Source organism: Anolis sagrei, chromosome 1 (genome assembly GCF_037176765.1).
Source record: "Anolis sagrei isolate rAnoSag1 chromosome 1, rAnoSag1.mat, whole genome shotgun sequence".
Taxonomy (NCBI): Eukaryota; Metazoa; Chordata; class Lepidosauria; order Squamata; family Dactyloidae; genus Anolis; species Anolis sagrei.
The window spans coordinates 300818936-301323826 of NC_090021.1; the positions used below are offsets into that span (position 1 = coordinate 300818936).

At 39.6% G+C, this 504891-nt stretch overlaps 11 protein-coding genes across 16 annotated transcripts; 3 read left to right on the forward strand and 8 right to left on the reverse strand.

Moving 5' to 3' along the window:
• Positions 1–50839: 50839 nt before the first annotated feature.
• On the reverse strand, positions 50840–57177 carry SPTSSA (serine palmitoyltransferase small subunit A). Its single transcript, XM_060759329.2, has 2 exons — positions 57003–57177; positions 50840–52189 (listed from the first exon to the last, which is right to left on the reverse strand). The coding sequence occupies exons 1-2, from the start codon at positions 57160–57162 to the stop codon at positions 52086–52088; spliced, it is 264 nt and encodes an 87-aa protein (XP_060615312.2). The 5' UTR covers positions 57163–57177; the 3' UTR covers positions 50840–52085.
• Positions 57178–61448: 4271 nt separating this feature from the next.
• Positions 61449–69466, reverse strand: EAPP (E2F associated phosphoprotein). The gene is made up of 6 exons (XM_060759317.2): positions 69317–69466; positions 66899–67080; positions 65791–65889; positions 64187–64310; positions 63517–63639; positions 61449–62033 (listed from the first exon to the last, which is right to left on the reverse strand). The coding sequence occupies exons 1-6, from the start codon at positions 69388–69390 to the stop codon at positions 61757–61759; spliced, it is 879 nt and encodes a 292-aa protein (XP_060615300.1). The 5' UTR covers positions 69391–69466; the 3' UTR covers positions 61449–61756.
• A 2717-nt stretch (positions 69467–72183) lies between these two features.
• SNX6 (sorting nexin 6) lies at positions 72184–101678 on the reverse strand. Its single transcript, XM_060759305.2, has 14 exons — positions 101578–101678; positions 101385–101432; positions 89703–89807; positions 89069–89179; positions 87081–87202; positions 85861–85984; positions 84725–84820; positions 82108–82213; positions 81210–81285; positions 77969–78008; positions 76901–76987; positions 74954–75113; positions 74312–74397; positions 72184–72874 (listed from the first exon to the last, which is right to left on the reverse strand). Exons 1-14 carry the CDS (start codon positions 101581–101583, stop codon positions 72821–72823), a joined length of 1221 nt encoding a protein of 406 aa, XP_060615288.1. The 5' UTR covers positions 101584–101678; the 3' UTR covers positions 72184–72820.
• Positions 101679–118458: 16780 nt separating this feature from the next.
• On the reverse strand, positions 118459–123660 carry CFL2 (cofilin 2). The gene is made up of 4 exons (XM_060759296.2): positions 123466–123660; positions 119795–120102; positions 119629–119705; positions 118459–119394 (listed from the first exon to the last, which is right to left on the reverse strand). The coding sequence occupies exons 1-4, from the start codon at positions 123466–123468 to the stop codon at positions 119282–119284; spliced, it is 501 nt and encodes a 166-aa protein (XP_060615279.1). The 5' UTR covers positions 123469–123660; the 3' UTR covers positions 118459–119281.
• Positions 123661–132486: 8826 nt separating this feature from the next.
• Positions 132487–201752, reverse strand: BAZ1A (bromodomain adjacent to zinc finger domain 1A). The gene is made up of 27 exons (XM_060759283.2): positions 201436–201752; positions 178941–179219; positions 173428–173571; positions 169968–170069; positions 168493–168580; positions 167671–167802; positions 166740–166842; positions 163960–164108; positions 162760–162855; positions 162344–162482; positions 160256–160402; positions 153496–153591; positions 153147–153371; positions 152390–152555; positions 152009–152119; positions 149561–149682; positions 147873–148475; positions 146837–147000; positions 146519–146673; positions 144951–145099; positions 143617–143697; positions 141317–141564; positions 141004–141233; positions 139103–139587; positions 138498–138640; positions 134757–134844; positions 132487–133745 (listed from the first exon to the last, which is right to left on the reverse strand). The coding sequence occupies exons 1-27, from the start codon at positions 201546–201548 to the stop codon at positions 133555–133557; spliced, it is 4749 nt and encodes a 1582-aa protein (XP_060615266.2). The 5' UTR covers positions 201549–201752; the 3' UTR covers positions 132487–133554.
• Positions 201753–215797: 14045 nt separating this feature from the next.
• Positions 215798–243956, reverse strand: LOC132765094 (uncharacterized). Its single transcript, XM_060759270.2, has 8 exons — positions 243773–243956; positions 239535–239656; positions 237847–237985; positions 233144–233265; positions 226335–226445; positions 224555–224661; positions 222576–222666; positions 215798–216742 (listed from the first exon to the last, which is right to left on the reverse strand). The coding sequence occupies exons 1-8, from the start codon at positions 243939–243941 to the stop codon at positions 216626–216628; spliced, it is 978 nt and encodes a 325-aa protein (XP_060615253.2). The 5' UTR covers positions 243942–243956; the 3' UTR covers positions 215798–216625.
• A 3602-nt stretch (positions 243957–247558) lies between these two features.
• SRP54 (signal recognition particle 54) lies at positions 247559–297115 on the forward strand. 3 transcript variants are annotated; one of them, XM_060759259.2, is made up of 17 exons: positions 247559–247801; positions 255516–255625; positions 256598–256689; positions 257480–257564; positions 259072–259176; positions 259600–259666; positions 259752–259809; positions 260686–260836; positions 262068–262216; positions 263167–263267; positions 263379–263465; positions 264092–264165; positions 264306–264414; positions 266125–266295; positions 266715–266810; positions 293041–293138; positions 294901–297115. In XM_060759259.2, exons 2-17 carry the CDS (start codon positions 255548–255550, stop codon positions 295105–295107), a joined length of 1728 nt encoding a protein of 575 aa, XP_060615242.1. In that variant the 5' UTR covers positions 247559–247801; positions 255516–255547; the 3' UTR covers positions 295108–297115. The 3 variants fall into 3 exon arrangements, with proteins under 3 accessions (XP_060615242.1, XP_067318982.1, XP_060615235.1); XM_067462881.1 differs by lacking the exons at positions 293041–293138; positions 294901–297115 and adding exons at positions 251664–251878; positions 267221–267687 and having other exon boundaries at positions 247561–247801; XM_060759252.2 differs by lacking the exons at positions 293041–293138; positions 294901–297115 and adding an exon at positions 267221–267687 and having other exon boundaries at positions 247561–247801.
• A 1545-nt stretch (positions 297116–298660) lies between these two features.
• On the reverse strand, positions 298661–322520 carry PPP2R3C (protein phosphatase 2 regulatory subunit B''gamma). The gene is made up of 13 exons (XM_060759229.2): positions 322377–322520; positions 316584–316711; positions 314396–314500; positions 313691–313803; positions 313447–313544; positions 312086–312156; positions 311231–311363; positions 310594–310649; positions 310426–310501; positions 308118–308254; positions 305887–306024; positions 303853–303912; positions 298661–298994 (listed from the first exon to the last, which is right to left on the reverse strand). The coding sequence occupies exons 1-13, from the start codon at positions 322423–322425 to the stop codon at positions 298806–298808; spliced, it is 1353 nt and encodes a 450-aa protein (XP_060615212.1). The 5' UTR covers positions 322426–322520; the 3' UTR covers positions 298661–298805.
• Positions 322521–322585: 65 nt separating this feature from the next.
• PRORP (protein only RNase P catalytic subunit) lies at positions 322586–369924 on the forward strand. 4 transcript variants are annotated; one of them, XM_067462879.1, is made up of 8 exons: positions 322586–322734; positions 326638–327585; positions 328687–328734; positions 329550–329682; positions 338477–338584; positions 367278–367426; positions 369298–369493; positions 369777–369924. In XM_067462879.1, exons 1-8 carry the CDS (start codon positions 322721–322723, stop codon positions 369903–369905), a joined length of 1725 nt encoding a protein of 574 aa, XP_067318980.1. In that variant the 5' UTR covers positions 322586–322720; the 3' UTR covers positions 369906–369924. The 4 variants fall into 4 exon arrangements, with proteins under 4 accessions (XP_067318980.1, XP_067318981.1, XP_067318979.1 ...); XM_067462878.1 differs by having other exon boundaries at positions 322618–322766; positions 326346–327585; XM_060759218.2 differs by having other exon boundaries at positions 322618–322734; positions 326346–327585.
• A 3117-nt stretch (positions 369925–373041) lies between these two features.
• On the forward strand, positions 373042–384494 carry PSMA6 (proteasome 20S subunit alpha 6). Its single transcript, XM_060759206.2, has 7 exons — positions 373042–373246; positions 376127–376221; positions 377479–377560; positions 377974–378129; positions 378935–379113; positions 383399–383493; positions 384288–384494. The coding sequence occupies exons 1-7, from the start codon at positions 373171–373173 to the stop codon at positions 384343–384345; spliced, it is 741 nt and encodes a 246-aa protein (XP_060615189.1). The 5' UTR covers positions 373042–373170; the 3' UTR covers positions 384346–384494.
• Positions 384495–441250: 56756 nt separating this feature from the next.
• NFKBIA (NFKB inhibitor alpha) lies at positions 441251–446627 on the reverse strand. The gene is made up of 6 exons (XM_060759195.2): positions 446319–446627; positions 445409–445517; positions 443939–444146; positions 442886–442974; positions 442512–442772; positions 441251–441832 (listed from the first exon to the last, which is right to left on the reverse strand). Exons 1-6 carry the CDS (start codon positions 446534–446536, stop codon positions 441785–441787), a joined length of 933 nt encoding a protein of 310 aa, XP_060615178.2. The 5' UTR covers positions 446537–446627; the 3' UTR covers positions 441251–441784.
• Positions 446628–504891: the final 58264 nt, after the last annotated feature.

Below are 504891 nucleotides of genomic sequence, written 5' to 3' on the forward strand. Positions count from 1 at the left end.
TTTTTCCAGGCAACTGAAGAAAAGGAATCCTTCCAGCAGTGCTAAAGGATTCTAGGAGGTAAGAACTCCTGTTTGCTACCTGGTCAATTTTGCAGAAATTCAATATCAAAGACTTCTGTATCCATTTGGTCCCAGATTCTGCTAACAACATGGCCCTGCAGGCACCATCCCAGACAATCCTTAGATCTCAGTTTGCTTTACAAAATAAAACACTGCTATTGCAAAGAGAATTAGCCTGCTGGTTAGCTTGCCCTCTACAAGATCAATAATTTCCTTTGGCACCAACTCTGCAGTTATGTCTCATTTTCTCTAACACAGACAATCATTATCTGCATGTGGGTGCAAGAAGAGAGCATGGGGGGCATGCAACTCAAGGTCAAGGAAAAAAGGGAAAACGTAACTAATTTTTCCTGTTGAGCAGTTATTTTATTCTGCTCTAAGTTGAGGATAACAAATAATGTAATAAAGATTGGCATGCTGCCAGGATGGCTGAATTGAGTCCTACTCCGCACAGCACAAATCTCTTGATCTCAACATAAAGAATGGGAAATTATAGCCAGAGAGGATACCTCACAGGAAAAGCAAATAAAAATGAAATGAACATTTTTAGCAGCTTTGACCTTGCTTTGGGGAATACTATTTTAAAATTGATTGCCCTGCCCACTTATTATTTCAACAATAAACCCCATCAAGTAAGAAGATTGCTGTTTCGTGTTCTTTTTAATATTCTATTACATGAGCTAGAAAAAATATTGCACTTTTATTTTCCCTTTCTTTCAAAGTGCATGTCTGTATGTGTGGATGAGTGCATGAAAGTACAGTATGCAGTAGAAGGCATCTTATCCAAGCTTTGATTTGATCCACATGATTTCTGGGGAGAAAATCCTTACAGCAATTCCATTTGCTTCCCAAATGGAACCAAACAAAGATATTCCATCTAACTATTTTTGGCATTTTGCCCATCACATTGTGAATTTCTTCAAAGAACTGAAAGACAGGGTCCTTCTTCTAAGCAGTGAATTGTTGGGGTTTGAATCATGTTGTTCTGGAAACAAGGTATTTCTTGACAGTGGATATATTCATAAATATAACCTCAGGGTGGAATCCACCCCAAGAATTGCAGATTCACTTATCAAAAATTGTACTTTTGAGGGAGTTTGCTTCTGAGACTTCAGCTTATACTGAAATCAGGTTTGGGCATTTTGGTTGAAGGATGGCCAATGTTTGGGGTGAACAATCTAGATATTTTCTTTAGATACTGAGCTGATGGGGACACTCACATGGAATTATTAATTCCACGTTTGTGGTGTGTACTATCTACTGTAAACTCAAGTAAAGCTGAAGAGAGAGAAAAAATCAAAATTCCAAGCATTCTATACATATACACTATCAACATTTCCATTTATTAACTTTGAAGCACATGTCTTCTTCAATTTCCAATGTTATATTATTTGTTGCAGATAAATATCAGCAGAACATGCCAATACTTTGATGCAACACTACTAAACACTATAAATATTTCAAAAAAATCCTATAAGCAATATAGCTGAATTTCCACATCTGGCTTGCAAAGCATACATCACCATTTATTGAGTTACATACTTTCTTTTCATGTCAGGAGCAACTTGAGAAGCTGCATGTTGCTTCTGGTGTGAGAGAATTGGCTGTCTGTAAGGACATTGCCCAGGGGATGCCCAGATGTTTTGATGTTTTACCATCCTTGTGGGAGGAACCTCTGACCTGTTGGTCTTCGGTCCTGCCGACACAAGGGTTTACATTATTTTTGACCCACCAGAACCATTTGCTAAAAGGGCTTGTTCTTGAATAAAATGTTCAAGATTATAAAACACACTAAAAGCATATTTTTGCTTTGCTTTGCTTTACTATTCAGTGTATTTTACTCAAACACAAATAATTTCAGGGGAAATGGTGTCAAAAAATCCAAAACAATCTTTTTGCCCATCTGCTGCAGTCAGAAGAGAAAAACACCATTCATAAATCTCATTTATTCATGTCTACTCAGAAGGGGGGAAAAACTTGAATCCTCAGAAATAAGCATGAGAGGCAATTTCTGAAAGCACCCAAACTACTTCTCTCCTAATAGTGGCAATAATGAGTATGGTCAAGAAATCAACACAGAAACACTTTGTTGCTAACACATAGTAGCTGCTTGGATGCTGTACTGTGTGGGAGTTGGAATAATACATATGGAGCTGTTCTAGTTCTATATTCACAGAAAGAATATGGAACTAAAATAGTGAGTGAAATAGATAAGATCATGAGTACAAAAGTAGAAGGGAGATCTATCTCAAAAACATATTCTCCAAGAAGGAAAGGAAACCAAGGGCCTTTAGGCCCGTCGCAAACTAGGTTCCTGCTGGAGGAAAATTGCTAGCATGTCCCTGACGTCACGAGACTCCGCCTCTCGCCCCGCCCCTTTCTCCGCCCCTTTCTCTTTGCGAGCGTGGTTTTTCCTGTGCTAGGGCAGCATTGCCCGCATTTTCTCTCAGTTGGCAGAATTCAACTGAGAGAAAATGCGGGCAATGCTGCCCTAGCAAAGGAAAAACCACGCTCGCAAAGAGAAAGGGGCGGAGAAAGGGGCGGGGAGAGAGGCGCAGGCTCATGACGTCAGGGACTTGCTAGCAAGGTTTTCTCCAGCAGGAACCTAGTTTGCGACGGGCCTAAGTCTGTACAGTGGGGCACTTAGTATCTGCTCAGGTTTGTTTCTTGGGACTCCTATGAATACCAACGTCTGTAGATATTTAGGTCCCAGTGTATACAATGGCATAATAAAATGGTGTCAATTATACAAATGCAACAAAGTATTTTCAGCATGACCAAAACTACAGTCATATTGTAACTTCTTGATTATTAGAAAAAGGAATTAATGCAAATTGCTACTTATATTATATATTTATATCCCACCATTTCCCCAATAATGTCACTCAAGGCAACTAACAACATACAATATTAGGGGGGGAAATCCACTAGGAAAAAAATTGTGGTGGTGCAATGGGTTAAACCCTTGTGCCAGCAGGACTGAAAACCAACAGGTCAGAGGTTCGAATCGGGGGGGGGGGGAGCATGGATGAGCTCCCTCTGTCAGCTCCAGCTCCCCATGTGCATGCGAGAACATGAGAGAAGCTTCCCACAAGCATGGTAAAAACATCAAAACATCCAGGTGTCCCCTGGGCAAAGTCCTTGCAGACGGCCAATTCTCTCACACCAGGTGACTTGCAGTTTCTCAAGGCACTCCTGACACACACAAAAAGGGGGGGGGGGAGGAACTCCCTACAAAGGAGGTTCCAAAGTCTGGGGGCAGCCACTGAGAAAATCTTCTGCCTTGTTACCCAAACAAGCTTGGGAAGGTAGTAGGGCAGAGACAAGGCATCTAGAAGTCTAACTAGTTACTTCCAAACTCTGCATGCACACAACAATATTTGCTCCTTCGAAAATAAGGAAATGCTTTCCTGCAGCATGACAATGCCAGACCACACACTTCACATGCCACCACAGCAGAACTTCAGAGACTGGATCTCACCACTGTACAGCATCCTCCATACAATCCAGATTTAGCACCATCTGACTTCCAACTGTTCCTGATAATGAAATAAGATCTGTGGGACATCATTATGCTTCTGATGAAGACGTTGAGAGAACTGTGAGACACTAGTTGCAGAAACAGAGTGTCGACTTCTTCCATGACGGCTTCAGAAAACTTGTTCATAGTTGGCAGAAATGTACCCAATTGTCTAGTGGTTATGTAGAAAAGTGAATAGTAATAGTTAAAGAGTACATTCTAAGGATTATTTCTGCATTTGATTTATTAAAATATTCCCATCCAAACCCAAGTAATAAAGGTGGAGGCATTACTTTTCATTCAACCTTTGTATCTCGCTGGCTGTAGTCTGTGGCATTTATTCAGTAGGACTGCTATATAGCAGAATGCCTCACTGTAGACTCTTACTAAAGTATTGGTTGTCATGCATTCTTTATCTATGCATACTGTTTTCTGGGAACAGCTAGGGCTTAAATGATTCTACTTCAACGATTCTATGATTTTCAGAAATTGCATGGAAAAATACCATTTGCCACCCCGAAATGATGGCATGTGTACTTGAAATGAGATACTCTCAAAAGCTGGCTCCCAGCCTCCTTGAAGCTGAGCCTCGGAGATCTGTTCCTCTACAGTTCTGCACCAGATGGCCCTAGATCATCAAAATAGCACCCAACATAGATAATTTGGTTTGAACTGTGCCCATTAAGGAGATGATATCTGTTCGAGTTTATGTAGACTCCTAGCTGGCATGTAGGGCATTCATAGTCTTTGCCAAGGAGTCTCACCAATTTCACAGCAAGTACCAAGCTTTTACAAACAGATGGATATTTATGGGGAAATGCAAGCCAGAAACTAAGTACTGCATGAAGCATGACTTTCAAGAATGCTTTTCAAAAGAAGAATGTTGCTGCTGCTGTTGGTTGCTTGAATCCCTATATGAGTGGTTTTTGGTCATCTCTTAAGTTTCCTTATATTGTCTGATCATTGGTCCATCTTGCCCATGCTTGAAGTATTTCATTTATAGGACAATTCCCAGAATCCCCCAACCAATACGATTTGACAGGTGGGTGGATGAAGTTCAGGCTAGTACAAGCAAGAACATTGGAATTATAACATTTATGTTTGAGAATGCTGAAGTTGTGATGAAAGACATTTGGCATGAGACAAGCCATTGGAAAATATTGCCAACTTGGGGAGTGATAAGGAAAAGCATATTTAAAACACGTATGGTTAAATGTGAGGCATCCACCTCAATTTCTATTTTTGCCAAATTGGAGGAAGGTATGTGAAGATAATTGTATAACTTAGATTTATTTATTTATTATTATGTATTTATTTCATACATATTATATATGTATTTATTTCATACATCTGTATCCTGTCCTCCTCACCCCCGGGGAGGGGCCCAGTGCAGCCTCATAATCAGCAACCATCAGATGCCCAAACAAGACAATTATAACAATTTACATTTTAAAAAATTGTTAAAACATCCAATTAAAATTATGCAAGTTCAAGTCATACTCCAGGTCGGTCCATTGTCAGTCCAATAAATCATTCTCATTGTTAACGCTGCATCTGCTGCTTGAATGCTTGGTCCTACAACCAAGTTTTAAATGTTTTCCTAAAAGATAGGAGGGAGGGGGCCAATCTGATTTCATTAGGAAGGGTGTTCCACAGCCAGGGGCCCGGCCACCACTGAGAAGGCCCTGTCTCTCATCCCCACCAGCCACGCTTGCGAGTATGGTGGGATCGAGAGCAGGGCCTCCCCAGATGATCTTAATCTCCGAAGTGGGTCATAGAGGGAGATACGTTTGAACAAGTAAGATGGGGCCAGAACTGTATTGGGCTTTATAGGCCAAGACCAGCACTTTGAATTGTGCTCAGTAACAAATCAGCAGCCAGTGGAGCTAACGTAACAGGGGGGTGGTATGCTCCCCGTATGCAGCTCCAGTGAGCAATCTAGCTGCTGACAGTTGGGCAAGTTGAAACTTCTGAACAGTTCTCAAAGGCAGCTCCACTTAGAACACACTGCAGTAATCTAAACAGGATGTAACATGAGCGTGGACCACCATGGCCACCATGGGTTTAAGTTGGGTTTAAAGGATTTTATTAAATGGTTTTGAAGTAGGGTTGCTGGGGTTTTTTTTTTATCTGAATTCTGTGGATACTTATTAAATTATTTACAGTATTTGTATACCGCTTTTCTCACCCTGAAGGTGAGAAAAGTATTTATTGTTACTTTACTCTTACCATTAAAAAGAGAAAAGAACTTTTTTTTATTCAGTAAGGGATATGAATTTTTATCTTTGGATTGCATTATGGGGATAAGTGGTTATGGTTCTAGAAAAGGCATTAATGTAATTGCATCCGAATAATAGACAGTCGGAGTGTTAAATTTTTAATTCTAACATTTGAAAATCAAATTTTAGGATTATAAGAGTTTGAAAAAATGAAAGATTTTTTTTTGTTAATGGTCATTAATTATCTCTAATAAATAGGTATTGGAGCTAAGCTTTTAACAACTTTCTGCAGGATAACTCATTAGTAAGGCAAGTTACCTTTTATATGTGTACTAATAGAACTGATAGATTATAAAAAGAAGTGCATTTTTAAAGTATTTTTATACCAAGCCTAAGATAAAGTAAAAAGCAAACAATCTTTCCCAGAGTTTCAATAACTAAATCTTTATTAAGTCGACTACATCTTTTTAAGGATTTAGTTATAGAAACTTTGGGAATGATTGTTTGCTTTTTGCTTTATTCTCTGTTCTTTCTTTCTCTCTCTTTTTTCACTCACTTTCTTTTTATGTAATATATAGATTGTTTTCTTTGTATATTTTAATTCTTTATGATATTACTCTAATCAAAATATTAATGTTGGTTGTTGTAGGCAAGCAAGTACACCCACAATTGGTCAGTTAGAGCAGAATCCCATTCTTTCTCAGCAAAAGCTTTAATTGTATTGCTTACTGCAAATCATCTATTTTAACCTGACAAGAAAAAACCTGTGGTTCTTCAGTTCTTCACCAATACCAAGCATGCTTTAAAAACACCCACCTTAGGCAGAGAACAAGGAGGGAAAGCAGGGCTGTTTGTTAAGCCATGGTAGTTGACATGATGTCAAACTGCATTACTTCTGCAGACGCACAGGGTTCAATCGGATTGAGAGAACTGCACAGACTGTAATGAGCCATTGTCCTCCTTGCCTCTCTCCCTCCCTGGCTCTTACCAAGAGCCACCTGTGGGACAAGTCATAAAAAGGCTTTGTGCTGCCAATTTTTGTGAGACTCATTTAGCTGAACACAGCAAGCCTCCAGGACGACTGAGGAAATTAAAACCCTAAATTATTACTTTGAGGACAACTAATAGATCTGCTGTTAGTATCCTAGCAGCAGGATTTAAAGGTTTTGTGCTGTGAGACCATCACATGATGATCTCATGGAAGCCTTAGAGGTTAGAGACTAGTTTTTCTTAGGTTGTTGATCTCACTCTTTGCCACAGAGATTCAGCAAACTATATATCGTGTTAATTAGCAATGCAATGATGAATATTCCACCAAGTTCAATAAGGCTTGCTTCCCAGGTAAGTAGTTATACCTTCCAACCTCAGAGCATGGTCAACAAAGCAATAGTTATCAATGAGCTGGGTGGAAAACATAACCCAGGAGGAAAGGCAACAGGACTTTGCTTTTGGTTAGGCAGACTGGGGAGGATAAGATCCCTTCCGCCTCTCCCCTGTACTAAGTTAATTATGATATCAATTAATTGGGGCTGCCAAATCTGAACAGTTAGAAAGTATTTGGTTATAGGACTGCAGCCTATATTTACACCATATTTCCTTTGTGTGTTATACTATGTGAGTGGGTATGGGTTGGGCAATATAGCTACCACTGTCATTTCTGATTGTTGACCATGCTGTCTGTGACTAATGGGAGTTAACAGTCCAGCAATATATGGAAGACCAGTTCTCCATTCCTATTTTAAGTCTGATGCCCAGATTTGAATATATGTACAGGCCTGTAGCCAGAAAAAAATTTTTGGGAGGGGTTCATACTTTTCCCCCAAGATTACTTTGTGGATTGGGGGGGGGGGAGGAGGTCAGTGTCTCCTGATCTGGCACGAGATATCAACAAGACCCCGAAATTACCATCATTATGCAAAGGCTCCCTCTTAAAGCCCATTCTTGTCGGCCACAAAGGACAATAGTTTCCTCTACAGGCAGAAGTTTCTTTCTGTTTTCTTCTGCTTTCTTCTTATTTCCTTTATCGTGATGATGTGTTCTATCAAGCCATTTTCCACTATAAATTAGCAAGAAGTTTTCAGCCAAGCACAAGTTGTTCTGATGGTACTCTGTTTTGGTTTTTTGGTTTTGTTTTGTTTGTGTCTATTGTAGACTTCTATTGCATTTTCCCATCACACAAATGGTTTAGCAACCAAGTTTCTAATGACCACCTTTACCCCCAACTTCTCCTCTCCACACAGAGTGCACCTTGTACATGAAATGAGTAGGCTAACTAGGGGAATCCAATGAACCATGTGGATTGAAATCTTGGATGCCTCTTCTTATCTGTGGATTTTGCACTACTTGATTTTTCACTTGGTCACCAGAAACAGTCTTGTTCATATAAAATCTAAGGTCTAACAATGACACAGCTTTGTCTTTTTGCTCCTTTTCCATTGTTTCTTTGGCAGGGCTTGGATTAGATGAACTAGTGGCAGGCACCTCAGTTTCTACAGTTTCCTCCTGTAATCCAGGTCAAATTCCACCCCCACTCCCACCCCACCCCCACCCCCATTGGTTATGTATTCCATGTTATCTCTTTTTTTAAAACTGGACTATATTTGCACTACTATCTTTAGCCTAGAGCTGACTCTTTGAAACAAGTGGCAGGCAAGCTTGGGATATCACTTCTCCAGAGGTCCTTTAGGTAGCTCCAAGATACGTGTCCTTCTGCAGGACCCTCAAATGCTTCAAAAAGTTAAAAAAAGAGAAAATGATAATTTGCCAGTTCAATCCAGATTCTACCTCAAGGCACATAATGTTAAATGCTAAGCTGCTGTCCAATCATAAGTTATTCAGTGGGATTTTGTAAAAGAATGGAGATTGAAGCGCTAATCTCCTGGAGTCCTGATCCAACACTCCAACCACACATATCTCACTGGTTCTCAGGTAAGCCATAGGCATGATTAATTTTATGATTTACATGTTCCTTTTTTTTTTCCAAAATGACAGGTACGCTGTGAACACTAAATTGCAAGGTTTTGTGGCCAACTATAAGACCCATTTCTCTATGGGAATTTGTTCACACACTATTAGTCTGTGTGGAATATTGACAATAAACAAAAATCTAGCTTTTCACCAGCATGATACTCGTCTTCAAAGCTTGGCGACAACATTCCTATCGCTCACCCTGTTACTCAAATGATTACAAATCGGTTTAATGCAATTTGTTCTTATCCTACCCCCGCCCCTCTCCATTCTCACTTTCAGGGATTCAGAAAATTAATAGACACAAAGAGCCTTGCCAAAAAGTTTGAAAGCAAAGACAAATTAAGGGGTCTTGGAGCCAGAACACATGCTACCAGGCTACCAAGCTGATTATGGGCTTCTGAGGGAGGAAGTATATAGTGTGATAGATCTGTTCACTGCGACCAGCAGGAAACTCTGCCAACGCAGTCTGGGGAGGCTGGCGGCAGCTCAAGTTCTTCATCATACACAAAGTCAGATCTAGCCAGACACACAACCCAAGCCAGTTTCATGCTGTCATTGGCTTGACCACAGCTATAGACAAGGACACTGTTTTGACAAATCATAAATATCAATTAGGAAGAAACCTATGCAACTGAGCTTGTCAAGTAAGGGTTTGAGCAGTATTGGAAAAGCAATGTCTTGGGCTATTGTGGAAGTCAAACTATTTGGCATTTCAGCAAACAAACAAGAATCTTAATATATAGGCCAGTTCCTATATTGCCTAGCCAACAAGTGTGACTTGTAACCTGTAGAGCACCTGGCCAAAGTAAATCTCACTGTTACAAACATGAGAAGTCTTTACACAACCAAGGAGAAGAAGTGTTTTTCAGAAGTCTTCTATTTGAAGGGCTTGGTTGTCAAAGAAAAGAAAGGAAGGGGGAAAAGAAAGAGATCTATAACCCAATTAAGCCAAAGATCTTAAATCTAAGTTGTATTGCTGTTTTAGGGCTTCTAGATCAATAAGGTGCAGTTTGCTTAAATCCAAGACTTATTTCAAACAGCAGATGAAGAAATAAAGCTGTTTCGGGCTGTCCCATTTCAGTATCTGAGTGAGAGACTGAAGGAATTGGAGTCTCTTTCATGTGCACATATGTATGCTCTCTCGACATAGGAAAGGAAAGTCAGGAAAAATTGTCCCCATTATATGCAAGTTGTAGATCTGAAGGGAAATTGTGAGGAAATAATAAAACATTTCTCAATGTAGTGCATTCAGAAAGAGGATTGCCAACAAAAACAGAAAACCACTGATCAGTTTGAACAGATTAAGGGACACCCCTATTAAAGCAGCTCCACTGGTTGCTGATAAGTTTCCAGTCCCAATTCAAGGTGCAAGTTATGACTTACAAAGCCCTAAACAGTTTGGGTCCTGTGACTGCCTCTCCCCCTATGAACTAGCGCAGGCTCTAAGATCTGCCAGGGAGGCCCTCCTCTCGCTCCCACCACCATCACAAACATGGTTGGTGGAGACGAGGGAGAGGGCCTTCTTGGTGGTGGCCCCCTAACTTTGGAACTCCCTCTGCAGGGAGATAAGGCAAGCCCCCAGGGATTTGAAAACATGGCTGCTTCAGCTAGCATTTGAGAACGGCTAGTCCCTAGTTATAAATGCCCAGTCCCTAGGTCGCCTGATAATATTACATTCTCTGCATTTCATCCAATCCCCCAGCCCTATGGTACGCTGTTTTGCACTATCCCATGCCCAGCCCTTTTATTGCCTGGTCATGTCCATTGTATTACTGGTTATTGGTTTTGTTGAGCATTGTTTTGAGTTTCAATGTTGCTGTTTTATATTCTTATGTTTTATTTGATTGTGTTTTATCTGGATTGTTATATTTTGACTATGCTCATATTTTAATTGTGTTTTTGCTTTAATAGATTGTTTTGCTTTTATGTTTTGTTGGCATTTTGACCCATAGGTAAATCGCCCTGAGTGCCTTCAGGGAGAGGGTGGCAGGTTATAAGAATAAAGTTGTTGTTGTTGTTGTTGTTGTTGTTGTTGTTGTTATGGCATTTCTATGCACCATAGTGAAAAGACAAGAGCTAATTTTCATACCCTATTTCCCCTAAAATAAGACATACCCATAAAGTAAGCCACAGCAGTATTTCTAAGCATTTGCGCAATATAAGCCATATCCTGAAAATAAGACATAGTGATAAGCATGGCTATGCAGCGTACAAGGTCGGCTCCCATCAGGTCCCGGTCATTCTGTGTGTGCTACAAGCTGTGGTATAGAAAGAGACATAGAAAGCGAAAGTAAAAGTCTCCTCAATGAAGTGAGGAGCAGAACGCTCTGCTTTAGGTATTGTGTGCCCTCAGGGGGAAGAAGTAAAACTGTGGCTGCCATTTTACTCAGAACTATGGGTCTCTCTCCCCCAGCACCAACCAGCAACAGGCTGTGGGTCTTTCTCACCACCCACAAACACCAGTAAAGCTGCTGCTCCCCAAGCACTGAGCAGGAACAGTCTGTGGGTCTCTCTTGCTCCACACAAACATCAGGGGGAAAGCTTCAGCAAGCGGTCTGCTACTGAGCCAAGGGAGATCATCCCATAAATGCAGATTGTTGTACCATACGTCATAAAAATAAGACATCACCCAAAAAAAGCCATAGTGTGTCTTTTTGAGGAAAAATAAATATAAGATAGTGTCTTATTTTTGTAAAAGCATGTTACTCAAATAGAAATTTTGCATATACTGTTCTCTGATTTGATAGGGACAATACCGATTGCCTGAAATTCCACTTTTTCATATGCTTTTAAAATCTTCTCTCAGCTCCTTCTACTTTCCCATGTTGTCTTCAGATTATTTCCATTGCTGCAAACAGAGTTCAAAGTGTAAAAGTAGTTTGTATTCATTTGACTCAGCACGGAAGAGAGATCTGAATGTTGTTCTTTCCTGTAGGCTTGGGCAAAACAGAACTGCTGCAGCCTTTCCTAGCCGGTCTATACTTTCTCAATGACTTTTTGCTTTCTGATTGCACTTTGTTGCTGCATGGTCACATGCACCTGTCAAACATTGGAGCATATGGAAATGGCTTTTTAGAAATCTGCACATATTTAAATGAAAATAAAAACACGTGCCAAGTGAACAAAGCCTAGTTCAAGAACGGCGGCCTCCGTATTGGCAAGTAACTTTAATAAGTAGCTCATCATCCAAAATTATGTTGCCTTGATTAAGATGTAATTCAGAAGGAGGAATCATATGCCGAAGGCATTTCCCAGTTAATATTTCTGAAAACACAGGTGTTTTATCACTTACCATTTCATCTAAGACACAAACATACATGCACAATCTTTTTCTCTCAAGCTCAGAGTCTCCTTCCCATGAAATTGAAAGATTTCTTGTAGTAATGCCTTTGTTGTATTGGGATACTATTGGAAATATGGATTACAGTATTCTGTGAAAAGCATTTATTTCTCTGAACTGTGACTCAGACATTGTTGCATTTCTAAGGTTATAGATTTTCTTTCAGCTAAACTAAGGCTGTAAGTCACTGTGACAGCTGTAATGTGTGTAGAACCCTAGTACAGATTCTATTGCATACATATTTTTGCTAGAGGTTTATGATGTTCAAAATGTTTCTCCTCTCTTCCCTCTGCCCCCTCCAATGCCATTCCGTGTCTGTTGTGTAAATATATAGAGGAGACGACAACGCTGAAGTCAATTTCCAGATGAAATCTTCCCAGGAACACTAGTTTGTCCTTTAAAAAAAAGAAGGGGGAAGGGAACATTGCATGCAAAGTAATTATATTCAAGCACAATATTGAATTGTAATAAAAGATGAATGACAGAAAGTCTGTGTCATTGTGAAGAATGGGGAAGGTTACTGAAAGCTGAAGCTGGGAAGGGATTTATCATGTGCCGTGGCTCTGGGCATTGTGTCGAAAGATCTGCTGCCTTATTTGCAAGAAGAGTGTTTGACGAGAAAATAGAGAGGGCTCCACTAGAAAGAATGGTGATAGATTTTTATCCTTTATACCCAGCCAAGATGGAAAGATGAATCAGGTTTTCTTGTTCAGGGAAAATCTATAGGAAATTGCAAAGCAGGGAAATAACAGCGTGGTGGGGCCTAAAGCTCCAGCCATCCCCTAATATAAGGAAACAGTTGCTGAAGTGTGAATCATCCATAATATTTTTTAAAAAAATCTCATTGTGAGCATTACCAGTTCTGTTGCATTTCAAAAAGACAACAGCAGCAATGAAACCCTCAGTGACTGGGAACTAGCAGAAGGTCTCAATCTTGCTTGTGAAGCATCCATGTTCTGTGTCTATGAAAACAAATCTTTTTGTATTTTCTAAGAATGCAGATCTAATATCTTAGTCATAATGCAGCTGGGGAAAATAATAGCTTTCTGGCTTTATTAGACTGCAAAACAGCTTGCCAAGAGCCCTAGTTTGTTCCCAGAACTTCTCTGCAGCCAGCCCCACTAGTGTGTCAATCTAAGCCAAGCCTTGAGATCTATTAGGTGAAGAACAGTCAATGTGTTTCCTTCCATGATTGCTCCTTGGTATAATACAGGAAATTGGGTAAATGGATTTGTGGTCCTTTTCATGATAAAATCCCTATTCAAGCATGACACTTTCTGTATGACCTTGAGCCAGCTGTTCTCAAGTTAACCTTACCTCAGTGTGCTGTTGAGATGATCAAATTGGGCAACCCCCATGTCTCTGTGTTCACCGGAGGAAGGTTGCAATGCAACTGTGGTAGACATACAGAGAGATGAGTTGATCATTTCATACAGAAGGCTACCTTCCAAAGAACCATAAGAAAGTGATGGAGGAGAGAGACTGTTAATATCACCAATATTTCCAGTTAATTTGATGTCTTCTCCTCCTAATGCTAACCACGTTGGGATGGTAATTATTATTAGTAAGAATGGACTTCATCATATGAGGGTTGCAAGCATCATAGGACGCTTGCACACCAGTTGATCCACAAAGCTCCACAATGCCCATCACATGAAGCATATTGAGAACAACGGACCAGTGTGGGGGAAGATGCGCAGTGACGCTTTCCCACGTGTGATGGGGAAGTGTTGCTATGGGCAAGATGGGGCACTGGGATCGCCAATTCGCCACGGAGGCTGGCAAATCATCTTGCGCAACCTCATCAATGCGATGTGTTGACATATCCATCATGTGAATGTACACTGCACTCACATCTGCTTATTTCAGAAGGATCAGGAAAGGATAAAAGTGAAAAACACACAGTAAATAAAATTATACCCTTAACAAAAATGCAAAATTTATTTCATTGCCTTATTCTGCCATGTAGAATCTTTTATTTAAATCAATAAACAGTAAAAATTTACTAGTAAATAGGGAATCCCATATAACCATATGAGATTTAGAGTGGGGTTGACGTTGTTTTCCTATGAAGCTATTAGACTGACATACCCAAGGTTACGTAGTGGGTTACAAGTTCATAAATCAGTGTTTCTCAGCCTGGGGGTCGGGACCCCTGGGAGAGTCACGAGGAGGTGTCAGAGGGGTCACCAAAGACCATCAGAAAACACAGTTTTGTTTTTTGATGGTCATGGAGGTTCTGTGTGGGAAGTTTGGCCCAATTCTATCATTGGTGGGCTTCAGAAGGCTCTTTGATTATAGGTGGACTATAAATCCCAGCAACTCCAACTCCTACATGTCAAAGTCTATTTTCCACAAACTCCATCAGTGTTCACATTTGAACATATTGAGTATTCATGCCAAGTTTGGTCAAGATCTATCATTGTTTGGGTTCACAGTGCTCTCTGGATGTAGATGAACTACAACTCCAAAACTCAAGGTCAATGCCCACCAAACCCTTCCAGAATTTTCTGTTGGTCATGGGAGTTCTGTGTGCCAAGTTTGGTTCAATTTCATCGTTGATGGAGTTCAGAATGCTCTTTGATTGTAGATGAACTATAAATCCCAGCAACTACAACTCCCAGATGACAAAATCAATCCCCCCCTCCCAACCCAACCAGTATTCAAATTTGGCCGTATTGGGTATTTGTGCTAAATTTTGCCCAGTGAATGAAAATGCATCCTGCATATCAGATGTTTACATTATGACTCAAAACAGTAGCAAAATTACAGTTATGAAGTAGCAACAAAAAAGATGTTATCGTTGGGGGTCACCACAACATGAGGAACTGTATAAAGGGATTGTGGCATTAGGAAAGTTGAGAAACACTGTCATAAATCCAGCTTACAATATTGTAACTGCTTAACAGGATGCCAGCCATTGTCACCAACTATGCTGCCTGGTAGGTTCTGGAAAGTGTAGTCAAAACTAATTTTCACAAGTTCTGCCTTACAACCACAAATCTTGGCAAGCCACAATCTTGCAACAGATTGGGAAAATTAGCAGTCTGCACCATCACACCAACATACATGGAGACATCAGCCTCTTTTAATGCACTCCCAACTGTGGCAAAAAATGCTTCCGCACTATTTTTCTTGAGCAGTAGGAATGTTTCCTGTTAATTTTGTGCCAGTATTTACATTCAGAATCTTTTATTGGCTCTGATTTGAATCCTTCCACATGCCAAAAACTCATCAGTGTCATATCTGGCCTTATGAAAATTAAGTGTGTGGAAAACTTTTAGTATACAAAAACTTTATGTGTTTCTTTTTCTCCAGACAATTTATGATCAGATGTATTTGGTGCCCAATGACTAGATCACCAACGTGCCTGCTGACATCTTTGGCCAACTTAGGTTAAAAACAATACTGAAGAAACATGTGTCTACTTGTGTTCCCAATATTCTGCTGATATCAGCAAAATGTCCAAGAGCTAGAATCTGAACCAACACTTTTGTTAACATCTCCAAGAAAATAAAATGGTCCTCAGCAGGATGACTTGAGAGAAGATGGCTCAACTGGAGATAAAAACTGTCCCTATTATCCCCAGGGCGCAATGAAGGAGCAAACACACTGATGATAGTTTTGTCAAGGTTAGATGAACAGATATTGTCTCGTTGGAGGTAGCCATTATGTCATACATATTTACAAGAAGAATTTTAACAGTATATCTTCCTGCATGAGTGGTGTATCTCTGTGTAAGTCTACCATGTCAAAAACAGGTATAACTAAGAATCACATAATATTCCCTATGACTACATTCCTATGATTTCTGACAACAGGATTTCATAAAAGATATATGCCTCAGCAAGCATACCGGCAGATTAAGCCTGTGATAATGAATCACAAAAAGGTACACTAAAGGCGAGATATGAAAGCAAGGAAAATCACAGCCTGTGAGAGGCAGATGTTTCTCACCACATGCATCCAGTGTAACCAAAAGGTTTCAGTCTTAATCCCATTTGTTTGGGAATAAATCCTAAAGAACTCATCTAGACTTTTCAGTAGGAATGCATTAACAGAATTTATATTACATACAATTGTTTTGGACCATGTTAACCATCTATAGGCTGCATACAATCTTGTCTTTACACTAGTGGAAAATAACCTCTGATAGATCAAATTCCCTCTTCCCAGGGCCCATCTACACAGGCCTGAAAACCCAGAAAAAAGTGGGATAAAGGGAGACCTGGACATCTCTTATAGCAAAACAGCACACAAATGTGTGATCTGAGGTCTGAAGTAGTCTGTAGTGATCATGTGATCTGCAGCCCCTTTTATAAATTACCAGGAACCATAGATTAAAAGAAGCTGCATACAAGAACATACATACAGGAAACAGTAAGCAACAGGATCATAGATAAACATTACTAGAGAAGGCTTGAAGAAGGTTGTCACTTCCAACATTTCCTACAAAGATTCTAGCAGATTAAATTATGAAGCCTTCTATAAAAAAAATCCCCCTTTCTTTTTTCTTAAGTTTAGAATTGGCTCCCAATCTTTGATAAAGTTTTTGTTTTTTCTTTGTTCATTATTGCTCATTTGTCCTTTTCTACTATTTTAAAAACTTTTAACAATCCATTATTTTATTGTTGGGTGGTCTGCCTTCTTCCAATATTGTGCATATAGTGATCATGCTGCTATTATCATGTAGTGCAATATTTTGTAGTTTAGTGATTTTGTTTGTATATTTGACATTCCCAATAAAAATAATTCAGGCTCCAATTGTATCTTTGACTGAAAAATTTATTACAGTGTTTTTGTATCTTACCCCAGAATTCTCTTGCTTCTTTACAGGACCACCACATGTTCTTTACATTTTCAACACTTGTTGTTTCTTCCCTTATACCTTTTAACTAGTTTTGCTGGAGTCAGATACCACCTCTTCATCTATATAAATAAAAATGTAATGTTAGTTTGTGGGATTAACATAACTGAAAAACCACTGGACGAATTAACACAAAATTTAGACACAACACCCTTAACAGACCAATGAGTGACCATAACTCATAACCCCCCCCCAAAAAAAAAAAAACAGCAGAAAGGACTTAAAAACCAGAAAAGCTAAACGACGATTCAGTGCATATTTCCAATTTCCTATTCCTGGACTGCAACTCTGAGCAATCCTCCAGATAGATAAGATAGAGGGATTAGATAGAAATAGGTAGGTAGGTAGATCAATTGACCAGGAGGACTGCTGGGAGTTGCAGTCCAAGAATAGGTAGAGAAGGAAGGAAGGAGAGAACGAAAGAAAAAAGGGAAGGAAGAAAGGAGAGAAAGGGGGAGGAAAGGTTGGCCACAGCAATGTGTGGCGGGTACAGCTAGTTAATAAGAAAAACAAAATAAGAGGAAACTTCCAACGGATGTCCATTACTTTTTGCAGTTCCCTTCAAGCCACATTAACCAAACCCTTCTGGACACAGTGAGACCATTTCCCGGGACTAATGGCTCTGTATGATGACTCTCCTTAAGGTACCGGGGTTTTTAATCCCACTTCCTTACTCTGAATTAAGTGCCTGTCTGGAAGGGCATTCAGTCTCTCCTTCAGATCTATTCCTCTGAGGCTGATTTGGAGACATGCAGAGAGAGAACTACATTTGTGCAAGCAGAGGCCTCTTCCTGCATTGTTGGATTTCATCCTGTGTTTTCCTGAGAAAGCTAGATATGTGCAGATGGCAAGTACACGCAGTATATGCCAAACAAGACTTATTAGTCTATATAGTGCCACAAAATTCTTTTGTTGTTCCAACACATGAGGTTCTTTCTATTCCTAATGAGAGCTGCACATGTTGCTAGATTATCAGAGCTGGAACTAAATTTGATATCAGATTCCCTCCCAAGCAGATTCTGAGAAATGCAATTATCCTACAGATTGTCTTTGAATATTCACTGAGCATTTCAGACTGGTATTTCACACCTAAAGATATTCAGTATTGTGTATTACTTTTGTTTTTGGAATCTGGCATGCAATGCTACTTAGTATTCAAAATTATTTAATCATTGTTCTAAAATAATAATTAGTATTTTACTGTATTTGATATTCAACATACTGTAACAATTGGAATGAATCCTATCTCCCATCCAAACCCACTGATGCCGATGGAATAACTCATAAATACTATGCACAGCCAGTAAAACAAAGGAGAGTATACAAATTTGATGTAAATTGAATGGAAATTTGATTTGAAGCCTGGGTCCTTCACTCTCTCATAATAACAGTAGTATAATACTCAGTACAACGAATGGTGTTCGCATACAACTGAAGGGTGGCACTAAAAGGCTGTCAAGAGAGTTGGTGTTTGTATTTTGACTTGTTAAGCTAACACACAACAGTGAAGAATGAATACCAAACAGGTTGAACAAAAGTCAATCATGAATAGGAATAAGGACTTTTTCTCATGCTACATATGTTTAAGCAGTTTTTCAGTGCAAAAATATCTATACTGTTGCCCTCTATATTTGCAAGCTGGTTTTTGCCGATTTTATTATTCACGGTTTGATGAAAATATTTTCTCCAGGAATTTCGAGGTCTTAAGGTGGCCAATATTAAATAGGTTGGGTGACAATGCAGTCACACTATGGTGGGCTACAACACCTCTCTAGGAATCTCTAGATCCTCCAGTGTAATTCTAAGCTCAGCTTCCAGTGGAAGTTGAATAATAATAATAATAATAATAATAATAATACTTTATTTATATTCTGCCCTTCTCACCCTGAAGGGTACTCAAGGTGGATCACAGTACACATACACCGCAAACATTCAGTGCTGTTTTGTATAGACAATACCGAGACAGACAGATCAGAAGGAGGTGTGTTGTTTCGACTCAATGTCCAGCTTTTTTGGCACCATGGTAGGTTGGGCTCGAATCCAGCCACAGGGGGTGCTGTCACACCATCCTCTATGAGGATCAGGACTTCCTCTTTCCTTTTGGTCGCCCAGCATTTTTGATCTTCTTTCTTTATGGCATCGCAAAACACCTCCCCCACTTTTAGCAGTACCTAATTTCTCTAATTACAGCTAAAGCTGTTTTCAAACTGCTTAGATAAACAGTAAGCTGGGCTGACAGTCGGCAGCTTACGCTGACCCGGGACTTCGAACTTGCAACCTTTTGGTTGATAAATCTTATAATTTCTGGTGACTTACCAGCTGTGCTAAATCCCCGGCCCATAGTCATGCTGGAGGACCTAAAAAATCCTATAGAATTGTTTTCCTGGGTAAAAAATAGATATTTTTATATTTTTCACTTTTACAGGGGCCCTGTGTCCTTAACCCCCAGCAAATGTGGAGGACTGACTGCATTGCTACCTAACTTATTTATTATTGGTCACTGTTAAGATTAACTGATTTACTTTTTGCACTGAAATTCCCTTTGACTTCATACATCATGATCCACTTACTCAAGCACATGTATACTAATCTGATGATGGAGGCATCACTCTATACATCTAATGAAGAGGTCCATGAAAGCTTTTGCCAGGTACAATAGAAGAGTCTTTGGTTGCCTAGCTTTTTTTCATTATTTTAACCAAAGCATTGAAATTTCATCCCACCTACTTGGAGGGAAGTTCTAATAAATTCAACTGGACTTTTCAGCCGGCTTACATCAATATCATACTACATTGTTCTAGTGCTATTATTCCACTTTAACTGTTGTAGCTGCTTCCAACAGAATCCTGGGATTTGCAGTTTCAGGAGGGGCATAGAGCATTCTCAAGCAGAGTGCAATAAGGCCTCACTCAACTACAAACCCCAGAATGCCACAGGAAGTTGTGATATCAGTTGAAGTGGAATGATGGCACTATAACACCATAGCATGATATTTGCTATACACTAACAGTTTATGAATAGAGTAAATACTGGATGAATTTGCATTGGACAGCCTAGAGCATCTACAGCAGGCATGGGCCAACTTGGGCCCTCCAGGTGTCTTGGACTTCAATTCCCACAATTCCTAACAGACAGTAGCTGTTGGGAATTGTGGGAGTCGAAGTCCAAAACACCAGGAGGGCCAAAGTTTGCCCGTGCCCATGCCTGATCTACAGGCTGCCTACCATGTTTGCCTGCCCTCAGCAGTGGAGCAGAATAATCCACTGGAGCGTTTGGATCATTCATGCAGCAACATAATCTAATTTCTCAATGCGGCAGCTGGATTACATCACCTTCAGGTGCCTTTAAAGCCCAGCAAATCTAAGGAGATGCTTGAGGAAAATCCACAGCACCAAGGCAGGAGAGCGACTGTTCGGAGAACACAGTCCCAAGAGGTATTTGCTGTAGCCAACTGTTCAGTCCCAACCCATTTTTCATGAATAGCTGTGTTTAGTGGGGAGTGATCACCAAGCACCTCATTACAAACTTCTGAGGAGAGGAGCAAGCCTGCAATTAAGAGATTTTCTATGGTATTTTTTAAATGAAAACGGATGGTGGTACTTAAGCAAAAAGGAAGCAGCAAATATTAAACAACATGCCTAAGGTTATTTTCTTTTAAAACACAATTCACGTTAATGTGTTGTCGAAGGCTTTCGTGGCCAGAATTCCTGAATTGCTGTGAGTTTTCCAGGCTGTATAGCCATGTTCCAGAAACATTCTCCCCTTACGTTTCACCCGCATCTATGGAAAGCATCCTCAGAGGGTGAGGCATCTGTTAGAAACTAGGCAAGTGAAGTTTATATATCTGTTGAATGGCTACCAGTTTTTTAAAACTCTAAAATCAGGACAGTAAATACAGAGCAACACTCCAAAAGCAGGAGAATTCCAGACAAGAATCAATCAGGGCCAGCTAACACTTCCTAACAAATAACTCCCCCAGGCAGCAATCAGCCAGGCTTTGAATCTACAAGGCTATTAAATGCTAATCAAGGTGGCCTATTGCAACATTCACACTTGCCTCAAGCAGACAAGAGTTCTTTCTGCCACCCTGCACATTCTACAGACATATAAACCCCACTTGGCTAGTCTCCAACAGACCCCTCAACCTCTGAGGATGCCTGCCATAGATGTGGGCAAAATGTCAGGAGAGAATGCTTCTGGAACATGGCCATAAAGCCCAGAAAACTCACAGCAACCCAACAATTCACTTTAGTTTCTTATACACTTAAACCAGGAGTTAATTATAACCAATAGTGTATACCATCTCATTAGAAATAAATACATTTTATATAGGATTAGAAAATGTTCCTTCCTTTATAGGCACTAGAAGAAGAGAGGGAGCCAGGAATTCATTGGCTCCAATGTTTCCCATCATACATGTGCAGACTTTGACATTGCAACTGCCTCCCAAGGACTGAAACATTAAGTTACCTCATTGTGGTCAAAGAAGCCACATTTATTCAAATATAAATCAACGTTTCCCAATGGCTATTTGTGTTTTATATCTCAAATGGTGATTGGGTTTTCAAAGGCTCAGTGCATAGGGAGTGCCGCTAATAGAAAGATTTCTTGTCTCCTTCGTTCTGTGCCTTACATCCTGTCCTTGTCAACTTCCAGGCATTCTGCCCATTGTAAAAAGCTTTAAATCTTACAGGGAGTGACTGGTGCATGTTTTTTACCCTTCTTAAGGTCATTTCAAAATGATCAGCATCCGGGTGAGTAGTTATGCCATAAAATACTTGAACTAAAAGAATACCCATTCAGTGCTATGGCCGAATCCAATTGGGATTAAAATATTATAATTCAAGTTTATTGAAAGGATATTTGCCTAGATTTTCACATTCATTGTACATCAATTTAAGTCTTGTTTAGAATCTCTGAAGTTAGAAAAACTATCAAGATTTGCATGAGAAAGATAATTAAATACAGTTATGTGCATCATTTCAGTATTAGATGCCTATCTACTTATAGAGTTGATAGACTCACAGAGTTGGAAAAGACCACAAGGGCCATCCAATCCAGCCCTTGCCATGCAGAAACGCATCATCAAAGATGGCCATCCTGTCACTCCTTAAAAACCTCCAGAGAAGAAGATTCCACCACAAGTCTTACTGGCAGGAAGTTTTTCCTAATATTTAAGTGGAATCTCTATTTTTGTAGTTTGAATCCGTTGCTCTGTGTCTTAGGGCCCTTCTACACTGCCATATAATTTGGAATATCAAGGCAGATAATTTGCATTATTAGCTTTGAACTGGATTATTTGAGTCTACATTGCCAGATATTCCAGTTCATAGCAGATAATCTGGATTTTATACAGTTGTGCCTTAGTCTTTGGAGTTCCCTTTTTAATATGACTTAGGGCCCTTTTACACAGCTGTATAAAATCCACATTATCTGCTCTGAACTGGATTATAAGGCAATTCCATCACTTATATCTACATTAAAAGTTGCTTAGAAACCATCTCAGGACACCATTTTGCCTTTTTTCATTGCCTCAAAGGCTTGGTCCCACAGCCAGGTCTTCACCATCCTTCTGAAGGACAGGAGAGAGGGGGCTGATCTAATCTCGCCAGGAAGGGAGTTCCATAACTGGGGGGCAATCACTGAGAAGGCCCTGTCTCTTGTCTATGCCAAACATGCCTGTGATGATAGTGGGACCGAGAGCAGGGCCTCCCCAGAAGATCTTAGTTTCCGCAGTGGTTCATAAAGGGAGATGCGTTCGGACAGGTAAACTGAGACTTAATTGAATTGTTGCAACAGCTTGCAAGCACTCTTCTGGGTGCTGATGTATTTTGAGTTTTCTCCTTTTCTTGAAGATGTCGTAATATTAGGATTCACCTTCTTGTTAGAAGCAAGAAGACGGCATCAAATGTCCAATGGAGAAGAATCCCTTCAAGTTTTACCTTGATCTGGGAGCAGCCCCTTTAAGGTATCTGTCTTTAACTGAGACATCTCTGCATGTACATCTGCACGTGTGTATGGATGACAAATTGTGTTTACCTGTGGTTGGTGCTTACTGTATAATACTTAATAATATCACAAGGGGCTGTCCCTAGACCTCACGGCATGGGGTCATCCTGAACTATTAGCTCTTGGCTCCAGATAGGAACAATGGTATCCATAATACGGAATCTACACCTTTTACTATATCCAAATGATGAGGATTTAATTAGCAAACAAGTCATGCAAATATTCAAACAGCGTAAAATAGAGTACCAAGACCTCTTAATGAATATTAATCTTCAGATCAGATACAGATCAAGAGGGCCAAATTCATTTCAGCCCTAGTGATTTCTCTGCTGACCTTTTATGATAGAGGCATACATAAACATGGGGTAAAAAGCATGGACGGATGCTAAAAGCAATTAATTATGTAAAATATGCTATCATTTCTTATCTAATATTTCACCCAACTGTCATTTAAATCAAGTACCAGCCAGGTGGATTCCCTGTTAGCATCACACTCATACTTCCGCTCACATTGGTCTCATTCCCTGCCTTCCTAAGGTGACATTAGCTGCAGTGCCATCCTTGCCAAACAATAATAATCACAAACAGCAGGCAAATCCTACTAATCCTGTAAATAAAAACTTCTAAATTATAGAACAACTTGTAATGCTCAAGTAACATCAGTGGAGTATTTAACCATAATACACTTAAAGTAGGAGAAGGCCTCTGTCCATATGGTTGAAGACATAGTGTTTGATCAATATTTCAGGGTCTGGGAAGGTTTTGAAGATAATGTCAATTAATGTTTGGTTCCCCAATTTACTAAACAGATCAGTGTTATTAAATGATCATTCTGGATCATTACTGCTAGTCTAGTGATTTGTATTTTGGACAGGGACTTGGAAAACCCATGTTTCAGCTGTCACTGGTCCATGAAACTCACCAGTGACCATGGACTGATCACTGACCTTTTGGGCCAGTGTTTCTCAACCTGGGGGTCGGGACCCCTGAGGGGGTCGCGAGGGGGTGTCAGAGGGGTCGCCAAAGACCATAAGAAAACACTGTATTTTCTGATGGTCATGGGGATTCCATGTCGGAAGTTTGAGCCAATTCTATCGTAGGTGGAGTTCAGAATGTTCTTTGATTGCAATGAACTATAAATCCCAGCAATTACAACTCCCAAATGTCAAGATCTATTTTCCCCAGTGTTCACATTTGGGCATATTAAGTATTTGTGCCGAGTTTGGTCCAGATCCACCATTGCATGAGTCCACAGTGCTCTCTGGCTATAGGTGAACTACAACTCCAAAACACAAAGTCAATGCCCATCAAACCCTTCCAGTGTTTTCCATTGATCATGGGAGCCAAGTTGGGTTCAAATCCATCACTGGTGGAGTTCAGAATGCTCTTTAATTATAAGTGAACTATAAATCCCAGCAACTACAACTCCCAAATTACAAAATCAATCCTCCCCCAACCCCACTAGCATTCACATTTGGGTATATTGGGTATTTGTGCCCAGCTTGGTCCAGTGAATGAAAATGCATCCTGCATATCAGTTATTTATATTATGATTTATAACGGTAGTAAAATGGCTGTTATGAAGTAGCAATGAAAACAATATTATGGTTGGGGGTCACCACAACATGAGGGACTGTATTAAGAGGTCACGGCATTAGGAAGGTTGAGAAACACTGTTTTAGGCTGACCTACCTCACAGGATTATTATGAAGTAGGGAAGCTGAGAGCAATGCCTTGGAAGAAAAGGGATACAAAATGTAACAAAAATACAAGCTGCAATTGTGGCAATAGTGTCAAAATTGTGACTAAGCAGTGAAGTCACATATATGTGATGGTGAATATCATCAGATTTGGAGAGAAAGGGTCAAGCCAGGAGAAATTTTTTAGTTCAGTACTTAGTTAAGTAATCATTTGGTTAAGTATAAGCTCAAGATTCCAGCTTAATTTTTAGTGTTTTCTAAAAACATACTCAAAATTCATAATGACCTGCCAGCCAGCCAAACTACAAATTCTGTGACTCCATAGCACCGAGCTATGGCAAAAGTGGTGTCAAAATGCATTAATTCTACAGTGCAGATGCACCCATAGACACATCTTCACAATCACACAGCATTGTTTGGGTTGTTCTGATGTCACCTTTGTGGGAATCCTATTCCATGCTTTCTGAACATATCATAATCAACCTTGAAGACCACTGAGGGGGATTCAGGACTGTGCCCATTTCCTTTCTAGATATTGCTAAATTACCTATATCTCTTTAGTAAAAAGGTGAATTTGGATGACAGCTTCTGCCATCTACTTCTAGGGAGACTACCATTCTACAGCCAAGTGGGAATCAATCATAGCAAGATTTGAATGCCAGAACTAATACAGTGGCTGCTCCTAGACTTTGGAACTCCTTCCCTAGAGAGACCAGGATGGCACTGTCCCTGCTTGCAGTTGCAGGTTGTAGTAAATCTGAGTCTGCCTATAGCAGAAAAAGAGCTTTCCAGATTATATATTACATACATTATTTATTTATACCCCGCTTTTTTTCTCATAAAGGGGACTCAAAGCGGCTTAACATAAAAGCATTAGCATACAACCTAAAATATACAAATATGCAAACAAATATGCAACTCCAAGGATCCCTTGTAATTAGCTGTACTCGCTAAGTCTGATAAATGTTGAAATCCTATGACATTTGTAGCATTAGGATTCCCCCGTGATGTAGTGGGTTAAACCCTTGTGCTGGCAGTTTGGATCCAGGGAGAGCAGATTGAGCTCCCTCTGCCAGCTCCAGCTCCCCATGTGGGGACATGAGAGAAGCCTCCCACAAGGATGGTAAAAAAAAAGTCAAACATCCAGGCATCACCTAAGCAACGTCCTTGCCAATGACCAATTTTCTCACACCAGAAGCAACTTGCAGTTTCACAAGTCACTCCTGACACACACACAAAAATAATCTGTAGCATTGCACTTTATACATGCACATTTGATGGCACGTTTTAGAACTTTTAAATATTTTCTAAATGAGGTCTGTGTTTCATAGCATCGAATTTTTCCAGCTCTGTAAAGTGCTTTGTTCTGTGACGGGCATTTGGAATATAGACCATGTGTCGCTTTACAAATCTGATGGATGAGGCATGCATCTCCATGGAAATCCTCTTGTGGAAGCGAAAACCATCATGAAGAATATGCATTTCCTACGTCTAGCATAACTATCAGATTGCAATAACATTACATTTCTATAATCCAATATCTTCTATTTCAACTTCTAGAAACAACTCCTCCACTACTACCAGTAAGTAGGCTCTCACTCAGCATATCAACAAGGATTCACAGTACATACTGTCTGGGGGCTGAAAGGGGATTTCTACCAGAACCTCTAATTATGATACAAAGAACAGTCTCTTGTTTTACAATTCACTACTATAGTTTCCTTAAGTGCATGGTAGGGCCTTTGTTGTGAATGATGTCTGGTTAGTTATAGCCCAAAAACAAAGTAAGAAATCAGATTTCATTATGTCACACTGCCCTCTAGAGACAAAAGTTGGATTTTTTTCACAGTTGCCTGATTTCTTTATCATATGAAGAAACATGCAAAGCTCTGGTCCTAACAAAGGATTTTGTGATTTTCTAACAGCGTATGCATGGCCTTTTTCTCTTTCTTTCAGGCAATAACTAGGAAAACCAGTTGGTTGGCTTCCAAGTTGCAATCAAGCTGTCCAAGTGTAGAATTATCTGTCTTTTTTTAAGTGTTTGTACACACATGGATACATAACTGTGATAGGTTCAATTTTGTTATTCCTATGTGCTTTCAAGTTACTTCCAACTTATAGTGACCCTAAGACATGAGGCTTGTTTGCGGTTTGTTGGGGGGGGGGGGTGCCATTGTGTTTCTTTGGGCTGAGATAATGTGACCTGAAAAGGTCACCCAGTTGGTTTCCATGACCAAGTGCGGGTTCAAAACCTTTTCTACAGAGTTACAGTCCATTGTTTAAACAACTATAACATTACTGTAAGGGTGCATCTTGGCACCAATTTAACCTCCAATCCTGGGGATTGTAGTTTTACAAAATCTTTAGGCTTCTCTGCCAAAGAAGGCTGGTGTCTCACCAAACTATAACTTCTAGAATTCCATAGCATCGAGCCGTGGCTATTAAAGTCGTGCCAAACTGTAGTAACTGTACAGTGTAAATTTATATTATATTATATTATATTATATTATATTATTAGCATAGCACAATATTAGTAGCATACATTCCCATATTGCACTACAACACTATACTGTAATATTATTGGTAATATTACATGTAATATGAAGTATATAATTATTATATTGTATTATTGGTAGTATTATATTGTATTACATTATAATATTATTATCAGTACTATATGTATATACAATATATTATATTATTAGCACAGCACAATATTCATATTACATATTTACTATATTGTACTATACCACTAAACTGTAATATTATTAGTAATATTACATGTAATATAAAATATATAATTCTTATATTGTATTAATATTATACTGTATTGCATTATAATATTATTATCAATATTGTATGTGTATACAATATATTATATTATTAGCACAGCACAATGTGCTAATTAGGTTCATCTTAGAGCTACTGTAAGTTGGAAACAAATTGAAAACATGAAGAAAGAATATGTATATGTATCCTGGGTCAGGAAATCTGTAGTTTATGTTGAGCTTCAGGTTCTGAAGCTGGAACCTAGAATGCTAACCAGCGTAGGGTTTATGTTGCCTGGTTCGGCGCTACTCCATGTTCTGAAGAGGCTATAGATGCTCCTCCCCAATAAACTTGCAGCAGAACTTGGAATTTTGAACTAACCTCCCTGAATCCACTAGCTAACATTTGTATGCATTAATGCAGTCAGACATGATCAACGGTGCCCTTAATATTGCCTTGTTGCAGATTCCAACCTCTTCAAATCAAGCCACTGATTCAATTGATTTTTTTAACGGCAGGTGCTCATGATCTATTCTAGAATCTGAAACAGTATCCTGGCCTTTAATATTATCTGATAGAAAGAAGTTGTTGAGAGCATCCACATAAGCAGCCAGACCAATTAATGGGTACACAGCGAGAGTTTGATACCCCATGTGACAATTGGCACACATTATCTACTTCATCATACATTCCTGTTGCATGTATAAAAACGATATTACTTGCATTGACACAAATGTGGCACTGAAACACATTAATTCTAAATTGCAATTTAACGTATAATACATCATCAGACTACATCTTCAACAGACTGGATGAGGAAATCTCATCCATTATTTTACACCTCCCACTTGCTCACCAGTTGCCCCTATTTAAGTAGAGGCACAAATAGCTGAATGGATTTTGGAACAATTCTCATCTGAAAGACTGCTATAAGCTTGCCTAAGGATCCCCAAGGGAGAGCTTTCATTTGATGCCACCACCATCACAGATACAGATGGTGAGGACATGGGACCTGCCTTTGTGGTGGCTTCTGCTTGAGTTACCTAGCTCCAGAAACTGCAAATAATGGGTTCATAAAATAGTAAATATAAAACAAAAAGCTTGTGTAATCATAGAATCATAGAATCAAAGAGTTGGAAGAGACCTCATGGGCCATCCAGTCCAACCCCCTGCCAAGAAGCAGGAATATGTTGTGTGTGTGTGTGTGTTATGAAGAGCCTAAACCTAAGCCCATTCTAGTTAGAACACCCACATATTTTGACATAACCCATAATGAATCCACAGCTCTGCCATATACTCTCATGTAATGAATGTATGATATCTTGCATGCAGTGAATTAGATTGAAAACAATGTACTGAGACAAAGATATGTCTGTGTTTCTCTCTAAGTGCAGTCATCATCATAGACTGTCACTTGTGGCCAAGTATGATTGCTTTCCAAGTATAGACACTTGACGTTGGGTCGGTAGGTGACTTCAATGAAGTATGTGTATAGTAGCTATAGTTTTATATAATAAATAATCTAAAACATTAGCAGACGGCTTCCCCATATAAATAGCCTGAAATTCCAATACTTAAGAATGATTAAGTGGACTGTTGATGTTAAATATGCCTATCTGGATATTACTATGGTTACAAGTCAAATGCCCAAAAGGTGATAAAAGGAATCTTAGAAAGATACAGATCAGTAAACAAATGGAAAAGGGCCCTGTATCTAAATACACAGTGGTAGGAACTCACTCCAGCTTCACTAAGAACCCCCGCTATAGGAGGCAAGGTTGTTCCCTATTCTGCTCTCTTCCCATCAGCAGGTAAAGATTTTCTTCTTTACCCATGCATCTGATTGTTAACTACCAATTGCAAAGTCTATTAACCAGAGTGTGTTGCTTTTTCTATATATATATATATATATATATATATATATATATTCTTGTCAGGAGTGACTTGAGAAACTGCAAGTCGCTTCTGGTGTGAGAGAATTGCCCCGTCTGCAAAAACATTTCCCGGGGACGCCTGGATGTTTTGATGATTTACCATCCTTGTGTGAGGCTTCTCTCATGTCCCCGCATGGGAAGCTGGAGCTGACAGAAGGAGCTCATCCGTGCTCTCCCCAGATTCGAACCTGTGACCTGTCGGTCTTCAGTCCTGCCGGCACAAGGATTTAATCCATTGCGCCACTGGGGGCTTTTTTCTACTAACTATTATTTATTTTTAACTAACTATTTCAAGTTCAGATTTTGATATGATTATTTATTTAAATACTGTTTTAACTTTAGCATCATTCATTTTTAAAAACATTCTATTTTCAAAAGCTAAGAGAAGCTGCAGCAATTTTCTGGTGTCTGAACATAACAGGAAAAGCAAGACTTCCTCTTCTCTCCCCTATCCCCACTGAGTTAATTAGCCAAAAAACTTTTACATGTTGAGTTTACAGCAACTGAAATAAGTTGAAGATGAAGGCTGAAAATGGGAGGTGGAGAGAAACTGAAATATTTTAGTAGCCTCTGAAAAAGTGGGATGCTAACAGGAATTGTCCCTGCAAAACTGAAACAGCTGGAGAGCACAGTTGATGTAGGTGACTAGTACATATAGGGCCTTCGTAGTTGTGGCATCCTAGACTATAATATTATCCTCCGTTGCTTAACAAACATCTGTTAAGGCACACCTTTAATCTTGTGTTTGCAGCTCGATTTTTTTATTTTTATGGTTTTTTATGTATTTACTGTATACTTATTTATTTATTTTATTATTTATTTATGGTATTTATATACCGCCTTTTTCAGCCCAAAGGCAACTTAAGGTGGTTACAGTCGTCACAATTAGATGCCCCCAACAACATAAAATACAATTAAAAGCATTTAGCATATAAAATATAAAACCATACAAAACCAATAAAAACATATATCCTCAGCGTCTCCTTACTAAAACCATTTTCCAGTCGCATTGTCCAGTCGTTCCGTAGATCTATATTTGCCTGTTACACTGCATTTGCAAATGCTTGCTCAAAAAGCCAGGTTTTAACTTTTTTATGAATTGTTAGGAGGGAGGGGGCTGATCTAATATCCCTAGGAAGGGTGTTCCACAGCCAAGGGGCCACCACTGAGAAGGTCCTGTCCCTCGTTCCTGACAATCGCATCTGCAAAAGAGGCGGGACCGAGAGCAGGGCCTCCCCAGATGATCTTAGAGTCCTAGATGGTTCATAAGGGGAGATATGTTCAGACAGGTAAGCTGGGCCGGAACCGTTTAGGGCTTTATAGAATAAATCCAGCACTTTGAATTGTGCCCGGTAGCAGACTGGCAGCCAGTGGAGCTGGCACAACAGAGGAACTGTATGCTCTCTGAGCGTTGCTCCTCTTAGCAACCTGGCTGCCACCCATTGGATCATTTGGAGCTTCCGAACAGTCTTCAAAGGCAACCCCATGTAGAGTGTGCTGCAGTAGTCTATACGGGATGTAACCAGAGCATGGGCTACTGTGGCCAAGTCAGACATCCCAAGGTACGGGCACAGCTGGCACACAAGTTTTAACAGTGCAAATGTTCCCCTGGTCACCACCGAGACCTGGGGTTCCAGGCTCAGTGATAAATCCAGGATCACACCCAGACTGCAAACTGCATCTTCAGGGAGAGTGCAACCCTATCCAACACAGGCTGTAACTTTATGCCCTGTTCGGCCTTACAACTGACCAGGAGTACCTCTGTCTTATCTGGATTCAGTTTCAATTTGTTTACCCTCATCCAGACTGTCACAGTGGCCAAGCACCGGTTCAAGACCTGAACAGCCTCCTCAGTAGCAGGTGGGAAGGAGTGACAGAGTGACAGAGTTGGACATCATCTGTGTACAGGTGACACCGCATCCCGAAACTCCCCCAGCGGCTTCATGTAGATGTTAAATAATATGGGAGACGGTATTGAACCCTGAGGAATCCTGAAGGCAATGGTTGTGGGGTTGAACAGGTGTCTCCCAATAACACCTTCTGGAAGCGATCCTCTAGGAAGGACCAAGCCACCGCAGAACGGTATCTCCAAGTCCCATTCCCCCGAGGTGTCCAGAAGGATACCATGGTCAAAGGTATCAAAGGCCACTGAGAAGTCCAGCAGAAACAACCGGGACACACTCCCCCTGTCTAGCTCCCAGCATAGATCATCCACTAAGGAGACCAAGGCTGTCTCGATTCCATGTCCCGACCTAAAGCCAGACTGAGCTGGATCCAGATAATCCATGTCTTCCAAGAATACCTGGAGTTGTGAGGCCACCACACGTTCCAGGACTTTGCCCAGAAAGCAGTGATGGGAATATGATTGGAGAGGGGTGTAAAGATACCTCTTATAAACAAGTAAGATAAACATGGGCATTGACAGAACTTCAGCTGAAAAAGCAAAGAGAAATAACTTCCTTGTCAGTCAAGGTCTTTAGCTGGTAATACTCAATAAACATGCAGCAGTAGCTATGTCTGAAAACATGTCACAGGAATTCTGTCAAGTATAAACAGGATATGTTTGGTACATCTGTTTTGATGAAAAAGCTACGGGTATGATATGTATAGTGCTTAGAGTATAATACTTACAGTAGTACTCTCCTCTTTCCATCCCCGTTCAGAAACACTGTTATCATCTGAAGTGGGAACATTGATATTGCTTGTGAAAACATATTTGGCCATCAATAAAGACCACATTATACTTTTAATAACAGTCGTAGTTATATAGAAATTGCAACATGCCTCACCTTGTTCACTCACTGAAACAAATAGACAGATGACTATACAAATATGAGAGTATTACTCAGAGCTATATCTTTTCTTGAACGTGGGAGAATGATATATTAGGAGTCCTCAAGGCTTTTCTGCTACAATATTTATTTATTGTGTATTCTCAGCAGTGTGCATGCTGTCTTTAGGGTAGCTTTTATTGTCTGTTGCTTTCTATCTGTTTTATTTGCTTGGTTGTCTCTGAGGATGCCAATAAACTCTACTAAATCCAGATTTATTTATTTTTACCTGTATTTGAATAGTGTTCCAGCAATTGAGGCAAACAATCCAGGGGGCTGATTTCAGTCTTCAATGGATATGAATTGCCTTTCTGTCCCTGTGTAGTGTACAGAGGAAGACCTTCTCATTTTATTCAATCACTCTGTGTTACTTAGCAGAAACCTGACATACAGGTAGAAAGCAGTTTATGGCTCAAGTCATAAAGCTTAAAAAAAAACAAGAAACAGTACGTGGTTTATGAGAGCTCTCAAACAGGCACTATCTATAACCACCAATCAAAAGGCATTGTACATCTATTTTGTCCTTTCTTTACAAGTTATTTTGTGGGGGTGGAGACATAAATAGTGATGGTAAAACATGGAAGGTTTATAAATGGAAGAAAACTATGCCTGAAATCCCATGTTTTACATGGTGTAAAGCTACACCTGGAAGCATCCCATATTTGAGCTTAGTTTTCCATTTTGTAAGTGTATAAGCTGGTAAAGCTCAATGCATTTACGCACATCAAAAAGCACACAGTATTTCCATTCAGCTAAATACTAGGTTGATTTGGTACTAAATGGTTCTGAAGGGACAATGGAGATGACCATCCAAGGTGGGTGAGTTGCATTCCCTTAGTTCCCCCAAAGAGGCCAATGTGCTGGGAAGTTGTGATATTTGTTGCTGTAGTTCTGGGATGGGTCTTAAATGTCTAATTATGAAACATAAGTTGGAGCATGTAAAAATCAGATAATGTGTGTGTCAAATAAGATGCATGAAGCTGATTGGTCGGGCAATGCCCAAGGAGCAGGCTGAGCCTGGGACTTTTGGGTACTGTTACATTTTTGTTCATGCTTGAGCTATGCAGCTGCAGAGAAGCAGAGAGAGAATGAGTTTGGAGTGTGCTCTCGCTTCATGAGCTGCTGAAGGAGTTTATAAATAATAATAATAATAATAATTATTATTATTATTATTACTATTACTATTTTATTTTTATGCCCCGCCTCCATCTCCCCAAAGCGACTTGGGGCGGCTTACATGGGACCAAGTCCAATCAACAAAGTTTGAACATAACATATAGAAAATACATAACATCAGTATAAAACAACATAAAACAACATTATAACTATAATAGAACAAGCATCAGAATCAACAACCAATAATATAATTCAAGTTTATCCACATGGACAAAGAAAGACCATTATATATCTCTCATAAAAGGACATGATGTGAGTTGATGCAACTGATCACATTGTAAATATGTTGTTCTGAACTACGAAGAGTAAACTACTTGTTCTTTATTGTTCACCTGCGTGGCATATTTTCTTTCTCTGGCAAGGCAGTGTGTGGCTGTTCAAATGTGAACTACACATGGCTTATTTTACATTACACCACCATATCGGAACAATATGTTTCCTTCCTCTCTCTTCTTTTCCCCCTTTTTTCTTTTTTTCCTTTAGAGTTATAATGTATTGGTGACATGACAACTTTTGCATAACTAACTTTTTAAAAATTCAGAGGAGAACATTGGTCCTTTTCAGCCAACCATGCCACAGTTTATATTTTAAAAAACGTTAGAGATGCAGTAGTGCAAGTCTAACCGTCACCCACCTTGACAAATGAAAGTAGTAGATGCAAAGATGATAATAACTGGCAAAACTCAGCAAATCCCAAGGAATTGTGCCATAATAACTCATGCTACATTAGACCAGCCTGGAAGTCTCTATATACATGTTAGAGCACAAGTGCCAAACTCAAGGCTTACGGGCCGAATCTGGGCCACCATGTCATTTTATGCAACTCTCCAAATGCCGGACTATAACTCCTGCATTCCTCATCCTTAGACATCATGACTACACATGACAGGTGTTGTGATACAGTAACATCTGGAAGGCTGTAGTTTGTTCTGTTTAATCTGGATAGTGAGCTTTCAATTTAGATGCAAGGCTTGTGGATATGATGTCTAATTTTAAAATGTCTGTTGACCTTACCTCCACCTCAAAGCCACAAGTGCAGTTAGTTTGCAATTCCTATTATCCCCAATCCACATGACAGATTATCAAAAGTGATGGGATTTGTTGTTCAATAACACCTGGGAACCCAAACGGGATAAAAACTAAAGAACATCAATAACTATGTAAAAACATTATAGTTGGTCCTCCGTATCCGCATATTATCCATTCATAGATTCAATGGCCCTTTGAAGGCCGATACAGCCCTCAATGAAAATGAGTCTGACACCCCTGTCTTAGGGGATATCACATGGAAATTAATAGTGGACTGACTTTAGCAGAATTCTCAAAAGGTAATTTTCCCCTGCCAGTGACCTGCAGAGGTATTCAGCTACAATTCCAATCATCCCCTATAATCAAAACTGCTGCCATGCTGTCTGGAGAGGCATTACAATCTGACACGTCTGCAAAGCACCATATTTGGGAATTCTTGCAGAAGCATTCCGGTCTCAGTCTTATGCCACTCTCAGGACTGTACTGTAGGGCTCAGCTTCCTAATCCATACAGTAAATCCCTCCTTTCTCTTCAAGGTTCATGAACTCATATAGTATTACAAAGTTCACAAATGCGTCAAATATAGTAGACCTACACATTTGTAGCAGTTAGAGGCACTGGATGTCCTCAAGGTGGAAGAATGGTAAATATAAACAAACAAACACCATTTTCTATTTATTTTTCTATGCATTTATAGGTCCTTTTGGCAGGTGTTGAACATAAAATCCTGCAGTAGGAACTACAAATGCCTAAAGGCAATATATTTTGGGGCTGCATGTAGGATAGCAATTGAGGCAATGGCAAATACTGCAATTCGTCAATCAAATCCTCAAACACTTAACCTGCTAATAGGGATGGATGACTTACAGAACAATAAAGCCCACATCTTTGAAGTATCTTGAGAGCCTACAATCCCACTTCTGAGAACTCCAGAACAGACTACAGTACCAAGAATCCCTGCTGTGGAATTATGATCACTCTGATCCAAATAACTTCTTCAAGCTTTTAGATGAAAGTATATGAGCATTGCTGCAGACTTCATCTTTAGAAAAGAAGATTTAATCATATGAAATAGGAGATTGTTGACATTTATCGTCATTTTACTAAAAAGAAAAGCATTCCTCATGTTGGCTTGATGAGATGACCCGAAGATAAACAAACCACCACTTCCTAAATTCTGCCAATCATTTAAAAATGTACCTCTTATTTATTTATTTAAATATATACATTCCTCTCTATATTCTAAGATCTCAGACTGACAAGCCAAAAAAAACAGTTTAAAACAATTTAAAACAAGATAAAAATCTGAATACGCATTAAAAATATAATAAGTTTAAAATAATTTAAAACATGAAAAACCATTTAAAATCATCCATTTGTACCAATTAGGTAAAATATTTATTTATTATTTATTTACGGTATTTCTATCCCACCTTTCTCAACCCAAAGGTGACTCAAAGCGGCTTACAAATTGGCAAAAATTTGATGCCATAGCAGTCATAAAATACAATTAAAACATTTAAAAACTGTTATAAACATACACACAAAAACAATTAAAAACATATAATCATATGAAACCACAAAGAATCTAACAAAAAACTATGGCTGGAATCCTGTCTGGAAACCTAACTTGTGACACTGTAATCATACCAATTCACTAGTCATTGCACAACTGCATCAACCTGAAGTTTCCCCTTCAGTTCACTGCTTCAGATATGCAGCCTCCCAATAGAAGTCATTTTAAGGCTCTGGAAAATCAGGCAGCGAGTGGGGGCCATTCCCATCCCCATGACTTCCACTATACCACAGGCAACACCTCTGACACAACTGGAAGTAACATCACATCCCTTTCCCTTTTGGTTTTCACCAATTTTCAACTGATTTTTTTTTCAGGTTTAGAGAGCACAGTGGGTCCTTAGTATCCAGGGAGTTTGGTTCCAGGATTCTCTGTGGATACCCAAATCCATAGATGTTCAAGTCCCATTATATACAACTGTGGAGTAAAATGACATTCTTTATATACACTGGCAAAATATATACACTGGCCCCCGATGGACCAGAGCTCCCGGTGGCGCAATGGGTTAAACCCTTGTGCTGGCAGGACTGAAAACCGACAGGTTGGAGGTTCGAATCCGGGGAGAGTGCGGATGAGCTCCCTCTGTCAGCTCCAGTTCCCCATGCAGGAACATGAGAGAAGCATCCTACAGAATGGTAAAACATCCAGGCATCCCCTGGGCAACGTCTTTGCAGATGGCCAATTCTCTCACACCAGAAGCGACTTGCAGTTTCTCAAGTTGCTCCTGACATGAGAAAAAAAACTGGCAAAATCAAAGTATATTTTGGGGAATTTTTAAAATGTATTTTTGAACCATTGTTTGTTGAATTTGTGGATATGGAGGGATGATATATAGGAGGCTTGGAGATTGGGGGGGGGGGGCACTACATTTTGCAGTTGTTTGAGCTACTTTGGGCCATTTGGTAGGTAAAAACACACCCATGAAGAGAAAACTTAAAAAGACGAGACCTTAGGGATTTGGCTGTCTTCAGGAGAGTTTCAGGGGTGCAAATCATCCTTGATTTAAATTGATGGAAAAGTTGTGTTAGACAGCTGGTGTGTCTCAATTCTGTTTGTTTTTGAATGCCCGCCATCAATTTCAGAGCAGGTTTCCATTGGTATATTTGCACCAACTGTACCATCTCTGATCGTGAGAAATGTTTCTGAACCAGAATCTGTAAAATGTTCAAGATTTTGACAGAGAAAAAAAATGATATCCTAGAAGAACATCTGCATTTTCTGTGATAGTTGTATGTGCCAGTACTATAAAAAGAAAAGCTTCCTAATTCAATTAAGATCCATAAATGCCTTGAACGAGATGCAATAGAACTTTTACTGTCAAATGCACTCTGCTTCTAACAGAAAAGAAACAGACACTAAAAGCTTCAGGCATTCTTAAGGAATAGAAATAACCAAATACCTCTGAATATTTAATTATCTATACTTGAAATGAGAAACAGGTGTAATTAAACTAACACATTTTAAATTAAGTGACCCCTCTTGACCAGCCATCTGTGAATAATTCAGATTCCCTACACACCCATTATTACTGTAAAATTAAAACTAGGGCATATAAATGGCTAGATCCTCTTTAACTATCTTTAAGCACCAGCAATATATATTTTCCACCAGTTAAAATCCTTAATGATACCCAAAAAATCTGTCAAGCATAACTCCCCCAATTCATTTGCCTGAAACCATCAATATTTTATCATGCACTCGCAGTTGGCTTTAATTTAACAGTCCAGGTTACTAATCAAACAAAACACCCAAGTCATTAAAAGTTAGCGTGCCATTTAGAAAGTGCATTTCACGTTTATTAAAATATCTTTCATGGAGCCATTAGAAGGCTAAAGTTTTAATTACAATCAGATATTTAGTTCTACTTCAGTTATGCTTTTGCCACTCTCTTGCAACTGCCTTGATTAATCTTCTGGACAGGGCTCATCTATTACCTCTTGAAATTATTTTCCTCTTTGCTTCTTCATAATTCATCTCTTTTTGCCTCCCCCCAATCTACATTTTTCCAAACATGTAAATTGCATTATGGGGGTATGTACTATACTCACTTAGAAAACAAGTCACAAGAAAAAGATTCTATTTCAAATGCCTTTTAGCCTCAAAAATGTTGAATATAACTCAAGGGCAAGGGCAGAAACTGAACCCTATGTTCCAATTCTCTTTGTTGCCATTTTACTTTTGTAAACTATTTTTCTAGAACAGTGGTTCCAAACATGTGGTCCTCCAGATGTTTGAGGCTTCTATTCCCATAAGACCAGTAAGCTTGGGCAAGGGTTGGAAATTTGGGAGCTGAAGTTCAAAACATTGAGGACCAAAGGTTGGGAACTATGAGTGTTTAATCTGTTTTGACAGATTAAACACTCATAGACTGCAGGAGGCCTCCAGAAGATTCAATATTTTGGTGTACTTATGAAAGACACACCAAATTGTGGTAATTTCATCTGACCTGTGTCTATTGCTGGTCTTGAATACAAGACCAGCAATTCAATAACTGAGGTATATATGTGGGCTGGATGAAAGGTCATGAGCCTACCTATGATCTAGTTTTCTGATAGCGATGAAACTTCGCAGCTGTTCCACATACTCCACATAATGAGAAGACACGAAAGCTTGGAGAAGATAATGATGCTGGGGAAAATTGAAGGGAAAAGGAAGAAGGGCTGACCAAGGGCAAGATGGATGGATGGTATCCTTGAAGTGACTGGCTTGACCTTGAAAGAGATGGGGGTGCTGACATCCAACAGGGAGCTCTGGTGCGGGCTGGTCCATGAGGCCATGAAGAGTCAGAAGCGACTGAATGAATAAACAACAACATATTGTCAAAGGTTTTCATTGCCGGAATCACAGGGTTGTTGTAGGTTTTTTGGGCTATATGGCCATGTTCTAGAAGCATTCTCTCCTGACGTTTCACCTGCATCTATGGCAGGCATCCTCAGAGGTTGTGAGATCTGTTGGAAACAAAAACCACTTCAATTCAGTTTTCCCATCTATGCTCCAGGTCAGCTAACCTTTGGGGGGAAATTATTTCTCTTGGGAGTCATACCAGTCATTCACAGCATCCATGAAAGTGTTGTAAGATACGAACTGCTTTCCTTTCAAGATTTTCTTCATAGCGGGGAAAAAGTGGAAGTCTTGACAGAGCAAGGTCAGGCAAATATGGTGGGTATGGTAAAAAATCCCAAGCCAAAGACATTGATTTCTTACAGGGAAAGGCATGCCATGTGGTATGGCACACTTTCCTGATGGAAAATGACGGTGGGATCCATAACACAGTCCTGATATTTCCTCCCATCACCCTCGCATGCAGGTGAAATTTGAAGGGAAGTATGATGAAGAGTTGCTCTTCCCCAAAAAGTATCTTGGTCATCCCCCAGTGGCTCCTTCACAGGTAGACGCAAGTCTTTTCATTCACTCCTCGTTTATTTATTGTGTCAGAAGTGAATTGAGGGTATAGTTATAATGTATTTAAAAACACAAAGTTTAAAACTTGACATTATGCTAAATGTCCTTTGATCAGAAGCTGGCCACTTGGAGTGCCTCTGGTGTTGCTGTGAGAAGGTCCTCCATTGTTCATGTGGCAGGACTCAGGTTGCATTGTAGTAGGTAGTCCTCATGTGTGTATGTCTTACATTTATACCTCAGTTAATGAAGTATATGTGTTCTTGAGCGTTACTTCTTCAATGGAAAATATGGTGTCAGAGGCAGAAAAAGAAACATTGAAAGTTTACACATTCAATGACACTGGAAGAAGTGGATACCCTTCACTCTTCCCCCAAAACCCTCTACATTTGTATAATATGCTATAGAGAAAGTTGAAGGACTCGGCCTAATAGGAGGCACAGCAATGCTCCATAGTCAACCTCAGGCAGCTTTTCAATTTATTGAATGCAGATTCTGAAGCTAACACAGCACACAATACTATGCAGATAGCATTGTTATGTGAATCAGGGAATTAGTTTACTATTTTCAGCCTTCTATAGTCTGTTTTTGCCTCAACCTTTTTTTTAAGGGAAGAGGATGGTGTGCAGCCAGCAGCCGCAAGGGAATGAGATGCCACTGGGAAAGACTGCTGGGGATAATTGTTGTTACCAGCTGCTCTGGTGAGGTCTAAATGGGCCCTGAGCATCAGCAGGTGGTGCTATTTGTTCTCCCAGCATAGCTGCAGCAAACAGCCATGAGAGATTCAAGACCCAGACTGGAAACATTCCTCCTGATTAATGAGCACCTTTGCTTTGCACCAGTTGGTGATGTTTTTATAGAATGAAATCTTATAAAATATTTCTCAAACCACTCTGACTGAGAGATTCTGAATGTTATAGTCCAAAATACAGTTGACTCTCAGTTCACCGGCATTTATGGGGATTGGTAGGTGCCAGATAAAGGTAGTGTCTGGTTGCTTGAGGGTTACTATTACAAATAGGCTTAAGTAATGCTTAACTAATGCTATACCATAAACTCTGTATTCACTTGCTGTTACTATTGAAATTAATGAAAAGCATCTATAGACAAACTTAACTTAAACTTAACTTAATGTAACATATGCACCGTGGAGTACATTTATTTTAATTTTTATTAGAAGTATTATTTCTTTAGGTTTTTTTGCCAGTTGCTTGAGTTAACTAAGTTAACTAAGGCTGGCTCTACACTGCCATATAATCTAGTTTCTGGGTCCAGATTATCTGCTTTGGACTGGATTATATGAGTCTACATTGCCATATAATCCTGTTCAAAGATGATATTCTGGATACAGAAATTGAATTATATGGTAGTGTAGATGGGCCCTGAGAGTGTAATGCAGCATGTTCCAAACATTTCTAGCCATGCTTCATTTCATAATACAGTAATTCAGATTTCTTAGCAAACCGGAGATTAAACCAAGATACGGTGTGACAACTGGATTTTGAAAAAAAATGGCTTCTTGTTGAAACAAGGATTGGTGAGAAAGCTTCAGTGGAGACACCTCTTCCCCATGATAACTCTTTCGGGAGTGTATTTTCCTTTTCACTCCCATTTGTACCTATTTGTTTGTAAGTCAGATGTTTGTAACTTGAGAACTGCCTGTAAATCATTTATTGCCTATTTCACACAGACTCTGAGGTTTCTCATTATGTTCATGCGACATACCTGGAGTCCTCGTGGACAATAAGTTAAACATGAGCCAACAATGTGATGTGATGGCAAAAAAGGCCAATGGGATTTTGGCCTGCATCAATAGGAGCATAGTGTCTAGATCCAGGGAACTCATGCTTCCCCTCTATTCGGCCTTAGTTGGACCACATCTGGAATACTGTGTCCAATTCTGGGTACTGCAGTTGAAGAGAGATATTGACAACCTGGAATGTGTCCAGAGGAGGGCGACTAAAATGATCAAGGGTCTGGAGAACAAGTCCTATGAGGATCGGCTTAAAGAGCTGAGCATCTTTAGCCTGAAGAAGAGAAGGCAGAGTGGAGACATGATGGTCATGTATAAATATGTGAAAGGAAGTCATAGGGAGGAGGGAGCAAACTTGTTTTCTGCTGCCCTGGAGACTAGGATGCGGAACAATGACTTCAAACTACAAGAAAGGAGATTCCATCTGAACATTAGGAAGAACTTCTTGACTGTGAGAGCTGTTCAGCAGTGGAACTCTCTGTCTCGGAGTGTGGTGGAGGCTCCTTCTTTGGAGGCTTTGAAACAGAGTCTGGATGGCCATCTGTCGAGGGTGCTTTGAATGCGATTTTCCTGCTCCTTGGCAGGGGGTTGGGCTGGATGGCCCACTAGGTCTCTTCCAACTCTATGATTCATACCTACATCATGCAGCCGACACACTAATGTGTCATGACACACTATTAGTGTGCTGTATAATATATTCCAAGCTCTGCTGTATTATGCAATATGTAACCATCTGATTTTGTGTGAGTGTGCTGAACACAACAGTTACCTTCCATTGATTATTTTAAAAGCTTGTATTGGGGCACAACTAATTGTTCTGCCACTGTTGTGAAAGGCAGAGGTGTGTGGCGCTCCAAGAAAGGAAGGCCACCTGCCTGGAGAGAGTGGCAGAGGGATGCTGCTGGTCCTCTAAGCCTTTTTCTGAAGCTTGTCTCTGATATTTCTGCCTGGCAGCTATTATTGCATCCCGCTGTGGAGGCGAATGGTGTCTGAAAAAGCCCGGGGAAAGCTACAGCACAAGGGCAAAATTCAGCCTTTGATCTAGGAATGCATATTGTTGTTTAGGAGAGGAGGCCACAAAAGGAGATGAAGAAACATCTGCTTACAGAAACATCTATGAAGTGCTTAGGAGCAGGACAGACTGTGTCCAACACAAAAGGATTTCCTTATAAGACAGCAAAATTATCTGTGCTCTCCATGGGAGCGCAAACTGATTGCAATGCATGAGATTCCCTACATCTTTAAAAAAAAATCCTTGAGGGTGCAAGACTGAAGTGTCTCTCTGCTCTGTGATTTTATTGGAAATATCGTGCTTCCACAGCACTGTCAGGGGCCACAAAGCTAAAACAGAGACAGATGTCTTATGGAAATTAGGACCTAAATATATACAGTAGACTCTCGGTTAACCGAAATCCTCAAGAAACCAGCAAAACCATAAAAATAATAATACTTTAAGTTTCAAAAAGCAGTTTTATAATATAAAACTGTTATATTAAACTAAATTTGTCTTTATTTGTCACTATTTGATTTTAATTACTTTATTTCAATATTAATATCAAGTCAATACAGAGTTTATAATATAGTATAGTATGGGGTATAGCATGATTTTAATAGTAACTCCCAAGCAACCAGAAACTACATTTACCCAGCATCTACCAACATCTATGAGTGCCATTTAACTGAGAGTCTACTATATGTATTTTTTTTATTGCAATGTAACTCTTCTTTATAAAGGGAAAGGGAAAGGTTTCCCCTTGACATTAAGTCTAGTTTTGTCCAACTCGGGGGACACAACTAGACTATCTCCATTTCCAACTATCTCCATTTCCAAGACAAATAGCCAGATGTAGACATCTCCAATGTCATGTGGCCGGAATGACTCCATGGAGTGCTGTTATCTTTCCACCTTAGCGGTACCTATTGATCTACTCACATTTGCATGTTTTCAAACTGCTAGGTTGGCAGAAGCTGAGCCTACCAGCAGGAGCTCACCTCACTCCCCGGACTTGAACTGCCAACATTTTGGTCTGCAAGTTCAGCACCTCAGCAATTTAACTTGCTGCACCACTGGGGGCTCTTCTTGATACATTGTGTAAAATCAGTTAAATTTATTATACATATTTTTACTAATATAGCCCATTAAAACTAATCCCTTAAAATAACCACTTAAAATAACAATAGTAAAATAAAAATTAAAAAATTAAAATTGACTTATCTTGCTACATATGATGGCAATATTTTTATCATCCTGCTACTTTCTTATCTTGAAAACATCTCTGTTCTGCTTTACAATCCCATTATTGTGCGTATGTAATCTTCAAAACCCACAAGCATTTTCACATTTTCTTTTGTTTTATTATATTGATCAGATTGGTATACAGTGTAAGGGCGACAAGGACATTTGATGTATACACTTAAGATTTAAGTATATTTGATTACAAGTTGTCCACCTCCACTTTTTCTCTCTGTATTTGTATATTTATATTTTTACTCGGACTAGATATATACTGTACATTGTGTTTATATTGTGTGTTTTGGTAAGTCCAAATGACCGATCAACAAAAACTGTTTCATTTCATTTGCGAGGGGGACTTTTGTTTTAATAAATTATACCAATGGTTCCCATTCATTCATGTATATATATGTTTGCATTTTGAATCAGGAATGACCACAGGCTGGAGGATTCTGGAAGTAATCGGTTAAAAAAACACTTTTCCAAGCACTACTTTTACAATGCAGCCCAAACCAAAAGAGCTGCCTGCAAATAGAGTAGTTAGAAAAGGAGCGTTTTTTTGGAGCTGAGGATTTATAGCCAAATATGACACCTAGGAAGAGCCATGCGTAATTTTAACTTTAATCCACTGTATGAGTGGAAATGTAATAATTTCTGCTTTCACAGCCCACATCTCCAAATATAGAGACTAAACATAATGGCACCTGTTTAATGTCACTTATGTGCAGTAGTGAGCTATTGATGAAGAGCCGAATATGCTACAGGCACAAGATCCCATTTGATCTTGGAAGCTAAGCACTATTGGCCCTGGTTAGTACTTGGAAGGGAGACCATCACTGAATATCGGGTGCTGTAGGCTATATTTTAGAGAAAGGACTTGGCAAAACTGGTATTTCTATAGATTATAAATATATAGCTGCCTGGTGCTGCATTGCCCACACTAGAAATGTTGACCCAAGAACTGGTCATGCAGAAGAGATTTACATACATAATAATTTACCGTTTGGTTGGACTTGATACCAGAGAAACACATTTTAAGGATAACTTTGATTACCTGGCATAAGGACAAGGGACACAGAAGGACTAAATGGCTGGAGGTTGTTCCCATATGTAATGAAACACATTTGAGCAATGAGTGAAAGTGAGAATTGATTCCTACAGCACGATGAAGGTGAACATGGCAACAGTGCTTCCCGAATTCAGACAACATGTGGGTAAAACGTATACTTGATGGAATGGGGGTGATGGGCTGCCAGCAGGCAGCCGAACAAATTGGATCATTTAATCCCAGCAAATACCTCCTGTCTGAGAAGTGTGGTATTTGGGCTCCTGAGCTGCGGGGAATTTGGCTGAAGTATTTGATTAAACTAAAGGGAGTCAAAAGATTGTGGATGAGTCTCAAAGCTGATATTATTTTTAAAGGTCAGAAAGGTTTTTGAGGACTTGCAGGGGAGTCAAAACCAGGTGAGCCAAGTGGAGGAGATGAAGAAAGCAATATTCTCCAGCAGCAGAAGGGAGACTAAATACTTCAGAGCTCAGAAGTTTCTTTTTTTGGACTGTGTGTGTGTTTGTGTGTGTGTGTTTTCCTTCAAGTTGTCCGTCAATTTATAAACCAGATAATCAGAGATTCATGGGGCTTTCTTTAGAAAGGAATACTTAGCTGTGGTTTTACCACTCCCTTTCTCTGAAATATAGCCTGAAATATAGCACCTGGTATTCATTAGCAGTCTCCCATCCAAATACTAACCAGGGCTGATCATACCTCACTTCCAAGATCAAGTATATTTAAGGTGTTTAGGACTAAGACAGTATGGCCAGAAATAAAATCTGTAGCCAGGATATGCCAAAATATTTATTTATTTATTTATTATTTAAACTTATATGCCGCCACTCCCCTGGGGCTTGGAGCGGCTTCGTGCATTATCCAAAACAAGACTTACACAAATGTAACCCCATGTTAAACACACAGATGTCACCAACAACCGGATCCAGGTATAATATCCTTTTATTACATTCTCATCCCTGAAGAAACAATTGTTGCAAGTTTGTGAAACTTTATAAACGTTACCAAAGTTGTTCATGAAGAATAGCCAGAGTTGGAGCATGACTATTGCATGCAACAGTATCAGCCTATGTTCTATAAAAATAACTGTTCCCTCTACTCAGTCCAGATGAATGCTGTAATGGAAAAACTGCTTGCATTCTCTATTACAAAATAATTTGTTCGGCTCAGAAACATCCCATATAATCCTAGAGTTGGAAGGGACCACAAGTGCCATCCAGTGCAACCCCCTTCCATGCAGGCACACACAATTATTTTAAATACCATATTTGAAATACTGTACTTAATGCATGCATGCTGTTAATAAGCTTGTTTTCTGCTGCTCTGCCTCCTCATCACACTGGAGAATGAATCCACTTTAAATCCAGTTGCTGCCTCCTGCAGAATTCTGGGGTTTGTAGTTTAGGGAGAAGCCTTTAACGGCCTCACTAAACTACAAACCTCAGAATTCTGCAGAAGGCAGAAACCGGATTATAAGTAGATTCATTCTCTAATGTGATGAATGTTGGGGAGCAATGGGTTCAAATTGCAGCAAAAGAGATTTCACCTAAACTTTAGGAAGAGTTTCCTGATAGTAAGAGCTGTTCAACAGTGGAATATGCTGCCTCGGAAGGTATTGGAGCCTCCTTCTTTGTTTCTAAGCAGAGGCTGGATGGTCATTTGCCAGGAGTGCTTCAGTTGTGTGTTCCTGCATGGGAGAGAGCTGGGCTACCTGGCAATAACTCAGATCAGTGGAGACAAGTAGCTGTTCTCTCATGTTTTAAACAGGAGTCGTCCCCAGCCATACCTGGAGATACCAGGGACTGAACTGAACTTCAGAAAAGGCTTGTGTTCTTCTACTGAGCTACTGCCCTTGCCTTAAGACCCTTGACAATTTTCTTTTGAAATGCAAGACACTCTGCACTGCCTGAAATAACTTTGCCCAGGGCCTTTCACAGGTATCTCCCCAGAGCTCTCCAAATCTACCTCCTCCTCCTCCTCCCCACCAACACCACAAAGGATTCCTTCTGTTTTTAAGCAGACCCTGGCAATTTTATTCAAAGGCCTGCTGTTGATATGACCTTCCAAAAATGTTACAATTGATGTGAATTACCTAATAGTGCACTGTAGCTCCAATACTCAATGGGAGCCAAGCATAGTTAAGCAGGTGATTTGGATTGTCAAAAATTGCTATTATGTCTTTGCTTTGCTGGAGCGTTTCTTCATCTTCCTTTTAGCCACAGGACTTTCTCATCTTGTCTGTTCCTTGAAGATGCATACATAACTTTTACAGTGGGAGTTGCAGCCAAAAGAAATGCTTTTCCCAAGCTCTGTGCCACTTGCCTAAACCATATTGTCAGAACATCATGAAAGTATTGTGAAGGATGTATTGTCGAAGGCTTTCATGGCTGGAATCACTCAGTTCTTGTGGGCTATATGGCCATGTTCTAGAGGCATTTCTCCTGACGTTTCGCCTGCATCTATGGCAAGCATCCTCAGAGGTGAGGTGAGGTATTGTGAAGGATGTTTGTCCAACTGATTTGATGATGATTCTAGCAGCATTTTATCCAGTTCTGGGTCTCATTATCCATTATTATCACCGCAAAGGTTCAGGCCTCAGCAACTTGGTATATTGCTTGCCTATTATTTCCATATCTGCAGTCTCTACACAGCTAAGACATCCTTATCCTCTTCATTTCAGTTGCTCTACAGACTTGTTTAGGTAGATGGAACTCTTATCTACCTAATGCAGGTATGGGCAAACCCAGGCCTGGGAACCCGGATGCAGCCCCTTGGATCCTTTTCTCAGACCCTCCTCTCTCTCCCCATCCTATCTTTCCTTCCCTCTTTCCTTCCTCCTTCCCCTTTTTCTTCCTCCCTCTTTCTCCCTCCTTCCCTTCCACCCTTTTATCCTTCCTTTCCTCTTTCTCCTCCCTCCCTCTCTTCCTTCTCTTTTTCCTTCCTCGTTTCCTCCTAGGGTATGTTTAGCTGGGAGAAGATTAGGTAGGGAGGGAACATGAGAATCATGTTTCAAGATTTCAAAGGGTGTCCCACTGAAGAGGAGAAAGAGGAAAGCTGACTTTCTGCTGCTCTAGAGACCAGGGCACAAGGGAGCCTTAGTTCCAAATGGCAGGAAAAGAAATTTGACTGAAAAGATGAGGAAGAACCTCCTGAAAGAGCTGTTGGAGAGTGGCATAGGCTGCCTCGGAGTGTGGTGGAGTCTCTTTCTCTGGAGGCTTTTCTGCAGAGGCTGTCTATCGGGAGTGCTTTGATTGTGCTTTCTTGCATGGCAGGGGGTTGGACTGGATGGCCCTTGGGGGTCTCTTCCAGCTCTAAGATTCTAGGATTATATATCCAAACTAGGCAATATGGGGTCTAATGGATACACTTTTTCTCTCCCATCCACGATCTCATCCTACGGCCAACGCTTTTGCAATCCAAATGTTTCTCGTCTTTCCTTCACTTTCTGCCTCTGAAAGAGAAGAGGAAAGGGCAAGGAGGGGATCTGGGAAGAACCCCCTCCCTCCGGGCCCATCCACACCGCTCTGGCCCACCATGCAGCCCCCAAATTAGAAAGTTTGCCCATGCCTGACCTAACCCCTAACAGCTCTTTCAATAAGCAATGAGATAAAATGTGTCCTTTGGTCTTAATAAGCTAAGCCCATTGAATAGAAAACTGTTTGTATCTTCCTCCAGTTCTGGTGACCACACCATCTTCCCAACCGGCTTTAGTGGTCATTAGTTTGCACTGCTGCTCTGCAGAAAAAATAAGAAATAATTGGATGGCAGGGTGCATTTTAAGTGACATTCTACTATTATCCAGATCTTTCTATATAGTAATCACCATTATTTGTGGTGCTTATCATGGTGTGTAGATATCATGCTGTAGCATTCACATGATTAAGATTCCGTGACTGTTTTATAGACTTTTGATTGATTTCCTGGCCTTTAAGACATTTAATGCAATCCACTCACAAGATATCCTTAGGAGAGTTGGTGTTGTTCAGCTGGGTCTGAATCCCAATTCTCATCATTAATCCATGGATAATGATAATTGTAGTCCAAAACATCTAGAAGACACTGGGTTTCCTACTCCTGGCATAAGCCATCATTTAAGAAACAATTCTAGACTTCATTACAGCAGCTACTGAACTGGAGGACAAAATTACATTTTAAAATGTTGCACAAAGACTATTATTTTTTCATTTGGTGCCAGCAAGGGGGATTTGGAAATTATCCGTTTGATGTCTCAACTTAATCAAGATGTTTAAAACATGACTAGTACAGCAGGGAAAAGATGGGATGTAAAACCAGTTTTGATTAGAATAGCTAACATTCAGAGGAAACTTTGAAGCTTCATTATATGAGAAATTGGAGTTTGCGTTGAAGGGCAAAAGGGGCTTGTAGGACTGGGAGTCCTTTGAAGTTCACCTTCCTCTGAAACTCTTACATTCTCCACTCACTGCACTGAATTACTTGACAGCATTATGGGCTGCAGTGCAGATGCCAGAAAAATACCTTCTCTAAACTTTTTGAAAGCTTTTTTGCTTTATAGTTACTGAAGTTCTTTTCTCAGATTTTCCAAACTTTCATTTTCTGTCAGTAAGTTACCAATCATTTTCTATAGCAGCGGTATTACAGATGTAAGATAATAGCCTTCCTATACTGGAACCTGGTTGCTTTTTTGTTTGTTTTACTCAGACTTTCAATATCAATACTTCATTTTCTCCCTTCAAATTTAGTTTTATACAGAATGCTCTCCAGATGAATGTCTCCTTGGGTTTACAAATGAAAAATAAGGACATCTGGAATGTTGTGTTTTAGGTATCAAAAGAGCACGACTCTACTAAGAGCTTATGGTTGTGCCGATCCTTTGTTTGATAAAAATGGCACAGTGCGGTAAATTGGCCCAGATTACTATTTTTGTTATATGGGAAAAGAATTGTCTCAGCTCAAACATGAAAAATACAAACTACAAAAACAGTACAAAGTGTAGGAATTGAAAATTTCCATTTGTATTCCCTAAAGTAGACAGTTGTATATAAGTCTGAACAGGTACATTTTCAAGTATAACTCCAGCCTATCTATATGTTTTGGGTGGCATAGTGGTGCTTGTTTTTCTGTCTGTGCTTTAGCTGAGACACCTTTCCCCCATGACAACTCTTTCAGGAGTGAATTTCCCTTCTGAGCAATAGATTTCTCTCACTTCCTGTTGTCTCACCCCTATTCCTAATTATGAGTCATTCGTAAGTCAGATGTTTGTAACTCGAGGACTGCCTTTATATCCTATTTCAGAGATATAGATCAAACAGAAAGGAAGGATGGGGAGTATTACATGTCAAAGAGGTTTACACTGGTGAAGAGTTTGATGACGATAGTGGCAGTGCTTTATCCAGTTTTGGTCTCATTATCATTTGTTATCATCACAAAGGTTCTGCCCTCAGCAGGAGAGCTGGTGATTGAAGCTTTTGCAGGTCTCTCATTCATAGGGCTGCCACTAGCTGAAACCAACTTAATGACAATTAACAAATAGGCCATCATGTAGCCAGGTAGACTCCTGGCATTATCTTAATGTGTTAAAATAACACAATTTCAACTCAATGCTGTCATAACACACTTTGTCTCTGCAGTGGTCAGAATTATTTACCAATTATGTAATGACCAGCCTGCCCACCCACATACCTTTCAAGCAACATAGCCATTTCTGTAAGTGGACAGTTGGTTTTCTTTGTTTTTTTTGGGGGGGGGGGGGGATCAGAAAGACATGTCCAACTTTTTTCTGTATCTGGATGTGCTGTGAGGATATCATATGCAGGGACTTCCTAAGAACCTGTAACGGTTCATGAAGATGCTGAGTCCAACACATCCTCGAAAATATCAATATGCATCCTTCCTGATCCCTCCACTATCCAATGACACAGAATGGTTATGTTGGTGAGGCAATAGTCCTTCAAATGTGAGATTTGATGAAGCAGCATGGGCAGATGTAGCTATATACACACCTCTAAATGAAAGATCTCAGGCAGGAGTGAGCAGAGGAAAGAGGGAATCCAGTGTTGTTATTATTAACCCCATACGCAAGAGAAGAAGTCTTTATTTCATCTGAACAAGACTCCTATTCAGATATATGCATACTACTGGGCAAAGTGGAATAAACCCATTAGCTACATAACATCTGGAAGGAGAGTGTTAACTAAGCATCACACCACAAATGAAAGGCATATTTATAACAGCTTTTTAAAACAGGAAATATAAGAGGGAGTGGACATAAACACAACTTACTGCATTGTTGTAATTTAAATCTGAAATAGACCAAGTGATATTATGAATACTTTGTGGCCTATGCCATTGTTGGTGAGAGCACTACCCAACAGAATCTCCCTACATTAAGGAGACACACATCAGGCACCAATTCTGCTTTAGGGTTTTATTTTGCAAAAGAATAACCTCCACCTTAAAAATTGGCATCTTACACTTCAGAATACAAATCTCGAAAAGCTATAAAAAAAAAACCTAAAACAAGACTCCAGCCTAGTAGACAGCTCTTTATTGCTGTGTTCTTTAAACTCTAGTCTATATTAAATCATATTTTGGTCTTTTGGCCTAAGCGGGGTGGGGGTGGGAGACACATGTAGTCTTATAAATTCTGTTGGACTGCCATTTCCACATTTCCTCAGCATTAGGTACAGTACCTAGGACTGCTGAGAATTACAATCCACTGACAGGGAGGGTTGCATTATTCCCACCACTGGTTTAAAAAGTCAAAGAAATCTGAACAATAGTTACAACAATGTGTTTACAATACAGACATGATTATATTATAGACAACACCATACTCACAATCTTTTAATTCAAGTCTATATGAAAATTAGCTTTTGGGGAAACAAGTACAATTCAATTAGAAGCATAAAGGTACAGTTCAATTAGGAACATTATAATAGCAGCATTAATATGCTTTCACAAATCTCTAGATGGCATGCACACAATAAATGAAATCTTTCTCGTCAAATAGAGTATTTCTCTCTTCCACAGTATCGTTCCAAACGTATAGTACTTAGTTGTAACAATCTTTTCTCAGTGGAACAAAAAAGCTTCCCATTTATTGCTAAAGCAAAATACAATGTTATACCAAATATTCTCTTGAACAGTCTAGATTGTAAGCACCTGAGTTAGAACTTATAAACAAGGTTTTGTAAGAAAGATTCCATGAATATATCCACATCTCCATATGAATCTAAACACTTTTTTTCTTACAAAATATGTTACTAGAAATTTACCCAGATGGACATATAACTATACAATAGCAAAAGCTTTAAGCCCCGTTTAATAAGATTATTTTGATTAAAAATAGAAGGCAAAATGTACTCAGTTACATTAAGAAAAGCTTTCACAGTGTAATACTGAGACTGTCACAAAGTTAAGAAAATACTGATATCAAATGTACAATCACAATATTAAGAGACAAGTTACCAGGGAATCTTGTAAAGAAAAAAATGCCATCAAAACCCAGGGCATGTTGCATCTTTGTATGCACAACTGGCAGTCACCACCATCATGCCTCGTTTGTTATCCGTGGAAATCCTTAATTGTAGATGGTCATCTCTTCTCCACATTCTGGTCCTTGGCTTCTGATTAGTAACTTCCTGTAATGTTCTTCATCATTGTACTATTTCAAAATAATGCAATATGGCCATAATATGCTGAGGCATGAAAACATAGCCAGTGTAAAGTGCCATTCCGAGGATGGAGACTAACATGGAATCTGAGCAACAGTAAAGGAAATGCATTAACCCACAATAAAATAATGTACTATTATTATTACATTTATATATATATATAAAGACTAGACCAGTTAGAAACATGACTACATTTAACACCATAATTAATAATAGTACTATTCAACACAATTACAAGCTAAAGAACCTGAATCAACTGAAGCACACAAATGTGTGAAAGGTTTCAACTGGGGAAAAATTCAGATGCCTGTCTAATTCAGGTCTCAAACTGAGCCTAAAATAAATTTGGATTGTTTGAAGTCTAGTTTTGCCAGCAAGGACACACTGACAGTGGAGGAAAGTACAATCAGTTGTTTGGGCCAAGAAGAATGAAGCAAAGTCGATTAGGAGTTATAGAACAATGTCAACTAGGACACAGAGAACAAAGCATGGAAGGAGAGGAAGACACCTTTACACTAAGGCCATGATCCTGTATGGTACAATATCACATATGGAACCATGTTACATTTAATCATTCAATGACTAGATCTATTACAGAGTCTCTGCAGAGACCTGGCCATTCCATACCTGATGAGAGCAGTGGGAAAGCCAAGAAGCATCGGGCTACATCTCTACGATATTTGTCTGGCTTTCCATATGTGATATTGTACCATACAGGATCATCCGGAGTTTTGGGGTGCGATGTCATCTGTACGCAGATGATGTCCAACTCTATCACTCTTTTCCACCTACCACTAAGGAGGCTGTTCAGGTCATGAACCGGTGCTTGGCCGCTGTCTCGGACTGGATGAGGGACAATAGATTGAAACTAAATCCAGACAAGACAGAGGTACTCCTGGTCAGTCGTAAGACCGAACAGGGTACGGGGTTACAGCCTGTGCTGGACGGGGTCACACTCCCCCTAAAAGCTCAGGTACGCAGTCTGGGAGTTCTCCTGGATTCATCGCTGAGCCTGGAACCCCAGGTCTCAGCGGTGGTCAGGGGAGCTTTCGCACAATTAAAACTTGTGCGCCAGCTGCGTCCGTACCTTGGGAGGGCTGACTTGGCCACGGTAGTACACGCTTTGGTTACATCCCGCTTAGATTACTGCAACGCTCTCTACGTGGAGTTGCCTTTGAAGACTGCCCGGAAGCTGCAGCAAGTCCAATGCGTGGCAGCCAGATTACTAACGGGGGCTGGATACAGGGAGCACACCACTCCGCTGTTACGCCAGCTCCACTGGCTGCCAATTAGCTTCCGAGCACAATTCAAAGTGCTGGTGTTGACCTATAAAGCCCTAAACGGCTCCGGCCCTGTTTACCTCTCCGAACGTATTCTCCCCTACGAACCATCAAGATTACTAAAATAATCTGGAGAGGCCCTGCTTTCGGTCCCACCAGCCTCGCAAGCGCGGCTGGTGGGGACGAGGGACAGAGCCTTCTCGGTGGTGGCCCCACGACTCTGGAACTCTCTACCTCTGGAGGCCAGAACCGCCCCATCCATCCTAACATTTAGGAAACGGGTAAAGACGTGGCTGTGGAGTCAGGCCTTCGAGGAATGAGACAACACCATAGGACTCTGGATGGAAGTGGATATAGATCCATCTTATTAGGACGACTGACCACTGTAGTTTTATATTTAGTGTTTTTAAAGTTGTTTTGTAATTTGTGATATATGATATTTTAATGAATGTATATGTTTTTATGGCTGTAAACTGGGCTGAGTCCCTCATCGAGGTTGAGAAGCTCAATATACAAAACTGTGAAATAAATAAATAAATAAATAAATAAGGGAGATAGCTAGATTCTCCAGTCTCCACACTACAGCTCTTTACCAAGTATGGAATAGCTAGAGAGGAACTTGCAGCAACTCCTTTGGCGTGTCCAGGAAGAGTAAGTACAGAGTGAAAAATGGAATTCAAACCTCTGCATTAACCAGAGGGACATCCACAGGAATAAGATTGACTTATTAAGCCACTAATGTGATGCCGAATAATGGGAGGACACCTCCACCCCCAACCCACACCATAACACAAAGCAAAAGCTTTCTATTTTGGCCACGACTTCACCCTAAAGAGCCAAATGAAGCCCAAGGCCACCTGTCACTTGTCCATTCCTGTTCTCATCTCACATCTCCTGCCCTATCACCAATTGACGCAAACCCCACAAAAAGAGTAAAGGTAAAGTAGGCAAAACCCAATTCGTGCACGACTGAGAATCATAGAATCATAGAATCAAAGAGTTGGAAGAGACCTCATGGGCCATCCAGTCCAACCCCCTGCCAAGAAGCAGGAATATTGCATTCAAATCACCCCTGACAGATGGCCATCCAGCCTCTGTTTAAAAGCTTCCAAAGAAGGAGCCTCCACCACACTCCGGGGCAGAGAGTTCCACTGCTCTCACAGTCAGGAAGTTTTTCCTCATGTTCAGATGGAATCTCCTCTCTTGTAATCAAGGGAAAATCCTGCTCTGAATTTAAAGGGGAAGGGAAGAACCACAGAGACATTCAATAGACATATAGGCTGAGTACCCTTTATCCAAAGAGCTTAGGAGAAGATGCATTTTGGATCTCTTTGAATTTTTGAACACCTTTATTTGCATATAAATACATAAAGGGAAATCTTGGCGATGGGATCCAAGTATTTTCATACAGAATATTTTTAATCAACTTAAGCATTACACCAAGCTTGTGTACTGATTGACTCATGCCTACATATGCCACTAATGTGATGCGCAATAAAGGGAGGACATCCCTCACCCCATGTCATAACACACAGCAAACTAAGCGTATTGCATAAGTTGTACCATTAGAAATCAAAGGGAGTCATTATCTCAGCAAACCCATAGTGAATTTAGGAATATTTGTTTTTAATTTTAGAATTTCACACAAGGAGCACTCAACCTGTAACATAATACAACAGTTACTGTGGTATACTATGTGTTGAAAAATGAATCCAAGTTCAAGTCCCAGCTGAGGCATAAAATTTACCAGGGGACCGAGTCAAGTGTTGAGAGCCAGCTGAGACCCTTATCTCTCCTAGGGCCCTCTCCAACATGTGTTTAAGTAGGATGAGGGAAGGCTCCTTCTCAGGGCTGGTACTGACACCTTGAACTTCTTTCCAGAAGAGCTAAGACCACCACCATCTCTGTTGTGTTTCCAGAGGGGTGTAAAGACCTTACTATTTAAGAATGCTAGTAATTAAAGTTTGAGCCGTGTTTTTGGGGCTGGGTTGAGTTTTAACGTCTAATATTTTATTTCAAAGGGGTTTTATACTGAGGAGATGGGATTGGGTTATGTTTTAACTTTGGTAATTATGTTTTAATTTTGTACTGGAGCCCCTCATGGCACAATAGGTTAAATCCTTGTGCCAGCAGGACTGAAGACCGACAGGTCAGAGCTTCGAATATTGGGAGAGAGCGAATGAGCTCCCTCTTTCAGTTCTAGGTCCCCATGTGGTGACATGAGAGAAGCCTCCCACAAGATGGTTAAACGTCAAACATGCTGTCATCCTCTGGGCAAGGTCCCTGCAGACGGCCAATTCTCTCACACCAGAAGCTACTTGCAGTTTTTCAAGTCACTCCTGACACTGAAAAAAATTGTATTATATAGTTTACATGTTGTAGGCCACCTTGGGTCCACTTGCAGAAAAAGGTGTGGTAGAAATATCTAGAATAAATAAAATGCTGGATTTGCCACTTTTCTATTACTTATTTATTTGTCATGTTTATATCCCGTTCTTCTCAACCCCAAATGCACAGAGGCACAATTTGATGCCAAACAGTTTGGTTTTTTTTTCGTGTCAAGAGCGACCACTCCTGTTGTGAGAGAATTGGCCGTCTGCAAGGACATTGCCCAGGGGACGCCTGGATGATTTTTTGATGTTTTATCATCCTTGTGGGAGGCTTCTCTCATGTCCCCGCATGAGGAGCTGGAGCTGATAGAGGGAGCTCATCTGCCAAACAGTACATACAATACATATCCAGCAAATAAAAATATACATAAAAACATCCACTAAAACATGCCATCATTAAAATTATTAAAATCCCATAGTCCATTAACATAATTGAGGTTGTTCCTATGATCATCACACCATTCCATGTTCACATATTGCACTAATAAATTAAACAGCGAGTCCACAAAAAGTAAACCACGAAGTAGCGAGGGACCACTGTATTCAGTTTCAATTTGTTTGCCCTCATCTGACCTACCTCACAAGCTTTTTGTGAGAACAAGCAAGCGGAAGAGACGCTCACTGGAGGAAGAAAGAGAGGATATAAAAATCCATGAGTAACAAAGGGTTGGAATTTTAAAAATCATCACGGCAGCTGTTTTAATTTTAATTGGGACGCTGAATTAAAATAGATGTCACACCTCACACGATTTCTTGCATACTCAATATTTATAATCAATTCAATTGCTACTCTGTTTTGTCAAGTGTGACTGCTAATGCCTTGTTGTAATTTCTTTTAATACTCTTGAACACCTCTCAGCAAATTATTAGGAGGCTTTGACTCAGGCCTGGGCAAACTTGGGCCCTCCAGGTGTTTTGGACTTCAACTCCCACCATTCCTGACAGCCTCAGGCCCCTTCCTTTTCCCCCTCAGCCGCTTGGCTGAGGGGGAAAAGGAAGGGGCCTGAGGCTGTCAGGAATGGTGGGAGTTGAAGTCCAAAACACCTGGAGGGCCCAAGTTTGCCCAGGCCTGAAATACACCCAGTGTCCTCCCTTCAGACACTCAGGGAGGGCCTGAGGGGCCTCCTTCCTCCACCAAAGCCAGGCCTTTCCCACTTCCTGTCCCCTCCTCTTCCTCCTCTTCTTCCCTCCCAAGTCCCTGAGAAGAAGCAGCAGCACGGAAAGGATACTGAACACCGTCCGCTCCCAGGGCTCCAGCATGTACAGCGCGGTGACCAGGAGGTACTGGTAATAGAACCACGACATCCGCTTCCAGGCCGAAGAGAACGCCATCACGCCGCCGCTGAATCTCCGTGAGTAAGGTAACCGCGCCTGCGCAGAAGGAGTCATATCCAGGCCCAGGCGGCAAGAAGGGGCGGGGCGAGGTGACGTCACGCACAGTGTCTCCGCGGATTGGCCAGGCCCGCTGAAACACTCACACTCGAATCCTCCCAAGTTTTTTTTCTGGACTTCAACTCCCAGAAGCCTCCGCTGCTTTCACCCATGATTAGGTATTCTGGGAGTTGAAGTCCAAATCCCCTGGAAGGCCATGGTCTGGGAAAAACTGAACCCTGGGTTGCTGTAGGTTTTCCAGGCTGTATGGCTATGTTCAAGAAGTATTGTCTCCTGACGTTTCGTCCACATTTATGACAGGCATCCTCAGAGGTTGTGAGGACAATTTCAACAGAAAGGAGGAAACCATGAAAATGAACAAAACAGCATATTATTTGAGGACACAGAAATGCTGGACCACTCTCACAACCACCATGTCAGACTACACAGAGAAGCCATTGAAATCCACAAGCATGTGGACAGTTTCAACAGAAAGGAGGAAACCATGAAGATGAACAAAATCTGGCTACCAGTATTAAAAAAAAACCTCTAAAATTACAACAGCAAAACAACAGAGGGAGAACAATCAGGGACATCTAATCACCTCTCAACAAAAGACTGCCCCAGGCACTAACAGGCCATCAAATGCTAATCAAGGTGGTCAGTTGAAACATTCACACCTAGCTCCAGCAGACAAGAGTCTTTTGTCCCACCCTGGTCATTCCACAGACATATAAACCCACTTTCCTAGTTCCCCACTACCTCTGAGGATGCTTGCCATAGATGCAGGCGAAACGTCAGGAGAGAATGTCTCTAGAACAGTGATTCTCAACCTGGGTCCCCAGATGTTTTTAGCCTACAATTCCCAGAAATCCTAACAGCTGGTAAACTGGCTGGGATTTCTGGGAGTTGTAGGCCAAAAACATCTGGGGACCCAAGGTTGAGAAGCACTGCTCTAGAACATGGCCATATCGCCCGAAAAAACCTACAACAACCCAGAAGTCCAAATCCCCTGGAAGGACATGGTCTGGGAAAAACTGAACCCTGGGTTGCTGTGAGTTTTCCAGGCTGTATGGCCATGTTCCAAAAGCATTCTCTCCTGACGTTTCGTCCACATCTATGACAGGCATCCTCAGAGGTTGTGAGGTCTGTTTGAAACTAGGCAAATGAGGTTTATATATATGTGGAATGTACAGATGGGAGAAAAAACCCTTTGTCTGCTTGAGGCAAGTGTGAATGTTGCAGCTGTATAGTACAATATAGTAATATTTTGTATTGTATAGTACAATATAGTAATGCTTAATACTGATATTGTAATATACTAATAATATAATATAGTGTATGTAGATATACCTTGTGAGAAGGGGTTAAAAGGGAAGTATAGAAATAAATAAATAACTGGCCACCTTGATTAGCACTAATGGCCTTGTAGCTTCGAAGCCAGGCTGGTTGCTGCCTGGGGGAATCCTTTATTGGGAGGTGTTAACTGGCCCTGATTGTTTCATGTCAAAAACTCCCGTTTTTTGAGTGATGCTCTTTAATTTACTGACCTGATTTTAGGGTTTTTAAAATACCGGTAGCCGGATTTTGTTCATTTTCATAGTTTCTTCCTTTCTGTGAACCATGAAAATGAACAAAATCTGGCTACCAGTATTGGAAAAAACCTCTAAAATCAGGACAGTAAATAAAGAGCAACATTAAAAAAAACTGGGGAATTCCTGACCAGCTGTTAGGAATTGTGGGAGTTGAAATCCAAAACACCTGGAGGGAAGGCCAAAGTTTGCTCATGCCTGATCTAGATGCTGTAGAATTAATGTAGTTGGACACAATTTTAGCCGCCATGGCTCTATGCTATGGGGTTTATAGTTTGGTGAGGCATCAGCACCATTTGGCAGAGAAGGTTTGTAAAACTACAGCTCCCATGATTCCACAGCATTGAGCCATGGCAGTTAAAGAGGTGTTAAACTGCATTAATTATATTATAAATGTAGATTGTATGGTGTCACGCACATGAACCTCCTCTCATGCCACACATTGTGGGCAAAGTACCAGAAAATTGGCATAACCAGCTACTATTAAGAAGCAAGCAGCACAACAAAAACAGCATGTGTTATTTTAATATTTAAATATTACAATGAATGCCGTCATTTCATCTGCATGTGCTATGCAGATGAAACAACTTCATTCATTTTAATATTTAAATGTTTTTGTAACATTAATGGTGTGTTTTTAAATTTACATTTTAATGTATTCACATTGTTTTAAATTGGCATTGTTTTTAGTTTATTGATAGCATAAATAGATAAAAGTACAATAAATAGGAAGCATTGTTGCAGTTGGATAACAATGACATCTCGGCCGCAGCACATAGGCATTTGAAGGTTCAAAAAGAAAAATTAGCATAGAGTTTTAGCCTTGCCGGTATATTGGAACAGTACAGAAACTGAACTTACAGAAAATGTATTGTGTAACCACAGGGATGTTTTTATGAAACATACTTTCCACTGAAACGCTGCACAAGGGTTTTATAGACAGTCATTTTGCTGTCACTTCCTCCTTCAGTGTCAGCTACCAATGCCACTGAAGTGATCTGGAACAAAGGTTGAAAAGGACAACTGAAATGACATTGAACAACTCGCAGGAGAGTTTGGGGCTCATCTGCTTGGGAAAGAAGAGGGGAGGCAGATGGCTTACCTAATTTGAGAACCACTCACTTTTTAAAATTGTTGTTTTAACTCAGTGCCCTCATATATCCTCAGATCACTGCTTAAACTGTGGGTCCCAACCCCAAATGGGGTCCCATCAGCTCAAAGTTGGAGTCATGAAAAATCTAACAACAGTAAAAATTTCTGAATGTCACCATTTACCCAAAATCAGAGTTGGAAGAGACCACATGGGCCATCTAGTCCAACCCCCTGCCATGCAGGGAAAGCACAATCAAAGCACCCCTGACAGATGGCCACCCAGCCTGTTTAAAAGCCTCCAAGAAAGGAGCTTTCACCATACTCCGAGGCAAAGAGTTCTATTGCTGAACAGCTTGTACAGTCAGGAAGTTCTTCCTAATGTTCAGGTGGAATCTTGTTTCCAGTAATTTGAACTCCTTGGTCTAATCTCCAGGGCCTGCTCCCTCTTCCAATGTAGTGTTTACAGTGAACTCTGCAGAAAATGCTTCCGCTGTCCTTCTGTTTAGCAAGCCTTGCAAATGCTGATTTATTAACAGTAAATGTTTGGTTTGTATACCTATTTTATATACCTATATACTTGGGGTCACAGAAACATTTCTTTGGCGGAAAGGGATCGCAACTAGAAAATATTTAAGAAGCCCTGCTCTAGAGCACATGGAAGCAATTCTACCATGCCTCTGGTTTTTCCTAAATTCCTCTAGTTTTCCTTCAGCAAAAGGCAATGACTGAAAATATTTGTCAAGTGTTGAAATATTCCCCAACATAAGATATGGTAAAATTGTTCCTCATATTTCGATTTAACGAAAACAATTCAAAATACAGAGGAAAATTGAGCCACATTTTCCTAACTCCTAATTTTTCAGCATTCTGGGCATTTTTACATTCTAAATGTAGCTCTTTAATCCCATTGTATCTCCTCTTGGCAATATACGTAAAGGAGAAAAAAAATACTCTTATGCCTTAGCAATGTTCCACTTTTGTTTTTCTTCAATGGCATTTTTTAAAAATCTGATGTAAACACATGCAGAAAATTCTTATTTTTCAATAAAAAGCGATCTCTTCATTCTTTTTCTAGTATTTAGATTGGTAGTAATCAAGAATGAAGTATACTGATGCACGGTCTGCGCTAGACTAAAAGCCAACTTTCATAATCTAATATAACTTTCATAATAATCTAATATTTAATAATCTAATATCAAATCTAGAAAGACAGAAAAAAATCAGTTCTAGAATAACTGTGTGGAATTAAAGAAAAAAATAAGTTGTAAAATATTGTAGATTATAATGACAGCCATCAGAGCAATACATTTAAAATACCTGGTGCTTTATAAAGGTTTTAATTTCTATTACCAGAAGTGTGTTTAGATCACACAATTTTTATATAACCTTTAAATTCTACAGCATTTGGTGTGTATCTAATGTAAGTGAGGAATCAAAATACCTTTTTGTGGCTTGATTTTTGTAAAATACATAGATAGCACAAGCAAGAAAGTGCTCTGTCAAGACAATAATATTTTTATGTTAAAGGGCAAGGGCCAGCCTTAAGATAAGGGCATCGCAAGGAACAAGTACACTGGATTTTGAAAATAACAAAGTGAACAGAATCAAACTCAAACAGAGTTTAGTGATGCTACTGTCCATTTAATGGCAGTCATCCATTATGCAGACTATGAAATCTTGACATAAATTTACTTTACATTATAACATTTTAAAAGCTAATTTACAGTACATGTAAACAACATGTACTGTTGAAAATGACACATAATTATGTACAAAAAGTAAAGTTCACTTTGTTTACTGACAGAAAGAGAGGCGAGGACATTTCCACATCGCACTAGATAAGTGAATTTTTTAACGAATGACACTTAAAATAAACAGGACACCTCTGTTTTGGATCTTTAATACAAACTGAATGTAGGAATTATGTCTCAGCAATGGCTTGCCAGAACATTGAAAAAATGAAATACTTCATCCTTATCAAAAACCGCCACCTCTGTTGAACATTCAGTACATTTTACTGGATGATATATTTCCTCCTCTTCCTGTTTTTCTGGGCCAGCAGTGGATTCACTACTCTGTTTAATTTTCTTGTGCTTTCTCTTTGTCTTCAGGTTCAAGGGACCTTTGTATTTCAAAATCTCTTCTTTGACAACAGTGCAGTTCATCACAAACATGGCTCTGTACTGAGTTCTGTATGATTCATGCCTTTAAAATAGGGAAGAAGAAATGCAATGATCTGAGACTGACAGAGCAGTTCAAAGGGGCAGCAGTCCAAGTCATGCTTCCAGGAAATGACCAGATACAGAAAATGCAAACAAGAAAGAGGCATTTCTCCATTCAAGAAAGACAATACAACGAAAGATAAGGAGTAGCTCAACATATTACAGACTAGTTCGCTTATTTGACATAGATTTAAGTTGACTTAGTATTGTATCTCCTCAAGTATGCTGAGATCAATTCTACTAGTATCTATTTTTATTACTTTCTCTCTAAAGAACTTTAGTGGTTTCCAGAGTAATCTCTGCCCCTTGCAGAGCTTGAAAACATTACCTTTGGGAGCTATAACTCCCAAAAGTAACTTTTTCTGGTCTGGTAAGGTATAGTAGAACTGCATATTATGAGAGAAATCTATTCCAGGATGCTTCACATAATACAGTTTCCATATAACCTAGAATCCTATTTTTCCTACGTGAAATGAGCACTGCTTCAGGGTTCCAGCTGAAGTGTGCCACAGAATCAATCTGGAGAACTTAAAAAATACCTTTAGAAAGAGTCCTTTCTAGACCTCCAGTGCAATCCTATGGCCATTTCCAGTAAAACTGTGACCATAGAATCGCAGTGGAGGCTTAGAGAACATTTCTTTACACACTTCCAAAGTCCTCCAGAGTGATTCTATAGTATTCAAACCTCTTCATGTATAAATAAAACAGCGTTCAATGAGGTCACATAATAAGCAGACCTACTGTATAGTGTTTGCCCCCCCCCCCCTTATCAGTTCAATTTCTGTTTAGCAACAATAAGATAAGAACAAAGTTTCTAACTATAAAATAATGAGATCTAAATTTTCAAATATAAAAACCTATTAAAAGTAAGTGGAAGTCTTTATATCCCTTTTTTTATACGCACAAAAGTGAACTGATTTGACAATCACTAATTGTCTGAAAATGGGATCAAATATGGTATATAATGATACATTTCCAAAGGAAGAAATCCTCTCTCCTCTTCCACTTCACAATTAGCGGTAGGATTCTAAGGCCCCTTCTACAGTGCCAGATACTCCAGGTTATCAAAGCAGAAAATACACATTATCTGATTTTAAGAAGATTATCTTAGTCTACACTGACATATAGCCCAGTTCAAAGCAGATAATGTGGATTTTACACAGCTGTGTAGAAGGGACCTAAGAGTTTACAAAATTTGCTTTTTGACTCCATGTTGACTGTGTGATTCTAGTAGGACAAAAACTTAATGTCCTCAAATTCTGGACAGACAAACTTTTATCTTAGTCTTACAAACACAGAGAAAAAAATGTTTCTCTTATTCTGCGATTAATACCCTGATTGATGAAATAGAAATCTACCCCAAAAAGAGTGCATTTAAATTGAAATGTGACAATATGAATAAGAACTGTCCTTCACCATCAATAAATTCCAAAATAATACAGATTGCTTAACATGCAGGCAATTACCTCTGACAGTCAAGGCACAATGTTGTCATGCAAGCAGGACAGTTCAAGACCGCATCACTGTTGGGAATGGCAGGAAGTTGGGCTTGCTGTTGTTCTGACAGAGTACTTCTTAAGCTGTGATACCTACAACAAGAAAGAATGCAGATTAGGGAAAGATGGACAGACATTTTTACCGAAATGTTTGCAGATACTGAAAGTAAGAAACATGAGCAAGGCAAAACTTAATTCATCAGCACCTGATGAAAAGGCCATCTGAACACAATACCAAGACTGAAGACCTGCATTCATTTCCTCACAACATACTTAAAACCAAGCGTTTTAAACATTACAATTTCTTGTTTTAGCCACATTACCCTTATTTCAGCATATATCATAAAACTGATACAGACATGGTGGCACAATAACTTGTGAGTATCTGCTTCCCCAAAAGGCATCTCTCCCAGAACCTGGAAGCTTAGGTTTCAGCAGAGGTACAGGAGTGTGTTTGCACTAGTGTGTCTGCTGCATCCATTTCGAGAGACATCACATATGGCCATAGTAACACGTGCCTTGGTAACTTCCAGTTTACGAAAATTACTGTGAAGCTACTGTAGTTACAGTAAGAAATTAAGCAACTTGTATAATACCAGTTTATGCTATCCCCATAATTCAAACAAATACTTAGTCTTACCTCCTTCTCTTCCTGTCTACCCATTCCTGATCTCTCTTGTCTTCTTCAGGATCGTAGAACAACTCATCATTAGTTGGAATTCGGCGCTGTTGCTGTTTCTTTTTTTTCCTGGTTTCTGGTGCAGCTGTCAAATTTACACATATACAGTTTGAATATGTAGCCCAAAAACAGAAACTCTTGAAGAATAAATGCAAACCCTTGAAAAGTTAATGTTCCTTTTCGGTTATCAAAGTATACAAATGCATATTTTTGAAGCACAGCACCACTCATAAACTACAGCTGTAACTGAGCATATCAGGAATCATTTCTGATTCAGGATGACATATATTTATAGCAGGAACCAAGTGTTAGACAGAAACTTAGTACACAAAATTTAAACCATAACTTTAAGATTAAACTTACATTTAAGTCTATTAAAGTTACTGATGTTTTTGGATGTATTTGTTTTTATTAATATTTGTTTTTAATAATAAAAACAAATGTATTTTTAATTAATATTTTGTGCTGAATCCCAGTACTGGATATAAGCAGGATGTTAATGAATAAAATGAAGATGATAATGGAGGAAGAGGAGAATATTTACTGCAGAAATAATGTTCTAAACCAAGGGATACAGCAAGAAAGGTGCATATAAACATATGACATATACACACACAATCTTTGTTTAGACTCTGGGTACAAGATTGCAAACTACAGTGTTCCCTTACTTATTGCAGGGGTTCCGTTCCAGGACCCACCATGAGAAGTGAAAATCCATGAAATACAGACGCCTGGCTTCCCCTCCCCTCCTCCTCTTCCCCCCTCCTTCCTAAATCACCAGCGCTTCCACACGAGGCCTCTGAGGAAAGGTGAGGCCTTCAGGAAGGAAGGAAGGAAGGGAAAGAGCACGCCTGCCCAGCCAAGGCCTTCTCTGCCGAAGGTGACACTCACCCTCCCAACCCTGTCCCCACTGCCTCCAGCACCTTTGGGCCTCGGGCCCACCTGCTTACCTCTTTGGAGACCAGCTCATTCTCCTCACTGATCACCATGGCCCATGGCGCAGGCAGGCAGGAAGGCGGAGGGAGGGAGAGATCACCGGAGTAGGAAGGAGGCGCGGACGGGAGCTTCCCTTGCTCTTGGTGGCAGCCTCCTCTCCTTCTCCTCTTTCCCCAACAACAAAGCCTCAGCGGCCTCCCTCCGCCAGCGCCAATCAATACATATTTATTTTAAAATACATTTTTTTAAAAAAACGCAAAACAGCAAGTCCGCATAAACCAAACAACGAAGTGGCAAGGGAACACTGTATCCTGTTTTTGTTTTTTATGGGATTTTGCAATTATTCTCATATCCACCTCCAAATACTCCTTGAATACTTGCTGAATGTAGTGCTTTGGTAGGGGAAGCAGTGGAATCCACAAGTCCTAATCTCATCCTTCTAATCTCCTTTCTTGGATGACACCTATGTCCGAAAAATACATTTATTTATTTATTTATTTATTTTATTTACTTTGCTTATATACATTTTCTGGATATTCAGCAAAATTAACTATGGTACCTCATGTTATTCCTGCCCAATTTACCACTTTTTAGAGCTTGCAATATCAGAATAATTAAAAGTTATTTACCTCCTTTGTCTTCATCATCTGAATCAGAATCAAAATAAATGTCATCATAGTAATTGTTTGTGGATGAAGTTCCAGACTGGTCAGCATTAGACGTGCCTTCTGTTACAAAATATCAGGCAAAAGAATCAGGCATCGAAATATTTTCTCTGAAATGCTACTTAAAATTACTGTAATGCTTTGTAAATATTTTTCTAGATTATTATTTTCTTCTGAGGTGGACAAACCTGTTTGGCCAAGACTAGTCAACTTGTGACCATGTTGTTGGACTACAACCACCAGCAACCCTACCAATAGCTACCATATGGCCGGTGGGAGTTCCAGTTCAAGAAAACACTGGTGTCAAACAATTCCCCATCTCTTATTAGATTATAACACAATAGCAATACCTGATTTTTACTCAGAAGTAGAAAATAGAAAGGTGGGGTACCTTTGTGCCCACCCAGAGAAAGGGGTAATGAAAGCTGAAGGCACTAGTTACACCAAATATAGTAGTTAATACTACATATATAAAACTAAGATGCATACAATACATAAAAATTAAAATACACTTGTATTTAATAGCAATAAGCACCCCGCAATGTGCAAAAGGATCTGAGTATTGTCAAAGCAGTCTTCTAGCTTCATAAATCAGTAACTGCCTGTGTAAAACTTTAATGTAGTTCTAAAATATATTTTTAAACTTAGCAATATTGTCATAAAATTATTTTGCCTCATGGAGCTAGACATTAGTAAACATTTATATTACCTAGATAATATCTGATCTATGGTTGGGAAACATTTGTGTTGGGTACAAACTTATTTGAAATTCCTCAGGCAAGACATTTATAAATGAAAGAAAATTCAAACTTTCAAGGTTTATTAAATAGTGTCTTTAAACTCAACAATAGGAAGGAAAATAAACAGGACATTTAATTATTTCAAGGCACTTATCTGGGATTTCTTTGCTATTCTTCTGTACCATAATCTCACTCCTCCTCACGTGCCTTAAATCCCAAACTATTTTATATGGAGAAGCATTTCGCCCAGAAGTTTCCAGGTGTTGCTTTCTGTAAGATCCTTAAAGAAATAACTTACAGAATTAAGAAAACAGCATAAAACTGACAATTACCAGGAAGCTGTGATTTCCACTTGCCCTCCATGTTCTTCATGGTGCTGGTCAGTTCAGCTTCCATTTCCTTTTGGAACTCATCATCACTGGAAGATTCACTCTCCCCAGTCAGACATTCCCGGATAAGTTTACGTTTCTGTTCAGGAGTGCCATGTAAAAGTACATCCACTTCATCTTCAGAGCTAAAGATAGTGAAACATTAAAGACACTGAAATTCCCAGACTCCTCCATCCAGCATAGCCGCTACGCATATTACCTAGGGGATTATTTTGAGCTATAAGTTTTAAAAAATGACTCCTATTTCCTCTGTACATACAGTTCAATTACATAACCTGTTGTGGTGGCAGCTTCTATTTTTCTTTGCCTTGTCTAATTTCAAAAGGCATGTTCAAGTGATTAATCAACAGTTTCCGAGATAATCCTTAACTGGACATTTTTCCTAATACAGACTACATAACAGTTGGATGATTTGGGCATCTGAAATGATGAATGGGGATACAGATGAATGCTGACATCTGGGGGTGCATCTACACTGTAGAATCAATGCAGTTTGATACCACTTTAACTGTGATTGCCCAATGCTATGGAATCGCAGGAGTTTTAGTTTTATGAAATCTTTAGATTTCTCTGTCAAAGAGTGCTGGTGTTTCACCAAACCACAACTTGCACAATTCCATCACATTGGCAGTTCATGTAGTGTCAAACTGTATTAATTCTGCAGTGCATATGCACCTAGGGACTAGATGTGTAGAGCAAGTTCCCCAAAACAAAAAAGATTTGTAAATGTTTCAAAAACATGGTCTAAAGATAAAGTGGTTATGAGGATGGGATTGGACAGAATAGTTTTCCTGAAATCTTATACTGATACTTTCCCGATGTGGTGCAGAATTTGGTATACACCTCTGTCACCTCCCTCCCTATCCTCCCTTAATCACTGGCTTGGGGATAAAAGGGCAGGATGTATAGACTCATTCACTATACTTAAATTGACTAGCTGTTATGGCTGTAGCCAGAGGGTGGGGGGCTTAAAGGTTCAACACCCCCACTCCTGAAATGTGTCAGGTTAAACCAGTTTAGATTCATGAGAAAATCGGGGTTTAAAAAAAAACCTGATACGTTTCGCAGGGGGGGGGGTAATGGTTAAACAAGCTAGTTATTCTATTTAAATGGGAAGCCACTGGATAAGTGTGAATGTAACTTGAGTGTAGGACTATAACTCTGAAAAACACAATCAAATCCCTGCTTAGTTGTGTAAACCCATTGGGTGATCTCAGGCACATCACACTCTCTCAGCCTCAGAAGAAGGCAATGACGAACCTCTTCTGAACAAATCTTGCCAAGAAAAACCTCTATTAGGGTCACCTTTGGGTCACCATTGGTGACCCTAATACAGAAGCAACTCGAGGGCATATAGCAGCAACAACACAAATTCCACCCACACACACTGAATTCATGAATAAGCTGAACAATTTATTGTTGGTGACCCTAATTTATTGGTGACCCTAATACTTGAGGGCAATTTATTGGTGACCCTAATACAGAAGCAACTCGAGGGCATATAGCAGCAACAACACAAATTCCACCCACACACTGAATTCATGAATAAGCTGAACAATTTATTGAGACGCATTTAATTGCTGTTTACTTATTGAATCACAATGCTTAGGGCAATGTTGTCAGCTCCTCCCAGGACATCACTGTACAAAACAGAAATATGAATAGCTTGACAATTGGGTTGTTGTAGATTTTTTGGGCTATATGGCCATGTTCTACAAGCATTCTCTCCTGACGTTTCACCTGCATCTATGGCAAGCATCCTCGGAGGAGAGAATGCTTCTAGAACATGGCCATATAGCCCGAAAAACCTACAACAACCCAGTGATTCCAGCCATGAAAGCCTTCAAAAATAGCTTGACAATTCCCCATTATGCCTCACTCGGGGGGGGGGGGGCATGATCCATTTTACAAGATACAAACACTGAATACTATTTGGCCAACTCGAGTTATTATTGTGTTTCTCTGTGTCCCATTTCCCTCTCCTAAAGGAGACTCAAAGAGGGCTGCATCCCCTTCCAAAAACCACGACCTTCTCCCCTTTACTCCCCACCACCGACTTCAAAATCATTAGCTGGCTCCACACTGTAGAATTAACGCAGTTTGACACCACTTTAACTGCCACGGTTCAAGGCTATGGAATCCCGAGAGTTGTAGTTTTGCAAGGTCTTTGGCCTTCTCTGTCAGAGTTCTGGTGCCTGAACAAACTACAGCTCCCAGGATTTCATAGCCTTGAGCCAGGGCAGTTAAATCGGAGCCAAACTGTTAATTCTTCAACGTAGATGCGCCCATTGTCTAAAGAAAGCTCTGTTCTCTTTTCGCCTCGATTTGTTTGCCTTCCAGGACCAACAGGGCGGGTCTCACCTGCTCAGGGCCGGCTCCTCATCGCTGGGCTCCTCGACCACATAAGGGTCGTCCTCTTCCCGTAAACTGCTCATGGCGGCCCAAACATTCACAATCCGACTTCCGTAAGGCAGGAAACTCTTCCCCCACTTCCGGCTAAGCCCGGAAGTGGCCCGTCAGGCTAATGAGTCCGGCCAGGAACAGCGTGAGCAGTGCGATTCGTTCCTCTTTGCAGCTTCCTGTGCGCCAGCTCTTAGGGTTGTGCGTTTTAAGAAATAAATTAGCCAGAATACTGTAGTTTGCCATAATTCGGATTTTTAGTATAGTTTCACACGACTTTAACAGCCATGTCTCACTACTATGGCACCCTGGAATTTTATTCCATAGTAGTTAAGTGGTTGCTGTGCGTTTTTAAGGCTGTATGTCCATGTTCCAGAAGCATTCTCTTCCGACGTTTTTCCCACATCTATGGCAGGCATCCTCAGAGGTTGTAAGGCCTGTAACAAAGGATTCCCCCAGGCAGGAAAATGCCAGGCTTTGAAGCTGCAAGGCCATTCAGAGTTGGAAGAGACCTCATGGGCCATCCAGCCCAACCCCTGCCAAGAAGCAGGGAAAAAATTCAGTGATAATCAAGGTGGCAACATTCACACTTGCCTCAAGCAGACTTCTTTCTCCCACCCTGGACATTCCCAGGCAGGAAGCAGCCAGGCTGTGAAGCTGTGCAAGGACATTCAATGCTAATCAAGCTGGCCAACTGCAACATTCACACTTGCCTCCGACAGACAAGAGTTCTTTCTCCCACCCTGGACAATTCAGAGATATATAAACCTCACTTGCCTACTTTTCAACAGACCTCACAACCTAAGGATGCCTGCCACAGATGTGGGTGAAATGTCAGGAAACAATGCTTCTGGAACATGGTCATACAACCCAAAAACTTTAAATTAAAAAAATCAGTTTTATAGGAATTTGGAGATCTAAATTCAGAAATGATCCGATTTGCATTACCTTTTTTTTTTTTTAACAAAATTTGCTCTGATGTTTCTGTGGAGCAAGTAAATGTATACACTAGAATGCACAGACCTCAGCAAAGGGAATTCATTTTGCCAACATTTTTACTCAGGGTTTACCAGAGGGGCAGTTGTGACCTCCTTTACACAGACATGTCATTCTGGCACTTGTTGTCGACCAGCTTTTGATTTTGCTAGTAATAGTTAATGAATTCATGCATTCAAATAATGAAATGAAGCATTCAATAAATTAGGAAACAAATGTTTACTCTAGACCATTTTCCATAAGCATAAAGGCCTCTCCACAACTACATCATTTCTACAATTCTGAAATCTGATATACTCCAAATCCAAAATTGTCCGTATGAGTGGCTGAGGCCTTCGCTTTCTGATAGTATGATGTACACAAACTCTTGATTCATTCGCAAAATTATTAAACCCATTTTATAAATTTACCTTCAGGCTAAGTGTGTATGAAACAAACAAATTTTGTGCCTAAACTTGGGTTCCATCTCTAAGATTATGTATGTATATGCAAATACAGGTATCCCAAAATCTCAAAATAGGAATCTAAAACACTGTTGGCTCCAAACATTTCAGAGAAAGGATGCTCAATTTGTATTGACATTAGTAATGAAATTTGTGAAAGAACTATGTGGGAGCATTTAAAGACATAGCACCATCAGTACGGAATATCAATGTGCAAAGGGATCTTGTAGCACCTTAGAGCAGGTATGGGCAAGCTTTGGCCCTCCAAGTGTTTTGGAGTTCAACACTCACAATTCCTTTCAGCTGGTTTTAAAGCTGCATTATAGTCACAATAAATCCAGTATCATTTACTGGCAATAGAAAGCACATGACATGTAGGCTGAAAATGTTATGATTAGATTTTAGAATAAGTGATGACATTCAACTGCACTGTGGGTTATCTTGAGCTGGAGGAAAAAGGAAACATCTTAAAACTCGTGATTTTTTAATATGAGTGAAAGATGTACGAAACATCAATTAATACTAATATTGGGAGGATTTCAAAAACCCAGTCATGTTTTCTTCTTCAAAAACCCAGTCATGTTTTCTTCTTTAACAGTATCTTATTTATAAAACATTATTCAGACACTGTATTCTATTTGTCTCCTTCCCCACCAATATTCAAAAATTCATTTATTATAATCATTCTGACATCTCATAAACTCACATTTTCAATAACCAATAAATTATTTTTACTGATCAGAAATTTGTGGAGATTTTAAAAATCATTACTTGATAAGCAACACACATTAACTGAAGAATTGCATATTTCTATCTTTGTCTTGTTTTACATTCCTTCAAAAGTAGGCTGAAATCCATAAAAGTGTTTGAGATATTTCACAACATTTTTCAGCTTCTTGAGATGTGGGGTTTCTGTCGGATGCTTTCCGATTTTTCCCTAAGTCTGGAAATTCCACTCACAACCTACACTGAAGATTTCATAAACATGTCTCTTGTTTTAAAGTTGAAGTCCAAGTGTCTTGAAATGTATTTCTCTAAACTAGGAACCACAGAAGTGCAGGACAGGTTTCAGAGAAATTCTGTAAGACCTACTTATTCACTGTAGTGAAATGGACTGATTAAGAGACATCAAAGTATCCTTCCCCCTGCAGAAATCCATTCTTCATCGTAATATGAACAAGGACATTAACAACCTGGGAGAAAGACATTATCCCACTGTATGGGTTAAAGTCCACTGGCATAGTGATGGGGGTAGCATATGGGCTCTAGATATATACACTGGATTATGTAGTCAGTATTTATGAAAACACAAAAGACTGAATATAAAATAAAAACAATACAAATTCACTCACTTTAAAATTACAAGACAATGATAACAATGCTATAGCATTTTAGGAAAAAGTCACTGATTTCACAGTTTATTTTACAATAATCAGGATTAGTCTACAATTTAAGGCAAACATACTAATGCATTTGCTTTTCTTTTGAAGTCTTATTATAAAGATTACATAAAGATTGCTCCAAAATGTCTAGGAAATGTTTGTTATTCAGAAAAAAAGTTAATGCTCAATAACATTATGTGGAATAACAAATACAGTGCTTTATAGCAACAATATTCAAACACCTAGTGGCAATATTTAATCAGTTTGAAACAATTTGTTTCAAACCAACTTCAGAAATTACAAAGGTAGTAAAATAAGAATGGCAGCAATATTTAATACTAGCCCCAAATGAGAACATAATTCTATTGGCTACTTTCACGCAAAAAAAAGAGACAGACAGAGAGAAGAATGTTTGGTTTTCTGAATAAGAGCATACAGTGATTAAATTAATGTGCGACTATTCATGTGTAACAACAAATATGCTGTTGCTTCATATTATCTGGAATTACTCTGGTGGGCATGTTTTTTAAAGAAAAAAAGAGGAGCTTGTTTTATGTGTCCTTTTTCAACCAGATCCCAATTCAAAGTCGTAAAGTAAACTCCAGCAGAAGGCAGCCCTTGTTAATGGAAGGATAGATTCTGGTTTATGTATCTCCATTTAACACTGCCAGACAGCTTTGCAACAGCTGCAAGTTACCCTGATGTGGCAAAAAGAACAAAAACACGTTAGTACATGGCATGGTCTTCTCAGGTACAAAATCTAGAATACTGAATGAAGATGCAGTTATTGTATCATAAATAGCTGGATGGTGTTTTTATGGAAATACCCCTAATTCCTTTGGAAGGATTCTCAAAGGGCAGTGAGGTGCTGGATGTATGTTGATCTTCTAACAAATACTCCCTCAAAGTGGCACTAAAACGTTCAAGAGGCATGACAGAGGCAAGGTTGTCTCAGAAAAGCAGCTTTCAATAACTTCCTGTATTTTGGACTTTCAGGATCTGCTGCATCAAAACCCTCTAGAGATATATGTTCCATCAATATTGTGGGAACATGTAACTTGCTTGTTGAAACAGCTTCATTAGCTACTGCTCTGTTTCTCGGAACAATTATATTCAAATTATAACTACAAAGCATTATAGAGTATGGGTGCAGACTATTTGAAAGACCGTATCTTCCATTATGAGCCTGCTTGAATTTTATGACCTTTGATCTCTATGATTGGGCTCAGGGAATCTGAAGAACTATATCTCCCTTCATGAGCCCATGAAAGCTCTGAACTGCATTGTATGGCAATGTAGACAGGGTCTAAGATTGTCTATAGAGGTCCTTCTCTCTGTCCCACCATCTTCTCAGGTTTGTTTGGTGGAAACAATGGAGAAGCCTTCTTAGTGGCTGCTCCCAGACTCCCTAGAAGGCCATAATGATCCTGTCTCCTTCCGTCAGCAAGTCAATGAAGCAGACAATAAGCATCTACTTCATCATGCAAAAGGCAGTCTTAGTTCTTATTTATTTTTATTTATCGTATCAGGAACGAACCAAGAGTACAGTTGTGATGTATTTAAATTTCTCCATGAAAAGGGGTGTGATAAATGTAGATTTATTACACTACTAGTGCATGAATCTATCCATTAGTTTCATTAATAGTTGCTACATCTGTTATCTTACAATTTATTCAGAAAAATGTACCATTAAAGATATTCAGGATTGCACACTCAATTAAAATGCAGAGTAGTTTTGTCAATGTTTCAGACTGAAATCTCCTATATTCTGTAAATGAAAAAGAGACACTCTGTATTGGTGATGATCTACACCAGGGGTCCTCAAACTAAGGCCCGGGGGCCGGATGTGGCCCTCCATGGTCATTTATCTGGCCCTCACTCAGGGTCAACCTAAGTCTACTTGAAAGCACACAACAACAATCCTATCTCATCAGCCAAAAGCAGGCCCACACTTCCCATTGAGATACTAATAAGTTTATATTTGTTAAAATTGTTCTTCATTTTACTTATTGTATTGTTTTAAAGTGTTTTTTGCACTACAAATAAGATATGTTCAGTGTGCACAGGAATTAATTTTACCATCCAGGACTTTTATGTTGCAAAGTGCTTAAATGATAAGGAAAACAGCATCCCACCTTAGCATGCTTCAGTTCCAATTCTGCCAGTTCTACTAAATTCTTCCGGAATGCAGCAACTCTTCTAGTTTTAAAGTCTATAAGTTCTGTGGAGAGGGAAACATTAGTGCTCCGTTTATAAAATGTTGATATTAAGACAATTCAAGGTTGACATTCATATAAGGGCAAGAGACCACTATATACAAAAATATAATACAATAATATAAACCATAAGAATGTTTTTCATATATATGCTACAGTCATAGAACATTCACTGTACAAAGCTTGTCGACGTTCAAAGTATACTCTACAATGATTCAAAATACAACATTCATATAACTCATGATGCCCTCCATGCAATGCCAGGAGGTATCAAATCCAACAAGTTTAACCTTTAAAACCATGTTGTTTGTCTAATTAGTTAGCACAATCTTTCCCTCCAGTTGTTTTAAACTATGCTCCCATCAAGATCATTCTGGGTAGATTGACTAGTTTGTAATGCAAAACACATCAAGTGAAGAAAGGCACCTGGTTGCAGACGTTTGAGATGGGGACAGGTTTTGCTAGTCCTTACACATGAAAATAAAAAAATGTGTTATCATTCAGTTAAAAGCTGCATAATATATACTCTTTGAGTTTTCAAATGCCAAGGCTGCTCAATACCTTGTTTTGCTGATTCAGAGATTTTTTCAAATTTCTGACAGCAAATTTGCTGAGTAGTTTCAGCTTGAAGGACATCTTTGTTCTTCGCTCTTGCTTTGTCCAGAGCCTTGTTAGCATTTTCATAATCCACTAATGACCTTGATCTTCTATACAGAAGGTCCTAGAAAAAGTAAAAGATGTTATTTCTTATGTATTGTCGAAGGCTTTCAAGGCCGGAATCACTGGCTGTTGTAGGTTTTTTGGGCTATATGGCCATATTCTAGAAGCTTTTACTCCTGACCTCACAAACTCTGAGGATGCCTGCCATAGAGGCAGGCGAAATGTCAGGAGAGAATGCTTCTAGAACATGGCCATACAGCCCGAAAAAGCTACATCCCTGTTATTTCTTATATTACCCAAAATTTAGTTATTTCAATTCTTGTTTTAGTAAAATTGAAGGGTTTTTCAACTCAAACAAGCTTTCCTTGTGCAAGTTCTCCTAACATGAAACTCATTTGCCTAGGTGGAACTAAAATCTAATACTATATCCTTGTTTGTTTGTTTAATTTATGTACTGCTTTTCTCAACTCCTAAGGGGTCTCAAAGCAGTTCACAACAAAATAAGTGGCAAACTACAATGCCTCACAAAATATAAACACAACACATAACTAAAATAGCATGTAATAATAGATTAAAACCAGTAAACAAACATACACAACATAACATAGAACATGGGACATTACACCAATCCCAGTTATTTTGGCTGCATCATCTCACTCTCCAAATGCTTGCTTAAAAGCCACATTTTAAGTAATTTCCTGAATGTCAGGAGGGAGGGGGGCTGATCTGATCTCACTGGGGAGGGAGTTCCACATTTGTGGAACTTCTTATGTATTGTCGAAGGCTTTCAAGGCTCTTATGAATGGTAAGAGCTTTTGGCAATGGAATATGCTACTTCAGAGCATGGTAGAGTTGCCTTCTCTGGAGGCTTTTAAGCAGTAGCAAGATGACCAACTGTCAGGAGTGCTTTGATTGTGTGTTCCTTCATGGCAGAATGGGGTTGGACTGGATTACCCTTGGGGTGTATTCCAACTCTATGAAATACACCCCAATATGTTTTAATATGTGCATTTTATAGAAGTATGTTTTAATATATGTATTTAATTGAATGTTTTTATGATTATGTGTTTTCACTATGTTGTGCCCTGTCTTGAGCCACGAGGAGATAGGTAACAAATAAATAACAAAATTTTATCATCATTATGAAACAAAAAAAACCCCAAGCAATTTCTAAGGCAGAACCTATCTAACTGTTCCTTCTTCAAATGGAACAATCCTAGCATGAGATCAATTCTAATTATACAAGGGGGTCTTTTTGCTCCCCATTTTGGTAGCTGCATTGGATACATACTCAAAGACCAATAAGCCCTAGAGAGTGGGTTTTCTGCAGAGAGGAGGGCTAAAGCGAGAAGACAGCTCCAATGACTATTTATCTAAGCACACCGAGAAAACAAAATTTAAAAAAAATGTTTTTGTAGTACTACAAATGAGATAATATAATTGGCTCTCTCCCACACAATTTAGAAAACAAAAGCTATTCACAGTATAATCTTTGTTTAAGGGGCTAAATTCAATGGTAAGGTATCGAAGAAGATCCATTAAAATCAACAAGACCTTAGTTGAGATGAGAAATACCCAAGCATTTCAGTAGTTCTACTGCAGGCAGAACACTGAATTTTGTCCTAGATTACAATATTAAATAATATTACTAATTTTTACAAGGAGATAGATAATCTAGTCACTGTTTTGTCTTAGAAATGTCCCAAAAACATTATTACTTGTTTTGGATTCCTGCTTGATAACTATCTGATAATAAAAATGCTTTGCAAATTGATTCTTCTAATGTGATAATTTATTATGGATGTCCTTCATAGAGCCCTCTCTTAAAAGAAAAAGATACACACTCACTTTTGCAGCTTGTGATTCTCTAAGATAATATTTTAGAAGATCTGAAAGCTTAAGGTCTTCGTCAGCAGAGACACGTGCTTCTATTTTCTAAACCAGAAAAAGGAAGTATTTTTAAAGCAAAACTCTAGCTGAAATAACCAGAAGATTATGTTTAGAGTGCTTCAGTGACTATGCACATTCTTTTTTTATTTCTATATCAAGTGTTTAAAAAACTGAGTTGAATAGCTCTACCATGTCAATTTTAAAATCTATCCTGTAAAGATGTAAAGCACACAAATTTTGCTTCAGAAAGTATAGCAGGAATTAGAAATATTCCCATAAGAGAACAAAAGAAAAAGAATACAAGTGACCTTAAAATACAAAATTCATTTAAGAAATATAAACTTTCATTGTACGGCTGAGTCAATGCTGCAATGAACCAGAGCCAATGTGGCAAGAACCCAGAATATGCAGGAAATCAGGAAAGAGATGTCCAAGGATGTATATATATTTAACACTATACATACTGTAAGATCATCATATCAATTTGGGATCCAAGCACCAATCTTTGTTGTAAGTCAGCACAGATCAAATGAAGAAAGACATCATAGTCCAGCTGCACATGAATGTGCATTCAATATAAATATAAAGTAGAGATTCACATTAATGGCTGAATCCAGGCTGAGTTCAACGTGAGTCCCACTGAAATCAATAGGATATGCTACACATGATCAAAATCTTATTGTGTCTAGTCCAACCTTAAATCTTACAATGATATAATTGTAGAATATATGTCTAATCCAAAATACACTTCTACATGCTTGCAAGTATACATCTCTCACATGAATTGCCTATTTTGTATAGTACCTAAAAGCAGTCAAACGATACAAAAGTCAAACAAACAAAAATACAAAGGTATTTTAAGCAGCTTTTCTGTTTTTAAAAGTACTTAAATACACTGCATATACCTGACCTCACATTAAGTACCAAAAAACCCTACAAATCCATCAGTATATCTGATTTAAAAAATCCAAATGCAAGTAACAGTGCCTAATAAGTGAATCTGATCTTATTTTCCAAAATACATACCCTTGTTTTGTCAAACAACTCTGATACTTTCAGGAAAAACCTGTAAAATGAAAAAAAAATTATTTCATATCTGTGTTCTAAAAATCATTTCTTTTTATTTTAAGGGAGCTATATACAAACTGGTTTTGGACATCCGAGTGTGGGATTCTTGGGTAAAGGTCAGTCTGAGGCTTACCAATTTACAATTTACTCCTTTAGTGTATTTACATTCTCTCCTGTAAAGGACCAAGATGGTGTATTGTATTCTCTTCCTATTCTGCATATTATTCTTATAATATTACTATGAAATAGATTAGGTTGATAGTAACTGACGTATTACTACTTAGTGAATTTTTTGATTGAATAGAAAATCTCATCCTATGTTTCTTCAATTCCACACTAAACTCTATGCAACATTGATTTTCTGTACATAACTACTATGCTATGCCAACTCTCAACTACACATGAAAAGACATGTTTTTAATGATAGGCAACAGCAGCTTGTCAATACTATCATTTTGGAGTGTTAAGCTTTCAGTTTGAATGCAATCTGCAAGCCAAGATAACATAGTAGAAAACTATTATCAAAATATTGCTTTTTAATTGCTTTGGTCTATTTTTTGGGAAATAAATGACAGAAAAAACTGCTAAAACTTATTCCCATCAAGACAGGCTATAGGTGCTGTTTTCTCTGCTGCCTGTTCCATTTCAGATTTATAATAGCAAAATCTAGTAAGTCAGGTTTAAACATCACTTCGGAAAATAAAGTCTATGGGAGTAGATTTTTTTTTAAAGTTGTACTTTACAAAATTTGCAAGACTTGCATGAGTTATCCTTCATATCATAGCACTTTTATACCCTGGTAGTGTGCTGCTGTGACTTACGGCAAATGGAAAAACGAACAGAACTCAGTGGATTACAATTCTAAACTTTGGGGAGGAAAGCAGCAAGTCTTCTTTGGATGCAAGACCAAACAAAAGTCACTCAGCTGTTTGACTTGCAATATACAAGACTATGGAAGTAGACTATTTGCATTTTGAGTTACTGGAGAAACAGTGCTTTGTTTATACTCTGTTAAATAAACAGAAATTACCACAAGCCATTTTCTAAAGAAAGGGTGAAGATGATGAATTGACTTGCTCATATTGGTAGCAGTCAAATAAATAATGCATTCCCATCTTATTAATCTTGTTCTATTTGCAGGGAGGTGAGCTTTGATTTAAGTGGGCAGGATGGAAATCCCCACTGCCCTACTTGCTTCTTTTTGGAAATTCTATCTAAACTCTGATGCAGGTCTGAAGAAGGGACACAAGTAGACAAAGGCAATTTCCACATGCAAGGAAAAAGAAATAGGACCAAGTTAGAAAACACAGAGCGGAGAATGGTAGCAGCTCCAAGTAAAGTTGGTTGCCATGTAAATGCCAATGTGAAGAGACCCAGAGCAAAACAAACTTAATAAAATGCATTACAAATTATCTATTATTAACTTTTTTATTATTATGTGGAAAGCCAGGGGTTGACTTAGATCATAAGCAAGACTTAAGTAATGCAACAACCTTACAGAACTGAAAAAGGAGCACTAACTCCGGGGATTGAGAAGAATGGGAAATGCGGGAAAATAAATAAAATAATAAATTGGAAAACAGAAACCAAGATTTTGGCTCCTTCTACACTGTCATATAAAATCCAGATTATCTGCTTTGAACTGGATTATATGGCAGTGTAGACCCATATAATCCAGTTCAAAGCAGATAATGTGGATTATCTGTTTTGATAATCTGGATTATATGGAAGTGTAGAAGGGGCCTTAGGAAGCCTGGTATGCAATTACACTACCCAAATTCCAAACCTTTGTTCATTTTTATTATGCACATAGCCTTAAATAATTTAGCTCAGATTCACAATGTGGTTATATTACCCCTGTTTTCTACTTCGACACTGAGGTCATTGGCAATAGAGTAAATCCAAACAATAGTAATTACATACTGATCATATTTAATTATCTTCAACTATCTAATGTATCATGTTCACTTTTAAGAGCCAATAACGTATATTATTTGAAATAAAGTGTAAAGATATTCAGCATCCATCCACATTGCATAGCCTCTCTATTCAAGTAATGATACTTCATTTCATTTTCTGGAGAGAGAGAAACAGACAATACAACATCCTGTATCAATTCCTTCTTCTATTAAGATATGTATTTCCACTGCCAAGCTTTACTAAGGAGAAGGAAACTATTTTTCCTTCATTTTTTTCTTTTTAATTTTTTAAATAAAAAATTATTTGAGAAAAAATAGTTATGTAGACATAATGCTATATATTCCCCCCTTCTTTTCTTTCACCCCTGTGCTCCCCTTCTCCAGAGCCATCTCTTCTTCTAAACTCCCACCAAAAGTTCAATTCTTCATTTGGAGGTAAATTCCTGACTTCTTTTTCCAGTATCTTTTCTGAAAAAAAATTCTCCAATTTTTTTCCATAGTCCCTTTTTTTACTTTTAAGTTTGATGTTAGCTTATCATTCAGTGCTATTTTCCAGACTTCTTCATACCAGTCATTAATGTGTATTTCCATTTCACCTTTCCAATATTTTGCAATTAATAATTTAGCTGCTGTTAATAGCATGTCCATTAATCCCCCCCTTATCTTTCCCATCCTCTCTTTTAATTAAAAGTAATATTTGTACTGGATTCCTTATAATTTTTATATTCATAATATTTTCTATTTCCCTTATAACCAATTCCCAAAAATCTTTTACATATTTACAATCCCACCACATATGCATGTAGGTCCAATTTCCTGGTACCCTCTCCAACATTTTTCATTATTGTTCTTATTCATAATGTTTAAACTCCTCAGTGTTAAATACCCCTTCCAAATTAATTTATAATGATTTTATTTTATTCTAATTGACATGTTTTTAAACTGTCTTGCTTTCCATATCTCTTCCCATTCTTTTTTTAGTTATCTTGGTTCCTACTTCCTCCTCACATAATTCTCTTAATGTTAGTCTTTTCTTTTTTCCTGTGTATTAAATTAACAATGTAGATATTTTACTTGTTGTTCCTTTTAATTGTTCGTTATTTCTCTTTTTAATCCTTTTATAATTATTTCCTCAAATTGCATTATTTGTTTTCCAGTTTTATTTCAGACCTACCAATTTGTCCCTTCATTTTTAAGAAGATCAAACCTCATCAATATTATACAACACATGAAATACTGTATTGTGATTTCTTTATGGTACCTAATTAAAACAAACTTACTTGCATATATCAGTGGAGTCCTGTGTTCCCAATGTATACAACGAAGAACCAATTCTATTGCAGTCATCAGCAACATCTAGGAAAAGAATGTTCTATTGAGCCAGAAGAAAATTTCAAGATACATACCAAGCTGAAACACTGCTATTCTGCTTTACATTAGTTGGACGGGACATAGCTGAAAAATCATTGCTACTGGGAACTAAATTAAGTTCTAGTCCACAAATTAGGAAGTATATACATTTGTGTGACAACAAGCATATTACAACAGTTTAAGCAATGGACTAGGACTTACAGACCAGAGTTCAACTCCCCACTCAGCCACAAAAAATCTACTAAGTCAGGTATGGACAAAGTTCGGCCCTCCAGGTGTTTTGGACTTCAACTGCCACAATTCCTAACAGCCTCAGGCCCTTTCCTTTCCCCCCTCTGCTGCTTAAGTGGCTGAGGGGGAAAAGGAAGAGGCCTGAGGCTGTTAAGAATTGTGGGAATTGAAGTCCAAAATAACTGGAGAGCCCAAGTTTGCCCATGCCTGCACCAAGTCATCCTCCTTCAGACCTTAGGAAAGCAATGGCAAATCTGCTTTGAACAAACTTTTATCAAGATAACCCTGTGACAGATATTCTTTAGTGTCACCACAAGTTGAAAATGACTTGAAGGCACAAAAAAATTAAGGCCTAAACAGTTTATGTTTAGAACTCAAAAATTCAGCATTAGGGATAAAACAAAGATAAGAAGCAAAAAAGTTGTGTCATTCTTTAACCCTACATCTTAATCCTTTTCAATTCATCTCTTCACAAAGCTAGTACTACCTTTATTTGTTATGCTTGCACATAACTGGCTTCTTTTTAAAAAAAAATGTCATCCAATAACACCTTTCCTTTGACAGAAACTAACTTACTTTTGTGGGATCTTGTCATTTTATCAGACTTCATAGATGAATCCTTGACACGATTGTGGTATTCAACTAGGAATGTTCTTTCATGTTCAAAGAAGTCATCTACATCCTGCATGGCACCAGAGAGTGGTAGAAAACAGAATACAGGTTGATGTGTTTCTGGGCATTACTGTTTTAATGGGAAATTTGGTACCATACACATAAAAGGAGTAATATTTAATACTTAAGAGTCTGCTCAAACAAAGTGACACCTACATAAGTGACACCAGAAAGACTTACTGGGATAAGGGAGGTACAGAAAACTCCTTTTTTATTGAACAAATGGAACCAGTGCCCAATAACATCTTTAAAAATGAGTGAGGCTCTGTATCAAAAACCTGATATGAATATTTTTATCCACAGTAACTAACAAAATAGTTAAGAGTAGAGACATCACACTGGCAAGGAAGATCCACATAGTTAAAGCAATGCTATTCCCCATAGTAACCTATGGATGCAAGACCTGAACTTGGAAGGCTGAGTGAAGGAAGATTTACGCTTTTGAACTGTGGTGCTGGAGGAAAAGTCTGAGAGTCCCTTGGACCGCAAGAAGATCAAACTAGTCCATATTCCAGGAAATAAAGCCTGACTGCTCTCTGGAGGGAAGGATATTAGAGGCTAAGATGAAGTACTTTGGCCACATAATGAGAAGACAGGAAAGCTTGGAAAAGATAATGATACTGGGGAAATGAAAGGGAAAAGGAAGAGGGGCTGACTAAGGGCAAGATGGATAAATGCTATTTTCTGTACCAGATTTTCCAGAACGTCATGGTTCCAAGGATCCATCTGCACACCAGAAAATGAAGAAACAGGCTGCTTGGGGCTTACAGCCTTTACCCTCTGGGCAATGACATTGCCTGCCTTTCCCCATTGCTCTTGCCACTTTTTCCCTCCTGATAACACTGTGACTATGTGGTTATATTGGCATAATGCACCAAGGGGATTCCAACGACGGTATTTGTGGCTGTATGACTACTTTTTTTCCTGATATCTAAGCAACAAAGGATAGTCTATTAATATTTTAAATGAGTAAAAAAATAAATCATAAATTCAAAACTCCAGGTGTTGTCATTTGGTGCCACAAATTACAGATTTTAAATCCCATAATTACACAACAGATTTATATGTATGACTTGTTGGCCAAAATTATTTACAGAGAATTTGACAACAGGCATTCTCTTTGCTTTTTATGGAACACAATGGGAAGAGCACAAGAAATTAGAAAGCATTAATAATACTATTCATGGACGTCTCAATTTAAGAACATCTTATTTCAGAAGCCAAGAGATGTAACCCCCCCCCCCCCAAAGGGTAATTCATTTACTTGAATTAACATCCATTAGGTATGAATGATTCCCAAACTTCCCACCCCCATTTTAAAATTCTGTAATGTCAATAGTAATGTTTTCAATAAAGGTATTTCTAACAGAATTTGCTAACAGAACATATTTTCCTTTCCCTATAAATCTTCAGAGCAAACGGCAGAGACAGTTCTGTCATGTGCGTGGAAGTCCACGCACACAATATGACATCATGGTGCCCCTAGTTACGAGGGCAATATCATTTCTGGACTTCATTAAGTTTTATACTACCGGGCTTCATTAAGAATTAGATTTCAGAGAAGGAGTAAGAACAGTGGTATTTCTCATTAAGCTATGACAGCACATGAGCTTTTGGAGTGGGGTGAGCTGAAAGAAGAGAGACAAAGAAGTCCTTGCTTACATTCTGCATAGGGCCATTTAGATCCCACATTTTAGTTTGTAAAATCCTGATTTTTTAATTTTAGGTAATGAATCTTCAGTACTTCAATGACTACAGTATATTCTGGTTCTACCATATGATTGGTAGTCTGACCATTCTAAGACCTTTAGGTATATTATATTTTAATTTGTAAAAACACTTCAAGTCTTGGGAAAGGATGGTGTATAAATAAGCAGCAACTTTGATGGATCTGAGGTCAATTTCACACATCCACAATCCCCATCCCTATCACTGTGCATTACCAAAATTCAACCACACCTCAGAGGGATAGTTTAAAAAAAAAAAAACAAATCAATTTCTGTTGTAAAACAAGATGCACTTCCAGGAGCTTATAGTCCATTAAAATAAGCGCTTCTTGCACATCTTGTTTGAAAGTAAAATTTTGGTTGCTGTTGTTGTTTTCTCATTTCCACCAGGCCATTCAATTTGCCAGTGGTAACAACATATACAGACTGGGGGTGGGGCATGGCAATGTGCTGTATGTTACCAAACTCTGCTTTAAGGATTGGAGGTAGACCATGTGGAGAAATAATAAATACATATTTAAGCTCTCTAGAAGACAAAACCAACTGCATGACGCACCCAAAATACAATCCTGCATTCCCTCAGAAACCCTTGCTATGTGCAGCACTAACAAAGGATACCTCTACCTAGCAACACCCTCTCAACACCATGCCTAATATATATTGAAAATAGAGATATTCTGCAAATTACCCCTTGAGTGTCTGTAAATAATATCTCACCTCTTTCATTAGTATTATGTCACAGTAGAATACACCCAAATGAGATAGATTTAAGAAGACTTAAAATGGCTAATTACCTTTACTCCTGAAACAATGACACCGTCTGCAGACTTAACCATGTTTTTAAAGAAGTCTTCAAGTTTTTCTTTTTTGTTTTTCCCACGAACACTCAACTAAAATACAAAAATACAGAACATTAGGTTGCTTTTTTACAAGTCAGAAATATCTCCACCATATGACACCACTGGTTTGATTGACTGATTTAAACATTCCCTGAGCCCATGGCAGCCAAATGCATTAGGGCTTTATCCTTCTTGGAATCTAATTTTTACAAGGGCTTTGGTTAAGTCAAACTGCAGAACTCAGAGTCCTTCCCCCATTTCCAACATCAAATTTCTGACAGTAGTTGAGTGAGAGCTCCTTGAGAAAAACTCAGTAGGTACTGGCTGTGTAGCTTTCCTCCATGTCTCAATCACTATGTATATACAAATACTGATATATCACAAAGTGAAAAAAATCCAAATTCAAACAAATAAGTAATAATTTTATTTCTGACCTGCCTCTCCTCATGGCTCAAAGCAGGTCACAACACAGTCAAAACACACAAACAGTTCAAAAAGTAGGTTGTTGTGAGTTTTTCGGGCTGTATGGCCATGTTCCAGTAGCATTTTCGGGCCATACAGCTCAAAAAAAACTCACAACCACCCAGTGATTTCAACAATGAAAGACTTCGACAGCACAGTACAAAAATTCTGTAGACACACATATTAAAACGTATTTCTATAAAATAAAAAAGTCCTCTGGGTGATGGTCAAAACCAACACCTTGTACTTTGCCTGGAACCTAATCAGCAGTGAGTGGAGTGACTTTAGGATAGACGTGATGCTCACTCATTGATGTTTCCACAACGAATCTGGCTGCCCTGAGGTTATAATCTTTAGGTCCTCCAAATTTAGAAAAGGGCGCAGGTGGAGTATCAGCCGAAACTGATAGTATGCACTCCAGACCGTCACATCTATTTGAGCTGACATTTGGAGACGGATCCAGGAGCATTCCCAAAATGCAAACACAGTCTTTCAGGGACAGTGCAACCCTCCATCCCCAGATTAGGACCCTTGATGGAAGCACCTCTGTTTCATCTGGATTCAGTTTAGACTGTTTTTAATATTAAGAAGGTATATCGCTTTAGTAGGTGAACACAAACTGTACTCACATCCTGATTATACTCCAGGAAGACATGGAAATTTAAATCTTTTCTCAAAATGGGATGAGCTGCTACACGACACAAGAAGACTTCGTGCATGGCTACTGTCTTCTTGAAGATTGCCAAATACTCACTATAGAGAAAGAAAAGCAAGGCTATATTATTTTGCAAGTAACATTTCTGCATCAAGAAAATAATATATTTAGTCTAAAAACTTGAAACAGAAGATCAGCATGTTTATGCTGTACAAAGTTTATGCTGTACAAAGGCTTCGCCATAACTACAAAAAGCAATATAACATAGATTAAATGTATTATTGTAAATGACCAAGGTCAAATTGCCAACTCTAACTAGAGTAGATCCACTGATCCAATGGGACTTATTTAAGCACTGTCTTATTATCCAGCAATTAGACTGAGGTCAAAATGTTAACTTCCTCTATAAGCCACAGTACACAAAAAGCAAGTCAATGTCAAAGTATTTTTCCTGTTGAATGACAATTTAAGATGCTATTTATCTAAAACATTTGAGATGCCTTTACAATTAAAAAAAACCAGAATGAAATGAGCATTGTAAATTTAGGTTCATTGCTAATCCTTCTCTTTATTTCACAGTTCATAATTTTATGTGCATCTCCTAAGTAAGATATCTGATAGTGAAAGGCTGAATGTAACACAAATATGCAATAAAATTCACAGGTTACACCCTCACATACAGACCTGAGAAATTCTAGTCTAAAGTCTGTCAGCTAAGATAGACTAGTCTTAGGTAATTCAGTATCTTCTAGGGTCCTTCCACAAAGCCACATAACCCAGAATACCAAGGCAGAAAATCCCACAATATCTGCTTTGAACTGGCTTATCTGAGTCCACACTGCCATATGTTCCAGTCCAAAGCAGAAAATGTGGGGTTTTATTCAGCTGTGTGGAAGGGGCCTTAGTCCAAGGATCAGTTACTTCAACTGAGTTTCAAACACTGTAGCAAATTTCCCCAATACTGCATTGGATTCAATATGATCAGATGATGATTGTTATAATTCTTATTATTTAGATCATTACAATGATTAAAAGTGATTTTTCCCCATCTCAAATTTCCTAACATTTCCATCATTAATGTGTGTGGTTTTCCTTGTAATGATCCAGGAAATGTTTTCTACTGTAGAAATTATTGTGACATCAGGAAATACTGAAAAAGCTGACAGGACAGAAACAATGAAAATATGCACATACGCTTCGAGTTCTTGCTTCATCTTGGTGAACTCTTCCTTAGTCATCGATCCTTCTCCTTCCCCAAGTTTCTGCAATTTTTCTCTTGAAGCATCAAAATCAGGCCTTGGTGGTGCTGGTGGAATCTGACATGTGAATCAGCCAGAAAGTGGTTTTGAATCCTTGCGAAAGTAAAAACCCTCTCAACTAGGATACAGTTAGCTGCTTCAGCACACTGACATCATCACCTCTTTTCAAGCTACTCAATTCATTTGGGGTAAGTTTTACATCACAAGACTTTGCTGTGCACACTACTCTAACCATCCACTTTAAAATATAACCATGAATTATATTTAAAGATACCATGTTTTTAACATACCAATGAAAAGGCTTTTGAAAATTAAGAATTCCTAATAATAACACTGTATCACATCCCTAAAAAGTATAATTTAGTGAAAGCATTAAATACAAATAATGTTTCAGTGTTTTGATGAAAAGCAATCAATTGAACTTGAGGAGCCCCAACCATTTACACCAGTGTTTCTCAAACTGTGCTCCTCCAGATGTTTTGAACTTCAGGTCCCAGAAATCCCAGCCAGCTTACCAGCTGTTATGAATTGTGGGAGGTGAAGTTCAAAATATCTGGGGGAGCACAATTTGAGAAACTCTGATTTACACAGATTAATCACAATACAAAATTACTAGTCATAATATCCTTACACACAGCCTGAAGCTACTTAAGAATGTATAGTAATTAATATACAGTACAACAATAGAGTACAATGACCATGAAATGCAGAATTTTAAGAAAATCAGCCACCAAGGTACAGAAAACAAAGTGATATGAAGACACTTTTTCTGTTATGTTGGGCAGTTCGCATCCCTTATATCTATTTTAATCACTTAATTACTCAGAGGACAATATTCATAACAAGACCTTGAAACACCTTCCATCGGTAGCTCATCATTTCTTTCCATTTCCTCATAAAGAGTATGTTTCTATTTTTAAGGCAATGAGTAACACAGCATGTTAAGAGCCATGCTGCTTGAAACCATTCTCTGTTAACCCAAGTTTCTAGTTGTCACACCGAATGATGTCTCATAAACCAGGTCTTCTTAAGCCATCTACCTATGTGAAGGGGCCAGCAGGGCTTTTCCTCAAATGTGCCAGAGACAGAAGCTACATTTCTTCCTCTGGCTACAACTGTTTCTTTCCTTTATGGAAACTTTCTGTGGACCAGCTGCCAATGACTCACAGACCAACATCAGCCCATGGAACACGACTTTGAGTAGAACTGTCATAAGCCACTTTGAAAGAAAAACAGAAAAAGCTTCCAAGAGGAAGGACTGGTTGCTCATTGGGAAACCATCGTATTCACATGTATATTCTGTAAACATGCACAGCTTCATTCAGAACGTTCTAGAGCTGACAGAATTTTGGTACAAGGCTGCATATACCCAATCGGTAAGGCTCCTGCTGACCCATCCCTGTTCTAAGTTTACCAGTTTAGCAAAACAAGCATAAAGATCAAGACACTTGATGTACTGTGTGAATAAACAAATGTGTAGAATTATTATAGTTTTACATCACTTTAACTGCCATGGCTCAATGCTATGGAATTATGGGAGTTGTTGTTTTACAATGCCTTTAGCCTTCTCCTCTGGTGCCTCACCAAATTACATCCCCCTGGGATTCCATTGCAGTAGAGAATTGGCAAAGAAATTCCACTCAAGCATGTAGGTGAGCTGCAAACAGCAAACATCAACCATACTGTAGAACCCCCACTGTGTGCCATACCAATTTATAAAAAGTCTGGTAAGTGTGAAAAGAAGTAGTTGGTCCAGAAACAACGACAGTACAGTCTACATTTCAAGAAAGCATAATCAACAAGAGAAAGATTTTGCATAAGCACAGGCAAAGCAATATCCTGCCAAGATGAAACTGGGAAACAATTCCAGTTTGTTCAGTATTTCCACCCGACTAGGTTATTTTTAAAAAAATAAGAACTTACAATATAGCCTGCATAGTCTTCGTTCTCAACAAAGGAGTCATGAAGCCAGATAAACTCCTCATGCTGTCGGACAACTGAAAATTCATTTTGTTTAAAATTTGGTAAAGAACTCTGCAGAACAAAAGAGGATAGAATGAATAAATCAGATTGAGCTTGTCACATAAATTTACTGCAAAAAAACTCAGGAACTAAGCACAATATCAAACAAGCAATAATGATTTAATGAAATTTAAGCATTCTGTAGTCTGTAGTGATTAAATTCTATTTATGAGGCAGAGAAGATTAGCAATATCGTGTATTTACAGACATGAGAAGAAACAATGAGAGCGGTATCAAAAATGAAAATGGACATCTAACAATGTTTAACAAATCATGTGTTTGTGTGTGTATACTCACATGCACGCACGCGCGCACACACACAACAAATAAAGCTTTTCATTAATATACAAAGTGGATTATTTGCTTACATGACTTTTTAAAAAATGAACCATGTCACTCTGATCATCAAATATTTTTTTACACCTGATTAAATCTTACTGACATTCAAATGGTGTATATGCATCTGTGGATGCCAAATATAATCCATCTTTTTAAAAAGTTAAGTTATAAACAGAAAACAAATGGTACGGTTTACCTTTGTATGAACAGTAAATTTCACTTTGTCTCTCTCACTAAGAGCATCTGAAATGTCCACTTGCAAGGCAGCATCAGTCTGAAGATCTACAGTGACTGCTCTAAGCTAAAGAAGATCGATAAAATGAGTTTAAAAGTAAGTTAAAATACACCTTTCCATATGTACTTTAATTCAGAAATGCAACCAAAATAGACATATTGTAATTTTGATAAGATATGAGAAATTAGAGAAAGATACTTAAAAACAAAAATCAAAAATTCTTCAGGAGTTTCTCAAAAACTTTAGTAAGCATATACAAAATATAAAATTAAGTATACTACTTAAAGCCAAATTTAAATAAAACGGTAAGCATAATATTTATTTCAATGCTAAATATTAGCTCAGTATTAATTTAAATGACAATTGTTTGGATATTGATACGCTACTGCTTTGATCACTATGGGCAACTTCAAATATCTTTGAAACAAAAAGAAGGACAAGTATAATCACAGACATATTCCAGTGCTTATTTATATTCATGGAGGGCTTTGAAGTGTCATTCTGATAACATCCTCCCATTAAACAAAGACAGGGGGCAAAACCAGTATCACCATCTTAATATACCTCACCAATCTTTCAAAAAAAGCAAAATTTACACAGAATTGATACCTTTAAGGAACTGAGATGTTATGTTTAACAAAAATATACCCCTTTTCAAAAGCAGAAGTGACTACTAACTTTTTAAAAATCATTTTTGGCAGCCTATGCAGTCTCCAGAGAGCTTGAGGGAAAACAGGCCCCAAGTCTGCTAAGGCTGCCCATTCTAACACAAAATCATGTTAATTTACAATGAGAATTTCATTTATGCTGGTTCATTCTTAGAAGAAGTCTGTGTAAAAAACTTTTAAAATATGTTTTTAATATTTTCAACATTTTTTATACTTCCATACAGAATTGTATGATGAGTTTGGGGGGGGGTGTTTATGTATTGAACAATTATGTCCTTCTAGTCTCCCCATCTATTTCACCTTTCTATTTCATCCTGCTTTGACACACTCAACTCATGCAAATACAAAACAGCAAGCAAAACTGACTGATACACCCATGACTAATATATTGAGCTAAGAATGGAACCTCTGCATTCAGATTTATGGAACCTCTGCACTCAGATTTATTTACATTGTTAAATCCATACTGCTATAGGCAAAAGACGCTACCAAATAACATCCTGCTGACACCATTAGTATACATTTCCTACATTTCAGTTTTCCAGAATAGCGTCTCCACTCAGCAACTCTGCAGGATATAATCTGGACATGAACTACTGCCAGAATTAGGCCCCAACTTCCTTTTCCTTGCATAATTAAATTTACAGCCCAAATGAAAGCTACTCATCCCTGCATCGGTTTTAAACATAACTATATATAGGTTTGCATGAAGTACATACACAGATAACATGGCATTAGTCCGACTTCTTTTCTTCAAAAGATCATTAATGTATAATCTAGTCTTGATGTTTGACAATATAGACTGTTTTTAGGCAGGCAATTAATCTCCAATCTAAATGTTTTCTGCTTGTATGATCTCATTATCATTGGATCATATAACAAAATATTTTGAAGTCTTTTCACCTAAGTATACTGTAAAGGCAATGATTTTTGGAAGATGCAAGAGTTAAAGTCAGAATGTGTTGACACTGCAAAGTCAGCATGATGAAACTTCCTTTCTATTCACAGCAGGTTATCTGAATTATATTGAGTAAGAAACTAATTGAACTAAAGTCCAAGAACACACTGAGGATAAACTTGCTGGCAACAAGGAGCTCTTAAAAATGGTAATCTGGCTTCAAACATATCCAAGAAAATGTTTTTACAAAAACCGACTGTTAAGCAAGCTTTCATGTGAAAACACTTTATCAAGGTCAAAATTGGAATTCTCTTCCTGCATGGTCCCATTCCAAATGTCGTCAGTGGACAAAACTGCTATACACTACTAATACTGCACTACACACACACTACATGTAAAATATAGTTTATGATGTCATATATAATTATACAACATTAGCAGTATAATTAAAAATGCAAATTATTATGAAAGGAAAACATACTTGATGGGAAAGGAGGATTTTAAAGCCCCAGGAAATGAGTAATTATAGTATCTTGCAAAACTATTTACGACGACTACAATTAAAAGTAAAGATTATCAAGAAATTATTGAATTCAATCAAATTTTAATCAATAATCTAATAACTTAAGTCATATGACCTATTTCAATTATATATTCCTTGTTTTTCTTTTTTCAAGGCTTTTCAATGAAATTATCAGAAGGAAATTTCTTTGAAAATTTATTTTTGTTCAGACATTGAGGTGATTAAGCTCACCTTACTTTACCCCAGGTCTTAGCTGATCCTCTACCAATTACAGAAGCAGCGAGTGTTTGAGGATCGGGACATCCGTAGGAATACCAAGGTGCTTGTTTATAAAGCTATTGTCCTTCCAACCCTGTTATATGCCTGTGAAACATGGACTGTCTACAGCAGTGGTTCTCAACCTGTGGGTCCCCAGGTGTTTTGGCCTACAACTCCTAGAAATCCCAGCCAGTTTACCCCAGGTTGAGAACCACTGGTCTACAGAAACCACATTCAACTCCTGGAATGATTCCATCAGTGTTGCCTCTGAAAAATCCTATAAATCTCTAGGGAAGATAGGAGGATAAGATCAGCGTGCTGGTAGAAGCATCAGTATTGAAGTGATGCTCCTATGCCATCAATTTCACTAGACAGGCCAAGTTGTCCGAATGCTCGATCACCATCTCCCAAAGAAGTTACTGTACCCCCAACTCAAAAACAGAAATGTTGGTGGACAGGAAAAGAGTTTTAAAGATTAACTTACAGCTAACCTTTAAAACTGTGGCATAGACACCGAGAACTGGGAAGCCCTGGCCCTTGAGCGCCCTAACTGGAAGTTAGTTGTGACGAGCAGTGCTACGGAACTTGAAGAGGCACAAATGGAGGGCGAAAGGGAGAAACGTGCCAAGAGAAAGGCGCGTCAAGCATTCTTCCTGGAAACCAATGCCCTTACTGAATAGGGCTCCACAGTCACCTTGGTATCCACCACCAAGACACTAAGTAAGTAGTAAATTTTACTATAGATATGTTCACTTGAAACATGGCCTAGCAGCTGAATATAATTTTGCTTACTATACTGGTGTGCCGCTTTCCCATCTCAAGAAGTTCAGAGCAGTATTGAGGCCCAGCTCTTCTCCCTACCAGTCAGGGCTGTTGTTTGTCTGAATTATCAATCCTCCATGAAGGAATCACTATAGCACTCTAATCTCCCAAAAGGCAATTCTGGGAGGAGATTTCCTATATGTGATTCTCTAAAGCCACTTTCCAGAAGATCAAAGGAAATATTGCTTGCTGAGAAAACCAAACAAAGAAAAAATTGGAATGAAAAATAAACACATGCAATAAAGGTAAGAGTCCTTCAGACTCAATGGTGTTCAGGCCTCAAACTGTACAGGCTCAATCCACATTAAATGAGTCAAGTGTTTTTTTCACTTCATTGACATAGTCTGTTCATACTGACTTTTACAAAGAGAATGCAAAAACAACTTTGATCATTAGTTTTCATTGTATACAGTAACAATGTATTGTCGAAGGCTTTCATGGCTGGAATCACTAGGTTCTTGTGGGTTTTTTCGGGCGATAGGACCATGTTCTAGAGGCATTTCTCCTGACGTTTCGCCTGCATCTATGGCAAGCATCCTCAGAGGTAGTGAGGTCTGTTGGAATTAGGACAATGGGTTTATATATCTGTGGAATGGCTGGGGTGGGGCAAAGAGCTCTTCTCTGCTGGAGCTAGGTGTGAATGTTTCAACTGACAACCTTCATTAGCATTTGAAGGCCTGGCTGAGCCTGAGCTCATTCACACATAGCTCCAGCAGAGAAGAGCTCTTTGCCCCACCCCAGCCATTCCACAGATATATAAACCCATTGTCCTAATTCCAACAGACCTCACTACCTCTGAGGATGCTTGCCATAGATGCAGGCGAAACGTCAGGAGAAATGCCTCTAGAACATGGCCCTATAGCCCGAAAAAACCCACAAGAACCTATACAGTAACAGTTTCGGACTCTCAACTGACTGGCATCCTGGGGCAATTTTCTTCCTCTTCCCCACTGAACCTTGGATATAGCGTGTGTTTTAGGATATTTAGAAAATTTAACAGCCCATCCAGAAGCAAAAATAAAAACAAATAAAAATTGAAAAATCTAACTTGTTTTGAAAAGGAACTAAACTGTCTAATTTAATTTAAAAGATAATCAAAAGGACCTCTAGTGAAATTAACAAGAGAACACTGGATCTGCAGCATGTTCAAGGTTATCTTTTAAAATTCTTAATAGTCTTTAAAAGAAACACTTTTTAATCAGCAAGAAAAACAAACTGAACCCTGAAGGAACTGACTGAAACATTAAGGAGTAACTTATTGTTCTGAATATTGACTTAACAAAGTAGTCAGTTCACATATCAGAGATGGAAACTCTTTCCAAAAGTAACAGTTTAATAGATGATAAAATACATATAGAACAAAAATGAAAGACTTGTAGAAACAAGAGGAACCATATATCGGGAAAATTCAATTAGGGAAGGACAGGAAAAAAGTGAAAATATGCAAACCTATTAATATCGGCAGAAATTGCTAAAGAATTAATATACAGTTGCATACCCGTTGCAACTGTATTATTACATTTAACATTTTTGTATAAATTTGCTTTAAAACAAATCATTAGGAATGATAATCTGGGATCTTTAAAATCCAAACATTATTGAACTTCTGAAAGAAATTTCAGAATAGTAATGTCTGAAATCAAAACAATGTAAAACGGGTTGCAATAACAAAATTGGACACAATTGTCAGAGCTGGCAAACACAGTAAAACTAAGATATTAACATAGTAAAACTAAGATATTCTTAATTTGTAAAATCCATGAATATTCAAATCTGCAAATGTAGCAGGACAATTGTACAGCAGTCATTTAAAAACATAACAAAAGTTGTGCTGCAGCAAAGGCCTACTTAGCTCAATGTTCTTTTTTCACAGAAGCCAGTAAATTGCTTCTGGGAAAGCACAGCAAGACTATTCTTCCACTATAGTTCCCCAGCCATTTATAAAAGGATACTTTTGTGCTGGAGGCAATATAGAACCATCACAATTAGCACACCTCATGATTTTACCTTCTAGGAATCTGTCTAATCTGACTGTGCACTGTGTACAGAAATGCTTCCTTTCATCTATTCTGAATCTCTTCCACCATTTACTTTTTGCAGACAACCTAAAGCTATCTATCTATCTATCTATCTATCTATCTTTTTCTTTCTTTCTTTCTTTTAACCTTATTTTACTATCAATGACTCTATAATATGAAAGAAAGGAGATGTATTATTCTGAAGGATTGCAAACAGCTGTCTAAGTTAGCAGAGTACCTTGAAACTTGTACATAAAACGTTCATGCTCAAATAAATGCATGCGACAATACAAAATGGTTATGCTACTCAATCGGGTAACTGCTTTTATAAGATGGCTACATCCAAAAAGAATATATCAAAATTAACTGATTGATAGGATAATAACATTAATTATGATCAAACTTTAAGGAAGTCTGCAATATATGACTTATCTAAGTTTCTGAACAAAATACATTACTGTACTCAGTATTTTAGGTTATTATGGATTGGAACAATATTCTGCTAGCTTTCTAATGTGAGGAAATAGAAATATTTTTGTCCTAATACGCCAGGGACCAATTCAATATTTGTACCCACTGGCTACAATAGTTTCTTTCTTTCCTGGAAATTTACTGTGGAGAAGCAGCTGATTGCACATGGACAGCCACTGTGCTGCTGACTATCACTTTGAGTTGCACTGGCCTAGGTGAAATGTTAACAAATGTATAACTAGGAGAAATGCCTCTAGAACATGGCTCTATAGCCCGAAAAAACCCACAAGAACCTAGTGATTCCAGCCATGAAAGCCTTCGACAATACAATGTATAACTAAATTATATATAGAGAGATATATAGATATATATCCCAAAGATTTATGAAGAATAGTGCTTATGATATGGTTTGATGTTCATTTTTAATAAATGCATTAATATGTTGTATTCTACTTGTACTTTTATATATTTGTATATATACATATACATACAGAATTGTACCCCTAATTCTGAAATAAGCACAATTTTTTGAACTCAACAATTATCTATGTGTACATTGTTATTATCTATGTAAAATGGTCTGTAAGCATTTTGGTATGACTAACCTCATTTTTTGAACTGGTTAATAATTATACATCATCACCCACATGCTAGATGTTTCTGCAATTTCCATCAATAGATCTGAGCAAAAATTGGGGCAATTTGAACTTGCTATAAATGCATGTTTGATACACAATGTCAACAGCCAGCTTTATGAGCAAACAGGAAAAATACTGTCCACAGACTACTACTGATTCCCTCAAAATCTAATGGAATGTAAGTGGAATATAACCGCACTTGAAATACACTTTTCATAAACCTAATAACAAAGGTGAGACAGTCAAACAAAACAAACGAAAAACAAGGAATCTCATAACAGCTTAAGCACAAATTTATTATAAGGAAAAGTGATTAGTTAGAGATAAAATGTTTTAACTCAGGAGCAAATATATCTTTGTTCAAATAAGATAAAATTAGAAGCCAGTGTTGTTGAAATTTTAAATTGAAAATGCTTAAATTCTCCAAATAATTAGTCAGCATTTTTGATTGAATACAGGGTATTTGCAAAAGTGAATCCTAAAACTATTTATTAGCAAGACACAAATTTCAAGAGTGGGACCAACTGTGTGTTGGTCCCACTCTTGAAATTTGTGTCTTGCTAATAAATACAGTGTTCCCTCACTTATTGCAGGTGTTCCGTTCCAGGACCACCTGCAATAAGTGAAAATCCACGAAGTAGGGATGCTCCGCTCACTCGGCAGCGGCCTCCTCCTCTCTGCCGCCTCTGCTGCTCCCTGCCTCATTGGCCCCTTGGGCTCTGTTGAGGGCACTGCCAGGCTGGGCTGAGGCCTGGTCTGAGGCCTGAGCCCAGACTGGCAGTGCCATCAATGGACTCCGAGGGGCCTCTGAGGTAGGAAGCAGCAGAGGTGGTGAGGAGAAGGAGGTTGCTGCCGAGCGGATGGAGCGACCCACTTCGCGGCAGCCTCCTCCCACTCGCAGCCTCCACTGCTCCGGGCCTCTGAGGCCCCTTGGGTGCCGTTGATGGTACTGTCAGGCTGGGCTGAATCCTGAGCCCAGCCTGGCAGTGCCATCAACGGCACCCAAGGGGCCTCAGAGGCCAGGAGCAGAGGAGGCAGCAAGGAGGAGGCCACTGCCGAAATGCCCGGAAACAAGTCCCAGGGTAAGGTCCAGTGCCTGGATCCCCCTCCTCCTCTTCCTCCCCCCCCCCCCCGCGGCTCTGGTGGGGGGAGGAAAAACCCATGAAACAGCGAGTCTGCAATAAGCAAACCACGATGTAGTGAGGGGACACTGTATTCACTAGTATACTTCTCGTCACAGACCAGCAAGGTGTCACAGATTTTAGATATGCTTTTTAAAGCCACTCAAGACTATAAATAGTTAATTAACAGTAAATTTCTGAGGCAAAATTTCAATAATTTTTGAAAAACAACTCCCATTTCATTATTTATCCTAATAGTACAACTCTATTATCTTTGAATGTGAGGTCAGAAGTAGTATTTTGGGATGAGCCACAGCATCCTGGATACCAATAAAAACTGCTTTGGTGAAAAAAAAAGTAATCTCAGCCACTTTTATTAGTCTGCTGAGACCGCTTGGTTTTATTTAATTCTGTGTAGGGCCATATGTAGGTTTATCATTTAATATAGTGCTCCAATTTATAGAAAGTTCTACGTTGATTCATGCTTAATTTGGGAGAGTTGTCTTTCTGAGGAATTCTACTTGTAGGGCATTCCCTTCCCTTCAATAGAAAAAAAATCAGCCTGTTATTTTTTTTTTGTTTGTTTTCAAAGCAGGTACAGAACACTCTGCTTTAGTTACATCAAGAAAAAAAAGTGAAACACCTCCACAGAAATGTACAAATGTCCTAGAGTAATTGACAACTATGCATGTACCTTCAATTCACCTATCTATCAACTCATGGCAAGTTACAGGGAGGGAACACATTTTAGAATTGAATGTGCTTTTTGTAGAAGCACACAATTGAATCTACCTGGGGAGGTGAGAGAGAAGGATTGCACTTAGATTAAAGGATATTTGGTACTGTCATTATCTGAGAGGAAGTGGGAAGTTTAATAACCCCGATTTTGCTGGTTATTTCCCCTCTTCCCTTCCCATTTCATAAACAAGAATTGTTTCTATGATGGCAACATCGGTGGGAGGGGGGGAGGAATAACAGGAAAACAGGGGGATATATTTTAGTCCTTCAAACCCCTTCTCTGTCTAGCACCCCCTTTTGGCCTCCGCCCAGATAATGAAACAGTACCAGATATTTTTACACCGGAAGTTGTTCAGAGTACCAGACCTGAATTGTGCTCATAATGCAAACAACCAGCAACTTTTATTTACCCCATAAACACCCACTTTCAGTACATCAAGTTTTCTACATTTCACAAATAAAACTAGGGAAAGGAGATTTTCTTTGTTGCTATTATTCTAAAAAAAAATGAGGACTAGAAACCTTTACAAATCTACTGCAAATACTCAAAAGATCCACCCTCTTATGCCCCTTAGTATCTTAGTCATAGTAGCTGCACAACTTAATGTTTCTTCCCATCACTGCTTGATAAAAGTCACATGCAGTTTCACCAAAACATTTCGTTTTGTATTGTTCATATTGTTGCCTTTTAAGCATCTGTGAAAAAGTGTGGTGTTTTGATTAGTGCTGCACATGGTAGTCCTAGATTCAAAGTTCCTCTCAACTGCTAAACTCATGGGATAATCTTGGGTAAATAAGCCATTATCTCTCAGCTTAACCTAGTTTTACAGAGTTGTTGTGAGGATAAAACAGAAAAGGAAGGAAATACCACCTAGAATTTTATCCATAAAAATGAATAAAAATAAAATAACAAAAACAATAATTTCCTAACAAAATGATGCTAAGGGCTGCATTTAAAGTAATTCAAAAAACACCTGTAGGTAATTTGTGTGCCTTCAAAACTGTCTTTGGTCTATGTGTAAAAAAGTATATATGAAACCTGGTGTCTAGACTTCGACCCCATCTCCAATATATCTCATTATAAAGGTAAAGATAGTCCCCTGACATTAAGTCCAGTCATGTCTGACTCTGGGGTGTGGTGCTCATCTCCATTTCTAAGCCGAAGAGCCAGCGTTGTCCGTAGACACCTCCAAGGTCATGTGGCCAGCATGACTGCATACATATGCAAATATTCCAAACACCTGGTAAATAATCCAAACTCCACTTGTGGTCTTTGGTTGTGTATTTCCGCACAGCTGAAGGTTGGAGGAAAAAATCCAAACCATTTGTGATCTTTGATGATGTATTTCTGTATGGCAAAGGGTTGGACTGGATGGTGCTTGTGGTCTCTTCTTCCATGTCTATGATTTAAAACTGGCATGGACTGTTAGGAATTGTGGGAATTGAAGGCCAAAACACCCAGAGGGCTGAAGTTTGCCCATGCCTGGTTTAAACACTTCAGATAAGAAATACTCAACCTGGAAGATAAAAGTTTCCCCTGATATTTAAGTCTAGTCGTGTCCGACTCTGGGGGGGTGGTACTCATCTCCATTTCTAAGCCGGAAAGTCGTTGTTATCCATAGACACCTCCAAGGTCATGTGGCCAACATAACTGAATGGAGCAACGTTACCTTCCCGCAAGAGCGGCACCTATTGATCTACTTACACTTGAATGTTTTAAACTGCTAGGTTGGCAGAAGCTGGGTCTAACAGTGTTCACTCACCCTGCTCCCCGGATTCGAACCACCAACCTTTTGGTCAGCAAGTTCAGCAGCTCAGCAGTTTAACCCACTGCACCACCAGGGGGGCCTATTCAGCCTGTATCTAGAGACAAATATCAAGTAGACCAGTGTTTCTCAACCTTCCTAATGTCGCAACCCCTTAATATAGTTCCTCATGTTGTGGTGCCCCCAACCATAACATTATTTTTGTTGCTACTTCATAACTGTAATTTTGGAACCCCCGGTGGCGCAGTGGGTAAAACCCCTGTGCCGGCAGGACTGAAGGCCGAGAGGTCGCAGGTTCGAATCCGGGGAGAGGCAGATGAGCTCCCTCTACCAGCTCCAGCTCCTCATGCGGGGACATGAGAGAAGCCTCCCAGAAGGATGATAAAACATCAAATCATCCGGGCGTCCTCTGGGCAACGTCCTTGCAGACGGCCAATTCTCTCACACCAGAAGTGACTTGCAGATTTTCAAGTCTCTCCTGACATGACAAAAAAAAAAACCCTGTAATTTTACTACAATCAGGATGCATTTTCATTCACTGAACCAATTTCGGCACAAACACCTGAAATGCTCAAATTTGAATACTGGGAAGGTGGGGGTTGATTTTGTCATTTGGGAATTGTAGTTGCTGGGATTTATAGTTCACCTACAATCAAAAGGCATTCTGAACTCCACCAACAATGGCATTGAACCAAACTTGGTACACAGAATTCCATGGCCAAAATAAACTACTGGAGGGTTTGGCGGGCATTAGCCTTGAGTTTTGGAGTTGTAGTTCACCTACGTCCAGAGAGCACTGTGGATTCAAAAAATGATATGTCTGATGGACCAAACTTGGCACAAATAATCAATATGCCCAAATGTGAACCCTGGTGGAGTTTGGGGAAAACAGACCTTGACGTTTGGGAGTTGTCATTGCTGGGATTTATAGTTCACCTACAATCAAATAGTATTCTGAACCCCAACAACAATAGAATTGGGCCAAACTTCCCACACAGAACCCCCATGACCAACAGAAAATACTGTGTTTCCTGGTGGTCTTTGGCAACACTTCTGCCACCCCCTCACTACCCACCCAGGGGTCCCGACCCCCAGGTTGAGAAACACTGAAGTAGACCCTCGGGTAAATTAATGCTGTATGCCAATTCAGAATAGCAATGAATGCCTTACTAGTAGCAGTAAATCAATTCTATTGCTCTTATGGAGAAATTATAGAATCATCCAGCAGGAAGAGACCACAAGGTTCATCCCGTCCAACGCCATTCTGCCATGCAGGAAGACACAATCGAAGCACACCCGACAGATGGCCATCCAGCCTCTGTTTGAAAACCTCCAAAGAAGAAGACTTGAGGTAACACGTTCTCATTGTATAAACCAGCCATGGGCAAACTTGGGCCCTCCAGGTGTTTTGGACTTCAACTCCCACAATTCCTAACAGCCTACCGGCTGTTAGGAATTGTGGGAGTTGAAGTCCAAAACACCTGGAGGGCCCAAGTTTGCCCATGGCTGTTATAAACCCACAAACATTATTATTCAGATTGTAAATCCGAGAGAAGAGGAAAAATAAATAAAAACAAGGAGCTGAAACCCAGCTGACAGCAAAGGAGCCTTCAGGATGCGAAGGACACTGAGTGGAGGAGGCTGGAAGGGCAGGGCAGGCCTGGGAAGGGCCCCCGCCCCTCTCCTGAATGAAGCGAGGGAGGAAGGGGAGTGAGCACTTACACCTCGGTCCTCCTCAGAAAGGAAATCTGGGCCGTCGTCCGAGCCTTCCTGCTCCAAGCGGGAAACGGGAGGAGACATCCAACCGAAGGGAAAGGGAAAAAGAGAGAGAGCGTGGCGCCGGGTGAGCGAGTGGGCCTCAGGCGCCTCCCCGGCCTCCCTTTCCCCCTCAGCCCGCGCCTCCCTCCGCACCTACCATCATGGCTGCCCCTCCGCTCCCTCAGCAGCAGCAGCGCCAAGCGCAGGCCTCGCCCGCTCACCAGGCCGCCGCCGCTGCCGGAGGGGGCGGGGACTCGAGGGGCGGGGCCTGAGGAGGGGCCAATGGGGAGGCGACGCTGAGTTTGGCTGAAGGAAGGAGGGGGCGGAGGGAGGCAGCAACAGCAGCTCCCCTGAAGGAGGCCTCGGCAAACTTGGGCCCTCCAGGTGGGTCTGTAGGTGACTGTGGAGCCCTGTTCTTGACCTCCACGGAACAACAGACTGGTTCAAGATTGGGAAAGGCGTACGGCAAGGCTGCATACTCTCACCCAACCTTTTTAACTTGTATGCAGAACTCATCATGCGATGTGCGGGGCTTGATGAATGCAAAGCTGGGGTTAAAAATTGCTGGAAGAAACATTAACAGCCTCAGATATGCAGATGACACCACTCTGATAGCCAAAAGGGAGGAGGAGCTGAGGAGCCTTCTAATCAAGGTGAAAGAAGAAAGCGCAAAAGCCGGGTTGCAGCTAAACATCTACAGAGACACTCGCTGGAACACCTCAGCAAGCGAGAGTCCAAAAGTGGCAGGCTCAAACCCAGCACCTCAACCAATGGCTGATACCAAATGAGAGACTCCCTCCTGGGCACACAGAGGACTGGGCGACTTGGAAGGCACTGAACAGACTGCGCTCTAGCACCACGAGATGCAGAGCCAACCTTCAGAAATGGGGCCACAAAGTGGAATCCTCGACATGCGAGTGTGGAGAAGAGCAAACCACTGACCACCTGCTGCAATGCAGCCTGAGCCTTGCCACATGCACCATGGAGGACCTTCTTGCAGCAACACCAGAGGAACTCCAAGTGGCCAGATACTGGTCAAAGGACATTTAACCAACTACCAAACTCATAAGTTTTGTATTTTTCTATTTGTTTGCTTTGTTCTGTTAGAAATGTAATATAATGGACTGGTTGCTCTGACACGACAAAAAAAAAAGCTAAACATCAAAAAAACCAAGATTATGGCAACAAGAATGATTGACAACTGGGAAATAGAGGGAGAAAATGTGGAGGCCGTGACAGACTTTGTATTTCTAGGTGCAAAGATTACTGCAGATGCAGACTGTGGCCAGGAAATCAGAAGACGCTTACTTCTTGGGAGGAGAGCAATGTCCAGTCTCGATAAAATAGTAAAGAGTAGAGACATCAGACTGGCAACAAAGATCCGCCTAGTCAAAGCCATGGTATTCCCTGTAGTAACCTACGGATGTGAGAGCTGGACCTTAGGGAAGGCTGAGCGAAAGAAGATCGATGCTTTTGAGCTGTGGTGTTGGAGGAAAGTTCTGAGAGTGCCTTGGACTGCAAGAAGATCCAACCAGTCCATCCTCCAGGAAATAAAGCCTGACTGCTCATTGGAGGGAAGTATACTAGAGACAAAGTTGAAGTACTTTGGCCACATCATGAGGAGACAGCAAAGCCTAGAGAAGACAATTATGCTGGGGAAGGTGGAAGGTAAAAGGCAGAGGGGCCGACCAAGGGCAAGATGGATGGATGGCATCCTTGAAGTGACTGGACTGACGTTGAAGGAGGTGGGGGTGGTGACGGCCGATAGGGAGCTCTGGCATGGGCTGGTCTATGAGGTCACGAAGAGTCGGAGACGACTGAACGAATGAACAACAACAACAATTCTTGACCTGCATCTTCTCCCGCAGAGAGGGCATTGCTTTCCAGGTGAAGGCGGTCCTGGTCGGGGTTGGCTTGCCGCACCTTCCTCTTGGCATGTTTCTCTCTCCATTCATACCTCTTCAAATTCTACAGCACTGCTGGTCACAGCTGACTTCCAGCTTCATCATCATCTTTATTTGTACCCCGCTACCATCTCCCCAAGGGACTCAGTGCGGCTTACATGAGGCCAAGCCCACAATAAATCAATAAAACAATCAATACAGTACAAATCATATAAATCATATAAACAAAAAAATAGAATCATAGAATCAAAGAGTTGGAAGAGACCTCATGGGTCATCCAGTCCAACCCCCTGCCAAGAAGCAGGAATATTGCATTCAAATCACCCCTGACAGATGGCCATCCAGCCTCTGTTTAAAAGCTTCCAAAGAAGGAGCTTCCACCACACTCCGGGGCAGAGAGTTCCACTGCTGAACGGCTCTCACAGTCAGGAAGTTCTTCCTCGTGTTGAGATGGAATCTCCTCTCTTGTAGTTTGAAGCCATTGTTCCACATCCTAGTCTCCAAGGAAGCAGAAAACAAGCTTGCTCCCTCCTCCCTGTGGCTTCCTCTCACATATTTATACAAGGCTATCATATCTCCTCTCAGCCTTCTCTTCTTCAGGCTAAACATGCCCAGCTCCTTAAGCCGCTCCTCATAGGGCTTGTTCTCCAGACCCTTGATCATTTTAGTCGCCCTCCTCTGGACACATTCCAGCTTGTCAATATCTCTCTTGAATTGTGGTGCCCAGAATTGGACACAATAGGCAATAAACAACCAACAGTGACATATAAGCATTTAAAACCAATGGCCGGGCCAAATGTAATAGATTAAAAATTTTAAAAAATGTTGACGTGAACAAGGTAGGATATAACTGGGATAAAATTTTCAGAGAAAAATGAGGGAACACAGTCAATCCTAAATCAGTAGTAAAGTGCATTTTGAGCTTCATTCCTCCATTTTTGTGGTTTTGGCTTTTGTGGATTTAAATGTAGATGTGAGATGTGGATTTATGTTCTCTCTAGAAATCTCTAGGTCTTTCACAATGACAGGAGGAGACTGTCAATAAAAGCACACTGGAAATACTAAAGGAATGTTTATGTTTTCCAGTGTGCTTTATTGACAGCCTCCTCCTGTCATTGTGGAAGTCCTAGTGATTTTTAGAGAGAACATTTATTACATTTATTTATTACAATTTCTCCGCAGCCAGCTTTGGTTCTACATATATTAGGCAGTCTTCTACCCAATTCTCCATCACAGGTTGCACCAAATATTTCCAATCTTCGTCAATTTTGACTTATGGTGACACAGATATTTCTGACAAACCTTAGATTATATTATTATTTACCGTTTAAAAATCCTGCTCAGTATTTCACCAAGGTATGGATGAAGCAGTAAGTCACATGAACTTACTGCTGGAGCGCTCAAGGGCCAGGGCTTCCCAGTTCTCAGTGTCTATGCCAGAGTTTTTAAGGTTGGCTCTGAGCCCATCTTTAAATCTCTTTTCCTGCCCACCAACATGCCGTTTTCCATTCTTGAGCTCAGAGTAGAGCAACTGCTTTGGAAGACAGTGGTTGGGCATCCGGACAACGTGGCCGGTCCAGTGGAGTTGATGGCGAGGTTTCCAGCATAGTCCTCATTCGCCAGCACACATCTGTATTTCTCCACATAATAGTTGCCCCCTTCCCCCAAAGCCAGGAAAGGTGTGACTATTACGCAATTAAGTACAGTAGTTGTTCCCAATGGGCACAAATATGATACCACTCCCTAGTGTTTAATGAGGGGAAAATATTAGAGCAGACCTCTTTTTTGTTATCTGACGTGGGGATCAACATTTGTTACTTTTTCTAATGTACCAGAGATTGGTCCCATATTTGTGCCCATTGGCTACAAGCATTTATTTCCTGGGAACTTGCCGCATACCAGCAAACAATGGCTTGGGGACCAGCACTTTGAATAGCAGTGCACTACAGGAACTGTCCCCCAATCTAGAGTTGGATGTTTTGCTACCATATTTTCAGCAATGCAGTATGGCTGCCTTATCGATGGATTCACGTACAGGTGCTCCAAAAATATTCCTCCTGGATATGTTTGTGGGCCTCTCTAAGTCCTCCAGTACAATTCTATGGAATTTGTCCGACCCAGGTATAGTCAAAATACAAAGGTAAAGGTTTCCCCTTGACATTATGTCTAGTCGTGTCCAACTCTGGGGAGTGGTGCTCATTGCCATTTCTAAGCCAAAGAGCCGGTGTTTGTAGACACCTCTAAGGTCATGTGGCTGGCATGACTGCATAGACTGCCGTTACCTTCTCACAGAAGCAGTACCTATTGATCTACTCACATTTGCATGTTTTTGAACTGCTAGGTTGGCAGAAGCTTGGGCGAACAGCAAATCACCCCACTCCCCTAATTCAAACTACCAACCTTTCAGTCAGCAAGTTCAGCAACTCAGCGGTTTAACCCACTGTGCCAAGAGGGACTAGATAGGGTTTGCTAATATAGGGTTCAAAATATAGAGTTCACTAATATCCACTGTTTCAGATATCCACTACAGATACTGGGTCATAATGTACAGACTTAAAAAAAAATATTGTGAACTAGTTTCTATAATGCCTTTGTTTCACAACTTTTAAGTATCAAGTCTCAACATTTGATTTATGAGTTCAATTCCTGTACTTTTATACTACATTTTGTTTCAAAGCATAGAATTGTGTTCTACAAAATGAATAGATGCATTGAATGAGTGAACAATGAAATAAAGGAAACTTCCTCATACTGAGTTAGGCCATTGACTGCTGCCAATGGTTCTTCGAAGCTTCAGGCAGGATTGTCCTCTAGCTATACCTGGAGATCCATGCTATTTCTTGATGTCCCATCCAAACACTACTATATAGGTAGTTATGTTTATTTCAGCATCCATCTTACATATAAAGAGAACATTGCAGAGATGCTTGTAAAGGCTGCAAAAACAAAAGCCACAGTAAGACTTCTGTTTGTAAATTAGCAGAAAGCATGTGAATCGGACCAGCTGAAGGACAATTAGGCACCTTCCTCTTAGAAATAAATGCCTATTTAAGCTCAGCCAAAAACAAAACAAAACCGTATGATGCAAGCCTGGAGACCTCTTGGGCCATTGTTTTGAGTTCCATGAATAAAGAAACATTTGATGTTAGTGGCTCATTGTTTCTTGATAGTGTCTCTAATGTACTGGGGCAGAAGGAAAAAAATAAAGCGTAATAATAGGGCACACCCAGTACTAGCTGATTGCTGCAAAAGCAGCAGGGTTACTCTGTTTTTTCCCTTTCAGGGAATGTATTTGTGGTGAGCAATAGATACTGTATATACTCGAGTATAAGCCTAGTTTTTCAGCCCCTTTTTTAAGGCTGAAAAAGCTGCCCTCGGCTTATACTCAAGTCAAAGTTATTTATTATTTTACTCTGTTATTACTATTATTTTTATTACATTTATTATTTTCCTCTATTATTGGTATTATTACATTTGCATTATTTTACTCTATTTATTATTATTATTACATTTATTATTTTACTTTAGTATTATTGTTATTACATTTATTATGTCACTCTGTTATTGGCATTATTACATTTGCATTATTTTACTCTATTATTATTTTATTACATTTATTTTACTCTATTATTATTATTACATTTATTATTTTACTTTCATTATTATTATTGGAAGGATACGTAAGCACATTGGCAATGAAAAAGGTTAGAATAATAATTTAATCAAAGTTGGTCAGTCTTATTTTAAATTAGTCTTATGTAAACATTGAAAAACATTTAACCTTACTGTTTCCTCAATTAATGTAATTTTACTGGTATCTATATTTATTTTGTATTACCAGTAGCTGCTGCATTTCCCACCCTCGACTTATATTCAAGTCAATAAGCTTTCCCATTTTTGGTGGTAAAATTAGGTGCTTCGGTTTATATTCGAGTTGGCTTATACTCAAGTATATACGGTATATATATCCCTGATGATCAACATCATGATTCTTGTCCTGCCCTCCTTATAAAAATTCCCTTGCCTCCATTGCACCTTGCCATCATACATTTTGTTGCATATGCCTTGCAAAAACGTAGTATAACCATGCAGCCTCCCCCTCCCCCAATGTTGTTTGCATGCACCTCTTAAAATTGGTTATGCTAATAAAGTCTGCTAGAACATGTAGTCCAACAACATTTGATAAGCTGTATTATTTTTACTCAGGGCAACCCATAGCTTATAAAAATGCTTCTCTAGGATTGTCAACATAGTGTACAGCAGTAGTACATTATTCATCCTTTTAGATGGGACCTACAAACAACAATTTGTCACAATGCAAAATATTTTTTTGTCATTTGTTGATTTCCCCTTGATAACAAATAGGGGAACACAGAGCACCAGATTTTATGTAGGAATTCAAACTTGAAATAGGTAGTTTCCAAAGTAGCCTGGATAAAAATGGGGTCCTTTCTGGAGAAAGTATCTCAACTGAATCTCATCTTCAATTAACACCAACATTATTTGGAGATGACAGTATTTCTTTCCTCCAGATTTTCATTCTCGAGTCTGTATTAGAACTCTAGTTGTCTGACAGGCAGGGATAGTATACCGTGCATTGTGCTCAGCTGGCTTCCTGTTTTTCATACATGGACATCCTGAGGGAGAAAATGCTTTTCCAGGGTTGATGCCTGATGTAGTAAACGTGCAGTGTTCCAAACCACCGAGTGGCAAACCATATGGTTTAGTTCTTCAGGAGAGAGTTGATACTTTCCTTTTCTACATTAACAGCATTTTTAGCCTGAAGAGTGTGCATGTGTTGTTAAATCCTAGGGAGGAGCTGTTCCTCTTAAAGTCTTGCTTGCTGATTTCAGCTGGTCATTGTTAATGAGTTAATGAGAAGCTTTTATTTTTTTTTAAAAAAATGTGACATGCTAAGAAATCTATGAAGTCATGCTTCAGTGTGGATCTTTTAATCAACAGCTATTGCCATATTGTATTGATCTTATTGCATCTTGGAAGATATTAGACTCCGAGACCCACAATTTTGGCAAGTGTTTTTTTTTTTAAAAAGAAAGGTATGGGGGGGAGAGAGACATAGCTAATAGATATCTGGCAAACAGATATTGTGCAAGCTGAAGAAAAGAGAGAACCAGTGGGTTACCTGTGCTGTGCTCCTAATCGCTATTATTGAATTTCTCCAAAAAAGCAACATGATAAGAGTACAGCCGGAGTCATCATGGCCTGAATTTCTGGGTACATAAAATAGATTTTCTTATGCAATACATTTAAATTAAATTTAGCCATATGAGTGTTGTGAAATAAGATTTGAAGGGAATATTCAGAAAATGAATAGTTCTTTATTTCTCTCACTTCCCTAAGTGGTATAAACATTAAGCTGCCATGATCTTTATTGTCAATAGATGGCGCTATGGGTATAATTTTTAACAATGCTATCTAGTAGTCAGGCAACATTTAAGAGTCTCAATTAATACCTTAATTTCCCTTGCATATATATTATACATAGGGAGAAGGGAACTGGGTTAACCTGTTTGGTGAAATCTTTACAATCCGCTTTCATGAGCTTTTAAACAGAGGCTGGATGGCCATCTATCGGGGGTGCTTTGAATGCAATTTTCCTGCTTCTAGGCAAGAGGTTGGACTGGATGGCCCATGAGGTCTCTTTCCAACTCTATGATTCTTCGACAGCAGTGGATGGATCTGATGAGTACAACTATTTTCCACATCTTGTGTGATAATAAAATTTACTAATATTTAAATGATTGTTTTTAATGAGGCATAAAATCTAGCACTCCAGCTAGTGAAGCCAAATTGACCATATAATTAAAGAAATAAGTAAGCTTTTAGGACCGAAATACCATGTAGAGTACAAATCTTTAAGCATTTTCTTCTCTTAATCTTGAACCAAACCACTCTGTAGTCTCCCCCCACCCCCCTCCCTCCCTCCCTCCCTCCATCCAGCATAAAGCTGAGGTCACCTTCATAGAAATTTCTTTGCAGGTGATCCATGTCATATACAGGGACCATAGAGGCTAAGGCTTCCTGAACAGCTGCTTTTCAATGAATAAGAGGAAACCAGTGATGCAATATTGAATAGACTCTGCCCTCCAAAAGATCTGTTTCTAACATTAGGATAGAATGCTTCCCACCACACATGGTCTTAAGATCTCCTCTAGAGAACTGGACAACCCTTCAGAACAAGAGGATAACATTCTCACCACAAAGGACTGTTTAGTAAATATTTGGGTATACTGAAGAAACAGGAAAGGGAACATGAGAACCAACTGATAAAAGCAGTAACATTGGATTGCATCATGTGAAACTGAAAAATACGTTGCATGATTATTTATCATGTTCTGTGCCATAACTGTTCAAAAATCTAATTTCTAATAATAATAATAAACCTTTATTTATGCCCCGCTAACATCTCCCGAAGGACTCGGTGCAGCTTACAAGAGGCCGAGGCCCAATACAACAAAAAACAACAGCATAACACATACAACAATAAATAACTCATAAAACAAGCAATAAACATTAAAACAATAGCAATTAACATTAGACAATAACACCGTGACACATTTAAAACTAAGGCCAGGCCAATGTAATGATTTTTTTTTAAAAAAAATGCTGGGCATGACAGGTGAAATAGGTTTTTGGAGATAGGTGCAATGTGCAGACAATCTTAAATCTCTAGTAAAGTGCATTTGGGACATGATGCTTGGAGTTTCCTGTTCTGGGAAGGCACACTGGAACAACCACGTCTTCAAGCTCTTTCTAAAGCCTGCCAATGTTGGGGCTTGTCTGATGTCCTTGGGGAGAGAGTTCCAGAGTCGGGGGGCCACCACGGAGAAAGCCCTATCCCTCGTCCCTACCAATCGCGCTTGCGACGCCAGTGGGATCGTGAGCAGGGCCTCTCCAGATGATCGGAGAGATCATGTGGGTTCATATATAGAGATGTGGTCATGAAGGTAGGCAGGTCCCAAACTGTTTAGGGCTTTGTAGGTAAGCACCTGCACCTTGAATTGGGACCGGAAAATGAATGGCAGCCAATGGAGCTCCTTAAGCAGGAGGGTTGACCTCTCTCTGTAAGGAGCACCAGTTAACAACCTGGCCGCCACCCGTTAAACCAGTTGGAATTTCCGGGCCGTTTTCAAGGGCAGCCCCATGTAGAGCACATTACAGTAGTCCAATCTTTCTGAGCTGTGATATGTTGCTGATAAATGATATTAAGTCACTGCATAGAAACCATAATGAGAATGAAAAACAGAGTAGTTTTGAAATTTTAGTATATCTGGCCCTCTACTTTTGCACAGCCTGTCCCTGCAGAAGTGGGGAAATGGCAAATATCTACATGGGCAAGGGAGACAGGGTGTCACTGTAGTTCCTGGAGGGGTTACCCACTATGGTACCAGGGGGCACCCTTTTCCTCCACTCTCATTCTTTCTACCTCCTTTTCTTGCTTGTGTCTCTTTTGGCCCAACAAAGCAAGATAGGAAGGCCACCCCTTTCTTTTTCCACCTGCCCAGTTGCTCACTGCTTAGAAAGAGCAATCGGCCAGTCAGAGAAACCAATGTTCACCTGGCTTTTCTCTTTCTTTCCACAGGGGAAACAAACACACAGCAACAGGAAGGGGGGGGGGGACAGACCTCATACACCTCAGCCACCTCAGCTATCCTGCCTCTTTTTCCTCCATGACACATGAGTCTGTTTCACCTGGAAAAAGGAAAAAATGAACTGGACACCCATTTGTTTCTCTGCCTGTCCAATTGCTTGATGCCTTTCTCATGCCAACAGTGAGAGAAAGAAATGAGGACTGAGGTCCTCCCTATTTTTGCCCAGGTGAAACAGATACACGCAGGACCAATACCTTTGGTTTCACCTTCACTTTCTAGGAGATTCAATTGTATGCTTCTGCCAGAAATTCCTATGGAGGACATAAACAATTTCTAGTGATATCTCTAGGATTTTTCTAGATCCTCCAGAGTGACTCTATGGCATCTTTCAGTGGGGGTTGCTCAATTAAATTAAGGTTTGCTATTGCCCAGTTTCCTTATTTCATGGTAACTACAGAAATATATCTCCAGGGGTTTGAGGATTGTACAGTCTGAGCAGCTCTTATCTGGAATTCCAAAAAAATTCTCCAAAACCAGAATTGTCCACATGGGTGACTAAGATAGGGACACCTTTGCATTCTGATGGTTTGATGTACACAAGCTTTGTTTTATGCACAAAATTATTTAAGTATTGTATATAAAATTACTTTCAGGCTATCTTTATAAGGTGTATAAGAAACTTAAACTAAATTTCGTATTTAGACTTAGTTCCCATTTCCAAGATGTACATATATTCAAATACAGGTGTTTAAAATCTGGAAAAAAAATCCAAGACACTTCACCTGCAAAGCATTTTGTATAAGGGATACACGGCCTGTACTTTATTCTGCTGAAATGAAGAAAATATAGGGTCACCAGGAATGGAAAAATGTCAGTAAAATAAGTACAGTTAATTCTGGTGCTCAATGCATGTTCTTGGCAGAATTTTCCAATTTTGCTAATAGATTCCAGATGGTAATCTCTAGGGTCCAATCAAAAACAATGTTGATTTCACACATGTTGTGTTTGTCCACCATTCAAGTGTGAGCAGTACAAGTGATGTGCCAATTGTCAAAATAGTGAATTCCCAAGAAGACTAAAGAGCTATGAAAACAGTGTCCAATTGATGAATAAAAAAATAGGAAGATCAATGCAAAACGCAGCATACTGAGGCAAAAGAATTGATTTCTCACATGTATTAGAAGTCAAACTGAAAAACCCAAGAACAGTTCAGTGTGGTGTGGAAATAATTAAAAAGTAAGTTATATCCAGTGTTGCACTGTTTAAAAGTGAATCCACAGATGATTACCTTCTGGCCTTCTCTGTCTTCCAGCAGCCACAAAAAATCCTCCTAAAGGATCTGAAGATGCATCCATCCATTTTTCAAAAATCCTTCTTCATTCTCAGGAAGGTCCCCGCATCCTCAGAAGAGGCAGTAAGGCAGGGAAAAGAAAGCCACTCTTGCAAACTTCGCGTCTGTGATGTTTCATATAGCATGAAGCTGCAATTACCAATGTCATTTGATCTATGGCACATCCACATTTAGAATACTGAGCACAGTTCTAACTGCAGTTGCCAAGCCACCAGAGAACCTTTAATACCATGAAGAGCTTTTGGTATTTGGATGTCTTTTTAATTCCAAAACAAGATTTGTGGAGACAGGGAAGTATAAGTAAGATGTTATAAAACTATGTTGCAAACAAAAGAAATTACTATAGCACAGATTCATGCAGTTAAGTTGACCGGAAGTAGGTTTGAGACTGGTAAGAGGAAACACTTCACATCCAGCTTAATGAAATCTGCTGTGGCAGCACACACAAGGTTTGAGTTTTTTTAAAGACCTGTTGGTCAAAATGGTTGCATGGTCCCTCTAGAAACAAAAGCAGTACACCTAATACATCTGCTCCTTCTTTTAGGAACACATGGGATGGCCATTGGCTATCATCTTCCTGTGAGTACATTATAGCACTTAGCTGACCATTAGCTGACGATTGTTAAAAACAGGGTGCTGGTTAGATGGGTCTTAATCTTGTCTATTTAGGGAGGTGGTGCATATGACTGGACAAGAAATAACTTGGAATCATGTTTTATCCATTTCACCAGTTCCATCCACATGTGGGAGATAAACTTCTGCAGTTAAAATAAGGTCAAGACTCAGATATTAGTGTTTCACAAGCTGCAGAATGCCTACTATATCATAGTAACTATTAAAAAAAACCCTGAAAACTAAAAAAAATACAGCACCAATGGAATGGATTACTCTTCAGGACAGAAGAGTTGGGAGGCGAACACAAGGGCCATCCAGTCTGACTCCCTGCTATGCAGGATTATACAGTCAAAGCACTCCTGACAAATGTCAATCCAGCCTCTAGGAGCCTCCAGAGGAAACTCCACCACACTCCAAGGCAGTCAGAGCCAACTGCATCAATGCACACTATCCTTCATCGAAATATGGATGTAAGGAACTTCCCAATTTGTTCTAAGTTTTAGCCATACGTCTTCAACATGGTGCAGAAAAGAAAGGTAGTGCAGAAATAATAACACTAAGTAACAAAATTTGTTCCCTCTTTGAATATGTTGTTTCCTGTTTAATTGTGCAAAAAACAGTTGTTAAACTCAAAAACTTTGTTTTTGTGGTGGCCAGAAACGATGTTAAATTGGTTGAGACACTATGAGATATTCACTGAAAATCTATAGCAAAATGTGCTATAATAAACTTTTTAATGTTTTAGGATAGAACTAATTATGAAATGACATTTATAACCCTGCAACAAAAATTGTGTTACATTGTGTAACATGGAATTTTTCCTCCGTTCCTGATTGTGATTTCTTCACAAGATTCTTGTCCCAGACTATCCAGAACAAAAATAAATCAGTTTTATTCTCAAGGGCTATGGATTGTATACTAGAATGTCTTGCTGCAGTTCCCACTTGCCACTCTGAAGATGAAGTGTTACAAAGAAATATATTTAAATCATTCTTTATACTGCAATCCTATATTACATCAGCAGTATTTTACAACTAGCAATAAACTTCCAATAATAAGGCATCAAAAATATAGAAAACTATAGTGTTCCGATTTCCTGAATAAATACGCTGAATCCAGAAACGGATCTTACTGGTAATTCATATGACCTGGAAGTAAATATCTTCAAACTTCAAACTACAAGAGAGGAGATTCCATCTGAACATGAGGAAGAACTTCCTGACTGTGAGAGCCGTTCAGCAGTGGAACCCTCTGCCTCGGAGTGTGGTGGAGGCTTCTTCTTTGGAAGCTTTTAAACAGAGGCTGGATGGCCATCTGTCAGGGGTGATTTGAATGCAATATTCCTGCTTCTTGGCAGGGGGTTGGACTGGATGGCCCATGAGGTCTCTTCCAACTCTTTGATTCTATGATTCAGCACAGGTTGTCCTATAATTCAGATATTTCATTTTCAATCACTAGTCATATTTCAGTCACTTTCAGTTAAATAGGCTGGTAGGATGACTGAAAACCTGAATTGCCAGTCTTCTTAGGCAAATATGTGTACATAATATACTAATATCAATTTCTATTAACAACTGAGATTCTATCCAGCAGGGTCATTCCACTAAGATAAAGCTTATACCAGTTGAAGAAACATTTTTCATCCAAGTAATTTAATTCTACTTTCAGAAACACTTTTAACTCATTATAACTTCTAGTTGTTCTGTCAACACATGCACAACCACCACCAAAGGATGCAACTACTCAAAACATGCTGCTCTTCTAGCTGGCATCCAGTTGAAATGCCCTAACGGATTAACATAGGACAAGGAATCGCTGATCTCTGCTGCTTGACTAACTCATCTCCTTCAATGAAAAGGACACTTTATTTCTTTGTTAATCTCAAAAATATTCTCTCAATCAAAGTAGTGCTCTCGAACTCTGAGTCATTAAACAGCTTGACTGGAATTAGTAGATGACCAGGGTTTTTAAAAAAATAGCAAAGAGAACAGTATAAAGGTTACACAGAGTCCCAGTATTGGAGACAAAGCACAGTATAAAGAAAGATGAATCTGAAGAAAATAAAGTTTGCTACCATTTACGTTTGCCTTCAAATAATTGTCTGCTTGCAAATCTAAACAAAAAGCCAGGCTTTGCAGTCACACAGCAATAGATATTGATACTATGTTTCCACATGATCATAAAGCATAAAAAAATAGATCAGTTTTATTTTAGAGTCAATTCTAAAGAAACGGTGTATGTTTGAAAGAGTACTACAGTTGAGATAATATCTATACTACCAACACTATTTATTATACCATAAGACATATGAAACTGAACTACTGTTGTTCTGTCAACACATGCACAACCACCACCAAAGGATGTAACTACTCACAACATGCGCTCATGCAGTAGTGCTATCCATTTTCTGTTTTTTCTGGTATTTGTTAATGACATTAAGAAAGACAGGAAAATGTATTAATGTAGTAAAATTAATAGTAAAGGGGAGGGGACACACACCAAATAAATAGTAAAATAAATTAACAGTGCTAAAATAATAAATTGAAAGAAAATTGGAGGGCCTGGCAAATGACAGACCAACAGAAATATGTGGGACCTCCAAATAGGGCTCAGAAAGATTCCTGCCTGAAATTCTACTGAGCCATTATGAGATGACAATACTGGGATAGGTGGCCTACAGCCTGACTTAATGTAAGGCAGGTCTCGCCATCAAATTTCAGTTCTTAGCTACTTTGGAAAAGTAGTCTATATAGTTTTTGCCCCTTACAAAAGTATCATACAAACCTCTTTGTAAAGTATATTAACTTAATAGACAAAGAAATAAAATCTCACCTTCTGCAAGCCTTAGGAGGAGTAAACATGTCAGGTCTAGAATCCTGAGTATAATAACAGTAATTTATATTCCTTTTTTCTGTTTACCTCTGCTTGGGGTGGCCAAATGCAAAAAAGTATAAGGTTCCCATACCTTTAAAAGCAGTGTAGAAGAGATTCAGTGCACCACGCAAGTTGTTATTTTACATCTAGACATTCTACTGCCCCAAATTCATCAGTTAAAAAAGTATCTACTTTAATCTCCAATTCAGGTTGAGTGTCTCTTATTCCGAAATCTAAAATATTCCAAAGTTGTCCATGGCTGAGATAGTGTCTTCTTTGATTTCTGATAGTTAAGTGTACACTAACTTTGTTTCATGCGCAAAATTATTAAAATATAGTGTATAAAATTATCTTCAGACTACATGACACATAAATGAATATCATGTTTCGACTTGGGTCCCATCGCCAAAATATCTTATTATTTTTATACAAGGATTCCATAATCTTTTTAAAAATATCAAAAATCTGGAACACTTTTGGTCCCTAGAATTTTAAATAAGAGATATTAAACCTGTATTAATAACCCAGCAGGAATTATTTTGATCAGGTTACTAGATAACTTGTAAGTTGTTTGTTTTTGTGAGTAACCAATACCACAGTCCTAGGCTTATTATTTACAAATCAGTTTTTCAGAGTTCAATCTGTCTTGCTCAGCTGCTTATACATAATAGATTGCACAGAAACCCTTTTCCTGACGAAGACTGGCACACAAAAGTAAAGCAAATTAGGTCAAATTTACAAGTAGCATCCAGAATTGTTTTAGTATCATATTCAAGAAAATTACTCCAGCCACTCAGTTTCAGTGCCTATTATATAGTTTTGTGGTTTGCTTCTACAATTAGCAGATATATTTCATCTTAATATTTACAACTTTCATATAAAAACACAGTATCTGCAGACTTTCAGTACTGTCATGAAAACTTTTATTTTTTACCAATAAAGTATAGCAGACACCCAGTGTCCCATCTACGATGGGAGACATGCATGATGCTCAGAGTGTGAAGCTTTCTTTCAACCTTCAAGTCACAATGAGGCCTTCATCATTTTGCATGACAGAAAACAACAGCTGACAGCCAATTTGGAACACATGCCAGCTGTCTCTCATTTGTTTTATTGTCCAAGCAATACGAGTTTTGCAGCAGCTTTTCCAAAAGCAAGTTGTAGTTTACTGGACTGGATCTCAGTACTTGTTCAGCAATAAACAAGTTTTAATTTTTTTAAATCATAAGTATATTGCTGTGTTCTGTACTTAACACAAATAAGCTTTGATTTTACCGAAATGCATGTGGAATTTGGACAAGGCATAGCTAGACTACAAGTTAATGTAAATGTACCCTACAATATTCAGATCTAAAGCCTCGGACATCTGTTCCAACATAATTTGCAAACACCAATGACATTACTAACAGAGGATTACATGAACCGAAAAACAGTGCTTTATACTGCAGATGGGATAAATACTGGTCTGTACAGATTTTCAAAGTTTAGCATTCACTTCAAAGCATCTGAGAGTTCCCCAACAAAGCTTAAAATCAGCACATTCTAATTTTAGAAGGGAAGCAGAACAGTCCTAGATAATAAAATTGTTGAGCAAGAAGTGGTGTTTTTTTAAAAAACAGCTAGGCTTTAATGGTATTTGGTACATATGGCAGAATATCTGAGAAAGACATGGGATGGAGATACTTTCCAATCATTAAAAATACCTCCTGTGAATCATTTTAAGTTTTCCATTTACTACAAAACCATTAACATCTAGCAATCGTCTGCATGCCTCAAGTTCTACAGTAGAGTTTAGTTAGTACTCTAAAAGATATACATTTCCTTTCCAATAAGTCAGAGACTTCTCTAAGCTTGAAACTGTGAAAGGTTCTATGCAATAACTACCAGAAAACTAAGTGTATAAACCTGTTTAGTATTAGGTGCTTATATCTCTCCAAGCTGTAGTACAGTCACTTTTACAGTTTTCTTATTCTTTGCCACCCTCTTTTAAGAAATTATTGCTGTTTGTAATTTCTGACGTTTGAGGAAAGTATTCCTCTTAGTGGTATGTACACTTCAGCAGCGATTGGCTGCCTAGCAGAGTTCCTTTATGCATACCAGTGGAATCATGTCCAGTTTTGCCATTTGTGGAGAACTGATGACAAGATACAAAAGCATGTGTTTGCCATAAATAGCTCTGGCTAGCGGAGGACTGCTCGCACAGAGCAGATCAAATTCTCTATAAGGAGAGCAGTGCTTGGCTCTTAGCCAATCATGTTCCTGATGCAAGACTTAGTAGCTGCAAAGGCTTTCCAGCCCTATTAGCACAAAAGTTAATTGGAAAACAGTTGCCCTATGACCAGACAAAAGGTAGCATGTGCAATACTAAATAAGCATGGAAAACTATGAAGAGTATTCTGCAACAATTTACTATTGGGGTAATAATTTCCCTTATAAGTTTCTGATATATGCTACCTGTAGATTGCTGGTCTAATTGCTCCCTAACAATGGCAACATAATACTGTACAGTAAATAATTGGGGGGAGGTCCCTTTAGGTCATTTTTATAGTAAAATCAGGAATATTTTTTAAAAAACGAGAGGTTGAGAGCCACTGCTAAACATCTATGAAAGATACAGTTGGAGGGTAAAAAGCAGTGCAAAATATTTAAACATACATTTTTCCAATGAAAACAAGGCAACATTCTGTAATAAGCCACAAGTTTTATTGCAACGTGGCCAGTGTTTTTGATCTCAAAAACAGCGTTCCATTTAAGGCTCTTTTTATACAGAAACTGCCATTATGACTGATGTTTTACAAACATCTTTAGTGTTGCAGGACTCGCATGGTAAACAGATAAGTTTCAACTTCTGTTCAGTAGTGTACATTCAACAGAAAAACAAAAAGGCATCATTACAGCTACTTCTTTTATAAATATATGCATGTAATAGGAATGGAGACCAAGCTATTACAACTGTTTGATGACACAATTACAGAAATTAATTGGCATTCCTGGGGGTGAGGGGAGAAATCAAACATATTACAAAAAAGTGCTTTAAATGCATAGTGTTGTGTGCTGCCATGTCACAAAAAAATAGGCTTGTCAAGGCAGGTGAGGTGTATGAATGCACAAGAGCCTCATGGAACTGTAATCAAGTGCAACTGTTAAGTAATACTGAAAAGAGTCTTACCATTTGACCATTGGACAATATTTAAAAGGCAATCAATTAGCTTAAATGTCTTGTTGCTTGGCTAGACTATCCACATCAACTATCACATTCATTGTACACATTTTCAAGAAATGCCCACATCATCAGTTTTGGCTAAAAATATGATGGAAGGCATTCCTTGGAATCTACATAGTACTATCAAGTTCAAAAACAGTCAGGTGATCATTTGCAGGTTGTTAATTAAATTATATTTCCTTCAGGTGTTTCGGATCTGGGAAGGTGGGGCAAAAGAAACAAACGGTATCCCAATTGAATGAGCTGCAGAAATGGAAGCTCCAGATGGCACTTCTGTCCTTTTATAATGGTTTGCCTTCAAGTGAAACTACCACGTTGCCTCCTAGTTTCTCTCCCAGTGTGCAACGATCTTTAATATCATCCAAACCATTTACTTGCCACTCGTGTTTAATACCTGAAAAAGACAAATTAAGAAATGTATATATACATACATATCTGCTTGTCCAGAATTTTACTATTAAGGAAGAAAAATACTTTGCATAGTCTTGCTGAGAAGTATCAATATATGCCAACCCATCTGTCTACTTGAACAGCAGTTTACTTAATGTACATGTCCAAAAGGAAGCGTTACTCACTTTAAGCAAGTGACTAAGTAGAAATCATCTCATGGAATGCATTCTGCTCATACCTGTAAATTTCTTTTTAATGGCATCTTTAGAGCTTGCGTAGATCATCTTGCTTTTTAAAGGGGCGCTTTCAGGAGCCCTACAGATGGGGAAGAAAAACTTATTATTTAATCCACTGATATCTGGAAATAAAATTCTGTTTTAATAGCAATCCTCTGATTTACACACCAGAATATAAATACCAGGTCTTCTTTTTTTGATTCCTTTGTTTCATATGTTGCATCATACAAAGCATATCGACAATCATTCAGCGGTAGCAGCTTCACAAAGGATGTGTAAGGGTCCTCCACTGTGTCACCAACGTCACCAACTAGTATTTGCTTTGCTTCTTCTACAATTATTTGTTTTTTGTCGTCACTTAAACAGAAGAGAACTGCTTTCTTTCTTTTTTTAATCTCTTCTGGTGTTGAAGATTTTCGTACTTTCATGTCATTAAAAACCTTGATAACTTCATCATTCACTGTTACTCCAGAGGCCTACAAAACAAAGTGAAACAGCATTCACTAGAATAAACTGAATACACAAGCAAAATATGAAGTCTTTAATATAAGGCATATTAGAGTTTGAATATGACATGACTTATCAGGTTTAGGATGCAGTTTTATATACTCTTATGTAAATGGTGCTTGCTTCAAATGATATTTATATACAGAAAGAGAATTTGGTTCTGAATCAGCTTTAAGCCAACTGCCCAGTTTTGGGTTAGGAAAGAAAGTGGTTTTGCCTCATTCAAATGTGGATTCAATTGAATTAACTGAATGATTTACAGCTAAACAGCAGTGATTATATGGGATATTACCCTTAAATAACCAAATACAGGACAAGCTGTTCATCTCCAACACTGTCATTATTCTACTTTTGTTCACTGATGTAAGCTCCAACAGCAGAAGAAATGCCTTCTGTACTCTGTCAGGTTTAATATTATATATTCAAAATTCCTGGAGTTAATTTTAATTTATTTAATACTGCCCTATAAATATTCCACAAGTTACTATATAATAAATGCATTAAGAACACATTGTATAATTCATTTTAAGAGTATAAAGTCTAGTGAGACTTAGTCTTTAAAAAGTAACTCATACAACAGCACAGAGGTGTTTTTACAACAGAGTTGTGCACGCTTCTTTTTGGCTTTTCCATTTTCACCTAACAAATATACTGTAAAGTTTATTTATTTATTTACTGTATTTATATACCATCTTTCTCACCCCTGAAGGGGACTCAAGGTGGTTTACAACATACTAATGGCAAAAATTCAATGTCAACATACAGACACAACGAAATCATAATAACTAATTACTACATATAACCATGACCTTAAAATCATTAAAACCATTAAATATAAGACATACATAAAATTTAAACATTCAAACAAAGCATAGTTATAGGCCTGAAACAGAGGATATAAAATCAGTGCCAAAGCCCTACACAATTTGTGGGCCTTGAGAGTGGCTCCCGTGACACTGCGTTTTAATAGGAAAACCTATTAAGCAAAACAAAACTTGAAGGTACATTAACCTTTTAAGGGAAACTGCATGCTTGTAGTGGAAGGAAGTGGCAGGCTAAAGTTGGAAGACAATACTTATCCGTTTCTATTCTGTCCCTTTGAATAGGGGGGAAATCATTTTTTCACTGCAATTCCTAAACAAAACATTGCATCAAGGCATGTAATTTTCTAACCTAAAATTTACAAACTTTTGTCAACAGAACTGTCACACTTTACAATGTTCTCTCCTACAAGAACATGAGACAATATCATTCCTCTACTACTTTATTTTCTTCCCATACAAGAAAAGTATAGCAACTTTTTGTGCCATTCTGTGACACTTGGAGCCCTTCCACACAGCCCTGTATCCCAGAATATCAAGACAGAAAATCCCACAATATCTACTTTGAACTGGAATATATGGTAGTGTGGTCTCAGATAACCCAGACCCCTTCCACACAGCTGTAGAAAATCCTACATTACCTGCTTTGAACTGGAATATATGGCAGTGTGGTCTCAGATATCCCAGTTCAAAGGAGATATTGTGGGATTTTTTGCCTTGATATTCTGGGTTATATGGCTGTGTGGAAAGGGCCGCAGTTCAAAGCAGATACTGTAGGATTTTCTGCCTTGATATTCTGGGATATAAGCTGTGTGGAAGGGCCCTGAGTCAATCATATAGTAATGTCAGCCAAATACAGTTAAGGACATTCTGTTTGATTTTCACAAACGTATTCCTAGGGCGTAGCAGGCAAGCTCCGAGCTCCTAATAATCTACTGAAATTGGAAATACAAGATGTTCCAGAGACACCAGGAAGACAAGATGCTTCCACACATTAAATTACAGCCATGAGCCGCATGCCATGGTATACAATGTACACACCACTCAAGCATTACACTTTCCCAATGAATGGATATCCTGTCCACAAGGTATGATTAAAGCACTCCAAGGAAGGGGGGAAAACATCCTCTTTTCTGCTTGGCCTTGACGTTCTTCTTGACAAGGTGGGGATAAGCGAGAGACACAATGGAGAGAGGGGCAAACCCAACTATGCGTCACTCCTCACCATCGCCCTGCTGCCATCATAATCCCAATTAGAAGAAGCAAGAGGCCATTATATCCTTTCAGCGCGCAAGGGGAAATTTCAGTGCGGCTCCCAAATAGAAAGGGAGGTTCCACCCTGCTCTTTGTGGGGATATTAACACAGAAGTGGAGGGGGGGGGGATGGATGGATGAGGCAGAAGCAGCAGCTGTGCCATTTCGTGTCCATGAAAAGAGGCCCAAAGGAGGGCATATTACAACAGAGGTGGGTGTATATATTTCACGGGGTTGTTATAACAGAGGTGGGGCAAAATAAATCCAATACAAATAGCAGCTGTGCCATGTCTTGGCCACGGAAAGGGCCCTGAAAGGAGGGCCTATTATTATAGAGATGGGGTGCATTCACAGGCACCCCATCATAAGGGAAAAGGGGCAGCAAAAAGGAAGAGGCAGAGAGATGTGACATTTATTGGCCTGGGAAAGGAGCCCAAACCTCACACACAAACCTTTCCATCAATAGAAGGAAACGAGTATTACTAGGTTCTTGTGGGTTTTTTCGGGCTATATGGTCATGTTCTAGAGGCATTTTCTCCTGACGTTTCACCTGCATCTATGGCAAGCATCCTCAGAGGTAGTGAGGTCTGTTGGAATTAGGAAAATGGGTTTATATATCTGTGGAATGACTGGGGTGGGGCAAAGGGCTCTTCTCTGCTGGAGCTAGGTGTGAATGTTTTAACTGACCACCTTTATTAGCATTGAAAGGCCTGGCTGAGCCTGGGGGGATCTTTTGTTGAGAGGTGTTAAGATGTGCCGAGTATTGTTTATGTCAAAAGAATACAATCCCACTGCAGCTTTGTCTAAGCCCTTCAGAGTACAAAGGGAAGGCCCTTGCCATGCACCACACCCTCGCCTGGAGGGCCTCATCTTTCCACGAAGCGGCAAAAGGATGCAGAGTCTCCTTATTCGGTCCTCGCCTGAGAAGGAGAAGGGGAAAAATGGTACACACGGATGGGCCCAACCTGCCATCTTCCTTGGCTGTATTCCCAAGGAAAAGTCACACCTAAATGGCTCCTTTTTTGTGTGCCCCCTTCTCTCAATCGTTGTAAGCACTGCAGTGGCACAATATCCCAAGGAGGCAAAAATCCCCCTCCTGGCGGGCCTCAGGCATCTCTTCCATTGAGGGTCGCGCTCCCGCCCCGAGAACACCACACGCTCCGGCGGAGGCTAAAATTAGACTAAAATGGCGGCCAGAAGCCTCAGGGCCCCCCTGGAGCCGGGACCCTGCCGTCGCCCTTCCCTCAGAGACCTTACCATGGTGCCTGCGGGTGGAGGACGAGGAGGAGGAGGCGGCGCGGGGGAGCGCGGCGGCCACTGCTCTGATGCTGCTGCCGGTGATGCTGCTGCTGCTGCCGAGGGAGGCGAGTCTGAGTGGCGCTGCTGCCAGAGCTGAGCGGGGCTCGGAGGCGCGCGCAGGAGGAGGAGGCTGAGGCTGAGGAGGAGGAGAGGCCCCAGGCGCAGGGAGGGAGAGGTCACGTGAGCGCACAGGCCCCGCCCACCTTGCAGATGGGGAGAGGGGCGAGTAGGCCACGCCCCCTCTCCTCTCTCCCCTTCCCTTCCCTCCGCTTCCTACTTCATGCCTTGCTTGGCTCCTGATACCTCATAGTGTTGCACCTGTGAAGAGCATACGCTCCCTCCTCCTAGTGTAGGCAAGGAAATCCAATCTTATTGGGTTGTTGTAGGTTTTTTTCAAGCTATATGGCTATGTTCTAGAAGCATTCTCTCCTGACGTTTCGCCTGCATCTATGGCAAGCATCCTCAGAGGTAGTGAAGTTAAATCAAATCTTATTGGGTTGTTGTAGGTTTTTTCGGGCTATATAGCCATGTTCTAGAGGCATTCTCTCCTGACGTTTCGCCTGCATCTATGGCAAGCATCCTCAGAGGTTGTGAGGTCTGTTGGAACTAGGGAAATGGGTTTATATATCTGTGGAATGACCAGGGTGAGACAAAGGACTCTTGTCTACTGGAGCTAGGTGTGAATGTTTCAACTGACCACCTTGATTAGCATTTGATGGGTTGTTGTAGGTTTTTTCGGGCTGTATGGCCATGGTCTAGACCAGTGGTTCTCAACCTTCCTAATGCCACGACCCCTTAATACAGTTCATGTTGTGCTGACCCCCAAACATAACCCTAACATTATGAATTGCCTTGTAAACAATGATCTGCAGGATGTATTTTCATTCACTGGAGCAAATTTGGCACAAATACCCAGTATGCCCAAATTTGAATACTGGTGGGGTTGGCAGGGGGATTGATTTTGTCATTTGGGAGTTGTAGTTGCTGGGATTTATAGTTAACCTGTAAACAAAGAGCATTCTGAACCCCTACCAACAATGGAAATGAACCAAAGTTGGTACACAGTTCTCCCATGACCAACAGAAAATACTGCAAGGGTTTGGTGGGCATTGACCTTCAGTTCGGGAAGTTCACCTATATCCAGAGAGCACTCTAGACTCCAACGATGGATCTGAACCAAACTTGGCACGGATACTCCATATGCCCAAATGTGAACACTTGTGGGGTTTGGAGAAAATAGACCTTGAGATTTGGGAGTTGTACTTGCTGGGATTTATAGTTCACCCTCAATCAAGGAGCATTCTGAACCCCACCAATGATAGAAGTGGGCCAAAGTCCCCCCTACTGGGATCTGCACGCATCATTTGCAAATGCATCACACAGTCCTAGACACTTGGGAAGTGTCCAAAGTGTGATCCAATACAACAGCCAGCAGAGTGATCTTGTCTGTTGTGGACTCATCTTTTTGTGTTTCAAATAATAATAACAATAATAATAATTGGGTTGTTGTAGGTCTTTTGGGCTATATAGCCATGTTCTAGAAGCATTCTCTCCTGACGTTTCACCTGCATCTATGGCAAGCATCCTCAGAGGTTGAGAGGTCTGTTGGAACTAGGAACATTGCTTGCCACGCCCCCTCTGCCGCTCTCCACTTCCCTTCCCTCCGCTTCCTACTTCATGCCTTGCTTGACTCCTGCTACCTCTTGGGGCCTGGGTTGCACCTGCAAGAGCAAAAACTGCCTCCTCCTAGTGTAGGCAAGGAAATTAAATCTTAATAATAATAAATTATTAAAAATAATAATTATTAATAATTATTATTAGGAAGGCCTGATTCTGGCAGCCCAAAAACAAGCCATTAGAAAAATGCCATCAAAGCCAGAATTGAAAAGTCGACAACAGATCCCAAATGTAGACTGCAAGGAAGCAGATGAATCAATAGATCACATCCTCAGCTGCTGCAAGAAGATTGTGTAGAAAGACTTCAAGCAGAGGCATAACACCATTGCTCAGATGATTCATTGGAAATTGTGCCACAAATACCATCTGCCTGCAAAAAAGAACTGGTGGGATCACAAGCCAGAAAAAATTACAGAGAATTAACACGCAAACTCCTCTGGGACTTCCGGGTTCAGACAGAGTTCTGGAGCACAACACTCCTAACCTCACAATCATGTTAAAAAACAAAGTATGGATCGTTGATGTCGCAATCCCAGGTGACAGCAGGATTGCAGAGAAACAACTGGAGAAGCTGACACGATATGAGGATTTAAAGATCGAACTGCAAAGACTCTGGCATAAGCCAGTCAAAGTGGTCCCAGTGGTGATCGGCACACTGGGTACAGTACCTAAAGACCTTAGCCTGCACTTAAACACAGCGCTGACAAAATGACCATCTGCCAGCTGCAGAAGGCCACCTTACTGGATCTGCATGCATTATTTGCAAATACATCACACAATCCTAGACACTTGGGAAGTGTCCAACTTGTGATCCAATGCAACAGCCAGCAGAGTGATCTTGTCTGTTGTGGACTCATCTTGTTGTGTTTCAAATAATCATCATCATCGTCATCATCGTTGTTGTCGTCAGCACTGACATCAGTATGGAGTTCGGCGTAGACAAATGTGCCACAGTATTATTAAAGAAAGGGAAATTTACAGCGAGGGCATAGACATGCCAAATGGACAAACCATAAAATGCAAGCATCCTGAAGCCTATAAATATCTGGGCATATTACAGCTGGACAATATCATTTGTGTATTGTCGAAGGCTTTCATGGCTGGAATCACTAGGTTCTTGTGGGTTTTTTTCGAGCTATAGAGCCATGTTCTAGAGGCATTTCTCCTGATGTTTCGCCTGCATCTATGGCAAGCATCCTCAGAGGTTGTGAGGTCTGAGGTTGTCAGACCTCACAACCTCTGAGGATGCTTGCCATAGATGCAGGCGAAACGTCAGGAGAAATGCCTCTAGAACATGGCTCTATAGCCCAAAAAAACCCACAAGAACCTAATATCATTTGTGTAGAAAAGGGAATTGAATCCTGTTATTATTATTATTATTATTATTATTATTATTATTATTATTATTAGAAACACAACAGCTCTCACCACCCCCAGCTCCTTCAAGGTCAAGCCAGTCACTTCAAGGATACCATCCATCCATCTTGCCCTTGGTCAGCGCCTCTTCCTTTTTCCTTCCATTTTCCTCAGCATCATTATCTTCTCCAAGCTTTCTTCTCATTATATGGCCAAAGTACTTCATCTTTTGCCTTTAATATCCTTCCCTCCAGTGAGCAGTTGGGCATTATTTCCTGGAGCATGGACTGGTTTGATCTTCTTGTGGTCCAAGGCACTCTCAAAATTTTCCTTTGCTGTGTCCCTGTTCAAAGATTTCACCTCACTTTCTGTCTCTGTGAGAATTGGATTTCGAAAAATGTGGCTTGTTATGGAAACAAGGATTGGTGAAAAAGCTTCAGCAAACGCCTTTTCCTTTCAGGAATGAATTTCCCTTGTTTTTCTCATTTCACATTTAAATATTTGAAAGAATGCCACATTGAGCAGTGGGCAAGCTTGGTTTCTGCTGCTCTGGAGAGCAATGGGTTAAAATTGCAGGAAAAGAATGTCCATCTAAACTTCCTGGCCATGTGTTGGGGGTGCTTTGATTGTGGCGTTCCTGTGTGGTTGAAAGGGGTTGAGCTGGGTGAAGGTAGAATGCTCTACTCTGGAGACAGGAACCTTTTTGTAACTATTTTTATTGGAATTATGCAGACAGTATTGGCTCTAAGTGTAGCATTTGATGGTTTTCCTGAAGTTATTATCCGAAGGGTGCCTTGTCTGACAACCTCTGAGGATGCTTGCCATAGATGCAGGCGAAACGTCAGGACAGAATGCTTCTAGAACATGGCCATATAGCCCGAAAAACCTACAACAACCGTTTTCCCTTATTAATTCCCTTTCGGGAGCGGCTGGCTGTTTGCTCACCCAGCGTCAGCTTTTATTTTTTTGCATTTCCCTTTGGCAGCCTCTTCGAATGGTTCTCTTGTCTCCTCAGCCTTCCTTTCCCTTCTTTGGGTTTAGGCTACCTCGCCTTGTCACGAAAAAGGAAAGAGAGGAAGAGAGAGAGAGAAAGGGGGCTGGGCTTCCTTCCCTCCCCTGTGGCACTGACCAGGCCATTGCAGCCAAGCAGCAACTTTGGATGCATCCATACTGCAGAATGAATGCAGTTTAACACTGCATCAACTGCCACAGCTCAAGACTAATTAATCCTGGGAGCCTTAGACTTGCAAGGCCTTCTCTGCCAAAGAGTGCTGTGGCCTCAATAAACTATACCAGCATTCCATAACATTGAGTTATGACAATTAAAGTGGGGTCAAATCTGATTAATTCTACAGTATAGATCAGGCATGGGCAAACTTTGGCCCTTGGCCATTGGCTGTTAGGAATTGTGGGAGTTGAAGTCCAAAACACCCAGAGGGCCGAAGTTTGCCCATGCCTGGTATAGATGCATCCAGAGAAGAGAAGAAGGAGGAAAATTTGTGGGAGGAAGGCTCACAGGTGCTTTCAAGAGCAGCTGCCGTGGTGTTTATTTTGCATAGAGCTTCCACTGGAGAAGCACAATGAAATACGACATGTAATGTATGGGAGTAGTTTGAGCAACTCTAGGTAAGTCCTGGGCTTTCCTTTCTCTTCATCAGTTGTCCCTCGACTGTGGAATGACCTGCACGGGCTAGAGCGTATTTGAAAGCCTACTCTGTGGCAATAGAGGTATCAGAGAAATTGTTAATTGATGCCACCATTGTATCTGCAAGGATACAGCCGAGCTGTTTCGAATGGTCAGAGGACTATTACATACTGGTCCTCAAGGAGACATCTCTGACCATTCAGCAGCTCGCTATGAAGAATTTGCACAGCACTTTGCAGATAAAGTTGCTCAGATCCATCCCAACTTGGATGATGTTACTGATAGAGTTCCAATGAATGTAACTTTGGCTCCTGCTTGCCCAGTATTGAGGATACCTTTCAGTTTGTGCAGACTGAGGACATGGGCAGACTGAGGACATGGTAACCTTCCAACTCCAGGGATTTCTGGATGAAACAGATTAACTAGATCCATTTCAATCTGGTTTCAGGCCTGACTATGGAACAGAAACCACTTTGGTCACCTTGGTGGATGATCTATGCAGAGAGCTAGGCAGGGAGTGTGTCGCTGTTGGTTCTCCTGTATCTCTCAGAAGCTTTCGATACCATTAACCATGGTATCCCTTTTGGGTCGTTTCACTGGAATAGGACTGGGTGGCACTGTTTTACAGTGGATCTGGTCCTTCCTGGAGGGCCGTACCCAGAAGGTGGTGCTGGGGGGCTCCTGTTTGAATCCCTGGCTGTTGACCTGGGGGGTTCCTTGGGGTTCCATTTTGTCCCCTATGCTGTTTAACATATACATGAAATTGATGGGAGAGGTCATCCAAAGTTTTGGAGTAAGGTGCCACCTATATGCAGATGATGCCCAGCTCTACTACTACATTCCACCTAAAACCAAAGAAGCTGTCCTGTCCTTAAACCAGTGTCTGTCATCAGTAATTGACTGGGTGAGGGCAAACAAACTAAAACTTAATTCAGACAAGACAGAGGTACTCCTGGTCAGTCGGAAGGCAGATCAGGGAAGAGGGATCCAGCCTGTGCTGGATGGGGTTATACTCCTCTTGAAGACATAGGTCCACAGTTTAGGGGTTCTCCTGGACTCAGCGCTGAACGTGGAGGCCCAGGTGTCAGCGGTGGCCAGGAGGGCCATAGCACAATTAAAACTTGTCCACCAACTGTATCTATTCCTTGAGAAGCCAGATCTGACCACGATAGTACATGTATTAGTTACATCTCATCTGGATTACTGTAACACATCACCGTGGGGTTGCCTCTTAAGAGTGCTTGGAAACTTCAGCTAGTCAAGAGCTGTAGGTACTGGTTACAGGGAGTGGACAACCCCCGTTGCAGCAGCTCCACTGGCTGCCAGTGTGTTTCCAGGCACAATTCAAAGTGCTTGTTATGACCTTTAAAGCCCTAGATGATTCAGGTCCAGGCTATTTGGCTGACCGCATCCCACTGTACAAACCTGCCCAGGCCCCGAGATCTTCAGGAGAGGCCCTTCTCTTGGTCACAATTCCATCCAAAGCTTGGTTGGTGGGTATGAAAGAATGCCTTTTTGGTGGCTGCCACTCAATACTGGAACTCCCTTGCCTAGGGAAGCCAGAATGGCCTCCTACCTGGTTTTAGCCTGCCTTCCAGTGGCAGGCTAAAACCATTTTATCTAGACAGGCTTTTAAATATGGTTTTCAAGATCTAGTCAGGAGGTGCTGTGATTTTTAACTTTGAATATGTTTTAATGGATTTAACTGTGAATTTTAAAATACTGTTTATACTTAATTGTTTTAATATTTGCATATTTGTGTATTTTAAATTATATCCTAATGCTTTTATATCAAGCCACTTTGAGTCCTCTTTGGGAGAGATAAAAGCGGGGTATAAATAAATATAATAAATATAATAATAGCTAGGTCAGGTAAGTTTTGCTTAAGAAAACATGAACATTTTGAACTTTCAGAGACCACTTGAAAGTAGTCTCTTGAAATCTAAGGATGAATTCTTTTTTCTTTCATCAGCCTCCACATTCCCCATAATTTCCATTTTGGTAGCCAAAAGGGTTTGTTTTTTCTTTAAATTAGGTAACTGATAGGGGAGACCTACCTGCTTTCCCCTTTTCTCTTCGTTTAGTTGTTCATTAAAACACCGGGGCAGCTACTGTTTACCTTTCCTGTTGTAAGCAGGTACACACCACTGTAGTTGGACAGATCAACCTTCATTACATATTTTACTGCAAACATGCTGAAAATCTATGTTTCTCTTCACCTTCCACCAAATGCTAAATAACTCCCAGTTAAACAGAGGATAGGGAGCAAAGTAAGACTGAATGGGCATAAAAAGATATTGTAAAAATGAGCTTCATTTGTCAGAGATTTTGTTAACCAGATATGGCTGGAACAATCCTGTGGCACTTTAATGACTAATAATTTTATCATGGCCTCATAGATCACATTACAGTCATCTGTCCATATTTGCTCTCTTGACTTTTGTATATTCTATTATTCACAGATTTGTTTAAATTGTCTTTTCTAAGAATTTCAAGGTCCTCCAATGTGACTGTTATGATCATCTTACAGCTGATGTCAGTGATAGAGTAATGCCGGAAGATCTAGAAATTTCTAGAGATGCTCTTTCAGTTAAGAAAATATCAATTTATTTGCAGTTTTCCCTTTCCATGGGGGCTCTATGCTCCTAATCCCAGTGAATGTGGAAGGCTAACTATTTATGTTTTAATTGCTTTTAACTTTGTTTAGATTTTTAACTGAATGTTTATTTCACTGTTGAATTATCTAAGGCATTGATTTTTGCCTCTGCTGTAAGCTGCCTTGAGTCCCCTTCGGGGTCAAGAAAGGCGGGATATAAATATAGTAAATAAATAAACTGTAATTTAAGGTGCTAGAGGAATCAGGTCATGCCTCTCAGGCAAGTTCAAGATGGTGGTACTTGGGGATAGCTGCTCAAAAAAGGAGCTGTTATGAGGCATCCCACAAGGTGCCATTCCATCCCCAATGCTTTTTAACATTTACTTCCTGGGAGAGATCATCCCGATACATCGGGTGGGGTGTTATCAGTATGCTGCTGATACCCAAATATATTTCTCCATGTCTTCCAAAACAGCTCTCTAGCTAAGGATAGCATGTTTCCTCTGAAAGAATGCCTGAAGGAAGTAATTGGCTGGATGAGGAAAAACAAATTGAAACCGAATCCAGACAAATCAGAATTGCTTGCTATCTAGGATCCTAATCTGGGGAGAGATTAATTAAGAGAGGCAAGTTATAAATTTATTATGATTATTATTATCTATTTTTGCTGTAATAGCCTAAAAGGGGCACTTTGACTCTGTTCGTTTGAGATGAAGGTTATAAAAGTACAGCTACTTTTTTCAAAGCACAGTTCAGTAATTAAGCTTTCTAGAGTAAACCGAATCCTAGATATTACAAATTTCAGGCTGCTTTTGATTTCAGAATATAGTACTTGTAATTGTTATAATTCTCTGATAAGTACCTTTGGAGACAGGCAAGGCTGGTTGAAACTTTTTATTATATGCAAAGAAAAATATGATGTCCCTTCTCATTTCTGATGGAGAAGCTGAGCAGGCTAACAGCTGTACTTGCTTCTATATTAATGAGGGGATATGGTCATCCACAGTGCTTAGCAAGTCAGTTTATTGCAAGGTTGGGAATGATGTAGCTCTCCAAATGTTTTAATTTAAATATTTATATCCTGCTTCGTAATACAAGATATCCCACGATAAAGGATGCTTGGAACAATTTAGGAATATGTAGATTAAATATAGAGGGGAATAATTCAAACGGTTGAAATGAACACTCAAAACAATTTTTTGAAAAGATTAAAATCTATACAAATCTTGGCAAAATTGTTAGGTGCCAAAGCTTTTGATAATAAAGTCATTTTTATGCTGTTGCCAGAAAACCAGTATAAATGTCAGCCAGGCCTCATAGGAATGGGCATTCCAGGGCACCAGAGCAAAAAAAGCATTCTCCCACCAGTGTAAATTAGGGTGCATCTACATGGTAGAATGAATGCAATTTGATGACAATTTAACTACCATGGCTCAAGGCTAGGGAATCCCAGGAACTGTAGTTTGATGAGGCACTAGCACTTTGGCAGGAAAGGCTAAAGATCTTGCAAAACTTCATTAGTGACCTTCCTTTCATTTTACAAGAGCACTTTGCTCCTGTATCACTCTGCCCATCTCTCAGACTTCTTTCAGACATTATCCTCTAGTCCTTTATGGATACTTTAGAGTGCAGTCCTTGAAAAACACAGGGTTCAGCCATGCTCTTATAATTTCTGTATGCAGAGAAATGTCAGAATTACCAAGAGTTTAGGCAAAAGTAATTTTATTGTTGACTAATAATCTGACATTTAGGAATTATTAGGAATGTACAAAATGTCATCAAGGCGTTTCTGAAGAACACCCCACTCCCCGAAATACGATAATATTTTAGAAAATAAATAAATTAGGGCAACTATTCCCAAGACATTTGAAGGAGCAAATAGTATGGACACAAGCACTGGGACAATCCACAGTGAAACACTGGTAAACATTAATACAATACACATTTAAGAGATGTTATTGCTGTATCTTGGCAGTAGTAACAAATCCTTGCGTCCATTCTCAACTTCAGCCAAAAACAGTGCAACCAGTACTGACAGAAAAGAAAGTATTTTGAAAATGGTCTCATTTTATTTTTATTTTACTCACAAAACTGTATAAACATATAGTGCTGGAAGAACTGTCCTGTAGAAAGAGGACAATTAATTGATCATTTGAAGTAGAAAACACAAAGAAAACAGAATGTTAAGGATTTTTATATCCTCAAAGTAATTTTTTATAAATACAAAAATACAAGGTCACAAATTATTTGAATGCTAAATAAATATCAACGTAATAAAATAAGACTGAGTCTTTCCAATTAGCACTGGCACAGTAATTTAAAGAATATGAAATTACACTCTTTCATGTAGTGTCACAAACTTTAGTCAAGTGACTTCAGATTTTTAATTTGTCCATTGTGATGAAGATAAAGCTTCAGAAAACAATGCCGTACACCCTACAAAATCTAAAGAATATAGCAATATTGCCTGGTGCTGAAAAAATATTTTGGAAGGCTTTTGGACATAAAAAATTGGTTTTTAAAAATACAAAAGCTACTGTAACCCAGTACTGTTATTCAATACCTATCTATCAAAGGTATTAGACAATGAACAAAACTGTAGCAAAGATAATCTTTCCTACATTCTCCTGAGTGCATAACAAACTGAGAGCATAGTGCAGGCCACATTTCCAAGATGTGGCAGATGTTATTGCTTTGTATAGCTGCATGATTTCAGTGTTCATTTTCCATGAAAATGAAAAGGATTCCTCTAAAGTCCTTTTGAAGGAAGAGGTTAGATACGTGATCTCTTGGTTGCTGGAGCAGAATGGTCCATATAAACAGATGGAACTGGAAGTCCAAGCTTTTGAGCCTGAGTATGAAAAAACGCCTGCAGTCTTGTTCCAGCCTTTGCTTCACTTGTATTACGTGGATTATACTCAAAGCAGTTCGAAAACATCAGCTCAACGTCTTCAATGAACTCCGCTATAGAGAAAAATATGTATATACATTTGGTGCATAATGTTATACGACCCATGATACAGTATCCAATACTATGGTGTCCACAAGTAAAGACCATTCCAGGTGTTCTAAAAACAGGTTAAACACATAGAAGACAAAAAAATGCTAGCTTTACCATTGTCCTCCACATAAAGAAAAACTTCCTGAACAGGACTGTTTTGAAAGTTGCATTCTACATTTGGAAGGTAATAAAAACTGAGATGGAGAATACAGTTACCACTTTCACCTTTGTTACACATTGTTTCTGGAATGCCTGAAAAGGTCTCTCCAGCATCACACCCAGAACTCAATTGTGTTTAGTCACTTCAAGTACCTACTTCTGGTTAACGTTGCCCTAATGTCTTCCCATTTGAAAACTTCTTGCAAATGCAAGATGATAATAATAATAATAATAATAATAATAATAATAATAATAATAAAAAACTTTATTTATATACCACTCTATATCCCCGAGGAGGACTCAGGGCGGTTTCCAAGTAACATCACCAAAACATACAAAGTAAACAGCATAACATAAAATTTAACAAAACAACATAAGCATAAAATTATCACAGCAACACACACACACACACACACATATATATATATATATATTAAAAAATTAATCCTGCCTGTTCAGAGCAATTAAAAAGTCAGGCCGAGGCTAGTGCAAATTCAAAATATGAGGGGGCCGGGAATTAAATACAGTACTATAACAGGCTAACATCAATAGCAGGTACGGATTTGTGACTGCTCATTTCCAAGGCCTATCAGAGGGATGACCGGGGTGATAGATAGGAAGTGGAAGGCCATATTCAACAATGTTTGGGCCTGGACTAGAACTGGTAATTCTCAAAGGCTTGCTGAAACCACCAGGCCTTCAAGCTCTTGTGAAGAACATCCCTGTTTCAAAATATTCTAAAAACATTGGGGTGCTATGCAAATTGAACTGTGTTTAAAGTCATAAAAAAGATTAGTTTAGGCAACTTTACTTACAGGCTAGGTTGTATTCACATTTGTTCACTTTTTCACGGATTATGTTTAAGGCAATAGGTTTTTTGATGATATCATAATAGTCTGGCACCTGCATTTTTGTAAAAAGGCATAAAATAATTAGTGTGTAAGTGTTATAATCCAGCAATAATACAAAATGAGATTCTTATCAAGCCTAAATCTTATTCCACTAGTTGCTAGTTCCTACTAGAGTAGATTCACTGAATCAACTGCTGACTATTTGAACAGCTATGTGTCGCACCTCAGAGTAGATTCACCTTGCTGAAAAACACCAAACTTCACACAGCCAGAAATCTTTATAGTTTATTAAAAATAAAAGGTAAAAAGTTCTTAAAAGCAAAGATAAATGTTCTAAAAGACCAATATAAAATAGCACTTGGAAGCTTAATCTAAAAAGGCACCAGCAAAGCAAAAACCCCAGAGAACATGAAAAGTCCTGAAACCATGAACACAAGCACTGCAAGAATAATCCAGACAAACAAAAGCAAGCTTCTTGGTAAAACGAAAAGTTGCTTTGACAAAGATTTGTCAAACACACTGCTTAATACCCTTTGCAAAACATGAAGGTGTTTCTCTGGCCTCCTTCCTGTTAGCTATTCTCACACTCCTTTGAACTCTGAATTCCAAACGTTCAGCCCGATCTAAGGTTCCCATTTCATCAAGGTCAGTCTGTTTGTTAGTGTCAGCCTGTTTCCCTGCTTGCTCATTATCATTATCAGGCTGCGAACTGTCCTCCTTCTCTGAGTCAAACTGCACCTGCACCTGGCTATTTTCAGTATCAACACTTTCATTCCTTGCTGTGGGAAACTGCACTTCTTCACTGTCTATAACAGGGACATTTTGAACCAGGCTGTGAACCTAAGTCCCATCATCCTAATCAAAGTGCATGGCTACTGTTGTTAATTGTATATTATTGTATAATGTATTATGATGTTAACTGTTTTTATACCGTGTTATTGTGGCATTGAATTTTTGTTGTTCTGTTGTTAACTGCTGTGAGTCGCCTAAGGGCTGAGAACAGCGGTATAAAAATAAAGTAAATAATAAATAAATAAATAAATAAAGACACTCTGTGGTTCCAGCTGAGCCACAATGCTATGTAAATCACATTTATTTAATAGATATGCTCTAGCTGGGATGAGTAACTGGATTCGGACCAGATTTTCAAGGTTAAACAACCAGTTGGTTCAAGAGGTCTTATTCAGAACTGTTACATCTTTCCACCTGCCTTCCCAAGGAAATAGTTCTACCACCTCAGTCTTTGGAGCAATAACAATGGATATACTACCATATATATTTCCTGTATTATCATCTATTGGGAAAAGACTGATAGAGCAGGTTAGTTTGAAATTCAGAATATGTTCCAAAATGTGTGTGGCACTTAGATGTTCTATTTTAATATTCAGGAGAAGTAGTGACCTACCATTAAAATAGAAAAAGCTGAAATACTCAAGAGAGGGCGTTTGTTCTGAATGTCAACAACATTTTAGAAACTATTACTAACTTTGCTGAACTTTCCTTTATTATACTCCACTTTGGCAGGAAAAAACGAAATGCAAAGATGGGGGATGCCTGGCTCGAGAGCAGTACGTGTGAAAAAGATCTTGGAGTCCTCGTGGACAACAAGTTAAACATGAGCCAACAATGTGATGTGGCGGCAAAAAAAGCCAATAGGATTTTGGCCTGCATCAAGAGGAGCATAGTGTCTAGATCTAGGGAAGTAATGCTACCCCTCTATTCTGCTCTGGTCAGATCACACCTGGAATATTTTGTCCAATTCTGGGCACCACAATTCAAGAGAGATATTGACAAGCTGGAATGTGTCCAGAGGAGGGCGGCTAAAATGATCAAGGGTCTGGAGAACAAGCCCTATGAGGAGCGGCTTAAGGAGTTGGGCATGTTTAGCCTGAAGAAGAGAAGGCTGAGAGGGGATATGATAGCCATGTATAAATATGTGAGAGGAAGCCACAGGGAGGAGGGAGCAAGCTTATTTTCTGCTTCCCTGAAGACTAGGACGCGGAACAATGGCTTCAAACTACAAGAGAGGAGATTCCATCTGAACATGAGGAAGAACTTCCTGACTGTGAGAGCCGTTCAGCAGTGGAACTCTCTGCCCCGGAGTGTGGTGAAGGCTCCTTCTTTGGAAGCTTTTAAAGAGAGGCTGGATGGCCATCTGTCAGGGGTGATTTGAATGCAATATTCCTGCTTCTTGGCAGGGGGTTGGACTAGATAGCCCATGAGGTCTCTTCCAACTCTTTGATTCTATGATTCTATGATTAATTAATACTATACAACTGATTTTATAACACACATAGTTTTCTTAGAAATTGAGAAGAATATCCTTCTGGGAATATCCAGGGGAGGGACCTTTCTAAATGAAATTATTGGGATGGATTTGTTTTGTACTGCAAATCTTTTAGTATCCGTATATATATATATATATATATGTACTTTGAAACTAACCATATATCATTCACTTGTTAGAAGATTGTATACCTTCATAGCTACATAAAACATTATTTAATGGGACTCGGCATCAAGCAGATTTTTTTGAATTACCTGATCGGCTGACTTTATCATCTAATGGCATACTAGTAACTTTTTAATTCAAACAGGTAGTTCTTCCAGTGATTTACCACAATTTGGCTTTACAACATTTTTTCAAAAGCAACTGATGATTGAACAGCAGGAATTTGGGGGGGGGGGGGGGATACATTGTTTTTTTTTTTCACACACACATATTTTGTTTCTCAAAAAGAAATAAGATGCAAAAGCCTATTACGAGCAGTCACTGAGTTACAAACATTCGACTTACAAATGACTCATAGTTAAGAACGGGGCTGAGACAATAGGGAGTGAGATAAATTGATCCCTCGGAAGTGAAATTCATTCCTGAAACAGTTATCACGGGGAAAATATATCTCCACTGTAACCTTTTTGCCAATCCTTGTTTCCATAACAAGCCAAATTTTTCAAAATTCAATGATCACAGGGACAACAGAAAGTGAGGTGAAATCTTCTAAACAGGGGCACAGACAGCAAAACAAACACCACAGGGGCCTCAACCCTTCCCTATGCTCTCCAAACTTTAAAAAAGTATATATTTGGTTGGAGTTACACTCTGAAGATTTACCTGTTTTGACTTACACATAAATTCAACCTAAGAACAAACCTACAAAACCTATCTTGCTTATAACTTGAGGACTACATGTATGCACAACAGTCTTACTAACAGATAAACCAACAGTCTTACAGGTTTTCTATACCACTTTAGGAGCCTTCGGGGAACAGTACAATTTAAGATATTCTTTTCTACAATAACAAATATTCATTTTCAGCCCCTATAACAAGATTGTCCCTCTACTCACAGTATTTTATCTTAATCATTTAAGCTAATCTTAATATTGTAAGAAAGAAGGAACACAGATCACACAGATGAATTCTACAATAAATAGAATAATATTGTGTCATCTATATTACCATAATGCCTCTGGTATTAGTATTTTTAGTACCTTGTCTCAGATATTGTATAAGTTTTCCACTTTCTAATATTTCCATGAAGTTTGTGCACTGCATGTCTCAATTCTTAAAATTTTAATAACATTCATTGCAGTTACTATTTAAGTAACCCCCCCCCCCCAATAATAGAGGTACCATCTCCAGATTTCCTGCTAGTACATGTCAATCAAAAACATTTTTCACTACTGTGAACTTAACAGTTACCTGGATTTTGGAAACTAGCTTCATAAAAGGCCAGCTGTCATCATGACGTACTAGTTCCACAACAAGTTGCTCAAAAGCAGACAATTCATGTACTCCACTCTGACGCCCTGAACTTCTCCTATTCAATGACACTTGAGAAGATTCTAGGGGAAAAGAGCCAGGAAACCAATTATTTTAACCATTTGGGGTCCCATTTTGGCAGAAATGCAGGGGATTTCAAATGCACATACAACTTATGCACATACAACTTATTTAATGATGTAGAACTACTTCAGGCTAAATTTTGTTTGCTTTAAAGTGAGAAGCTTCTTCCTTGACAGTTGACTAAACATGAGGAAAACAGTAATCTAAGATGCAAAAGTTCAACCAACCACCCTTGTTCATCTATCCTGGATACTTAGATCAGATAAGAGGTGGCTTTCTGTTTCTCTGGTATTTTCTCTTTGTTTTTCATCTAACTGGTCTCCCAGTCTAATAGACTGTAACATGCACTGGGATGAGAAATGCACTATAACCTGTTTCATTAGCCAGTCAAGATTTTAAACTCCAGAATGAACTGATTCATTATTTAGCCATTATAATTTTAATGAAAGGATTCAACATACCTGTACATTGTCGTTTCCTACCCCTCTTTTTGGACTCTGAATCCTGAAGAGAATTTTGTACTATAGAAACTGGAGAGCTTTTCTTTTCATTTGAATCCACAGAGTCAACAGTTCTGAAGCCAAGAGAACTCGAAGGACTGCTAGCAGGAGTATTATCTGCGGTCTTCCTCCCTCTGCGTTGTCTTAGTGGATTGGTTAGCTCTATAAATGCATCTGCTTGTAGCAAACCACAATTGTGACGAGTAGAACGGCTGTTAAGTCTTGTTGATTTTGTTACTGATGGAGGAGCAGACTTTGTTTTCCTTTGGGCTCTCCCAGTACTTTTGTAGGAAGATCCAGCTGATTTAGGTGTATTCTGCTGACTCCTAGAACTGTATCTTCTATTAACTTGTTGCTGGCTGCATTGTCTTGAGATGACGGTAGAAAGTTTTGAAGCTCTTGTTTTTAGAGAAAGCTTTACCTGAGGTTTTCCTAATTTGGATAAGCTGTAAGTAGTAATACAAGTATTAATGTGCTACCTTTCTGGTCTGTAGCTTCCCAAGTTGACAATTTTATACTCACATTTTATATCAATGAACAAAATCATATAAATCAATCAACTCCCCTTCCCCACGTGGGAGAATTGCAACACTGTTTTAATAAACACACACACACATGTTGTCCTTCCATATAAATCTCTCACTATATGCCATCAAAATTAAAATAGATGCCACAACAGCTAAAACAATCACATTTAGCATTTTAAAAGCTGATGAATTAGAAATCTCTGATTGCTATCAAAAAGATAATGAAGCAGGCACCAAACCTCTCAAAGGAGATAATTTCAGAAACAGTTCACCACAACCAAGAAGGCTCTCTTCCTTTTTGCCAACCGCTACACCTCTAATAGAGAAGGGTTGGTTTGGTGCCTGCTTCATTATCTTTTTGGTAGCAATCATTTAAGTTTCAGTACATGGACAATTCAACAGGAAGCTGAGGTTTTCAAGTTCCTGGTCCCAAACTATACAGGGTTGAAAAGTAAGCACTTTTGTACTTAGAAACAGATTATCTCCTAATTAAAAATTGGTGAAGTATGTTTTAATATATTGGTCCTAACAAAACACTTTCCTTTTCAAATGTACATATGAAGAACTAAAGAGAAGGACAGCATCTATTTATTTGTAGAGTTAAAAGGGAAATAAATTGCACTGTTGATCTTAAAATGTTTATATCTATACAAATACAGATAGGGAATGCAATATAAATAATTAAAAAGAATGAGAACTCAGCCTGAAAAAAGGGGAAGGGAATGAGAAGAGCAAGGAAAGCAACTTGCCTCTATTAGGGACCCAGTGGAAAAGCAGAGAGATATATGTTTTTACAGTAAGCCACTATTAAACAATGGTCACCAGAGTCTTTGTAGAGGAGCTTATGTAGGAAAGCCTTATTAAAAATTGCTGCCTCTGATCCACTTCAAGCAACCTCACTGCCCGCCGCCCCCGGCTAATGAACTCCAGGCTGAAAAGATGAGGAAAGAGGGAAGGGAGGATGGTTGTATTTCTTTCTCTAGTTTGGGCAAGAGGGAGTAATGGGCTGAGAGCGCTTCTTACCTCTACCTCATGTCCCTGCCTTCACACTGGGTCTGTATTCCAGTACAGACTCTTGTATATATCAACCCAACCTTTGGGACCTATTTTGGGCATTTTTCCCCAACATATACATAAGTACATGGGGTAACTCTTAATTTACTAGATTAGAATGCCAATGAGTCTTTGCAAACTGAAAGAATAAGGTAGTATTTAAGAAGGTACAAAGATGTGGTGAGATGAGCAGACAGGGCGGCTCTCGATATTAATTAACATCAGTGTTGAAGAAACAGGATATAAGAACTTTCTTTATAATGCTGACTAAGTCTGTTTTACCTTTTCTCGTCCTCTTCTTGAGAATCAGAACCATCACCATCATCTTCTTCTTCAGAATCATCTTCCTCACTTTGTCCAGTTTCCTCATAACTAGCGTAATTGTTCTCATCTTCCATTTGTTCTTCTGCCTCTTCATCACTTTCTACAGAAGGCCTTTGACGAGATGAAAGATGCCTAGAACGTTGCCTTGGTCGACATTCTGGACAAAACCAGTCTCCGTCAGGAACAACCTAATAAAGAGCCATCATGCATTTAAAAAGCCACCATGACTTACAATCAGAGGTATTATTTCTAAAATGAAATGCATGATTACCTTGAGTTTTGGTCTTATACAGTATATATGATAGCCTCGATCACAGTCATCACACAGTACCATGCTTTCAGCGTCTCCTTTCTTTCTGCACATTTTGCAACGAGCATTTAAAATGGATTTAGACCAGATTATACTTCGTTCCAGTGTTGAGAGGTGAAGAAAGACTTGAGACAGGCTAGCAGAAGAAAGCAATGATTCCTTCCAGCGGTCCAATATTGTTTTGTGTGAGCGGCCACCATCAATGGCATCTTAGCAACAGGAACAACAAAAAAGTTAATGCTAACAATCACACAATTTATTCCATTCATTATACAGTCAAACATCTGTTCGAGCATTACCAGCATAGCACAAAAATATGCAGAGCAAGCAGCCTTGTGGGGGGGGGGGGGGGGGGGAGCAAATTGGCTTCTACGAAGAAAAATTCTGCTTCAGTGTGGCTTTACATTTTTCTAATAATATCAACATACATATCTCCCAAGCATATGGAGAGCCGAATGTTTGAAGATCTCACCATGCCAAATAAGGAATGGACTATGGATATGGCTTTTAACTGTCTTATTGATGTTGTGAAATCTGTTTTGTATGTCTTTTATTGTGATTTGTTTTTTTTACAATTGCATGTTTTATACTTTTTGACTGTTTTGTTTAATTCATTGTTTATTTTTCTATCATTTGATGTTTGCTTTTTATGTTGTAAGCTGCTCTGAGTCCCCATGGAGAGATGGGATGGGATATAAATCAAGTTTGATTGATTGATTCAGTAGCTATAGAACACTTGACTTCCAAAAAGCTTTTTATTAAAAAATGTAAAACTACTCATGGAATTAGAGGACTGACCCTCCTATAAATTAATAATTAATTAAACAAGATGCAGTAGAGAGTAGGAATAGAACAATTGCCAGTACTTCAGTACCCTTTATTGCTCTGTGTGATCACATGTGAAATATTTATATAAGTTCTGATCATATCATATTAAAAAAGATATCGCAGAAATAAAATTATGCAGAACAGGCACGTAAAGTCTGTGTTGGAGCCTATAAGGAAAGGCTGGAGGGTTTTTATTTCAAGCAACAAATAATGGCAATAGAATCACTTGATGAAATCAGTGGGCAAAATAGTTTAAGACAGACAAATAGATCTTCACATGATGCAAAATACAATTGGAATTAATGTGGCCACGTTATACATCTAAGGAAGTGGCCACTGCTACATTTGCATTTGTCCATTCCATATATACACACAAAACTATACTTGTAACAAAACATTCCACTATTTTATCACTTCCTAAACAGGACTGCTTCTTTTCAAGGTTGCAGACTGCCATGTCTTCTTCCAGCCTATTTCACTGCAATCTACTCTTCCTCAATTTTCCATTTTGCTGCCTTAGAATTGTGTTTTGTTTCTTGAAAAATCATTTCTTGTATTTCTGCAAATATTTGGGTTCCCCTTCTTTTTATTTCTCAGTAATTATAGGTCTATTGGTACTCACACACAGAAGTTCATTAACAGAAGAAATTGTTGATAAATAAATAATTATAAGGTAATAAATACTTAGAAGCCTTTACAAATGCAGGTTTGAATATAGCTTATTTGAAATGCTTGAGGATATAACTGATTTGTATTTTAAAATTTGAAATACCTGTGTTTGCGAGCGCGCATGAACACACATATATGCCAGTATCTAGGAAATGGGGCCCAAATCTCAACATGAAATTCATTTATGTTGGGCATACACCTTGTACACATAGTATGAATACAATTTTGGACACAATACTTTAATAAATATATGCATGAAGCAAGGTTGGTGTATCCTGAATAATCAGAAACATAGGTGTCACTATTTCAGCCATTTGGACAATTTAGAACTTGGAGTATTCGTGATTTGTAATTATGGATAAGGAATGCTCAATTGTATGTCATTGAGCATATTGATTACAAATAGATGACCATAACGAAGTGGTATATTAGCATGAAAAAGCATGGCACGCTAACTTGGCACCTAATGGCAAAAATTAGAATTTGCTCAAGGCCTTTTTCACCAGAGATCTGTAAGATAGCCAATTGTTTTTCCCCCATATATGTATCAAATAAGCCACTGTATTTCACAAGCTAAGACATTAAAACCAATGCAAAAGCATTATCATTTAAGATTGTTATGTATTCACCATTCCTTGTTTCATATTTTTAAAAATGTGATTTTAGACTTCTTAGTTACATTAGAAGACCGAGGTATCATGTAAATCAACAGTAAATGAAATGAATGTTCTAAGTTCATATGTACAGTAATGTAAATCATTTACCATCTTTCTGACTGGATTGATCTTCTTCTCTCTTTTTCCTTTTGTCTCCTTTCTGATCTCTTTTATTTTCTTCTGCATCACCTAGTGTTAAATGCGCATAGTTATTTCATTTAATGAAATTCATTTCATAGCTTGAAAATACAAAGAAACATTCCATGACTGCATTCATTCTATCTTCTCAAATACACAGCAAATTTTATTTACTTGTAAAAAGAGTAGGCAATTACATGAAAAACATCACAATATCAAATCACTTAGCACGACAGTTTTGGTTCAGAAACTAGGCACCATTTAAACCAATAGTGGTCCCTTGTCTGTGGAACATCCTCCCTGCCAAAATTAAATCAGCACCCCCCATTTTGGTCTTCAGAAAGAAAGTAAAGACATGGATGTGGGACCAAGCCTTTGGGCCATAAGCAATTTTTAGCAAATCCAGTTTCTTTCCCTCCTTCTCAGAGGAGGTGGTATGTTCTGCATGGAGCCTATGACGTTTCAACCACAAAACAATTTGGATTAGGATAGTGAAACAGCTATTCATAACCAGACTCTGAAATGCAATATAAGCTCTCAAATGCTTTTTGCGATGGGTTTATCGTCAATTGGGTGGGCCATCATATATGAGCTAATTTCAGAAATAACAGGATGTTGCTATCCAGATTTTGCTCGTGATTCATGTAAATGACAGAAATGACATGAGTACTAGGCCTTCATACAAAAGTCATGCCTCTCCTAATGATAACATTTGTGAAACAGATGATATGGATAGCATGGCTTTTGAAGTTAGAACGTAAACAGCCTGAGGTGAACCTGATTGATCAAGTCTATAGGTGAATCACAAGCAAAATCTGGATACCAACATCCATCACAGTGCTCCTGTTATTTCTGAAATTAGCTTGTTGTAGATCTTTTTTAGGGTGGGGGTGGGAGAGAGATCAGTCCTATTTTAGAGGGCTTTTTAAACGTGGAAAACATTACCTCCTCGAAAGGTTAATACTGACAAATTATAAAAATAAGGTAATTACTAATGCTAACACTAACTAATTTAGATGAAGTTTCTAAGTTCTGTATTGTTTCAACTCTTATCATTTGACTACCTCAGCCCTGAAATCCAACCACAACAAAGCGAAAATTGGATTTAGGCATGGTTATGAGATTCCATGATTTATTTTACTTCAGCTTTGTTCAGAGAGCAGCTCCAGAACAAGCACTATCATTTTCAGATTTCTTGCTGTAACCAGCTTTTTAGTACAGTAACTAAATAACCCACTGAAAACCCTTGGGCTATAAATTAGATTAGGTTGAGGGAGTAAAGAACTCTGTAAGAAAGTACTTACCAAGTGGCGCTTTGAGGAACTTGCGTTCAACGCCTTGCTGTATTTGCAGCAGTGCCAATGCTAAGTAATGGACAGCATTATTCACAGGCTGTGGAGTGCTTGTATTAGTTGAAGCAGTGCTTTGTGGTTCTGGTTTTAATCCAATCAATCTAAAATGAAGTTTAAATAAATCCGTTTTAAAACCAAAAATACTGCCTTGAATGCTGGAGAGCAGCAGTACAGAAATTCACAAATTTGCAAGCAGATTTAAGACATGTGCTGCAACACAAAAATCCATATAAGCAATTTTATTTAATAATTATATTATCTCTCACACACATAAACATATTAATAATGTCTTCCTTATAAGGCTTAACCTATGTATTTGCTTTGATTTAATGTATGAAGGCCTAGTACTCATGTCATTTCTGTCATTTACATGAAAGCTAATTCACACTTAGGAACTGTATACAGGGGAAGAATAATTACGGTTACAATCAAACTTTTTATTTTGAGATTGTCTTTTTTTCATATGCTATATAAAAAGGCAGAACTATCTGTAAAGATGTCAGAAATATTGAGTTCTCTGCTGAAGATACAGAGATTGTAATTACTGAAAGATCTCTTTAGAAAAAGGCATTACTTTAGACTCAGGCATTTGAAGATATCTGTATGTTGAGACTGCTAGAAAATGTCTGCCTATACATTTTTGCCCCTTGTGCCCAACATATTAACCACAGGTCTGCCTAACATCATCTGCCTTGCCTTTCAACATACCAGCCATAGTGGACATCAGCTGTACTACAACTTATTACAAGACCTGAAAATGATTGTAAAACTAGATCTGTTCTCATACTTATAAACAGCCCTAAAGCCAGATGTGGAATTCTACAATGAAAGCCAAAGCCATATTAAAAATGTCTGCATTATTAGGACAAATTCTTTGAGTTCCTTTCGGGAGAGATAAAGGGGGTATAAATAATAATAATAATAATAGTAATAATAATGAAAAGCTGGGATAGGATTTCTCTCAGGAATGTGGATGAGTTTGAACAAGTCCTCTTTAGTCACTTGAAGAGAATGATTTTTTCCAAAATACTGCCATTTGTCACAGACAGAATATATTAGATTCCAAGGATTCACTTCAAATGAAGCAATGGATATCAACATGTGAAAGACCACATGAAGTCAAGAAGCTTATGAACTGACAAGTGATGTTCAGCTATAGTGTATTGTCTATAGGCAGTTATGGTTATACAGACACATTTTGATTATTAGTTTGGAAAATTTCCCCCCACTGGTTTTCAGTTGGTGTTTTGTTTTAGAGACCCAACCTTGTTTGCACAAAGCCTCCTCCTACATACTTCTTGCTCTCTCCACTTGAGTTCCACTGGAAGACAAACAACTGTGGAGGACATTCGCTCTGCAGCATTAGAAGAAGTGCATTTGTCTTTGTGGGCAGTGAAAGGCATTCTACTATATAATAACATTCCAACTTTTGTTAACTAGTTACAGAAAAAAAAAGATTGGTTGCTGAATTTAAGGAGAATGATGAAATGCAATTCAACCACTCTGCTGCAAACTCTTACCTGTCTTTTATCAAAATCTTTACTTGATCATCTATTTCCATCTCTTCAGCATCTTCAGTCTCAGATTTTGTGATACCATTTTCTTTGATTCCCCCATTTAGTAACTCATACTGCCCGTTTTCTAATGCTATTCTCCAAGTATTCCTGTCTGTTACCTGCAAACAAAGTGCATTTACTAAGATATGGAAAACCCTGATATACACAAGAACCTGAAGACAATTCATAAGTTGCATTTGGATGGAGAGTAAAATATTGTGTTGGAAGATTTCACAGCTTTGCAAGAAGCATTCCCAGCTAGATTTTAGTAGTTAAAAATACCTTAACTGAGCCTAATGTTCCTTGGAAGATTCTGTCTTCAATGTCCAAAAGAAAATCTCTGAGCCTCAATTCAAGTTGCTTTTCTGCAGACATTAGAATGACATCATATGTATTTTGTGTTTTCCCCCGTCCTGGAAGCAGCTTAGCTTCATTATGGGGTTTCTCTGTAACAAGAACCAATAATCAGTTAACAATTCACAGTCAAAATTACAAAACAAGTTTCTTCAATCTCAGATTAAAAAGACGACACCTAAATGAATAATCTAAGGCAGCGGTTCTCAACCTGTGGGTCCCCAGATGTTTTGTCCTTAAATTCCCAGAAATCTTAACAGCTGGTGAACTGGCTGCGATTTCTGGGAGTTGTAGGCCAAAACACCTGGGACCCACAGGTTGAGAAGCACTGATCTAAGGTGTGCACTAATTTCAGTATTCCTGGTTTTTCTAATAAAGACAGCGGGCTATCACCACGGACAAATTCCCATTTTCCTCATAAACACTCCAAAAATGCAGAAACCAGAAGGGAATCACCTTGTTTGCCCCTCACTAATGAAGTTTATAACCACTTCTGTGAAATAAATCATCTTGTGAACCATGCTTCACTGGACCACTTTGCATCTTTGATTTTCTGTATTTTTTATCTTTTAAAACTTTTTAAACTGTTGTTTTGAAATTGGCTAAAAACTTACTTATCCATTTGGACAATTAATTTAATGACAGAGAAGAGAGAAATTTCCTAACCAGTTGGCAAGACAGGAGGAAAAATGTGAAGGATAGAGTAAGGAGCAATAGTAATAGCAAACTGGGATGCTGCTCTCCTGCGATTGATTAATTCATTAAGTTTCCTGAGAATGATTGTGTTTTATATTTCCTAGGCATTTTCCATGTTTAGTTGGTGGAACAGATTGAAAAATCATGTAGTACGCACACAAATCACACCTTCCTCCATAAGAAATTAACTCAGCTCGTAAGTACTGATAAATCTACATTGAAAAAAGCTTGATCTGTGACAGTAGTAAGGAAAAAATAGAATATTTACCTGAAATATGGAATTTTTCAACAGGAAAATTCTCCAGTTTTTCATATATTTTGTTTTTTTCATGCAAAAGAACTTCCTTTAAGGCACTTTCCCTGTATCCTCGGGAATTGAGAGAAACAAGAAGCTGATCCAATTGTTCCCGAGAACTGTAAAAGCACCATCGGTTTGGTTTATGTTTCAGCTGTGACACAGATATCCTGGCACTACCATTCAAATCTTTGTGAGCATTAGAGGTAGATTCTATCTTTAAAGATTCTGTACTTTTAGTGGTTAACTGAGATGTAATATGACCCTGTATATTATCTTGAAATGAAGGTGGCCGGGGCAGCAGCATATCTTCTGTTAAGCCAGAATAGTCTTCTTCCACAAATAATCCTGGAACAGATGGGAAAAGCCAGTACCGCCGGTAGAGGCGATCACGGCCCAAAGGAGAGATATTGGTACAGACTGTGGCTTTCTGGATCTTTTCCATAAGTTCACTTTCTTTGGTGAGCTGCTCCTGTCTTAAAACTTCTTCCTCCTCTGGAGTAAGAGGCTCACATTTTTCACTTGTAGTCTCTATTTGCCTTGCAAGATCTTTAAAACCATTTTGTCCTCTTCTTCCTAAATTAGAAAGCAAGAACACTACGTCACCCTATAACATATAGACAGTTAAAGTCATTTAACCTGAAAGTAGGGAAATAGAAAAAAAAAGAAATACAATTCTATGAAAACACTAAACAGTAATTTTCTCTTGATATCTAAACTTGCTCTCCATCAGCTTACTAACAGCTTTGAAGTTATATGTCCAGCTTGTGAATTCACATACACTTTTAAAACGGGAGATCCTTTCTTGGAAAGTTTTTCAAATTAAAACCTCTATTACTTTATTTCAGATACAATTTATTTTTATGAAAGATAGTCAGCTCTATGTAGACAGCATATCTATTTCCCCATTTACATTTACAACCTTGAAAGATAGCGTAGGTTGAACAATGGTGGCGGGATAAAGATTAGCTCAAGAACTTCAATGAAGTCTTAAATCTCACCAGTTCTAATATAAATCTACCACTATATCAGGATTGCCTGGTAAGGAGAGGAGCCATCGCCAAGTTACTGGAGTCTAGAATATTCCAAATGATGGCTCTACACAGGCACAGAAGCCACTCCTATGAACAACAAAGACCACAAGAAAAACTTACTCCTATTTTCCCCCCAATCTTATGTTTGTTTCTGATACCAATGGTTTTTTTTGTGAAAGCAGCAATGCTCAGAAACACATCTACTTCCCTAACTATTGTATAAGTGTACAGTGTATCTCCAAAGAATAAAACAAGCTAAATGGCATGAGAAGAAAGAAAAGTATATGCTCATCTCATATAAAAACAAAAGTATTGACTCTACCAGAAATGACTACTAACCATAAATAATTTAAATAATGCATCTATCTTACATAGTTAGGTGAAAGTTTTTATTCGTTGACTACAAACAACAGGAATCCAACAAAGATTGATTCTTATGGTAAAAATGGTAGTGATCAAAGGATCCTTACATATCAGACTAGATCAAAGGGATCATAAAGCCATCTAAACTGATTCAAACGTTTACTAACTGGATAAAAAAGTAGTGCTAAAACGTAAACTTTTTGCCTTTCATCAATAACCCTACAAATAACGTTTAGCAGTGGATATAGTTAAAAATGAATGTACCTCTTTTCTTTTTGTTTGGTACTAAATCTTCCTCATCATCTGTTACAGCATCAAGATCTTGTTCCTTTGTTTCAACATCTTTGCTCTCTGTACTTGTATCAAGCTCTTCCTGTTCCTCCTCCCTATATAAAGCACAAACAAAAATGGGCAGATAACAATCCCTCTAAGTTAAGAAAATAATTTATTTATTATTTATCATTATTTATTTATAGTATTTGAATTCCACTTTCTCTCAAGGAGACTCAAAGCAGCTAACAATTAAAATTGTACAATGTATATAAATTAAAACCTAAAGTGCATAAACATTACAATAGAATTAAATATGGGATATTAAAAATAAACAATTAAAACCAATAAAATCATTAAAACCATTAAAAACCTGTGGAACTACATAAAACACAGCACCCCCTGGTTTGGTCTTAAAACACTTTCCTCTCAAAAGCCTGCCTGAATAAAAGGGTTTCAACCTGCTGCCAGAAGGAAAGCAGGGAGGAGGCTATTCTGGCGTCTCCGGGCAGAAAGTTCCAGAGCCATCAAGAAAGTCCACTCTCTTATTCTCACCAACCAATCTTGCGATAGAGGTGGGACCGAGAGGAGGGCTTCTCCTGAGCATCCCAGGGCCTGGGCAGGATCCTAATGGGAGATATGGTCTGCCAAATAGCCTGGATCTAAGCCATATACAAAGAATTGCACAGACAGCATACTTTAGAATAGTATTTATTCTACAGTGGTAGTCCACAAACCACCACTTTGAATATCATTGCTTTAGAGCGGGGGTGTCCAATTTCTTTGACTTTCCTGAACCACAATGGAAGAAGAATTGTCCTGGACCACACACCACCATAAATATGAAGTCATCCATATATACAAATAGCAGGAACGTATGGCATACATCCTATGCCTAGTTGGATTCTTTTTCATAATTCATTTTTTGCAACTTTGAAACAGAATTGGCTTGCTCTTTATTTTATTAGTTAATTTTAACAGTTTTTTCTGGCTGAACTGTTTGCATTTATAATTAATTACTGATAATACTCCAATATTTTGGACATTACATATTCTGATCTATTCTGTTGTCTTCTACAAAGTTCACACTTGAGAACAAAAAGAATAGCCAAAAAAAAAAAAACCCTCATGTTTTTAGTAAGTTTACGATTTTGTGATGTGTTCATAGCCATCCTAGGTCAGATGCGGGCCGTGAGCCATGTTTTGAATAAGCCTGCTTTAGAACAAATACTGTAAATTTATATTATGCCTATCTGCGTCCAACATTCAAATAAGCCCCCTCCCTGAAAATTCAGTTACACAACAATATACAGTGGGCCCTCCGTATATTGTTGTGCAAAACTCCCCATGGATACCAAAAAATGTGTATCAGTGTCAAAACTTCGCAACTTTAATACATTAACATGAATTTTTTGTCTCTTTTTTGTTTTAGTTAATAATTATAGGAGAACAGAAATACATTTCTCTGATTTTGGTAGGCTAGTTCTAAATCCATGTGTTTCCTAACAGAGCTTTATACAAGTGCTCTTCTCAATCACATCTGAGTATTTTTAATATCAATTTTAATGCTATCCAACATACCATTTTAAATAGGATGCACAGGTCAGGACACAAAAGACTATTTCCACTGACAGACTATGTTACATCAGCAGATATATTGGGGAAGTTGATCCCCTCCCTTACAGCAGCTCCTCCTCCCATTCCCTGAAAATCAACTCTAGAACACTAAGAAACCTTTTGGAGCTGCCTTGAAAAGCAGGGGCATTCAATTAGTTTGTCACACATTCAGATTTTCCCACTAAGAATATCACTTAAGTAAAAGGACTGGTGATCTCAATACACACATGATATTTATGAGTACTTATGTATGGGCCAGGTACATTAATAAATAGTGCTAAAAAGTTTCTCATCACACTCATGGAAATAAGGTAGCTTAGCAGCAGACCACATGTTTGCATTATTTATTTATTTTTTATTTGGGGTATTTGCATACTGCCCTTCTCAACCCCGAAGGAGACTCAGGGTGGTTGACTGTGTTGGCAACAATTCAATACCATTGATAAAAAAACCAGTATAAAACATCAAAATTTATCCTCCTCTGATAAAACATTAAACATTATTAAACACAGCACATAAAATCACATATCACATAAAGACTAGGACCTTTGTATGCAAAAAGGCCCTAGTTTTCCAGACACATCCAGGTATGTGTGACAATGGATCTAAGCCATATCTAGCAACTTTTTGGTTTTTATCTTCCTTTAAGTAAACTCTGCAAACTCAGCAAAGTCTGTAGGCCAGATAGGAAGATAATTTGACACATTTTATTATTGATTGAAATATAACTTCATGATGGCCTTATGTACATTTAGAACAGCACATTAAGGCATCCGATTAACCGTTAGCACGAAAGTGTGAACCTTAAATAACAACTAATCGTACCCAATAGTCACTTCAACTGAAGGAATTCTCTGCTCTTCTTTCAGTTTCTCCTGTTTCTCTTTCATTTTTTGTTCTCTTCCTTTTAATCTCTCTTCTTTTTTCTTGCGGATTCTGAAACAATATAGTAAAGACAGTCAGTTAGCATATCAAACCTTCAGTTGTTGTCTCTGAGTGTATGACTTGGTTTCAAAAAACTGGAAATCATGATGTACAGGAGATGCTGGTATTGCACCTGTTATGGAATGACTATAGCTCAATGGCAGTGACTCTGAACTGCACACAGAACAGCCAAGTTTGCAAAGTTTGAAGCAATATTTCTAAAAGAGATATTAACAATGTTAACCTAAGTAAGGGATTTGTCTTAACCATATTTTTTCTTACCTTGCTGCTGCAGCTTCTTTTACTTTGCGATGCTGTTCTGCTTTTAACTCTCTGAATTCCTGTTTTGCTTGTCTCAGGACTTCAACAGAGTCCTCAATGAAGTCTCGAGTAGAAACAAGAGTCAGAAGCTTTCCACAGAGAGCATGAAGAATCTTCATCTTTTCCCCTAATTCAGTTAATATAAATGACAACACTTTATTACGAAAATCAGGAATCTATCCTTTGAAATATCAACTTGCCTTATCAATTCGACAAGATCTCTTCTTAATAGGAAATGACATCTGATTCATTTAATCTTATAGACACTGGCAAGATATAAACTTAGGGGGAGCTATGTTTGTATAGATTATGCCAATTCAGAATATAGCCGTGCCATGTTTAATTTAAATCATAGATACTTTACCAAGTCTTAATTGCTTGCCTAAGACCTTCCTGTTACCTATTTCTTTATCTATATACTGGCCATGTCCAAAGGTATATGGAACAGTACCAAGCATAAAATAGGTCATGGACTTGTCATTGGTGAGCATTAAGACTCCAGGTCTGATTCTCCCCTAGGTGAGTTAATGCATAACACTGTTCTGAGTTTTCAGATAAAGTCATGTATAAGCTTTCTAGACAATATATACAACATATAAAAATGCTAATATGTTAAACCATTAATGGACATGCTTCAATCTTGACCAAATTCTCTTGACTTTGCTCTATTTGAAGAACATTTGCCATGCAAGATGACAATTTTATTTGGTTCTATTACCCGATGATAAATCATATACTGAGGTAGATGAGAGTTTCTTCAACAACCCAGGATTACTCTGTCTTAGCTCCATGCAAGCATCATCTGTGGCATCAAATCCTCCTCGCTTCTGGTAACGGTATTTTGCATTGGCAGATGTTACATCTGCACCAGATGCTAGGATATGAAGTCTGAGGATCTCAGAAAGGGTGCAGCTATCAAGATCCAAGTTTTTTAAATTGCAACCTAAGGTTAACAACAAAATAAGTTTAGTTTATTTGGCTTCTAAGAGCACTTAAAAACAATACTAATTTTACTTTTTGTAAAATAGAGGAAAGCAACATAACAAAAAAATGAAACCCAAACATACCCTGATGTAACTGGGGCCAGGCAGCTGCCAAAGTTGCAACTGCAGATAGTGCAGATTTTGTGGGGTCTGCATCTTCATCCAAAGCCTCGGTTAAATCTTTAAGGAAATAAAGACTTTATTCTAATGTAAATTAATATCTGTATTTGGGAGGTGAAGTAAGCAAGCAAGCAAGGAAACAAGCCTTTTAAATCAAAGCAAAAACAGCATATAAATTCAGTTTTAAAGTGTACTGCAGCAATCCCACCTAGAAGCCAGAGAAGACATGCAATATTCACTAACTCTTCCATTTCATGTAAGTTGATTGCAGGAGCACATAAACACACATGCAAATGAGGATAGCCTCAATAAATAATCTTGTAAAACAGAAATATAACGCAAGCATCCAAAGAGGATCTACTACTATACAAATAACAAAGTTAGAAACAGTAAGTGTTGATCTGCAATACTGTATGATTCCACAGCCCACACAAATGGTACCCACAGATAAGCCTATTCTAAAACAACTTCACTTTTTAAAATGCACCATCAAAATTACCACAGGAACATAGCATAGAAAAGGCCATATCATACTCAGTCACACTGAAGAGCTATACATTCTTGTTTAGAAATACGAACAATTAGTTAGACTTGGAACAACATCAGCAGGGAGCCATGACCACTTTCACATATGCACCTTGTATATAATCTTCTTCTATTATTATGTGAAATGAAAGTTCAAAACAAAAGTGGAGAATCAGCAAGAATAAATATTTTTCTTTAAAGAGAAAATACCTTCATCCTGACATATTTGTTCATTACTGTTTTCCAGATTTAAAGTTGATTCTCTCCATGCTTACCCAGGATGTTTACAAACAACCATTTCATCTCCACTAAGCAGAACTGAACTTTTCATGCAAGAACAGCACAATGCCTTTTAGTTTCTCCAGATGAAAGGAGCTTAACCAAACGGAACGAGCTAAAATACAAAACTACATTCACAAATAAAATAGTTCATCATCTGTTCTGACTTTGACACCACACAGTTTGTGAAGATGCTGTCACACACTGAAGCACCTAAAATGCAATATAGAAATAGGATAGGAAATTAACTAACACAGTAGGGTTAAATAAGGTCTTTTTGAGGAAAATGTTGCGTTGAATCAATTTGTTGCGCAGTAGCAATGTCCAACTTGACCAAAACCCAATGCCAAAGAAACAGACCAGTCAGAAGAAATAAAACAGTAGAGCTTTACTCTTGGTTGCAGAGCTGAAAATAAAACAGTTTGGTACACTTACATTGTCTCTGTAAGTAATACAGAACAAATGTTCTGTGTTATAAATTATAGAGCATAACAAAAGTACATAGTTACTTCACCATTGCATAAGCTTTTTGCATCTGCTCTCCAGCAGGTCAAACAGCTAACTGCTAACAGTTTGGAAAAAGCCTCAAACTATTACATTCAAGAGGTGTGGCCCAGCCATGCTGAGCTGAGCTAGTTAACTGCAGCTGCAGTTAACCATCAACACTTTGCAAGGTTTTCTGCAAGGCTTTCTGCAAGGCTTTCTTTAACACACACACACTGGACTTAAAGCAATATACCGTAACAGAAAAGACTGATGAATTCCTCATTTAGGCCTAACAGAACTTCTATTTTCCTGATCCACTTAGTTTTCATAAGCTAGGCTTATGCAAATATATATGGTAGGTCTTACTTCTACAAGAATTCTGTCAAAATTCACTGAGTCTACAAACCGAAGAATATCCACTGTAGTTACACAAGCAGATAGTAAAGCTAGAAAAATGGTCTGAACTAATGTTTCCTTAGATGATAGTATTTATCTGGAACTACTTAAATAGGATCAACATTGCTTGGTCACCATGATGAATGACTTTAACATGATCAGAGAATGAACCTTTCTTTGTTTCAACGCTATCTACCGTGGCACTCTTTTGGGAGACCTGCTGGGAACACATACACTCTACAATATTTCATTTCTTATGAGGTAGTTCTAAAAGACTGTACTGAGGAATTATGACTGACACATCGATGATTGCCTTATCTTATCCTACCATGTTCTTGCTACCATAAAATTACTTAATGAAATTCCTAGAGAAGATGGTATAGAACTTCATCTCTTCCTTTAGTGGTTTGAATATGGATCTGGATTTTGCTAGTAGGATTAGCTTTAGTTACACTTCATTTAAATGACTATAATGTGATATGTGTGATTTCTTTTGCAGACTTCGAGAACTTTTAGCTGGTTAGCAAGCGCTATAAAGGAACGTTGTACTACTCTAAAGGTAAAACTTTCCGGAATAGGATAACCTCTAGCACTACATCCCAGAAGCACTTTATTAGAGCTTAAGACTCTCTGCACATTGCACTTGCCAACATATCACCTCTTACACCCAGCACTTTTAACTTGTACCCTTCATTGGCCCGGCCCTGGTTTTATTGCGTAATAGTGTAATGTTTTGTTGTTGTTATTGCTTATGTTTTTAATTTGCTTGTACTATATTGTTATTATCTGTTGTTGTTGTTTGAGGCCTTGGCCTTTGTAAGCCGCATCGAGTCCTTCGGGAGATGCTAGCAGGGTACAAATAAAGTTTAATAATAATAATAATAATAATAATAATAAAACTTCAAAACTAACTTCAGTTTTCTGTAATGATTTCTTTCCCATTCCGCCACCACAAATACAATTGCATATTACCCAAGTGTGAGTAGTATGGTAGCCATTTCAGTGTATATCCTCAAACTTTACAATATAAAATTTGTTATAATGGGAGACATGTCTGTCCCATCTCACTGAAGACCTTTCATCGGCAAGCAAAAAAGCATCTTATCTAAACAGACATTAGTTCATACAAGTGACTTGTCTTCTCTTAAATTGCTCTAATTTTGCATGGGTTGTGTTCAACTGGAATTGCCCTTGGGCAAAACCAAATTGCGAGCAGAATAGATTCCCTCTCACTTGGGGAGTTCTCTGCACCCCACCTAATGTGTTTATAGATGCTTACTCACTTTTTAAAAGGTTCAGATTGCTTATGTTGTTTTCATCATGGATGATACTATTGCAAGCTGTGCTAAGCATATGCTATAGAAAGGTAGAGTATAGGTGTAATAATATTAAAATTATCATCCTAGAACCTTAAATGACTCAGTCAAAGTTAGAGAAGTTCAAAACAATATTTGATTCAAAATGATACCTGAGAATCCATAGAATAAATGAGAGAAGGAGACAGAATGTATGATATACACACATGCATGTCGTTAATGATACCAATAGCGCTAGTAACACTCTACATTCAATAAATTGTGCAAACACAAATGAATGTTCTATTTACAGGTAAAAGAAATATCAACATGAAATGAAACAGCTGGTTGTGCAACAAAAGATCTATCAGAACATTTAAGCTGATACAAACCATCACAGCATTCTTCCATGGCATTCAGCCACAAGTTCTCTCAACTCTATGCCCACAACTGTCACTACACTGGTTTCAGATAAAACATAAATTTCAGTTTATCAAGTAGAATGCAAGAAATACTTCAGACAAAGCCGAGGAAAAAAATAAAAAAACTTAGTTGTGAAAGGGAAAATTCCCATGGAAGTAAGAAGGAAAATATGCATTTCACTTCTAAGACCTCTATATTCTAGAAAATGAGAGACAATGTATTTCAATATAATATATGTATATAGTTGGCACCTCACATTTGCAGATTTGACTTTTGCAGGTTTGATTACAATGTTTTTTCTTGGAATTTCTAAGATCTTCATTGCAATTCTATGGCTAACATCCAGCAGAAGTTTACCATAGTGTCATACTGGAGGAGGTAGAGACTCTATCATAAACTCTCAAGTACAAAAAAGCATTGCAATTGTCGTGGGGAGAGGCAGGTAAGAAATAAAATTATTATTATTATCATTAGCATTAGCATTTTCACAGCAATCCTGTGTCCTAATTTCAGCAAATGTAGAAAGCTGTAGCTTAGTTTACATCTTTTTAGTCAAAACACAGTGTTACACTATGTCCTACTATATTATTCCAGAGGTTGGAAGAGATTACAAAGGACAACTTGCTCTGCAGGAATACACAAAAAAAAAATGCTCCTTTAAAATGGCTATCCAATCTCTTTAAACATTTAAAGAAGAGTCCCTCTGAACAGCTCTCTAAAGAAAACTACTTTGCTATTGAACACCTCATGGAGAAAATAAGTTCCTCCTAATGTATTACTGAAATATCTTTTATTGTAGATTGAATATTGTAGATTGAATTATTGTAGATAGTTTCTAGAAGAACATCGAAAACAAGCTTGCTCAATCTTCTACCATATCTCCAAATTATGTCAAACTACTATTAAAATGCTCTTTCTGCTTATAATCTTTTATCTAAATTAACTACTTTCAACTTAAAATATAATATACAAACTATTAGTAGGGCAATGATGATTAATCTTGCCAAATGATTTAACTTACAGCTCCCATCAACCCCATCAAGCACAACCAATGATGAAATTATAGGAGCTGCAGTCCAAAGAACTTCTGTGCCAAATATTTCCTACCTCTACTTGTAGAATTCAAATTAGCATACATGTTGATGAATCTCAGGTACTGAGATAAAAATATGGCAATTTTTTGTTAACTATTTTGCCAAAGGTCAGATTGGAAATGTGCTGGAGGAGAGGTTCTACGGATACTATGGACTGCTAAAAAAGATAAATAAATGGGTCCTAGAATAAATCAAGCCTGAAATATGCTTGAAGCCATAATGACCAAACTGGGGCTATTACACTAGACATAACATCCTGGACATAATATGGGATGACCTGACTCATTAAAAAAGTATAATGCTTAGGAAAGTGGGAAGCAGCAGGAAAAGATAGTGTTACAGGTGGATAGATCTGAGCAGAATGTCTTGATGACAGCATATCTTAGAGAGCTCTCATTCATAAGGTCACAGTAAATTGAAGCAAACTTGATGGAAGTTAACAACAAACAGCAATAGGTTTCTGCATCAGTATAACCACTAGTATTTATCAAAACTTCAAGCTACACATTTCAAAAAATATATATAGAATTTTTAAATCTATTTGTCAAGTTTCACAGTTGACCAATTAGATTATACAATATGTGATATTAGCATTCATACTTGGCCAAGCATTGCTGTACACTGATACTTGCCATTTAAATAAAAGCAAAGTAATACTTCAGAGCTGTTACAACAACAGGCTAGAGTTCACATTAATTGTAAAACATTAAATATTTAACTCACAAAATAAGCAAAGTATAGCTCACACAGCTCTTCCCTTTCAGGGCAGGAGAGTAGATGGAGGAGGCAAAAGAATGGTCTACCTCAAGGCACCAACCTTGTTTAACATTTTAACTAACAATCAGCCACAGTCACCACTCACAAAGAGCTTTATATATGCTGATGATCTTGGCCTAACACCACAAGCAGAAGACTTACTAATGCCCTGAAAAATCTCTCCAGCCACTGCAAAGATAACCACCTGAAGCCTAAACCTGCCAACACACAAGTATGTGCTTCCCACCTACAGTAATAATGAAGCCAACAGAAAATTGATAAGTTACCTGAGAAGACCAAGAGCCTGAACACTGTTGCCATCCTAAGTATTTTGGCATCGATTCAGATTGAACACTAACATTTAGCAAACACTGTGCGAACATCAAGTACAAAGTAGCTGCACATAATAACATCCTGCAGAAACTTACTGATAGCACATGGGATGCAGACCCAGAATTAATACGAACATCAGCCCTGGCCTTGTCTTACTCAACTGCTGTGTATGCCTGCCCTGTCTGGCACTGAATGAAACATGTAGAATAATCACAGGATATCTTAAACCTAAACCTGCTGATAGACTTTATAAGCTAGCTGGAACTGCCTCCCTCCCTGATGTGAAGTTGCTGCCTCTGCCCAGTAGACTTAAATCAAGCCCTGCCTCATGCACAGAGGAAAAACTGTTTAAAGCTACAGACAATGTGGTCGCTGTTGCCCATTTTTGGTCTAAAATTATTTAGCTGCTTGTGCTCCCTTTATTTTATAAGTTTTATACTTATTTATGTAGGCAATGCTTTTGGGATGAAATAAATAAAACAGCTCTTCCCATTATAAAATTTCACCATTTTCCTTCAGAGACGCAGTTTATCTATGTACAATTTTCATCATGCATAACCCCATAGGTCAGCATGTGTAGGGTCTCTTCTAACATTAAAACAAATGGGCCCATAAAACATTCAACATCCATGCATAAACAATTCAACATATGACATAAGCTTTCAACAGATAAAGTGGACCCTAGTCCATGAAATCCTAAGGCATAGTAAATGTCTTTAAAGTGCTAGAAGACAGTTATGGTTTTTACTTCAAAAGACAAAAACATGTATTTCAGTGGACATTAACTGACACATCTGTTGATGGGACAGATGGGATCTGTGAGACAAAGCATACCTTCTGACTTTCAGTAAAAGTAGACTATACTGCTGATGTAACTTCAAAAACAAAAAGTGTTTTGACACTTCCTGGAAGCCTGCCAATTTGAAATTATTGACATGCATAAAAGGAAGCCTTTACTTCAGAAAATTGAACACAAAACAAAACCATATCACTGCTGCAGCTTGCAACTCAAACACCCTATCTTTTCCACATTAGCTATTCCATGCTGAAGGAGAGCAATGTTAATTGAGGAAAAATTGCCATGCACGCAGGTTAATATGCAAAGTTCCGCTTTAAGAAGCACTATCAAAATCTGACCTTTGGTTTCAGCATCAACAATTTGGTCTTTGGCCACTTCTTCTTCTTCTTCAGTCATTGCTTGAAAAATGGCAGTCAGAAAGAAGAACAACAATTCACATAGTGGGCCTTCGCTGTCATTTCCTACAAGAGCTTCTTCTAAAACTTCTGCAGGAAACACATAAAAAATACCTTTTAATCAAACTGTTATGGATACAAGGCTTGGAGGTGGAAAGGCAATGACAATAGGTCCTTTGCCAGATAACTACCACATTATTTGTCAAATCATTGTATTTTCAAAGATGTTCACATGAGAAATACTTGCTCTGATTCAGGAATTTATTTCTGGCAGAAGAACTCAAAACATGAAGATGAATCAGCTCTTCCTATTGTAAAGGTTTGCCATTTTCTTTCAGAGAATCAGTCAATCCATGTACAATTTTCATCATGCATAACCCCACAGGTCAGCGTGTGTAGTAGTCTAGTGCATTTGTACAGAATCAGTTTATGTTTGTTTCATTTGTAAGGCCCTGTCTTGGTTTTCGAGCGCCTTTCCGAATTAGCTTTTTCAGCCCAGGTCTGAAAAAAACGAATATTTTTGGCCCATTGGTGGCAATGGACAGGCTTCCCATGCTCCCCTTCCCCTGTTTTAGGCACTGGCAGTCGTGGGTGCTTTCTGGGCCTTCAAGCCACACACACACATTCCTTCCAAGGAGAGTGCATGTGTAGCTTGCAGGCCCAAAGTGCCCACGCCTTGCAGCTGAGCGCCTCTTACTCAGCCCTCAGCTGCAGGCCCTGGCAGATGTGGACACTTTGGGCATGCAAGCCATATACGCACTCTCCTTGGAAAAAGAGTGCGTGTGTGGACTGCAGGCCCAAAGTGCCTGCGGCTGCCAGGGCCTGCAGCTGAACACCGAAAATCAGGCGACCAAACAGTTACTGTTCCCACTTTCCTTTCATTTCACTGATATTTCCATACCAGAGGGAGGTGTACTGTTTTGTGTCATCTGAATGAAACAAACAGTATAAAAACACAAATTAAATGGCTGAAACGATTACCAGGCCCATGACTAAAGTGTCTCTTCTAATGTTAAAACAAATAGGCACATGAAATATTCAACATTCATGCATACATCTCAACACATTTAAGTCTCATGCTCAAACCGACAATTGAAAAACACCGTATATATTATAAAAAGCAGGTTAAATTAAAAACATATTAATAAAATTCAGCACCAAGATCATGAGTTATGATCAATAGTTTGTTCTCATTCTTTTTTTTTTTTACAACAAAACTAAGTACTAAGGCAGGTATGTCCAATGTCTCCTTTAATATTCAATATGTGATTGGAACACTTAGCAAGTGGCACTAAACAAAGTTCCAGATCAATGGATTTTTGCATGTCAGTTTAGAATTTTAAAAGGTTCCTTTTGCAGATGATCTATTGTTCATTTCAAAGTCCCAAAAGTCCATTTTTGTTCCATTTAACAATTTTGCTAAAATATCTGGGTATTCAATTAGCTAGTCGAATCAGAAATACTGCCAGTGAGAGACAAGAATTCTAACATATTTAAAGCATGACAGTTTTGATATTGCCCATATGCTATTTTTAATTATCCCCAAGAATAGTTATGGAATTACACTACTTCTGCCTTGCAAATATTTTTAAAAACACAATGCAGTTTTCAACAGATTTGGGGGAGAGAGGGTTCATCTCTTCCCAAAATAACAATGGGAAGATTGGAAATTCCTACATACTACAGAGCATAGCTGTTACCTTATTTTAATTTTTGCAACAGTCACTTATAGTACATAATTCAGCATGGTCAGCCTTGGAGTCTTCATTCCTGACATCTTTATCCAAATGGACATACTTGATTTCATTTTATAAATGGAGAAGTGCTTTGCCAGCTGCATTTAGAACTGTGTGGCAAATACTGTCTCATCAATTGCAATTTGATCCATATACACAAGCATACATTCAATTATATATAAGAATTAAAATTATGCACAGTTCTGATATTTTAAGCAATAATATGAATGTCCACACCAAGAAGCATGTAACAATGATACCTTAAGATAAAAATAAGGGGGGGGGGGGGACTTGCCTAAAGAAACTCCATCAGGAAACTCATCCTGAAGATCAAAGAGTTCCCCAAAGGCATGGAGGAACTCCAAGACCATGACTGCATCACCAAAGATCTCAGGAGGTAGTCTGGTTTTCACTGGAGTTGGAAGTGGAAGTTCCTGCAATGCAAAGTAAACAACTAATACTTTTATGTTACACCAGCAGCAAACCAACAGCAAACATATTGATGAATTGAAGGTCAACTACCTACAAGGTAAAGTTAGCCTTTGCTGTAATCTAGAGAGGGTTTGGAATTAAACTAATGATAGATGGCTTCCCTAAGGATAAAACTTTGATTAAAAACTTATTTAAAAAACATTCTGAAATCCAATCATGTGTAATCTAACAAAAAGTGGATTAAAACTGCAGATCTACCAATTTCTGACATCCCATTACCTTGAGGTCATCACATTCCATGTCTTCCCTACGCTTATTCCATTGCTTCAGATGTTCTAGGTATTTCCTTTTTTCTTCTCGCAATTTCTCCCTCTCCTGTAAATACACAAAATATTATTACCACAATAGTTAAATAGAACTGTAATTTCACCTAATTATATTACTTCAGTCTGTGTCCTTTTTGTGACTAACATTTAGTTTACTGAGTTACACAGGTTGCTTTAGAAGTCATTCATCTGTAACATCACCATACAGATCAATCCAAACTATAGAATGATTAATCATTATACAAAATGACATTCACTTGTGCAAGAGATTTCCTTCCTCTCACCATTTTAATTCTGGCTGCATGGGCGAAAGAGGTTCAGCCCTCCAGCACTATCCCTTCTATTCTTTGTTCTCTTTCCCCTTATCCATTTTCAGTAGACATGGACCATCATTAGGAAATAGTACAATAGGAGCTATATTTCCCTTACCCACTGTCTTTCCTGCATTTGCCAGGGATTAATAACTAATAATTTTAACCATTTAACTTAGTATATGCTAGCTTTCTTGTAATGCATTTAAACAAACAGCTGACTTAGTCATATTTTAGAATTCTTATTTGACAGTGCATTATTTTTTTTCAGGATATCATCTTTCAACCATAAAAAAAACTCAAAGTAAAAAAAGCCCTCTCCTATATAATCAGGGTATGTGTCACTGGCTACATTTATGTTACAAATGTGAACACATGTACAAGCTATTCTAGAAAGTATACATAAAGAATTATCAGGCTAGAATGGACCAATATAAATTGATATGGCAACACTGTACAACACAAAACTGCTCACAGTTAACAGAATTTTAGCAGTGCTTATAGTAAGGTTTGCCTGAAAACTGGAATTTGTTATTGAGATTAAAGAAATTCCAATTTAATCATCCACAGAGCTCAGGATTTAGGACAAGGATACAAAACTTTACAGTTATTTTACGCAGATGGTTTTCTACTGATTATAACTGAAGATTGATAAAAGCCTGCAGGAACACAATGCCCTATTGACATAACATATCTGAAGAAAAATGTCAGTGTTACTAACCATTCCTTGGGCCAAGATATAGGTTCTAATTTCTCAAAACCTTTAGCGCTACAGAATGCAACTGTTACTGCCATCGCAAACCCATAGCTACCATTAGGAAATTGCATGAAGAGAATCTAACCTTTTCTTTTTCTAATTTGAGTCGTTCCCTCTCTTCCTTCTTCTTTAACTTCCCTTCTTCCACAATCTTCTTTAGTTCTTCTTTTCTTTTATCCTTATCTTCTTTTTTCTTGGATTCTACCACATTTGCCTTCTCCTTTTTTAATTTTTCTTTTTGAAAAGTATAAAAGAAAAACACATGGATTATCACCCAGTTCAAATACAGCAAAATACACCCACCCAAGCACACACGTGACCCAAAGCTATACCATTTTCATTTCCTTTTTGTCTATTAAAGAGTTCACTTTTCAAATACTACTCCAGTTTTGACTAGTTTATAATTTTTAAAGCAGAAATTCATGTCTGAAAGCAGTCCATCTAAAGTGTTCACTGAACCCTGCATTAAGCAAGAATGTGCTCTGAGGGCAGTATAAACATAATAATCATAATTAACCACTGCAATAGAGAAATATAGCTTTTCTGGTAGGTGTATGTGCTAGCATCATAGAATCCTAAAGTTGGAAGAGACCACAAGGGTCATCCAGTCCAAACATTTGCCAGATAGGAACCATCAGGATGCATGAGAGAAGAGCTGGGGTGAGCAGCTATTATATATTATTTACGTTCATCTCCATATATTCTCTAGGTAATATACCACAGTAAAGCTTAAAATGAAATTAAAGATTTACAAACAGTAATGCAGTACAGCCCCTATATATGCAGAACTGGTATCTCCGATTTCATCTATCCACATCCAACAAAATATGTCCTCTCGACGCATTTTATTTATTTATATTCTCTTTTTCATTGTGATGTACATTCTTTTATGTGATAATCTTACTGTGATTATTATTCTTTATTGTGTTGTAAAACTATACTGTTTTTGCACTTGTCTGGGCATTGAAGGTTTGCCTTTTTTGTGTGTAAACTGCCCTGAGTTCTCTCGGAGAAAGAGGGTGGTCTATAAATAAATCATCATCATCATCATCATCATCATCATCATCATCATCATCATACAGCATGACTCTGTGGTATTCTTGGGCCAGGAATTTCAATAGGATCTGCTACTATCTGCAGTCAAGTAACATATCCACCACAGACATGGAGGCTGTTTCCTACAATCCATGTCTATGCTGAAAACTGCCACAAGAATAAAACTAACATCAATCAAATGACATAAAAAGAACCAAAACCAACTTGCAAGGGCTAAACCAAACAACCACCATTAAGAGGGATGTGGGAACATTGTACAAAGCAACAACATAAATGTTCAGAATACTGTATATTAGATAAAGGTTCAATCTTAAGGTATTTTCTCTAGCTATAATGCAATGTTGCTTTACTTTTATTTACCATTCTGATTGAAAACAAGCGAATAAACTGTAATGCTTTGGGTTTAACGAGCAATAACTCTGACACAGTGTGAGACACAAGTTAGTTTTTCTATTGATTCACTGTTGAAAGTAATTGCTTCTTGCTGGACTACTGTACTAGTTTTTTTTTTTTAAAAAAAAACCTGCACTAGTGTTTTTTTAAAATTTATTTTAATTTAATTTATTTATATGCTGCCTTTCTCCCAGAGTGGGACCAAAGGTGGGTTACAAAAACTTGTAAAATCAAATAGCAATCTTTTACTGATTAATGCTGTGATTTGATGTTACAACTTTCTTCTATTTATTGTTAGATATTGCAACAGTCTTGTTATGGCTTTTACTTGGAAAGACTGTTTTTTATTACTTTGGAAGGGATGTACATTAAAAAATGATATATCCATGTATTCCGGCATATAAGATGACTGGGCATATAAGATGACCCCAACTTTTCCAGTTAAAAGATAGAGTTTGGGATATACTCGCCATATAAGACTACCCCTCTTCCAACACCAAATGAAATTTTAAAAGTATCAGATTTGATTTCAATATGGTAATTTTCCTATTACTGTACCTCTTTATCTGCCTGTCAGATCTCGCACATGCGCAACTTCACCACTTCACTGCAGTCTTCAGGAGCAAGATCTGAGAGGCAGAGGAGGAGGTACAGCAATAGGATACAAGGGTGGTCCAGACAGCTAAAAGAGTTGTGTTTTTCTGGTCCCAGAGCCACTCTATCTCTTTTTTCCATACCCCGGACGCCTGCAGCTTGCTCCGCCTTCACTTACACCTTCTTCCCGGTGAGGTGCCCCTTCACCTCACCATCAGGATCGCATTAAGTCCACGAATCCTGATGAATGGATTTTCTTATACCATACTTGTACAACGTCACCCTTAATGCTTTCATACAGTCGCTGCATATGGCAGGGATGAGGCCACTGCCATTTTTGAGCTTCCCCCACAATATGCATCAACCAGATTCCCCAATCCGGATTGGAAGTTTCAGCACCCGCTCTATAAGACGACTCCTGGCGTATAAGACTACTCCCGTATATAAGACGACTCCCATGCATAAAGCTACTCCAGCATATAAGACGACTCCCGTGTATAAGACGACCTCCGCTTATAAGACGACTCCCGCATATAAGACAACCCCTGACTTTTGAGAAGATTTTCTTGGGTTAAAAAGTAGTCTTATATGCCAGAATATATGGTGTATATATACACATACATACAACATACACCTAAAATGATTACATACATGTGACTAGGAAGAAATTAAATTTGGAAATATTTTTATTTTAATAAAACAAAACAAAAATGTGTATGATTATGCTTAAGACTAATAGTATCTTCAACAATGAGCTAGTGAATGGGCCAACGCAGCTTACTATTTTGAAGGATTGTATATATTGCCCAAGGTTGAACTTACCCATGGCCCTCATTTCTTCTTTTTCTTTTTGGAATCTTGCCCTTTCCTTTGCTGCACTGCTTACGTTTCTAGGACTAAGCTGTTCTTCTGGAACTGTATCCTCCTGGGGACAAAACCACAACTGCATGTTAGAAAAACAGCTGAAAACCTGCATCTTTCGACAACAACTTGAGAAGTAAAGACATGTTGTAATTTTGATGCAAGTAAAACAAATTACTAAATAGGCACATGACTATGAAAGTGTTATTTACGTGATGATAGTGTATTTTGATTTTCTTCCTTTGCATTCCAAACATGTTAACCAGCTTGGTTCAACATCTGCACAGCCAACCTCATTGTCCATGGACCTCTAAGGTCATGGTAAGCCTGACACTCTGTAAATTATAGTCCAGATTGGGAGAGGTATGTCTCTCAATCAGATATGTGTCCCAGTGCTACTTTACCTCAAAGCAAAAAGCCCAGCCTCAACAGTTATTTCCATGTTGTCATAGAGTATCAGTGGGGATGCCTCCAGCTGTTTTGCCATTGGTGGACACACGTACAGGTGCCTACTGTAGTGTCCACCTATGGCAAAACAGATCTCTAGAGGTCTTCAGGAGGCTTCCACAGATAACATCATCCACTGATCCTCCTCCTCTCAAGAACACATAAGTGGCCATGGTATGAGGGCTGTGAATTCTAACCTCCCCAAAACCCAAAAAATGGAGGTGGGATGTTGAGTCTGATTTGTATCATCAAAATTCACCAAAAGGATACCAGCTATTATTTCTAACTGTATATTGGAAGTATAATAATCTATCTCTAAGAATGACAGTGAAGGTGAATAAAGAAAGCACGACACTGCACATTTGAAGTGATATATAAAATGATTTTATAAATTACCACCCACAAACACAACTACTGGAAAACAGAGAGGCACTCATTTACGTACAACATCTAATACCATATTTGGAGGCCTCCTTCGCCGCCTGTTTGAAGTACTGGAGATAAAAGTGGGAGGATCATCAGGGAAGATGTAGGAAAAAGTCTTTTCTCCTATCTTGTATTTTGCAAACGACACTGCCTTTGAAGAGAAAGGTGAAAAAATATTATGAAGATTGTCAAGTCTTCCAACACTGTTAATAAATAATTTTTGAAGTGTCAAAGAGAAGAAACTACTCATTTCTATTACTGTACTTCTAAATTAATAACACCACAGCACACCTATTTGGACCTGTATCTGTTTGAGGTACTAAATGGGGCCACTGTTATTAGTGCATCACTAAAGTAAATAATTCACAAGAGTATTTCTAGTTAGAACATTGTTTTCTAAAAGGGCACAAATGTAACATTTCACTGAAAAAGCACACCAGTGTGTCAAATCTGATTCCAATTTAAATCAAAACAAAAGCAATACAGTAAATTTGTAAAACAGGTTCAAGACACTCTCTTCCAACACCCCCCCCCCCCCAACCTCAGCAGCTTGGAGCAACAAAAGCATTAGAATATTGTAGTACTTTAAATACTAACAAATTTATGCCACACTAAATTTGATTGTCTTCAGAGTATCATAAGACAACTGTATTTTAACATAAATACTTATTATAAAAGATAACATAATCACATGCAAAAAGCACAAATCTTCCAGCATTACTGTTTAATACCTACAAAAGGCAAATTAAAAACACAAACAACTTTTATATATAACTTTAAAATTCAGATCAACCGTATCTTTGCTCCTTATCTTGAAGATTTCACGTTTTAATGACTTTACCTTAATTTTGACAATGCCATCACGCAATTCACAGTGTTGCTTCAAAAAAAGCTTAAGCCTTTCACGAGAAAAAAGATGTTTTCTCCGGCTATAATACAGGCCCAAAAGAAAAGGATTACACATCATTACCAAGGATCTTAGCATTTCAAATTAACTCTTGCAATGTAATTAATATCTAGACTCCCACAGAAATTTAAATGTAGTAATGTCTTAGGCCACTACTGTTCTGGGAAATTCTAATACGGGATACTTGAGTTTCCATGAGATTTATTCATGAGATTTATCAAACATTATCCTAATCTGCGGTTTTTACAATGGAGAAATGAAGCTGAAGTTAATTTACAGCACAAGTGAGAAAAATATTCTACTTTTTGTGGCCCTGTTCTGCCCCCACACTATCTTAACTACTTGGAAGATGAACTGGTTGTGCAGGGAAGAGATCGGAGACTATATAGTTGAATCAACTAAGAATTTATTAATTGACAAGAATTTTAGGCTTTCTCTCCTCTTGAGTCTCACTACAAAGTATTTATGAGGAGAGGTAAAGTCTTTGAGAGATCAACACAGTTCTGGCCAAATTGAGGCTCTTGAATCTTTATTTCTTCTTAATGTCTCCTGTATGGTGCTCAACTTCTCCAAGATGGTCCCAATATTCAACTCTCGTTGGACCTGAATATAGCTCTGACAGGACATGAATTCAGTTTCTATTGGATGTGCTATTTTGTAGGCTTTCTAGCCTTCCTCTTTTTTCACCTTCCAGTCACCAAAAAGACTGACTCCTCCAAGAACCAGAAGTGCCTTGCCTGAGGCTCAGCCCCTAAGGGGATTCTTAAAGGGGCAGGGCAATGGAGGCTTCAAAGGGAGACTATTTAGACCAGTGGTTCTCAACCTGGGGTCCCCAGATGTTTTTGGCCTACAACTCCCAGAAAACTCAGCCAGTTTATCAGCTGTTAGGATTTCTGGGAGTTGTAGGCCAAAAACATCTGGGGACCCCAGGTTGAGACCACTGATTTAGACTGACCTCCACAAAACAATACACAAAATGCTAATTACCTCTAACTAAAAAGGGCTGAAACAGGGGTAAAGAATAAGAGTTCTTGCAGAGGCAGAACAGGCCCCTAAAACTCAATCACCCTAGAATACTCCATGTTGTCACAAAATGCTCTTAAAATGCAGCTCATTTGCTAGTTTAGACCTCCAATCTCTCTAAAAATGGCTAATTTTCAGCCAAAAATAAAATCAGGTGACATGACATCTCTTCATTTGCTGCACCCCAGCAGGTGAAAACTTCCTTACAGTTGTCCCAACTTCACTCCGTTTTACAGGAAACCACAACTAAGTTTTGAAGGCACTAAGGAGCTACAGAGGAGATAATCCATGCAAGTTATCTCTCCAATCTCCAGTGACTGGAAGTTTAGATCTAACCATATACCTATGTGTGCAAAGGCAAAATAACTGCAACTAATGATGCTTACCATATCTGAAATGCTTTCACTGTAACAGATTCATACAGTTGTTTTTTAATAGGCTTCACTTTGTATTTGAACAAAGAGGGATCAATTATGGCTTTTTCTTTCCTGAAAAATAAAGGTAAATAATTGTTTTCTTCTAAAAGCAAACAAAAACTCATCTGATTTTGGATGTAGGAAGAAAACACTTGAAAAAACTACCGTATATGCTAAAATATAAGCCGACCCGAATATAAGCCGAGGCACTTAATTTTAGCACAAAAAAATGGGAGAACATATTGACTCAAGTATAAGCCGAAGGTGGGAAATGCAGCAGCTACTGGTAAATTTCAAAATAAAAATAGATAGAACCATAGAGTTGGAAGAGACCTCGTGGGCCATCCAGTCCAACCCCCTGCCAAGAAGCAGGACAATTGCATTCAAAGCACCCCCAACAGATGGTCATCCAGCCTCTGTTTAAAAGCCTGCACCACACTTTGGGGTAGTGAGTTCCACTGCTGAACAGCTCTCACAGTTAGAAAGTTCTTCCTAATGTTCAGGTGGAATCTCCTTTCCTGTAGTTTGAAGCCATTGCTCTGCATCCTAGTCTGCAGGGCAACAGAAAACAAGCTTGCTCCCTCCTCCCTATGACTTCCCCTCACATATTTATACACAGCTATCATGTCTCCTCTCAGTTTTCTCTTCTGCAGGCTAAACATGCCCAGCTCTTTAAGTCGCTCCTCATTGGACTTGTTCTCCAGACCCTTGATCATTTAGTTTAGTTCATGCAGCCCAAAATCCCATTTGTTTTTTTAGCTGCAGCATCACATTGTTGGCTCATATTTAATTTGTTGTCAACAAGGACTCCAAGACCTTTTTCACATGTATTGCTGTCGAGCCAGGAGTCCCCCATTCTGTATCTTTGCATTTCATTTTTTTCTGCGTAAGTGGAGTATCTTGCATTTGTTCCTATTGAACTTCATTATGTTAGTTTTGGCCCATCTCTCTAATCTGTTAAGATTGTTTTGAATTCTGCTCCTGTCTTATGGAGTATTGGCTATCCCTCCCAATTTGGTGCCATCTGCAAACTTGATGACCATGCCTTCTAACCTTCATCTAAGTCATTAATAAAGATGTTGAACAGGACCGGGCCCAGGACGGAACCCTGCGGCACTCCGCTCGTCACTTCTTTTCAGGATGAAAAAGAAGCATTGGTGAGCACCCTCTGGGTTCGTTCATTTAACCAATTACAGATCTACCTAATCATAGTTTTGCCTAGCCCACATTGGACTAGTTGCCAGAAGGTCATGAGGGACTTTGTCGAAGGCCTTACTGAAACCAAGGTATGCTACATCCACGGCATTCCCTGCACCTACCTAGCATGTAACTCTATCAAAAAAACAGATCAGATTAGTCTGGCATGGCCTGTTTTTGATAAATCCATGTTGACTATTAGTGATGACTCCATTCATTTCTAAGTGTTTGTAGACCACTTCCTTAACAATCTTTTCCAGAATCTTACTTGGTATCGACGTGAGGCTGACCGGACAGTAATTGTTTGGGTTGTCCTTTTATCCCTTTTTGAAGATAGGGACCACATTTGCCCTCCTCCAATCTGCTGGGACTTCTCCCATTCTCCAGGAACTCTCAAAGATGATTGCCAGAGGTTCTGAAAGTACTTCCGCTAGTTCCTTCAATACTCTTGGGTGTAGTTGATCCAGCCCTGGGGACTTGAATTCGTTTAGAGTGACCAGGTATTCCTGGATGACTTGTTTCCCTATTTGGGGTTGGATTTCCCCTATTCCTTCATCCATTCCATGTTGCTGAGGTTGAGGATGGCTTTCTTTTTATGAGAAGACTGCGCCAAAGAAGGCATTAAGCAGTTCTACCTTTTCGCTATCCCCTGTCAACAATTCCCCATCTTCTCCTTGCAGAGGCCCCATCGCCTCCTTGTTCTTCCTTTTTCTACAATTACATCAATGTTTTTGAATATTTTTAAAAAACTGTAATTTAAGACAAGACTGCCAAACTCCGATTAAACCATTATTCTAACCTTCTTCAATTTAAATGTGCTTACATATCCTTCCAATAATAATAAAGGGAGTAATATAATAAATGTAATAAAACAGTAATGAAAGTAAAATAATGGAAATGTAATAATAACAGTAATAGAGTAAAATAATAAATGTAATAACAATAAAGTAAATTAATAAATGTAATAATGATAATTGTGAAGTCTCGGCCTAGTTTTTACCCCTCTGTTTATTTCCCTGTTTGCTCCCTGGAGGTGGACTGTTCCATTCTGCTAAGTTTTAGAGTAGGAGCTTAGGATCCCCCTAGAGGCCAAGCTCTGTTGGTTCAGCCCATTCTGGCTCAGAGTTTGGTGGAAGGACTTTTTGCCTCCATTCTTCTTGGACATAGCTTGTAGTAGTTAGCCAGAAAGTGTCTGGTCTGGCTTAGCGGTCTGGAACAGGCAATCCTTAGCATGTATTTGCCTTATAGATTAGATAGTACATGTACATGCCATAGTCTATAGCTTTACATGCCTTAGAGTCTATAGATGATAGTATATGCTATAAAGAATAGTTGTACATGCCCCAGAGAATATAGATGTGCATGTCATAGTTAATAGCTGTATATGCCATAGAATTCATCTGTATTTGCCTCAGAGACCAAAGTTTATAGATGTACATGCCAGAGACCTAAGCAGTACATGTCCCAGAGTTTATAGAGTACTTACCTCATAGAATATAGTTTTGTTCTTTACCTCAGAGTTATACCTTAAACCTGTACTTTACTATTCTAATTCTATACCATCAAGAATCAAACTGCACCTTCGTATACCTTGTTTTGATTCAGTAAACTGAATTAGTTAAATTTAGTCTCGTCTCTAGAGTTTTATTTTGGAGGTATTAAAGTACATATTGGGCATACCGATGGTCACTGGGGAAATAGCCGGACACATATAGTTTTCTTATCAATCTTCCCGGCGTGCCATCACAATAATAATAGAGTAAATTAATAAATATATTAAAAATAATAATAACAGAGTAAAATAATAAATAACCTTGACTCGAGTATAAACCGAGGGTTTTTTTTTTTCAGCCTGAAAAAGTGGCTGAAAAACTAGGCTTATACTTGAGTATATGCAGTAATTCATCATAATCTCACTTGATTAAACCCAATGGCTGCATTAAATACTAGCAGAAAAAGCACATTTAATTACATATATTTCCACACAGATGTAGCTCAACAAAATATATGTGTTGATTTGTTCCTGTATATACAAATAAAAGCACACAATCTCAGTTATCTATCAAAGCATTTTGGGATGTTGCAATTCTTTTTTTATAGGTAAAATGAGTGTTCAGATTTTTATGAAGAGGCTTTGCAGCAAGCATTAAGTAGCTATTAAAAATGAGTTTTCCAGCCTTTCAAAACTGTATCTGCATTTGTACTTTCAAAATATTAAAAAAGCAAACCTTACCCATTTTGTGCAGAATTGGTCTCTGAGTCTGAATCATCACTGTCACTAATTACTATGGTGACTCCATCTGTACCGTTGGCATGACCATTCGTCATACCATTCTGACATAATGGTGCTTTAACTTCCAAAATTTTACACTGCAATCTGCAATAAACAAGTGTAGAACATTCAGTATTTTCATATTGCAGTACAGCTTAATTAATTAGAACTGTAACTTGAAATATCTGGCAATCTATTGTCCTTTTATCACAACCAAAGAAAATTAAAAATGAAAGTGTGGGAAGGGCATTTTAACAGCATAGGAAGCCCCAAAGTTGCAAGTAAGAAATGTTCTGTAGATTTGTTCTTAAGTTGTGTTTGTATTTAAGTCATAACAAGGACATTTTGAAGTGTAACTCCAGATAGGGAGAAAGATTGAATATATATAACTTTGGATAGCACAGAGAAGGGTTAGTACCCCTGTGAATCTTGTTTTGCTGTTTGCGCCCCTGTTCAGGGATTTCACCTCAACTTTCTGTCCCTGTGAGAATTGGATATTGAAAAAATTGGCTTGTTCTGGAAACAAAAATTGGTAATAAAGCCTCAATTGAGACACCTTTTCCCCATTGGTATTCTTTCAGTAACAAATTTCCCTTCCTAGGGGTAGATTTCTCTCAATTCCTGTTATCTCATTCCCTTGTCCTAATTATTAGTTGCCTGTAAATTCAATATACACAATATGCTCACTAACCTCTGAATATTCTGTGAATTTAAAATCAGTCTAACTACCCTACTTTTATATGGTAGTGCATAGTTTTGCATAATTCAAGCTCTAATAAAAAGAGTTTACAAAGCACTGCAACAGACAGGTGTGCTGTTCTTGTGCAAAAGCAGAAGAAAGAATGTTGATTAATGTTCATTATTTTCAAGCAACATTTAAGAAAAAGTCTCACAGTCCTTCTATGGTAAATACAGTAGTCACCTCTGGATCCAAAACACAGCCAGAATTGGAGCAATTTCCACATAAGATATCAGTGCACTGCCAGTGCATGTGCAAAAATACTGCACATGCCAACATCTCATTGTGGCAGTTACTCATGTGATTAACTGGAAAATAATTTGGAATTTGTTTATTGTTTTTTTAAGTCACAAATCCTCTTATTTATACAACTGGTAAGCAAATGTTTATTTTGTTACTTAGAAATTACCAATTTACAAGATTTTTCATTTGAATGAGAAGAAAATAAAACATTTAATGCTATCTAACCATTTACACTAGCAAAAGATCATCCCTTATTATAGTTGATGACCCAAATAAACAAGGATAACATAACTGTTGTCTCTCTAATCTTGTCTTAATAACGGTCCATTTATATTTGGCTAGATTTTTAAGCTAATGGGTAGAGAGGGTGAACACACGCATACACTCTTACACTCACAGCTTACCACGAGGGGAAAACACGCATACTAATGTCTTACACGCACACATTATATACTGCTGTGAACAATTTAAAAAGCTATTTCAATACAGAAGAAAATGTGTAGTGACTTTTAATCACTTGCAAACACATTGCAATGGCTAAAAATGTAAGACAAGGCCCTTTTCAAATGCATAACAGACAAATATTTCTTAGCCCCCGGTGGTACAATGAGTTAAACACTTGTGCCAGCAGGGCTGCTGACCAATAGGTCAGCAGTTCAAATCCAGGGAGAGCGAGTTGAGCTCCCTTTGTCAGCTTCAGCTCCCCATGAGGGGACATGAGAGAAGCCTCCCACAAGAATGGTAAAACATCAAACATCCGAGCATCCCCTCGGCAACGTCCTTGCAGACGGTCAATTCTCTCACATGATAAGCGACTTGCAGTTTCTCAAGTCGATCATAACACAAAAACAGTCTGCTACTGAATTCACTGAACACTACTAGAAGATAGAAGAGGATGTGGTCATAACTGGCTTTATTACTTTATTACTGCACAGCCCAAACAAAAAAAAATTTGGTGTCTTGGTTTTTAGGCCTGTTCCTTGGGTTATTATGGCTGATTTAGAAAACTGCACTAAGTAATCTGCATCAGCTCTAGTTTCTTAGATATGGTTAGCATGATTTTTTTATGGGCGAGCAGATGGTGACTGATAGATGGTATATGTTCTATATCTCTAAAACTAGAGCTGAAAGAGGGGAACTAGTGCCATTTTTGGAATCAGCAAGCCAAATATACCCAGAAACAGCACTAACATTTGAGGCACCAAAATGTGAGTTGGCCAGTGCTATCTTTCTATGACTCATAACCATTGGAATTAATTTAATTCCAATGGTTATGTTTCTTTAAACTAGAGCTGGGCAGTTTTGTTTCTTTAAACTAGAGCTGGGCAGCTCCCAGCACTCTTTACATTTAGAGCCGCCGCAAACTAGCGTCTTGGGAGAGCAAACTGTGCCAGGACGGCCGATGATGTCGAAGACTCCGCCTCTTTCTTTAATTCTGTCAACAGCGCGAGTACGCTCACATCGCTGCCCTAGCAAAGGGAAAACCACGCGGGTGCGGAGAAAGAGGCGGAGTCTTCGACGTCATCGGCCATGCTGGCACAGTTTGCTCTCCCAAGACGCTAGTTTGCGGCGGCTCTTAGAGTATTCTGGCTTCAGCTGATGGCAATTGCAAACTAACTGCATCTGGAGGGTCACAACTACACATCCTTAATTCAAATGAACTGTGTACTGATCGTGCCAAGTTAAGTTTGACTATGCAAACATTAATAAAGCATGGATGACTGCACAACATTGTTTGGCTAATATCTGAAATTTCTAACAAAAGGCTGATATTAATTTGTTTCTGGCTCTAACCATTAATAGTGGGGTTTTGATGAAATGTTTATGTTTAGAGTATATTCCTTTGTAAATAGGAACAACAATATTTCTACTCTGCCTTTTTACACCCTGACAGCCATGGCTGATACCGAATGAGTAACTCCCTCCTGGGAACACAGAAAACTGAGTGACTTGGAAGGTGCTGAACAGACTGTGCTCTGGCACCACGAGATGGAGAACTAACCTTAAGAAATGAAGCCACAAAGTGAAGTCCACAACATGTGAGTGTGGAGAAGAGCAAAGCACAGACCACTTACTTTAATGCAGTCTGAGCCCTGCTACATGCACAATGGAAGACCTTATCACAGCAACACCAGGGACACTCCAAGTGGCCAGCTACTGGTCAAAGGACATTTAGTATAATGCCAAGTTTTTAAATTTTTGTTTTTAAATACATTACAACTGTTCCCTCGGTTCGCTTCTGACACAATAAATAAATAGCCCATTCACACTACAGTTAAAGTGGAAAGCTACTACACTAGCTTTCCACTTTAACTGCCATGGCTCCATCTTTTATCATCTTGGTATTTGTAGTTTAGAGAAGGTCATTAATAATTCTCAGCCAAAGACCTCTAAAGCCTTAGATAAAGGTAAAAGTTATCCCTGACATTAAGTCTAGTCATATCTGACTCTGGGGGGTTGTGCTCATCTACATTTCTAAGCCGAAGAGTTGGCATTATCTATAGACACCTCCAGAGTCATGTGGCCAGCATAACTAAATGGAACACCATTACCTTCCCGCCAAGGCAGTACCTATTTATCTACTCAGATTTACATGTTTCGAACTGTTAGGTTGGCAGAAGCTGGGCCTAACAGCAGGAGCTCACCCCGCTCCCCAGATTCAAATGACCAACCTTTAAATTATCAAGTTCAGTAGCTGAGCGATTTAACCTGCTACGCCAACAGGGGGCCTTTCTAAAGCCTTACCAAACTAAAAATCCCATGGCAGTTAAGAGTGGAATAACAATGCTACCTGTGTAGTGTAAATAGACCTGGGACTCAAAGCAGCTTACAAAACTTAAAAACACTATAGAAGATGAATGAATTATTGAATAAAATTAAAAACAATTGAAAGCATAACAAGGACACCCCTTTCCATCCACGGAGAGGCCCTTTCCCACTGAGCAGTCTTCAAGTACAAAAAAAGTCTTCATCTCCCAACAAAAGAAAATCTCTAGAAAGGGGATGGTTTTTTGTTTTTTTAAAAGCTAAGACTTTGGCTCTTGGCAATATCTTGGGAACACTATATGACTTCATGATGCTCAAAAGCTTTCTTATTTATCATGGTCCAATAGTTAATGTTTACTATGAACAAAAAATCTATATTGTGTTAACTACCACAATGAGATTAGCAAGTTAAGCTTATCCAAATGAATGAGGCTTTCTACTACTTTTAGTTACTATCTGAACTTACAGAACTAGTTGTAAATGTTGGGCTTTAAGCAATGATTTTAAACCAAGTTAACAAACCCAAAATTATGAACTTAAATGCTATGTCATTTTAGCAAACTGTATTTTAAGAAGTCTTTTTTGCTGGATAGATTATACATACGTAAAATAAACATTCTTCATACTTTTAAGAGGAGCAAAGGGTTTCAATTATTTTAACATTATGCCAAAATAGGGGAAGAAAATGATAGATAACGGACAATTAGGAAGGGCCTAACAACTAGTTTCTTGTTGGTTCCCATCTCCTCTCTTCAGAAATGTTTAATTATAAATTTATATTCTTTTGTATAAAGAAAGGCTTAAGAAAATATTTTATTATTAAAGAATGGAAGTCTTCATAAACAGCCTTAAAATTTGAACCTTTGTGAAAAATATGAAGCTAATTATATTCTCCTTTTTAAAAATCACTAGTTTAGTACATCCAATAAAATGTACAGAGTTAAATTGAGATAAGTAAAATAAAATTTCTTCATGTGACGTACTAATCTATTGTGTGCATTGCTATTATTGTTAAACAATATAACACAATTTTTGTTCCTGGGTTATAAATGTCATTTCCTAATTGGTTCTATATAGAAACATGGAAAAAGTTTATTAAACTGCAAAAACTTTGTTTTTGTGAGACATCCTGCAGCACATTTTGCTATAGTTTTCAATTAACATCTCGAGTCTCAACAAATTCAACATTGTTTGTGGCTGCCACAAAAAGGAAGTTTCTGGAGTATAAAAACTACTTTCAAAGTATTGCACAAAAAAGAATAACACTTTCAAACCATAAAATATTTCACATTTTGTTGTTACTGTTACTATTATTATTATTTCCCTGCTTTTTCTCAGGATTGACACCAAATAGGCCCCTTCCACATAGCTGAATAAAATCCCATACTGTCTACTTTGAACTAGAATATATGGGAATGTGGACTCAGATAACCCAGGTCAAACAAGATATTGTGGGATTTTCTGCCTTGTACGTTATATGGCTGTGTGGAAGGGTCCTCAATTTTAGAGCCCAGAAACAGTCACCAAGAAAACCTTGTCTCGTGTCCCCACCAACCATGTTTGTGATGGTGGTAGGACTGAGTAAAGAGTCTGTCTTGATGATCTCAAAATCCTGGCCCATTCATACAGGAAGATATAATCTGCCAAATAGCCTGGACCTGAGAGATATAGGGCTTTATAATCATAAATATAAGTAACAAAAATAGCATATAACAAACAACCTTACCTTTCACCATTATTTCGAAGCACTTCAACAATTTCACCAACAAAATAACGATCCTCAACATAAGCAAAGATGTCATCACATACTTCATGAAGTCGTGCAGATTGAGTACGGGTAACTAAGTACAGGACTGGAACAATAAGTGGAGCTGGAAAGTTTTGGAGATTTTGTCTGGCTTTCTTTTCTGATTCTAGTGCTTCTTGATAGGTGAGTCCTGGTTTACCTGTAACAGCACAGCTCCAAACAAGGCTGTTACACAGAATGGTTCGTTCAAAGAAGTCACTGCAATGAAGAAAGTTAACATAACTACAAATGAACTCTACACGGTCGACCTTTTTTTGAGGAATGACATCTAACCAAAAGTATTTAAAACCCTACTGATTTTCGTACTGTACTATTTCACATTATAATCTGTACCAAAATGTTTGTCTATATTACATTTATAGATGCCCATTCATCTAAAAAGCTCAATTTACCATACATGGTTCTCTCCCATTCTAAATGTAAGCTCTCAACAATGATACATGCTTGATAAATAATACCAATAAAGATAATATTATAAATGCCTTTATAAACAATTTACATTGCTATTTATAAATCAGCCATTTGTTCTTGTAGACCAAAAGCATCTACTTGGATTGGCAGTGGCTTTTCAGGGTCTATCCTTCTAGTTGATACCTGAACCTAGAATTATAGATATAGAGCCTATGTTCAGTCACATAACTAGGGTTCTTACCTGGTTCTCTCATGTTAGTAACTATGAAGTTCTACATGATTTCTGAGAGATATGACATATCTTGCCTTTCTCCCAGGATATGTGTCAGAAAGTTTTTTTCAAAAATGAGAAATCTACTGAAAGTCAACCATCACTGCTTATTTTTCAGGGGTTGGTTACAGTCTCATTTAAGAATTAAGAACTACTTGGGTGGCAAATTCAGGTTCATAATATATTATACAGCAAGAAAATATACAAAAATCTGCCATAAATATAACCAGGGCTGATGAACAATTTTTAACAGAAGACCCGCACCACTTAAGAGATTTCCATAGCTATGCACTGAGTGGAGAAATTGGAGGGAATAATGCTTTTAAGTCTTTTCCTAGAGGGATAAGAAGGCTCCCTTCTTGCTATCCTTTTGTTGACAAGTGAAATGCTTTCCGACTTTAGCAGGCATTCAGGAATTCATAGTCTCAACAGATTTTATATTTAGTCATTTTAATCTACAATTTTAAAACAATGTTTTTTACAGATTTAATTTTATGGATAGCTTATTACTTTAAAATACTTTTGAAAGCTTTTCACTATTGTATGTGATTATATTTGTATCTCCTTCTATTCTGTAAGCCACCTTGAGCTTTATTCTTAGGGGAAAAGCAGAGTATAATGTAAGTAACTTAAAGTGTTTAGGTTTTTCTCCCTCACACATAACTAGAATTCATAATCAACCAATGCAACTGATTGGACACATATTTATCTATTAAAAGATTTTAGAAACATTCTTCATTTTATGAATACTACAGGATTGTAAAATGATACATAATATCATCCTAATATGATACATAGTACAGTACATGATATCATTTTAAACTACACATATGCAAAAACACAAACGGACGGAAACTGCAATCACAGAAACAGTATGAGAAAACCTTCAGAACTGTGTGATATGATTCCATCCAGCTACACAAGTTCCTACAGCTTCATTCTACATGAGCTAAACCATTTTCAAGGACAACATATTAAATGCAGTAGCCCAAGTTAAAGGAGACAAGGAAATGCACAGCCAGCCATAGCCACGGGTCTCCAAGATCTATATATCTGTTACTTCAAATGAGTGCAGCTGTATACAGAAAGTTGCACACCCAGTTCCCTGACATGTGAGGGTAAAATATTGGAAGTGTGATTTGTGACCAAGATGCAAATATCAAGTTCTGTTATATTTGCATTTCAGACAACATGTCTTCAAATCAAATCCTGGTTATCAACTAAAGCCAGTTATACCAGCCCCGGGAATATAAAATCAGCCTGGTTTAATGCAGATTGCAAAATAACGAGAAAGTGTCTGGGAAGACAAATGACGGTACAGGCAGACCCTTGGGTGACAAAGATCCAACTTAGAAATGACTCATAGTTACAAATTGGGGTGAGACAACAGGAAGTGAGAGAAATCTACCCATCGGAAGGGAAATTCACTCCTGCAAGAATTAACATGGGGAAAAATTGTCTCCACTGAAGCTTTATCACCAATCCTTGTGTCCACAACAAGCCACATTTTTCAAAATCCAATTATTACAGGGACAGAAACTAAGGTGAATTCTTCTGAACAGGGACACACACAGCAAAATAGGCACCACAGGAGTGTTAACCCTACCTTATGCTATATGAAGTTGACACAGTATTATCATCTACTACACAAGTTAGTTTGCAAAGGTTACTAAAGAAATTGAGCTCATATTGTAGAAAATGATTTCGAAATTAACAATAAGAAAACTATAGTTGGTTTCTTGATGATAGTGAAATTGAACTAGTGGATTCCATGAGGTATCTTGGGGCTAGTGTTCTAATCTACATGTTCCTGGTAATTGTGAATAAAAAAATGAGCTAAGACAAATTACCTATTCTGTTTCTAAACAGTCTTTTTGAATTATAGCTACTCAACAACTCTTTTACAGATACTTAATGTGTATAAGGCAAAAGTATAGCCAGTCTTGACACATGGCTCAGAGATTTTTTTTTCTGATTCCAAGAAATTTGAAAGGGTCCAAAACTATTTTTTTTGCATAAAATTTTGGAAGTGCCTCCAACTTGTCCAGCCTATGCTCTTAGATCTGAAGCTGCATCCAAGACTGCCTACTTAAGGAAAAAGAAGGGGCAAGACTTTAGCTTACTGAGTGGCATGCTTTTAATTTGGTCCACTATAACTTTACCATAATGTGACATAGCAATGTTTTTATTGAAACCATACTGTAGTGTTTATAATTGTATTGCAATTGTCTTAAACGATCCATAGACTGATTCAATAAATTGATCAAGCTATCTAACTCATAGTAGCATCCAAGTGTCATCAAATCCCCATGTCATCAAAATCCCAGGCTGCTGACAGCTAAAACCAGTAACAGGTAATTCTGCTATAGAGAGAAGATCTCTTAAGAAATTATTGAAGAACTGCATATTTATGATTACATTGAGCAATTCCTCTCTGGAAGGAAGAGCTCTCCTAGATTCACTTACCGAACTGCCAACCCATCCCAGGAAATAGACAACATGGGCAATGCTGAAGGATGCAGGTGGCTGGACATATTCCCCTAAGTATTTTGTCCAACAAGCGACACTAATCAAATCTGATCTACACTCTCAACTAAATACTGTTCTTTACACTTCCAAAGGAATTGTAAACAATGGAATTGAGCTCACTACTGATATGAGAGACAAGTGCCTGGAAATATGTCGCAGCAGACTTCTGTGAGCCCTATTAAATCCCTAGCAAAATTTGGTTTCAGTAATCCATTTGCAACGATAAAAAGTGTGCAACTGAGATAGAAGTATACCAGTTAATGTTTTACCCCAACACTATCTTAAAATAGGCCCAACAAAGTAATGAGCTTTCACTTGTGTTCATCGTAACTACTATTACATTTCTACTATCTGTGTTCTAATCAACATCTTGTTCATTTTATAGCCTATGTTATCTTGTAAACTTAGGAGCTGGCTAGACTCAACAGAACAAGAGAGAATACTTGGAAGCAAAAGACAAAAGTGTTTGTTTAATCTCAACAAGAATCGTGTAACATGTTAACTGAAAACTCGAAGAGCATTGATTATGTGATTCTGTAGATCTCTGAAGCAGACCATCTTAATTTTGTAGTCTGGCCATGTCAATGAAGTTACCCGCAAAAAATAATAATTTTACACACTTCCGCAGCTCCATCCCCCCACTCAATTATGAACACCAAGTAATGAGTATACCTTGCAACGTATATTACGCCAATGATCTATTGAAATGGACTTCATCTGTTGTCATTACAGCTACAAAGTGACAACTTGTTGTCATTACAGCCAAAAGTCTCAAAGTGATATCAAAAAAATTCCCCAGTATGTATGCCTTAACTCCCACAGAATCGTTGGGCTTTTTAATACTATCCCAATAACCACCTCAGGGAGGTAAACTGAAGAGAAAGCTCTGTTATGTGTATCTACTAAACATGTTTTGTGATAATACAAATTAGAGATAACTATTAATGTGACTTGGACAAGTTGACTGCAGGAAACATTCAGCTCAGGGGCAATATGTCTCTTATTACCAATTACTAAGGGAACGAATGAGATGCCTATGTCTTCATATCCTGTTTGTTGATTTTTGCAGAGAGATTTGACTATAAACTACAGAAAACAAAGTAATGGAATAAGGCGCTTGCATTATGAATTGCTATTTGAATGGTTACATCTCATGGAGCTTGAGTGTTTTCTGATGGCTTTGGCTGCCCTCTGTAATGGTAAAATGACTTGTGAAGTTGAAATAATAGTCCCTAAACACCCCCGCCAACCTGGCGCCTTTCTCCTATGGGAAAAAGTTTACAGTTTTAAAAAAGAGAAGTTTCAGCTTAAGCAGCAACAATTATTTCTTCTTTTAAAAATATTTTAAATAACACTATGGCAAACAAACTGAACAGAAATGCATCATCAGATGGCATATACCAGGGGTCCTCAAACTAAGTCCCAGGGGCCAGAAACGGCCCTCCAAGGTCATTTACCCGGCTCTCGCTCAAGGTCAACCTAAGTCTGAAATGACTTGAAAGCACACAGTAACAACAAAACAATCCTATCTCATCAGCCAAAAGCAGGCCCAGTCTTCCCATTGAAATACTAATAAGTTTATATTTGTTTAAATTGTTCTTCATTTTAATTATTGTATTGTTTTAAAGTATTTTTTGCACTACAAATAAGATATGTGCAGTGTCCATAGGAATTCATTCATGCATTTTTCAAATTATAATCTGGCCCTCCCACAGTTTGAGGGACTGTGACCTGGCCCTTTATTTAAAATGTTTGAGGACCCCTGGCATATACTGTAATAAAACCTTACCAGTTCATAGAAAAGCAATAAATTGGCTCCCCCTACTGGACAAGAGACCATTACAGATTTAAGAATATAAACTGAAGTTCAGGTTCAGCACCCCCTACTCTGGAATCAAAAAGACATTATAAAATCTGTAAGAGTAGGGGCTAGGTTCTTGGCTGGACTGCAGTTTCTTGAAAGCACAGATATGACTGAACATCACTATATCACCTAATTTTTAGGAGCCCCCGGTGGCGCATGGGTTAAACCCCTGTGCCGGCAGGACTGAAGACCGACAGGTTGCAGGTTCAAATCTGGGGAGAGGCGGATGAGCTCCCTCTATCAGCTCCAGCTCTTCATACAGGGACATGAGAGAAGCCTCCCACAAGGATGATAAAAACATCAAATCGTCCAGGCGTTCCCTGGGCAATGTCTTTGCAGACGGCCAATTCTCTCACACCAGAAGCAACTTGCTCCTGACACGACAAAAAAAACCCCTAACTTTTGATAACAGTATATCAGAGTTGAATTGGAAAACATATTCCTAGAAAGTCATCCTCTCTAGGAATTGGTTAGATCCTCCAATGCTTCTATGGTAACTTATGCGGGGAGAGGAGCATACCATGGAATCAACTGGGGGACCAAGCAAATTCCAAGAGACATCATTATTCCCTGGGCACACGTAAGTGAAACCAGGAATATGACTTTCGCAGTTATGAAAGGTGCTTGAATTTTTAAAAAAGTCTAATAAGAAAACCTTATACAGTATATAATGAAGCTTGAGCATTCACAGATTTTAATTTCCATTTGGGATACTAGAATCAAATTCTAGTGGATGTCAAGAACACACTGTATCATGAATTTGAAAAGCTATCTCTCTCTGATAATCTTCAACTACAAAATAATTTATTCAAAGAGAAGTAAGCCCTTGATTGTCTGTTGTATCAGATGACAAAAATATATCTTAAAGCAGGGTTTCTCAAACTCTGCTCCTCCAGATGTTTTAGACTTCAACTCCCACAATTCCTAAAAGTTGGTAAACTGGCTAGGATTTCTAGGAGCTGAAGTCCAAAACATCTGGTGGAGCAAAGTTTGAAAAACACTGTCTTACCAGGTATGAGAGGTGGTACTAAGTTACTGCTGGATATGTCCTCTTGTTTTAGGGTAAGTGCCAATAAATAGGTTTCTGGGGTAAAACAAAATTTAGGCTGTTCTCACATCATTAAAAAAACTGGTGACTAATGGTGCATCTAAATTGTAAAATTAATGAAGTTTGACACCACTTTAACTGCCATGGCTCAATGTTTGTGGAACCATGGGAGTTTAATTCTACAAGGTACGTAGCCAAAGACTGCTGGTGTTGTTACACAAAACCCCAATAAATGTGAACATTGTACATTCTTCATGTTTGTATGTTATTATTCCTTAGACTTGCAAAACCTAAACTTTTTAAAATAATTCTTGCTCAAAAACAGCTTTGAAATTGGGATATCAAAAAATTCAATAAATACTTACAATGACCCATGGTAACACATATCAATCTACCAAGGAGGTATAGAGGTTAGTAGTTTGGACCAACCATACTTCATACAACTTGTAGTACCTGCAATATATCTTGAGCACATTTCCTTCTTGTTAATTATCTCAGTATGAAGCTACCCTTATAAACATTTTGAAAACTTCAGCTGGCACGAAATTTAGTAGCAAGATGCTTAAATTGCTTATGCATTCTGGTCATACTACGCACTGGCTGGCTACCTGTTGTAGGCTCAGTCTAAGATACTGGTTTCAATTTTTAAACACCTACATTATTTGAAACTTCCTTAACTGAAGATGCATCTCCATTCATATTAACCTAAATGAATCTTGTGTTACTAGTCTGCAGTCCTTCACATTTTCTACATGGCCTCATGACTATAGAAATCCATTCACAAGGAAATATCTACAGCCCCCCACCCCTTTTAAGGAAAATATTAGATTTTTAAACATTCTAATCACTTGCAGGTGGTTTGAGGGTGGGTTTAAATTGGTTTTTGTATTGACTATCATCTGGGCTTATTTTATATCACTGTATATTTTATATTAGATTATTATACAGGTTGGGTATCCTTTATCCATAATTCCAAAATCTTCAAAATTGTCCACACAGGTGGCTGGGACAGTGCTTTTTGATAATTCAATGTACAAAAACCTTTTTTCATGCACCAAATTACGACACATAAATTGCCTTAAGTATATGTTTATATGAAGAATAAATGAATTTTGTGTTGAGATGTAGGTGCTACCTCCAAGATATTTCATTATGTACGCATATGCAAATGTAGGTATTCCAAATATAAAACAGAACAAAATTCAAAACATTGCTGGTCCCAAGCATTTTGGATAAACAAGGCTCAAGCTGTAGCTTAATATTGGTTATTATATTATTGGTTATTATAGGCTACCCTATGAAAATAGGCATCGAAAAGAAATTAGCATCTTTCAGCTTACTAGGGAATATATGCAATGACTGCATATACTAATTTTTAAATCTAGAAAGTTTAATAAAAAATGGACCCCAAAAGCTGAGTAGATTTATCCATGGCTTAATGTATGTATTATACCTTGACTCTTACAAAAAAAACAACAATTTTCTGAGTAGAGCAGTGAAAGTTGAGAGATTAGTCCTTTCCAAGAAAATTTAAAAGCAGCACGCACCTGATGTACTTTCTTCTGCTATGGAACTGCTTCTGGACTTTTTGAATGTCTAGGTTGAAAAAAATGGTTGCAGCAGTGGGCAGGAGCAGCTAGTTCTCTGAGGTCACTCCAGTATTTGCCCTGCTCTACAGAATAGCCCTTGACTTATCCACAAAATTATATCAATTATCCATAATTTTGGCTCCAAAACCTGCCCTCAAATTATACATGAGATCAATTTAAACACAGGTATACAGGTAAAGAATTAGTAATCCAGAAAAGTGCATGTCATTCCCATGACTTTCTTATGGTTCAGAACAGGGTGTATCTATAAATCTAACATTCAGCACGATGACCATGAAAGAGAACATTGATCTAATCCTGGGACATCTAGCTTACATTTACATTCAGTTGTAAAAGTTTGATGTGTAACTCTAAAACAGTAACATTCTCTCAGCATCGTGGAATTGTTGTAACAATATAAATGGGGAGGGAGATCTACAAATGAGGGAGCGGGACATACCCAAGCTATCTAAAGGGGGAGGGGTGATATAAGGCGATGAATTGATTAAAAGGTTGATTTCATAATTCTATCAAAATGTAAGACTTTGTTATTAATTAACTATTCTAGTCTGGACTTCAGTAATCTCTCACAAAAGAGTAAGATTGGTAGCTTTACTGATACTGGGCAAGAATCTCAAGAGTAACAGATCTGTGCAGAAAGCAAATGAGAAGTATGTTTTGGATCATACATGAATACTCTGGGAACACAAGGGTAGCATGATTACTCATTACATGTGCACACATAAGTCTTAAATAAGGAAGTATTCTGGATTTTTAAAAAATTTACAGAATAATTTCTTAAAGAATTTAAGTTTTTAAAGACTTTGCCTTGATTTTGAAATACTCTTATCACTTAATTTTTTCAATGGGGAAAGCAGAGATGTGAATTTCAAAATGCTGGAAATAGTCACAATTGGGAAATTTTGCCTCCACTTCACTACAAATTCTGTCTCCTATTCAAGTAGTCTCTATAAAAAGATGGTATGTTGCCCTTCCAGATGTGTTGGGCAGCAACTCCAAATATCCTTCACCACTGCCCATCCTGGCTTTGGCTGCTAAGACTTAGAATCCAACAACATCCTGAGAGTCATGTGATTTCCAGGTCATTGGTTCCTGGGATGACACTGTTGCAGACAGTGAACATGTCCTGAGGCTGAATTTCTTATCATTCTTATAGAACTAATTAAAAACAGATTTAGGAAAAAAATGTGCTTTCTCTGAAATGCAAAGAAATAAAACCCAGTTTTTAATCTTTTTTAAGGTTTACAAGGTGAAGTTGATCTGAGAACTCAAACAAGCCCAAACCTGAGAAAAACAAGGTGTGTTCTAATTTCATGTTGCTAAAAATGATATCTTGTTGAGGTACATACGGTATATTAAATTTAAAGACAGCACTACTTTCAAAAATATACTCATGGCAATGGGTGAGTTATACAACTTTTTGAAGTCATCTGAACTGTGAAAGATTATTGATAAATTATTCTTCACATATTTGTGTCAAAGAGGAAGAGATGAGAACCACATTGTTTTTGCTTGATTGTCACAAAGAACTCTAAACTCCCAACTGTTTTATTCCTAAGACTTGTAACATCCCCTGCTTACTTAATATGACATTTTTGCATTTCTTTTGTTTATTCTCACCCATTATTAAAAACAAAACTAAGTACAGTTTATGAATGTATTCAAAATTCTAACTGTGGATTTTCAGTTTGCCTTCAAACTGTTTTCTGGGAAATAGTTAGAAGGCAAACTGCCCAAATGATTTTCTAAAATAAAAGCAAATAGTTAAAACACCATTTGAAATATGTGTGTTTAATTTAGTTGGAATTAACCTCACCCAGGGCTCATACTGATAGTAGTGTTTTAGATACACAGAGGCTCAATTTCCATTTTGGTTTCTAAAATTTGGCATAGACTACTATTGTGTTTGAGAACCTAAGTCATAATTTGTCATTTGGCAAATGGAATAATTAAATCTCACCAAATATTACTTGTGATGCAATACTGATATCTAATGTTTTAACCAAATACCAGCATAATGCTATGCTCATATACTCAGAATTAAGTCCCACTGAATTACTTCTAGGTAAGTATGTAAAGAGCTGAAACGTAAGTGCATTAATGCTTCTTACTCATTACTAATTAACCAAATGTACAGGGGTGGTCACACGATATCTCATGAAATTGTTTCATTTGCATTTTTTTTAAAAAAAATGATTTATTGCTTATTTCACATAAGATTCAGAAGTCTCTTCTGCGGTTTGTTGCCAGCACAGAAACATGTTGCGACATGCAATTTGGAAAGCTCTCCAATACATCATAATCAATATTAATAATATTTATTTATTAACTGTATTTGTAAACTGCCTTTCTCAGCCTGCAGGCGACTCAAGGCGGTTTACAGGGTAAAATTCAATGCTTACAATATCATAAATACAATTAAAACATTACATATAATAAAAACTAAATAGAATCAATAAAATATAAATTCATAGTGTCTCCATGTTAAAAATGTTGTTCGGTCTCGTCTAATTGTTCCATTGTCCTATGTCAATTATTCTGCATTTGCAAACGCTTGCTCAAAAAACCATGTCTTGACTTTTTTCCGGAATGTCAAAAGGGAGGGGGGCGATCTAATATCTAAAGGGAGGGTGTTCCATAGCCGAGGAGCCACCATCGAGAAGGCCCCGTCACAATACATAATATAATGGTTTCTTCTGTTAAACATGACTCAATACATTCAGCAGAGCTATCTATTTCGGGCCTGTTCGGGTCCAGCCTATTTGCGTGACCACGTCTCCCCCATGAACTAACGCGGGTTTTAAAGGTCCTCTGGAGGGGCCCTTCTCACAGTCCCACTACCCTCACAAGCATGGTTGGTGGGAACAAGAGAAAGGGCCTTCTCGGTGGTGACCCCCTGGCTTTGGCATGCTCTCTGGAAAGAAATCAGACAGCCCCCTTCCTAACTAACTTTAGGAAAGAACTAAAAACCTGGATGTGGAAGCTGGCTTTCAAAAATGGCTGATTACTTTTCATTATGATAGTTCTTTTAGCTATTTACCTATTGGTTTTAAACTGGTTATGCCTCCATGGTGCAATATGTTTTTAAACCCAGTACAATTTTTAATCAATTGTATTTATTGTGATATTGTTTTTTGAAATTTTAAAATTATTGGTTATATATTTTGATTATTAAGTTATAGTTATGTTGTTTTATATTGTCTAATGTGTCTTGTCCTGAGGTAAACCGTTTGTATGGCATTTAATGTTTGCCATATTTGTTGGAAACACAATCGCATTCAAAGTGATGATGATGATGATTATTATTATTATTTCCTCTCTTAAACAAAACTCAATACATTCAACAGAGCTATATCTTGGCTTGAACACATTCATGCTGCAACCCAGTCTTTAAAACAGTGGTTCCCAACCCGTGGTCCACAAGAACTAAAATATGGTCAGCAGCCTCACTGTTACTACACCGTTGCAACGAGAACAACTGATCTCGCAAAACCCTCTTATAGTGTCAAGGTGTATTAAATATGGTTTTCTATGGCATATGTTCTGTATCAGAAACCAGAGTTGATGTGGTCTAGCTAATGCAATTTTCTGAATCAGCATCCCAAATAACCAAATCGAATCTAAAGTTGACCAAAAACTGATTCGTAACCGTTTTGGTACTAATGTTGGAGAGTGTTCCCTGGTCACAGTGGTCCCTAGTCAATTAAAGGATGGGAACCACTGAGTTAGAGTAACTTTGACATTTCCCACTCATAAAGAACATTAACAAAATCCATAGATAATAGCATAGCCCAACCCCCCCAAAAATCTTGGTGTCTTCGTTTTTAGGCCTGTTTCTGGGATTATTTGGGGTGCTGATTCAGAAAATTGCATTGGATAGACCACATCAGCTCTAGATTATTAAATATGGTTTTCTATGGGTGAGCAGATGACGACTAATGGATGGCATATGCACTGTATCAGAAACTAGAGCTGATGTGGTCTATCCAATGCAATTTTCTGAATCAGCACCCCAAATAACCAAACTGAACCTAAAGTGGATCAAAAACTGATTCGTAACCCTAACGTTGGAGAGTGGCCCCTGGTCAAAGTGGTCCCTGATTTTAAAAAAAGGTTGGGAACTACTAGTGTAATGTGTCTGATGTAAACTGTTTGCATGGTTTTTCTTGGGCATTGAATGTTTGCCATATTTGTTAGAAACTGCCCTGAATCCCTTCGGGGAAATAGGGCCGTCTATAAATATGGGTTGCTTACCTGTAAACATAGTTTCCCTAGTGGTCACCTGCAAATTTACACACATATGGTAATATCCGGCGCTCGCGCCGGCAGCAACGGAAAGTTCATGAGCTTAAAAGTCCGTTGGAGCAGCCCCTCCCGCCCCCCTCTCCTCTATAAATAGCCCTCCCGAGAGGCTGCGGTCAGTTCTTCCGCCGCTAAAATCGCAACAGAAGAGCTGGGGCATGACACTCTAACAGGAGGGGAGGAAGGGCGGGTTGTGTAAATTTGCAGGTGACCACTAGGGAAACTATGTTTACAGGTAAGCAACCCATATTTTCCCTGCGTGGTCACTGCAATTTACACACATATGGTAGACTAGCGAGCTGCTAACCTGCAACCCGGACGGAGGGCGTCATGCCACAGCCGAAAAAAGCACCGCTCTACCAAATGCTGCATCCGCTTTCGACTGCACATCCAACTTGTAATGTTTCACAAAAGTCGTAGGTCTGGACCAAGTGGCTGCTCTGCAGATAGTATCAAGTGGAACGCCCTTCAAAAACGCCGTCGAAGTGGCCATTGCCCTTGTGGAATGCGCCTTAACCTGTAAAGGTAAGTCTTTCCTACACAACCGATAAGCAAGTTTAATGGTTGAAACAATCCAAGATGAAAATCTCTGCGAGGAAACAGGAAGTCCTGCAGAATCCTCTCTGTATTTCAAAAATAACCTGGTTGTCTTTCTGCAACCCTTTGTTCTATCTATATAATACACCAGAGCCCTACGTACATCTAACATATGCAAGTTCTTTTCTAAAGAAGAGGCTGGGTCTTGAAAGAAAGCTGGTAGTATAATTTCCTGTGACAAATGGAACTTACTCGTTGCCTTCGGAAGGAAGGATATATCAGGTCTCAAAATCACCTTATCTCTATGTATTCTCATGTAGGGCTCGTCGCACCTAAGGGCACACAGTTCTCCCGCCCTACGTGCTGACGTTACAGCAACTAAAAATGCTGTTTTCCATGTCAAATATGCTATATCCACCGTCGCCAGTGGTTCAAATGGGGCTTTGATCAAAGCCGAGAGTACTATCTCCAAACTCCATGAAGGAGCAATTGGTGCTACTGGAGGCCTTAGATTCTTCAATCCTTTCATAAATTGGGTCACCATCGGGTCGCTAAAACATGATGGCAAACCTGCCTTCCTCCTAAACCAGGATAATGCTGCTAGATAGCATTTTAAAGATGACCAGGATAAACCCAAATCAACTAAATGGGCCAAAAAATCCAATATCAAAGAAGTTGGAGCCTTAACGGGATCTGCCCCTTTATTTTGAACAAACTTCGAAAATCTCGACCACTTATAGATGTATGACCTTCTCGTAGACTGTCTTTGGGCTGCTTCCATAATTAACTTTACTGGGCTGGAAATATGCGCCAAGCTGTTAGTTTCAACTTCTGGACATCCGGGTATAGCACCTGGCCGTCCTTCTCTGTTAGCAAGTCCTCCCTCTGAGGAAGTGGTTTGAATATTCTCTGGGACATTTCCAGTACTAGGGAGAACCATGGTTGCCTGGGCCACCATGGGGTAACAAGGATCCCTCGAGCCCGGTCCTGGGCTAGTTTCGATACTACCCGATGTATGAGGGGAAATGGAGGGAATGCATAAACTTCCCACTCTCCCCAGTGTAGTAGAAAAGCGTCGCCCAAGCAATTGGGCATCAGCTTTTGGAAGTTCCTGGCACAAAATAGATGACACTGTGTGTTCTGGGCTGAAGCGAATAGATCTAATTCTGGTCTGCCCCAAGCTTGAAATAGTAGAGCTGCAACCTGCCTGTTCAGAGTCCACTCGTGGCAGGTGAGGGGGTTTCTGCTCAAAAAGTCCGCTAACACATTCTGCTCCCCTGGCAGATGTATTGCCAAGAGATGAATGCCCCTGTCTATACACCAATTCCACACCCTGAGTGTTATCTCTAGTAGACCCCTTGAATGAGTTCCTCCCTGTTTGTTCACATAATACATTACTGTAGTATTGTCTGTTACCAGTTGGACTACCTGATGCCTCAGAATTGGCTCGAAAGCCTTCAGTGCCTTCTCTACTGCTAACAGCTCTAACAGATTTATGTGGTATGAGGTTTCTACAGAAGCCCATGTCCCCTGGGTTGTTAACCCATCTACATGTGCTCCCCAACCCGTGAGTGAGGAGTCTGTTGTCAATATTTTGGTAGGCTTGGGTTGATGAAAGGGAAGGCCAACACAAACATTGTGGCGTTCCGTCCACCATAAAAGGTGTTCGCGTTGTTGCACAGGCAAAGATAGGAGCATACTGGAACTGTGTAACAATGGGTTGAAAACCGACAGGAACCATGACTGAAGGGGTCTGAAATGCAGTCTTGCATGTGGAGTCACCGCTGTTGTCGACGCCATATGCCCTAATATTATTTGAATTTGTTTGGCCTTTACGATGTTTCTTTTTACTATCTGGAGTATAAGACTCTGCAGTTTCTTGAAGCGGTCTTCGGGTATGTACGCCTTCTGAGTCTCCGAATCCAAGAGTGCTCCGATGAATTGCATTCGTCTTGATGGGACGAGGTTGGATTTCTCCCAGTTCACTATTAGACCTAAGGACTGGAGGAGAAACAACGTTTTGTCGATATGCAATAGGAGTCTCTCTCTCGAATTTGACACAATCAGCCAATCATCAATATACGGAAAAACCGTTATTCCAGATGTGCGGAGGTACGCTGCTACTGTAGCCATACATTTTGTAAAGACCCTTGGTGCAGTAGCCAAGCCGAAAGGCAAAACGTTAAAATGGAAGGCTCGATTACCAACCTTAAAGACTAGGTATCTACGGTGTTGCTGATTAATGGAAATATGGAAATATGCGTCTTTTAAGTCTACCGATGCAAACCAAACATCTTTATTTAACAACGGGAGGATCATCTTCAATGTAACCATACGAAACTTTCTAGTATTTATAAAATTATTCACCCCTCGTAAATCCAATATTGGGCGTAAGCCACCTCCCTTTTTAGATATCAAAAAATAACGGGAGAAAAAACATTGTCCATATGCTGATGGAGATACTGGACTTATTGCTCCTTTAGACAGTAAAGTCTCAATCTCCTCTAAAAGTGTAGGAGAGGGAGGCGTAGTCTTAATCAGACCTACGGGCGGCAAATCTTCAAATTCAATCAAATAACCAAACCTAACAATCTGAAGTACCCAGGAGTCAGTAGTTATGCCTGACCATGCATCATAAAAAGGGGCTAAACGCGCCCCAAAATAAGGTAAGTCTGAATTAACAGTTTTCAGATTCTCACAAACAGCAAAGTTACAACTTTGTAACAAAACAGAAGGTACTAAATCAGGTAAACTAAACTCCCCATCGTCTACAGTGGGAATGTCAAAAACGCTGCTTGCCTCCCCCTTGGCGGTTAGGCTTATTCTGGTAAGGCTGGAACTTGTTTCTTTGCCCATAGGTTTGTTTTCGTGGAACATAAGGCTTAGAATTCGGAAGCGCACGTTGACGTTGCTGGCCTCCATAAAAACTACCAGAATTCCTTCTGTAGTATGACGGGGATGACTGCCATCGAGGTTTTTGTTGAAAGTACCCCTGTTTTGGGAAGCCATATATCTGCATAGTTTTTTTTTTCATTTCTTGATTATGTTTCAGTCTCTCATCCGTTGTTGGATGAAAAAGGCCGTCTTCGTGGAGAGGTAGGTGTTCCGCTAAAGAGCGCCCTTCCTCGGACAGAGCTGATGCACGTAGCCAAGCGTGTCTTCTTATTGATGTAGCATTACTGAAAAGTTTCCCAGCAGTTTCAGCCATATGCTTGGCGAAGTCCTTTTGGAACTTCGCTAACAGCAATGCTTCTGAGTGGAATGCCCGTGGAAAACGTTGTTCGTTTTCTGGAATGAGGTCTATGTATGGGATCACTTTATTCCATAAATGAGTCTGATAAGCGCTCATGTATGTTGCAAAATGAGCCATCCTGGTAAAGAGTCTCGCAGTCATGTGGGCCTTCTTACCCATAGCATCTACTTTCCTTCCTTCCTTATCAGAAGGAGTAGGATTTAACTTCTTGCCCTTTTGACCATTCACTACCTCTGCTATGACCGTATTAGGGATGGGTGGTCTTGCAATCCAGCTTGCTGAGGATACATCAATCCTATAAAGACTGTCCACCTTCCTTGGGATTGCTGGAGCCAATGAAGGTGAGCCCTCAACTGTCTTAGTAAGCTTCAACAGGTAAGGTAGAGCTGGAAGAGCCGTTGAAGTTACAGCTGCCTGTTGTTCCGCAGGGAACATTGGGTCTTCCACTGACTCTGGTTGTTTTGGAGTTGGAAGGTCGAGTGCTCGAACCATTCTATTTATAAGTGATGCGAACTTCGAGTATTCTTCATTGGGAGCATCTTGCTCCGTGTCCTCATAAATATCCTGAATAACTACATCCTCTTCCGAGGATAGGCATTCGTCCATTTGTTGCACCTCCGATTGTATAAGAGGTGTTAGTTGGTCTTGCAGAGTTGTTGGTTCAGAAGTAAGGGCGTGACCTTTCTTCGATTTAGTAGTATGCTTTTTCACTTTTTGAGTTTGACTAGAAGAGGACGCAGTGTGCATATTATTGCTAGATGGGGGCCACTGCGTCAGCAAAGGTGCTCCGCAATAAAGCATCTGTCCATTCGGAGCCATCTGCCAGAAACCCCCTTGGCACATAAAGGGATGAGGGGGTTGAATCTGTATACCTTGCAACATGCCCGCCTGGTTTGCAAACATCTGGGAGGGCTGGCATTGGTTACCTTGAATCAATCCTCCTTGACCCATAAAAGGATGGGTAGATTGTGGTTGTCCTCCTTGGATGACTCCCCCATAGGACAATAGAGGAGGCAGTGGCTGGCCATGGCTACTCTGACTCCCTGCCCTCCAGTCCTGGCTTCCTTGATTAGCCCCATTAGACAAGGATTGACAAGGCATCTCCATGCCATTCATGTGGGAATCTTTCCCTGGGCTGTTATGAGTCCTCCTTTTCCTGCTTCTCTTCCTTACAGGGGAGGAGCTAGAGCTTGAGGTGGAGTCAGAGGAGGAGCTTGCAGGTCTCGGCGCCGAGCGGCTCCGACGCCGGCGTCCGCCATCTTTAGAGGCAGTACGCGAAGGAGCACGGCCTCGAGCGCGTCGAGGAGTCATCTGGATGGCTCCAGTTGGCGAAGAAAGGGGCCTCGATACCGAAGCCACGGTATCGCTGGGGCCCTGAGCCAGGATTGGCGTCGATGCCGAAGCCGACGGAGGCGCAGCGGCTTTTGGGACCGCCTCAGCAGGTAGCTGAAGGATTACTCCTTCAATCTTCTCCCCCTCATGGGCCGTTAGCGCCATCTTACTGGGCGGTTGGCCTTGCGACGCCATTTCCCCCTCCTTAGAGGGGTTCTGGTGTCTTTTCGGCTGAGAGTTCATAGCCACTTCACCTCTCTCGGAGGGCTTATTGGCCTTAATTTTATTTAATTTTATTATTTTCTTCTTCTTAAGAGCCGGATCGGCCTTATCTGAGGTACTCTCTATTGGGGGAAGCAAAGCCTGTTCATATAACGCCGCTTTTAATCGTAATTCTCTATTTTTCCTTGTCTGCGGCGTAAATGCTTTGCAAATTTCACATGGTTGGGAGAGATGTCCCTCTCCCAAACAAACAAGGCAATGTGGATGAGCATCGTTGTCCGGATACTTATTCGGACACAATGCACATTTCTTAAAAGAGGTTGTACTCATTTCAAAGTTCTTCACTTTCCTTGATGCTGCCGTTTTTAGCGCGGATTAAAAAGAACTGACCGCAGCCTCTCGGGAGGGCTATTTATAGAGGAGAGGGGGGCGGGAGGGGCTGCTCCAACGGACTTTTAAGCTCGTGAACTTTCTGTTGCTGCCGGCGCGAGCGCCGGATATTACCATATGTGTGTAAATTGCAGTGACCACGCAGGGAAAATAAAGTTTACTGTTAGAGTCTCGCTTATCCAACCTTCTCTCATCCAATGTTTTGTTTTATCCAACGCAGTCTGCCTCCCACCCGGATCCACAGCTGTTTCAATATATTGCGATGGTTTGGTGCTAAATTCGTAAATACAATAACTACTCCATAACGCTACCATATATTGAACTGCTTTTTCTGTTGAATGGTTGTCATACGTGAAGTTTTGGTGCTTAATTTGTAATTTGACATTCAATAGGCTTTTCCTTAATCCCTCCTAATAATCCAACATTTTCACTTATCCAGTGTTGGATTAGTGAGACTCTACTGTATTATGGTTTCCTCTCTTAAACAAGACTCAATACATTTAACAGAGCTATTTTTTTGCTTGAGTAAAAACGCTTCTATGCTACATACAACCCAAAAAGAACTGTGAAGTGTAAATAACTATAAAATATGTTCTTGGGCAGGGAAAGAAGTTGCCACAGAAATACAGTATCACTCTTGCTGCCCCTTGAGCTCTCAAAGCATCAACCCCCTAAGTTGGACACCACTGGACTTAATGTCAGAGGAAATCTTTACCTTTACTAATGTTGTTTTATATTGTGTAACGTGTCTTATCCTGATGTAAACTGTTTGTATGGCTTTTCTTTGGGCACTGAATGTTTGCCATATTTGTTGGAAACCACCCTGAGTTCCTTCGGAGAGATAGGGTGATCTACAAATAACAATAATTTTTATTGTTGTTGTTAATATTATGGTTTTCTCCCTTAAACAAGACCCAATACATTCAACAGAGCTATCTCTTTGCTTGAATAAAAATGCACCCATACTGCAACCCAGTCTTTTTAAAAGATCTGTGAAGTGTAAATAACTGTAAAATTCGTTCTTGGGCAGGGAAAGAAGTTGCCACAGAAATACAGTTATCACTCTCACTGCCCCTTGAGCTCTCAGAGCACCACCCCCCAGAGTCAGACACCACTGGACTTAATGTCAGAGGAAACCTTTACCTTTACTTATGTTGTTTTATATTGTCTAACGTATCTTGTCCTGATGTAAACCGTTTGTATGGCTTTTCTTTGGGCACTGAATGTTTGCCATATTTGTTGGAAACTGCCCTAAGTTCCTTCGGGGAAATAAAGATGATGATTGGGTTGTTTTTTTCGGGCTATATGGCCATGTTCTAGAGCAGGGATCCTCAAACTAAGGCCTGGGGGCTGGATATGGCCCTCCGAGGTTATTTACCCGGCCCTCGCTCAGGGTCAACTTAAGTCTGAAATGACTTAAAAGCACACAACAACAACAATCCTATCTCATCAACCAAAAGCAGGCACATACTTCCCATTAAAATGCGAATAAGTTTATATTTGTTAAAATTGTTATTTAGTTTAATTATTGTATTATTTTAAAGTGTTTTTTGCACTACAAATAAGATATGTTCAGTGTGCATAGGAATTCATTCATTTTTTTTCCAAAATATAATCCGGCCCTCCAACAGTTTGAGGGACTGTGACCTGACCCTCTGTTTAAAAAGTTTGAGGACCCCTGTTCTAGAGGGATTCTCTCCTGATGTTTTGCCTGCATCTATGGCAAGCGTTCTCAGAGGTTGTGAGGTCTATTGGATGCAATTTTCCTAGTTCCAACAGACCTCACAACCTCTGAGGATGCTTGCCATAGATGCAGGTGAAACATCAGGAGAGAATGTCTCTAGAACATGGCCATATAGCCCAAAAAAAACCTACAACAACCCAGTTATTCTGGCCATGAAAACCTTCCACAATACAAAGATTATGATGATGATTGTTGTTGTTGTTAATATCATGGTTTCCTCCCTTTAAAAATACCCAATACATTCAACAGAGTTATCTCTTTGCTTGAATAAAAACTCACCCATGCTGCAACCCAGTCTTTAAAAAGATCTGTGAAGTGTAAATAACTGTAAAATACATTCTTGGGTAGGGAAAGAAGATGCCACAGAAATACAGTTATCACTCTCACTGCCCCTTGAGCTCTCAGAGCACCCCTCCCCCCCCTCAAAGTCTGACACCACTGGACTTAATGTCAGAAGAAACCTTTACCTTTACTTATGTTATTTTATATTGTCTAATGCAGTGGTTCTCAACCTGGGGTCCCCAGATGTTTTTGGCCTTCAACTCCCAGAAATACTAACAGCTGGTAAACTAGCTGGGATTTCTGGGAGTTGTAGGCCAAAAACATCTGGGGACCCCAGGTTGAGAACCACTGGTCTAATGTGTCTTGTACTGATGTAAACTGTTTGTATGGCTTTTCTTTGGGCACTGAATGTTTTCCATACTTGTTGGAAACCACCCTCAGTTCCTTCGGGGAGATAGAGTGGTCTACAAATAAAGACTGTTGTTGTTGTTGTTAATATTAAACAAGATATTTGTTTAATATTTGTTTACTCCAGAACCCCGGAGTAAACAGACAAACTAGAGTTGGAAACTGACCCAGGATTGGCCAAGACAATGTAACGGATGAAGATTTGAACAGAGGACATAGTTTCTTTTTAAATTGTTATTATGCAGTGTTGTTTATGTTTAATTGCACTTAATGTTTTTGCTTTATCAATGTATGTATTTTGTTTCGGCATCGAATTGTGCCGACTGTGTATACCGCCCTGAGTCGTCTTCGGGCTGAAATGAGCGGGATAAAAATAATGTAAATAATAATAATAATAATAATAATAAGACCTCTCTTAAACAAGACCCAATACATTCACCAGAGCTATCTCTTTGCTTGAATAAAAACTCACCCATGCTGCAACCCAGTCTTTAAAAAGATCTGTGAAGTGTAAATAACTGTAAAATACATTCTTGGGCAGGGAAAGAAGATGCCACAGAAACACAGTTATCACTCTCACTGCCCCTTGAACTCTCAGAGCACCCCCCCCCCTCAGAGTCTGACACCATTGGACTTAATGTCAGAATAAACCTTTACCTTTACTTATGTTGTTTTAAATTGTCTAATGCAGACATCCTCAAACTGTGGCCCTCCAGCTGTTTGGGCCTCTAACTCCCAGAAGCCCTAACAAGCTTATTCAATTGCCAGGAATTCTGAGAGTTGAAGGCCCAAACAGATGGAGGGCCACAGTTTGAGAATGCCTGGTCTAATGTGTCTTGTCCTGGTGTAAACTATTTGTATGGCTTTTCTTTGGGCACTGAATGTTTGCCATACTTGTTGGAAACCACCCTCAGTTCCTTCGGCGAGATAGAGTGGTCTACAAATAAAGATTGTTGTTGTTGTTGTTGTTGTTGTTGTTAATATTATGATTTCCTCCCTTAAACAAGACCCAATACATTCAAGAGACCTATTTCTTTCTTTGAATAAAAATGCACCCATGCTGCAACCCAGTCTTTTAAAAAGATATGTGAAGTGTAAATAACTGTAAAATTCGTTCTTGGGCAGGGAAAGAAGATGCCACAGAAATACAGTTATCACTCTCACTGCCCCTTGAGCTCTCAGAGCACCCCCCTCCCTCAGAGTCTGACACCACTGGACTTAATGTCAGAAGAAACCTTTACCTTTACTTATGTTATTTTATATTGTCTAATGTGTCTTGTCCTGATGTAAACTGTTTGTATGGTTTTTCTTTGGGCACTGAATGTTTGCAATACTTGTTGGAAACCACCCTCAGTTCTTTCGGGGAGATAGAGTGGTCTACAAATAAAGGTTATTGTTGTTGTTGTTGCTAATATTATGATTTCCTCCCTTAAACAAGACCCAATACATTCAACAGAGGTATCTCCTTGCTTGAATAAAAACACACTCATGCTACAATCTCAAAAGATCTGTGAAGTGTAAATTATTGTAAAATACATTCTTAAGCAAGGAAAGAAGATGCCACAGAAATACAGTTATCACTCTCATTGCTCCTTGAGCTCCCAAAGCAGAAAACGACCAAAAAAATCTGGTGATGATGGAAAAACAGGTGTTGGGAGGCAAGAGGGATTACTGGGGGAGAAGAGAGATTTTAAACCCAGTCGCATTTAAGAGGGGGGGGGGGCGTCTCTGAGGCAGCTCAACACTTTATCCTCCCCACCCACCCCACCCCCACCGCCCTTCCAGCTGCTGGGAAAACAATAGTGCGAGGAGACGGTTAGTCAGACAGGGAAAGACTCTGAAAAGCCTGGCCTGATACATCAATAAGCGAACAGAGAGAGAGCGCGCGCGCGGCCGTTGGTTTGCCCTCAAAAGAGCCGCGCGCGCAAAAGGTCGCCTCTCTTCTTTTTTTTCAAGGCCTAGGCAAAAGCCGCGCCAAAAAATAAGTGGGTTTAATGCATTCAAGGGCCAACTTTGGGCCTGAGGGTGTTTTGGACTTGAACTTCCACGATTCCCAACAGCCTCAGGCCCCTTCCTTTTCCCCCTCAGCCGCTTAAGTGGCTGAGGGGGAAAAGGAAAGGGCCTGAGGCTGTTGGGAATCGTGGAAGTTGAAGTCCAAAACACCCTCAGGCGGGGCCGAAGTTGCCCCAAGCAGGCCTGGTTCACACTCACTCGTAATCCCGGAAGACTTCGTTGGTGACCCTGCAGTGGAAGACGTGCTCGCCGGGTGCCAAATCCGCGGGCGGCTTCTCCCTCACGAAGGGCTTTCGGTGAAGCAGCGGCATCGCTAGAGAAGAGAAGGGAAGGCGTTCAGCTTCCTTGTCCGCCTGAAGAAGAAGGCCCTTCCTAGTGTGTGTGAAGCAGCCTGACACGAGAGAGAGAGAGTTCGCTCCCGCACTTCCTTCTTTCCTCCTCCCACGCGAAAAGGCCGCCTCACAATGGGGACATGACGCGGAACAGCAGGAGGAGGAGGAGGAGGAGGAGGCTCGCTCTCTCTCTCTCCTTCTCCTCGTGTTCCTGGGGATTTCCCTACTCCTTCCCCGTCTCGAAGGCCACGCTTTGGTCACTGGCACCTCCTCCTTCTTTTCCTGACCTCCTTTCCCTCTTTGCCGCCGCCTCCTTCCTCCTCCTCCTCGAAAAACCCGGGAAGGAAAGAAGCTCTGACTCTTCTACTTCTCTTTGCCGCCTCCTCCTCTCTGTCAGGACTCTCCTCCTCCTTCCCTTTGCCTCCTCTCTCTCCTGCTCTCTGTCAGGACTCTCTTCCTTCTTCTCCTTCCTTTTGCCTGCTCTCCCTCCTCCTCCTCTCTGTCAGGACTCTCCTCCTCCTCCTTCTTCTTCCATTTGCCCCCTCTCCCTCCTCCTCTCTGTCAAGACTATCCTTCTCCTTCTCCTTCCCTTTGCCTCCTCTTCCTCCTCCTCTCTATCAGGACTCTTCTCCTTCTTCTTCCCTTTGCCTCCTCTTCCTCCTCTCTATCAGGACTCTTCTCCTTCCTTTTGCCTCCTCTCCCTCCTCCTCCTCTCTGTCAGGATTCTCCTTTTCCCTATTGCCTCATCTTCCTTCTCATCTCTATCAGGACTCTCTTTCCCTTTGCCTCCTCTTCCTCTCTATTAGGACTCTCCACCTTCTTCCCTTTGTCTCCTCTTCCTCTCTGTCTGAACTCTCCTTCTTCCCTTTGCCTCCTCTCCTCCTTCTTCCCTTTGCCTCCTCTTCCTTTCTATCAGGATTCTCCTTCTTCTTCCCTTTGCCTCCTCTTCCTCCTCCTCTCTATCAGGACTCTTTTCCTTCTTTCCTTTGCCTCCTCTCCCTCCTCCTTCTGTCAGGACTCTCCTCCTTCTTTTTCCCTTTGCCTCCTCCTATCAGGCCTTCTCCTTCTTCCTTTTGCCTCCTCTCCCTCCTTCTCCTCTATCAGGACTCTCCTCCTTCTTCCCTTTGTCTCCTCTTCCTCTCTGTCAGGACTCTCCTTCCCTTTGCCTCCTCTCCTCCTCTCTGTCAGGACTCTCCTCCTTCTCCTTCTTCCCTTTGCCTTCCTCCTCCTCTCTGTCAGGACTCTTCTCCTTCTTCCCTTTGCCTTCCTCCTCCTCTCTATCACGACTCTCCTCCTTCTTCCCTTTGTCTCCTCTTCTTCTCTGTCAGGACTCTCCTTCTTCCCTTTGCCTCCTCTCCTCCTTTCTGTCAGGACTCTCCTCCTTCTTCTCCTTCCTCCTCCTCTCTATCAGGACTCTCCTCCTTCTTCCCTTTGCCTCCTCTCCTCCTTTCTGTCAGGACTCTCCTCCTTCTTCCCTTTGCCTCCTCTCCCCCCTCCTCCTCTCTGTCAGGACTCTCCTCCTTCTCCTTCTTCCCTTTGCCTCCTCTTCCTCCTCCTCTCTGTCAGGACTCTCCCCTTTCTTCCATTTGCCTCCTCGTCTCTTATCAGGACTCTTCTTCCCTTTGCCTCCTCTCCCTCTCCCTCCTCCTCTTAATTCCCTTCTCCTTCCCTCCTTTTGATGCCTGTCTAATGAGGGGTCTCCCCTCCAGCTGGGATTGCTCTTGTCTCTGCCTGGAGGAGACGGAGCGTTCTTTGACACAGACCTTTCCTCGCCTGCTTGACTAATAATGAGATATCATAGGCTTGACACCGACTTCTCCGTCCAGTCCCCTCCTACCTGGGTTTGTGACACAGATTGTGCCTCCTTCTCTTTTAACAACGAGCCCCCACTTCTAAAACAGAGTTCCTCCTCTTCTTCCCTTCCCCCCTCCACGCCTTCCTCTTTCTCTTTCTCTTCCTCCTTCTTGTCTTTGGGAAGTTTTTCGATGGGCTCCTTCTCCGGCTCTCAACGAGGAAGCGCGGCTGGGAGGAGCTTTCCGACTACTTCTTCTTTCCTTCCCTCCCTCCCTCGCTACTACATCTTTATTGGCCAGGCAGACGCCGCCTTTCCAGCTTGTGACACACACACACAGGAAGACAGGCGGAGAAAGAGAGAGAGGCATTATTAATTAATGGATGAGGCGCTCATCCTCCATTTTTGAAGTGGCAGCCCAGAAGAGAAGTGCTTGCTGTGCTGTGTTGCCTTTTCTTATGGACGAGTCAGCATCCCACTCAGATAACCCAGTTATTATGGGATTTTTCTGCCTTGATATTCTGAGATAAAGGGATGTGTGGAAGGGCCCAAGTTACAAGGAGACCAAGGCTTGGTGCAGACTCCTATCCCAGAATATCAAAGCAGAAAATTTCACTCGGATAACCCAGTTAAAGCAGATATTATGGGATTTTTCTGCTTTGATATTCTGGGATATAGGGATGTATGGAAGGGCTCCTAGGCCCCTTCCACACAGCAGAATAAAATTCCACATCTGTTTTGAACTGGAATATATGGCAGTGTGGACTCAGCCTAGTTCAAAGCAGTTATTGTGGGGTTCTCTGCCAGAATATCATGGCAGAAAGCCCCACATATCTGCTTTGAACTGGGGTATATAAGTCTACACTTGGATAATATGGGAATTTCTGCTTTGATGTTCTGCGTTATATGGCTGTGTGGAAGAGCCCCGAGTCCACACTGCTATATATCCCAATTCAAAGCAGATAATGTGGGATTTTATTAAGCTATGTGGAAGGGGCCTTAGAGTCCAAAACTCAGACCACTACACCACTGTCTTCACTAATGGTAACGTCATTAATTTCATAAGATTTTCTTAAGCAGCATTATTTCAAATTTTAACTTCACATTTGGCCTTCCCACTGTTTTTAATTGTGTGTTGTCGTATTGCTAATGTTGTATATTTTATTGTCTATGCTTTTATTTTAATTGCTTGTACTGTTGTTGTTGTTATTGCTTATACTGTTGTATTCGGGCTTGGCCTCATGTAAGCCACACCGAGTCCCTTGGGGAAATGGTAGCAAGGGTATAAATCAAGTATTGTTATTATTATTATTATTATTATTATTATTATTATTATTATTAAGCAAAGAATACTCAGAGGTTGTTTGGCACGTTCCTTTTTGTTAAATATAGTCTCAATACCAGGTATTCAGTCTCCCAAGTATTAACAAAGTCTGACCTTGCTTAGCTTCCAAGGTCAAACATGATCCAGTGCCTTAAGGGCAGGCCTGCCCTCCAGGTGTCTGGGGCTCCAACTGTCAGAAGCCCTAGCCAGCTTGTTCAGTGGTCAGGAATTCTGGGAATTGAAACCTAAAACACCTGGACAGCTACAGGTTGTGCAGGTCTGCTTTAAGATAATCATGCCCTAAAGAAACACCTACTAAACGGCTATTCAAGAACTTAGCAAAAGAACTCTTGTCCTTCAATTAGAACAATAGCATGGCACAGTATAGTATGTTGCCTCCAACAATTTAAATCCCTATATTTAAGTAGTGATTAAACTAAATGTCAACGAAGAAGGCACATTATTTTTATTGTGCTATTGAAATCATGAAATATCTAATAAATAAACCCACAATGATAGCAGTCATCTCAGAGATTAAGATCGTCTGGGGAGGCCTGCTCTCAGTCCCACCTCATTTGCAGATGCAGTTGGTGGGGATGAGGGACAGGGGCTTCTCAGTGGTGGCCCCTTGGCTATGGAACCCCTTCCTAGCAAAAGGTTAGCCCCCTCACTCCTGACCTTCAGGAAGCAAGTAAAAGCTTGACTCTGGGACCAAGCCTTTGGCCCATAGCACTGTGCAATAAGTGAAGTAGAATTTTGTGCAATAACAACCAGAATGGCCTTGACTATGTCCTCAGTTCACGTTATTTTAAAATGTGTTTTTAATGTTTATATTGCTTTTAATTTTGGCTTAAATTTACATGTCTAATTTCTATTGTCTGTTGATGGCATTGAATTGCTGCCGAATGTAAAGCTGCTCTGAGTCCCCTTTGGGATTGAGAAGGACAGGATATAAATATAATAAATAAATAAATAAAAGAGTTTTATATCACTTGACTTGTCTATTTGGTATCACTATTCAAAGGATATATAACTCCGCACTTTAGTGTTGTTGTTTTTTAAAGCAATCAAGTAAACCAAACAAGCAAACAATGAGATCAAATAATGGTGATATGAATGGAAAATCTAATCAGGATGGGTGTGGCACTGCTGTTAACATGAAAGGAAGATCTAATCAGGGTGGTTATGGCCCTGTTCACTAAGGCCCCTTTCACAAAGCTGTATAAAATCCTACATTATCTGCTTTGAACTGGGATATATGGCAGTGTGGACTCAGATAGAATCATAGAATCAAAGAGTTGGAAGAGACCTCATGGGCCATCCAGTCCAACCCCCTGCCAAGAAGCAGGAATATTGCATTCAAATCACCCCTGACAAATGGCCATCCAGCCTCTGCTTAAAAGCTTCCAAAGAAGGAGCCTCCACCACACTCCGGGGCAGAGAGTTCCACTGCTGAACAGCTCTCACAGTCAGGAAGTTCTTCCTAATGTTCAGATGGAATCTCCTCTCTTGTAGTTTGAAGCCATTGTTCCGCGTCCTAGTCTCCAAGGAAGCAGAAAACAAGCTTGCTCCCTCCTCCCTGTGGCTTCCTCTCACATATTTATACATGGCTATCATATCTCCTCTCAGCCTTCTCTTCTTCAGGCTAAACATGCCCAGTTCCCTAAGCCACTCCTCATAGGGCTTGTTCTCCAGTCCCTTGATCATTTTAGTCGCCCTCCTCTGGACACATTCCAGCTTGTCAATATCTCTCTTGAATTGTGGTGCCCAGAATTGGACACAATATTCCAGATGTGGTCTAACCAAAGCAGAATAGAGGGGTAGCATTACTTCCTTAGATCTAGACACTATGCTCCTATTGATGCAGGCCAAAATCCCATTGGCTTTTTTTGCCGCCACATCACATTGTTGGCTCATGTTTAACTTGTTGTCCACGAGGACTCCAAGATCTTTTTCACACGTACTGCTCTCGAGCCAGGCGTCACCCATTCTGTATCTTTGCATTTCACTTTTTCTGCCAAAGTGGAGATAACGCAGTTCAAAGCAGATATTGTGGATTATCTGTCTTGATATTCTGGGTTATATGGCTGTGTGGAAGGGCCCTAAGATTACTTTGTATGTCTGACCAAATGGATTGAAGACACTTAAAGCTTATGGCACAACATATTTATATGGATCTTCTTGCTTCACATTACACTAGCAGAATTCAAATTAAGTATTACTGTTTCTGACAACTGACATGTGGATATTACTTGAAACATGTGGGTGCAAATATCTTTTACTTGTACATACACACATATAAGTCTCTAAATATTAATTAAAAATCTACCCAAAAAACATGGGCCAACATATCCATGAATCAATGGAAGTGTAATATAACTTAACTCTGATAAAAAAGGAAAATCCCCTTTCTGAATGGAGTAGCTAAAAGTGACAGTTTTGTCCATCTCGGAAGAACCTTAAAGAAACACCCATCCTATCTACTCATTTTACTATAGTATTTTAAATGCCTTTCTGAATGCTCAGGTGGGAAAAAGGCAGCAGCAACCATGGACAGAATGGCCCATGACTTATCTGCGATTTGTGTCAAAATACATAATGTTTACTCCCAAGCCTGCCCTTGACTTCTACATGAGGCCTATTCTACATGAGTATATAAACATTTTCTCCCATGACAAACCAGGCACATGTCCTGCCCAATGTACAGTAGAGCAAAACATCCCTGAAGCAAAAATATGTATATGAAAGGTTCCAAACAAGTCTAAAGCATCATATGGGAATGCCAAATGTCCTTTTCTCACCCCTCTGGTATGGAGAAAAAAAATTGAAATAAAGTTAGTTCACATTCATATATATTTCTTATTTTGATAATGTTCTGATGTGAAGCATGTGGAGTCAAGGCCTCCTTCACTGAGAATCCCATACTCTCAGTTTAACCAAGCAGAGCATATACATTACTCCCACCAACCCAATAATCCCTTTTTTAAAAAGAAACTCAGCATGCAGGATTTAAATGTCCTAGCACCTGCATCAGGATTCTTTTTATGTATGTATATGCCACATTTCCCCTATCCCTGGGACTTAAAGTGGTTTACAAACGTTAAAGCAGATAAAGCTAAAAGCACACATATCATACACAAGCTAAAATATAATTTACCTATATAATTTAACTAAAATATCTTTATTAGAAAAGGATGCATTAATTAAATGCATAAAGATGTGCTTTACTCATTATGGATACTATTAAAAACCACAAGTGGCAGAATAATAATAATAATAATAATAATAATAATAATAATAATAAATACAATCCAACAAAAATAGCTGTGCCAATCAGTTTACCATAAACGTTAATTCCAAGGCACATGATCCATTTAGTTGCTTGTAGAACCCTTAAATACAAAAATGTTCTGTGCTGTAGTAGAGTGCCTATAGGCAGGTGGTCAAGTGAATTTACATATTTTGAAAGGACATAAATACAATTCTAGAGACCAGTAGTACTCCATGGAACCAAGAAAGATTTCCCAAGGAAAAATCTTGGAGTGGCCTCATTCTAAATTCACAAAGAAATGCCTTTGGCTATGGATAGCTGCTTACAATATGTTAAGAGAGGTGGGTCATTGTGGAAATTCCATGGCTAGAAACACCATTATTGAATACAATGAAAATCACTGCGACCAAACACAACAAAAAACACAGAGCCTGAGATTTTAAAGGGCTACTTTCTCATGTGATCTAAAAAGTATGGAAGCTGCTTCCCTATGCCCTGACATCATTGCATTAATCACTTTTATTCTGGGAGCATGCATATAGGATCAGTTATGTGTGTCTTTCAAACCAGATCATCTATGCCTTCTTGAACCACAGATTCTATCATTTCAAGACCACAGTAATTTCAAGTAATTTCTATCTAATTTCTATGCCCCAAGCCAACCAAGGAACAAATTGAAACACCTAAACTAGTTCTAATCAAATATTAATGGATCTCAACATCTAGAATCCCCTGTCAGCATGGGAAAATTCACAGCAACCCAAAATTTCTAGGCTTGGCATTCTAGCGTGCTTATTCAAATCATGACAGGTTCTACTCACGTCTATTTGTGGGTTTTTTTGTACTTCCCATATAGTTAACATATATCACATATATCCCAACACTTTCTGTATATTCCCTTTTTTGACACTTTCTCCAGAATGACTGATCTTCTAATTGAGGGATGTGCAAATTTCCATTATAAGTTTGCCTTGGGACAGGAGGGAGCAGATGTTTGTCTTGGATAACCTATTTTGTATTTTACTGAGAACTCATCCACCGATTACAGTCAGTTAAAAAATCTACTTAAGCATATTTCAATTATATAACTGTGGTATGGATCATTTTGCTAAAACAACTGAGTATTAGAAATGGTCATTGATCTACTGCAAATCTCATACTAGTTTGTTTTAATCTACCCTATTCAGCACCAGCTTCAAGCCGTCTATTATACTGATAGAAAATGGCTGAATAACTTGTTTGTTTTGAAGGGTCAGGAGTCTGAGGATCCAACATCCCCGATTTATAAAAATGTGTAGTAACATCAGTCTAAGACAGTATTTCTCAACCTGGGGGTTGGGACCCCAGGGGGGGGGGTTGCGAAGGGGCTTTCTGAGGGGTCGCCAAAGACCATCAGGAAACATGTATTTTTGATAGTCTTAGGAATCCCTTTGGCAGAGAAGGCTGAAGATCTCTCTGTCTACCCTTCTCTTCCTTTTTGGAACCAGATGGCGAATCCTCCCACCAAAAGCCTTCCTTCTGCTGTGATTGGCTGGCCTCTCAGCTAAGGGGACGGCTGTTTCTGAGACTCTAGGCAGGAGAGGAGAGCAGGTGTGCTTGACACATGGCAACATGGTATGCATGTGCGGGGCGAGGGAGAGCATGTGAGACTGGAGGGAGGCTCGTGCCAGTGAGTCCCTTCAAGGCTTGGGAGTTCTGTGTGGGAAGTTTGGCCCAATTCTATCACTGGTGGGATTCAGAATGTTCTTTGATTGTAGGAGAACTCCAAATATGACTCCCAAATGTCAAGGTTTATTTTTCCCAAACTCTACCAGTGTTCATATTTGGGCATATTGAGGACTTGTGCCAAGTTTGGTCCAGATCTATCATTGTTTGAGTCCACAGTGCTCTTTGGATGTAGATGAACTACAATTCCAAAACTCAAGGTCAGTGACCACCAAACCAATGTCATGGGAGTTCTGTGTGCCAAGTTTGGTTCAATTCCATCATTGGTGAAGTTCAGAAGGCTCTTTAATTGTAGATTAATTATAAATCCCAGCAATTCCCAAATGATAAAATCAATCTTCCCCAACCCCACCAGGTGTATTGGATTTATGTGCCAAATTTGGTCCAGTGAATGAAAATATATCCTGCATATCAGGTATTTACATTATGTAAATAGTAAATACAATAGTAAAGTTGCAGTTATGAAACAGCAACAAAACCGCCCATGGGCTGAGATAGGCTGTATAAAAATATAGTAAATAAGTAAATAAATAAATAAACAAAAATAATTTTACGTTTGGGGTCACCATAACATGAGGAACTGCATTAAGGGGTCATGGCATTAGGAAGGTTGAGAAACACTGGACTAAGAGAAAGAATCATTTGTATCTCAAACAGCTACAGAAAAGTGCAAATATAGTGACTAGGAAAACATTACTTCTACTTTTAATCCGACTGTAGAATCTTTAACAGAATTCTATGTTGATAATAATAAATGAATATTCTATTAACTGCACACCTCGTGGGGTGGTAAGAATCAGTATCTGCACTCTAAGATTTCACTTTCATTAAATATTGAGGGACTTATAATATCTGTTAATTTATAGGCTTGCACTTGGTTTGAGAGGGCCCGGGGCACCTGTGTAAATTATAATTACATTATGCAACAATATAAGCAGACACTTGGTGAGTAAGCAGTTTTCTAAGGCAGACAATACAACTACTAATTTTACACCAGGTGTCTGAAGACCATAGATTTTTCCCCAACCCAACTGATTTTGCCAACTCCCCTTAAACAATCAGGTAATTTCCCTGTCTCAACTCAAAAGTACAAAAACTCCGACATCTTTCCCACCCACAGAGGAAAAGCCTTAGGAATTTGCTTCATAGACAAGAGATTTCCACCAGTTATTTAGTTCTGTTCCTAACAAATAGGGTCAAAGACCGATTTAGTCCAGCGTTGGGTTCCTTTAGGGAAGTGCACAAGCAGATCATGAGTATAACTGCACTCATACTCCCAAGTAGCTGCACTGAATGCTCCCTTGATGTGACAAGGTAGATATGCAGACACATGAGTATGTAGTCCTTCAAGTTGCCTGTTGACTCATGGCAACCCCATGAATTTCATAGGATTTTCTTAGGCAACAAATACTCAGAAGTAGTTTTGCCAGTTCCTTCCACTGAAATATAGCCTACAGCACCTCATCCAAGTAATAACACTGACCCTGCTTGGCTTCCAAGATCAAACAAAATCTGGTGCCTTTAGGATATGTTGGAGAGTATCTCTATTATGACTAGCCATTCTTTATTAATCTTTAGACACTCTTGGGAAAACCAAGACGGTGTGGACCTTTCTTCTATCATGTTAGAAAATAAGTTCCCAATGTATATTTTGCAACCGCCCTGTTTCAGCAGAGGCAGTCCCAATAAATCCTATTGTCCCACTTTTTCAACTGCTTTAAAAATGTTTCTGTTTTCCTTCCACTTTCTCCCTTTGTTCTTAGCTTGCCTCAGCTGCTACCAATTGAATTAAAAGTCCAAAAAATAGTCAAGGCTCATTAATGTCTTTTTGCTACTTCAACCATGCTCTGAAGTTACTTGGCCCCATGTCCTGATTTTCAGCTGTTGAATTGAATAGTATTTCATCATCCAGTATTATTTCCTTGAAGTTTCACAATAGTCTCTGCCATACATACTGTATTCTTGCTCAAAGAAATGCACCATCATGTTCAATGTTTTGAGTTAAAAATACTGCCTTTTTTCAAAGTTTACCGAATCTTGAGGGTTTTTTAGACCCATTTAATGAGAGAAACCTCTCATAGGATGGTAAAACATCTGAGTGTCCCCTGGGCAATGTCCTTGCAGATGGCCAATTCTCTCATGCCAGAAGCAACTTGCAGTTTCTCAAGTTACTCCTGACACAAAAAAAAAAAATGCCTGAAAAACTGAAGTTCATAAAATATTTTGTGAAGTATTTAATAGTAATTTGGCATTCTAAAGCTAAAAATCATCTCAAATTTGCTTCATCATGTACCTTTTTTTTCATAACTTGCTTTGACATTTCTTTGGTGTAAGATACAACTGAAATTAGTAATGAAACGTGTGGTCCCAACATTTTACTGTTTTTCAAATTTGACACCCCCAAAATACTTTAAAAACTACAATAATACTGAAAAGGATTTTTTTTTGCTGCAAACCTGTGTATTGCACTTTTAAAACCAAAGGCTAGCTGTTCATTTTAAAAGCTTAGAGTACCTTCAATATTGTGAATGCCACCTAGTGGTAATACTAATAAACAGAAGAAATACTGGTAGAACTGGACTTCACAGCTGCACCAGATTTCTGTTTTGGGTGTGTCTTTTAGAGAATAAAAACAATAAAGCACTGCAACATGTTAGTTGTATTTATTGACGCTTCTGTCTTTTCTTAGTAAAATAAAGCAAATGCTGTACAAAGAATACACATCAAACAACCTTAATTTCTGTGTTCAATACCATTGAAAAAAATTGAGAAGTGTGCAATCTCTCTCTCTCTCTATATATATATATAGTTAGCTAGCTGCATAGAGAGAGATTCTTCTTTGAAGAAATATCTTGGTCAGATGTGGCTGCAAGAGGTAACACACAGATAGGTCCACTGTGCATACAAATACTGTCTTCAGATGAGTAAATCCAACATACTATTTTTTTTGTCCACATTGTGTGCCTTTTTCAGAATGAATTGATGTACATCTAGGTTTCAAGAGCTGCTTAGTTGAGCCTGGATCCAATGGGGCACAACGTTTGCACAACCCTCAGTTGCATGTTCTCATTTATGTTGCACCCCAGATCTCCTACGGCAACGTGTTTACAACTGTTGTTCAATGGCTGGGGCCACAAAAGTGCCACATATTAAGCCACAAGGTGCCAAAAATGCCAGAAATACCAGCTGAACTGCACTTGGGCCTATGAAGGAGCCAATGGGTGTTTTGCTTTGCTGGTGTTGAATAGGATTTAACCAGTTGTTTCCTCCTCCTCCTCCTCCTCTTTCTCTTCTTCACTTTATTTACACCCCACTTTATTTACACCCTCTGGGGACTTAAGGCGGCTAACAATTGAACACTTTAGTTTCCATTTAAAACAAAGTGAATACAATTTAAAAACCAATTGAATAGTACTGTGTCAGGTTATACAATTAAAATAAATACACTTAAATAAACTTTTTAACATATTTCAATTTATGTCTTTTGTCTCAAACTTTCAAATTAAGTCTCATGAATTAGTAACAAATCAACTCTATTCTTACAAAATTGCGAATAAATAACTACTTGTGTTGATAATCCTGATACTATTTGAACTGTATCTGATTTTTTTTTTTAAAAAAAAAAGAAGTGGCAAAAATGATAGGGATATAGGTTGCAGGAAAAGACTAGAAGATGGGATCTGGCATCCCAACAATCTCTGATATTTAAACGTGTTTTTTGTTTGTGAGTTGAAGTATCACATTTGACAGTAGGTAATATACATGACAGAGAGAAGCTGGGTCCTCAGCTGGGCCTCAAACAAGTGGAATGTATAGGCATATATTAAGCTGCCAATGCTTTGAGAAGACTAAAATGTCTCTTTACATTTAAATCAAGTATGTCATCTTACTGTACATTTGAAAATAGTTCCAAAGTTCACAAGGAAGCATATTTTGCTTTCACACAAGGGTCTGACTGTACAACAACAAGGCCTCATTCATGGAATGTTACAGGAGGTTCAGTCCAGCCAATGTTATCTTCAATTTGCAGTCCTCCTGTATTCATCCAGTTTTTTCTGTCTTATTAGAGAACAGCTGTTAAGAAAAAAGCTGGAACAGCTGCACAATGTCTTTAATTGGTAGAGCAAGAGACCTCTCTGGTAGGAAGTACCCATACTTTGACTTTAGGAAGGATTTAAACTGTTCCTTTTTATTTTTCTGGTGATGGAGATTACATCTAATTTGATGTATAGACAACTTGCAGAAAGCATTGATGGGAGCAGGAGAAAACAGAAACAGCTGTTTTAGGAAGCATACATAGGATGGTATCCTTGAAGTGAAGATTGACCCTGAAGGAGTTGGGGGTGGTGACGGCCGACAGTGAGCTCTGGCGTGGACTGGTCTATGAAGTCACGAAGAGTCGGAAACGACTGAACGAATGAACAACAAACATAGGTTTTAAGAACCACAAAAAGAAAAGATAAGCCCACTTTTATTTACTACAATAAAGTTTGAAAACTTGGCTGAAATTCAAATATATGACATTAAGAATGCTTTAATCTTTACATTTAGAATGCTTAGACCAGCACAATCTGGTTTAACCTCATTTGCTTTTAAATCCGTGTTTCTCAACCTTCCTAATGTTGTGACCCCTTTATACAGTTCCTCATGTTGTGGTGAACCTTAAGTATAGAATTATTTTTGTTGCTACTTCATAACTGTAATTTTGCTGCTGTTATGAATCATAATGTAAATATCTGATATGCAAGATGCATTTCCATTCACTGGACCAAATTTGGCACAAATACCCGATACGCCCAAATTTGAATACTAGTGGGATTGGGGGGGGAGGGGTTTGATTTTGTCATTTGGGAGTTGTAGATGCTAGGATTTATAGTTCACCTACAATCAAGGCGCATTCAGAACTTCACCAATGATGGAATTGAACCAAACTTGGCACACAGAACTCCCATGACCAACAGAAAATAATGGAATGGTTTGATGGGCATTGACCTTGAGTTTTGGAGTTATAGTTCACCTACATACAGAGAACACTGTGGATTCAAACAATGAAGGCTCTGGACCAAACTTGGCACGAATATGCCCAAATGTGAACACTGGTGGAGTTTGGGGAAAATAGACCTTGACATTTGGGAGTTGTAGTTGGTGGGATTTATAGTTCATCTACAAAGTGCATTCTGAACCCCATCAATGATAGAACTGGGCCAAACTTCCCACACACAACCCCTATGACCAACAGAAAAGACTGTGTTTTCCGATGGTCTTTGGTGGCCCCTCTGACACCCCACTCGAGACACCCCCCCCCCACACACACACAAGTCCCAACGCTGTTTTCAATGCTCTTCAAAAATCTGGTATATAGAATTCTCAAAACCTGAAATAGGTGTAAACAATAGGAGTGCTTCATCCGATTTGGGGCAGGTTAAAAATGTCATGGACTTACAAATATTGGTGCATACTTGATTATTAATTATCCAGAAAAAAACAATATTGAAACTGAACAACATTAACTAGAGACCTTTTTTTCAGATTACAGGTAACAATCCTTTTTTTTAAAGGCTAGTGGGGACGAGAATCAGGGCCTTCTCGGTGGTGGCCCCTCGACTCTGGAACTCCCTTCCACTGGAGATCAGAACTGCCCCTTCGATCTTAACGTTCAGGAAACAGGTGAAAACCTGGCTTTGGGGATTGGCATTCAACGAATGAGCCATGATCCTGTGATATGGATGGATGACGACGAATAATGACGACTGACCATTGTAATCATATGATTGTATTTCTTCCATTTTAATTGTTTCAATGTTTTAATGTTTTAGTGTGATTTAGAAATATGATGTTTTAATGACGGTCTGTAATATTGATGTTGGAAACCGGCCCGAGTCCCTCGAATGGAGGTGAGAAGACCGGTATAAAAAACTACCAAATAAATAAATAAATAAATAAATAAAAATTCACACATATGCCTTCTACCCAGCTTTCTTTCCATTCCAGGTTGGAGAAGGAACCCTGTTGTTTTCTTCTTGGCTACCAGGGAAGGAAATAAAGGACTTAATGGGAAAACTTAGGTGATCTAAAATAAATTCAAAGTGAGAAAAATAAGTCAGATCACTTCACCATTCCTTTAGAAAGCTCTAGTAATTAGAACTGCTTTATTATTTTCTCTGCTTTAGGGAATGTGTGCTTGCCTGTTCTTGCATGTGAGTACATGACCCCCACCTTTCTTTAAATGGAGAAAAGATGTGCTATACTTCTATATTCCTCATCCAACATTCAGCAATCTGATAGCAGAAACTAGTTGATGGGAAAATTACTGGCAACATTCAGTCTCTATCTAAATTTGGAGGGGAAGAACAAAGGATGCATGTCCTACAATAATAGATAACTGTATCACCAGCAATCAGAATTAACACAGTGTCACCTGTGCTATATGCTGTGGGTTTATACACCAGGGGAAAGTGAAAATAATTCTAAACCAAGAAGGAAGAAAACTATTTTAGAGGGTGAGATATGCTGCATTTCCTGTTCTTTAACCACAGGCAACAGTACTTCTCAATTCTCACAAGAAATGAACCAAAGAGATTTGTTTTTAATCTCTTAAATTTATATAACCAAAAATATGGCTTCAATGTATTATCAAAGGCTTTTATGGCTGGAATCACTGGGTTTTTGTTTGTTTCCCGGGATGTAGGGCCATGCTCCAGAAACATTCTTTCCTGACGTCTCCTGGCAACCTCTGAGGATGCCTGCCATAGATGCAAGCGAAACATCAGGAGAGAATGCTTCTGGAACATGGCCGTACAGCCCAGAAAATACACAACAACCCAATATGGCTACAGTTTCTGGAGTCATTCTCTGACATGAATGTCTGCTCCTTTCACACTGGGCACAATGAGGAACAGTAAAACCGTAAGTCAACACAATTTGAGCGTCACTGCTTATTTACATTACAGAATCTTGTATAAATTAATTTCTTCAAGTGCTTCTCTATCTGCATCTTCTTCCAAGTATACATCATAATGCAATGGCACTGCTTCTACCCACTGATTCAGTTGAATATCCACCTGGGAAGGAATTAAAATAAAGTATTTTATACTTCAGAGCATATAAACTCAGTTAATGCAGTTTTTAAAAGGGATATTTAAATACAATATTGCTGCATTATGGGACAATCACACTGGCAACAAAGATCCGCATAGTCAAAGCCATGGTATTCGCTGTAGTAACCTACGGATGTGAGAGCTGGACCTTAGGGAAGGCTGAGCGAAGGAAGATCGATGCTTTTGAGCTGTGGTGTTGGAGGAAAGTTCTGAGAGTGCCTTGGACTGCGAGAAGAAATAAAGCCCGACTGCTCATTGGAGGGAAGGATACTAGAGACAAAGTTGAAGTACTTTGGCCACATCATGAGGAGACAGCAAAGCCTAGAGAAGACAATTATGCTGGGGAATGTGGAAGGCAAAAGGAAGAGGGGCCGACCAAGGGCAAGATGGATGGATGGCATCCTTGAAGTGACTGGACTGACCTTGAAGGAGCTGGGGATGGTGACGGCCGACAGGGAGCTCTGGCGTGGGCTGGTCCATGAGGTCACGAAGAGCCGGAGACGACTGAACGAATGAACAACAAATGGGACAATGAAAGGCAATATCAGACAAAAGTTATGTCACCTGATTAATTCCTTTCATTTGATATTTGTAAGTAAAGGTACTATGCACTTGGTGAACTTAGCAATCAATACAGACACAATGTGTTGTCAAAGGCTTTCATGGCCAGAATCACTAGATTGCTGTGAGTTTTCCTGGCTTGTAAGCCCATGTTCCAGAAGCAATCTCTCCTGACGTTTCGCCTACATCTATGGCAGGCATTCTCAGAGGTTGAGGGGTCTGTTGGAAACTAGGTAAGTGAGGTTTATAAATCTCCAAGGTTGGAGAAAGAGCTCTTGTCTGCTTGAGGCAAGTGTGAATGTTGCAATTGGCCACCTTGATTAGCTTTGATCCCCCAGGCAACCAGCCAGGCTTTGAATCTGCAAGGCCATCAAATGCTAATCAAGGTGGCCAATTGCAACATTAACTTTGTCTCAAGCAGACAAGAGTTCTTTCTCCCACCCTGGACATTCCACAGATATATAAACCTCTCCTGCCTTGTTTCCAACATACCTCTCAACCTCTGAGGATGACTGCCATAGATGTGGGTGAAATGTCAGGAGAGAATGCTTCTTGAACATGGCCATACAGACCAGAAAACTCACAGCAACCCAATACAGACACACACAGAGAACTGTTGTGGACACAGGTAGTTGATGCACAGACTTTCTTGATAAAGGACAGTTTTACAATGTGGTCAGAATCTGGCTAAAAAATTAAAAGGTATCACAATAGACAGAAATTCAACAGCAGCACATTGTATTATAAAGATACCATTCTCTGGCAGCTATATAGATTTCCACTTTAAAGCTCAAAGGGCTGATTAAAATTCTTCAGTGTAAACAAAACCATTTTATGTATCGCCTAAAACTTCTGACTATTACTTCTACTAACGTATTCAGGCAACTGAGTAGTAGTTTAAGGCCATATCAAAAACACCAACAAAAAAGGCCAATTCAAAAACAAGTTAATGGTCTCTATTTACTTGAGAAATTCGTATAGTATGAAGAAGTCATACTTTTTACAATTGAAAACAACAGTACATAGCTAGAACTTGAAGCAGAGTGTGTTGTTGTTGTTGTGTGTGTCATTGACAAGGCTTCTACTCCAGGCTGACTGAAGTTCTGAAAATGAATTGTACTCTTAGGGGCTTGGACAAACAAATAGGTTCTGCTTGTACCTACTGAGAACCTCCCTCTGCTTTCAAGTTTCAACATGAAGGGATCATTTATCTAAAATTCTCTGAACTGAGAAAATAACTCCATGTCCTTCAGGTTGCGGAGTGCTATTTATATGGACTGTAGCTGGCTATAAAGACATGAGCAAGGATGTTTGCTATGTGCTGCATTTGTAATTACTAGGTACATCACTCCATGGCTCTCTCATACCTAGAAATCAACCAAAATGTGTTTTTATTCTATTCCATTTACAAATACAAGACTATGACTACAGTTTCCGGAATTATTCTTTCTAACATAAAGGCCTACTCCCACACTATGCACACTGAGAGCATAAATCAACACAATTTGAGTGCCATTACATACGGTATTATCATTACAGAATTTATAAGTAAATTTCTTCAAGTGCTTTTCTATCAGCATCTTTTCCCAAGAACACATCATAGTGTAATGGCACTTCCTCTACCCACTAATTGTAATGATAGCTAAATTTTATTTCACAAACACAGCCAAAGGAAATGTTCTTTCACCAGTTCTGCTAATGTCATCAATATGGTTTATAGCTGGTAGATGTCACAGTTCTCTTCAGATGTAATCTGTTCTATTTTTCCAAACAGGATGAACAGCAGATTGCCAAGAAAAGTAAGAGAGAGTGAAAAAAAAATCTAATACGCTGTTAATTCTGTGCTCCTCCCAAAGATATTTGTGTGGATATATGAGTGTGTACTTGTGAAAAGGAGATCTGGGAACCAGTAGACGAGACTGCAATATTTAAAACACTAATAGCTTATGCCCAAGGTCTGTATTTTTTTAAAAAAGATTTAAAAGTCAACGATACTACTTTGTAATAGGGGCACAAATTATGCACTTTTTAATCGGGGCTCAAATGCACCAGGAAATATGGTTTCACATCATTTTCAGGGGTAATGCCAAAATGGCAGCAACTCTTCTATTAATGTGTTGGTTCGCTCACTTTTTTCGTAATCATTAAAATATATGCACTAATTAATTGGAATGATGGTCTTTCATTACAATGGGAAATAAAAAAGACAAGAAGGGACCTTGCTGCAAAATGCTGCCATGTTTCTTAGGCCTCCAATAAAGCTCTACTTGTCCTAAACTTTTGCTAATTTGGAATAGAAGACTTGCAAAACACTTTTGGGTTGCAGAAGACAGGGAGGCAGTTAAAACAAGTCACTCCTGGCGCATAATTTCCTCCCCACACCTGATATTATTAACATTTTGTGGAACAAAATGTTTTGTTTTTTTGGGGGGGATGTTATACTCCTATTCCATTGTTGTGTATTGAAGTCATTATGCTTTGAAGCAGGCAAAGGAGTGCATAGGTCTGGATGTGTTGACTACCTTGTGCATAAAAAGCCTAGATAGGCATGGGATAGTCATCCAATGCACGTTTCATGAGCAGTTAGTCAGATGCACAAGATAGGATTGAGCAATTACTTTAATTAGCTACACAGAAATTATTACCTTATGACTGAGGGCTGGGAATCAGGGGAAATGAATACGCCAAGCAAAGAGAGACATGCCCAGAAGGTATACTCCAGATGTTATCCCCCAATTCACAAGTGTATTACAGGAAATTCTCACCTAAACTGGATTCATACAATGACAATCTCCCTATTAGTCACTGTGATTGCCCTTCGAATGCCCTTTTGTGGGTTTTTTGGGATAAAATGCATGATGGTACTTCTCTCTCTTTCAACTGCATCAAGACAGGAGCACTATTCATTTAATTTAATTTCTATGCCATATTTCTCCCCAGAGCAGGACACAAGGTGGCCTCCCAAAACAAGTGGTCTGAGCATTAGACAGTGGCTCTGGAGACCAGGGTTAAAATCTCTGAGCCTCAGAGGAAGGCAAAGGCAACTCCCCTTTCTAAGCACATCCTGCCAAGAAAACCCCATGATCAGTTTGCCTGAAGGTCACTATAAGTTGGAAACAATTTGAAAGCACTCAACAACAAGGGCAGATCCAATAAGCATGGGAGGTCTCCTCCCACTCCCAACCCTCCAAATCTAGAACCTGTTGTTGGTTGCACGACTCTCAGAAAGCATACGTGATCAAAGGTCTGCTTTCACAAAAATTCATATCTAACCTATTGGGATCACCCCTTGAGAGAAAATCATACTTCACCCTTTGTTTTTTGTGGTTTTAAGGAATGGTACAATCAGGATAGGAATTTCATGAAACTTGAAACCCATGTGTGATTTTGTGAGGCTTATGCCCTGGCTCAAGGACACTATGGTTTAGTTGCTTGTGGTTTGTCTGCTCCCACTACGTCCAACATCCCAACACTTCAGATGGCTAGTCTTCATCTGATTAAGTGGTCTTCTCATACAATTTACATCTTGGCTGAAATTGATTTGATGCAGTTTTGCCAAACATATTCCTTCCGAAAGAGCCAAGTTAACCTGCTTTACTAGACACTGGGAATCAATTCTGCCCTTCTGAGATCTGTTTCTTTTCAAGAATAATCTTATTGAATTGATAATCCAATTCAAGACTAGCCACCCCTGCAAAATGAGAAATGTCCCTTTCTTAAATGACCCAGATGCTGTGTATCTTAAGGAAGGTGTCAATAGGATTTGAAAAAAGGTTTCAGAATTCTAGGCAATTTCTTTCCATCTGGTATCATTCATCTTTGACTTTCGTTTCAATCTAAGCATATGTTAATATGTCTTGCATTCACATCCAGTTGGAAGCCAAGTAACTCAATACAGCATTTTGCTAGAATTCCAGGACTGCAGCCATTTCCCTGATCTTGCAAGGCAGGGGTTGATATTTCTAAATTCTCTATATGTGCACCTGATTCATATAGCTTCATCCTAGTGCAAGGATTGGGAACATTTTTTCTGCTAAGGGCCATTCGTGTGTGTTTGTGTGTGAGTAGATAAATAGGAACTGCATTAAGGGGGAGGTATTTTAGGCAGGGCATTTAGATCAGAAAAAGGAGGAAGTTTACAAACAAAAGAAAGGTATTTGGCAAAGAGATGGAGTGACAGCACCCCTTGTAGCTGGAATTGAGCACAACCTCCAAGGATGCAGAAAGATGGAAAAACCTCTATCTGTTGTCTGTCTTGTCATTGTATAATTGGTATTGAATGTTTGCTGTATATGTGTTCTGTGATCTGCCTTGAGTCCTCTTTGGGTGAGAAAGGGCAGAATATAAATACTGCAAATAAATAAATGAATAAATAGAAACCATACCATACCATAATCTAGTAAGACTATTTGCTAATCTTGATATATACCCACCAAGTGATAAGATGACATCTAAAAGTACAAATCTGACAGAAATTAGAAACATTCAGGGATCAGTGTGAAATCATTTCTGTTTCTTGTGATATTCTACAGCTGATCTCAAAGGTCTCTACACTTAATCACTTCGAGATGCCTGGGTAATCTTGTTTTAATCAGCAAATTTCATCCTGCACATTTAAGTCAGGACCAGGATCATTGATCTCTATTTCATCAGTATTTTTAATTTAGTTTACTATAGGTAGATAAAAGCATTGCCTAATACTTGTGTTCTGACTGGATCATCTCTTGTGTATATAGCTGAACTTTGCTATATACATCTGTTGGAAACTAGGTAAGTGGGGTTTATATATCTATATAATGTCCAAGGTGGGAGAAAGATCTCTTTTCTGTTTGAGGCAAGTGTGAATGTTGCAATTGGCAACCTTGATTAGCATTGAATAGCTTTGTTGCTTCACAGCCAGGCTGCTTCCTGCCTAGGGGAATCCTTCGTTGGGAGGTGTTAGCTGGCCCTGGTTGTTTCAAGGTAGCCAATTGCAGCATTCATACTTGCCCCAAACAGACAAGAGTTCTTTCTCCCACCCTGGACATTCCACAGATATATGAACACAATTTTCCTAGTTTCCAACAGACCTCACAACCTCTGAGGATGCCTGGCATAGATGTGGGCGAAACATCAGGAAAGAATGCTTCTGGAACATGGCCATTCAACCCAGAGAACTCACAGCAACCCAGTTATTCTGACCATAAAAACCTTTGATAACACAATAGCCACATAGTTCGGGGAAAAAATAATTTACCTGAAGTTCTGCAAGAGATTTCTCAAGGCTTGGAACTGTCACTAACAATGACCCTTTCTTTCTTACGTTCTGATAGATGAATTCCCAGCATCTAGAATAAAACATGGTTAGATTTCGAATGAACTATTTAATATGTAAAACAACACAACATGTTCCAACAAGGTATAGCTCATATCTATCATGTGGTCTTCTGAGTCTGTGCTTTACAGATCTTTCTTTCTCACATACATTTCAAGAACAGTCTTGCAAGATCAAATGACAAATGAAAGCTCCCCCCCCCCCCACCCAATAAAACAGAAAGCTGTAATGTTTAGAAGTCTAGTTTTGCCTTTTGAAGAATATAAAGCTATTGAATCTTCCACTTCTTGTAAAATAGGTCAGAAGTTATATTGTTCTAGCAAATGCATCTGATCTCTGAGGATGTTTCGCCTAATAATAGGATGTTTCGCCTAATAATAATAATAATAATAATAATTATAATTATTATTATTATTAATAACCCGCCACCATCTCCCCAGAGGGGACTTGGGGCGGCTAACATGAGGCCAAGCCCATAATAATACAACATAATTAAACACACAATAACAAAAACACATCATAACAAAATATGAAATAACAAATAAAATCAACAATATAAAATAGCATGATAAAATCGGACACAGAGGGCGGGCCAAATGTATGAGATAAATTATTAAAAAGTTAAAACACTGAGAGAGATAGGGATAAAAGTGCATTTGTAAGAGGGAGAAGTAGTGGGATTTGGCCTTTGTAGGGGACAGGGGAAGGTGCTTTATTCTGAGGGCAGCTACAAGTTAAAACAACCAGATGGGTTGAGTGGTCACTCTCCGAAGGCACATCAGAAGAGTCAGGTGTTTAGATCTTTCTTAAAAGCAGCTAGGGTGGGGGCTTGCCTGATCTCCCTAGGTAGTGAGTCCCAAAAGCGGGGGGCTACAGCGGAGAAGGCCCTCTCCCTCGTTCCCACAAGTCGAGGCTGTGATAGGGAAAGGGGCGATTTAATGGGTTGACCTAAGAACATAATAAAAATAATGTGTCTATCCCATCAAAAGCAAGGGAAACGTTTCCACTGTGAATAATGCCCACAACTCTTTACAGAAGAATGAGGACTTATGAAATTCAGGATGTTAAAAGGGAATCACTGGTTCAAGACAATTGTACAGTATCATTTGCTTAGCAAATGAAAAAAAGAGCGGTATCTTTGTGACAGCAAAGGTATTTTCAAAAGAATACACGAAACAAGATGAACAATGAAAAAGAAGGCACATTAAGATTAGCAAATATGCAAATAATTCATACTGGTGAGATCTGTCAAGAGCCATAAGGATATATGTAAAAAAGGCAAACCTTTTATAACAAAATATACTTTCTTTTGCAAATGTTTCAAGAAATAAAGCTGCAAAACAGCCTTTTATTATTTATTTATTTATTTCACGCATTTCTACCCCATCCTTCTCACCCCCAGAGGGGGACTCAGGGCAGCTTTATAACAGGCAACCATTAAATGCTGAACATAATTTAAAATAAACCATCATAATTAAACAGCAGTCAAAAACAGTTATAAACATTCATTTAAAAATTTCCGCCAGTTCAAAAATCAAGGTCTGTCTATTGCCAGTTGCATAAAATCATTCTCATTCAAATTGTTACATCTATTGCTCAAATGCTTGATGTAAAGAAATATCTCACATCTTTGTATCCCATAGCATAACAGAGGGAATACTGGTTCCATTTTGAGGGTACTATTATATTATAGCTGTTCTTATACAATTAATTTATCTGTGGTCATTACGCCAACGAGCGTTTTCTGTCCACATATGAAGAAAAACAAGTCATATCTTGAATAAAGTTCATGATGTGTATTTTTAAAAATTCAATTCTGGCTTTTAAAAAACAGGTCAGGGCACATACAAAGCTTGTTTATTCTCCAAAATATATTCATGTTTTTTGAAAACCAAGCTTACCTGGCTTGTTGTGATCTGTCCAGGAAATATTCAAATACATTATTCATTACCACAACATCAGCATTCTGAAGAAGTGAAGCCTGTGTACAAATGTCTGCATTAACCACCTAAAAGGAGTGAAAAATAATATTTGTTTCATGAAATACTGTTTGGTAATAATTTTCATCATCAAATTTGGAAGAAGTTACCTATTTTTATCTCTTCTGGCATTTTCTATCAGACTATGGCCCCTTTCACACAGTTGAATAAAACCCCACATTTTCTGCTTTGAACTGGAATATATAGCAGTGTGGACTCAGATAACCCAGTTCAAAACAGATATTGTGGGATTTTCTGCCTTGAGATTCTGGGATATATGATTGTGTGGAAGGGCCCTCTGTCTCATCCCTTAAAAATTCCATGACAAAATACTAGTACAGAGATGGATTCCTATAAGTTTTTTATTGTTATGGAATTAAAAACTGAATAAATATTAAGTACAAAGCCATATATATTAGCAGAAGCAGAATGGGAGAGAAAACTCACAAAGTTAACCAAATAATTAGGTAGCACAGGGGTGGGGAATGTGAGATGCCATTAGACTGCATATCCCATAAGCCCTATTCAAGGTTAGAGACATTGGAAACAGCAGACCATTAATATCTGGAGTGCTGCATGCTCCCTACCCAGGAACAGTAGTTAACCAGAGATGATCAAACAAAGTATAATCAATAAGGTGTGCACATAACTATTGCAAAATCACAGAATCATAGAGTTGGAAGAGACCACATGGGCCATCTAGTCCAACCCCCAACCATGCAGGAAACGTACAAAGTACCTCTGAGAGATTTCCATCCAGCCTCTATTTAAAAGGCTCCAAGGAAGGAGCTTCTATCACACCCTGAGGCAGAGTTTGGCAGGCTAATGTTTTTTAAGTTTACGTACACTGGCTTTGGCAAGACTATGGCTAAAAGAATTAGTTATTAACTGGAGACTCAACTCTTAACAGGCGTCAGACCACCCAAAAACTTTCAGTATCAAATTTTTCCTTCCTCTCTGAATATGGGCGTAAATCATAACCATCCCGACAGATTTGTTGTGAAAATTGATTAAAGGCAATGGAAGTGAAATATTTTTGTGCTGCACAAATGAACATTATTATTCTTCACTATTCCTCTTATGAGTCAGGAAAAAAACTTTAATATTATCCTGTTAAATAAAAATGCAAATTACTACAGTATCTAAATATTATGAATTTCTTTATCTGAAATGATTGGGACAGGACGTATTCCATATTTCGTATTTTTTTGGATTGTGGAAGGCGTGCATATACATAATGAAATGCCTTGGAAATAGGACATGGGTCTGAACATGATAATCATATATATTTCATGTATACCTTATACACAAATCCTGAAGATAATTTTATACATAATATTTTAATTGTACATGGAAAAAAAGCTTGTATACACTGAGGCATCAGGAAGCAAAGTATTTGCTACCTCAGCCAAACTTGTGGACAATTTTGGATTTTTTAGTATATTGGAATTCTGGATAAGGGATACTCAATGTTTTATAATATTCCTCTGGCCTCCTTTTAACATAAATACAGCATCAAGGATATTAAACAATTATTTTTGAATGACAAATTCAGCCAAATTGATATGAAAATTGTGTGATGTTTTGTATGCATATGACAGAGATGGATCTTTAGCTTTAGGGGGAAAAAACAATTCCTGGAACACAGATTTGCTAACCTGCAATCTCTCAGAAAATAAAAGAATCAAATGTGTTGTTTCACCTTCACTCTTTCACAGAGCTGGTATTTTGCAATGATTGCTTCCTGCAACTGGCAAAAATCTGCATTCATTTCAACACCCCAGAGATGAGATGCTGAGCTATGAAAGTAGCCCTGAAGGAAAAAAGGAGAAAAGCTGACTGTGTGTGACCGTGTCAAATGAAAAGGTTAAGTTGAACTTTGCTTTAAGGGTTTCAATTACCAATAGGGCTTGTTTCCAAAACAATATGCCACAGGATGAGAAAAAGGCAGAACATACACCTTGCAAACAGAGAATCCCAGCAATTCCCAACATCACAAGGTTTAAACCCTCTGAACAGCCACTGCTGCCAAAGAGAGCAATATAAGGCATCGTCTTAAGTTCTTTTGCTCTAATAATAATAATAATAATAATAATAATAATAATGCCAGCAGAGTGATCTTGTTTGCTGTGGACTCATCTTGTTGTGTTTCAAACAATAATAATAATATTAATAATCATCATCATCATCATCTTTATTTATATTTGCTCCTTTCCCCCTAGGGGACTCAGAGCGGATTACAGCATTTTACATACACAAACAAACATTCAATGCCTTTACAATCATATACAATGAGACGCACAAACACAAACAAAGGCAAAGGCTTCTCCTTTCATTTCTGGTTTCTAGAGGCGGTGCTCATCTGTGGGTCTAGGGAGGTGCTTTACTCACATTTACATGTTTTCAAACTGCTAGGTTGGCAGGAGCTAGGGCTGACAGATGGAAGCTCACCCCATCTCCACCAACCTTCAGGTCGGCAGTACAGCCAACTTTCATGTCAGCAGTTCAGCAGCACAAGGGTTTAACCCATTGCCTCTTTGATAATAGTTGTTATCCAGGCTCTCTTTGAGAAATTTGGCTTGTATGCATACGACAAATATGTAAAAATCATAAGAAGCTCCTGTCTCTCGCAGAGAACAAACAGTACTATTCTCAGAACAGTGTTTAGCTCAGCAAGAGAACATTTATTCTACAAAATAATTTTCAATAGCAATTAGGAGGAATATTAGATAGGAAAGCTTGCTAGATACCTATCCATATTTAACTACAAATAAATGTTATCACTTACACTAAGGATACTAGACATCTACACAGATTTAACTACAATAAGTGAGAGAACTTACATTTACCAGACAGCACCACTTTAGAGGTACTTATTCGAAGTAGTCATTCACAGTACAGGCAGTCCTTGAGTTACAAACTTCTGACTTATAAATTACTCACAGTTAAGAAGAGGGGTGAGACAACAGGAAGTGAGAAATCTACCCCTCGGGAGAGAAATTCACTCCTGAAAGAGTCATCATGGGGAAAAGGTATCTCCACTGAAACGTTCTCACCAATCCTAGTTTCCACAAGACAAATTTTTCAAAATCCAACTATCACAGGGACAGAAAGTGAAGTGAAATCCTCTCAACAGGGGCATAGATGGTAAAACAAACACCACAAGGGTGTTACCTTTTCCCTATCCTATCCAAAGCTAAAAAGGAACCTGTTCCAACTTACATACAAATTCAACTTAAGAACAAAACTACAGAACCTATCCTGTTTGTAACTTGGGGATTGCCTGTACTGGACTGTGATGCAATAAAAAAAAACCAATATTTTACAGTCTCAAGATCTGTGGGATAAAACATACAGGCCATTAAGGTATTCTTAAACCATGACCTCATTATTACAGCTTTCCGAAACTGTTTAACCCTCTGACAAGCAAAGCAGACTCTGAAGATAAGACATGGCAAACTGCCACTTAAGCAACTGAAGCCAAGAATATGATGAAAAGAATTGTTTTTAAATATATATGGATGCCATATCTTGAGGCCATACTTTGAGGCTATCTTCAATTTTAACATCATGTACACTTTTAGCATTTGAATGACACAGTGGATAATGTTCATAGGTTTTTATTTTGCAGAGATGGGCACTGCATCATTTCATCTATTAAAATAATTAGCTAAGATAATGCCAACATAATTAGATCCTAACGTAAGCGATTAGGAAATCCATGAAGTATTTTAGAGTTCAATTTCCTTGAATTGTTCTTCAGTGTTATAATTATTGGTTCTTAACAGTATTCTGTTTTAAGTCACGCTATGATGGTCCTGCACTGGAAAAAAGGCAGAGTGCAAAACATTTGGTGCATATATATAATTAATTATACACTCAATAAAATACCTGTGCTGGCACGGCACTGCCAGGAGATTTGAATTTCTTTCTCTTGCACTGCTAGTTCGTATGAATTTATTTAGCCACACATTTTACAATCAAGTAGCTCCCCCAGGTTGCAGTCATAGGGCCAGCAACCCGGCAATCATCATTAGAGTCTTTAGACCCGCCCCCTTTCCCCAGAGTTTTGGAGGCAAAGGAGGACTTTTGTTCAGTCTCACTGTTTGAAGCCTAACAGCAGGATGTGTGGGTTTCTCTATCCCACCTGCACAAAAGCTTCACTTCTCACAGCTCTTCTGGGGGAGTAAAGGAATTTCCACAGCTTTTGCTGGGGGAATACAGCCAGCCTTTGCTGGGGCAACAGGACAGTTCCTACAGCCTTCGTGGAGTAATCTAAAAGACACTTTTCAGCTTGGCAGATCTACAGAAATCTTGTCTGGTAAGGGACCACTCGGGCTATCCATAAAGTAGCTTGGAGCCGGGAGTAGGGGCCTCACGCCAGCAAGGTAAAGAAAGATTGCCCAGGAGGGGTCAGAAGATTTCCCTAAGAAAGAATCATAGAATCATAGAATCAAAGAGTTGGAAGAGACCTCATGGGCCATCCAGTCCAACCCCCTACCAAGAAGCAGGAATATTGCATTCAAATCACCCCTGACAAATGGCCATCCAGCCTCTGCTTAAAAGCTTCCAAAGAAGGAGCCTCCACCACACTCCGGGGCAGAGAGTTCCAGTGCTGAACGGCTCTCACAGTCAGGAAGTTCTTCCTAATGTTCAGATGGAATCTCCTCTCTTGTAGTTTGAAGCCATTGTTCCGCGTCCTAGTCTCCAAGGAAGCAGAAAACAAGCTTGCTCCCTCCTCCCTGTGGCTTCCTCTCACATATTTATACATGGCTATCATATCTCCTCTCAGCCTTCTCTTCTTCAGGCTAAACATGCCCAGTTCCCTAAGCCGCTCCTCATAGGGCTTGTTCTCCAGACCCTTGATCATTTTAGTCGCCCTCCTCTGGACACATTCCAGCTTGTCAATATCTCTCTTGAATTGTGGTGCCAAGAATTGGACACAGTATTCCAGATGTGGTCTAACCAAAGCAGAATAGAGGGGTAGCATTACTTCCTTAGATCTAGACACTATGCTCCTATTGATGCAGGCCAAAATCCCATTGGCTTTTTTTGCCGCCACATCACATTGTTGGCTCATGTTTAACTTGTTGTCCACGAGGACTCCAAGATCTTTTTCACACGTACTGCTCTCGAGCCAGGCGTCACCCATTCTGTATCTTTGCATTTCATTTTTTCTGCCGAAGTGGAGTATCTTGCATTTGTCACTGTTGAACTTCATTTTGTTAGTTTTGGCCCAGCTCTCTAATCTGTCAAGATCGTTTTGAATTCTGCTCCTGTCCTCTGGACTATTGGCTATCCCTCCCAATTTGGTGTCGTCTGCAAACTTGATGATCATGCCTTCTAGCCCTTCATCTAAGTCATTAATAAAGATGTTGAACAGGACCGGGCCCAGGACGGAACCCTGCGGCACTCCGCTCGTCACTTCTTTCCAAGATGAAGAGGAAGCATTAGTGAGCACTCTCTGTGTTCGTCCACTTAACCAATTACAGATCCACCTCACCGTAGTTTTGCCTAGCCCACATTGGACTAGTTTCCTTGCCAGAAGGTCATGGGGGACCTTGTCGAAGGCCTTACTGAAATCCAGGTACGCTACATCCACGGCATTCCCCGCATCTACCCAGCTTGTAGCTCTATCGAAGAAAGAGATCAGATTAGTCTGGCATGACTTGTTTTTGATAAATCCATGTTGACTATTAGCGATGACTGCATTTGTTTCTAAGTGTTTGCAGACCACTTCCTTAACAATCTTTTCCAGAATCTTGCCCAGTATCGACGTGAGGCTGACCGGACGGTAGTTGTTTGGGTCATCCTTTTTTCCCTTCTTGAAGATTGGGACCACATTGGCCCTCCTCCAATCTGCTGGAACTTCTCCCGTTCTCCAAGAACTCTCAAAGATGGTTGCCAATGGTTCCGAAATGACTTCCGCTAGTTCCTTCAGTACTCTTGGGTGTAGTTGATCTGGCCCTGGGGACTTGAACTCATTAAGAGCGGCCAGGTATTCCTGGACGACTTCTTTCCCAATTTGGGGTTGGATGTCCTCCAGTCCCTCATTCACTCCATCTTGCTGAGGTTGAAGACTCTCTTTTTGTGAGAAGACCGAGGCAAAGAAGGCATTAAGTAGTTCTGCCTTTTCCCTGTAGGCAGCATATTTCTCGAGCCATCCCATCTGGTCTGGAAATGACAGCTTCCGTTCCTCTAAGGAGGGAGTCGCCTACTACCAAGACCTGTTTACTTTCAGGAATGACAGGGCCCCTTTTGTGCAATGTAGTGTGTAGGTCTCCAGAAAAGTGATCCTGTTGGTGTGAATTGTGTAGGTGAAAAGTGTTGTCCTCCTCCTCGACATCCCCGGTGCATTCGTCAAGGACAATCCATTGAGATTCGTCCAAGAGCCTATGGTTCTCCTGTATGTGTTCCTGTTGCTCCTGGTCTATGGTTGGGGATGGTACCCCTGCACGATTGTGCAAGTGTGAATGTTGTGAAGTGTTGTCCCAGTCAGGGCTATCCCCTGCACACTGATCAAGGATGAGCCACTGATCAGTATCTAAGCCATTCTGGTCTTCCCCAATATGTTGTGTTTCTTGGTCAGGTGCTAGTTGTGTGAGAATTTGGAATCTATTGTGTAACTGCAGCTGAGCGGAAGTATTCTGAGGAGGCTTCTGGGTCCTATGTGTCCTTCTAAGGGTGACATTTCTCCAAGCCTGAGGGTTGTCCACATCTGAGGTGCTGTTCTGTTGAGCCTCCCCGTAATGTTGGTGTGATATGGGCCGCGTGTCTAGGCCAGTGTGGTGTGTGGTGTCTAAGAACAGCTCAAGTTCCTGAATGTCCTTAAGGGTCTTAATACGGTCCTCGAGTTGTCGTATCCTGTGTTCCATGCGAGTGATCTGTGTACACTTGGGGCAGATGTAATTGAGTAATTGTAGTGTGAAAAAGCTGAACATGCCACAGCTTGTGCATGAGATGGGAAGTTTTCGTGTTTGTTCCATCTGGAGGTTGCTAATGACCTCCTCTTGGTGTGTGTTTGATGTTGTTGTCTGTATGCAGGGGTGAAAGTATAGGTTACTGAGTGTACGAGTTCGCGCGACACGGGTTTATATAGGATAACCAGGAAGCCCCGCCTCTCAGACAGAGCAGTTAATTTTTAAACTCAGGAAGCCCCTCCCCTCAAACAGAGCAGTTAATTTTTAAACTCAGGAAGCCCCGCCTCTCAAAGAAAGCAGCGCTGAAAGCTGTTAAATTTAAACAAAGCTTACCCTGAAGCAGAAGGAAACAAAATGGGTTCCTGATTCCTCAACTTCTGTGGAAAGCCCAGCTGCCCCTTGGGTTCAGACACTGGTTTATATAGGATAACCAGGAAGCCCCGCCTCTGAGTCAGAGCAGTTAATTTTTAAACTCAGGAAGCCCCTCCCCTCAAACAGAGCAGTTAATTTTTAAACTCAGGAAGCCCCTCCCCTCAAACAGAACAGTTAATTTTTTAAACTCAGGAAGCCCCGCCTCTCAAAGAAAGCAGCGCTGAAAGCTGTTAAATTTAAACAAAGCTTACCCTGAAGCAGAAGGAAACAAAATGGGTTCCTGCTTCCTCAACTTCTGTGGAAAGCCCAGCTGCCCCTTGGGTTCAGACACTGGTTTATATAGGATAACCAGGAAGCCCCGCCTCTGAGTCAGAGCAGTTAATTTTTAAACTCAGGAAGCCCCTCTCCTCAAACAGAGCAGTTAATTTTTAAACTCAGGAAGCCCCTCCCCTCAAACAGAACAGTTAATTTTTTAAACTCAGGAAGCCCCGCCTCTCAAAGAAAGCAGCGCTGAAAGCTGTTAAATTTAAACAAAGCTTACCCTGAAGCAGAAGGAAACAAAATGAGTTCCTGCTTCCTCAACTTCTGTGGAAAGCCCAGCTGCCCCTTGGGTTCAGACACTGGTTTATATAGGATAACCAGGAAGGAACAGTTTACCACTAGTTGCCTGCCCTTGATAGCAGATTGAGGAAGCTACCGGTTTTCCAAGGTTATAAAGCATTTAATTCATTTGTTTGAAGATTTAAACCCAAATAAAGAACTTTGTTGAACTTATTTTGAGCCTCAATAGAACTTTGTGTTGGGAAATCTAAGGGGCCCTTCAGCTGAGGCACCCTGGTGTCCCGTTGGGCATACAGAAGACACGTCCTGTAAACAGACATTATTTTAGGCAGAGTGTGCGACAGCACAATACCTTATAAAGAAATAAATGGCTTTCTAGCTGGAAGATTCTAGGAGCTATAGTTCAGAAAAGGAACTTTGTCATCTGATAATAAAATAACACAGTCTGTGACTGCCTCCTAGGTTACAAAATAGAACACATATCATTTCATCAGATTTGAAGAATACAGGATTTGTATTATAAATACAGCGTTCATACTCTATAATAAAATTGAGCAAGGAAAATAGTAAAATTCAAGCATACAGTGAGAATAAACTACAAGGAAAGGGGGAAAGAGACATCAAGAAACTTTTAACAAATTTGTGAACAGTATTTTACCCCAAACAGGACCACACCAAGTCTGGAGCCAACGTCAACCAAAACCTTTCCTGTCAGGTCAGGCAGTACATGGTGATACAGAAACTTCACTTCCGTGAGGGAAAATGAATGGGAGATGAATTCTGGTAAACAAGAACACACACAGAGAGAGAATTATCAACCACTATCAATTTAAACCAACCTTTCCAAGGGAAAAATTGCATTTCCCTCTTGGCTGATGATAGGAATATCACATGCAAGCATGTGACTAAATCCGAGTAGGGTCATATGGGATTTATCTGCATCTAATGTGTTTAGGATTGGGAAGTTAACCAAGACTGAGGATGTACACCGGATGTCTGCCTTTTCTATATTAAGGAACACTGCAATTATTCTAAACATATGTTAGCCATACATAAGTCATACATTTTAAAATTAGCAACATACATTTCTATATCTATTCAAGAGAATGGCTGCAATCTGGTGCAGAAGCTATACATCAAATTTCAAAAATTGGCGATGAGATTTCTCAAACTGCACATATGTTGGAGGTGAATTTTCCTGCCAATAATTTACAATGTTTATACCCCAACTTAGAAAAGGGGCAATTTGAACAGGGGGTGAATGGGTTCTTACTAGATACAGAGACCACAGATTGCATCGATTAGCATCATTTATTTATTTATTTATTTATTTGATGCACTTATTAACCGCCATTCTCAGCCCATAAGGGCGACTCATGGCGGTGTACAGTACACATAAAAGACAATTACAAAAAAGCCAGTTTCAACAACATATAAACTATACAACAATTACAGACTACACTAAAAATCCGCTTCGTCTCTTAGTGGAATCATAGCCAGTCTCATATTCCTTGTTCCATTCCAGTTCTCATTACCGTATTGTTTAGCACTTAATTAAATGCCCTCTTGAACAGCCATGTCTTAAGGCTTTTTCGAAAGGACATGAGGGAAGGCGCCTGTCTGATGTGTGCAGGGAGAGTGTTCCACAGCCGGGGGGCCACCACCGAGAAGGCCCTCTCCCTCGTCCCCGCCAGCCGTGCCTGTGAGGCAGGCGGGATCGAGAGAAGGGCCTCCCCAGACGATCTCAAGGTCCTCGTGGGCTCGTAGGCCAAGATGCGGTCAGAAAGGTATTTTGGGCCGGAACCGTTTAGGGCTTTGTAGGCCAAAACCAGCACCTTGAATTGGGTCCGGTAGCAAATCGGCAGCCAGTGGAGCTGGGACAACAAGGGCGTTGTGTGCTCCCTGCCACCCGCTCCAGTTAGTAACATGGCTGCCGCGCGCTGAACCAGCTGAAGCTTCCGGGCCGTCTTCAAGGGCAGCCCCACGTAGAAAGCGTTGCAGTAGTCCAGGCGGGATGTGACAAGAGCGTGTACCACCGTGGCCAAGTCAGACTTCCCGAGATACGGGCGCAGCTGGCGCATGAGCCTGAGCTGTGCAAATGCTCCCCTGGTCACTGCTGAAACCTGGGGGTCCAGGCTCAACGATGAGTCCAGGGTCACACCCAAGCTGCGAACCTGCGCCTTCAAGGGGAGTGCGACCCTGTCCAGCACAGGCTGTAACCCTATACCCCGTTCGGCCTTGCGACTGACCAGGAGTACCTCTGTCTTGTCTGGATTTAGTTTCAGTTTGTTCGCCCTCATCCAGACCGTTACAGCGGCCAGGCACCGGTTCAGGACCTCGACAGCCTCCTTAGTAGCAGGTGGGAAGGAGTGACAGAGTTGGACATCATCTGCGTACAGATGACACCGCACCCCGAAACTCCGGATGATCTCACCCAGCGGCTTCATGTAGATATTAAACAGCATGGGGGACAGTATGGAACCCTGTGGCACCCCACAAGTCAAAGGTTGTGGTGCGGAACAGGAGTCCCCCAATAACACCTTCTGGGTGCGGCCCTCCAGAAATGACTGGAGCCACTGCAGAGCAGTGCTCCCAAGACCCATTTCCGCAAGGCGCCCCAGAAGGATACCGTGGTCGACGGTATCGAAGGCCGCTGAGAGGTCCAGGAGCACCAACAGGGACACACTCCCCCTGTCTAGCTCCCGGCGCAGATCATCCACTAAGGCGACCAAGACCGTCTCGGTACCAAACCAGACTGTGCCGGATCCAGATAATCCGTGTCTCTCAAGAATACCTGGAGTTGTGAGGCCACCATGCTTTCCATGACTTTGCCCAAGAAGGGGAGATTGGAAACAGGCCGAAAGTTGTCTAATTTAGTGGGGTCCAGTGATGGCTTCTTCAACAGCGGCTTTATGATAGCCTGTTTTAGGCTCGCTGGAATCTTGCCTTCCCGAAGGGAGGCATTCACCACCACTGTTACCCACTCAGCCAATCCCCCTCTGGCCTCCCTCAGAAGCCAGGATGGGCAGGGGTCTAGGATGGACGTGGTGGGCCTCATTCCTCCAAGTATCTTGTCCACATCCTCGGGTTTCACAAACTGAAAAGAATCCATCAAAATAGGACAAGCAGGTGCTCTTGTTACATTCTCGGAGTCTACATCTAACGCGGCGTCCAGCCCAGAACGGATCAAGGCGACTTTGTCTGCAAAGAACCGAGCAAATGCTTCACAGCGCGCGACCGAATTGTCAGGGCTCCCACCTGCAGTGGTGGGAGTTAAAAGACCTCTGACAATCCGAAACAACTCCGCCAGACGGTTCTTTGCAGACGCAATAGTGGCCGCAAAGAAAGTTTTCTTTGCGGCCTTTATTGCCGCGGCATATGCCCTAAGAAAGGACACAAACCGTGCTCGGTTTGACTCGCTCGGATCCGAACGCCACACGCTCTCTAGTTCCCTCTTCCTTCGCTTCATCACTGCCAGCTCCTCAGTAAACCAAGGGGCTGGTTTAGCTCGGCTACTTGAGAGGGGACGTTCCGGAGCAATCATGTCAATAGCCCTGGCCATCTCCCCATTCCAGAGAGCCACCAAGGCTTCGACATGGTCACCTACCGAGGTGGCGGGAAAATCCCCAAGAGCCGTCAGGAATCCATTCGGATCCATCAGCCTCCTGGGGCGGACCATCTTAATAGGTCCTCCACCTTTGCAGAGGTTAGGGGGCGCAGTGAGCCTAAATCTGATCAGGAAGTGGTCGGTCCATGGCAACGGAGAGATGGACAGCTCCTCCACACCGCCACCCTGTTCCCATCCCTGGCAGAAAACCAAATCCAATGTGTGTCCAGCACAGTGGGTGGGGCCAGATATTTGTTGGGACAGCCCCATGGTTGCCATGGCAGACATGAAGTCCTGAGCCGCACCTGTGAGGGTCGCCTCGGCATGGATGTTGAAGTCTCCCAGCACAAGGAGCTGTTGAGACTTCAACGCCAGGCTCGAGACCACCCCCGCTAGCTCAGGTAGGGAGACTGTAGTGCAGCGAGGTGGACGGTACACTAACAGAATCCCTATTGTGTCCCGGTCACCCACCCTCAGGTAGACGCTTTCAAAATTTGCGGTCTGCGGGATGGGGCACCTGGTCAGATGGATGGAATCTCTATAGACCACTGTGACCCCGCCTCCCCGCCCTCCGGATCTCGGTTGGTGCTGCACGGAGAGCCCGGAGGACAAAGCTGGGTCAGATTTACTCCTCCAGCTTCATCCAACCAGGTCTCCGTGATGCACGCCAGATCTGCCCGCTCGTCCAGGATTAGGTCCTGGATCCAGGTCGTTTTTCCGTTGACAGATCTGGCGTTCAACAGCACCACCTTCAGTCCAGAGGGTCCGCTCACCTGGTTACACCAATTTACCTTAGGAGACCGAGTTGGAATTGTTAATGTTTTGGATAAATGGTCCGAATTTGGCCGAATTTGAGGTCTCCTTTTCCCGCATCTCCTCCTTCCCACCACGACCCCTATGGGGGCCCCTCGGCTAGTGGAACACCTCCCCTCCTCCATGCCGCAGTTCCTGACCAGGGTCTTAATCTCTATTTCATCAGATGTTTGAAATGTTGGCGTTTTTTCTTGCCAATTACTTTGGTCTTCTTTGTCCCCCCTCCCTTCCTCATTGTTCTTCACAGGCTCCAGCCCACTTGTCTTGTGTCTTGCTATGCTTTAGAATAGAAATCTGCAGCAGAATGTATAAGCTTTACATTCAAAATACTTCCTGGCCCATCCACGGTGGCCATCACATCCTAAAAAGGTAAAGGTTTCCCCGTGATATTAAGTCTAGTCATGTCCAACTCTGGGGAGTGGTGCTCATCTCAATTTCTAAGCTGAAGAGCCAGTGTTGTCAATAGATACCTCCAAGATCATGTGGTCTGCATGACTGCATGGAGCACCGTTGCCTTTCTGCAGAAGCGGTACCTATTGATCTATTCACATTTGCATGTTTTTGAACTGCTAGGTTGGCAGAAGCTGAGGCTAACAAATGGAAGCTCACCCCAACCTGCAGATTTGAACCTCAAATCTTCCAGTCTGCAAGTTCTACAGCTTAGCACTTCAACCCGCTGCGCCATCACAGCCCCTATCACATACTAAGACAAACTGAATAAGTTATTCCCCAGTTCCTGAATGATTTGATTACTATACGCAGTGGGATAAATTATTTTTTCTTGCATTCAGGAGCCCAATAACTGACAGATACATTTGAAGCTTGCTAAAGCCAACACCTCTTTTGGTTTAAACCTTTATTTAAATCACTGGAGGTAATGCACATGAACACAAGAGACAATTCTATAATTTGGTTTGTAAGAGCATCATATAAATGCTTACCCAATGGAGCTGTACGATGTGAGCCACAGGTCAGACAGTAGTTTCTGCTCATCTTTCCTTTCTCACACAGTGAATCAATACAGTTTTCATCATAAAGGAATGCATCAATATGAACAGTTGGTTTTGTTTGTTCTTGTAGCTAAAAACAACAGCACATAAATCTAAACAAATACTTTAAAACATTTCCTCCAATGGTAGTTTTTAGCACAATATAAATCCTAATAGGGATGGGCAAAGTACAACCTTGGGAGGGTGTGCAATTCCCAAAACTATGCTGTGGTCTTCAATTCCTAGACTACTATTTTGAAGCCATTGTTTAAATAAGATGAAGGGCTTCTCTGCACTATTTCATATAATTTATGTTGTTTTTATACAAAAGTTATTATAATGCTAATAAGCAAAAGAACCTTGGAATTCATGGATTGAATTTAGGAAAACCTGAAATAAAGAAAAACACTCAAATTGATAAATACAGTATTGTGTGTGAGCACACAATCAACAATAAACATTATATAACACATTATTACAAATCCCAAGTGTCTTCATCCCTGCACAAAATTACAACTTTCTCTCAGATCCTTGGTCACTGCATGAACTCTGCCCAGTACACATTATAAATCAAGTCAAATTCTGTGTAACACTTATTTGAGCACCTTAAGCCAATACTAGCTTACTTCACATGGCTGTTGTTAGAATAAAAATGAGGACAGGGAATGGATAATATGTGTGTATCTGGAATGAAGTTTAATATAGTGTATCCACTGTCCCTTTAGGTAGATACAGTGTAGTTATTGGTTTAAGCCAGTGGTTTCCAACCTGTGGTCCATGGACCACCAGTGATCCACAAGAATGAAAATATGGTCCGTGGCCTCACCACTGCCTCAAAACCATGTGGCAACGAGAGCAACAGGTCTCGCAAAATCCTGTTATAGCGCGAAGGCAATGGTCCCCAACCAAGTCACAGACTCTCAGTCTCAGAGGAAGACATTAGCAAATCTGTTGTGAACAAATCTTGCTACAAAACCCTGATCACCTTAGGGCAGGAATGGGCAAACCCAGGCGTAGGGGCTGGATGCGGCCCCTTGGGCTCTATTCTCAGGCCCTCCTCTCTCTCCTTTTCTTTTTCCTTCCTCGGTCCCTCCCTCTTTCTCCTTCCCTTCCACCCTTTTGTCCTTCCTTCCTTCATTCTTTCCCTCTCTTCCTCTTTCTCCTTCCTTCCTTTTCGTCTTTCTTTCCTTCTCTCTCTCCTCCCTCCCTCCTTTCCTTCCCTCTCTCCATTCCCTTCCACCCTTTCATCCTTCCTTTCTTCCTTCTCTTCCTTTCCTCCCTCTTTCTCCTTCCATCCTTCCCTTCCTCCTTCCTTTCCGCTTTCCTGCCTCTCTTCCTCTTTCTCCTTCCTTCCTTCTCTCTTTCCTTTATCCTTCCCTTCCTTCCATCCATCCTTCCTTCTTTTTCCTTCCTCCTTCCATTCCACCCTTTCATCTTTCTTTCCTTCCCTTTCATCCTTCCTTCCTACCTTCTCTCTTTCCTTCCTCCTTCTCTTTCTCCTCTTCGCAGAGGAGTTAGAAAGCTTGCCCATGCCTGCCTTAGGGTCACCATAAGTCAGAAATGACCTCTGTGTTCAACACCTGGATTAACCAGTCCTTACTTTTCCTGATGAATAGAAACATGTGAGCAGCTGAACTTACTTTTTGAAGAGCAGTATGTTCTGAGTCAAGCATTGCCTCTTTGGGCAAAGAATGTCGAAGATCTTCAGCAATGCTTCTAAGAATAACATCGTCATTATTGGATATGAATTCATCAAAGTCACCTACACACAAAAAGGGTTTTATATGAGCATGGGGGGCAGTCAAGTCCCATTCATATTTAATTTAGCTGTAGTTTGAACAGAAGTCCTGATGCACACTTTTTAAAATATGAGAAACATTTTTTCAGTTTTTTAAAATTTATCCTTCCTGAAAGAGCTTTCCAAACCCAGTAACATTACGATTCAAAAGGCCTCAAGAACATTTAAAGGCCAAACATCTCAGCAATGTAAAGGATGTATACATCCACCAACACAGCAATCTTTATCTCCACTGAACTTCTATTATTTCAATGATATGTTAAAACATCAAAGATCCTTTTGAAGTGTTGGACAAATGACAAAAACAAGCAATTGCTTGCCTTGTATATTTTTGACACACATTTTATTTGAAAGATTATATGAAAAAGGTTTGTTGGAACAGTATTTGAGATAAACATGAAAGAACAAAGGGGAAACAGACCAACGGGAACATTTACAAAGCATATCCAATTATGTGAAATATTACTGTAATTAAAATTCAGATAATACGATTTTTGACTTACAGGCTATTTTCACACATTGTAACCTCTAAAAATATATGGTACTTTTCCAACATATAAAGATCTCATTAACTAAGATGATTTCCCTGTTTTTTTCTCATCTTTCTCCTTAAAATAATGTCTCTAATAGTGAACGCAAGTGGTCACTAAGAAACACGAGACTGGCAATTATGGGGGAAATCCCAAAGTCTGCACAAGTATCAAATATCTCAACAACTCTGTGACCCAGTAAGTCTGTTCAGTTGCCATGGACCCATGAGCACCGAATGAAAAAGTCAACTGAATAAAATGTTGAAGCCCCGTAAGGAGATATGTTATATGCTTGTCTAGTTGTCTGAAGCAGCAACAAATGAAATCCCATAAGGAGCAATAATATATTGCAAACTCTGTGTTGCCATCCTCACTTATCCATCATAATCTTGATCTCACTCTACCCGTTACAGAATGCTTATGAATGTGACATGCTGCCATGGCTCCATTTCAGAATATAATCCATTTATTTTAAATCAATGTGTTGTCGAAGGTTTTCATGGCCAGAATCACTGACTTGCTGTGAGTCTTCCAGGCTGTACGGCCATGTTCCAGATGCATTCTCTCCTGACGTTTCACCCACATCTATGGCAGGCATCCTCAGAGGTTGTGAGGTTTATTGGAGACTAGGTAAGTGAAGTTTATATATCAGTGGAATGTCCAGGGTGGAAGAAAGAACTCTTGTCTGTTTGAGGCAAGTGTGACTGTTGCAATTGATCACCTTGATTAGCACTGTATAGCCTTGCAGCTTCAAAGATTGGCTGCTTCCTGTGTGGAGGAATCCTTTGTTGGGAGGTGTTAGCTGGCCCTGATTGTTTGTCTGGAATTCCCATTTTTGAGCAAAAAATTCTGTGTTCTCAAATAATGTGCTGTGTCCAGGTTGGTTCATCAGGTGCTCTGCTATGACTGACTTCTCAGGTTGAATTAGTCTGCAGTGCCTTTTATGTTCCCACTAGAAAATCCAACAAATGTTACATTCCGCAAAGGACAAAAGGGATCTTCTCACCATGCAGTTGTGGACAAGTCTACATAGAGACCACCAAATGCAACATTGCCCAAACACGAATCAAGGAACATGAAAGGCACTGCAGGCTAATTCAACCTGAGAAGTCAGCCATAGCCAAGCACCTGATGAACCAACCTGGACACAGCATATTATTTGAGAACACAGAAATGCTGGACCCCTCTCACAACCACCATGTCAGACTACACAGAGAAGCCATTGAAATCCACAAGCATGCGGACAATTTCAACAGAAAGTAAGAAAGTATGAAAATGTACAAAATCTGGTTACCAGTATTAAAAAAAAACACCAATATCAGGATAGCAAATAAAAAGCAACACTAAAAAACAGGGGAATTTATAGACAAGAAACAATCAGGGCCAACTAATCACCGCCAAAAAAGGATTCCCAGGCAAGAAGCAATCAAGCTTTGAAGCTGCAAGGCTATTCAATGCTAATTGAGGTGATAAATCGCAACAGTCACACTGCCTCCAACAGACAAGAGTTCTCTCTCCCACCCAGGATCTTCCATAGATATAGAAACCCCTCTTGCCTAGTCTCCAACAAACCTCACAACTTCTGAGGGTGCCTGCCATAGATGTAGGTGAAATGTCAGGAGAGAATGCTTTTGGAATATGGCCATATAGCCCAGAAAACTCACTACAACCCAGTATTTTAAATCAATTTTTGTTCTTTTAGTATGTTCCCACAGTATTTCCAAGCAGTATTTTTTAGCCACTTTAATTACGGGAAGACAAGTGGTTCAATATTTCATTGCAGAACTTGTCCTACAGGCCTATCCAGTTTACCACTTAAACAAATGTCTTGAAGGGGGGAAAGAATTTTAAAGCTCGTGATATTAGATATTAAAGCAGTAATAGTTAGTGGGAGCTTTTTATGGGCTAAAACTAAGTCCATCTATCATTGACAATAGCTACTGTCAGAAGTGTATTTTTCAAAGAAGTAGTTCTGTTTAGTCTCCTACAGGAAAAAAAAAGGAAGAACTGAACAAACTAACTTGTTGCTTTCTGGTGTGACAGATTATGCTGTTTTCACTTTGCTCATCTTCAACACACAGACCAGGAGTGTCAAAATGTATACACATCTTAATAAATGTTGATGTATTACTTTTCAAAGTTGAATTAAATCATGGCAGCAATGTCTAGTAGGATGTTTGCTCAAAATATGGTGTTAATCAAATGAGTACTAGCAGCACCATGCAACAGGCAAGACAGTAAAGAAAAAAAACATGGGAAGAAATAGGAACAGCATGCACAGCAATACAAGTGGAGATTTCGGTCAATGTTGCTCAAGCAGTAGTTCACCATAATCAGAAGTGTCTGGACACTTACGGTAATTACTTTGAGCATCTCTTGTAATTGTAGAAGTCAAATGTGACTTGAATTCATCTTTTGTTATTAGTATATTTTGTGACCTGGCCCTCTGTTTAAAAAGTTTGAGGACCCCTATGGTTTCTGTTGTTGTTGTTCATTTGTTCAGTCGTCTCCGACTCTTCGTGACCTCATGGACCAGCCCACGCCAGAACTCCCTGTCGGCCGTCACCACCCTCAGCTCCTTCAACGTCAGTCCAGTCACTTCAAGGATGCCATCCATCCATCTTGCCCTTGGTCGGCCCCTCTTCCTTTTACCTTCCACCTTCCCCAGCATAATTGTCTTCTCTAGGCTTTCCTGTCTCCTCATGATGTGGCCAAAGTACTTCAACTTTGTTTGGTTTCTGAGAAGTTATAAAAGGGGCTGCAGACCACATGCTTTTTCTCTCTCCTTTTGACTATGTGACCTGTTGATAGCTGCTTTGTTTTGGCCGGTTGGTGCAGGGAGACACCTCAAAGAAATCTGAAACTGAACTAATAAGTTTTTGTACCTATGTTTTATAACACGATCTTTTGGTTGTGTTCTGTCTATGTTGATCACATTAAAGTTGTGAGTACACCAAATATGTTATTTTCATCAAAGTCTACTTCATTTTTGTCTCTGGAGTGCATGATACGAAACAAGTTGTTTTATGGGAGAGTATCTTTTTGGGTCCTGAAATACTTCTAAAGCTCTGCTGTTTTGTATGCACTGCCAAATGTCTGTTTTCCTGACAGATTGGAGATCGCTGGTTATTCAGTCTAACAACTGAAACCATTGCCTAGCATAATTCTATTTGGTTGTATACTACAGGGGGAGATTCTGATCTAAAGGGTTTTTAAAACTAAGAAAGCCAATGTGATAGATCAGAAATGGGCAAACTTGGGCCCTCCAGGTGTTTTGGACTCCAACTCCCAGCATTCCTAACAGCCTCAGGCCCCTTTCTTTTCCCTCTCAGCCGCTTAAGCCTGAGGCTGTTAGGAATGCTGGGAGTTGGAGTCCAAAACACCTGGAGGGCCCAAGTTTGCCCATTCCTGCCAATGGGGAACCTTATGCAGGCAAAACACTACATCCACAAAGCCTATTCTCCACAAAGCCTGTTCTCCACAAAGCCAGGCGTGGGAGGAAGCAAACAGCGAAGGAACTGGAGACAATCCGAGAAGAAACGCGGCTTACTGGTCGTCTTGATCCAGTGAAGGAGGCGGGGCAGATCTCCCGCTCGCGCCCCTTTCAGCACATTCAGAATAGCAACACGCGCCGCCGAAAAATCCATGCCGCCTCGCTTGAACACACTGCGCATGCGCCTTTCTTGTGTTTGTTTGTTCCCCCCCAATAGATACGTCATTGAGAGACGTCATCGTTTATTCGCTTGTCCCAGCTTGCAGAGTCCTTGGGCGCACGCGCAATGCCTCCTCTGTTGAGTTCCTCCTCCCTCAAATCTTGCCTATCACGAAGCTTTTCGTCACTCCTTTTGGTCCAATCGTGAGGGACAGTTGGGCTGGCCCCGCCTCCTACCCTTGCGTGAGGTTGACGACAGGCAGCCCTTGTCATCCCTGGATCCCTGGATCTCCCTCCCTAGAGAAATAAAGCTGCCTCCCCCCTCCTCTCCTTCAAAATACAGCTTTTGCTCACTAACATATGGAGAGGGGGGTGGAATAGATGGTTGAGCGATCACTTCCTGGCCTCTGGTTGAGAACTAACTATTTGTATTTGGGCTTTCCTGGTCCACGCCAGCCCAATTTTTTTTGTCGTGTCAGGATCAACTTGAGAAACTTCAAATTGCTTCTGGTGTGAGAGAATTGGCCGTCTGCAAGGACGTTGCCCAGGGGACGCCCAGATGTTTTGATGTTTTTACCATCCTTGTGGGAGGCTTCCCTCATATCCCCGCATGAGGAGCTAGAGCTGTTAGAGGGAACTCAGCTGCGCTCTCCACAGATTCGAACCTGCGACCTGTCGGTCTTCAGTACTGCCAGCACAGGGGTTTAACCCACTGCACCAGCCCAATGACCCCATTTGACTACATAAGCAACTCACACCGTTTTGTGAACCCTTGCTGACTGTTGCAAATTAATGTGGATGTCTTGTTTAGAGTTTATGTCATTATATAATTGACTATTCTAAAGCCTTTGACTGTGTGGATCATAATAAATTGTGGTAAGTTCTTGGTGGTATGGGCATACCAAACCATCTTGTCGCTCTCCTGAGGACTCTGTATAAGGACCAATTAGCAATAGTAAGAACTGACCATGGAACAATAGACTGGTTCAAGATTAGGAAAGGTGTACGGCAGAGTTGTATACTCTCACCCACCCTATTCAACTCGTATGCAGAACACATCATGTGATGTGCGGGGCTTGATGAATGCAAGGCTGGGGTGAAAATTGCTGGAAGAAACATTAACAACCTTAGATATGCAGATGATACCACCTTGATGGCTGAAAGCAAGGAGGAGCCGAGGAGCCTTCTAATCAAGGTGAAAGAAGAAAGCGCAAAAGCTGGGTTGCAGTTAAACATCAAAAAAACCAAGATTATGGCACCAAAAATGATTGACAACTGGGAAATATAAGGAGAAAACATGGAGGCTGTGACTTTATATTTCTAGACGTAGACTGCAGCCAGGAAATTAGGACACGCTTACTTCTTGGGAGGAAAGCAATGTCCAATCTCGATAAAATGGTGAAGAGTAGAGACATCACACTGGCAACGAAGAGCTGCATAGTTAAAGCAATGGTATTCCCCACAGTCACCTATGGATGTGAGAGCTGGACCATAGGGAAGGCTGAGCGAAGAAAGATAGATGCTTTTGAACTGTGGTGCTGGAGGAAAGTTCTGAGAGTGCCTTGGACTGCGAGATCCAACCAGTCTATACTTCAAGAGATAAAGCCCGACTGGTCATTGGAGGGAAGGATATTAGAGACAAAGTTGAAGTATTTTGGCCACATCATGAGGAGACAGGAAAGCTTGGAGAAGAAAATTATGCTGGGGAAAATGGAAGGAGAAAGGAAGAGGGGCCGACCAAGAGCAAGATGGATGGATGGCATTCTTGAAGTGACTGGCTGGACTCTGAAGGAGCTGGGGGAGGTGACGGCTGACAGGGAGCTCTGGCGTGGGCTGGTCCATGAGGTCACAAAGAGTCGGAAATGACTGAACGAATGAACAACAAATAATTGTGTCTAGTTTAATTTATTGATGTTAGGTTTAATTTTCTGGTGTTAGGCTTTAATTTGATGTTAGTTTTTAATGTTATTTTCCTACGTGGGGCTTCTCTGGGATTTTATGTCAGTGGTTGGTTGTTTTATGTAGGCACTGAATGTTTGCCGTTGTATGTTGGAATCTGACCTGATTCCCCTTGAGGAGATAGGGCAGAATACAAATAAAGTTGTATTATTATTTTATTATATATAACAAGGATTGGTGAGAAAGCTTCACCTTTTCCCCATGATAATTCTTTCAGGAGTTAATTTCCTTTCCAAGGAATAGATTTCTCTCACTTCCTGTTGTCTCACCCATTTATAACTATGAGTCATTTGTAAGTCAGATGTTTGCAACTTGGGAACTGCCCGTATTTCATTTTAGCTACCATGGCGTAATTCTATGGAGCCCTAGCATTTGCAGTTTAGGGAAGGACATTTAGAATTCTCTTGAGCCTCACCAAACTATAAACCCCAGAATTCCACAGGATGTTGAAGGGGTAGCTAAAGGGAGATATAGCACTATGGGAAAGCAGTGTAATAGTAATTAAGGCTGAATCTGCACAATGGAATTAATGTGGTTTGACACCACAACTGCCATGGAATCATGAAAGTTGTCGTTTGGTGATGCACCAGCCCTCTTTGGCAGAGAGGGCTGAAGGCCTTGCAAAACTACAATTCCCCTGATTCCACAGCATTGAGCCTTGGCAGTTAAAGTGGAGCCAAGTTGCATTAATTCTGCGGTGTGGAGGGCCCAATGTCTCGGTCTCTCTCTCACACACACATTCGTCTCTTGGAGGCTGTCATCAAAGATCCGTCTTCCCCAGGCCCCTTCTACACTGCCAGATAAAATCCAGATTATCTGCTTTGAACTGGATCATGTGGCAGTGTAGATGGGGCCCTAGTCATGTTGATTGTTTTTAATTGCACTTTTATGTATGTCTGGCATCGAATTGTGCCAACCTGTAACCCGCCGTATGGCTGAGAAAGGCGGGCTATAAATAGTGTAAACAAATCTATAGAAACAAAAATGTAATATTCGTTTGTGGGATTAATATAACTCAAAAACCACTGGTCGAATTGACACAAAATTTGGACACTATACCCCTAACAGACCAACGAGTGACCATCACTCATAAATCCCTCCCAAAATATAGTGGAAAGAACTTAAAACCCCCCAAAAGCTAAATGATGATACAGCGCAAAGATGCAAAAATGACAGCTCCCAGCATCCCCTAGGCTAGGCCCTTTAGGGGAGGAGGATGCTCCAAATGCACTGCTTCCGAACTGCAAGCTTGCTTCTCCTTGGATTTCCTTGAGAGCAGCAGTATATAAGTAAGGTAAATAAATAAATAAATAAATATACATACACACATATATACAGATACACATGCACATATGCATGCACACATACGTATATACATGTACACATGCACACACATATACATGTACACATACATATAGACACAAATATGCATGCAGACAAGCACACACATATACACAATATGCATGTACACATATAAACACACAAATGCACAAATATATACACACATATATACACACATAAAACATATATACACACATACACATATATACACAGACTGGGCCACAGCAACGTGTGGCAGGGGATGGCTAAAGGTTTAAGCCAACTCTCATCTCCAGCCTGACAGACATGTCTATGCAAATAGAGATGCAGAGCTCTGGCAGCGAAAGCTCCAATCAGGAGTGGCCTATCAAAGAGTGGGCGGTCCCTCGTGAAATGACCTGGAAGCGGAAGCGGTGGAGGCTCTTGAAAGGGGAGGGCGGAAGAGAGTCGGGAAGCTCGGCGGAGTGGTGACGTGACGTTCCGTTCTCGCTGGTTGCTTGGGGCTGAGTGTGGGTGCCAGGCCAGAACCGTCGGCTTCCTCAGCCGCCCAGCCCGGCCGTTGCCCGGCTCTTCCCCCCGCGGGGCCCGGCCGGGACAGGCCGCCCTCGCCGCCGCCGCCTCCTCCGGGCCAGAGAGCCCCTCTTCTCGGTGAGTTCCGCGCCCGGGCTTGCTTCAGCCCTCCCCCGCAGGCCCATCCAGGTGATGCCCGCTTGGCCTCGTTGTTCTGCCCAAACTTCAGGGCTTGAAGCAGTTGATAAACAACAGGCCCAAGGCTGTTAGTTTGGCCTGACTGTTAATAGTGTGAGGTGAACTGAGAACGAGACAACTGTGCTGGTGCCAAAATACGAGCTCGTCAGTCCAGCTGGACGTTTGTCTGTTCTTTCCCTTCTTCCTTCATTATTCTTTCCTTTCTGTATCGTTACATATGGTGATTTTTTAAATTTGTTATTGCTAAATCTCTGCATCACACAATGACCGCAACAAGTCTCCAGGGTCGGTAACAGGAAGGGGAGCCATGTTGTTGTTTTTGTTACTGCGCGTCATCAGGTTGTTTCTGATCTCTGTTGAATCTAAAGTGAATCTATTACAGCAGTGGTTCCCAACCTTTGGTCCTCCAGTTGTTTTGGACTTCAACTCCCAGTAATAACAGCCTGCTGTTAGGAATTGTAGACTCTCAAGTCCAAAACACCTGGAGGACTAAAGGTTGGGAATCACTGTATTATAGGGTTTTCTTGGCAAGACTAGTGTAAGGGAGGGGTGTCTTTGCCTTCCTCTAAGTGGGACTTGCATACAGTCGCCCAGTGGATTTCACGGCCTAGTGGGGATTTCAACCCATTTCTCCAGAGGGTACATCTACACCAATCATTTAATGCAGTTTGGAGGCAACTTGAAAGAGTGAGAGGAGATTCCATCTGAACATGAGGAAGAACTTCCTGACTGTGAGAGCTGTTCAGCAGTGGAACTCTGCCCCGGAGTGTGGTGGAGGCTCCTTCTTTGGAAGCTTTTAAACAGAGGCAGGATGGCCATCTGTCAGGGGTGATTTGAATGCAATATTCCTGCTTCTTGGCAGGGGGTTGGACTGGATGGCCCATGAGGTCTCTTCCAACTCTTTGATTCTATGATTCTATGTGACATTTACATCACAGACAGATGCTGCTGGGTGCTTTAAGCCCTTTAAACCAGATAAGCAAAATAGCCAGGGTACTCCAAAATAGAGCCCTAACTCAAAGGGGTGCACTGTAGTATAAACCAAATTGCATGTAGTAAGCAACTCCGCAACATATACATTTATTTATTTATCGTGTCAGAAGTGGATTAGGAATATAGTTATAAGTTATAGGAAAACCACAAACAAAGTTAAAGCTTGACATTATACTAAATTTCCTTTGACCAGAAGCTGGCCACTTTGAGTGCCTCTGGTGTCGAGTGCGTCTTCCATTGTGCATGTGGCAGGGCTCAGACTGCATTGTAAGTGGTCGGTGTTTTGCTCTTCTCCATACTCACATGTTATGGACTCCAATTTGTAGCCCCATTTCTTAAGGTTAGCGCTGCATCTCGTGGGCCAGAGCACAGTTTGTTCAACACCTTCCAAGTCGCCTAGCATACAAATCATTTGTGCAGATACCAAAAGCATCCATTGATGAACAGATACACATTCTGGCAGAGGAATTTGACCCCCACCCTCCCCATTTTCTGCATATCCTGGAATTGGTTCCAGGCCAGCCTCTGTGGTTTATACAAGAACCCTCTGGCCCCCAAACCAGGACTTGCAGTATAATCATCTGCACAGTGAAACTGCTTATCTCTATGAGGATTTCATCCTGATTAAGTGATCAGTGTGAAAGTGCCCAGAGTCATAGTCCAGTTTGTGCTGCTGCATTTCTGGACCCAGCTCAGTTTTTTCTTACACAGAATTTATAACTGCCTTGCGAAACACTATATGTTAATAGCATTATGTCGTTTGTCCATAATAATGATACAATCACAGTATCAGGAGGTGCCAGTTAATAGGGAAATAAGTCACAAAAGAATTATTGTGATCTAGAGCTTGGACTATTGCTTGCCCTTTTCACTGGAAAGTATAGTAAACAAATGCTGAAGCAGCAGCCTGGAGGCAGAAGTAAAGATGAAACAACAACTTTCCTACTCTTTGAATTGCTATCTCTTGACCTGAAATGACATATGTCCTCAAAGTAAATGCACATTCTTCTCCAGCCTCTTATTCAGTTGCTCATTATGGTAAGAAAGTCATCTTATAGTTATAGTTTAGAATGCAGTTTTGGCAAATTAAGATTTTTGAAAACCTTTTTTGAATGAGTCAACATTTTTCTTAAATGTATTAAAATGTAGGGAGGGTTCTTTTGTGTATGTTTAATCAGCAAAATTTTAAGTTATCTCTGTGAAAATACTTAGTAGGCAAATTTTACTATATTGTTACATAGCCATTGTGGTATATAGTCTGATTTTGAAGAATTTACATCTAAAAAATCACTAGCAAGTAGATAAGTGCTGTTGCAATGGTATTGCTATAATATTTCTAAGAAAAGGTTTGTGGTTAGATGTTGTGGTTGCAGAATGCTGGAGTATGTATGTCTTTACTCTGATCCAACATACTCTTCTCATGTTCTTATTTGAAGTTTATTAGCACCTGCTCATTCTAAATAAAAGCCTGTTTTACTGTGAATTGGTTTGTGTGTGTTCCATTAACATTGATTCAATTGCCTTGTGACATTTATTTTAGAAAAGTATAGAAAACCTCGGTTTATATGCTGAACCTAGCCTATAGAAGTTTCCTCCACTGGGATTACTTGCCTTGGAGGTCTCTCCCCCCCCCCCCCTTTGTATGCAACAAGGAAAGAAATATTTTCTGTTAATGTCTGACCAGCATTTAGTGGGGATTTCTAGAACATTTTTCTCTCTTCATCTTTCCTGATCAGAGCACCATGTCCCTTCTGTGCTCCATTAAAGAACACCTACACATTGGGGATGTGTTTAGCTTGCATAGATATGCTTCCCAGAATTCCCACCCTCCCCAAAGATTTCCATAGTTTGCTGCTGGAATTCATTAATAAACCACTAAACATACTTCAGACAACCTGGAGGGGGACAATATTTTTTTACAGAAGCATAAAACCAAATTGTGTAATTGTTAAGTGTTATTTTTAAATTATATTAATCAATGGTTAATTTGAAAACTAAGATATTGTAACACTGAGCTTCACCATTTGCATAATCCAGATTGTTAACACTTTCTTCTCATAGAAAAATAAATGGATCTAAAGTTTGTTAGCTTTCTGTCAAGTTTCATCTGTGTTATATACAGCTGATTAAAGAGTAATTCAAGTATGTCCTCCTCAAAGTGTCTGCTTGCAAGTTAATTCATTTCATGCTGTATTTAGAACTGAGTAAGTCCTGTTATCTGAAGAATGCTATGGGCTGGGGTAGCATACAAAGGACATTGCAATTAGTTCTGTCTGTTATATGACATTTTAGATTTGTGTTTTTGGACCAATACCTCCCAGTGCTCCATGCAAACCACTTCTGAACAAGTGAGCACTTTGAAAAATCTGTTGAGATCTGGGATGGTGGTGCATCTGCTGCAGAAAGAGAAGTTACATAGGTAGGATGATAAAATGTGGCCTTGCCTAGCCTCCTTGCCAATTGGAAACCATTCTGTTTCTCCGTATTCTGTCCTGAGAATTACTGCTTGTTCTGAGTTCAGGTTACTTATCAGTGTTGAGAACCCAAAACAAGATGTTGTCCAAATATATAATTAAGAGCTTTTCTTAGTTTTTAAGCAACCTTTTAACTGCATTTACATAACTAACATAGTCATTCGTATGATTGTGCTATATGTTTAACCCTTCAACCTTTCACTGTGAAAAACATAAATGGGTCAGTAGGATCATGTGGTTTTATAACAGAACAGATGGTCCCTTCCAGACAGTTTAATCGTGGAGGAATAAATAAGGGATTATAAAGAATGTGTCTCTAACAACAAATATTGCAGATGGAATCAACTGTCAAGATCATCACTGCAAACTGAGCAAAAGAGAGAAACAAAAGACATGTCCTTGCAGAGAAGAAGTGATTTTCCCAGGACATAAAGCCTAAGGGTTATCCAGCTATTAGACCAAAGGATACTGTGAAGATGGCCAATTTTAGAGTAATTTAGAGAAGAGACTTGCTTGGGCCTTTTTTAAAAAGCATTTTCAGGATCAGGTGGTAAGGTTTTGGATTGATATATTAACTGACAGATTGCTGATAGATTGTTTGTTGTGCCCAAAGTGTTCCTTAGTGGGCTTATAGTGTATGTGTACATACTCATTTTCATGCAACTTACTACATATGTCATAATTTCATCATTGTTTGGTGTTCAGTGTTCATTACTTTTTGCAGAGTTTATATATATTTTAATTCTAGTGCCCTATACTATCATCCTAAGGAATTAAATATCTTGTTTTTAAGCCTGTTAATAAAGGTGAAGAGACTGAATATTTGTTAGACCTTGTGATTTCTCATGCATTGCTGGAAGGATTTCTCTCTTCTTCAATAAAAATAAAAGAATTTAGGAGTGTATATAAGGAGTTATCGCAGTTGAATTGGTAGCTTATTTTCTTTCTGAAGAACTCCTAAAAGAAAGTAGTTGACCCTTGCACATGCCTGAGAATCAACCTACATATCTTAATGTATTATGAAACTCAAAGCTCCCTGAGCTACTAATAAAGTCTTCCCAATACATTATGATTTGATATTCTGGGAGTACAACTTATGCTGTTTACAAATACATTGCAAATTATTCTGAGAGTGTTTGCAGCTATTAGACTCCTTAGCTTTTGAGATTCATTTATCTTCTGTATGTCCCATGGGCTCAGTCTCAAAAACTGCTATAAATTTAGGCTAACTCAGTGTTCCTGATCCCTTAACCAAAGTCTCTCTTACATAGGCCTTCATAAATTAGCATTAAACAATGTTTTAATGGCAGTAGATAGATTGAGCGACTAGGCAGGAAGGTGTAAAGATGTTATTTTAAAAAGTGAAGCAGTCTTTGAGTTCTCGGTGGGAAAGTAGCTCATTTTATGTTTTCCTTATCTACCTCCTATAGTAGAAAATTTCTAATGTTCAGGCTTTACTTACTGATTTTGTAAAATCATTTCAGACTAGTGTACTTTGTAGTGTACTTTGTAGAAGGGGCGTCACGGGCCATCAAGGCCAACCCTCTGCTCAATTTACAGCAAAGACTATTCCTAGCTGTCCAGCCTCTTTTAGAAAGCATCCAGAGAAAGAGGCTCCATTGATTCAATTTCCAAAGTTCCTTCTAATTTTCAATAGAAATCTACCGTCTTGTAATTTAAAACTGTTACACCTAATTCTGCCCTTCTGAGGCGGTAGAGAACCAGACAGCACCCTCTATTTGTAATGACCATTGGGGTATTCACCAAGCTGAGTAAGACCATCTGCCTCAACCTTTCCACTTACGTTTTGTTCTTCATACATCTTACCATCATCATCGCCCTCTCTGACCATGGTCCAATTTCTCTATGTCCTTAAAACTAAGCACTCAGAAAAGAACAGAATACTTCATGTGCAGCTCAGAATATACTAGGACATTTACTTCCCTTAATTTGAACATTGTGCTTCTATCAATAAAGGCTAAAATAGTATTCACCTTATTTGCTACACTATCACAGTGTGGGGTTATGTTCAACCTATCATCAAAATTAAGGTCAAAGTCCTTTTCACATGTACTACTACTGCTATAATGTATTTGTTATCTGCAGCTCAGAGGTGGGGGTAGAGTAAAAATGAGTAAAACAGTAAAGGAAAATAAAACCCTATTAAAATATATATAACACATACACATAGGTAAAATGCAGACTAAAATTCACTAATAAGCCAAGTATCTTCTTCAGTTAGCACCATAAGTTCAATTTTGATTCTTTTAAAACTCCAGGTTGTGTTTCATTATTTTCTTAGGCTACATTGGGAATAAACACATTCTGGAAAGATACTAATTTTTTTGTAGATCTTTGTGATATTGAAGTTAAATAATCTCCACTAGGGTTGCCATTGTAGAGAGTTATTTGCAAAGTGTACAATAAGGATGACTAGATTAAAAAAACAACCCCAAATTCAACCTGTATTGAAAGAGTCAGTAATTACTCAAAAGAATACATTTGTACCCCGCCCTTCTTACCCTGGAGGGAACTCAAGGCAACCTTACAACAGGCAGCAATTTGATGTCATATACACATATATCAAAAATTTACAATTGCAATTAAAACCAAACAATTAAAACATGAATTATTAAAACAACAATTAAAACCATGCCATCCAATTCATAATCTAGGGCCATATCCATATACCATTCATAGGACAGCAGGGACCCTCATTTTTGAATTATGGCACTTAATATTTGGTAGATTTGAAAGAAGTCACAATAATTATTGATAAATCAAATTCCCCTTCTTCTGATCTGGAGTGGCAACAACGATATGGATATTTCTACTGTGTCCGTATCTGAACTTTATGAAATCTGAGTCTTTGTAATAACTGCCTGCTTTTGGGAAAGGAAGATTAAAAATGAGAAAGATTGTAATGGTGGAAAATGATCTTTTGTTGGTTCGAGCATAGTCTCTCATGTCAGCTGGGGAAGAAGCTTAATTCAGCACATACCATAAGTTCCAGTGGAGGAGGAACAGCACATCATTGACAGGTTCCAGTGGTAATGGTTAATGTATTCTTCAGAATTCTTGTTCAAATCTTTCTAAGGATTTAACTTTAAAGTTTGATTATGAATGTTAAGTAGAGGAATATAAGTGTCTTTGTTTCCTACACTAAGAGAAAATCTATTAATAATTATTATCTCTTTAACTTAGCACAATTATACTGCTTCGAAAATAAGACACAAAATGCTAAAATAGAATTTAAGTTATTAACAGTACTGAGAAGTAAGGCCACAAAATTATTCTTGATGACTTCTACATTCTGTGCTACCCAAAACTGTTTAGTTGATAATGAACATCTGTTAAGGTTAAATCGCTTATGTGAACATTCTCTGATTGACTCTTTCAATAAGTACCATAACATTAATGGTCAAAGAGAGCAGTGTGCAGAAGAGAACCCATTCGGATGGCTGTTATAGTACAAAAAAGAAAGACAGCATCGATCAGCATTGTACCTCTTGACCTAGCAAGATATTTTCTTGGAATATAGCAGGATGTATCTCTAAGCCACTTGGAAATACTAACATTTTTTTACATTTTAGTGAGTACTTGTGGGTAAATAATACATTTAAAGCACATGGGAAATTAGTATAGAAATATTGTTCTGGACATATCTTTTCACTAATATGAATTTTTCATCAAGGAGGCATAGTTCTTAAGTTTAATAAGGCTCCATCTGTCCAAAGATTTGTGTGTGATTGTGGTACAGTCCCAAATGCTCATATTTCTAATCTGCATTCTCTATTATTTGTCAAACAGACCCCTCTCAGAACAGTACACTCCTAGGAGGCAATATTATTTTATTATTATTGGATTGCAAAATTTACTGTGCAATTACAAAATTAAGAATTAGGCATCAAATTGAAAAGACACCGAGCCTATTAAAAAGCATAGGTTTTTTTTTTAGTAATTGTAATATTTGCAGGTAGGGCTATTATTTTACGTTTTTATGTTCTAAATTGTGATGGCCGGCAGCTCTAAATAATAAAAGCTGCAGTTTTACATATCTTCTGGGGGGAAAGCTCTTTGTATGTTGGTTAGGTTTTAGGCTCATTATACAAAATAAATTAATTCACAAAATATATTGTATAGCTTCTTATAAGTAAGAAATTGATTATTCTCATTTTTCCTTATAGATTGCATTTGAACTGACTTTAAAGCTGCCAAAATGGTTTTAGCGGATCTTGGGAGAAAAATAACCTCAGCATTGCGCTCACTGAGCAATGCTACAATCATCAATGAAGAGGTATGTAGCCTTTATATATATGAAAAATGATAGTAAACACAACTTCATTCTCACTGTGAAAGAACTAGTCTATACTAATGACTAAAATTCTACTTGCTTAAAATGTCATATGTGATATATCTAGCCTCATAGAAAGTGTTATGTTATGAGTTAATTCTGTTTAACCAACACAGAATTTATTCATAGTGTTAGCATAGTCTGAATCAGGATGGATAGCTTCATTGGGTTCGTGGGCCAGTTATCTGTCCTCAGGACTTATGAATCACATATTTTCCAAGTACACATAAATAATGAAATCTCAAAACCAGAATTTCTAAAATACTAATTCCAGTTTGAGGATAGGTTGCATGATGTTTTATCCCAAACATGTTTTATTCCAATTTTTTTTTTAAAAAATGATATTTTGTGGGGGATGAAATATTCAGAACAGGGAAAGCCCACAACAAAGTGTTTGGAAGAAACACTTTGACACTTCCTGCAGCTTTTTCTAGAGATTTTATTTGATACATTATATGTTGTCACTTTTTATTTATTTCTCACTTTATATCACATGTCTATGGCCCCTTCTACACAGCTCTATAAAATGACATTATCTGCTTTGAACTGGATTGTATGGCAGTGTAGACTCAATGTGTGGGCGATTATATGTGTAGTCGATTGTAATTTCTTATTCTTACTGTTTTCAGTTCTATGTATGGTTTTTTTTGTGTGTGGCACTTCCGAGTTCTTGTAAGCCTTCAGGGAGATGGTGTCAGGGTACAAATAAAGATGAGTATTATGTGAATTATCAGCCTTGATAGTCTGGATTATATGGCAGTGTAGAAGAGCCCTAAATGAAAGAACAAAATGAATATTTGAAATCTTAATTTTGCTTTATTTACTTTTTTTACTCTAAAATTAAGAGTAATTTGGTGCAGCAAAAATTCTGTAGCTTATCTATTTCTGAATTTATCTTCCTTTTCTTTTTATCAGGTTTTAAATGCTATGCTAAAAGAAGTATGTACAGCACTATTAGAAGCTGATGTCAACATAAAGCTCGTGAAGCAATTAAGAGAAAATGTCAAGTGAGTTAACAAAACAAAATAACAGTTTTTATCTCTTACAGAAGTATTAATTTGTTCATGTTTATTTGCATTTTCTGAAAGAATTGTTTGCACTTTTTTGATTTTGTACCCGACTTAAAGCAGTTTAATTATATATCTGGCCTATTACATTCGCTGAAGTGTTTTTATATGTGAGCTCAAGAAGTGTTCTTCTGACCTATTTAAGATATGTAGTAAATGCATACATTAAAGTACAGTATACGGCTTATGCAAATGTAGTGAAAATTTTATACATAGTCTTAAAAATTGAGGCTTCAGAATAATTAAAGGTATAGCACTTCTGTACCAAATTGATTTTGGGGGAGGACCAGTGAGATGAATGGGTAGTTTTGAGCAAACTGCTAAGAACAAATACAGTGGGGTGTTATTTAGTGCATGAAGTATCTGTAATACACACATGAAAGGCATTAGCCTGATACACACACACATAGTATATAATGCATAACAGGACATGTGTGTATGTGGGTCTGTGTATGGGTAGAACCTAAAAGAAGCATCTCTTCTCTCTCTGCAAGGCACTGCTTCTGGCATTTTTGAATGCCTGAGTAGGGAAATAGTAGTAAGTAGGTAGTGGTGTCTGGCCTCCTGAGGCAATGCTGGTGTTTTTCCCTCTCTGTAGAATAAACTTCAAGGTATCCACTGGTCATATCAAAATTCATGACTTGTATATGAGATCAAGTTATACACAAGTATATATAGTAAATATTCTTATGATATACGGCTTTTATATTTCTTTCCTTTTTAACCACAGATCTGCTATTGATCTTGAAGAAATGGCTTCTGGCCTCAACAAAAGGAAAATGATTCAACATGCTGTCTTCAAAGAACTTGTCAAGGTAAAACATCAGTACTTGTTTTCTAATCTGTATGTTTCTAACATAGTCAAACATTCATGTCTTTCTTATTTTTTCTTACCAGATATTTTTTTACTTCAGATCCAGACTTCATATGTGACTCTTACATGGTCATATTTTTCAGGTGTGGGTACCTGCAATTGTACTAAGACTAAGACTTGACACTGAAAAAGGTGCTTATATTACTTCACTGCAACCGTGCAAATGCTAGTGTGCCCCAGCTGTTTAAAATATATTTTATTAGTGACACTATTTTCAAGCTTAATCTGTTGAATATAGTAGATTTTTACTCAAGCCTTGCTCTTGTCATAAGTCACATTAGTTCATTTCAGTTTTCAAGCCAACATACCATTTGTGTTACTTGAGGTTGGATGTGATTTCTGAATTAGTTAGCGGTCCTTGTTCTGCCTCTTGAGCCCATTCTTCCTACAGGGGAGAATGGAAAACAAATGGAGGGAGTGGGGGAAAGTAAACAATACTCAAATATTACCTTTCTTTAAATTTGGGAACTTAAATTACAGTTGTATTCTGAATCAGAATTTTAATGTCATCTCTAAATTGAACCGTATACTCATCTAAATTAATCATTGTGTGGATTTTACATCAATTGCATATGATCATCCCTGTTGGATGAGTTACGCAGTTAAGCTCTTATTCCATAAGCAGCTCCAAATGCTGTCTGAAAACCTTCTCCCAAATTCAACAAAGCTCTAGAACAGTGGTTATCAGCCTGTGGGTCCCCAGATGTTTTGGCCTTCAACTCCCAGAAATCCCAACAGCTGGTAAACTGGCTGGGATTTCTGGGAGCTGTAGGCCAAAACACCTGGGGACCCACAAGTTGAGAACCACTGCTCTAGAAGTTGCCTTGAAATGGCAATCTAACACAGAACTACATAAACATGAACTCTTGTATTCCTTTGAAATGGCAATCTGATACACTACTGTGATTAATTACTCTTATTTCTCTGGACCTGCTAATATTTTTTACTTAAAACACATTTCTTCTTTTTAGCTTCTGTGGGAACTGCTGTTTGCCATGAGTAAATTGGTGTATATTATCTAAAAAGAATTCTGTTCGTTTCCCTTATCCACTTTCAAAGGACTCCATTTAGAGTTTGAAACTGATAATGCTATCCTGTGCCTGGCATAGGAAGTAGAGCAGCACCACTCCTAGTCTCTTGCAAATCACTATATTGGCCCTGAGTTTGCTCTTGACATCAGTTTCCAATGGCACTATGTATAAGATAGTGATTTGGAGGAGTTGTAAGAACCATTGGGTTAAAAATACAGGTAGGTTAATCTATTTTTCTCCTTTAGAATTCACGTGTAGCAGATATAATAGGGTTTAAATTTCTCACTTTCAGAATTGCAGGGAAAAGAGGAATATTGAAGAAAATCTTCTGTTGAAATTACATTCCTTGTAAATCTTGTGTATGTTCTGAGTTTGAGACTAAGCTTTCTAAAACACAGATATACTATTATTCTACAGCTTGTTGATCCTGGAGTCAAAGCCTGGACACCAACAAAAGGAAAACAGAACATCATAATGTTTGTTGGGTTGCAGGGAAGTGGCAAGACAACTTCATGTTCAAAGGTAACACTACACATTTCACAGTCTTTAATGTTGTTGCAAATAAGAGATATGTAGCAAGTGTAAATAGGCAAAAAGATGTCAGGTGCTAAATATTTCAAAACACAATTGAAATACTAGTAGTTGTGGTAACCTCATGTAAAACCTACTTCTCAGGAATACTCCTGTATTGCTTTAACATTTTATTTGTCATGTATACAAATTAAATGTTTTATATTGTTTACTTCAACTTTCATTGGTATGGTAACAAACTATAATTTTATGCTAGTTGTTGTTTGTCTCACACCGAAGTAGAAAAAACAAGATGTCTATTTCAGTCTTCATTTTGACTGTATAAAAAAAATGAAAAGATAATGTAATAGCTTGTGGGAAGCACTTTTAATCCATGTTTGCACTGTAATTACAATTTGGATTTCTTATTAACAGTTGGCATACTATTACCAGAGGAAAGGCTGGAAGACATGCTTGATATGCGCAGACACGTACAGAGCAGGTGAGCACTTTTGTTGTCAAGCTAGTTTGTTTTTGCAAGTTGTACATGTTTTATAGGGTTAACAAGCTGTGTTTGTATTGTACAGGTGCTTTTGACCAATTAAAACAGAATGCAACAAAAGCAAGAATTCCATTTTATGGCAGGTATGTCTCCTTAACCATTAAGATTAATTATCAAATTAAAATCTGTAGAAGCTCAGAGAGGATTAATGATCCAATTCAACTAGAGTAATGTTGAATTTAATCATTAAAATATATTTCACAAATGGATACATTTGATTACTTGGAATCATTGCCTTAGTGTTAGATGATCACTAGTTTTCAGTAGGTGTCTATATAAGAATGCTGTTGTGCTATTTCCATGTAGTTTTGCGTCTGCCTCTCACAGGCAATACATATTGCTCTGAATGAGAGTTTGTAAGCATAGCTGCAAAAACAGGTTCTTGACAGTATGTTAATGTATCCACTAGTCATATCAGTAGGGGCTCCTTTCTGATTGTCAGTTGTGTACTTGCAGAGTAGTTCCTACTTCCTCCTTCTGACAGTGTTTGGGAATAAAGGCCTGAAAAAGTGGGAAATCTGTTTTGGACTAAACCAAAAGCTGTTCACTGGGTAAGATGGTCCTTCCTCCTGACCTAGAGACTGAATTTGGAAGGTTTCTCAGGGACCTCATTAAAGTTGTGTAGGCCTAAGGGCACAGAAAGGGGCCAAACTAAAATCAGTGTACTATTTATTAATTAGAATATTTTTCATTCAAGTATAAGGAGCACAGCTCAAATCTAAGTATGCCTTCTTAGGAATAAGTCCCAACACAACAGCTTACTGGGCTTAAATATAACATTCTATGCTATAGCTTCTTATTGTTGATCATTGGTTTGCAATAACAGCTGAGTTGGATGAGAATATCTGCAAGTTGAATTTGGGCAACAGATTGGATAATTATCATTTTTGGCCTGCAGTGGTGGCAAGTGAGAACCATCTCATAATTTCACATAACTATGTGTTTGCCTGTTGCAACAGTTATACAGAGATGGATCCTGTGATTATTGCATCAGAAGGTGTTGAAAAATTTAAAAATGAAAACTTTGAAATAATAATCGTTGATACAAGTGGTCGTCACAAACAGGAAGACTCTCTTTTTGAAGAAATGTTGCAAGTTGCTAATGCCATAGTAAGTATTGTATGAGTAATATAAGGCAATTTTGGAGTTGTTCTAATAGAGACTAGTTTTTATATAAAGTAATTATCAAAGAATGTGAAGGACTAATTCACACAATCTTGGAATGTTAGTTATTCATATTCTTAAAATGCAGAAGCTTTTTAGATGTGCAAACATACAGCATGATCCCCAACATTTTGCAATCAGCTCTAAAGTAATCTAGATTCAGAAGGACTTACTTACATACAGGAATGGAGCTTTCATTTATTTTTAAATGCATGAAGTAACAATGACGAAAAAAATGATACCTCCCAACAGAGCATGCCCCCAGGCAGGAAGCAGCCAGGGTTTGAAGCTGCAATAATAATAATAATAATAATAATAATAATCATCATCATCATCTTTATTTATACCCCACCACCATCTCCCCGATGGGGGCTCGGAGCAGCTTACATGGGGACAAGCCTGATAACATATTACAGCAAAATGAAACCAGAACATAAACAGCAAACAACATCATCAAAATTACAGAAAAAAGCGACACAATAGCAAAATAACATTCCAATAACAAAGGATAAAACGGTTAAAAGACTCTAATGAGATAACAATAGGAGCAGATTATTTGCAGGGAGCTCATAAAAACACGCAGAGTTATGAAACTAAACTTCCCATTTGGAGGGGTGTGTACTCCAGTGGCAAGGGCGTTGAAGGGAGCAACAGTGTTATTTAATGGTCATGGAAGGCCATTAAATGCAAATCAAGGTGGCCAATTGCAACATTCACTCTTGCCTCCAACAGACAAGAGTTCTTTGTCCCATCCTGGACATTCCACAGATATGTAAACCTCACCTGCCTAGTTTCCAACAGATCTCACAACCTCTGAGGATGCTTGCTATAGATGTGGGTGAAATGCAAGGAGAGAATGCTTCTGGAACATGGCCATACAGACTAGAAAACTCACAGCAACCCAGTGAATAAAAATGCCTGAAATTTAAATCAGGAATTATATTGAAGGAATCATAACTATGTAGTTTCAAGTCCAGAATAACTTCTAACTTAAAATAATTAAGGCTGTTGTTGAAGAAATTGTCATATTCCTTAATAAAATGTAAACATGGTATGTGTGTTTTAGATTTTTAAACATCTTGTCCCTGTTCCTTTATATTTACTTGCCTCTAAACAATGATAAAGATAGAAAGGGCCCTAATTTTCCAACTCCTTTTGTTTATATAAATATTTTTAGCAACCAGATAATATTGTTTATGTGATGGATGCCTCTATTGGTCAAGCCTGTGAAGCTCAAGCAAAGGCATTCAAAGACAAAGTTGACGTCGCCTCTGTGATCGTGACAAAACTTGATGGTCATGCAAAAGGAGGTGGGGCACTCAGTGCGTAAGTATTGTTTTGATTTGATTTATATCCCACTTTTCTCCTCAGTGGGCATAAACATTTATTTAATTATTTATTTGCAGTATTTATATTCCGCCCTTCTCACCCCACAGGGTGAGAAGGCTTACAATGGCTTACAATATCAATTAAAACAGAATGTTTGAAACAATATTGAGTACAAAGTTAAAAAAATTAATCAGTCGCTCAGTTAAAAAAAACACTTTAATAACATTAACAATTAAAAACACATACACATTGCAAACTTTAAAACAGATTTCACATCATTCTACCATTAATAACAACAACAACAACAACAACAACAACTTTATTTATACCCTGCCTACTTTGTGGAAGGCCAGCAGGGATGGTCTCAGTTGGGAGGAAGTAGCCACCAAAAAGGCCCTCTCCCGTGTTCCCACCAAATTTGCTTGAGAGAGCCTTCATCAATCTAAAGGTGAAAGCCTATTTAAACAGAAGGTGTTTTCTCTCCCTCGCAGAGCTGAAAGTAGCACTCTGAATGACTCCATAGTAACACAGTTCTGAAAATACAGATCTAAACCTGACTTACTGAATTAGTGTTATGGCATATTTTTATTTTGTTTTTGTGGAAAGATAAGTATTATGAATGCAGATAATTGTATTACTGCAGTGCAGTGCTGGGAGGAATGGCTCTTCTCAAAACTGTCAGTTTTCCCATTAACAAAATTCAGAAGTTTCAATATTTAATGTTCAATGCACAGTATAAATCTAGTTTTGCCAGTTTGGTCAGAAAGAGAATTTAAAACTGCTTTCCCATGCATCAGTTGTAGCTTGCTTCATGAGGACTGTCATATTAAGCTTTTCAATTCAGAACATTACAATATATCTTACTTAATAGATGTTGTTTTTCAGTTGTGAAATCTTGCTAACTCTGACTCTAACTAACCTCTAGTACATTTTATACTATATTGCAGAGTTGCTGCCACGAAAAGTCCAATCATTTTCATTGGTACTGGTGAACACATAGATGACTTTGAACCCTTTAAAACCCAGCCTTTTATCAGCAAACTTCTTGGTATGTATTGCAGGAGTTTTTGTCTAATATTGTGGCTTCCTCAAACCTTTTTTTTTTCTCACAGGTGTTTTATTTTGTTGCTGAAGATGTTTTTATTTTTTTGTATTCCAGGTATGGGAGATATTGAAGGATTGATAGATAAAGTAAATGAATTGAAGTTAGATGACAATGAGGCTCTCATAGAGAAACTAAAACACGGTAAGCTATACAAAAAAACATTTGTAATACGCTCTTCAGTGGCTTAATGCTCTGCTTGTTCTAGAAAGTATATGATGCTTTACAAGTAAAGGAACAACAAAACAGTTCCTTGCCATCAGGCTTTGCAATCTAATTAAGACATGGCACAAGAAAAAAGAGGATGGCAGTGTGGGGAAAATTAAGTCCAGTAGTCGCTGCCTCTTCCCTTCTCTTTTCATTGGCCAAGAAACAGGGAAAGCAGGGCCGTTCTTCAGCTGGAGGGTCCAGGCATGATGTCCCTACCTGTTCTCTTCCTCTGAGGCCACAGAAGGTCACTTGAAATGAAGGGTTTCTCCTCAGCTCTTGGGCCTAGTCATAATGAGGCTGTGCCTGCCTCTTATTTTCTGCCGCCAAGGGCACAGTAGTAGCAATCTACTAGCCGGGGCTGCTTTGATTGTGTTTTTCCTGCATGGTAGTGGGTTGGACTCGATGGACAATGTGGTCTTTTCCAACTCTATTATTCTATGATTTTATGAGATGGAGGAAAAAGGCTTTCATCTGTTTCTGGACCCAGGTATGATGAAGCTGTGCTGGCTTCTTGTATTTTTCCAAGATGAAAATTTAACCAATTATCTTCTGTCCTTCAGGACAATTTACTTTGAGAGACATGTATGAACAGTTCCAAAACATCATGAAAATGGGCCCCTTCAGTCAAATCTTGGTAACTATAGCTGAATCTTTTATTTACAAAAGATCTTGATAATATTCTGCACTACAGAATTAAGCCTTTATCTGATTTTTAAAACTCCATAAACTGTGTACTTGAAAGAGGTATTTACTATTTCCTTATTTCTTCTGTAGGGCATGATTCCTGGTTTTGGAACAGATTTTATGAGTAAAGGCAATGAACAGGAATCAATGGCAAGGTTAAGGAAACTGATGACAATAATGGACAGTATGAATGATCAAGGTAATGTTTCCATTTGTTTAAAACTAAACAGAGATGTTGAAGTGTATTACACTGTCAGAACAGTGAAAAAGCTTAAAAGTCTAACCTTTATATTTCATAATACTTAAATTGTAAGATATACATTTTGAAGCTGGACTTGCCTCTCCATGAACAAAAGGAGTTACTCTGCTTGTTATGGCTGCTGGATCTAGTGGAAACCAGATCTAGGTAAGCCCAGCTTACTTGTCCAAAAATATCTCCCTCTATGTACCACCTCGGAGGTTAAGATCTTCAGGGGAGGCCCTCCTCTGGTCCCACCTCCTTCGCAAGTGCAGTTGCTGGGGACGAGAGACAAGGCCTTCTCAGTGGTGGCGCCTTGGCTGTGGAACTCCCTCCCTAGTGAAATCAGCTCAGTTCTCTCCCTCCTGACCTTTAGAAAGAAATTAAAAAATTGGTTGTCAGACCAAGCCTTCGTTGAGTAATTCAGTTCAATAAACCGATATTAAATAAGTGCAATACGATTGGAATGGCTCCTAGACTATGACTTGGATCTGTGTGGTTTTAATATTTGGTTTTTAATATATTGGTTTTTTAAAAGTATGGTTTTTAAGGCATATGCTTATTGCATGTATATGTTTGTTATATGGCATTGAATTGTTGCCAACTTGGAAGCCTCTCTCAGTCCCCTTCAGGGTGAGAGAAGGTGGGGTAAAAATATAGTAAATAAATAAATAAACTTCCTGCAGGTGTAGCTTTCTCCATTTCTGTCTGGAATTTCTTTTACCATCTTTTGCACACTTTTGGAGGACCTTCTGGAGAAATGTGGGAGGTATTCGGGGGGGGGGGGGCTGCAGAAGAAAGGTTGAAATTGAGAACGTTGTTTTCCCTTGATGTAATGTCAGTGCGACCCTTAAGAAGAAGCTTGGAGCAGTTCTGTTTTCTTATATAAGTGCCCACTCAAATACTATTGTATAGTGTTGTAAATTCATTGAAATTTATTTTTATTATGCGTATTATTTTTTTATTTTTAACTTATGTTTTAACTGATGTTGTATGTTTCAAGGCACCATGGAGGTGCGATTGTAAGCCGCCTTGAGTCCCCCTTGGGGTGGAGAAAGGTGGGATATAAATAAGGTAAATAATTAAACAAACTAATAAATAAATAAATGACCTTAGTTGCTGCTTTTAAAAGCAGGATTTTTCTGCTTGAAATGTATAGGAAATGTGAGGGCATAATTTAATATCAGTATTACATCTTCAATGTTACAAAGGTAAAGATTTCCCCTTGACATTAAGTCTAGTTGTGTCTGACTCTGGAGGATGGTGCTCATCTCCATTTCTAAGCTGAAGAGCCAGCGTTGTCCGTAGATGCCTCCAAGATCATGTGGCTGGCATGACTGCATGGAGCTCCATTACCTTTCTGCTGAAGCAGTACCTATTGATTTGCATGTTTTTGAACTGCTCGATTGGCAGAAGCTGGGGCTTACAGTGGGAGCTTGCCCCACTCCCCGGATTCTAACCGCCGACCTTTCAGTCAGCAAGTTCAACAGCTCAGCAGTTTAACCTGCTTCTACACGGGGGGCTCCATCTTCAATGATTGGATTGTATTAAGCTTCTACTATAGAATCCATATTGATATATTTTTAAACAAAAGAAAATCAGGAATGCACTTGGAAGTATTTTTATGTTACAGAACAGATGTATTTTAATCTTACTTTTTTCTAATTTCAGAACTAGACAGTACAGATGGGGCCAAAGTTTTCAGCAAACAACCTGGAAGAATCCAAAGAGTAGCAAGAGGTTCTGGCGTCTCAACTAGGGATGTTCAAGAACTACTAACACAGTACACAAAATTTGCACAAATGGTGAAAAAGATGGGAGGCATCAAAGGACTTTTCAAAGGTGAGAATATGGCTATATGGTTTAGATGTGTGAAAGTGAATCATTTGCTATATTTTAGAAACTTTAATTTTAGGCTTACCTTTAGGTACTGAAATATTTGGAATGATCTTTTAACGGGAATCCCATTTCCAGGTAACTTTTTGAAATAAATTAAATACTTATGTAATTTGAGGAACGGATTCGTGTTTCTAATTCTGTCCTAGAAAATTATATTTACCATGATTATTTATTTACATTGGACAAAGATGAGACTGAGGCAGAAATAATAGATGAAGAGATGGTAATAATTACTCTCATTAGATCTTCTATTGAGAGAAAAAAATCATTGTCCAGTACCAAAGTTCAGCATATTCCTAATGTTCATTCAATGGTGCAGGAATAAAAATTATTAAAGTCCCACCCCTTTTCTGTCTTTAAAGGTGGTGATATGTCAAAGAACGTAAACCCATCCCAGATGGCAAAACTAAACCAACAGATGGCAAAGATGATGGATCCCAGAGTTCTTCACCACATGGGTAATGTTTTTTTTTTTTTTTGCTTAATATTACAGGGAAATAAAGTCCTTGTGTTTAACAACTTTAATACTGTATGCACATGCATGTTATCCAAAAGTCACATTCATATTAACTAGTAAATAAGTGGCCTATAAAATATTTAGAAAGACCTTTCAGTGCATTTAGAAAGTGGTTGGGCACTGTCACCCTCCAGATAGGTTGGACTGTAATTTCCACGATCTTTCACCTTTGGTTGGTTATACCAAAGTTTTGGGAAAATCCCACCCATCCCTTTTAGAAATTGCAATGTAATATGACAGATGTCTGTTAAAGAAATGCGAGCTTAAAATAACCCTGTGTACTTATTCCATTTAATGTGACTCCAAAGTAATGCTGAAAAGTTTATATTTAATTTTGTGCTTCTGTTCCAGGTGGCATGGCAGGATTGCAGTCAATGATGCGGCAGTTTCAACAAGGTGCTGCTGGAAACATGAAAGGCATGATGGGATTTAATAACATGTAAAGTGAAAGCCTTAATAAACTGACTTGGAAAACCATATTTGCTGAAACATCACTAAAAGAATGAGATCTCCTATTTTTACAGTGGAGAATATTATTGCAGCAAGTGACACTTTTGAAACTTCAATTCTGAGAATTTCTAGATTTATTTCTAGAAAAATGGGTATATTTTTGCTTAAATTAGCCTTTTCTGTTTTAATTTTGATGTTACCTGGATAATTAAGTTAAAAATTAAATTGTGTACAAATTTAATATTTAGAGGGAACTTTTTAATTGCCTCAGGTGGCAGCCGTTATATTTGTAAACAATTCAGATCTTTGGTTAATGCCAATATGTCACAAATATACTGTAAAATAAACTTAAGTGGTTGTAAATTTAAGAGCTGAATTTTTATAACATTGCACTGGACCCTTGAAGTAAGACTGTTGCAAGGCAAAAAAGCTTTTGCTGAATGTATTGAAGTGCAGATGTATTTACTTTGGACAAAATGACGTAGTTTATGCATTTAAACACCCGACACCTTTGTCTGCTCTGTTTTCTACTCGGCAAGGCAGAACTTATACCTTTCCAAAATGGTAACACTTCATTGTGTTCCAAAAACAAATATTAGTCACTCCCCCGCTCCAAATAGTCATTATTTGGAGGGTAACATTCTCTAGTAAAATGTTTTCTTGTAATATTTTTCTTCACTCTTCATGAAACTTTATGTTTAAGGCCCAATACCAGAATATATGCACTAATAAATATGTCTGATTTTTTGCTATTTTCATTTTATGGCACTTTCTATTGTTAGAAGCTTCTCCGTTTTTCCTGAATTACCGGTTAAGCAGAAGGAAGCTACTGAGACATTTGAGGAGTGCCATCACTAAATGCTTCATGCTTGCTTTTTAAAGAATTATGAGTCTTTAATTAAGCCTTTTGGAGCCAACTTTTTATATAAAGTTTCTTTTAAAAAAAACTTCAGAAAAGATACACTTTTACAATGCTAGTTTGTTAGGTGCCCTGAGGACTGAAGTCTCCTTGCCTTCTTCTAAAAGGCAGGGAGAATATCAAATTCTACTTCTTTCAAGAGAAACCCACCTACAGTCTTGGTTCTGACTTCCATAGAAAAGCAAGTTGTTTTCGTCTGCTTATACATAACTCTTGCAACAGTGGCCTGAACGCTAATGACATCTCATGAATGATCCTTTGTTCTTCCAATCTTTCAGTGGTCAGACTGAGGACAATAATGTTTCTTTCAGTGTTTTGACAACCGGTTTTTATGTCATCACTGCTTCCTAAAAAGAGGGGACCTGATGTTTTCTCCTTATAAACCCACAGATCTTTGAATAGGAACCCTCCTCACTGTAGTATCTCATTTGACAGGAAAGAAGTTGGCATGATTCAGCTACAGCACTACCTCTACCCCTTTGTTTTCCCCAGTATATCCCAAATGTTTCCTCCAAGTTTTTTGAGGGAGATTTCATTTCATGAGTCACCTTCGGGCTGATATGGGCGGGATAGAAATAGCGTAAAGAAATTAAATAAATAAATTAGAATCACATTTCATCTGTCTTAGTAGCTCCCTCTAGAACAAGCTTTACTAAGGCCTACAATATCCAAAGTGATATATATGTGTTTTCAGTTTGTGTGTCCTCATCCTTGGGTAGAGTGTGATTTTATTATGTCATAGGGCCAGGGAGTGTCTTTCAAAACCTATATGCCTGTCATATAGATCACTGTTCTGCTGCGGTTTAATGCAATGTTACGTTCAGAGGGGTTGTTGCCATCTAATCACTCTTTTCTAATACTCGAAGCAAAAACCCCCTGAAATCTTAATAAAAGTAGATGGAGTTTGCTGGTGTTATCTGATTGGTGATGGGGAACAAATAAATCAGTGTTCTAGATTGAAGATGACCAGATAAATCCATATATGTAAGCTGCTTTCTTGGATCACATACCAGCAATACTGCAAGTTATGTGAAGGACTTCCAGAGGGGAAAAAACAGTATCTGCAACTTCCAAGATAATGCCCTCTTAGCCATTATAGATGTGGAATCACTGTACATCAATATCCTACACAAGGATGAACTACAAACAATTAAAAATACTGTTCTGAGTGGACTTACAGAACATTTAGCTACCAAATTGTGATTTTGTATTCAAAACAACCATTTTTGGTAACTACTTTCAAATTGAGAGCACTGCCGCGGACAGTTGCGTTGTTGACATGAACCAATGGTTTCTCAGCTCAAGCACACAGAACCCTTTCTTCTACATGAAGTATATCTTTATCATTTGGATTAATGAAAATGAAATTCCATTAGGATTCCAACAACTTTCCCTGTATTGTCAACCTAAATCTCAAACGATGCACACGTTTTCACTTTCTTGACACTGTACATTATACAGCTACAAAATTGACTTTTGGGCACTGTTATATTGGAAGCACACTGATCAATCCACATACTTTATTTATCTCTAGCTTCCACCCAAAGTTGATTGATAGATCTATTGCTTCCTCCTAAGTTTTTGATACAAGTCTTACATGCTCAGACCCGCAAGACAGAATCTCAAAATGCATGGATTTGCAGCAAAAATTTCTCAAACTATCATATCTATACAATTAAGTGAAAATAAGTCAAAACATGTACCTAGGAACAAGCTAAAACAAGACAGTAAAAAACAACAAAAAAAGACTGAACATGCATAATTCCCACCTTAGACCACTTGAATGAACTAACTATAAACTACAACCAATTTTGGAAAGTAACCATGCACTCTTGTGGTCTGGACTTTACTTGGATACAGACCAGGCATTGGAAAACTTCGACTCTCCAGGTGTTTTGGACTTCAAGTCTCACAATTTCTAACAGCTGGTAAGATGGCTGGGATTTCTGGGAGTTGAAGTCCAAAACATGTGGAGGGCCGAAGTTTGCCCCTGCTTGATATAGACAGTCCCTCATGCAATGACTCACCTTCCATAGGACACATAACAGGCACAGAAATATAGAAAGACCCAGTTATAAGCCCAGATGCCAACTCTCACTGCAATTACACTTGCGGCTTCTGGTCAAAGGACATTTAGTACGTTATAACCGTGCCCTCAATTTGCTTCTGACATAATAAATAAATAAATACACTTGTGGCATGTTACAGTTTCTAATAACATCCTCAACAGAGCTGCTGATACATGTACATTTTCCAATGTGATATGTATCCTCTGAATTCTTTGACATGAGAAATGGCAACAATTAGCAGAAGAGCATTTCAACCTTCTTGAACATTCAATCTCTGACATAAGTAGCTGTTCTGGGGCAAGGAGATAAAAAAGATTTTAAAATAGAATTTAAATATACTGTGTTCACAAATGTCAGTTTGTTAGTAGAGGGATGAAGATAAAAGGTTTCTTGGCACAGTACATGTATTAACATATTGGTCTCATAATATTTACATGTGTAATGAGAATTCTCCTTATAACATTTTCCTAATGAACAATTTCAGGTGGGTAGATGGATTGTTTTCACGCCTAAAAACAGACTAGCTGCTCAACACACAAGTATCACTTTTTGAAGGTGTATGTCCAAAGTAATAATTTGCGTCATTCTATGTATACAATCTGATCCCATTTGCACAACTATGTAATAATTTTAAATACCTGTGGCTTTTGAAGATGCATTTGAAGAACTGTATCGAAGTTCACAAAAGCTTATGCTAAAATAAGTCCAATCCAAAGATACTGCTTCATTCCTTCTTCCTCCTGTTTTTTAATTGCTAACTAGCTGTCCCCTGCCACGCATTGCTGTGGCCCAGTCTGTGTATATGTATTTTGTGTGTGTATATATATTTGTGTGTTTGCATTTATATATGTGGATTTGTGCATGCGTTGTAATGTAATTTTTTTTTACTTTTGCTTCTGCTGTGTTTCCCTTCTGCTGTGTTTTTCAGTGTTTTTATGACTGAGGGTCACTCACTGGCCTGATAAGTGTATTGTGTCCAAATTTGGTGTCAATTCGTCCAGTAGTTTTTGAGTTAGGTTAATCCCACAAACGAACATTACATTTTTATTTATATAGATCTCATGTATATTACCCTGACGCCTATGTAACAAAATGTACTATTTCCCCCCCCCAAAATCATAAACCTTTAGATTCCGTTCAACCCCAAGCTAAAGATAATATCAGTAAGACACAGTTGTATATGTCTCAAATGGTATAGCAGAAGCTGATATCTATCAAAGTTGTTGGTGGATATAACAATTTTCCTATTGGTATTGAAATAAAAATGTAAAATACCGCTGATAGAATTTTAAAAAGAGAGCTATATTTTAATTTCTATATAGATCGTAAAACACCATGAAGAGTAAGATTGCCAGAACTAAATATTGCATAGATGTGATGTTAATATTTTTTAAAAAATGGAAGATCAAACAGATTTTGTTAACTTTTCTGAATCCTGCAAGCAATTGTTCAGATTTATTGATTTGTCCTTTATTATTGAACGATTCCTTGTTTCAGAAGGTTACTTCATATGACTTTTTAGTTTTGAGCTCAACAGCAAAATGTGAACTCACGTCATGCTTTTTCCTAACTGATGTTAGGAAAATAGTGAAAGCTGTTGCTTTTATTTTGTCACTAGGTGCCACACTGACACAACAAAATGGGGAAATAATAGAAAGCCAGCCAATATACGAGTATGTTTGGTGGGGGCAGGGAGGAGGACATTTTAAGAAGCTAAAATGAGCATAGAGAAGTTTTTTTAAGTTTCCAAGAGAGAGAGAGAGAGAGAGAGAGAGAGAGAAGAAGGGGGGGGGGTTCTGTTACGAATGCTTAGTAGCAAGCCATACATTTGGAACTCAGCCTTAGCTTCTGACGTGCGGATTGTATGCTGCTTTTGTGGATTCATTCACCAGATAGAAGCTATGGATGTGACCCTATAGCCCTATAGCCCAAGCAGTCCTGACAGATGGCCATCCAGCCTCTGTTTAAAAGCCTTCAAAGAAGGAGCCTCCACTACACCCTGGGGCAGAGAGTTCCACTGCTGAACAGGTCTCATGGTCAGGAAGTTCTTCCTAATGTTCAGGTGGAATTTCCTTTCCTGTAGTTTGAAGCCATTGTTCCATGTCCTAGTCTCCAGGGCAGCAGAAAACAAACTTGTTCCCTCTTCCCTATAACTTCTCACATATTTATACATTCCCAAACAATTACTGTCACCTCAGTCTCACGTCGATGCCAAGCAAGATTCTGGAAAAGATCATTAAGGAAGTGGTCTGCAAACACATAGAAATTAATGTGGTCATTGTTAATAGTCAACATGGATTAATCAAAAACAAGTCATGTCAGAAAATCTGATCTCTTTTCGGTAGAGCAGTACATGTGAAAAAGATCTTGGAGTCCTCACGACAACAAGTTAAACATGAGCCAACAATGTGATGCTGCAGCTAAAAAAGCCAAAGGGATTTTGGCCTGCATCAATAGGAGTCTCATGCCTAGATCCAGGGAAGTCATGGTCTCTATTCTGCCTTGGTCAGGCAACACCTGGAATACTGTGTCCAATTCTAGGCACCACAATTGAAGAGAGATGTTGACAAGCTGAAAATGATCAAGGGTCTGGAGGATGAGCCCTATGAGGAGCATGTTTAGCTTGCAGAAGAGAAGACAGAGGAGACACGATAGCCATGTATAAATATGTGAGGGGAAGTCATAGGGAGGAGGAGCAAGCTTGTTTTGTGCTGGCCTGGAGACTAGAATGCAGAACAATGGCTTCAATCGACAGGAAAGGAGATTCCACCTGAACTTCCTAACTGTGAGAGCTGTTCAGCAGTGGAACTCTCTACCTCGAAGTGTGGTGGAGGCTTTTAAACAGAGGCTGGATGACCATCTGTTGTGGGTGCTTTGAAAGCCATTTTCTTGCTTCTTGGCAGGGTGTTGGACTGGATGGCCCACAAAGTCTCTTCCAACTCTATGATTCTAATCATATGGGCTTCATAGTTTGCTTGTCAAGTCTGTTCCATTGTCTAACAAAACATGAAAAACTAATAATAGCATCAAACTGAATTTGGAATATTATGAATCAGTGTGGCTCATTTTGTTTTCTCTGTCTAAAAACAACAACAACAACAACATCAAAAACAACACATGCACTTCACGAAGTTGACCATTACAAGAGAAAGCATATTTGACCATGCTATATTACTTAATTGGTGTTTTTTTTTTTTGCTAACAATTTTCCAGGCTGAAAATCCAGGAAAAAAACAACCTCAATTCACAATGAATTTAACAGTAGCGATATTTTTCTTCAGTTTTAGCAGCGCACGCGATTGTCCCAGTGCAACAGAACAGCTACAACAGAAAGCATCTAAATGAGCTGATCTGCTCTATAAAGAATAATAGCTGCTTAAATGCCCTGAACGCAGCAGAGGTCACCTGATGTTAGAAATTAAGCAGAGTCAGTTCTGCCAGGGAATAATAGATGCTGTGGGATATATTCAACAAAATTGCAAACTACCTCTGAATAATTCTTGTTTGGTTTTAATGGCTGTCATATTTGGTTCTGTTTTAATATTTATATTTAGTAGATTTCTATTTCTATAGTTTTTAAAGCTATGAGCTGTTTTGGGTCATAGTCCTGGGAGCAAAGAAGGATACACATAAATGTAATAATAATGGTGATAACAACGATGATCGTCTAAGAAAAATCTATACAATTAACTAGGTTGCCATAAGATGATTCAGGGGCACTTTGGTTATTCTTGTCTTCTAGCCAATTATCCTAGTGTTTACTTGGTAAGAGTTATTATTCAGAGGAGGTTTGCCATCACCTTGAGAACATTGAAGGGAAGGTCAACAGCAAGAAAACATGGGGGTGGCTTAGAAGGGGAACCCTAAAAAAGAAAACCGAAGGCCTGATTTTTGCTGCACAAGAACAAGCCTTAAGAACATGCTTGATATTTTCCAGCTGTAGTATGCCCAGGTATGTATAGGCTTCAAGCTGATTGCACTTTATGGTTTGTCCATTTGGCATCTCTATGCCCTCACTGTGAATCATGTTCACTTTCTTTAAGGCAGCATTTTTCAACCTAGGGGTCAGTACCCCGGGGGGGGGGGGGTTGTGAGAGGGTGTCAGAGGGGTCACCAAAGCCCATCAGAAAATACAGTATTTTCTGTTGGTCACGGGGATGTGTGAAGTTTGGCCTAATTCTATTGTTGTTGGGGTTCAGAATGCTCTTTGATTTTCCACAAACTCCACCAGTATTCACATTTAGGCATATTGAGTATCCGTGCCAAGTTTGGTCCAGATCCACCATTGTTTGAATCCACAGTGCTATCTGGATGTAGGTGAACTACAACTTCAAAACTCAGGGTCCAGTATTTTCTCTTGGTCATGGGAGTTCTGTGTGCCAAGTTTGGCCCAATTCCATCGTTGGTGGTGTTCAGAATGCTCTTTGATTTTAGGCGAACTACAGCAACTACAACTCCCAAATGACAAAATCAATCCCCTCCACAACTCTACCAGTATTCAGATTTGGGTATTTGTGCCAAATTTGGTCCAGTGAATGAAAATACATTCTGCATATCAGATATTTTCATGACGACTCATAACTGTAGAAAAATTACAGTCATGAAGTAGCAACAAAAATAATGTTATGGTTGGGGGTTACTACAACATGAGGAACTGTATTAGGACGGTTGAGAAACACTGCTTTAAGGCTGGTAGGGTGCATTTGTCTATGCCGGACTACATATTGATGTCAGTGCTGAAGATTCTGACCATGTTGGCCAGTGACTGGATTTCAATTTCTGTTGTTGTTATTATTATTATTGTTCTGACACAAAAACACAATATGTCCCAGCAAACGAGATATATATGCTGCATTTCATATCACAAAATCACAACCGGAACATTTCCCAAGTGTCTAGGACTGTGTAATGTGTTTTCGAATGATGCGTGCAGATCCTAGTAAGGTGGCCTTTTGCAGTTGACAGGTCATGATTTTGTCAATGTTTATTGTTTCCAAATGCCGACTGAGATCTTTTGGCACGGCACCCAGTGTGCTGATGACCACTGGGACCACTTGTACTGGTTTATGTCAGAGCCTTTGCAGTTTGATTTTCAGGTCCTGATAACGGCTGAGTTTTTCCTCAATGAGACTGTCACCTGGTATGGCAACATCAATAATCCAAACCCCTTTCTTTTCCACAATCGTGATGTCTGGTGTATTGTGTTCCAAAACTTTGTCGGTCTGGATTCGAATGTCCCACAGTATTTTTGCATGTTCATTTTCCACTACCTTTGAAGGTTTATGATCCCACCAATTCTTTACTACTGGCAGGTGGTACTTGTGACATAAGTTCCAGTGAATCATCTGGGCCACATAGTTGTGCCTCTGTTTGTAGTCTGTCTGTGCGATTTTCTTGCAGCAGCTGAGGATATGATCCATGGTTTCATCAGCTTCCTTGCACAGTCTGCATTTTGGGTCATCCACTGATTTTTCAATCCTGGACTTAATTGCATTTGTTCTGATGGCTTGCTCCTGGGCTGCAAGAATCAGGCCTTCTGTCTCCTTCTTCAGTGTTCCATTCGTGATCCATAACCAGGTCTTCTCCTTATCAACTTTTCCTTCAATTTTGTCAAGGAACTGCCCATGCAATGCTTTGTTGTGCCGGTTGTAAGCTTTCTTTGCAGTTTTCTTGTACTGATACTTTGTCTGCCTGCCTGCCTGCCTTCATTCCTGGCGGCGGGGTTTCCTCAGGCTCCGGGCAAAGGGAGCATGAGAAGTTTCCGATTATGATTATGATGATGATTATTATTATTTGAAACACAACAAGATGAGTCCACAGCAAACAAGATCACTCTGCTGGCTTTTGTATTGGATCACATGTCAGACACTTCCCAAGTGTCTAGGACTGTCATGTATTGGTGAATAATGCATGCAGATCCCAGTAAGGTGGCCTTCTGCAGCTGACAGATGGTAATTTTGTCAGCGCTGATTGTGTTTGAGTGCAGGCCAAGGTCTTTAGGCACTGCACCCAGTGTGCCAATCACCACTGGGACCACCTTTACTCGTTTATTATTATTACTAGTCATCCCCTGCCATGTGTTGCTGTGGCCCAGTCTGTGTATATGTGTATATGTGTGTGTTTGTGTATATATGTGGTTTTGCACATGCATTTATTTATTTATTTATTTATTTACCTTACTTATATACCGCTGTTCTTAGCCCGAAGGCGACTCACAGCGGTTCACAATACGAACAGCAAAAATTCAGTGCTACAGTATTAATTACACAATTAATAAACAATTACTACAATACCCATTCACTGTCGTCTCATCATCAAAAACATGTTCCAGATTCGTCATCCATTGTTCCATTCCAGTATTCATTAACCAATCATTGCATTAATTATTCAAACGCCTGCTCAAACAGCCAGGTCTTCACCTTTTTGCGGAATACCATTAGAGATGGTGCTAGTCTAATGTCCGTAGGAAGGGCGTTCCACAGCCGAAGAGCCACCACCGAGAAGGGCCTATCTCTCGTCCCCGCCAGCTGTGCCTGTGAGGCAGGCGGGATCAAGAGCAGGGCCTCCCTGGAAGATCTCAAAGTCCTGGTGGGTTCATAGGCAGAGATGCGGTCGGATAGGTAGCTTGGGCCGGAACCGTTTAGGGCTTTAAAGGCCAATGCTAGCACTTTGAATTCAGCCCGGTAGCAGATCGGTAGCCAGTGGAGTTGGCGCAACAGGGGGGTTGTATGCTCCCTGCGCTCCGCTCCTGTTAAAATCATGGCTGCCGAGCGTTGGACTAGTTGGAGCTTCCGAGCTGTCTTCAAAGGCAACCCCACGTAGAGAGCGTTGCAGTAGTCTAAACGGGATGTAACCAGAGTGTGGACTACCGTGGCCAAGTCAGACTTCCCAAGGTACGGGCACAGCTGGCGCACAAGCTTTAGCTGTGCAAATGCTCCCCTGGTCACTGCCATTGTAATGCAATTTTTGTTTTTTGGCTTTTAAAGTCTCTTCTGCTGTGTTTTTCGGTGTTTTCATGAGTGATGGTCACTCCTTGGCCTGATTGGTATATTGTGTCCAAATTTGGTGTTGATTAGTCCAGTGGTTTTTGAGTTGTGTTAATTCCACAAACGAACATTACATTTTTATTTATTTAGATGATGATTATTATTATTTATGTTGTTGTTGTTGTTGTTGTTGCTTTTTGTGTGCTATAGAGGCAGCCCTGGTAGTTCCTCCTTTGGCCGGCAGGGGGCACACGCGGGTTGGGCCAGCTCGGCCTCCTAGCAACGGCGGGCCCGGCGCGGCCTTCCTCGGCACTCGCTTCCTTCCCAGGCCTGCTGTCTCTGCCAGAGAGGCGGGTCCGGCCTGGTGCGCTTGCCTGCCTTCCTTCCTGGCGGCGGGGTTTCCTCAGGCTCCGGGCAAAGGGAGCATGGAGCAGGGCCTCGCCGCGGTTGCCTTGGCCTGCGCTCCCGCCCTCGTCGCCGTCACGGCCTGCGCCATGGACCAGGAACAGGTGAGCCCCCCAAGGCTGAGGCCTAGCGGCCCTGCTGCCTGGATCCCTCGCCCTTCCTCACTTCCCCGTCCCGGAATGAGGGAGCCAGGTGACACTGCTGCTGCTGCCCTCTTCCCTCTTTGGCCCTAAAGACCTTATGAAGCTACAACTCCCAGAGCATTGGGCCGCGACAGGTAAAGTGGTATCGCACTGCATTCCCTCCTACAGTGGAGACACACCCCTGGCTTCCAAAATCATACCCTCATGCTGAAACTCTTCTGCATTAACCGTTCTTATTTGGCAAAACCTTTTTTGACAACACTTTTTGGGCACCACTGGGGATAGAAAGGCAGAGTAGATTCTGAAGGTTTGAAAGCAGCAGAAATATTATTATTATTATTATTATTATTAGGCAGTTTTGTATACCGGTCTTCTCACCTCCATTCGAAGGACTCGGGCCGGTTTCCAACATCAATATTACAGACAGTCATTAAAACATCATATTTCTAAATCACACTAAAACATTAAAACATTGAAACCATTAAAACAATTGAAACCAGAAATATATATGCATATTAGTTATACATACATATTTATTTGTAGATATATTAATTTGTCATGTTTATTTTGTAAGTATAGGTAGAGCGTCCCTTATCTTGAAATGCTTGGGACAAGAAGAGTTTTGGATTTTTTGTCTTTTCAAGATTTGGAATATAACAACAACAACAAAAACAACGATACACTGTTATCCATCTTACTAAACCACCTTATCCTTAACCAGTTCACATAGTGGTTTTCCTTCCCCCCTCCAAAATTAGTCTGCTGTTATTGTTGTTGCTCGCTATTATTGTTATGTTGTTTTACTCTGCTTTATGTTGTCTTTTTTTATAGTTTTTATTGAATGTTCAAACGTTATACATTAAAACAAGTAGCCGTGTAGACATCAAGTAAGCACCTAATATCTGACCCGGAAGAGAAAGGAAGAAAGAAAGAGAGAAAGAGAGAAAAAGAAAAAAAAAGTTCCCCCCAAGAAAGCCCTACACCCTGTAGTGACCTCCATTCTTCTTACTTTGTTCTAATCACTGGATTACTGCTCTTTCGCAGTCTATTATTTCATAGTCCTTAATATCTGTATGTGCCTTATAAAAGGCCTTTCACTATAAAGTTTCTAACTCTCCTTCTTTCTCTTCTTCAAATCAAATTTCCTTTGTTCTCTATGTATTCTTGCAAAACCGACCAGTCTGTTGGGTTTATTGCTCGACCGTTATGTTGCCTAAGCCAGTATGTTAGCTCGTCCATGTCCTTAATATCTTTTATTTTTCCGATCCAGTCTATTTTGTTCGGTATTTTCTCCAGCTTCCACATCTTTATGTTGTCTTAATTGTTATTGCTTTGGGTTGTTGTAGTTTTTTCGGGCTATATGGCCATGGTCTAGAGGCATTCTTTCCTGACATTTCGCCTGCAGATGCAGGCGAAACGTCAGGAGAGAATGCCTCTAGACCATGGCCATATAGCCTGAAAAAACCTACAACAACCCAGTGATTCTGGCCATGAAAGCCTTTGACAATACATCGTTATTGCTTTGTTTTTAATTGTATTATGCCTTGGGCTTGGGCCCCATGTAAGCCACCCCGAGTCCCTTCGGGGAGATGGAGGCAGGGTAGAAAAAATAAAGTTTTTTCTTCTTCTTCTTCTTCATTTGTAAGGTAAAGGTAATGGTTTCCCCTGACATTAAGTCTAGTCATGTCCAGCTCTGGAGGGTGGTGCTCATCTCCATTTCTAAGCCAAAGAGCCTGTTAATCTACTCACATTTGCATGTTTTCAAACTGCTAGGTTAGCAGAAGCTGGGGCTAACAGCAGAAGCTCTCCCTATTCCCTGGATTTGAACCACCAACCTTTCAGTCATCAAGTTCAGTAGCTCAGCAATTTAACCTGCTGTGCCACCAGAGGGTTCACTTTATTATTTGTACCCCGCCCTATTTATTTATTTGTTTATTTATTTATTTACAGTATTTGTATGTTGCCCTTCTCACCCTGAAGGGGACTCAGAGCGGCTTTACAAAGGCAACAATCCGATCCTATATCAAGAACAAATATAAAATAAACATACATTAAAACATAAATTTAAGAGCCATATAAAATTAAAACACATTATTAAAATCATGCAATCCGGGGGACTCAGAGAGGCTTCTAACATAATAACAGGCAAATATTCAATGCCTATATAAACAAAGGACTAAAAATTAAATGAAAACAATAATCAACAATAACAATAATCAACATAGTACCTTAAGTAAAAAGGCAGTGAATACTTGTATTTTCATAGACGTACATCGTGAAATATCTTGGAGATGGGTTTAAACATGATATTCATGTATTCATGTATAGCCCGAAAAAACCCACAAGAACTGAATGATATTCATTTTTTTTACATTCTATATATCTTATACATGTAGACTGGAGAACATTTTCTACACAATATTTTTGCTAATTTTGTGCACGAACCAAAGTTTATGTACAGTAAAACAAAGGTGTCTCTATGTTGTGCCGAAGGCTTTCATGGCTGGAATCACTGGGTTGTTGTACATTTTTCAGGCTGTATGGTCATGTTCCAGAAACATTGCTTCTGGAACATGGCCATACAGCCTGAAAAACATACAACAACCCAAAGGTCTCTCTCTCAGCCACTCAAGTGGACTGGACAATTTTAGAGTTTGGAGTACAGGCAGGCCCCGAGTTACATACATCCGATTTACATCCATCTCTTAGTTACAAACAGGGGTGAGACAACAAAGTGAGATAAATGTACCCCCCTAGGAAGGAATATTGAAAGAATTATTATGGGTGTCTCCACTGAAGCTTTCTCACCAATCCTTGTTTTCACAAGCCAAGATTTTCAAAATCCAATATCATAGGGACACAAAGTGAGGTGAAATCTTCTGAACAGGGTCACAAACAGCAAAACAAACACCAAAGGGGGGTGTTAACTCTTCCCTATGCTATCCAAAGATATATAGAGAGAGAGGGAGGAGGAGGCTACTGTTACAACTTACATGAACTTAAGAACAAACCTACAGAACCTATTTTGTTTGTAATTTGGGGACTGCCAGTATTTCAGATTTGGGAACTTTGCATGTTAACACTTTGTGCTAAAAACATTTATGTTTCCATTTTGTCATATGTATAAATTTGCAAGTAGTTGTCTTTTGCATCATCTTAACTTCTGCCCTAACATGGCAGTTATAGTTCACACATGCAGCTGCTACTTTGATTTCTTCCAGCTTCTGTAAGTAGACACGAATCCGCCTGGTTAGTATTAAATAAGAAGAGATACTGGCCTTCTACTAATTGTGAAAACTTGGCAGAGACATTGATATACAATTACTCTATGATTTGTTAGAGTGAAGAGATTTAAAACTAACATGAGAGTGTATGGTTCATACAATTGTTGATGTTTGTATACTAGAAACAGATATGTAATAAACAAATTCATGGGTGGTAAATATAAAGGGATAGATGGTAGGTGCAAATATTGGATTTTAATCTATTATTATGCAATAATATTTATTACTTGCTGTGTGATACATGAGACCTTACTTACTTAGGCGATCCCTCGTTGGACGAGTAAGATGGTCTTCCATCATGGGTTTCCCTGTGGATCCGTAGGTGGCTGTGGAGCCCTATTCTTGCTCTGCATCTTCTTCCGCAGTGAGGGCATTGGTTTCCAGGTGGAAGGCGGTCCCGGTCGGGGTTGGCTTGACGCGCCTTCCTCCTGGCACGTTTCTCTCTTTCACCCTCCACTCGTGCCTCCTCGAATTCTGCAGCACTGCTGGTCACAGCTGACCTCCAGCTGGAGCGCTCAAGGGCCAGGGCCTCCCAGTTCTCAGTGTCTATGCCAGAGTTTTTAAGGTTGGCTTTGAGCCCATCTTTAAATCTCTTTTCCTGTCCTCCAACATTCCGTTTTCCGTTCTTGAGTTCGGAGTAGAGCAACTGCTTTGGGAGACGGTGGTCAGGCATCCGAACAACGTGGCCTGTCCAGCGGAGTTGATGTTGGAGGACCATCGCTTCAATGCTGGTGGTCTTTGCTTCTTCCAGCACACTGACATTTGTCCGCTTGTCTTCCCAGGAGATTTGCAGGATTTTCCGGAGGCAGCGCTGATGGAATCGTTCCAGGAGCTGCATGTGACGTCTGTAGACAGTCCATGTCTCACAGGCATATAGCAGGGTTGGGAGGACAATAGCTTTATAGACAAGCACCTTAGTATCCCTACGGATGTCCCGGTCCTCAAACACTCTCTGCTTCATTCGGGAAAATGCTGCACTTGCAGAGCTCAGGCGGTGTTGTATTTCGGCGTCGATGTTGACTTTGGTGGAGAGGTGGCTGCCAAGGTAGCGGAAATGGTCGACATTTTCTAATGTTACACCATTGAGCTGTATCTCTGGCATTGGAGAGGGGACGGCTGGTGACTGCTGGAACAGCACTTTGGTTTTCTCGATGTTCAGTGACAGGCCAAGCTTTGTGTATGCTTCTGCAAAGGTGTTGAGAGTGGCTTGTAGATCTTCTTCTGTATGCGCACAGACAACATTGTCATCAGCATACTGGAGTTCTATAACAGATGTTGTTGTGACCTTGGTTTTGGCTTTCAGTCTGCTGAGGTTAAACAGCTTGCCATCTGTCCGATAGATGATTTCCACTCCGGTGGGAAGCTTCCCATCAACAAGGTGAAGTATCATAGCGATGAAGATGGAGAATAAAGTTGGGGCAATAACACATCCCTGTTTGACACCCGATTCCACCTTAAATGGGTCACTTTGGGAGCCATTGCTGTCCAAGACTGTTGCCATCATGTCATCGTGGAGGAGCCGCAGGATGTTCACGAATTTGCTTGGGCACCCGATTTTTTGGAGGATGGTCCAGAGAGCGCTGCGATTCACTGTGTCGAATGCCTTTGCAAGGTCGATGAATGCCATGTACAGAGGTTGATTTTGTTCTCTGCATTTTTCTTGGAGCTGTCGCGCAGTGAAGATCATGTCCACGGTTCCTCTGGAGGGGCGGAAGCCATTCTGGGATTCTGGGAGGGTGTCTTCTGAGAGGGGCAGAAGGCGGTTTGCAAGGATTCTTGCAAGGATTTTGCAAGGATTCTTGCAGAGGTTAGAAGGGAGATACCTCGATAGTTTCCGCAGTCTGTTCTTTCCCCTTTTTTTTGTAGAGGATGATGATGGTGGCATCCTTGAAGTCTGCTGGGATTTTCTCGGTCACCCACACTTTTTCTATGAGCTGGTGGAGTTGGTGTGTCAGCGCAGGTCCTCCCTCTTTAAAGATTTCAGCAGGGATCCCATCCGGTCCGCTGGCTTTGTTGTTCTTTTGTTGGCTGATGGCATTGCTGACTTCTTCCAAACTAGGCAGTGCTGCAAGCTCATCCCTGGTTTGTTGTTGCGGGATTTGTAAGAGGACCTCTTCGGCCACACTGGAGCTGCGGTTTAGGAGGCTTTGGTAGTGTTCTTTCCAACGTAGTGCAATTGACTTTTGGTCCTTCAGGAGTATGGTTCCGTCTGATGAGCGTAGAGGCTGTATGCCATGGTTTCTTGGTCCATAGATGACCTTTGTGGCTTTGAAAAATCCTTGAGCATTATGGGTATCTGCCAGGTGTTGGATTTCTTCAGCCTTCTTTGTCCACCAGATGTTCTTGAGTTCTCTGGTCCTTCTTTGGACCTCAGCTTTTGCACTGGCGTAGATCTTTTTCATAGCAGCACAGTTGATGTCTCTCTGCCATGTTTGGAAGGCTTTCCTTTTCTTGTCAATTAGCTGTTGGATCTCGATGTCATTTTCGTCAAACCAGTCTTGATGTTTCTTGGCTTGGTATCCAATAGTTTCTTCGCAGGCTTGGATGATGGAGGTCTTCAGTTTGTTCCAATGTTTCTCAACATTTTCGGGGTGTACTGTGGGTAGATGGTCCTTGAGTGCTGTTTGGAGATGGGCTCGCCTGGAGGGCTCCTGAAGGGCTTGGGTGTTCATTTTGCGCCTTGTCTTTCTTCCTTGGAGTCTGCGTTTGGGGGCGATCTTGATAGCCATCGTGGATCGGATTAGCCTGTGGTCGGTCCAGCAGTCGTCAGCACCTGTCATGGCTCTTGTGAGGAGCACGTCACGGCGGTCTCTGGCACGTGTGATTACATAGTCTAAGAGGTGCCAGTGCTTTGACCGGGGGTGCTTCCATGATGTCTTGAACTTGTTTTTCTGGCGGAAGAGCGTGTTGGTGATGACAAGGTTGTGCTCCGCACATTTGGTGAGAAGCAGGATGCCATTCGAGTTGCTGTTTCCAACCCCGTCTTTTCCTATGGTGCCTGGCCACAGGTCGAAGTCTTGCCCAAGTCTTGCATTGAAGTCCCCCAGGAGAATTATTTTGTCCTCCTTAGGTATCCCCGATAGGACGGTGTCCAGCTGACAGTAGAATTTCTCCTTGATGTCTTCATCAGCATCTAGTGTTGGTGCATAGGCACTTATGATGGTTGCCCGTTGGTTTTTGGCAAGGTCAATTCGGAGGGTGGAGAGTCGTTCGTTGATGCCAGTGGGTGCTTCGGACAGATGTTTCATCAGATCATTTCTTATAGCGAAGCCAACTCAGTGCATTCTTTGGTCTTCTTCGGGCAGTCCCTTCCAGAAGAAGGTGTAGCCTCCTATTTCTTCCTTCAGCTGTCCCTCTCCTGCTCTCCGGGTCTCCTGAAGGGCTGCTATGTCGATGTTAAAGCGTCCCAGCTCCCTTGCAATGATGGCAGTTCTGCGTTCGGGGCGTTCACTGTCACTGTTGTCCGTACGTTCCACGTACCGAAGTTCATTTTTCTTTTTTGGCCGCAGGATGGTGACCCCACTGGACGCGGCAGTCCAGTCAGGGATAATAGAGGCAGACTATGTTTAGGGCATCTTTTCTAGCCCCCTCCCTGTGTGGAGTGAGCAGAGTGGGTCCTAAAAAGGGCTGCTCAGTCGTGGATACAGCTGCCGAACTACTCAACTGCCTCGGACCTTGAGGTAGAACGACTGAGTCCGTACCCACCGCCCATGTGCCAGTCTGTGACTAGGGGCTTCCAGATTTCACAGTCCTGCCCCCGTCGCCACTCGCTGATCGCCATGGGACTTTGGTTGGTTGGTTTTTATTTTCTTTGGAAGACGCCTGTGCGTGGGTTTTTTTAATGTGTGGAGGTCAGTGCACAACTGATCAACACACAGACTTCACAGAGTGAGGTTCCACTGGTGATGTAGTTTAACACAATGACCGTGGCTTCTCAGTCTGTTGCAGCCTTCTTCCGCCTTCGCAGCCGTTGTAACATGTGCCATGTTATCCTCCGCCTGCTCCGCCGTTGAGGTCTTTGGGTCTTCGGACTGTGCTTGGTCTGGGACCTCCCCCGCGGCCACTCCTGGGAGTGCAGGACTCCAGTTGTTGTGCCCACAGGTTCATCGGAACACGCAAGCCCCCTCACCACGACAAGGTGACAGTCCATCAAGGGGGTACATGAGACCACACTAATAAGGTATATAGAGTAAAACTGCCATGCATTCTAAGTTGTAATTTAGAATTTCTTTGAATCTTCTATAATTTGTTTGCAACGATATTTGAGGTACTAAACATTATTTCTTAACTAAACAAGAAAGTAATTTGTTAAAGTAATCAAGGTGGCCAATTGAAACATTCACACCTACCTCCAACAAACAAGAGTTTTTCTCCCACCCTGGTCATTCCACAGACCCAATTTTCCTAGTTTCCAACAGACCTCACAACCTCTGAGGATGCCTGCCATAGATGCAACCGAAACATCAGGAAATAATGCTTCTGGAACATGGTCATACAGCCCGAAAAACTTACAACAACCCAGTGAATGAGTCTTGACTTTCTGGTGGTTTTCTTTGCAGTAATGTCTAATGTCAAAACTTGGAAAGCCAGAGTTAGTAAATGAAGTGGTCGCTATGCTTGCTACATGTTCTTTGGTGGTCACAAAGCAGCAATCTCTGGCATGGCTTGGGGTGACTTGAGGTTGTGGTGTCCAAAGCTAACTATTGGCTCTTGAAAAGAATCTGAATGTTCTGAATGAAACAGTCAAAGAAGCAATATGCTGCCTGTTGTTCTCATAAAAGTCAAGGAAGGGCAGAAACATGTAAGGATATGGTTGTGTGGGCTAAGCCTAGTTCATTGGAATCATTTACATATTCTACTCTCTCGATGTGTAGCAGTGTTAGTTTGAACCTGAGAATGTTCCATCTGGCTTTTACTTTGGTGATCCCTTGTTGTCCGAGTAAGGTTGTCTTCCAAGGTCGGTATACTGGCGGTGGGTATGTAGGTGACTGTGGAGCTCTATTCTTGACCTGCATGTTCTCTCGCAGTGGAAGGCGGTCCCAGGCGGGGTTGGCTTGATGCGCCTTCCTCTTGGCATGTTTCTCTCTTTCACCCTCCATTTGTGCCTCTTCAAATTCTTCAGCACTGCTGGTCACAGCTGACCTCCAGCTGGAGCACTCAAGGGCCAGGGCTTCCCAGTTCTCGGTGTCTATGTCAGAGATTTTAAGGTTATATTGTGTGTTGAGGCCTTGGCCTGTGTAAGCCACATCGAGTCCTTCGGGAAATGCTAGCGGGGTACAAATAAAGTTTAATAATAATAATAATAAAGTTGGCTTTGAGCCCATCTTTAAATCTCTTTTCCTGTCCTCCAACATTCCATTTTCCGTTCTTGAGTTTGGAGTAGAGCAACTGCTTTGGGAGATGGTGGTCGGGCATCTGGATAACATGGCTGGTCCAGTGGAATTGATGGCGGAGGACCATCGCTTCAATGCTGGTGGTCTTTGCTTCTTCCAGCACACTGACATTTGTCTGCCTGTCTTCCCAAGATAGTGAACCAATTTATGAAAGTTTGCATCATAATCAATAGCTACATTGTCCTAGTCAGAGCTTGGGCCCATTGACATTATTTAAATGATTTGGTGAGATGCCAACCTCACTCATTTTTTTTTAAAAAAAACTCTCATTCATAATTCGTTGACAGATTCCTCACATGAAAATTATGCAACTTGCAGCCCATTTTGAGCACTTTTCTTGCTTTTGGCCTTTTTTTTCATTTCTTCTCTGTCATCCTCCATTTCTGGTCTCAGTAATAGGACCTTCTAATCTTGCATAGAGAAATTGAAAAATGAGTTATAGGTGGCAGCATGCCATTGGCTAGAAGAAGAATACTATGTAGAAGTCAAAACTATCTAAATATATCAAAGCCCTTTGGTACAGGGCTTAGAAAACTAGTTCCATGTAGGTATGTGTGTGTATGAATGGAATCGATCATATGGCTAGTGTTATAGATACTAAAATGGTTCAGTTTGTACTATTTTTGATCTATATCATTTATAAATGTTATTGTTTTGGTTATGTATATCTGGTACAACCAGTATCTACAAATAGTAAAATGTCCTATTGGGTTCTTCGCACTAATTACAATATTATTATTATGTGGTTGTTTTTTGGCACTGAATTCTGAGTGTATCACAGTCTCTTTGATATCCCTGGTGTTTGGGAGAGCAGCTTAGCCAGACACCCACACAAGGCCACATTAAGCTCGTGGGGCTGGAGGTGCTCCCCTTCTTTGTTTTTAGTGAAAACACAACTTGTTTTCCTTTGCATTTTAATATGATATTTAAAATGAAAAAAATCGAAGAAGCTTATATGTTCTTGATAAATTTGATATTGCACCTTTTAGAGAGCCATTAGTTTTACACCTGACATATGTCCCCATCTGTTACAGCTGCATGCAAATGGTGATAAAGGCTTTGAGAATGTGGAGCTTGGAGTCATTGGAAAAAAGAAGAAAATTCCTAGGAGAGTCATCCACTTTGCAAGTGGTGAAACAATGGAAGAATATAGCACAGATGAAGAGGAAGATGAACAGCAGGAGAAAAAAGATCTTTTGCCTTCTGTTGATCCAGTAGGTTTGTTTCTGAAATTACTTCCTGCATATGACAATTTGTATTCCTCATCTGTGACTGTTTTTTCCCATTTTGCAGAAATGAAGTGTATAAGCTCTTGGTTTTTGTCCTATTTTTATGAGTGAATTTTTGTAGAAACTTTATATTGCCAGGCTTTTCAGGGGGATGGGCGGGTGGGCACAAATAGGACAGGATACATGCTTGCAGACCTCACTTGCTTTGTGATCTCATGCTATGACATATACTCCAGCAGTGGGCACAGTGAGGTCTGCAAGACAGTTTTTGTAATCTTCAAGGAATCCTTGTGGCACATTAAAAAAAAATGTTTCTGTTCCTAGAAACATCCAGGAGTATTTGGATATAAAATTGTTTTGAGAAAGCTTCCAGTACAAGAGGCTTGTCTCAATATATTTTAAGATAAAGAATCAAGATGTTATTTATAGTAGTTTGTGTGTGTGCGTGTGCGCACAAAGCTTTTTCTGACAGAAATATAAAACTAGGTCATCATTTTCAGTGCTATTTTTGTTTACTTGTATATTTGTGTTGAAGCATTTTGCTCTGAATGCAGTGAATTTAGCATTTAATGAAGCAAAGCTCAGAAAACTTGGCATCTCTCTGAGCAGCAATTTGCACACAAATCAAAGAGAAATACTGCTGATGGGTTGTATTGCAAGCAAGGCAACACAAGATGAGTATACTAGAATACAGAGTGCAACTGTGTTTGAAGCATAATGGAATAAAACTGAGAAAGGCATTTGTTCTTTATTTAAACTGCTCAGAAATATAAGCATTCATTAACTATTTACCAAAGATTTCTTTACGAGGTTTTATAATACAGATTTTGACAACACACTTGCAATGTAACTTACTTTTCTTTCATCAGGAAGGGAAGTTTCTTATAAGATCATTTTGTTGTATGTTCAACTAATAATTGCTTTTACATTTAGTCTGGTATTCTAGTATTAATTTATACTATATTCTAGTAGTATAAATTAGATGAAGAAAAATCAGCCCAAACTGAGCTATATTCAAAAGATATTCAAAAATATATTCAAAAGGTTTATTATGCCTTGTTCTGCCTAGTATTAGCAGTATTAGCTGTGTGTTACTCACAAATCTTTTCATGGTGGTAGTATTGTGTGCTACTATGATGCAAGAGGCTATTCAAAGTAGTGGTACTTCCTTCCACAAGTCAAGCAAAACAAAGGATTGCTTGCAAGGCATGGTCGGAAAGCACATACTGTCCCCTGAGTCCCATCTTTGGGAAGAAGCTGATCATAAATGGTGCAGGATAATACAAGAAGACCTAGATCTCATCCGTGCATTATAAGGAGGCTGCCCCAGAATCCTCTCTGTTCATCTTGACCTTAATGGATATAAATGAAATAAATTCAATGTATTTTGCATGAAGTCAGCATCAAGAAATTTAACTGAACACTTATTTTTTTTCAGGGAACTCTTACATGGGGGCCTTATTTGTGGTTTCAGATGCTAAGAGTAGCCACATCAACGCTTTCAGGTATGGGTTTATTGGACATATGAAAGTATATAGGGCTAAACTAATAAGAATACTTATGAAAGACGCAGACTGATAGTCATGAAATATACACTCTATGAAAACCAAATAAAATTTGTTAGTCTTTAAATTATTACAAAACTTCTTTCTGACTTTTGCTGTTAAAATGCAATGAGAAAATAACAATAGCTATATGATGGAGAAATTCATCATTTTCATGAGGCATCTGATGAAGTGGTCTGTAGTTAATGCAAGATTAACCTCTTGACTTTCAAAGTGCCAGAAACCACTTTCTGTGCCCTCTAAAGTGACCTTTAACCTGAGTAAAAATGTTGTTCCCTGGAAGCTGGAAGCAGAAAGCTTCTTTTCGCTCAAAGATAGGCCCATGTCATTGAATGCAGTTTCTCTCCATAGCAGCATATTTAGTGCAAGATCATAAAGTTACTGACACAATATGTGCATTAAGGGCATACACATAGCTAATGTGGCATGTGTGGGTTGTTGTGTTCTGAACAGTGATTACTGAAGCTTAGTCTGCATTTTCTTATCATTGTTTTTTAAGTAGTAAATAAATGTTTTTGCAATTAATTTTCCTCCCACCACTTGCTTGTTAGTTCTTGCTACTCTCCCCATTCATCAGTGCCTTCCTCTTTTCAGTACATTTCAGTATTTTTCATTTAAAGTAACCACTAGACAAAAAAGACTAAAGAAAGTAGGCAGAACAATAGCCTAGAGAGATTGGAGTGATATTTTTTAAAGCAAATGCTTTTTTTTAAAGAGATTTTTTTCACACTGGTCTGTGATATTCAAAGAAATGTATGGAATTTATTTATTTATTTATTTACTTTATGTGTATACCGCTCTTCTCAGCCAATTAGGCGACTCAGAGCGGTTAATAACAAGTAGCGGCAAAAAATTCAATACAAACATCGTACAGCCATTTAAAAGACAATTAACACAATAATACAATAAGCAATTAACATCAATAACCATCAATAAACATCAATAAACAACTAACTGACGTCTCATAACTAAAATCATAATCCAAGCTCGTCATCCGTTGTACCGATTTCCTATAATTCATTGTAATTAATTGCACTGCCTATTCAAACACCTGTTTGAATAACCAGGTTTTTACATTCTTCCGAAATGCCATTAATGAGGGAGCTAATCTGATGTCTGTGAGTAGGGCGTTCCACAGCCGAGGGGCCACTACCGAGAAGGCCCTGTCCCTCGTCCCCGCCAACCGTGCCTGAGTTGCAGGCGGGATCGAGAGCAGGGCCTCCCCAGAAGATCTTAAAGCCCTCGTGGGTTCATAGGCGGAGATGCGTTCGGATAGGTACCTTGGGCCAGAACCGTTTAAGGCTTTATAGGCCAACGGCAGCACTTTGAATTGTGCCCGGTAGCAAATTGGCAGCCAGTGGAGCTGGCGCAACAGAGGAGTTGTGTGCTCCCTGAGTGCTGCTCCTGTAAGTATCATGGCTGCCGAGCGTTGGACTAGTTGAAGCTTCTGAGCAGTCTTCAAAGGCAACCCCACGTAGAGAGCGTTGCAGTAGTCTAAGCGGGATGTAACAAGAGCGTGGACTACCATGGCCAAGTCAGACTTCCCAAGGTATGGGCGCAGCTGGCGCACAAGTTTTAACTGTGCAAATGCTCCCCTGGTCACCGCTGAAACCGGAGGTTCCAGGCTCAGCGATGAGTCCAAGATCACACCCAAGCTGCGAACCTGCGTCTTCAGGAATTTGTGGTGAGTTTGGATTTGATACTTTCATTTTAATATTACAACATGTTCGTTAGAAATGCATATACACACCCTGGACTGTTCTAGTCTGTATTTGATGCCTATACACTGTGCATGCCCTGTTTGTGGCTTCTTCCTTTGCTTATGTGGCAGAGGGGTATTAAAAGTTCAAGAAACTACCAAAAGGAGAATGAAACTATCTGTTCTAGGAAAATTAAATAGGATATGATTTCAAACATACTTGTTAAATCAATTATCAGTGAAGCTATTTTTGAACAGCTTAGGCAAACCTTTTCATATGATTGTAGGCGTAAGGATCTAGGGGTTAAATTCCCTGGAAGATGCCTGCATTTTTTATTTCATTCCCTTATGGGTGTAGTTGTTAGCCTTTGCATGTCAAACATTGAATGAAAATTTAAACAGTTAAAAAGAACCCTTGCAGCTTGTTGCGCTTGTTAAGGCAAAGTCCTGGAACGTGTGGTGGCCTCGCAACTCCAGGGGTTCTTGGAAGGCACGGATTATCTAGATCTGGTGCAGTCTGCCTTTAGGCCGAGACATGTTACCGAGACAGCCTTCGTCACCTTAGTGGATGATCTACCCTGGGAACTGGACAGGGGGAGTGTGTCCCTGTTGATTCTGCTGGACCTCTCATCGGTCTTCGATACCATAAACCACGGTATCCTTCTGGGATGCCTTGCGGGAATAGACCTTGGAGGCACCGCTTTACGATGGCTCCAGTCCTTCCTGGTGGGTTGTTCCCGGATGGGACACCTGCTCGGCCCCACAGCCATTGTACTGTGGAGTCCCACAGGGCTCAGCACTGTCCCCTGTGTTGTTCAACATTTACATGAAGCTGTTGGGAGAGATCATCCGGACTTTCGGATTACGATGTCATCTGTATGCAGATGATGTCCGAATCTGTCACTCCTTCCCATCTGCTACTAAGGAGACTGTTCAGGTCCTGAACTGGTGCTTTGCAGTTGTAACAGACGGGATGAGAGTGAACAAATTGAAACTTAATCCAGACAAGATAGAGGCACTCCTGGTCAGTCGGAAGGCTGAACAGGGTATAGGGTTACATTCTGTGCTTGATGGGGTTACACTCCCCCTGAAGGTGCAGGTTCACAGCTTGGGAGTAAGCCTGGACTCATCACTGACCCTGGAACCCCAGGTCTCGGCAGTGGCCAGGGGAGCTTTTGCACAGTTAAAACTTGTGTGCCAGCTGCGCCCATATCTTGGGAGGTCGGACTTGTCCACGGTGGTCCACGCTCTGGTTACATCCCGTATAGATTACTGCAATGCACTCTATGTGGGGTTGCCTCTGAAGACTGTTCGGAAGCTTCAGCTAGTCCAACGCTCGGCAGCCAGGCTGCTTGCTGGAGCGGCGTACAGGGAGCGTACAACCTCCTTGTTATGCCAGCTCAACTGGCTGCCTATTAGCTTCTGAGCACAATTCAAAGTGCTGGCCTTGACCTATAAATCCCTAAACGGCTCCGGCCCAGCTTACCTCTCTGAACGGATCTCCCTCTACGAACCCCCAAGGAACTTAAGATCGTCTGAAGAGGCCCTGCTTTCGGTCCCACCACTGTCACAGTCATGTTTGGTGGGGACGAGAGATGGGGCCTTCTCGGTGGTGGCCCTTTGGCTGTGGAACTCCTTCCCTAATGAGATCAGATCTGCCCCCTCCCTCATGACCTTCCAGAAGAAGCTCAATCCTGGTTATGGGATCAAGCGTTCGCAGAATAGATTGTTTTAATGGACTGCATTTAGCTGACAGCAATGGATTTATTTGGAAGACGACATGAAATGGCAAACTCTTTTAAATTGTTGATAATTATTTTTGATGTATGCTGTGTATTTTATGCTTTGTTTTTATTGTTCTGCACCGAATGGTGCCTGTTGGTAGCCGTCCTGAGTCCCTCTTCGGAGGTGAGAAGGATAGGATAGAACTGCTCTAAATAAATAAATAAATAAATAAATAAATAAATAAAGATTAAGGGAAACTGTGCATTGCAATATTCATGTACTTATGTGTGATTTATTTATTCAGTTTGTGACTTCCTTGGTGAAAAGATTGCCTCTGTTTTGGGAATAAGTACACCAAAATACCAGTATGCCATAGATGAATACTACAGGATGAAGAAGGAGGTGTGTATTTTGTATCCTTCTAATAACATTGGAATTGGATGCTTACATTTTAAATGTATTGTCTATTAATCTCATTTTTAAAAAATCAAACATTAAAGCATTTAAACATTTAAGAATCCCATTTTACTGCCAGCACATTCTAATTTATTTCAGGTGTATTCGCTCCCTTTATCTATCAGGACCATATTTTTCTACCAGAATGTTAGATCCCAATTTCTAAAGGAAACATACTATGCTCTAAAAATCTTTCAGATTGACTGTTATCACAATAACAACAAATATTTTCATGTTATTTAAGTGAAGAGAAAAATTATATCCCAACTTCATCTAAAAACTAAAAAACAAATAGAAGCCCTGTCTTTTTATCAGATATCTGATATTTCCCTTTTCCTTCTTTGCCAAGATAAATGTTTCTATTTGTTTTAGTAAATAAACACTCTGCAACAAGTTCTTGATCTTGAGAAGAGAAACACCATGTACATTTATGCCAGTGTTTCTCAACCTGGGGGTCGGGACCCCGGGGGGGGGTCGCAAAGGGGTGTCAGAGGGGTCGCCAAAGACCATCAGAAAACACAGTATTTTCTGTTGGTCATGGGGGTTCTGTCTGAGAAGTTTGGCCCAATTCTATCAATGGTGGGGTTCAGAACGCTCCTTGATTGTAGGTGAACTATAAATCCCAGCAAGTACAACTCCCAAATGTCAAAGTCTATTTTCCCCAAACCCCATCAGTGTTCACATTTGGGCATATTGAGTATCCGTGCCAAGTTTGGTCCAGATCCATCATTGTTTGAGCCCACAGTGCTCTCTGGATGTAGGCAAACTACAACTCCCAAACTCAAGGTCAGTGCCCACCAAACCCTTTCAGTATTTTCTGTTGATCATGGGAGTTCTCTGTGGCAACTTTAGTTCAATTCCATTGTTGGTGGGGTTCAGAATGCTCTTTGTTTACATGTTAACTATAAATCCCAGCAACCACAACTCCCAAATGACAAAATCAATCCCCCCGCCAACCCCACCAGTGTTCAGATTTGGGCATACTGGGTATTTGTACCAAATTTGCTCCAGTGAATGAAAATACATCCTGCAGATCATTATTTACATGGTGATTCATAATGTTAGGGTTATGGTTGAGGGTCACCACAACATGAGGAACTGTATTAAGGGGTTGTGGCATTAGGAAGGTTGAGAACCACTGATTTATGCCTTCAAGTGTCCTGTCAACTTATGGCAACCCCATTTATTTCAAAGGGTTTCTTAGGCAAGGAATACTCACAGGCGGTTTCGCCAGTTCCTTCCTCTGAAATATGGCTTACAGCACCTGGTATTTACTAGTGGTCTCCCATCCAGCTACTAACTGGGGCTGACCCTGCTTAGCTCTCAAAACCTAACAGGATATGACACTTAAGAGCATTATTACATCTACTTTGGGTGCTTGAATACTACTTTGTACAGCTTGTAATAGATGTGGAAGAAATAATGTTTTAATATTTCTTTACATCTATTCAATATAATGAGTTTTGTTTGGTGACAGTACACTATCCCTCCAGTGTCTCATTAAGAAAAACATTGTTAAATTTAGTCTTTTTTGTTCAACATACCATCAGATAGTAACTTGAAAGAGCTATAGAAACCCAGTGGTGTGATAGCAACAGATAGAATCAGTGGTTTGAATATTTGATATTCTTCATTGAAATAAATATTCAAGTATAGTATATGTTTAAGAAATATGCTAAAATATGTGAATCCTCCCCCAACATTTTAGGAAGAGGAGGAGGAGGAAGAGAACAAGATGTCAGAAGAAGCAGAAAGACGTTTTCAGGAACAGCAGAATCAAGAAGAGACTTCTGTTCAGACAGTCCAGCCAGAAGCTACCACTTGCAATACTTTTGTGAACCTCAATTTTGAAACTGAAGCAGATTGTTTGCCTGTCATTGAAAATAAACAAGAAATTACTCCTGTGTCTGCTTAAGAATGAGAATGTTGCATAACAATATTCCTTATTTCTTAAGTTGTCAAAATGTATAGTTACCTTTATGCATGCCAAGTGGAATATAATTTATTTTCAAGTCTGGGGAAGAGAGAATTTTCAGTGTCTTTTCAGTTGACATCTGTCTAATAAAGGCTAATTTTTGACATTTTACTATGAGATTATGAAATGCAAATAACTGGGTCTTAAATTGACCTAACTATGCAGAACAAGTGAAATGTCTTTCCTGAACATCTTGTGCCTTATTGACAGTTGCAAACTGATAATTGTGTTTTATAATTTAAAGTCTGTTAGGTGTTTATAAAGTTACTTATTATACTAAGGTGGAAGCTTATTAAACTAATTGAAACTAACTCACAAGGTATCTTTGTGACTTAGTTTAATTTATTGTCACATTTGCATGTGCATACTCATAAAATAAGATGGCTTTGTTAATGCCTCTTAAATAAATAAACAATTGTATATAAATGTGTCTTAAAATTGTCTTGCTAAGGACAGTTTTGTTAGTAGGCCTCTAAAGCACATTCACTATTTAGGTAAAAGAGGTCTAGAGCATCTAGGTAGTTGGATGTAGTCTCTTGCTGTAATAAGTGTTCAGGGAAGGAATTCCAGTATTTAGGAAGTTTGATATTTAATTTGTGTCAGGAATGAAGAACTTGTGTCCTTAGACTCATAGGGTGAGGCTTCACATGCTATCAGGTCTCAAGAGGAAATCACTTGATTTTGAAAAATAGCTCTCCCAATATACCTAAAACACTTCAAATGGGGCAAAATAAAGTGAAATTGCTAAACGAATATTCCTCCCTAGAGGAATACAGGGTGTGGTTGTATTGGCATAAAAGAGAGAGAGATGCTAGAGAGCAACACAATAAGGCTTGAGGGTTACATACTGGGCTGCACTTTTTCTACCCCTTCGGTACACAGTGGCTGGTGAGATAACAACTCTCCATCCTCTTAGGCAGCAAGACCATTGGATAGAGATGATTTTGAGGTATAAAAAGTGACCCCCCCCTCCCGGCACGCACACACCTAATCAGTGTGAATGTAGTTAGAAGAGAGGGTAGTAAGCTGATAAAAACTCACAGGAGCAAAATACCGAATGAATTAATTCTTCATCTGATGACGATGAGGAATGCTTAAATAGCTTTTCCCCAGTTTCCTGAAAAACAGTCTCAGCTGCAATGGTGCAATTTGATATTTGTATTCAAAGCACTTTTCAAAATGAGTTTGAGAACTGTCTGCCGTGCCAATCCTAAGGGTGGGGAGAATGTCTAGCTAGACATCCCTTCCCCCTGACCAAGGACTGCTAAGAATCTGCTGTTGTTTGTATAATTCACTTTTCTGTAGGCAATCCATACTAATTCTCACAAGACATTTACAGTATATTTGTAGATATAGGAAAGGATTCAAGAACTGTGTGCTCATAACACAAGGGATGTATTCAGCAAAACCGCCTCCTTCTGCAAGCACTTCCTGGCTATAGTTCAATACTGAAATATTTCAAGATTCCTTCCTCCATTATCTCAAAAAACAGAGAGAGCATATGTACACTCTTTGCCCACCTTGTTCCTATCAGACACATGGTTTAAAAGTCTCATTTATGACTTGGTTCTTCCCTTTCCCATTTTTAAAAGATTTAGTCAAGCTTGACCAAAAGACCAACAGAACCTGTTTTTAAAAAAGTCTTACCAAGTGTGTTCCCATTTTGGATTAGAGAATTGTGTTAATTTCCATTAGCAAATGCCCATGTTAAAATCTATGCGAAGGATGAAAAACCCATTAAGGCCTCACAATTAAGTAAATGTTATGATTGAACACGTCTTTAACTCTTGCTAGCCAAAAATGTTGTATGAACTAGGGAAGGGCTTATTGCCATGAGGTTCTTTTTGTCGCTGTGCCTTATCTTTGATATTTCTTTCAATATATGCAAGTGGTACAGAAGTGATTACTTTTTTCTTGAAATTATATTAAAATTATATTTAATTTTAAATCAGTTGTGTTCAGAGTTGTTATTGCAGGAAATGCAAAGGTTTAATTTGAATGCATCAGGTGTCACTAGGAACCTTAAGCAGTAAAGGCTGGGATTCTAAATCAGTCCACCTACCGATCTGTTCATCCCCATGTGCCCAACCAAAGAGGCAGGAGTTTACATTCTTTTTAGTTAACACTATTAAGACTAAATTTATGTTATGCTATCAGATTTACTCTCAGTCTCCAATGTGCTAGAAGAGCCTTTTTACACTGATATTCTAGACTAACATGACTGTTTTTGAATTCCTCACCCCCCAGGAAAGCTATTTGTTATAGCATGTCATGGTCTGAGTTCCATCTTAGCAAGATATGTTGCTATGATCAATCTGACAGATATTTACATACAGTTTTTCTAAAACCTGAGTTTTATATAGAGATGCTTTGACTTAAGAGTTTAATTTGCTCCATGATCATGCTCTTAACTCAAAATGCTCTTATCTCTAAGTAGATTTTTCCACTGAAATGCTATTAATCAGTCTTACCCCCCCCCCAAATTACCCCCGTCCCCACTTTTTGTTATGTGTTTTTAAAGAAGAAAATGTGCTTTATAATTAACAATGTATAAATGCACATTCACATGGAACAATAAAAAAGAAAGATCAACTGTAAAATGGTAGAAGCACAAAGTTGTGGCAAAGAAGCACAAAGTTAAGAGGCAGGAGCATCATTTTCTTCATACTATACTCATTCCAGTCTCCCTCTTGCTCCTTCTCCCTCTCTCTCTCCATGAAGCCAAATATACCAGGAATAAAAAAGCACACAAAACCAACTAACTCAAAGAACAAAGCAGACCACACTTTCCCAAAGCAGACATGAGCATGAGGCATGAAGGCTGCCTCCTTGAAGCCCTAAAGCCCTGTACTCTCTCACTATAGTACTCTCTCTGGCACAACACTCAACTCAAAATGCTTCTCTGATGTTAAAGCAAACCCAGGTCTGAGTGACAGTTTTTAACTCAAAACTCTTAAGTTGGCACACTCAGCAAGGACAATCCAGTGGTGCACAGCCATTCAAGCCCATAATGTCTAAAATAATATACTTTGTCCAGTAAGAGGTCTTATTACACTGTGTAATACTATTTTTGTTCCTGGGTTATAAATGTCATTTCCTAATTGGCTCTATCATAAAACATGGAAAACGTTTATTAAACTGCAAAAACTTTTGTATTTACGGGACATCCTGCAGCACATTTTTCTAAATTTTTTCAATGAATATCTATCTCATTGAGTCTTAATCAATTTAACATAGTTTGTGGCAGTCACAAAAATGAAGTTCCTCCAATACAACTGCTTTCAAAGTAAGTACTTCACAATTAAACAGGAAAGAACACTTTCAAACCAGGAACAGAACATTTTTCAAATTTCATTACATAGTGTTATTGTACATCCAGGAATTAGTTCAATAAATGTAAATGTTCTAATAAGTCTCTACCTATTTAATTGCATATTTTTAATAAGTGTCTGTCTTCCTGTATCTTTTTTTAGATTCAAAATGATCCATTGCATAAGTTTGTAGAAAGCTTTAATTTTGCCCATCGGGCTACATGGAAGTTTCATGGATTTTGGTAATGAAGATTTTGTTCAGTTTCATACTGCCACTGTATCAGTTGGGCACATCTCCATGGATACAGTCTATTTATTCCTCTTAAGTCATGTGTCATCAAGGTCTGTTGCGCTGTCATTATCATTGGCTACAAGAACCTCTCTGTTCTCATAGGTCCAGAAGCCATTAAGATCAATTAAAATGCTAGCAACTGTGTCTCCTTGGCTGCTGTTGATTAAGTCCTGAAGGGAGATTTTGTAAGGATCTTTTGGCTTTACCATATCGAAAATTTCATCCTAAAGAAAAAAAATCAATAAAAAATTAATAGTTGGTTTTGCATTAAGGCAAATAGAATATAAACTTGGTTCTTTAATACAAGGTAATTTAACAAAAAACATTGAATAATACTGAATTCACTTCCTCATGCTCCATGGTGCAGCTGACGCACACCCTCGCTGAAGAATATAACACTGTACACCCACACAGTTTGCATTTATATTTGATCTCAAAACAGCCAAGACTAATTTGCTGTGGTAAATTAGTCTCATACATCCTGCATGCATACACACTAAGAACAAGACTTACTCTTTCTTAACAGCTAAGACATGCAGCAGGGACCATCAGGCACATAATACACTGTAGAGAGGCTGTCAGTGGACTCAGTGAGTATAAAGTTAGGATTGTGCACACCAAAGGCAGAGATATTCAACACACACCAAACTATTGCAGGTGGCAGCTGTATCAAATGCTGATAGTAGTCTTTTTTCTGCATTCCAACACAGATCTCTTCATGTATATACAGCAAATAAATGTGCCTCAGATTACTTTCTTTGTTCCAGATAAAGAAATAATAGTTTCTTTTTTTTTTTCAATTATTTTTTTTTATTTATTGTAGCTTTAACATATTCGGTATTTAAACATTCTTATACTTATCACTTTCCATTAACAATTGTACAGAACATGTATGTCTTGATACCTATAATATTTCATTCTCCTGCTTTATTACATCCAATCACCCAGTGCTAACCCTTCACCCCCGACCAGCCAATTACAATACTTATTTCCAAAAATCAGTTGTTTCTATTACAGGTTTGGTCCCCTTACCTTCTATATATACATATTCTATCAATTTCCCCCAAATCTTCCCAAAATCATCTTTTTTTGATAATCCTCTTTTAACCTTAATGTTTCCTGTCAGTTTATCGTTTATTGCGATGTCCCAAATCTCCCTATACCACTCTTCCAATTGGCACTCCCCTCCTTCTTTCCATTTTTTAGCTATTAATAATCTTGCTGCTGTTACCAGATTGGCAATTAATTCTTTTAGTTCTTTTGGTATTTTAACATTGTCAATAAATGACAGCAGTGCTATCTCTGGTGTTCCTGTTATCTCTATTTGGGTGATTCTTCTTATTTCTTGAAATACATTTTCCCAAAATTTTTGAACATATTTGCAAGACCACCACATGTGTATATATGTGCCAGTTTCTTGACAGCCCCTCCAGCACTGCTTAGAATGTTTCTTGTCAATTTGATTTAATCTGATTGGTGTGAGGTACCATCTCCACACCACTTTGTAATAGTTCTCTTTTATTCTTACTGACATATTTTTTAATATACGCATATTCCACATTCCTTTCCAGTTTTGTGGGTGTATTACTTTATTACAATCTAACTCCCACATTCTTTTAAGGTGGTCCTCCTCCTGGACCCCTTCCAACAACATTTTGTAGATATCACTTGTTATACCTTTTGTTCTTTCTTTTCCTTCCTTACTCCCCCTTTGGCTAATCATTTCTTCAAATTTGGTAAATTCTCTCTCTCCTTTATATTTCTTTCTTATTTCCCTTAACCATCTTTCAAGTTGTAGTACTTTAAACCATCCAATGTTCCCTCCTAACTGGACCTTTATCTCATCTATATTTTTCATCTTTGATTCCCAATCTTTTAATTTCGTTATTCCTTTTTCCTTGAATTCACTTTCCAACTCCTTTTTGAGATTTATGGGGAAATTATTTGTAATCAGCACCGGTGTTAATGGGGATATCGAGGGTATTAATTTTTCTTCATATTTAGACCATATTCCCAATATGTTTTTTAGAAAAGGGTTCTCTATTTTGTTATACCATTTCTTGTCTAGATTCCTAGTTTTCCCTATAAAGAAAATATATTCTAGTTTCATGTCTATGTCTTCACTCTCTTCTTCTAACCATTCTAAATCCTTTTGACCAATAATCCCTTCAACAACATATCTTAACTGGTTTGCTATATAGTATAGTTTTAAGTTTGGTATTCCCAGACCTCCCTTCTTTTGTAGTTTATACCATTTTGCTTTGTTAATTCTAACTCTTTTGTTCTCGTTGCAGAAGGTGTTTATCATATTCTGCCACTTTGAAATTTCTCCAGCTGAGATTTTAATAGGTAGCATCCTAAACAAAAAGTTTATTTTAGGTAAAATTTTCATCTTTATTAGAGCTATTCTGCCAAACCATGACAATTTGAGCTTGGCAAATTTAGCCAGAGTATCCTTCACATTTTTCCTTACATTAATTAGATTCTCCTCTTCTAGTTTATCAATTTCTTTAGAAATATTAATTCCTAGATACTTTATTGAGTTCTTTATTTTTAATCTGCCCAATCTCCCTTCTCTTAATTTTTCTTCCTCTTCTTTAGTGTGGTTAAATAATAAGATTTCCAATTTATCCCAATTAACTTTAAGGCCTGTAATTTCTCCAAACTCTATTAAATATGCTTCTATTCTTTTTATTTGTTCTAATGGCTTTCTGAAGGTTAGTAGTGTATCATCTGCAAATAAACATATCTTGTATCTTCCCTCCTTCCCTATCCCCTTTATATGTTTATCCTCTCGTATCATATTTGCTAGCAATTCTATGACTATTGCGAATAGGGTAGGAGAGAGGGGGCATCCTTGTCTTGTTCCTCGAGACAATCTTATTTTCCCAGTAAGGCCATCATTTACTTGTATAGTTGCATAGTTGGTTGAATATAGTCTCTCAATCAGTCCTCTAAATCTCTCTCCTAAACCAAATTTTTCTAATATTTTTTTTAATGCCGGCCATGAGACACAATCAAATGCTTTAAATATGTCTAGGGCCAATATCCCTGCTTTAATATTCTTTTTCTTAATTGTATGAATCATATTTAGTACTCTTCCCACTGGATTTGACATTTGTCTACCAGGAATGAATCCACATTGATCTTTATTAATATAATTATATATAAAGCTATTTAATCTTTTTGCCATTATTGCCGTCAATATTTTAGCATCTTGATTTATAAGGGCAATAGGTCTATATGAACCAGGATCTTTAGGATCTTTATTTGTTTTTAGAATTAATATGATCCTTGATTCCTGCCATGATGAAGGGATCTGTTCTCCTTCCATTATCCTATTATATAGTTCTTTTAATTTGGGAACTAAAATTGATTTAAATTTTTTATAATATTCCGGTCCTAGCCCATCCATTCCAGGAGTCTTCCCTCCTTTCAATTTATCTATAGCGTCTCCTATCTCTTTTTCTGATACTGATTGTTCCATACTCATTTTATCCATCTCCTGTAATTTTATTTTCCAATATTTATCTATAACCCCCTCTATTTTGTTGTTGGGGTTATCCACTGCTGTATATAATTTTTGATAAAATTCTTGGAAGACAGCTAGCTTTTCTTTCATTGATATGATTTACCTACCCCACTTATCTTTTATAGTTCCAATTGTGTTCTTATTCTTCTTATCTTGTGCTGCTTTAGCTAGCATCCTAGAGTTCCGATTGCTATATTCAAAATATTCCCTTTTCGTGTATATCAAATCTCTCTGTACTTTTTCCAAGTCATGTTTATCCAATTCTTTCCTTTTGGCCATTGCTTTAAGATAACTTTGTTTATCTTTTTCCCTTATGTATCTCTTTTCTAGTTCTTGGATTTCTAATTCTAAATTCCTTCTCTCTGCTTCTTGCTCCCTTCTTAGGTTGCATGCTTCTTTTATGCACAGGCCCCTTGATACTGCTTTCATCGCATCCCACACAGTTGCATAAGGGCATTGGTTGTTATCATTAATTTCCCAAATATCTCCTAATTCTTTGGTTATTTTTCCCACTATCTTGCTATTCTCTAATACTGCATTTCCTATCTTCCAGTTCTTATATGTTTGGTAATCCTTCTTTATTTGGAGATCCAAGCTTATTAATGCATGGTCTGAGCATCTTATTACCCCTATTCCAGTATCTAGTACTTTGGGCAGTACCTGAGGAATAATAGTTTCAAGTGTTTTACCAATGGTTAAACCTTGTCACCGAAGAGGAAGAAGTGGTATACACATAATAAATGTAGTCATACGCAAGCTATCTCAAAATCTCAAGTCACCAATTTACGACCAGCAAGACAGACTGCTAGAGCCATGCAGTTAGCAGTCTTCACTTAAAATTATTTTAGGCTACTTTAAAGGATAAAATCTACTCAGAGATCTGCTTAAGATAACCTTTGTGACTGCTATCCCATGGCCCTTCCACACAATCATTTAACCTGGAATATCAAGGCAGAAAATCACACAATATCTGCTTAGAACTGGGTTATCTGAGTCCACACTGCCATATATTCCAGTTCAAAGCAGAAAATGTGGGATTTATTCAGCTGTGTGGAAAGGGCCAGTCAGTAGCTGTCTTTTTCCTCCCAGTTGTATTGGCATGTATGAGTCTTGCTTCATGTGTAGATAATGAAACATGTCCAAACATGTGATTTGATTGTATATTTTTGCATGGTAGTGGGTTGGACTGGGTGGCTCTTGTGATCTCCTCCAACTCCACAAATCTATAAATCTGTTTGTATGTTTAATTTAGAGCTGAAAAGTATTTTGCTATTTTCTTAACTCAAGACCATTTTCTCTGTGATTAGAGGTTTAGTATGAATAATCAAGTTGGAGACTTGCAATTTTTCTTTCCACTAACACTGGGCCAGATTGAGGCTATTATGTTCGAGGCAAGAGATGTTTCTGGCCTTGCTACTTCATAAAACAGAGTACCAAACTTTCTGTAAAAGTAGTCATGCCAAAGTACACATCTATTAACCATAAAATATGTATTTCGGTCACATTAAATACTATATACAAACATATTTTAATTTTTTAAAATGTCTAACCTTGACATCCTGAAAAGAAACTGGCTCTTGTCCATGGATTTTCATTTGTTCTTGAATAGCCTATAATAATTCCACAGTTTAGAGAGAAACAATACATAAACAAGGAAATAAAAGAGTGAATTCAAGTGCACAAACTATGTCCTTGATAAAACAATGTTCACTTAAAATATAATCACTAACCTGATAAACAGTGGCCAGATTTTCTTTACCTCTTAATACATTCTAATAAGGACAGTTTTATCACATTTTTGGTCCTCTTAGAACTTTTCTTGACTTAGGAGATGACCTTTTATCCAAAACAAAGTAGTCTGGACTATTTTTTTTTTTGACAAAAAGACATCTCCTGGGCTTAAAACTGCCTGAGGGAGATAATTGTGGCAAAATTGTACATTTTCCTCAAGGGCCAAAAAAGGATTGGGGGTCCTAGGGGACAACAGGGGCCTACATGCAGCCTGCATTTTCCTTATCAAATGTTTGCAAAGCAATGATGGAAGAGGCAGGGCTGGTGCCTCCCTTCTCCTAATTAACCATAAAAAAGAAATCCCAAATAGGCCTTAGGCTGTGCATATAATCCATTATTGCCCACTTTTAACTGGCAGCTTTATGCCAGGTTCTGGGATTAAGATCCAACCCATTTTGAATGGAAATACTGGATACTGAACCTGGGATGTTAAATGCTGAGTGAGGACTGCTGCTGATTATTAGCTATTCAGAAAGCTCTCTGAGCTGCACTCTGCCACATTTGACTCCTTGTGTGAATGGTATGCAGGGTTTGAATTCACTCCTCTGTGAAACAGGTGACCAATGCTATCAAAGGGTCGGCCATCTGTTCCGTCTATGCGCAACAATTTCCCATTCCCAGCGTGCTTGGAAGAAAAGAGTTAGAAATGAGGCAGCATGCCTCATTGTTAAAATAAGCTTTTAACCTCAAACTTTGAGACTAACCGTAAAGTGTATGCTGGAAGAAGAAATAATTGGAAGATGAAGGGCCAATTGATGTTTGTTACAGAAGAATTAATCTGCTTCATGCTGCTAAAAGAACACAGCTTTGGATGTATTTTCAACCTGCAGAGCATTTACTATAAAAGCTTTGAAAGTGTTCCAGATTTTTCCCCTTTTAGTGTGGAAACCCTTGGTTGAATTATTCTACTCCTGAATGATTAACAGCACAATACTTTTATTAAAAAGGCACGAAATTGGAGGTGATCAATATAAAGGAGGCATTCGTTTTACAAACAAGACTACACATTGTTTTGATGGCTAAAGCCCAAGCAAAATAAAACTTGTATAGAATTCTGACAAGAAAAAGCACTGTTTTATCAGGAGGATGCATACTACTAAAAAAGAACTGCATCAAAAAGTCACACTTATGTGTTTTTACTCATTGTGGATTATGTAAAAAGGAAAAGAGAATCTAAACATAACACACATTTCTGCCTGCTCTAGAAATTATCAATGATATATGAAAAATCTATTTGAGTGTATTGATTAACTGTTCCATACGACTGTGAAGTCTTTATTTGCTGGAAACAGTTATCATGATTAGCTAGAAAGATTTGTTTTTACAACAGGATCGCATCTAAACAGCTTCAACTAAGTAAAGAAAATGCACTATAAAACATGTACAATACTGCGGAAAAGGTGCCCAAAGTAGGAAGCAACACAGTTTTCTTTCCACCACAGATGATGAAAAGAAGTTATTAACATCCTGTAGAGATGTTAGTCATTAGCAATTATTATCTTAAGAAAGGAAACTGATTTTTATGGAAAATTTCAGTTTGGCAAACCTGATATTTAATTAAAATCACAGCAGTGTTTTTTCTTTGTGTAAAATGTACTCTGAAAACACATTTTAAATTCTTTCCTCTTTTAATGTGAAGTTTAAAACATGTATATCTTTCTTAAAAGTTGTCAAAACCCTTACAGTGAGCACGGGTAGTTTAAAGCAATTGCCTGCTGGTCTCTAAGTAGAGGCACAGTGGCTGCAACAACACAGGTACAAAAAATGACCTACCTTTACAAAAAGAGACTTACCCTAAAGAAATAATTAAGGGAAAAGACATTCAGGTATCCTTTGTTCTCTATATCAAGCAGTTTGAAAATATACTGCAGAGCTGCAGGTTCCTTTCTGTTTTCTAATGCAAGTACAAAGTCCAGGTACGTCTTATAGTCCTAAAAGCAGATGCAATCATGTTTATTATAGTCCTCTTTCTAAATTGATTTTGCAAGCAGAACATAATTGGTGGCTATTTCCTTGTAGGGGAGCAGTTAGTTTTCAATGAAAGACAGCATGAAACAGAAAGGGCTACTGAGGGGGAAAAGGTGTACAAAAATACTTGACTTTTTTATTGGATAGGCAACATACCCATAGATTTGATCAAACTACTAAACAGCTTCTCCTACAATTCAAATTAAGCAAAGGTACATTTAAACAATAGACTATCACATTCTTCCAATTGGTAGCCACATTCCAAAAGGCTAACACTGGATTGATGTCTTAAGACAGGTAAAAAAAAACCCATTAGCCACTTAACTCATTTGCTGAATAAAAAATAAAGGTAAAGGTTTTCCCTTGACATTAAGTCTAGTTATGTCCAACTCTGGGGGGTGGTGCTTATCTCCATTCCTAAGCTGAAGAGCCGGCGTTGTCCACAGACACCTCCAAGGTCATATGACCTGCATGACTGCATGGAGCGCTGTTACCTTCCCGCCAGAGCAGTACCTATTGATCTAGTCACATTTGCATGTTTTTGAACTGCTAGGTTGGCAGAAGCTGGAACAAACAGCAGGAACTCACCCCGATCCCTGGATTCGAACCAACCTTTCGGTCAGCAAGTTCAGCAACTCAGCAGTTTAACCTGGGGGCTCCTCATTTGCTGAATACTGTAAAATATTTCATGGTTACATGTCCTAAATCATCATAGTTTTACCAAGGTTACTCCAAGTAGTGAGAACACAAGTCCTACTTACAGTGGCCCCTCCACATTTGGAAGAGTTAGGGGTGCAGGGTCCTTGGTAAAGTGGAGAAATGGTGAATTATCTATAGGCCCCCATAACATTAATTCTTGGTGTTTCTAGTGACAAGCACCTACTTCTGCCTTTGGAACCAATGAGCCAAGTGTCTATGGCAGCCAGTGCTTTTGCTTTTGAAATGAACAAAGAGAAGAGAAAGGTATTACTCTTCCCTCCTTCCAAAGACATACTGATGGCTAGAGAGGTTCATTGCTTCTGCCAGCTAGGCTACGATACCTTTTGCCTTCAAACCAATGAAGACAAGAGAAAGGTGTTTCTGCTTCTTCCTTCTAATGGCAGAAGTTAGTGGTTACAGGGTTTCCCAACTTCTGGGCAGTAGGGCTACTGCCCCTTTTGCATTTGGAACAAGCAAAGACAAGGGAAAGGTGTTTCTCTTTGCTCCTTCCAAAGGCAGAAGCTGCCTCTGGGCCGTGGGGCTGCCTCTGGGCCGTGGGGCTGCCAACTTTGCCTTTGAAATTGAGCAAAGAGAAGATAAAAGTGTTGTTCTTTTCTCTGTCCAAGGCAGAAACCGAAGGTTTGGCAGGCTTCCCCAACTCTGTGTGGCAAAACTGCCACCCCTTTTAGCCTTTGGCAGATAAAGCACAAGTTCTGCAACAAGGCTTTGAAGTCACTTCTGCGTGTTTGTTCCACAGGTAGGAGAGTCTAGTCAAGAGGAAACAAATCCCATTTAATTATTGATGGCAAACTTGCTAATAATCACATCTACAAAAGTTAAATCTGCTAAACTGAAGGGTTAGCAGCACATAGAAATGAAAAGTGATAAATATTATTTAATAACGGACAGCTTTCAAAACAACATTCCAGTCCTGTAATTAACCTGGGGATGTAGACAATTATCCCTTAGCTGATGAGCTTTAATGAGCATGGTGATATAAATGCTAGAAGGATGAAGATTGTGGGTAATGAAAAGGGAATTTTATATTAGCAGCATTGTGCAGTGAATAAGGTCCCTGCTGTTTTTGCTTTTGGCAGAAAGATGTCACTGTCCTTCCTGTCACAATGAGAGTTCTTAGTCAGCTAGTTCCTTCGTCAGCTGTGAACTCACAATATGTGGGTTTCAGATGCCATTCAAATGAGAATATTGCTTTTATTCTATTTAGTTAATATTCCTTTAATGTTACAAACTTTAAAAATCTGGAGGAGCTCCAGTAAAAAAAAATGCACACACACACAGAACTTTTACACAAAATCCAATACATATTACTGTTAAGTATATAATAGAAGAGGAATACCATTTCACCATCATATGTCAGACACTCCTGGAAGACACGATCCAAAAAGACGTTGGTTAAAGTCCCTGTTCCATAACGAGACAATTCCTCTTTGCTAAGCATCCCATTGTGGTCTTTGTCAAGATTCAAATACTGGCCTGTAACAGGGATAAGGAGGTGGAAAAATAAGAGAAATGGGTGCAAATAGAGTAACAAGTTTTCCGTAAATCAAAAATGGCTTGAAGTCACAGAACAAGGTGCAGGAGGGAGATTAACTGCTGCTCCTTGGTACTTCCTAGAGAAGGAATCCACTCTTTTTTGGGACTAGGAAAAGGGTGGTTAAAGAAGTCTGACCAGATTTAGAATTATTTTTTAAAGCCTTGAGTGGCTTGTATTGTATATTCAATATTTTAGAGTGTCAGTCATTACAGAGCCAAAAACAAAAGCATCACCCGTGAACAAAATACAAGTTATCATCAGGTTTAGTGGAAATGGCCAGGTTGGAAAAGTAGAAGGAACTTGAGAAAAACCTGAGTGGAGTAGAGGAGTGGAGTAGAGGAAACCATCCAGATGAATAAGTATTTTTGGAGTTTCTACTTGTTTATGATTCAGAGTATGGGCATTATTTCTGTGACAGCAATGGGTACTTGGAATGCCTTGCTGTAAGATACATCATCCCATCTATTTGTATTTCACAGAAGCTGAAAACATTTCCTTTTGCATGTTTTTGATCCTGTAGCTTTAATTTTTATGCTGCTTTAAATCAAGTTTTTTTTGTTTTAACCATGCAGTTGTGTGTGAGAAGATTACATTGTTTTACATTGCTGAATTATTATGAGCAACTCTTTTTATCAGGAGAGACACAGGTCACAGTGTTTAAAAAATCTCAGTAATTTTTAGAATTGCTTTCAAGGATCACTTCCAAGATCACTACTATATTTCCCAGGTTTTCAAGAACTAACTACAACAGAGAGGTTTTTATCCTGGAGTTCATGGGCCCAGGTAAATGATTAGTCTTTCAAGTATTTATTTTAGGATTTTCATTAAAAACTAGTCTATGAGAAATATATTGATTTCCAATGCAATAAAACAAACTGAATAATAATAATAATAATAATCTTTATTTATATCCCACCCCCTCTCCCCAAAGGGACTCAGGACTGCGTACAGCAAAACAAATAAATACAATAAATAATATAACACAAACAATAATCACATATCAATAAAAATAAAATAGCACAATAATGTAAACATAAATAAATAAACAGTTTAAATGGTCATTTAGCTCTCAAAAAACAGTATATATATAAATGCTATTTAAAACCAGCCAATTCCTATGATCAGGGTATCCGGCATGATAAATTATATTCTAATAACCATTTAAAGCCCTGTTTGATAAGGTGGTTGATACTCTCACCTCTTATCTAAAGCCTGCTTAAATAGAGGGTGGGTGCTTGTCACATTTCCTTGGGGAGGGCATTCTAGAGTTGAGGGCCACTACCGAGAAGGCCCTCTCCCTCTTCCCAACCAACCTCACTTGGAGGAGGGCTGATCTTAGGGCCCGAACAGGTTCACAAGGAGAGATGTGGTCACGTAAATAGGCAGGACCCAAACCATATAGGGCTTTATAGGTAATAACCAGCACTTTGAATTGGGCCCAGAAGCAGATTGGCAAACAAGGGAGCTGCTTTAAGAGAGGGTAATACGTTCCCTACAATCCCCCACGATCCCACCGGTCAGCAGTCCAGTTGCGGATCTTTGCACTGGTTGAAGCTTCCGGACCGTCTTCATAGATGTGCATATATTGTTTTTGATGTTGCAATGTGCTTTTCAGTTGTTTCTGAATTAATAGCAATCATAAGCTAACCCTCTCAGAGTTTTTTTGGCATGATTTCTGCAAATGGGCTTTACCACTGCCTTATTCTCTGGCTTTTTTATTTAATTAATATGCATCTAAACCAGGCATGGGCAAACTTCAGTCCTCCGGATGTTTTGGACTTCAACTCCCACAATTCCTAATAGCCTACCAGCTGTTAGGAATTGTGAGACTTGAAGCCCAAAACACCCAGAAGGCTGAAGTTTGCTCATGCCTGATCTAAACCATCTAAATGTCTTTCATATGATCTTACAATGGATGACTTATATCTTCACAGTATATCCTGATAAGTGCCAATTGGGTCCATTATACAGTTTTGTAAACTCTGGTAATTCTGAACTAATGAGGCAAATGGATCTATTACTAGTCACCTACAAGCAAATAAAATACAAAAATGTTACATTTTGAAGATAAAGTGATATAATAAAAAGTATTCGACTGATGTGAACATACCATAAACCCTTAGTGCAGAAGGAGCAGAAAACCAGTTGGTTTCTTGACTTTCTTTAGAAAGTTCTTCATCCCGTAACTGAATTAATATGGAAATAATGAGTAAGTAATTAACATTAAAAAAAAACCCCACAAAAACAAAAAAGTAGGAATATACACAAAAATGCCTACCTCTAATAAATCATCCAGGAAGCTGCAAGCTAAAATATCCTGTATTTTTATCTTCCCTGGAAGATAGATGTATAATCAGGATTAAAAAATGTTCATGTAATCATTAATGGTTGTACATTCCTAACATTCCTAGGACACTCCATTTATCTTAAATGGGCCTGAGCAGAAAATAAGTTTAAGAACTGAAAATATTTCATTAAGCAAAGTTTATTAGAATAAAATCAAATCTATTTTAATGTATTCCATAAATACAGCATTTGAGTATTAAAATTTTATCCAGTTTAGAACAAGAAGCAAGAAGGTTAGGCTACTGTGTATTTTCACCACATACACAAACTAAAAAACAAAGGGAGTTTTTCTTTCATGATCATGTATAATTTTCTGTTGTTTTTAATGCTGACTAACCCAGCTGTTGGTTAATGTATGTTTCTTTATTCTAGTAAGGCACATTTTTCATGGCAATGTCCCTCTTCCAAACAGCTGGTATGCTGGTATGAATCAATGAGTCTATTTTATATCAGGAAACCTTAAAGCATCTCCAGAATTTTTTACATGGACTAGGACAAAGTAAAGGCAAAACAACTTAAGATTGCAAAACTGACATTTAGATGGCAAAACAAGGAAGAAGGGAACCTACCTGTTCTAAGAGGATCTAGAAAAAAGAAGAATTTCCTGACTGCAGTGCAGACGTAGAATGAGTAAAATGATTTTTCTAAACCATCCAACTGTGGCAATGTGGGAATGAGTTCCAGAATATAATTTTCTAAATCCTGGATGATAGGACAAGAAAATACCTGGTTACTCAACAGGAATCGTCATGAATGGAGTGGTAGTTTTTTGTATTTTATACAGCACAGGACTGCATAATATTTGGCTACAACTGCTCTCCTATGCATGGCGTGATGATACAAGAAGGAAGTGCAAGGGAAGCACTCCAAGTGACCTACTCCTCTGCTGCACACACCTCTACCTCCCTGACGCATGAGCTATTTAGCAAGAGGCTTTACAATTGCAAAAATTATAGCATACAAGACATAGATAAGCAGTCAGAGTTTTATCAAACAGCACAAAGATGCTAAGGTGACCTTTGAACTGGAATTCTCAAAACACATCACCTACTCATTCTAAGAAAATATTCTAAAATCAATTACATAGATAGAAGTATACAAATAAATTATTTAGAAGTCAGTATTCTGCAACAAATTTTAAACTGTGTTTTTATGTTTTTATGCTTTTAACTGTATATTGTTGACTGTTATATTATGCTGTAAACCGCGTTGAGTTGCCGGCTAGGCTGAGAAACGGCGGTATATAAGTATTTAAATAAATAAATAAATAAATAAATCTTACCGATTATACAACTTTATATCAACATCTGAATATTAGATATATCCATATACATGGCTCCTTCTCAAATGGAGGTAGTTCAGGATAACAAAAAAAATCCATTATACCAGCTGCATAAATTGCACATTTAATGCGAATTACTTACTGATTCCCTGAGGTATCCCTGCCCAGCCACATCATATAAACTGAGGCCTATTCTTGTCTGGTACAACCATACTGTGAAATAGGAAAAAAGATGAAACCTCTTTGTAAGCAAATAAAACTCTTGTCAAAGCAAAATAAGGCATAAAAAGACATTCAAGACAGAAAAAGGAAGTAAACATGAACTGTTTTTAATAATTGCTCCAAAAATCCCAATCGATTATTACACAATTATAATTATTACAAAAGTCACAACCTATTCTTTTAAAATAAAGTTTATTGAAGTGAGAATTCTCTTGTAAGATCCATTGCTTTATAAAATAAATATATCTGTCTGTGAACCCACTAAAAGGTTAATGCACATAGCAAGAGGAAGAAAATACGAGTTTAAAATATCACTAAGAGATGGGATTACAGTTAGAAGCAGGTAAAAAACAATTACAACTCCATATTCTTGATGTTAAGAAATAAAACTCCCTTTTCCATTACATAGCTGCTTTTTATTTAAAGTGTGGCTGCATTAAGTTTACTCCGCTACTCTTCTCTCATCATCACTCCAGTACGGAGGATAGCAGGACTGTATCTAGTTTGAAGATTTTTTAAACCTTTCCTAAATCACAACATTTTTATGAGTACATGGATGTGATCACAATTAATCCCAATGTGTTCAGTGTGATATATTATATGTATGTTTTAGGATAGCAAAATGGTGGTTCAAGGACAGCATCTAGACAGATTGTACCTGGCCCTATTTCAATTTTGACATGAATGGAAAAGCAAAAGATTTTGAGTTTTGGAATGGAGCAAGTATGCCATCACTTTGCAACAGTAACTTAGCAGAGTCTCAAGAGCAACAGAAAATTGTCTGATGTGAATACCACAAACACTGGGTGAATTGCTATGCAAAACAAAATGCTCAGGCTCAAAGGAAATGTCCAGAAACTCTTCCCTCCTTCAATCGCAGCATATATGAGTGGTGTCTCCATTGCTGTACTAAAATGGTTAAAATAACACTGCTTTTTTTGGGGGGGGGGGATAGCACTTCTGCACTATCCACTTCATTAGTGCATAGAACAGAAGAGCTGAGTCAAAGGTAGCTAATGATATGAAAGGTACCACTATCTAAACAGTCTTCTGATTTATAACTATTTAAAAAAAGAATTTCCTGAACAAAATCATGGTATTTTCTATCGTGCATCCATTACAGCAAGAATGTTGCTCTGTTAGAAAAATCAAATCTGAGACACCCATTCTCACTAGAAGTAATAATCCACACATACGAAGATGTTCAGAGCTCTCTTTCTTTAGGACAACTATGAACGTCTTATACAATTTATTATCAAATTGTTGTAAAAACAAACTCACCTTTTCTCATCACATAATTGAAAAACTGCATTATAGATATCCTTCCATAGGGATCATTGTGAAGTAATTTGGCAAAGACTTTTGCTGTGAAGAACTGCCTGTGAAACAGAAACATAACACTGACCCTCTGCACAATCAATTTAAATCCTTCAATAGCTTCAGCAAGATTCACAATTAAAGTATTTTGTGAAGAATTGATGTGAGATAGTGGGAGAGATAAACTCTTAATATGAAGTTGCCTCACTTGCATTTGGAGCCAGCTTTCTCGCCAACAGTCAGGAAACTCTCATAGTTGATCATTGCTTCATCAGCCATCATGGGTAATGTCTGATGTTTGTCCAGGAGAAACCACAAATTCTGAAAAAGGAAATGATCACAATTGGGGCCTGGTCTGTCACATAAGACAAGTAACTTGCCCAAGAAACAGAATAAAGTACAACTTGAAGATGAATTGTCAATATGCCCCCATTAAATAAAATGCTTTACAAAACCCCACACCACAGAAAGACATACAACAGTGGTTCTCAACCTGGGGTCCCCAGATGTTTTTAGCCTACAACTCCCATAAATCCCAGTCAGTTTACCAGCTGTTAGGATTTCTGGGAGTTGGAAGGGCAAAAACATCTGGGGACCCCAGGTTGAGAACCACTGACATACAAGCTCTCTTGCCACAACAAAAATGGTTATGATAGAATGCAAGTCAATAATTCATGTTTGACCTCTGTGTGAGAGCATGAACATTCTGGGGAAAAGAACAATAGCTTTTGGTTCCTGGAGTCTGCCTTCTAAACAATAAAAAATCCCCCCAAATGCAGTCAAGAGCACCTTTAGTGTACCAATGGCTTCCAGGGAAACCACAATGGACACTAAAGCAGATGATATTAAATATTGAAGAACCTAATCTGAAGTTGCATGGGATTGGAAAAAATATTTTCATTAATTTTCTTACCTGCAATTCTTCATTATCTAACAGCTCTCTACTTTTCCTTTGCAAAAAAACTGCTCTAGATTCTTCTCTCAGTTTCTGCAATAAAATTTCATCTTCGGCTGGCAACTAAATAAACAAATAAGCAAACAAATAAATAACCTCAATTGTAGTATGGACCCAAAACCAACCTAGGCTTTCACAATACAAATTCATTTAATGGTGGATTTTGAAACAAAAGAAGTTACAATCGACTTTTTATCACATGTGATGGACCTGCAAAATAGCAAGGAGCTACTGGAAGGAAATACAAGAAAAATTTCAAAAAATACTTGATATACAATTGAAATTGTAATAGTTTCTATTGGAAATTATAGATTTGGATTTAGAAAAAAATAAAGATCTACTTTTCAATTGTTTTTTAACAGCAGCAAGAATACATTATGCACGGAATTGGGTTTTTTCTACATATATTCCCCCACTGGAGCTAATATCCCCCATTTCTATGATCCATGAATAAATCAAAGGTAAAATCTAGGAACATGTAAGAAACAGATATTTTCCTTTCCTTTTAAAAATGCATAGAGGGAACATAGGAAAAGCTAGAGAGTAGTAGAAGCTGGCCCTGGCCGATCTAGGGGTGGAGAAGGGCCTGCCGCCGGTTGGCCAAGTGGTGAGAGACTTCCCGCTGAGGAGGGGGCTTCTGGGAAGAAGAAGCCCCCTGCAAGCAGCATGGCCGGCGGGAGGGCACACACCACAAGTTGGGCAAGGCATTTCATATATATATAGTGTTCCTACACTGCAGTTTTTCACTTATCGCGGGTGGTCCTGGAATTTAACCCCCACGATAAGTGAGGGAACACTGTATTTGAGACCCAGTGTGAAGGCATCAACAAGAAAAAGAGGGAAGAAACCTTTTCCCCGTTACACTTCCTTGCTCAGACTGGAGAAATAAAGGCAACCTCCTTTCCATTTCCCCCACTTGAGTGGCAAAGTGAAGGAGGCTGAAGAATGTAGGGTGTCTACCATTTTGGTCAATTGAGGTATTATCATTTTTAATAAAGGCTTTCTACATAAGCCACTAGAGCAGTGGTTCTCAACCTGAGGTCCCCAGATGTTTTTGGCCTACAACTCCCAGAAATCCCAGCCAGTTTACCAGCTGTTAGGATTTCTGGGAGCTGAAGGCCAAAAACATCTGGGGACCCCAGGTTGAGAACCACTGCACTAGAGAGACTGGGGCATCCATTTTTAATAGGCTTCTCCTTCTTTCCAGTTGCTGCTGAATGCCACTCAAGTGGTAAAAATATTACAGTTATTCATAAATAATGATTACTTTAAAGAATTGTGTTGAAAAGAGAAGGGATGACACTAGAAAAATAAATTCCCCTTCCCTTGCATCCCTTGCACACAGACCCAAACTGTTCTGAAGGTATGAAGGACCATTTTGAACAAATTTGGGGGAGAATGGAGAGAGTGGAAAGGGGGAAATTGTCCTGGTATATACTTCTCATACAGCATTACTTAGGGCCTAATTTTTTCAAACTAAAAAACATGAAATTCTTTTCAATTTCATGTTAAAAAGTTGCTCAACATTTTATAGTATTTTATCCTATCAATAACCTTATGCTGTTGCCATTTTACAGTTGGAAATGTCAAGCGAAAGGTTTTGCATTGTCTTAGGCAAATTACATAGGCCTAACTAACATGAACAGCAACTGAAGTAAATGTAATCTCTCAGGATTATGTCACACATAATATTACAGGAGTAGGGATGAACCTTTCATTACTTCTCTTTGTAGAATATTAGTATAAAAAGCAGGAAGCTAGGGGGGAAATGAAGTGTATAGTATAGAGTGTTTTTTAAAAAGGGGACCCAATTTGAATTTGTTACATGTAGTTCAATCTAAGAATCTTACATATTGTTTGTATTAATTATTCATTCTTCACAGCAGAATTAGAAATCAAAACAATTTGTTATAATTCACAAAAAAAACAATAGCTAAACTAAAGTGGACCTATATTTCTTACAAAAAAGGGATTAATTTACTCCTGAATTCTTTGAAGGTCTTCTGTTTTTCAATTTCATGTAATTACAACCTTCCAAATAATTGGATTGTATGATCCTGGTTGAAAGCTCACATGAAGCTATTCAAACTATTGTACAAACCAAAGATGGAATTTTGAAAAATAAAATAAAATACATTCTACTTACTCTATAATAAAATCGAGGTATGTTCACATTGGAGGTAGTAGCAGTTTTTCTTCCTCCTTTCCACTCTAGGTAGTATTTTGTAAACAGATCCATTTCTTCATCTTTCAATTCTTGATCACTCCTTTTACCTAGTTAATGCAAGATAGGAAGCATCACACTTTAAACAAATGTCCACATTTTAAATAACATTCCCAATACATCTTACATAACAAACTGAAACATAGTATCTTCCGCTTTGTTTTTTTTTTTACCCAATTTAGCCTCCCAAGCAAAACTACATTTAAACTTACTGTTAAAAGAATGTAGCACCTCCAGCAGAAATTCCCTTAAAAGCTCTGACTCACAAAATGACCTTTTGCTTTCCCCACATAAGAGGCAGCAATTATTAACAACCTATAACTGAAAGCTTTATTTGAATAGTAGCTCTAACAGCTCATTTCTGGGCAAAACAATTATACTCATGTGTATCCAATAGATGTCTGATAGCTTTTTAGAAATACACAACGTATTTGGAAGTCTGAAGGGAGGAAAAAACTCTAATGATGGACTATTTATTCTGGAGATAGGAAGGCAAAGAAACATTAAGCAAGTCCTGATGTTATAAAGCCACTGAACACGCCCCCCCCCCCCCCCGCAAAGATTTATAGTTCATGAAGAGACCACAAATAAATATTTGTTTTATTTCCCTTTTTATTAAAAAGACCTTTCCTTGGGATCCGGGGTTCAGCTAGTTTGAAGCTTTAGAAGATTGGGAACCAACTAATCAGCAGCTTTACTCCCTAAATGGGTCTAACAATTTAATAAATTGTATCAATTTAATGATTTTTGTATAACTGTGTCTTTAAAACAGTGTACTGTATCAATTTAAGTGTATGGATTATTGCTTAAATGTTTCAAAATGTATCCTGAAGGTACCCATTTCCTGGTAACCCCGTTAGATCATTGTGTATGTAAAGACAGATGATCCTCTTTACCAGCCAGATAAGCTCACGACAACTGTCCATTTAAACTGGGGCTGAGAGTCTGCCACTCCTGCGGAAACAGGGGTTAGGAAATGTGCTTACATTAAGTTTCTATACTGGCAACCCAGTCTTTGATTGTTCAAAACCAACACTTTTGTCTCTCAGGCCTTTCACCTTTGTCTTTGAACCCCACACCTTTTGTTTCACATGGAACTGGACGCTTGAATTAGTCAAAGACTCATCAGCATATCTTTGCTATTGCACTGCACCCTCCCAGGGGGTATTGGTGCACCTGACTGGCCCTTCTCACTGACCAAACTCCTGCTGCCATTCTCCCTGCCACAGGAATCCCCACCTGGAGGCAGTGATGTCAGCAAAGCACTCCACCAATCCCGGCGTGGATCCTGGCCAACCTCTTTTCCAAGCAATCAAGGAAAGAAGCAGGAAGTTTGAGTAGTTGTCAGAACTGTATAAGATCTCTTGCATTTCTCTGTATGTTTATGCTTGTGCCTTTTGAAACAAATTGCTTGTACCTGCATCCTTTTTGGCTAAATCATGTTAAACCTCAGTGGCTTGTCTTCAACCTGGTGAGTTGGCTTCTCTGGTTTAGCATACGCTAGCAGGCACTGACTCTCTATCTGTGGTCCTCCCTAAATCACTACATTGCTATTCAAGTTGATTCCAACTAAGGAAAGCAGCTACTGGTGTGTTGGTGCATGCATTTACACATAGCAGTTTGGTCCCTCTTTTAGAATAACAATATCTGTTTCTGCAGCACAGCAAGACAGAAATGCTCCCAATGCACCCAGCAAAGCAGCTAACAATTGGAGGTACTGAAACACAAGATCGCTGATGTGAAGGCAAATTAATCAATATATCAAAATAAAGCAAGAATGAGAACACGAAGTGAAGGCTAGTACTGTATTGTACCCAGTACTGTACAAAGGTTTTAACTACTGTTATACATCTGGATGAAAAGCTTCTTCTTACAACTCAGAATATTCACTGTCTACGGAAGGAAAAGAACTACCCTTTCATCCCTTTTCCAATTATTTTTAAATGGTTACTGTTGTCTGCCCTGTTGCACAAAATTTGCCACACAAAATAGGTTAGAAGTACAGTATTTTCATAAATGAAATCAGATGACTGTAGGACTGCTTTGCTTCTAATCTAGTGTGACATTCTTACAAGTTTAAAAGTCCCTTAAATTATCACAATGGGCACGTTAACTCATGATAGACAATGGATTTCAATTACATTTTTTACACACACACACAATTCCAATATAAAGACAGAAAAGAAAGCATACACAAAATTATGGCAAACAAAACCTGACCAGTTATGATAAACCCCTGTTGAAATAGCTTGAGTTTTAGAAGATAAGATGTCATCCATTTCGGTTGAAATATAAGTCCAACAACAGTTATTCAGAAGAACGTATCTCCAGAATTTCCATTGTAGCAATGGGTGAAGGAGACCTCCAGAGTTGTTTAAATATTCAGTGGAACAAAACTAATTTTTTATAAAATTCGTTTAATTTCACCTCTGATACAGTTCATTTTTGTAATAAGCACTTCATTAAAGGGTAGTGCAATTACTCATTTCAACCAAAATTGAATTTCCAAATTCTTGGCATACTCTCAATGAATGATTTCCATATGTGCAGACATCTACAACAAAGAGATTAGGTGCTTCTGGCAAAGTTTTATACCTGAATGTAGAGGTTTTCTAATTTTACTTTTAAAAATTAAACACAGACTATTGAAATTTATAGGTAAGACTCTTAACATGATCCAGGATATTTGGTTATAAACCTAGGAGCAATATGCCTTACAGTCACTAGGTGGCAGACATTATACATGCTTTGCCCAGAATATCAAGGCAGAAAATTCAACAATATCTGCTTTGAACTGGGTTATCTGAGTCCACACTGCCATATATTCCAGTTCCAGAAAATGTGGGATTTTATTCATCTGTGCAGAAGGGACCTCAAAGGGCTATTATTAGCTCTGTAACCAGGACCTTTCAGAAGAGGACTGAAGGCCCTTCCACACAGCCATATAACCCAGAATATCAAGGCAGAAAATTCCATCAATACCAGGTTTGAACTGGGTTATCTGAGTTCACACTGCCATATAACCCAATTCAAAGCAGATAACTGCGTACTTTTAAAAATTAAACCACAGACCTAATATTATTGTTGCCTGCCATAGCACTGCAATTAATTCCCGGGCCCCCTAGAATTTTTGGGCTTGCACAAATCTTGGCCTGGCCTTTTAAATTTTTAATTGCCTTGAACAGGCAGGATTACTTTTAATATATGTGTGTTATGGATCATGTTTTTGGATGATGAGACGATAGTGAATGGCTTCTATAGTAATTGTTTATTAACTGTGTAATGTGTAGGCTGTTAATTGTTTTTATACTTATCATTGAATTCTTGCTGTTGTTGTTTGTTGTACACCGCTGTGAGTCGCCTTCGGGCTGAGAACAGTGATATATAAGCACAGTAAGTAAGTAAGTAAATAAATAAATAATATGGTGACAATTTTTATGTTTATATCTTGTTTATTAGTCTTATGGCTATGTTGTTTTTACTCTTTATGTTTTGTGATATTACTTGAGAACCGCTCTGAGTCCCCTCGGGGAGATGGAGCGGTATACAAATAAAGTTATTATTGTATTGTCGAAGGCTTTCATGGCCGGAATCACACAGTTCTTGTGGGTTTTTTCGGGCTATATGGCCATGTTCTAGAGGCATTTCTCCTGACGTTTCGCCCGTCTACAGAAAACCCACACACACAGATAGATATCTACATAAAAGCTCCAACCATCACCCAAGTCAAAAAAGAAGCACCATCAAAGCCTTGGCAGACCGTGCAAAAAGAATCTGTGAACCCCACCTCCTCCAAGATGAACTGAACCACCTCAACTGGGCTCTACAGGCCAATGGATATTCCACCTCAGACATCAGAAGAGCTGCAAGACTGAGAACAAGCCACAAGAATAAAGATGAAGATCCACCCAGAGGAAAAGTGTCCCTGCCATACATCAAGGGAACCACTGACCGCATAGGGAAGCTGATGAGGAAACACAACATACAAACTATCTACAGACTCACCAAGAAAATCCAACAAATGCTATGTTCAGCAAAGGATCTTCTCACTTCTGCAGGAGTCTACTGTATACCATGCAGCTGTGGACAAGTCTACATAGGGACCACCAAACGCAGCACCCAGACACGAATCAAGGAACATGAAAGGCACTGCAGACTACTTCAACCAGAGAAATTAGCCATAGCAGAGCACCTGATGAACCAACCTGGACACAGCATTTTATCTGAGAACACAGAAATGCTGGACCACTCTCACAACCACCATGTCAGACTACACACAAAAGCCATTGAAATCCATAAGCATGTGGACAATTTCAACAGAAAGGAGGAAACCATGAAAATGAACAAAATCTGTATTTAAAAAAACTCTAAAATTACAACAGCAAAACAACAGAGAGGAAACAATGTGAGACATCTAATCACCTCTCACCAAAAGATTCCCCCAGGCACTGCCAGCCATACCAAACAACAGCCAGGTCATCAAATGCTAATCAAGGTGGTCAGTTGAAACATTCACACCTAGCTCCACCAGACAAGAGTCCTTTGTCTCACTCTGGTCATTCCAAAGAAACATAAACCCAATTTTCCTAGTTCCAACAGACCTCACTACCTCTGAGGATGCTTGCCATAGATGCAGGCAAAACGTCAGTTGAGAATGCCTCTATAATATGGCCATACAGCCCGAAAAAACCTACAACAACCTATAATTATATATTTTATATTACATGTAAAATTACTAATAATATTACAATATAATGGTGTAGTACAATATAGTAATATATAATACTGATATTGTACTATGCTAATAATTTAATATAGTGTATGTATATATATATATATATCTTGTAAGCCGCTCTGTGGAGCCCCTGGTGGCGCAGTGGGTTAAAGCGCTGAGATGCTGAGCTTGTTGACTGAAAGGTCGCAGGTTTGATTCCAGGGAGCGGCGTGAGCTTCCGCTGTCAGCCCTAGCTTCTGCCGACCTAGCAGTTCAAAAACTTGCAAACGTGAGAAGGTAACGACGAGAAGGTAACGGTGCTCAATGCTGTCATGCTGGCTACATGACCTTGGAGGTGTCTATGGACAACACCGGCTCTTAGAAATGGAGATGAGCATCACACCCCAGAGTCAGACATGACTGGACTTAATGTCACAGGAGAACCTTTACCTTAAGCTGCTCTGAGTCCCCTTTGGCGGTATATAAATGTTGTAAATAAATAAAGAACTAAATAATGTGGGATTTTATTCAGCTGTGTGGAAGGGGGTCTTAGATAACCCAGTTGAATGCAGATATTGAGAATTACCTGCTTTGATATTCTGGGGCCCCTTCCACACAGCCATATAACTTAGAATATCAAGGCAGAGGTGTTAGGATGATAGCTGGGTCCGTATCGGCTTTGAACTGGGTTATCTGAGTCCACACTGCCATATAACCCAGTTCATGTAGGATTTTATATAGATGTGTGCAAGGGGCCAAACTTGCTGCTACACTGTAGAGTTAAAGCAGTTTGACACCACTTTATTGTTCAATGCTATGGAATCATGGGGGGTTGTAGTTGGTGAGGAAGCATCACTCCTTGGCAGAGAAGGCTGAAGACCTTGTAAAACTACAACTCCAATGTGGGAGAATGGAAGGGCGCAGGCCCCGTGGCGGTGGGCGAGGGTGCCGAAGCCCCTTCCCACAGAGGCCTGCTTTCCCCGCTCACGCAAAGCACTCACGGTCGGCGCTCGCGGCCAAGCGGCTCTTCAAGGCCTGCTTCCAGTCCATTTTCGGGGGCGCCGCGAGCCCATTCAAGGACCTGCCCGGTCTCCATTGACCGTTAACAGTAACATCCGGGAAATCGAGCTCTTGTCACGTGGCCGTCGCCGCCATCTTAAGTGTGGGCGAAAAAGGGCTTCACGAGGAAGCGTGAAAGGGAATGTGGGCCCTTAAGTGACATGGCTGCGGCTGGCCCTCGCAGCTTCTCTATTTCTGGAGAAGACCCGCACAGGTCAGCTGATGCTGTTTGAGCGCTCTTATTAGCTGAGGAGGCTTCAAGCGTGATTCTCCCTTTGAATGCTCAATGTCTTATGAGAGGTAACAAATTATCTCTGTCTTCGTTCAATCAGGTCGGTTGGACGGCGTTTAGTCATGTTCTTTGGGAGCTGTTGAAGGTTTGGCTCAATGCTGTGGAATCAAGGGATTTGTAGTTTTGTAAGGCCTTTAGCCAAAGAGTGCTGGATTTCCAGGATTCCATAGCATGCAGTCATAGCAATTAAAGTGATCTCAAACTGCATTAATTCTGCAATGTGGATTCTTCTCAGGCCTCTTCCACACAACTGAATAAAACCCCACGTTTTCTGCTTTGAATTGGAGTATATGGCAGTGTGGACTCAGATAACCCAGTTCAAAGCAGATATTATAGGAGTTTCTGCCTTGATATCTTGTTTATATAGCTGTGTGGAAGGGCCCTCAGACAGGAATGAGGGGATAAATTTGGGAGGAGGTGAGTCAGTGGAAGAACATAAATGAGTTATTTGAAAAGCATTGAAAAATCTCTGGAGGATAGATCCCTATAATAAGACAAAAGTGAAATCTGGGGTGCATAACTCACCCTGACTGTTTGAGCATTGACCATTGCTTATAAATATTGTAAAACCAATTTAAATCCTTAATATTTATGTTTAATTTATGCTTTAATTTATGGTAATGCCTTATCAAGAAAGTATAAAATGTGTAGGTACCGAGCAATATATAATATACAATGTAATCTGAGTTACAGCCATAGTACAGACAATATACAGGGTGCCCCAAAAGTCGCCATACATAGGGAAAATGGGACATTGCAGCAAAATGTACCTTTATTTACAAATTATTTATATTCATAACAAAATCATTCTTTATGTGTTATATATCTGAAAGTATAAAATACTAAAATATAAATATCAAAATATCTCCCTAGGTATGGAGACTTTTGGGTCATCCTGTACATTATGTGTTGCAATGATTCCTTTGTATAAGAATCTCAGAAATCACAAGAATTCGACCTAAATTTAGTTCTGAAGCCTTAAATCACACCAGTTCCATTGCATCCCATTGAGTGTTTATAAGGCTGCAATGCTATAACTTAGGAACAGGGGTCGGAATTGTACAAATGTTGTTGAACCACAAAGTACAGCAGCCTTGGCTAGGAGAGTCAATGAAAAATACTTGGAAGTTATTGATAAACAATGTCTGGAGAGTTGGATGAGAGCTGTTCAGCAGTGGAACTCTCTACCCCGGAATGTGGTGGAGGCTGCTTCTTTGGAGGTTTTTAAACAGAAGCTGGATGGCCACCTGCTTTGCAGTGTTTTGCTTGGGCGCTTTGAATGCGATTTTCCTGCTTCTTGGCAGAGGGTTGTACTGGATAGCCAACAAGGTCTCTTCCAACTCTATGATTCAATGATTTCTATTCCTGTTTAGGAGTAACTCCAATTGGGCTTACTTTTGAAGATACATGCATAAGATTTTGTGGTAAGAAAACTGAAATCCATTAACAGCAATATCTGTGGTTCTGTTTTTATCCTTGATTTGTACCCATTTGTATTACAGTAAGAGATTTTCTCATGCTGAATCGACACTGCCAAATACTGCAGTTTGAACTGCATTATATATACAGTGTATTTACTTATTTGCTTCAATTATACCCCGCATTTTTAACCTGGAGGGGATTCAAGGCGACTTACAACTCCAGCAAAATTCAATGCCATATACAACATAACAACAAAAGCAGGCCCCATCAACTATAAAACAATTAAAACACATGGGCAAATACACTAAAAAAAAAAAGCTTGATAACATATAAAGTGCTTAATTAAATTCATCCATAATCCTTGTTCATAATCCTTATTCAGACCATGTCGAAATCCGTAAAGTCTTATTCTCCAAACACCTGCATTCAGAGCCAGGTCTTTAGCTCCCCCACCCCACCCCTCCCCGCCCCGCCCCGCCGAAGATCAGGAGGGATGAGGCTTGCCTGATGTCACTGAGGAGGGAGTTCCACAGCTGATGGGACACCATTGAGAAGACCTTATCTCTCTTCCCCACCAATTGCGCTTTCAAAGGAGGTGGAATCGAGATCAGGGCCTTCCCATCAGTTCTCATTGGCACATAAGGGGAGATGCATTTGGACAGGGAAGTTGGACCAGAACTGTTTAGGACTTTATGGGTAAAAGCCAACACTTTGAATTGCGCTTGCTAGCAATCGTCAGTGTAGACCCACATAATGCACTTTGAACTGCATGAGCTGCATTATGGGGTCTACACTGACCAGTTCAAGCTACATTATTTGGGAGTGTAGATCGAGCCATCACCCGATGGAATAACATATCAGGCTGATGATAGTGTGAATACCATATGGGGAAGCATTCAAGAAAGTGTCCATGATAGCACTGAGTTCCAGAGACATTGTCGACCAAACAGCCAAACCAAACTAGCACTAGTGGCTTGTTATCAGAATTGCTTTCTTGATTTGTCAAGGAGACTTAAAACTGAGGACCCTTCCACACAGCCATATAACCCAAAATATCAAGGCAGAAAATCTTAATATATCTGCTTTGAACTGGGTTATCTGAGTCCACACTGCCATATATTCCAGTTCAAAGCAGATAATGTGGGATTTTATTCATCTGTGTGGAAGGGGGCTGAGAAAATTTATTTATTATTTGCTTTATTTCTATACCGCATTTTTCAGCTCAAACAGGCGATTCAATGCGACTCAAAAGCTACCACTCCTTGTGAATCCTCTGAATCTTCTAATTTCTTCAGGCTTTCAAAACATATTTTCCCATAGAAGATAATTCTGCAAAGTGTTTCAAAAAGATGAACCCAATTTGAAATCACTATATCTGTGAAACCACGAACCAGCCATGAATGAAACTGTTGTCACTTGAAAGAGTGGGACGTAGCGTTGCAAATTTGTAATGATATACTTGTATTGATTTACTCTTGCTGATCAGTAGAACACAAAATGCCTTATGTTGTGGATTGCCATCTGGTGAATGATTGAGACCAGGGGCTGTTTGTGCACTGGGAGAGTAGTCTAGTGCAAGGGTCCTCAAACTTTTAAAACAGAGGGCCCGGTCAGAGTCCCTCAAACTGTTGGAGGGCCGGATTATAATTTGAAAAAAAAAGAAAGAATGGATTCCTATGCACACTGTCTATATCTTATTTGTAGTGCAAAAACACTTAAAAATAATACAATAATTAAAATGAAGAACGATTTTAACAAGTATAAACTGCTTTTGGCTGATGAGATAGGATTGTTGTTGTTGTGTGCTTTCAAGTTGTTTCAGACTTAGGTTGACCCTGTGCGAGGACTGGGTAAATGACCTTGGAGGGCCATATCTGGCCCCTGGGCCTTAGTTTGAGGACCCTTGATCTAGTGGTAATCATTGGAAACTCTGTGCCCCACCCTTTCAAGAAGTAAGCATTTAATTCATGGGTGGTTCTTGATTGTAAAGATAGCAATTTTAAATCAAGTCTATTTTATTAAACACCCTGGTATACTGCTGAACATTGAAGAACAGGAATTCTGTGGTCGAAAATAAGGCACAGAAGCTGTAATAGGCAGGCATGGATGGGTATATGTTGACTACAGGTTGCAAAGATGCATTTCATTTTGTGACAATTTGGAGAAAAATTCTCGTATGTTTCCTTTTTTTATGTAGCCTGACCTGCTTTGACTGAAAAGCTCACCTCATTCTGCCTACTTCAGCATTCAAGTGTGAAGATATGGTGGGAATGTTAAAGATGAACTTATATCACACGTTCTTTACATTCTGAAACAATCATGAAGACTGTAAAAACTAATGAAACATAACTGGTGGCCTGTGCCATATTTTTCAGTTGTGGCAAGGCTTTGAATATATTTTTATATTCCATACATTTGTTGCTAGGTTTATCACTTCAAGATTTTCTCTTTCAATTCTTCAACATCATGTTTTCTATTCAAACAAACAGCTGTGTCCTACAGACACTACTGAAGAAGTACCACATGTTCTATCCTAGACCTCCAAAATTGCCTGCTACTTTTGGGTGCTTCTTATTTACCACATCAAATCAGAGGATAAAAAATCCAGTGGATCCCAAACCAGGCACTTCCATGTGGCGATCTAAAGGAAGAGATGAAGGAAAAGGGGAGAGAAGGACTGGCAAAGATTATTCTTCTCCTTTCAATGTGTTTTCTGCTGGAGCCTCCAAGAAGAGAGCTGTGCTTGCAGACTTGTCAAATGGAGAGCAGCCTATTATTTCGGGTAAGAAGACAACACTCTCCCCTCCAGAAAAGCCCCTAAGTGCCGAGGAGTGGGGAAAGTTGATGGAGGAATTCCAGGGATATAAACAGTTTGAAGAGTTTATGTTTGCACAAATGATTGCTCACAATAGCCCCATAGAGGTGGCCAAGTCTTTACTAGCTGCAGTGGCACAGCGAGATGGAGATATTGGGTATAATCTTCTAGTGAAATATTTGGTTCTGTGTGTTTCTCAGAAGCAGACAAAGGAGATTTATGATGTTCATGACATTATGAAAGCCAGATTTAAAACTTTAGAAACATCAGCATCTAGTCTTCTCATCAAAGGCCTGAGTGATTCGCAGCGCTGGAGGGACGCCTTGGTACTGCTAGAGGAACTCAAAAAATTCATAACCCCTTCAAAGGGAAACTATGGAGACTGCATCAAGGCAGCCCTTGCAAACAGGGAAATAAATCCGGCATGTACGTTATTTCACGAGATGCTAGCTAAGGATGTGACACCAAACTTAGACGTCCTGCAGTTTTTCTTTGATGCTGGCAAATGTGTAAACGATGCTGATTTAAAAAATGAACTCATGTACATCCTTAATTATTTAAGAAGTAATCAAGTATATCCTGGAGAAGCTCTTATGGAAAGTATAAAGCACTGGTTTGAAAGGTGAGTTAGTCACAGGTTATTTTCATTTAGCCAGATTCTTGTATGAAGATTGTCTTTTATAAAAATTGAATCATATTTGCTTAGGCTACTGATCCATTTATCTGAAGGTATCTGATGTTTATCTCTTTATACCTATTATAGGTTATAGTACATTATTGGACTTGTTGTGTGCCTTCAGGTTGTTTCCAGTTAATGGCTATCCTAAGGCAAACCTGTCACTGAGATTTTATTGAAAGGTTTATTTACAGTGGGCTTGCCTTTGCCTTCTTCTGAGGTTGAGAGAATATGTGGCTGATTGATTATTTGTACTCTGGTCTCCAGAGTCCTATTCCAGTGTACAACCACTGCACCACATTGGCTCTCCAATGCTATGATATGGCCACAATATTTTTGTGAGAAAAGTCTTCATGAATAAAGCACCTTTAGCAAGAGAGAGGGAGAAAAGACTTCTTTCTGACTCCCAGTGTGTATGTGTTTTGGAGGGTGTGTGTGTGTATATATATACATACACATATACCTTTCTCTATATTTATATTTGTATGCACAATTGGGCTTAAGAAATCTGAGTTCAGCCACATAATTTTTAAAAAACCAAACCACTGTGTGGAAAACAATCAATTTTTTCCAGCATTCTTTAGGACCTCATCATAATAATAACATATACTGTTGGTCACTGGGGATGATTTTAAATGTTTTGGTGTATCCTATTGATAATATATGCATAAAATAAATTAATTGAAAACATGTTGCAGCACATTTATTTGTTTTCAAAGTCTGTGTCAAATGTGCTTATAACTGAAGTTGTACTTTTAATTAATCAGGGATGAGAAATGTGCAGTTCTCCAGAAGTTGTTGATTGTAATTTCTCATGTTCACTATCTGCTGTCCAGGGTAGCTTGGAGAAGCAGTTCAAGAATGGTTAAGAGGCTGCACAGTTAACATCCCTTCTGCACATGCTTGTTAAATGTAAGGTTTGTAATGCTGGAAAAGCTTTATTTACAGGAAAGATGGTAGACATAGTTTTGATGTAATGTGAGGAGTGTTTCTTTTGGCCATGGGTTAAATTGATTTGTTTGTTAACTTTTGTGCAATCTTTTGTAGCATTCCAGGTGAAAAGTGGAAGGGGAACTTAACTACTGTGAAAAATAGGTAAAGCTATTTATGGTCTTAATTTCAAGCTACCATATATATAATATTTTTGTTCTTTTAGATTTTTCTGATGCATGTCTCAAAGTTACATTTCATTAAGTTCTATTGATGTCATCAGATCAATTCTCTTTATGTGTCACTTTTTTAGTGTCCCCAACCTTTTGGTGAGGCACTAAGTGGCTAGGTAAAATGAGCTTCCTCTGACATGATTAAAAACAAGATCGGAAGCATTCACTTCCATTTTTATTGTAGTTTAGTATTGTGTCTGAATAAAAAAGAAACCTCTGGTTAATCTTAATTATGATTTACTGAAAAACATCTGTTTCAGGCCATGGGTTACAAAGCTGGTGTGTTTCAGTAAACTATAATTAAGACTGACTGTAGTCTGCATTTTGATGGGGATGCAGTTTTTTGGAAGCCGGAACTCTGAATCTCCTCATGCCCTGCTGGAGAAAGAAGCATACATGCTCCAGGTTGACCAGGCGCATTCAGGTCAAAGCCAGACTTCATGGCTGTCTTGACATGAGGCCACTGGAATATTGTTCTGCAAGATTAGGATCTAGAGATTTATACATACACCTGTTTAGCTAATCTAGGATTCATTTTTATCAATAACTCACAAAATTTACTAGAATGAAGTATTACTTCCTACTGCCATATTACCAAAGGAGATCTTTGCCTGCCTGGTTACCAGGCATGCTCTTAAATACGGGGCCACTTAGCTTGTTATATTAGGAGGAATCGACTTTTGAAATGCTGCTGTTTTATAAATTGCTGATAAACCCAATGTTGTGTCATTTTTATTGGCATGGCAGTGGACAGTGTTCATCTTGTGAGCAGTTCTTGGAAAGTATTAATTTGACTGAAGATGAATATGACATTCTCAAAGAAAAAATAATAAAGGATGTTATACAAGGGACTGACACATTTCGGAAAACAACTCCCCAGGTAAGTTGCACTATTTAATATCTGTGTATGTTAACATTGCTCTGAAAGATCATTTTGTGTTTAAAATGTGTTTAAATACAGATCGGATGGCCATCTGTCAGGAGTGCTTTGATTCCTGTGTGGTAGAGGGTTGGACTGGATGGCCTTGTGGTCTTCTCCGATTCTGTTTATATGATTCTTTGTTTGCTCATCTATAGTTGGGCATATAGCTGAATGGTCTCCCATGCCACCTCCTTGAGGCTTAATAGCATTTAATACCATAACAAATATCATCAAATTTATGTTTGCTATAGAATGAAGTGTATAAGCTACAATATGTCCACATGTGAAATGTCAGGCAGCTGTTCTTAATGTTTTTAAGCAGACATTTGAGTAACCAGGCTTTTGATACGAATTTCTTTTTCTGTTTTTTTTTTTTTACTTTTATGCATCATAAGCATTTCTGAAAAGTTTTTACAGATGAGATAAGGTGAGGGTCTCACCAGGTTTATTGTATGATTTTGAGCACACCGTTCTATATTGTCAGTGATAACTTGGCAGTTATTCATGAATTTGTCTACTTGGTATTTTGCAAAATTTAAACATCCCAAGATATAGCAGAACAACAAAAACATTATCAGGAAATGGCAAATAGTAGATTTCCAGATGTGGGCTTATAAGTTTTGTGAACCCTAACCATTGGCAGTAGTGACAAATACTGACTGAAATGGCAATTCAACAACATCTGGAAGGCCATGGGGTTCTCATCCTTGTATTAAAAGATCTTTAGGAGTTAGAAAATCACATTGTATTTTATGCATTCTTTGTATGGAAAATAACCCCACTAGATGGTGCTGATGTTGCAGTTTTCATATGTTAATGACTAGCTGTATCAGAAATTATGGAGATGATGATCTAGGATTTTCCGAACATTAAAATATAACTGTTGCAGTTTAATATACTGTATTGATTGGAGTAGATCATTTTTAATCAGAACCACAAGGTGCAGCATCCTTGCACTTTCTACACTTTTCAGTATTCCATAAAATAAACTATAATGTATGAGGCACTGACTATTTTAAAGAGTAGTAATCCTCATATTATGGTGACGTAAGGAGAAAGACAAACCCCTAGAATTAAGAAATAAATAATGACATTTATGGGAAAACATTTCAGGGATGAAGTTCAGTGTCAATCTGAGTCCAAGTGTGATAACCTAGGAGAAACTTCCCTTCAAGTGCTGCAGGTGCTGCTTCCAACCTGAGCCTGATTTATTGCTCTTCCTGCCTCTGAGAAGCCAGGGTTCTTGAGAGGGAAACACTGATTAAATCAAGCCTGCCAGAAGCCTCCTCACTAAACCTGCAAATTCATTGTCTTGGGAAGTTGGGAAAGGCTCTTCCATTGTGGTAAAGAAGCCCAGGAGCTCTATTTGGGTTATACAACATACATAGCCCTTGTGGAAATGACTGCAACTGCTTGTCTCTTTATTTTTAATGCCCGTTAGGGTGTTTTGTATTTGTAATCAGGTGGATGTACACTTGTTCATTCTTGCAATGCCACAGTGACTCACTATAAGACATGCACACACGTCATTGGCATTCCCCTCTCTATTTAGTCACACTGTGAATCAACTCAGGTGCTTTATGTGTATTACATGTAAATTAATTGTTGAGCATGATTCTGTTATTGTTAATTCTCTTTGGGATCACTTTTATTGTACTACCTTTTTTTTTAGATAAGCGCTGTTAGAAAATGTTTAATATTTCTAAGCCAGGACATAATTAAGGTCATAAACCTGACTCATGCTACAGTATTATGAAGAAGGTGCACTTCTAGTGAATTGCAATTTAGGGTTGCTATCATATTGTTGTTCTTGTGTGCCTTCAAATAATATTTGACTTATGGTCATTCTCAGGAAACACGAACCTGGCTAGATTTGTTCAGATGAAATCTCCCTTTACCTTGGCCTTCCTGAGATTGTGAATTACCCAAGGTCACACAGTGGGCTTCCATGGCTGAGCCAGGATTTGAATCTGAGTCTCCAGATTCATAGCCTAACATTCAAACAATTGCACCTTGCTGGCTAACTTCCAGATTAGGCTTTTATATACAAATACCATGCCCCTGGTGGCGAAGCTGCTGAACTTGCTGACCGAAAAGTTGGTGGTTCGAATCTGGGGAGCAGGGTGAGCTCCCGCTGTTAGCCTCAACCTGCCAACCTAGTAGTTCAAAAACATGCAAATGTGAGTAGATCAATAAGTACCTCTTCTGCAGGAAGGTAACAGCGCTCCACGCAGTCATGCTGGCCACATGACCTTGGAGGTGTCTATGGACAACACCGGCTCTTCGGCTTGGAAATGGAGATGAGCACCACCCCCCAGAGTCGGACATGACTGGACTTAATGTTAAGGGAAACCTTTACTTTACCATGCCACATTTACAAGCTTTTACAGGAAGTCCATACAACAATGTAATCAATTTGCAGCCTTCTAATATGTTGTTCTACCATGATGCCTGTATTTTTTAATTACTAGAAATTGCTGTACAGTTCCTTTTGGTTAACATTTACATTTAACTATAGTTGTCTGGGCTGTTATACTTCAGTTAGTCATGATAGATGTCCTGAATATAGAATATGAAGACGTACAGTATTTATTCCACTAAAGAGGCAAGTATCGATAATCCTAATATCCAGAAGAATAGACGAACAAATGAATGCATTGTTAACCCTGTTTTTATTTTACAAAATTGCTTGTTCCTCAGTCAAGAAATGCACATAATGAAGAGACAATAGGATAAGTAGCTTGTGCCCCAAGACTTACCTCTATTCTTTAGTTTAGTAGAAAGTTCAACCTGTTATAATAAGTCCAATTTTCTTTCCAGTTTCAAATGATATTAATAAATAATGGAGAAAGTAAGCGAAGCTAAAGGCTCTACAGTTAGACTCAGCGAAATAAAGTTTTTGGTGAAATATAAGGCAAATATATATATTGTTACAAATATTCCAGTAACAAAAATATCCACAAACCTTGAATTTATTTATTTATTTATTTGCAGTGCTTATATTCCGCCCTTCTCACCCCGCAGGGGACTCAGGGCGGATTACAGTGTACACATATATGGCAAACATTCAATGCCAAAGACACACAACAGATAGGCAGACAGTCAGAGGCTATTTAACTTATTCTGGCCACCAGGGGAGCTGTCGTTTTCATCGTCCATCTGCGACACTGATGAAGTCCCTCTGCATTCCTCGCATGCTTTGCTGGAGTCTTTTTTATGGCCTCAAGAATTAGTTAAATTAGCCTCCCCACACATAAGTGGTACCTAATTTTCCTCCTTGACAGATGCAACAGTCTTTCGGGTTGCAAAGGTCGACAACAGGCTAAACAATTAGTCAGAAGCTCACTCGACCTGGGATGGCTTCGAACTCATGACCTTTTGATCAGAAGTGATCTTAATGCAGCTGACACTCAACCAGCTGCGCCACTGTCCCGTTGAATCTCACATTTAAACTGCATGCGCTAAACCAGATGACATGATTTACAGCACTGGAAAATTTTCCAGTTCTGCATTTTCTAGAAAACCCACGTTCCTATTATTAGTGCTAGGAACCATCTCTTTGGGTTCTTTTAAAAAGGGAATGCAAATTCTGTAAACTTCAATTAATGGGGTATATAGGGTTTAGCTGGAAAGTTCACATATATATGAGCTGTAAGGCAATTCAGTTGCAAAGTTGTAATCTCATCTTGGCAGAAAAGCTGGATATTGATTCAACAAATAAAATAAATGCACCCAATCTAAGTCAACGGTGTGTCATATACAGATCTGAATATACATTTCTAGAGGCCCTGCCACCATCAATGCTCCCCACCTTTATTTGTGATAGAGCAGTAGGATAGGAAACATTACTGTTTTGTATTCTCTCATGCTAAGCAGAGCTTGAATGAAAAACAGTCTCCAGTTTAAGAACCTAAAACTAGTCATCAACCTAAAACTAGTAGAAAATGCTGCTAGAACACGGCCATATAGCCACACAACACTTCTGGTCATGAAAGGCTTTGACAATACTAGTCATCTCTATTGACATATCTTGTCTTGTGTTCTCTGCTTGCTGCTTCTAACAGTGCATGTTAAGGATGATGATGCACTCCACTTGGCATTTGACTTTTTCATATTAATTTGAATGTAATGTTAGCTAGTAATCATCATCTTCCACTGATTTGTTTGTTAGACAAAAGAATGTGCTAACAACTTAATGAGCCATTAAAGTGATTCAGTTGTTTCCATCCTCTTCTCAGCACTCTCATTTTTAAAATCAAACTTTAAAAAAAATTAGTTTAAATCCAACTTAATTGAGCATTTTCCCCAAATATTATTTTAAAAACTCATGCAAAAATTAATCTTCTCTTTCCTAAATATGTCATATCTTTCTTTCTCTCATTCATACTACTTTCACAGAGAAATATTTGTGGAGCTCGATTCCTAAAGGTACTAAATATATCTAAACAAATTTTACAATAAATGAAAAAAACATCCTAAGGATATGCATTATTTTGCTATAAAATGCAATTTTCTAAACTCTGTACTGAAGTGATACATTAGATACATTAGATCTGTACCTAATATTCTACTCCTAGCCAACAATGTGCTGCACCTTTAACTCATTTTTCAAATTTTCTTTTTGGATCGGGCACCTTTTGGAAACAACCTCTGCATTTAAAGGTTTATGCTAACCTTTTAATTCTCAAATCTATTGGCAACCACACCTGATTAGCAACTGTTAGAAAAAGGATCATAGAATTATAAAGTTGGAAAAGACCACATGGGCCATCTAGTCCAGCCCCCTGCCATGCACAGTATTCCAGGTGTGAGGTCTGATCAAAGGACACCATTACTTCCCTTGTTCGCTAGAAACTATACTCCTTTTTGATGCAGTCCAAAATCCCATTGGCTTTTTAGCTGCTGCATCACATTGTTGGCTCATATTTAACCTGTGGTCCACTAAGAATTCAAGATCCCTTTCACACGGACCATTGTCGAGCCAAGCGTCACCTATCCTGTATCTGTGCATTTCATTTTTTTCTGCCTAAGTGTTGTATCCTACATTTCTCGTTGTTGAAATTCATTTTATTAGTTTTAGCTCAGCTCTCTAATCTGTTAACGGTTGTTTTGAATTCTGATCCTGCCTTTTGAAGTTTTAGCTATCCCTCCCAATTTGGTGTCATCTGCAAACTTGATCTGATCCAGTAATTGGGACAAAGTGTTTTTAATGTTGCTTTGCAAATTGAGTTAAAATATTATTATTATTATTATTATTATTATTATTATTATTGTTATTATTATTATTATTATTATATTTATGTTCTGCTCTAACTCCCCGGAGGGACTTAGGGGCAGATTGCTTACCAGGTAATATAATATTTAATAATTTTCCTGTTTTGGTTGTTCTGTTCTGGCTGAGTTAATTAGGAATGTGGGCAACCTCTCTGTCTTCTTGCATATCCTTTTAGTCCAGTTTCTTTATTGTCACCTACTCATTTTGATTCCTAATTACCCCTCCTCACTATATTCCTTGTGTTCCTTTTATTCTGTATTGATCTAGGGTTGGCTTCTTCTTGGTCTTTCAAGAAAGGCTGTTTGGAGTGCTGGCTAAGCATCCCAAGACCTCAAACAAATGTATCAAGATTTATTTATTCAATTTTAAAAGGGGCCTTAAGGCATGTTGCAGATTATAGTAATCTTGTATGTAATCTAATACTATGTTTTGCAATAATAATACATATAAAACAGGTACACAAATGGTGTTTCCAATTGAACTAAAGCAATTATTAAGTACTGAAGCCAATAACACATAAAGCAAATTTTGAAATATAAGTGAAATAGTGAAAGAGTTATAAAAGTTGGTCAGTTCACTGAATCCCTCTTATATAAACAAGTGATCCTGTGTTTAACACAATATGCAAGTCTGTAGACTTCCATAGTAAAGATATAACAACCAGAACAGCTCTAGTTTTTACACTGACTATAATAATAATAATAATAATAATAATAATAATAATAATTATAATAAGAATAAGAATAATAATCTTTATTTAATACCTCGCCACCATCTCCCCAATGGGGACTCGGGGCAACTTACAGGAGGCCAAGCCCAACAGCATATTACAATAAAGTAAAACCAAAACACAATAACAACACAGTAAAATACATACAACATATGAGTACAAAGACGATAAATCAAAATCATACACATTAAAATAAAATAACATAACAATGAGCGGGCTGTATGTGCAAGATAAAAACTAAAATACTAAAAATACTAAAATCAGGATGAGATAGGGATGGAGCAGATTGTTTGTGGGGGAGAAGCTCATAAAGGAACGGAGTCATAAATACAGGTGGTGAAATATCCTCTGGAGACAAAAACTGTTAAGGGGTCTTTTAAAAAGTAAGGAAAAGAGAATCTTATGACATCTTTAATCCTAATCAATTTATTTCAGCACAGGCTTTCATGAAACATACTTTTCCTTTGCTAAAGAACTAGGAGTGGAACCAACTCAAATGGTTTCAGCTTGTAGGAGTACAGGAAATGGCTCATAGAAGGTGGCGGAAATTTCTAATGTCTGTAAACAATCAAACATACTTTATTTGGGGAGGGGGAGTTCCAATTGGTAATATAAAAACTTCTTGCCTACACAATATACTCTTACATGATTTCATTAGTCATTTTAAAAAATAAATATATTTCCAAAAGTATAATGGGGTCAACTTTGTCTATCATATTCCCAGTCATACCCTCTTGGCATTTAGCATAATATCCATCCTAAAAAAAGAGTCCTATAAAACTAACTGACCCTTATAACATTTTAATAGCAACCTCAGATTAGTAAAAAAAGAAAAGAAGAGATAACTATATTGGCTGTAATTAAATCAAAAGTATTTGGACAGTATCTTTATTAGGCCAAGTCCTCAAGAGGTAAGATGGTGAACAAGATATAAACATTTTTTATTGGACCCCAATTTTACTGTTGTATGTGTATGTGTCCTCAAGTCAACTGTTGACTTATGGTGACTTGAAGACACATACACACGAGACAGCAGTAAAATGGTTTTGTCTCAATGCTTACACTGCAGACACTTAGGAGCCATTTTGTGAACATGTCCACATGATACTCTCAAAATTCCAAATGTATACTCAATTTCCAAAAAAATATGGGACCAAATGTATTCTAAGTACTTTGTCCCTTGGGACATTCTGACTGTAAAGTAAGAAGGAACCTAAGGGGAGGATTTCTTTGTAGAGCTATAACTAGAACAAATACAGACACTTTAGGGTGGGATGTCAGGGAGTCCCTGACTAAATAATCTCAGATGAAGAGGTTTGCAATACTAATAACTAATATCTGCTGGAAAGACCTGTTGCTATATTTGTGGTGTTCATGCAGGATTTGTGCCTAAGTATGTACTACGAAACAGGTCACAGCAGGTTGCTCTAAGACTAAGTATTTTGAAGTCAGTTCTGTTTTCCTTTCATGCTACAAAAATGTCAGGGGTAATTAGGAAGTTTTGGTTATATATGTGTGAATAAACATGGTTCATTTCAGGAAACACACCCGATGTAACCTCTGTTATTCATTTTGTGCAACAAAATAATAGGGAGTTCCCAGCATATTTCTGTCAGGTACTTGACAAAGTAACTAAGAATTGGGTTCAGAATGTCAGTTTCGAAATGTAACATGGAGATAGTGACTAATTCTGATGACTAATGTCACATGTTAGTGTGAAGATTATCAAGTATTGATAGGAATGAGAGAGTTTTATTTGTTCAAGACCTGTGAATATAAAGAGTGATAAAGCACCTGAAATAGTTTTTCTTGGTCTCTTGTGTTAACCTTTCTTGGAATCCTATGTTAATCATTTTACTAGGGTTCCTTTTGGTTCAATTGGTTTCAGTGACAACAGGTTCACACTCTGTTTCTCTGTTTCTATATGGCAAAATCATTCTCCCTCATGTGTGCTTGCCCTCCTTTATACTTAAACAAGTTTCTCATTTAATATTGCCTTTTCATTTCAAAATAGTTTTCAAAAGAGCAGAAGGATTTAGCCCTTTTACATGTGCAATAATGTGAATGCCACACGTTCCATTGTTACTTCTGTTGAAGAATGAAACAGTGTATAGCAAAGCAGGGAGGCTCTGCAGTTGATGGAAAGTAAATCATACTATTTATTTCATTTCATTAATATGGAACTATGAAAACAAATGTGTGGGATATATTCAATGGGCAAGCGGTATCTGCATGGGTTTGGTTCCCAGAATCCATGGTTGCTTAAGTTCCACTATATACAATGATGTAGTAAAATGCCATCCCTTATATAAAATGGTGAATAAATAGAGAGTCTGCCTACCCATCAGAATATTACATGATGCATGACAATATTCTAGATTTTTCTCCGAATATTTTCAAGTCATATTTTGTTGAATGCATAAATGCAGACCCATATGGATACAGAGGACTGAACGTGTCAGTTGAGTAGCATAAAGTGATTTTACAGACTACAGGCATGTTTGAACCTTGTTTTCTGAGACTTTATTCTATAATTTATAAAGCTACCTCACAACTAGAAAGTTGTCTTTAAAATGAAAGTGAATGTTTGCTAACTGGGAAAGCCAAGTTCTGTGCCCAGTGCCTATTTTTGTTCTTGCGCAAAGTGATTGTAAATCTAGAGAGAATAAACATAGCTGAGTATGATGAAACAGATCTGTTTCACTTGTTGCTTTTCTCAGTCTCTTTCTATTTTTAATTTATGTTAGGAACTTGAAGTATTTCAGAGATTTGTAAGTCAACGTCCCCCTTTTGATATTGTGATTGATGGCCTCAACGTTGCAAGAGTCTGCCATAAAAACAACCCATCTCAAACCGTAAGTGTTGTTCCATTTTTTAGAAATTATATGTTGTGTTTGTGTTTAAAATGTCTACATATATTTTCTTGTATAAGAAATGTGTTATATTATAATTGGTTCTATTTGAAATTAAACAATTTTTCTGATAGCAAAGCTATAATAATAATCAACATCATCATCTTTTATTTATACCCAGCTACCATCTCCCATAGGGACTCAGGGTGGCTTACAAGCACACAATGGTACCATACAACATATAAAATAGAATATAACAATGTTAAAACCAATAACACATTTAAAACTAAACATATAAAATTAACAAGAGCAATAAAATCAATAAATATGGCAATATGGCAATATAATAATATAGTTGAATTAATATAGGGACTCGTTTATGTGCTATTATCATGTTTTAGGGGGCAGCATCAAAGGGTCTACAAGACAATTTTTTCCAAGTGATCTTCTGCAAACCACACTATTTACAAAAATATATAATTGGTTCAAAATGCTCAACATTCTCATATTTTGCTGTTATTCTATGTCTTTAAGTTGTTTCTGATCTATGACAAGCCTAAGGCAACCCTCTTGTGGGTTTTTCTTGGTAAGACATGTCTAGAGTAAGTAGACAATAAATGCCCTTGTAAAGGGAGATGGGAATTGGGTGGCCCTCTAGATGCTATTGAGCTGCAAGTTTCAGCATTCTTCACCATTTGCTATACTGCATAGCGTCCAAAGCAGTTTACTTATTTGCATATACCACCCTTTATCTGTAGATCTCAGGGCACTGTGCGTACAATAAAATCTATCTAACATATTTAAAACAGCAGAGATAATAAAATAATTTTAAAAGGTTAAAAGGCAGTGAAGGGCTAACAAAAGGATCAAGCCCTATGAGGAGTGGCTGAGGGAGGTGGGTCTGTTTAGCCTGGAGAAAAGAAGGCTGAGAAGGGACATGATAGCCATGATTAAATATTTGAAAGGTTGTCACATTGAGGAGGGGACAAGCTTGTTTTCTGCCACTTAGACTAGCAAAGCTTTTTAAACCATGGGTCCGTTTGCCCCCCCCCCCCCCCCCCCCAACTGAATCTCAGGGTCATGAAAATTATGTGTAGCTTTCCATCTAGTGCTGTTTTGGACATTTACATGAATCCAGGAGAAAAAAGGAGAGCCAACAGAGTATATTCTGCCATTTGAGACTGAAAAAGCAAGCATTCCAGTATGGCATGAAAAATGTTGAAGACACTCTTATGTCTTGCAGTGTCCAATGTTCAGCCAAGATTTCATTCTTTATGCACGCCCCCATCTCATTACTATGCCAATTTTCTTTCATCTATCTTTAATAAATGGTAAAATTATATGTATATTGAAGAATTGTTTTAATTTTTTATCAGTAATTGTTTGATTTCTATACCTATTTTATATGGCTATATACCTGGAGTTCTTTAAAAATTTCTTGGGCCAAACAGGGTCGCAAGTGGAAAACATTTTAAAACCTCCTCTACAGACTAGGATATGGAGCAATGGATTCAATTTGCTGGAAAGATTGTCCACCTGAACATTAGGAAGAACTTCCTGAGGGTAGGAGCTGGTCAGCAGTGGAACTCACTACCTCGGAGTCTAGTGGAGTTTTTAAGCGGAGGCTGGATGGCCGTATTTTGGGAGTGGTTTGATTGTGTGTTCTTGCATGGCAGAATGCAATTGGACTGGATGACCCTTGTGGCCTTTTCCAACTCTAGGATTCTATTATTCTAGGATGTATGTGAAACTGTGGTGTAATGATTTGAGAGTTGGACTATGATGATCAGCCATGAAACCTACTGAGTGACCTTGCAAGTCACATACTCTCAGCCCCAGAGAAAAGCCATGGCAAATCTCTTCTGAACAAATCTTGCCAAGAACAGCCTGTAATAAGTTTGTTTTGAGGTTACCATATGTTGGAAACAACTTGAGGGCACATGACAACAAGACACATTAAAGTATTAACAAACTAAAAGACAGATTAAAAAGGATTACAAACAATTTTGAAAGCATGAGAGGATTTTTATAAAACCAGTCAGGCCTCAAACTCTTACACGAACAGCAATGCATTTATTTGGCAGCTAACAGTAGCAGTGCTAGCACCAATTGGGTTTGCAGTTAGGGAGTGTCCCACAAATGAAGTGCCACAGCAGAGAACATCCTCTCTCACAAAGGCCCTCATTTCATGATGACTTTTTACAGAATCATTTCACTGAATCTAGCAACAGCAAACTGAGTAGAAGTTGTATGATGTTTGACATAAATAAGAAAATGTTGCATGTGCATCATGAATTCTTTATAATCTGAAACTGTAAACCATAAGTATAACGTCTCACAATATATGTTATCTTCTGAGCATCCAGATATTTGACTTTTTGAGCTCAAATGTGTATGGTGAAAATACCTTTCAATTCCATAAAGAAAGTCACTCTTTACAATCCAGAGAAGAAAAAATGGATTTTACTGGATTTTATGGCAAAAGTAGTATTACTGTAAACTCTGAAATTGTTTTTAAAATGTCAGTAAAAGTTGAGAAGACTATTTATAGAATTTAAAGGAAAAGGTGTTCACAGAAAAAATGGCATTGTAAGAGCTACCTGGAACAAGTTCAGAACAGAACATGTGTAAAGTAAGAGAAAGTGTACAAACTGTTCTTCAGTGTGTAATTATAAGGAAATGTGTTGTTATCTACATCTTGCATTCCAGATACTAAATATGGTTGTTCTGGTAAATAAGTAGTTCACATAACTTTCACAAATCATTGTCAAAACTGGAAGTGCTGAGCAGGGCCAGACTGGTTTGATGAATGTTGTTATTCATATCTTGTTGCAGTATTATTATTATTTACAGTATTTCTATACCGCTTTTCTCACCCCTAGGGGGACTCAAAGCGGTTTTACTGGAGAGAATATTTTTCAGTTCATAATTCCTATGTTCAGTTTCTTGAGCTGCTGTAACTGGAGTTGGAGCCTGAATTGTGACAAGCAAAAGAGATGACAAAGACAAATGACATGGTTTACAGTATTTGGAAAAATCCAAATCTAGGTTCTTGTAGGTTTTTTCGGGCTATAGGGCCATGTTCCAGAGGCATTTCTCCTGACGTTTCGCCTGCATCTATGGCAAGCATCCTCAGAGGTAGTGAGGTCTGTTGAATCAAGGAACATGAAAGGCACTGCAGACTACTTCAACCAGAGAAGTCAGCCATAGCAGAGCACCTGATGAACCAGCCTGGACACAGCATATTATTTGAGAACACAGAAATGCTGGACCACTCCAACAACCACCATGTCAGACTACACAGAGAAGCCATTGAAATCCACAAGCATGTGGACAATTTCAACAGAAAGGAGGAGACCATGAAAATGAACAAAATCTGGCTACCAGTATTAAAAAACTCTAAAATTACTACAGCAAAACAGCAGAGAGGAAACAACCAGGCACATCTTAACACCTCCCAACAGAACATTTTCCCAGGCTCAGCCAAGCCTTCAAATGCTGATGAAGGTGGTCAGCTGAAACATTCACACCTAGCTTCAGCAGAGAGCTCTTTGCCCCACCCCAGTCATTCCACAGATATATAAACCCATTTTCCTATTTCCAACAGACCTCACTACCTCTGAGGATGCTTGCCATAGATGCAGGCGAAACGTCAGGAGAAATGCCTCTGGAACATGGCCCTATAGCCCAAAAAAACCTACAAGAACCTAGTGATTCCAGCCATAAAAGCCTTCGACAATAAATCCTAATCTATCTGGGGACCTTTCCACACAGCCATGTAACCCTGAATATTAATTAAGGTAGATAATCCATAATATCTACTTTGAACTGGTTTATCTGAGTCCACACTGCCCTATAAATTGGTTCAAAGCAGATAATGTGCGATTTTCTACAGCTGTGTGGAAGAGGCCTAGATGTCAATGTAACATCCCCTTCCCCTGCATCTGAACTGAACATGGCCCATGGCAATATGCTCAACCAGATTTTGACCTCTGACTCAAGACCCAGAACATCAGACAAATTTAAACAGGGACTGCTATGACCAAATTACTTGAATGTTCACGTGATGGATTAGGGCCCATAGCTAGTCCTCCATTGTGATACTAATGCTCTTTCTCCCATTTGTTAAAAATGCATGATACTGGCATGAACAAATTCCTATGCAACACTGCACATATCTTTTTTCTAGTGCAAAAATATATGAAAGAAAAATACACTATTTAACTATTTCATTAGAAAGTGTTGGTCTGCTTTTGGCTGATGAGATAGTCATGTTAATTAGGATTGTTGTTGTCGTCGTTGTTATTGTTGTGTGCTTTCAAGTAGTTTCAGACTTAGAGCGACCCTATGTCTAAAGTTTAGGGCAGGGCCTGGGTAAATGACCTTGGAGGGCTGCATCTGGCCAACGAGCCTTGGTTTGGGGACCCCTGATCTGTGCCTTCTTCATAAGACAAGGAAAAGCTCTCCCCAGGAAAAATATACAGAATATTTCCTGTATCTAAGCTGCCTAATGTTTGATGTTGCATTAGAGTTGCTCAGGAAATTTGTCTTGCAATATAAAAGCTTGCAGAGCGTGGGATTTCCTCCTAATTGAAAAACTATGGAGGAAATGATCCAATTGATACATTGTATTTTGAAATTTAGGAAAATTAGATGCGTAAGTAAAAACATCCTCAGGCAGTTTAAATGTTTACGAAATATGGAGGCGGTAGGTGATTGAAGGTCATAATATACAAAGCTATTTGGCCAACTACATCCCCTTGTATGTACCTGCCCGGGCCCTGAGATCTTCAGGACAGGTCCTTCTCTTGGTCCCACCTCCATCTCAAGCTCAATTGGTGGGAACAAGAGAGAGGGCCTTCTTGGTGGCTGCGCTTCGACTCTGGAACTCCCTGCTCATGGAAGCCAGAATGTCCTCCAGGCAGGAGGTTAAACTCTTTTTATTCAGGCAGGCTTTTAAAGAAGAAAGTTTTTAAGATTTTCAGGGGCTGCTTTGATTTTATATGCTTTTAACGATGTTCAATACTGTTTTAATACTTGTATATTTAAAGTTGTATTGCAATGCTTTATTTGTGAGCTGCTTTGGGTCTCCGTATAGAGAGAAAATGTGGGATATAAATAAACATAATAAACATAACAACAGCAATATAGTGCAAATTTGAGTCACGGTTTTCATGTAACTTTTACATTTTTCATCATTTCTATTTTTTGCTGAACAGTTTTACCTTTTAAGAAATAAAGACTGCAGTAACTGCATATGTTAAATATTATGATCTCCAAGTTAGGGTGATCTTAGGGTCGCCCTAACTGAAAAGAGAAATGAATCCTTTCCTTATACTAATCCATAGATATAATTTTAAATTATGATTTTTGTATATCAGTGGGGTTGGTTGGAGTTCAGCATTTGAGAAATTGTGCATTTGATTTTCCCCACTTCTCTGTACATGTTAAAACTTATTTATCTCTGTCACTATTAAAGATAACAAAGACTTAATCTAGATGCCAAATACTTTTGTAACTCCAGTAAAAGAAAGGGAGACTCACCCACAGCTTGGAAAACGCCTTTTGTGATATATGAATAAAATGTCATGCTCCTAACTAAAGAGAGGTTGATGATAGCCTTGGTTTCATTTTACTACTGCTCAATTTTGGATGTCTTCAGATTTTCATTTTGTTCATTTGTCTTAGAATTAACCTTCCAAGTTTTTTCTAGCCAGTCCCATACTTAGAATCTTGCCAAAGGAGCAACATTAGCTTTGCCCATTGATTTAAACTCAAAGGTCCAAGACACTGAGAAACCCAGAGAAATTCAGCAGATGCTGAATTCTTAACCTGTGGGTCCCCAGGTGTTTTGGGCTACAACTCCCAGAAAACCAGCCAGTTTACCAACTGTTAGGATTTCTGGGAGTTGAAGGCCAAAACATCTGGGTGGGGACCCACAGGTTGAGAACCACTGATCTAGTCAAACACCTGCCATGCAGTAGTACTCAATTGAAATACTGCTGAAATATGGCCATACAAAATCTGTTTGAAAGACCTCTCAAGGGTGTATCTTCTCTGTAGAATGACCACAGTTTGAGACCATTTTAATTGCCACAAGTGCGATAGAATTATGAGAGTTGTAGCATAGCACAGAAGGCTAAGACCAAAACAATAATTCCCTTGATTCCATATCATTGAGCCATGGCAGTTAAAGTGGTGTCAAGCTACATTAATTGTACAGTGGATGCACCCTCAATTTTTGCATCCTTAAACTAAAAAAAACAAAAGCCCAGCAGCTCCCTTTCCCCAAAAAACTTTAGTCATTTGATCACCTTCATTTGGACAAATGCCAGATTGTCAATATTCTGCCCAGAACTGGACACAGTATTCCAGTTGCCTTCTTACTAAAGCAGAACAAAGTGGCACTATGACTTCTCTTGATCTGAACACTTTGCTCCTGTTGAGGTAGCCCACAATTGCATTGGCTTTTTTGGCCATCAAGGCACACTGTGGATTCATGTTTAGCTTGTGATCAAAGGCCACCTAGGTGCTTTAGCTCTCAAGCCATGTGTCGCGCGTCCTTTTCCCCCCAATTTCATGCACTGCCCAATGCCTCCTCCACACTTTGTAGCTGGATATATTTATTTGCGATATTTCTAACCCAAAGGAGACTCACGGCAGCTTACAAATTGGCAGCAATTTGATGCCATAAAAATCCACAATATACAATTAAAACATTTAAAACAGCATTATAAAATCAATATAAAATCAATACGATACAAAAACCATTAAAAGCATATAACCAATGTCTTCCTGTTAATCTCACTTTCCAGTAGCATTGACTCTAAGCCGTTCCATGTTTCAAACTTACATAATTCTGTGTTTGTCTACTGCACTGCATTTCCAAAGGCTTGTTCAAAGAGCCAGGTTTTTACTTTTTTTCAGATGGTCAGGAGGGAGGGGGCCATTCTAATATCTCAGGGGAGGGAGTTCCACAGCCAAGGGGCCACCACTGAGAAGGCCATGTCTTTCATCCCCGCCAGTTGTGCCTGTGAAGAAGGCGGGATTGAGAACAGGGCCTCTCTAGACGATCTTAAATTTCTAGATGGTTCATAGGGAGAGATGCGTTCAGACAGGTAAGCTGGGCTGGAACCATTTGGGACTTTTGATATTGCATATGATTCTAGCAAGGAGAAAATGCCTGTGAAGAGAGGGTCTTTGAAACAGGGCAGTTAAGGAGGCCTGGTGTCCTCACCCACATCCCCTTACAACTGAGACACAGAGCAAATGCTATTTTGCAGTGCTGCTCACATTCAGTTTAATGTTTGGTACGAAACAGACTTGCCTGGCTTTCTCAATATTTGTTGGCTGCTACAGCAACCAAAATATGTTTTCACTTGTACTGCCTGAAAAGAAGTTTCTTCCTGGTTTGTTCAGGGAATCCTACAAAACCATGAGTCATGCCGCATCATGTTACCTTTCTTCTTCTTCTTCTTGGCTAAAGTATTTTTCTCCACATCCCCTCTGCCGGTCATCTTTAGTGTAGTGCTGTTGGGATTATTTCCTCCCACTCAGTGTCACCTTTTTACAGGAACACCTTTTACCTACTAAGAATAAGTGATTCCTGGGAGTATTTTAATACAGGAACTAGTTATGTAAATCCAGATGAGTGCTATTTCAAGAAATGTGTGCTGAGGAAGGGGTCAAGGTGAAACTGTGGAGAAATAAGACCAAAGACATCTGGAAACAGACAATAGGTAAAGGTAAAAGTTTTCCCTGGCATTAAGTCCAGTTGTGTCTGACTCTGGGGGTTGGTGCTCATCTCCATTTCTAAAATGAAGAGCCGGTGTTGTCCATAGACACCTCCAAGGTAATATGGCCAGCATGACTGCATGGAGCGCTGTTACCTTCCCGCCGGAGCGGTACTCACATTTGCATGTTTTCAAACTGCTAGGTTGGCAGAAGCTGGGACTGACAGCGGAACCTCACGCTGCTCCCTGAATTCGAACCTTCGACCTTTCGGTCAACAAGTTTAGCAGCCCGCTGCACCACCGGGGGCTCTGGAAACAGACAATGTAACAAAGCAATTGTAGTATGTTAAAGGTTTTGAAATATAAATATTTATTTACTTACTTTAAAACAAACACACACACATATATACACACACATAATAAAAGTGAAAAATGTGTATGTGTTTATGTGGCAGAGGTGTCCATTTACACAGACAGCCTCCCACCTCCACAAACGGGCTATAGTTCCAAGTGCTGAGAAGCCTCCATAGGCACTCCGTCAAGTGGCATGGCAGGTTAGAGCGAGCGCCATGAACATGTAGCCCAAATGCTGCCAATGTCCTCCCCAAACACTATGGCCTACCACTCAGGGAATACTTTCATCTGGGGAGAATTTCATCCTAGATTTGACATGTTTTGTCCATAGGCAGGCATCACAGAGTTCCTTGTCTGGAATTTGCATGACCCCGCCCACTGCCTATCCCTTAACCCTTTCCTATGGCACACAGCAAACACAGGAATTGATCAGCAACAGACTGGAGAGGTGCGACAATAGACTGAGACCAAACTTGGCACAGAGAAGCCCCATGACCAACTGAACATACTGCAGGTGTTTGGGGAAAATGACCTTGATTTTGGGAGGTGTAGTTCACCAGCATCCCGAGAACACTCAACCTAACTGATGACAGATCTGGACCACACTTGGCACACAGACCCAACGTGGCCAACTGTAAAGACTGGCTGGGTTTGGGGATGATTGCCCTGGGAATCTGGGAGTTGTCGTTCACCCTTATCTAGAGAGCACCAACTTGGCACACAGAACCAACATGGCCAACTGTGCATACAGGCCTGGTTTGTGGAGGATTGACCCATGATTCTGGGAATTGTAGTTTACCCACATCGTTATGTATTTTCTAATCATTCTGACTTTTTCCTAATAAATAGTGTCACTAATTAACGAAATTATATTACCTAACACCCAAAAACAAACAATGCCTTTTTCAAGTAACCCAGGCACCACTGAGTACCCAAGCTAGTGTATGTGTGTGTATTTTGGGGGGGGGGGGGGGAGAGAAATAAGATCAAAGGAAAGTTCACAATTATTTCATAAATTTGTGTGAACAAATTACACTTCATTTTCCTTTTGCAGTGGAAAGAATAATCATTTATTTATTTATTTATCATGTCATCCGCAACCAGAACATTGTATTACATTTCTAACAGAACAAAACAAACAAACAGATAAAAAACACACACACACACAAATTTTGCAAACTTGGTAGCTGATTAAATGTCATTTGACCAGTATCTGGCCACTTGGAGTGCCTCTGGTGTTGCTGCAAGAAGACCCTCCATAGTGCATGTGGCAGGGCTCAGGTTGCATTGCAGCAGGTGGTCTGTGGTTTGCTCTTCTCCGCACTCGCATGTCGTGGATTCCACTTTGTAACCCCATTTCTTAAGATTGGCTCTGCATCTCGTGGTGCCAGAGCGCAGTCTGTTCAGCGCCTTCCAAGTCACCCAGTCTTCTGTGTGTCCAGGGGGAAGTCTCTTATCTGGTATCACCCACGGATTGAGGTGCTGGGTTTGAGCCTGCCACTTTTGAACTCTCGCTTGCTGAGGTGTTCCAGCGAGTGTCTCTGTAGATCTAAGAAACAATATCGAGGTTCTAACAGTAGAGCTTAATAACATCACCATCACCTCTGTGTACAAGCCCCCAAATGAAGAGTTCTGCTTCTCCTCTCCCGAGAATTTTGATAGGCAACAAAGGGCGGTAGTAATTGGTGACTTCAACAGCCATAGCCACGTATGGGGCTATGCCCAAGAGGACAAAAATGGAGAGGCTGTCCTCTCCTGGTCTGAACTGCACAAACTATCACTCATCCATGATAGCAAGCTCCCACCATCCTACAACAGCAGGAGATGGCACCGAGGATATAACCCAGACCTCTTATTTGTGAGCGACAGCATTGTACAGCAATGCACTAAATCATAATCATATATAAGCATGATATTAAATATTGGCAGATTTGGGCAATCTGTAATATCTTCTGAAGATTATGAAAGACTGGGGCATTCAGTCTTTTTTGCATGGAATGTGCACAAGAATACAAGTCCCTTTTTTAGCTTCTTTGACCTATTGAAGGAAATTCCAAATACCTGTTGTTTGCAATCTTGAATAAGCCACTCACATTTGTCAATTTTGGGTTAAATACCACATCAGGGTATTTTCTTTGAAGAGTGTAATCTGTAATAGCCCTGTGGTTTTGCTTGAAAAAGTATTGACTTAAATGCTTGGCTTGTAGTGTAATGACTTCAACTGACTATACTGGTATAAAAGCAAACATTTAGAGTAGGAAATCCCTTTTTAATGGGAAAGTTGTATTTATATTTATCTGTCGCATCAGCAGTTCTTTGATGTCACAAAAGGCGTCACTTTTAGTTTCTCTGTTGTAAGTAAATATGTGCCGAGGGAACTGTCTTGGTGTGTTACGATTGAATAGATTGTCTCTATAGCAACCATTGATATGTTGGTGTGGATATGTTTTAATGGAGAGCTCAAGGATCAAAATTCAGTATCAGGTTGAGAAATGCATTGGGGTTTACCTGAGGGTGATTTTTAAGTGTGCTTTTGTAAATAAAAGAAAATTTAATTCATATGGACATCTCTTCATGGGCTTTATATCTTGCATTCATCTTTATCTTGTAATTGCTCAATTATTTAGGAGTGGGTTGACAGGCCAGTAGGCCATGATGCCTTGCATTCATATATGGTTTTACTGTATGTGTATGTTTTGTATGTTTTGCATGTTTTGATATGGTCAAAATTGACTAATCAATAAAGAATTGTTGTTGTTATCTTGCATTCATACACAGAAATATGTTTAACCTTGCTAGTTGATCTTTGTACTGAAGTTTCGTGTACTTTGATTAAGTTACAGGGTACTGAGAATAGATGTGTTCTACAAAAGTGAAACTTTTTTTTAGTATGTATTCAAAGGAAGCAAGAGAAGTATCATCACAGTGATGTTCTGAATACAGTTCCAATCAAGGGAGGCCAAACTGGATGGGAAGAAAGTTTTCTGTGTTGGAAAAATACAGCATATAGGAGGAATCAAAAGCTGTAGGGGTTAATGATGTTGTTCTAGGATACTGTTTAGAACAAACATAAAAAATCTGAGGGCCTCCTATTCCAGATTATTATAGTTTCCATTATTCCTGGTCATCAGCTGTACTGGTTGGCACTGATAGAGTTGGAATCCAAGGACAACTGGAAGACCATGGGTATGTCCTATGTGATAGGGAACAGCAAAATACCAAGAAAAGAGCACTTAAAGAGATGTTCAAATATACAAATAGCATGTTCACACCACACAACAAACCTTTGGGATCAAGCCTTATTATCACTGGGAACCTTGATATTGAAATTATGGATGTAATCGATCTAAGAGGGTTAATCAATACCGGTCTGTATCCTTGGAATCATTAATACTAATCTTGCTCCTACATGCTGTATCATGACCTAGGACCTCTTCACATTGGGCAGTAAAGTACATCAGAACAAGAAATGAATAGGAATAAGTGCAATTGACAATAGGAATGGTTTTGGATTACGGGTCTGGATTATGTGATTTTAATGTTTTATTAAGATGTTTTTAATTCTATGTTTTAATTGTTTTGAATGTTTGTTTATCTTCTATGGTTAATATGATTTTAAAGGTTTCATTTATAGTTATATTATTGTTTTAGTTATTATGTTTTGGTTTTGTATATATATTGGCATTTAATCTTGCCATTACTTGCTGTACACAGTTTTGAGTCCCCCCAAGGGTGAGAAAAGCAGGATATAAATGCAGTAAATAAATAAATAGGCTATTTTTCGGCTACGGCAACAGATTTTTAGCAGTTTTGCTATGAAGCCTATGGCCCCCATCACACCCTGGAGAAGTACTTCCAGGGAGGGTCCATAGTGAAACTGCCAAAAAAAAAACCACCTGCCACCACCGAAAAATAGCTGCTGGCAAAAGATGGGAGGCATCTCGTCTTTCCATTAAAATCTATGGGGACAGTCAGCTGCCTAACACTTAACCTCATGTGATAAAGTAGGGGGGAAGCTGGGATGGTGCAGAGCATGTGGCAACAGGGTGAGTGCCGCTGCAGTAACCGCATTTGTAGAGATCCTCAGCTATTCCAGTAGTGCATATGAGGAGATTCCTAGTGTAGTTCCTGTGGGTAGCTTCGCCCTCAGTATTTCACTGTACCAAAAAGGATGGCTAGCTGCAGCCTATCATGGATCTCAGAGGTGTCATAACTATATCCAATCCAGAAGGTTCAGGATGGTCACTGTTATTACAAGTCTCCTCTTCTTAAACTGGGAGATTGGTGTGCTTCCCTGAATCTTCAAGACACCTTATTCCACATTCATATTTCTCTGTGGTTCAAAATGTACCAGTGGTTTGTGGTCAGTTCCAGCCTTTTTCAGTTTGGTCTCTCCCTTTGGTCTTTCCATCACTGTCACAAAAGTGATGGCAGCTGTTGTCTTGCATCTTGGGACGAAAGGGTAAGGATCTCCCCATATCTCAATGACTGGCTAGCTGCTAGTCATTGTGTCCATAGAAGAGAGATTGCACTGGCATCAATCCTTGGAAGACTTGCCCCACCTCTACTAATAAGCTGCCTAATGACCCAATTGTGTGAGGCAAAGCCCATAAAAAAGGAGGACAAGTAGCTTATCTATAACTGCAATTCTTCAAATTCTTCTGTGTCTTCACAACCCCCTCCCCACTTTTTGTTGCAGTTCCACTCTGGCTCACAATGAACATTGGAGCTTGGGGAAATAGCTCTTGGTGTTATTTATGCTTGAACCCAAAGTGGTGGGCTATGTGAAAAACATTCCATGAATGGATCTGCACAGATATTAGACCCATTTGTGTGATGGCACAGATGAGCACTTGAAGAAAGCAACCTGTTCTTCTTTGGCTATTCTAGTCTCTCAAGAAATGCAGTGGAAACCTTTCTGAAATCCTGAAAGATGCACAGAATGGGGTTGGTTCATATGTAGAAGCATGGTTCAAGGTACCATCATTAGCTTTATAAACTATAGTTTTGAATTTAAACTCCCCTCTTCTACAAAAATATAAAATTTGAAATTTTGCCCAAAGAAAAATATTAAAATTTCCACTATATTATTACAAAATATATCCAATTAAGGTTTTCTCATTTTCAGGGAGATTATCTGTAGTTCTTTCCTATTTTGCCCAAAGTGCAACTTCCTCTTCCAAAGGACAGTAATGAAATTTGCATATCCTTTTCCTGCTGTGCTATTTGCAATTGCAACAGCTGGTTGCATAAGAGATTGGACAAAGTGTTTGCCTTTCCACATAAAGTAACCATGCATCCTCAACTGATGATTCTGGATTTTTTTGCATTCAGATTTCAAGCATACTGACCTCTGAGTAAGTTATGTTTATGTAAGGACATGGTCCAAAGACACAGAGTCATAAAAACTTGAAAAACTTATGAGGACTACTACTCTCTGAATTTGGAAGTACTAGAAAAACTTTTCCATACTTTGCATTAGCAAATACCTTGACAGATTTTTTTGTTAGTTACTTTGCATTAGATTCCATAATACTGTTAAAAGATTATTGCAAATGTAGCCAAAGAAATCTCATGCCAGTAAGGTAATGCTCAAGATCCTGCAAGGAAGACTCCAGCAATACATGGAGCGAGAGTTGCCAGATGTTCAAGCTGGGTTTAGAAAAGGCAGAGGAACCAGAGACCAAATTGCCAATATCCGCTGGATAATGGAGAAAGGCAGGGAGTTTCAGAAAAACATCTACTTCTGCTTCATTGACTATTCTAAAGCCTTTGACTGTGTGGATCATAATAAATTGTGGCAAGTTCTTAGTGGGATGGGCATTCCAAGCCACCTTGTCTCTCTCCTGAGGAATCTGTACAAGGACCAAGTAGCAACAGTAAGAACTGACCACGGAACAACAGACTGGTTCAAGATTGGGAAAGGAGTATGGAAAGGCTGCATCCTCTCACCCAACCTTTTTAACTTGTATGCAGAACACATCATGCGATGTGCAGGGCTGGATGAATGCAAAGCTGGGGTGAAAATTGCTGGAAGAAACATTAACAACCTCAGATATGCAGATGACACCACTCTGATGGCCGAAAGCGAGGAGGAGCTGAGAAGCCTTCTAATCAAGGTGAAAGAAGAAAGCGCAAAAGCCGGGTTGCAGCTAAATGTCAAAAAAACCAAGATTATGGCAACAAGAATGATTGACAACTGGAAAATAGAGGGAGAAACCGTGGAGGCTGTGACAGACTTTGTATTTCTAGGTGCAAAGATTACTGCAGATGCAGACTGTGGCCAGGAAATCAGAAGACGCTTACTTCTTGGGAGGAGAGCAATGTCCAGTCTCGATAAAATAGTAAAGAGTAGAGACATCAGACTGGCAACAAAGATCCGCCTAGTCAAAGCCATGGTATTCCCTGTAGTCACCTACGGATGTGAGAGCTGGACCTTAGGGAAGGCTGAGCGAAGGAAGATTGATGCTTTTGAACTGTGGTGCTGGAGGAAAGTTCTGAGAGTGCCTTGGACTGCGAGAAGATCCAACCAGTCCATCCTCCAGGAAATAAAGCCCGACTGCTCACTGGAGGGAAAGATACTAGAGACAAAGTTGAAGTACTTTGGCCACATCATGAGGAGACAGGAAAGCCTAGAGAAGACAATTATGCTGGGGAAAGTGGAAGGCAAAAGGAAGAGGGGCCAACCAAGGGCAAGATGGATGGATGGCATCCTTGAAGTGACTGGACTGACCTTGAGGGAGCTGGGGGTGGTAACGGCCGACAGGGAGCTCTGGCGTGGGCTGGTCCATGAGGTCACGAAGAGTCGGAGACGACTGAACGAATGAACAACAACAAGCCAAAGAAATGTGCGAGCACCCTCATTTTCAAATTTTCTGGTTCTGGGAACATTATCTTCATTAACTTTTCCTGAGAGACAAGAGAAACACTACAAAAGGGATTTGTTTGGTTTGTTTACCAATATCAGTAAGCGTTTGGGCACAAGAGGACTCTTTTTTGGTTTCTCTCTGGCTCGTTCCTAAAAACTTTCTTCTTTAAAAGCCTGTCTAAATTAAAAAACATTTAGTCTGCCACCAGAGAAACAATAGGGAAGGAGCCATTCTGGCTTCCCAAGGCAGCTCGCATTCCCACCAACTGAGCTTTTGATGATGGTAGGACTGAGAGATGTTTAATGTTGTTTTTAACTTGGTTCTTTTAAAAATAGAAATTTAGTGCAATAGTGTTTAACTTTTTTTTATTAACAAATTTTAAATTGTATTGTGCTGTCAAATTGTTGAGCATTACCTTGGGCCTCATGTTGACACAAAGGTAGAATATAAATTAAAGAAACTAATACATTGTGGTGCCAATGATTCATTATGACCACAAGAGGGAAGCACAGATTTTGATATGTGGCAAAAAGACACTCAAAATGCAACAAACAAGCCTTAAATTTGAGCTACAGACACACACACACATACATATACTGTATACACACACATACTGACCAGTGGGGGAGATGTACCTTTGGGATCACCTGAAAGTCAATATTTATTGTTGTAGTTGCTTGTTTTATGATGCCCCTATGAATGAGAGACCTCTAAGAGTGCCAGAAATTAACTGCTTGGTTCTGGTCTTGCAAACTCAGTGCTATGGCCTCATTGGGTCAGTCAACTTGTAACGCAACCATATCTTCCTGCCTTTCATTTTAACATTATAATCTTTTCCAGGGAGTCACATTGTTTCAAGATCTGTCCAAATTAAGACGGGTTCTGTTACATTTTCTTTGCTTCCAGTGTGAGTTAAGGACTGATTTGCTTTAAGATCCATTTATTTGTGTTTTTAATAATCTGTGACTCTGCTTCTTAAACTATTTTACCATTTTATATAAGGGACACCATTTTACCTCACCATTGTCTATAATGCGACTTTTGCTATATGTAGGGGGTCCTGGAACCAAACCACAGCAGATACCAATATTTATTTATTTATTTACCATATTTATATACCGCCCCTCTCAGCCCGAAGGCGACTCGAGGTGGTTTACAGTCTGCAGTCAATGCCCCCAAGCAACATAAAATACAGTTAAAAATATTCCATATAATATAAACCATATAAAAGCAATAAAACAATAAAAGCCATAAAACCCAAGTCCTCAGCGTCTCATCACTAAAATCAACACTAAAATCAATAGTCCAGTGTATTGCTCTATTTATGGTGCTGTTCATTTAATAAAGGCATTCTTGACATAATCATGAAATTAGAGTTACAACAAATATAATTAATATTCTTTCCGGACTTGTCAAATAATTTCCTATTTGTTCTACACAATTTAAACTGGCAAATCAAGTTTTGTATTTCTTTATAGCTTGAAATGTTGATTAAAGAAAGAGTGGTGCAACATATGGGAACATTGCTTTTGGTTTCCTATTCCTCATGAATAGAAAGCAAATAATCTAATGAAGCACACAACAGAAAGGGCAGGTGTCTAAGCAACAATCTGAAGCTCAGTCTAGGGAAGAAAGTATTAGTTTGTGTTAATCTGTGACTAGACTTTTAGCTCCTCGTTAGTTATAACATTTATTTGGCATGGGGTTTTTTGTCCTTATTTGTCATTTTACTAATTTTTAAACTGTTTACATATGTGTTGTTAGCCACTCTCAGAGCCCTGAAAGTGCAAGGGGTACATTTAATGTATAAACATAATATTTTTCTTCTTTATCTGAAAGCTAGAAAGGTATGCCTATTTACCTGGGAGTACATCCCATTGAACCCAGTAAAATTTACTCCCCAGTAGACATGCATTTGTGGACCCTATGCAACTCTTTGGAGTATCTATGATAGCGCAGAGGCCCTAGCATTTGGCAGTGGGGGGTCTGAAAAATAAGGAATTGGACTTATATAATGAAGCTTCCCTTTTCAGAGCTGTTAAATGCAGGCAGAACAAATACAAATATAAGCCCAAAGCTTCACAGAATTTTGTGAAAGGTAGATGGAATAACATATTCCGGTCACCCAGAATGGCTGTCATAAAGACACAGTGCAGCCTTTCAGAGCTCCATAGGAGTCAAAATGTGGCTGTACAATCATCTGGACTTCTAGAGCAACGGCCATCCGATGCTCTAGCAATGGTTCACTCACTTCAGAAGATATTTCCCACAGAACCTTAAGTATCCTTAACTGTGAAACCACTAAATCCTTCCTTCTTTCATCTACTCCAATTGTTTTGTATAATGTAAGTCTGGATATAAAGAGAAAATATTTTAAATATAATTACAAATATTTATTTTGGTGCAGAAAAATATTGGATTCATACCCAAAAAAATTTCATTTTTGTACTTAAAATAACTTTGAAATTGGGCTTTATGTCTGACAGTTGAATATGTAATTCCGGGACGGCATCTAAATTAGTTCTCAGTTTGTTTCTGGTGTAAGCATAAGATGAAAAACCTAATTTGCATGAATAGCTTGAGACGAAGGGGAGCATTTCTCTGATAGACTATGAGTCCTACCAAAATGTCATTCAGTAGCACAGATTCAGATTTTGTTTTTAAAGCAGATATACATTGAATTTCCATAAGATCTTCATATTTCAACTTTTTAAAATGTTTTTAAAGAAGATTTTAAAGATTTTTTTGCAGAATCCCTATGATGCTTTGTTGGAAGCTTAGTGTTCTGGGAACACCATTTGGGAACCTCTGCTATGGAGCATGTTTACTCTCAATGAATAGGATTGCATCACAAGTAATTTAACTCTTCTGTAATGGATTCTGTTCTAGTATATCTTTAAAATGTGGTGACTAAGGTTACATGCAGCAATCTACATATGTACATGCACACACCTATAATTTTCCCTTTGAGCTAATGATGAATTGAATCACTTTGTCCATTTACAGCATGAAAATAATGCCACCTCTTAATAGGAAATAATTTGTTAATTTAAGAGATTGTTTACCAGCTGCTCCGAAGGTGAAAAGAGCTCCCTAAGTGTTCCCAATTAATCTAATTGCTAATTATTTTTGTTAAGGATTTTGCCTTGTGTGGTTTCAATGCAGTCATAACATTTGGGTCCTAGGGAGTGGCTAAAGGACATGTTGGAGGAGCGGTGGTTCTCGGCCTGTGGGTTCCAGTCTCCTCGGTTCCAGTTTCATAGAATCATAGAATCAAAGAGTTGGAAGAGACCTCATGGGTCATCCAGTCCAACCCCCTGCCAAGAAGCAGGAATATTGCATTCAAATCACCCCTGACAGATGGCCATCCAGCCTCTGCTTAAAAGCCTCCAAAGAAGGAGCCTCCACCACACTCCGGGGCAGAGAGTTCCACTGCTGAACGGCTCTCACAGTCAGGAAGTTCTTCCTCATGTTCAGATGGAATCTCCTCTCTTGTAGTTTCAGTAATAGCTTTGTTTATCTACTGGTACTGTTGCCTATTTCCTTCAAAAAGAGCAGGACAAGATGTCCACTAGAGCACATCATATAATGCAGTGCTTCTTCCGGTGGGGCTCCATGCCAGCAGCATGGAGAAGAGACTGAGCCCTATTGGGTGTGCACCTGACTCCTTATACAAAAAAGGCAGAGGAGCTGAAGAGGAAGCAGGGACAGACAGGGGAATGTCATGAGAAGGGAGACTAGGGGCACCAATGGGAGGTAACAAAGCCTGATTGCTCCCTCTGGTGCCCCACAATTACCCCACGATTTCCCCCGCTGTCCTCCGTCTTACACCTGCCCATGCAATAATTCTTTAGTGTCCTATCAAGGGTGCATCTTTACTCAGGAATCGAGCTCATGTTCCTCACTACACTTTTTGCCATCTTTGACCATAGTGTCTGTATTGGTTGAGGAGGCTAAGAATTTAAATTCAGGTTACCTGAAGCTCTTAGCCAGGTGGAGAGGGGGTATGGGTTTTATTTATTTATGACATTTCTACCCTACCTTTCTCTACCCCGGAGGGGACTCAAGGCAGCTTAAACATAGGCAACTATACCCACCCTCCGATATTTTCAGGCGAAAAGAAATCTGTTTACTCACAAATTTTAACTAGTTAATCAAATCCCCATGCTAAATCTGGTTTAGGGAACTGAACAATTTCTGTTTTGGATTTTTCAAACACATTTTTGTACAAATATTAATCTAAATGGGATATTATTGTCTATGAATTCAAGAAAATGTTGTTAGAACCCATGGCTCTGGGTTAGGAAACCCTAAGTCAAATCCTGTAGTGTTGGTGATTCCCCTGGTTTCAAATTTACTAACTTGCAAAAGATATGAGTATTTTAGGAACAGTAACCCACACAATGGAAAATTAATCTACTGTCAAACACAGATTTATACTCCCAAATTACTCTCTTGGGTTTCAGTTTTACAAAAAGAGCCTAACCAAATTGGAACTACATGAACAAACTTTGACCAAATATTAATCTCCATTGTGCCCACTCTCATTTGCTATTTTAAAGTATGTGAGGAATCAGAATATAATCAAGTTATTTAGGTCACTGGTAGAGCTTGAAAAGATTTTTTTTTTTTTGGCAGTTCATTTCCCAAGATTATCCCAGCCAGCTTGGAGTTTGTGAGAGCTTTAAATCAAAACACTAATTTTTCAAGCTAAAGTTTCCAGTTCACAAAAAGAGTTTCATTTTTTAAAAGAAAAAAGGCATGGTAAGATCTCCCTGTGCTTGCGGGCAAACAGGAGGAATGAAAACAATTTTCACTAATCCCTAATACTATATTTTATTTTATTATATATTAATTTAATTTCCCATCTTTCTCCTGGCATGGAACCCAAAGAGGCTTATAACATTTTTAAAGTTCAGCTAAATTTTTATTTTACAGAAGTAAAAAAAAAAGCCATTCTGTTTTAAATAGCACATTGTTAAAATAATTTGAAGCCATTTAAAAAAACTTAATTAAAAAGATAAATACACAGCACAGAAAAATGAAAGCGCCCTTCTGCGACATCACTTAAGAACCAAAAGCTTGTCTATCTCCTATGTCTTTATCAAATGTGCCAGTGATGGTGAGAAGATGGAGAGAAAGCTCCCTCCTTAAATATCTTCAGACTTAGACAGGTGTGTCTGGATACTCTGAATTGTTTATAACTAGCACTTTGAATTCTGCCCAGAAATGGACAGGGAACCAGTTAAGCTGTTAATATAGAAGTAATACATTCCCTGTAATCAGCTCTGGTCAGCAACCTGGCCACAGTAGTTTGGATCCCCTGAACATCCTGAACAATTTCCAAAGGCAGACCAATGTAGGATGTGTTATAGTAATCAAAATGAGATGTAAGCTGGAAATGTGTCACCAACACAGATCTGACATCTCCAAGAGCGGGTGAAGTTGATGTGCTTTGGCATGGAAGCTCAGATCCAAATGTAGGAATATGCCCAAACTGTTTACCTGAAATTTCAGGGGACATGTATTATTGGATTGTGTGTAATTGCAAGTCATTGTGGGCCATCATCCAGGAACAGAGAAATGAAGGAATATATTTTCTTATACTCATTGGAGAGAGTGCATATTGACTTTTAAACTCTGAAAACCATATGTTTATATATTGACAATAAACAGTCTGTGAAGCAAGAAAAGATTCCCTAGTTATATAAAGTCTACTCGTGACTTCAGTTTTGGATATACTAGCAGTTTCCTGGTATGCATTCTGAGGAAAGTACCAATAGTTTGAAGAGGAAATACTGCAGAATGAATTTTGAGTGAGTTAGAAATAAGATAACCACCTAAATATAAATAGTATGTATTTTTATTTCATATTTCTTCTTTCAGTATTAAATAATAAGTGTGTTTTCTTGTATTCTTTTCTCTTCTGATATTTGAAATTATTGTGCGTTCAGCCATCTAATCTTAGAATAATTTATTACACAAGCAAACCAACATTGCAATGTGGTTTCTGCATTGTTATTGGTCTGAAGCAAATCAAACTGAGGCAAATGAAGTGAGTTACACTGGATCAAACCATAAAATACTATGGATTTTCTAAATTGTTAAGAGTTAATCCATATAAAATCAGTGAACAAATATACGTTCATCTTGTGTAATAATGATAGCAGAACAAAGAAAATTCAGTTGCATTATACCAGTTTAACTTTATCACTTCAACCAGTAAGAAACAATAGGAGGAAATGAATTGTCAAAGTCTTTCATGGCCGGAATCACTGGGTTGTTGTAGGTTTTTTCGGGCTATATGGCCATGGTCTAGAGGCATTCTCTCCTGACGTTTCGCCTGCATCTATGGCAAGCATCCTCAGAGGTAGTGAGGTCCTCACTACCTCTGAGGAGGCTTGCCATAGATGCAGGCGAAACGTCAGGAGAGAATGCCTCTAGACCATGGCCATATAGCCCGAAAAAACCTACAACAACCCAATAGGAGGAAATGTTTTTCCTCCCATTGTTTTCTTTCACTCTTATTAAAATCCACCAGTCCTTGACTAATGACTGTCAATGTCATATCAAACAAATTCATCTGAAAACATTGGACTAAATAATTATTTTAGACATTTCAAGAGAAGATTTTGACTCAATATTTGACTGACTATACATATAATTTACAACATCAAAAGCCGTGGAAATATATATTTGTTAATCTATATTGATCTTTTCCACTGCTTTTGATACCATCTATTACAGTTCCCTATTAAACTATCAAAGCAAGTTGGGGAACACAGTTGATGTGGTATTTATGCATAAGCCCATGCTCAGGAACTGTGGTGTCATTGCATGGTTCCATCTTACCCCTCATTCCCTTTAACTTCTGGTTCCCAAGTATTGGAGCAAATTATTTTATGGCAGCCAGGGCTATTTTTGTTTTCTTTCAATGAGATAAGAATGTAGGAGAGGTGAACATGTCTGGGATGGGGAAAATAAGGGCTAACATTCCAATACCTTCTTGTTTACCATAGACAGTTCAGTTGGAAATTCCATTTTATATGCTAAAACTGAAAATAGAGGTACCCCAGCTATTCTGGATTGTGTCTGTGGCATGTTTAGTTCTCAAGAGAAATTCTGTTTATTTGACTTCTAATGGAAGCATGATTATATTATGTTGTAAACCGCGTTGAGTCGCTGGCTAGGCTGAGAAACGGCGGTATACAAATATAGCAAATAAATAAATTGAACGTTGCCTGCACTGATCAACCCTTCAGCCTTAAGTACAATTATGTCTGCTGAAGAATAGTGACATTGTTAAAGGCAAGGGTCTTAAAATAATTCGGAAGAAGTTGGTAAAAATGGAGAACTCGTAGACACTGAACAAATCTGATGTGGTTGGATGGTAAAGAATTTGCACAAAGCAAATGGTAGATAAAATAATTATGCCCTGAGTGAAGATCAACACTGCTGTTATATTTGTAAATGCTGTCGAGATTTCCATAACCTTAAGTTTCTCTAGACCTGTTCCAACTATAGGCCAGCCTTGTGTTTCAAAAGAGTCTGGGTCCTCTACCCCTTTATTTCTTTTCTGGTCATCTTGTCATAACAGTTAAATGCAAGTGGTAGAGTTTTGTTCTCTAGAGGTTTTTAAGCAGGATGGCCATCTGTTGGTAGTGCTTTGATTAAGCGTACCTGCATGATTCATGACTTTTTAACGCTATCAGAGGACAGGAGGGAAAGAGGAAGAAAGCAGGAGAGAAATTATTTCAAATAACTTTCTGTCCCTTTCACATTTAATTAGAAGGTTAGCACATGATTGTTCATCAGTTGTGGGAACATGGCTCGGAATTGAGTAAGATTGATTGATTGATTGATTTTAGATCCTGTCCTTCTCCCCGAAAAGGACCCAGAGTGGATCAATAAGGAGCTATCCTGCCTTTTCAAATCCTTAGGGACTTTTACAAACATAATATGAAAATTGTACTAACAGAGAGTTCTCGGCATCTCATTTACAACACTGTTTGACAGAACATAATTGCAGTATTGTTCTCAATCAGAGGGGGCCCAGGTAGTTTGTTCAGAGCCAATACAAACTTTCTGTGCAATAAGAACAGGCACCTTTGTTTTAGGTTGCAAAACCATTTGGGAACAAAGCAGTTCAGTATAGCTAAGTAGTTGCTGAGGAGGAGATTGCTAAACCCTTTTGAAACTGTTTCTGTCCTTCCAGATCAAAATCTGTACTCACCCACATGACTGTCTAATATCTGGCATTTCCACACAATAGTTACAACCTCTCTGTAGAAAAACGTTTTGCTGATTGCAGTTGTAGTTATTCCTGATGTTTCAGTTGGTGAAAAATGCTATGGACAATTTGAGGTCATTTTTAAGGGAATATTTTATTTATACAATAAAAAGATTTGCATAAAACTAAATTTACTTTGTGGAAAAAACTACAAAAAAACTTTTTGGAAATGTTCACCAAAAAAATCTTAAAATGTGATGTTTAAGTAAAGTAAAGTTTCCTATTACTGTCCCATAAAGGACAGCAAAATCTATAAATATTATTGCATATGTACTTTAGAGTAGTAGAGATTGTGAGAGAAGACAATGACTTACTGCATTTCCTCTTTCTTGTATATCCCTGTCTCATTTTCTATTAAACAAACCCAGTATTTTTGACCCCTTACAGATATTTGGACTCTAAATTCTCCCACAACTTGGTAATTCAGGGGAATACCCATTTTGAGTCAGTCATGTTGCAAGAGACAATTCCCATATCAAATGCAAGACTTTATGAGTGGTGTGATAATTTTTTCTTACTAAGCCAAAGTAGTCCCCTCGGGGAGATAGGGCAGAATACAAATAAATTATTATTATTATTATTATTATTATTATTATTATTATTATTGTTTATCATGTAGTGAGAGTAATTTGCATAAAGTATTCAGTTAAAGAAAACGGTTCCCCTCCCTGCCCCCATGGTTTATGTCTCCAAAGCTTTGGAATACCAGAAGTAATATGCTGCTAACTTTATTTATTTACAGTATTTCTATACCGCTTTTCTCACCCCTAGGGGGACTCAAAGCGGTTTAGAAAATAGATTGTTAATAAATAGTAATGAGTATTTCATTGTTTGAACTTAACATCAGTGGGGACACTGACAAGAAATTTGTGGTATCTTAAATAGTCACAGATTTATTATTGTGTAACCGTTTTGGGACTTAGTGAGTTCAAAGTCCTGCTTCGGCATGAATCTCATTGGGTGGCCTTGGGCAGGTCATGTGCTCTCAACCTTAGAAGAAAGCAAAGGTGCATCCCCTCTGAATAAAAGTTGGAAAAAAAAAACACCCCTGTGATAACTTTGCCTCAGGGTTGTCATAAGTTAAAAACAACTTGAAGGGACATGAAAAGATTATTTTAATTTCCTGGGGTCCCTATTTTCAACCCTGCAGTCTAAAACAGCTAACATCATGAATTATGTGGAGAAATGGTTTTTGTTGCAATGTGTATTATGGCTAGATGGGTCCAAATGGTCTGTAATTGGAATATTCCCAGAAAGCAGGGCAGAAAAATGATGTTTTTCAAATATATACTTCCTGTGTGCCTCTTGAAATCCAAATCTTTGAAAAATACAGATATAAATATAATAATGAGGTAAAAATTACATTACTGTATCTGGGATCCATCGTCCATAGGTGGAAGGGTTTCACTCATGGAAATGCCTCCTCCCGGTTTTCTGGGAACACCCCTTCCTACCTTGCCCCTCATCATGATTCACTCAGGGGTTCACCTGTTGTATAACACACCCAGGAAGTAGAAGGGATTACCTTTAGTTTGGAAGGGGAAGGTACATCCTCTAGCACAATTGCACATAGCTAAATCTGGAGCCTATTATTTGTAACACTGGACTGTAGTAATAGATGTTTTATACATGCAGAAGTGCAGAATTGTAACTTTTGCACTCCATTCTCTATTAAGTTGCCTTTATTGGCCAGAAAAACTACTTGAAATAGTAAATTCATGTGGAGTTAACTTCCTTTAGATAACACAGGTGAGTGGCAGTTTGGCTTTGTCATGAGTTGTAATGGTTTCTTACAAAACAATTCAGGGAATTCCCATCTGAGAAATGTTTCTTTGTCTTGAGAAAGAAGATGGTTGTACTAAAAGCCTGACCTTTTAAAAAGCATGACACACACTGCATGCTATGTGATCTGGCAATTAAGAGTCCATGATGGGAAGTCTGGACTTTTGGGTACTATTCCTTGCTTATTGGATGACTTGGTGAACTTTTATTTTGCTGGGTCAATGGCTAATTTACCATTGATTGTCAGAGTTGTCAAAACCACATTGTCACTGGAATTAGTGACATACTCTTAGAGTTTTCTTGTGTTTACATCCAAATGTAAATCTATGCCACTGAGTTGTAATCATGAAACTATTTTAATCTTCCAGTGCCTCATGAGATTTGACTACTTAACTCTTTCCTGTGTTATTCTCTTGTTATCTGTCCCATATTTTACTGGGCGTATATCTGCTCCAAAAATTTAGTTTCTCATAGTGGGACTGTCTCCTACCTTTCCATCAATCAGGATAACCTTCTGACAACTGCTCCCATTATTCTATGCTTGCAATCCTGACTGTAGCAATTTGAAAAATCCCATCTTAAAGGCTGACATGTTTGAGAGATTGTGACTAAACAGGAGGGAACCACCTTGTTCACTAATACAGTACACATGGGTTAGTACTGTACACTGAAACTGTTTTGAAATAGTTCCATGTGCCAGATGTCATTTAGTACAAGTGATTTTGAGTGCAATGGCTCACCAGGAAATTGTCTCCATTTGCATGTAAATATCCTCCCCCAACTACAATTAGTTGTGAAATTTGCTTCATAGAGTCAAAGAAGTAGAACGGATCCAGCCCCTGATAGTGCAGGATTTCATTGCTAAAACACATCTGGGGAGTGGCCACCTAACCTCCATTCAAAACTAATAATGGAGAGTCCACCACCTTCTTAGGTAGACTATTCTATAGACAATTCCTACCTTCAGAAATTCTGCCTAATATTTAGTTATCTCGTTCTCTCTCTCTCTCTCTCTCTCTCTCTCTCTCTCTCTCTTTGAGCCCCTGGTGGTGTGGTGGGTTAAACCCTTGTGCTGGCAGGACTGAAGACCGACAGGTTGGAGGTTCCACTCAACAATCGCATTTTCTGGCTCAGTGCTACCCAAAGTGGTAGCCCTTGATCAGTGCCAGAAAAACTGTGTTGGTGTTTGCTACACTGGAGGAAAATAATTGCCAGTTTTCCATATCAGGTGGAATGTGGGAAACGGAAGCTCTGATCTAGCTTCTCTGCAAAAAATACCTAGAGAGATCTTGTCAAAAGATTTATTGAAACAAAATTCTTCATTGTCTGTGTGATTCACACAAATAGGTTAAGTGTGTCAAAACTGTGTCGCATGCCTCAAAGCCCCGATATGGGAGGAGGCTCATAAATCTTCTGTTAACAAGCCAGAAAACAGAGTTCTCCATTCTGCCTCTTTTGCCATCACAAAGTCCAGTGAGTTCAATCTGAACAGGCATTTTGAGTTCTTCCATCAGAATAGCTCTAAAGTGCGTTCCCACAGGGAGACTCCCTCTACTCCTGGCAAGATAGGAGTTGCCAGATAGGCCTACTTCTGAACCGGCAGCTAGGTCCAACAACTGTTCAGTGTTGGACTTATACCCTCTGGAAGTATCTCCCTTCACTTCCTTCTTCCCCTAAACCTCTGATCACTGAGAAACCAACTTTGGGAAAGGAAGGTGCATTCTAGCATACATTCAAAGATTGATTTTCCTCTTCTTTGTCTTCAATGACTTTATCTGATAGTTGGTCTCATAGCTCTCGGTACTCTCATTCTGGCTGCAAACATCAACATTGCAAATACGCTTACTATGACAAGGATGATACCTAGAACTGAAACTACTGATATCCTTCTCCATATGTTTTTCTTGTAGTCCAGAATGTTATTGTGACTATGCCATTATCATAACATTCTTCCAGATAGCTGCCATTGTTCCTATCAATATTGAGGCCATTTTCATTGCTTGATTCATTTGCCATACTCAAAAACTTGTCAGTCCCAGTGCTCGAGAACCCATTGGTCCTCATCTTCTTCCCGCACATTGGAAGCTTGAGCCTGTTCTTTGCCTTTGAAAACTAGAATATCAACCAGTTCCAACTCATTATTTGTTGTCTCATGTTGTTCACCATTTGTCATCGTCCATTGTTGTCTCAGCCCTGGGTGTATCCTCTAAGAATCCTGTGAAATGCTGTGTACTTAAAATGATGATAGCATTTCTTGTTTCCCTTTTAGAGCCTTTTCACACATTACATTTTACAATTCTGAAAATCAGGGATAACTGAAGCATCAACAGTCAGTGTAATGTAGGGTGTAGAAATGCAGAAGTGACAGAGTTGACTTTACCTTTTCAGGGTATTAGCTGTCACTATTAATTTACTCCATATTAAAGTGAGCCAACTAACAAAAAGACTTCCTGAAAACGGAAAGCTAGGGGTCATGGAGATAAGGTCACACAAAGCCCTTGCTAGCTTTTCATCTGTGTGAAAAGTGTGTGTGTATAGATAGATAGATAGATAGATAGATAGATAGATAGATAGATAGATAGATAGAATAAATGTGATCTTGCACCTCCGTCTGAAATGCTGGAGTTTATTTCCAACATCTTGCATTCAATTTTTAGGGGAGAGACAGGATACAAATAAAGTGAACTAAAACTATTCAATGTGCTATAGTGTGAAGGATAAAATGTATGTAGTTTGAAGAAATAGTTGCCTTCATTCTAAAAAGCATGAACTATATTTAATTTCCTTTATGACTAAAAGAAAGTGCTTTGTATCACGCACTTCTAAGAAGCAGTTATGTGTGGGTGCAGACAGGAAATCCCCTTGTAGCTATGTATAGACTTACTGCGGTGGTATCTAGACCTGAAAGTGTATGATATTCCTTAGTGAATAAAGGACCGAGGGGTTTTTTTTTTCCATGTCAGGAGCGACTTGAGAAATTGCAAATTGTTTCTGGTGTGAGAGAATTGAACGTCTGCAAGGATGTTGCCCAGGGAATGCCTGCATGTTTTATGATCCTGTATGATCCACATGGGAAGCTGGAGCTGACAGATGGGAGCTCACCCCACTCCCGATTCGCACCACCCACCTTTTGGTCAGCAGTCCTGCTGGCACAAGGGTTTAACCCATTGTGCATCAGGGCTCCAGAGTTATGTTTAAGGTGGCACTATTCTTCTACGTGTTAACAATAGAAAAGTCCACTGGAGATTTTCTTTAAAAAGGTTCTGTCCCAATGAAAGTGTAGAATGCTGTACATAATAAATAGCCTAAAAGGTTAACATAGAGCATTCTCATTCTCCCATATAAATATCCTGAGATGCCAGTACTTAAGGATGCTTAAGGAGAATCTTGATGTTAACTGCCTCTCTGGCTTTCACTATGGTCACAATTTTTCAGATGTTCACCCTAAATTTTGCTGACAGGCTATTTATTCCCATAATATTGATTTAAATAATATTCTGTGATGGTTCCAGACATAGCCACAGAGATCACAGGATATTCTCCAGGATAAGCTGAGTAGTAAACAGTACCGTGTGTCTCTCACATATTAGGAAGCCATTTCCATCTTTAGTGCCCCAAATTTCTCATTCACCGAATACTCCTTTTTTATCTCCTTTTCCTTTCCATAGCTTTTGGATGTTGTCAACCACCTGGCTCAGCAGAATCTACGGTTGCTTGTCCTGGGGCGCAAACACATGCTGAATGGATCTCGTCAATGGAACAGAAATAACATGGCTGCTATGCAGAAGAAGGCAGACTTCTTTTTTACAGAAAATGTGTATGTTCTTGTCTTCTGTAATGAGCATCTTCACAGATATTTGCACAAAAGAAAGGGTGCTTCCATTCATAGGGCTCCTAATATTAATAAATAAATACACTGTTCAGCTATTCAATCTTTTTCTCCTTAACATATTTGTTGACATGGAGAAAGAAAAAAAAAAGGTGGAATAAGCATCGGGGAAACATGGCCAAGTTACAAATAGAGGAGCTACAGCATTCTGTGAATGAAATAAAAGCATAATTGGGAAGCATGCACAGGTTGCTTTTTGGCAATTGGATAAGTGGACAGTGATTTTGATAATTTCATGGAAATGAAAACATACAGAATTATACATTCTTTATCCGCTGCATCTCTTTTATAATTACAGACTAATAATTTCAATCCTTCTCCCAGGGCAATGTAAATTGCATGCAGGTCTCTCATTGTCATTATTCTATATTGTGGCCTTCCTTTGTGTGTATTTAACCAATGATCATCTGCTTTGTATTCCTTACCACATTTGAAACACTGACTCTACTAACCTAGCCATTAAGATTGAGAAACCGATGAGGTGTTTATCAGAACAAGGCAGAGCTCATTAAGGCATACTTCTCTCCCAAAATATTAAGAAAACTGGAATCGGCAGCACTAGACAAGTAGCCTTTGATACACGAAGAGTTGTCTAGAACTTTACAAGCAAAATGCAATCTTTTCAGGATTTCAGTTTGCTTGCACTAAAAGAACACAAATTAATAGGGGGAAATATTTTTAACCACACGAAGTTTGTGTCTAAGAGACAACTGGAGTACCATACAATGCTTAACAAAGAGTACTTGTGACTTCTATTTTCTCATGATCCCTAAAATAAAATAGTCAAGAACATCAATGATTTTTGTCAGTGTGGGTATTCCCTCATTGCATTCATAGTTGTTCATCAACTGATGGTCAGTGTTCTGATACTGAGCATCTCCATACTTTGACACTAGTCCAGAGGTAGCAGTTTTGCAGCATGTCAGTATTCTGAGCCTTGATGAAACCTACAGCAGCCTAGACTCAGTTGGTAAAATCTTTGAGGAGCATGGACCATCTCCATATCATGATGAAGCTGTAAAATAGGACCTCTGGGAGACAACAACAAAAAACCACCAGTGATTTTCTGTGACTAAAACATGAGCGCTAAGAATTCTGCCAATTTAATACAGTGCTTCAACTATTGTTCAGTCGTTCAGTCATTTCTGACTCTTCGTGACCTCATGGACCAGTCCACGCCAGAGCTCCCTGTCAGCCGTCACCACCCCCAGTTCCTTCAAGGTCAATCCAGTCACTTCAAGGATGCTTCAACTATAAACAGTTTGAAATAAATCATTAGTGAAACCGAGAGCCACACTTCAATTTTGAAACAGAAATTTAGTAGAGACTTTCAAAATCCCAAGCAAGTGCCTTAAATTTTGATGTTGGCATTTATGCTTTTGAAATACAGCTGTTCCTGAGCTTTAGCTATTTTCCAGTGTTTTATCTAAATATTTGATGGCTGCTTCCTGAATATGTAAAATCTCATCTGGCAAGATTGTTTGAATTCACAAGTTGTCTTTTGTTGTACCATCATTTTGTATGACACGGTTTTGAATACTATCTTATTTCCCAGAATGCGGATGATACGATGATAGGCTCAACATATTAGGCTCATAATTAATCAGGATGAACAGTATTCAGATATATTCTAGAATGGCTGTCTTGTTAATTTGCTGCAGCAAAAAAGGGGATGTGTAGAGGGGGGAAGGTTCTCATAGTAGCTAAAGGTTAACCAATTCATTATGAACACCTGAGATAGTTCTACAACCCTCAGGTCTGCAATTTGTGATGATCTTCTTTGCCTTTTTTGATTTAAGGTCTGAAGACGATCCATTTCTACTCTATGCCACTCTTCACTCAGGGAGTCACTGCAAATTTGTTACTAGAGATCTGTTGCGTGATCACAAAGCTTGTCTCTCAGACAGTCTTACTCGACGCCTGTTCTTTAAATGGCAACGTGGTCATCAGATGGTGCTATCTGACTACATACCAGGAAAAAGGATCAAATTTGAGGTACCGCTTGTTGTATTTTTTGCTAACAATGCATGCATGTTTGATTCTTTATTGTACTGTTTAGTTAGTGTTAACAGACAAACCATGCTGAATATCATCGTCATAACAGTCAGATGAATATAATCTAAACTCAAATAAAGTTGATTATATTCACCTGACTCTGTTACGAAGATGTTTGTTTCCTTTTTAAAAAAAGAGAGAAAACATGTTAGTAAATATTAATGATTTCCATATTTATACATAGTAAAAACAGCATAACTTATCTTACTTTCTTTTTTAACAGCATGTATTGAATTACGATACAATTGTGCAGACTACAGGTAACACATGGCATATTCCCTATGATGACAGCAATTTGGAAAGATCTTCATATGAAGTGCCAATAAAATGGCTTTGTCTTCAGCAAAAATAAAATATTCACTTTTTACAAACAGTGTGTGGTTCTTTTTTTCCACCAGACATCATATACCCATATACCATCATATACCCATTGCAAAAATTCTCTGTTTATTTGTCTTTCTTCCTTATCAACCAGTAGCAAATTATAATATGATTGTGCAGACTGCAGGAAACACAAGCATATTTGCTATAATTACACCTTGGTGGAAAGATCTTATGTAGTACCATCAGGACGGCTATGTTTCCATCAGATTTTCCCTCATACTCAAGTTAATTGTTGGTCTCTCTCTCCCTCTTGCCACCATTACTAGAAGGTGAAAAACTCAAATTGTGGGTTATTTGGGAAAGCAGCTTATAAACTTTTGATTTTAGTGTGTGCATGTGCACTCTCATGTGTTAAGTTCCTAGTGTTCCACCGTGCTAACATCACCTCAAGAAAGAGAATAAATATGTAGTTGTATATTTGCATCTCTGATTTCATCTCTGAAGAAACTGATATGGCAACAGTCTGGGGGCCCTTCCACGCAGGTCACATTTTCTGCTTTGAACTGGAATACATGGCAGTGTGGACTCATTAACCCAATTCAAAGCAGATATTGTGGGATTTTCTGCCTTGATATTCTGGGTAATATGGCTGTGCGGAAGAGCCCTTGGTTGCAAGTAAAAGAGGACTAAGTCTGGTTGTTCACCCCAGATATCTCATGTACCAAAAATCAGGTTTCTTCTGTTATTTAGCATATATCATAATATCCAATAAGAAATACACAAACTAGATAAGATGAATGCAAATAACCTAGTTGTTTGTGCCATATTTTCCAAACAAAATAAGAACCATTTTAAACCACTCCTACAGGTGTGGTTTATATATTACAAAGCACATATTTAGTATCAATGGGATACTGAATGATTGCTTGAAAGTAGACTTACCGTTAAGTATCATAAACAGAATAAAGTTAAAGGAAGGGGATAATGTCTAAGTTTGTTAACTCACTTCTGAGAATGGAAGTGGGTTAACCATAGTTGACTCATCAAGTAGCTAAGATATGTGCTCTAGGAACTACAAGAAATAAATTTAGAAGAGACTATAGTTGGTTTGACAGTTACAGAATACAAGGCTAATGTAGGGAGACAGAATACAATGGCAGAAAGACAAAGTGTTTCTATCAAATGAAGGGAAGTAAAAGAGCTAGGAACTGTGGGTGTTGAAGTCCAAAACACCTGGAGGGCCAGAGTTTGTTTTAAGTAATCTTTGCCAAAGAGTGCTGATGCCTCACCAAACCACAACTCCCAGGATTCCATAGCATCCAGCCAAAGTAATAAAGTGGTATCAAAAATATTGGGGCAAGGAAATCAAAATATTTCCCAAAAAGCAAGAACCTCCTTTCCAAAAGGGAAGGCGAGGAAGGACACCACAAGTTGAATCTTTTAAACTACAAAAACTATTGCGTGGCCATAACAATAACGACAAACAAGCATATAGGAATGCAATCAAAGGGTTGGTCACAATCCCCAATGTGGCTGCAGAGTTTTTATCACTTTGGTAGTAAATGGAATATACATTTTCATTGGTTCCCAAAGATAAATCATTTCATTGGTCTAAGCTAGCTATTCAGTTGTTCATTAGTTGTTGATGATTTTGATTGACATTATAGCACACGTGGGATCCTAACAATGACACAGCTACTGTATAACACAACTATAGTCTATTGTTTTTTGACCATGACTGTCTCAATGAACCAATCTTATCTGTTAGTCTGTTGCAAACATGACTTCAGAGCGACTGGGAAACTTCTGGGGTTCTAACTAGCTGGTTTTGTCTGGATGTACTGTTATCCTTGAATAGTAACTTCTTCTCTGGAGCACTGATTTCTCAAACAATCAGCATTTTCTGTAAACATAGGCCTACTGCAAAAATAGGTCAATATGGTAGTAAATCATGACATATCGGCATTGGGAACAGCTCTGAAATGTAGGCCCTCCAGGTGTTTTGGACTTCAACTCCCACCATTTCTAACAGCCTCAGGCCCCCGCTTAAGCGGCTGAGGGGGAAAAGGAAGGGGCCTGAGGCTGTTAGAAATGGTGGGAGTTGAAGTCCAAAACACCTGGAGGGCCTACATTTGCTCAGGCCTGGTGTAGATACACCCTAACGCAACTTCTATTGTAAGCTTGCGGAACTGAGGACAAACAGCCAAATGTGCTTTTCATAGAATCATAAGAGTTGGAAGAGACCTCATGGCCCATCCAGTCCAACCCCCTGTCAAGAAGCAGGAAAATTGCATTCAAAGCACCCCTGACAGATGGCCATCCAGCCTCTATTTAAAAGCTTCCAAAGAAGGAACCTCCAGCACACTCCAGGGCAGAGAGTTCCACTGCCGAACAGCTCACAGAGTCAGGAAGTTCTTCCTAATGTTCAGATGGAATCTCCTTTCTTGTAGTTTCGCCTCCTAGTCCCCAGGGAAGCAGAAAACAAGTTTGCTCCCTCCTCCCTATGACTTCCTCTCATGTATGCTATGAAGTTTTTTTCTCAGCCCTCTCTTCCTCAGGCTAAACATGCCCAGCTCTTTAAGCTGCTCCTCATAGGGTTTGTTCTCCAGACCCTTGGTCATTTTAATCGCCCTCCTCTGGACACATTCCAGCTTGTCAATATCTCTCTTCAATTGTGGTGCCCAAAATTAGACACAATTGAACCAAGGCTGAAATCATGTTTTTTCACAGTCTTCTCTTCTTCAGGCTAAACATGCCCAGCTCTTTAAGCCGCTCCTCATAGGGCTTGTTCTCCAGACCCTTGGTCATTTTAATCGCCCTCCTCTGGACACATTCCACCTCTGGACACATTCCAGTCAATACCTCTCTTCAATTGTGGTGCCCAAAATTAGACACAATTTTGGGCACCACAACTGAACCAAGGCTGAATAGAATATTCAATATGTCGGCCTCTCTGTGGCAAGCCAGACAAACACACGCTCTATGTCAGAACCATGGCAATGAGAGCAAACCTCGCGCATGCTCAGAAAGGTAGCTCCGGGTTTTGTTGACAGCTCCGAATCCCTCTGCGCCTGCGCGTGGCGCGCAATGACTAAGGAGCAAAATGAACCGGAGGAGAACGTGGGTCTTGCCGCTTCTTAGAACAACCCAGGGCGGACTGCGCCTGCGCAGGGCCATGTGGCCCGGAAGTAATCCTCCGTGGCTTGCACTCCGGCTGCTGAAAGAAGCCCCTTTGCGGTGTGTTTACCGGCAGCTCTCTGTTCAGCCTCCGCGGTGGTCTTTCCCATACAGACATGTCCCGAGGCTCCAGCGCCGGCTTTGACCGGCATATTACCATTTTCTCCCCCGAGGGACGCCTCTACCAAGTGGGTGAGTCTCCAGCGAGAAGCGCCCCGTCATGGCCTAGGCCCTCATCCTCACTTATAGAGACCCCGTCAAAGCGAACACTGTTCCTCTCATTTTATGGGGGGATTAAATGTAAAAGGTGGGGAAACATGTTCAGAGAACTTCCTGACTGTGAGAGCTGTTCAGCAGGGGAACTCTCTGCCCCGGAGTGTGGTGGAGGCTCCTTCTTTGGAGGCTTTTAAGCAGAGGCTGGATGACCATCTGTTGGGGGTGCTTTGAATGCGTTTTTCCAGCTTCTTGGCAAGGGGTTGGACTGGATGGCCCACGAGGTCTCTTCCAACTCTATGATTCTACGAAGAGCGAAACTGAAAGAAACCTGCAAAGTCCCTTTGTGTGCTTTAGCCTCCCCTTGTATACTTCCATAATGAACTTATTTCAGTTTCACTTACCGAATTTCCTCCTCTTCTACTATTACTGGCATCCATGGCTTCCAAAGGAACAAGATCTCCTTTTTAGAAATCAAGGATGTAGCTGTGTTCATCTGAGAGGCGAGAAAAGGAATCTCTTTCCATCTGGAGAAATGTACTGTAATCCCATGAAATAGTGTGCTGAAATAAATTGGTTAATATTAAAGGTGTCAACAGACTCCTTTCCCCCCATCTTTTTAAAGATAACATGGTAATAGTATGATAGCTGGGCCCAGAAGCTATGAGCGTTATGCTGTTTCCGCTTCGCTTCTTCGGGAGTGCTATTTGCACAACGCAGAACACTACATGTGACCGAGACACGGGGCGGAATGAGATATTATGGAAGGAATGTAAGACTTACTTAATGGTTAAACTAACCGTTAACCATAACCCTTACCCTACCCCTAAGCCTACCCCCTAAACCTAATCCTTACCCTAACCCAAATCCAAATCCTAAATACTTAACCTTATCCTAACCCTCCCCTCCTTTCTATCCTTCATCCAAATGCAACAACAAAGTATATTCCCACCTTCAGCATGCCGCTCTCCCCCTTTGCGGCATCTACGTAATACTCAGAGCTTCCGGACCCAGCTATCATACTATCACCAATAACATCTGTGGATCACTCTAACAACTACCATGTCAGGCTACACAGAGAAGCCACTGAAATCCACAAGCATGTGGACAATTTAAACAGAAAGGAAGAAACCATGAAAATGAACAAAATCTGATTACCAGTATTAAAAATAACACTCAAATTATGACAGTAAATACAGAACAACACTCAACACTCAAACACAGGGGAACTCTCATCTCTCTCTCTCTATAAACAATCAGGGCCAGCTAATCACCTCTCGACAAAGGCAGTAACAAGTCACACCTAAAAACTGTTATGCTATCAAATGCCAATCAAGGTGGCCAATTGCAACATTTACACCTACCTCCAACAGACAAGAGTTCTTTCTCCCACCCTGGACATTCCACAGATATATAAACCCCATTTTCCTAGTTTCCAACAGACCTCGCAACCTCTGATAATGCCAGCCATAGATGAAATGACAGGAGAGAATGCTTCTGGAATATGGCCATGCAGCCCAGAAAACTCACAACAACTCAGAACTTCATTCAGTTTCACTTACTAAATTTCCCCTTATACTTTTACTGGTATCCATTGAATCCAAAGGAACAAAATCTATCGTTTAGAAATCAAAGCTGTAGCTGTGTCCATCTGGGAGGCAAGGAAAGGCATCTGTTCGCATCTGAAGAAATGTCCTCTTATCAGTAATTTGGTTAATATTAAAGGTGCCAACTGACTCCTTTCCTCCATCTTTTTAAAGATAGCATCTTTGTATTATCCTGCACTCATACCTCAGTTGTGATAAGATTGCTAACAGCCTAACATTGCTAACAGCCTAGCTTTCTCAAATGCCACTTAGATTTTTTTTTCACTTTTCAAATTTATGCATAATTTCAAATTGTGCAATACTTTGGGTGGAATACTATTATTTATTTACTTACTCTATTTGTATCCTGCCTTTCTCTACCCCGAAGCAGACTCAAGGTGGCTTTACATATAACAATTATTCGATGACTTTGAACAACAAACAGTTAAAACACGTTAAGGTAAATATTTAAAATTAACATTAAATGCACATTAAAAACATAAAACATTACAATCACTCTTAAAAATCACCCTATCCACAATCGTAATTCGGGGCCATTCCAAAAGTTATTCTTCAACAGTCTTCAAAGCACGTATAGCGCATTGCAGTAATCTATTTGTTATGTGAGCAGAGCACAGACCACCATGGCCAAGTCTGACTTCCCAAGTTACGGGCACAAGTTTTAATTGTGCAAATGATCCCCTGGCCACCACCGAAACCTGGGGTTCCTGGCTCAGCGATGAGTCTAGGATCACTTCTAAGCTGTGAACCTGAGTCTTCAGGCAGAGTGTAACCCCACCCAAAACAGGCTGTAACCCTATACTTTTGCAACTGACCAGGAGTGCCTATGTCTTGTCTGGATTCAATTTCAATTTGTTCATTCCTATCTAGATCATCGCTGCTGCCAAGCACCGGTTCAGGACCTGAACAACCTCCTTATGTTTTTAGGCCTCTTCCTTGGGTTATTTGATTTAGAAAATTGCTTTGGATAGACCACATCAGCTTTAGTTTCTTATGGTTATCATGGTTTTATAAGGGATAGCAGATGGCAACTGATAGATGGCATATGTTTTGCGCCTCAAAAACTAGAGTTGATAGAGAAAAACGGGTGCCATTTTTAGGATCGGCAAGTCAGATATACCGAGAAACAGGCCTAACATTGAGGCACCAAAATGTGTTGGCTAGTGTAATTGTCTTTTAATTAAGAGTTTTGTTCTGAAAGTTATTGCCATAGAAGTATCACTAAATCTTGATATTTAATTTATCATTTAAGAGTATGCGTTTAAGGCCATAAATCAGGGTGGCCTTACATCAGTAGCCGTCCGTGGAAAAGACTGTGCAGTTGTTGTCACACAGAAGAAAGTACCTGTAAGTAACACAACTACCCTACTGTCTTCTTGAAAATGATTGAAAGCTTAGCTAATTAGTGGTCTTCTTTTTTTTTTAGTGTGTTGGTAACATATACAGGCATAAGCCCAGTTAAACTTGCTTATTTTTTAAGATGTTCTGGTAGGAAATAATAATAACAACAACAACTTTATTTGTATCCCACCCATCTCCCTAAAGGGACTCGGGGCAACTGACAAGGCAACAATAGTGCAACACAGAACATATAAAATACAACAAAAATTAACCAGACTCAATAAACAACAACTCTTGCACAACAACACTCACACTAGATGCACAGTAGTAGCCAAGGCATTAAAGATCATAGTTCCTCCTTGTCAGTTACTGACTGGCTGCAAAGATGTATCTAGCTTTCTTTTCTCTGAAGAAGCCTTACACCAGGAGCAGAGTCCTTTCCTCTTTGCTGGATTCACAAAAGCTGCCAGAATATGTGTAGAAATACCTTCACAGCCAGATAATAATTATGAGAATGTAAGTGTGCAACAACAGCCAAAGGAGAAAGGGAGAAAGAAAAAAAGGCTATGCTTCTTTTAAAAATGAAGTACCGCTGTGTGGTGCACATGCTTATTAGTTCATGGCCGTAATTCTTAACTTCATAGCCATTCTCATTGAAGACTACTGGGGTTCTTTGAAGAATGCAGATGGATTCATAAACAATCAGACGTGGAAGTTCTCTGGAAATACAAGTTGGTAGAATTAGTCCCCTTGTGCAGCGCTCTAGCTCAAAGGAGGAAAAACAATTGTTTTGATAAAACTGAGTAGTGGCCATCTGAGTCTGTCATGATCTCATGAGAAAATGTCCCTGATTTAAGGACTTCAGTTTCTTACCATCTAATGTGCTCCTGGGACCCAGTGGTTTACCAGTTACTAGTAATTAAAAGATTTTCTAAAGCAGTGCTCCAATCTGGATATTACACTAAACAAGAAGTGGAGAGGGACCTGTGGGGGTCAAATTAATGTAGCCAGGGAATGCTTCCTATTCAGAGTAAGCATGCTGCTGTGAAAATAAGTCAGGTAGTCCTAAGTGTTGAACAAACCATCAGATAATGGCTATTATTAACTGTGGTTTGTTCGAAATAAGTTGACATGAAGACATGAGTCTGAAACTATTCAAATATGACTGTTTTTAAAAGCTGTTTTTGTGCAGATAGGACATTCTAAATTTGATCTTGTTTTGTTATATACTATTTACAATTTCTTTTCTCTTTTATCTATTAGGATAAGCTTCTGGATTCTAGCACAGTGACACATTTATTCAGAATAACTGAAAATATTGGATGTGTAATGACAGGAATGACAGGTATGAAACACACAACAATGGGATGTTTCTACAGTATTGATTTCAGCTGAAGTTTAGGTTGTAGTGCTAAATAAACAATTAACCTTTTACAATTAACCTGAAATATTTTCAAGGGAGGAACTGAGTTCCTGGATAGGAAACCAATAGTTAATTCTTAATATATTTTACTATGGTCCCTGGAAAAAAGGAGAATGGATATAGCTGCCTTTTCTCTCTATATTGGGAGTTAGGCAGGATAAAAATAAAGTAAATAAAGACAGACCTAAATATATTTAGATCTTGCAGAGTTGGATGTTGGAATGTAGATCCTTTTACAAAATATCAGTAAGGTTGTGTTTGAATGTAAGTTACATTTTCAAGTAGCCAATTACATGGAAGTTAAAGATTGATTTCTCTTTTTTCTTTATTGTTAGCTGATAGTCGGTCTCAGGTGCAGAGAGCCCGCTACGAAGCCGCAAATTGGAAATACAAATATGGTTATGACATTCCAGTAGATATGCTGTGCAAAAGGATTGCAGACATTTCTCAGGTCTATACACAGAATGCTGAAATGAGACCTCTTGGTTGCTGTAAGTATAATGACACAGACAGGCATTCCCCAAGTTATGAACAAGATAGGTTCTGTAGGTTTGTTCTTAAGTTGAATTTGTTTATAAATCGGAACAGGTACTTTTAAAAGTGTAATCAGCCAAATATATATATATAAGCTTTGGATAGCAATTGAAAGGTTTAAAACCCCTGTGGTGTTTGTTTTGCTGTCTGTGCCCCTGTTCAGAAGATCTCACCTCACTTTCTGTCCCTGTGATAATTGGATTTTGAAAAATATGGCTTGTTGTGGAAACAAAAATTGGTACTTTCAGGAGTGAATTACCCTTCAGAGGGGTAGATTTCTCTCATTTCCTGTAGTCTCACTCCTGTTCTTCACTGTGAATACATTGTAAGTTGGATGTTTGTAACGCGGGGACTGCCTGTAAACTGAAAATAACACTTAAGAATGTTGGGAAATTAAGTCTGCAGTATAGTGGGGCAGTACAATTTAGTATTGACTACATATGCTTGTGATCAGACTGTAAGTAAGCTTTTAAAAAACTCAAAATTCAGGACAATGGTTTGGTTAACATAGGATTCATTTTAAACACCATTAAAATGCCTAATTTGTCCAGCCCATGGAACTACCCAATGTAATGGTTCTTTTTGTAGTATAAGTACAAAGCTACAGGGCTGAATGTGGAAATTAAGAGGGGGAAATCCTCGCTCCTCTATTAAGTGGGATCTTGACTAGATAGGAGGCCTTGGACAACAAACAGGAATCACAGTCATTTGTATTTGGTAGCTCTGTTGGAAATAATCTTTTAAAAATTCTTTTTCTCCAAGGCGTGATTATGATTGGCATTGATGAAGAAAACAATCCTCAGGTATACAAGTGTGACCCTGCAGGATACTACTGTGGATTTAAGGCAACAGCTGCAGGAGTGAAACAGACTGAATCAACTAGCTTTCTTGAAAAGAAAGTAAAGAAAAAATTGGACTGGACATTTGAACAAACAGTGGAGGTAAATCAGAAGAACTATTTCTAACTTGGGTTGTAATCCCTAATGGTGATGGATATTTGCAGGTTGGGGTTCAAGTGAGGGAGAGCCTTTCTATATTTTCCTTTCCTGTTCTTTAGTGTTGTGGTTGTCAACATGTGTGAGCTTTGCATTTTCTTTATTGTAGTATATACCAAAGCAGATTGGCTCGTTGAAATTACTCAGTAGTTGAGAAAGGTAAAGGCTTTTTTGTGTTTTTTTATACAGATTTTCCTGAGTCTTTGTTTTTCAAAGCCAGAAAGTTATCTCCCACAGTGACACATTGCTGCCAATTGTGGTTTTGTATCAAGCTATTCCCCTTTAAGAGAAATAAAAGCTGAACATAGGCAGATTTCAAATACTTTCTACAATAATCTATAGTCTGATGTTCTTACAAATGAATGTATTCAGGAGTAAAATCGTTACAGCATCACATATTCCTGAGTTAGAATCCTGGAATCTTAAGAGTTGGAAGGGACCACAAGGGCAATCCATCACAACCCCCTCCCATGCAGGAATACACAATCAACACAGTAATGATCAACGAAGAGTTATATAGTTACTGCTCCAGTGTCTGGACAGTTGATTGATTAGGAAGACAATAAAATGTAATTGTGGTGTTGGGTCAGAATCTAGATTTCTGCATGTTTATACATTGGTGTTTTTAACCAAAAAGATTTCATGCTTGTAACCTAAGCATAAGGCCACCTTATTTTGCATACATTGTCTTTCAGCAACTACCTATGATAGTATACTGTCCCAGTTAAATCTAGAGATGCCTGGTACTGAAAGTGGAACATTATCCACATAAACCCCTCCCTTGAGGATTTCCCCACCTCGATACTCTTCAAAATATTTATTCTGGGTCTTTAAGTTTATATACTAGTATCAAAAGGAGAAGAGGGTAATAAAATTACTATCATCATTATCATTATTGAACAGCTCAGGGTGGCCCAGCCTCTGAGGTATTACAAGTTAAATAATTTAAAGTGTTCTTAGAACTTTACAAACTCACTTCTTTATTTGAGAGAGTTTGTCTTCAACATACAATATCCATTTGCACATTGGGTAAAGGACAGGACAGCTATGAATATTTAAAGAAAAAGAAAGCATGCCAAGTCAAAGTCTGTGTTTGCAATGGGTAGCTGCTTAAGTCACAGATTGGCAGATGAGCAAACAAACCTGTTTATTTTGTGTCCCACCTCATTTGTCATCTACCACTCAATATTCCAAATGTATCATTGGAGTATTAACATGGATTCACTCATTCCTCAGTCAGTTTTCCGTTGGGTCCTTTCACTATCACTTTAAATTCTCTTCTCCTTTCCTAGAAATAATGCCAATATCCTTGCTTTCATAATCACATTTATATACAGCATAGCTGTGCAGAGGGAAAATGGTATTTTTCTGACTTTCCATATGATAATAGTGGGCCTTTTGCTTTAATGTAAGTGTGGGCAACAGTGGTCTTCTAGATGTTCATGGCTTATAGTTGATATCCACCTTAATGGCTGATAATGCTTAAGGATTGTGAACTGAAATATAAAAACATCTGAAGGTTTATTTTCAACTCATACTCTGCTCAGATATCACCCAAGACCTTTGTTCTCTACCGGCCTTCCTTTTCTCCCTCTAGTTTTTGCCCCACGAACTATTTTATTTTCATGTGAGGTAAGCCATTACTGTCCCTGTTAAACAAAAGTAACCCAAATAAACACTAGCCATACATTAAGGCAGTGCTTTCCAAACTCTGGTCTACTAGGTGTTTCAGATTTGAGCTTCCAGAATCCCTGATCACTGACTAAGGCAGCTGAGGCTTCTGGGAGTTGACATTCTAAACAACAGAGGACTAGCATTTCGGGAACATTGTCCTTATGAGAGCTTTGGTCTCAAACCTGCTCCTCCCACTTTGTTTTATCTTGTACCTGGAGGGTTTATCCTCTTTCAGGATAGAAATACCCTCCCGGCGTTTGTTGCAGCAATTCTTTTCACCTAAATTGCAAGAGTCCTTGAAGTTCATGCCACTTCATTGCTCAGTTTCTCCCAGTCTAGTCCTCAAAACTTGTATTCCCTAAGCCCAGCTGAAACACTTCTCATCAAATAACACAATACATACTTATTAAATAAGTTATTTTAGAGTAGCAGATGAAAGAAGTTTGGCAAAGATATAAAGAGGAAAATGGGAATGTACCCCAAGGGTGCAACGAAAGTGATGGAAGCCATAGGCACAGTGAGTCAGGTGTGTTTGTCTGCTGGGATGTGGAGTCAGTAACTGGTCAAGAGGACAATAATTACAGTGGTGATGCAAATCCCCAGGAGTGTTTGGGAAGACCTGCATTTACCACAAACATGTAACTATTGCTTTTTGTTCTCAAGGAAGGAATAGCATAATTATATTCCCATAGTGGATTGCAGAACCAGCCTTCAAAGGCTTATACGTGTTATTGTTTTGATATGTGAGTGCTGTTTGTTGTTTTTATATGAACACTGGCTTTTTGTGGATGCCCCTTCAAAATTCCCACAGTACAAATGATTGCAGATCTCTGATGGAAAAGCAGAGATCTCTGCTGAATAGAGAATAGGGAGAAGCAGTTGCCTGGCAAATTTCAGCCGAGGAGTCACTTTGGGCAAAGCACACACAAGAGCAAGGCATTCTTTTGAACTGTTTCATTTGAGGCCATTCTTGCTGGCCACAACTATGCAAGTGCTGTCTGTTGGAGAAATAGGTTGAGGCAAGCCATGATTTCAAATTCATGCATCTTTAAAAATGTACAAACATGTCAACTTTAGTCTTAGTTCATTTGGATCCCGTTTCTTTCCAGAATGATCTGTAATGTGTCTAGTGAGACTTGGCAATAGAAGCTGCAAGAAATTAATTAGCAGTTGACACCTATATTCCTGGGGCTGTTCTTCAAATTCTGGCCAAAATTGTTAAGCTATAAATATTCACCTTTTTTGTGTATGTCTTGCGCTTCCTTGGTGACAGAATAGTTTATTCTGTACTTGTTCATGCATGTCAGTATTCCTGAAGACTGTGATATGCTGATGCGGAACTGACATCTATGACCCTATTAATGTTGGGTTGAAATGCCCTTTGGCACTTTAAAAAAGAGAAACATTTTTATTAGATTTGTTCATCTTGGCATCTGACATATTAATGCCAATATGGGGGGCTTTCTTTGAATCCTGAATTTTACAGCGCTATAAAACAAATGCAAGACTTCTAACAGCAGCTTGCTGCTTCAGCGGAACGATTGCCAGCTTTTGATGGACTCTTGTCAGAGCTTGCATATGTTTGAGTAACTTCTTTCCCATTGTCATATGGATGCATTCTCACTGATATAATTGCAAATGAGCAGGATATTAATCTAACCTCCTCACAGCCATTTTATAATTAACTGAACAGTGAGCTTCTCTAGATCGAGCTATTAAAATATATAAAAAAAACACGTTGATACTCCTATGCTCTTATTGTCATGAGACTTTTCCCATGTGATGCCCTTTTGAAGCCTTGTTCCATCTCCAGCCATCCTTTCTCATTGGTCACGGAGGCTGGGACTGGTGGAGTTGTAAGAACATTTATAGGTCTCCATGTCAGGACAACTACAGGAGAATACTCATATGTGGCACGCAATGCTTTCTGAGAATCCCTTTGTAGTCCTCGAAAGGGGAGTATTGAACATGATCCTTACATATATTCCCATTTCTGTAAAAGGTAGAGAATCTGTATATAGAGGTAGTGGTAAGAATATTAAAAAGGCAGAAATGTTCTTGCCTTCACTGAACTTATGTCTGGGTTTATCTGTGGATCTAAATTCATGGGCTGAACAAGTAATTGTACTTTTAAAAGCATAACCCCTTTAATAAATGGAGCTTCCAAAGCATTTCACAATGGTAAATAAAGCTACGATACAAAATACGTGCATTTTCTTTCTGCTGAAATTATATAGGTTCCTTCAAAAATGGAAAACTGTTCATTCTACAGTGCTGCTCCAAATGTTGCCATAATGTGTATTGCAACTGTCTTTACAAATCTCAGGTGTAAATATGGACTATGTGGGCTGGGCTGGCTTCCCTTCTTCTCAGTAGAAAAGTTTAAACTGTATTAGCTCTAAATACAATTAATTGTAACTCTGCTTGAAAGTATTTATAGTACAATTTATTTGACTTACAATTAAGGGGTGAAATGTGAGCAGTACATTTACAGTGTCTAAAACTGATTTTTCTCATTGTTTGATTTCATTGGACTTCAATGTTACTTCACTTTCAGACAGCAATAACCTGCCTATCTACTGTTTTGTCCATTGACTTCAAACCTTCTGAAATAGAAATAGGAGTTGTTACAGTTGATAATCCCAAATTCAGGTAAAGAGTTTTGACCTCTCTTTTTATTTAAACACAATTCATCAGTGTTGTTCTTTGACAAATGTTTGCTTTGTTCTATTAGAAATGTAATATAATTTGACTGGTTGCCCTGACACGACAAATAAATAAATAAATAAAATACTTTGAAAATATTTTAGTTTCTGCTGGCTAGCAGTTTAGAGCATTTCGATTTATTACACAAGATGAAGTATATAGTAGTATATGCCTTCTGGCATGTTAAATTTTGTGTATAGAGCTGACAGAGTGCATAAGACTATACATATGTGAAATAATCTTAAACAGATGATAAAAAGGTAAGGGGTTGGTTTTAGTAGGAATCGCAGGAATGACGTAAGCACAGAGTTCCTAACTTTTCTTTATGGATTTTTCACCCCAAAACACCCAGACCCCTATATCCACATGGGATACATTCCCAGCTGGGCCACTGTTATGTGAAACTTCAGCCATGACTGAACACCAGGAATAACCTTTCAAGGAAGTTTGTTATGTCATTGATCACAACTTTATGGTATATCATAGTATATCATAGTGACCTAGCGGATTCTTAGAGGAACCATTGTTTCCCCTAGATGAGTAAATGAAAACACGGATTTGAGATGCACAGTTACAGTACTGCGTATTCACTGCCTAAATGCAGACTTGTGGGCTTTTCGTTGACCAGATTTGTTGTGAGAATTGGACTTTCCACCTCTATACAGTTTGAATTATCGAATGGTGCCAACGGATTGAGATACAGAATAAACTTGTCTCCATTGTTCTCATCCCTCCCCTAGGATCCTCACAGAAGCAGAGGTTGATACTCACCTGGTTGCTTTAGCGGAGAGAGATTAGCTCTGTTTACAATCTGGAATTCTCTGACTTCACACCGGAATACCTGGTTAAAACCAAACTTAATAATGGCTCTGGATTATCTGTTGAAAATGGAATGCTCCTTATCTCATGTATTTCACTCTGTACAAATAAAACTGAGGTTTTGGAAAGTTTTGTCCTCTTTTATTTCCGAACATCAAATTATCTGACACATCAGTGATACTCTGCCTGAATTGTATTGTGTGTTATATGTAGCTGTGAACATTCCTGCAAATGATCATAGAAAGCAGCTTTGGAAAAAGACCTTCAGAGAAAACAGGGTGAAGTTTCTATAAACTTGTAAAACTTGTTTGTTACTTTACGACTCTCACAGTTACTGCTGATGACAGGAATTTTGCAATCGTGTTCAAACCTGCTTATAAAACCCTAGACATCTTTATGCTAAATAGGAATCTATAGGGTACTTAGGAATGGGTGTGCTTACTAAGGGATTAAGTAGTAGGCCTTCTCTTTGGGTCAACTGATACTATTGGTGTATGTCTTGGGTTTCCAGCAATTGTTGGGACTATAATTCCCTGCAGCTTTAGCCAGCATAAACAGTTATGGATGTTGGGAGTTGTAGCGCAATACATAGAAGACACATAGGTCTCTCCCTGCTTAACTGGGGATCTTTAGCTGAATGTTGGGGTCATAAAATTAGCAATAGTAAAAGGTTTCTGAACACCACTCATTTACACAAATCCATTAGCAACAACCCGCAGTATTTACAGTGGACTCTGCAAAAAAAAAAATGCTTCAGCTGGACTTCACAAAAAGGAAAATTAACCTGTTTAGTAAGCCTTGCAAATGCTGATTTGCTGTCAGTAAGGGTTTTGGTTTTGATACCCATTTTATTACATACCTGTGTTCACATAACATTTCTCAGGCAAAAAGGGGTCGTGAGTGGAAAAAGTTTTAGGAAGCCCTGTTTTACAGGGTGGTACAATAATCAAACTTTAGGATGAAATTGCTTTAATGTGTTAATCCAAAATGTAATATTAAAGAATATAATATCTTGATTAAAAGTTGAGCTTAAGAGTGTGTGGTTGAACAGCCTGGGAACAGTGTTGCCCATTTTAACGACATTACTAACAGTGTTTTGATCATTGCAATCATTACGAAGTATACATTATATAACATACAAAAGTAGATATATTTAGGTCAAGTTAGGTGGCCTTTGGACGCCCTGTTTTACAGTGGTAGTTCGAGAGTCCAACAAACACTCCTACCCTAAAGGATATGGCTTGAGTATATTTCAGTGGGAGTGGATTGCTCCTTTATCCTTCCTTAGAATAGAGGTTGATGTTTACTATGAATTATTATTTCAGGAAGGTGAAGAAGTAATCCGCCAACGGCTGCATATAAAATAAAGTCTGAGCTGCTTTAATGTATGCACCTTGCAAGACTAAGAAAACTAAAGGAGGGACCAACATATGAAACAGTTTAGAACTTGGGTCTCCTTCCTTGATCTGACTGCAAGAGGGGTCAACTTCATTTTCAGACAAATTTACTGCTTGTGAACCTCTCATTAAGTGGTCTTTCATCTGTATGTGAAACAGCACTATTAAAACTATTATTCCTCATTTTATTTCCTGTCAGGAGCGACTTGAGAAACTGCAAGTTGCTTCTAGTGTGAGAGAATAGGCCGTCTGCAAGGACGTTGCCCAGGGGACACCCAGATGTTTTACCATCTTATGTCCCTACCTGAGAAGCTAGAGCTGACAGATGAGAGCTCACCTCACTCCCCGGATTTGAACCATAGACCTTTCAGTCTATGGTTGCTGGCCACTGGGGGGGTCCATTCCTCAAATTAACTAATACTAAATGCACTAAATGCATTTCAAAGTTATTTTTTTGGGTTCAGTGAGATTTTCTTCAAGGTAAGTGTGGATAAAACTGCAGATGTCACAGTCTGCATGACAACAACAGCCATCTGAATGGATTATGTTGACAAACCAGATTCCCCCTAAAGTCCCCCTATAGCCCCAGCATCTGGGAGGAATAGAGAAGAGGAAATGCTGCTTTATAAACTGAAAGTGCATATATTTGTTTAGAATCTCACCTTTTTCCAACATGGGATCAATGGTGGTTTACAGCAACATTAAAACAAACAATCAAAAACATTATTAAAAACTTAAAACACAAAATTAGAAAACATTTGGGGGCAATATTATACCTTGTCCTACAAATTCAACTGACACAAATGATACTGTTTAAGTTTAAATAGTAATTAGTTATTCCAAAGCATTTCTGTCCATTTTAAAAGTTTTTTACTTGCTGTATTAAAGTAGTATTCTTAATTTATCGCTATGGTAGATAATAAGTACAGTAGTTCTCCCAAAGGATTCATTTCCTTAAAGTTCTAACACCTAGAATTCCTGAAACTGTAGAGAAATAACATTTAGTACCTTTGAAAGTGCAATCTTACACATCACTGCTCAGACATAACTTCTGTCAAAATTAAGCTTATTTCCAGGAACCCCAATATAAAAATGCAATCTTAAAAGTACACAGGTTGGATCTTCCATTGTTTCAATTCCAGTGTTGCCAAACTGTATTCTGAAAAGGGTGTTCCAAATGTTCCGTCTGCCCCTTTTTCTTGCTGTTAGTCCATTTTGTTACCATGAGAGTTCATGGTAATTGTGTTTTTACTCTTTCTGTATATCAAGAAATCTCGAAACAGGAAGGAAGTCTCTAGGTGATGAAGCCAGGCGTATGCAACCGTCTTGGGAGTCTACTAAAAAACAACAAATACGTGCGTTACCCTATCCTGATTTAGTTGGCACACAAGCTTCATAAACAACAATTAAATACTGTTGCTGCTGAACTGGTTTATCTGGTGTGTGTAACCTAATGTGTCTGCTATTTACTCTGTATAACTTGCCAGTTTGGTCTCTTAACTATTCCCAGAGCAGTTCTTGAGTTTTAGATAATTGGGGCAGCAAGAGGTTTTGGAGAGAAAGATCAATGGAAAATGTGTAAAGCTAAATTAAGCTAAAACAGATCTCTAACCGATTTAGTAGCAAGTGTCATTAACAAAGTTATGGGGTTGTTGTGAGTTTTCTATGGCCATATTCCAGAAGCATTCTCTCCTGATGTTTTGCCTGCATCTATGACAGGCATCCTCAGAGATTGTGAGGTCTGTTGGAAACGAGGAAAATTGGGATTATACATCTGTGGAATGTTTCTCCCACCCTGGACATTCCACAGATATATAAACCCCACTTGCCTAGTTTCCAACAGACCTCACAACCTCTAAGCATGCCTGCCATATAGATGTGGGTGAAACATCAGGAGAGAATGCTTCTGGAACATGGCCATACAGCCTGGAAAACTCACAACAACCCAGTTATTCCAGCCATGAAAGCCTTCGACAATGTATTAACAAAGTTCTTTAAGTAGCAAAGTTGGGCAAAAGGAAAAAAGAGCAACCTTCTGAACAATATTATCAGTATATGTGTCTTACATAATAGTTTATCTCTGGTCCCATAAATGGAGGTTAGTCAAACTCCAGACTACCATTGTGGTTTTGTACTCAATTGACCTAATGAATGTTACCACTGTTTTGGATTTGAGGTACCCAGAATGAGCAGAGTAGTGCTGTCTGGTTTGCATCTGGCCTTACATTTGGCCAAATTTAGCCCATCCTATAGTCAAAATAGCTATATTTCATTTTTGACACTGCAACCTAGAATTAGGTCAGTTAGGCCTAAGGACAATATGGAAACTGGTTGTCAAAATATTGTTTCATCTTTCTTTTTGGAGTCTTGAGGAAAATATGACAGGCTTGTGATACCATCTTTTACTTGGTGATAGTAAAATTAATTGCAGAAAAAAAATCCCTTCTCACACTCTTCTCAGGACTTCCCTTCTCACACTCTGGTTTGAGAACAGCAATGTATTTATTGTGTCATGATAAGTAAATTGAAGGAAAGTCCATACAGGCTGCAAGCAGTTGCCTCTGGCAATTCAGAAAGTGCATTTGCACTGATACCAGACAAGTACAGCCTTGAATCTGTGTTTATCTCTTGAATTATGTCCAATGTTTGTAGTGCAACTCTACTAGATGGGACTATAACCAGCAGCTATGTGCATACCTCATGTGTGTGCATGTATGTGACATCAAGTCATAAATTTCATGTGGTTTTTTTAAAGCAAGGAATACACAAAGGTGGTTCAGTATCTTCTTACTCTGCATATATCCTACAACAGCTGGTTTCTTTGGCTGCCTCCCATCAAAGTACTAACCAAAACTGACCCTGTTCAGCTTCCAAAAGGAGACACAATGTGGTGCCTTCTGGATAGTACTTACTTAGGCGATCCCTTGTAGCTCGAGGATGATTGTCCTCCAGATGTAGTGTCTTGGTATTCCTCAGCTGCACTGTATTCAAGTATTAACTAGGGACAAACATTGCTTAGTTTTCAAAATTGGAGATAAAACCCAACAGGTAGACTTGTCACATAATGCATCACCATATTTAGAGGAATCCACTAAATTGAGAGGAGGAATTCCTCCTCCTCCTCTTCCTCATCATCTTCTTCTTCTCCTTCCTCCCCCTTCTTCTTCTTTCTTTCTCTATCAATAGAGACTCAAAGTGGAAAATTGTTCTAAAAGCAACATATTATAAAACCTATATATACAATATAAAACCTAAAAGCTATACACACTAAATAGAATTAAACAAAGCACTATGTAACAGTAAAATCACAACAACCCCAGACACAATTTTAAAAACTTTCTTCCTTGATTGCACTATGGATGCATTTTAATTTTAAAGTATGAATTCGAACAAATAATACAGAAGGGAAGGACTGTAGAAGAACACGAAAACTTGAGAGGTATAATTAGCAAAATTTATAAGATATTAATTGAAATGAAAGATGAAAAAACAAAAAAGTACACCCTTAAAGAGATTTGGGAGGAGGATCTAGGGATTAAAATAAGTGAAATAGAGTGGCAACAATTATGGGGACAAAGACATTTAAAAAATTTATCGATACGAGTTAAAGAAAACTATTACAAGTTAATATGGAAGTGGTACTTGACACCGGTAAGAATAGCATATATGAATAAAAATAACTCAACAAATTGTTGGAGAGGGTGTCAAGAACCAGGAACATATATACACATGTGGTGGCAATGTAAATATGTAAATAATTTTTGGGAGAAAGTATTTAGAGAAATAGAAACTATAATGAATATAGAATTAGATAAAAGCCCTAGTATAGCCTTACTATCAATATATAAAGATAAGCAATTGAAAAAGGAGGATAAAGAAGCGATAACAAACTTACTAACTATAGCAAGACTGCTTATAGCAAGGAATTGGAAAAAAGAAACGAATATACAAATAGAGGAGTGGTATAAAGAAGCATGGAAAATAGCAATAAATGATAAATTGACATGTATATTAAAGGTTAAAAAAGGTATATGGAAACAAAGCGATTTTGATGCTGTATGGGGAAGATTTGTGGTAAATGGATTAAAAAACAAGGAAGGAAAATTACCGTCACAAGAAGAAATGAAATTTTGGACAGATGAAATGTAAGAATGGTGGCTTGAGACGGGTGGAGGGGAGCACTGTGGTGAAAAAAGGGGGGAAAAAAAAGAGAAAAGGGGTGGAAAAGTCAGAGCAAAACAACAAAATAACATGTTAAAGAGGTTGATGTATAAAATGTAATAATATGTAATAAATGTGATAAAACAATAAAAAATTATTAAAAAAAAAAAGAAGCAACAGTCACTATGGCCATTGGGACAGCTTTTCCTAAGAAACAAACTACATAGGTGAGATTTAGGATTATCTAACATTTTATAAGAAAAACCAATTTGAACAGGTGGAGAGTGTTTTTTTTTTTTTACTACCGTGCTCTTCATAATGCTCTTCAATTCAAAGTTAACATCTCTATCAGAAAAATATTACAGTGATAAAAAGTGTTCAGTTTTAATCCAAATGTACAGGTTTTTAATTTGAAGACAAGTAATTCTAGTCAAATTTGGCCCTGGAAGTCTATACAATATAGTTTCTGCAGCAGGATTATTGTAAAAGACTAGCTTAAAGATTAATTATCTAATCTGTTTGGCCAAGCTGAAGTCTGCTTCTGTGTTGATTGATCATGCTACCATTATGTTTACAGAGGCACTTGAAGTGGCTGACTTCTGGTCAAAGGAAATTTAGCATAATATCAAGTTTTTAACTTGGTTTGTGTTATTTTATACATTATAACTGTATTCTCAATTTGCTTCTGACACAATAAATTATAAATAAACTGTGATTACATAAAAAAAAAGTATGATTTCTTTCTTCATAGGTTATGCAAGCATTATGAAAATCTCAACCCATTAGTTAGTCCTTTTCACAGAACCAGGAATTTGCAAAATGTCTGTATCAAAGAACACTCAGCACACAAATGTAAATAAGCACTTTTCTGGCACTTTTACAGGACTTTGCTGTGGTTATATTCACAAGTTGTATGTAAACATATCCAAAGAACAAATTCACCAGGGGAAAAGAAAACGGGGAATTCATTGCAGAGAGTTTGGAAATCCCCATCTTAACAGCGTTGGACCTCATGGTACCATTCATCTGAAAGTAAGTGGGAGTCTATTGAATTTTTCTGCCCTGAAGTTGATACTAGAAGGAAGAAACACATTATCTGAAACCATTTGAAGAGATTTAAATCAGAAGCTGTTTTATTTGATTAATGAACTTATTTTACTGATGCAAATCTTGCAAGCCGAGGCTCATCAAAAACAAAAAACTCTTTTCAAGCTAGTCCAACTTTTTGCTTCATTGACAATAACAGCGGATGCTTAAGGACTTGGGGAAAAACTCACTTCAAATCAAGTGCTATCTTGTCATTGAGATAACCATAAAATAAAGATCTCCTAGACCTTCAATATTTCCATGTGCAACTTGTCTTTCCGAAGGAAGAAAAACTATATTGGCCATAAACCCCTAATTGTACGCAACTACCAATTAATAGCACTCTTTGTCCTTTTGGATCTGATCACTTTAGCTATCATTCATAGTGAGGGGTATTTTCACTATAAAAAGAGATGACTTTAATTCAATGGTAGAACACATGCTTTTCACTAAAGAGGTCCCACATTCAACTTCCAACAACTCCAAGCAAAGTTGATTAAGTCTCCTGTTTGAAACTTCGGACAGCTATCAGATAGTTTAGACTGGGGGAGCCTGTATGTTGGAGAATGTAAGAGACAGTAGAACACAAACAGAAATCATGAAATCCACAGATACAGGATGAGTGATGACTGGCTCAACAAGAGTCCATGTGAAAGAGATCTTGGAATCTTACTACCTCATCATATGGGGCTAAATTTGGTGGCTAATGTCAATCTAGCCCTGGTCACCCATGGAACTGACTGGCTCCCATCAGACAATGTTATGCTGGCTCCATGCATGAAGGAAGGCGGAACTGGTGTGCTGCTGCTGTAACAACACAGGAAGTTTCCCATGTTGCAACTGATTTTCACGGGGAGAAGCTGTGCACACCACCCTTCCCCCCCCCCCCCATGGGATCAACTGCTGGAGGAGCCTGGCAATGTGAGGTGTGGGGCAACAGTTCCCCCACGCCCCATAGCAAAGCAGAGCAACGTGGGACACATTTGGTGGCCATGTGACGAGGTCATTATTAGTGGACAACAAACTAACATGAGCCAACAGTGTGATACAACCGCTAAAAAAGCCAATGGTATTTTGAGCTCCATCAAAAGGAGTATAGTACCTAGATCAAGGGAAGTTGTGTTGCCCCTTAATTCTGTTTTGGTGAGATCTCACCTCTGGAATACTGTGTCCAATTCTGGGCACCACAGTTTAAAAGAGATATTGAAAAGCTGGAAGGTGTTCAGAGTAAGGCAACAGATATGGACAGATGTCTGGAGACCATGGCCTATGAAGAGCATCTTAAAGAGCTGGGTATGTTTAGCCTGCAGAAGAGAAGGTTGAAAGGAGAGATTATCACCGTGTATAAATATGTGAAAGGTGTAATAAAAAAGAGGGGGCAGGCTTGTTTTTTGTTGTCCTGGAGACTATGACTTGGAGCAATGGGTTCAAATTACAGGAGAGGAGATTCCACCTGAACATTAGGAAGAACTTCCTGACCATAAGAAGTGTTCAGCAGTGGAACTCTGCCTCGGAGTGTGGTGGAAGCGCTTTCCTTGGAAGCTTTTAAACAGAGACTGGATGGTTATCTGTCAGGGGTGCTTTAATTGTGCTTCTCCAGTATGGCAGGGGGTTGGACTAGATGGCCCATGTTGTCTCTTCCACTCTATGATTCTATGATTTCAAAAGCAGAGCAATTAAGATTCACAAACAAAAGGTGAGCAACAACCAGTCCTACATCTCTTCTGCAGGAAATAACAGAATAAAGAAGGCTCTCTCTTCTTTGTGAAGACACATGAATAAGCTTTACTTACCACTAATTATTGGATACAACAACAACAATAATAATATAATTATATTATGAGAGGGTATGTAACACACACTCTCTAAACACGGTGGAGAAAGAGAGAGTTCTAAATACTACAAGAACAGACTAAGGTTGGATCTACACTGCCATATAATCTAGTTCAAATATATTATATGGTTGTTTAAACAAACAACCGCCCTGAGTCCCCATTGGGGAGATAGGGTGGGATATAAATAAAGCTATTGTTGATGATGATGATTATAATATCTGGTAACATATACTGAGTTATATGGCAATGTAGATCCAGCCTCAGAGTACTCACTGCTTAACTGATGCACAGAGGGAGGGAGTGTGGCCAAGACCAACAAACAGGAAATGACACAAGTGCATGCTATGCTTGAGGTCTTAGGCAATGTTCACACCACAGGATTACAGCACTATGATTTATTGCTATGGCAATATCCTCTGAAATCCTAGAGTTTGCAAAGCTGTCTGGCTAAGAATTCTAAATGCCTCTTTATAACTGGCAAATTCCAGCATTTCATATTCACATGAATTAAAGTGGAATTATTGTGCTACAATTTTGTAATATGAAAATGCCTTTAGAAAGGCATGCAACTGGCAACCAAGGACTGTAGGCATGCTAGAGTTGCTACATTTAACATTGTGGGTTTTCAAATGTTGGGTTTCAGTTAGTTGCTCTTAACCTAGCTTATGTTGAAAAATATATTAGCACTGGCTATATAATAACAATAAGTGGCCAACACACCTTTTGGTGCCTCAAATGCCAGCCCTGTTCCTGGGTATAGCTGACCTGCGGATTCCAAAAATGGCACAGTTATCCCCTATCAGCTCTAGTTTTTGAGATACAGAAGGTATGCTAGTCTTCATCTGCTCACCCATAAAAATCATGATAACCATATTTAAGAAACTATTGCTGATGTGGTCTGTTCAATACAATTCTCTGAATCAGTGCCCCAAATAAACCCAGGATTTATACCCCACCTTTATCTTAGGAACCCAGACCCAAAGTGGCCATAATTTACTGACGCCTGGTATGGACAACACTTAATGGGATGGACAAATAGGAAAGAAGAAAAACTTCATTTATTTCATGTCAAAAGCATTGTATAAATAAGTATAAAAATTGATAAAATAGAGGGAGCACACACAGCTAAATAATTTCGACCAAAACCGGGCAACAGCAACCGCATTGTCTTTGAGCTTCAAACAGTTCTTCCTCTGTGCATAAGGCTGGACATTGTGGACAAGCACACATGTGCGGAGTTGTTTGTTCTGCTCCACAGTCACACAAGTTGGAGGATTTTTTTAGGTAGTGCCATTTTGCCAGGTTGTCTTTTGATCTGCCCACTCTACTTCTGAGTCTGTTCAGGGACTTCCAAGTTGCCCATTCTTGGTTTGCCCCTGGAGGTAGACCCTTGTGGGGGGCCATCCAATTGGGATTTCCTGGTTTAGCTGTCCAGAGGGGTGCTCTTGCTGTTGCTGGCAGAACATTAAGAGGAGCTTTTTCTTGATTTGAGTCTACTGGGAGGAGGCTGACAGCCATGCAGTGGATGGCTTTCACAGTGTTCAACCTTATTTCTCTCACAGTTAGTGGCAATTTCCCGTTGCATATCAGGGGAGCAATGCCATATAGCTTGTAGAGATTATCAACAGGTGTAGCTCTGAGACATCCTGTAATCATTCTGCATCTTTCGTTCAGTGCTATATTCACCTGCTTCACGTGGACAGACTTGTGCCAAACAGTGCAGGGATACTCAGCAGTTGAGTAAGGTAAGGTCAGGGCTGATGTTCTTATTACATGGGGACACAAAAAGAGCCTCCACGAAGACTGAGTAAATACAGTCGGGTGTCCCCTGGTCAATGTTCCTTGTAAATGGCTAATCTTTCCAACCCCAAAGCATTGCTTTTAAACATTTTAAATTGGAGCCTTTTTTCCCCCTCCAAAAATAAAATCAAAAGCTCAGAGTTCTAAACAATTGTATTGTTTTATGCATTTCTTACAAAATATTGTAGTCTACAATAGTGCTGTGCTTCTGCCAGAGCTCAGAAAGTTTCATTTGGGACTACATCTCCCAGAATCTCATAAATGGCATATTTCAGTGCTGGAAACATCAGTAGCCTCCAGATGAGGTTGATGCATATCGCATTGTCTTTCTTGCTTACAGTGCAATGGCATTGCTTGCTGAAGCATAGTTGCAGGTGTGCATTTCCTGAGGCAATTAGTGGTTGGATTCTTGAAACTGACAAACATCTTTCTCATTAGTAATGACACAACACCAAGAGCAAGAAATATTATCATGTCTATTGCGGTAGTTACACAGTATCATGAGGTCCATGAATGGTTTCTCTTTATTATAATATTTTTCCTGGGAAGGAATTTCTTGTGGTCACTACTTAAGCATTTACACTGAGATCATACTGATGATGAATTAATAAGAATAAGATATCCAGCATGGCATAATGGTTTGAGGGTTGTACAAGGATTCTGGCAGACCAGGGTTTAAATCTCTGTTAAACCATGGAAACTCACTGGGTGATTTTGGACAAGGCACATTCTCTCCGCTCAAGAGGAAAGTAATGGGGTAGAAACCCTCCAAATAAATATTTCCAAGAAAACTTTACAGAGGATTCACCATATGTCAGCAACAGCCTAAAAGCACACAACAAAAAAGTCAGAATAATGATGAAGAACCAACATAACTTAATCCAGGTCTTTTGTCTTGGTGGTGTCTAGATATTTTAAGGAAGACCGGGATTGCAGCAGGTATAAATGCATGCTTCTTCTCTCAGTACAAAATATTGTGTTGAGCATTCACTGTGATTACAAAATAAAACTCTTAAAATGTAACTTTAGCATGCATCTCACAATTTCCAGGAGCATAGTTAGCACTGTGCTTTTCTAAGGGCCATTGCATTCAATGCAACCATTTGAAAAGCACATGTACAGACATCCCTTCAAAATCTTTCATTGGAACATCCAACATTTGCAAATACAGTGTGGTGTTAATTACATGGCTATTGAGAGTTTCCTGCAGCCCTGTTTTCCCTTCATGATTAAGTGCCAGGTATTCTCTGGCAAAGTTCCCATCTTCAGTATCTTATTCTCTTTGACAATAGAAGCTTTGATGATGCCAGTTTTGAATTCCTGCTGAAGCGTTCTGCAATCTTTCTCCTAGAGAGCTTGCCTGGGACTGACTTCCTGTTCAACCTACAGCCTTCACTTTAGCCTGAGCAATGGCACAGTTTCATATCTTTTATTAAAAATGTCTACATAGCATAAACATTACCCAAAACAAAAAACCAAGAAAAGGAAAACAAATAATATATCAGAAAGAATACGAAGAGGGGGCTAGAGAGCATGTGGCGTCAGGATCCAAGCGGGTCAAATTGAACACGGCTTGATGCCCTTCTAAGGGCATATGACGCAGCAACAAAAGCTGCTCAGAAATCTTTTCTGGCAGCCAATATTGCGACTGCGAAGAACTGTCCGGCGGAGCTGTTTTGAGTTATCAGAGGCCTATTAAATCCCACTTCTCAGGATGGGAGCCCTGACACTCAGCAGCTCGCTGTGAAGCATTTGCTCAGTTCTTTGCAGACAGTCGCTGTGATCCATTCTGGCCTGGACACCATGTTAAATGAAGTCTCTGAGGATATGGTTAGAGCACCTGCTTGTCCGATTTTGATGGATTCATTTCAATTGGTGAAACCCGAGGATGTGAACAAGATACTTGGAGGGATGAGAGTGACCACATGTATTCTAGACCCCTGCCCATCCTGGCTTTTGAAAGAAGCCAGAGGGGGATTGGCCGAGTGGATAAAAGTGGTAGTTAATGCCTCCCTCCGGGAAGGCAATATTCCAGCCAGCTTAAAACAAGCTGTAATAAAACTGCTGTTGAAAAAACCATCACTGGACCCCACTCAATTGGACAACTATTGGCCAGTTTCCAACCTCCTCTTTTTGGGCAAAGTCCTGGAATGTGTGTGGTTTCTCAGCTCCAGGTATTCTTGGAAGACACGGATTATCTGGACCTGGCACAGTCTGGTTTTAGGCTGGGACATGGTACCGAGACAGCCTTGGTTGCCTTAGTGGATGGTCTGCGCCAGAAGCTAGACAGGGGGTTTGGAGCTCTCAGCGGCCTTTGATACTGCCGACTACGGTATCCTTCTGGGATGCCTCACGGGAATGGGCTTTGGAGGCACTGTTTTGCAGTGGCTCCAGTCCTTTCTGGAGGGTTGCACCCAGAAGGTGTTGTTGGGAGACACCTGTTCAACTCCACAACCTTTGTCTTGAGAGGTTCCTCGGGGCTCAATATTGTCCCCCATGTTGTTTAACACATACTTGAAGCTGCTGGGGGAGATCATCCGGAGTTTCGGGGTGCAGTGTCATCTGTACGCAGATGATGTCCAACTCTGTCACTCCTTCCCACCCGCTACTAAGGAGGCTGCCCAGGTCCTGAACCGGTGCTTGGCTGCTGTTACGGTCTGGATGAGGGTGAACAAATTGAAACTTGAAATTGAAACAAATTGCCTCCATTAAAGAAAGCATATATAAAACTGGTCAACTGACTGGTTTTAAAATGGTCAAATAAAAGTCAAATACATTTCTCAGACCACATGGATAGGGAAAACTGTGAATTTCAGTGAACTCTATTGAAATGTGGTGGCACCACAGCTTTCTGACAGACAAGACTAAATATCTCACAAAATCTCAGAATTCTATTAGATTGAGCCATGCTGTCAAAATGATATAGTAACTAGAAATGAGAACTCTTTCAGAATAAGTCAGGTTCCAGAGTTCTTAGTCAATGTCCTGGCTCTTCATTCACTTAAAGCTTGGAAAAAATACTTTCCAAAGATGCAAAATCCTGAAATTAATATGCCAATTGGCTGATGTAGCAAGAGAATTCTTCACATTCTATAAAAGCATGGTCCTTTATTCCATCCCATCCTCCATATATCTATAGGTTCTTTTGAAGCATTCTTTATGTTGATTCTTTCCACTACCTTGGCAGCCACCTCTCCACAAAAGTCCACATTGACACTGAAATACAACACTGCCTGAGCTCTGCGGGTGCATTTTTCCGAATGAAGCACAGAGTGTTTGAAGACCCGGACATCCAAGGTGCTTGTTTACAGAGCTATTGTCCTCCCAACCCTTCAATATGCCTGCAGAACGTGGACTATCTACAGATATCACATGTAACTCATGGAACGATTTCTTCAGCGTTGCTTCCGAAAAATCCTGCAAATCTCTTGGGAAGACAGGTGGCCAAGTGTCAGCATGCTGGAAGAAGCAAAGACCACCAGCATTGAAGCAATGGTCCTCTGCCATCAACTCCGCTGGGCTGACTACGTTGTCCGGATGCCCGATCACTGTCTCCCAAAGCAGTTGCTCTACTCTGAACTCAAGAACAGAAAAGGGAATGTTGAAGGGCAGGAAAAGAGATTTAAAGATGGGCCCAAAGCCAATCTTAAAACTCTGGCATAGACACCAAGAACTGGGAAGCCCTGGACCCTGAGTGCTCCAGCTGGAGGTCAGCTGTGACCAGCAGTGCTGTAGAATGTGAAGAGGCAAAAGTGCTGTACTGTGGCATTAATTGCGGACTATTTGGACTAGACATTCTCAAAGGTTTGTTGGAATATCCAATTCTTCAATTCCTTCTGGAAGGAGGACAGTGAAGGGACATTATTTACCTAATTTCCCTAGAGATGTCGTTCCAAAGCTGGGGGGCCACCACCAAGAAGGCCCTCTCCCTTGTCCCCACCAACCACACTTGTGACGATTCTCAATCACTACTTAGTTACTTAAGTTATGATAAATTACTTAGTTAATTACTTTACTAAGTATAATGTGACACAGGATTCCAGCAACCAACAAGAATTATACAATAAGATATATGTTATGAGATATTGTAATTATTATGCAATATAGGGATTTGCTCACTCCATTTAAAAAATATGAGTGTGTGTGATGGGGGGAATCCTCCTAGATGAATATATCTCCAAAAGTCAGTTCCAATATATCTATAATCTATCCAAACTCAGTATTCCATTGAGCAGTTTTGGTATCATGGATGCACATTCTGAAATATAAAAATGCAGACAGGCTGACGGATGATGTTTCAAAGAATAGTCTGATCTCGGATAAAAATAGGTTTACTGATTTCATATTCAGAACTAGAGCTGGCATGAATCACCACTACTGTGGAAAGTTAACAATTTTAATAGTCAGGGTTGCAGTGGGAATAATCGGTAATTTCAAAATGTCCTACTTGGCATGTAAGATTTCCCTTAAAAGGTCATTTTTCTTGTTTTTCTATTATGTGAGAATTTCTAGTAATTTCAGTAAGATTGTCCAAGCAAATAAAGTGAATAAGACACACACACACACACACACACACACACACACTAGCTGTTGCTATGGCCCAGTCTGTGTATATGTATTTTGTGTGTGTATATGTGTATTTGTGTGTTTGCGTATATATGTGTCGTCTTGCACATGCGTTGTAATGTATTTTTTGGCTTTTTAAGTTTCCCCTGCTGTGTTTTTCAGTGTTTTTATGAGTGACGATCACTTATTGGCCTGATACATGTATTGCGTCCACATTTAATGTCAATTTGTCTGGTGGTTTTTGAGTTATGTTAATCCCACGAATGAACATTACATTTGTATTTGTATAGATGCACATCAAATCCCATGAAGCAAAAATGTCCAGTGCTAAGAAATTGATTAAAGCTTTAGCTCAACAGAGTCATTCAAAAAATCATGAAGACATATTCAAAATTGTAGAGTTTCGTTTGAGCTCAAGAACTCTGACAGAGTAACCTTTTTGTCTCCGAGTCATGGGAAGGAAGCGGGGAAGGCACTGGCACATTTCAAAGCAATCAGCTTCAGGCATTATTAATCTGCATTTCCTTTTTATAGTACAGGCAAGGGTGAGTCATGTGTCACCCCACCGCCGAACTGAGTCCCAGATATTCATTTGACTTTGTGACAAAGTCCCTAAATATATTTTTATCACCCAAACAGTGAGATTGGTGGGAGTCAGGCAGCATCTGGTGGAATGGGGGATTTCTATGAACAAAAAAGAAATAGAATTGTACTTCTGTGTGGTGAATGAAATGAATTGTGGGACTATCAAGCAGGCTTTCTCATATCCTCATGAAGGTGACCTCATGGAATCAATTTGGTGTGCCACCTCCCACACGTGGCAAGACAGAGAGATGCTAGAAATAGTCCTCAGGGCAGCTTTCCCAAGCAAGGTGTCCCAGTCAAAGCTTAATAGAAAAGTGGATTCTGGGAGCTGTAGTCCACATGTAACACAATCAAAGCAGCCCTGACCAATGGCCATGCAGCCTCTGTTTTAAAACCCCCAGAGAAGGAGATTCCACCACACTCCAAGGCAGCATTGCTGAACAGCAATTACCATCAGGAAGTTCTTCATAATGTTTAGGTGGAATCTCTTTTCCTGCCATTTGAATCCATTGGTCCATATCCCAGTCTCCAGAGCAGCAGAAAACCATCTTACCTGCCATAGATACAGGTGAAAAGTCAGGAGAGAATGCTTCTGAAACATGGCCATACAGCCCGAAAAACTTACAGCAACCACCTTACCCCCTTCTTAATGTAACATACATTGATGCAGCCTAGAATCACATTGAGCTTTTTAGCTGCCGCATCAGCTCAGGAGTTCAGCTCACGACAGGCATCTCTTCTTTTCCAAGACACTGTTGTTGGCTAGGATGATTCTGGAGGTTGTTGTTCAAAAGGTTACTTTTCTGGAAAAAGGTATCATTTCACAATGCTAAAGCTTGCAGTAGTTAGTTACTTTTTTGCCCACTCAGCATATGGCGAGGTATTTGAACAGTCGCAGCTGAAAAGTTTCCCTAAGCTCTCAAGAGAGATCAGAACACACCCAAGATAAAATTGTTTCGCTATCATCCTGATGCCATCAAGGATATGCATAGGATAGCCTTGGGAAAGAAATCTGACCTCATGGTCTCCCAATTTTTCCTCACATGGTGATAATGCTATTTACAACCATGCAATCCATTGTGCATGTGGTTATGAATGATAAAGTATCCTGAAGACACACTCTAGTATTGAGGAAGTGTAAAGGCCTTATTCCAACTGTTTGGTGACTAAAATAAATTCATCTTGAAAAACAGGAAATCTAGTAGAGATTTAGTATCCTTTGCTGGAATTCCAAAATACTTCAAAATTGAGGTTGTGATATCAATTGCTTTCTGAACATTCAATGTTCATAAAGTTTGTTTCATGCATAAAATTATATATATATATATATATATATATATATCTCATATATTGCATAAAACTACCTTCAAGCTATGTGTATATGAAACATAAAAGAATTTCTTGTTTAGATTTGGGTACCCAACTACAAGATACGTCATGTATGTATGTGAGTGTATGTATGTATGTATCTATGTATGTATCTATGTATGTGTATACACACACTCACACTCACATAGATAGATAGATAGATAGATAGATAGATAGATAGATAGATAGGCCAGTCATGTCCGACTCTGGGGTGTGGTGCTCATCTCCATTTCTAAGCCGAAGAGCTCGCGTTGTCCGTAGACACCTCCAAGGTCATGTGCTGGCATGACTACATGTAGTGCCATTACCTTCCCGCTAGAGCGGTACCTATTGATCTACTCACTTTTGCATGTTTTCGAACTGCTAGGTTGGCAGAAGCTGGGGCTGACAGCAGAAGCTCACACTGCACCCTGTGACCTTTCAGTCAACAAGCTCAGCAGCTTAGCACTTTAACCCACTGTGCCAATAATCTGAAATCTAAAACACAAATTTTGTGTAGGAGATACTCAACCTGTGTCCTTCTAAATGCATAGAATTCAATATCTGATTTATACACTAGCATCAAACCAAAACAGTGTTTTCCAAGTGCTGCAATGTGATGCAATCTGGAATCTTTTGTTAGAGCATTTAATTAAAGAATTCTGCATTTCCGCCATTTATCCATCCATCAACTCTTCTTCTGAGTCTCCTGACTGATTTATTGTTTTGTTTTTATTATAAATTGCTTTTTGATTTATTTTTAGTGATAAAGAAAAGGAAGCAAACTTCCTCTAGTAGTTAGGAGGACCCTTCTACACTGCGTCTATATCCCAGGATTTGATACTAGATGATTTTTTTATCCCAGATTATCTGGTAGTGGAGACTCATATAATTTATTTTAAAGCAGATAATCTGGGATCAGTTCCTAGATTACTAGAGGAAGGAAGTTTGCTTCCTTTTCTTTATATACACATTTATAAATAGTTCATTGAAGAAGACCTTTTACAAATGCTTTGTTATATCAGAGGCATAAACAGGCTAATCTACAATATACGTTCTCTCTCATTTCCAGTTTTGGGACCTAGAAGCCCAAGAATCCTAGTTAAGTCAACTGGTCCAGTGCTAACATTAACTTATTTTATTTATTTACTATATTTATATACCGCCTTTCTCACCCAAGGGGGGGGGGGAGGACTCTAGGCGGTTTACAACATACTAATGGCAAAAATTCAATGCCAACGTACTTGCATCAAAGAAAAAAAAATCATAATAATGAAACACAAAAACCTTAAGACATAAACAACATTTAAGCATTAAAAACAATTGCAACAATTGAAGCATTGTGTACCCTCTAAACCACATGTGTCATACCCAAGACCTATGGGCCAAATGTGGCCCAACATGTAATTTCATGTGGCCTTCCAGATGCTGGACTACAATTCCTGCATTCCACATCATTAGACATCATGACAAGAGCTGATGGGAGTTGTGATACAGAGCATCTGGAAGATTGCCATTTGTTCTGTTTAGACAGGATATGGGGCTTGAATTTAGATACAAGGCTTTTGGATATGGTGTCTGGCTTTAAAATGTCCTTTAACCTCCCCCAACTTCAGAGACACCCGTGCTGTCGATTGCAATTCCCATTGTCTCCAGTCCGCATAATCAAAAGTAATAGGAGTTGGGTAAAAACTAAAGAGCACTGGCCACTGTGTAAACAAATTATAGTTGGTCCCGTGTATCCACAGATTTTCCGTCCATGGATTAAATGGCTCTTTGAAGGCAACCATAAGGCTGATGCTGCCCTCAATGGAAATGAATTTGACATTCTTGCTCTAAACTATAATTTCCTAATGTATGAGACAAGGAGCCATTGCCTCTTCTTTATGTCATGAGCCTGCAGTTATTAACAGACAATAACATTGGTTCTGCAGGTGATATTTTTCTCACTTACTAGTGCCGAAGGCTAATTCCTTTCTAATGGAGTATGTGAATGTTTCTTCACTCCTTCTCACTTCCTAATTCTTCTCTTCTCTTGTTTGGCTTTTTGCACATGGCAAACATCCTATGCCCTAGGCAGGAACCAGATGCCATCCTAATTGCGGTTTTAACCTCCAAAAGGGAGGCTGAAAACAGAGACAGGTTTTGTCTTTGGCTCTGTATCATTGAAGATTGTGTTCTTCTTGGCCAATAATCACACTAGCACATTTAAGATTCACACACATTTTTGAACCAAGGTGGGTTCTATAATGGATATGTGGTGTGCAATCAAATTCTTTCCCTCATTGGGTGAAAAACGGCAGGATGTCGGATGTTTGTCTCTGTAGCCACTTTAGTTGCTATACAGAGAAAGAGCTGAGGTTTGAAAGGAGCTTCAGGAGCTGAATTCAGAACAGAGTTGGAGCCAAAGTTGATCTAAGGAGGGAAGGAAAGGGCGGGGGGTGTCAAATAGAAGCTTCTCAGAGGCTGCAGCAAGGTCCCACCTCACTAAGTCAGGACAGAGTTCCTCAAAACAGTTTCGACTAGACTGGAAGTAATTGGGGAGTGGGTTCCTTTCCTAGGCAGACTCCTCTTTCCCAAGGAGGGCACTCTGGGGAGTACACTGAACTTTAAATAAACTCTTGAAAATGTTTCAAAGCTTTAGACTGATCTCTTCCTTTCTTCACATCCACTTAAACTGGCAGGAGACGCACTGCGTGAAAAAGATCTGTTTTGCTGTTGAACCTGGTTCTAATTCTTTCTTACAAATGATTGTATGACTAACAAACAGGATCACTAATACAACCAGTTTCTGCTACTAGGCATAACTCTTGGCTGTTAATTTAGTTTGGGGAACCAGGGCAGGTAAGTATATGGGTGTATCTATACCAGTGCTTCCCAACCTGTGGTCCATGGACCACCAGTGGTCTGCAAGAATGAAAATATGGTCAGTGTCCTCACCATTACGACACAATTGCCTTGAAATCATGTGGTAATGAGAGCGACTGGTCTCGCAAAACTCTTTTATAGTGCTAAGGCAACGGGGATGTCAGGAGGAGAGACGCTGGCTACCCACGAAAGATTACTACTATCACAACAGCTCTACATAAAAGGGTTAGGGTTAGGGTGAGCAGATAGTGACTACTGGATGGCATATGTTCTGTATCATAAACTAGAGCTGACATGGTCTATCCAATGCAATTTTCTGAATCAGTATCCCAAATAACCAAACACTGATTTGTAACCCTTTTGGTACTAATGTTGGAGAGTGGTCCCTGGTCAAAGTGGTCCCTGTTCAAGAGGTCCCTGGTCAACTGGCCCCTGGTCAAAAAAAGGTTGGGAACCACTTATCTATTGCTATTATCTTTGCTATTGCTATTGTATTTTATGATGGCATTGAATTGTTGCCAATTGTAAGCCGCCCTGAGTCCCCCTGGGGGTTGAGAAGGGCGGGATAAAAATGTTCGAAATAAATAAATAAATAAATAAATAAAATCTACACTGTCGAATTACAACAGTTTGACACCACTTCAACTGCCATGGAGTGATGCTATGTACTAATGGACTTGAAATATTTGTAATGGTACATAACTTTCCATAATAGCAGCTGTCTTTTACTGTAAGCAATTTTCTTCAGGTTTTTCTTCCATAAAGAAAATGGGGGAGGGACAGTGGGAGGCAAATCAATGGAGGGCTCCTGAGTAAAACAGACAAACTGAAAAATGTGTGATGAAGGTCGGAAAATCATCCATTTAATTTCAAAATAGAATATGCCTAAGCTGAATGGTCAATCTACTTTCCCAAACACTTGACCTGTTCAGTGGAATGAAGTCTTGAGTGTATGATGGTGCAGCTCTATTCGCATCCAAATTACACATTCTCAGCCCAACCAGGTATTATGTTTATAACTCCCCCCACAAAGAAGTCCCGCAATGAAAAAATAAATAGAATATATATAGAGGTGTATGCAATCATGTGAGACCTCACCAGTGTCATGAAAGGAAGAATACATAGATTTGTCTGGTTTCAGATCAGCTTGAAGTTAATGAATGCTAGTTTTCAGTTAAATGGTAAAGTGTTCATTATACCTTTAAACTGTGTGAAATATTCTAATGTAATAAGCTTGCTTGAGAGATACCATGTACTGGTAACTTCTGTTTGGAAATACGTTCTTTCTTTGCATGTCTTTCTAATTGGATGTCAGAAATTATCCACAAGGATTTTAGTCGTAATTTCAGAAAGCTGTATCTGTATCTCTGCTCTACCATGTAAACTGTGTTCTTGCTGTTGTTTGCCTTCAAGCCTTTTTGTGTCTCTGTGTTTCTCTGTGTGTAATAACTGAGGAGACAGTCTGAGAAACAGAGTCATGTGTCCTTCAACAACACGACCTTTGTTCCATGTCCTCTCTCCTCCCACTGCTTTTTCCAAAAACAAAGATGTTTGGAAAGCAAAGTGACATAGGACTTGATCATACCAGCTTGCTGTTTTACAGCAGAAAAAATTGTTGAGGCAAATGGAAACATACTGGTATTGAAACCATCATTACCAAACTTCTCAGCAATCATGTCCATGTGTAGCCTATGCACTGTATGCATGTCTTTCAGTTTTAAAAATTTATTCTTTTTTTGTGATTGCACAGGTACAGCAAGACTTTTTTTCATCTCTGCAGATTTCATTAATTTAATTAATATGTTCTCTCTGGGAAAATCTCCATTTTCCAGCTAAACACTTATCTAATACTACTGCTAATTATTATAATGATAATAATAATTTTATGTGCTTTTTTCAAGGCTTGAAGCAGGGTGTGTGTGTGTGTGTATATATATATATATATATCGTATCAGAAGCGAACTGAGGGTACAGTTGTAATGTATCTAAAAACACAAAGTTTAAAAAACTTGGCATTATACTAAATGTCCTTTGACCAGTGGCTGGCCACTTGGAATGCCTCTGGTGTTGCTATAAGAAGGTCCTCCATTGTGCATGTGGAAGAGCTCGGACTGCATTGTAATAGGTGGTCTGTGGTTTGTTCTTCTCCACACTCGCATGTAGCAGACTCCACTTTGTGGCCCCATTTCTTAAGGTTGTCTCTTTATCTTGTGGTGCCAGAGCGCGGTATACACAGCATCTTCCAAATCACCTAGTCTTCTGTTGTCCAGGAGGGAGTCTCTTGTTTGGTATCAGCATGGCTTGAGGTTCTGGGTTTTAGCCTACCACTTTTGGACTCTCGCTTGCTGAGGTGTTCCTGCGACATGAGACATTAAATAAGCCTCCCAGCAGGATTGCAACACATCTGGGTGTCTCCTAGGCAACATCTTTGTAGATGGCTAATTCTCACACCAGAAACAACTAGAAGCGACTTGCAACATGCAAACAAACTTGAAACAGGGTATAACATAGAGAAAATACATAGCTAAAAACATAAAATCCTTAAGCATACATATGTTAAAAGACATCCAGGCATTTGTAGGTCTTCCAGCCTGATCCTATGGTCAACGTCTTCTGGAGGTTCACCACAGTGTCACACTGGAAGACCTAGAGATGTCTAGAGAGATATTGTCTCATGTTAAAAATGATTCTTTTATTTGTGGTTTTCCCACATTCACAGGGGTCCTTCGGAAGGTCAACTGTACCGGATTACTCTAGTTTGTTGACTCTGGAGATTGCTTGTTACTGTGTTTATTTGTCTGCAATAGGGTTGGTGGCTTTACCTAAATTCAGCTCTGTATCTGCCCATGATCATGGCTCTGTGGGAAAAGGCCATCAAGCCCACACTGATGATGTTTCTGCTGGAATATCAGGACATCAAAATGTGGAGGAGGAGCCTGCTTTGCCCTCCACTCGATCCTATTTTGTGCCATCCATCCCCTGGGTCAGTGTGGCTTACAGCGGTTGCCTTTGAAAATTTCTGGTGCTTTTGACCCTTATATCAGATTGATTAACTATATTCCCCTAAAAACATCAGCTCCCATCAGAAATATGTTTAGGCCTGCTCAGGCATGTAGGGAGGGGGGGCTTGAGGGGTTTCACCCCCCCCCCCCAAATTCTCATGGTGGTCCGCGAGAAGGCCTTACAGGTGCATTATTTAAACTGTTATGTTTATTCATATCATGATCTGATCACCATACTCAATATATCCCAAATGCATGGGGGTATTGGGGTAATTATACAAAAGGCTTGCTAGGGTAGACCCTCTTTCACTCAGACTCAGCCCCCCCCCAACCAAACTCACACCCCCCCCCCCCCCCCGAATCAAAATCCTGGCTATGGGCCTGGGTCTGCTTAGTACTTAAATGGGGGACTATCAAGAAATACTAACTGCTGCAGACTTTATTTCAGAGAAAGGCAATGGTAGCCACTTCTAAATTTCTTTCTCTTGGAGTAATCAGATGTGATTTGCCCTATGAAATTAATAGGTGTCCCCATAAGACGACAAACCACTTGGAAGCAATAATGCAGCCTTGAGAAAAGAATGTGTGGAGTATTCCACTGTGTCGTCTTCTATGTAGTTATGTGCCAGTGCTTAACATTTTACACACCTAATGGGATATGATCAGCTTGGTAATTCACAATTAGAGCAGGGTTTTCTTAATATATAGATAACAAAATTATTTTCCAAGCATGAATTCTTATGTAACAAAACTAGCAGTGCAGGGAAAAAGAGAGAGGGAGGGAGAGAGAGATTAAGGAAAAAATAATTTTAAGGGAAAATCCCAAATGGGAATGGAGGTAAAAACGGGAAAACCCCAAAATGTTCAGTGACAGCTAAACATGTCTAGCTGGCACAATTTTTCAAACTACGGGGGAGGAGAAATGAAATGGACTATTCCAGGAAGGGTACAGCTGGATGCCTAGAAGCCTGAATACTACAGTACGCTTTGTTGGTGGGCCCCTGTATTTAACAGTTTTTTAAAAAAATGATTGCCCTTTGTTGAATATGGAGGGAACCAGCAGCAACTATTGATTTCTCCGTCAGTAGTGTCATAAATCTGTTCTGGGTTTTAGTCTTCTTCTGAACTGTAAAGAAGATATCCAAGATGCTGACTACTGTCCCAAAAATTGGTCTGCCCTTTGGATAACTCCAATTATTACGCATAAAAGATTCACCAACTTCCACTGTGATGAAAGTCATCAACTACCTGCAGAGGAAATGAACATAATTTTGGAATCATAGAATCATAGAGTTTGGAAGAGACCTCATGGGCCATCTAGTCCAACCCCCTGCCAAGAAGCAGGAAAATCGTATTCGAAGAACCCTCGACAGATTTTTTTATATAATTATGTAGCTTCGTGGCATCTCTTGGGTTGATTTGATCCAAATGTACTCAGCAGCAGCAACTGCAAATAGCAGGGCTGTGTTTCACTGTCAATCAGGATGCAGCAAACTGACATCCCCCCCCCCCCCCGCGAATGAGTCCTCTTCACTCTAATGTCCCAATCAACAGCAAACCAGACCACCGCCACCAGTAGGCCAGGATGGGGGGTATTTATGGTGCCTACTTATTCCCTACTTTATTGACTATGTAAGGGTTATGAATATGAATCAGTTATTTAGTAACGTTAGCCTTTGTAACTATAGTTATGAATACCAGGAAGAACGTATTCATTCTTCCATTGTATCTCATTTGGGGACTGCATGGAAGCACTATTTCCTAGACAGCCCCTTCTAAGGAAAACTCCTGGTACACACGCTTTTTACAAGCACAGTTGGTTGCAAAACAGTTAAGAGGACTTCCCTTTCCCACCCTGTCAAAAGGAAACCAAACATTGTCATTTCCTTTTTGTGGCACTTAACTATTTACCCCACATATTTACCCTATAAAAGTGAAACTGAAAAGGCTGTGTAATTTCTAATCACTTAACCTTTAGCAGAAGTTTTTGCTTCCCTACAAGCCTGACACAGAAAGGAAAATTACTAAGATATGAAGGAGATATATGATGATGGGCTCATTTCTAACTGAGCAGTTGTGCAAAACTTTTAATCATAATGTAGTCTGATGAGGCTAAACCCACATGATGGAGCAAAGCATCCGTATAATGTGAAAGCTCACATGATAGCCCCACGCCATATAATTCTTTCAGCAGAAGATTCAAATATTACTTCAACAGACTTCTGACAATCACTTGCTACGTTTCCTGGTTTTTCCTGGAGCATGCACCCCTGATACAGTTAATCACTTTTGAATTTGTCTTTTGTTCCTTTCTTTGCCTGACAAAATGTATTTTTTCTTTTTAAGAAATTGAGATCGTATTTCCCATACATAGAAAAGGACCTGCACCTGGCTTTGAAGGAAGGTGAGTTCTGGAATGGTGCTTCATTGACATCACCTTGACTCCCACAGGTGCCTTATACATGTGTACATTTCCCCATAGATGCATTTGTGCAATTGGCAACATCTTTTTTTCAGCCCAAAGTTGCAGAAACAGTTTTGCCTGTGTAGTTCTATTTTTAATCCATGTGTTTCCATCTGTCCCTGAACAAATTCACAGTGGTACACTTTCTGTTGCATATTATTATTATTATTATTATTATTATTATTATTAAACTTTATTTGTACCCTGCTAGCATCTCCCGAAGGACTCGATGCGGCTTACAAAGGCCAAGGCCTCAATACATCTTCAGTCATGCAGCATTGTTGTTTAAATACAATATACACCCTGGACCACCAGCGGTCCCTGAGAATGAAAATATGGTCCGTGGCCTCACCATTACTACACCCAGGGCTGTAGCCAGAAAAAAATTTCGGGGAGGGTTGAAAATTTCGGGGAGCATTTAAAATTTCGGGGGAGGGGGGGTTGAAAATTTCAGGGGGGGTTGAAACCTGCCTCCTAGCTCACACTGAAGCAAAGAGGACAGCAGGGGGGAAAAGCAGCCTTCAATAGCCTGCAGCTCCGCCCCTGTCAACCACCTCCACCAAGTCTGGCCTCCTTAATGAGAGCATTCAACACCCCCCCCCCCTGCCAACTTGGTTGCTTCACTACATCGGCTATTGCTGCAAGTAATGACAGTGTGAATAAATTGTAAATATTTGCTTGAGATAGTGCTTGCAGTTCTGGAGGGAATCTTATTTTTTTTGTGTCTCATAGACTTAGCAGTTAAATTTCATGAGTAAACCAAGTTTTTTTTAACCTGAAAAATTTCGGGGGGGGGGATTGAACCCCTAACACCCCCCCCCCCCCCCCCGCGGCTACAGGCCTGACTACACCGTTGCATCGAAACCATGTAGCAATTAGATCGATTGGTCTCTCAAAACTCTCTAATAGTGCTGAGGCAACAGGGATGTTGGGAGGGGAGAGGCTGACTACCCATGGAAGTTTACTACTACCACATCAGCTCTAGATTATTAAATATGGATTTCTGTGGGCAAGCAGATGGAGACTACTGGATGGCATATGTTCTGTATCAGAAACTAGAGCTGAGGTGGTCTATCCAATGCAGTTTTCTAAATCAGCACCCCAAATAACCAAACCGAATCTAAAGTTGACCAAAAACTGATTCATAACCCTTTTGGTAGTAATGTTGGAGAGTGGTCCTTCTTCAAGTGGTCCCTTGTCAAGTGGTCCCTGGTCAAAGTGGTCCCTGGTCAGGTGGTCCCTGATCAAAAAAAGGTTGGGAACCGCTGATATAAATGTTGCATTTAATGCATAAATATACATTTAATGCATAAATCCACATGTGGAGATTCATACTACACAAAGGCCAAGGAGGATTTCAGCCAGTTTGCTGAATTTGAGGGATGTGTTTTAGACTGCGCTTCCATCTCACTTTTCCTGGCTAGCCTTTCTATTTGTCCCTTATAAATGCAGCTGAACAGGATGTAGTCTGACAAACTCTATATTTAAGAGATCTGTTGAGTACCAGGAGGGGAGGATTCAGCTTAAGAATTTTTAGGATTACAATTTGTATCAGGAGACAAAGCAACAATCCCATCCACATAGGCTGTAGACTTGTAATAACATAGACAGAAATCTAATAGAGAACAGGATTAGCTTCAGAACAGACATGTGTAGCATATCCTCTAACATTTCATAGATGAAATCTGGGATATATGTTGGAAAGGAACATCACAGTGAGGTCAGTATGTCAGAAGTTATTACTGAAGAGCCAAGACAAGGTAGGATTGTTGCCGGAGTGCTCTTTTGCCTGAGCCAACTGGGAAGGGCAAGGTGTTGCCCCTTATTGCCTCTTCCAATGCTGAGTGCAAACTTTTGCACTTTGACCAAATTTTGCCATCACTGAAAGTAAACTGAGGACAAACGGGGAAAATGAGAGGGAAGGAAAAATGGGACATTTTAAAAAACTGCTGAGAAAGTGGAATGACATAATATTAAATTGTACTTCCCCTGACAAATTAGGATTGCTGGATGGAATGGTGTAGGATAATTTTGTGACTAGGGAAGAAACCCAGTTGCAGCAAAGGTGCAGAAAGCAAAGTGGTTCTCAATATAGGGAAAGAAATTGATACCTTCAGCTTTTCAAGGGAGCAGTTGAGCAGGGAAATATCCAAGCAAATATTCAATGTCAAAGTTGTAGCCTTGATTTTTGCAATATATGTATGAAATAATCATTCTGCTGTGACTGAAACAAGCATACTGATGTAGTTTACAAGAACTACTCTAAACCAGACCTGCCCAACATCTATGCCATGGACTGCAAGAAGCCCCCCAAAGGATTTCAGGCTACCAGGCGGAGCATGCCCTGGGCAACAACAACGTGGCCACTGGTGCTTGACCAAGCTGTGACCTCAACCCTGGCCCTCTCCCCTCAAGCTAGGACCAAGAGCAAGGTGCCCAGCTGGCTTCAGTTCTGGGCATGCAGCCCAAAAATGTTTAGCCTATTTTAAATATGGCCTGGACCTACTACCAAGTTGTGCAAGTTTGCTCTAAACACTTTTTTTTTTACTGCTGAAGGAGGTCTTGAAAGTCATAGAATCATAAAGTTGGAAGAGACCTTGTGGGCCATCCAGTCCAACCCCCTGCCAAGAAGCAGGAAAATCGCATTCAAAGCACCCCCGACAGATGGCCATCCAGCCTCTGCTTAAGTCTCCAAAGAAGGAGCCTCCACCACACTCGGGGGCAGAGAGTTCCACTGCTGAACAGCTCTCACAGCAAGGAAGTTCTTCCTAGTGTTTGGGTGGAATCTCCTTTCATGTAGTTTGAAGCTATTGTTCCACACCCGAGTCTCCAGGGCAGCAGAAAACAAGTAATTCAGTCCAATCTCTTGTCTGTGCAGTTGGCCACCCAAACTGTGATTAATATTTAACTGGAACCCACTTCTTTGCCATTTCTATTCATTAATTCTAGTCCTGTCCTTTAAAGAAACAAGAACAGACAGTGAATCTTCTTGAACTTTTACAGTTCTTGGAAGACACCTATTTCATCTCTCTACAAAGTGATCTTTTATTAGGGCTAAATATGCACAGCTCTTTCAGCTGTATGACTTTGATTCCCACCCCCCAATCCTCCTCTTGGCTCACTTGAGTTCAGAAATAGAAAAAGCATGGATCTTGGGCTGTATTCAGTCCTGAAGGCTGCTTTTGCAACCCACAACTTCTCAAGACTCCTCCACCTTCCCTTTTTCTGCCCCAGGAGTTTGTCTTTCCAGCCACAGCAGATCCCAAGGCAAACAGTTGGCTCTTTGGATCCACTTCAATTGCCCATCCCTCTGCACTTGGCAATTTTCCTTTGTGAAATTTGGCACTCAAACCTGTACTCATTATTCTAGATGTTGCTGTGCTTATGTAATAGTTGATATCTTTGGAAGCCAGCTTTTCTTTGTTGAGGCCCAGAAAAAAATGTGATGCATGCAAACACATCTGAATAGAGTGATTGCTACACTGTAAAATTATCTTTGCAACAAAAGTTTCCTAGGAACAGAAATAATATTTGAAAATATTTTATCGGTGGCTGAGAAAGACGTTTCCTGAATTTTGCAACATTCCAATCAAGCAGTCTTTGCAATTTGGGATTTTTCTGTGTAAGAAATCTCATGAAGTTTCTTTCTTTCTTTCTTTTTTCAGAAATTCTGCACAGAAAGAAAAATTTCTGCACTGAAAATGAAGTTTTCTAGTTTAAAAGCTGGGATGGGATCTTGAAAGATGATGCTCTCAAGGTGATGTATGCCATATGCCAGCAAATATGGAAACCACAAGAATGGCCATTAGATTGTAAAAAAATCAACTTATATTCCCATACCAAAAAATGGAAACGCTACTAAAGAATGCTCAAACTTTCGTTCAGTGGCATTTATTTCACAAGCCAGTAAGGCAATGCTCTAGATCCTACAAGGTAGACTCCAGCAATACATGGAGTGAGAGTTGCCAGATGTAAAAGCTGGGTTTAGAAAAGGCAGAGGAACAAGAGACCAAATTGCCAACACCCACTGGATAATAGAGGAAGGTAGAAGTTTCAGAAAAACATCTATTTCTGTTTTATTGACCATTCTAAAGCCTTTGACTATGTGGATCATAATAAATTGTGGCAAGTTCTTGGTGGTATGGGGATACCAAGTTACCTTGTCTGTCTCCTGAGGAATCTGTATAATGTCCAAGTAGCAACAGTAAGAACAGACCATGGAACAACAGACTGGTTCAAAATTGGGAAAGGAGTATGTCAGGACTGTATACTCTCACACGTCCTATTCAACTTCTATGCCGAGATATAATGTGCAACATGTGGGGCTTGATGAAACCAAGCCTGAAGTTAAAATTACTGGAAGAAACATTAATAACCTTAGATATGCAGATGATACAACTTTGATGGCTGAAAGCGAAGAGGAGCTGAGGAGCCTTATAACCAAAGTGAAAGAAGAAAGTGCAAAAGCTGGGTTGCAGTTAAACATCAACCAAGATGACGGCAACCAGACTGATTGATAACTGGCAAATAGAGGGAGAAAACATGCAGGCAATGACAGACTTTGAAATCTAGGCATGAAGATTACTTCAGATGTGGACTGCAGCCAGGAAATCATATTATGTTTACTTCTTGGTAGGAAAGCAACAACCAATTTCAATAAAATAGTGAAGAGTAGAGACATCACATTGGCAATCCGCATAGTTAAAGCAATGGTATTCCCCGTAGTAACCTATGAGTGCGGCAGCTGGACAATAAGGAAGGCTGAGCAAAGGATAAAAGATGTTTTTGAACTGTGGTGTTGGAGGAAAATCCTGAGAGTGCCTTGGACCTCAAGAAGATCAAACCTGTCCATACTCTAGGAAATAATTCCCGATTGCACACTGGAGGGAAGGATATTAGAGGCAAAGATGAAGTACTTTGGCCACATAATGAGAAGACAGGAAAGCTTGGAAAAGATAATGATGCTGGGGAAAACGGAAGGAAAAAAGAAGAGGGGCCAACCAAGGGCAAGATGGCTGGATGGTATCCTTGAAGTGACTGGCTTGAAGGAGCTGGGGGTGGTGATAGCTGACAGGGAGCTCTGGTGTGGGCTTGTCCATGAGGTCACAAAGAATCGGAAACGACTGAACAAATAAACAACAGAAAGTTTTTTAAACCAACTACATAGTGTTTTTTTACACACAAATATCCCAAATAGCCAACAGTCTTAGAAAACTGCACCATTCTTAAGGATTTTCAAAAATTTATAAAATTACTCATTGCTCCCTTTAAGAATAAACTTAGCCTACATTTCCATCTCTAAAGTTTCCCATGGGTGGGGATGTGGAAGGGAACAAGCTTGACTGTTGTGCCTCAACTTGCAACAATGACTTTACATCAGTTGAAAAAACAATGATTTTTTTTTGAGTCAGGAGCAAGCTTTATGTAAATCAAAAATCTTCAAAGATGTTTATCTCCAGGATGTTATTATTGGCAGGAAAATAGGGATTTCTTGCTACCAATTTTATTGTTGTTTTTATGAACATGAGACAAAGAAGCTAAAGAGCCTCTGAAACTTGCTAAGGGTGTTAACTAACTACAAAATTTAAGGCCCCTTCCAAAGTAGACATTTTCTGCAATTCAATGGAAACATAATATAAATATGAATTATAGCAGTTTACATGGACAGAAAGTTCCCGTCCTAGTGCCACAAAGATGTGTGTTCTGCTAAAATAATGTATCAGGACACCAGTGTTTCTCTACCTTCCTAATGCTGCGACCCCTTAATACAGTTCCTCATATTGTGGTGACCCTCAACCATAATATTATTTTTGTTGCTACTTCATAACTGTAGTTTTGATACTGTTATGAATTGTTATAGAAAGATCTGATATGCAGGATGTATTTTCATTCACTGCACCAAATTTGGTATAAATACCCGATACACCCAAATTTGAATACTGGTGGGGTTGGGGTGGGGGATTGATTTTGTCATTTGGGAGTTGTAGTTGCTGGGATTTATATTTCACCTACAATCAAAGAGCGTTGTAAACTCCATCAACAATGGCATTGAACCAAACTTGCCACACAGAACTCCCATGACCAACAGAAAATACTAGAAGGGTTGGTGGGCATTGACCTTGAGTTTTGGAGTTGTAGTTCACCTACATCCATTATTATATTTCTTACTCACCTCTACTTGAGGCTCAAGGCGGACCAGAACACAGTTAAAACACATAATCATAAAACTTGATGTAAAATTCATACACTAAAATGTATTTTTTATTAAATACATCTAATAAATTACACAGAACAAAGATTAAAATACAGTAAATACAGAACATGAGTTTAAAATTCATAGTTAAAAAATGACTGGGTAGGTCTGCCGGAGAAGATAATGATGCTAGAGAAGACAATGATGCTGGGGAAAATGGAAGGAAAAAGGAATAGGGGCCGACCAAGGGCAAGATGGATGGATGGTATCCTTGAAGTGGAGGAGCTGGGGGTGGTGACGGCTGACAGGGAGCTCTGGCTGGTCCATGAGGTCACAAAGAGTCAGAAGCAAATGAATGAATAAACAACAACAAAGCCTGCCGGAAAAGATAATTCTTCAATTGTCTCTTAAATTATGACAACTGATTTAGCTGTCAGAGTTCTTCTGGCAGGTCATTCCGCAGTCTTGGGGTGGCTGGTGAAATGGTCTTCTAGGTGATAGTCACCAGTCAGGTTTTGATTGATTGCAGCAAGCACCACTCCGCTGGGTTAGGTTCCATATGATAATTTATCCCAAGTACATAGACATTCAGTTATTATAACATACAATAAAGAAGCCACAACAAATCCTATTAAAATGCACTCCTATTTAGTAAACGTAATCTTTGCTGTAGCTAGTCTGCCGGTGTTTCAGAAACTGTTATGTGAACAAGCTTGAGAATTGGGGCCACGGGCTAGTTGGACTGTTGTGCAATGGAAGGTTTTATCTGAGAGCACACCGAATACCGTAACTTAATGTATGGGCAGCTGTGTGGGAGTTGGAAAAATGCTACTGAAGCTTGGTGGAAAGTGGGTGGAGTGAGGAGCCATGCACAACTGCAGTTAAAACCAGAACTCTGATAATTCAGAAATGATTGTTAAACATGCACCCCCTTCCTCATACTTCCATTCCATTTTTTTAAAATCCTTTTTTGAAATGAGATAGAAGTGAATGGATGGACAAACAATATTTATGGCACTGAAGACTAATTATGGTAACAGAGGCAGCAAAACCAAAGCACTGTTCCAATTCCAGATATATCTACCTCCTATTTGCATGGCGTAGGAGGAAGCTGAACCCAGTTGAATTGGAAGGGAAAACCTTCCCTGAGTATTTTAATTACATGTTTCTATGTCTCTGTTGTCCATATATACAGATCTGTGACCTTAAAAAGGACACGTCCTCTATCTCTCTAGCAAAGATTCAGAGGGGAAATACCTAAAGAATGTTACCATTCATGAACCATTTTTGCCAGGCTACATTTTTCTTTTTCTGTCTTGGACTCAGTGAACTTTTCAGTGGAAGGAACCATCTCGTAAGCAGCAACGAACAACATGTGGCTGCAGAGCCATCAAAGAAAAGGTTTATATCCTGCCTTGTGTTCAAACATCTCAGAATAAATCAATCAGAACATTTTAAATCAACTCACAGTGTGAACCAGTTAAAAATAATTTGTAGTCTAAAATGTATTAAACCACTGTGCAAATCAAAACAAATTAAAACAGTTAAAATCAAACTAGGTAAAATAATTAGATTCCCAGAAAGTCCCTTGTCACTGGAATGAATTCAACATCTATGCCAACTGAGACTCCAAAGGGAGGGTATTCCGTAAGTGGTGTGCCGCAACTGAGAAGGTTCCTTTCCACATCTTCACACAGTCTATTTCCCCAATTGATAGGAAACAGCGTGTTGCATAATGCATTCCACAGTATATGGCTTATCCTCATTACATTGCTTGAGGAGACTTCACTCCTAGGAAAGGCATACACAGGGGAAGGCACTCCTACATGTATTGCTTAGGGCTTAAAATGTTATCACCAGCACCTTGAATTCTGACCAGAAGTGCACTGCAACAGTTTGTGCCTTTACCTACCTCTTAAAGGTTCTTCACATTGACAAAAGCATGTCTAAATATTGTTTTTAAAAGAAGCAGCAAATAAATAAATAAAGTGTATCTCTGCAGAAACAAACACAGGTTGTGCATCCCTTATCCAAAACTGTCCACATGAGTGGCTGAGATAATGATAATTTTTGCTTTCTGATGGTTCAGTGTACACAAACTTTATTTCATGCACAAAAGTATTTAATATATTATATAAAATTTCATTTCAGCCTATGTCTAGTCGTGTCTGACTCTGGGCTGTGGTGCTCATCTCCATTTCTAAGCTGAAGAGCCGGTGTTGACCATAGACCATAGACCCCTCCTAGGTAATGTGGCCAGCATGACTGAATGGAGATCTGTTACCTTCCCACCAAAGCAGTACCTATTGATCTACTCACATTTGTATGTTTTTGAACTGCTAGGTTGGCAGAAGCTGGGGCTAACAATGGGAGCTCACCCCGCTCCCTGGATTTGAACCACTGACCTTTCAGTCAGCAAGATCAGCGGCTCAGTGGCTTAAACCACTGCACTACTGGGGGCTCCATCTCATTATACACATCTATGCAAATACTGGTATTTCAAAATACTTCTGGTCCTAAGCATTTCAGATTATAGATGCTCAACTTGTACTTGCCATTATTTTACACTTCACAATAAACAGTTAATTTCACTTGTAGTGAACTCATGTCATTTTGACTTGGGAAAATGTCACAGGGAAAATGTTTTGCATTACTATTTCCAATGAATAGAAATGTCTTAATACACATGGATGGAAAGGTGAGCAGCTGCCTATATTTCCATGCTTATCCGTGCTACCATTATGTAATACCTGATATATAATTTCTGTGTGATCAAAGCTTCATTGCTTAACTTATTCCAGTACATACTGAAATTGCATATGGATATGCACATATCAGTAACATGAAGACATGCATTGTTAGTAGCTCATAGCATTATCATATTTTGCTAGGATATAAGAGCAGTCCAAAAGAGAGCTGATATCATGATAGAATGATAGCAGCTCAACGGTTGGTTCATTGGGTACATGATGTGCCACGACAACAGCAGAAGAAGGAATGTGTACATTTACAAGTAAGACACTTTGTGGGCTGTGTTGCAACCACAGCGGGGCCATCTGAACTCGGAAGCAGGGAACAAGGTTGTTTACAAAGCGTGCCTCACTGGGGAAACCCCCAACATTCTTCCCATTGTTCACTGTAAAGTCATATTTTGGATATAACTTTATAAAGCAAATGCTTTAGAAAGTGGGGAGCATTCCTATTCAACTTCCAGTGCTATTGGTCTTTTAAGCACATAGGGTGCATCTACAAATGGGGTGCAGGCTTGCACAACTTGGGAAAAGAAAGATGCCGAAATTAGATATGCTAAGCTTCTTGGTTCCGCAAATACGTTTTTAGCACCTCACTTTCCAAGTAAGGTATAATGAATGACTAATTAGGATTATTGTTGTGTGCCTTCAAGTTGTTTCAGACTTAGGGTAACCCTATTGCAGAGTTTTCTTGTCAAGATTTATTCAGAGGGGATTTGCTTTTATCTTCCTTTCTTTTCTTTCTTCACTTTCTCCCTCCCTCCCTCCCTCCCTCCCTTCCATTATTGGAGGACAATTTAAATGTCCGAAGGGCTAAATGTACTTTCATGCAGATGTTCTGGAAGTCTTCCTTGCCATTTGTGTATTGAGCAGATTATCTCAATAAGGGTTTCTTAGGCTATCTGATGTAGAGGGCTAGCTATTTCTGTTTTCTAACATGCCAGGAACTAACACCATATCTGTATCTAATCATTTGTAGACTCTGTACTGAATGCATAGGTGTCAAAAGGGTATGACTAGAGGCATGTCGACATTCAAGGTGGTGGCCACTGTTGGAATTCAACCCCACACTGCTCAAGCCTGCAGTTCTCAATGGGAAGTTAGTTAGCATTAGAATAGTCTGAGTGTTTGCCTTCCCAGTGTCTCCTGAATAACAGTTGGGAATGTATCTTTTTCTTCTCTCTTCTCTCTTTCTGTTCTCATTCTGATTAGTTGTTTAAAATGGATACTTTTTTACTGCAAGCTTTTTGAATCTGACACTTTAGTATGGAGAGAATATGCTATATGCTTTGAGATCTCTCTCTTTGTGTGTGTCGGAGAGATGTAGTGCTTGGATGATTTCCCCCTCTCTTGAAACCTAAGAAGAGATGGATGTTGGAGTAGTTAAGACCAGTTCTTTACCATGAAGAAATGTAGTCCGTTCTTTATTATTGTAAATAAACCTTATGTGATTTTTAAGACTGGACTCTGTATCTTTGCCTCCTAAATTCTGAATTCTTTACAGCTACAGCAAACAACACTTCATGCTCTGCTTGCTAATGAGCTGATGCTCAACTTTTATATTCTGATTGATTTTTGGATTCTCTGCTATATTTTAGGGTAGTTTTCTCTAACACCCACGATACATTTCTCTTCTTCTCTGAGCTTGGGAACTTGACTTTTTTAGACTACATCATCCAGAATCTCCAGATCCCTTTCTTCCACTACTTTTGTGAATATAGCTCCTAAGCCATCAACGTCATATGGCGGTAAAAAAGACAATGGGATTTTGGCCTGCATCAAAAGGAGTATAGTGTCTAGATTCAAGGAAGTCATGCTACCCCTTTATTCTGCCTTGGCCAGACCACATCTGGAATACTGTGTCCAATTCTGGGTACTGCAATTGAAGGAATATGTTGACAAGCTGGAATGTGTCCAGAGGAGGGCGACTAAAATGATCAAGGGTCTGGAGAACAAGCCCTATGAGGAGTGACTTCAAGAGCTGGGCATGTTTAGCCTTCAGAAGAGAAGGCTGAGAGGAGACATGATGGCCATGTATAAATATGTGAGGGGATGTCATAGGAAGGAGGCAGCAAGCTTGTTTTCTTCTGCCCTGGAGTCCAGGACGTGGAACAATGGCTTCAAACTACAAGAAAAGAGAACATGAGGAAGAACTTCCTGACTGTGAGAGCTGTTCAGCAGTGAAACTCTCTGTCCCAGAGTGTGGTGGAGGTTCCTTCTTTGGAGCTTTTTAAGCAGAGGCTAGATGGCCATCTGTCGGGGATGCTTTGATTGCAATTTTTCTACTTCCTGGCAGGGGGTTGGACTGGATGGGCCATGAGGTCTCTTCCAACTCTATGATTCTGTAAGTCCCTTGGCTTGGGAATTCTGAGGGTTCTAGAATTGGAAGATATGTTTTTAAAAAGCAATATTTCCAAATTCTTAAAGTAAGAGAAGTGGGACTGTTACATTTCCACTCAAAGTGTGTTGTGAACCTATTTGCAAGCTCTTAGTGCTTACTTCCTCTTGATAGAAACTTAGCACAACAATGCTTTGGCATTTCAAAAGGACTTACAGTTTGGGATTTAAGTAAGATTCCTTTCCGGTGCTGACCTTCTCATGCCTCATGGGACATGGCTCTCTGAATCTTTGTAGGAGGGAAAGGCTAAAGACAGAAATGGGAGCTTCCATTGGAAAGGAACAGCTGAACAAGTAACCAGAGCCATAGGGAATGTAGTACACGTGAATATTGAACAGGGAAATGCTTAACACAGCCATGGCTACCCTTTAACAAGACTTCTTTATTACCCTGAACTTTGAGCAGAGTGGGCCAAGGGGATTTCCCTACTTCCTAGGGTAACTGGTTTTTTCTGCCTAGTTCCTGTTTAAGTTTCTATCTCGGGGTTACATGTGGGCTTGTTCCAATCACTCTAATCATAAAACATCATTTGCTAGAAGCCAGTGCCAATTCTTAAACTGTGTGTCACAAATTCCTACAGGAGTGGGTTTCATGGAATACAAGAACCACATGCAGGAGAGAGAAAAAACATATTTCCTTCCTGTTACTTTCGAAATTATAGTTACATTTTTCCCTGGGAGGGACCTGCATAACCTGTATCAAGGCCTCATAGGAGCACCATGAACAAAACAACAACAACAAACTAACAAAAAGGCAAAGAACCACTATTTTATAGAGTTACTGCTTCCGTTCTCACTTATTTCTGTAGAAATTGTTGTGCCTTCCTTTCTTTCCACATCTCTTCTTAGTAATGGGGAAAGTTGAAGAAGGAGTTTGGATGGGATGATCAGAATGATGATTCATTTTTGATAGAATCACTTAATAGTGTACATACCAGGCGTAGAAACTGTATAGTCATTCAATTTTTTAACTCCTAGTTGCCAGGTTAGTATCTTCTCAGGTCTTGAAATTTCGGAGCCAAAACCTGATACTAATGGATAGTCCTTAATGATGCCACAGGGGATGAGGCCTGATGATATCATTATTCATGATACAGTAAAAAAAAATAAAAATCAAGTCCAACAAATAAGGATTTACACACAATATTTACACATACATTTCAAAACAGTGCTCTCACTCAGAGATTCCTCTACCTGATCCTGTATGGCAGCGGGTTAGGCCCGTGAGATCTCTTCCAACTCAAAGATCTTTTCCAACTCTCTTCTACTTTTTATCCTTAAAACTAGAAAAGAGGGTCCAGACCTGAGATATGGGAGCTCTACTCTGAATAGCCTTAACCAAACAACCAATGGCAAGGCATGCTTGGAGCTGCAACTCAACATCTGGAAGGGCACAGAATCCCTAATCCCTCACACGGTACTTACTAACCACAAAGTCAAATCTCTAACTATTACATCATCCACAAACAAAAGGGTAGCAGGTCTGGGAACCTTATGGTTATTGCTACTAGTTGGAATCCTGTTGGGTAATTATGAATATATAACTTGAGTTACATAACTGTAACTGTTTCCTATTCATAAACTCTACAGAGCTCCTAGTTTGAGGATACATAAGAACTGTGAAAGTCCCCTCTGTCAATCAGGAAGTAGCTGTCTGATGGTTCCATCCTTCCTCATGTCAGTAATCTCTGGCACGAGGGAGAATTGCAACAGAGGCCATACTTCTACCTCTTGTAATGAAGATTGCTCACATCAGGAGCCAAAAACATCATTTAGCTCAGGCACAGGCAAACTTCGGCCCTCCACGTGTTTTGGATTTCAACTCCCCCAATTCCTAACAGCCTGTGATTAACTCTTACCATATTGTTTTATATGTTTTAAACTGTTTTAGTGTATTTTATAACTCTATTTATATATTTGTAATTGTACATATCTTGTGCCTTTGTATGGTTGTCTACTTGTAAGCCGCCTTGAGTCCCCTGCGGGGTAGAGAAAGGTGGGGTAGAATTGTGCAAATAAATAAATAAGTTCAAAACATATGGAAGGCCAAAGTTTGCCCATGCCTGATTTAACTGCTTTCCATTCAGTAGGGGAACAGAGCCCCACTGTGTGCAGCAGCTGCTCACCTATAGGTGAAGATTGAGATGAGGGTGGAAAGGGAGTCAGTGCATAACACTGCAACTATGACATTTACAGCTTTGCTAATTCCCAACTAGATTCGAGCCAATATTATATTATTAAACATTTCTCTCAATATTGAGGCTCGAGGTAGCGAGCAACATAGTTGAATGCACACTAACGTCAACAAAAGTATAAATGTCAATACTTTTGTAAAAATAACTGAACAACTTACAAAGCTAAAAACATTAAATATTTAAAACATAATATAAAAATAATATATACAGAGCTGAAAAATCGGTTTTTAAGCCTACCCCAATCAGTTTCTAAAAGTCTGGTGACATAACAATATTTTAACTTGCTGGTGGAAAGAGCACAAAGATGGGACCATCCTGACCTGTCTACAAAGGGAGTCCCAAAGTCTGGGAGCAGCCACCAAAAAGGCTCCCTCATTCCCGAAAAAACAAGCCTGAGAAGGTGGATGGATAGAGAGATAGGATTCTCCATAAAATCTTATAACTTTAATGGGTTCACAAAAGGCGATATGGCCTTTCAAATCACCTGGATCCAAGAAGTATAGGCCAAAACCAGTACTTTCAATTGTCTGGTAGACAACAATAGAGCTTTAATAAAGAAGGCAGTTATTTTCTCCCTGGAGCCTTTCCCACTTCATCACACTAGAGCAGGGGTCCTCAAACTAAGGCCCGGGGGCCAGATACAGCCCTCCAAGGTCATTTACCCAGCCATCGCTCAGAGTCAACCTACATCTGAAATGACTTGAAAGCACACAACAACAACAACAATCCTATCTCATCAGCCAAAAGCAGGTCCACACCTCCCATTGAAATACTAATAAGTTTATATTTGTTAAAATTGTTTTCCATTTTAATTATTCTATTGTTTTTAAGTGGGGTTTTTTTTTGCATTATAAATAAGATGTGTGAATGGGAATTCATTTTTCCCCAAATTATAATTCGGCCCTCCAACACTTTGAGGGACTGTGACATGGCCCTCTGTCTAAAAAGTTTGAGGACCCCTGCACTAGAGAATGAATCCACTTTAAATCTGGTTTCTGTCTCCTGCAGAATTCTGGGGTTTGTAGTTTAGTGAGGCTGTAGTTTAGTGAAACCGATCTTCCTGGGCACTTTTGGTTTGCAGATGTTTGTTTTTCTTCAGAAAATGTTACAAAAAAAACCTTTAGGGAAAAATGAAACTAAAAACGGACTACTGATGGCTAATCCCATTTAATAGTCATGACTGATAATGAAAAAACAAACTGGCACTCAACACAGCAGAATGGAATGGAGTGGCAGCAAATCTGAACTGAAACACATCAAACTAACACAACATTGCAGGTCCTGTTTATTCCAATGACGTTAAAACCTTCCACAGAACTCCTTGAAATCCCCAGCATCAACTCATAACCCAGACTTGTCCTGTGATCCTGCTCATTTCCTATTCCCTGCAGCAACCAGAGGCTTTCCATTCACGTCACTGCCTCTTAAAATCTGAAAGGGACACAAATGGTTTTCTGGGAACAGTTACATCACAGTTAAGGTTGCGTTTTTTTTTAGTGCCAACTATATTGGAAAAGTTTCTGGTGACACAGGCAGTTCCTACAATCCGAATGAATCAGTTCCTACTTCCTACAGTTCAAATGAATCAGCGTATGCAACAGGTAGGAAAAGTGTCAGAAAACATACAGAGCTTGAAAAAGGTACTTTTTGGTCTTTATCTCCTCAATCCGCTAGGAATCCCTTAGTTCGCTGTAGGGCAGTGTTTCTCAGCCGTCCTAATGCTGTGAGCCCTTTATTACAGTTCCTCATGTTGTGTTGACCCCCAACCATAACATTATTTTAGTTGCTACTTCATAACTGTAATTTTGCTACTGTTATGAATTGTAATGTAAATATTTGATATGCAGGATGTATTTTCATTCACTGGACCAAATTTGGCACAAATACCTGACAAGACCAAATTTGGATACTGTTGGTGTTGAGGGGGATTTATTTTGTTATTTGGAAGTTGTAGTTACTGGGATTTATAGTTAACCTACAATCAAAGGGCATTCTGAACTCCACTAACAATGGAATTGAACTAAACTTGGCACCCAGAACTCTCATGACCAACAGAAAATACTGGAGGGGGGGGGGGGGTCTGGTGAGAATTGACCTTGAGTTTGGGAGTTGTAGTTCACCTACATCCAGAGAGCACTGTGGAATCAAACAATGATGGATCTGGACCAAACTTGGTATGAATGCGCAATATGCCCTAATGTGAACATTGGTGGGGTTTGGGGAAAATAGACCTTGACATTTGGAAGTTGTAGTTGCTGGGATTTATAGTTCACCTACAATCAAATAGCATTCTGAACACCAACAAGGAGGGAATTGCACCAAACTTCCCAGAAGCCTCATGACCAACGGAAAATACTAAGTTTTCTGATGGTCTTTGGTGACCACTCTGACCCCCCCTCGCGACCCCCCCAGGGGTCCCGACCCCCAGGTTGAGAAACACTGATCCTTCACACGTGGCTGGTCTGCAACTCCTATAATCCCTTAATAGTATAGTCAATTGTGGGGTGATGAAAGTTTGGGATCTAAATGTTACCTCTTCCCTTATTTAATGCAACGTAGACAACGCAAATAGACATACAGTCAAAGTCACATGCAAGAGATATCACTGGATAAGGAAATGATTTTGAAAAGTTGCCCACCATTTGTTCAGTAGATTGGCTCATTGTTTTCAACAGCTAATTCTTGACATTGCGTTAGAAAAAAACCCAGAGACCTTTCTAGAGCAGAATAAATATTCTGAAGAAGGAAATATGCCATTCTAAAGAAGGAAGTATACAATCGTCTCTTCCATCCTTCCTTCCCCTTATTTCTTGGCTGTAGATGAAATCATCACTTGCTTTGCGTAAAAAGTTAGACTGACACACACATACAATGCTGGTAGACTAAACAGTTGTGTGCCCAAGTGACAGGGAGCTGTGCTGCTTAGTAACTTAGAGATTATGGCTAACGACTTAGAAATGTGATGGGAGATCACAGAATTTTGCAACATCATGAATCCCCTTCACAGAGTCAAGAATCACTGAATTTGGAAGGGTTACCTGAAATATCATCCAGCCCAACCTCCAGTTGTACAACAATCCTGGCCATCCTTTCCTTATTACCAAATACCTAGGAGCCCCTGGTGGCACAATGGGTTAAACCCTTGTGCCAGCAGGACTGAATACCGACAGTTTGGAGATTCGAATTTGGGGAGAGCACGGATGAGCTCCCTCTGTCAGCTCCAGCTCCCCAAGCGGAGACATGCAGGAAGCCTCCCACAAGGATGGTAAAACATCAAAACATCTGTGCGCCCCCAGGCAACATTCTTTCAGATGGCCAATTATCTCACACCAGAAGCGACTTGCAGTTTCTCAAGTCACTCCTGACATAAAGAAAAGAAAAGAAAAAAGAAAAGAAAGAAAAGAAACAAATTCCTGCTGAGGCTTCTCTAACTTAGAATCATAGAATCAAAGAGTTGGAAGAGACCTCATGGGCCATCCAGTCCAACCCCCTACCAAGAAGCAAGAATATTGCATTCAAATCACCCCTGACAGATGGCCATCCAGCCTCTGTTTAAAAGCTTCCAAAGAAGGAGCCTCCACCACACTCCGGGGCAGAGAGTTCCACTGCTGAACGGCTCTCACAGTCAGGAAGTTCTTCCTAATGTTCAGATGGAATCTCCTTTCTTGTAGTTTGAAGCCATTGTTCCGTGTCCTAGTCTCCAAGGAAGCAGAAAACAAGCTAGCTCCCTCCTCCCTGTGGCTTCCTCTCACATATTTATACATGGCTATCATATCTCCTCTCAGCCTTCTCTTCTTCAGGCTAAACATGCCCAGTTCCCTAAGCCGCTCCTCATAGGGCTTGTTCTCCAGACCCTTGATCATTTTAGTCGCCCTCCTCTGGACACTTTCCAGCTTGTCAATATCTCTCTTGAATTGTGGTGCCCAGAATTGGACACAATATTCCAGATGTGGTCTAACCAAAGCAGAATAGAGGGGTAGCATTACTTCCTTAGATCTAGACACTATGCTCCTATTGATGCAGGCCAAAATCCCATTGGCTTTTTTTGCCGCCACATCACATTGTTGGCTCATGTTTAACTTGTTGTCCACGAGGACTCCAAGATCTTTTTCACACGTACTGCTCTCGAGCCAGGCGTCCCCCATTCTGTATCTTTGCATCTCATTTTTTCTGCCAAAGTGGAGTATCTTGCATTTGTCACTGTTGAACTTCATTTTGTTAGTTTTGGCCCATCTCTCTAATCTGTCAAGATCGTTTTGAATTCTGCTCCTGTCCTCTGGACTATTGGCTATCCCTCCCAATTTGGTGTCGTCTGCAAACTTGATGATCATGCCTTCTAGCCCTTCATCTAAGTCATTAATAAAGATGTTGAACAGGACCGGGCCCAGGACGGAACCCTGCGGCACTCCACTTGTCACTTCTTTCCAAGATGAAGAGGAAGCATTAGTGAGCACTCTCTGTGTTCGTCCACTTAACCAATTACAGATCCACCTCACCGTAGTTTTGCCTAGCCCACATTGGACTAGTTTCCTTGCCAGAAGGTCATGGGGGACCTTGTCGAAGGCCTTACTGAAATCCAGGTACGCTACATCCACGGCATTCCCCGCATCTACCCAGCTTGTAGCTCTATCGAAGAAAGAGATCAGATTAGTCTGGCATGACTTGTTTTTGATAAATCCATGTTGACTATTAGCGATGACTGCATTTGTTTCTAAGTGTTTGCAGACCACTTCCTTAACAATCTTTTCCAGAATCTTGCCCGGTATCGACGTGAGGCTGACCGGACGGTAGTTGTTTGGGTCATCCTTTTTTCCCTTCTTGAAGATTGGGACCACATTGGCCCTCCTCCAATCTGCTGGAACTTCTCCCGTTCTCCAAGAACTCTCAAAGATGGTTGCCAATGGTTCCGAAATGACTTCTGCTAGTTCCTTCAATACTCTTGGGTGTAGTTGATCTGGTCCTGGGGACTTGAACTCATTAAGAGCGGCCAGGTATTCCTGGACGACTTCTTTCCCAATTTGGGGTTGGATGTCCTCCAATCCCTCATCCACTCCATCTTGCTGAGGTTGAAGACTCTCTTTTTGTGAGAAGACCGAGGCAAAGAAGGCATTAAGTAGTTCTGCCTTTTCCCTATCCCCTGTCAGCATTGCCCCATCTTCTCCTCGAAGAGGTCCTATCGCCTCCTTGTTTTTCCTTTTTCTACTGACATAAGAATAGAAGCCCTTTTTATTGTTTTTAATGTCCCTGGCAAGTCTGAGCTCGTTTTTTGCTTTAGCTTTGCGGACCTTTTCCCTACAGGTGTTGGCCATTTGTTTGAATTCTTCTTTGGTGATTTCTCCCTTTTTCCACTTCTTGTGCATGTCTCTTTTGTGTCTTAGCACAGTTAGAAGTTCTTTGGACATCCATTCTGGCTTCTTTGCACTTGTCCTATTTTTTCTCTTTGTTGGCACGGTTTGCAATTGCGCCTTGAGTATTTCACTCTTGAGAAGTTCCCATCCATCCGTAGCTCCCTTGTCTTTTAGTATCTGTGTCCACGGAATGCTGCTCAGCGTTTCCTTCATTTTTTGGAAATCAGCTCTCCTAAAGTCCAAAATGCGGGTTTGACTTGTCTTAGTTTCGGCCTTCCTTTGTACCTCAAATTGCAGGAGCACATGGTCACTTGCCCCTAAGGATCCTACCACTTCGACCGCATCGATCAGGTTCTCCGCATTTGTTAGGATGAGATCAAGAGTAGCCAATCCCCTTGTTGCCTCTTCTACCTTCTGGACCATGAAATTGTCTGCAAGGCAAGCGAGGAATTTGTTGGACCTTGTACTCTTGGCCGAGTTTGTTTTCCAGCAAATATCGGGATAGTTGAAATCGCCCATGACTACTACATCTCTTTTCTGTGCCTGTTTGGTCAACTGTTGGCAGAAGACTTCATCAAGATCTTCCTCCTGGCTTGGGGGTCTGTAGTAGACGCCTACAACGACATCTTTTTGAGTCCCAGTTCCCTTGATTCTTATCCAGATGATTTCAAGCTGGTTTCCCAGATTGCTGTCTTGAATTTCTTCTGCAGCATAAGAGTTTTTGACATATAAGGCTACTCCGCCTCCTCTCCCCTTTGTTCGGTTTCTGTGAAAGAGGTTATACCCCTCGATATCTACATTCCAGCGATAGGAGTCATCCCACCAGGTTTCAGTGATGGCTATGATATCATATTTGTGGTGTTGTGCTAGAAGTTGGAGTTCGTCTTGTTTATTGCTGGGTAGAAAACCAGATACTGCACACTTCAACTATGCCAAAGACAAGAAATCACTACTCATTGCGTGTCTTTTCACATATGTTTTATTTGGGGAGTAGAACTGCATTTAAGTAGAACATCCTCATTATCCTTACCTCTGTACCTGGAAACGTAATTTTCAATTGCAGATCTCAGAATCCACAGTCATTAATAAAGAAGAAGGGAAGTAAAATACTTATGGAGTTGCACTGCCTGGGGAGAAGCCATTACAACTTTGAGTCTTTTTAAAGAGAGAAAAAGCAGTGGTAATAATAATAATAATAATAATGTATTTATTTATTTATTTATGATATGTATAGCCCATCTTTCTCAGCCTTACGGTGACTCAAGGCGGGTTACAGGTTGGCACAATTCGATGCCATACATCCATAAAGTGCAATTAAAAACTATTAACATAACAATATAAAAGCATATATAAAAACCATTAAAACATCTAATTATTGGTGTCATCTTGTTAAAAGCGTTTCCAATAATAATAATAATAATAATAATAATAATAACAACAACACAACTTTGTAAAAGTAGGAAGATATGTAAAAATAGAAGGAAGATATGTAGAAATAGAAGAATTAGGGGGGATATATTTATCTGTTCTTTTACTTATAGGCAGATTCATTGAGGGAAATCCAATATATTTGGAGGGGTTTTTTTTCCCGTGTCAGGAGCGACTTGAGAAACTGCAAGTTTATTTGGATGGTTATTTCACTTCATACCTGATGGTATATCCCACTGTGTTAATTCTCCTTTATTGTTTTTATGTTATTGTTTTTTATTGTGGTATATTATTTTAATTTAATTTTAATTTTAATTCTACTTTTATTTTACTGTATGTATTTCATTTGTTTATTGTTTTCATTGGGCTTGGCCTCATGTTAGCCACCCCGAGTCCCTGAGGGGAGATGGTGGCAGGGTATAAATAAAGTTTAATAATAATAATAATAATAATAATAAAGTAGAGAGTTAACACAACTAAGGATAAAGTGGCAAATGCAAATATTCATTGTGACAGTTTGCATAAATACATCTCCAGCACAACCCCAACAATGCAGGCAACTATGTTAATCTAAATCAACAACCAGATCTGCCATTGTTCATTTCTAGAAGGGGCAGGTCTTTTGTAAAGTGTATAGTCCTTGATGACCCATTTCAAGTCCAAGCCTTTCCAATATGCTTTGCATTATAATAGGGATAGCAAATAACACTGTGGCTGGAATTGGTGGTTAGTTATACCCAGAGTAGACCCACTGAATCAATTGTTGAATGCTGGGTCACCACAGAAGTCAACCCAACTGATTTAATTATTCTGTTTTTCTTGGCACCAACTGAAAACCTTTTTCTTTCCCTGAATCCTTAGACCTTTTTGTTCCACAGACCCCTTTGTCAGTCAGGTGAAAACCACTGACCATTTCTCTGAATGTAGTGGCAGGTCATTTTATGACACTCAGCATGGGCATGTCTTTATATTACATTGTAGGATTATTCAAAATTATGTTTTACAACTCTCCCACAATTTCAGTGCTTGATACCCTGCAACATCTGTTCAAATTGTCATTTTCAGCAAACAAATAGAAATTTGAGCTTTTCCCATGGCATCATAACACCATCTTTGTCATCAGTGGTGCAGTGGGTTAAACCTTTGTTCCAGAATGATTGCTGACCGAAAGGTCAGCGGTTCGAATCCGGGGAGCACAGGGAGCTCCTGCCTATCAGTTCCAGCTTCCCATGCAGATTCATGAGAGAAACCTCCCACAGGAATATAAAATATCCAGGCATCCCCTGGGCAATGTTCTTGCAGACGACTAATTCTCTCACACGAGAAGTGGCTTGCAGTTTCTCAAGTTGCTCCTGACATGAAAAAAATCCTTACTGACTTTTTTGAAAGCAGTTATCAACTGCACTTAAAACACACTGCAGCACAACAAAAACCATTCCAAGAACTCATGATACTGGCATATATTTTTCAATTCAATTTAATGGACCACCTGGTTAAGGCCCCTTGCTTCAGATGGTATTTTGACTGAATGATTAAAATTGGATTGTAAATACAGTATTCTAAATTTTACCTTATCATAGCTGTACATTTTTGTACTTGAAGCTGCTTTGAGAACTGATTAGGAAGTTGACCAAGGTAAATCCATATCACTCAAGGTGGCCTATTGTAATTAGTACAAGTTATCCATGGCATCAGGACATCTGCTTTACCACAAGCTTGTGTAGAATAACAGCACTGAATTGCCAAATGCATTTTTCAAAACTTTAAAAATGTGCATTTAAATCTCTAACCTCACTGCTCTGTGAATGGCAGACACATTAGTCAAAGTAGTGTTGTAGGCAGTCTAGAATCACAGATTTGGAAGAGGCCATAGGGACCATCCAGCCCAACTCCCTGCCATGCCGTAACACACACCTATAGTAGGTAAAAGTTTTCCCCTGACATTAAGTCCAGTTGTGTCTGACTCTGGGGGTTGGTGCTCCTCTCCATTTCTAAGCCGAAGAGCTGGTGTTGTCCGTAGACACCTCCAAGGTCATGAGGCCAGCATGACTGCATGGAGCGCTGTAACCTTCCCGCTGGAACGGTACTATTGATTTACTCACATCTGCATGTTTTCAAACTGCTAGGTTGGCAGAAGCTGGGGCTAACAGCGGGAGCTCACATTGCTCCTCGGATTTGAACCTGCAACCTTTCAGTCAGCAAGTTCAGCAGCTCATCACTTGCACCCACTGCGCCACTAGGGGCTCCACAAACGCAGTTTGATAAAATTTTAACTGCTATGACTCAATGCTATGGAATCCTGGGAGTTGTAGTTTGGTGAGGAAGCGGCACTTTTTTGTCAGATAAGCCTAAAGCTGTTGGAAGGCTTGGTCTTGTCCTCACTACATGCAAATTGTCTCTCTTTGTCTTGTTCAAGTTTTCCATCTCATAGTGCTCTTCCCCCTATTCTTCTTCCTCCTGTCATATGATTTCTTGCTTCAAACAAAGAGTCAATTCCCCGCTGCTGAAAATCAAACACCAGATTTGAAATGAGTGATTCTTGACCAGAACCTGCCAGTGAAATGAGTTTATTTGCTGAACCATGAAATATCTTCTTCTTTTTTCGTTCTTTTCTGCCACCAGGAAGTGTCAAGGCATGACTTTTGATCGCAGTAAAGAAAAGAAAGGCAGGAATGGGAATAACCCTTGAGTCAGAATGACATGGTCTATAATCATTTCCATACGGCCAAGATCAAATGCAAAGCAGTGCAGGCTTAAGCCTTCCACTGGTTGAATCAGAGTCCCTTATGTAAAGCTCTCCTGGCTCTGGTTCAGGGCCAAAGAGGGTTGGAAACCGTGAATAGGCCACCAAGAACCTGACTGCACAAGTCTTTCACACTTCTTTAGCTAAGAAAAGGGAGCTGGATTAAAGATTCAACAGAGCCACAACTTTCAGAATAAGAGCTCTAGTTGGCATTGACAGGCATGGGCATGAAGAAAAGGAGATTTCACTCGGCTGGATTAAGAGACTGAAGAGTTAACTTGCAGTCTGTCAGTTCTCATGTGATAGTTCTGTTTCTGCAAACCACAGGATTTGTTACTAACTCTCTTGAAGTTAATAGGGGAATTCCACAGGGTGCATGAGACAGCCGGGTAATATAGGTAGGTTTCTGAGTGTCTAGCACCAACATTGTCAATCATATTGATCTGCTGAAAATGAAGAGCTAGAAAAACCCGGCTTTTTGTGTGTTTGCATATATATGTATGGGCTACTACAATTCTCAAGATCCTCAGTCAGCATTTCCAGTGGTAGGATTTTGGCCAAACATCAAAGCATGGTCAAAAAGACAAAAGCAGTCAAAAAGAAGGAACTCACATGTTAGCCAGCTTTTTCCTGAACTTACTGGAAAGCGCAGTAACCCATGCTCTGCTCTCTCCTTTCAAAGAATCATATAGAATGGGTTGTTGTAAGTTTTTTCGGGCTATATGGCCATGTTCTAGAGGCATTCTCTCCTGACGTTTCGCCTGCATCTATGGCAAACATCCTCAGAGGTTGTAAGGTCATATAGAATCATAGAATTCTAGAGTTGGAAGAGACCTTGTGGGTCATCCAGTGCAATCCCCTGCCAAGAAGCAGGAAAGTCGCATTCTAAGCACCCCCGACGGATGTCCATCCAGCCTTTCCTCTTTACTAACTACTTTTGTACTTTGAGCTCACTATGTGATGACTGAAGTAAGCTGAACACAAAGAGGGGAAATGGGAGAACATAAACTGAGACATTTTAAGAGCAGCTGAAAGAAGTGGGATGACAGAGAACTGATTGGAACTGTCCTAATTAAATGAGGAAAGTTGTTGGGTATGGAGTTGCACTCCCCTAACATAGGTTTTCCAAGAGCTAGGTCAGAAGTTGGGGGCTACATGTAGCATTTTGGGGAGTCCAGTGTGATCGTTTGTGCCCTCACTGATGTCCCGAAAGGCTGCAGCATCCCACTCCATATTTTTGGGCTGAAAGGAATCATGTTTTTCAGATGTAAAAAGACCTCCTCTTAAAGTGAGTTCAATTGCTTTGCGATGTGGCTTACTTGCTACTTTCCCCATTCATATCTCTTCTAGTTGCTCCAAATGGCAGATGTTAAATATGCCAAAGCTCCAGATGGCACTGAAATGAGATGGTGTGGTTGTCCAGGAGTGTTCTAGATCACTGCTCAATGTTGTGACCATGAAAAATTTGGCAGCATTAAAAAGTTTCTATATGCCACCTAGACATTTACACAAATCTGTTAACAACAGCATGCAGTGTATACAGTGGACTCTGCAGAAATCACTTGAGCTGTACTTCATAAAAAGGAAAATTAGCCTATTCAGCAAGACTTGCAAACATTTATTGCAGGAAATGTTTGGTTTTATACTTTTATATACCTATACACTTGGGATCTTGGAAACATTTCTCAGGCAGAAAGGGGTCATGAGTGAAAAAAGAAATCCTGTTCTAAAATGACTAGTAAAACTAGACTTGATCATCCAAGGTCAGTAAGCGGGCTTCCGTGGATAGGTGAGGATATGAACCCTGGTCTTAGTCCAACAAAAAAAAAAAAATTCCACAGAAAGGGCTTGTTCTATCACTGTGATCCCAGTGTTGTTGTTCATTCGTTCAGTCGTCTCCGACTCTTCGTGACCTCATGGACCAGCCCACGCCAGAGCTCCCTGTCAGCCGTTACCACCCCCAGCTCCCTCAAGGTCAGTCCAGTCACTTCAAGGATGCCATCCATCCATCTTGCCCTTGGTCGGCCCCTCTTCCTTTTGCCTTCCACTTTCCCCAGCATAATTGTCTTCTCTAGGCTTTCCTGTCTCCTCATGATGTGGCCAAAGTACTTCAACTTTGTCTCTAGTATCTTTCCCTCCAGTGAGCAGTCAGGCTTTATTTCCTGGAGGATGGACTGGTTGGATCTTCTCGCAGTCCAAGGCACTCTCAGCATTTTCCTCCAACACCACAGCTCAAAAGCATCTATCTTCCTTCGCTCAGCAATCCCTAAGGTCCAGCTCTCACATCCGTAGGTGACTACAGGGAATACCATGGCTTTGACTAGGCGGATCTTTGTTGCCAGTCTGATGTCTCTACTCTTCACTATTTTATCGAGACTGGACATTGCTCTCCTCCCAAGAAGTAAGCGTCTTCTGATTTCCTGGCCACAGTCTGCATCTGCAGTAATCTTTGCACCTAGAAATACAAAGTCTGTCACAGCCTCCACGGTTTCTCCCTCTATTTTCCAGTTGTCAATCATTCTTGTTGCCATAATCTTGGTTTTTTTGACGTTTAGCTGCAACCCGGCTTTTGCGCTTTCTTCTTTCACCTTGATTAGAAGGCTCCTCAGCTCCTCCTCGCTTTCGGCCATCAGGGTGGTGTCATCTGCATATCTGAGGTTGTTAATGTTTCTTCCAGCAATTTTCACCCCAGCTTTGCATTCATCCAGCCCCGCACATCGCATGATGTGTTCTGCATACAAGTTAAGAAGGTTGGGTGAGAGGATGCAGCCTTGCCGTACGCCTTTCCCAATCTTGAACCAGTCTGTTGTTCCGTGGTCAGTTCTGACTGTTGCTACTTGGTCCTTGTACAGATTCCTCAGGAGAGAGACAAGGTGACTTGGTATCCCCATACCACCAAGAACTTGCCACAATTTATTATGATCCACACAGTCAAAGGCTTTAGAATAGTCAATGAAGCAGAACTAGATGTTTTTCTGAAACTCCCTGCCTTTCTCCATTATCCAGCGGATATTGGCAATCTGGTCTCTCGTTCCTCTGCCTTTTCTAAACCCAGCTTGAACATCTGGCAACTCTCGCTCCATGTATTGCTGGAGTCTTCCTTGCAGGATCTTGAGCATTACCTTACTGGCATGAGAAATAAGGGCCACTGTACGGAAGTTGGAGCAGTCCTTCGCATTTCCCTTTTTTGGTATGGGGATGTAAGTTGATTTTTTCCAGTCTGATGGCCATTCTTGTGTTTTCCGTATTTGCTGGCAAATGGCATGCATCACCTTGACAGCATCATCTTTTAAGATTTTAAACAGTTCAGCTGGGATCTCGTCGTCTCCTGCTGCCTTGTTGTTAGCAATGCTTCTTAAGGCCCATTCAACCTCACTCCTCAGGATGTCTGGTTCTAATTCATTCACCACACCATCATAACTATCCTCAATATTATTATCCTTCCTATACAGATCTTCTGTATAGTCTCGCCACCTTCTCTTGATCTCTTCAGCTTCTGTTAGGTCCCTGCCATCTTTGTTTCTTATCATACCAATTTTTGCCTGAAATTTACCTCCAATGTTTCTAATTTTCTGGAAGAGGTCTCTTGTCCTTCCTATTCTGTTGTCTTCTTCCACTTCCATGCATTGCTTATTTAAAAATAGTTCCTTATCTCTTCTAGCTAACCTCTGGAATTGCGCATTTAACTGGGCATATCTCCCCTTACTATCACTGTTTCCTTTTGCTTTCCTCCTTTCTTGGGCTACTTCCAGTGTCTCAGCAGACAACCATTTTGCCTTCTTGGTTTTCTTTTTCTTTGGAATGTACTTTGTTGCCGTCTCCTGAACAATGTCTCGGACTTCTGTCCATAGTTCTTCTGGGACTCTGTTTACTAAATCTAGTCCTTCAAATCTGTTCTTCACTTCCACTGTATATTCGCTAGGAATGTTAGTGAGATCATATCTAACTGGTGTGTGTATTTTCCCTGATCTCTTTAGTTTTATTCTAAATTGGGCAATAAGAAGTTCGTGATCTGAGCTACAGTCAGCCCCAGGTCTTGTTTTCACCGACTGGATGGATGTCTGCCACCTTTGGCTGCAAAGGATGTAGTCAATCTGATTTCGGTGTTGACCATCTGGTGAGGTCCATGTATAAAGCCGTCTTTTAGGTTGTTGGAAGAGAGTATTCGTTATACACAGCGAGTTTTCCTGGCAGAATTCTATCAGCCTGCATCCCGCTTCATTTTGTTCTCCCAGACCATGCTTGCCTGTGATCCCAGTTGTCATTTGACTTCCCACCTTGGCATTCCAGTCTCCTGTAATGAAAATAATGTCTCTTTTTGGTGTATTATCCAGTAGGTCCTGCAGATCCTCATAGAACTGATCTACTTCTGCTTCTTCAGCAGCTGTGGTTGGGGCGTATATTTGGATCACTGTGATGTTGAAAGGCTTTCCTTGCACTCGAATTGAGATCATTCTGTCATTTTTTGGGTTGTATCCAAGCACCGCTTTAGCGAATTTCTTATTAATTATGAAGGCTACTCCATTTCTTCGATGTTCCTCTTGTCCGCAGTAGTAGATCTGGTGGTCATCTGATGTGAAGTGGCCCATTCCAGTCCATTTCAGTTCGCTGACCCCCAGAATGTCTATCTTTAGTCTTGACATCTCACCAATAACAACATCCAATTTGCCCTGGCTCATAGATCTTACATTCCAGGTTCCTATGGTGTGTTGATCTTTAGAGCATCGGATTCGTCGTTCACCTCCAGTACCGTCGGCCGCTAGCCTTCCTTTCGGCTTTGAGCTAGCTGCGTCATCACATCTGGGGCTAGTTGAACTTATTCTCTGCTCCTCCCCAGTAGCATTTTGGCCATCTTCCGACCTGGGAGTCCCATCTTCCAATGGCATATCGACATATCTCTGGTTGTACTGGTCCATTTAGTTTTCTTGGCAAGGATACTGGAGTGGTTTGCCATTGCCTTCCCCAGGGATCACGCTTGGTCTGACCTCTCTGCCACGACCGTCCCGTCTTGGGTGGCCCTTCACGGTTTCGCTCATGACATCATTGAGGTGCTCAAGCTCCAGCGCCCCGACAAGGCGGTGATCCTTTGCTGGAGGTGATCCCAGTAACAATGTCCAATACTCAAGGATCTGCACTGACAATATTCTGGGGCTGATCTGGTATAGCATATACAGGATTGGCCCCTAGTATGGACCGCAAAGGGATGCCCCCAATTGCTGCAGATGTGGGAGGGAGTTCTGACCACCCTGACTACCCTCTTCCACTCTCCATGTTGTGGCAATCTCAAGCTGTGCTATGGGTACTACCTGCCAGCCATTGCCTGCAGTGATGTTGGGTGGTGTGACAAGGGAGGCAATCCCTTCCCAGAATGCCATGACCCTGGCTGAGGTTCCCAGGCTGCCCAAGACCTGAAAACATGGGATGACAGTGGAAACAGTAGCATCTGGTTCCGTTCTGGAACCAGCCCAACTGTTAATCCAGGCCCAAAATTGGGGGGGCCAGAATACAAGCTATCCCCCAACTTTAGTTAATGTAGGGCAAGGCTATATTAAGTGGGTTGGTCTGGATGGCCCACAAGGTCTCTTCTAACCGTGATTCTATGATTTTAAGGTGGCCTTTGACCACATTACCCCAGATCAGTTCTGTCCAGCATTTGGCCGCTATGGAGCTGATCCAGCCCCACACTGACCTAAATGGTCAGTGTAGAAGTACCCAATGACTAGGTTCACCATTGTTTAGAGAGTACTTACTACCTTTGCACTACATTGTTATAAAACGCAATAAAAAATTGCTCTTCAAGTTCCAGTTTGTGTAGGTGTGAACTGTTAACAAGGCCTATTTATGTTATGTGATCTCATGCAATGAGAACCTGAAAGAAGTCCTGGGAAATGTCATGCAAGAGGATTCCTAATTCCTTCCTATGATGCTTCTTACATGAGGCTGCAATCCTAGGCATACCTGCCTGAAACTGCGTGTCACTGATGTCAGGCACTTACTAGAACAGGATTAAGCTGTACATGGCTATAGCACAGAAGCCAGAGTAGTAATGAGCAAATGCCTCAAGCGTGTTAGCCCATTTTCATCCCCATGAGACCACACACATTGGTGCTTCTTTTGTGGCAAGAAGCCAAGTACTACAGGCACTTGGATCTCTCCAAATTGTGCCAAAATCTTGCCAAATTGTGCTAAAATATATTTTGAGGTGTTTTGAGGGTTTTTCAGGTGGCTTCATGGACCACAACCATCCTTTTCCTGCTATGGGACAGAGCATACTTTGGAGGTTTGGGAGGAACTGTACCATGACCAAGCATTTGATTTGGTATGTGAACCAAAAAGAGAACCCTCTCAAAAGATAAAACCAACACATCCTATTTATTGTCGAAGGCTTTCATGGCTGGAATCACTAGGTTCTTGTGGGTTTTTTCGGGCTATAGAGCCATGTTCTAGAGGCATTTCTCCTGACGTTTCGCCTGCATCTATGGCAAGCATCCTCAAAGGTACTGAGGTACTGAGGATGCTTGCCATAGATGCAGGCGAAACGTCAGGAGAAATGCCTCTAGAGCATGGCTCTATAGCCCGAAAAAACCCACAAGAACCTAACACATCCTATTGTTCCAGAAGGCAAATTGCCAATGAGTAGAAATGGCAGGAAACCATTTGAAACTGTTTGACTGCTGACCAGACAAGTTGGAGACAATGAAGTAAAATACGAATAGCTGTCGAGGGTGCTGTCGGGAATGCACTTCCTCCCAAAAGCTCCCTTCTTCTTTATGGATCCAAACTGAACCTTAAAATATTCTTTACAAAACCTGCTCCAAATTAATTGCTAGGAATAGGTCCTTTTGATCATCTATTATGAAAACCTTGCTCAGAACTTCATATGATGCTATTTGTCATTTAATTTTGGCAGACTCTTACCTGTCGTGGCTTTTAAAATGTGTCTGGAATTCTCAATTATACTTAAAAATATTTTTATTTAGAACATTCAATCATGGATGGAAAAGGCCTTCTATATATAAGACATTTCTGATCCAAGAAGAATTGTGGTATAATGGAATGGGAAAAGTATGATCTTCCTGGGAATTAAGGGATTCTCCAGTACAGTGGGGAACAGGATGGGCTGGAGAAGGAAATCTGTTCTCTCAACATTTCAATTTTGACTCAGGATTTGCTCTAATGACAAAATGGGTCTATCCCAGGCCTGCACAACTTGGCAGTATTAAAGGACTGAAATTGAAATAGACACAGATAGGCATTTAGCACTTCACTTGGGGTTTGCGAGGGCCCTCCCCAGTGGTTCTCAACCTGTGGATCCCCAGGTGTTTTGGCCTACAACTCTCAGAAATCTCAGCCAGTTTACCAGCTGTTAGGATTTCTGGGAGTTGAAGGCCAAAACATCTGGGGACCCACAGGCTGAGAACCACTGCCTCAGAAGAAGCAGCAAAGCGTAGTAGTTTTGGTTTCCTCACCTCTCCTCAGCCTGGTGGTGAGTTACAGTTCTTTTCCAAGGGAAAGAAGTACATCAGGTCTCACCTCCACTGCTCTTCCTTTCTCTTTGGGTTGCCTCTGCCCATCTCCTCATGTTCATTTCCCTCACTTGTGAGGGAGAAAACTAGCTTCAGCATGAAGACCGTACAACAGCTTCATTGTGAAGCTGTTTTCTTTCACAAGTGAGAGAAAAGAAGGAAGATTTGGAGCCGGAGAAGTAAATGACAAGACAACCCAGAGGCAAAGAAAAAGGAAGAGCAGCATAGCCAAATTTCTCTCTCACAAGTGAGGGAAATGAATTGGATAGGAGGGCCTCATGTGGCCCATGGGCAGGCCTCATCTAACCCAAAGCATTGTGATGCTGCATTTGTTTTGTGAGACACTAAAATGACAATATGGGGCAGCAATAACATGGCAAATAAACAAGAGTACATTAGACTAGAAGCTCCCAGTGGAGCAATGGGTTAAACCCTTGTCCTGGCAGGGCTGCTGACCGAAAGGTCGGTGGTCCAAATCCGGGAAGCGGGTTGAGCTTCCATCTGTCAGCTCCAACTTCTCATGCAGGGACATGAGAGAAGCCTCCTACAGGATGGTAAAACACCCTGGCGTCCCTGGGCAACGTCCTTGCAGACAGCCAATTTTCACACCAGAAGCAACTCCTGACATGAAAAAAAAACCCCCAAAAAACAAAACTAGAAGCTTCTAACATCTACGAAGAGCATAAGTAGGTTGGTTTTTAAAAAATATATAAGCCAGGAAAAGTTGCATATTAAAATGTTAATTGAAGTATTTCTCCAATTAATATCTTAAGTATTTCCAAAGTATTTCTTTCTCCCATAGAGAATCAAAGGGTTTAATTTTGGGGGAACATGCTCTTAGTGCATGACAAACCACAAGGGTTGTTAGTTCAACTGAGGCAAACTGGCAATAGAGAGATAAGGGTACAATCTTAAAATGGCCAGTCATTTGATCTGGTTTCCTGCATTCCCAGCCCCTTGCCATGGCTAATTCAGGGCCTAAATCAGGCATGGGCAAACTTGGGCCCTTCAGGTGTTTTGGACTTCAACTCCCACAATTCCTAACAGCCTACTATCAGTGGGATAGTGTTGTTTTTCTTTTGTGAAAGGTCATGTAAACTGAATTTATAATAGTTTCAGATGCTTGATTTCAGCTGGCATTAAAGAAAATGATTTTCTTCCTCAGGATGTAAAAATTCGACCAGTCAAATTCATTTCTTAATACGTTTTTTTAATAAATATACATTTATCAAGTAACAAAAATTATTCACAAAATATACAGCATATACACATTGCCAAGCACAAGAGCTTGCAATATAGTCCCTGTGTTTTCTGACATTCTCCTTGTGGATGTACAAGCAGCCGTCCACTGGGGCTGCAATGTGCCTATCTACTGTTCGGCACTGAGCTCCTAAATTCAGTCCTTGGAAAAGAGGATGGGCCAGAAATATATGGAATGCCTTCCAAAAGAACACAATGGATGGTGGATCTGAGCAGCCCCCTTTTCAGCTCATGCAGTGCCTACAGCAGCACGCCTTCCAGTTCTCGTCTTCTGCTTCGTTATTTGGACAATCCACTCCTACGTTCAAAGGGCCTTGACATCTTCCGGTGTGTGACAACCCAAACTCATTCATGCCCAAACAGTGTGTTGGACTCTGTGTAGCACCTGCCGCTTTAACAGAGCGCAGTGCAGTGCAGTTTTGTAATTGTTCATTTTGTCCACTTGTTCTTTCTGCAAGCTTCCACATTCAGCAAGGCACATGCCGTCCACCGATAACACAGTCGTCATACAGAAGCTGGACAAGGGAAAAGAAAACAAACCAGGTTAGCAGAAGACTCTAAAGGAATTGTTTCCGTATTTCTCGTTATTCATACCAACATTGTTATGTTTTGCTGCATAAACACAAGAACATTAACCAAATATTATTAATGCATATTGTTAATATTTAGTTCTATTTTAATGTTTGTATACTTTTGGGTTTTACTGTATTGTATATGTTTTACTCTAAGCTGCTTTGAGTTTTTTAGAGAGAAAAGTGGAGCATTAATAATAATAATAATAATAATGGGTTGTTGTGAGTTTTCGAGGCTGTATGGCCATGTTTCAGAAGCATTCTGTCCTGATATTTCGCCTGCATCTATGGTAGACATCCTCAGAGGCACCTCTCAACTTCTGAGGATGCCTGCCATAGATGTAGGTGAAACGTCAAGAGGGAATGCTTCTGGAATAAGGCCATACAGCCTGGAAAGCTCGCAAAAACCCAGTGATTCCGGCCATGAAACCCTTCGACAATACAATAATAATATTAATAATAATTTCTATAGACACAAGTGATGTGGGGAGCTAATCTTGCCAGGAAGCACAACCTCAAACTCTGCAAACTGTTAACTAGCAAGTCATGAACCAATAATACTCTCTCCATATTCAAAGTTTATAACTACTTCACATGTGCTAAAATTAAAAAAAAAACTTACTTCATCTTCTGTGAACTCTGAGTCTGATTCGCAGCTCTCTTCATCTTCACTTTCTGGCAGCATCTGCAAGTCCAATGTGGTAAACTGCCTCAGCTTTTCCTGTATGGAAGAGTTGCTCCTTCCCCAAGTGAGCTGGTAAGGAGAGTAGCCCTGGTAGGTGACTCTGTTCACATCTGCTCCGTGGTTCAAAAGGAGCGTCACCAGGTCTTGGTTCTGAAGATCAACAGCCAAATGCAAGGCAGTCCTACCATTGCATGGTTCCTGAATTAAGAAAATGAACAGAAAAAAATTAAATACGTTGGCGAATACTTTTTTTCCTTTCTTAAATCGTGTAATTAAGAGCTGCTTATGTATTTCCAAGTACAGACACCCACCTGAGCGTTGACATCTGCTCCCAAAGACAAGAGGTATTCCACAATGGCCAGATAACCTTGAATAGAAGCCAAGTGGAGGCAAGTGTGGCCTGTGAAGTGGAAAAAGAGAGGAAATTAACATATGCAGTATGTGCTATGCAATGTAAAATCATTCTAATCCACTAGCTATAATTTTCAAATCAAAAGATTAATTCAAATTATTTCACATTTATGTGGTTTCTAAAATTAATCTTCACTTTTTAACTGCTTAAAAAGGTGGGGGGGGGGGTTGGCATAGTTATTGAGTTTTAAATGTAAATTTAGTTTAATTGCATGAGTATTTTTATTGTATCTTAACTTATATTCATGACACAAATATTGGGTTGTGTCATGTTATTGAGTCCCCATGGGGAGAAAGTTGGGATAGAAATAAAGCTCTCTCATATTCATTCATATTCATACACACACACACACACTTACACACAATAATATACTGTTTACCCCCCAAAAACAAGTAATTCTAAATGTCCAAGATCCTCTGAGGATTTCTGAAACAGTGGATAATAGTGAACCTAATGTTTTGACGATACTTGGAAACTGGAGGACCCACAAACACCTTGGGGTACAGTGAGGCTATTTTCTGGAGCCTGGGCAAGTGAAACTATGGATATTGGATCCATACTTGTATATGAATGCGAGGAAGAAGATGCCTTGAACTTCCAGCTTTCATAAGTCTCAATTATACAGCTAAATTACCATACTACAGAATACGTGTGGGCAAACTTTGGCTCTCTGGGTGTTTTGGACTTCAACTCCCACAATTCCTAACAGCTGGTTTGCCCATGCTTGCTGTAGAAGCTGTACTCCAAAACGCCTGGGAAAACTTGCTATGAATGGATCAGGGGGAAAAACCCTGCATGCCTTCTCTTAACTACGTGACACTTGCCCCAGTAATCTTTATTGAGAGCTAGCCAAGAAAGTCACTTATTCATTGGGCAAAACTATGATGCCAGAGGTCGAAGTGTGCAATGACTGGGCAAGTTGACGTCAGTGGTATATCAGATATGAGCTTACCATTGTAGTTGGATGACTGTAGGAGGGAGCAGACTTGCTTCTGACAATACTGTGTGAGGACACCGACGCTGCTGAGAGAGCCCCGCTCACAAGCAATGTGCAGAGGAGTGTTTCCTCGGAAATCTCTGATCTCTGGGTCACATCCGACTTTCAGGAGAGTCTCCGCGATCTCTGGCTGGTCCGTGATCACAGCCAAGTGGAGTGGAGTCTGCAAGGGCAAAGAATGGCCTGATAAGCAAAGGAATTCTACTAGACTTCAAACCCTCACTTCAAGCACCATTTCTAATGAGGAAGTGGTTAGATATGCATGATTGTTTGCAAAGACCTTGCAAAACTGCAACTCCCACAATTCCATAGCACTGAGCTACAGCAATTAAAGTGGTATCAAGCTGCATTAATTTTGTAATGAACCATCCCCAAGTTGAAGTCTGAGGTCCCTTCCAGCCAGGCCCTATATCCAAGGATCTGATCCCAGGTTTTCTGTTTATCACAGATTATTTGGTGAGGAGTCATATAATCCAGTTTAAAGCAAAAAACCTGGGATCGGATCCTAGGATATAGGGCCTGCCTGGAAGGGCCCCAAGTGTCTGGGATTCGTCTCTGAATAGCGGGCTCTTCCCACGAGCCTAGGGCAGTGATTCTCAACCTGTAGTCCCCAGATATTTATGGCCTACAACTCCCAGAAATCCCAGCCACTTTACAAGCTGTTAGGACTTGAAGGCCAAAAACATCTGGGGACCCTGACCATTGAACAAGCCGGATAGGGCTACTGCATGTTGGAGGTCCAAACAGCTGGAGGGTGCCTGGTGTAGATGAATCCAAATGGGCAACTTAATGGATGATGTCCCCTACTACCAATTCTTTTTTTTTGTTTGTTTACTTTGGGGATAACAGTTCAAGATCTGGTTTGCTGTGAGGTTTCCAGCCTGTATGGCCATGTTACAGAAGCATTCTTTCCTGACCCTCTATTCTGCCTTGGTCAGACCACATCTGGAATATTGTGTCCAATTTTGGGCACCCCAATTGAAGGGAGATGGGGACAAGCTGGAAGGCGTCCAGAGGAGGGGGACTAAAATGATCAAGGGTCTGGAGAACTAGCCCTATGAGGAGTGGCTTAAGAGCGGGGAATATTTAGCCTACAGAAGAGAAGGCTGAGAGGAGACATATTGAGGGTCATGTATAAATATGTGAAGGGGAAATCATAGGGAGCAGCCTTGTTTTCTCCTGCCCGCGGAACAATGACTTCAAACTACAAGAAAGGAGATTCCACTTGAACATGAGGAAAGACTTCCTGACTATGAAAGCTGTTCAGCGGTGGAACTCTCTGCCCTGGAGTGTGGTGGAGGTTCCTTCTTTGGGAGGCTTTTAAGCAGAGGCTGGATGGCCATCTGTCGGGGGTGCTTCGAATGCGATTTCCCATGGGGTTGGATTGGATGGCCCACAACATCTCTTCCAACTCTCTTAAAGTACCTGATTGAGGTTATTCTGGAAATTCAGGAAAGCCGTGTCTCGTTCCGCTTGGCGAATGATTTCCAAACTCAGGGACTTTTCCTCGTGAATAATTGCCAGATGGAGAAATCTGCAAATGTACAGAAAGAGAGAAAAAAAACATTAATTTTAAAAAAAAATCATTTTTATTAGCAACAATTTCAGAATAATAATAAAAGAGTGAAAATAGGAAAATAGGTAAAATAGAGAAAAATAAGTAAAACCTCCCCAAACATACCACATACCCAAATTCCCTAAGTGTTTTTAAAATAATCCCTGAGATCAGCTTTGTCAAAGGAAAGGAAGCACATAGACATCCCACATGTCAGGACCAGATGTTGAAAGCTTGGAGTTTCCAAGGCTCGCGCATGCGCCTGAGCGTGCATCCGGGTGTTTTCCGAAAGGAGAGGAGGAAGCAGTGTGAGAGAGCGCGGTGTCCCTGGCGCGCGGCCAGGGACTTTCCAGGCGGGCGCCTCGAGGACAATAAGCCACGCCCACCCCTCCCTGAAGCCCCGCCCAAAAGGAAGAATGGAAGGCTGGAAAAACCCAGCCTTGCAAAAAGAAAAAAATTCCCCAGGATTTTTATGTAACTGGAGGAGGAAAGGGGAAAAAACAAAGGAGGAGGAAGGAAAGAATGAACAGAAAGTGGGGAACTCAAGTTTGGGCAAAGTAGATCAGGTATGGGCCAACTTGGGCCTTGGAGGTTTTTGGACTACAACTCCCAGCATGCCTCACGGCCTCAGGCCCTTTCCTTTTGCCCCTCCGCCGCTTAAACGGCGGAGGGGCAAAAGGAAAGGGCCTGAGGCCGTGAGGCATGCTGGGAGTTGTAGTCCAAAACACCTCCAAGGCCCAACTTTGCAGAAACCCCTTCCTTTCTTCCCTGAGGACTTACGTGTCTCCATCTTCGGTCACTTGCTGCTTCCAAGCCGCCTGAGGAGCCGCCACGTCGGGGAGAACCGGCTGCAAACGGATGCCTTCCAGCTCCCGAACCAGATCTTCATACTCCTCATCCTTCATAGAGTCCAGGCCGCTGTCATGGCGGTCCTGGTCCAGCTGGCGCTCCTTCTTCGGGGCCTCCATGGCGAAGAGATCCACAGCAGGGCTGAGCATGTCGAGGAGGAGAGGAGAGAAATGTGCCTGAAGGAGGAGAAGCGAGAGAGAAAGGCGGGCGGGCGGGGCTGGCTCGGGCCTATAGCGCCTCGCCTGGAAGGGGATTTCTCGGCGGGGAGGAGCCTGGCGGCGGGAATTTCCCAGCCCAGCCAGCCAGAGAGGAATTCCCTCGGAAACTTGGTGCTTTTTTTTCCACACCAGGGAAAGTACTTCTCTTCTCCACGGCTTGTTATGTGACTCAGGAGAAGCCACCCCAACTGCCCCCCCCCCCTTGTCTCAATCTTTGCCCCTTGAGAAGAAAGACAAAACAAGGCCCAACCATTCCTTCTTGGGATTTTCCTCCCTATCTGTTTTTCCCCCCTCTAGTAAACTAATCTGGCCTTGGGTGGCATGTTATTTTCGTAGGGACACCCACAAAAGGAAGGGGATGGGGTGGCATTATTATTATTATTATTATTATTATTATTGGGTATTTATTTATCGCGTCAGGGGCAGACCAAACAGTTGCATTGCATTTTTTAACAAACAAACAAAACACAAAGTTTGCAAGCTTGGTAGTTGGTTAAATGTCCTTTCATAGAATCATAGAGTTGGAAGAGACCTCATGGGCCATCCAGTCCAACCTCCTGCCAAGAGGTAGGAATGTTGCATTCAAATCACCCCTGACAGATGGCCATCCAGCCTCTGTTTAAAAGCTTCCAAAGAAGGAGCCTCCACTACACTCCAGGGCAGAGAGTTCCACTGCTGAACGGCTCTCACAGTCAGGAAGTTCTTCCTCATCAAGTTTGCAGACGACACCAAATTGGGAGGGATAGCCAATACTCCAGAGGACAGGAGCAGGATTCAAAACGATCTTGACAGATTAGAGAAATGGGCCAAAACTAACAAAATGAAGTTCAACAGTGACAAATGCAAGATACTCCACTTTGGCAGGAAAAACGAAATGCAAAGATACAGAATGGAGGATGCCTGGCTCGAGAGCACTACGTGTGAAAAAGATCTTGGAGTCCTCGTGGACAACAAGTTAAACATGAGCCAACAATGTGATGTGGCGGCAAAAAAAGCCAATGGGATTTTGGCCTGCATCAATAGGAGCATAGCGCCTAGATCCAGGGAAGTCATGCTACCGCTCTATTCTGTTTTGGTTAGACCACATCTGGAATATTGTGTCCAGTTCTGGGCACCACAATTCAAGAGAGATATTGACAAGCTGGAATGTGTCCAGAGGAGAGCGACTAAAATGATAAAAGGTCTGGAGAACAAGCCCTATGAGGAGCGGCTTAAGGAGCTGGGCATGTTTAGCCTGAAGAAGAGAAGGCTGAGAGGGGATATGATAGCCATGTATAAATATGTGAGAAGAAGCCACAGGGAGGAGGGAGCAAGCTTGTTTCCTGCTTCCCTGGAGACTAGGACGCGGAACAATGGCTTCAAACTACAAGAGAGGAGATTCCATCTGAACATGAGGAAGAACTTCCTGACTGTGAGAGCCATTCAGCAGTGGAACTCTCTGCCCCGGAGTGTGGTGGAGGCTCCTTCTTTGGAGGCTTTTAAGCAGAGGCTGGATGGCCATCTGTCAAGGGTGATTTGAATGCAATATTCCTGCTTCTTGGCAGGGGGTTGGACTGGATGGCCCATGAGGTCTCTTCCAACTCTTTGATTCTATGATTCTATGATCTGCCTGTGACAAAGAACTAGTGGGATCACAAGCCTGAAAAAGTTACAGAAAATGAACACGTCAAACTACTCTGGGACTTCCAAATTCAGACAGACAGAGTTTTGGAGCACAATACTCTTGACCTCACATTTGTGTTAAAACCAAGTATGGATAGTTGATGTTGCAATCCCAGGCGACAGCAGGATTGAAGAGAAACAACTTGAAAAGCTGTTTCTAAATCCACAATATGAGGATTTAGACTCTGGCGCAAGCCAGTAAAGACTCTGGCGCAAGCCAGTAAAGGTGGTCCCAGTGGTGATTGGCACATTGGGTGCAGTGCCTAAAGACCTTGGCCTGCACTTAAGTACAATCCGCGCTAACAAAATTACCATCTGTCAGTTGCAAAAGGCCACCCTACTGGGATATGCACGCATTATTCACCAATACATCACACAGTTCTAGACACTTGCAAAGTGTCCGATGTGTGTCCGATGTGTGATCCAATACAACAGCCAGCAGAGTGATCTTGTTTGCTGTGGACACGTTGTGTTCCAAATAATAATAAACAACTGGAAATGCTGACATGATACGATGATTTAAAGATCGAACTGCAAAGATTGGCACAAGCCAGTAAAGCTAGTCCCAGAGCCTAAAGACGGAAGTTTCGGAAAGTTCTGACTTTCTTTTGGAAAAATTTGGAAGTGACTTTAGAATCAAACCACCAGCACCCCCTATATCCAAAAGGAGTTTTGAATCTTTTTTTTTTTTTTTGGAGCAACCAAGCCTACTATCTATCTATGTGTTACAAATACATCTCAGTGTACATCACAAAGTAACATAGAATATGGACCTGGCTGTGGCGCAGCTAGTTAGTTAGCTGCATAAAATTACTACTGACTGAGAGGTTCTGAGTTCAAAGACAGCCCGGGTCAGAGTAAGCTCCCAACCATTAATAGTCTAGCTTGCTGTCAACCTATGAAGCCTGAAAGACAGTTGCATCTGTCAAGTAGGAGATTTAAGTACCGCTTTTTGTGGGGAGGCTAATTTAACGACGCCATAAAACCTTCCTGCAGCATGCAGAAGAATTGGGAAGTACTTCATCAAAGGACCCGGTGTCACAAGTAGACAGTGAAGTGGCAGCTCCCCCTGTGACCGGAAACAAGCATACCCTCATGAAGCTGGAAACGCTGAAATGTTAAATTGCCTCTATGTCTATATATGTTGCATGTCTAAATGGCATTGAATGTTTGCATGTATATGTGCATTGTAATCCACCTTGAGTCCCCTTTGGGGTGTGAAGGGCGGAATATAAATACTGCAAATAAATAAATAAATAATATCTTATCAATAATATTGCAGCTTGCAAACATGAGGATACAGCAAAATTATATATATATATATAGAGAGAGAGAGAGAGAGAGAGAGAGAGAGAGTTTTCTATGTGGCAGCACATTGTTGGCTGTGAGTAGAATACAGATCAAACTGTCAACATGTATCAATTCACTTCAGTATAGGGCTTGGGCTTGGAAAATTGCATTTTATTGCATATCCTCAGCATGTTTTTTTAAATTCCTGTAAAATATGTCCAGTTGGAGTTGGTACCTTTTTGAAACAAACTTCACACACATATATGCACACACATGTATGCACGCACCTACACACTTCACCATTGCATGATTGCACAGATGAATATACTACAACATGCTGCAACATTTTTGATAGAGTGCCATTTATTTTTTGCTAAGACATTTGGTGCACATTTAAAAGGCATGATCAGATTTTATCTTCTCCCCCATGACTAGTTTTTAGAGACTGTAAAACAGACAGGGGCCCCATCTATATTTGATTCAGTTGCTAGCTAGCTTCAAACTCTGGCGTTTAGAAAATGCATGCTGATAAAGCATGCTGTAGCGTGCTTTAAGGACTTTAAACCAACATAAACTAAGTCAGGGGAAAGTCCAAAAGAAAGCCCTTAATGTGCATTACGGTATTCCAGTATAAACTCCATTTCAAAGCAAAATTGGCTCTGCAGAATGTGAATCACTGTGCAGGCACCCAAAGCACTCTGCTGATGTGAAGATGTGCATTCTGGTTGGGGATTTTTTTCTTTTAAAAAATCATTCTTAGGGGCTGTCAAACCATGGATCCTGAAACCGGTTCAAGGCCAGATTTGGTGGTTTGTATAATCACCTGGTCCTCAAGCTGATTCCAGGATTTCATATGTAATCATTGCACAATGAAATTGCTTTCTTCTATACCGTCTTGAAACTGACTTAAGTGGTCAGTGTAGATGAGGCCAGGGATTCAAGGAAAACATTAGTCTTTAGATGCTTGTAGCAACCATCCCATGCACGTGAGTCCAACATGGGGACAAAGTTTGCAGTGACAGCCTGGTTTATTTAAAAACTGTTTATGCTGCATTTCCTTAAACGCTTGAGGCAGCAGCTTTGGGTTTGCTTCAGCTTTTTGTCAGGCATAAATAGTTTAAGTGAAGCACGACAAGAAGCTGGAACTCTATGTCTTTGGAGATTAGATTACTGCCTAAGAATAATGTGTCTGTGTGTGTGTGTGGGGGGGGGGGGGGTTCCTTGGGTTTTTTTTTTTCCAAGTATGGAACTTTCCAAGTGGATTCTTTATGGAAATCTTTTAGAAGTTTTTTTCAAAATGAAGACATCAATAGTGGTGAACATGTTTTCCCCAAAATACGACGCCTGTAAATATGGATCTTTCCTTGATAATGTGCAAATTGGTGGGTGCACCATCTGGGAAAATCCAAGGAACACTAAAAGGCTAGGAGAGGAGCTTGATGAGAAGGAGTGGGATAGAAAGGAGAATACAACGGAGGGGTTGGCAGAGTTAGACCTTATTGGCTTATCCAACCCAAGTACAGGCAGTCCCCAAGTTATGAACAAGATAGGTTTTGTAGGTTTGTTTGTAAGTTGAATTTGTTTGTGAGTTGGAACAGGTACATTTTAAAGTGTAATGTCACTAAAAATGTACATTTTTTAGCTTTGGATAGCAAAGGGAAGGGTTAACAGTTCCTTTGTGTTTGTTTTGCTGTCTGTGCCCCTATTCAGAAGATGTCACCTCACTTTCTGTCCCTGTAAGCATTGGATTTTGAAAAATGTGTCTTGTTGTAGAAACAAAGATTGGTGATAATAATAATAATAATAATAATAATAACAACAACAACAACAACAACAACAACAACACTTTATTTATACCCCGCTACCATCTCCCCAAGGGACTCGGTGCGGCTACATGAGGCCGAGCCCAAAATACAACAATACAGCAATAACAATAACAGTACAAGCAATTTAAAACAAAAACTTCAATAGCGACACCATTTTCCCATGATAACACTTTCAGGGGTGAATTTCCCATCCTAGGGGTTGATTTCTCTCACTTCCTGTTGTCTCACCCCCATTCTCAACTGTGAGTCACTTGTAAGTCAGATGTTTGTAACTTGGGGACTGCCTGTACTGAGAAAATGCAACCTTAAGTCCAGACTCCTGACTACGTGCTTCATACTTTGTCCTACAGCAAGGAATTTGCTTCCAGAATGAGAAAGGCCATTCAAACTCAAAGCACAACAAAGTTAGGAAAGAATGGAAAGGAGTGGAGCAAATATGTCTGTAATGCCACCTAGTGGACATATAAAGACTATATTGTCTCAGTATTTTATGTGTGTTATATATACTGTATTTCTTTGATTCTGGGGACTTCATCCCACAAGGGGGAGCCCCCGAGACGCAGTGGGTTAAACCTTTGTGCCAGCAGGACTGAAGACTGACAGGTCGAAAGTTCGAATCTGGGGAGAGCGTGGATGAGCTTCCTCAGCTCCAGCTCCCCATGCAGGGACATGAGAGAAAAAGCCCCACAAGGATAGTAAAACATTAAAACATCTGGGCACCCCCTGGGCAACATCCTTGCAGATGGCCAATTTTCTCACACCAGAAGTGACTTGCAGTTTCTCAGGTTGCTCCTGACATGAAAACAAAATTCCCACAAAAAAGGGGGACAGGGGACGGGACACATAGCATTGTCTTCTTTGCGTGGCCTGTCCTAGAGTTTTGTCTTTAAAGAAGACAGAGAATTTCCTCACCACCATCAAAAAATGTACCTTTTTAATAATGGGTATATTTTTTGAAACAGCACTTTCCATGGGATTGTTTCCATAAACCCCTACACTAAAAGAGACAGGCATCCTTTTTGAAAAACCATCTTCATAGGATAGTCCCTCTTAAACTCCTACATTAAAGTATATGAACATATTTTTGAAACACCACTCTCCACGAAATCATTCCCTTAAAACCCCTACATTAAAGGAGACAGGCATACTTTTAAAAACACTTCTTTCAATGAGACCCAAACCACCTTTAAACCACAAATGAAAACAGAAGGAGCACTAGCCGACTTCCCACATGAAGGCCTATGCTGAAACACTACAAAGTAATTGGACAAATTCATCACTTCCCATCCCAAGAAAAAATACATGTTTTTTAAAAGTTTCTATGCTTAGGGAGAAGAGTGGAGTCGATTTCTGTCCGATTTTGAAATCCTTCCATTTCTACATGCTGCAGAGATAAGAGTCCCTCCAGAAGCAGACGTGTGCCATTTGATGGGCTCTGTGGAAGTTTGTCCTTTAAGTGTGTAGAAATGGAGGAAATTGATTGTGTAGAAATTGAGGAAACCCTCCATATGATAAGGTCCTAAGACACCATCAATGGTAAGAGGCACACTAATTTCAGTATCACCAAATACACACACACACAACTGTGATTCTAAGACACTCCATTTTTAGAGATGCTGGGGGGGGGGGGTGACCTTACAATTGAAGTAATATAGTGTGTACACACACACACACACACCATATATACATTTTCAAATTGCTTGTAAATTTCTGGTGACACCATGAATTTCATAGGGTTTCTTTGGAAATGAATGGTTAGAGATGGTTTTGTCAACATCTTTCTGTGAAATCAACTTAGAAACACCTAGTATTCATTGATGGCTTATCATCCAAGTGCTGACCAGGGATGGCCCCACTTGGCTCCCAAGGCCAGACAAGATCCCTTGCCTTTAAGGTATTTATAGAAATCTCTCAATACACATTTATAAAAATGCATCTAGCGAGTTCATATCTGAGGGGTGGATAGCTCAAACTTAAGAATGACTCTTTATAAAATAAAATATTTTTGATCAAAATCAGAGGATGACTTTCCAGGGTCAAATTTTGCTAATACCTGAGGTAGATTCCCCCTAAGCTGAGATTGACATATGGACACGAACCTTTGGACTGCCCTGGAGCTAAAATAGATCCATAAATGAAGTATTCCTCTATAGAAGTCAGGCTACAGATTTTCTTTGGAGAAGCTGCCATTTAAACAGAGTATTATCAATACTTGCTTGTGTTTGGCTTTGGCAGTTGGGTGGGGGAAGAAAAAATGCTTTGTGCAGTTGGAAAAAAAAACCCTTGAGACTTAAGAGGGAAAAAACACACCAAGTTTATGTTGGCTTCAGGTTTCTAATTAATAAGTATACAATGGAATTTGTCTTCTTTAGTTGTGCACTGCACCCCTCAAGAGAGCTGGAATTTTCCATTCAACAGGAGAAAAAAATTGCATCTTAAACAACTCAGTTAAGTGAAGAAATACTGTACGCTAATTTAACAGCTGGAATGTCCATTGTTCTTAGGTGTTGAAAATTGTGTTGTTAATCAGAGCGTTTCCACTTTGTTCCACACCTCTTTCTCTTTGTGTGTTTGAAATTCTAAGCATGGACAGCAAAAAGTGTGCGTGGAGCCTCAGGCAAGACCAGCCATTGAAATGGAGAGGTATGGAGCATGTCCTAGAGTAGGACATAACTTACCTATATCAGAGAAGTCTTGGATAAACTGGAAATCAGTTCCCCCAACAAACACCTTGAGCCCTCGAGCCTAATCAAGACAATACCTTTGCTAGCAATTAACTGATGGAACAAAGTTGAAATGCAAGAGTGTAGCAAAAACAAGTTATTGGGCCAAAGAAGTAAAACATGTTTTGTGAGGAAAAGGTTTAATTGGAAATGACAAAAAATAATCTTCAATTAATGCATTTTAATTATGAAGTATGTTACAAAGTTTCCAAAGAGGCAAAGCAATTTAAAATAAAATGTCCATGTTCAATATGGTTTTACTAAATAACAGTGATTGAGAATTAAATGCCCATTGTGCAAGTCATTATACTCTAGTTATTTGAATGGTTAATAATGTCTAATGCATAACAGGCAGACAATTCATTGTTGAAAATTTGGGACACCTGGCTATACAATGGCAAAACATCTGGACACCTGCCCCAGAAAGTGTTTTTAAAATGCGAATGATCCTGGGATAAAGGGCTGACTGGAACTGCCCTGATAATGGTTTGGTGAGAAACTTTGATCGTAAACATATGGAAAGTCCTGTGGATCCAGTGGAGTTCTAAAATAACTTTTCCCAAATTCCTCCTAATATGTATAACAAGGATATTAATCATCTACTTCAGAGACACACCATGAGGATGATGAGGTGGATTACAGTAACTGCATGATTAAGATACTGTGTATATTTACGAGTAGGTATGAGGTCAGACATCTTGGCAGTTAAATCAGAAAATCTTGACCTTGAATCCTAGTCACAGCCTGAAAAAGAGATGGGAGCAGGCATGTAGCTGGGGGGGGGGGGGCTTAATGATATAAAAGGTTTGCTAAGCTAGACCCTCTTTCACTCAGACTCAGCCCCCCCGAAACTCAGCCCCCCCGAACCCCCCCGAAACAAATTCAGCCCCCCCCGAAATGAAATCCTGGCTACGCGCCTGGCCACGCCCATTCCTGCAGCTAGTCCCGCCTTCTATCCCAGGTGAGTGAGTGGCGTGATGACATCACGAGGAGTTCCCCCCTCCCTCTTTCGCATTCTAACTGTCGGCTTCTTGAGGCTGTTTTCCAGGCGGAATCTCAAGGCGTGCCGAGGTGGCGACATGCGCTGAGCGTCTGGATTGAGCCCTCAATGGTAGGAGTTCGAATCCGGCTCAGGACGACGCGGTCACTGGACGGTCCCCTCGGAATGTTTGTTTTTGATTGGATAATAAAAATAATGATGATTCCTTATACTTTTGTCTGTTGTTTCTTTTTTATGATGGCGCAGAATGGCTTGAAAGTATGTTTTTTAGATTACCGATAGGAATATGACCCATGTCAAACCAATTTTGGTTTTATTTTGAATTTGATTGAATTGTGTTCTTTTTCAAATGAATTAAACATCCATGCTGCTCGTAGTTCCCTCTGCTTTCTCTGAGACCACCAATATTTCTGATGATTTCCATTTTGACCACCTTCTCAATTCATCATGTGCTTGCAATATTCACAACGTTCCTTTCTCCGTCGCCTTGTACAAAGGTGCTTCCATTCGTGTCACATTGGGAATCGTGTTCCAAAATCACGGTGCCTTGGGAGCTGATCTTCACAGGAGCTGCCTGTCCTTTAGGAATAAGCACTGGATTGGAAATATGGATGGAAAGCACCGTTCTTACTGGTGCATTATGTAAACTGTTATGTTTATTCATATCATGATCTGATCACCATACTCAATATATCCCATATGCATGGGGGTATTGGGGTAATGATACAAAAGGTTTGCTAGGCTAGACCCTCTTTCACTCAGACTCAGCCCCCCCGAAACTCAGTCCCCCGAACGCCCCCTGAAAAAACTTCAGCCCCTCCCCCCACCGAAACGAAATCCTGGCTACGGGCCTGGATGGGACGGTATGTCAGAGGAAGAAACTGGGGTAGAGGTTTTTTCCAGGCTCTGTCAGCTCACATCATCGGAAGAGAAAGTTTAAAGTTCTTCCTTTTTCAGGTGAATGAGATATTTTATTGTTTTTAAAACCCCTTCTCCTCTCATTGTTATCAGTACAAGAAAATAACTGCTCTAGCTTTGAAAGAGGGGAAGTGTTTTACATGTTATTTTTATTTTCAGTATTTCTACCTCTAGCATGAGATCTCTTTATGGCGCCAGCTGAACAATCAGAATCTAGAATATTCCGGCAATAAAGCTAATAACAATAAAATGATTTTAACACTGTAACATTTATTAAAATTGCACCATTTAAAATATACATTTGCTATTGAAAACCAGGATCCCAAAACTCATTTGAACTATTTCAAGGCAAACCTTCAATTTTCAAAAAGTGAAGAAGAAGCTGCACTCAAAGCAAAAGAATAAGATTTGGAAGGACAATCTTGGAGAAAATAGGCAAGATCCTGAAGTGACTAGCTATATAATTGAACATTAAAGTTAGAGTGGTCCCTATTCTATTTCCAGTTTCTATGTATGGTTATGAAAGGTGGACAATGAAGAAAACTGTCAGGAAGAAAATAAACTCATTTGAAATATTATGCTGGAGAAATGTTCTTGGGAAACCATTGACTGCTGAAAAGAAAAATAATTGGGTCCTAGAGCAGCTCAGGCCTGAACTCATCCTGGGTGTCATTATTGACTCAAAAGACAATGGATTCCCAAAATCACAAAGACTAACCTTGCCTTGTTTTGTCTACATCATGAGAAGACATAATTCACTAGAAAAGGCAACAACACTTGGAAAAATGGAAGTCAGCAGGAAAAGGGAACTACCGGATTGTAAATGTATAAACTCAATTAAGAAAGCCATAGGCCTGGGTCTATAAGATCTGAACAGGGCTGTTGATGATGAAGTGACTTTTGGGGTGGGTGGGTGGGGGGTGTCTCACATTCATAGGGTCTCCAAAAGTCAAAGTCAACTTGATAACAGTATCAAGAACAAAAATGTGTACACATTGGATGAAGTTTCTTCCCATTTCAAGTGTACGCCTGGGAAATAGGAAGAATTTGCAGCTTGAAGAACCAGTACCAACCCTGCTATTAGGCAAAGTGATGGGGAGGGATGTCAGACAACCTTCCTGGTCGGTCTTCCTAGACCCCCTGATCATTTCTGCTTTGGGGTGTGTGTATGTGCACAGAGCTGTGTGTGTTTTCAGTCTTGTAGTACAGCGGTTAAAGCTGCTAGCTGCAAGAAAAGCTGCTGACAGGAAGGTTAGCAGTTTAAAGCCACGAGTTGAGGTGAGCTCCTGGCTGTCAGTTCTAGCTTCTGCCAACTGAGCAGTTTGAAAGCAATATGAGTAGATCAAGAGATATCACCTCAGCAGGAAGGTAAAAGGATGCCCCCATGCAAACATACTGGCAAAAAGATCGGAGATGTCTATGGACAGCATGCTCCTCAGTATGGAAAATGAAACACCTCCCCATAGCCAGAATTGAGCATCACCCCCAGGCGCCAGAGATGAAAAGGGAATTGTCTTTACCTTATCTGTGTATTGTACGTCATTGTTTATCATATAAAGGGCATTGAGTGTTTGCCGTATATGTGTACTGTAATCTTCTCTGAGTCTCGCCGGGAAGTTAAAGTGGAATATAAATAAAGTGTATTATTATTATTGTAGTCCTGTTTGCTACACATTTATTTTCAGGTCTCCTGGTGCGCTGTTATCCTATCATCATTTTTTTGTATAAAACAACAACAAACAAACTTATTGCCAGTCTAGCTTGTATTCTTTGTACATAGAATAGAGAGGACACACTAACTAGTTTTTTGACCATGGCAACAAAGCGTCAACCTTGCAATTTCTCACAAGGTCAGAAAGAATGACATCACTCAGTCCCATTCAGTGACAGTTGCGCTTCCATGTTGGTGGGGCAGAACACCAGCTTTGAAGGAACTATTGAAATTGCTTATCTTTATCAACCAAACACCTTGAGCATCTTAGAGAGCTCCTTTAAAGTTCATGCTAACACCTTGGCTTAATTTTATTTTCACATTTTCCGTAGTATTTTAGCTTCAGATTGATGGAAGGACATTTGCTATTTTCCACCTCTGATTCATCTGAATATACACACTGACATTGAGGATGTCACCTGAACGTTTGCAATTTGGAGTAGGAAATAGAACTTTTGCCTGAGCTGCTGGTTTCTGTTAACCACTCTCTTACACATATACCATAACTGCAAAACTCCCTGAGATCTCAATTTTTAGTGGTGCTGTTCCAGAGAAACTGTATCTCTGTATTGACTCAGACTATCTTGCAGCAGCTGAGAGAGAATTTAAAACCAGCCTGTGGCCTGGAGCACCGAAAAGAGGCTACATGGGAAGATGAAATTTTCTCGTGCCACTTCTGTGAGCGAAAGAATTAGAGGGTGGATTTCTTGATTTTCCCACTCTAATAGAAAGCACTGTCTGGGAGGGCTGCTGTGGTGCACCTAATTTACCAGAAGGTTCCCCCAGCTGTTACCTCCTGAGATCCCCCTAATTATTCCTGTGGAGATCTGTTAACTCTGTCCTTCCAGTTAATCTCAAGAGCCAGGAAGGTCAACCAACAGAGGAAAAAGCCGAGACACTGTCACGTGCCCATTTGGTCTCCCCATGGCATTCTGCCAGGGGTGCTAGGAAAGCATTCAAAAGATGGTGTACTTTATTTCATCCACTGAGCAATCACTCTTAGGCAATTCACATCTTCAAACTGCTATGCTTTTCTCTCTCTCTCTCTCTCTTTCTCAGAGTTAGTGTGGTTCAGGTGCTGAACAATAATCTTGGAGACCAAAATTTGAATCTGCACTATCTTGTGGAAATCCACTAACTCGCCTTGTGCAGGTCGCACTCTTTCAATCTCAGAAGCAAGCAGTGGCATACTTCCCCGATCAACAAACTTATTTATTTACAGCATTTTTACTGCATTTATATTCCGCCCTTCTCACCCTGCAGGGGACTCAAGGCGGATCACAATGCACATATACATGACAAACATTCAATGCCATAGACTCATAACATATATAAACAGAGACACAGAGGCTATTTAACATTCCAGCTTCATAAAGGTATGCTTTTTGAATTCTGGCCACCGGGGGAGCTGTCACTTCACCATCCACTTGTGACACTGATGGAGTACTTCCTCATTCTTTGCACGCTGTTGGAGAGTTTTATGGCATCGTAAATTAGTTAAATTGGCCTCCCGGTGTAAGCAGTACCTAAATTTCATACTTGACAGATGCAACTGTCTTTTGGGCTGCAAAGATCGACAGCAAGCTAGACAAATGGCCAGAAACTCCGGGCTGGCTTCGAACTCATGATCTCTTGGTCAGTAGTGATGTTAATGCAGCTGACTCCCAACCATCTGCGCCACAACCTGGTCCTTCCAAGAACACCCTGTGATAGCCTTGCCATAAGTTGTAAATGACACACACACCTGATCTCCATGCAGCTGAAATACTCACTATACACCAATTGAGATACCATAAGGATCAAGTGAACTAAATGTTACTGAATGCTTGCTGAGATTTATGAGAAGCCATTGTGCATCACTTCTCAGCACCTCCACCTTGTGGCATTACAGGGCTATAGGAAAACGTTGCCACTCAAGTTCAGTTGCTGCAGTAAATATGTTGCAATTTTTTTTTCCTATCATACCTGATGTTTGGAATCTAGAGGCAGGCAATTTTGTTGCCCTCTGTGAAAAGTCAAGTGAAATTGCCAAATGGATGCATGTTGGTCACAACCAGATGTTTTGGACTACAATCCCATTATTCCATTGCCATTGAACATGCTCAATTGAGATTGCTGGAAGTGTAGGACAAAATATCTGGATCATTCCTGGTCTAGTTCCTCAAGGGCTACACCAGCATTTTGAGCTAGAACCCAAAACCAGTTAATCAGTAAATAATTGTACTAACTCTCCTCCGCACACTACCTTCACTCTTTTCATTTTCCTAGCACATCACCATCCCTACTCCCCTAGGTCTTCACATTCACTTTTTTTCCCTCCTCTCCCTCCCTCCTCCCTTCCCTACCTTCCTTAGCCCTCTATCTTTTCATCTTTGGACTTTTTCTATCATTTTATTATATTATGTCGATGATTGACATCCCATCGATATGTACTCATTTTAAAACTTCAATAAAAATTATTACCAAAAAAAAAAAAGGCATGGATGGGAGGGAATTAATGAACCCTAAATCTATTTCTGAGAAACTCACAAAAAAAAAGAAGAACCCAAAACCAGTTAGACACCACACAACAGTTATATTTTGTCTTAAACCTAATCTCTTCTGTGGTGTCAATCAAAGTGAGTTAGGCCTAATTTGGAACGGACCAAAGTGATATGGTTGTCAGTTGGTCCCACAAAGAAAATTTTGACTGCATTCAATCACAATCCAAAAACTGTTAAGTACAGAGTGCCAGTAGACAGCAGCAATTTTGAAATGCCCCTTCAGTATTTCAGATTCCTATCTTCTCATGCTGAGCAGTGCACATGCAAATTACCCCATAATCATTTTGGGAGTTAATTGGACTACATTAAAATACTCCCCAAAAATACCACTTCCTACGTGTTGTGAAAAAGTTTATTATAGGGCAGCCTTTGCCAAACTAGTTCTCTGTAGACATAGGACACTTAAAGTCAACATGGTGTAGTGGTTTGAGTTTTGGATGAGGACAATGGGAAACTAGAGCTCAAATCCCCATTTGTCCATGGCAACCCATGGGGTGATGCTGTGCAAGTCACACTCTCTCTGTCTCAGAGGAAGGCCTCTCTGAACACATTCTGTGAAGAAAATCCTGTGAAAGGTTTTCCTTAGGATTGCTATTAATCAGAAATGACTTGAAATCACACAACAGCAAGAAGAAAATCATAGGATTTGCTGGTGGGTCATAATGGGAGTGGCAAAGAGACACAAACAGAGGACAGCATAATAGACAAAATTGTTATATAGTGTCTTTTTGGATAACAATGTGTCTTATTTTAAAAGGAACTTATTCCTCCTGGGTTGAACAGCATTGTTGTCAATATTTTACAGGTGGGTAATGTTTTAGGAAAAAGAAAACGACCCATCAGCTGAGAGGAGGCAAATACATTGTCCATGCAAATAAAGGATGGATCTAAACTCTGTGAAGGGAGGTAATTCTTCAGTCTGCAGGAAACTTTGCTCTCAGAAAGTGACTCTGCCTAATTTGGAAGATTGTGTCAATTTGTGTTATTCAAATTTCCTATGTCTAATTCTAGAGCCAGTATACTATCTTCAACATGCAATGATGATGATGCCTGGAATTACATTGGATAGTCCCAGGTAAACACATTGAATTAATTTTTGGGGACATCTTACTTAGGCAATTTCTCGTAGCCTGAGGATGATGGTCCTCCAAGTCTAGTTTCTTAGCGGTGGTTTCGTAGGTTACTGTGGAGCCTTATTCTTGATCCATATGTTCTCCCGCAGTGAGAACATCAGTTTCCAGGTAGAAGGTGGTCCCGGTTAGGGTTGGCTTGATGCGCCTTCCTCTTGGTATGTTTCTCCCCTTTGCCCTTCATTCCCGCCTCTTTGAATTCTGCAGCACTGCTTGTCACAGCTGACCTCCAGTTAGAGTGCTCAAGTGCCAGAACTTCCCAGTTCTTGGTGTTTATGCCACAATTTTTAAGGTTGGCTTTAAGACCGTCTTTAAATCTCTTTTCCTGTCCATCAACATTACATTTCCTGTTTTTGAGTTGGGAGTATAGTAACTGCTTCGGTAGACAATGATCAGGCATTTGGACAACATGGCCAGTCCAGTGGAGCTGATGGTGTAGGAGCATCACTTCAATGCCAATGGTTTTTTATTCTTCCAGCATGCTGACATTTGTCTGCCTGTATTCCCAAGAAATTTGCAGGATTTTTTGGAGGCAACGCTGATTTGAGTTGAGTGTGATGTCTGTAGACAGTCCTCGTTTCACAGGTATATAGCAGGGTTGGTAGCACAATAGGTTTATAAACAAGCACCTTGGTCTCCCTACGGATGTTCCAGTCCTCAAACACTCTCTGTTTCATTTGGAAAAATAGGTAGTGGAAATGGTCAACATTTTCTAATGTTACACCATTAAGCTGTATTTCTGGCATTGTAGGGCGATTGGCTGGTGACTGGGGACATCTTACTTACTTAGGCGACCCCTCGTAGTTCAAGGTTTATGGTCCTCCAGGTGTAGTGTCCTGGTGGTGGGTTCATAGGTGACTGTGGAGCCCTATTCTTGATCTGCATCTTCTCCCACAGTGAGGGCATCGGTTACCAGGTGGAAGGCGGTCCCGGTCAGGGTTGGTTTGATGCGCCTTCCTCTTGGCACGTTTCTCTCTTTCATCCTCCATCTGTGCCTCTTAAAATTCTACAGCACCTCTGGTCACAGCTGACCTCTAGCTGAAGCACTCAAGGGCCAGTGCTTCCCAGTTCTCAGTGTCTATGTCAGAGTTTTTAAGGTTGGCTTTGAGCCCATCTTTAAATCTCTTTTCCTGTCCTCCAACATTCTGTTTTCTGTTCTGGGGACATCAACACATAAATAAATACTACTGATGCAATGAATCTACTCTAGTTAGGTCTAACAGCATACTTTAAGCCAATAATATATTAATTGGGGAAGATCTAGGATCACATTATATAATTTACTCATCACTTAAGGCACCTTTATGGGTCCAGAACGGATAGTTATCAGAGTTAGGGGAAGCTCTTAATTTCCTGACAGTTATTTATCTTAAAAAAGAGAAGAATTTGACAAAAATACTTATCCTGCTGTAGATCCATTATGATACAGCAGGTGTCACTAAGACACACATACTCATCAAGCTGCGCCCCTACGGCTTTAGTCTCGAACAATTCTTCCAACAACTGAAATCAAGTCTCTTTTCCCAGCTTTTCAGTGTCACGAATAATTTTCTCCATGATCAAAATCTTTTTTGAAAAAATAACATAAAATAAATGCAAGCTATTTGCAGCAATCTAATTGTGACCGAGTCGAATTCTCGTACCTAATCAAATGAAACAAAATGTTATTCGCTAGATTGCAATTAGCATTCACCAACAAATTTAATTGTGAAGATTTATTCCCACACATGGGTAATGGGAAAGCATTTAGATAATTACAAGTGTCTAGTGCCTTTCCACTGCTAATTGCTTTTACTGAATGATTCATTTCAAGGGCTGCAAGTGAAACTTTTATTAGAGATGTGATGGAAAGATGGTCTTATGGCAAATACTTGGAAGGTGTGTGTTTACGGGGTCCTGGCTTCTCTCAAACGACAGCCTGGATATGGGCATGTCAGGTTCTCCTTTATCACTCCTTCACAAACACAAGGCCCTCCTTGAAATCCACAGGAGGTCTCTTCCAACAATATCAATGCAGTGAGAAGGCTATGGAGAGAAACGCATTTTTCCTCACTGACTTGAATGCGCAAAGACTCATAATAGCACTAAAGCTCGAGAAGAAGGTTTTTGTTTTCTTTTTTGGATACAACTCCCAGGCTAAGATCTTGTTCAATACACTTCATAACAAATGTATTTATAGTATTAAAAAGATCACTTCAAGACAAGGAAGCAGTGTAAAATGACTCTTGCTTTCTGGAATAGTCTGTGGAATTCTTAAGACAACAACAACAACAGCAATAATATTTTATTTATTACCTGCCTCTCCTTTCGGCTCTCTATTTGTGATGCAGTCTTTTAGCTTAATGTAGCTAAGAGACTTCAGGACTATAGCATATCCTTACGAGTGTCCCAATTTTGTTTTGTTTTTAAAAAATCTAATGTAGGTTTTGTAAAGAATTTGCAAAAAAGAGCAAGTTTTGCAAAATCCTCATAGTCCTTCGGTATAATTTGGATGTAAAAATATTTTATATCTATCTTATTAGAAAATGAAAAATGCTATTGCCTGTTTTAATAAATGCAGTGTAGTTTGATGTATTGTCGAAGGCTTTCATGGCCGGAATCACTGGGTTGTTGTAGGTTTTTCGGGCTGTATGGCCATGTTCTAGAAGCATTCTCTCCTGATGTTTTGCCTGCATCTATGGCAGGCATCCTCAGAGGCTGTGAGGTCTGTTGGAAACTAGGAAAATTGGGTTTATATATCTGTGGAAAGTCCAGGGTGGGAGAAAAAAACTCTTATCTGTTGGAGGTAGGTGTGAATGTTTCAATTGGCCACCTTGATTAGCATTTGAAGATCTGACAGTTTTTAGGTGTGGCTTGTTCCTGCCTGTGGGAATCCTTTGTTCAGAGGTGATTAGCTGTTTCTGATTGTTTTTGTCTGGAGTTCCCCTGTGTTTGAGTTTTGTTCTTTATTTACTGTTATAATTTTAGAGTTTTTTAATACTAGTAGCCAGATTTTGTTCATTTTGTTCAGTGTAGTTTGTTTGTCTGTATTCTGAGAAACAAGTTGGTGACTTGATAGGTTGTTTTATTCCGAGCATCACAACCCATTTTAAATTTTTCGTTTTTATTTTTTTGAAATGTTTTATTTTTATGAATTTCTTCAGGTTGTTGCATTTGTCCAAATTCCTATAAGGTACTGTCTTTGTTCAGTAAGTTTTGTTTCATTTTTCCTTTCTCTGGGCATAATGAGAGCTTAGAGATTTGATATGAAAAGTAGACAGTGAAGGAAGCTCAAAGGAAGAAAATCAACAATGTGGCTCTGGAGAAAAGCTCTATAGAGGCAATGGATTGTAAAACACAGAAGAAAAACACACATGATGTGTGGGTCTGAGAGTAAATCAAGACTGAAGTCCCATCAGAAGTGAATATTACTAAACTGTTTTTATTTTTAAGCTATGGAGCCAATTGGTGCTATCCCCATAGTTTTATAACTTCTCCCACCTCCTGCCACTTTAAGGGATTTATTTATCAGGTCAGAAGCAAATTAAGGGTACAGTTATAATGTATTTAAAAACACAAACAAGTTAAACTTAGCATTATGCGAAATGTCCTTTGACCAGAAGCTGGCCACTTGGGGTTCCTCTGGTGTCACTGTAAGAAGGTCCTCCATTGTGCATCTGACCCGGTTCAGGTTGCATTGTAGTAGGTGGTCTGTGGTTTGCTTTTCTCCACATTTGCATGTCGTGGACTCCACTTTGTAGTCCTATTTCTTAAGATTAGCTCTACATCTTGTGGTGCCAGAGCGCAGATTATTAAGTGCTTTCCAGATCATCCAATCTTCTGTGTGTCCAGGAGGGGGTCTCTCATCTGGTATCAGCCACTGATTGAGGTACTGAGTTTTATGCCTGCCACTTTTGGACTCTCGCTTGCTGAGGTGTTCCTGCAAGCATCTCCATCGATCATAGGAAGCTATTTCTTGATTTAAGGCATTGGTTTCCTGGCTGATATCCAAACAGAGGGTCAATGTCAATGCTTTGGTCCTTTCATTAAAGGCTGCTACTTCCTGACGGATCTCAGGTGGTACAATACCGGCTAAACAGTATAATTAAATCCCCTCCCCCCTCCACCTTGAAACCATCAGTAATCTACTTGTTTGTATCTACAGAAGCAAAAACTAATAGAGATCTGAAATTCTATTCTAGTGTTTTTGTTTGTAATCCACCTAATGAGTAAGGTAGCGGCTGACCTAGTACATCTGAATAATTTAAGCCAGGGGTCCTCAAACTATGGCCCGCGGGCCAGCCCCAGCCCCCGAGGGCATTTATCCAGCCCATGGGGTGTGGAGAAGGGTGAGAGGTGGCGGGTGAAGCGGCCCCGAAGCCGCTTCGGGCCCAGCCTGCTCTTCTCCTGCCTTCGGGAAGGGGCCTGGCCTCATCCCAAAGGCAGGAGAAGTGGAAGAGGCGGTGGCCGAAGCGGCTTTGGGGATGCTTCGCCCGCTGCCTTCCTGGGCCCAGCCAGCTCTCCTGCCTTCGGAAAGGGGTCTGGCCTCATCCCGAAGGCAGGAGAAGTGGGGGAGGCAGTGGGCAAAGCAACTTTGGGGCCGCTTCGCACGCCTCCGCCCCGGGCCCAGCCAGCTCATCTGCCTTCGGGAACGGGCCACAAGCTGCATGCATCCGCAGAGCAGAGCCAGGCAGAGGAGTAGCCGCGTCCCGGGCATGGTGTGCCTCTCGAGCCTCTGCCTGTCCGGGCGGGGACTCTGTGTGCTTCCCTGCAAGGAAAGGCAAGGAGCAGAGGGAGGGGGTCAGTGCGGAGGGAGTGTGGGAGGGAGGGGGGTCTCCTTCCACCAGGGAAGCACCCACCAAGACCCTCCTCCTCCTCCTCCCCTCCTCCTCCGCTGGGCAAGAACCCCCTCCCTTCACTCATGCACACACACAGACATCATCTGGGTTGTTGTCGATTTTCGGGCTGTATGGCTATGTTCCAGAAGCATTCTCTCCTGACGTTCTCTGTTTGGTTCCATCCTTCCTTGTCTCTTTCCATCCTCCCTCCCTCCCTCCCTCTTTCTCTTTTTCATTCCTTCCCTCTTTCACTTTTTTATTTCCTTCTCTCCTTCCTTCTCTACCTTTCTTTCTTTCCTTTTCTCCTTCCCTCCTTCTTACCCTCTTTCTCTCCCTCCTTCTCTCCCTCCTTCTCTACTTCCTTCCTTCTCTACCCTTCTTTCCTTCTTTCTCTCCTTCCCCCTTCTTCTTTCCCTCTTTCTTTCTCTCTTTCTCTCCTTCCTTCTCTACCCTTCCTTCTTTCTCTCCTTCCCTCCTTCTTTGCCTCCTTCTCTCCTTCCTTCCTTCCTTCCTTCCTTCCTTCCTTCCTTCCTTCCTTCCTTCCTTCCTTCCTTCCTTCCCCCATTCTGTGTATGTGTTTTGTATGTGTATATGCATAGATGTGTGTGTTTGTTTATATATATGTGGTTTTGCGCATGCATTGTAATGTATTTTTGGGGGGAGGTTGCTTTTTAAGCCCTTCTGTTGTGTTTTTCAGTGTTTTTATGAGTGATGCTCACTTGTTGGCCTGAGAGGTGTATTGTGTCCAAATTTGGTGTCAATTCGTCCAGTGATTTTTGAGTTATGGTAATCCCACAAACAAACATTACATTTTTATTTATTTAGATTTTTCAAATTATAATCTGGCCCTCTAACAGTTTGAGGGATTGAGACCCGGCCCTCCGTTTAAAAAAATTGAGGACCCCTGATTTAAGCAAATTATTTTGAGGCAGGATTTTGAGCTTCTAGGAGACATTCTAATTTATAAAACATTTAACGAGACCAATTTCAACAACATTTGGATCAAAACTATGCATTGGCTGGCCAAAGCTAGATTCTTTGTCACTGTGATTTCAAACTGTCTACATCAATAGCCACTTTCAGATATTTCCTCTGAACTGCCTCTCCTTTATCCAATTGTTGTTCCGTTGACATCTGCCGACAGCTCACTGAAAACAGCATCTTAGCAATTGGCTTTTTCCTCTTGTACGATCATCTTGAATGTACAGGTGTGTGAACCCATGTTAAACCCATTTACTTGGAACTTCATTTCCTTGAAATTATGGTCCCCATCAACACTGACCAGTTAATGCAGTTTCAGACTGATACAGAAGAAAGTGGTTTCACTGCAAACTATTACATAGGAAATCCTGGAACTAGTGTTGGAGGCCTAGATGATGATGGCACAAACCACTGAGAACTGATGTGCATCAAAGGCACATGCTTTTATGGGCATTTATTGCCTGGGTCCCACAGTTTGAAGCTAGTTTAAAGCTGCATTAAATGGAAGATGGAACCTTAGTTTCAGGCCCTTAGAAAACAATATGACCAGGGATCAATTTCCAGCTTCCAGGTAACTACTTAAAATAATTTTAATTCTGATACCCCTTCAACACAGCTGTATAAAATCCACACTATCTGCTTTCAACTGGCTTATATGGTAGTGTAGTGTGGATTATATGGTATTGCAGACTAAGATAATCTAGTTCAAATGCAACTTTACTTCTTCTTTGCAAGGGGTTGGACTGGATGGCCCATGAGGTCTCTTCCAATTCTATGATTCTAAATCAGATAATGTGGATTATTTGGCAGTATAGAAATGGCCTGAGTTATCTCACAAGGAAGTGTGCTTTATCTTCTTGAGTGGCTAAACCTAAAGGTAAAGGTAAAGGTTTTCCCCCTGACATTAAGTCCAGTCGTGTCCGACTCTGGGAGTTGGTGGTAATCTCCATTTCTAAGCTGAAGAGCCGGCATTGTCCATAGACACCTCCAAGGTCATGTGGCCAGCATGACTGCATGGAGTGTTCTTACCTTTCCGCCGGAGCAGTACCTATTGATCTACTCAGATTTACATGTTTTCAAACTGCTAGGTTGGCAGAAGCTGGGGCTGACAGCAGATTCGAACCTGTGACCTTTCGGTCAACAAGTTTAGCAGCTCACTGGTTTAACCACTGCAAGACCGGGGGCTAAATCTACATGTATCTAAATTGTTTGCCTCTATGCTATAGCCCCCCTCCACACAGCTGAATAAAATCCCACATTATCTGCTTTGAACTGGAATATTTTGCAGTGTGGACTCAGTTAACCCAGGTCAAAGCAGATACTGTGGGATTTTCTGCCTTGATATTCTGGGCTATAAGGCTGTGTGGATGGGCCCTCAGACTTCTAAATCTGTTGGCAATTTTTTTCTTTTTGACACCCGTGTAAATGCACAATGGCAAGAAAGTTCTTGTGCACATTCAGCATCCAGTAAAATAAGAAAATTTGCACATCAAATACACAGCAAGAAGGGCATAATCATAATCATCAATGAATTTGTTTTGACTTCTCTAAACAAAAGCTATGTTTTTTCTTGCTGCAGCATGAGTCTCATCTTTTGTTATGTATTATCATAAGTACGATACATTAGTGGTTTACTTCATGAACCAGTGGGCATTGGGAGCAAATTGTTTTCAGAGTTCTCTGTCAACAGCCTAGCATGCTTCTGGGTGTGCTAAAAGTGGCAATGGAAAAAATGAAGGAGGAAAAACAAAACAATAATATTAACTACAAAGGCATTTCAATAGGTGGGGTGGATAATAATTAGCTTGCTTTGCCTTTTTCAACCATTTTACCCTGCTTTTCAACTATATATATATATATATATATATATATACATACACAGGAACATCTTACACTGTGGAGGAGTATTGTAACTATCAAGAATTAGGGAAAATGTGCCCTGCCCCTCCAGGGATCCTAATACCCACAGCCCCAAGTTTGGATCGGTATCATAACTTTTTAAAGGCATAATTAATAATAATATAATAATAATAACTTTATTTTTATATCCCGCCACCATCTCTCTAAAGGGTCTTGGGGTGGTTTACATTTGGGACAATTTCCCATAGCAACGTAAGCGCAAAGCAATCCATAAAATAAAACACATTAAAATAGTAGCATCATAAAATACAAGAACCAAAATAAAAACACATTAGACAAGGCCAAATAAAACAGAGTGCACTCGAGCTCCTATCAGAGCGCATAATGTCGGTGAAACGTATCTGGAGGATAGAAGCGGAATAGATCCTTCTAGGATAGACCTGGTCAAGCTATATAAGGGCTGGGCAGAGTAGTAGTTTTTACTGTACTTATATTTTAATCTGTAATGATGATGCACTGTGTTGTTTCTGTATATTATTGTATTTGAACACATGTTGTGAACCGGCCTGAGTCCCTCATTCGAGGTATACAAAACTTCTAAATAAATAAATAAATAAATAAATAAATAGTGCAAATAGCAAATCATAGGGCTGAGACAGTGGATGAAGTGCAAAACAGAGTACTTCTAATGGCCTAGAGACTGGGCATATATTGCTAGGAACTAATCACTCTCAAAAGCTAGCTGGAACATCCAGGTTTTCAAATCCCTATGAAAGGCAGACAGAGTGGGGGCTTGCCTAATCTCCCTGGGAAGGCCATTTCAAAGACGAGGGGCCACTACTGAGAAGGCCCTCCCCCTTGTCGCCACCAACCATGCTTGTGATGGCGGTGGAAGCGAGAGGAGGCCTCCCCAGCAGATCTTGGAGCCCACACTGGTTCATAGGGGGAGATGCAGTCCTGAAGACAGATGGGGCCCAAACCGTTTAGGGCTTAGGTCATAACGTGCACCTTGAATTGGGCTCAGAAACTTATTGGCAGCCATTATTATGAAGTTTATGTAGAAAATCATGTCGGCATCAAGAAAAAAACACATTCTGGTTGTCAGCAATAGCAAGGAAAAGAAGAAATAAACTGGTGGCAGTGGTGACAGAAGATGGCCACCTGTAAGCCACCTATTCCTTGAAGAGTTAGAGGAGGAGGCTGAAGCCATGGCTTGCTGAGGGGGATGGCTTGAACCTTCACCCGGGTCATAGGACAGGCAGCTGCTAACCCCTCCCACATATTTTGCTCCAAGGAAACTTCTCTCATGACATTCAATGGATAGACAATTGGTAGGTCACTGTCTTCTCCCATCGTTTTCATTCCGTTTATCTTCAAGTGTGAAGTTTGTGCTGTAATATGCTACCTAAATGCCATTGCGATTCATCGCGAAATGGTTTCAGTTTATGGAGAGGATGTAATGTCAAGGCAGCATGTGGCAAAATGGGTACAGAATGGGCATGGGCAATCCATGGTTCTAAATGGTTCTAAAGTACTTACAAAACTAGAGGGCGCTAGGGCTTTGCTTCTAAAGCATTGTTAAAGCTAGTGCTTTGCTTCTAAAGTGTTGCTAAAGTTCTGGTGGTGAAAATTTCAGAACTCTAACACAACTTTCATATTTTCATTATTATTTCATCATTGGTGATTTTTATGACAGAACCAATTAGCAACTGCCATTTATAACAAAATTTTGAAAGTTTTGTTCGAGTTCTGAAATTTTCACCACCAGAATTTTAGCAACACTTTAGGAGCAAAGCACCAGCACCCCCTAGTTTTGTAAGTACTTTAGAACCATTTAGACCCATGGATTGCCCATGCCTAGTATGGAATATATTGTGAGACCATGAAGAAACTTTGCAGAGCCATCCAAAACAAACGTTGTGTGATGGTGATGGTGAGAGTCTGTGTCCTTCATGACAATGTGCATCTGCACACCACTCATGCAATACAAGAATTATTGACTTCATTTGGTTGGGATGTTTTAAGCCACCCCTCTCACAGCCCCGATCTTGCACCCACTGACTATCATCTGTTCACTAAATTGAAGGAACACCTTGGTGGAAAACACTTTTCCGATGAGGAGGAGATGAAAATCGAAGTGATGGACTGGTTGAAAAAGGCAGAGGGAAACTTCTATGATAGAGGCACCAAAAACCTGTCCTACGGATGACAAAATGTATTGAACTGAATGGTGATTATGTGGAAAAATAATGTTTACTGATAAGTGAATATTACAAAGGAAAGGGCTTGTTAGTTCCAAAGCAAAAGTTAAGTAAAAAGGGGGAGAGAAAGGTGGTAAAAGATTGTATGCCATAATGTCAGATAGAATGGCAGTCATACAAGAATATTTGTTCATTGTTTCCTGTTGCTGTGTATTGTAGTAACGATTGCTGACTGAGAGCTGTTTTAGTAATTTAAAAAGACTTGGATGATATGGGTGCTGCTCTGCTGTCACATTTTATCATCAAGTTTCCAGGGTCAATATAGGAAAAACACCAGTCATTATCAAGTGTGAACTAACATACATTCGGTTTGCTTGAAGTTAGAGAAGGTGATAAATGTAAAGCACATTGGAAGCACACATCAAAACAAGGATGTAATCGTCATTAGGAATGGTCAGTGGATAACCATTATTGATTCTAGACGTTTAATTTGATTTGATGGATTTTACTATAATTAACACCGGGATTTGTAAGTGCGTGGCTCTTAATGTTATTAACTAGAAAAACAAATTATGAAATTAAATCTACATTTAACATGTAATTTAAGTTTGGCATAATGTCTTTGAATGTTAACAGATTTTGTTAATTTTCTCAGTGGTAATAGTACCTGGTTTGCTTCTCAATTTGATCTTGCTCCATTGATCTCAGCTTTCTTCTTTCTGTGCTTAAAAAGTACAATGATATTTAGACTACATATTTCTGGATTGGACGTATATAATCAACAAATGTATGAAACATCTTCCATTGTCCACACAAAGCCAGTTACTGACTATAAATTAAATGGATACATACACTAATTTTAACATTTGTAAATTTGAGATTGTATTTTCTGCAGATTGGCATATATTTTAATGTGCGTTAATATCAATGCTTCTTGACTCAGATTCTGTGTCTTTTGATGCCAAAATTTGTAGTTTTCGAAGTCCTGAGGGATGCCTGGCAAGCTTGCTAACTGCAGATGGTGAATCAGGAATCAGGAACGGAAGACCTCACCAGGATGAAGGCAAACGGCAGAGACTTTATTCCAAGTGTGCAAAAGGGACACTTGTAGAGCACGGATGCTTGAAGGGTACAAGCGTGAAGCATAATCATAAACAGACATTTTTATATACATAAGTTTCCATTCACCACCATTGTTCAGTTTTTAAAATTCCCTCCCTCTCCCCAGATTGGCCAGCTCTGAGAAGCCGGTCAGCATCCTCCTTGGTCTCTGATTGGCTGGGAGGCAGGTCCAAGCTGGTGCTTGCCTTGATTGGCCGAGGTGCCAGTGATGTAGTTGGGAATCTTCACCCAGCTGGGCAGGAAGGCCCTGAGGCTTCCAATGAGCTGGTGGAGGTGGTCCGAGGGAAGGAGGAAGTCCTGGGGGCTTTTCCCACCCCTTGAGTGTGTGGCGGTGGAATGTGGTGAACAAAGAAATGTTCAGAAGCTGATCTGACAGTATTATGCAAAGTCCTGTCGAAGAACACAATGGGAGTTGTTTTTCCAGATATTTCCTTGCACCGGAGGACAAAGGAAGAATCCCAAATATGTATATTTGTTGATGGGATTGCAATCACAGTTTTGGTTCGGACCTTTGCCTCATGGATGACTGAAATCCCCAGCAGGAAACTGTTGGGCAGCGAGTGGATGGGTCCCTGTCAGGATCCAGGAAGGTCCTTTGTCTCATGGATTATGTTCCATCTCTGTCTCTGTCGATAATGTGTCAAGAATGACTCAAGAGAAGAGGTTACTGGAATTCATGGGATTACATATATTTGCCTTCATTATATAGAGTTTAATAATAATAAAAATAAAGAAACAAATAAAAAGTAAAGAATAGAGTTTGTGTGGTGTTTGGTGGGAACCACTTATGAAGAGGGAGGAAAGGGGTGAAGAGTAGGGGTCTTATGGTTGAGCAGCTGCTGCAGGGGTCATCTGTAGCATTTTGTTATAGATTTTGCTCATCTGTTCATGCGTACATTTGCAGAAGAGCATAATAATAATAATAATAATAATAATAATAATAATAATAATTTAAAAAATAGAAAAATAACAAGAGATAGATAGTAGCAAGGGAAGGAGGGATACAAAGTAGAAGGGATGGGGTTTTTTGGGTTACTTGGTGGCCATCTGGCTGGCTTCCTGGTTGGGAGGGGGAGAGGATCAGCTGGCTGATCTCCACCAAGGTTGCAGAGATCAGTTGGAGTGGGTTGGGGGCACATTTCCGTATGTGGGAGTTTAGAGTCCATGTCAGGTGAGCTCCTGCTGTTAGCCCCAGCTTCTGCCAACCTAACAGTTCGAAAACATGCAAGTGTGAGTAGATCAATAGGTACCGCTCTGGTGGGAAGGTAACGGTGCTCCATGCAGTCATGCCAGTCACATGACCTTGGAGTTGTCTATGGATAATGCCGTCTCTTTGGCTTATAAATGAGCACCACCCCCAGAGTCGGACATGACTGGACTTAATGTCAGAGGAAAATCTTTACCTAACCTTACCTGAGGAGAAGATTGAGTATTCTAAAGTACTGTTTTGTTGAAGAGTTTACACAGCTATGGAGCTGTAAGGTAGGCATTATACAGTTTGCTACTTCAAGATTTAAATAATGCTACTGATTATTTAAACTCCTACAAATAGGGGACTCTCTCCATACAAATGAAAACATTAATCTGTCAAAGGTTATACAGTTTGTCATTGCATGATATTGGGACAAAAACTATACCCTCAAACTCTTTTGCAGCTGTACATGATGCAAAGAAGGTGGTGCAAATGATTGATGAGAGGGAAAAAAACCCTACTACGCAATAATGGAAAGAACCAGTGCATACTTCACTTGATTCTAGTCATGAAGGAGAAGTGGATATATCAAAGTCATGAGAGGTAGCGATGGAAAGACCTGAAGTACACATTCGCAGTCAGTTTACCATCGAGCATCAAAAAAGTTCATTCAAGAATGCCCAGGGACAATGAAAGATTGAAACAAAAAAACAATGGCATCCACTTTTGCACTGCTCCTTATAGGAGGCACATCTATAGGAGGCACATTTATCACATAATCAGAGAAATAAAGAACTCCTCCTTCAAGTTGTTTCCACTTATGACCACTTTAGGAACGAGATACATTCAAGAGTCCTGGTCTCCAGCTGCCTGCTGAAGTCTTGGAAACTCAGGGCTGTGGCGTCCTTGATTGAGTCAATCCAGATGTATTGCAATATTCCTCTTTTCCTGACTTTCATTTTCACATGGTAATCTTTGCTAATGAGATATATCATGCCACTTTAATCGTCTTTATAATCCATATTTATTTATGTTCAGTATTTATATTCCACCCTTCTCACCCCAAAGGGGACTCAGGGCGAATTACAATGCACATATACATGGCAAATATTCAATGCCATTTTAGACATACAGCATATATAGACAGACATTTACTTACTTAGGTGATCCTTCACTGTCCGAGCAGGATTGTCTTCCAAGATTGGTGTACTGGCGGTGGGTCCATAGATGACTGTGGAGCCCTATTCTGCATCGTCTCCTGGCAATGAGGGCATTGGTTTCCAGGTGGAAGGTTGTTCAGATTGGGGTTAGCTTGACATGTCTTCCTCTTGGCACATTTCTCTCTTTCGCCCTCCATTCATGCCACTTCAAATTCTACAGCACTGCTGGTCACAGCTGACCTCCAGTTGGAGCACTCAAGGGCCAGGGCTTCCCAGTTCTCTGTGTCTATGTCAGAGTGTTAAAGGTTGGCTTTGAGCCCATCTTTAAATCTCTTTTCCTGCCCACCAACATTCCGTTTTCCATTCTTGAGTTTGGAGTAGAACCACTGCTTTGGGAGACAGTGGTCAGGCATCCAGACAATGTGGCCAGTCCAGTGGAGTTGATGGCAGAGGACCATTGCTTCAGTGCTGGTGGTCTTTGCTTCTTCCTGCATGCTGACATTTGTCCGCTTGTCTTCCCAAGAGATTTGTAGGATTTTTCGGAGGCAACGCTGATGGAATCATTCTAGGAGTTGTATGTGATGTCTGTAGATAGTCCACTTCTCGCAGGCATATAGCAGGGTTGAGAGGACAATAGTTTTATAAACAAGCACCTTGATATTCCTACGGATGTCTCAGTCCTCAAACACTCTGTGCTTCATTCGAAAAAATGCTGCAATCGCAGAGCTCAGGCAGTGTTATATTTCAGTGTCAATATAGACCAGTGGTTTTCAACCTGGGGTCCCCAGATATTTTTGGCCTACAACTCCCAGAAAACTCAGCCAGTTTATCAGCTGTTAGGATTTCTGGGAGTTGTAGGCCAAAAACATCTGGGGACCCCAGGTTGAGAACCACTGATGTAGACTTTTGTGGAGAGGTGGCTGCCAAGGCAACGGAAATGGTCAACATTTTCTAGTGTTACACCATTAAGCTGTATTTCTGGCATTGGAGAGGGATTGGCTGGTGACTGCTGGAAGAGCACTTTGGTTTTCTCAATGTTCAATGAGAGGCCGAGTTTCTTGTATGCTTCTGTGAAGATGTTTAGAGTGACTTGTAGGTCTTTTTCTGAATGTGCACAGACAATGTTGTCATCAGCATATTGGAGTTCTATAACAGATGTTGTTGTAACCTTGGAGACAGACAGAGGCAATTTAATATTTCAGCTTTTTCCGGCTTTATGAAGGTATGCTCGGTTCTGGTCACAGGGGGAGCTGCCACTTCACCGTCCACTTGTGACACCGGGTCCTTTGATGGAGTGCTTCGTCATTCTTCTGCATGCTCCTGGAATGTTTTATGGCATTGTAAATTAGTTAAATTAGTCTCCCTGCATAAAGTGGTACCTAAATTTTCTACTTGACAGACGCAACTATCTTTCAGACTGCATAGGTCAACAGCACACTAGGCTATCAATGGTCTGGAGCTTACTCCAACCCGGGCTGGCTTTGAACTCATGACCTCTTGGTCAGTAGTGATTTAATGCAGCTGGCTTCTAACTAGCTGCACCACAACCCGGTCATACCTTTTTTATAAGTCTTTCTTTAGCAGTCCATGGTATCTGCAGATCTTCCCTCCAGCATACACACACAAAACACATATACACAGACTGAGCCACAGCAATACGTGGCAGGGGGCGGCTAGTATTTAAATACATTTGTATTTGAAATTTCCTTCCATAAATTTCCTGCCAATGTCAGTGTTGATTCACATAAACTATATCAAGAAGTACTGAATGTATTCTGCAGCTACACAGCGACCATGTTCCCACTTTGATAAGAATATAGGATTAACCCAGAATCGTTAGATCTGTTCATTGAGTCCTTCATCTTCAACTAAAAAAAGAGCATAGAAATCTGAGATATCACACATGAAACACCCAGACCACACAAATGGTTGTTCCATGGGTCTAATATTTCAATAATGCACACAATTCCTCATCAATTTCTGCTGATTCTGTTGAAAAATACTTTGAAGTATTTCTAAAATAATGATACGAAGAACATTGTACCAAGTACCAATTAATGACAGTAGTGAAATTGGTTGGGCAGACACTGCCTAACTACAGCTTTTAAAGTAGACATGGTCTCTTTCATGTTACACAAAGTATTTTTTTAAACCAGGGAACACTTTGACCAGGGACCACTCTCCAACATTAGTACCAAAAGGGTTACGTATCAGTTCTTGGTCAACTTTAGATTCAGTTTGGTTATTTGGGGTGCTGATTCAGAAAATTGCAATGTATAGATCACATCATCTCTAGTTTCTGATACAGAACATATGCCATCCAGTAATGGCCACCTGCTTTCCCAGAGAAAACCTTATTTAATAATCTAGACCTGATGTGACCTATCCAATGCAATTTTCTGAATCAGCACCCCAAATAACTCCAAGAACAGGCCTAAAAATGAAGACACCAAGGTGCCCTTGTTTCTAGGTGTCACATGGAATAGCTCTGCTCAGGGGGAGGGAGGGAGAAGGAGAAGCAGCAGTCAGGAGGCTTGTTGTGCCTTTCGTGGGTAGTCAGCATCTCCCCACCCGACATCCCCATTGCCTTGGGACTATAAGAGAGTTTTGCAAGACCAGTCACTCTCATTGCAATGGTGTAGTAATGGTGAGGCTGCACAACATTTTAGTTCTTGGGGACCACTGATAGTCCACAGACTACAGGTTGGGAACCACTGGTCTAGACCACGAGATCTTCTACCCTTCAAGCTCCACAATATGCGAGTTAGGGAACACTTTGGGTGAGTAAAGGTGCCATGAACTTGGCCTTGTTTTTAATTAGGCCGGTGGAATCTAATAAACCACTTTCTGGGTTCAACATTTTACTTCATCCTAATATGGCTTGTCTTCATTTTGAAGCAATGCTCTCAAATATCTTGTTGGGAAACCAATTAAGAGAAGGTAGAGGGGAAGAGGAGGAGGAGGAAAAAAAATTGAAGAGGAAGGGGAGGCAGGATCCGCTCTTGTTTCCTTCTCTTAAGATATTAAAAAAGCTGAATGCTTCTAATTAGCAATAATTAAAAATTAATTAAGAAGCTCTCTGCAATCCCCTTTCCCCACCCTCTTCTGGCAGTGCTGGGATGCGAGAGCTGTTCTCATCCCTGTGGTGCTGAATCACGGCTTAATCACAAAGCCTCGATCGCAGCTAATCCTGCCAGTCTGCCCCGGTACACACTAATCAGCGCAGCCAACAGAGACCGGCATCTACCAGGGCATGAGTTCGCAGGGCCAATTAGTATGTTCGGAGCACATAAAACGTATAGATTGCAATCCCTGCTAATATCATGGCTGAATACAGCTGTAATTGCTTTATTGTTTATCCCAGCAATCGCTTCCATCATATTAAAGGATGACAGTGTTAAGAGGTTTCAGAAAGAATACTAATTACTTAAACCCAGCTTGACAAATTTCAGGTCTTAAAAGCAAACTGAGGATTTAGGACCATTTCATACTTTTCTTCCTTCCCCCAAACCACTGCTATACCAGAATTGTACATTTATGACCAAGATGATACTAACAAGAATGATTGTTAAAAAATACACCTCTGCAGCCCTTTAGATGTAAAAAGGTATAAAGTGGAGTAAGACCTCAGCTCTGGGGAGTGGCATAAGCTTACACCATTAACTCCAGCTTTTGCCAACAGTTTGAAAACATGCAAGTGTGAGTAGATCAATAGGTACTGCTCTGGCGGGAAGATAATGGTGCTCCATGCATGCTGGCCACATGACCTTGGAGGTGTCTATGGACAACATCAGCTCTTCAGCTTAGAAATGGAGATGAGCACCCCCCCCCCCCCAAGTCAGACGTGACTGGACTTAATGTCAGGGGGAAACCTTTACCTATTATTATTTGAAACACCACAAGATTATTATTATTATTTGAAACACAACAAGATGACTCCACAGCAGACAAGATCACTCTGCTGGCTGTTGTATTGGATAACACATCAGACACTTTCCAAGTGTCTAGAACTGTGTGATGTATCGTCAAATAATGCATGCCGATCCCAGTAAGGTGGCCTTCTGCAGCTGGCAGATGGTAATTTTGTTAGTGCTGATTGTGTTTAAGTGCAGGCCAAGGTCTTTGGGCACTGCACCCAGTGTGCCGATCACCACTGGGACCACCTTTACTGGCTTGTGCAAGAGTCTTTTCAGTTCGATTTTTAAATCTTCATATTGTGTCAGCTTTTCCAGTTCTTTCTCTTCAATCCTGATATCACCTGGGGCTGCAACATTGATGATCCATACTTTGTTTTTTAACATGATTGTGGGGTCAGGAGTATTGTGCTCCAAAACTCTGTCAGTCTGAATTTGGAAGTCTCAAAGTAGTTTGACGTGTTCATTTTCTGTAACTTTTTCAGGCTTGTTATCCCACCAGTGCTTTGTCGCAGGCAGATGGATTATTATTATTATTATTATTATTATTATTATTATTATTTGCAGAAGACGATCTTGATGAACAATAACCATTAAACAACAACGACAACAACGACAACATCCAAAATAACACCAGAAATAAAAATGAAATTTTGTAGAACCAAGAAAGATGTACAGTTCAGGTGCAAATACTTTTTTCACAACACGTACCTAAGCTCAGAGTGAACTTTGAAAACTCCATGCTCAAAATCATCAATTCTTTAGCAGCTCAACATGTCCCTGCCTCTCACAAAGCAGATCTCTGCTTTTCATATGTAAAACCTTGGTTCTGCAACAATACTGGAATATTGTTGTAATAGTAATATATATTGGTATATTTTCCAAAACAAAATACATGTACTATATTTCCGACTCTAATATCACTAGTACCTTTACAAATAATTAATATGAAGAACAGCAGCAGCATGCAAGCTTCTTCTTTTTTAATGCCCAGGAAGTCTAAATTCTGCCTGAATCCAGGTAATTGTTAAAGGGAGGTCCCCATTATCTTAATTATGTTTCAGGAGCAAACATTATTCCAGTATGAGAAAAGATGACATGACACTAAAGGTAAAGCTTGAGCAGATGTTACATGAGTAACAAGCCAATATGCCCACATTCTGGTAATTTCTCCCCCACTAGACATGTTCTCATTAATCTCTGATTAATAGGATTTGAGTATAGTAAATGATGATCATCTATTGTCTGTCTTTGTGCAACACCATGGAGAGAGCAATTTGTCAGCTCGGCTTTTGTGTGACTATTTAATGGAAAAAGGGGGAGAGAGAAAAGACGCTAATCTTCTAATTGGCATCTATAGAGAAAGGTCTAAGAACACTGCCTGCCTGGAAATAGCTTATGTGCAATTCCTATGCCCAGGACAGAAACAGATGCAAAACTCAATGTATCTTTTTCATAATGACTGTATATATGTGTTGGGCGTGTGTGCGTGTGGGCTAAAGAAAAGAAAGATGCAGAACAAAACACAATTACATAAGTCTGTTGTGTTTCAGACCCTTACATGCCATAAAAGCACATTGACGGGTGTGATTTTCACAAAAGGCAGAGAGGTGCCACTTACATAGAAATAGAAAAAGAAAGAAAAAAAGGGGAAAATCACGAGGCTATTATTTTGAAAAAGAAAAAGATGCACACAGACAAAACTACTGGGCAACGTGGAATCATACAAAGTGTGCTAATAAGAGCCAGAGGTAATGCTGTGTGACATTTGCTTTATTCCTTATATAAGGACACTGTTTAGGCATGGAAGACACCATCCGGCCAAAGTTAAGCACTTTCAAGTCATGCTTATTTCAGTGGGAGACATGTGGATTTTCTTTCTCCTTAGAAATATGTCTTATTGTGATCCATGGGACTTGCAATTCTACAAATACACTTAATGATGAGATGAGATTGCAATTCTACAAATATGTTTAATTCACCAATTGAAGTCAGCAAAGCTTACAAGTGTGTAACTTTGGCTGGGTACCAGCCTAAGTTTCCTGAAAGAATAAGTGTTCTAAGTATTAACTCCCAGTTGTAAGTTGTAAGAAGATATTGTTAGTGATATTATGCAAACAAATATATCTATATCTATATCTATATCTATATCTATATCTATATCTATATCTATATCTATATACAGTGTCAGAAGCAACTTGAGAAAGTGCAAGTTGCTTCTGGTGTGAGAGAATTGGCCACCTGCAGAGACATTGCCCAGGGGATGCCGGGATGTGTTACCATCCTGTGCAAGGCTTCTCTCATGTCCCTGCATGGGAAGCTGGAGCTGACAGACAGGAACTCACCCTGTCTCATGGATTCAAACGACCGACCTGTAGGTCAGCAGTTCAGCCGGCACAAGGGTTTAATTCATTGCACCACCGCGGCTCCCAATTATTTATATGTTTTGCTATTATGAAGCCCATAAATATACTAACCATCGTAAATACAGTAGAGTCTCGCTTACCCAACCTTTGCTCATCCAACTTACTGTATTATCCAACGCAGTCTGCCTCCCACCCGGATCCACAGCTGTTTCAATATATTGCAATGTTTTGGTGCTAAATTCGTAAATACAGTAATTATTGCATAACATTACCATGTATTGAACTGCTTTTTCTGCCGATTTGTTATAAAACATGATGTTTTGGGGTGCTTAATTTGTAAAATCATAATGCAATTTGACATTTAATAGGCTTTCCCTTAATCCCTCCTTATTATCCAACATTTTTGCTTGTCCAACGTTCTGCTGGCCTGTTTATGTTGGATAAGTGAGACTACTGTAATCAACACAGTGTGTCCACACAGAGAGATTCTGTCTGATTGCTGATTCCTTGTATAATCAACAATACACTTTAAATTGAGCAACCAAATGCTAACATTTTTCACTTCATTTAAAAATTCTCAATAAAAGAAATGTCTTATGTCAACATTCGTGTTGCTGGACGATTTTGCACCAAGTGGAACTGAGTGAATGCTACAGATTAGATTTACAATATTGATTGGAGAAAAGCAATACTATGGACAAATAGATTAAAACACACTGTGGAGTCTAGTTTAAAACTAGAAAAAGGGTTAAGGATCGAATATGTAGTAAATCCAAATATGTGGCAAATCAACACTATGGGCAGCACGACCTAAGCTTTCCAACTGATGTTCTGTTTGAAAAAAACAAAAACAAGAACAGAACAAACACACATTTTCTGAAGAAAAATAAAATAGTTGCATGACAGGCAAAAGTAGGAATGAGACCTTACAAGCTTGTTTCCTTTTAAAACTCCTTCATTAGTATGGGAAAACATAAATGTGTCCTTGTGATTTTGGATTCAAATTTCATAGGTAGATAGCCCCATACACAAAGTAATTAAAATCTTCTGTAAACAAGAAATGTAAATCAATGAGGCTTTCCCCCCAAGTAAATGAAGCTTAGATATCAGATACTGCTGTACAATATGATAATTAGAAGATATTGTATGTACAAGAGACAAAATGACAAATGAGAATGTGTTTTTGTGATTGTATTGCTTTAAAAAGCCTTGCTTAAAATGATATTTTATGTGTGTAAATGTGGGCTAAACATTAAACAAGTAGAGGGGATCTTGGCGACTTATATTCAGACTCCAGTTTAGGGGTGATTTTAATGGGCCATCATCTTTAAAATTATTTTTAGGCTTAAGCCCAGTTGTTAGTCCCAGCTACTCATTAAGTCAACAGGAACTTGGCATTTACATTAGTTTGATTGTTTCAGTGGATCTGCTTTAGTACTGTATAACTACTTAACATTATTTTGACTCCAGTAGCCCTTCCATAAAAAGGGAATATTAATAATCTTCTACCCAGGGATGGTTTTGCTTTGTTTTTGAACAATTTGAAGTTTCAGTACAATTACTATTTAGACTCCTAATTTTTGAAGCACCGACAGGTTGCACTATTTCTGTTTACTTATGAAAAAACTGCTAGTGACCTATATTTAAGAATATAGGTAAAATACAAAATACTGGATACAAAATACTGGTATTCATGATATGAAACATTGTGAGTTCCATTATGGTTTGAACCATAAACTAGAACCAGAGTATGACTTGCCCAGAATTTAGCTCTGTTGGATTTCAGTTTATTGTTTATATACTGAAATCTCCTTCGTAGCATTTCAACATCCTTTAACGTAGGTTGATTGTGCTTGGAATCATTCTGGTGAGACTAGACAAGTGGAGGCAGTGGTGGCAGAAAGAAAAGAGGAGCAGCAAGGAGAAATGGATTGTTCATAAGGATCACATTTCATCTGCCTTCCTTCACTATGACTGTTCTCCCTGATCCATAGTTCAAATGCTAGATTACAATACCTATAGGATCGTGGGCTATGTCTTGAGTTTGTGAATAAACTATAACCATCATTATAGAATTCAAAGACATAGCCGTGTTAGTCTGGAATATCAGTGTACAAAGCCATCTTGTAGCACCTTAGGGCGCATCCACATGTACCATATTACCTGGAGTGGGAGAGAACCAGCCCGTGGCATCCACATGAGGCATGGCCCTTCTCTCCCCCAGCACAGCACAAGGTCACTAAAAGTGTTTTTGCCCCATGTTAGCCAAAGTTGGGGAATGATCTGGAACTTTTCCCAAATCTCCAGAGTAGCCCTGGACTTTGGAGATGTGTAAATAGTTGGGTTGCTTCTGAATTGAACTATTTATTATTTATTTATTTCGTGCATTTCTACCCCGCCCTTCTCAACCCCCGAGGGGGGACTCAGGGCACAATTCGATGCCAACAACAAACAATAAGAATAAAACATGTATCAATAGCAATTATAAAACAATTAAAACAATCAAGTTATATATCACAATCAATAAAACCAATCTAATGTTCAACGTTCGCCAGCTCAAAATCCGTAAATTCATTCCACATTGTCAAATCCTATCAATTCTAGTCATCATTGTCCTTTGTCTATCTGCCAGATTACCCAAAGGCCTGGTCCCATATCCATGTTTTTAGTTTCCTTCTGAAAGAGAGGAGGGAAAGAGAGGAGAGATGTCAGGTGAGGGGCCATCACCGAGAAGGCCCTGCTCTGCGTCCCCACCAATCTCACTTGTGATAGAGGTGGGGCTGAGAGCAGGGCCTCCCCAGAAGATCTTAAACTCTGAGGCGGGACATAGAAGGAGAAGCCTCACTGTTTACACAGTCATCCCGCTTTCTCTGGGTTTTGTGCTGTACGGTCAGGATTTCCCCCTCCTTTTCCCCCTCTCTGTGTCATGAAGAGGTCCTTGCAAATGTCAGCAATGGTGTCCTGGAGTGGCCTCTGTGGTCATCCAGTTGGTAGTGACAGGGCCACCAAAGTAAGGATGCCAACTAGTGGGGTCAAACCCCGCTGGATGGTCAAAACTCCATCACACTGCAGCGAAACCACCACTGGCTGCATCTACATGTGAGAATTAATGCAGTTTGACTCCACTTTGACTGCTATGACTCAATGCAAAGGGATTCTGGGATTTGCGGTTTAGTGAGGCATCAAAGAAGGCCAAAGACTTTGTAAAACTCCCATGATTCCAAAGCATTGAGCCATGACAGTTAAAATAGTGTCAGACTGAATTCATTCTTCAGTGTAGATGTGCTTTTAGCCTATGAAAGCTCATGCTACCAATTTAGTTCGCTCAGTTAGTCTCCAAGGTGCTATAAAACTTCTTTGCATAACAGTCCCTAGGAGCTCAGATACTAGCTGTGCCGCATCCTGTGGCAGCTTGTATGGGAAGAACCTTGATGTCTCCTCCTTGACATGATTATTATTGTATCCATTAGATTTAATTATTGCTGATTTTTTGGGGGGAAATGATGATTTTATTCCATATTTTATTCGAATGCAAATGCCATTTAAATTGCACTGTTGTAAATTATTTTGGGGGAGGAAAAATCACCAGAGGAATACTATGTATATTACATTCCCACAGGTTATAATGGGAGCTGCCAGATGGTATATGATGGGAATCTGTTTCTAAAGCTTGCTTTTGTGGTCTGGAATTCACGGAGCAGCTTCCCTGGGCCTCCCCACACGAATACGCTGCATCTGTCTATCAGTGTTGTTAAGTTGTCACTTATTTTCCAGCTGATTACTTCCCATTTAGTACACTTCTGGTGCTATCTGTAATCGTGCCCCCCCCCCCCCAATGCTCCCATGACATTTCAAAGCTCCTCTCCAGAGTTTAATTTTTCTTTCATAGGAAAATGTAACCATTTTCTAGTTACAATTATTATTTGAGGGTATTACATAACAAAAGCCACTTAACACTACTGTTTTCCATATACTTTCCTCTTAATACTATAGGGGTTTCTTAGTGAAAATTAAAATGTGTCCCTCATGCAAACAATTCCTAAAATGTCATCGGATGAAAAGGTAAACAATGGTGTTATGTTCAAGTGAAATATGAAAACACTGATATATCTGTATACAGAGCTTTAAATCCAGGATTAAGATCTATCTTGTTCCATTTTAATTATTTGTGTACTCAGTGAGATTGGACACTACAATGCTTATACACACACACACACACACACACACACAATATTAGAATATAGAACAAAAATGAAACGTCAGAACCTTTCATCAATTTGCCCCTGGAAATTAGAGGGTAACATTCTGGTAGATCTGTCAAAGTAAAATATAAAAGCAATTGCTAAGTGTTGATAAGCAGCAGTTAGGAGGTGTAAGTTACTTGGAAGGTTTTTGATCCAAAATGAAACAGCTTTCTACCCCCGCTAGTCAGGCAGAAATCTAATTACTCTTTTCTGATCTACTATGGAGAGTTAAACCAAAGAGATGGAGTTTATGGACAGTTCCATTGATTTTTATGTCAGAAATCAACAAGTGCAGGTTTTACACTTTGCACATACTTGTTTATCTGGTGCCAGGAATCAAATACTTCAAACTGACTTGCCTTGCCATCGAGTCAATAAGCATTTTTGGTTGTTTTCTTCAAGTTGCATTGTTAGTGTCATCACTGTAGAATTTTTTCTACTTCACTCTAGGGGGAAAGAGAACTGGATTAGGTATTGGAGATGAAGTTTTTGGTTCTTTCTTTCTTTTTCATTTTTTGCTTTGGCTTCTTCTTTTTAGAAAAACACATTATTTAAAATTTAGAGGGGAAAGCACACAAGAAAATCATACATGCAACCTGGAGAAACAATTTTAGGGCATTCTTCTTGTATGAGACAAATGATTTTGGGAGTTGTCTTGAGCTATGGAGAGGTTATAGAATCATAGAGTTGAAAGAGACCACAAGGGTCATCAAGTCCAACCCCCTGCCATACAGGAAAAGCACAATCAAAGCTTCCCTGACAGATGGACATCCAGCCTCCATTTTAAAAGCCTCCTCTGGCCACGCTCCAGCTTGTCAATATTTCTCTTAAACTGTTGTTCCAAGAATTGGACACAGTATTCCAGAGGTGAGGTCTGACCAAAGTAGAATCGAGGGGCATCATTACTTCCTTTGATTTAGACCAGGCATGGGCAAACTTTGGTCTTCCAGGTGTTTTGGACTTCAGCTCCCACAATTCCTAACAGCCAGCAGTGCCCAAAACACATGGAGGGCTGAAATTTGCCCATGCCTGATCTAGACACTATACTCCTTGTGATGCAGCCCAGAATTTTATTGGCTTTTTAGTGCTGTATCACATTGTTAGCTTATGTTTAACTTGTCCACTAAGACTCCAAGATCTTTTTCATATGGACTGTTGTTGAGCCAGGTGACAACTACTCTGTATCTTTGAATTTCATTTTTTTTCTGCCTAAGTGTAGTATCTTACATTTCTCCTTGTTGAAATTAATTTTGTTAGTTTTGCCCCAACTCACTAATCTGTTAAGGTCGTTTTGAATTCTGATCCTGTCTTCTGGAGTATTAGCTATCCCTCCCAATTTGGTGCCCTCTATGGCAGAGCATTCAGTGATCTACTTTGGGTCCCTTTTTAGAGAAATAAAGTGAGATATAAATGTAATATAAAATATAATAATAAATAGTAATGACCCACAGCTGTGGCCTAACACAATGGCTGCTTCATTTTTTACTAACTGTAACTTCCATACACTTTTCAAGGGCAGATTCATATAAAGTACAATATTATAGTCTAATTGGTGAGTAATAACTGATTCAGAATGTTTTTGCCTATAAAACATTGCTGAAATAGCTAAGCTTAAAATAAGCTTAGCTACAACATTTTCATTTTGGCATACAAATTGGGGCCTTTGGGGGTGTTGTTTGTTTTGTTTTGTTTTTTAAATATAATCTTGTGGTTTACTACCATGCAAACTGTAGCCAGCTTCTTATAAATAACACAATAGCCAAGATCCTATATCTCTTCAGTCTAGCAAAAATATCTGCTAGTGGAGTTATATCACTGTAATACAGTTTGTACTACGGATGTGAGAGCTGGACCTTAGGGAAGGCTGAGCGAAAGAAGATCAATGCTTTTGAGCTGTGGTGTTGGAGGAAAGTGCTGAGAGTGCCTTGGACTGCGAGAAGATCCAACCAGTCCATCCTCCAGGAAATAAAGCCCGGCTGCTCACTGGAGGGAAGGATACTAGAGACAAAGTTGAAGTACTTTGGCCACATCATGAGGAGACAGGAAAGCCTAGAGAAGACAATTATGCTGGGGAAAGTGGAAGGCAAAAGGAAGAGGGGCAGACCAAGGGCAAGATGGATGGATGGCATCCTTGAAGTGACTGGACTGACCTTGAAGGAGCTGGGGGTGGTGACGGCCGACAGGGAGCTCTGGCGTGGGCTGGTCCATGAGGTCACGAAGAGTTGGAGACGACTGAACGAATGAACAACAACAACAACAACACAGTTTGTGTGAGTGCATGATTAATGACCAATTGCAATGTAAATGCAATGTTCGGTCATATGATCTTCTGTTTACCTTAATGCACTAACTCATGAGCAATGGCCTCATGTGTGTAACTCTGCTTGTATCCATGTATGTTGGATGCAACTCTTGCACATTGTCCGAAAATCTAAATCCTGCATGTGTTGTTCAATTTGCAGATGTCTATATTGTTTACAGGATGCTGAGCACAGTCAATCTAATTTAGTGGTGCTCAAGAATATACAGAGAGCCTTGGCCTTGCTTGTTTAATTCACATACAGGGAAAAGCCCAGTTTCGCATATATCTGTAGCCAAGTTGACAGACCTGAAGGCAGAGACAGGGAAGCCAGAAAGAATGCGGCCTTAAGATTATTTTGATAGCTTTCCCTCCTTGTGTCCTGGGAGATAAAGCTGCTTCTCACATCATCACATTATTTCACGGAGTGACTGACAGTCCCTTCAGAGGAGAGAAGCCCCCTGACAGCCCCCTTTTTTGTGCCCTTTCAGTCACTCGGAGGTTATCAACGAAAACTGCACTCGGCATTCAATCACATTTTCCCCTGTGGCAGTAACTCCTGTTAACACAATTAACCTTCTGATGGGATGGGGATGATAAAATAAATCGGGGCACATGAGGGAATGACAGGGAAGAGGTGGAAAGAAGCTGAAATGCATTCCCATGTTATGGATTAAAAACACTGATGGCTGTGAATTGTGTTCCTTTCCCTCCCCATCACAGAAATGACATAAAACGACACCACCAGAATGCTAGTGGTTCACTGCATTTTTAAAAACAAAGACTCAGAACCCTGATTGTCTCTGTCACTGTTCAAGGAAAGCTTTTGTGTAACTCGCAAGAGGAACCTACAGTGGAGTTATAATGTTAATTCTGTTCCCACAGCTAGCCGAGCCTGTTGTAGCCAGGTGAATTAAACAAGCAAGGACTGAGAAGGAGATGGGACAATGTCATTGTGATAATTCAGGACACAATGGTTGGGGGTGATTTTTAGGCTATTTTAAACAAACTCTGCCTCATATTAGGGTTTCTTTTACCCTAGTGACTTCAGAAGGATGGTTGGTGCAGTTGGTGCCCACCTTGGGGAGCAGAATAATGATTTTCAGGACATTTGGTCCTAGAAGTCAAAGGATTGGAACTTGGTAGCCTTTGTGTTTTGGAGCAATTGCCTTCCTGATTAGACCTGGCATCACTTGAGTTCTCTCCCATGTGGAGGAACATTTGGTGGTTCCAGACAGCCGTTTATCCCAGGATCATTCGCATTTTTAAAATGCAGACGTTCCTGGGGAGATGTCTACACCCACCCCAGAAAGTGCACACTTTCTGGGGTGGGTGTTCAGATGTTCTCCCAAGACTAGCCTGGGAGAAAGTCTCAAGGCCCTACCCCCCTAAGCCCCCAGACCCCTTTGTAAAGTAATGAAAACTTACCTGGTCTCCATTACAGGCTTCAAGCAGCTCTCCTGGCGCGTAGAAATGATGCATCCCCCGCTCTCCTGGCACATCATTTCTACACCAGGAGAGCTGCTTGAAGCCTGTAATGGAGACCAGGTAAGTTTTCAATACTTTTCAAAGGGGTCTGGGGGCTTCAGGGGAGGGGGTGGTTATTTCCACAGTTTACTGGACTTATTTAGCCCGATAAACTGTAGGAATGGTGTCTGGACTGTAGTCCAGACACTGGAAATAGTGGGTTTATCCCGCGCCCCACAAGAAGGCATGGAAGAAATCCAGTCTCTAATTAATTCATCACAAACCAGGGTTTGTAACTGTCCAGAATTTTGTCTGGACAGCCCCTCCTTTATTGCGGTAGATACCGCAATAAAGGTACTGGCTGGATGGGCCCATAGTGACCTTCATAAGATCTAGTGCCTATGGGTGTCAAGGCCCTGCTGCCCATGGAGGTAGAAATTTACTGTCACAAGAGTGAGAGGCACAAGTAGTTAGCATGCATTTGGAACCTGTTTATCTAATTTTTGGGATTTTTGACCAATAAATGCCTGGGACTAAGGTATTCTTGTGCTCTGTCCTCTCAGTCTAGCAGGGCATAGCCTTGCATGCTAAAGATCTGAATTATTCCTGTGTGTCGTAGCTTGTTTGCTTCTAATTTCTTCTGTACAGAGTATGGATGGTTCCCAAGGAGGAAAGCAACGGGGACATGCAAATAGCAAAGAAGGAAATGATGTCCAAATGAAGAAGGGGCCACAAGGGGAGGAATAAGAAAACAAAAAGGAACCTGCAAGAACATATGAAGTTATAAGAACAGAAACAATGCAGAGGAGTGTAGAGCCATTGCAAGTGCTACAAGCACACAGTATTGTTTTTGTCGCTGCTGGGTGTTTTTATAGTTGACAATTTTGCCAAATTGTCTAGTATTTTAGCTACAATATGGTGGTATGATCTGGTACAAGAGGAAGTCCACGGGGGTGAAATCAGGAATTATTGCATGGGGTGACACCAACCCCCTAGTGATACCACTGGTTGGAGATGACTTTCTTACTCGTTGCATGCTCTACCTTTACATACGGGATAATGAAGGAATAATGTAACCAGGCAACCAGGAAGAAAAATATTTTTAAGAGAGAAAAATGAGAGCAACACAGGTAATCAGCAGCATAAGCATTTTCCAATAGTTTGGCATCTTCATCTGTGTGAGGACACTGAGAAATGTGACAAAGCTCGGCTTATCCCAACAATGCTTGAAATATTTCAGCCCAAGATAAGTTTGTGGGTGGTGGTCATGGTGGTGGTAGAGAAGATAGAAGTGAAGAGAGGAATGCATATTCTTGAAAACATTTGGATAGAAGGACAGAATAGAAAATCTGAAATAAATAAACAATAACATTCTGAAAAAAATCCAGTAGTTAACTTTCTCACCCTCAAAAATGTTATTTAAAAATTCTTCAAACTGTGTGCAGGATATACATGGGCTGTGCCTCCCCCAAAAGCCATGTGCATTAAATTGCAACACAGATTTTAGGAGAACACAATTCCTGGCTCATCCCATTGTTGAAAGATTACCTTCTGAAAGCTTAGGGCATTGAGAGATTATGGATCAGCAGCCAGAAGGAGATGCACCCTGCTGTGATTGATGGTGTTTAAGGTCTTTGTGCCAGATAATAGTGCAATTCACACAGCACTTAGTGCTAGTATGACTTCCTTTACATTGGTCTGAGTGATCATAGATAATGTACTCCTTAACTCTCAAAAATTTTATTAACTCTTTGGAGGAATAATAATCATAATCATAATAATTCCCTCTCTCCCCTTTTCACCAGCATCAATGGCATATTAAAGGGAAATGGCAACAAAACTTAGATGATTAGGCAAAGTGATCAGTGGGCTCAGTGCCGACTTGAGTAGTGGTCAGGTTAATATTTCATCTTTTCCAAAAAACAAAGTGGTTGACCTTGGCAAGTCACCAACTTAACTAATTGTCATCCATAATATGTGAATCATTATCATCATTTTATTTATTTATTTATTTACAGTATTTATATTCCGTCCTTCTCACCCCGCAGAGGACTCAGGGCGGATTACAATGTACATATACATGGCAAACATTCAATGCCATAGACACACAACATATATAGACAGACACTCAGAGGCTATTTAACATTCCAGTTTCTGGCCACCAGGGGAGCTGTTACTTCAGCATCCATTTGTGACACTGATGAAGTACTTTCCTCATTCTTTGCATGATTCCTGGAGATTTTTATGGCCTCGTAAGCCAGTTAAATTAGTCTCCCCATGTAAGTGGTACTAAATTTCCTACTTGACAAATGCAACTGTCTTTCGGGCTGCAAAGGTCAACAACAAGCTACACAATTTTGGTCAGGAGCTCACTCTGACCCGGACTGGGATTTATAGTTCACCTACAATCAAAGAGCATTCTGGACCCCACCAATGATAGAATTGGGCCAAACTTCCCACACAGAACTCCCATGACCAACAGAAAAAACAGTGTTTTCTGATGGTCTTTGGTGACCCCTCTGACACGCCCCTCATGAACCCCCCAGGCATCCCAACCCCCAGGTTGAGAAACACTGGTCTACCTTGTCCATGATGAAAAGAAACAATACTGTAAATACTTTACCTGCAGGCATGATGACTATATGCTAGCATGATGCCAAAGTTACAGACAGCAAAATATGAGGCTAACTGCAGTGGGATTGTATGTAAGGCAACTTGTGCTACTCTATCCGATTATTTGAAATTGCACTGGAATTCCTGTAGCCAAGGTATTTTGGTCTGGTTTGGTATGCTGGAGATCGATGTAAAAGAGGTAGTGGTGTAGTGGCAGAGATAAAAAGGCAACGGATATTGCCATCTTCCCATCTCTGCTTTGTTCCACTAAAAATGACTCTCCAACAGGATTCCAGGAAATTTCTCCAGTTTACATAGTCGGAAGTCTATTACTACATTATTTTCTTCATTTCTTTAGAAGATTTATATCCTGCCTTTAAGTTAAAGATTTCAAAGTGGGCCATGAATCTACTATAATATAATTTTATAATGGAAACTATGGAAATAAATTAATATTTATTTCTTCTTTGTGTGGCTGACTTCATGTCCCATCATTATCCTAAATGAAACAGTAAAGCAATAACAGAGAAAAAGGATTGTTCCACAAAGTCATTATGGAAGGCAATTTCAATGATTTTGAGTGGGAGAGCACCCATTTTTTTTTGGAGCAAACACATTTCCCTTTTGTCTCGAATGCTATACAAAACTCTAAACCCAAGTAGCTAAACCATTTTGTTTTCAAAAAGATACAGATATATACTTATACTTGTCTCTTGTTGGTAGTCAAGCTCAAACACACCTGCTCCATTATAGCAAAGTCCTTGATCTTATATACTCCATATTTATAAAAGAGCTTGGGAATCTTTGAAAGGAGTCACAGAGTACAGGACAAAATAACTTCATTCCAGTATTTGTAGCTTTTCTTTCAACCATTTTCCGTGGATGTTTGTGTATGTGCCTTCAAGTTGCCTGTGGCTTATTGTGACCATATGAATTTTATAGTTTTCTTAGGCAAGAAACACTCAAGATAGTTTCTCAAGTTTCTTCCTCTGAAATATAACCTATAACATCGGGTATTTCTTGGGGTCTCCCATCCAAATACTAACCAGGTCTGACCCTACTTAGCTCCCAAGATCAAACAGAATCATGTGCCTTTAGAGCAGTGGCTCTCAACCTGTGGGTCCCCAGATGTGTTGGCCTTCACCTCCCAGAAATCCTAACAGCTGGTAAACTGGCTGGGATTTCTGGGAATTGTAGGTCAAAACATTTGGGAATGCACAGGTTGAGAACCACTGCTTTAGAGCAACATTTAAAACAAAAAAAATGCCATGACAGTTAAAGAAACATTAAATTAAAGTAATGGAGCTCTGCCTCTAAGTTACTGCCTGGAAATCTGTCTGTCTATCTATCTACCTATCTATCAATTTATCTATGCGTGTGCTCATATGTTGCATATTTCACAGTCTCTGGAACAAACGCAGTAACAAATGTATTGTCATATCAGTGGCTGTGTTTATGTTTTTCAAGTTAGTGCACACTACTATTTTAATAGCATATACACAGCCTTGCAATTCAGCCCATAAAGATTGTAATTGAAACTAGGTTCAAAAGGAGAGCCAAGTTCACATGAATTCAACATAAATTGCAACCTAACAGAAATTCACATTGTCCTCAAATTCCGTCAGATAAGGGCACTTCATGAGCCCCCAGTGGTGCAGTGGGTTAAACCGCTGAGCTGCTGAACTTGCTGACCTAAAAGTCAGCAGTTTGAATCCAGGGAGTGGGGTGAGCCCTTGCTGTTAGCCCCAGCTTCTATCAAACTAACAGTTCAAAAACATGCAAATGTGATTAGATCAATAGGTGCCGCTCTGGTGGGAAGGTAACGGTGCTTCATGCAGTCATGCTGGCCATATGACCTTGGAAGTATCTACGGACAACGCTGGCTCTTCAGTGTAGAAATGGAGATGAGTACCACGCCCCAGAGTCAGACATGACTAGACTTAATGTCAAGGGGAAACCTTTATCTTTACCTAAGGGCACTTCAAGTCTGGAGTAACCTTGACTCTTGCAATGGGATAAATACATATGAAGAAGTCACATATTCTAGCTTTCCTTTCTAATACTTACAATATTATTTGATCTTCTGTGACCACAAACACTATGTGACACATAACCAAGCAAAATTAGAAACTAGAAAGTACTGAATCTGCTCTGTCAAAAATATTGCACAGAAATATCTCCTTCCATTGCTTTTTTACAATAATCACCAACTATTAAATTTGCTACTGACATTACTCATTTCCATTTATTACTGTACCTTTCACAGCAGTAAAAAGTATCAACTTCTAAGTACTTCCTTCTGAGTGCTTTGCTATCTTTCAATCACTAATTATTACAGTTGTCTTTTGACCCTTTTTTGTAAACCACCTCATCATATTTCACCTTCTATCCATCACTCTGATTTAAAAACCTTTCCCATTTGCAGTTCCTCCCTGAATTGCTCTTTAGATTTTTGAGCTATATATTCAAACCTTTGGCCTTTTCTCATTAACCAATCTAGTGTCTTCAAAAATATTCAATGGGCTTTGTAAAAAAAAGGGGGGAAAAAGAAAGAAGAACACAATAATTTACTTTGATATAATGCAGGTAAATCCCATCATTTCACATTCATAAGATGATGACAAATTATAATTACACTCCTTAAAGATTTGAGGCACTTTGAAGTTGCTGCGACAAGGGGTTCTGGATTCAGCACTACTATAAAATGTTTCCTAAATGATTACACACATAGATTTCAAAGACAAATTATGTCCTTAATCATTTGGTTTATCTGTTCAGAGTGACAAATGGATAACTTGGAAAATAACAAAGGACCAACCTGATTGCTTTCTGCCTTGTTGGCTATATGCTTAGTGAGGAGGCACATGCCAGAGGGTTTGGACTACAATAAATAGTGGGTGGATCTACCCAAACACGCTATCATACATATATCTTCACACTTATTCATAAACATCTATGAATAGCACACATTGAATCTTGCAGATTTGGCAGATATATAGGCAGGTAGGTGGGTGGGTTGTCTTTGGCTTCCTCTGAGGCTTAGGAGGCAAACTCACCCAGTGGGTTTCCATGCCCAAGTGACCATTCAAGCCCTGACATCCTAATCCAACACTCAAACCACTATAAAACTGTGATTCTCGCTCTATCTTTCAAAACACAACCCTGATTTTTACAACTATTTATTTATTAGACTTTAAATATTCCAAGATTATCCAGTGCGACCAACATAATAAAACCCAATGAAGTGGAATCTTTACAAGAAGAAAACAGCAAAAACAAATAAAATCAGATTCCACCAATAAAAGCATGTAACTTAGATAATACAGATAATTTAACTTACCTGTCCAAACTTATCTCCTCATATGAGCCTACTAGAACTTTAAGAGTGTCTGGGGAGACTCTGCTCTCAGTCCCACCCTCTTTGCAAGTATGATTGATGGGGACGAGAGACAGGGCCTTCTCAGTGGTGGCCCCTCAGCTGTGGGACTACCTCCCTAGTGACATTAGGCAGGCCTCATCCCTTCTAGCTTTAAGAAAAAAGTTAAAGATATGGCTTGCACACAGGTGTTCGAAGAATAAGTGACTACGGGCTTCAACATCATTTGAATATGGATTATGAACAAGGATCTCATGTATGTATGTATGTATGTATGTATGTATGTATTTACTATATTTATATCCTGCCTTTCTCGACCCTGAAGGGAACTCAAGGTGGCTTACAGCAGAAGCAATAATTCAATGCCTTAAAACAATTGAACAAATAAATAAACATTCAGTCAAAAATCTAAACAAGATTAAAAGCAATAAAAACATAGACATTACCACTTACAGCTATATTATCCACAATCAAGGTCAAGCCATTCCAGTAATTGTGGACAAATGGAACTATGTACATTATATGTTTTAATCTGTTTACTGTTTTAATGTGTTTAATGACTAATTATTAACTGTTTTAATGGAGGGGGATGTTATTATTTTTACTCTTGAGTTTGCCAATACTGAATTGTACTAGAGTTGTAAACCGCCTTGAGTCTCCTGAAGGGGAGAAAGGCGGGGTATAAATGAAGTAAGTAAATAAATACATAAATAATACTAAAATCTAAAACATAACTGGAGATGAAAAATCAACAATGTTCTGGTGAAACATAAACAGAAAAAGACCATATAACAACCTCTTCCCAGTAGTGGACTGGGTCTAAAAATATTGGTTGACAGGAGTCAAAGGAGACCCACGCACAAAAGATCCATATAATGTGTGTGTTGTAGGCATGGACAATCCATGGTTCTAAATGTTTCTAAAGTACTTACAAAACTAGAGGGCATTGGTGCTTTGCTTCTAAAGTGTTGCTAAAGTTCTGGTGGTGAAAATTTCAGAACTCTAACAAAACTTTCAAAATTTCATTATTATTTCGTTATTGGCAATTTTTATGACAGAAACATTAGGAATTGCCATTTATAATGAAAATTTGAAAGTTTTGATAGAATTCTGAAATTTTCACCGCCAGAACTTTAGCAACACTTTAGAAGCACCAGCACCCCCTAGTTTTGTAAATACTTTAGAACCATGGATTGCCCATGTCTAATGTGTTGGCCTCACATAACCTAGATTAGAATTATTTTTGAGAGTTATTTATTATATTCTTAAATATAAATGATCTTCAAAATGATTTTATTAATTTTTATATTAAATTAGTAACACAATGTAAATTTTAGTTGCATACAGTAATAATATTAGTAAAAGGTCATTAACATTTTTAACATGTTGTTTAATATTTAAAGGGGTCGACTTACCACCTGGGCTCCCTGCAGCATCATAGATAACATGTATATTTGGTATGCACATAGTTAATTCACACATATTTGCATGTGTCTCATTTAGCACTTGGGCTTGGAAGAACTCTGCCATTGGAGCCAAAGGGAGGTTCTTTTTAAGCTTAAATGCTGGGAGTGCAGATGGGGGTTGAAGAGGCAGGGGCTTCCTCAATCCATACAGATAAGTTTCCAACTGTGACCCGTACCAAATTCCACCAACTTATAATGCAATTAGGTTTTGGCAAAGGGTTGTCCATTGATTGCAATGGGAAGCTTTTTTAAAAAGCCTAATTACCACGGTGCCTAAAGTGGAGGGGAGGAAGGGGGCTATAGCATGCGGAGGAGGGAGGATTAATCCTCCTTTTTCCAGATGCAACTCTATCAAATCCCCCTTGCACCCCTCCCCAACTCGTGCTGTAATTAGATTTTGGGGGAAATCCTTCTCATTGGCACCAATGGAAAAGTTTATTTGTGGTAGCAAAGGGACAAAGATGGTTGGTTGGTTGGGAAGACCCTGCTGATCATATCTGGTCTACAGGATATCTGTTTCCCACTCCACATCTTAGGGTCATTGGATATAGCAAAGTGTTCTGGCAGGCCCCACTACAAATATTAAACTATGAATTAAATCTGCATTCTATTAGTATTTTATTTTAATCTTTGTTCAATGTATTTTAATATCTGTATTTTACAGTAATCTGTTTTATATGGGTACTGTAACTGTGTTATCCCTGGTTTGAACCATGTGGAGAGGCAGATAAAAATAAAATGTATTGTTGTTATTGTTACTACTACTATCACCACTACTATGGTTTTACAACATGCAAAATATGCATGGCACATATGCATCCCTAACATTGTAATGACACATTGGTGAGTCACCATGACTAAATAAGGCTCTCTGTAGCACTTTCTGGATCTCTCTGCTGCAATTTCAGTGGGGAAAATGACAAATTCAAGACAAGAAGAGTAAACTCTGGAAGGGGAATTAATAGCCTAAACCAGGGGTTCTCAAACGTTTTCAGCCATTGAGTCTTTTTTGAAGCAAAAGTTTGACATGGAGCCCCAAGAAATGCCTATATATTTTATATATTATATTACTATATATTATATTATGTAATGTTATTTTATATTATTTTATATTATATTTCTATATAAGCTGACTGGCATAACCTGGGGAACACAACCAGATACAGTAAAGACATCTGACCTTGTGCTTTGCTACTTCGCTGCTGAGTACTCATGCCCAGTGTGGAGTATATCTCACCACACTAAAACAGTGGATGTGACTCTTAATGAGACATGACGCATTATCACAGGATGTCTACGCTCTACACCACTGGAGATATTATACTGTTTAGCCAATATTGCACCACCTGACATCAGCCAGGAAGTAGCAGCCAATAATGAAAGGACCAAGGCAGTGACATCTCTGGCTCATCCTCTGTCCAAACATCGTCCAGAATGCCAATGCCTTAAATCAAGACACAGCTTTCTAACATCCTCAGAGATATTTGCAGGAACACCTCAGCAAGCGAGAGTTCAAAAGTGGCAGGCTAAAACCCGAAACCTCAATCCATGGCTGATACGGAACGAGAGACTTCCCCCTGGGCACACAGAAGACTGGGCGACTTGGAAGGCAGTGAATAGGCTGTACTCTGGCACCACGAGATGCAGAGCTAACCTTAAGAAATGGGGCCACAAAGTGGAGTCCATAACATGCAAATGTGGAGAAGAGCAAACCACTGTCCACCTTTACAATGCAGTCTGAGCCCTGCCACATGCACAATGTAGGATCTTCTTATAGCAACATCAGAGGCACTCCAAGTGGCCAGCTACTGGTCAAAAGACATTTAATATAATGCCAAGTTTTTAAATTTTGTGATTTTTAAAAACATACATTACAACTGTACCCTTGGTTGGCTCCTGATATGATAAATAAATAAATATTGTATTAATCAAGCATGGACAACCTTTTTGACCAACATAAACTTAACAGTATCTCAGTGGAAGACCCCACGGGCTAGCCAGTCCAAGCCCCTTCTGCTATTAAAGAAAAGTACAATCAAAGCACCCCCAACAGATGGCCACCCAGCCATTGTAATAGTAGTAGTAGTAGTAGTAATAATAATAATAGAAATCCCAGGGGACATTCAGTCCAACCCCCTTCTACTGTGCTGGAAAAGCATAAAGCAACCCCAACAGATGGCCATCTAGCCTTTGTAGTAATAAAATAATAATAGCAGAAAACCCAGGGGTCATCCAGCCCAACCCTCTTCTTCCATGAAGGAAAAGCACAATCAAAGCACCTCCTGGGTGGTGGAGGGGTGGGGTAGGGTGGGAGATGGGGTTTTGGAAGTAAGCAAGGCAGGAGGGCAAGGATCTGGACAATGACGAAAAATGGCTTTGGGGAGCAAGAGAAGCGAGGAAAAATGCTTTGGGGGGTAAGGGAGGTGCTGGGGGAAGGCTTTTTTCCTCCTTTTGGGGAGAAGCAGGAAATTGGAGGGAAAGCTTGGAGAAGGGGGGGGGGGAGGAAATAGGAGGAAACCACAGAGACTCTCTGTATGTTTTTTGAAGTCCGAAGGGCTCCACGGAGCACATTTTGAGAACCACTGGCCTAAATGATTCATCACACAATTCTCTTTATTTCTCAGAAACACATGAAAGATGGGGAATGCCAAACATTTGTGCTAGAAAAAAAGCATCAATAATAAAGGCCACTGATTTAATTTTTGGTATCCCAGTTTCAAAAGACATTGTGATTTCTCTATATTTACTTGCAGAAATAGTATAAAACACAGACTATCTGCAGTTTGCCTTGCTTTGCTCTTTTTAATTTATAAAAAATATTTTAAAGCCATAAGACATGTTTTGAAAAATGAATTTTCGGCTAAATACTCCAGTTTACAATAGAGATATATTATGTACCCTTCTGATTTGATGTTCACCTTTTCACGTGGAGAAGCATTCTTGGCTCTACCAGTTGCTTTTCAGATGAAAGCTTAGATAATAAAAAAAACTACTATTCATAAAGATGAATGCAGCCATTCAAAATGCATAACCTCAAATGGAGTTGCACATTAAGACAACAGCCCCTGCACCCCATTTCAGTTAATAGCTGCATAGATCTTTTTTTAAAAAAATTATGTCCTCAAATGCATTCATTTTACATGTTCATCATAATGGTGTGGGATAGTCTACCACATTTTTACTCTATGCTGCATTGTTCACCATTGTTTAATATTTTAATAGAGAATTTTGTTGCTGTTTAATAGATATAATGTAGAACTCTGCTAAATAGTACATGCGTCATTCTATTTTGTACAACCACATATGCAAAATATGCCATAAAATATGACAAAACTGACAAGGAGGAAAGTAGAAAAGCTATCAGGAGAGGCAAAAAGGTAAAACAGGGTAGCCTCACTAACAGAGGAAAACAAAGCTTACAGTCTAGTAAGATTACCATGAACACAGAATCCATATCCACGGTTTCACTCACTCACATCTAGGGAAAATAGTCTTTCTAGGCTTTTGCTAGGTCCTCCAGCACAATTGTACCATATGCTTCTCCTAGAAGTTACCACAGGCAACTTCATCAGATACGTGCCAGAATTGCCATGAATCATGGCAAATCTGGTGGTGCCCATTGGGAGCATGGGGACTTCCACGCCCTGCATCACCTGGGTGGAAGTGTTGGCCACCCAGCTTCTCCCCACTGACTTCTATTCAAGATGCGAAGCCTCCTGTGTTGCTGCCACAGTGCCATATGTCAGTTCGCCTATACTTTTATGATGGAGCCCTGCCAGAAGTTTCTCTATGTTGTGGGATGGGAGCCCGTGGTATAGTATCGGCGAACTGGTGCATACTGCTAAAAAGGACCTCATGTGATGAGGTCCAAACTTGCACTAGGAGAACCTAGCAAATGCCTCTAGAGGACAGCTCTCTTGTAATCTCTAGGTCTTCCAGTACAAACTGGAAGTCATTTATTTAAATTGTGTTTCAAATTATCAGAATTTTTTTCACAGCAGGTCATTGAATAGCTTAAACCAGTGGTTCTCAACCTGTGGGTCTAGAAATCCCAGCCAGTTTACCAGCTGTTAGGATTTCTGGGAATTGATGGCCAAAACATCTGGAGATCCAAAGGTTGAGAACCACTGGATTAAACTCCTTTGAGCGATATTGTAACAGAGCTTTGAGCACTCAAAAAACCCCATTGGGTGGTTCTGTGAAGATTAAATGGTGGCAGACAAAGAAGCCTTTTTGGATGCTGATTGTCCCACCACAGACCTTCAGATAACTTTAGTTTGTTTTTGGTTGTACTCACTCTGAATGTTCTCCCAGTGTCACTCTAGCCTCTTTCACTCTCATTTCATTACTGCCAGTTGCTTAGAAAACCACAGGGCTAATTTAGCTCCACTATGTCAATAGGAAGGAGCCCCTGGTAGTGCAGTGGGTTAAAGTGCTGAGCTGATGAACTTGCTGACCGAAAGGTAACAGGTTTGAATCCAGGGAGCAGTGTGAGCTCCTGCTGTTAGCCCCATCTTCTGCCCACCTAGCAGTTCAAAAACACGCAAATGTGAATAGATCAATAGATCCTGCTCTAGCAGGAAGGTAAGGCTGCCCCATGCAATCATGCCAGCCACATGACCTTGGAGGTGTCTACGGACAACGCCAGCTCTTCGGCTTAGAAATTGAGATGCCCCCCCCCCCCCGAGTCAGATATGACTAGACTTAATGTCAGGGGAAATCATTTACCTTTTATGTCAATAGGAATGCTTAAGAGCAATTTTGTCCATTGTCTTGGTAATTTCCTCATCCCAGAGAGCAATAAGGATCACATAAGTCTCCTGGGACAGACTATCTAAATGGAAGCCCCACTCCTGCAGAAACTCTGTCCATTATTATTAGAACAAGTATCCTTCATTCTCAAATCACAATCATCACCACCATCCTATCCCTGTCAGAAAATAAAGCTCAAAGTGTGCCCAGCAGTGGGGGCAGATACTACTTGGGAAAGACCCTTAGTTGTCATGGTAGATATGAAGCTCTGAGCCACTCCAGAAAAGGTAGCCTCAGGTGCCGGGACTCCCTCTGAAACCACTGTGGCTTATTCAAGAAGGGAGACTGTTGAGCAGCAAAGTAGGTGGTATATCAATAGAATCCCTCATTTGTCCAAGCCACCTGCCTTCAAAAAAGCACACTCACACCCTGAAGGCTGATGGATAGGGTACCTGATCAGACAGATATCCAAATAAACCCATTAAGTATTTACCATTGAAACTTAATCCAAGCAAGGATGAACTGCTAGTCAAGAATACTGGTAGTTGACGTGGTTCAAACTGTTCTGGATGGGGTTATAGTCTTCTTGATGGAGTATTTACATAGTCTGGTGTCACTTCTTAAGCAATTGTTTTCCCTGGAGACTCAAGAGGAGGCAGTTGCCATGAATGCCTTTTATCAGCTTTGGCTGATATGCCAGCTGAGACCTTTCCGCCTAGAGGAATCAAGCTTGACTTTAGTCATCTATATTTTACTTATCTTCAGTGACTTTTTTTTTTGGTAATACTTTTGTTTTGAAGACGATCTGGACATTTCATTTGATTCAAAAGGCTCCAGCCAGACCATTTTCTTCCTAGTTTGAGATTGAATATAGTTTACAGTATTTTATTAAATAATGCAGGTAAAGATTCACATAATACAAAACTTAAACATTTAATTAATCTATGAGTAGAAATAAAAGGGCCATCTGGTGGTGCAATGGGCTAAACTGCTGAGCTGCTGAACTTGCTGACCGAAAGGTTGGCGGTTTGAATCTGGGGACCAGGGTGAGCTCCCACTGTTAGGTCCAGCTTCTATCAACCTAGCAGTTCGAAAACATGCAAATGTGAGTAGAGTAATAGGTATCGCTTCTGTGGGAAGGTAATGGTGCTCCATGCAGTCATGCTGGCCACATGACCTTGGAGGTATCTACAAATAACGCTGGCCCTTTGGCTTAGAAATGGAGATGAGCACCACCTCTCAAAATAGACTTAATGTCAGGGGAAACCTTTACCTTTTAGAAATAAAAGCTTTTAAAAGCACAATCATTTAAAAACAACATCAAATATGGACAATATAGTACATAATGAAAGTTCCTTTCACCCTGCGTGCTCAAAGGATTCCTGAAACAAATATGATATTTTGGTTATGTTCAAAGTCATTCTAAGTATATGCTTAGCACAGGAATGGAAACCTACGTCTCTCTAGATCTTGTTTGACTAGAAGTGCCACCAGCCCTAGAGAATGGGGAGAAATTGTAGATTGTCCAAAAATATCCAGTAGGCTGAAGGATTCCCTTGCCCGATTTAGCAGAAAAGTGGGAAGTAAATAAATCAGTTGTTACAACTTTGATCATTGCAGTATTATTCTGGAGACCAGGGTACAAATCTCCACTTCGCCCTGAAAACTCAATGGGTGGCCTTGGGCAAGTCACACTCTTTCAGTCTGGGGGGACCGCAAAGGCAACGCCCCCTCTGGCTTGAAGTGACCCAGCAGCAGCAGCAGCAGCAGCAGCAACAACAACAACAACAACCTGTTTCGACAGGCCTTTGATTGTTGATATTGCTGTTTTTAAATTGTTTTAAATTGTTTTTAAATTGTGTTAGATTTTAGTCATTCTTGTAAGCCGCTCCGAGCCCCAGGGGAGTGAAGGTATATAAGTTCAAACAATTAAAAAAACAAAACAGCAACAACAACAGCAATACTCTAGGAGGCAGTGATATCGCTATGATCAGTAGAAAATCCTCCAATGTGGTGGTTTGAGGTAGAGAGCAACTGGCTTTGGCTCAAGTGGATCAAAAAGGCTCCGATCCTACGTAAGGACCTCTTAGCTACATCACTTTCAACTGTGGGGAAATTGTGACATAAGAAGATTTGCCAGCTTGCAAACTGTTTCTCCATGGTCCCTCATAGGATTGTTCTGCCCCTCCATGAAATCAAAATCTTCTCTGATTCTAAGCCATTTGATTCCTTGCTGGTTGCAAGGAATCAGATGGCTTAGAAACACCTATCTAGATGGCAGCTTTACAACCAGGGAACAAAACAAGAATAATCTCACAGATATCTTGACCAATAAATGCATTTTTAGTAATATATTCCATCTGTGTTTTGCTTCACCTAACTGACATTTGTTTGTTGCTTACATGTTCTGAGAAAATTCACATGCAGCCAAAAGTTGAAACACTTAAGTTCAAAGGGTGATTGTTTCACAATTTCTCAAAACCGGCGTATTCAAAATAGTTTTAAGTTGAAAGCAGCTCTTTTTATTGCTACAGCACTTAAATGCTTATTCCTAGTATTAACATATCCCTCCCAACCTGTTCCATTTGAACTGCATTTCAGTTGTTGTGTCATGTTGCAGAACACACTGTGCTTCTGTTTAACCATCTATTTATAGTCATAAAAGGCATAAACATAAAATAAATGCATCTTGATGCATAGCTGTGCAGGAGTACAGATGTTTTATTAATGAAAATGAATCCGGCTTTTTGTAAGTCATGACAGTAATATAACATATCATTGTTTAGTTCTTTGCTAGACATCTCCTGCTGTTTTACATAGAAATTCCTGTAATACTTAATGGACATCTGGAAGAATTCAGCCAATTAATCGAATTCACACAGGAGCTAAGCTAATGGCTGTCTGAAAGGCAGTTTACATTAAATCAAACTTGCAATATGAATGAAAGTACTTAATCATACATGCAACATTCATTAGATGCAGCACAGCAAGTGTTTTGATTACTTTAATGAAAGATCAGGTAAAGTGCAGCAACTGAACAGATTGAAGAGAGAGCCTGCTTACAAATGTTTGATTACACTGACTATCAACAGAAACAGTGCCAGTAATTTACAGCAAAACATATTTGTCGATGGAGGGTAAAAGTTGGTAGCAATAAGCTTATATTTGGGCTTTGCCTCCAAACATCAATATGGCACTAAGGAACAAAGTACATAAAGATGTTTGTACAGGAGATGCAATAACTTATTTCTGATAGTAGGTGTGATGTATTACTATGGCACTCGTCAATGGCAGCTAGTGGCATTCATTATGATTCTATGAAATTATAAATCCCAGGTAGACCATATGATGGAGGTACGACCAGAGTATTGTCGAAGGCTTTCGTGGCTGGAATCACTGGGTTGTTGTAGGTTTTTTCAGGCAATATGGCCATGTTCTAGAAGCATTCTCTCCTGATGTTTCACATGCATCTATGGCAAGCATCCTCAGAGGTTGTGAAGATGCTTGCCATAGATGCAGGTGAAACAGCAGGAGAGAATGCTTCTAGAATATAGCCACATAGCCCCAAAAAAACTACAACAACCCTATGACCAGAGTGCTATTATTCTTGGTGTGAAAGACAACTTAAGGACATGGTAGTGGGTGGGAGTCAC

What these genes read in the sequence shown, in the direction of transcription:
- PPP2R3C (XM_060759229.2), bottom strand. Translation starts at nt 322,425, where the DNA reads ATGGACTGGAAGCAGGCCTTGAAGAGCCGCTTGGCCGCGAGCGCCGAC. An exon ending in AAAGCTGGCTCCAAATGCAA is followed by an intron (nt 313,545 to 313,690) that starts GTGAGGCAACTT and finishes TCTGTTTCACAG; the next exon opens with GCAGTTCTTCACAGCAAAAG. An exon ending in TCCTGGATGATTTATTAGAG is followed by an intron (nt 310,502 to 310,593) that starts GTAGGCATTTTT and finishes ATATTAATTCAG; the next exon opens with TTACGGGATGAAGAACTTTC.
- SNX6 (XM_060759305.2), bottom strand. An exon ending in AAGACTATGCAGGCTATATT is followed by an intron (nt 87,203 to 89,068) that starts GTAAGTTCTTAT and finishes TTCACATGTCAG; the next exon opens with ATTCCACCAGCACCACCAAG. An exon ending in AGTTGTTTGACAAAACAAGG is followed by an intron (nt 76,988 to 77,968) that starts GTATGTATTTTG and finishes TTTCTGGTTTAG; the next exon opens with AAAATAGAAGCACGTGTCTC.
- PSMA6 (XM_060759206.2), top strand. Translation starts at nt 373,171, where the DNA reads ATGTCCCGAGGCTCCAGCGCCGGCTTTGACCGGCATATTACCATTTTC. An exon ending in TGTAATGACAGGAATGACAG is followed by an intron (nt 377,561 to 377,973) that starts GTATGAAACACA and finishes CTTTATTGTTAG; the next exon opens with CTGATAGTCGGTCTCAGGTG. An exon ending in AATGAGACCTCTTGGTTGCT is followed by an intron (nt 378,130 to 378,934) that starts GTAAGTATAATG and finishes TTTTTCTCCAAG; the next exon opens with GCGTGATTATGATTGGCATT.
- BAZ1A (XM_060759283.2), bottom strand. Translation starts at nt 201,548, where the DNA reads ATGCCGCTGCTTCACCGAAAGCCCTTCGTGAGGGAGAAGCCGCCCGCG. An exon ending in ATGGCATTGTCAAAATTAAG is followed by an intron (nt 167,803 to 168,492) that starts GTAAAGTCATTA and finishes TTCTCTTCAAAG; the next exon opens with GCAGTGTCGTTTGCAAAATA. An exon ending in TGAAAAATTCCATATTTCAG is followed by an intron (nt 147,001 to 147,872) that starts GTAAATATTCTA and finishes TTCTTGTTACAG; the next exon opens with AGAAACCCCATAATGAAGCT.
- LOC132765094 (XM_060759270.2), bottom strand. Translation starts at nt 243,941, where the DNA reads ATGACGTATCTATTGGGGGGGAACAAACAAACACAAGAAAGGCGCATG. An exon ending in ACATCGTACAGCTCCATTGG is followed by an intron (nt 233,266 to 237,846) that starts GTAAGCATTTAT and finishes CTTGTTTACCAG; the next exon opens with AATTCATCTCCCATTCATTT. An exon ending in AGCTCTGTGAAAGAGTGAAG is followed by an intron (nt 224,662 to 226,334) that starts GTGAAACAACAC and finishes CACTCCTTTTAG; the next exon opens with GTGGTTAATGCAGACATTTG.
- CFL2 (XM_060759296.2), bottom strand. An exon ending in GACCTGGTATTTATATTCTG is followed by an intron (nt 119,706 to 119,794) that starts GTGTGTAAATCA and finishes CCCCATCTGTAG; the next exon opens with GGCTCCTGAAAGCGCCCCTT. An exon ending in CATTAAAAAGAAATTTACAG is followed by an intron (nt 119,395 to 119,628) that starts GTATGAGCAGAA and finishes TGTCTTTTTCAG; the next exon opens with GTATTAAACACGAGTGGCAA.
- PRORP (XM_067462878.1), top strand. Translation starts at nt 326,615, where the DNA reads ATGTTTTCTATTCAAACAAACAGCTGTGTCCTACAGACACTACTGAAG. An exon ending in TTAACTACTGTGAAAAATAG is followed by an intron (nt 328,735 to 329,549) that starts GTAAAGCTATTT and finishes TTGGCATGGCAG; the next exon opens with TGGACAGTGTTCATCTTGTG. An exon ending in TTCGGAAAACAACTCCCCAG is followed by an intron (nt 329,683 to 338,476) that starts GTAAGTTGCACT and finishes AATTTATGTTAG; the next exon opens with GAACTTGAAGTATTTCAGAG.
- EAPP (XM_060759317.2), bottom strand. Translation starts at nt 69,390, where the DNA reads ATGAGCAGTTTACGGGAAGAGGACGACCCTTATGTGGTCGAGGAGCCC. An exon ending in GTGGAAATCACAGCTTCCTG is followed by an intron (nt 65,890 to 66,898) that starts GTAATTGTCAGT and finishes ATTTTGTAACAG; the next exon opens with AAGGCACGTCTAATGCTGAC. An exon ending in TTGTGCCTTGACTGTCAGAG is followed by an intron (nt 62,034 to 63,516) that starts GTAATTGCCTGC and finishes CCTATTTTAAAG; the next exon opens with GCATGAATCATACAGAACTC.
- NFKBIA (XM_060759195.2), bottom strand. Translation starts at nt 446,536, where the DNA reads ATGCTCAGCCCTGCTGTGGATCTCTTCGCCATGGAGGCCCCGAAGAAG. An exon ending in TCCAGAATAACCTCAATCAG is followed by an intron (nt 444,147 to 445,408) that starts GTACTTTAAGAG and finishes TTGCCCTTGCAG; the next exon opens with ACTCCACTCCACTTGGCTGT. An exon ending in ACAGTCATCCAACTACAATG is followed by an intron (nt 442,975 to 443,938) that starts GTAAGCTCATAT and finishes TCCACTTCACAG; the next exon opens with GCCACACTTGCCTCCACTTG.
- SPTSSA (XM_060759329.2), bottom strand. Translation starts at nt 57,162, where the DNA reads ATGACTCCTTCTGCGCAGGCGCGGTTACCTTACTCACGGAGATTCAGC. An exon ending in CTGGGAGCGGACGGTGTTCA is followed by an intron (nt 52,190 to 57,002) that starts GTATCCTTTCCG and finishes ACTGTTGCTCAG; the next exon opens with ATTCCATGTTAGTCTCCATC.
- SRP54 (XM_060759259.2), top strand. Translation starts at nt 255,548, where the DNA reads ATGGTTTTAGCGGATCTTGGGAGAAAAATAACCTCAGCATTGCGCTCA. An exon ending in GCCCCTTCAGTCAAATCTTG is followed by an intron (nt 264,166 to 264,305) that starts GTAACTATAGCT and finishes TTTCTTCTGTAG; the next exon opens with GGCATGATTCCTGGTTTTGG. An exon ending in CAGAGTTCTTCACCACATGG is followed by an intron (nt 266,811 to 293,040) that starts GTAATGTTTTTT and finishes TTATTTATTCAG; the next exon opens with TTTGTGACTTCCTTGGTGAA.